The 576,716-nt window shown below is 41.5% G+C and overlaps 1 protein-coding gene across 2 annotated transcripts; it reads left to right on the forward strand.

Annotated features, from left to right (window-relative positions):
- Nucleotides 1–61,607: 61,607 nt before the first annotated feature.
- Nucleotides 61,608–456,969, forward strand: LOC139581133 (leucine-rich repeat and immunoglobulin-like domain-containing nogo receptor-interacting protein 2). Of its 2 annotated transcripts, none has more exons than XM_071410590.1 (5): nt 61,608–62,249; nt 157,268–157,345; nt 214,028–214,128; nt 310,012–310,090; nt 454,010–456,969. In XM_071410590.1, exon 5 carries the CDS (start codon nt 454,022–454,024, stop codon nt 455,864–455,866), a length of 1,845 nt encoding a protein of 614 aa, XP_071266691.1. In that variant the 5' UTR covers nt 61,608–62,249; nt 157,268–157,345; nt 214,028–214,128; nt 310,012–310,090; nt 454,010–454,021; the 3' UTR covers nt 455,867–456,969. The 2 variants fall into 2 exon arrangements, with proteins under 2 accessions (XP_071266691.1, XP_071266692.1); XM_071410591.1 differs by lacking the exon at nt 61,608–62,249 and adding an exon at nt 62,256–62,369.
- Nucleotides 456,970–576,716: the final 119,747 nt, after the last annotated feature.

Genomic DNA, 576,716 nt, shown 5'->3' on the forward strand with positions numbered 1-576,716 from the left:
ACCAAGATTTACATGCTAAAATCGCCACTGTATATGGCGTATGCATTTACATTTACTTGATTATTTCCCTCTCCATGTGAGTGATGAGAATGTTTTGTTATATTTAATTGTTATTTTACCTTTATTTAACCAGGTAGGGCAGTTGAAGACAAGTTCTCATTTAAAAAAGCAACCTGGCCAAGATAAAGCAAAGCCGTGCGACAAAAACAACAGCACAAAGTTAAGATAAACAAACGTACAATCAATAACACAATAGAAAATATGTATACAGTGTTTGAAAATGAATTAAGAAGGTAAGGCAATAAATAGCCAAGGTGGCGAAGTAATTACAATTTAGCAATTAACACTGGAGTGATAGATGTGCAGATGAGGATGTGCAAGTATAAATACTGCTGTGCAAATGAGCAGAAAAAAAATATGGGGATGAGGTAGGTAGTTGTTTGGATGGGCTATCTACAGATGGGCTGTGTACAGCTGCAGCGATCCCGAAGCTGCTCTGACAGCCGATGCTTGAAGTTAGTGAGGGAGATATAAGTCTCCAACTTCAGGGATTTTTGCAATTCGTTCCAGTCATTGGCAGCAAAGAACTGGAAGGAAAGGCGGCCAAAGGGGTGTTGGCTTTGGGGATGACCAGTGAAATATACCTGCTGGAGCGCGTGCTACGAGTGGGTGTTGCTTTGGTGACCAGTTAGCTGAGATAAGGCGGAGCTTTACCTAACAAAGACTTATAGAAGACCGGGAGCCAGTGGGTTTGGCTACGAATATGTAGCGAGGACCAGCCAACGAGGCATACATGTTGCAATGGTGGGTTGTATATGGGGCTTTGGTGACAAAACGGATGGCACTGTGATAGACTGCATCCAATTTGCTGAGTAGAGTGTTGGAGGCTATTATGGAAATGACATCGCAGAAGTCAAGGATCGGCAGGATAGTCAATTTTATGAGGGTATGTTTGGCAGCGTGAGTGAAGGAGGCTTTGTTGCGAAATAGGAAGCTGATTCTAGATTTAACTTTAGATTGGAGATGCTTAATGTGAGTCTGGATGGAGAGTTTACAGTCTAGCCAGACACCTAGGTATTTATAGTTGTCCACATATTCTAAGTCAGAATCGTCCAGAGTAGTGATGCTAGGCGGGCGGGCTGGTGCGGGCAGCGATCAGTTGAAGAGCATGCATTTCGTTTTACTAGTGTTTTAGAGCAGTTGGAGGCCACGGAAGGAGTGTTGTAAGTCATTGAAGCTCATTTGGAGGTTTGTTAACACATTGTCCAAAGAAGGGCCAGATGTATACAGAATGGTGTCGTCTGCGTAGAGGTGAATCAAAGAATCACCCGCAGCAAGAGCAACATCATTGATATATACAGAAAAAAGAGTCGGCCCGAGAATTGAACCCTTTGGCACCCCCATAGAAACTGCCAGAGATCCAGACAACAGGCCCTCCGATTTGACACACTGAACTCTATCTGAGAAGTAGTTAGTGAACCAGGCGAGGCAGTCATTAGAGAAACCAAGAGAAACCAAGGCTGTTGGCCAGGTCGATGAAGACGGCTGCACAGTACTGTTTTTTATCGATGGTGGTTATGATATCTTTAGGACCTTGAGCGTGGTTGAGGTGCACCTGTGACCAGCTTGGAAACCGGATTGCATAGCGGAGAAGGTACGGTGGGATTTGAGATGGTCGATGATCTGTTTGTTCACTTGGCTTTCGAAGACTTTAGAAAGGCAGGGCAGGATGGATATAGGTCTGTAACAGTTTGGGTCTAGAGTGTCTCCCCTTTCGAAGACTGGGATGACCGTGGCCTCGTTCCATTCTTTAGGAATCTCAGATGATATGAAAGAGAGGTTGAACAGACTAGTAATAGGGGTTGCAACAATGGCGGTGGATAATTTTAGGAAGAGAGGGTCCAGATTGTCTAGCCCAGCTGATTTGCAGGAATCCAAATTCTGCAGCTCTTTCAGGACATCAGCTGTCTGGTTTTGGGTGAAGGAGAAGCGGTGAGTGCTTGGGCCAGTTGCTGCAGGGGGTGCAGAGCTGTTGGCCGGGGTTGGGGAAGCCAGGTGGAAAGCGTGGCCAGCTGTAGAGAAATGCTTATTCAAATTCTCGATTATCGTGGATTTATCGGTGGTGACAGTGTTTCCTAGCCAGTGTGCAGTGGGCAGCTGAGAGGAGGTGCTCTTATTCTCCATGGACTTTACAGTGTCCCAAATGTTTTGGAGTTAGTGCTGCAGGATGCAATTGTCTGTTTGTAAAAGCTAGCCTTTGCTTTCCTAACTGCCTGTGTATATTGGTTCCTAAATTCCCTGAAAAGTTGCATATCGCTGGGACTATTCGAAACCAGTGCAGTGCACCACATGATCTTTTTGTGCTGGTCAAGGGCAGTCAAGTCTGGGGTGAACCAAGGGCTATATCTGTTCTTAATTTTACATTTTTTGAAAGGGGCATGCTTATTTAAGATGGTGAGGAAGGCACTTTTGAAGAGCAACCAGGCATCCTCTACTGACGGGATGAGGTCAATATCCTTCCAGGATACCCGGGCCAGGTCGATTAGATTGGCCTGCTCGCAGAAGTGTTTAAGGGAGCATTTGACAGTGATAAGGGGTGGCCGTTTGACCGCGGACCCGTATCGGACGCAGGCAATGAGGCAGTGATTGCTGAGATCCTGGTTGAAGACAGCAGAGGTGTATTTTGAGGGCAAGTTGTTCAGGATGATATCTATGAGGGTGCCCATGTTTACGAATTTGGTGTTGTACCTGTTAGGTTCCTTGATAATTTGTGTGAGATTGAGGGCATCTAGCTGAGATTGTAGGATGGCCAGGGTGTTAAGCATATCCCAGTTTAGGTCACCTAACAATACGAACATTGAAGATAAATGGGAGGCAATCAATTCACATATTGTGTTCAGGGCATAGCTAGCAGCTGAGGGGGATCTATAACAAGCGGCAACAGTGAGAGACTTATTTCTGGAGAGATTGATTTTTAAAAGTAGTAGCTCGAACTGTTTGGGCATAGACCTGGATAGTAGGACAGAACTCTGTTATCTATCTCTACAGTAGATTGCAACTCCGCCCCCTTTAGCAGTTCTATCTTGATGGAAATTGTTGTAATTGGGGATGGAAATTGCTGATTTTTTGGTGGCCTTTCTATATGGAGGTCAGTAGGTGCACTACAGCATTGTGCGAATTTTTTTTATTTTTATGTCCCACAAATCATGAAACAACCTACTATATTATAGAGACAAAATACTTTGCCAACTGTCGGCGTCTTATCGATGCTTGCATGAGAGAACTTGCCAAAGAACCCTCCAAAATACTCCACCAGGCAGAGAAAAACAAATTATATATATACACTGCTCAAAAAAATAGGGAAGGGAACACTTAAGGGAACACTTAAACAACACAATGTAACTCCAAGTCAATCACACTTCTGTGAAATCAAACTGTCCACTTAGGACGCAACACTGATTGACAATAAATTTCACCTGCTGTTGTGCAAATGGAATAGACAACAGGTGGAAATTATAGGCAATTAGCAAGACACCCCCAATAAAGGAGTGGTTCTGCAGGTGGTGACCACAGACCGCTTCTCAGTTCCTATGCTTCCTGGCTGATGTTTTGGTCACTTTTGAATGCTGGCGGTGCTTTCACTCTAGTGGTAGCATGAGACGGAGTCTACAACCAACACAAGTGGCTCAGGTAGTGCAGCTCATCCAGGATTGCACATCAATGCGAGCTGTGGCAAGAAGGTTTGCTGTGTCTGTCAGCGTAGTGTCCAGAGCATGGAGGCGCTACCAGGAGACAGGCCAGTACATCAGGAGACGTGGAGAAGGCCGTAGGAGGGCAACAACCCAGCAGCAGGATCGCTACCTCCGCCTTTGTGCAAGGAGGATCAGGAGGAGCACTGCCAGAGCCCTGCAAAATGACCTCCAGCAGGCCACAAATGTGCATGTGTCTGCTCAAACGGTCAGAAACAGATTCCATGAGGGTGGTATGAGGGCCCGACGTCCACAGGTGGGGGTTGTGCTTACATTCCAAGACCGTGCAGGACGTTTGGAATTTGCCAGAGAACACCAAGATTGGCATATTTGCCACTGGCGCCCTGTGCTCTTCACAGATGAAAGCAGGTTCACACTGAGCACGTGACAGACGTGACAGAGTCTGGAGACGCCGTGGAGAACGTTCTGCTGCCTACAACATCCTCCAGCATGACCGGTTTGGCGGTGGGTCAGTCATGGTGTGGGGTGGCATTTCTTTGGGGGGCCGCACAGCCCTCCATGTGCTCGCCAGAGGTAGCCTGACTGCCATTAGGTACCGAGATGAGATCCTCAGACCCCTTGTGAGACCATATGCTGGTGCGGTTGGCCCTGGGTTCCTCCTAATGCAAGACAATGCTAGACCTCATGTGGCTGGAGTGTGTCAGCAGTTCCTGCAAGAGGAAGGCATTGATGCTATGGACTGGCCCGCCCGTTCCCCAGAAATGAATCCAAATGAGCACATCTGGGACATCATGTCTCGCTCCATCCACCAACGCCACGTTGCACCACAGACTGTCCAGGAGTTGGCAGATGCTTTAGTCAAGGTCTGGGAGGAGATCCCTCAGGAGACCATCCGCCACCTCATCAGGAGCATGCACAGGCGTTGTAGGGAGGTCATACCGGCACGTGGAGGGCACACACACTACTGAGCCTCATTTTGACTTGTTTTAAGGACATTACATCAAAGTTGGATCAGCCTGTAGTGTGGTTTTCCACTTTAATTTTGAGTGTGACTCCAAATCCAGACCTCCATGGGTTGATAAATTTGATTTCCATTAATACATTTTGTGTGATTTTGTTGTCAGCACATTCAACTATGTAAAGAAAAAAGTATTTAATAAGAATATTTCATTCATTCAGATCTAGGATGTGTTATTTTAGTGTTCCCTTTAATTTTTTGAGCAGTGTATATATTTTTTTTACTACAGTTGACTTTAAAACATTATTTTCTCAGCACTTAAAAGTGCATTTGCTCAGAAAATGTGAAGGACTGCTGCACAGGAACCTAATGAGCTTGTGTTGCTTTCTCATGAATAAGACATTTTGAACATATAAACCTCAAAGCTTTCACCACATAGACAACGGTAAGTAGTATAGGCATCTTTTTAATTAGATCAACTTCAAACAGTAACAACCCTCATCCACCCCAACATATATCTACCCCACTCAATAATGACCGTGAATCATAGCTGTAAGTGTTGCCTTTTTAGGGTGGCATTTTTAGCAGACCTGATCAATCACACAGGCTGAGTGTAGTACTCTGCAGCTTCCTCAACTGAAGGCGCAGTAAGAGAACAAGAGTCTTCCTCAGGACAGGTGGGACTACATTTTGGATGATACGAAGCTGTGTCTGTAGGAGGATTCCTGGCTTCCTTGGCCTAGTAGTGTGTGAAATATTTTATCTGGGCTCCATCGGGATTTCCGTGCAGCTCTCACAAACATTTGACCAAACCTATTTCAGTCTGTCAGTTGTGTTGAGAGGATATGTACAAAGCCACAACCTCATCCTTCCATTATCAGAACATCAAAAGATGTAAGACCACATACTTCCCTTATCCACTGTTGAACGTTTTATTTGGCATGCCCATTAACTTTTATTTTATCAAGACCACGGTATAAAAAGGACGGCAGGTTTTTTCCAATATTGAAAGTAAGATCAAATATGTCCTGATGAAAAATTATTTTCTGTTCAACATGCCAGAACATCTGAAAGCAATGCAATTCAATAATGAATCATATGAAGTTGTGCTGGATGTATATAGCTTTTTGAAATGGCAGCTGAAAAGAACAAGTGCCCCTAATACAGTATATGTATCTACTGAATAATTTGGGACACAACTTTTCGGTCCCACTTTAAACTTGATCTACTGTAATTTTAGTCTGCATCAACCATTACACTACTGTTCCAATAGGTTCAACAATATCCCAACTTGTGAGTATGAGAGCATCAGTACTTCTGATTGGTTGCCCTAAATGTGTTAGTTTATCTGTTTACTCTGACCAGGGAGATAGTCTTTGAGTTCCTTTTGATGTAAGGACTGTGATTTGAAATGGGAACGCAGCACTCGTGGAAAGTCCCAGATCGTCCCTTCGCCTATACTGTACCAGCTGTTATTGGAAGCCTTATCCCATAAATCAGTGGGGCACACAATTGTAATTAGGGGACATTTGTGAAGGGATCCAACTCTCATTATGGCCGGTCCACCATCAATCCCCCAGTCTGCTGCACTACTGGGTCCTCTGGTGTCATAAAGGACAATACGGCCGGATTTATATTCATTGCAAACCCAGGCCAAATTAATCTCCAGCCAGCGATAAGTAGCTTTGCGATGATAATGTTGACAGGGACTGTGTCTTAGGACCATCTTGAATTTTGATGCCAGCAACAATGGCACAGAGCAGATTCAGAAATGTGCACTGAAGGGGCCAAAGGGTGTGATTGGGAATTCCCATAGCACTCGACAGGAAATCTCGTAAACAAAAGCTAGGGAGCGATGAATGGGGAAGGGGTTAGTGGGTACCCATAAGCCTTATGTGTGAGGGAATGCACAGATGAGTCCACCTCGTGGAGCTCCTTGCAAAGGCTGGTCCCACTCACAGCGCTCTGAGCAGATGTAGGCTTGGCAACAGTATCAAAGAGAAAAGGGAAAAAAACATTGGTGTACTGGGCAATTCGATGGAAACAAAGAATGGGTGTCAGCTATGACATGACACCTTGAGTTTGATATCTATTTTGTTTATTGAACTACAGTAAGTGAAGTGGATTTACACCCGGTAACATATTTACAGTAACGGAATTAAATCATGGGTCCCTGATCTGTACTATACAGAAATGCATAATTATGGATATGAATGTCATTCTCTTCATGGCTATGTATCCTGAATAGGTACACAAAGGTAGAAATATGCAATATCATCCTTTGCATAAATGGGTATTATTCTACACACTGGCTATTATTCTAATGAGCTCCGCACCCAAAACAATACCACATTTGGTATGTCTGACCCAATCATAGACTTCTATGTTTTATAAGTTTGGACTGCACAGTAGATGCAAAGTAGAGTACAGTACAGATGTAAGATCTTAATTTGATCACCCTGTTGCAGGAGAGCTTTCCTACAATGTAGGACATGTCAAACCTGTAGTGTATTTAAGGTTTTAAATACATTTGATATGCAGTTTTAGAAACTGTTCTTCGTCGTTGTAAGCATGACATGGCAATGCAGGAATTTTGAAAGCGCACAGGGCTGCGGGTCAGAAGGTTGTGGGTTTGCAGTCCACCATGGACAAGAGTAGGGGTGGAAATATCTCCTTTTATAGTAAAAGCATTGCATTAATCTGTCATCGTATTTGCAGGTCAGAGAAAATACACTGCTCAAAAAAATAAAGGGAACACTAAAATAACACATCCTAGATCTGAATGAATTAAATATTCTTATTAAATACTTTTTTCTTTACATAGTTGAATGTGCTGACAACAAAATCACACAAAAATGATCAATGGAAATCAAATTTATCAACCCATGGAGGTCAGGATTTGGAGTCACACTCAAAATTAAAGTGGAAAACCACACTACAGGCTGATCCAACTTTGATGTAATGTCCTTAAAACAAGTCAAAATGAGGCTCAGTAGTGTGTGTGACCTCCACGTGCCTGTATGACCTCCTTACAACGCCTGGGCATGCTCCTGATGAGGTGGCGGATGGTCTCCTGAGGGATCTACTCCTGGACAGTCTGTGGTGCAACGTGGCTTTGGTGGATGGAGCGAGACATGATGTCCCAGATGTGCTCAATTGGATTCAGGTCTGGGGAACGGGCGGGCCAGTCCATAGCATCAATGCCTTCCTCTTGCAGGAACTGCTGACACACTCCAGCCACATGAGGTCTAGCATTGTCTTGCATTAGGAGGAACCCAGGGCCAACCGCACCAGCATATGGTCTCACAAGGGGTCTAAGGATCTCATCTCGGTACCTAATGGCAGAGGCTACCTCTGGCGAGCACATGGAGGGCTGTGCGGCCCCCCAAAGAAATGCCACCCCACACCATGACTGACCCACCGCCAAACCGGTCATGCTGGAGGATGAGGCAGGCAGCAGAACGTTCTCCATGGCGTCTCCAGACTCTGTTACGTCTGTCACGTGCTCACGTGCTCAGTGTGAACCTGCTTTCATCTGTGAAGAGCACAGGGCGCCAGTGGCGAATTTGCCAATCTTGGTGTTCTCTGGCAAATGCCAAACGTCCTGCACCGTGTTGGACTGTAAGCACAACCCCCACCTGTGGACGTCGGGCCCTCATACCACCCTCATGGAGTCTGTTTCTGACCGTTTGAGCAGACACATGCACACGTGTGGCCTGCTGGAGGTCATTTTGCAGGGCTCTGGCAGTGCTCCTCTTGATCCTCCTTGCACAAAGGCGGAGGTAGCGGTCCTGCTGCTGGGTTGTTGCCCTCCTACGGCCTCCTCCACGTCTCCTGATGTACTGGCCTGTCTCCTGGTAGCGCCTCCATGCTCTGGACACTACGCTTACAGACACAGCAAACCTTCTTGCCACAGCTCGCATTGATGTGCCATCCTGGATGAGCTGCACTACCTGAGCCACTTGTGTGGGTTGTAGACTCCGTCTCATGCTACCACTAGAGTGAAAGCACCGCCAGCATTCAAAAGTGACCAAAACATCAGCCAGGAAGCATAGGAACTGAGAAGTGGTCTGTGGTCACCACCTGCAGAACCACTCCTTTATTGGGGGTGTCTTGCTAATTGCCTATAATTTCCACCTGTTGTCTATTCCATTTGCACAACAGCATGTGAAATTTATTGTCAATCAGTGTTGCTTCCTAAGTGGACAGTTTGATTTCACAGAAGTGTGATTGACTTGGAGTTACATTGTGTTGTTTAAGTGTTCCCTTTATTTTTTTGAGCAGTGTATAACCTTTTATAAACATATCATGCAATTCTACATAATTTTACATATAAGCATAATATTTTTTAATACCACACAAATTATAGGCTAAGAATGGAGAGAGGCTTACGTGTTCATCTTATCATTTTTTTCTAATGCCAAATCAGTGTCTTGTTTGCAAATAATTGCATCTGAGATGTCATTGGGAGTCTGAGCGTGGTACTTTCAGAAGTTAGGCCTACCTTTCCACCCCAGACGGAGTAAGCCTACAGACGCAGAAAAATGTAAGCTTTAACTACTGGCTACTCTTCTTCTGTGAGAGGTCTTAAGTGTTTCCCTAAAAGCTGTCTGGGTTTAAACATCTTCTATTGTACAGAAAGTAAATGGCTTAATCAATTGACATAATTCGATTACTTCCTAAGCAAAATCCATGTATTGCCTATAGAAGGTTGTACCCTAGTCTCTGAATGCCGAAGAATTGGAACAAATGAATCCGAGTAACGTAAATTCGTACATCGCCTTGGTCCGTACAATTGCCCTTATTTTAGCGCCACAAAAACGTAATACTTCCAGATCAACTGTAATGTCAATACCATTGTAAAGCACAATTTCTCCCCTTTCCAACAAACTCGATTACATGACCTAAACACTGCCCGTTTCTGCATAATTCAAGCAGGCAATGAGCCCCGTCGGGTCTTTTTAAAAATGGCGGGTGGGGAAGCGAAACTAATGCGTGGTAGTTAGAAGGACAGATGTCGTGTGGGAAAATTGCTTTTTTCACTCGATCTGTCCAACTTATCACCTCTAAAATGTAAATAAAACACTATAAAGAGTTTATATAATGTGTCATTACATACCTATTTGAAGGTTTGTGTCGAATTTGAATCGGGTTTTTAGGGCAGTGCTAAAGTGATCTTAGAAGTAAACAGCGGCTTTGAGAATGATGATCGCATGCAATGATGACGGAAAAAATTACTAGGTATCCCCCCTTACCCCCGTCACTGTCCATTTCTTGTTTTTAAACGATGAGAGAAGTGCCACACCTGGTGGATAGAGATTGTAAGACAGAAATAGTTGCTTTATGCGTGCTGTACGTTACGACATGACACGTCAAGATGTAACGGAGGGTCAGTTTTTTCAACTTTTCTCCAATACTATAGAGCCATTATCATGTCGATCAACGCTTGAATAGAAACCTAGTTCACACCCCTGATTTTGAAGTCAACACAGTTGCTACAGTCCCATTAGTTGTCTTTGTAGCCTCGTTTGAATGTCGCGGTTACGCACATTTGTACGGAATGGGTCGAGTTTACTTTAGTGTCTTTCCCGGTTATTTTACAGCTTGTTTCTAGCTTAAAGCATCGCGGACCAAAGCGCTGTTATAGATGACTTTATATAATCGGATCTGTTTTATTTTCTTCAAAATCTTAAGCTAACAAGGGCTAGGTCTGTGCTTTCTGCCATTTTATTTAATAAAAAAGTAGGCCTATGCCATATCAAATCAAATGTATTTATAGAGCCCTTTTTACATCAGTAGATGTCACAAAATGCTATACAGAAACCCAACCTAAAACACTGAACAGCAAGCAATGTAGATGTAAAAGCACGGTGGCTAGGAAAAACTCGCTAGAAAGACAGGAACATAGGAGGAAACCTAGAGAAGAACCAGGCTCTGAGGGGTGGCCAGTCCTCTTCTGGCTGTGCTGGGTGGAGGTTATAGTAGTACGTGGCCACGAATGCCAGAATGTTCTTCAAGATGTTCAAACGTTCATAGATGACAAACAGGGTCAAATAATAATCACAGTGGTTGTAGAGGGTCCAACAGGTCAGTACCTCAGGAGTAAATGTAAGTTGGCTTTTCATAGCCGAGCATTCAGAGGTCGAGACAGCAGGTGCGGGAGAGAGAGTCGAAAGCAGCCGGTCCGGGACAAGTTAGCATGTCCGGTGAACAGATAAGGGTTCCATAGCCACAGGTAAAACAGTTGAAACTGGAGCAGCAGCCCGACCAGGTGGACTGGGGACAGCCAGGAGTCATCAGGCCAGATATTCCTGAGACAGGGTCCTTGGGCTCTGGTACTCTGGGAGGGGAGGGAGAGAGAGAGAATTAGAGTGAGCGTACTTAAATTCACACATGACACAAGCTAAGACAGGATAATTACACAGACTATTGCAGCATATATACTGGTTGCTGAGACAGGGGGTCGGGGGACACTGTGGCCCCCGGACATGGCCAACCAGGCAGGATATAACCCCACACACTTTGCCAAACCACAGCCCCCACACCACAAGAGGGATATCAAAAGACCACTAACTTAGTACCCTGAGACAAGGCACACGAAGATCCCCTCCACCACACGATCCTTAGGGGGTGCAAAACTGGACAGGAAGATCACGTCAGTGACTCAACCCACTCAAGTGACGTATCCCTCCTAAGGACGGCATGGAAGAGCACTGGTAAGCCAGTGAATCAGCCCTTGTAATAGGGTCAGAAGCAGATAATTCCAGTGGAGAGAGGGGAGCCGGCCAGGCAGAGACAGCAAGGGAGGTTCGTCGCTCCAGTGCCTTTTCGTTCACATTCGCACCCATGGGCCAGAGAACACTCAAATACAGTATAGGACCTACTGAAGAGATGAATCTTGACTTAAAGGTCGAGACCGAGTCTGCGTCTCTCACATGGATAGGCAGACCATTCCATCAAAGTGGAGCTCTATAGGAGAAAGCTCTGCCTTCAGCTATTTGCTTAGAAATTCTAGTGACAATAAGGAGGCCTGCGTCTTGTGACCGTGGCATACGTGTAGGTATGTACGGCAGGACCAAATTGGAGAGATAGGTGGGAGCAAGCCCATCTAATGCTTTGTAGGTTAGCAGTAAAACCTTGAAATCAGCCATAGCCTTAACAGGAAGCCAGTGTAGTGAGGCTAGCACTAGAGTAATATGATCAAATGTTTTGGTTCTAGTCAAGATTCTAGCAGCCGTGTTTAGCATTAACTGGAGTGGATTTTGTGCTTTATCCAGGTAGCCGGAGAGTAGAGCATTGCAGTAGACTAATCTAGAAGTGACAAAGGCAAAGTTTCAGATTTTTGCAATCTTACGAAAATTGAAAAAAAGCTGTCCTTGAAATATTCTTGATAAGTTTGTCAAAAGAGGGATCAGGGTCCAGAGTAACGCAGAGGTCCTTCACTGTTATATTTGAGACGACTATACAACCATGAAGATTAATTGTCAGATCCAAGAGCAGATTTCTTTGTTTCTTGGGACCTACAACTAGCATCTGTTTGTCTAAGTTTAAAAGTAAAACATTTGCCTCCATCCTTACTTATGTATGAAACACAGGCTTCAGGGGTAGACAATTTTGGCACTTCACCATGTTTCATCGAAATGTACAGCTGTGTGTCATCTGCATAGCAGTGAAAGTTGATATTGTGTTTCCGAATGACATCACCAAGAGGTAAAATATATAGTGAAAACAATAGTTGTCCTAAAACAAAACCTTGAGGAGAAACAAAACTTACAATTGATTTGTCAGAGGACAAACCATACACAGAGAAAAACTGATATTCCTTATTCCTACAGATAAGCTCTAAACCAGGCAAGAATTTGTCCGTGTAGATATATTGGGGTTTCCAATCTCTCCAAAAGAATGTGGTGATTGATGGTGTCAAAAGCAGCACTAAGGTCTAGGAGCATGAGGACAGATTCAGAGTCTTGGTCTGGTAATTGACCACCTTCATGAGTGCAGTCTCAGTGCTACTGTATTATGGGGCCTAAAACCAGAGTGAAGCATTTCGTGTACATTATTTTGAGAGGAATGGGAGATTCGATATGTGCCAATCGTTTTTTACATTTTCCGGGTCAAGGTCTAGCTTTTTCAAGACAGGCTTTATTACTGCCACTTTTAGTGAGTTTGGTACACATCCAGAGGATAAGGAGCCATTTATTACGTTCAACATTAGAGGGCCAAGCACAGGAAGTAGCTCTTTCAGTAGTTTAGTTGGAATAGGGTCCAGTGTCCAGCTTGAAGGTTTAAAGGCCATGAATATTTCCATGAATGTGTCAAGAGATACAGGATTAACACATTCGAGTGCAGTTCTGTGCAGACCCAGGAAAGCTGAGCTTTGGAGAAATGTGCAGATTTAAAGAGCAGTCTAATTTGCTTTTTAATGATCATGATCTTTGTGTCAAAAGTTAATGAATTCATCACTGTTGAACTGAAAGCCATCCCCTCTTGGGGAATGCTGCTTTTTAGTTTTGGATTGTTCAAATTCTCCTTTATTAGGTTGGAAAAATAGGATGATCGAGCAGCAGTGACGGCCCTTCGATTTTGCACAGTACTGTCTTTCCAAGCTAGTCGGAAGACTTCCAGTTTGGTGTAGCACCATTTCCATTCCAATTTTCTGGAAGCTTGCTTCAGGGCTCAGGTATTTTCTGTATGCCAGGGAAAATTTCTTGTGACAAATGTTTTTAGGGGTACGACTGCATCTATTCTATTACACAAGGTTACATTTAGATCCTCAGTTAGGTGGTTAACTGTACGACATCCTTGGATAGGTGGAGAGAGTCTGGAAGGGCATCTAGGAATCTTTGGGTTGTCCAAGAATTTATAGCACAGCTTTTGATGATTCTTGGTTGGTCTGAGCAGATTATTTGTTGCGATTGGAAACGTAATAAAATGGTGGTCCGATAGTCCAGGATTATGAGGAAAAACATTTAGATCCACAACATTTAAATAGATCCAGGGTATGACTGTGGCAATGAGTAGGTCCGGAGACATGTTGGACAAAACCCACTCAGTCGATCATAGCTCCAAAAACCTTTTGGAATGGGTCTAAGGACTTTCCATGTGAACATTGAACTCACAATTCATTTTATTTTATTATCTTCCATGACAACAAGGTTGGATTGGAATTCAGGGAACTCAGCGAGGAATGCTGTATACAGCTCAGGAGGCCTGTAAACAGTAGCTAGAAAAAAAGTGAATGAGTAGGCTGCATAGATTTCAGAACTAGAAGCTCAAAATATGAAAAAGCTGTCTTTTTTTAATTGAAATTTGGTGTTATAAATGTTAGCAACACCTTCGCCTTTGCTGGATGAGCGGGGGATATGGTCACTAGTGTAACCAGGAGGAGAGGCCTCATTTCACAGAGTAAATTCCTTAGGCTTGAGCCATGTTTCAGTCAGACCAATCACATCAAGATTATGAACAGTCATTATTTCATTGACTATGACTGCCTTGGAAGTGAGGGATCTACCATTAAGTAGACCTATTTTGAGATGTGAGATATCACAATCTCTTTCAAGAATGACAGGAATGGAGGAGTTCTTTATTCCAGTGAGATTGCTAAAGTGAACACCGCCATGTTTAGTTTTGCCCAACCTAGATCGAGGAACAGACACTTTCTAAATGGGAATAGCTGAGCTGACTACACTGACTGTGCTAGTGGCAGACTCCACTAAGCTGGCAGGCTGGCTAATAGCATGCTGCTTGGCCTGCACCCTATTTCATTGTGGAGCTAGAGGATTTAGAGCCCTGTCTATGTTGATAGATAAGATTAGAGAACCCCTTCATTAGGATGGAGTCTGTCACTCTTAATTAAGTAGGCCAGGCTTGGTCCTGTTTGTTGGTGAGTTCCAGAAAGAGGGCCAATTTTATCTTTTGGGAGGGGCAGAAATCAGTTTTCAACCAGCGATTGAGTTTTGAGACTGCTGTAGAGATCATCACTCCCCCTAACAGGGCGGGGGTCAGAGACAATTACTCAATACCGACACATCTTTCTAGCTAATTTACACACTGAAGCTATGTTGGGCTTGGTGACCTCTGACTGTTTCATCCTAACATTGTTGGTGCCGACGTGTATAACAATATCCCTATACTCGCCAGTTTTAGCCTTAGCCAGCACCCTCTTCAGATTAGCCTTTACATTGGCAGCCCTGCCTACTGGTAAGCAGTGTATGATCGCTGAATGATTCTTTTTAAGTCTAATATTGCAGGCAATGGAGTCACAAAGGCTTCAGCGGCTCAGACCCTGTAACAGGTGGAGGAGAGACTATCCTCACCATAAGTTGATAGTTCTCCTGTATATGAGTACAGTGACTGCAATTAGACGGCGAAGTGTTATTTTTTAAATTTAACCAGGCAAGTCAGTTAAGACCAAATTCGTATGTACATTGACGGCCTACCCTGGCCAAATCCGGATGACACTGAGCCAATTGTGCACCACTTTATGGGACTCCCAATCACGGCCGGATGTGATGCAGCCTGGATTTGAACCAGGGACTGCAGTGACAACTCTTGCACCGGCAGTGCCTTAGACCGCTGCGCCACTCGGGAGCTCATCAACAGTGTTAATGTTACTAATTAGCTTTTTCAGCTGGTGGAGGTCCTGTAGAACCATGGGGTGAAAAGAGTTGAGCGAGAAAAAACAAAGACGTTGGTAAATGTGTTAAATGCAGAGTTTTGATTAAACTGTTATTAAACGTAAAAAATGAAAAGTTTGGCAGGTAGCCACGTAGCAATAAACAGCACAGCAGCACAGAGACAAGTCCGGAGACAACTCTCTCCCGCTCATACCCCTTCAAATCACATTAGTTTGTAGCCCAAACGGTTTGGACGTTACAAACAGAAGTTGACACAAGACGGTACAAACTTCAGAAGAGTCCCCTGACACTTGTTGGGGTTGTAGAGCAAAACTGAGACCACCACCAAACTGTTCGGACCCTACAGATGATTTTGTGAGAATAACTATCTGACGAACAACACTCCATCACCATGTGCAAGTGTTACATAGGCAGATGCGGTGGATTGAGACGCTTAAATTGACATATTGATATGGGGATAATTTTTATTTTGCTAATTCGATTTCCGCGACCTTAGGGGGTTAAACTGAACAGAACATAGGCTATAGGTTAGTCCGCATGCAAGAGTGCAGTTTCTGGACTATGCCTTATCAAAAAAAAAATGAGGGAAGAAGCCCTTACGCTCCTCCTGCCACTGTAGGCCTACACAGCACAGCCATTGGTTAGGTAGCACGCAAAAAAAGTTTTTGAGCAGGCCGGGCTCAAGTTTGGAATATCCATTGCTGTGTCATTTATTTATTTATAAATTTTTTAACTAGGTAAGTCAGTTAAGAACAAATTCTTATTTACAATGACGGCCTAACCCGGACGATGCTGGGCCAATTGTGCGCTGCCCTATGGGACTCTCACTCACGGCAGCCTTGTTTTATTTACACCTTCCAAGCAGCCATCTTAAAAATATAACTTTGCTCTATGCTTCTCTGAGCATGCACTTCATAGCCTATAGGCTATGGATAATTTGACTGCGATGATACTAAATACCCTATAGGCGTACTTGATATTGCACGCACAGTGGAGAATCCGAGATGGGGGCAGCATCGTGTCAGGTAGGTGTCAACACTTATAAAACCATGAATTTGTGTCACTGTAACGATGTACGCTGAGAGTCGGGAAGCAAGTTCAGGGAGTGAAAACATTTATTAACTAAATGAACAAAACAAGAAACACAAACAGCGCACCGACAAACACTAACAGCGCCAGCGACAAGAAACAGCAACAATGACGACGGTGACGGGAACAATGATGACGGGGGAAGAAACCAAAGGGAGTTACATATAAAGGGCAGGTAATCAAGGAGGTGATGGAGTCCAGGTGTGTCATTATGCATGTAACGCTAGTGATAGGTGTGCGCCCTAACGAGCAGCCTGGTGACTTACAGGCCGGAGGGAGCACACGTGACAGTACCCCCTCCCCAATTCCCGGCTCCAGCCGCAGGACGCCGACCAAGATGACGATCCCGGGGATCAGGAGTGGACCGGTCACCTTTGCTAAAGCGCGGGAACATGTCGATCCGGCTGAGGCGCGGAAGCATGATGACCTTTGGCGCCGGAGAGAGAGCATACGTGACAGTACCCCCTCCTCGGCGCGTTCGGCTCCAGCTGCAGGACGCAGACCACAGAGATGTTCCCGGGGATCCGGAGCGGACCGGTTGCCTCCGCTGATGCACAGAAACCTGACTATCCGGCTGAGGAGTGAACCTGATGGGCCAGCTGAGACCTGAGACCTCCCCAGTTGCCTCGGCTGAGGCACGGGAACCTGTTCACCCAGCTTTGGTATGGGAGCCAATAGAACCCGCCGAGGCATGGGAGCCTACAAACCGGCTGAGGCCTCCCAGGTAGCTCCGGCTCCAACACCCGGACCCGACATCACCCCCAACACAAAAACATTTTTGTTTAAATTACTCCCTGATGCTTCCCTTTGATGAGTCGTCATTCTTTAACGATGTACACTGAGAGTCGGGAAGCAAGTTCAGGGAGTGAATACGTTTAATAAATAAATGAACAAAACAAGAAGCACAAACAGCGCACCGACATGAAACAGGAACAGAAACAATGATGACGGGGGAAGAAACCAAAGGGGTAATCAAGGAGGTGATGGAGTCCAGTTGAGTGTCATTATGAGCCTAACGCTGGTGACAGGTGTGCGCCCTAACGAGCAGCCTGGTGACCTAGAAGCCAGAGAGGGAGCACACGTGACAGGTTGCCTATCCTAAGTTTGTTCTATAGAAAGAATTTGACTCTGATGTGTTACACAGAAAGTATTTGACTCTAGCCACAAAATTAAGGAAATTAGAAGGGGGGTTGGGAGGTTTTCGGCAAGGCCATTTTCTTGTCTGCCGAAATTCTCTCCCCCCCTTCTATCTTGGGACTGCAAGGCCTGGCACACTTCAGAATCATTTTGGTGACCTATCATGCCCTCTGATGTGTGCCACTGGAAGTATTAGACTCTAGTCACAAAAGGAAGTGGTTAATTCAGCAATAATAGTGTTCAGAGCCCTCTAATGTTCTCTCTACCCATCCCTCAATCCCCGATCCCATCGTGCTTTTCCCTCTTATGGCTTTTCCTGAAAAAAATAACACTTTTACTGTTTTAGTTTAAAAGAAATGTACTGTAGGTACAGAAATAATAATAAAATAATAATAATAATAAATAAACAAATTGTACTCAGGGCGAAAAAGAAAGTTAAATTGTATGTCAACATGAGCATATCCATAATCACAGTAAATTGTTATAATAATATATATATATTTTTTTAAATGTATAAATGTATAATAATATAATAAACAAAACTATGACTGAATGTGCCTCCATGAAGAATCCCCTCCCCAATAGGTCCCTTCGCCCTCAATAGGACACCCCCAGCACCTCTACCATCCCCATCAACTTCCCCCCCACCCCTCAACCACAAAACACAATAATGATAATAATAATAGAAATAAAAATTGAAAAAATATATACCAAGATATATATACACATACACACACGTCACTCAACTTATCTCTTATCTCTTTTCCTACATCAGATATGCAGGTGACATTTCCATCTGGATGACAGCACATATCAGCAAGGCAGAGACGCTCTACATCCGAGGGAATGCCTGCCCGTTCTCAGATGTTAGATCATCTGAGATGATCACCTCATTTACATTCCAGCCCTAACCTGAACGTTCTGCTTCTTCCTCCACACCATCCAGTGATGCTCCCAAGAAGCTAAATCAGAGCCTTGTCAGCTCCAGATTTGACGACTTCAACTCACACCCTGCTGGAATCCCTGCATTCTCAGATTCCCCTCTGTTATTACTCTCTATATTGTAATCAATAAAGTGTTTCAAAATGCTGTACTTTTATTAACATATATGTTCAGATCATTCCTGAGAGTGAAGGGGTGTAATATCTCCATATGTGCATGTGTACCCTTCCTCACCTATGCCAACAAGATGTTACTTCTTGTGAGGTCTTTGCCTTGAAAGTAAGTATGAGAGTATAAGTAATGTACAATTAACCTACTGAAAGTATACTGACTAAAAGGCAATACAGAACTGTCAAATTATATTCTAGCTGTGTCGTTGTATACTTGCGAATTAGAATCTTAAGTGTAACATCATTTTGGTGAGGAAAACTGAAATGACCATCACATTTTTTTTCCCAGTTTGCTGAATGTCTTCTGAAGGAGGAGTCGATTGTCTTTTCAAATACGGACAAAGATGTTAAAATCATGAGAGAAGAAATACCAGTCACTCTCCTCCAAAACATTGGTATGTTCAATTTCTAATTTAATATTATTGTAGATACAAAAAACATTTATATGGATCTATCAAGGTTATCTTTGATCCAACTTCTGACTAGATGGCCACTAAAACACATGTATTTAAATAAGTCTGTTACAAGAAACCTATACTATGCCCTTGTTCCCTGTTTGCTCAGATACATGTAAAGATGTATATAGACTGCTTGACATTATGTTTTGCTAGATGACCTGAGCCAACTGTGCCACTTCTGTGAGGAGGTGCACAACAATGAGGAAGACACTAACTGGGTAGTTGCTTGTTCACTTCTAAAGGGACATTTTTAAGAGTACGAAGTTTCATAAGCAGTAATATTTATAGATCATTTATCAATCATTCGCATTGTCTGATAATTAAATAATTGTATTTCAAGAAAATGTATTTAATGTTTTAAATATATTAAAATTTTTCATCATAAATTTCAGATTGGTTGTGACTGCTGCCCACGATAGTTCCACCAGTCCTGTATGAAACCATCCCATCATTGGAGGATTATGTCTGCGCTGCCTGTCAGGGCTAGGTTAGGCTTGAGTTCCAGGCGACAGTATCACCTGGAAAACTTTCCATAAAAAGTTGACTAAATGTTCAGTCGAGCAGTTGCAGCGTTCAAATATTTGATTATGTTATTTATTGTCTTTTTATATTAGGTGTCTGGCTAGACTGTAACCTCTCCTTCCAGACTCACATCAAACATCTCCAATCCAAAGCTAAATCTAGAATTGGCTTCCTATTTCGCAACAAAGCATCCTTCACTCATGCTGCCAAACATATCCTCGTAAAACTGACCATCCTACCGATCCTCGACTTCGGCGATGTCATTTACAAAATTGCCTCCGATACCCTACTCAGTAAATTGGATGCAGTCTATCACAGTGCCATCCGTTTTGTCACCAAAGCCCCATATACTACCCACCACTGCGACCTGTACGCTCTCGTTGGCTGGCCCTCGCTTCATACTTGTCGCCAAACCCACTGGCTCCAGGTCATCTACAAGACCCTGCTAGATAAAGTCCCTCCTTATCTCAGCTCGCTGGTCACCATAGCAGCACCCACCTGTAGCACGCGCTCCAGCAGGTATATCTCTCTGGTCACCCCCAAAGCCAAATCCTCCTTTGGCCGCCTCTCCTTCCAGTTCTCTGCTGCCAATGACTGGAACGAACTACAAAAATCTCTGGAATTGGAAACACTTATCTTTCTCACTAGCTTTAAGCAGCTCACAGATTACTGCACCTGTACATAGCCCATCTATAATTTAGCCCAAACAACTACCTCTTCCCCTACTGTATTTATTTATTTAATTAGCTCCTTTGCACCCCATTATTTATTTTGCTTCTTTGCACCCCATTATTTATATTTCTACTTTGCACATTCTTCCACTGCAAATCTACCATTCCAGTGTTTTACTTGCTATATTGTATTTACCTCGCCACCATGGCTTTTTTTTGCCTTTACCTCCCTTATCTCACCTCATTTGCTCACATTGTATATAGATTTATTTTTCTACTGTATTATTGACTGTATGTTTGTTTTACTCCATGTGTAACTCTGTGTTGTTGTATGTGTCGAACTGCTTTGCTTTATCTTGGCAAGGTCGCAATTGTAAATGAGAACTTGTTCTCAACTTGCCTGAATGGTTAAATAAAGGTGAAATAAAACAATTAAAATGTTATTATGCAAAGATTGAAATTTGTATTTCTTATTTAATGTTTGTTAACAAACTTAGCTTTCTGTGATGTTTTTGTGTTATTGTGTGATAATATTTGTGAATTATCTTTATTTTCTTAAACATTACAAAATGTTTCTGAAATAAATGTTTATGTTTCTTTATAGTCTAATGTTGCTTTCTGTGGCGCACACTACTGGCCAGGCCTTGCAGTCCCAAGATAGAAAGAGAGGGGGGGGGGGGTATTTCGGCAGGCAAGAAAATAGCTGTAATGCGTCTGTGTGTAGCTGGTGAGATGAGTCAGGCGCAGGACAGCAGATATGAGTAATGAAAACAATTTTACTCAATGATATAACAATACACGTCGTATAAATACAAGGCCATAAATACGGACCGCAATACAATAAACAATACTCAAACAAACATGGGGGAACAGAGGGTTAAATAATGAACAAGTGTGTAAGACAAAGACAAAACAAATGGAAAATGAAAAGTGGATCGGCGATTGCTAGAAGGCCGGTGACGTCGACCGCCAAACGCCGCCCGAACAAGGAGAGGGACCGACTTCAGCGGAAGTCGTGACAATAGCCTTGCAGAAATCCCCCCCCCCCTCTAATTTCCTTAATTTTGTGGCTAGAGTCAAATACTTTCTGTGGAACACATCAGAGTCAAATACTTTCTATAGAACAAACTTCACATCAGGATAGGCAACCGAAATGAATAATTAATGTATGTGTGTTATATTAAACATTATGGAGGGAGTAAAATGTTGGCAAGCAATAAACATTTCAAACAACTATTAGTCGAATAAGACATGGGAGAGATGATGAATTTTGGCAAAGAGATTTATTTATGGAGTAATACACTTGAAAAAAATAGACAAACCGAAAACTGCAGACATTAGTAGTGCCTCCTCCGCGATCAAACCGACATGAAATATAAAATGAAACGCAGCCTCAGAAATCTCAACTAGCAAGCAAGTTGCAGCAATAAAGAACTGAGTGTGTGCACGTTCACACGACGGGGGGGGGGGGTGATTTCTGGCAGACGGGAGCTTTTCGGCACAACACCGGCTCGGGGATTCAAACCAGCAACCTTTCTTTTACCGACCCAACACGATTTACCGCTAGGCTACCTGCCACCCCACAGTATGACTTGTCAGACTGCATCAGATACATGGGCTACAGATACTAAGACAGAGGGGCAGTGTTTGCCTCCCTCGGATGCTTTCTCTGGTGAAGTAGATTCAGCATCTTGTGAGTTGAAGGAAAATTATGAAACACAGACAGACATTAATGAGAAATACATTTTACTATGTTTCTCTTTTAATTGTAAATTTTTGGGGGGGAAGCCTGGCATTCCTCTGAGTTAAATTAAAAAGAAATTAAAACAATTATGAATACACGTCACTTTGTAGGCTGAATGTCATTACTCTTATGGTGTTTGTAATAGATGTCCATTCCTATTCAAATGGCAGGTGCGCAGCGGACTGTTTGGATGCTGGACTTATTTTGGAGTAGACAAACGTGCGCAGGTAACCTGCTAATAACCTTATATAAAATCCTGACCTTGAATGCAAAACAAAAATACTTTTCGAATTGATTTATGATTTATTTGAACAGGGAAATGTACCAAACCTAAGCTGAAGCATTTCATGTGTTGGACCATCAACATTATATTTAATTAAGGTTCCAAATGTAATGGCCCCCCTAAACTGGGTCTGTGCCCCACCTTGGGCGGCCCATTCAAAATGTTCTGGACACACCACTGCATAATATAACATTGAATCATAATGTATTCCATCTACACTGAGGCCAGTGGGAAATGTGTTTGACAACATATCATAGACGGTTTTGATTTGGGCTTGTGTTTGGAATGTATTTTTAATTTAACAATGGTTGACAGCATCTTCCAGGGCCAGAGTGAGACGTACCAACAACAGAGTGCTTTCAACACTAAACCAACCCCAAAAATATATATCCAGGTCCAATTTGTGGAGATAATTTGACAAGTGTCGGGAAGAGTTGAATAAGCGTTAACTATGGAATATAAATGAATCAACCAGGCTATAGAACATCACTACAGAGTTTCAAGCAAACAATAAACAATGAAGTCTCTACAACATCCGAAAATGTCTTTAAGCCCAGTTCACAGTAGTAGAGCAAAGAACTACGACAGCTCTTCAGCAACAGGAGTCGTTACTAACTTGCTATATCCATTACAAGAGGCAAAGTCTATTTTGACAATCATAAAACATCATCCCGAGTACTTCAGTGGCAATATAATTACAGGCCAGTAAAAATCGCATTTGTTATCAAGACCTGTTCAAAATCTTCTGTAATTGAAAACATAGGCTTTGCATATTTTCCATGGACTGTATTAGACGTAAGCCTTTCTCACTTGACTAAAAGCATCACAATTATAAGACAGAAATAATTTAAACACAACACTCTAATTACCACTTAAAAGATAGCTGAAATATCCACACCTTCTCTGCCCACTTCGTGGAGAGAGAAAAAAGTGTGGGAAAGTAATAACCGTTAGGCAATGTTTAATTAAAATGCATTATTAAGACCAGGTACGCATACAGTACTCAAGCATGACAGCCAGCACTTTGTATTCATAGCCACATTCAGCCTTCATGCAGTTGTATTACTTTCAGTTACAGCTCATGAATAACATCAAACAGACCATGACGTGCATAGAAATGGAAAATGTTATAACTATGTTGGTGTAACAAGCCACTGCTTGAAGTACCTTTGAGCATTGGTGTAGTGGAGGGTATACGCAGGTACAGCGCCTTCAGAAAGTATTCACACATTTTGTTGTGTTTAAAATTGATGTCATTTAGATTTTGTCACTGGCCTACACACAATATCACATAATGTCAAAGTGGAATTATGTTTTTCGAAATGTTTACAAATTAATAAAAAATGCAGAGCTGAAATGTCTTGACTCAGTAAATATTCAACCCGTTTGTTATGGCAAGGCTAAATAAGTTCAGGAGTAAAAATGTGCTTAAACTTCTTATGGCTGCAATCCCGTTAACGGGATGATATGACAACAGCCAATGAAAGTGCAGGGCGCCAAATTCAAACAACAGAAATCTCATAATTAAAATTCCTCAAACATACATGTATCTTATAGCATTTTAAAGGTAATCTTGTTGTTAATCCCACCAAAGTGTCCGATTTCAAATAGGCTTTACAGCGAAAGCACCACAAACGATTATGTTAGGTCACCGCAAAATCACAGAAAAACACAGCTATTTTTCCAGCCAAAGACAGGAGTCACAAAAAGCAGAAATAGAGAAAAAATTAATCACTAACCTTTGATGATCTTCATCAGATGACACTCATAGGACTTCATGTTACACAATACATATATGTTTTGTTCGATTAAGTTCATATTTATATCCAAAAACCTCAGTTTACATTGGCGCTATGTTCAGAAATGCCTCCAAAATATCCGGAGAAATTGCAGAGAGCCACGTCAAATAACATAAATACTCATCATAAACTTTGATGAAAGATACATGTTTTACATAGAATTAAAGATACACTTGTTGTCACGCCCTGACCTTAGAGATCCTTTTTATGTCTCTATTTTGGTTTGGTCAGGGCGTGAGTTGGGGTGGGCATTCTATGTTTTGTGTTCTATGTTTTCTATTTCTGTGTGTTTGGCCGGGTGTGGTTCTCAATCAGAGGCAGCTGTCTATCATTGTCTCTGATTGAGAACCATACTTAGGTAGCCTTTTCCCACCTGTGTTTTGTGGGTAGTTGTTTTCTGTTTTGTGTCTGCACCAGACAGAACTGTTTCGGTTTCGTTCGTTCTCTTTGTTGTTTTTGTTATTCAGTGTTCAGTTTTATGAATAAATCATGAACACTTACCACGCTGCGCTTTGGTCCACTTCTTCATGCAATGATGGCCATAACACTTGTTCTTCATGCAACCGCTGTGTCAGAGTTCAAAAATCTTTACGGCAAAGCACAATATTCAATAATCTGAGAACAGCGTTCAGCCACAAAAGGAAGCCATACAGTTACCCGCCAAATTGTGCATTCAACAAAACTCGTAAAAAGCATTATAAATCTTCACTTACCTTTGATGATCTTTGTCGGAATGCACTCCCAGGACTCCCACAAGAACATTTTTGTTTTGTTCGGTAATGTCCATCATTTATGTCCAAGTAGCTACTTTTGTTAGCACGTTTAGTACACAAATCCAAATGCTCGTGCAGGTCCAGCCGAACGGCGGACGAAAACGTCAAAAAGTTATATTACAGGTCGAATAAACTTGTCAAACTAAGTATAGAATCAATCTTTAGGATGATGTTATCATAAATATTCAATAACGTTCCAACCGGAGAATTCCTTTCTGTCTATAGAAGTAATGGAACGCAAGTCGATATCATGTGGAATGCGCTTGACCAGGACCTGGCTCTCTGCCAAACCACTGACTAATTCCACTCTCATTCAGCCCCACATCACAGTAGAAGCTTCATTCAAGGTTCTACAGACTGTTGACATCTAATGGAAGCCATAGGAAGTGCAAACAGATCCATATCCTACTGTTTTTTCAATAGGCGATGAGTTAAATCGACCAACCTCAGATTTCTCACTTCCTGGTTGGATTTGTTCTCGGGTTTTTGCCTGCCATACTCACAGACATAATAAACTTCAGAGTGTTTTCTATCCAATACTGATAATAATTTGCATATATTAGCAACTATGACTGAGGATCAGGCCGTTTACTCTGGGCACCTCTGTGCACCTTTCATCCAAGCTACTCAATACTGCCCCTGCAGCCATAAGAAGTTAAAAGTCACATAATATGTTGCGTGGACTCTGTGTGCAATATGGTTTAACATGATTTTTTAAAGACTATCTCATCTCTGTACCCCACACATACAATTATATGTAAGGTTCCTCAGTCAAAGTTATTCATTATTCCCAGTCACCACAAATATACAGGCCTTTGGTGATTTTAAAAGAGTTGAATGGCTGTGATATGAGAAAACTGAGGATGGATCAACAACATAGTAGTTACTTCACAATACTAACCTAATTGACAGAGTGAAAAGAATGAAGCTTGTACAGAATAAAAATATTTCAAAACATGCATCCTTTTTGCAACAAGGCACTAAAGTAATACTGTCAAAAATGTGGCAAAGCAATACACTTTTTTTCCTGATACAAAGTGTTAATTTTGTGGCAATCCAGTACAACACATTACTGAGTACCACTCTCCATATTTTCAAGCATAGTGGGGGCTGCATTATGCTATGGGTATGCTTGTAATCATTAAGGACTGGGGACATTTTCAGGATAAAAAATAAACAGAATAGAGCTAGGTACTGGCAAAATCCAAGAGGAAAATTTGATTGTCTGCTTTCCACCAGACACATAGGAGATTAATTCAACCTTTCAGCAGGACAAGAACCTAAAAAAAGGCCAAATCTGCAATTGAGTTGCTTACCAAGAAGATAGTGAATGCTCCAGAGTGACCAAGTTACAGTTTTGACTTAAATCTGCTTGAAAATCTATGGCAAGACTTAAATGGTTGTCTAGCAATGATCAACAACCAACTTGACAGTGCTTGAAGATTTGTTTTAAGAATAATGGGCTAATATTTTACAATTCAGGTGTGCAAAACTCTTAGAGACTTACCCAGAGACTCACAGCTGTAATTGTTGCCAAATTTGATTATATCATGTATTGACTCAGGGGTGTGAATACTTATGTAAATGTGGACACCCCTTCAAATTAGAGGATTCAGCTTTTGCAGCCACACCCGTTGCTGACAGATTAATCAAATCGAGCATGCATTCTCCATGGACAAACACTGCAGTAGAATGTCCTAATTTTTGAAGAAATACATTTGTTCAAAACTGTTAAACTATTGTCTTACTCTCTCATTGAGTCAACTATTCACCACATTTTATGCACTGCAGTGCTAGCTCGCTGTAGCTTATGCTTTCAGTACTTGATTCATTCTCTGGTAGGTTGGAGGACATTCTCCGGAAGTTGTCATAATTACCGTGTAAGTCTATGGAAGGGGGTGAGAGCCACAAGCCTCATATATTTTGTATTAAAGTCAAACATGGTGCAGCCAAGCGCCTGGCTGGGTAGCAGAGGAGGACGGAAATTAGCTGTCCTCTGGCTACACCATGGTGCTAACCTACAGAATGCTGTTGAGTCTACTGTAGACCTTCATTGCAAAACAGTGTTTTAATAAATTATTTGCTGACGTGAACGTATTTAGTATAGTTTTATCTAAAAAGGATCACCTTCCTGTTTCACTATTTTTATCCAGGCACTTGGCTGCACCATGTCTTACTGGATGTATATGGCCCTAACTTTATGCAGGAGGGTTAAAATACTGGGTCGCCGGGATACGACACACACAAAATGGACAACTATTCATGTTATCCAATTGGCATGAATCAGAGTTGGTACAAAGTGTAGCCTATTTGGAATGCATCGTAAACATGCATCATTCATTTATGACTGCAAGTGAGGTTCCTGGCTTTTCAAGCTGTTGAAATTACTAAGCCAAATTGAGGGGTTTTGTATGCCTGTTACCTATTATTTGCCCTTGTGATTCGGAGGCATATGAAAACAAGCTATTGAATGGTCAGTGATCATCGTTTGAAGCATATAATTAACTAAATAGAATTACATTTGGCTGCAATATGTTATCGGCCAAGTGGGAGTCATGGTAGACTACATAAGGAGAATGCAATTTTTAGGCCAAGAGATAGGCTTCACAAATCCGTAAGGAGTCAAGACTAGCTTAGAAAAAAAGAGGAAGTGGACTAGCCATTTTTTTTTATACCAAGACCCCTAAGTGGCTTCCTCCGTTGGTTTCAAACAATTAAGGAACAGTACAAATATAGTTATACTAATGATAGGCCTAAACGTCTTCTTGTAGATGGAAAGGCTTTCCCAAAAACTCTCAATTAAATGTTAACTACAGTACCTTCAGAAAGTATTCATACCCCTTGATTTATTCCACATTTTGTTCAAAATGGATTAAACTGATATCTCACCCATCTACACACAATACCGCAAAATGACAAAGTGAGAAAAATATTTGGGGAAATGTATGCACATTTATTGAAAATGAAATACAGTAATAGCATTTAAATACAGTAAGTATTCACACCCCTGAGTCAACACTTTGTAGAAGCACCTTTGGCGGCGATTATAGCTTTGAGTCGTCTTGAGTATCTCTGTATCAGCTTTTCACATCTGGATTTGGGGATTTTCTCCCATTCTTTCTTGCAGATGTTCTCAAGCTCTGTTAAGTTAGATGGGAAGAGGCGCTGAACAGCAATCTTCAAGTCTTTCCGCAGAGTTTCAATGGGATTCAAGTATGGGCTTGTGGCTGGGCCACAGAAGGACTTTCACATCCTTGTTTTGAAGCCATTCTAGCATTGCTTTGGCTGTATGCCTGGGGTCATTGGCCTGTTGGAATGGTTCGCATCAAGGATTTTCCTGTATTTGGCTCCATTTATTGTTCCCTCTATCATTACCAGTCTCCCAATCCCAGCCACTGAAAAGCATCCCAATAGCATGATCCTGCCACCACCATGCTTCATTGTAGGGATGGTGTTAGATGGTTGATGAGCTGTGCCTATTTTTCCAGACATAGCACTTTGCATTCATGCCAAAGAGTTCAATTTCTGTCTCATCAGACCACAGAATCTTATGCCTTATGCTCTGATTCTTTTGTGTGTCTTTTTGAAATCTCCAGGCATGCTGTCATGTGCCTTTTTCTCAGGAGTGGCTTCCGTCTGGCCTCTCTCCCATAAAGCCCAGATTGGTGAAGTACTGTAGAGACATCACATTTTATTTGTCACATGCCCCGAATACAACCTTACAGTGAAATGCTTACTTACATGCCCTTTACTAACAATGCTGTTTTAAGAAACATACATGTCAAGAAAGTATTTACGAAAATAAATTGAAGTTATAAAAAATAATAAAAAATATATATTTTAAAGAGCAACAATGAAATAACAGTAACAAGACTATATACAGTGGGTGGTACAGAGTCAACGTACAGAGTCAACGTGCAGGGTCATAGGTCAGTCGAGGTAATTAGGTTAATATGAAGAATACCAGTCAAGAGTCTGGACACAACTACTCATTCCAAGGTTTTTCTTTATTTTTACTGTTTTCTACATTCTAGAATAACAGTGAAGACATCACAACTATGAAATAACACATATGAAATTGTAGTAACAAAAAGTGTTAAACAAATCAAAATATATTTATATTTGAGATTCTTCAAAGTAGCCACCCATTGCCTTGACAGCTTTGCAAACTCTTGGCATTCTCTCATCCAGCTTCATGAGGTAGTCACCTGGAATGCATTTCAATTAACAGGTGTGCCTTGTTAAAAGTTAATTTTTTGAATTGATTTCCTTCTTAATGCATTTGAGCCAATCAGTTGTGTTGTGACAAGGTACAGTTGGGGTGGTATAGAGAAGGTAGGGCAATTTGGTAAAATACCATGTTCAAATTATGGCAAGAACAGCTCAAATAAGCAAAGAGAAATGACAGTCCATCATTACTTTAAGACATGAAGGTCAGTCAATCTGGAAAATATCAAGAGCTTTGAAAGTTTCTTCAATTGCAGTCTCAAAACCACCAAGCACTATGATGAAACTGGCTCTCATGAGGACCGCCACAGGAAAGGAAGACCCAGAGTTCCCTCTGCTGCAGAGGATACGTTCATTAGAGTTACCAGCCTCAGAAATCGGCAATTAAATGCAACTCAGATTGCAGCCCAAATAAATGCTTCACATATTTCAAGTAACAGACACATCTCAACATCAACTGTTCAGAGGAGACTGCGTGAATCAGCCCTTCATGGTCAAATTGCTGCAAAGAAACCACTACTAAAGGACACCAAAAAGGAGAAAATACTTATTGGGCCAAGAAACAAAAGCAATGGACATTTGACCGGTGGAAATCTGTCAATACTTTAGACTAGTACTGTGTATGTATTTCTGCCGTCCGTAATATGCGGTAGGCTATGTGTTGTAGAAAGACACAATCATTATTTTAATAAAAAAAATATATATGATTTGGGCCTGGGCTCATACACTGTGTAGGCCTATGCATAAGCTCTAATATGCGTATGTTTGTTTTGAATTAATTATCACCTTAGAAAGTGATGTCCATTTCATTATTAGGCTTTGAAACAACATCCTCAATGACAATGTTTTCCATTGTTGTTATATTTCTTTATTCAAATTGATCAATCACAGTGAGGTGTGTTTTAAAGCACAGTGCTGTTTTTTAAAAGTGTTTGATGTGATATTCGATTGTATTTGCATTGATGTCAGAGTATTTAGAGGGACAATAAAGCCCTAAGGACCAGGCCATTAGCGACCTGATGGTCGTAAGCGAGTTGGGTACTACCAAAGCAAGTCTTGAGTACATAAAAGGAGATTACCGTGACTCATGACTGCTAGTGTTGTGTTAATACGTTCACAGCAACAGCCCTAGCCATGACTAGAATACAGTACGGGTTAAACAATATGTAACGTTATGAAAGTGACCAGTGTTCAATTACTCTATGTACATAGGGCAGCAGTCTCTCAGGTGCAGGGCAGAGTACCGGGTGGTAGCCAGCTAGTAACAGTGACTAAGGTTCAGGGTAGGGTACTGGGCGGAGGCCGGCTAGTGGTGACTGTTTAACAGTCTGATGGCCTGGAGATAACTGTTTATCAGTCTCTCGGTCCCAGCTTTGATACACATTTAACATCTCAAACGACTAGATGGTAGGGGGGTAGATGGCCACCATTGTTCCAGTACCCAAGAAGGCAAAGGTAACTGAACTAAATGACTATCGCCCCACAGCACTCACTTCTGTCATCATGAAGTGCTTTGAGAGGCTAGTCAAGGATCATATCACCTCCACCTTACCTGTCACCCTAAACCCACTTCAATTTGCCTACCGCCCCAATAGATCCACAGACGATGTAATCGCCATAACACTGCACAATCTCATCTGGACAAGCGGAATACCTATGTAAGAATGCTGTTCATTAACTATAGCTCAGAATTCAACACCATAGTACCCTCCAAGCTCATCATTAGGCTTATGGCCCTGGGTCTCAACTTCACCCTGTGCAATTGGGTCCTGGACTTCCTGACTTTCCACCCCCAGGTGGTGAAGGTAGGAAACAACATCTCCACTTCGCTGCCCCCTCCTGTACTCCCTGTTCACCCATGACTGCATGGCCATGCACGCCCTCCAACTCAATCATCAAGTTTGCCGACGACAGAACAGTGGTATGCTTGATTACCAACAACGACGAGACAGCCTACAGGGAGGAGGTGAGCGCACTTGGAGTGTGGTGTTAGGAAAACAACCTGTAACTCAACGTCAACAAAAAACAAAGGAGATGATTGTGGACTTCAGGAGACAGCAGAGAGAGCACCCCTCTATCCACATCGACGGGACAGCAGTGGAGAAGGAGAAACTTTAAGTTCCTCGGGGTACACATCACGGACAAACTGAAATGGTCCACCCACATAGACAGTGTGGTGAAGTAGGCGCAACAGCACCTCTTCAACCTTAGGAGGCTGAAGAAATTTGGCTAATCACCTAATACACTCACAAACTTTTACAGATGCACAATTGAGAGCATCCTGTCGGGCTGTATCACCGCCTGGTACGGCAACTGAACCGCTCACAACCGCAAGGCCCTCCAGAGGGTGGCACCATCTGCACAATGCATCACCGGGGGCAAACTACCTGCCCTCCAGGACACTTACAGCACCCGATGTCACAGGAAGGCCAAAAAGATAATCAAGGACAACAACCACCCGAGCCACGGTCTGTTCACCCCGCTACCATCCAGTAGGTGAGGTCAGTATCGGTGATTCAAAGCTGGTACCCGAGAGACTGAAAAACAGCGTCTATCTCAAGGCCATCCGACTGTTAAACAGCCATCACTATCACAGAGAGGCTGCTGCCTACATACAGACTTGAAATCATTGCCACTTTAATAAATGGATCACTAGTCACTTAAATAATGTTTACATATCTTGCATTACTCATCTCATACGTATGTAAACTCGTAAAACGAAACGTGTAAATATTTGTATGAACATAAAAAGATTCAACCTGTGAGACATAAACTGAACAAGTTCCACAGACATGTGACTAACAGAAATGGAATAATGTGTCCCTGAAAAAAGGGGGAGGTCGAAAACAAAAGTCACAGTCAGTATCTGGTGTGGCCACCAGCTGCATTAAGTACTGCAGTGCATCTCCTCCTCATGGAATGCAACAGATTTACCAGTTCTTGCTGTGAGATGTTACCCCACTCTTCCAACCAAGGCACCTGCAAGTTCCCGGACATTTATGGGGGGAATGGCCCTAGCCCGCACCCTCCAATGGGAATTAGATCTGGGCTCTTCGCTGGCCATGGCAGAAAATTCACATTCCTGTCTTGCAGGAAATCACGCACAGAAAGAGCAGAATGGCTGGTGGCATTGTCATGCTGGAGGGTCATGTCAGGATGAGTCTGCAGGAAGGGTACCACATGAGGGAGGAGGATGTCTTCCCTGTAACGCACAGCGTTGAGATTGCCTGCAATGACAACAAGCTCAGCCCGATGATGCTATGACACACTGCCCCAGACCATGACGAACCCTCCATCTCCAAATCGATCCCGCTCCAGAGATCAGGCCTTGGTGTAGCGCTCATTCCTTCGACGATAAACGCAAATCCGACCATCACCCCTTGTGAGACAACCGCGACTCTTCAGCGAAGAGCACCTTTTGCCAGTCCTGTCTGGTCCAGCGATGGTGGGTTTGTGCCCATAGGCGACGTTGTTGCCGAAGATGGATGGTAAGGACCTGCCTTACAACAGGCCTACAAGCCCTGAGTCCAGCCTCTCTCAGCCTATTGCGGACAGTCTGAGCACTGATGGAGGGATTGTGCGTTCCTGGTGTAACTCGAGCAGTTGTTGCTGCCATCCTGTACCTGTCCTGCAGTTGTGATGTTCAGATATACCGATGCTGTGCAGGTGTTACACGTGGTCTGCCACTGCGAGGATGATCAGCTGTCCATCCTTTCTCCCTGTAGCGCTGTCTTAGGCGTCTCACAGTACGGACATTGCAATTTATTGCCCTGGTCACATCTGTAGTCCTCATGCCTCCTTGCAGCATGCCTAAGGCACGTTCACACAGATGAGCAGGGACCCTGGGGATCTTTCTTTTGGTGTTTTTCAGAGTCAGTAGAAAGGCCTCTTTAGTGTCCTAAGTTTTCATAACTGTGACCTTTATTGCCTACCGTCTGTAAGCTGTGAGTGTCTTAACAACTGTGCCACAGGTGCATATTCTTTAATTGTTCATGGTTCATTGAAAAAGCATGGGAAACAGTGTTTAAACCCTTTACAATGAAGATCTGTGAAGTTATTTGGATTTTTATGAATTATCTTTGAAAGACAGGGTCCTGAAAAAGGGGTTAATTTTTTTGCTGAGTTTATGTACTGTATTTTATACCATCTATTGCATCTTGCCTATGCCACTCTGTTATTGCTCAGCCATACATTTATATGTATATACTCTTATTCCATTCCTTACTTAGATTTGTGTGTTTTAGATAGTTGTTGTGGAATTGTTAGACTGCATGTTAGACATTGCTGCACTGTCAGAACTAGAAGCACAAGCATTTCGCTGCACTCGCAATAACATCTGCTAACCATGTGTATGTGACCAATACAATTTGATTTGATTGGATTTTGATTTGAACAGGCTGTGGCTGGGGTGGCTGAGGTCCTTTATCTTCTTGTCCTTCCTGTGACACCGTGTGCTGTCGATGTCCTGGACGGCAGGCAGTGTACCCCCTGGGGGGTGATGTGTTGGGCCCTTTTGAGAGCCCAGTGGTTGCGGCCTGTGCAATTGCCATACCAGGCGGTGATACAGCCTGACAGGATACACTTAATGGTGCATCTGTAGAAGTTCTATGCCACCAACTGAAGGTAATGCAGTGAAAATGAGAATGCAGGGCAGATGTTTATGAAACATTACACCTGACGGAACACAGGATGTCTCTCACCTGGTTTGGCATCCACCTTTATCCAGGATTACCAGCTTCACATTTGAGGGAAACATGTGTAGAGAGACCCTACACTGTAACAAAAGCACCGGAAATTATACAATATGTCACTCTAACTGCAGTTTGACAAATTATACAGTAAATCTGATGGTCTGGATCAGTGCATTGCAATTGATCATCATTTTTATCAGAGGGTTGTGAATGCATGAACATGTTGATTAAATGATGCAGAGAGAGTATTTGACATGCTGTTGAATGTCCTTTAGGCCTAGGGGCATCTTTAATCTTTATTATTGACTTGTTTAGCAGACAACACCATCCCTGGTGACACTTAAACCCCTTTTTAGCAAACTAAGCAGTTGTGGCAGTATTAGGTGGTCTCTCTTAGTGTTTTGACAGAACATTATACATGTTGGGTAGGGAGTAATTCTTGCACTGGTATTATATCAAATCCATGGTGCAAATCTGTAAGATTTTCTTCAATACATTTTGTCACAGTACTTTATACATGAACAAACATATAATATTAAGAGTATGTTTTGTCAGTTAGAGATTGAGGCATTTGTCGAACATTGAATCATCACTTATTTTTCGGACATAATCAAAATGGTCTTTTGATTGTATTTTTTTCCCGAACACAGAGAGTCCACAGAGAGGTTAGGGGAACCTTGAAGACGTCTCACTTCAGAAATGCAACCACGTCTGTGTCGTTGCCTGAATATTGAGGTTATCCGTAATCCTCATTATTTCACAATGTAAGGTTATTATGAGATGTATTGCATCATGCATTATGGAAGTGTAATAACAATATGTTATTCTGGAGCTGTACTGAGGATTTGAATAATAACTATATGTGGGAAGATGAGCAATTCAAGCCCACGTGCCTTGTTTCAATTGTAGTGAATTACAAAATGAATTGAAAAGTTGGGGGTGGATATGGACTAACAAGTAATGCTGTAGCTGAGGCAACTTCTGTGATAGCTGAGACAAAGTTTCAGATATGTCAGGGAGAAAAGTAGATTCACACGCAGAGCGCGGCAGGTGTTTATTTCGCCTTCGCAGAAGACAGGAATCGTGGTCACAGGCAGGGAATGGTCATACACAGGTAGGCAAACAGGCAGGTGAATCAAAAACTAGGACTGAAGGCAATAACTGGTTCTCACAAACAGGCTAGTAAAATGCCTAGTCGAGTCAAAATGAACAATACCTCAGAAAGGCACAAACAGAATGAACTGAACTAAATAAGGAGCTGATGAGACCAGGTGAGTAACTAACACAGGTGAAATCAATGAACACAAATGAAAGACAGGGCTACGTTCAGGAACACAAAGAAACAGGGCTACGTTCAAGAACAAAATGAAACAGAACACAAGGTTGACTAAGAAAATAAATACAGAACCTTACAGCAGCATCTGATAATCTTTCCATATTACTGAGTTGGATAATGTGACTTACTGTAAGATCCACTCACTAAACAGGCCTCTTATTTTCATTACTTTGAATGTGTTAATAGATCCAAGTGAAAGGTTTTTGCTAGATTAACCTTTAGTTTCCAACCATATATCGTGAATTTATGGTCCATTATGTTAAATGTGAGCGCTTTTGTTGATCCAACAATAACACTCTTGAGTACATAACAAATCCGCAGTGATACTTAGGTAAGCAATATGGAAATTTCGCTTGAGGTTATGATGTGTAGATAGCAGTCATTTAACTATCCTTTGCCCTAGTACGGGAAAATCACAATGTCATTGATGCGTTTTGAGTTCATTTACTTTGGCCTTATGCTGCTACCAGGAGACTAGAGAAAAAAATGTACTTAAAAAGAAAATTCTAAGGACATTTGACATTCGATTATCACTGAATGTATGCGTATCCAATTAAAACAGCCAGTTTAGCACTAGTTGAGTTCAACCGATATCACGTGGCAGGGCGGCAGGTAGCCTAGTGGTTAAGAGTGTTGGGCCAGTGACAGAAAGGTTGCTGGTTTGAATCCCCAAGCTGACTAGGTGAAAAATCTGTTGATATGCACTTGAGCAAGGCACTTAACCCTAAATGGTCTGACAAAATGTATTGTGTCAAGTTGGCTGGATGTCCTTTGGGTGGTGGACCATACTTGATACACACGGGAAACTGTTGTGTGAAAAACAGAGCAGCTTTGCACCCTATGAATGGCTCACACACCAAATGCATGTCTCAATTGTTTCAAGGCTTAAAAATCCTTCTTTAACCCTTCATCTAAACTGATTGAAGTGGATTTAACAAGTGAAATCAATAAGGGATCATAGCTTTCACCTGCATTCCCCTGGTCAGTCTGGCATGGAAAGATCAGGTGTTATGAATGTTTTGTGTACTCAGTGTATTTGGAAGTAGTTTAATGCCAATTTTTTAATATGGATATGAGTAAAAAATAAAAAATAAAAATCCGGGGAGGTGGAATAAATCCTGATATTTTTTAAATCTCTCAGATATAAGACATACACTTTAAAACAAACTTCCTTTTGATAGTCCCAAAAATATATATACATGTTTTTCATGTGTGAATCGGTTATTCAATGTGTTTATATGGGCTAGTAGCAGAAAGGCCAAATGCAATATATTGTCAAATTGTCACGTCCTGACCATAGAGTCCTTATTTTCAATGGTGGAGTAAGTCAGGGAATGAATGGAGGGTTAGTCTAGTTTATTATTTCTATGTGGGTGTTCTAGTTTTCATGTTTCTATGTTGGTGATTTGTATTATTCCCAATTAGAGGCAGCTGGTAATCGTTGTCTCTAATTGGGGATCATATTTAAGCAGTGTTTGTTCCCAACTGTGTTTGTGGGATATTGTATTTTGAGTAAGTGTATGTAGCACCGCTGTAGTCACGGTTAGTTTATTGTTCTTGCTAAGAGTCACTATTAATAAATTATGTGGATGCGTACATCCTTTTAATAGTAGATGTCGCCAACAAAACAATAAACAATATCAAAACAAACCGTGAAGCTTAAGGCAAAGTGCCATCAAACAAAGTTAACTTCCCACAAAGACAGGTGGAAAAAAGGCTACCTAAGTATGGTTCCCAATCAGAGACAACGATAGACAGCTGTCCCTGATTGAGAACCATACCCGGCCAAAACATAGAAATAGAAAATCATAGAAAAACAAAACATAGAATGCCCTGACCAAACTCACGCCCTGACCAAACCAAAATAGAGAAATAAAAAGGATCTCTAAGGTCAGGGCGTGACAGTGGAACGCAACATTCGCTGCGCCTTGGTCCGTTTCTACAAACGAACGTGATACAAATAAATTAATTACATTTTGTTTATACCAAAAGGATTCCTAAATTTCAAAATCAAATAGCTAAATGATCCTTGCTATGACCATCTTAAAACTATTTCATGTGTTGGCAGATAGAGGACTACTGCAGAGATGGCCTGCAGAGATAGAGTTACTATCCAGGTCTGTAACCAAACAATTTGAGCTTCTACTTTTAAAAATCCACCTTTCCAGAAACAAGTCTCTCACCGTTGCCGCTTGCTATAGACCACCCTCTGCCCCCAGGTGTGCCCTGGACACCATATGTGAATTGATTGCCCCCCATCTATCTTCACATCTCGTGCTGCTAGGTGACCTAAACTGGGACATGCTTAACACCCTGGCCATCCTACAATCTAACCTTGATGCTCTCAATCTCACACAAATTATCAATGAACCTACCAGGTACAACCCCAAATCCGTAAACACGGACACCCTCATAGATATCATCCTAACCAACTTGCCCTCCAAATACACCTCTGCTGTTTTCAACCAAAGATCTCAGCGATCACTGCCTCATTGCCTGCATCTGTAATGGGTCTGCGGTCAAACAACCACCCCTCATCACTGTCAAACGCTCCATAAAACACTTCAGCGAGCAGGCCATTCTAATCGACCTGGCCCGGGTATCTTGGAAGGACAATGACCTCATCAGGTCAGTAGAGGATGCCTAGTTATTCTTTAAAAGTGCCTTCCTTACCATCTTAAATAAGCATGCCCCATTCAAAAAAAATTAACGAGGAACAGATATAGCTCTTGGTTCACTCCAGACCTGACTGCCCTTGACCAGCACAAAAACATCCTGTGGCGTACTGCATTCGCATCGAATAGCCCCTGTGATAAGCAACTTTTCAAGGAAGTTAGGAACCAATATACACAGGCAGTTAGGAAAGCGAAGGCTAGCTTTTTCAAACAGAAATTTGCATCCTGTAGCACAAACTCAAAAAAGTTCTGGGACACTGTAAAGTCCATGGAGAATAAGAGCACCTCCTCCCAGCTGCTCACTGCACTGAGGTTAGGAAACACTGTCACCACCGTTAAATCTACTATAATTGAGAATTTCAATAAGCATTTTTCTACGGCTGGCCATGCTTTCCACCTGGCTACCCCTACCCCGGTCAACTGCCCTGCACCCCCCACAGCAACTCGCCCAAGCCTCCCCCATTTCTCCTTCAGCCAAATCCAGATAGCTGATGTTCTGAAAGAGCTGCAAAATCTGGACTCCTACAAATCAGCCAGGATAGACAATCTGGAACATCTCTTTCTAAAATTACCTGCCGAAATTGTTGCAACCCCTATTTCTAGCCTGTTCAACCTCGCTTTCGTATTGTCTGAGATTCCCAAAGTTTGGAAAGCTGCCGTGATCATCCCCCTCTTCAAAGGGGGAGACACTCTAGACCCAAACTGCTACAGACCTATATCTATCCTACCCTGCCTTTCTAAGGTCTTCGAAAGCCAAGTTAACAAACAGATTACCGACCATTTAGAATCCCACCGTACCTTATCCAATATGCAATCTGGTTTCAGAGCTGGTCATGGGTGCACCTCAGCCACGCTCCAGGTCCTAAACGATATCATAACCGCCATCGATAAGAGACATTACTGTGCAGCCGTCTTCATCGACCTGGCCAAGGCTTTCGACTCAATCACCACATTCTTATCGGCAGACTCAACAGCCTTGGTTCCTCAAATGACTGCCTCGCCTGGTTCACCAACTACTTCTCTGATAGAGTTCAGTGTGTCAAATTAGAAGACCTGTTTTCCGGACCTCTGGCAGTCTCTATGGGGGTGCCACAGGGTTCAATTCTCGGGCCGACACTCTTCTCTCTATACATCAATGACATTGCTCTTGCGGCGGGTGATTCTCTGATCCACCTCTACGCAGACGACACCATTCTGTATACAACTGGCCCTTCTTTTTGGACACGGTGTTAACTAACCTCCAGACGAGCTTCAATGCCATACAACTCTCCTTCCGTGGCCTCCAACTGCTCTTAAATGCAAGTAAAACTAAATGCATGCTCTTCAACCGATTACTGCACGCACCTGCCAGACCGTCCATTATCACTACTCTGGACGATTCTGATTATGTGGACAACTACAAATACCTAGGTGTCTGGCTAGACTGTAAACTCTCCTTCCAGACTTACATTAAGCATCTCCAATCCAAGAATACATCTAGAATCAGCTTCCTATTTCGCAACAAAGCATCCTTCACTCATGCTGCCAAATATACCCTCATAAAACTAACCACACTACTGGTCTTTGACTTCTGAGATGTCATTTACAAAATTGCCTCCAACGGTAGGCAAAAAACTTTGGCGATGTCATTTACAAAATTGCCTCCAACACTCTACTCAATAAATTGGATGCAGTCTATCACAGTGCCATCCGTTTTGTCACCAAATCCCCATATACTACCCACCACTGCGATCTGTACGCTCTCGTTGGCTGGCCCTCGCTTCATACTCGTCGCCAAACCCACTGGCTCCAGGTCATCTACAAGTCTTTGCTAGGTAAAGCCCCGCCTTACCTCAGATCACTGGTCACCATAGCAATACCCACCCGTAGCACGTGCTACAGCAGGTATATCTCACTAGTCACCCCCAAAGCCAATTCCTCCTTTGGCCGCCTTTCCTTCCAGTTCTCTGCTGGCAATGACTGGAACGAACTGCAAAAATCACTGAAGCTGGAGACTCATATCTCCCTCACTGTTTGTTTATTCCATGTGTAACTCTGTGTTGTTGTATGTGTTGAACTGCTTTGCTTTATCTTGGCCAGGTCGCAGTTGTAAATGAGAACTTGTTCTCAACTAGCCTACCTGGTTAAATAAAGGTGAAATTAAATAAATAAATACAACTTAAATCTTCATATATTAGCAAGCGTTGCGGGACTTGTCTGACGTCGGTTCCGCCGATCTGCCAGTTTCTGTCTGTAGCGTCCAAACAGTTTGGGCTACACAATAATATACCCCTCTATGTAAATGTGAGACTCTCACGATAACATGTCGGTTGTTTTGCTTTAGGAAGCCCACAAGCTTTACAAGCCTCATCTGAAGGTAGCTCAGTACCAGTTTAAATTATGTGAAAGATGTGTTGGCAACAGTGGTGATTTTACCATGTACATCTTGGTGGGGCCAAAAAATAATGAAGTGGGATGCATGCCAGCAAAACCACAACACTAAACAATACATTAATTGCATTATAAAGGTGACAAATGGTGCCCACAAACTGTTAGGGCCTACATAAAGCTGTCCCACAGCAGTCCCAAAATCGTACCACTGCTACACCTGGATATCAGCGGAGCCTTGTCTGGCAGCTAGACAGTTCATTCAGACTCATTTACTGCCTTTAAAAAAACATTGCTGATATGGCTGACTTGCTTAAGCAAATGTGGTTTCTAATGACTATTGAGATGTACAAACTATGGCATGGGGGGACGACAAGCTCTTAAGAGGCAATCCGTAATTTCGATTAAGACATTAATGATCAAGCTAGGACGGACGTAGTCAATATAACTACTTGTTTAGCACTTTTGAAATGTACAGCGACAGAATTCAAAACATGGGCCATTCGTACAGTGTTTTCCATGTACACCAAGTCAGCACCGTAGGATAAGTAAAGGGGGCATATAATCAGACAATGATAGCTCTTACAATAATCGATTATTACATTTCTATTCAATGATCACATTTCTCTAAAATAGGCTACAGGTGCACCACCAAGTCAGAACAGTAGGTTCAATTAAGAGGGGTCAATAGACCAAATTATTAGGGTGAGGCACATGGGCTACTAACATTTTACTACACAACATACACTTAGTATTACTTTCTTAGCTACAGTATACATATCTCCCTGGCATATTACATAATTTCTGCAGCAGCATACAATACATTTTTGGACTCACCTTGTTGTGCTGTGCTCACTTGAACAGGAAGGTGTCGCGGCGGTCCTTCATGGGCAAATTTTGTCATCAAAGTCTGGCATTCTCTGGTGCATTCAAAACAACTGTGAACTCGGAAAAAAACTAGTTTGAATCATGATGATGTTCAGGTCTGATCTTCAGGTCGTAGCTCTAGAAAGAGGCCGGATTTACAATGCCGAGTGATGACGGATGACCATTCTAAAAGTATTTTCCCAGTCAGTGCTCATTTATTCCTGACTTCCCAGTTGTCTTGAACTCACTGAAGTTCCGAGTTAACAGCTGTTTTGAATGCGGCACAAATCGTGCTTCATTGACAGCATGGCCAATGTTGAATCTTTATCATTTTATACTTGGAAAAGAGCCCCTTAATCCCAGATTCGGGACCACACAGCCACTCCACTGAACAGCAGGCTAGTGATTGCTTTGCAATGCTTGCAGTTAGCCACTGTCAATGATTCCTTCCAAACCATTCATTGTTGTATTTGCGATTTCCAACTTGTGTAATGTTTATGTCCAACGGCTGATCAGCACCGGTACGTTTAATCTAGAATTTCTCTTCATTATTTATCTTCATATGACAAGGATAAACGAGGATTTGCCAGTAAATTGTTGACTTGATTCATGATGGTGACTGCTTGCTAAGATTTTGAAAGTATGACGTTGACATGATCAGTCCAATGAAAGCTACTGTACATATAACATGATTTGACGTCATTTTATCCGTGGTCAATGACCTTGAGCCTTCTTGGATGTGCACTTCTAATGTAACTCTATGGCAGCACCCAAGGGGCTAGATTTTTCTAGCTCTACCCTTAGACTTGGTGGTGACATTGTGTCCCAATGAGTGACAGAACACTGAGCCAATCACGGCACAACAATCCATATTTTCTGCTGGCTTGCTCCACCACCACAGATAGCACTGAGCTAGGCTGAAACACCTGCATTTTGGAGCTGCCTTACTAAAGAAAACAAAAAAAAGACCATGTTTGTATGCGGCTTTATTAACTCAATGATATACATATTTTTTACATTGTTTGCAAACTGAAATGTGACACGTATTAATGTCAAAATAACATGCGAAACAATCAAGCTAAAAATGTGGGGTTCTGAATGACGGGTCGCCACTGGTTGGCAGGTAGAGGACTTCAAACTCTGTTTAAGTGAACTCTCACTGACATACTGTGAACCTATTCCAGTGCCTGTAGCTGATGAGCACAGGAGCTTTGCATTACCTTGCATGTTAGAAATCGAACCTACAACTTAGTCATATCCCGTAATAAACTACACCAAAAGCATGACAGCATCAATAGTGGGACAAATGCTCTTTTATTGTAACTTCTTAGTCACTTCCTCTTATGAATTCATAAGAATCTGTATGCCAAGTCGACAACTACGGAAGCAGCGTGTTATACAATTTGTCTGTTTTGATTGCTTTGTTATGGAAGTGGAAGGGAGAAACAAGAGCGGAGGCCACAAACACATCATAGCACAAATGAGACCTATTTTCTATTTCACACTTCTTTAACCAGATATGATTCACTAATTATGGTCTCCTGGAAGAATAAGTGATTTTTGCATAGCTGTCAGGCACCCTCCCATCAGCGAGGGATTTCAGAGCTTTTCTCAAAGCCTGGTGCTGCCCCAGTCGTTTTTCTAGACTACGTGTAGAGGTCCCCAGGGGTGGGGAACATGGCAGTTTGTTAGCACCTGGATGATTCAATTTCTCTTTCCTCCATAGCAGAAGCACCATAGCAGAAAAAAACATATCAAGCCCTATTTTCTCCTGTCTGAAGTAGCAATTTTGCCTTTTCGTTATCACAAAGTCTGGTCTATTAACTAGTAAATAGAAGCTGTCTAGATAAGATGGATTTCATAAACCATTAGAGGTGAGTACTAGTAGGCATACAGTGGCCATTGCCCGTGATGAAAGCTTAGCCACTAAGGAGAGAAATATCTTAAGCAGATAATTCACAAAGTACTGTCTCAGAGAGAAACAGTGCCTTCAGAAAGTATTCATAACCCTTGACTTATTCCACATTTTGTTGTGTTACAGCCTGAATTCAAAATGGATTAAATATATATTTTTCTCTCACCCATCGACACACAAAACCCCATAATGACAAAGTGAAAACATGTTTTTAGAACTGTTTGCACATTTATTGATAATGAAATTGTAACAATTGTTCTCCTCCTGGTCTGAGGAGGAGCATGGATCGGACCAAAACGCAGCTTGTGGAGAATACATGTAGATTTATAAAACAAGACGAACACGAAGCACACTTGAATAACTACAAAACAACAAAACGACGTAGACAGACCTGAACATGAGAACTTACAAAAAGACTAAGAACGCACGAACAGGAACAGACTAAACAAACGAAACAGTCCCATGTGGTAACAACACTGACACGGAAGACAATCACCCACCAACAAACGGTGTGAACAGCCTACCTTAATATGGTTCTCAATCAGAGGAAACGTAAAACACCTGCCCCTGATTGAGAACCATATCAGGCTAATTACCAATGATCCCAACATAGAAACACATAACATAGAATGCCCACCCAGCTCACGTCCTGACCAACTAAACACATACTAAACAAAGGAAAATAAGGTCAGGAACGTGATAGAAATACAGAAACATCAAATGTACATAATTATTCACACCCCTGAGTCAATACATGTTAGAATCACTTTTGGCAGCGATTTCAGCTCTGAGTCTTTCTGGGTACAGTACGTCTCTAAAAGCTTTGCACACCTGGATTATACAATATTTGCACGTTCATCTTTAAAACATTCTGTCAAATTCGTTGTTGATCATTGGTAGACAGCCACTTTCAAGTCCTGCCATAGATTTTCAAGATGATTTTAGTCAAAACTGTAACTAGGCCACTCAGGAACATTCTATGACATATTGGTAAGCAACAAAAAATAATATATATATGTATATATAAATTGGTAAGCAACTACAGTGTATTTTTGGCCTTGATTTAAGTTATTGTTCTGCTGAAAGGTGAATTTGTCTCTCAGTGTCTGTTGGAAAGCAGACAGAACCAGGTTCCCATCTATGATTTTGCCTGTGATTAACTCTATTCTGTTTATTTTGATTCTAAAAAACTACATAGTCCTTGCCAATGACAAGCATGCCCATAAAATGATGCAGCCACCACCATGCTTTAAAATATGAAGAGTGATACTCATTGTACTCAGGAATAAATGTAATTTCTTTGCCACATTTTTTGCAGTTTTATTTTAGTGCCTTATTGCAAACAGGATGCATGGTTTTTAACATTTGTATTCTGTACAGGCTTCCTTCTTGTCCCTCTGTTAGTTAGGTTAGTATTGTGGAGGAACTAAAATGTTGTTGATCCATCCTCAGTTATCTCCTATCACAGCCATTAAATTAAATCCCTGACGGTTTTACCTTCCTCTCCGGCAACTGAGTTAGGAAGGACGCCTGAATCTTTGTAGTGGCTGAGTGTATTGCTACACCATACAAAGTGTAATTAATAACTTCACCATGCTCAAAGGGATATTCGATTTCTACTTTTTTATTTTTACCCAACTACCAATAGGTACCCTTCTTTGCGAGGCATTGGAAAACCTCCCTGGTCTTTGTGGTTAAATCTGTGTTTGAAATTCACTGCTCGACTGAGAAATTTACAGATAATTGTATGTGTGGAGTACAGGAATGATGTAGTCATTAGAAAATCATGTTAAACAGTATTATTTTCAAACACAGTGAGTCCATGCAACTTATTATATGACATTTTTACTCCTGAACTTATTTAGGGGTTCAAAGGGGTTGAATTCTTATTGACTCAAGACATTTCAGCTTTACATTTTTAACGTTGTAAAAAAAATTATAAACATAATACCACTTTGACATTATGGGTTATTGTGTGTAGGCAATGACACAAAATATGAACTTAATACATTTTTAATTCAGACTTTAACACAACAAAATGTGGAAAAAATCAAGGGGTTTGAATACTTTCCGAAAGCACTGTATAAATTCATTTTTAAACTGGTAGCAACATGTACGTGTTCGTGAGAGTCTCAGCCTTCCATTGAGGTGTCATATTAATGTATCGCCCAAACTGTTCGGACACTACAGACAGATCTGCGGTACCGACTTCAGACATGTCCCTTGACGCTTGTTTGGGTCGTAGAGCAAACGGAGAACAACATATTAGTTTGTAGGCCAATCCATTCGGACACAACAGATGTTTTCGTGATAAGACCGACTTTCGGGGATTGTCTCATGGTCTGACAAACACTGCTGTAGCTCAGCCACCTTCCACCACAGATACGGAATTGGATTGAGATGCGGCCCATGCAAACCACTGATATCGCTAGCTTAAACAGACTCATTTTTATGGGATTTTTTTATTATTCTAGGGGTTACTATTTAAATGTCTGAAATTGTCTGAGATATCCGATCATTTGGTTCCGTCACCGTACTAAAATCTTCACATATAATTATTGAATGTCCCGCACATAAAGAGCCCCTTACTTTCGTAAATAATCGCTTTTTCTTATTTGCATCAGGTGCTTTATACAGTATACTATACATGTATCACTCTTATTTCCGTTCCGCTAAGGAAGCAGTTCAATATTAAATCATCAATGTTTGCAAAGTTTTTTATTCTAAACTCTTTTAGATTATTTGCTTACCTTCTACTGGGAACAGGTTTCTCATCTGTCTTTTTTCCTTGACTTTAGATTGTGAAGTGTGAATGGCGTTTCACTCCACCTGCTTGAGTGGTGGGGACCAATGCTGGCGGGAAGAGAGAATAGAGGAGGGGGGCAAGGGGGGGAACTAATTCTTGTGGGGAAGGGAGCATGGCTCTGGGTCGGTGGTTCTGCCTCTCTCTCTTTCCTCTTACAGCTCTTCCTCTGGGCTGGATTGGGGACCAACCCTTGCTTAGTAGGCATAAGACTGGGGGCACTTGAATAAGTTGTGGCCCTCTTTTACACACATGGTGCACTTGGTTGGAGACAAACAGTCCCTGGATTTATGTCCAAAGTCTGCGCATCTCCAACACTTCCAGGCAATCCTTGACCTGGTGTTCCAGCTCCTGGCCGATGTAACACAGAGGGGTCTGTCCAGGGTAAGAGATCTCCCATTGTAAGGGCCCAGGAAGATTGAGTTATGGATTGTTAAAGACTGCCCACTGGTGGTTTTGTCCATGCGTATTCTATACCATGTTCTATACCATATCCTGAACTTATCCACAGGTTTCACTGCAGGTTGTAAAATAGTGCAGTACCTGTTTAGAAACAGTTTGACGTCAGGGTCAGGAACTCTTCCCGCTCAGAACTTTAAAAATACCATCTTGATGTCCAGCTCAATGGAGGAGCACGCTGTCCAGTCCTTCCACTTCGCAGCTGTCTCGTGGGCTGACTGGACTTCTAGGAAGCGGCGTAATGGGGTTTCTTACTTGAACTCAAGCTCAAAATCTCTCCTGTTCGGCAGTGCAATGAATGAGTAAGCATTAGCTGCACTAATCCAATTGGATTCGGAAATAAGACATACATAGTCACAACTTGGTGAATCTAGATTGCCGGTACATTTTAATCTTGCCCTGTATTGACCAAAACAAGCTGCATATGCCACCCAGGGACGAGCCATATGGCTCAGACAGCTCGAGGCTACGAAGGTATTGGACTGTTATTATGGGAGATAACTGATGTAGACGTTGGTTCGTCATGGACAACCGCGAGGTTGGCCAGACATGGTGTTCACTACTTGAGTTCAAGTGAATGTAAAACTGGTAATTTCCCCAAATCGCCTAACAGAGGCCCTCGTTCCAATAGAGCTGAACTGAGCAACCCAATCAGTGACTTTTGAATGATAGACTAAAACACCGATATTGAAAACATATAGACGTATGTCAACCCACAAGAGGAGTTGAAGGGGGATAATATGTGCCATGATTGATTTACGATGCACCGTAAGAGTTTAAAGTGTGTCATTCTGCCTTTTTTTTAATATTATTGACTAATGTTCTATTACTCAGTCTCTCTGCCTACCTTTAGTACATAAACATCTTAACAGGCAACAGTGCAATAGAATATGTTACGATCAGTATCTGGTACTTCACACTGTAAGGAGAGGAAAAATAATGATAGGGGAGTGGTTGTACTGTTATGCAAATTTCTTCTACCCATAAAACACCATTTAGTCAGAGAAAACAATATTTCAGATGGTTCGTACAAGTAAATGTGACTCACATCCCCTACTGGGGTTCCGTGTGCAACAAGCCATTGCTACTTTGTACCTACCCTCCATCGTAACAACAGTATAAAGATAATAACATATTAATCTTTCCCTAGCTCGATGCTAACTCATTACAGTATGCAAATGAATGCAAACAGTGCATATTTCTATATCAGATATTCCGGCAGGTAGGGAGGCTTTATATTTTCATCTATCATATCTGTTAATTACCATTAAATGGGGGTCATTGTCCTTCCTGTCGACAGTAAATTGTGGCTACTTGGTCCCTCCCATGTAGACAGGGAGACAAGGCACAGACTGACCTTACAGCCATCCCGCTTCAGAATATTAATAGACATCATCATCACTAGACGTCTCAGCCTCATGAAAAAGGCATTAAGGCACCCACGTGTCTGAGCAGCACACGTCGTAGAAAAAGGACAGTTCTCTCAAAAAAGTGGATAATACGATCAATGACTTGCAATGTCTATCAATTGGTGACTTGGTAGAACATGTTGTTAAAAAGGATACTTTCTTACTTTCCTTTAAAGGTATAATTTTCATTGTCCTGTAATGTATTTTCACTATGAATTGTACTGTCCTCATTACTGTATTATTGACGGTAATATTTGGCACAGTATCTAAATAACCTATTCATTCTAAGAACTAAGAACAGATATAGCCCTTGGTTCACTCCAGACTGCCCTTGACCAGCACAAAAACACCATGTGGCGTACTGCACTATCATTGAATAGTCCCCGCGATACGTAACTTTTCAGGGAAGTCAGGAACCAATACACACAGTCAGATAGGAAAGCAAAAGCTAGCTTTTTCAAACAGAAATTTGCATCCTGCAGCACTAATTCCAAAACGTTTTGTGACACTGTAAAGTCCATGGAGAATAAGAGTACATCCTCCCAGCTGCCCATTGCACTGAGACTAGGAAACACTGTCACCACTGATAAATCGACGATAATCGAGAATTTCAATAAGCATTTCTCTACGGCTGGCCATGCTTTCCACCTGGCTACCCCAACCAGGCCAACAGCTCTGCAACCCCCGCAGCAACTGGCCCAAGCCCCCCCCCCCCCCCCCTGCTTCTCCTTCAGCCAAATCCAGACAGCTGATGTTCTGAATGAGCTGCAAAATCTGGATCCCTACAAATCAGCTGGGCTAGACAATCTGGACCCTCTCTTCCTAAAATTATCCGCCGCTATTGTTGCAACCCCTATTACTAGTCTGTTCAACTTCTCTTTCGTATTGTCTGAGATTCCCAAAGATTGGAAAGCGGCCGCGGTCAACCCCCTCTTCAAAGGGGGAGACACTCAAGACCCAAACTGCTACAGACCTATATCTATCCTACCCTGCCTTTCTAAAGTCTTCGAAAGCCAAGTGAACAAACAGATCACCGACCATTTCGAATCCCACCGCTATGCAATCTGGTTTCCGAGCTGGTCACTGGTGCACCTCAGCCACGCTCAAGGTCCTAAACGACATCATAACTGCCATCAATAAAAGACAGGACTGTGCAGCCGTCTTCATCGACCTGGCCAAGGTGGTTTCGCTAATGACTGCCTCGCCTGGTTCACTAACTACTTCTCAGATAGAGTTCAGTGTGTCAAATTGGAGGGCCTGTTTTCCGGACCTCTGGCAGTCTCTATGGGGGTGCCACAGAGTTCAATTATCTGGGCGACTCTTTTCTCTGTATACATCAATGATGTCGCTCTTGCTGCTGATGAGTCTTTGATCCACCTCTAGGCAGATGACACCATTCTGTATACATCTGGCCCTTCTTTGGACACTGTGTTAACAAACCTCCAAACGAGCTTCAACACAATACAACACTCCTTCCGTGGCCTCCAACTGCTCTCAAATGCTAGTAAAACAAAATGCCGATCGCTGCCCACAGCTGCCCGCCCGACTAGCATCACTAATCTGGACGGTTCTGACTTGGAATATGTGGACAACTATAAATCCCTAGGTGTCTGGCTAGAATGTAAACTCTCCCTCCAGACTCACATTAAGCATCACCAATCCAAAGATAAAACTAGAATCGGCTTCATATTTCGCAACAAAGCCTCATTCACTCATGCTGCCAACATACCCTCGTAAAACTTACTATCCTGCCGATCCTCCAACACTCTACTCAGCAAATTGGATGTAGTCTATCACAGTGCCATCCGTTTTGTCACCAAAGGCCCATATACTACCCACCACTGCAACCTGTATGCTCTCGTTGGCTGGTCCTTGCTACATTTTCGTCGCCAAACCCACTGGCTCCAGGTCCTCTATAAGTCTTTGCTAGGTATAGCTCCGCCTTATCTCAGCTCACTGGTCACCATAGCAATACCCATTAGCAGCACCCGCTCCAGCAGGTATATTTCACTGGTTATCCCCAAAGCCAACACCTACGTTGGTCGCCTTTCCTTCCCATTCTCTGCTGCCAATGACTGGAGCAAATTGTAAAAATCACTGAAGTTGGAGACTTATATTTTCCTTACTAACTTTAAGCGTCAGCTGTCAGAGCGGCTTACCGATCGCTGCAGCTTGTACGCAGCCAATCTGTAAATAGCCCATCCATCCAACCAACTACCTAACTCCTAACCCATATTTGTTTTTGTTTTTCTGCTCTTTTTTTACATCAATATTTCTACTTGCACATCCTCCACTGCACATATATCACTCCAGTGTAAATTGCTAAATTGTAATTACTTTACCACTATTGGCCTATTTATTGCCTTACTTCCTTACTTCATTTGCAAACACTGTATACAGCTTTTTCGATTGTGTTATTGACTGTACATTTGTTTATCCCATGTGTAACTCTGTGTTGTTGTTTTTGTCGCACTGCTTTGCTTTATCTTGGCCAGGTTGCAGTTGTAAATGAGAACTTGTTCTCAACTGGCCTACCTGGTTAAATAAAGGTGAAATAAAAATTAAAAATTAAAAATTCTACATTGCACTTGACTCTAACCTGAACCTCCTATATTTTTCTATTGTACTTTATTAAAGGGAAATTCAGAGTATGTATACTGTGGCCAAAATAACTCAAAGTCATTGAGATTAATTAAAGTACAAATGTGTTCCTATAAATGGTTTCCCATTGTGTGGGAGAAGTAACAAGACTGCTAATGGTCTAAATGTATCAGGGCTCAGGATAAGACCCAGATGCAGACAGTTCGATACCCATTAGCTGTCCCACAGACAGTTCCTCTATGGGATCGGTGTCCCCCCCGCGGGACGGTTGACCTAACGTGCGCTAATGTGATTAGCATGACATTGTAAGTAACTAGGACATTTCCCAGGACATAGACATGTATTATATTGGCAGAAAGCTTCAATTCTTATTGATCTAACAGCACTGTCCAATTTACAGTAGCTTTTACAGTGAAAGAATACCATGCTATTGTTTGAGGAGAGTGCACAGTTATGTACTTGAACATTTATCAATAAACCAATTAGGCACATTTGGGCAGACTTGAGACAAAATTTCGAACAATAATGCAATGGTTCATTGAATCAGTCTAAAACTTTGCACATACACTGCTGCCATCTAGTGGCCAACATCTAAATGTTGCCTAGAGTCCTTAGTTATATAATGGACTTTCTCTTGCAGTTCAAAGATGATGGAACAAACAAGAAAAATGCAAATGCATGTTTTTTCTTTGTATTGTCTTTTACCAGATCTAATGTGTTATATTCTCCTTCATTCATTTCACATTTCCACAGTGTTTCCTTTCAAATGTTATCAATAATATGCATATCTTTGCCTCAGGTCCTGAGCTTCAGGCAGTTAGATGTGGGTATGTCATTTCAGGCGAAAATTGAGAAAAAGGGTCCAATCCTTAAGAGAAAAGGGTCATTTTGGAAGGAGAGAGTAGTCTTCTGGGCTGTATGGGCTATTCAACTGCATCATGTTGATATAATTTGTAGTACACAAATTGTACTATCTACAAAACCACGATCTACTCAGTTAAGACCTGAATACAAATATTTACAGTAAGAGCTCATAGACTAATATTGACCACAGGAAAACATTATTAACAGATCAATGACTCTGTCAATAGCTTCCCACAACAGACATACTTAGTCAATATTAACTCTGACTCAAGGGATTAATATAACCTACTGTTTATAAAACGGTGTGAGGTAGTGTGGGTCGGGAAGGTTAAACACCACTGAAATTCAAATGGTCTCAACAGAGTTGGACAGTATCCCAACTTGAGCATTTTAGCAACCGGGCACTTTTTAACTGACAGGCTAATGTAGTGTCAGCCAAGATTACTTTAAAGTACCATTTGACATGTCAAAATGGTCAGTTTGCCATCATCACAATTTGACGTTTACATTTGATTAATTTAGCAGACACTCCTATCCAGAGCAAATTACAATTAGTGCAGTCATCTTAAGACGCGGTATATACAACAAATAATGGTGAGATTCATAAAATATCTGAGTGTGTTATGGTCAAGCACATATGCAGCAGATCTGTGACTTACTTTTCTGTGAAGCTGCCTTGGTGGTACACCCTTGGAAGAAATGTCCTAACACCCAGTTTGCATTGTATAGCAGGACCTACATTCCTCCAGTCTATCAATCCTAGGCCCCACATTCTTCTCAATTTACATCATTAACATAGCTCAGGCAGTAGGAAGCTCTCTCATCCAATTATATGCAGATGATTCAGTCTTATATTCAACTCGCCCCTCCCCGGATTTTGTTTTAAATGCTCTACAACAAAGCTTTATTAGTGTCCAACAAGCTTTATCTACCCTTAATCTTGTTCTGAACACCTCCAAAACAAAGATCATATGGTTTGGTAAGAATAATGCCCCTCTCCCCACAGGTGTGATTACTACCTCTGAGGGTTTAGAGCTTGAGGTAGTTACCTCATACAAGTACTTGGGAGTATTGCTAGACGGTACACTGTCCTTCTCTCAGCACATATCAAAGCTGCAGGCTAAAGTTAAATCTAGACTTGTTTTCCTCTATCGTAATCGCTCCTCTTTCACCTCAGCTGGCAAACTAACCCTGATTCAGATGACCATCCTACCCATGTTAGATTACGGAGACATCATTTATAGATCTGCAGGTAAGAGTGCTCTCGAGCAGCTAGATGTTCTTTACCATTACCATTTCACCTCAGCTGGCAAACTAACCCTGATTCAGATGACCATCCTACCCATGTTAGATTACGGAGACATCATTTATAGATCTGCAGGTAAGAGTGCTCTCGAGCAGCTAGATGTTCTTTACCATTCGGCCATCAGATATGCCAGCAATGCTCCTTATAGGACACATCACTGCAGTCTATACTGTAAAATCTCTATATACCTTTTGCAAGACCCACTGGTTGATGCTTATTTATAAAACCCTCTTAGGCCTCACTCCCCCCAATCTGACCTACTGCAGCTCTCATCCTCCACATACAACACCCATTCTGCCAGTCATATGCTGTTAAAGGTCCCCAAAGCACACACATCCCTGGGTCACTCGTCTTTTCAGTTCGCTGAAGCTAGCTACTGGAATGAGCTGCAACAGTCACTCAAACTGGACAGTTTTATCTCAATCTCTTCATTCAAAGACTCAATCATGAACACTCTTACTGACAGTTGTGTCTGCTTTGCGTGATGTATTGTTGTCTCTACCTTCTTGCCCTTTGTGCTGTTCTCTGTGCCCAATCATTTTTGTACCATGTTTTGTGCTGCTACCATGTTGTGTTGTTACCATGTTGTTGTCATGTTGTTGCTACCATGCTGTGTTGTCATGTGTTGCTTCCTTGCTATGTTGTTTTCTTAGGTCTCTCTTTATGTAGTGTTGTGTTGTCTCTCTTGTCGTGATGTGGGTTTTGTCAAATATTGATATATTTTAAATGTTTTAATTTTTAATCCCAGCCCCCGTCCCCGCATGAGGCCTTTTGCCTTTTGGTAGGCCGTCATTGTAAATAAGAATCAGCAAAACACTCGTCCCAAAAACTGAGTTCTTGTCATCGCACAAGAGCCGTCAAGAGAAGACACAAAAGAAAGAATATGGTTATCTCTGGGAAACAGTTCTTCTTCTATAATCCTGCATTTTGCAATGTGCTCAGCATTTCTCACCTCACATTTTGTCACACCCTGATCTGTTTCATCTGTCTTGTGTTTGTCTCCAACCCCCTCCAGGTGTCTCCCATTTTACCCATTATTCCCTGTGCATTTTTACCTGTGTTTTCTGTTTGTTTGTTGCCAGTTCGTCTTGTCTCGTCAAACCTACCAGCGTGTTTTTTCTCCATACTCCAGTTCTCTATAGTCCCCGTTTTCTAGTTCTTCCGGTTTTGACTTTTCTGCCTTCCCTGACCCTGAGCCTGCCTGCCGTTCTGTACCTTTCTGACACTGCCCTGGATTACTGACCTCTGCCTGCCCTGAGCCTGCCTGCTGTTCTGTACCTTACTGACTCTGCCCTGGATTACTGACCTCTGCCTGCCCTGAGCCTGCCTGATGTTCTGTACCTTACCGACTCTGCCCTGGATTACTGACCTCTGCCTGCCCTTGACCTGTCGTTGGCTTCCCCCGTTTTGTTAATAAACATCTGTGATTCGAACTGTCTGCATCTGGGTCTTATCCTGAGCCCTGATACATTTAGACCATTAGCAGTCTTGTTACTTCTCCCACACAATGGGAAACCATTTATCATATGACATTTCCTTGTCATATCATTCAACAAAGAAAACATATGACAGGGAAAGATGTGCTTCTTTGAAAGTCTATGGGGCGGTTTCCGGACACAGATTAAGCCTAGTCCTGGACTAAAAAGCATGATCAATGGAGAATCTGCTTTTTAGTTCAGGCCTGTGTTTGGGAAACCAGCCCTATGTTTATTAACATCCCTCCAGATTGTCACGCCTGCCCCTGCTCCCCCTCTCTGGGGCTCGAGGGTGCCAAGCTGCCCATCATGTTCAGTCCCTGTACTTGCTTCTCGTCTCCAAGCGTCTGTCCTCACACAGATGAAGATTGGGGTAGCATGCTGTAAAGGGACTAGCAGTATAGAATCTGAGGATTGTTGATACAATAAAGAGTCTAAAATGATAAAAAGTTCCCCGAGATCATAAATTAAACTTCATGAAGCTCAGCATACATTTTATAATTGAGAGGTCTGTCTCTGTCTGCCGTAGTAATCCCATCTCTCTTTGTAGATTGTCTGAACCAGAGGGCAGAGTCAAAGCTTACATGCATATTAACTGAGTTAACAAACAGTGACTGCTTCGGGCAAGAATTCATCTGTTTTGTAGGACTAATATGTACAGTGCATTCAGAAAGTATTCAGACCCCTTAATTTTGTACACATTGTTTTTACGTTACAGCCTTATTCTAAAATGGATTGAATATATGTTTCCCACATCAGTATACACACAATAGCCAATAATGACAAGGGGAAACAGGTTTTTAGAAATACTTGCAATACTTGCAAATACTTGCAAACCTTATTTACTTAAGTATTCAGACCCTTTGCTATGAGACTTGAAATTGTGCTCAGGTGCATCCTGTTTCCATTGATCATCCTTGAGATGTTTCTACAAATTGATTGGATTCCACCTGTGGTAAATTCAATAGATTGGACATGATTTGGACAGGCACATACCTGTCTATATAAAGTCCCACAGTTGACAGTGAATGTCAGAGCAAAAAAACGAAGCCATGAGGTTGATGGAATTGTGTGTAGAGCTCCGAGACAGGATTGTGTCCGAGGCACAGATCTGGGGAAGGGGAGGGCATGAATTGTCCCCAGGAACACAGTGGTCTCCATCATTCTTAAAGGGAAGAAGTTTGGAACCACCGAGACTCGTCCTAGAGCTGGCCGCCAGGCCAAACTGAGCAATCGGGGGAGAAAGGCCTTGGTCAGGGAGGTGACTAAGACCCTCTGACAGTGACAATCCTCTGTGGAGTTGGGAGAACCTTCCAGAAGGACAAGCATCTCTGCAGCACTCCACAAATCTGACCTTTATGGTAGAGTGGCCAGACAGAAGCCACTCCTCAGTAAAAGGCACATGACAGCCCTCTTGAAGTTTTCCAAAAGGCACCTAAAGGACTCTCAGACCATGAGAAACAAGATTCTCTGGTCTGATGAAACCAAGATTGAACTCTTTGGCCTGAATGCCAAGCGTCACATCTGGAGGAAACCAGGCACCGGTCATCACCTGGCCAATAGCATCCCTATGGTGAAGCATGGTAGTGGCAGCATCATGCTGTGGCAATGTTTTTCAGCAGAAGGGACTGGGAGACTAGTCAGGATCGAGGGAAGTACAGAGAGATCCTTGATGAAAACATGCTCCAGAGCGCTCATGACCTCAGACTGAGGTGAATGTTCACCTTCCAACAGGACAACGACCCTAAGCACACAGGCAAGACAATGCAGAAGTGGCCCAGCCAGAGCCAGGACTTGAAACCGATCGAACCTCTCTGGGGAGACCTGAAAACTGCTGTGCAGCGACTCTCCCCATCCAACCTGACAGAGCTTGAGAGAATCTGCAGAGAAGAATGGGAGAAACTCCCCAAATACAGGTGTGCCAAGCTTGTAGCGTCATACCCAAAAATACTAAGTAAAGTCTGAATACTTATGTAAATGTGATATTTCAGTTCAAAAGTTTTAATACATTTTCAAAAATGTCTAAAAAACAGTTTTTCTTTGTCATTATGAACTATTTTGTGTTTTATTGTTGAGGGGAAAAAACTATATAATCCATTTTAGAATAAGCCTGTAACGTAACAAAATGTGGAAAAAGTGAAGGGGTCTTTCACGCCCTGACCATAGAGAGCTTTTTATTCTCTATGTTGGTTCGGTCGGGGTGTGACTAGAGTGGGTCATCTAGGTATTTATATGTTTATGTTGGCCTGTTATGGTTCCCAATCAGAGGCATCTGTTTATCATTGTCTCTGATTGGGGATCATATTTAGGCAGCCATTTCCCCTTTTGTGCTTTGTGGGATCTTGTCTATGGATAGTTGCATGTTAGCACTATTATTAGCTTCACGTTTCGTTTGGTATTTTGTTGTTTTTGTTCGGCGTTCATTTAATAAAGGAAAATGTACGCCTACCACGCTGCACCTTGGTCCAATCTTTATGACGAGCGTGACAGAAGATCCCACCAGAAACGGACCAAGCAGCGTGGCCAGGAGAAACAGACATCCTGGACATGGGAGTAGATCCTGGACGGTAAGGGATCCTGGACATGGGAGGAGATCCTGGCTGGAAAGGATCGCCTTCCATAGAAGCAGATAGAGGCAGCAAAGGAGGATCAACGACGACTCCGGGGTTCGCAACCAAGACGCAAGCACGAGAGGCAACCACAAAAATGTTTTGGAGGGGGAACACGGGGTGGTTGGCGGAGCCAGGTTTTAGACCAGAGCCAACTCCCCGCACTCGCTTTAAGGAGCGTGTGACCATTCAGGCACCATGTTATGTGGTGATACGCACTGTGTCTCCAGTGCGCATTCACAGCCCGGTGCGCTCGGTGTCAGCTCTCCGCACTTGCCTTGCGAAAATGAGCATCCAGCCAGGACGGGTTGTGCCGGCTCAGCGCTCCTGGTCTCCAGTACGCCTCCTCGGACCAGAATATCCTGCGCCGGCTCTACGCGCTGTATCCCCAGTGCGTCTTCACAGCCCAGTGCGTTCTGTGCCAGCTTCCCGCACTTGCCGGGCTGGAGTGAGCATCCAGCCAGGACAGGTTGTGCCAGCTCTGCGCTCTAGACCTCCAGTGTGCCTCCCCAGTCCAGTGCGTCCTGTGCCTCCTCCCCGCACTCGCCCTGAGGTGCGTGTCATCAGCCCGGTGCCACCTGTACCGGTCCCACGCATCAGGCCTCCAGTGCGCCTCCACAGTCCAGTACGTCCTGTGCCTCCTCCCCGCACTCGCCCTGAGATGCATGTCATCAGCCCAGTACCACCTGTACCGGTCCCACACATCAGGCCTACAGTGCGCCTCCACAGTCCAGTATGTCCTGTGCCTTCTCCCCGCACTCGCCCTGAGGTGCATGTCATCAGCCCGGTGCCACCTGTACCGGTCCCACGCATCAGGACTCCAGTGCGCCTCCACAGTCCAGAGCTTCCGGCGACAGGTCCCAGTCCAGAGCTTCCGGCGACAGGTCCCAGTCCAGAACTTCCGGCGACAGGTCCCAGTCCAGAGCTTCCGGCGACAGGTCCCAGTCCAGAGCTTCCGGTGATGTTTCACAGTCCGGAACCTCCAACGACGGTCCACAGTCCGGAACCTCCAACGACGGTCCACAGTCTGGAACCTCCTACGACGGTCCACAGTCCGGAACCTCCAACGACGGTCCACAGTCCGGAACCTCCTGAGACGGTCCACAGTTCGGAATCTTCTGAGACGGTCCACAGTCCGGAATCTCCTGAGACGGTCAACAGTCCGGAACCTCCTGAGACGGTCCACAGTCCGGAACCTCCTGAGACGGTCTAGAGTCCGGAACCTCCTGGGACGGTCCACGGTCCGGAACCTCCTGAGACGGTCCACGGTCCGGAACCTCCTGGGACGGTCCGCGGTCCGGAGCCTCCTGTGACGGTCCGCGGTCCGGAACCTCCAGGGAAGGTCTGCGGTCCGGAGCCTCCTGCGACAGTCTGCGGTCCAGAGCCTCCAGCGACGGTATGCATTAATTTCAGAGCCTCCAGCGACGGTCTGCGGTCCAGAGCCTCGAGCGGGGGTTCTCAGTCCGGAGCATCCTGCGAGGGTTCCCAGTCCGGAGCCTCCAGCGATGATCTACGGTCCGGAGTCCCCGGCGACGAACCACGGACCGGAATCCCCGGCAACGATCTACGGTCCGGTTCCTCCAGCGACGATCCACGGTCCGGAGCCTCCGGCGACGATTCACAGTCCGGACCCTCCGGCGACGATCCATGGCCCGGAGCCCTCGGTGACGATCCACGGTCCGGAGCCCTCGGCGACGATCCACGGTCCGGAGCCTCCGGCGACGATCCACGGTCCGGAGTATCTGGCTACGATTCACGGTCCGGTCTCTCCGGCGACGATCCACGGCCCGGAACCCTCGACAACAATCCACGGTCCAGAGTATCCGGCGATGATTCATGGTCCGGTTCCTCTGGCGATGACCCAAGGTCCGGTTCTTCCGGCGACGAGCCATGGTCCGGTTCCTCCAATGACATGTCCACGAGCGGAGTGGGTACTTCGCCCCGCACGGGAGCCGCCCCCGACGGTAGATGCCCACCCGGACCATCCCCTATTGAGTCAGGTTTTGCGGTCGGAGTCCGCACCTTTGGGGGGGGTACTGTCACGCCCTGACCATAGAGAGCTTTTTATTCTCTATGTTGGTTATGTCGGGGTGTGACTAGGGTGGGTCATCTAGGTATTTATATGTCTGTTGGCCTGTTATGGTTCCCAATCAGAGGCATCTGTTTATCGTTGTCTCTGATTGGGGATCATATTTAGGCAGCCATTTCCCCTTTTGTGCTTTGTGGGATCTTGTCTATGGATAGTTGCATGTTAGCACTATTATTAGCTTCACGTTTCGTTTGGAATTTTGTTTTTTTGATCGGTGTTCATTTAAGAAACAACTCAAATTGTGGTTGAGTTTTCCCTTTGCACGACAGGTACACTCTTTAATATTGAAGAGTACATTAGGTGTCTTTCTCATCTTATTCTTAATGAGGCTTAGTTACTGAACCATGATACCCTAATTAACTATGCCTTTACATGTCTCAATATCAATTCCACTGTTGATCAATGAGGTAGAGACGAGCTGTTTAATGTACCTTGAGGCAAAAGTGGCAGACAAGCGCTTTGTGGAAATCCCTAGGTTTAATCAGTGGGACTCTTCGGGCTGACAATGCAGACAAGACAAACAGACCCATAGGGTGAGTGGTTAACAAATTGCCTGGAGAGTCCAAGGAGGCAACACAGCGATTGTGAATAACGTCTAGCACAGATGCTTAAATGTGACTGACAAAACCCATTTCTTAGTTGCCAACTAACAAAACCAACACAATGCCCTTCTTTTGACGCTCAACAAGTATATTATATTAATCACACCTATTGTATCCTGCTGTTACCATTGGCACTGTATCTGTCTGGCATTTATCATTTACGTCGCTAAGATATGTCAAATACTGGAAGATGTGTATTTTATTCTACTTAGCCTTTTACTTTATGTTCGTATTCTTAACTTTTATTATTTATTTTGTTGTTTCATTGTCGAGAAGGAACCTGAAAGTAAGCACTCTGCTGGACAGTGTATACCATGTGTATGCTTTACATACGACTAATACAACTTGAAACTTGTTCCCTTGAAGAAAGCCTTACAAGTTAAGTGTAGTCTGCTTCAAGTAAAGCCACCGCTTACAATTCCAAGAATATTGTACGTCAGATATGTAACCATTCATAGCTTTGTCTATGTATATTTTATGTATAACGATTATATAAATAGGATGCCCTGGATATGAGCAGTTTGCAAAGCAACTTGAGTCCTAATGATGTTCGCGGAATTGCAAATGGGCTGTGTGCGTGCCGCTGCTGTTTAGGGGAATGTAGGTTTGGACCATGGAGAGTTGTGTTGGAAATGGCACCACCTGGATAATGAGATGCGGAGAGGCCCGTGCCGGTGTCTGAGCCAGAAAGCTTACCCGGGCTTATCTGCAAGCTGTCCCACATTAGGCGGACACTGTAGAGCGAGCACTGTAGTCCACACAGAGCACTCTTAGGTCTGGCTTCTGTCCTTTAAAAACTTGGACTCCAATGTCAAAATATGTCCTACGTCTAGCCATTTCACTTCTGGGTTATGTCTTCTTCAGGGAGCCCATCAATTAGATTTTGAGGAGTTTATGTTTGCATTTTGATTGCTTTGACATCCCATTCTAGCACATTGTAAAACATTGTTATTTGTCATTGGTGCAATGTAACAGCACAGTTATAACATAGAAATTACTGTCACAGTACATGATTGTAGTTCAACAGTAAAGAAAGGAGTGAGCATTAAAAACCTGCTAATGATTCAGTCTCTTGTATTATAATGGTTAGATATCTGGTCTGTGATGTGAATAGTTCCAGTTACATTTTCAACCACACTCTTTGATAGACTGGAGTCGGTAGTTGGGTGGGCCATTGGATGTGTGCCATTGGCTGTGATTGCGTGTACCAATGGATGTGTTTTCTAGGAAAGACAGGAGTGTAATGGTGATGACGGAAAGGATGCAGAGATCAGTGGACCGGTTGAGGGTTCTTCATCCTTTAGCTTCATAGTTAGATGACTTATAGAGATCAAGGTCATGCTCCTTCCTGTTATCACGATCTACGTAAAACATGATCTAATGTCCTTATCTGTAGCACTTTACATTAAGATTCTCTTTTACCTGTGTAATTACTCTAGTAACAACATTATCTTAACTGTCACAACATGTTGTCACTAGAGTAATTACTGCATTACACGGGTATAAGAGCATTAGTCACGTGAGTCTTGTTGGATAAATGTTAGGAAAGCGTGAAGATTATGTGAGAAAAATAAATGTAGTAAACAAAAAAGTGACATTTCTCACACTGGCACGATTTCCAGCAATTTAATACCTGAGGTGATAATCATCAGTCATTATTTATGCTTGGTTGGTAAAAATAACACACACATGCTGTCATGCTATGCCTAAGTACATGACAAATGGATTACGCCTGAACGTTACTTTAGTAACCAAGTGTAAAGACATAGCTTAGACACATGCCGATGCTCCACTTGAAATGTTCCAGGGACCTATTTCTTTTGTATCTAATTGTTGTGCATATTGTTTTATTCAGCTTCCGCGTCCAGGGTAATATTCTGTGTGTATGTGCATGGAGTGATAAGGGAATTGCTGGCAATTTGTTTAGGCTGCTAATTGTAAAAATCCACGGTTTGCTAAATCTCGTGGATTGTCCTTGCCTCGATTCAGAGCACTGGTCTGTTACTGCTGCTATTTTCGTCTGCCTCTTCAATCTCTCTTGACAGTTGGCCAACATCAACTCCTCACCTGATCCACTACAAGGAGTTTGCAAAAGAGAGATGAAAAAGACCAAAGCTCAATGGAGTCAGTTAATAATGAATAAAAAAAGGTTAGTCAGAGGCTTGCACTTTCTCGTTCCTCATTCCTTCATTAATGTTCATGTTGTTTCTTTACTCACTCTCTATTTTGCTTCCCATATTTATCAGACCATTATTTGTATCCCAAAGGGATCCTAGGAAGTGCAGGCGGTCGAACCTTTTCTATCTGACACGACTGTGAATGCCAAAGAGGTAATTGTCAGACGACAGAGATGGGAGTGAGAGCAAGAGGGAGGAGAGAGAGAGAGAGGAAGGGAGTGAAAACAAGGGGGTGGGAGTTGCAGGGAGGGGAGTGTGTGTGTGTGTGTGAGAGAGAGAGAGAGCAGCGTTCATTCTTCCACTTCTCAGCAGACAGCGTTCTACAGAGGAGAGCTACAAAACAAGGCAAATTGGAAGGGGAAAAATAGAGAATATTATACAAGAAGAGTTCGCTATCCACTTCTACCTCCTATTGGGTGGTGAGAGGTGTCTGAAAGTTTGCACTCTGGGGGACCCCTCCCCCCAATGCTGGGCTGAACAGAGGACAGCTCCCATCTTCGAGGTGTGGAGAGCACAGACTACCTCTAGTCATTTGCAGTGAAGCCAGTGCGCACGAGGAGTGTTCTCCCTCTGTGGATCTCACAATTAATCGCTGCCTGCCTGTCTGCAACAAAAGAGGAGAAGATCCAATCAGCGTTTGGGTTTAATAAGGTGGAATACCAAGGGACGCAACAGAAAGATACAGCACAACCAGGGAAATAAAGGAAGTAGGAGCTCACAGCAGTGAAAGACATCATTTAGAGAGAAAAAAAAACGCTTTAAGGTATTTTGAATTCAAAGGCTCCTGTTCCAGGTGAACTTGAGAAGCATCATTTTCTTTTTTGGAGCTCTCAGCTTCAGTCAGCTAATCTTGTGGACTATTGGATCCTGGATGGCATTTCAAGGTAAGGACCTATCTTCAACTCTCCCGGTGTATCAGCCAACCAGCTACTGTACTCATCCTGTGTTAGGTAACTGCAATACTCAGCAGCAGAAGAAAAAATGGAGAAGAATCAGACGGAAAGGTATGTGTGTTTGAGTGATCACCAGGCTGTTAATGACATCAATAAGATGTGAAAAGTTTCTGTGATATCTCTTCCTCATACCTTATCCCTATACATGATTGATATGATGCCAGTGTGGAAAGCAATTTATCTTTGGGGACTCGGTCTCTGCATCGTAGCTTCCAGCAGGAAGCCTGGGCGGAAGGTCATAATTACCACTGGTGTTTGTCTTCGTCTTTGTAAGGGCCATATCTATTCGCCATGGGATTACTCTTTTATTTTAACCACCAACACCCACCACCGAGCCGCAGCTGCACAGCCACAGCCACTCTGCATATGAAGGGCTGTTTTCTGCTTTATCGCAGCAGACAGCAAACAGATTGTTTTCGTTGTTTCGAATGCTGTCCGAATGTCTTGAACGCCCCACATCATACTTCTGCCGTCAGTTCCTTGCGAGTTTTTCAAGAAAAATCTTGTTATGCAATGCATCGTTCCTGTCCTACGGTCATGCCCATCTTTGTTCCTGCTAAGCTGAAAGTGGGATGAAGCGCGTAGATAAGCATGTGTTTTCTCTCCTCAAGGTCCTTGTTGAATGTAAATTAGAAGAAAGTGATTCATAGGATGATTGAGGGATATAAAAGAGGGGGTTAACGCAGCATCGTTAGAGTGAATCTACAGCACCTCCCTCTCGATATATCTTTTGTAGGAACAGGCTGCAATATTTGTGATTTATCCTGTCTGCCCTGAAATATTGAAAATAATTGAATAATAAATAGCCTGTACCTGTCAAAGCCTGCCCCTGCTGGGGAGGATTATTATGATGCTACCTCGTGTAGCATGCAAACCAGTGACCACTAAATGCTTTTGCCTCTAGAGACACCAACAGGGGGCTAGAGGGGGTGTATCAGGCAGGAGAGGGGGGCTGGAAGTTGAAGACAGTTCCCGAGGTACAGTTCCTAAATGTCCACCAATAGGACTGGCTATGTCTTATCTGTAATATAATGCTGGTCAAGGGATATCGTAAATATCAATATGTTCTTAACTGACTTAGCTAGTTAAATAAAGGTGAAATAAAAAAAAGAAAACAATATTTCAAATATAGGAATTTGCCCATCAATGTGACAAAGCTCTGGTATTGGAATTAACGTGTGTTTTCACATGTTACCTCATGAAAGAGACTGTTGGCTTTTCATCTTTTTGTTTGCACAGTCCAGGTATAGGTGTAATCTAATGAGCAGTATGGGAGACGTGTGTTTGTATGTGTGTGTGTGTGTGTGTGTGTGTGTGTTGAGTGTGTGGGTGTATGTGTGTCCAGAGCTGTGCGCTTCATCTGCTTTGATGTTTTATCGAGTGTTAGCTATGTCAGCACTGACGCACAGACTATGATCCGGGGTTACATGGGTAAAGGAAGATCTGAATTGGATCTCATTAAACCTTGTACTGCTTTTCACTGTCAATAAGCAATGGCGATTTTGCTTTCACGGCTTTTTGAATCTGCTAAATGATTTAGTCCAGGAGTGTGTGTGTATGCTTGTGTGTGTTTATGTTTGTGTGCGTATGCTTGTTTGCGTGTGTGTCTCCAACTCCTGTAAAGGGAAAAGGTGCGGTCAGTTTTTTTCTGTCTGATGCTGGCAAAGGAGTCAAAGACTTGGTCTTCCATTTCAGTAGAATAATGCATCCACTGAATCATATAGTATGGATGGAGCATAGAGGAAGTTATAATTTTTCCCCAGTTATTAATCAGAATCGTAGACAACACATTAACAAGGGGATAGAAATGAGAGAAGAAAACAACTTTGATGTCAAAAATGCTGTGCTTTTGATTTATTACATACAGGTACGGTTTGAATCAGTATAAATGCTCATCACTAAGCAGCTGAAATATGACATAAGTGCTTCCAATTATAATACATAATTTTCTATAATTTCTGCGTTCTGAAATCACATAGATGAAATATTGTGAATTATGCCTTATAGTTTAATCAGGAATTTGTTAAGACTTGTTTATAGCCAATATTACTTATTACAATTTAACCAGAATGTGTTTGCAGAAAGAATAGGGGGATTGTTTTGAATGAAAACACAATGTTTTGTTGTTTCTCTGTAATACTAGCCACTTTTAGCTAGCCAGCTAGATAGGTTCCCAATCTCCCAACCTCATAACTAGCTACCAAGCCATTTCAGGCTATCAATCAAGTAAGTGTAGCCTGTCTAACTACCTTAGCTGGCATGCTTGCTGACAAGGTTGCTAGACTTTAGAAAAGCAAGCAATTACTAAATGTAATGAATAAGATTTACATTCCTTTCAATCTTTTACCCAGATTTTTAGCTGAGATGCATACAAGCATACTGTATTTAGGGTTATGATACTATATTGTATACAACTGTGGCAGTTGTACTAAACTACAATTAAATTAGAATGTGCAGATGGGTCACGCAAAAACAGTGCACTTCAGTGTTCTACAGAACTAAATGTGACGAGTGAGAGGGATACATTTACAGGCACGACAGTGAAGGCTAATAACAAGCACTCTGCATCAGTGAGAAAAAAGCCGGGGATTACATCAGGGAAGGAAGACTTCCGGGCTAATACAGCACATGTGTAAGATGTGCTTGGAAGGATTGGACAATCATGGTTAGAGTAGCCACAGAGGAACTGGAACGATTGCACTTAAGTCCTATTACCTGGGTTGCTATGTAACTGTAAACTACTCATACATCAAGAGGACTTGTCAGACCTTCAATGAGGAATAAGAAGGCCCACTTTCGCTCTAGAGATTCAGTCATATTCAATGTTTGCTAGCCATTAGAAGGTAACTCTATGCATTGATTTAGACGAGGAAATTCTACCAGAGCATCCTCTATGCATTCTTCTGAGATTCGCAGGCGTCTCAACGTTTATGTGGACACTAAAAGATCTTCTTTCTGTCCTGGGCAATTAACTGTAGTGTTCTTAAATGCCCCCATCCTAAAATGTCAATACTTCAGGCCTCCTGCCCAATTGTCTGAAAGCACTCTGTAGAACATTACTGTAATATAACAGAGTTGTTATTATCCAGACTGTAGAAGCAAAAATTCTGCCATTATAGGAGGTTGACTTGTCTGTCAGAAGTAGCGTGGTTGAACTGTGTGAAAGGGAATACGTGGCCAGAGCACAGTGGCATATTTTTAGACAGTCCATTAAGGAATAGGAAAATCAATGCTCTCTGTTCTGTCAACATTGGGTTTCAGGTTTTTTCGACACAATGACCTTTGTCGGGTACAGTGAGGAGCCGGAATGGCATTGTCATACTGTGGCTTGGCGACAGAAATACGCAGGTCATTATGAAAAGAGACACATGCAGTGTCTTGTTGGCATGTCTAGCGCCAACATGAATGACCGTCTTCCATCTGTTTTCGGGAAATTATTTTGATTTGGGCTTGAATACGCTTTCTCCTCCACTGTTTCTTGTTAAACGGATCCCTTGGGTGAATATTCAATATCTGACAGGCTGATAGATGCACCGCTGATAAATCCATTTCAGGCTAATTATAAATACATTTCAGGCTTTACTTAGCCACATGCTTACACAAATCAGGCCACTAAGCGCATGCTGGCTTTTTACATAGTGTACATGTTTATTCCAGTATTCAGTTGTCCCACATCTGTACCGTGTAGACAGCCAGCTTTCTTAAAGACATTTTTAAGAGGACCTTGTGTTGAATATAGATCAAGTCTAATGGATACCAAGCTACAGTATGTAGATGATATTTTCTCCAATTAACATTTATGAATACTCATTGACTCCTATCACATTGGTTTGTGAAATGGAGCACCACTAGTTCTCTAAAATGTGGTTCGCTTGTAGCAGCAGTGCTACCAAAGGTAGTGATGGTTTCACAGTTCACCCACCAAAAATCATAAACAAAAGGAAACTTGTTTTCTATTAAGTGCATGAAACCAGGACAGTGTCCTTGCCGCATGAGCGTGGCGTGGCAGAATCCTCTGTCCCCTGCTCCAGTGGTGGATGGCAGAGAGTGACCATTGGTGGCAGTGCAAATCCCTCTGGGAAGAGCACACGAGGAGAGGCTGGGGCTTGAGGACAGATCGTGGACAACTCCTGTTGACAGTGACCCTGTCAACAGTGTCACTTTGGACCACGACCTCTTTGAGTGAACTGCCGGGACTGGCGTCTGCGGGTCACCTCTAGCAAAGTCCCCTCTATCCCTCCCGAGTTTGTCAACAGGAAGCATTAGTAAGGGTCAGATGGGTTACGTGTCGGGAGCGGGGGTGAGAGGACGTACACTGTCAGCGTTTTTGTAATTTTATCAGTAACTTACTGTATTAATCAACAGTATGACACTGTATAAACTGAATGCAGTAGTTTATCATAGAATACACAGTAAAATACCATACATTTATTTTACAGCACACTGTAACACCTTTCTGTAATTTAAACAGTAAAACACTATAGAATGCAGTGGTATTCTACATTAAGCTCATGCTCTTCGTAGCCGATGTGAGTAAAACCATTAAAAAGGCTAACATTCACAAGGCATGCGTTGACAGGCTGCCCTCAGGTGGTGAGGGTAGGCAACAACACATCAGCCACGCAAACCATCAATACAGGGGCCCCTCAGGGGTGTGTGCTCAGTCCCCTCCTGTAATCTCTGTTCACCCACGATTGCATGCACCATCATTACGTTTGCAGACAACACAACAGTGGTAGGCCTGATCACAGACGACGATGAGACAGCCTATAAGGAGAAGGTCAGAGACCTGGTAGTGTGGTGCCAGGACAACAACCTCTCCCTCATCGACAGAAAAGATTATCGTGGACTACAGGAAACGGAGGGCCGAACATTCACAACGACGGGGCTGTAGTGGAGCGGGTCGAGAGCTTTAAGTTCTTTCTATCATGGGACAAACAAACCAACACAATCGTGAAGAGAGCACAACAACACCTCTTCCCCCTCAGGAGACTGAAAAGACTTTTCATGCGACATCAGAAGTTAAACATCTGCACCATTGAGAGCATCTTGACTGGCTGCATCACAACTTGGTACCTAGCGCAAGTTTGGTACCAAAAGGCACCTGAAAAGCTTCTACTCCAAATCCATACGTCTGCTGAACAGTTCATCAAATGGCTACCCGGACAATTTAAATTGACCCCCTTTATTATGTGTTCATCCTAATTGTTTTGCCCTGCATGTTGATGCCACACACACACACTAACACATAGACACACATTCACATATTCTGCTGCTACTCTGTTTATTAAATATCCTGATTGCCTAGTCACTTTTACCCCTACCCACATGTACATACTGTATTACCTCAACTACCTCGTACCCCTGCACATTGACTCAGTACTGGTACTCCTTGTACAGTCGAAGTTGAAAGTTTACATACGCTTTAGCCAAATACATTTCAACTCAGTTTTTCACAATTCCTGACATTTAATCCTAGTAAAAATTCCCTGTCTTAGGTCAGTTAGGATCACCACTTTAATTTAAGAATGTGAAATGTCAGAATAATAGTAGAGAGAATGATTTATTTCAGCTTTTAGTTCTTTCATCACATTCCCAGTGGGTCAGAAGTTTACATACACTCAATTAGTATTTGGTAGCATTGCCTTTAAATTGTTTAACTTGGGTCAAACGTTTCGGGTAGCCTTCCACAAGCTTCCCACAATAAGTTGGGTGAACTTTGGCCCATTCCTCCTGACAGAGCTGATTTACATGAGTCAGGTTTGTGGGCCTCCTTGCTCGCACACGCTTTTTCAGTTCTGCCCACATATTTTCTATGCAATTGTGGTCAGGGCTTTGTGATGACCACTCCAATACCTTGACTTTGTTGTCCTAAAGCCATTTTGCCACAACTTTGGAAGTCTTGAGATGTTGCTTCAATATATCCACATAATTTTCCTTCTCATGATGCCATCTATTTTGTAAAGTGTACCAGTCCCTCCTGCAGCAAAGCACCCCCACAACATGATGCTACCACCCCCGTGCTTCACGGTTGGGATGGTGTCCTTCGGCTTACAAGCGTCCCCCTTTTTCCTCAAAACATAATGATGGCCATTATGGCCAAACAGTTCTATTTTTGTTTCATCAGACCAGAGGACATTTCTCTAAAATGTACAATATTTGTCTCCATGTCCAGTTGCAAACCGTAGTCTGGCTTTTTTTATGGCGGTTTTGGAGCAGTGGCTTCTTCCTTGCTGAGCGGCCTTCCAGGTTAAGTCGATATAGGACTCGTTTTGCTGTGGATATCGATACTTTTGTACCTGTTTCCTCTGGCATCTTCACAAAGTCATTTGCTGTTGTTCTGGGATTGATTTGCACTTTTCGCAGCAATGTACATTCATCTCTAGGAAACAGAACGCGTCTCCTTACTGAGTGGTATGACGGCTGCGTGGTCCCATGGTGTTTATACTTGTATAATATTGTTTGTAGAGATGAACGTGGTACCTTTAGGTGTTTGGAAATTGCTCCAAATGATGAACCAGACTTGTGGAGGTCTACAATTTATTTTCTGAGGTTTTGGCTGATTTCTTTTGATTTTCCCATGATGTCAAGCAAGGAGGTACTGAGTTTGAAGGTAAGCCTTGAAATGCATCCACAGGTACACCTCCAATTGACTCAAATGATGTCAATTAGCTTATCAGATGCTTCTAAAGCCATGACATCATTTTCTGGAATTTTCCAAGCGTGTAAAGACACAGTCAACTTTGTGTATGTAAACGTCTGACCCACTGGAATTGTGATACAGTGAAATAATCTGTCTGTAAACAATTGTTGGAAAAATGACTTGTGTCATGCACAAAGTTGATGGCCTAACCGATTTGCTAAAACTATAGTTTGTTAACAAGAAATGTGTGGAGTGGTTGAAAAACGACTTTTAATCACTCCAACCTAAGTGTATTAAACTTCCAACTTCAACTGTATATAGCCTTGTTATTGTTTTTATTGTGTTACTATTAACTTTTTTATTAAGCAAATATTTGTCTTACTTTTTAAATCTGCATGGGAATGGGCTTGTAAGTAAGCATTTCACTGTAAAGTCTACACCTGTTGTATTTGGCGCATGTGACCAATAAAATTTGATGTGTATCAAATCAAATCAAATCAAATTTTACTGTAAATGTGTTTTACAGTATTAGTTATGGTGCATTGTGGGAAATGTTGTGGGCAGAGAGAGATGCTCTGGCTTATTAACATATTTTAAGGCTTGCCTTGTAAGTAGCTATATTTGTTACGCCCATGAGTGAGAATACTGTACCCCCAACAGAATAAGGTAATATACCGTATTTTAGGAATTCTACACATCTTGTCGTGAAACTCTACAGTAACTTACTGGCGAATTGCTGCCAGTAATTTACTGTAATTCAGAATACAGTTCCCATACCGCATTTTTGGAGTGCTAAAAACCTTTTGAACACAAGTGGTTGCATGGTATTGTTGCACCCATTAGTGAGACTGCTATACCAATTTAAATGATATCTGATAGTGGTTCCCTAGCAATTTAATTAATATAGGGGACAGATTTTAGTGTCTCAAACTTTTAATGTTGAGTGGCTAGCCAAGTCCTTTTGATCTGTTTTGCCCTGTAGTCATTAATATACTGTAATATGCAAATGCATGCAGCCAACCTGCTTGCTCTAATCCCATTTAATTAATAAAATAATGTAGAAATAATATTGTTAATGTTTAGCAGTCACTTTTACTGTATTGCTTTTAATTGCTCTGGCATCATGTTACCCCGAATATCTCAATATTGTATTGGCACTATTCGATTTTTTACATTTGACATAATTTAGCAGAAGCTAGAGTGACTTCCAGTAGTGAGTGGATACATTCCCCCCCCCCTTGGGAATCAAACCCACAAGCCTGTCATTGCAAGCACCATTCTCTACCAACTGAGGTACATGGGACTGAGCTACACTATCCAGAGATAGTCAGACATAGAATACCAGTCAAAATTTTGGACACCTACTCATTCCAGGTTTTTCTTTATTATTACTATTTTCTACATTGTAGAATAATAATGAAGACATCAAAACTATTAAATAAAACATATGGAATGTTCAAAGTAGCCACCCTTTGCATTGATGACAGCTTTGCACACTCTTGGAATTCTCTCAACCAGCTTCATAAGGTAGTCACCTGGAAAGCATTTCAATTAACAGGTGTGACTTGTTAGAAATTATTTTGTGGAATTTAATTCCTTCTTAATGCGTTTGAGCCAATCAGTTGTGACAAGGTAGACCAAGTCCATATTATGTTAAGATCAGCTCAAATAAGCAAAGAGAAACGACAGTCCATCAGTACTTTAAGACATGAAGGTAAATCAACCTGGAAAATTTCAAGAACTTTTAAAAATTTTTCAACGCAGTCGCAAAAAACCATGAGGTGCTATGATGAAACTGTCATGATGACCACCACAGGAAAGGAAGACCCAGAGTTACCTCTGCTGCAAAGGATACATTTATTAGAGTTACCATCTCAGAAATTGCAGCCCAAATAAATGTTTCACAGAGTTCAAGTAACAGACAAATCTCAACATCACCTGTTCAGAGGAGACTGCGTGAATCAGGCCTTCATTGTTGAATTGCTGCAAATAACCATGACTAAAGGACACCAGTAAGAGGAAGAGACTTGCTTGGGCCTAGAAACATAAGCAATGGACATTCGACTGGTGGAAATCTGTCCTTTGGTCTGATATGTCCAAATTTGAGATTTTTTGGTTCAAACCACTGTGGCTTTGTGAGATGCAGAGTAGGTGAACAGATGATCCCAGCATATGTAGTTCCCACCGTGAAGCATGGCGGAGGAGGTGTGATTGTGTGGGAGTGCTTTGCTGGTGACACTGTCTGTGATTTATTTAGAATTCAAGGCACACTTAACCAGCATGGCTACCAAAGCATTCTGCAGCGATACGCCATCCCATCTGGTTTGTGCTTAGTGGGACTATCATTTGTTTTTCAACAGGACAATGACCCAACACTCCTCCAGGCTGTGTAAGGGCTATTTAACTAAGAATGAGAGTGAGGGAGTGCTGCATCAGATGACCTGGCCCCCAGAATCACCTGACCTTAACCAAATTGAGATGGTTTGTGATGAGTTGGACCACAGAGTGAAGGAAAAGCAGCCAACAAGTGCGCAACATATGTGGGAACTCCTTCAAGACTGTTGGAAAAGCATTCCAGGTGAAGCTGGTTGAGAGAATGCCAAGAGTTTGCAAAGCTGTCATCATTGCAAAAGGTGTCTACTTCTGCTAAATGTCCAACATGTATATTAAAGAATGTAAGCTTTCAAAGAACACTGGGTAATATGTTGCTGCATTAGGTAGTTCTAGTAATATACTTAAACAATAAGTCACGAGGGGGTGTGGTATATGGCCAATATATCATGGCTTAGGGCTGTTCTTATGCACAATACATCGCGGATGTACCTTATTACAACCCTTATTACTGGCTTTACACTAGCTACCAACATAGCAAGCTAGCTGTTTTAGCTTCCTACATCTCCATGTGAAATAATCAGATGTATTATCCCAGTTTGATATGCTGCTTGTGTATTCATTCCCATATCAGCTAAAAATAGAACATCATGTTTTGGTTGTGGAGAAAAAGTCACATAGCTAGCTAGTTGGCTACAGCAGGTTCTATCATTTCACAATAGCCTGTAATCACTAGTTATTACTTCTAAAAAATATATATTTTTTGGTGGATTCTTGGATTTTCTTGTTGTCTTCTCATTTGTGGTGAAAGTAAAATGAATAGTCTATTGTCTTGTCTTCTCTTGCTAGCAAGTTGGCTAAACACTGCTATCTAACTACCCTTTTAGCTTCCCACATCTGACAGCACATTTACTTAAGCTCTATTATGTTTTCAGAAGCAGAACACAGAGTGTATCTGAGAGTAACATCAAAGGTCATTATTACGGCTTTTGCAGCAGTTACTTAGGAGGTGACTGACTGGTGCAACAAATGTGTTATTTTAGAACAAATATGATATTCAATGTGCTTTCTTGTTGTAGAATGCACTATCGAACATAGAGACATTGAAAGTCATGAGACCTTCAACTTATATAAAGGTTAATACATTTTAGCACCAAACATCCCAACAACAACCCATTTCTACAGACATACCATGGTTCTAATACTGGACTATCACTTCCTCATTTACTAATTACATGTAATGAAATATGTATAAACTGTAATAACCTGCCTATATCGTTATTCCTGATAAGATTTATACGGGCACAAGTCTAATGGCAGGACCATTCATTTTGTGTTTAGCCTTCATCAGCCATTTTGGTGTGTCCTTAAGATGACTTTGCCACCTACCCCCTCTTTCTCTCTGCCCTCGGTTTCCAGCAGTGAATGTTGGTATTTAGAGTTTTGAACGCTTTCCTTTTTAGACTGTTACAAAAGTGTTGTGTGTTTGTGGTATCAAGGTGGGAAGCCAGTTGAATATTTAACTCCTTGCAGCATTTGTTGTCTTCGTAAGCCATGTTGTCCTGGTAAGCCATGTTGTCCTGGTAAGCCATGTCGTCCTGGTAAGCCATGTTGTCCTGGTAAAGGATGATGTCTTAGTTGGCACAGTGGATTCGAGTTGAGTGGCTGAGTATTAGCAAATGTCTAATCTTGACTTGTAAATTTGATTCTAGAATCCAATTTCCTTTTGTGTTAGTCCAAGAAAGGGTTTTCAAATTTTCATTGACATAATGTTAATGATTTTGACTATTCAGCCACTTATCCAATTATTGGACTTGGACAAATCAGAAAAGACCAACTCGAAAGGATAACAGAAAATTTGATAGAAAAATACTGAGAATCGAATTTCAGGTGTTTTATTGCCTTTGGATTGGGTTGGATGTCAGCAACACTATAGTATAGCTTATATACCAGACAGATTCCCATAACCATGACTGCCAGTGTATGAATAGTTTCTCAGCAGGGCATTGGATTTAGTCTTGTTAGTGTAGGTCACTGATCCTCACTCCCTTCAGGGCTATACTGCCAGAGCAGTAGACCACATCGTGGATGTTTGTGTGTTTCAACAACGGGCATGCCTTGAAGACTCTCTATATTGAGATTGTCACTTTCCCACCCAAGCTTCAGTGGCCAGTCTCCCTACGTCTTGGTTCATGAGATGCTGCTGGGTTAAGTCCCATTTAAGGGTTTCATCCGCCATGTGGCAATTGCACCTTGCAGAGGAACATGCTTTCTTTCTGCGAGAGAGGGAAGAGGAGAGAGAGCCCATGGGTCTTTAAAGGGTTTTGCGATAAGATCCTGCCTCAAAGATCTAGGGGGCATCAGGTTGTTGTATCGCTAGTTCACCATAGAGATTATGATTTGTATTCATGTAACACACATCAACCCCCTCAAATACCAATTACGACAACTTACCACACCTTCCTTTTATGGTGCAGAGATGAAAGGAGAGCACTTCCTTTAGGTCAGACTTAGGCTGTTCTAATATGGACACCGTAAATTTATTACATTAATAAACATTTGCCCATAACTACAGTATGTTATGAAATCAGTATGTTATGAAAGTAGTTTCCCATGCAGTTTTTTAATGAGTCAGCAACGGTAAATAATGAGGTGCTTTAGTATTTGCATCTCACCTTACCACGGCATTGACACTAAAAGGCTTTATTTTTGCCTTCACTTACATTTCTTGATATGAAGCATTGCACTATCTTCTCCCCCCTCTACTTTCAGTCTGTTGTGTGAACTGAGGGTGAATATGGAGAGGGAGTGCTGAGTCACTTGTCGTTTTAATCTCTCCCAGATTTTACATTTTTCCATTTAATCTGAGTTTAGCTGTCAATGGGATGAGGGAATCATTAGCCCCCGTGCCACTGTGATACTCCTGTACCGAGAAACACGCTTAACCGAGAAAAGCTCAACAACTCTCTGAGCCTATTCAGAACGATACTGGAGGTTTTGTTGTCAAATGGTAGCTCTCAAGAGGTTTTTGCATCGTTCAAAGAGATGGGTGTCTTGTCTGCAGGAAGTAATCCTGTGTCATAGTAGCAGCCTGGCGTTCACTGGTGGGTTATAGGGGGATGTTATGTGACAAGTCAGGTACAAGTCAAGAGTCTCACGATGAATGCTTGATCTGTGTGTGTGTGTGCGTGCGTGCGTGCATGCGGGTGTGTGTGTGGTTGGTCGGTTGGTGATTGGGGGGGTGCAGGGTTCTTGATGGACATATCCAATCCCTATTCTTGAACAACCGAAACAACCAACAGACTTATGAGAATAAGATAAAACATATATACAGTACTGTATATGGTTTTGTGTACAACAAATATGTTGTCAAAGTACATAAATACACACACTACTGTGCTAAACGGGGATGGGACAGTATGCTGAATCAAATTAATGAACAGGCACCTCTTGAATGTTGACAAAGTTTAAACAATCATGTTTACACCACTGTGAAGGACCCAGAATGCAACTTCCATCTAGTGGAATTGCGTACACACAAGACACTAATGCACCCCCTTTGTCAGACGAGCCGTAAAAAAGCCACGGCATCTAGATAATGACCTTTACATCCTCATGTACAAGTGCCGTCGCTGTTGTCAACATGTGTAATTCCCACCCTTGGTTGCCAGCGTGGCTGTGAATTATAAATCAATGAGCTTGCATTACTGTAAAGTTCCCGGGCCCCTGGGCTTTGCAGATGATCGAATAATGGATGGCGGGGGAGCCTTTCTGTCCAGCTCTGGGTCCACTGGTCACATGCTGGCTCCCATACATACTGATGGAAGAATGGGGGGGTACATCACAGTGGCTCAGACAGTGAGCTCTATGGGGGGTTGGGAGGTTGGTGGAGTAGGGAGTTGAGTGTATGTGGGGGGGGGGGTAACATTTGATGTTTGATATTCATAGTAAATTTATACTCTTCTGTGTTTGTGGGACACATCCTATCCTGTGAACTTCCAGATATCGGTTTGGTATGGAAACAAAGCTATAGTGTGTTATAAATCGACTTTGCATCAGATCGGTGGTCTTGAGGGACACTACAGGGCAGTGGTCTGTCAGTTCCATCAGGGTTAGCTAGCACACACCCCTTAATCTCTTCTGTCTGGAGGACTTGAGTGAAACAGTGAAGACAGAGGAAGTGAGTAGGATATACTGAATGAGAACAGTGGCGTGTCATGTAGCTCAATTATTCAACAGGAGCTTGTCTGTGATTGTAAGGCTTAGGGAGAACTCTCCCGGAATTTCAATAGGGGATGCCATTGCCTCTGCTGAAAAACCCGGCGCGTGTATGTGCTCTGCAGTGAGTATGTTTAAAGCCTACTTGATCTTAAACATTTATTTGAATTAGCACTTGGGGTTGAATTGATAAGCTCTATGATTCTGCATGCTACATGTTATTGAATATACGTCCAGCGTAGATTTAGTGTAAAGGAACATGTAAAGTTTATGCACTGTTATAGGAATGCATGCATTTTGAAATCTACTGCATAGTATGCATAATGGTTGCCTCTGTCTGTATGTAAGCCACAACACACACAGAATGCGATTCACCCCTCATCCTCAACCCACTTTCGGCACATGCTAAGAGGCAGTGATCCAAAAAGTGAATCTGTGCACAACCCATTCTCTGTGCCAACCCTTACGCCATCTTCAACAGCTACAGTAGATGAGGAAATATCGCAGCCACCAACCACCATCTGTTTTTTGAAAGATTTGCCAAGTTTTGGATGAGGAGAATGCAGCATTTGGCTAAAATTAGGGACCATGCCGTTGTCTTCTGTTACAAAGGGAGCAGACATCTTGAAACTTGTTTGTGGAGATATTATCTTGTGATATAATGAGCATCATACTACATACAATTTACAAGTTCTTCCAACTATATGCCCAGGCCATTAATGTGCAAAGTGATGGGATAGGCTTGGCTAAGTTGAGGTGCACATTATCTCACCAATTTCTGCACAGTGCACGGTCAGAGATTGAAAACCTCTACTACAGTGCTCCCTTGGTCATATAGTATGCTTTTAACTCTTGAGGCACCCACGTACTGGCTCTTCCGGTGGTGGTGGCATGATGCCAATCCGGCCCCATTAATGCCTGTGACTTGCTCCTTTCAGAAGTTTCAAAAAGTACATCAATAATGTATTCCTCGGGTGTAGCCACCCCAGGATCAATGGCAACACAAAGCCCATCTACAAAGGTGCTTGGCTCAAGGCCATATTTGGTCACTTCCACTGTGCACGCTCGCTCCTTTGTGTCAGCCTGCTGAGACTTCATTATTTGTGTTTGTAAGCTATTGTTGAAAGAACAATAAGCGAAATATTTCAAGTTGGTCGGGGGGAGAAAATCTTTGAAGGGACATGAAAACAGCAGTTGGGTGGTTGTACCGATTAAACAGTGATAGAGGAGGAGAGCGAGGGAGGGAGAAGGAAAATATGTATTCAACATCCCGTTCCGTGAAGGGATCGTGGGGAGAGGTTGTTGCATGACAAAAGGGTCGCCTTTGTCATGTTCATGTACGGTATTGTGACAGCAGAAAAAGCTGCAAATTACATAGTACTTGATCATTACCTAGCAGTTGATAGAGCACGGCACTCCATGTTGTCTGTCACTACTCATTGATGAGATTTACAATTTCCGCTTTTTTCCGAGTCAGATGCCATCTCCTCCCGAAGTTGTGAGCAACCTGAGCAACAGACAGCAGATGCTCTTACGAAAAAAAGTGCAGATTTATTCTTCCTCTCACCCCTTCTGTAGTTCTCTTTATTTACAAAGCCAGATGATCGGGCTTGTAGCCCGAGATTTAGATTTTCTTCGAGAAAATGGTTTTCGGGCCTTTTTTCTCATCCTGACTACAGAGCGAAATCTTCGCTCCATTGACACAGAGTGACGGGCAATGTACAGCAAGCCCAACTTTGCCTCAGATCATACGAGGAGTGTGCGTGAGGGAATGTGTGTTTAAAGGGCAAGAATCACACAAAAGTTAGATCAAAATGTCCTTTAGCACTATAGGCATTAAACAGGAACAGAAGTCATCGTCCATCTCGCGCAGTCGCCTCCACATTTATAAAATGTGGCTCTCCATAAGGACCATTGACATTGGGAAACTAAATTGTTCTACATTTGGTTTGATACATCCATTATAATACAAAACACAGTCTCTTGGTCTCTGGCGAATACATTCTCTTTTAGATCCAAACAACACTTGAAGCACAAAGGCAAAGTTCATTAAAACAGATAATACTGTGGATACAATGTAACTTTTCGTACATAATGACACATTAGTGTTATTAACAGAGGATCAATGTTTGCTCATTATTTCAGAAGTACATTGTGTTGTATTCTACCCATATTTACAGCAACAACAGTGATTTCTGTTAATAAGATATAGATACATACATAAGTGGAGATTTTGAGTTGAAGATGAAACACTTTTTTGTTTTACTCCTGAGGATTTGGCTGGATCATTACCTTTTACATTGTAGCTATCAGACATATTTCAGCTGGACGATCGCAATTGAGCTGATCACATAGATGCATCATAATTGTCTTTAGTCACAGTTATTCCCCCTTGTTAATGCTCAACTATAAATACTGTATATACAGTACCAGTAAGAAGTTTGGACACACCTACTCATTATAGTAAAAATAAAGACAAATCCTTGAATGAGTAGGTGTGTCCAAACTTTTGACTGGTACTGTGTATATATATTTTGTCAAGTAGTCACATGTTGGTCATGAGATTGGAACCTTTTGTACTGTGCTGGACATTTTGCCATCCACATTGATATTGAATTAGGTCAATGCACCCATCAAGTAAATGGAAGAATAGGTCGTTGTACATGTGTTGGTTTCACTTCATTACTTAACTAACCAGTCTTCACAATGCATAAGCTTATCTCAAGCAACAATGGACAATCCAGCTGGTTACAGGGAGTGTTCATATGACTGGCTAGTTTGTAAATGATAACACTATTGCCTCCTGGCTATAAGACCATTTGGGTTAAGTACAGTAATTACACAGTAATAACTTGGTGACATAAATGCAAAACCTGTGCATATTAAGGATGGGGGGGATCGATACAGTAGAGTATCGCAGTATTCTTTTTGATTCTCTAAAAAAAAGTAGCTAGATAGTTAGCGTTAGCGAGCGCTAGTCGTCTGTACCTACCCCAAAACCTCTGAGGCCAAGCTGTAGGAGGAGAAATACAATCTTCTTTTTCAATGGTGTGCCAGTATATTTTCAGCACTTTTATTTCCATGACTGAACAGTTATTTGCATTATGGCTCTCTCTTGTCCCTCTGCGTCAGCCATATAGTGAACAATATGTTTGGGACATCGAATCCCAATAAAATCTCAATATCTAATCGCAATACAGACAGTATATAATAGTGATACATATATAATCACAGTACATATTGTATTGGCAAATAAGTATTGTGATATCATATCATGAGGTCCCTGAATTATTATAATAACATTATAGAAATGATGGTCAAATTAATAGGTGTGATTATGTTTATTAAAGCTACTGTTTTGTAATTCAAACTTTTGTCATTTAATAAACACTAGTCATTTTAATTTTGGTTCACTTGTCAGGATCAATTCAGGGCCTCTTCAGATAACAAGAGGCAGATTGCAACAGCCAACCTCCAACTCAATTGTATTGTGTAAATTGACCTTTGCCATGATGGAGAGCACGGCAAGACGTCATGGAGGATGTTGGTTACGACCATCAGACAGGCTCTTGTCATTAGATTGTTGATTAGAAAGTGAGGAAGCCTTGCATGGCTAATTTGAGATGTTGCACGGTTGGCAGCAATCCATATTGCTGTCATTCAATGGGGGTATTTTAAAAACCCTGAGTGATCGAGTAATCCTTTCACCATGTTGATTGGCAGAATGTCGCCTGATTCACGTCCTGTCTGCATGTAGGAGTAATTGTCTCCTTAGCTATTACAATTTTAGTTTTAGCTGTGATGGGAATGTTATCAAGATGTGGTGAATTGATTCCTCACACAGTTGAAATAAATCAGACCCAATAATTGAAACATCAAAAGATTAAATAAAGGTCAAAGAAGAAAAATAGTGTATTGCTTAGTTGACTTAATCATGTTAATCATGAGGCCATACCACAGATGTGATCAAAACCACCAGTTTGACTTCCCACAGAAGCACAATGCTTTTGCCAGGCAACCAAGTACTATCTGGTACAATCTGTCTCAGTGAACCTTGCAAATAAGTGTTTATTTCCAGTTCTGTGTGTACCTCACTTGGGCACTGCCCAAATGTCTTCTCGGCAGTGTTGAAGTCAGATAACCTTGCATGTACTACTTTGTTGAAAGAGGGGAGCGCTGTTTCATTAAATGGAGAACTAGGTCACTTTGTGTGCAGGAGCAAGATGGAGGAGATAATATGGCCGGTAGCGGGAGGTATACTCTGAGTGGGAATGCCACAGTCAGCGTTGGCACTGCCAGCATAGAGAACAAAACCAGCTCTAAGAGCCACCTGCATTTTTCTCAAAGAATATAAAACACATTATTCTTTTGATTGCTTGATGATGCATTAATGTTTTAAGATTATAATTTGCGGTTCTTCATAAACTGTAGGCCCATTGTTATTGATTATTATAGAGGGCCAAGCACTAGCATCCCCACATTGCAGTTCAATTCCCATTTGTCTGTCTCATTAGCTGCACACAGAATTCAACCTTGAGTGGTTCACACCATTTAATTTTAGTTTCAAGTTGTCTTGTCTGCGGGGAACATATTCCCGAAGAAGTGCAAGATTTACAATCAAATGTGTCGGTGTGGATGATGGCCAAAAGTACAACATGTACCTGAAACAATTTGTACATACTGGAATAATGCCTAAGTGTTAATTTATATTATTAATTAATTGGGCTCTTCAATGGTCATCAGCACACAACAAACATACATCACAGTTTGCATGCAGAAAGATGAAAGTTGATTATTAAAATCCTCATCTATATGTATTTTTTCCAGTTATGTATGTCTTGCCTAATTTTGGGTTGTTGTAACAATCCAATACCTCTCAGGATCTCTTCTTAACTGAGGGGTTCACAAGCGGTTCACATGCAGTACAGGGAGCTGTTGTTTCTTCACTGATTTTGTCAATTTAAGCTTACACACAAGTACTCTGTCGGCAGTCTGCATCTATATTTTATTGTAAAGATAAGTGGCTCATTTACCTGTTCAAATCAAATCACATTTTATTGGTCACATAAACATATTTAGCAGATGTTATTGCGGGTGTAGCGAAATGCTTGTGTTCCCAGCTCCAACAGTGCAGTAATATCTAACAATTCACAACAATACATACAAATCTAAAAGTACAATAATGGAATTTAGAAATATATAAATATTAGGACAAACAATGTCGGAGTAGCATTGACTAAAATACAGTAGAATATAATACAGTATATACATATGGAATGAGTAAAGCAATATGTAAACATTATTAAAGTAACCAGTGATTCCATGTCTATGTACATGGGGCAGCAGCCTCTAAAGTGCAGGGTTGAGTAATCGGGTAGTCGCCGGCTAGTGATGGCTATTTTCCAGTCTCTCGGTCCCAGCTTTGATGCACCTGTACTGACCTCGCCTTCTGGATGATAGTGGAGTGAACAGGCCATGGCTCGGGTGGTTGATGTCCTTGACAATCTTTTTGGCCTACCTGTTTCATCGTGTGCTGTAGGTGTCCTGGAGGGCAAATGCATTGGCCAGACTGCACCACCCTCTGGAGAGCCCTGTGGTTGCGGGCGGTGCAGTTGCTGTAACAGGCTGTGATACAGCCCGACGGGATGCTCTCAATTGTGCATCTGTAAAAGTTTGTGAGGATCTTAGTGGCCAAGCCAAATTTCTTCAGCCTCCTGAGGTTGAAGAGGCGCTGTTGTGCCTTCTTCACCGCACTGTCTGTGTGGGTGGACCATTTCAGATCGTCAGTGATGTGTACGCCGAGGAACTTGAAGCTTTCCACCTTCTCCGCTGCGGTCCCGTCAATGTGGATAGGGGAATGCTCCCTCTGCTTTTTCCTGAAGTCCATGATCAGCTCCTTTGTTTTGTAGACGTTGAGGGAGAGGTTGTTTTACTGGCATCACACTTCACCTCCTCCCTGTGTGCTGTTTCATCATTGTTGGTAATCAGGCCTCCTATCGATGTGTCGTCTGCAAACTTGATAATTGATTTGGAGGCATGTGTGGCCACGCAGTCATGGGTGAACAGGGAGTACAGGAGGGGGCTGAGCACACACCCTTGTGGGGCCCCTGTGTTGAGGATCAGTGAAGTGGTGTTGTTTCCTACCTTCACCACCTGGGTGCGGCCCGTCAGGAATCCAGAACCAAGTTGCATACGGCGGGGTTCAGACCCAGGGCCCCGATCTTGATGGTGTTGAATGCTGAGCTATAGTCAATGAACAACATGCTCACATAGGTATTGCTCTTGTCCAGATGGGATAGGGCAGTGTGCAGTTCAATGGCAATTGCATCGTCTGCCGATCTATTGGGGCAGTAAGCAAATTGAAGTGGGTCTAGGGTGTCAGGGAAGGTAGAGGTGATATGATCCTTAACTTCTCTGGGATATGTGGGACGCTAACGTCCCACTTGGCCAAAAGCCAGTAAAAATGCAGAGCGACAAATTCAAATAAATTACTATAAAAATCAAACTTTCATGAAATCACACATGAAAGACACCAAATTAAAGCTACACTTGTTGTGAATCCAGGCAACATGTCTGATTTCGAAAAGGAAAGCACACCAAACGATTATGTTAGGTCAGTACATAGCCACAGAAAAACACAGCCATTTTTCCAGCCAAAGAGAGGAGTAATAAAAAGCAGAAATAGAGATAAAATGAATCACTAACCTTTGATGATCTTCATCAGATGACACTCATAGGACTTCATGTTACACAATACATGTATGTTTTGTTCGGTAAAGTTCATATTTATATAAAAAAATCTGAGTTTAGGCGGGACGCTACTGTCTCACTTGGCCAAAAGCCAGAGAAAATGCAGAGCGCCATATTCAAATAAATTTATATACAGTGGGGAGAACAAGTATTTGATACACTGCCGATTTTGCAGGTTTTCCTACTTACAAAGCATGTAGAGGTCTGTAATTTTTATCATAGGTACACTTCAACTGTGAGAGACGGAATCTAAAACAAAAATCCAGAAAATCACATTGTATGATTTTTAAATAATTAATTTGCATTTTATTGCATGACATAAGTATTTGATCACCTACCAACCAGTAAGAATTCCGGCTCTCACAGACCTGTTAGTTTTTCTTTAAGAAGCCCTCCTGTTCTCCACTCATTACCTGTATTAACTGCACCTGTTTGAACTCGTTACCTGTATAAAAGACACCTGTCCACACACAATCAAACAGATTCCAACCTCTCCACAATGGCCAAGACCAGAGAGCTGTGTAAGGACATCAGGGATAAAATTGTAGACCTGCACAAGGCTGGGATGGGCTACAGGACAATAGGCAAGCAGCTTGGTGAGAAGGAAACAACTGTTGGCGCAATTATTAGAAAATGGAAGAAGTTCAAGATGACGGTCAATCACCCTCGGTCTGGGGCTCCATGCAAGATTTCACCTCGTGGGGCATCAATGATCATGAGGAAGGTGAGGGATCAGCCCAGAACTACACGGCAGGACCTGGTCAATGACCTGAAGAGAGCTGGGACCACAGTCTCAAAGAAAACCATTAGTAACACACTACGCCGTCATGGATTAAAATCCTGCAGCGCACGCAAGGTCCCCCTGCTTAAGCCAGTGCATGTCCAGGCCTGTCTGAAGTTTGCCAATGACCATCTGGATGATCCAGAGGAGGAATGGGAGAAGGTCATGTGGTCTGATGAGACAAAAATAGAGCTTTTTGGTCTAACTCCACTCGCCGTGTTTGGAGGAAGAAGAAGTATGAGTACAACCCCAAGAACACCATCCCAACCGTGAAGCATGGAGGTGGAAACATCATTCTTTGGGGATGCTTTTCTGCAAAGGGGACAGGACGACTGCACCGTATTGAGGGGAGGATGGATGGGGCCATGTATCGCGAGATCTTGGCCAACAACCTCCTTCCCTCAGTAAGAGCATTGAAGATGGGTCGTGGCTGGGTCTTCCAGCATGACAACGACACGAAGCACACAGCCATGGCAACTAAGGAGTGGCTCCGTAAGAAGCATCTCAAGGTCCTGGAGTGGCCTAGCCAGTCTCCAGACCTGAACCCAATAGAAAATCTTTGGAGGGAGCTGAAAGTCCGTATTGCCCAGCGACAGCCCCAAAACCTGAAGGATCTGGAGAAGATCTGTAGGGAGGAGTGGGCCAAAATCCCTGCTGCAGTGTGTGCAAACCTAGTCAAGAACTACAGGAAACGTATGATCTCTGTAATTGCAAACAAAGGTTTCTGTACCAAATATTAAGTTCTGCTTTTCTGATGTATCAAATACTTATGTCATGCAATAAAATGCAAATTAATTACTTAAAAATCATACAATGTGATTTTCTGGATTTTTGTTTTAGATTCCGTCTCTCATAGTTGAAGTGTACCTATGATAAAAATTACAGACCTCTACATGCTTTGTAAGTAGGAAAACCTGCAAAATCGGCAGTGTATCAAATACTTGTTCTCCCCACTGTAAAAATCAAACTTTCATTAAATCACACATGAAAGATACCAAATTAAAGCTACACTGGTTGTGAATCCAGCCAACATGTCAGAATTCAAATAGGCTTTTCGGCGAAAGCAAACAATGCTATTATCTGCCGATAGCACCATAGTAAACAGAGAGAGAATCATATTTCAACCCTGCAGGCGCGACACAAAACGCAGAAATACAAATATAATTCATGCCTTACCTTTGACGAGATTCTGTTGTTGGCACTCAAATATGTCCTATAAACATCACAAATGGTCCCTTTGTTCGATTAATTCCGTCGATATATATCCAAAATGTCCATTTATTTGGCGCGTTTGATCCAGAAGAACACCGGTTCCAACTTGTGAAACGTAACTACAAAATATCTCAAAAGTTACCTGTAAACTCTGCCAAAACATTTCAAACTACTTTTGTAATACAACTTTAGGTATTTTTTAACTGAAATAATCGATAAAATTGAAGACGGATGATCTGTGTTCAATACAGGATTAACTTCTCTGCGCTACGGATCCCTTTTACGGGATCACTTTCCTAAACAACCGCTAGAATTGCAGGGCGCCAAATGCAAAAATATTACTACAAATATTTTTAATCATGCAATCACAAGTGAAATATACCAAAACACAGCTTAGCTTGTTGTTAATCCACCTATCATGTCAGATTTTGAAAATATACTTTACAGCGAAAGAAATCCAAGCTTTTGTCACGAAAGTCAGAAAAGCAATAAAATTAATCGCTTACCTTAGATAATCTTCGGATGTTTGCAGTCACGAGACTCCCAGTTACACAATAAATGTTATTTTTGTTCGATAAATATTACTTTTATAACAAAAAAACGCCATTTGGGTTGCGCGTTATGTTCAGAAAACTACAGCCTCGTTCCGGTCCTGAAAGGAAGAACGAAATTCCCAAACGTATCAGATTAAAAAATATTACTAAAAATATTTATAATCATGCAATCACAAGTGAAATATACCAAAACACAGTTTAGCTTGTTGTTAATACGCCTATCGTGTCAGATTTTGAAAATATACTTTACAGCGAAAGAAATCCAACATTTATGTGAGTGTAGCAATCAATGCTAGAACAGTTAGCCTTATATTAGCTTGGTTAGCATGGTCACAAAAGTCAGAAAAGCAATAAAATGAATCGCTTACCTTAGATAATCTTCGGATGTTTGCACTCACGAGACTCCCAGTTACACAACAAATGTTATTTTTGTTTATCACAAAAAAACGCCATTTGGGTTGCGCGTTATGTTCAGAAAACCAAAGCCTTGTTCCGTTGGACAAATTCCAAAAAGTATCCGTAATGGTCGTAGAAACATGTCAAATGTTTTTTATAATCAATCCTCAGGTTGTTTTTAACCTTTCACGAGCCTCTACCCCGGGTCCGGGATCACCCCCCACCCCCCCCACACACTGATTAGCATAGCTAGCATAGCTTCACAAGTAGATAGTAGCATCTAAATATCATTAAATCACAAGTCCAAGACACCAGATGAAAGATACAGATCTTGTGAATAAAGCCACCATTTCAGATTTTTAAAATGTTTTACAGGGAAGACAAAATATGTAAATCTATTAGCTAAACACGTTAGCAAAATACACCACTATTCTAACTCCATCAGTTTCTTACTCCTTCAGGTGCTATCACCAATTCGGCTCAACTAAGATATTGATAGCCAATAACCTATAAAAAAAACCATCAGATGACAGTCTGATAACATATTCATGGTATAGGATAGTTTTTGTTAGAAAAAAGTGCATATTTCAGGTAGAAATCACAGTTTACAATTGCACCGACCATCACAAATCGACTAGAATTACTAGATAGAGCAACGTGTATGACCAATTTACTCATCATAAAACATTTCATAAAAATAGACAAAGCATAGCAATGGAAAGACCCAGTTCTTGTGATTTCAGACCATATTTCAGATTTTCTAAGCGTTTTTCAGCGAAAACACAATAAATCGATAAGTTAGCATACCACATGTGCAAACGTTACCAGAGCATCGATTCCAGCCAAAGAGCGCTATAACGTAATCACCGCCAAAATATATTAATTTTTTCACTAACCTTCTCAGAATTCTTCCGATGACACTCCTGTAACATCATTTTACAACATACATATACAGTTTGTTCGAAAAGGTGCATATTTAGCCATACAAAACCGTGGTTATACAATGGAAATAGTCACAACTCAAGCCTCAAAATGAGGAACGTCAGCTTTCAGAGTGATCTAGTTTAATCGAAAGCTAATCATATACTTGACTAAAAAATACAGGGTTGACAGGAATCGAAAGACAAATTAGTTCTTAATGCAACCGCTGATTTACATTTTTAAAATTATCCTTACTTTTCAATACAGGGTTCGCCAAGTGAAGCTATACCAAACAAAATGGCGAAATATGCGTTTAAAATATTTCGACAGAACAACGATTTATCATATTAAATATTGCTTACTTTGAGATGTTCTTCCATCATATTCTTGGGCAATGTATCCTTTCTATGTTATAAACGTCTTTTGGTCGATAGATGTCCTCTGTCCTTCGAAATATCCACTAACGATCGAACGGGACCCCAAAACGTGTCCAAAGTTTCAGAGTGCACAACAAAGAAATTCCTCAAAATCGCACTAAACGGATATAAATTGCTATAAAACGGTTCAAATTAACTACATTATGATGTTTTTAACAACTATAACGACTGAAAACATGACCGGAGAAATATTGCTAGTTAGACAAGGATTTGGAATGAGGCAAGTCCGATGTCCTTCACGCTTCAGGCGCGCGACGAGAAAGGGCGGTCCCTATACATTTTGTGGTTTTATAATGGCTGGGATTGTGCAATAGACTCCATTCAAAACGTGATGACGTACAGACACCCAGAGGAAGACGTAGGCAGTGTCGGTTTCTTCATAGCATTCACTGTCGCCTTAAAAACAGACTCCAGATCAGGGGTAAAAATTTCTGAAATCAAACCCCTGTCATGAAAAGTGCTGTAGATATTGTTCTGTACCACTCAGAGACAAAATTCCAACTTCTATAGAAACTAGAAGGTGTTTTCTATCCAATAATAACAATAATATGCATATTGTACGATCAAGAATTTAGCACGAGGCAGTTTAATTTGGAGACCCAAATATGCTAATGCGGAACAGCACCCCCTATAGTTGCAAGAAGTTAACAAACATAATCAATAATATTTCAACCGGACCATAACCTATTCATTAAGAGACAAACGGAAAATGGAGAGCTCCTCTCGTGCACGAAGGAACTATTCGGAGGACACGTGACTAGTTTTGAAAAATCTCGTTCATTTTTCAAAATAAAAGCCTGAAACTATGTCTAAAGCCTGGTCACAGCCTGAGGAAGCTATTGGAAAAGGAATCTGGTTGATACCCCTTTAAATGGAAGAAAGACGGTCCAGGAAACACAGATTAAAAATATATATATATCACTTCCGGGTTATATTTTCTCAGGTTTTCGTCTGCAGAATACGTTTTGTTATACTCACAGACAATATTTTGACAGTTTTGGAAACTTTGGAGTGTTTTCTATCCTAATCTGTAAATTACATGCATATTCTATGATCTGGGCCAGAGAAAATGTCCGTTTACCTTGGGAACGATATTTTAAGAAAATAAAAAACTGTAACTAGCCTTCTGGTCATGCGCCTCTAACAAACAGGACACAACAAGTGACCCTGATTCAAAATGGCCGTACTTCTTCATTACACAAAGGAGAAAACCCTCAACCAATTTCTAAAGACTGTTGACATCCAGTGGAAGCGGTAGGGACTGCAAGAAGGTCAATTAGAAAGCTGTATCCATTGAAAAGAGAGTGACCTAAAAAAATGTATCTGAATGGTTTGTCCTCGGGGTTTCGCCTGCTAAATAAGTTATGTTATACTCACAGACATGATTCAAACAGTTTTAGAAACTTCAGAGTGTTTTCTACCCAAATCTACTAACTTTTAACAAGGCACACCTGTTAATTGAAATGCATTCCAGGTGATTACCTCATCACTCTGGGAGAATGCCAAGAGTGCGCAAAGCTGTCACCAAGGCAATGTCTGGCTTCTTTGAAGAATCTCAAATATAAAATATACACAGCTATTTTCAAGTATCTCCAGAGATGTTCGATTGGGTTCAAGTCCGGGCTCTGGCTGGGCCACTCAAGGACATTCAGAGACTTGTCCCGAAACCACTCCTGCGTTGTCTTGGCTGTGTGCTTACGGTTGTTGTCCTGTTGGAATGTGAACCTTCGCACCTGTCTGAGGTTTTCATCAAGGATCTCTCTATACTTTGCTCCTTTCATCTTTCCCTTGACACTGACTAGTCTGCCACCACCATGCTTCACCATAGGGATGGTATTGGCCAGGTGATGAGCGGTGTGTCGTAGCTGAATCAGAATTAGTTAGGTAACATAGATAAATAAGATGTTTTATTTACTTCATACTTGTCATTAGAATGTCTTCTTTTGGACTACACTGTTGGCAGTTGCATTTTCCTTTCTTCTCTAGGGAAAAGTCACTTGGGGCCCAGAGAGGGGAGAGGTCAGGCTTGTCTTTTACATGTCTGGTAATATGCAGAATATCAGAAAGGGAGAAGTCAGGTTTGAACATTGTCTTGCATATGTGAATATATCTGTGAAACCATGTGAATGGCTCCACTATGTCTGTACACCAGTCACTCCCTCATTTTTCCATTGGGGGGGAGGAGTATGGCAGTGTCTGGAACCATTGTATTACCCCTCTGATGTTGCATGAATCTTGACCTAGTATATGACCTAGAGGCTCACTCCCCTCAGGGAGCTTGTCCAGGGGTGGGGTGTATTTGAGATGGGAGTATCTAGAATTGACAATTGATATATGCCATTGGATGAGGTAATGTTTTGGTACTAGGAAGTACCAAGAACGAGAAGTAGAACCTCGTCTAAGAGACCAAACTGAACGATAATTTATAGCTAATGCTATCTGGCTATGGGATACCCCTCTTTCAAGTAAAAGGCCCTTTGTGAAGTTCCTAAGATCTGTGGTTCGTCATGTAAGTTGAGAGGGGTGTATCTTGGCTATAAAAGATACTAAGTATTATTTTGTAGGCACTCTCAGAGAATTCATTTATAGACACTGAATTGATCTGAGAGTCAAAGGGCTATGATGAAGCTCATATAATTAAAGATGGAGTTTAAAATATAACTCTGACTTGTGTGTGGTTTGTAAACTCTCCTCATTTAGTAATACAGGAAATGACCACGACAGGTGCCCGGTTTCCTCCCAATGTAACTCTTGGCATTCAGGCCAAAGAGTTCAATCTTGTTTTTTTCAGACCAGAGAGTCTTTAGGTGTCTTTTGGCAAACTCCAAGCGGGCTGTCATGTGCCTTTTACTTAGGAGTGGCTTCCGTCTGGCCACTCTACCATAAAGGCCTGATGGGTGGAATGCTACAGAGATGTTTGTTCTTCTGGAAGGTTCTCCCATCTCCACAGAGGAACTCTAGAGCTCTGTCAGAGTGACCATCGGGTTCTTGGTCACCTCTCTGACTAGGGCCCTTCTCCACCGATTGCTCAATTTGGCCGGGCGGCCAGCTCTAGGAAGAGTTTTGGGGGTTCCAAACGTCTTCCATTTAAGAATGATGTAGGGCACTGTATTCTTAGGCACATTCAATGCTGCAGACATTTTTTTGTACCCTTCCCCAGATCTGTGCCTCTACACAATCCTGTTTCTGAGCCATACGGTCAATTCCTTCAACCTCATGGCTTGGTTTTTGCTCTGACATGCATTGTCAACTTTTGGACCTTATATGGAAGGTGTGTGTCTTTCCAAATCATGTCCAATCAATTTAATTTACCACAGGTTGACTCCATTCACGTTGCAGGTATATCTCAGGGATAAACAATAGAAACAGGATGAGCTCAATTCCGAGTCTCATGTCAAAGGGTCTGAATACTTATGTAAATAAGGTATCTGTTTTTAATTTTAATACATTTTCTAAATTTTCTAAAAATCTGTTTTCACTTTGTCTTTGTATGGTATTGTGTGTAGACTGATGAGGATTTTTATTTATTTAATCGATTTTAGAATAAGACTGTAATATAACAAAATGTGGAAAAAGTCAAGGAGTTTGAATACTTTCTGAATGCACTGTATATCTCCATTCATTCTTTTGTTGCTATTTTCATTTTCCATTTTTCTTTTCCATTCTATGCACTTCAGCTTGGTGGATACGTATTACTGTATAGCTTCAGCAATTATTTCTGAATATTTAGGAGATTGAAAGAACAGGTGCAGAAAACAGTGGTGGGCACAGAACACTCCCTTGGGGGACTCCACCTGTGTGGGCAGGAGCAGTAATCTTGAGTGGCCGTGCCACCGTTGCAGGGCCCAGCTGAGACCAAAGGGAGACCATCATCCTTTGTGGTCAGTATCGGTTCATCTGTGACCATCCAAAACAAAACCCTTGATTTATAGATCCCACTGTTGACATTTAGCTAGCTCTGACCTTTTTGACACTTCAGATCCAGCAATGCATTCCTGTATTCAAATCTAAATTCGACATTTGGTTTTACAGGACTGCTACTTCCAGAGAATGTCAGTAGAAAAACAGAATCCGAGCACAGATCTTTGATTTTGATTTATTAGGTTCCCCATTAGATGATTGCAATGGCGATAGCTAATCTTACACAAAAGATTTACATACATAAAAAATATTAACATGTAGTGTGTGTGCATCTAACAGAGACAAAAGTGAATCACTAAGCCAGTTTTTTGACAGAGCTAGGTCACTTAGCAAACTTGGAGAATGTTAAGCGAAGCAGCAGCTGGATGTGGAATTCTCTGGCCAAATGCTTGGAACAGGTTTGGAGCCCAGACAGAGACTGATTCAGAAAATCTGGGAACCGCATGGTCTCATTACAGGGGGAAATCACCAGGTCTGCCATGATAATGATTACTCCCATCTAATGCACAATGAAGGTTAAAATACATCCCTCATCCTACAGCACTTTCCCTGCTATGCTTACATTTATAACAGTTGTCATGTTTGCAGTGATGTGAGCAGCAAGTCAAAATAGGTGTTCAATTTGCACTTATTACAGTTATTACACTGCTTACAATGGGTGTGTGGAATGGGGGAAGATAACATTTTCCATTACATTTTAGTTCTTTGGCAGACGCTCTTATCCAGACCAACTTACATTAGTGCATTGATCTTAAAATAGCTAGGTGAGACAACAACATATCACAATTACAACAAGTACCTTTTCCCTCAACAAAGTAGTCAACAGCAAAGTCAAAGCTGGTAGGAAAAGTGCATGCTAGAAGTAAACCTTCTAATAGAAGAGACTCCATTGTCTGTCAATGTGGCCACCATTAAATGTGTTCCTACATGACTAGCTCATTTAATCAGTGTTGTACTGTATGAGATTATGGCCAGTTATAACATATAATGATATTGATAGTTCAGTGGAAGACATGAGGCGTGTGTTCAACGTCATAAGGATTGTGATTGACAATATCATAGAATGTGAAAGTACCTGTTTTATTTATCATTATCATTCATATTTATCCTCATTACCTCAAGAAGTGCAAGCATCATATGCTATCATAGTGATGGACACTGATTCCTTGTAGTAGCACTTGTATTGTAAGTGACATGCACATTTCTTAGCATGTACAACAACCTGGGATTTAATTTAAGGGATACTGCTGATGCGTCACCAAGGAATGCAGTGGAGCTGTCCTAGATAGTCTCCTCATTTCCACATTGCTTAATCCTTTCTGTTCAGTTGGTTCAGTTGATTATAGACATCTAGCTTTTGAAACTGGAATATTCCTGAGGTAGGCATTGTACTGTACACTGTGAGATGTGAGCCATATGAGTACTTGCGTATTTAATCAGAATTTGGATACAGAGGATTTCATCTGTTCTACTTACAATCAAATATGGGGGATTAGTGTTTTTACCATGGGCCACTACACCTGAGTGGCGGTTGGTTAATTTCTGCACAATGTACTCTTAAATAAAGTTCATGTACTGTAAATGGGTACAATATTGGTAATCTTACTTTATGTTATGCTGAGAAGTACACTTGCATGTAATTGGGGTAGTTTGTACGACTGGATCCAAAAAACGAACAGGGTCATGCATATTGGAGTGATTGAGAAAAAGTGGCAACCAATACTCAATCAGAATTTCCTCACAAAGATAAGCATGGATGAACTAATATAGCAACTGAAACATTGTAATGGACAGAATGTATTGTAGAGAAGATAGCAGCCTCTGAGCCTCCCATTGATGGGAATGCTCAGTCGTTTACAAGAACTGTGTCTGTTAATCTGAAAGGAAATCCAATTTTTCTGTCTGGCGAGAGATAGGCCTCTGCATTTTAAAGCTGTTGAGCACCAATACAGTGCATAAAAAGACAAGTCACTTTATAGAGATCTTTTTTTATCAACTCAAAGGCAAGGATTATATTAATGTCAGAATAAAGTTATTAGCAATATAGCTATATAGGTGTGTTGCAACAAATTCTAAATTCACTTTCACATAGTCATTGCCCAAAATATGACATTTGTAAAATAATTAAACAGTAGTGGAGAATTTAAATAATGCCTTTATGAGTTAGCTCATGAATGTTGACAACGTTTTCCACTTGACTGGAAGGTGCTGGAGGGCCAAACCAAATCAAGTGTATTTGTCACGTGCACCAAATACAACAGGTGTAGACCTTACAGGGAAATGATTACCTACAAGCCCTTAACCAAAAGTGCAGTTTTTAAGTAAAACATAAGTATTAGGTAAACAATAGATGAGTAAAAACATATTTTTTTAATAATTAAAAAAAGAACATTAGCGAGGCTATATACAGGTGGTACAGGTGCAGAATCAATGTGTGGGTGCACCGGTTAGTCGGGCTATTTGAGGTCATATGTACATGTTGGATTAGTTAAAGTGACTATGCATAGATGATAAACAGAGGGTAGCACCAGTCCTGAGTCTCTGTGGTCACTAAAGATCCCATGGCACTTATTGTAAGACTAGGGGTGTTAACCCTGGTGTCCTGGCTAAATTCCCAATCTGGCTCTTATACCATCACGGTCACCTAATCATTCTCAGCTTACAATTCATCCCCCCTCCTCTCCCCTGTAACTATTCCCCAGGTTGTTGCTGTAAATGGGAATGTGTTCTCAGTCAACTTACCTGGTAAAAAAAGGGTTATAAAAATTTTCTTTTTTAAACAATATGAGAAACTAAAATGACTGATGTTTTTAAGTGTTTAGCATGCTAGCTAACAATGGTTTCTGTGAACTAGATAATACAAATGTTACCGTTGTCAAGAAAATGGGAAGAACAAAGGCAAACAATACATAAATTGAGGAAGCGATGTGATAAATTACTAAAGATATTTCCATAGAAGTGAAAGATAGCAATGGCATTTGCCTTGCTGTATTTGCCCTTTCAGGGGAGCTACTGTAGAGTTGCACTTTTAACATTGTGTGAGTGGGAGCCTCCTTCCACACAGATTCTGCAGGCACTTTAAGTGGCTTTTAAGCACTGGACATGATAACAGAGGGAACTATTTCTGACTCAAGGCTAAAGCCGTTTGAGCGCTGCCTGTGGCTTGTACATTGTGCTGATGGAGAATGGGATTATTTGATAACTCATGGATTTCCACCATATTGTCTCAACACTCAAATTCGCCTTCTCCTATTTCCCCCTCCACCTTGTCTCCCCCTCCCGACAATCCCTTTCTTCTTAGTGTCTGTGATGTATCCTACATCCTTTGGAACCCCTAGAAAGTCAAACAGTGTAATAATGTTGTCGAATGGATCTCCAGAGACTTGGATTCTATGGCTGTTCATCAGAGACACTGTCCCAATTCAGCCCAATTCACACCGATTTATACAAGGAGGTATTAGGAGGGAATGATAATTCCTCCTAAATGACTCTCCAACCTACCTATAGTCAGCAGCAGCCATTTACTAAAATATAGGGAAATAATGTGCCAACTGTTTTTCATAGAGGCCATGCTAGACCTTGAATTACCAGTCATTTGGGTGCAAAAATAATTAACCCATCATACTTATGGTTCCCACTTTCAGGGGAAGGTACATGTACAGGATGAGTTGGAGTTGCTTTGTACTGCCACTGAAAGCATTGCAGTGAAATTATCATAATGACACAGAGATTAGATATTTATTCTCAGATTTTTGGAGAACCATTGACAACATGCAGAATAGATGACAATTTTACAGGAATTAGTTCAAATAAATAACATTTTGAAGTGTGCCCCTCAAAGACATGTTTATATTTGAAGAGGTGTCATTTGTAACACATGCCTCAGGTAAAATCAGCGCTTCTTCGATTGGTTTGATTTCCCACTTTGTCATTGCCATTTTCAACAGTCTCAACACTCTGGTTAATATGAAATCTTGTCAAACACTAAAAGGTGAGACCAAAATCAATGTTCTGACAAAGGCTATAAAATGTAACATATTTTGGGTAATCCAACATCGTATCCTCAGAACACTTAAGTGGAAGCAACGCATCAACTCACATCACACAGGTATAGTTTGATTTTTTTATTTATTTTTTTTATTTTACCGTTATTTTACCAGGTAAGTTGACTGAGAACACGTTCTCATTTGCAGCAACGACCTGGGGAATAGTTACAGGGGAGAGGAGGGGGATGAATGAGCCAATTGTAAACTGGGGATTATTAGGTGACCGTGATGGTTGAGGGCCAGATTGGGAATTTAGCCAGGACACCGGGGTTAACACCCCTACTCTTACGATAAGTGCCATGGGATCTTTAATGACCTCAGAGAGTCAGGACACCCGTTTAACGTCCCATCCGAAAGACGGCACCCTACACAGAGCAGTGTCCCCAATCACTGCCCTGGGGCATTGGGATCTTTGTTTAGACCAGAGGAAAGAGTGCCTCCTACTGGCCCTCCAACACCACTTCCAGCAGCACCTGGTCTCCCATCCAGGGACTGACCAGGACCAACCCTGCTTAGCTTCAGAAGCAAGCCAGCAGTGGTATGCAGGGTGGTATGGGGGATTAATTAAATGAATTATTCCAATCACCCCCCATGCATAGCACCACTATAAATAAATAACTATGACATATAAAATAATACTAATATTACTAATATCTTACTTCTAATTATAATAATCCATTGTCATTTAGGGACAGGCAATGATATAGTTGATGCATGCAGCAGATGGTAGGTGCTTTTGTGTGTTCCTTTTTTCCTCATGCACAATAGCAGGGAGAAAAGGGCTGCTAAAGGCCAGGATAATGTACCATATGGTCGGGCCCTCACACACGCACACCTGGGTCCGTTGTCATGAGGTGTGTGACGACGGCAATCAAAGAGCGAGCGTGGCTGCGAGCCGAGTGGCATTGTGCATGGTAAAGTCATAATTACATGCAAGAGTTTTTTTTCCCTGCCTCCCCTCTTATTTTTCATGATTTATCGCTTTACCACAGCTGTCATACGTTGGGCTCCTCCAATTGGGTTGTAACTGGAAATTGTATTAAAAACGGTAGTGTGGCAGCGCAAGCCCGCCCAAATACTGTAACGGCGTCGAGTCAGTCCGCTGCTCACGCATCGTGAAATAAGAGCAGGGTAATGAGCAGAATGGATCGCTGATGAAGATCCTGACGTGTTGAGTTGTTTTACAGTGTCACTTTATCCCTAGATCATCCTTGTCTGGCATCGATTGCCTCGTTTCAAATGCATGCATTGATACTGAGATATACAGTACCAGTCAAAAGTTTGGACACACCTACTCATTCAATGTGTTTTCTTTATTTTGTACTATTTTCTACATTGAAGAATAATAGTGAAGACATCAAAACTATAAAATAACACATATGCAAAGCTGTCATCAAGGCAAAGGGTGGCTAGTTTGAAGATTCTCAAATATAAAATATATTTTGATTTGTTTAACACATGATTCCATATGTGTTATTTCATAGTTTTGATGTCTTCACTATTATTCTGCAATGTAGAAAATGATGGTCTATGATGTCTCCCATCACAGTAAATGAGGACTCCACCATAGGACCATGGAAGACGGAGAAAGCCCCTAGTACAACCTGGTTCAGGCCTGGGTACTTTCCAGTGTTCATGACTTCAGCCCACCACTTGACCATTGTGTCCTCACCATCATTGTAAGGGGGAAGGGTGGAGCCCATATTACATTTAATGACTTCCAATGGCACATCACATTTGGGTTGCACTGGGTGGCCCATTCTCATCACAAGATGCCAGTCTGGGAATGGCCTTTCACCATTGGGTCCATAGCAGAAAGTAATTGCAGGGTCCTGCTCTCCTGGGGCAGTTTGTTCTGCATGTAAGCTGCAGTTGTCATGTGTGCAGTCTTCACTGCGTCAAAAAACTGCTACACAATCTGGCAAATATTATGACAAAATATTTAGCGAATGCACATTTTTTTACCCAGAGAAAAGTGTTTTGTGTTTAATGTCTCATTATACGTTTACTAACCGGGTGTCCTGGATTTTCTGCCTTACGTTTTTTCAGCCACTGGTCCAACATACAACTCTCTGGAAGGCAGCATCTTGTCCAAAAATCTAATCTCTATGAGCTTCTTGGGTGTTGTGTGGAGATGCTCAGCCTTGACGAAGCATGCCATGCAAGTGGTGATCACTTCAAGTTGCTTGTCATGCAGCTTATGGACGAGGGTTGGCTGCCATGTGTATGAATTATGGCATGTTATTATAAAATGCTAAATAATCTATTTTAAGACCACACAGATAGATGGTTTACAGTTTTAGGGGCAAGTGTTCTGCTTGTAAGACATTCCAACTGATGAGACCCAGAGAGGATAGACCTATTTAGCTTGTCTATCAGGAATTGAGAATTCACTTAAAATGAAAAAATATGTCACCTGGAAAACCATCACATACTCCTTCAAGATGGGAAGCACACCAAGGTAAACATTGAGTTGGAGGTCTGTAGTGTGGTTCTCGTACCAGATCTTCTTCTCCACCCATTGCTTCCGGTCCTTGCCTAGTTGCATCATTCCTGTAAGAGACTAATTTAGAAAAATAGGGTCTTTAGGCTACATACAGTATAAAATACATATAACATTGCGGGGGCTGACACCCATCCTTATATGTTTCTAAACATCGACAGGGAACAAAATATAAAGGTCTATATTAACTAAAATATGACTAATTTCTACTTTCTTGCAGATGTCCTGGTGGAAGAAATATATTCTGGCCTTTGCCCTCTTGGTGACATTGTGGTCCTCATAGATCTTCTGGAGAGGGTCTTTGTATATGGTCTGGTCTGCCTTGTTCAGGAACCAAAAGTAGAGGACCTTGTACGCAGGCAGCATTCTCTTGTTAATGATGCCAAAATCATATGCTGAGAGCCAGCGGTGAGACACAAAGCTTTGGGGGTTCGTCCTTGCAATGTCCATGAACTCGCACACCTCCAGAAGGTATTTCACTTGAAAACAAATAAAATAAAATAGAAAAGTAAAGTTTTACACATTTTATTTAGCCTATTCCTCCATTAGGCTATTTATTAGTATATTTCAGATTTGTACTTCTCTATATCTGTTGAAATTACCTCGACTGGAGGCCACTGATGGTCAGTGTGTAGGTCAGTGAACAGCTGTTCCACTCAATGCCCAAAAGGGGCAGTAAACATTTTTGCAGCTTTTGTTAATATGGTGGCAGGTGTCTCCATCAACATCTAGGAGGGTTGTGCAATGCTTCTGTCACACTCTTGTGTCCAGTCCCGTCTTCCTTCCTCTCATAACGCTGCAGGAGTCAATCGTCATGCTGATTAAGTTCGAAAAGGGGATGTTGTGGTCTTGGAAAAACGTCAGCAGTGCAGTCTCTAGGCTGGCAGCATTGCCCTTCAAAACTTCAAGAGATCCCAGGTGTTCAGCTACATTATTCAGATCTTAATTGACATAGCTGACTAGAATGGAGAGAACCTTTTTGTTGCTGTTGGAAGTGCTCTCATCTAGGTTGATGGAAAAAGGACACCTCCTGGTATTCATGAAGGTTCTCTCTGAGAAGATGTGTTCCAAGCCATGTACCATTTTATATGAAGCTGCTGTTCAAGAAAGCTTCATTCCACTCAAAGCCACTTCTTCGGCAGCCAGAGTTTGAGCTAGCTCCACTATCACTGGGCCCATGGTAAGAGGGAGTGAATGTTCTGCAATAGTAGAAAGAACCAGATACTGACTAGCACAACTGATTGCACTCCAATCTCTTTGGCTGAGCTTGAAGAGGCAGTACAAAGCATGGACATAGGAAAATCACCAGCCTATAATGGAATCCCTCCTGAGTTATTGACTGCTTTTTGGGAACAATTGGGGAACCACTATTAAATATGAATCAGTTTTCTAGAACCAAAGGGCTATTTTCGAGAGACGATTATTACAGCAATTATTTTGCTTTTACTGAAGAAAAAAAATGCAGATACATTGGAATGTGCCCACTATCGCCCACTATCATTGTTAAATTCAGATTTTAATTTATATGCAAAATTATTGGACGCTATCACGTTCTGACCTTTATTTCCTTTGTTTTTGTCTTTATTTAGTATGGTCAGGGCATGAGTTGGGGTGGGCAGTCTATGTTTGTTTATCTATGTTTTTCTATTTCTGTGTTTGGCCTGATATGGTTCTCAATCAGAGGCAGGTGTTAGTCATTGTCTCTGATTGGGAACCATATTTAGGTAGCCTGTTTTGTGTTGGGTTTTGTGGGTGGTTGTTTTCTGTCTTTGTGTGTTTGCACCAGACAGTACTGTTTTGGTTTTTCACATTTGTTTTTTTTTGTATTTTGAGTGTTCACCTTCATTAAACAAGATGAACAATTACCACGCTGCACCTTGGTCCTCTTCTTCTCCTCCAGACGACAACCGTTACAGACGCATACTTAAACCTTACATGACAAATTTTGTTCATCATGATCAAACTGGCTTCATAAAAACGTGTCTGGCGTCTGACAACATCAGCTGTCAGTTACACATCAATGACGCAGCTGCAGATGTGGAACTACCTGCTGCTGTTCTCTCACTTGCCAAAAAGTCCTTTGATCGCCTTGAATGGCAGTACCTCTGGACAGCTCTCAAACGTATGGCCTTTGGAGATTGTTAGCATGATCAAAGCGTTGTATTCTAATCCATCCACTATTGTGCTTACTGGGAAATTAGGTTCTAAACAATTCCCCATTGCCAGACGGAAAAGGCAATCATGTCCACCAAGCATTTTACTATTTGCTTTGTCACTAGAACCCCTGGCCCAGGCAGTCCATCATTCCACATGTGTTCCTATCACTACTCACAACTCTGACCACCATATCTCCCTTTATTTGGATAATATTTTATTATGAACTCAGCAAAAACAGAAACGTCCTGTCACTGTCAACTGCGTTTATTTTCAGCAAACTTAACATGTGTAAATATTTGTATGAACATAACCAGATTCAACAACTGAGACATAAACAACAAGTTCCACAGACATGTGACTAACAGAAATTGAATAATGTGTCCCTGGGGGGGATCAAAATCAAAAGTAACAGTCAGTATCTGGTGTGGCCACCAGCTGCATTAAGTACTGCAGTGCATCTGCACCATATTTGCCAGTTCTTGCTGTGAGATGTTACCCCACTACTCCACCAAAGGAACCTTGGTTATGTCAGGATGAGCATGCAGGAAGGGTACCAAATGAGGGAGGAGGATGTCTTCCCTGTAACGCACAGCGTTGAGAATGCCTGCAATGACAACAAGCTCAGTCCGATGATGCTGTGACACACTGCCCCAGACCATGATGGACTTTCCAACTCCAGAGTACAGGCCTCAGTGTAACACTCATTCCTTTGACGATAAACGCGAATCCGACCATCACCCCTGGTTAGACAAAACCGCGACTCGTCAGTGAAGAGCACCTTTTGCCAGTCCTGTCTGGCCCAGCGTTGTTGCCGGTGATGACCTGCCTTACAACAGGCCTACAAGCCCTCAGACCAGCCTCTCTCAGCCTATTGCTGACAGTCTGAGCACTGATGGAGGGATTGTGCGTTCCTGGTGTAACTTGGGCAGTTGTTGTCCTGTACCTGTCCTGCGGGTGTGATGTTCGGATGTACCGATCCTGTGCAGGTGTTGTTACACATGGTCTGCCACTGCGAGGATGATCAGCTGTCTGTCCTGTCTCCCTGTAGTGCTGTCTTAGGCGTCTCACAGTACGGACAGTGCAATTTATTGCCCTGGCCACATCTTCCGTCCTCAGGCCTCCAGGTAGCATGCCTAAGGCACATTCACACAGATGAGCAGGGACCCTGGGCATCTTTCTTTTGGTGTTATTCAGAGTCAGTAGAAAGGCCTTTTTAATGTCCTACGTTTTCATAACTGCGACCTTAATTGCCTACCGTCAGTAAGCTGTTAGTGTCTTAACGACCGTTCCACAGGTGCATGTTTAGTAATTGTTTATGGTTCATTGAAAAAGCATGGGAAACAGTGTTAAAACGGCGCCGAAAAGAGATGGCCGCCTCGCTTCGCGTTCCTTGGAAAATATGCAGTATTTTGTCTTTTTATGTGTTATTTCTTACATCGGTACCCCAGGTAATCTTAGGTTTCATTACATACAGTCGGGAGGAACTACTGAATATACGATTAACGTCAACTCATCATCGTTCCTACCAGGAATATGACTTTCCCGAAACGGATCCAGTGTTTTGCCTTCCACCCAATACAATGGATCTGATCCCAGCCGGCGACCCTGTGCGACGCCGTAAAAGGGGCAAACGAGGCGGTCTCGTGGTCAGGCTTCGGAGACGGGCACATCGCGCTCCACTCCCTAGCATACTACTCGCCAATGTCCAGTCTCTTGACAATAAGGTTGATGAAATCCGAGCACGGGTAGCATTCCAGAGAGACATCAGGGATTGCAACGTGCTCTGCTTCACGGAAACATGGCTAACTCAAGAGACGCTAACGGAGTCGGTGCAGCCAGCTGGTTTCTTCATGCATCGCGCCGACAGAAACAAACATCTTTCTGGTAAGAAGAGGGGCGGGGGGGTATGCCTTATGATTAACGAGACGTGGTGTGATCATCATAACAACACACAGGAACTCAAGTCATTCTGTTCACCTGATCTAGAACTCCTCACAATCAAATGTCGACCGCATTATCTACCAAGGGAATTCTCTTCAATCATAATCACAGCCGTATATATTCCCCCCCAAGCAGACACATCGATGGCCCTGAACGAACTTTATCTGACTCTTTGTAAACTGGAAACCACACACCCTGAGGCTGCATTCATCGTAGCTGGGGATTTTAACAAGGCTAATCTAAAAACAAAACTCCCTAAATTCTATCAGCATATCGATTGTGCTACCAGGGCTGGAAAAACCCTAGATCATTGTTATACTAATTTCCGCGACGCATATAAGGCCCTCCCCCGCCCCCCTTTTGGAAAAGCTGACCACGACTCCATTTTGTTGATTCCAGCCTACAAACAGAAACTAAAACAACAAGCTCCCGCGCTCAGGTCTGTTCAACGCTGGTCCGACCAATCTGAATCCACGCTTCAAGACTGCTTCGATCACGCGGATTGGAATATGTTCCGCATTGCGTCCAACAACAATATTGACGAATATGCTGATTCGGTGAGCGAGTTCATTAGGAAGTGCATTGACGATGTCGTACCCACAGCAACGATTAAAACATTCCCAAACCAGAAACCGTGGATTGACGGCAGCATTCGCGTGAAACTGAAAGCGCGAACCACTGCTTTTAACCAGGGCAAGGTGACCGGAAGCATGACCGAATACAAACAGTGTAGCTATTCTTTCCGCAAGGCAATCAAACAGGCTAAGTCCCAGTACAGAGACAAAATCGAGTCGCAATTCAACAGCTCAGACACAAGAGGTATGTGGCAGGGTCTACAGTCAATCACGGATTACAAAAAGAAAACCAGCCCCGTCGCGGACCAGGATGTCTTGCTCCCAGACAGGCTAAACAACTTTTTTGCCCGCTTTGAGGACAATACAGTGCCACTGACACGGCCCCCTACCAAAACCTGCGGGCTCTCCTTCACTGCAGCCGAGGTGAGTAAAACATTTAAACGTGTTAACCCTCGCAAGGCTGCAGGCCCAGACGGCATTCCCAGCCGCGTCCTCAGAGCATGCGCAGACCAGCTGGCTGGTGTGTTTACGGACATATTCAATCAATCCTTATCCCAGTCTGCTGTTCCCACATGCTTCAAGAGGGCCACCATTGTTCCTGTTCCCAAGAAAGCTAAGGTAACTGAGCTAAACGACTACCGCCCCGTAGCACTCACTTCCGTCATCATGAAGTGCTTTGAGAGACTAGTCAAGGACCATATCACCTCCACCCTACCGGACACCCTAGACCCACTCCAATTTGCTTACCGACCCAATAGGTCCACAGACGACGCAATCGCAACCACACTGCACACTGCCCTAACCCATCTGGACAAGAGGAATACCCATGTGAGAATGCTGTTCATCGATTACAGCTCAGCATTTAACACCATAGTACCCTCCAAACTCGTCATCAAGCTCGAGACCCTGGGTCTCGACCCCGCCCTGTGCAACTGGGTCCTGGACTTCCTGACGGGCCGCCCCCAGGTGGTGAGGGTAGGTAACAACATCTCCACCCCGCTGATCCTCAACACTGGGGCCCCACAAGGGTGCGTTCTGAGCCCTCTCCTGTACTCCCTGTTCACCCACGACTGCGTGGCCATGCACGCCTCCAACTCAATCATCAAGTTTGCGGATTACACTACAGTGGTAGGCTTGATTACCAACAACGACGAGACGGCCTACAGGGAGGAGGTGAGGGCCCTCGGAGTGTGGTGTCAGGAAAATAACCTCACACTCAACGTCAACAAAACAAAGGAGATGATTGTGGACTTCAGGAAACAGCAGAGGGAGCACCCCCCTATCCACATCGACGGGTCAGTAGTGGAGAAGGTGGAAAGTTTTAAGTTCCTCGGTGTACACATCACGGACAAACTGAATTGGTCCACCCACACAGACAGCGTTGTGAAGAAGGCGCAGCAGCGCCTCTTCAACCTCAGGAGGCTGAAGAAATTCGGCTTGTCACCAAAAGCACTCACAAACTTCTACAGATGCACAATCGAGAGCATCCTGTCGGGCTGTATCACCGCCTGGTACGGCAACTGCTCCGCCCACAACCGTAAGGCTCTCCAGAGGGTAGTGAGGTCTGCAGAACGCATCACCGGGGGCAAACTACCTGCCCTCCAGGACACCTACACCACCCGATGTCACAGGAAGGCCATAAAGATCATCAAGGACAACAACCACCCAAGCCACTGCCTGTTCACCCCGCTATCATCCAGAAGGCGAGGTCAGTACAGGTGCATCAAAGCAGGGACCGAGAGACTGAAAAACAGCTTCTATCTCAAGGCCATCAGACTGTTAAACAGCCACCACTAACATTTAGCGGCCGCTGCCAACATACTGACTCAACTCCAGCCACTTTAAAAATGGGAATTGATGGAAATGATGTAAAAATGTACCACTAGCCACTTTAAACAATGCCACTTAATATAATGTTTACATACCCTACATTACCCATCTCATATGTATATACTGTACTCTATATCATCTACTGCATCTTGCCATCTTTATGTAATACATGTACCACTAGCCACTTTAAACTATGCCACTTTATGTTTACATACCCTACAGTACTCATCTCATATGTATATACCGTACTCTATACCATCTACTGCATCTTGCCATGCCGTTCTGTACCACCACTCATTCATATATCTTTATGTACATATTCTTTATCCCTTTACACTTGTGTGTGTGTATAAGGTAGTAGTTGTGGAATTGTTAGGTTAGATTACTTGTTGGTTATTACTGCATTGTCGGAACTAGAAGCACAAGCATTTCGCTACACTCGCATTAACATCTGCTAACCATGTGTATGTGACTAATAAAATTTGATTTGATTTGATTTGATTTAAAACCCTTTACAATGAAGATGTGTGAAGTTATTTGGATTTTTACAAATTATCTTTTTTCTTTTTTTGCTGAGTTTATGTTTTAGACGTCCCTTCTTCTCTAAGCTAACATATGGAATTATTTTAAGATTGTTATACCAAGGATCATTTAGACATATGATTTTGAATTTTAAGACCACTTAAGGTCTCAAAAAAATATAATTCTTTTGAAATTATATTTAATTTTAGGTAATTGATTTTGGAATTACTTCTATTAGTAAATCGAAATGCACTGAATAACAAATTCAAAACATGGAACAACAGACTCTCCCCCCAAAAATCTAAAAGAAATTTGTTCTGAAGCGTCTGTCCTATATCTGAGATATATAGTAAAGATCAGGAAACTATTATATACAGTTGAAGTCAGAAGTTTACATAAACTTAGGTTGGAGACATTAAAATTCGTTTTTCAACCACTCCACAAATTTCTTGTTAACAAACTATAGTTTTGGAAGTCGGTTAGGATAAATACTTTGTGCATGACACAAGTAATTTTTCCAACAATTGTTTACAGACAGATTATTTAAATAAAAATTCACTGTATCACAATTCCAGTGGGTCAGAAGTTTACATACCCTAAGTTGCCTGAGCCTTTAAACAGCTTGGAAAATTCCCGAAAATGATGTCATGGCAGTCACGCTTTGCAACTGCACATGGGGATAAAGATCGTACTTTTTGGAGAAATGTCCTCTGGTCTGATGAAACAAAAATAGAACTGTTTGGCCATAATAACCATCGTTATGTTTGGAGGAAAAAGGGGGAAGCTTGCAAGCCGAAGAATACCATCCCAACCGTGAAGCACGGGGGTGGCAGCATCATGTTGTGGGGGTGCTTTGCCGCAGGATGGACTGGTGCACTTCACAAAATAGATGGCATCTTGAGGAATGAAAATTATATGGATATATTGAAGCAACATTTCAAGACATCAGTCAGGAAGTTAAAGCTTGGTGACCCCAAGCATACTTCCAAAGTTGTGGCAAAATGGCTTAAGGACAACAAGGTCAAGGTATTGGAGTGGCCATCACAAAACCCTGATCTCAATCCCATAGAAAATGTGTGGGCAGAACTGAAAAAGCATGTGCGAGCAAGGAGCCCTACAAACCTGACTCAGTTACACCAGCTCTGTCAAAAGGAATGGGCCAAAATTCACCCAATTTATTGTGGGAAGCTTGTGGAATGCTACCCGAAATGTTTGACCCAAGTTAAACTATTTAAAGATAATGCTACCAAATACTAATTGAGTGTATGTAAACTTCTGACCCACTGGGAATGTGATGAAAGAAATAAAAGCTGAAATAAATAATTCTCTCTACTATTATTCTGACATTTCACATTCTTAAAATAAAGTGGTGATCCTAACTGACCTAAGACAGGGAATTTTTACTATGAATAAACGTCAGGTCTTGTAAAAAACTGAGTTTTAATCTATTTGGCTAAGGTGTTTGTAAACTTCCCGACTTCAACTGTATATATATTTTTACATGTATTTATCCCCTTATTTTAGGCACTAAACTATCTCCATATATACTTCCATTCATTTTTAAAAACTGGTAACAGGGACCTTCAGACGAGTCTTGTGATGCTTGTGGGCGTCCTAGAGCAAAACGGAGAACACCACCATGTTCGTGAGAGTTTCATCTTTCAGTAAAGTGGTAATAGTTTGTAGTCCAAACCATTCGGACACGACAGACGTTTTCGTGAGAAGACCGATTTTAAGACACCGCTCTAGCTCTGCCAACTTTCACTGCTGATGCGGAAAGGCGCTATCAGCCGATGCAGTGGTTTGAGATGCAGCACATAAAAAACAGATACAGTATCTTCAACAGACAGATTTTGACGGGATTTTTGTATTATGTTATTTAGAAATTGTAGGCTAAGGGTTAATATCACCACCACTACCAATTGTAATAGTGCTTATTAACAAATATTGTCACATCGACAAAGATGGTCTCAATGCACAAATTCAAACTCTTTTCAGACATGCATTTACATCATTAAGATGAACATACTTCCTCGGATAAGCTTTTACAACTCTTTGATCCCCCTTTCACCGCCGCTGGGATATTGGAAGAAACTGCACACTTTGATTTCCACATTTATATGTAGGGGAAAGTTCCCTCGAATCAAAATGTCCACTTTACAAAGAAGGAAGTGTTCTGGAGGCCAAAACCTCCCCATTCTTAAATTATATTTCTGGGGCATTAATCTGCTCCCAGTGGTGTGGTTGAACCCAAATGTCCAAGTGGGCTGGTGCCCCCGGAGTAGAATTTAGCAAAGCCGTACATGCTCCAAGATCTAGTATATTCCAAAATCTCTATCAAAAAAGTCAAAAACCTACCATTACTCAAATGCTTACAATACGGCGTTCAATGGGGAGCCATTGCAAATATATTATTAATCATGACCCCCATATGCCATTGTTTAATAATTCTAGTCTCCTCTTGGGTGGCCAGCCAATATCCTTTCCAGCTTGGAGTTAGAGGGGAATTCATACTCTCTCAACTGTGGACAGTTGCAGCCTACGTGCATTCCAAGACTTACGATCTGCCTGGTTTTCATAATTGATTTATTTCCAGCTTCGTTCTGCTTTCCGTGCTTATAGAGTACCCTGCGGTTCAGATCTAGTATCTCATCCTATCCACAAAATAATGACAGCAAGGGTAAGGGCATAGTCTCCAAATTATATAGGGTGCATTCATAAATTGCCTCCAGTGTGTCAGAGTGTGCTCTGGGTCGTTCATAAATTCAGATCGTTGTCAGATTGTCTGTTCATAAATTCAGAGTGTTTCGTTCTCAGAGCATTCAGAGCGCACACTGGACACTGGCAAAGGAGTAGGGTTGATCCAAGCGTTCTGACTTCACAACTGCAGTCAAGCACCCAAGCTAACTGGCTAAAGTTGGCTAGCTTGCTAGCTACTTCCAGACACAAATGAGAGAACACCTCACTCTGACCATTTTACTCGCCCTAGCAGAGCTGGATAGGCTGAGTTCATGTTATCTGGAGCATTAGTGACTGTAACTGTGCTGCTGGCAATAATGTTATGACTTTTCTTGCTAACGTTTACTGACACCGGTCGGGTGTTGCGCATTCGTAAATTCATCAGTTATTCTGCGCTTCTGCACAATCAGACGAGAGTGCTTTGAAATCGGAGATAGACAGAGAGAATTTACGAACGCACCCATATATATTCCTACTCAAACCAACAAATTACTAATTACCAATTTATTCTTAATGGAACAAAGATACATCAGCAGTAGATATTAACTGGAGGAGTGTCTGGTCCAACGTCACATTCTCATCAAGAACCCAAATCACCAAATGACCCACTTCAATTTTGCCCATAGTTATGCGACTCTCAAAAAACTTTCCCAGATGAACATCAACTCAACCCCTGTCTGTGTGCTCTGCCCCTGGGTAATCCTGGCACATTTGTTCATGTGGTCTGGGAGTGCCCAGAGGTTTTCTCCTTTTGACAATCTCTGGCGTCATCATTTTATCTAACCCATCCCAATGTGCTACTGCTGCTAATGATGACTCTTCACTGAGCTTAACTTCTCTGGGGCAGGTGGGACGCAAACGTCCCACCGGCCAATAGCCAGGGAAAATACAGCGCGCCATATTCAAATAACATGATATAAAAATCTAACTTTCATTAAATCACACATGTAAGATACCAAATTAAAGCTACACTCGTTGTGAATCCAGCCAACATGTCAGATTTCAAAAAAGCTTTTCGGTGAAAGCATAAGATGCTATTATCTGATGATAGCACAAAAGTAAACAAAGAGAGAAGCATATTTCATCACTGCAAGCACGACACAAAACACAGAAATAAAATATAAATCATGCCTTACCTTTGACGAAATTCTTTTGTTGGCACTCCAATATGTCCCATAAACATCACAAATGGTCCTTTTGTTCGATTAATTCCGTCGATATATATCCAAAATGTCAATTTATTTGGACCGTTTCATCCAGAAAAACACAGCTTCCAACTTTCGCCAAGTCACTACAAAATATATCAAAAGTTACATGTAAACTTTACCAAAACATTTCAAACTACTTTGGTAATACAACGTTAGGTATTTTTAAACGTTAATAATCGATCAATTTGAAGACGGGATGATCTGTGTTCAATACAAAAAGAAAACAATCTGACGCAACTTTTTTCGTAACGTGACTCTCTCAAAATATTTACTTCATGTGACCCTCATTTACGATAGCCCTACTTCTTCACTACACAAAGGAATAACCTCAACCGATTTCCAAGGACTGGTGACATCCAGTGGAAGCGGTAGGAACTGCAAGCAAGTCCATTAGAAATCTGGTGTTTCTAAAAAAGTCATTGAAAAGACAGTGACATCAAAAGAATACAAATTCTGAATGGTTTGTCCTCAGGGTTTTGCCTGCTACATAAGTTCTGTTATTCTCACAGACATGATTCAAACAGTTTTAGAAACTTCAGAGTGTTTTCTATCCAAATCTACTAATAATATGCATATCTTATATTCTGGGGATGAGTAGCAAGCAGTTGAATTTTGGCATTATATTTTTCCCGAAAGTGAAAATGCTATCCCCTGCCCTCAAGAAGTTTTTAACATACAGGCAGAGAAGGATTTGGCTTGCTGGCATAATAGCAGCCAAGAGAATGGTTGCCTTATGAATGGTTGCCACACACTCTGCCACATCAGCAATGGATTTCTTTATTCACGGCCATAGCTCAACTTGAACTGTCAATCTCTCGACTGCATGGCGCAAAACCTGAGAAAATTGATATATGAACTGCACCACTTGTCAGTATATAATCATTACTTCTGTTGGTGTGATATGGAGGGAGGTGGGGGGATACAGTGCCTTGCAAATATGTCTCAAGTTTCATTTCTCATTTCTTAATTTATGGTATGGGCAGGCATAAGTTACGGACAACGAACACAATTGAATTTTATCGATGGCAATTTGAATGCACAGAGATACTGTGACGAGATTCTGAGGCCCATTTTCGTGCCATTTATCTGCCGCCATCACCTCATGTTTCAGCATGATAATGAACGACCCCATGTCGCAAGGAACTGTACACAATTCCTGAAAAATGAAAATGTCTCAGTTCTTCCATGGCCTGCATACTCACCAGACATGTCACCCATAGAGCATGTTTGGGATGCTTTGGATCGACATGTATGACAGTGTGTTCCAGTTCGCGCCAATATACAGTGGTTCCTCCTTTAAAAGTTGCGTCATACTGCGGCACACCCTGCGTGCTGCTGCAGCATTCTGTGGCACGTCATTTAATTCGCAGCAATTTCTTCTGTTACTGCAAGTTATTGCTAGTTTGATCACCAGAGGGCATCTTTGAGAAGCATTTGATGTTATTCCGTTTTGGCATTACCAGAGAATTTAAAACCTTTTTTGCAATAACATAGTATATGGGATTGATTTTAAGAAATTTGGCTTAATTAATTTAATTAATATTATGGTGTTTACATTCAGAGAAAAATGAAAAACCAATCCCTAAGGGTTTCCGTTAGGATGGAATTGACAATATGACGCTGTACAACGTGATTGTTGGGAGTAGGCTACAGGATTGGAGGATTCTAATTTGTTTGCCTTTATTAGACAACTTTGTTCCAATATTTCTGTAAATCAGTGATATTTATTCCCATAGTAATTCATTATGGATCCATAACGAAATCAACATCTGCATTTTGAAAGAGTATTTTTTTATCTATATTTTGTTAATGAAATGTGGTTATTTGTTTATTAGGCTACTGTGCTCTGGTATTCTGCGCTCTGGTATACTCAGACGAGAGTGCTCTGAAATCCGTGTAGATAGTAGGCTGGACACATGACATTTTTAACAACGTTCTTTTCTGATAAAAACTAGTTCATTACATCCTCCGTAGAGCCCAGTTTCATAATATGACCATATTTCCCAGCTGCTTGCCGTCGTTTTGAAGTAATCGTGAAAAAACAGGCCTTATTTTAGTGCATTTTTAACCCTGCCAGCTCCGATTAGTTCTATCGAGCACCATGGCACCAACTCGCCTTTAGAACGTTCTATTCTCAGCCTATTATTCAAGGTCACAATGCCTGCTTCGCTATTGTTGACAATGAGACCTGCTCACGTTGTTTTATAGTTAAAATGTAAACAACAAAAATTATATGGTAACTCTGCCGTGTTACCATTGTTTCCTATGGGGGAAATCTAGGCATCTTCTGTCTATTTCGCCAAATATCTCATAATGTGTATATTTAGATTTTTTTCCAGTCGGACGCCATTTCAATCATGAGAATCTCCGCTTTCTAATTATGTAAGCCTGGGCAGCTAGCTCGGTTGTCAAATGCTAGCCACAAAATACTTTTTGCCCTTGGAACGCTGAGCTCCCCCGATTGTTTTCCTATGGAGAGGCATGCCGGTCTATTTCGCCAAATATCTGAATGTGTATATTTAGTTTTTTTCAAGTCGGGTGTAACCGGTGTGAAATTGCTAGCTCGTCACTCGCTCTGAGACCTTGAAGTAGTTGTTCCCCTTGCTCTGCAAGGGCCGCGGCTTTTGTAGAGCGATGGGTAATGATGCTTCGAGGGTGGCTGTTGTTGATGTGTGCAGAGGGTCCCTGGTTTGAGCCCAGGTAGGGGTGAGGAGAGGGACGGAAGCAAAACTGTTACACTGGCACCATTTTAATCAGGAGAATCTCCTATTTGTAATTATGTAAGTCTGGGCAGCGAGCTTGTTTGTCATCGATCGCTAGACCAGAATTCTTCTTACATTTTCCCCTACTTTTTCATTACGCAGAAATAAGCACAGTTGACACCATCGAGGTGCGGATGTTTCCTTTCTACACAAGTGTGTTTTTTTCCCAGTTTCGTCCAACAAACAGATTGTAGTGGTTAAATAAAAAGGAATACATTTTTTATGGAATTCTAAGCATCACTCCAGTCAAAACAGGCTCTGCAAACGTTCGATTCCATTAATTTGCTATGGGTTCGCGCAAGTGTTCCAGTTTAGCCAACGTTCTTAAGCCGTTTTTCAACCTTGGGTGAATTTTGACCCTTTCCATTGTCCAGCCTATAGATAAACAGAGCGAATTTACGAAAGCACCCGAATGTCCATCGATAAAGCACAACGACTATACCATTTAGCTAAGCTAAGAATGACGAGAATAATCAAGTCAATAAACGTTGGGTAGTTAGATAGCCTATGGTTAATATACTGGCAAGTTTGATATACAACTACTAACGTTAGGTAGCTAGCTAACATACCGGTACATACTGCTGTAATGATATGCTATGTGGTTCGTAAGGACAGCGTAGCTAACAAATTGTCAGCCAACATAACGTATAAGGTAACTTATTTTAAAGTCATTACTTTATTACATTGAGTAGCAAGCTACCCGTTGGTCGTTAGGGCAAATCTGGTCTAATCTTACTATTCTTTAGTAAAGGTTGAATAGTCTATTGTTCAGCTATTAGCCCCCCTCCCCAATTTGCAACAAATTGTTGTTCCCATCTCATTCCTTTCTCTTTTCCACACGTCATCATTATCCACCCGAGTGGCTCGCTTGTGGGCGTGCTGACAGGATATGGCAGCATCTTCGGTTGTGCGTCAAGAATTCTGCATACAGTAGCACATTTGTATGAAGGTGTGGTTATTCACAGGCAAATTGTTATATGCTATGGAGGTACATTTGTGTCTTTTTGTATTTTCAATCAAAAATAATTGTTCTGAAAGCAACTTTTTTCCGACACAAAGGAAGTGAACGCGGACACCTACAAAGATTGCATCTCAGGTAAGCAGCAGTGGGCTGTATTGATGTATCCTAAAAATGACATCTGCTGCTTTAGATTGAATGGTCATGTCTCAGTTATTGTTTCATATCTATAAAAAAACAAGCTGTTTTCTTTATTTTCAGAGAGCGAGCTGATCAAGGGGTCGAAAATGTAGATATTGCCACATGTTCACTGTCTGAGGAACAGGCCGTGGAAGCTTTATTGCAGGCAAAAGTATCCATAACCAGAGGTAATTAAACTGTCCTGTGTTATTTTTCTCACTCTCTGCCTGTCTTGTTGTACATGGAACCCGTCTCACATGCATTAATTAAAAATCCCTTAAGATGTCAGCTGCTGATTTTCAGATTTACACAACATAAACACAGCCATTTTCACCGGACTACCTGTTGCTATCTGTTCCTGCCAAGTCATGATTTCCCTGGGGGTTATCAACAATAACCAAGTGGTGAGACACATAGCCCTCTATATTTAAATGTTCCAGGTACACTCCGATAGGCGTCTGCATCACATACAGTATCTTCTATTGACAATATCTGTTTTTCAGCATAAAGTACTCTGTAGCCACTTAGTGTGGACACCAGGTGAGACCACACACACAAGAACAGTCTCTCTTCTTCACGTCATCGCTCTCCCCCTTCACCCCAAATCCTCTAGGTTATATCAGGTGTTTTGATGAACCCCTCCCGCGTCTGAACTAGCTGACACAGAGAGCACAGCATGATCATAGGTGAGATGTCACTTGGTCGGGTCAACAGGAAGTATTATTAAATAGATGCTTTACATTGAAATGCAGACAGAGATGTAGTAGTCCCAGAGTGACTGAACATGTTAGAATAAAAAAAACAAGGCTAAATCATGCTCTCTCTCTATCCATCAGTCACTCGTCAGCAGGTATGTTTTGATGTGAGAGAGGAAGCCAGTCCCGTCAACGCCACCTCATCCGCTCTTATGTTAACCTTCGGGCCAACTGGGGGCCCAAGGCTGGTTAGGAGACACCGCAATTGTGATGAACTGAGAGAATATTAGGGTAGCACTGTAATTCATTAATCATATGCTGTCTGCCTCTGTTCTTTCCTCTTTCCCTTTCTGTCTTCTACACCTCTCTCCCCACCTCGTCGTTCTTCCTCATTTTATAATTCGCAACATATGTGTTGAGGTACAGATTGAACTTGTATTCATAATATAATAATACAATTATCATAATGATAATGCATGTATTATGTATTTATAACACCTGGATAATAAACGTATTTCAATAAAGCGTTTCACAGTCTCCACTGGTTGAAATACTATCCTGTGTCCTCAGATTAATGCAGATGAAGGGAGTTCGATATGCATAGTTCTGTATACTGTATATGAATTACAAATCAATCATGTTTCTTGTCTATTGCATAGTTACAATGTGTAATCATTGAAGTCCCAGTAGCTGGAGTGATAAACACTGTTGAAGTGTATAATTGTAATACATACATGCAGACACAGCATCATTCAAATAATGGAGTTTGATATGACTGAAAAAGAATGTCTCAGAGATTCATACCTGAACCGCCCCTTTTTTTCCCAAGGAAGAGTACATGTTCAGTGAATATATTCAATGTACAGGCTACAATGTGGGAATCTCATGTGTGGTAATAACTACAGTCTATGTATATTTGGACTTGCATCCTTGGCACAATAAAGTATTTATATTCTACTCTATCCATATGTAACAGTATAGCTTCCGTCCCTCTCCTCACCCCTACCTGGGCCCGAACCAGGGACCCTCTACACACATCGACAACAGCCACCCTCGAAGCATTGTTACCCATCGCTCCACAAAAGCTTTTGCAGAGCAAGGGGAACAACTACTTCAAGGTCTCAGAGCGAGTGACGTCACCGATTTAAACACTATTAGCGCGCACCCCGCTAACTAGCTAGTCATTCACACCGGTTACACATAGGCTTCATTAATGCCATTCAAACTTGAAGTTGATACAACAATTATGATAGCTGCGGTTCTTAAATAGGATCTGAACTAATATTTATACCAAACGTTTTAGGGTCCATACACAGATCGGCTACATACTGTAGCTAGCTACACATCCATAGGCATACAGTTATTTCTATCCTCCACTACACAATAAGCCAGTAAATAGTTAGCTATGTTACTACAGCTGCATTGCAAGGCAAACTTACACAATTGTACATTCAATTTGCAGTAAATGCTTTAGCTAGCTAGATTCTTTCATCCACTGTTTCCCAAGATGACAGCCTAGTTTGCTGGTTTTCTCAGGAGTCGCTAAAACTTTAAACAACACGAATTACAAGTTAATTCTCCCAACACTAGCTAGCTGGCTAGTCAGATAACTTGCTAAATAGCGATTTTCATAAATGAACTTTATGACATGAAAATATGCACACACGTTTGTCTATACGTTAACTAACATATTCCTCTCAATTGTATATTTTGTCAGCCATCTTCACCAGGGACGGGTGGCTTGCGTCAAAATTCATCATTGGAACCACTCTAAGTGATTGGTCTGATAAAATCTTGGGACCCAAATGCATAATGAGTGCTCTCACTCCCCCTTGTGGTTGTCTGGAGCAATGAAGCCATGACGCTGGGTACCTCTCAGTCCCACGGTGCCAGCTCACAACTTTTAAAGGAGGAACCACTGTACAGCAATTTTGCACAGCCATTGATGAGGAGGGATAACACTCCACAGGCCACAATCAACAGCCTGATAAATTCTGTGCGAAGGAGATGTGTTGTGCTACATGAGGTAAATGGTGGCCACTTCAGATACTGACTGGATTTCTGATCCACGCCCCTACTTTTTTTTTTAAGGTATCTGTGACCAACATATGCATATCAGTATTCCCAGTCATGTGAAATCCATAGATTAGGGCCTAATTTATTTATTTCAATTGACTGATGTCCTTATACGATCTGTAACTCAGTAAAATCTTGGAATTTGTTGCTTGTTGCGTTTATTTGTTTGTTCGGTTTAATTACAAGTATATCCTATGCAACTACATTGTTCTTACATAGCCTTTGAGCCAGGTCATGACATGGTGTGCCTTCTTACAATTGTTGTGACCAGGTCCTAGTCTATTTATCAACCCTGGTATTGGCACCTTGTAGTTGAGGGTGTGGCGAAATGTTTGTGGGAGCTAGAAGCAGAGCTGCCATATCTGTCGGCGCCATCTCCTTCTGTAAGATCAGATTTTGGTTCAAGTTATTAACATGGTAATTCACTGGTCACGTTCAACCATGTGATTACAAAACAGTAGTAACATACTGGAACAAGAAAATGTGTAATAACATATGTAGGTACACATGTGGAATAACCTTCAGCAAGTAAATATGTGAATGCACATTCCTTGTTCCAATTGTGTAATAACTGATTCTGCAACAACCCTATTACCATGTAATTAAATTGTAAAACCTGTTTAACTACTTATAATGTTGTAAGCATGTGTTAGTTACAAAGTAATAGAGGCAACTAAATGTAAAGTGTTAGACAATTTTCTTTATAAATGAGTAAGTGATTAAAACTCGTAATTCTGGTAACAAATTGGTAACGGAAATACCACAAAAATCCGTAGCGGAATTATTGCAACGGAATTGGTTACAATGGAAAATCATAATAGTCACCTGCTACTGTCCTCCCTTCCACTCGCATACTGTTATCTTCAGGTCGTTACTGTCTTATTTTGTCTTTCCGTCGTCCTGTGGTCAAACCAAGAGTGTTAAAACAGTCTGAGTCTAGACAACCCCTCCCCCTCTCTCCCTCTCTGCGTCTATCTCTCACTCTCCAGTTAATATCACCTCCCCAGCTCTTACTGTGAGACACTACTTGGGGGTGTTTTTCCAGTCTCCCTACATAATTATGAGTGATGAGAGGTGTTGCAGACATAATTATACACCATAGCTAGCTAGCTAACAAGCTAGAAACACACCAAAACATTGTTTAGAAAGTTGCTTTTGGTTGCCTGGTTTGATAGATTGACATATACTCAATTCATTTGTAAACAGGTGGATTTATTGGTGTTAAAATGCACTAGTGCAGCCTGTAGTTTTTGTGTTTTCATAATGACAACAACAAGTTTGATGTCGGATGGCAATAGAATGTTCATGATGATGTGACAACTGTCGATAGACGTAGTATAAACCAGCCTTTAGTCTTCAAATCTTTGGTTGTTTACTACATGGCCTCACATGTGAATCCTTAAAGAGATGGTTGGGGCTGAGGCTTAAGTGGGTGTGAACCATGCTGAATGGGTGTTGACAAAGGAGAGCTCTCCAGTAGGTTTACCAAAACATTCAAGGCCCATTTTCTCAAAAGTGAGGTTTCAAGTTTTTTCAAAGGAGAATTACTTTCCCATTGTTCCCATTGTTATTCAATAAAATAAAATAAAAACATTTAAAATGTTGATTAATTGGATCGAATTGAGCCAGTCGGTCACATTTAAAAACATTAGTCGAAATATTTCCAAACATAATGAGAAGGATCATGAAAAGGGAGGAAATAGAATGAAAGACAGGAACTGAAGACCTGGAGATCCTGAAAATGTAGTGATGTTATACTCAGTCTGTTATTAAAATGTGTTACGGCTTCTTGATTGTTCAGGCCGCATGAAGGAGAACAAAGGAAGAAGATGACTGTGTCTCTGGTTGAGTTGGGTGGTTCCTCGTTCAGGTTGCTTCTTTGGTCCTGAGAATAGCTCGTTGCTATTCTCTGTTGGCTCCTTGCTTGAGTTGCAGAGGCTGTGCTCTAATTGTCTTCTCCTTCGTTCCTTGAAAAAGGTTAGCTTAAACATACCGTTCAGGCTCTTTAAAGACTAAGACTCCTTCCAAGTCCTGTACTGGATTACAGATAGTATTCCCTAAAGGTACTTTCCTTAACCTCTCTGGGATCGCGGGACGCTTGCGTCCCAACAGCCTGTTAAAATGCGCCAGATTCAAAAAGAAAATCTATAAAATCAAACTTTATTAAATTACACATATAAGATACCAAATTAAAGCTACACTCGTTGTGAATCCAGCCAAAATGTCAGATTTCAAAAATGCTTTTCGGCGAAAGCATAAGATGCTATTATCTGATGATAGCACAATGTCAACAAAGAGAGTGTAGCATATTTCAACCATGCCGGCGCTACTCAAAACGCAGAAATAAAATATAAAACATGCATTACCTTTGACGAGATTCTTTTGTTGGCACTCCAATATGTCCCGTAAACATCACAAATGGTACTTTAGTTCGATGAATTCCGTCCATATATATCCAAATTGTCCATTTATTTGGCGCCGTTGTACCAGGAAAAACAGCCTTCAATTTGCGCAAAATCACGACAAAATATCTAAAAAATTACCTCTAAACTTTGCCAAAACATTTCAAAGTACTTTTGTAATACAACTTAAGGTATTTGTAAACGTTAATAATCAATCAAATTGAAGACGGGTCAATCTGTTTTCAATACAGGATATCAACAAACTCACGGTACTTTTCAAGTCTTGCTCAACTCTCAAACATAAACACACGACGTCACTCCACTTCCGGGTCAATATCTTTCTCATTTTACTAATGAAAAACCTTAACCTTTTTCCATACAATGGCGACATCCACTGGAAGCAGTATAAACTGCGTGGAGAGTGATTAGAATTCTGGTTTGCCCATGAATACTCATTGAACATACAGGAACTAAAAAGTTAGTCCTCAGGGTTTTGACTGCTATATAAGTTCTGTTATACTTACAGATATGATTCAAACAGTTTTAGAAACTTCAGAGTGTTTTCTATCCAAATCTACTAATAATATTAATATCTTATATTCTGGGGATGAGTAGCACGAAGTTGAAATTGCGCACGCAATTTTTCCCTAAGTGAAAACTCTGCACCCTATCCTCAAGAAGTTTTAACTTATCAGCTCACCAGTTCTTGCCATTAAAGGCAAAGGTCCGGGCCCTGTTGTCGCCCTACTGAAGATGGAGGTTCTTCTTCCTCCTCAAGAGAGGTCTAGCTCGAGAGGTCCAACTTAAGAGGTCCAGCACGTTCAAAGGCTAAAGGCGTTAGCATGCTTCAGTTCGGCTGTTGGCTAGTGTGCTTGCATGCTCCCCAAAAATACATTCGCTTGGGAAAAAAGGGGGGAAAGCAGCAATATTACCCCGGGACAGTAGACGGCAATGAGCTGGTAATATCCATCTACGTCCAAACAAGGAAGTGACGACACACCCAAACAAGGAAGTGTAGGAGAATGAAATATTGTACACAGGGAAACACTTGACTGGTGGAAAATTTCATTTGTGCGAATTACCCGGGATCTACTACATTTGATGTACCTAGCAACACATATAATAGGTGAGATACTGTACCAGAGAAGATGCCTGCTACAGGTGCACACTGATGGATGTAGGGGCATACAGCAGAGAGGGCTACGGTGGAGTGTTTCAAGAGACCCTGGATTTACCACTGCCAGCTGTCCTGCCAGGTACCACAACGTCAAGTTCTCATGTTTTCCTGGGAGATGCAGCTTTCCCCCTACATAGAAGTTTGTGTGTCCAGGTATGTTGATTATATAATGTTTTTTTTATTTCCCTTGTTACTGCATACATGTATGCACCTCTATATGAGAAGTTCCATTTTATCAATGCTTTTGGATTATGGTTCATGGAAAATGGTATGGTGTTTTTTTTAACCAAATATTTATCTGACATTCTCGCTCCTTCACAGGCGTCCATCTCAATAAACCTGGGCGTACCTGGAACTACCACCACTCTCATTGTCAGAGAGTCAGAGAATGCATTCGGCATCATGGCTGCAAGGATGAGGATTCTTGATGGACGCAAAGACTCAGTTCTTTGTGTGCACTGTGAACCAGTAGAGTTTTAAACTTGTTAATGAAATAAAAACCTGATTCTGAGACATCTCAGTGTGAAGTAATTTACATTACATTGAACTACACCAACGAGTAGAAGAACGCCTGTGAAGTCTGTGAAACACAGCTGTTCTGTATTGTCACGTTCTTGACCTTATTTCCTTTGTTTTGTCTTTGTTTAGTTGGTCAGGACGTGAGCTGGGTGGGCATTCTATGTTATGTGTTTCTATGTTGGGTTCATGTTCAATTAGCCTGATATGGTTCTCAATCAGGGGCAGGTGTTTTACGTTTCCTCTGATTGAGAACCATATTAAGGTAGGCTGTTCTCACTGTTTGTTTGTGGGTGATTGTTCCTGTGTCAGTGTTTGTGCCACACGGGACTGTTTTCGTTCGTTCGTTCGTTCGTTCGTGTGTACATTCCTGTTCGTGCGTTCATGTTATATGTTCACAAGTACAGGTCTGTTAACGTCGTTTATTGTTTTGTAGTTTATCAAGTGTTTTTTCGTGTTCGTCTTTCTTTAATAAAACACGTATGTATTCAAACCACGCTGCGTTTTGGTCCGATCCATGCTCCTCTTCAGACGAGGAGGAGGACGAGCGTTACATGTATGTTGTCAGCACTTGATGTTCAAATATAATGCATTGAAATACTTTGTATTGAGAAATGTCCACAGAGCTTTTTCAGCACACAAATAAACCTTTATTCTTGCTTCTGAAAGTAAACCACAATACAAAAGTGTCTGCTGAGAACAGACATGTAAACAAGTGTCTTTGGAATAAAATGCAAGTGTCAAATATGTATTTACAAAAGTACAACAGTGTCTGCTATGAACAGACATGTCAACAACAAAAGGATCAAGTATAAATGAGAAATATACATTTCTGGGAACGGTATTAATATAGTGTCTTATAAACGGACATGTACATAACAACTGTTTATGCAATAAAATTAAAGTATCTAGTTTCTGACTCCCGAGATGTCTGAACAACAGAACAAATTTATAATTTCACTGTGGTCCATGTCCTCTTCTTGAAGTCATGAACGAACTCATGCAGCTGGTCATCGAAATCCTCCTGGAGTTTTGGCAAGTTCATCCATGAAATCAGCAATAGGTGCTAGGACCCTGTGGAGAGGATGAGAAGAGGGGGGAAATTAGGAGTGTCTGGAGAGCAGTGTGCATGGTGAGGAAAGGAGGAAAAAGGACAACAGAAGAGAGGAAAGGGGATCAGAGTAAATATATTTTTTTATATATTTGTATTTATTTACCTCTGGGACAAGCTGCTGGCTCAGTACATGACGTTCTCCATATCTTAACTTCTTAGGGATATGTCTTCAATCATTTGCAATGCCTTTGCGAGTGATGTTCCAAGGACTGAGTCTGCAGCTTTTTTCTCCCTTCTCACACCCCTGCTACTACTGCTGCTGCTCTGTGGCGTCGGTGAGGAGCAAGCTAGTGGAGTAGGTCTTGGAGGTGGGCCCAGGATAGAGCTTCCCAGGTCGTGCATGGAGATTGTTTCTAATTATGCACTGCAACTCAGTGTGGGAGATGGGCTGGGGGCCGATCACCAGTCAGTACTGGGGGCAGAGGTAATTCTTGGGGCTGGTGAAGAGATGATTTTTAATCAAAAGTTGTAAAGATCTTTACTTTAGTTGATTGGCTTGCTTTCTCTGCACCAGTATGCTGCTTGGCTAACTAGCCACTAGCCAGCCAAGTAACTAGCGCTAACTGGTTAGCTATCGTTTTTCAACACATGGCTACTCTTTTTGTCAACTATAGTATAAAATACAACAACATAACCCATCATTTGGGGAATACGGAATGTTGCTTTCTGTCTTCCCATGCTTCACTTGCCAACAAGTCAGCAGCAACATTTCTGGAGTAGCCTTTCTACCGGTGTCTCCACTCCGCTGCTCGGTTTTTCATACTCAACAGCTTCCCGTGTGTAAAAAGAACGGTCCACCAACCAAAGGACATCCAGCCAACTTGACACAACTGTGGGGAGCATTGGAGTCAACATGGGCCAGGATCCCTGTGGAATGCTTTCGAACACCTTGTAGAGTCCATGCCCTGAAGAATGTAGGTTGTTCTGAGGGCAAAAGGCGGGAGGGGGGAACTCAATATTAGGGAGGTGTTCCTAATGTTTAGTATACTCAGAGTAGACAGTAAAAGGATGTTCAACATTGTTCAACATATGACATTAAAACGACGAGTCTCTACACATATGTACATGAGCTAGCAATATCTATACCTCAATGCAATTGTGAGCAGTGTGCATGGTGATATATTGATATGATATATCTGATATTATACTACAACATAAGTCTAACTGAATGTGGATGTTGTGTTGGCTGAATGTTCCAGGCAGGGTCCTGAAGAAGCTTGTCTTGTGTTGGGCAATTGCAGCTGGTCTGGCAGAACTTAATGAGCTCTATGACCTTGGAGTCATAGACTATACACCTTTGCCAAAGCCAGCCACATGCAGTCTTTTCCTTTTGTGAGTGAGAGGATGTTGAGCTTGATCTTGTTCCCGGCTGAAAGCTTTCATCCAATGGGTCTACAGGATCTGTACTACTAAAGCTGGTGTCAAGATCATCACCGAAAGCAGGATTAGTCTGTAGGACACGCACTACTCAGTGATTAGCTATCACATTTCAGGTATGACTCAGATGCAGACAGTGTCGAAGAAACAACATTTTATTTCTAATACAGAGGCCGGCAAACAACAGGTCAAAGGTAGGCAGGGGTCAGAAATCTAGAGAAGTTGCAAAAGGTCCAGAACGGCAGGCAGTCTCAGGGTCAGGGCAGGCAGGGGGAAAATATCCAGTGCGGTGGGAAAAGGTATAGAACGGCAGGCAGACTCAGAGTCAGAGCAGACAGAAGGGTCAAACCGGGAAGGACTAGAAAACAGGAGCAAGAAACAGACAGGAGCAGGGGAACAAACCCTGGTAGGTTTCACAAACAAAATGAACTGGCAACAGAGAACACAGGTATAAATACACAGGGAATAATGGGGAAGGTAGGCAACACCTGGAGGGGGGAGGAGACAAGCACAAAGGCAGGTGAAACAGATCAGGGTGTAACATTAGCCAAAATTTTACTACTTTGTCCCCATCAGTACACACTCAAACAAGGTACTATATCCACCCATCCCCCTCATGTCAATAGATGCATACTGCCAATCATGCATACTAACCTTCACACACAATACCCACTCCCAACAGACACCAATTAGTCACCCACACCATCCCCTTCTTACTAATAGCACTGTTTTTCTCCAATTTAGACTTCAACATCAAGCTCAACACCAGAAACTAATGTAAGTCACCTTTGCTAAATCTTCCCATTACTCCATGATGAGCAAATACATATACTGGAGCTAGGCAGAAACATTGTCCATGTCTTGTTGTCATAGTTGGTGTAATTATAAGCAGGTTACAACTTCTACAGTATTTATGTCTGTATTAAGAAGGTTTAGTTGATTGTTTATGCAAAGCTTGAAGTCTAAATTGGAGACAAACAGTGCTATTAGTAAGAAGGGGATGGTGTGGGTGACTAATTGGTGTCTGTTGGGGGTGGGTATTGTCTGTGTGTTAGCAAAGGTGACTTACATTAGTTTCTGGTGTTGAGCTTGATGTTGATGGGATCGGACTCTGATGGGATCAGACAACTGGAGACACCTCGACAGGGGTGGTAGTCGTGAAATCAGTATGAATTCTGGATATTGTGGTTTGCTTACAACCAGGAAATGTAGATGGCATGTTTCTACAGGTGAGATGCAAAAACTTTCATATTCTAGATTTTTATGAGACATATTATATGTTAATAACATATTAATGGACATATACAGTGAAAGAGCAGCAGTGAAATTTCCCTTCAATGTCCACTGAGGGACCGGACTGGACCAAATCTGAATCTATCCTAGACGTATGTTTCACAAGTTTGGATAGTACAGTAAGTAGAGCACAGTGGAGTACAGTCCAATACAATACAGTAGTACAGTAAAGAAAAGTATAGTACAGTACAGCATAATAAAGTACATTGTACTGTACTTTACTGTGCTGAACTATACTCTACTGTACTGGACTCTACAGTACTCTACTGCACTGTATTGAACTCTACTCTACTCTGCTCTGCTGTGCTGCAATGTCCAAACATGAGGAGAATTACATTCATATCCATAATTATGCATTGGCTGTATTACAGATCAGCGACCCATGTAATTCTGTTAATTGCGTTACCGGGTCTGCATACACATCACTCACTGTAGTTCAATAACTCCCCAAAAACTTTGAACTCAAGGTGCCATGTCATAGCTGACACCTCATTCTTTCTACAGACATCTTTGAATCTTAATTCAGAGCAGATATGTAACAGAGTTTTGTGGAAACATGGGTATATAAAAACCAGAGGGAGATTTTACAGTCCTTCCGTTACTAAAGTTTGCATCTGTACAGTTCTTCCAGTAATTATTATAAATTTTTATTTTAATCAGTGGAAATTGTTAAATATGTAATGTTTTGGGTGACCCGACCAAATTCACATAGAGTTATAGATCTGTCATTCGCATTGAAAACAAGTCTACGAGGTGGTAGATCTTTTCTATGTGCGCTGTTTCTATGTTTCACATTTAGTTTTGTTTTTTCGTCTTTTACTTTCGGTTTTGTACACTAGCTTCAAACAGCTCAAAATACAATATTTTAGATTATTGAAAGTATATTTCAATGCAGTTTAGATGGTACAGTGATTCTCGATACGCTGAGTGCTTGTTTTGTCACATAAACTGAAATGGAAAGACTTTACTTGACACCTAGCATCTTAGGCCCACCCATGTCTTTAAGGATTCACATGTGAGGCCATGTTCTAAACAGAGGGAGTAGTAGTGTAGTTCACATGTTCGTGAAATAGTAAACAGCCAAAGATTCCGAGACTAAAAGTGGTAAAAGTAGTAGCCTACAATAAGGAACAACTGCAAGTAAAAATACACTATATTTAGTCCTTGGCCTATATCCTAATCTGACTTTGGTGCAGGTCATGTTATTCTTCACATTACTGTCTCTTGCTCTGCTAAACACATACTATATTAAATCAAATCTACGTTTTATTTGTCACATGCACAAGATACAGAAGGTGTAAACGGTAGCTAGCTGATAATACCAACTCATACTACTACCAGTACAAACATTGTCATATTTGTAGTATGAATCTGCATGTAGCTAAAGCTAACCAAATTCAACTTTTGTTGGTGTATTTAATGTACAGTTGAAGTCGGAAATTTACATACACTTAGGTTGGAGTCATTAAAACTTGTTATTTCAACCACTCCAAAAGATTCTTGTTAACAAACTATAGTTTTGGCAAGTCAGTTCAGACATCTACTTTGTGCATGACACAAGTACTTTTTCCAACAATTGTTTACAGACAGATTATTTAACTTATAATTCACTGTATCACAATTCCAGTGGGTCAGACGTTTACATACACTAAGTTGACTGTGCTTTTAAACAGCTTGGGAAATTCCAGAAAATGATGTCATGGCTTTAGAAGCTTCTGATAGGCTAATTGACATAATTTGAGTCAATTGGAGGTGTACCTGTGGATGTATTTCAAGGCCTACCTTCAAACTCAGTGCCTTTGCTTGACATCATGGGAAAATCAAAAGAAATCAGCCAAGACCTCAGAAAAAAAATGTTGGACCTCCAAAGGTCTGGTTCATCATTGGGAGCAATTTCCAAACGCCTGAAGGTACCACGTTCATCTGTACAAACAATAGTACGCAAGTATAAACATCATGGGACCACGCAGAGGTCATACCACTCAGGAAGGAGACGTGTTCTGTCTCCTAGAGATGAACGTACTTTGGTGAGAAAAGTGCAAATCAATCCCAGAACAACAGCAAAGGACCATGTGAAGATGCTGGAGGAAACAGGTACAAAAGTATCTATATCCATCGTAAAATTAGTTCTATATCGACATAACCTGAATGGACGCTCAGCAAAAAAGAAGCCACTGTTTCAAAACCATCATAAAAAAGCCAGACTATTGTTTGCAATTGCAAATGGGGATAAACATTGTACTTTTTTGGAGAAATGTCCTCTGGTCTGATGAAACAAAAGTAGAACTGTTTGACTATAATGACCATCATTATGTTTGGAGGAAAAAGGGGGAGGCTTGCAAACCGAAGAACACCATCCCAACCGTGAAGCACAGGGGTGGCAGCATCATGTTGTGGGGGTGCTATGCTGCAGGAGGGACTGGTCGACTTCACAAAATAGATGGCATCATGAGGTAGGAAAATTATATGGATACATTGAAGCAATATCTCAAGACATCAGTCACGAAGTTAAAGCTTGATCGCAAATGAGTCTTCCAAATGGACAATGACCCCAAGCATTCTTCCCAAGTTGTGGCAAAATGGCTTCAGGACAACAAAGTCAAGGTATTGGAGTGGCCATCACAAAGCCCTGACCTCAATCCTATAGAACATTTGTGAGCAGAACTGAAAAAGCGTGTGTGAGCAAGGAGGTCTACAAACCTGACTCGGTTACACCAGCTCTGTCATGAGGAATGGGCCAAAATTCACCCAACTTATTGTGGGAAGGTTGTGCAAGGCTACCTGAAACGTTTGACCCAAGTTAGACAATTTAAAGGCAATGCTACCAATCACTAATTGAGTGTATGTAAACTTCTGACCCACTGGGAATGTGATGAAAGAAATAAAAGCTGAAATAAATAATTCTCTCTACTATTATTCTGACATTTCACATTCTTAAATTAAAGTGGTGATCCTAACTGACCTAAGACAGGGAATTTTTACTAGGATTAAATGTCAGGAATTGTGAAAAACTGAGTTCAAATGTATTTGGCTAAGGTGTATGTAAACTTCCGACTTCAACTGTATCTCAACGAATAAGTTCAAATTAGGCCCAAATGCAGGCTCTGTCAACATCTGTTGAACTCATTTGGTCTTTCACAATAGCTGATGCAACACTTCTCATTCCTTACAATGGGATAACATACAGTATAGGGTAATCAATGTGCTCGTGTCAGCAAGAATACTATTGTTATTATTCATACTTCTTCTATTATTTCACGTCTTCCCAGTTTTGCCGGTGCAACTACTTGTTTTAAGGCAGATGAATTCAGAATGCTTTAAACGGTCAATGTACATTTAAAACTTGACAACTCAGTTTTTCAAGTGCTAAAAGTACAAAACAAGATATGCGTGGCATTTCAATAGCCTAATTCTAATTGTTTTTATGACTACAACATTGTCCAGGACATAGCTTCCTGGGACCAGGTTGAAAATAAAGTAAAATCACAAGTCAGGTGTATTTACTATGCTTTGAACGTTAAATGAACATTCAAAACATGACAACTTAGTTTAAAGTACAAAAGGTACAAAACAAGATACAGTACTTGAGGCAAAGGGAATTTCAATAGTTTTGCCAGTGCAACTACTAGTTTAACTGGTTAGATATAACCAAAAATGTAAATTTCCACCAAAATAGTAATTATTTATCATGAGAGGGCCATAAACAATAACTAGTTGTGCAGCATACTCCAATAAATATTTAAATTGCACCTTTCTGGTAACAAATTGATATGAATACTCACTTTTGAGGACATAAGATCAAGTATATAATAAAAAGATGAGGAAAATATGAAATATTATATATGATGTAGGTTCTATTCAACAAAAGTGGTGGAAAACGGCTTGAAGTTATTGAAATGCTATCTTATTAATACAGTAACAATTATAAAATGACTAACTGTAAGACTGTACCTTCCTTATAACTGTAAAATAAATATTACTATATTTAGTGACAGTACAAAATTGACACATTTTCATATCACTGACGACAGAGCACTGCGTCCTCTGAGCGACACATAGATGCCATTCAAATGCCTGCCGACTCATAACAAAGTGATTTTGTCCCTCTGTGACCAAGAGAAAGGGATCTTGTTTCTATGATTTTTTTTTTCTTTTTCATGTTGAGAGTCTGTATAAGAACACCACAACAAGACCAATATCACTGCATTCACAGGCTGCCCTCTTTAATATGTGCTCTCCCACGTGGGGCTCCGTTGCTCTGAGCCAGAGAAAATCAAACCCTTGTCTGGACAGGCCAGAAAATGTGATGTGTCAATCCCTATTCAAATGAGGTGTCAGATTTCACACGGTCCATCTCAGCTCTTCAGGGGCATCAGCAGCTGAAGACAAAGGCTCCGCTCTTCAGCTGAGTACAAAGCAATTGATGTTGCGCCGTTCACAGAGCACTCTGTCCACAAAAATGGTCGGTAACCGGTCCAGAACTGATACACATCCCCTAAATAAAGGACTTTGCATCGAAGAGGTGGAAGCTTAGCATAGCAGGAAGATTGGAATGCTGTGAACCAAGAGGTTGAGTTCAAATTACTGTATAAATGCATAATGGTATCAAATATGTGAGTTGAAAAAATTATATGTTAAAAGCACTGTTTGTGTGTGGGTGTACCTAACCTTCCCAACATATAGGGAGGGAGAGCTCTCTCCCTCTCTACCGCACCTGCTGTCTCGAACTCTGAATGCTCGGCTATGAAAAGCCAACTGACATTTACTCCTGCAGTGCTGACACGTTGCTCCCTCTACAACCACTGTGACTATTATTTGACGGTGCTGATCATCTATTAACATTGTAACATCTTAAAGAACAATCTGGCCTTAATGGCAATGTGCTCGAATAATCTTCACCCAGCACAGCCAGAAAAGGACTGGCCACCCCTCAGAGCCTGGTTCCTCCCTAGGTCCCTGCCTTTCTAGGGACATTTTCCTAGCCACCATGATTCTACATCTGCATTGCTTGCGCCTTGGGGTTTTAGGATGGGTTTCTGTGTAAGCACTTTATGACATCAGCTGATTTAAAAAGGGCATCTATAATGTTATTTTTTATTGAATTTGATTGACAAATGTATCAGTGGTTCACCAATCAGGGCCCTGATGCACTCGGCAACAGTAACAAGGGGTGGTGTGTAAAGAAACAAGCAATTTTTGGGGGATACCATTTATTTGGGACCATCAGGCGACGCCCTAAAAATGTCTTTAGGGACGTCCCCATAAACAACTTGGGAAACTAGACAAAAACCTCCAGGGGATGGACCATGACAGAACATCATATGTTTTAAACGTCATTGGAAACAGGAATGTTTTTGCAACGTTCCCATGAAACGTGTCTAAAACAATATCTTGTATTCTGAGAACATGGAAACCATGTTCTGTGTGTGTTTGGTGTGACCCTCAGAAAGCTGAACACATGAATGTTCTTGCAATCTTCCCATTAAATATGTATGGAACATTAATATGTCATATTGTGAGAGCATGGCAACCATGTTCAGTGTATAATTGGTATGTTGTTGATGAGCTTCTTCTCCTAACCCTCAGACAACTAGACACATGAATGTTATTGGAACCTCCAATGAAATGTGTCTAGAACATAAATATTGAATATCCCGAGAGCAGGCAACCATCTTCTGTGTATGTTTGGTGTGACGTTGATTAAATATTCTCCAAACCCTCAGAAAACTGGACACATAAATGTTCTTGCAGCGTCCCATAAAACGTGTCTAGAGAACATGGTAACCAAATTCTGGGTATGTTCTGCATGATATTACAAACTGTTCTCCTAACTCTAACATCAAAACATGTTAAATAGGTTCTCAGAAGGTTTTTTGCTAACATTGATTGTTCCCATAACTAACAAAAAACTGGACACTCAAACGTCAGGGGAACATTACAGGTAACAAAAATATTCTCTGTCCTTAGAATTGTTAGCTGGGAATAGAAAAGAAGGCAATCTTTTTTACTAAACATTGAGGCCTCCAGGCAGCTGATTAACCGCCTTGGGGGTCCTAGACTCCTCGTTCCAGTCTTGGACTGGGAGAGCGGAGTGTGAAAAGCCAGCAACCTTGTAAAAGGAGAGTGGGTATACGCACTCAATCACATAAACAGCCCGTACATGTCTGGGGTACAGGAACAACAGACCCTATCCAATTAGACAAGCTTCAGGGCTGTGGCTCAATAAACGCCTACTGTTGGATTGGAAGGCAGTTACACAGAGTAGCCTAATGGGTTGTTGAGAATGAGTGATCATGGGGCTGGTTGTCTTTGGCAGGTGGGATCCAGTGAACCTACCGTGGATTGGAAACAGACCTCCTTCTTCCTGATCCATGGAAACGACATTGAGCCTGAGTCCTTGAGGTTATGAGACAACACCATCATGGTCCAGGGGAGAGCCTCCTTTATATGCCGCTTGAACTGCAATGCTTTATTACCTTGTCACAGACATGTTTGGTTGGCCAATATCTCTCTTGACTGCATAGGTAAACCCTATTAATAAAGCTGTATATTACATTGAAGTATGCATGGATGGAGTGCTGTTGCTCGTTGCTACTTTCCCCCAATGCAGGGGGAGAGGATGAAGCCGGGCAGACATGAGCTGGAGGGGAAATATGTTGGTGGATTCCCTCTGAACACAACATCTGTCGCCCCCCTTTCCACGTGATTCAGGATTTGGGCGCCGCGTCGAAAGCACGATGCCAGAATGTTGGCGGTTGGCAGGCCAGTTAGCAAACAAACTCCAGTTTCCTCTCTCTACCCCATCTGGTCATTTATGGACCCGTAGTAGAGAATTTGCTGTGCGGTTAAGCAGCATTGGACAATGGAATGGGATGCTACAGATGTTGGGGATGGTAATGTATTATGTTAGCTACAGTTCCTTGGGCACCAAAACTCCATGAAAACATGTTGTGCCTCCACTCCCTTTCCCTACTCTCTCTTACATCACTGCTGTTTCTCAGTAGACAGACTGGCTGCAGTATAAGTATACTGGAAAACAGACAGACCATTAAGTGCCCTAATTCAATACTGGTCATCATCATGTCTCTGCTCTCGCTGTTCATGTGCTGTAGCACGTGTTGCCTGTTTTTTATCAGGGAAGTTACAAGGGAATATTTATGGTAAATTGGGTTTATGGGTAACCAAGCCTTGCTGTAAAGGTTGGGGCTCTCTGTGTCCCTGGTCTCAACCTGGCTAGGGAGTGTTATATCCGGGTTTCAGCTCTCCTGACTTTGGAAGACAGGCAACTCTCTCTTCGGTTTCACGACACAGTCATCCTACACCTGCAGCAAATCAATAGTAGGATGCCAGCACAGGCTTCCATAGAGGATAAGCTCACCCCCGTTGTAATGGATTGCAACTGGGAACGTGGGAGTAGCATTGCAAGCAGGTTGACAGTTTGACAGCTACCTTAGGATAGCGAAGGGATAGGAAATGGAGTCAACTCTGTTTGTATTTCTTACACTAGACTGCAGGATGCAGACACATTCTTTTTTTGGGGGGGGGGGGTTACAAAGCATTCAGCGAAAATTCTTTGTGGGCACTTAAAAAAAAATTATATAATGAAAGATGCCAATTTTAACCTAGCAGTATAAATTATGAATCAAAATGCAGTGAAAGGATTCTAAAAGGAAGACAGGCAGAATGTTCTTTCAGTGTTGGATCTTGTAGAAGGGATTTGAAAAATAATGAGAAATCAGGTCCATGCAGAAGACACTAATCCTTTTATTAAACAAAAACTATTTTTGATTTAATCATTGAGGCATTAGACAACACATTTCCCCAATCTTATAATGATCACACCGCCCCGCTGCAAAATTACTTGACAAGTGACTCCAGTTACGTTGACTTTTTTATTTGTTCGTTTTTTTGTTGCAGAAACGTGTCTGTACATGAACAAGCCCAGAGAGATTACTGACGCGGTCTAAGGTGACGGCAAATCACTCAACATGCCAATACGGGAGCCATCGTTTTCTTATTCACTCATTCCCCCTAACCTCTTGTCCCTGCATATAAACATTGTTAGTTATGCTGGAGGGTTGAAGGGGAGTTGGCATGGATTTTAAGAGGTGGCAGAAGGCTCCGGTTGGTGACAAGGGCTGTACATAATCTTCCCTTGGCAGTGCCCGCCTGGGAGGTCTGGCCACGTGCTTAGCACCAGGTTCATTCTCCCTGCCACTGTAGGTTTGCATTCCATAAATAACAAGGGGCAGACGGTGGGAAGAGAATGGAGACAATGTGACGAAGGGGTTGAGAGCCTGAATAAGAAACCGACTGTTGTCACAAAGACAAAAAGAGACGCTTGGTGATTTGTTGCGGAGAACAGAAGCAGATTGTGGATGAATTGTAGCATGACATTGGGAGAACAAAAATGGCAAACACTGCAGAACAGAGATAAGACACACTGTGGAAAGGTATGGAGGGAAAAAGGCAAAATAGAGTTTTTCCCCCTGAATAACATCTTTGTTATATATGTTTCCATGCGAGACATTGCTAAATGTCGAGATTATTCCTGTTCTGCTCTGTCGTTTATTATTGTACAAACATTAACCAGTGATGGCAACACCAGAACATTCTGGGTTCAACATAGACACTGAATCTGAAACAGCAACGTAACGTGTAATAGACATTTTTCACAACATCACACTGTTGGAGACTATTTCACTTGAGCCCTTTTTAGATGCATAATAAGTGTGTTTATACTTGCATAATCAATTATTATCAGTAATATTTTATTTTAAATTTTTATTTCAACTTTATTTAACCAGGTAGGCCAGTTGAGAACAAGTTCTCATTTACAACTGCGACCTGGCCAAGATAAAGCAAAGCAATGCGACAGAAACAACAACATAGAGTTACACATAAACAAACGTACAGTCAATAACACAATAGAAAAATCTATGTACAGTGTGTGCAAATGTAGGGAGGTAAGGCAATAAATAGGCCATAGAGGCAAAAATAATTCCAATTAAGCATTAACACTGGAGTGATAGATGTGCCGATAATAATGTGCAAGTAGAGATACTGAGGTGCAAAAGAGCAAGAGGATAAGTATGGGGATGAGGTAGTTGGGTGTGCTATTTACAGATTGGCTGTGTACGGTGATCGGTAAGCTGCTCTGACAGATGATGCTTAAAAGTTAGAGAGGGAGATATAAGACTCCAGCTTCAATGATTTTTGCAATTCGTTCCAGTCATTGGCAGCAGAGAACTGGAAGGAAAGGCGGCCAAAGAAAGTGTTGGCTTTGGGAATGACCAGTGAAATATACCTGTTGGAGTGCGTGCTATAGGTGGGTGCTGCTATGGTGACCAGTGAGCTGAGATAAGGTGGGGCTTTACCTAGCATAGACTTATAGATGACCTGGAGCCAGTGGGTTTGGCGACGAATATGTAGTGAGGGCCAGCCAACGAGAGCCTACAGGTCGCAGTGGTGGGTAGTATATGGGGCTTTGGTGACAAAACGGATGGCACTGTGATAGACTGCATCCAGTTTGCTGAGTAGAGGGTTGGAGGCTATTTTGTAAATGACATCGCCAAAGTCAAGGATCGGTATGATAGTCAGTTTTACGAGGGTATGTTTGGCTGCATGAGTGAAGGAGGCTTTGTTGTGAAATAGGAAGCCTATTCTAGATTTAATTTAGGATTGGAGATGCTTAATGTGAATCTGGAAGGAGAGTTTACAGTCTAACCAGACACCTAGGTATTTGTAGTTGTCCACATATTCTAAGTCAGAGCTGTCCAGAGAAGTGATGCTAGTCGGGCGGGAGGGTGCGGGCAGCAATCGGTTGAAGAGCATGCACTAAGTTTTACTAGCATTTAAAAGCAGTTAGAGGCCACGGAAGGAGTGTTGTAAGTCATTGAAGCTTGTTTGGAGGTTTGTTAGCACAATGTCCACAAAAGGGCCAGAGGTTTTCAGAATGGTGTCGTCTGCGTAGAGGTGGATCAGAGAATCACCAGCAGCAAGAGCGACATCATTGATATACTGTATACAGAGAAAAGAGTCGGCCCGATAATTAAACCCTGTGGCACCCCCATAGAGACTGCCAGAGGTCCGGACAACAGGCCCTCCGATTTGACACACTGAACTCTATCTGAGAAGATGTTGGTGAACCAGGCGAGGCAGTCATTTGAGAAGCCAAGGCTATTGAGTCTGCCGATAAGAATGCGGTAATTGACAGAGTCGAAAGCCTTGGCCAGGTCGATGAAAACGGCTGCACAGTACTGTCTTTTATCGATGGCGGTTATGATATCGTTTCGGACCTTGAGCGTTGCTGAGGTGCACCCGTGACCAGCTCGGAAACCAGATTGCATAGTGGAGAAGGTACTGTGGGAGTGAAAATGGTATTAGATTTGTTTGTTAACTTGGCTTTCGAAGATTTTAGAAAGATATGGTAGGATGAAAATAGGTCTATAACAGTTTGGGTCTAGAGTGTCTCCCCTTTTGAAGAGGGGGATGACCGTGGCAGCTTATCCAATCTTTGGGGATCTCAGATGATACGAAAGAGAGGTTGAATAGGCTAGTAATAGGGGTTGCAACAATTTCAGTGAATATTTTTAGAAAGAGATGATTCAGATTGTCTAGCCCAGCTGATTTGTAGGGATCCAGATTTTGCAGCTCTTTCATGACATCAGCTGTCTGGAATTGGGTGAAGTAGAAGTGGGGGGGGAGGGGGGGGGGTTGGGCAAGTTGCTGCAGGGGGTGCTGAGATGTTGGCCGGGGTAGGTGGAAAGCATGGCCAGCCATAGAATAATGCTTATTGAAATTATCGATTATCGTAGATTTATTGGTGGTGACAGTGTTTCCTATCCTCAGTGCAGTGGGCAGCTGGGAGGAGGTGCTCTTATTCTCCATGGACTTTACAGTGTCCCCAAACTTTTTGGAATTAGTGCTACAGGATGCACATTTCTGTTTGAAAAAGCTAGCCTTAGCTTTCCTAACTGACTGAGTATATTGGTTCCTGACTTCCCTGAAAAGTTGCATATCGTGGCTATTCGATGCTATAGCAGGATGCCACAGGATGTTTTTGTGCTGGTCAAGGGCATTTAAGTCTGGGGTGAACCTAGGGCTATACAGTGGGGAGAACAAGTATTTGATACACTGCCGATTTTGCAGGTTTTCCTACTTACAAAGCATGTAGAGGTCTGTAATTTTTATCATAGGTACACTTCAACTATGAGAGACGGAATCTAAAACAAAAATCCAGAAAATCACATTGTATGATTTTTAAGTAATTAATTTGCATTTTATTGCATGACATAAGTATTTGATACATCAGAAAAGCAGAACTTAATATTTGGTACAGAAACCTTTGTTTGCAATTACAGAGATCATACGTTTCCTGTAGTTCTTGACTAGGTTTGCACACACTGCAGCAGGGATTTTGGCCCACTCCTCCCTACAGATCTTCTCCAGATCCTTCAGGTTTCGGGGCTGTCGCTGGGCAATACGGACTTTCAGCTCCCTCCAAAGATTTTCTATTGGGTTCAGGTCTGGAGACTGGCTAGGCCACTCCAGGACCTTGAGATGCTTCTTACGGAGCCACTCCTTAGTTGCCATGGCTGTGTGCTTCGTGTCGTTGTCATGCTGGAAGACCCAGCCACGACCCATCTTCAATGCTCTTACTGAGGGAAGGAGGTTGTTGGCCAAGATCTCGCGATACATGGCCCCATCCATCCTCCCCTCAATACAGTGCAGTCGTCCTGTCCCCTTTGCAGAAAAGCATCCCCAAAGAATGATGTTTCCACCTCCATGCTTCACGGTTGGGATGGTGTTCTTGGGGTTGTACTCATCCTTCTTCTTCCTCCAAACACGGCGAGTGGAGTTTAGACCAAAAAGCTCTATTTTTGAATCATCAGACCACATGACCTTCTCCCATTCCTCCTCTGGATCATCCAGGTGGTCATTGGCAAACTTCAGACGGGCCTGGACATGCGCCTGCTTGAGCAGGGGGACCTTGTGTGCGCTGCAGGATTTTAATCCATGACGGCGTAGTGTGTTACTAATGGTTTTCTTTGAGACTGTGGTCCCAGCTCTCTTCAGGTCATTGACCAGGTCCTGCCGTGTAGTTCTGGGCTGATCCCTCACCTTCCTCATGATCATTGATGCCCCACGAGGTGAGATCTTGCATGGAGCCCCAGACCGAGGGTGATTGACCATCATCTTGAACTTCTTCTATTTTCTTCTATTTTCTAATAATTGCGCCAACAGTTGTTGCCTTCTCACCAAGCTGCTTGCCTATTGTCCTGTAGCCCATCCCAGCCTTGTGCAGGTCTACAATTTTATCCCTGATGTCCTTACACAGCTCTCTGGTCTTGGCCATTGTGGAGAGGTTGGAGTCTGTTTGATTGAGTGTGTGGACAGGTGTCTTTTATACAGGTAACGAGTTCAAACAGGTGCAGTTAATACAGGTAATGAGTGGAGAACAGGAGGGCTTCTTAAAGAAAAACTAACAGGTCTGTGAGAGCCGGAATTCTTACTGGTTGGTAGGTGATCAAATACTTATGTCATGCAATAAAATGCAAATTAATTACTTAAAAATCATACAATGTGATTTTCTGGATTTTTGTTTTAGATTCCGTCTCTCACAGTTGAAGTGTACCTATGATAAAAATGACAGACCTCTACATGCTTTGTAAGTAGGAAAACCTGCAAAATCGGCAGTGTATCAAATACTTGTTCTCCCCACTGTATCTGCTCTTAGTTTTACATTTTTGAATGGGGCGTTCATTTAAGATGGCGAGGAAAACACTTTGAAAGAGCAACCTGGCATCCTCTACTGACGGGATGAGGTCAAAATCCTTCCAGGATACCCGGGCCAGGTCGATTAGAAAAGCCTGCTTGCTGAAGTGTTTTAGGGAGTGCTTGACAGTGATTAAGGGTGTTCGTTTGACCGCGGACCCATTACGCACGCAGGCAATGAGGCAGTGATCGCTGAGATCCTTGTTGAACACAGCAGAGGTGTATTTAGAGAGCAAATTGGTCAGGATGATATCTAAGAGGTTGCCCATGGTTACAGATTTAGGGTTGTACCTGGTAGGTTCCTTGATAATTTGTGTCAGATTTAGGGCTTCCAGCTTAGATTGTAGGATGGCCGGGTTGTGTTAAGCATGTCCCAATTTAGGTCACCTAACAGTACGAACTCTGTAGATGGGGGACAATCAATTCACATATGGTGTCCAGTGCACAGCTGGGGGCTGAAGGGGGTCTATAACAAGCGGCAACGGTGAGAGACTTGTTTCTGGAAAGGTGGATTTTTTTAAGTAGAAGCTCAAATTATTTGGGCACAGACCTATCTCTGCAGTAGATTGCAACTCCGCCCCCTTTGGCAGTTCTATCTTGTCGTAAAATGTTATAGTTGGGGATGGAAATGTAATGATTTTTGGTGGTCTTCCTAAGCCAGGATCCAGACACGGCTAGGACATCCGGGTTGGCGGAGTGTGCTAAACAAACTAAGAGAGGAGGCTTCTAATGTTAACATGCATGAAAACAAGTATTTTACGGTTACAGAAGTCATCAAATGAAAGCACCTGGGGAATGGGAGTGGTGCTGGGGGGTGCAGGGCCTGGGTTAACCTCTACATCACCAGAGAAACAGAGGAGGAGTAGGATAAGAGTACGGCTAAAGGCTATAAGAACTGGTCATCTAGTACGTTCAGAACAGAGAGTTAAAGGAGCTGACTTCTGGGAACGGAAGAATAGAATCAAGGCATAATGTACAGACAAGGGTATGGTAGAATTTGAGTACAGTGGAGGTAAACCTAGGCATTGAGTGACAATGAGAGGGGTTTTGTCTCTAGAGGCACCATTTAAGCCAGGTGAGGTTACCGTATGTGTGGGGTGTGGAACAAAAGGGCTAGCTAAGGCATTATGAGCAGGACTCGAGGCTCTATAGTGAAATAAGACAATAATCACTAACCAAAACAGCAACGGAACGTCGCAACGGAAAAGCCTGTTGAAACCCCCTCGGACGGTTATGTCGGCAGACCAGTCGTGATGGATCGGCGGGGCTCCGTGTCGGTAAAATAGGTATTGTAGCCCAAGAATTGGCTGAAGGACCTCAACAGCTAGCCGAGAGATGGGCCTAGCTCCAGGCTAGCTCCAGGCTAACTGGCGTTAGCCAGGAGTAGCCACTCGGATAGCAGCTAGCTAGCTGCGATGAAGGTGTAAAGGTTCAGAGCTTGTGTTAGGAATCCGGAGATGTGGTCGAGAAAAAGCTGTCCGATATGCTCTAGGTTGATATCGTGCTGTGTAGACTGGCAGGAATTGACCAGGCTGAGGCTGGCTGATGTCCTAGTTAACGGTGATGACCGCTAGCAGTGGCTAACTGACTACTAGCTAGCTTGTTAGCTGTCTAACTTCTGATGGGGGTTCTGATTCTAAAGTGTAAAAAATAGCAGATCCATACCACATTGGGTGAGGCGGGTTGTTCATGGAAATTGAGATTAAAAATATAAAAAATATATATGAAAATATATACGAAGAAAAGGCTATATACAGGGGACGGGACGGGACGGGATGGGACAAGACAAAACAGACATCTGACTGCTACGCCATCTTGGATACAGATGTTGAATTTGTTATTGGTTAGGATGTTGGAGCTGCCAGAGTGTTATTGCAGTGACAAAGGGAAGTACATACAGTGTCTTTATGTCCAGATATGTTATTGCTGTATATTAATATGTGTAAGGAAGTAGTTACAAAATCTCAGGTCCTGTTAAGGGCAGGGAGAGATGTGGAGTTCAACATCGTGGTGATGACAAACCTCTGGAAGGGGGGTTATAGGGGCCCACCAACAATATCCAACCCAAATCTGTAGTCATCATCTCACACCACTTGGAGGAACAGATTCAGTTCTTGCCCAGCGACATAGACTGATTGTTTATCCTAGACATACAAAGGAGGTTTCTCCGCCTAATCAAAGGTATAGATATATGCTTGTGTGAATTGTGTGCTTGCAGCTGCAGCATCCGGTTGTGGGTGGAATAAATCTAACTTCTTCGTGATCGGTGTCCCTTCCACCGGACGGTTGAGCTAACGTAGGCTAATGCGATTAGCATGAGGTTGTAAGTAACAAGAACATTTCCCAGGACATAGACATATCTGATATTGGCAGAAAGCTTACATTCTTGTTAATCTAACTGCACTGTCCAATTTACAGTAGCTATTACAATGGAATAATACCATGCTATTGTTTCTAGAGAGTGCACAATTGTGAACATGAAAAGTTATTAATAAACCAATTAGGCACCTTTGGGCAAGCTTGATACAACATTTTGAACAGAAATACAATGTTTCATTGGATCAGTCTAAAACTTTGCACATACACTGCTGCCATCTAGTGGCCAAAATTGAAATTGCACCTGGGCTGGGATAATACATTATGGCCTTTTTCTGGCATTTCAAAGATGATGGTATAAAAAATTATACAAAGATAAAACCAACCGTTCTTTTGTATTATCTTTTACCAGATCTATTGTTTTACATTCTCCTACATTCCTTTCACATTTCAACAAACTTCAAAGTGTTTCCTTTCAAATGGTACCAAGAATATGCATATCCTTGCTTCAGGGTCTGAGCTACAGGCAGTTAGATTTGGATAGTCATTTTTGGCGAAAACTGAAAAAAAGGGGCAGATCCTTAAGAGTTTTTAAGCTTCCTTTGGTGTCTGACTGGATTTGTACCAGAACATAGAACCTAACACCAATCCAAATTCCTTTATGAGAGTCAACTTAATGCCCCGTAGGACTTAGTTTCTGAGTAGTTGCAAATAAAATTACTTTTGATGCCAAAATGGAGAAAGCATGTTTTCTCAACTGTCTGAGCAGTTGACCTCATTGTCTCATAGTGCTTGTACAGAACAGTTCATTATCAGCACTCAATCTGCTCACAAAAAGCCTAATATGTTTACATTCAACCTTAAAGTGTTTGTCTCATTATTATTTACAGTAATTGCACTACATATGGCCTACATCAAGGTCAAACTCATGCAGCTCTTACAGGATCCTACAAGGACTTAGTCGTATAAGGACACCTTTGCTCCTTAGTCTTCTTCATGCACTATGACACATGGTCCTCGGCCGTCCTCTTTACCTTATTATAAGTAATGGTCACTCGGACCACGGCAGAAAGTACAAGGGGAACACAGGCACATTAACAGCTGCAGCATTCTGCACGGTGGAATGCACCACTGCTTAAAGTTAATGTTTTATTCAAGGACATGTACCAGTACAAGTTTGGTCACACCTACTCATTCAAGGGCTTTCCTTTATTTTTACTATTTTCTACATTGTGGAATAATAGGGAAGACATCAACATTATGAAATAACACATGGAAGTATGTAGTAAAGTGTTAAACAAATCAAGATATATTTTTTATTTTATATCCTTCAAAGTAGCCCGCCCTTGCCTTGATGACAGCTTTGCACACTCTTGGCATTCTCTCAACCAGCTTCACCTGGAATACTTTTCCAACATTCTTGAAGGAGTTCCCACATATGCTGAGCACTGCTTTTCCTTCACTCTGCGGTCCAACTCATCCCAAACCATCTCAATTTCGTTGAGGTCGGGTGATTGTGGAGGCCAAGTCACCTGATGCAGCACTCTACTATCCTTCTTGTGAAAATTGCCCAAGGGTCATTTTCCTGTTGAAAACAAATGATAGTCCCACTAAGAGCAAACCAGATGGGATGGCTTATCACTGCAGAATGCTGGGGTAGTCATGCTTGTTAAGTGAACCTTGAATTCTAAATAAATCACTGATAGTGTCACCAGAAAAGCACTCCCACACCATCACACCACACCACACCAACTCCTCCTCCATGCTTCATTTTTGGGAACCACACATGCAGAGATCATCCGTTCACCTACTCTGCATCTCATAAAGACATGGTGGTTGGAACCAAAAATCTCAAATTTGGACTAATCAGACCAAAGGACAGATTTCCACCGGTCTAATGTCCATTGCTCGTGTTTCCTGGCCCAAGCAAGTATCTTGTTCTTATTGATGTACTTTAGTAGTGGTTTCTTTGCAGCAATTCAACCATGAAGGTCTGATTCACACAGTCTCCTCTGAACAGTTGATGTTGAGATGTGTCTGTTACTTGAACTCTGTGAAGCATTTATTTGGGCTGCAATTTCAAAGGTGCAGTTAACTCTAATGAACTTATCCTCTGCAGCAGAGGTACTTCTGGGTCTTCTTTTCCTGTGGTGGTCCTCATGAGAGACAGTTTCATCATAGCACTTGATGGTCTTTGTGACTGCATTTGAAGAAAATGTCAAAGTTCTTGACATTTTACGAATTGACTGACCTTCATGTCTTAAAGTAATGATAGACTGTCATTTCTCTTTGCTTATTTGAGATAATTTTAGCTGTTCTTGCCATAATATGGACTTGGACTTTTACCAAATAGGGCCATCTTCTGTGTACCAGCCCTACCCTGTCACAAAACAATTGATTGGCTCAAATGCATTAAGAAGGAAAGAAATTCCACAAATGACACTTTTAACAAGGCACACATGTTAATTGAAATGCATTCCAGGTGACTACCTCATGAAGCAGGTTGAGAGATAGCCACTGAGTAATGGGGCTGACGGATAGAGCTCCCGTGCTTATTTCTTACATTATTTGCCCGGGAAATATTTTGTGTTATTATGTACAGTCGGGAATAACTTCTAGATATCAGGGCGGCGATAACTCACCAGCATTACCAGCATTTTGAATAGGAATACGACTTTCCCAAACCGGATCCTTTGTTATATCCCCCAGGGCAATTGAACTGATCCCAGAGGCTGTTCCAAAACTCCGCCAGCAGAGAAGAGGCACTCGAAAGTGGTCTTTGAGTTTGACTCAGTAGGCACGTACACCATCCACCGCTTCTGAGTATATTACTCGCCAATGTTCAGTCTCTGGATAATAAAGTTGACGAGCTCAGGATAAGGATTTCCTTCCAGAGAGAAATCAGGGATTATAACATACTCTGTTTGATGGAAACATGGCTCTCTCGGGATATACTGTCTGAGTCCGTTCAGCCAGTTGGGTTCTCAGTTCATCGCGCAGACAGGAAAAAATACCTCTCCGGGAAGAAGAAGGGCAGGGGTGTATGTTTCATGATTAATTACTCAAGGTTTGATTGTGATAACATACAGGAACTCAAGTCCTTTTGTTCATCCGACATAGAATACCTCACAATCAAATACCGACCGTATTACCTCCCAAGAGAATTCTCTTCGGTTATAGTCACAGCCGTGTATATTCCCCCTCAAGCCGATACCACGACAGCCCTCAAATAACTTAACTGGACTTTATGCAAATTGGAAACCAAATATCTTGAGGGCGCATTTATTGTAGCTGGGGATTTTTACAAAGCAAATTTTAGAAAAACGTTAGCGAAGTTTTATCAACATATTGACTGTAGTACTCGTGCTGCTAAAACAATTGTCCACTGCTACTCCAACTTCTGGGATGCCTACAATACCCTCCCCCTCCCTCCCTTTGACAAATCTGAGCATGGCTTGATTTTGCTCCTCCCTTCCTATAGGCAGAAACAAACATGAAGTACCCGTGCTAAGGACTATTCAATGCTGGTCTGACCATTCGGAATCCACGCTTCAAGATTATTTTGATCACGCGGACTGGGTTTATCAGGAAGTATATAGGAGATGTTGTACCCACCGTGACTATTAAAACCTACCCTAACCAGAAACAGTGGATAGATGGCAGCATCATCACAAAACTGAAAGCGCGAACCATGTCATTTAACCATGGCAAGGTGACTGGGAATATGGCCGAATACAAAGAGTGCAATTATTCCCTCCATAAGGCGATCAAACAGGCAAAATGTCAGTATAGATACAAAGTGGAGTTGCAATTCAACGTCTCAGACACGAGACGTGTGTGGCAGGGTCTACAGACAATCACGGACTACAAAGGGAAAACCAGCCTTGCTTCTGGACAAGCTAAACATCTTATTCACCCGCTTTGAGGATAACACAGCGCCTCCGATGTGGCCCGCTACAAAGGAATGTGGGCTCTCCTTCTCTGTGGCCGACTTGAGTAAGACATTTGAGCGTGTTAACCCTCGCAGGTAGGAAACAACACCTCCACTTTGCTGATCCTCACTGGGGCACCACAAGGATGCATGCTCAGCCCACTCCTGTACTCCCTGTTCATCCATGACTGCGTGGCCATGCACGCCTCCAACTCAATCATCAAGTTTGCAGACAACACAACGGTAGTAGGCCTGATTACCAACAATGATGAGACAGCCTACAGGGAGGAGGTGAGGGTCCTGGGAGTGTGGTGCCAGGAAAATAACCTCTCACCCAACATCAACAAAACAAAGGAGCTGATTGTGGACTTCAGAAAACAACAGAGGGAGCACCCCCTTATCCACATCAACGGGACAGCAATGGAAAAGTTGGAAAGCTTCAAGTTGGCATACACATCACTGACAAACTGATGTTCCATCCACACAGACAGTGTGGTGAAAAAGGCACAACAGCGCCTCTTCAACCTCAGGAGGCTGAGGAAATTTGGCGTGGCACCTTAAACCCTCACAAACTTTTACGGATGCACAATTGAGAGCATCCTGTTGGGCTGTATCACCGCCTGGTACTGCAACTGCACTGCCCGCAACAACAGGGTTCTCCAGAGGGTGGTGCGAACTGCCCGACGCATCATTAGGGGCAAACTACTTGCACTCCAGGCCACCTACAGCACCCGATGTCACAGGAAGGCCAAAAAGATCATCGAGGACAACAACCACCCGAGCCACTGCCTGTTTATATGGTAAGAGTGAGACGGTAGACGGCAAACAGGATGTCATTGTTTACAATGAGAGTGGCGTTGAGGCTGGCAGTGAATGCCTTCAGCCGCCACGGTAGACGGTTCTTGCTGCCAAAGTTCAAATATGAATATTTTTGCCGTCTGCTGTGGAGTTTATTTCTACCTGATGTTGATTTGTATTGTTTATTTACTGAACTCATCATAGCAACAAATTCCGTCGTGCTGGCTTGCTTTTGCCGTCACCGTCTTTCTTGCTTTCTTGTCCCGCTATGCCGACTGTTATGGCGGCTTTTGCGTCCCTAGTCTAAACACAGCATAAGTAGGCCATATAAACATTGCCCAATTTTTTTAACAGACAAAATACCGTAAATCCTAAGTGAAAGCAGTATTATTGTGGTCTCATCTGACATACTGTACCGTGTCCAATGCCTTACATTTGTGACTAACAATGTACTCTCAACTTAATAATATCCTGTCGTTCCATTATGGATTTGCCCTTGGGATGGGAAGCTTAATTGATGGGAAAGAAAAGATCAGGGTATCTATAAGATGTCAATGCAGTTTTGTAGTATTAATCTCATTATAGCTGCAGTGTTGACATTGTCCTGAAGAGACTTTGTTTGGCATTAGTCTCATTGACTTCTGGGTCCCTGGCAATAGACCTATCCTAAGGAAAAAGCAGAGAATCCAAATGAATCAATGTATTTTATGCATGACAATGGTATTCAAGACAGAGATTCTCCTGATACGTGTAATTCATTAATGATAGTTGTCTTAAAATATACCCAAATTATTGTAAAACCCTTAGGTGGATACTACACATTAGAATCCTAGCCTTACACTGCGTGTCTTATAATTACATATATTTACTTTCAATTGAAACTGATTCCCCTTCAAATTAATGACTTTCGACAAGATTAAAGATTAAAGATCTAAAAGGTTGAGTGTGATTAACAGCGATGAAAGAACTTTACTTTGTTCTGATCGACGAAAACAAAAGCCAGTCTATATCAAAGGAAAAGGAGGCCTACAGCCATGCCACTATTAAATGTGCTTATGAAGGCAGATAACTCAGTATGCGGTATACTCAGTGCAGTCTGTTCCAGGATATGGCCCCACCGACTTCCCCCTGCTGTACCCCTGACAATACCCATACTAACTTCCTCCTTCACATGCAGGGAAATGGCCTGGTTCTTCAATTATTCACAAATACACTTGTCCCGTACAATAGGATCTCATTAAACGTCTACAACAAAAACACAACATTAAGGCAGATGTTTAGGTTCTAGTTATACAGTGGGGAGAACAAGTATTTGATACACTGCCGATTTTGCAGGTTCTCCTACTTACAAAGCATGTAGAGGTCTGTAATTTTTATCATAGGTACACTTCAACTGTGAGAGACGGAATGTAAAACAAAAATCCAGAAAATCACATTGTATGATTTTTAAGTAATTAATTTGCATTTTATTGCATGACATAAGTATTTGATCACCTACCAACCAGTAAGAATTCCGGCTCTCACAGACCTGTTAGTTTTTCTTTAAGAAGCCCTCCTGTTCTCCACTCATTACCTGTATTAACTGCACCTGTTTGAACTCGTTACCTGTATAAAAGACACCTGTCCACACACTCAATCAAACAGACTCCAACCTCTCCACAATGGCCAAGACCAGAGAGCTGTGTAAGGACATCAGGGATAAATTGTAGACCTGTACAAGGCTGGGATGGGCTACAGGACAATAGCCAAGCAGCTTGGTGAGAAGGCAACAACTGTTGGCACAATTATTAGAAAATGGAAGAAGTTCAAGATGACGGTCAATCACCCTCGGTCTGGGGCTCCATGCAAGATCTCACCTCGTGGGGCATCAATGATCATGAGGAATGTGAGGGATCAGCCCAGAACTACACGGCAGGACCTGGTCAATGACCTGAAGAGAGCTGGGACCACAGTCTCAAAGAAAACCATTAGTAACACACTACGCCGTCATGGATTAAAATCCTGCAGCGCACGCAGGTCCCCCTGCTCAAGCCAGCGCATGTCCAGGCCCGTCTGAAGTTTGCCAATGACCATCTGGATGATCCAGAGGAGGAATGGGAGAAGGTCATGTGGTCTGATGAGACAAAAATAGAGCTTTTTGCTCTAAACTCCACTCGCCGTGTTTGGAGGAATAGAAGGATGAGTACAACCCCAAGAACACCATCCCAACCGTGAAGCATGGAGGTGGAAACATCATTCTTTGGGGATGCTTTTCTGCAAAGGGGACAGGACGACTGCACCGTATTGAGGGGAGGATGGATGGGGCCATGTATCGCGAGATCTTGACCAACAACCTCCTTCCCTCAGTAAGAGCATTGAAGATGGGTCGTGGCTGGGTCTTCCAGCATGACAACGACCCGAAACACACAGCCAGGGCAACTAAGGAGTGGCTCCGTAAGAAGCATCTCAAGGTCCTGGAGTGGCCTAGCCAGTCTCCAGACCTGAACCCAATAGAAAATCTTTGGAGGGAGGCGAAAGTCCGTATTGCCCAGCGACAGCCCCGAAACCTGAAGGATCTGGAGAAGGTCTGTATGGAGGAGTGGGCCAAAATCCCTGCTGCAGTGTGTGCAAACCTGGTCAAGAACTACAGGAAACGTATGATCTCTGTAATTGCAAACTAAGGTTTCTGTACCAAATATTCAGTTCTGCTTTTCTGATGTATCAAATACTTATGTCATGCAATAAAATGCAAATTAATTACTTAAAAATCATACAATGTGATTTTCTGGATTTTTGTTTTAGATTCCTTCTCTCACAGTTGAAGTGTACCTATGATAAAAAATTACAGACCTCTACATGCTTTGTAAGTAGGAAAACCTGCAAAATTGTCAGTGTATCAAATACTTGTTCTCCCCACTGTAGGTGCATATGAGGTATTGTACTAGGTGCTAGGGAAGTAGCTATGTGGAACTGAAAACGGACTATATTAAATTCAAGTCTCTATGTAAAAGTGCAAGTTGAACGGAGGAGACAGTAGTCTTAAAATGTATTGATGCTCAGTCACTAAAATGATTTACGAGTTTGTTTCCTTTTGTTTTCTCCCCTTAGAGCATTGATTTATGGCCGGTATAAAACACCATATCCAGTGGTGTCACATCAAAATGCCACTATGTCCTCTAGTTGACAAATTACAGGTGTGGCAATGTTTGGACACACACACACATGAGGATTGTGTGCTGTTTTTGAACTACGATTGGTTACTGTATATACAAAAACATCTTCAAATTGCATTAGTTTTTTACTTTCTTTTACACTACATGCTCCAAGCTCACCTTGTTCATTCAAGTGCATTCGGAATGTCTCAATGTGTCATTTGAAAAAAAAAGCAGGCATCATTGTATTAAATCCCCACTAGACACAGACTGGTTGAATCAATGTTGTTTCCAAATCATGTCAATGAAAATATGTTGAAACAACGTGGAATGGATATTGAATTGATGTCTGTGCCCAGTGGGATGTGATTGTTATAGCATATATCAACTTAAATAAGCTAACAAAATGATGGGAGTCTACTTTATAAACAGTGCCAGTTGTCTTTGTAAACAACCAGATGTTGTCAGTGCCTTATCTATTTGTCACCTTGTCTACATGGAACACCATCCAGAAACACTGTTTTACATTGTAACCCTCACTTGACCTCATCAATGTGTCAAATACAAAGTTCACTATGAAATGAATTGACTATGCGTTATATTTGAGACATATTCTACAGTACTTATCACAGATAATAGGCACCACTAGTGAGAGTGATGGATTGCCTGGGCATAATACTACTTCTTCATGAGGGAAAAACAAAGTCTGCAACTCCAACAAAACTAATTAAAATGACGGAACTTCACAGCAGCGAATGAGAAATTGAGTCGTTTACGGCACAGGCTCTGAGTAGAGTTAGCTCTTGAACAGCTTCACAGATCTGTGTGTATTAATATTTTTACGCCAATATTGCCTCTCGTCTTCAGTTCTTCTCAAACCATAGCTCAGTGAATCTATGGAGGCCTCAGGCACTTCAATACATACTGCCTCTGACAGAGTGTGCAGAAAATGAAAGTACAATTTTAATTGCAAACATTGCAAATGGCTCCACTTCCCGGTCCAGTGGTAGCACATTAGCATGTAAAGAGGATCATAGATGATCCCATCGAAGCAGACGGAAAAAGACAACCTCTCATTCATGCTCACTAAAATTGCGTCAATGCTATCATTATCATAGTTATTTTTGCCGTTGATCTGTTTCTACACTTGAGAGAGATTGCAAGGGTGAAATCCATAATTTAGCATGAATCACTTTCTTTTTTTCTACAATATTTGATGGTTGCCTCATTGAAATTGAGAGGGAAGTATTCACATTGCATTTTTACACAAAGCTCTTCTGGAATTGGAACAGCATGGTTTCTGCTATACTTCAATTTACATCCTGTGACATAATTATCAAAAAAATAACATCCAAATGGAATTATACAGACGCACATACACTACCCTATGTATTTATTTGGACAGTGGAGCCAAAATGTCTATATACTTCAGCATTTTGGATTTGTGATCAAATGTTTCATATGAATGTCACCTTTTATTTGAGGGTATTTTCATACTTATCGTTTAGAAATGAAAGCACCTTATGTATCTAGTCCCCCATTTGAAGATTATTTTCCACTGACAAATTCACTTATAGTGTATTATAGTCGTCAAAAGTTTAGTGGTTGGTTCCATATTCCTAGCACGCAATGACTACGTCAAGATTGTGACTCTACAAACTTGGTGGAAGCATTTGCCGTTTGTTTTGCTTTTGTTTCAGATTATGTTTTTCACAATAGGAATGGAATGGTGAATAAGGTATTGTGTCAATTTGGAGTCACTTTTATTGTAAATAAGATGTTTTCTGAACAGTGTGGATGCTACCATTATTATGGATAATCATGAACGAATCATGAATATTGATGAGTGAGAAATGTACAGACTAACAAAGATCATACCTCCCCCCAAAAAATGCTAACCTCTTTCCACCAATGTCTCTTGATTCAGCCATTTTCCTGTGTCAATGTATGAAAGCTCTGCAACTGTACCTTTCCTCTCCGCCACATTCATAGCATTAACGGAATCTGATGTTCTTTTGGGCTCTTATTATATGGCCTACATTCCGTCTCGGAAGACGTGGAGCATGATAAAATGTGCCACGGATTCCCAGATGGGAAATGTGACACTGTTTACAAAACCACTCCCGATAATTTATTGAAAAACAGCAGAGATCTCTTCTCCCTGCTAAATCAATTGAAGCTGCCTCCTGTATTGAACCGAATAGCCAAGATACTGTATCATAAGTTTGAAGAAAAGTGTGTATGGCAGCTTGTAGCTAGCAGAAAAGTACACTGTAGCTCCATTTCCTTGCATGCTTAACTTTCTGTGTTACACAACTGAAAATCAACTGAACCTTAATCGTGCCATATCTTCATTAACAGAAAGGGCATGCAAGGAGGCGGCAAACTAAAGCATTGATGTCTGTATCTGCAAGGCTTCCAGAAACTGCATTGTAATGTCTGTCAGGATGCACAGACTGTTTCAGTTGCTGAACTATGTGACGCTAATGCTAACTGAGGCCCTCATACTGTCTCTTGTTTACATTCTGGTGGTGACTGCGTCTCCCAAAGGTGAAACTAGCTCTTCTCAGACACACTGGCTTTCAGCTCCATAAATCATTTACTGGCCTTTGGGAAATCCTGAGAAAGTATTAAGAGCAAGACTATCAGACAAGCTTCAAAAGGCTCTCGAAGCTCATGTGAGATGGACTTCAATGATTGAGTATTGACTTATTTTTGACTGGGGAGAAGAAGAAAAAAAAACATGGCGGCTGGATGCAACCAAGATGACCAACCAAAACAAACTTGAGCATTAAGTTAGCTCTTAGCCCCGCAGCTATATCAAGGCTACATCAAATACCTCACAGGAAGCCAGTATGACGAATGATAGGAGACTTTTGAAGGCCAGTCCAAAGGCACACCGTCTGAAGCGTCTATATACCCTTATGATGTGAAAATGTTAAGCCTATTCTCCCCTCCACCACAGAAAACTCATTCATTATGAATAAGCATTATGAATGATAAATTACCAATAACTCGTTGAACATCCAGCCTAACAACCACATTGTCTTTAATGGACTATGGAGCGTTGTGTTTTCTTCTGTAGCAACAAAGTTTTCTTCACAACATCTAATCTCCAAAATAGAGTACTATTATGCTTTCATCTGGACCTTTAACCATAACCTATCCACTATAATTTACCTTGCAAGGCAAAGAAGCCGCTCTGGCATAGCTCATATTCTTTGAGGCACGCAAGCCTCTTCAACTATGAGAAGGTCATATCATAGAGAAAAGAGCTGAAATACATTCAAAACTACAAAACAGAAAACTGCACAAAACAATGTGATGCTTCTATATCGAGCAGTCTGGCTGAATCTGTGGAACAAGAATGCACAATCACATGCACACAGTAAAACGATGAAGGGGAGAGGATGAGCAAAACACAATGAGATTTGATGAGCGAGAGAGCAACACAAAGAGAGAACAAGGGAGTGAAATACAGATAGGGGGAGGAGGGAAAGAAGGGAAGTGGATGGAGGTAAGGCATGCAGTGCCAGAAACGGCAAAGCAGTGCAAAGCTCCAGGACCAAGGCGAATATGTAGGCGCCAATAGCAGAGAGAAAGAGTGGCTGAATGGAAAATCTGCATGGCGTGAGTTAGAAGATGGTGCCTTTGGGGGTGTGAAAACACACTGGGAGACTCGCAAGCTGATTAGCACGCTTGGGGAAAGCCTTTTTGGGGCTGAAATGCTAGGGAAAAAATGTATTTTCCTCCCAACCCTCAAGCATACTTTACCCCAGAGTTAAGCCTGTGTATTTTCAATGAGCAATCCTTTTCAATTGACCCCCACTTCAAGTGTTGTATTGGATGGCCTAGGATGGTCTTTGTGAGACACAGAGTAGGTGAACGGATGATCTCTACATGTGTGGATGAGGTGTGATGGTGTGGGGGTGCTTTGCTGGTGACGCTGTCAGTGATTTATTTAGAATTCAAGGCAAATTTAACATGGCTACCACAGCACAAGTGCACAGCATATGTGGGAAGTCATTCAATACTGTTGGAAAAGCATTCCTCATGAAGCTGGTTGAGAGAATGCCAAAAGTGTGCCAAGCTGTCATTAAGGCAAACTTTGACTACATTGAAGAATCAAAAATAATTGTTTAACACTTTTTTGGTTACTATGTTATTCCATATCTGTTATTTCATATTTTTGATGTCCACTATTATTCTACAATGTAGAAAATAGTAAAAATTAAGAAAAACCCTTGAATGAGTACCTGTTTTCAAACTTTTGATTCGTACTGTACATATATATATAGGTTAGGAACCACTTGTCTAGCGGTCTAGGCCGCTGCCTCTGATGCATATGTATTATTTCAGCACACTCTCATCTATATCTCTCTCTATCCAATAAACATACACAGACTTAAAAATTAATATATATATTTTTTTTTATGTATTGGGCTATGCTCTTTTTGTGGCTGAAATTATATGTAGATGGTTTCCAAATCGATAGAGTACAGCACGTATGGAATCAGGTAACAGTATGGTCAATTGAAAATGCAGTATTTGATGGGAAAATCCAACAACCTTGGTGTTGCAAGCATCACAGTCCAGCCATCTGAGCCCCCTGAACCACCAACCTCCTCCTCAGCCAAATGAAAGCCTCACAATCTGGGCCCCCACCAGGGGAAGACAGGGGCGAACTCTCTCCACTGAGCTTTCTCCACAGAGGGACAGAGTCAGTGAAGAGTGAAGATCTCAATCTTAGGGCACTGTCATTACAGTGTCAGTCTGGCTGCCTGGTGTGTGTGTGTGTGTGTGGTGTGTTTGTGTATTTGTGTGTGTGTGTGTGTTGGGTTTCATGTTAGACTAGAGAGTAAAGGTTGACCTTGGTTTACCTCTCAGGATTCCATTCTGGACAGCCGCCTACCCCCAACCATTACAGACTCCCACCTTCCCCTCATCCATCCATCCCTTCCTCCCCTTATCTATCCCTCTTTCTTGGGGATGAGAGTGGTGCCAGACTAAGCCAACGGCTGTGGTAAAGAAGTCACGCATCTTTGTGTCCCTCCACCTGTGCCAAGCCACAGTAGTCTGCAGGCTCTAACCTCAGCACGCTACCATTTTAAAGGCGTAGGGATACGCTACCAACAACTAGATCCAGTCATTAAAAGGCTTTTGCCAGAAAGCCTCTGCTCTATTTGACTTTCCCTGTCATACGAATTTCTGCTGGCTCGTAACTTTCCGGGCAACAGTGAAAGCAAGTTAATTTTAATGCATGCGACTGTCAAAAAGATTCCCCGTTTTATATTTTCAGTGAGAGGTTATTGTGCTTTTCCCTTCATTTCAGACGCAACATGATAAAACATAAGAGACGTGCTTATGTCGGGGTGGGAAAAAGCTGCCAAGTACGATACAAAAAGAGGAGATCAATGGCAATATCACTGTCAGATATTCAAAACAGTTTACCATTAATGAGAGCACGGCGTTCTACGACTTTGCCACCATAATAACATTTGCTGTGGAGGAAATGACAAGGTAACATCTACAGTTGCTAGATGCAGGAGAATTGCCAGTAGAGAATATGTTCTAGCTAGTTTCCAAAACACAGATTAAGCCCATATGCCTGGAGTAAAACACATTTTCAATGGAGGTATTCCATAGGTATGCTTTTCAGTCCACGATTAGGCTTAATATGGGTCAGGGAAACCGATCCTAAGAGTTGAAAGTGAACAGAATTTCACACCAAAAATGTATATTATGTCTATGGGGGTCACGTTACTGAACCAGTTCAGATGAAGTGTCAACGTCAAATCACATTGTAAAAGTCTCCAGCGTAATAATAGTGTGTCATAAATTGAATTGAATTACCACAACAATTAATTGAAAAATGCTAGAATGACAAACCAAATAAATATGTAGACTACAGCAGCCTAGAGGTAGGCAAAGTGTGTTTTTTCCCCCTGTCGTCTCTCTGGCGGTGGCGAGAATGATGAAGAACTGTAGGCTACATGTGTGCACTGCGGAGGCCCCGTTGGAGGCTTGACAAAAAATAAAAATTCCCTGTTTGCCTTGATGTTCATAAAACTCCACCAACCCCATCTTGCGCAGTGGAACCCAATATGATATGTGACCACCTGGTTACTGCAACACCATTCTGCCGAGGACACCCAAATCAGAGTGGCCACCGCAAAGCCCAAGAGCCTGACCCTCTCTAGAAGTTGCTATAGCCCTGCTTGGGATATTTAGAATATATTGGCCATTGGCTGAGACACAGGGCCTGTTCTAGCGTGATATGTCAGGGCAACCTTTGTGGATGTCCATCATCATTTCTATGATATGTTAAGAATTACAATTGGTATTACATGTTATGAATTTGCAAAAAATACAATATGTTTTGAAGTTGCAAAATGTACAATATGTTATGAATTTGCAAAACGTACAATATTTTACAAATTTGCAGAGACGTATGATACTGTATGTTATGAAATCTAGCTAGGTTAATAGCTTGCTAATGTTAGCTAGGCTTGGGGAAGGGTTAGCTAAAAGGGTTAAAGTTAGGGGAAGGGTTAGCTAAAATGCAAAGTAGTTTCAAAGTAGCTAAACAGTAGTAAGTAGTTTCAAAGTACCTAATTATCTAAAATGCTAAAGCTGTCTGTGATGAGATTGGATTTTAACATTTGGGTTGCTAGACGTTCACGTTTTGCCTTAAGTAACCATCTGTCTTATGCAACCATACCAAACATAACATATCTTACTTTTTAGTGTACTGGATTTGCGTTTACTATGTTACGTCTAGTCTATGAGACCATGCTGATCATGGTGGGAAATAAAAAATGTGAATTGGGCAAAGTTAGATTTAATAATGCATTTAGGTTATTATTTATTGAGATGCATTAATAAACCAAATCAAATCGTATTTGTCACATGTGCCGAACACGTGTGTAGACCTTACCGTGAAATGCTTACTTTACAAGCCCTTAATAACCAACAATGCAGTTCAAGAAATAGAGTTAAGAAAATATTTACTAAAGTTAATCAAAAAGTAACACAAGAAAATTACATAACAATAACGAGGTTATATACAGGGGGTACTGGTACCGAGTCAATGTGCGGGGGTACAGGTTAGAGGAGCTCACTTGTAAAGTGACTATGCAAAGATAATAAAGAGCGAGTAGCAGCAGTGTTAAAACAAAGCGGGGGTGTCAATGTAAATAATCCGGGTGGCCATTTGATTAATTGTTCAGCAGTCTTATGGCTTGGGGGTAGAAGCTGTTAAAACCTTTTAGCGCACACGGATCCCGTTAACAGGATAAAAATCGACAACATCCGGTGAACCTGGAGTGCGCCAAATTCAAATGACAAAATTGTAATATTAAACATTCATGAACATACAAGTGTACTACATCATTTAAAAGCTTCTCTTCTTGCTAATCCAACCACGTTGTCAGATTTCAAAAAGGCTTCACGGTGAAAGCATACCATGCGATTATCTGAGGACAGCGCCCAGCATACAAAAGCATTAAAAACATTTTCCAAACCAGCAGAGTAAAAAATTGCGATAAAATAAATAACTTACCTTTGAAGATCTTCCTCTGTTTGCAATCCCAAGTGTCCCAGCTACACAACAAATGGTCATTCTGTTCAATAAAGTCCTTCTTTATATCCCAAAAAAGTCAGTTTAGTTGACGCATTTGATTCAGTAATCCACCGTTCCACTCGTTCAACATGCATACAAAGGAATCCCAAAAGTTACCAATAAACTTTGTCCAAACAAGTCAAACAACGTTTCTAATCAATCCTCATATGTAAATAAACAATACAATTTAAGATGGAACAATTTAAGATAAACAGCGAGGTGCACGCCCTCATCCACGCGCGCCACAAGACTACAGTCAAAATGAGAGCCCCCTTATAAAACTACAAATTCTTGCTAATTTTTCAAAAGACAAGCCTGAAACCCTTTCTAAAGACTGTTGTCATCTAGTGGAAGCCATAGGAACTACAATCTATTTATTTGTATATCCCATAGACCAGCATTGAACTGGACAGTGACAACAACAAAAAAACTCTGGATGGATTTTCCTCGGGTTTTCGCCTGCAATATCAGTTCTGTTATACTCACGGACATTATTTTAACAGTTTTAGAAACTTACGAGTGTTTTCTATTCAATGCTACCACTTATATGCATATCCTAGCTTCTGGGCCTGAGTAACAGGCAGTTTACTTTGGGAACGTCATTTATCCGAACACTGCCCCCTAGCCCTAAGAGGTTTTAAGGAGGCTTTTGGTCCAAGACTTGGCGCTCCGGTACCGCTTGAGAGAACAGTCTATGACTTGTGTGACTGGAGTCTTTGACCATTTTTTGGGCCTTCCTCTGACACAGCCTAGTATATAGGTACTGGATGTCAGGAACTTTGGCCCCAGTGATGTATTGAAAGCTTGATTTTATGGCTATTTTAAAACAAATTTCCTGCAATTTTACTTAGTAATGATTTATGTTCAATACTTGGTCAATTGATTTGATGATTAAATCTAAGCAAGTAAATTATATGAATTGATAGTTCACCTATCTGTTTTCTTTTATTCTATAATGGGCTCGCAAGTGGCGCAGCGGTCTAAGGCACTGCATGTGCTAGAGGGGTCACTACAGACACCCTGGTTTGATTCCAGGCTGTATCACAACCGGCCGTGATTGGAAGTCCCATAGAACGGCGCACGGTGTTGTCTGGCTGGGTTTGGCCGGTGTAGGCCGTCATTTTAAATAAGATTTTGTTGTTAACTGACTTGCCTAGTTAAATAAAGGTTAAATAAAAAAATAGGGTATATTGTAACCATGTGTGTAAGCAAATCAAAGTTTATTTAGCACTATCCTTTTAAAACCATAAATGGGCGCTCCAATCGTTTAAAATAACACTCCTTAAGATCTGTTTCTTACTTCTAATAGTCCTACTCATCACTATTATATTTACAAATTGAAAATTATCAGTTCTCACAATGGTGCTTGTTTAGTCAAGTTAGATCAAAGATGAATCTATATCTCGTAATATCACAAAGCAATTCATTTGTATTTTACATAACAGAACCAAATATAATATCATAGCATAGCAGGCCTATAACTTTACGGTTACACCAAAAACACCTGCTAATTTCCAATGAGATTTTAGGATAGTTAGCTGAAACTGAATAGCCAACAAAAAAAATCATATGTGCCTAAGCTCAACAGAGCCTCTAGGCAGGATATACAGTGCATTTGGAAAGTATTCAGACCCCTTCACTTTTTCCACATGTTGTTATGTTACAGCCTTATTCTAAAATTGAATAAATCAAAATTTTTCCTCATGAATCTACACACAATACCCCATAATGACAAAGCGAAAACAGGTTTTAAGAATTAAAAAAAAAAGTATTAATATTTAAAAAGAGTAATACCTTATTTACATAAGTATTGAGCCCCTTTCCTATGAGACTCGAAATTGAAATCAGGTGCATCCTGTTTCCATTGATCATCCTAGAGATGTTTCTACAACTTGATTGGAGTCCACCTATGGTAAATTCAATTGATTGGGCATGATAAGGAAATGCACACACCTGTCCATATAAGGTCCCACAGTTGACAGTGCATGTCAGAGCAAAAACCAAGCCACGAGGTCAAAGAAATTGACCGTAGAGCTCAGAGACAGGATGGTGTAGAGGCACAGACCTGGGGAAGGGTACCAAAAAATGGCTACAGCATTGAAGGTCCCCAGGAACACAGTGGCCTCAATCATTCTTAAATGGAAGAAGTTTGCAACCACCAAAAAATGTCCTAGTGCTGGCTGCCCGGTCAAACTGAGCAATCGGGGGAGAAGGGCATTGGTCAGTGAGGTGACCAAGAACCCGATGGTCACTCTGACAGAGCTTCAGAGTTCTACTGTGGAGATTGTAGATCCTTCCAGAAGGACAACCATTTATGCAGCATTCCACTAATTAGGCCTTCATGGTAGAGGGGCCGGATGGAAGTCGCACCTCAGTAAAAGGAACATGACAGCCCGTGAAAAACAAGATTCTATGGCCTGATGAAACCAAGATTGGCCTGAATGCCAAGAGTAACGTCTGGAGGAAACCTGGCACCATCCCTACGGTGAAGCATGGTGGTGGCAGCATCATGCTGTGGGAATGTTTTTCAGTGGCAGGGACTTGGAGACTAGTCAGGATCGAGGGAAAGATGAACGGAACAAAGTACAGAGAGATCCTTGATGAAAACCTGCTCCAGAGCGCTCAGGACCTCAGGCTGGTGCTATGGTTCACCTTCCAACAGGACAATGACCCTAAGCACACAGCCAAGACAATGCAGGAGTGGCTTCGAGACAAGTCTCTGAATGTCCTTATGTGGCCCAGCCAGAGCCCAGACTTGAACACGATCAAACATCTCTGGAGAGACCTGAAAATGGCTGTACAGGGATGCTCCCCATCCAACCTGACAGAGGTTGAGATGATCCTGCAGGGAAGAATTCCAAATACAGAAACTTTCCAATACAGGTGTGCCAAGCTTGTAGCGTCATTCCCAAGAAGACTCAAGGCTGTAATCGCAGCCAAAGGTGCTTTATTATCAAAGTTCTGAGTAAAGGGTCTGAATACTTATGTAAATATGATGTTTCAGTTTTTTTTTATACATTTGCCGAAATTTAAACAAAAACTGTTTTTGCTTTGTCATTATGGGGTATTGTGTGTAGATTGATGAGGGGGAAAAAAAACAATTGAATCCATTTTAGAATAAGGCTGTAACATAAAAAAAAGTGGAAAAAGTCAGAGGGGTCTGATCACTTTCCAAATGTAGTGTATGCTTTGATTGAAACAAAATACGAGAAAGGCTAATAGTTTGTTAACACCATCTGCACTAATTTGCTCACGAAACAGTAAGTCAAGAAGATCGATCAAAATGCATAGGCTATTTCCATGAAACTGATTGAGATCAATCCAATGATTGGCATGCAGATGCAGTTTCACCAGTAAAACGTGAATACTTATAATTCCCTATTGACTGCGATGGCCTATTTTGAAATTAGGTATGCCTAATTTGGTGTTTGAGGGTATTAAAAATATAACATTTTCTTGAGACAATATGTGTGGGCATAGGCAGATGTTGCATTTGGAGGATGCATTTGATTCTATACAGGGCTCTCCACTCCTGTGCCTGTAGAGCTACCATCCTGTAGGTTTTCATTCTTAATCTAGCGAACCTTATGTCTAACAAATAGCTGGTTTATAAAATGAATCAGATTAGTTACAACTGGGGTTGGAGTGAAACCCTACAGGGTGGTAGCGCTCTAGGAAAAGGGTTGGAGAGCTCTGTAATGATAGGCTGTTCAATAGGCTACATCTGTCGGTACAAACTTTGATTGAGGAAATGATGATGTCAATTTAAAAAAAAAATAGCAGTACTACACCACTGGTGGAACCAACAGTATCTAATTTTTGGTTTGAAATCGATCTCTTTTAAACCTCCTAAATGAACCTGTTTGTTTCATACTAATTCTGCTATTTAGTTCACTTCATTGCAAACTCTGCAGGAGGCTTCTCTTTACGCTGTTCACATCACATTCTCCGTCTGTTAAGAAATAATGGTTTTCGAGAGAAGTTGCTAGATAGTGGCTAGACACTGTTGGAAAGCTGTTGGATGACTTCGTGACCATTGGGCTGACAGGTTAAATCTCTGTGAAGCTCTGCGTCCAAAATCTTAACCATTAATGATATCCTGATGCTAACTCTGCCCTTCTCTCTCTCTCTGCCTTTCAGACTGACTGTTCCATGGCCCCTCATCTTCTCTCTTCTTAGCCGGAAAAGAACCATGTAGTCTGAACAGGTTCTGATATGGTAAGTTGCTACAGTCTGTCAGTGTAATACAGGCCGACATTTAAGGGAAGGGCTAAAGCGGCAAAATGCATGCTAGGATGACATATTACATATTTTGATAGCCACATGTTTTCCCTGATTATTCATCCTTAGCTTCATGACCCCACAAAAAAAGAAAAGTTAAATCATAGACCCTGTACAGTATTGGCCACAGCCACTAAATATTATTTTAACAGAGAAAACAAATACACTGCTCAAAAAAATAAAGGGAACACTTAAACAACACAATGTAACTCCAAGTCAATCACACTTCTGTGAAATCAAACTGTCCACTTAGGAAGCAACACTGATTGACAATAAATTTCACATGCTGTTGTGCAAATGGAATAGACAAAAGGTGGAAATTATAGGCAATTAGCAAGACACCCCCAAAAAAGGAGTGATTCTGCAGGTGGTGACCACAGACCACTTCTCAGTTCCTATGCTTCCTGGCTGATGTTTTGGTCACTTTTGAATGCTGGCGGTGCTCTCACTCTAGTGGTAGCATGAGACGGAGTCTACAACCCACACAAGTGGCTCAGGTAGTGCAGTTCATCCAGGATGGCACATCAATGCGAGCTGTGGCAAAAAGGTTTGCTGTGTCTGTCAGCGTAGTGTCCAGAGCATGGAGGCGCTACCAGGAGACAGGCCAGTACATCAGGAGACGTGGAGGAGGCCGTAGGAGGGCAACAACCCAGCAGCAGGACCGCTACCTCCGCCTTTGTGCAAGGAGGTGCACTGCCAGAGCCCTGCAAAATGACCTCCAGCAGGCCACAAATGTGCATGTGTCAGCATATGGTCTCACAAGGGGTCTGAGGATCTCATCTCGGTACCTAATGGCAGTCAGGCTACCTCTGGCGAGCACATGGAGGGCTGTGCGGCCCCACAAAGAAATGCCACCCCACACCATGACTGACCCATCGCCAAACCGGTCATGCTGGAGGATGTTGCAGGCAGCAGAACGTTCTCCACGGCGTCTCCAGACTCTGTCACGTCTGTCACATGTGCTCATGTGCTCAGTGTGAACCTGCTTTCATCTGTGAAGAGCACAGGGCGCCAGTGGCGAATTTGCCAATCTTGGTGTTCTCTGGCAAATGCCAAACGTCCTGCACGGTGTTGGGCTGTAAGCACAACCCCCACCTGTGGACATCGGGCCCTCATGGAGTCTGTTTCTGACCGTTTGAGCAGACACATGCACATTTGTGGCCTGCTGGAGGTCATTTTGCAGGGCGCTGGCAGTGCACCTCCTTGCACAAAGGCGGAGGTAGCGGTCCTGCTGCTGGGTTGTTGCCCTCCTACGGCCTCCTCCACGTCTCCTGATGTACTGGCCTGTCTCCTGGTAGCGCCTCCATGCTCTGGACACTACGCTGACAGACACAGCAAACCTTCTTGCCACAGCTCGCATTGATGTGCCATCCTGGATGAGCTGCACTACCTGAGCCACTTGTGTGGGTTGTAGACTCCGTCTCATGCTACCACTAGAGTGAGAGCACCGCCAGCATTCAAAAGTGACCAAAACATCAGCCAGGAAGCATAGGAACTGAGAAGTGGTCTGTGGTCACCACCTGCAGAATCACTCCTTTTTTGGGGGTGTCTTGCTAATTGCCTATAATTTCCACCTTTTGTCTATTCCATTTGCACAACAGCATGTGAAATTTATTGTCAATCAGTGTTGCTTCCTAAGTGGACAGTTTGATTTCACAGAAGTGTGATTGACTTGGAGTTACATTGTGTTGTTTAAGTGTTCCCTTTATTTTTTTGAGCAGTGTATATATTTCACTTGGTAGCACCGATTAAGGGGGGAGAGCGCGTGATATAGTCAAATTTGATTAAAAGCAACTTCAATCAGTTTTGGAACCGTGACATGGAGAAAAGTACCACTGCCTTCCCTGTTTGAGCTCAGTCTGGATCAGTCTGTCTGATCTGGGCTTGGTACTTATACACAGACACATCACACGGGAAGAAAAGGGAAAAGCAGTGGCTGGCTTTCCAAAATGTGTATGTGTGTTCTTCACAGATTCAAATACTAATACATGTATATGCATTCTAACAATGGAAGCGCTTAAACAAAATAACACAGCCTTGACATCCACATGTCAAATTCGCATTCAGATGATCAGATGAAAACAAATTAAACTTGGGCTTTGAAATACTGAAATGCAATGTACAGTAGAGCCTGCAATGCAATGAATTGGAGAGACTGAACTACAATGCAGAGACTGAAATGCAATGCATTTGAGGTACTGAAATGCAATGCATCTCTTTAAAGCCCTGAGCTCTATCTATCTGGTGATGCAGAAGCACAGACCCGAGGGACCGAAGGTTATCAATTTGTATACAACACGCAAAAAAAAGCACAAATGCAATGGCATGCATCATGTTATGTTTGTTACCATATACAGCCATTGAAAATCTTCATGATTTGAAAGAAGAGGTCTTCAACATAAAGGTTTCAAATGTTTTTCATATGATTATCACTGACAGTTTTAGCATTGCTAGGTTTTCAATGTCAATTGTCAGTATACATGATTTGATTGTAGCAATACTGGGTTACATCAATGACACATATAACAAATAATATCAGATATGATCAGTGTTCCCGGGAAAATAGCACACAGTGGATTTGTCATTCTACTGCAGTAGTCTTAAAACCGAGGCAGAATAATTCATTGCTGGAGGGCTTAAGCAGCAGGACACAGCGGTGGCTCTAGGTGAGTAAGGCCCCAGGGCCCTTTTTTTTAAATATTTTTTTTACTCAAACCCAATACAAATACTCCCGTTATGTGCAACAAGATAACAACTGACCAGAGGCCTGTGCCAATCAGGCTGCCCAATCCCACCCATTCTGTGTTCCCAAATTGTAATGGGAATGGTAGGACATTGCACATTGGAAAAGAGACACTGGCACAGCACACAGCCAATTATTTCTGTAGCCAGAGCTCTGTTTATATTGGCGTCAAAGAGTAAAAAAGCCACTGATTATACAATAATAATACTGTGTTTTCTTTACACGGATGACTGCATTATACAGGGGTGTTTTTACATTAGGCACAGGCAACTAAACCTGGAATTAATAAACCAGTTCTGAGGCACTGTTTTAATTGTATTGCTCTACCTCCTTATAAAATAGGAAAAATAACTCTGCAAAGAGAGTTTGTCACAAAACTGAATGCCCTGAATCACTGTTACAGGCTCACTGCTAATCACTGCTATAAATCCATCGATTTACATGCACATGCACCAACAGTAATTCTTGTTTACTTATTTTCTGTGTTTTTTTAAAGATATTTGTAGTCATATGAAGTTTGCTTTCTGAAATACAAATGGATGTGCCCTGTAAAAGATTAATGAAGCCATCTTTGACTAAAATTGGAGCATGGGTCTCCTTTGATGAAGTCAATGGCAAATACATATTTTTTTGAGGAAAACCCAATGTTTCCACTGATAGAATTCTACAACAATAATCCACTCTGTTGTTTGAAATATAACAGTGTCTGGTTTGCTTTGGGGGAACAACTATATATTAAGACAACCGCAATCCTTGAATGTATACTATACCTACGGAGTATGCATATCCGAAACCCTTACATAGATGTTTATCTGCCACGGTAAACTGCTAATCACATATTTGTACATATTCCTTCATCATCCTTTGTTATTTTAGAGCTTTCGCTCATCTTTTTTCTTTCGTGAAGGAATGTGGTAAGGCGACAGCAACACTATTGGTAATCAGCAGACGTACTCCTATTTGACAACAAGATAAAGCCTTTGAGGAGACCGTTGAATACGGCAATAATCACAAAAGGACGGGCGGGCGGCTCTGCCGCAGCTTAACCTCAACATTATAGCAAATGCTGCTGGGAAATCTCCCCCCGTAATGCCCCTCTCTAGCATCCTCATCTTGTGGAGATGGAAGCTTGGAAGCTCTGGTAAAAAAAAAAAAGAAGCTTCTTACTACCTTAGAAGACCCTGAAAAACTCTACAGTTTTGTCTGAGCCTCTCTGAATCGAATAAGAAAATCTTTTACATCATCAGATGAACGCAGAAAATAGCAGCTCACGCTATATACCAGTGAGATGGGTTTTTTTTACATTTTGCATAGCAATATTCAATGGGGTATTATTATATCACAGTTATATCACTTTGTCTATTATTAGTAATATGGTTATTAGAATATCATATTTGCGGCACTCTGCAGTAGATAGTAATTTCTATTACTTTATACCTGAGTCTATTTACATGCAATATTACAGGAAATGCACATCTCCTGCCATAACAAGAAAGAAAACTATTGTTAATAATGTATTACATTTCTGTAGCACTTTTCATAGAATCCAAAGTGCTTCAAGAGCAAAAGAACAAACAAGCAATATATCATGACAGGCCAACCAATAGAGGCCAAGTCTATGAAAGCTGTTAATCTCACTTTTAGTGTATGTCAGTAAACAATTCTACTAAATACACTGCCTTTTGATTGTTTGCTTCCGGCTTATCGGGATACCTGGTGTTGCTAGTTTTCTTGGTAGCATCAGTTATTCGATGTTTATTTGTTTCTCTGAGCAAATTAACATCCACTGTCCGCTATCAATGAATTAATCCTGACAATAGATTGCGGTGAGCCACTAATGACACCAAATATAGAAACTGTCCAAAAACTATTGAAAGTCAGGTCCTGTACTTTTTGAATAAGACATCTATTATAATTCAGAAAATTAATATTGACTCAAGAGCATGGCACTCTGGCTTGCCTTTTTTTGTACCATCATCTTTGAAACGCAAGAGAAAGGCCATCATGTATTATCCAGCCCAGGCTGAATTTATATTTTGTCCACTAGATGGCAGCAGTGTATGTGCACAGTTTTAGACTGATCCAATGAACTATTGCATTTATGTTCAAAATGTTGTATCAAGACTGCCCAAATGTGCATAATTGGTTTATTAATACATTTCCAAGTTCATAACTGTGCACTCTCCTCAAACAATAGCATGGTATTATTTCTCTGTAATAGCTACAGTAAATTGGACAGTGCAGTTAGATTAACAAGAATGTAAGCTTTCTGCCAATATCAGATATGTCTATGTCTTGGGAAATGTTCTTGTTACTTACAATGTCATGCTAATGATGCTAATTACATTAGCCTGCATTAGCTCAACCATCCCGCGGGGGACCCAGCGATCCTGTAGAGGTTTTAAATTATATTTATCTCAGTATTATGGATTTCCTGATAATAAAATAAAGTGTTTCATATCACAGCACACATGTTTTTCATTGAAGATCTTAATTAGATATACAATGGTAGCCAATAGTCTGGTATCTCAGTATAGTGCCTATCTCCAAACAGGACTCATATACAGTGTAATAACTGTTGTCTGAATAGACATTGACAACTATGTTCAACTCTTTACTGTTGGAAAAGTGACCCATTTGATTGAAATGAGTAGTCAGTACCATACATCTTTCCACATGCACGTATGGCCCAACCACCTAGTTCAATGGGGCGGCAGGTAGCCTAGTGGTTAGAGCATTGGGGTAGTAACCGAAAGGTTGCTAGATTGAATCCCCGAGCTGACAAGGTAAAAATCTGTCGTTCTGCCCCTGAACAAGGCAGGCCGTCATTGTAAATAAGAATTTGTTCTTAACTGATTTGCCTAGTTAAAGAAAATAAATGAAGACAGATCTCATTGGGATTGAAGATAATGTGAAAGGTGATTGTTGAATACAAAGAGCAGTGTGTTCCCTTATGGTTCTGTTCAGTCGAAAGTGGACTGGGAAAAAAACCTTGTATTTGCTTTAGGTATAGACTCCAAAGCCATGAACAAATGGTAAGGCTACAGGAGAAGTCTAGAGCCAATTTTTTCTTCTTATACCAAACACTATGGGCTAAATGTTAAACGCAGGGCGCAGCAGGAGGAATAGGTTGCAAATGGAGCACTGTGAGGACAACAAGTAGGTGACAAATTCTTAGTGACAGTCGGAACATTTGAACCGCACACAAACACACACGCACACACGCACACACATTACTTTTTATGTATTTTACATTTGTGTGACTGTCCTTGTCTATAAGTGTATCAGTGTTTTGTAACGTGCCATGTCTTTCATTTTTTTGTGGACTCCAGGAAGAGTAGCTGAAGCTTCTGCAAAAGCTAATGGGGATCAAATAAACAAATGAACCACATTCTAGAAGCAAAACTATAGAAGAATCATGCACTATATGCATTGGAGGAAGAAAAATGCAATTTTTGCGAAAAACCCCTCATTATGAATTCAGCATACATCAGGTCGTAATTTATATTGAACGTTGAGAAAAAAGGTGGAAAAAAGTCCACCAGATTGTACGTTTCACCATGGATTTTTCAGGCCGCTGTTTTCTCCACCCAATTAGGGAACATTACCTGGAGCGGTTCCCACATGAATGTTTGAAGAGCGGGGGACTTCCACTACTACATTAGAGTATCTCTCTACTACACATGTGCACTAACACTACACCACCTGCATTCAGGAGACGGAGAAGGGAAAAACATGCTGTGTTGATCTCTGCCGTTTTTCTAATTGCCCACTAATTACCCAGTCAAAACCTAGCCTCTCCAATCAGTTCACCAGAGGGCATATTTTAGGTCAGTCATCATTCATGGAGTAACAGTATGTGGTTATCAATAATTAAAACATTGTTTTGCTAATCTTACACTAATGCTCATCAATCATGTTTTCCCCCCAAGAAAAGAATGTGCAGAAAATGAAGGTGAATGGCATTGATTGGTCTCAAGGCCCAGAGCCAAGGGTCTATCCATCTGTGTTTTCCTTCTGTTTTCTCCTCAACCCTAACGTCATCAGGCAACATATTAATAATTCAATCATTTTTGCCACTGACATGTTTTCTTCTCTCTCTATCCTCTGCAATTTTTAAGAGGATGCTCATCAAACAAAGCTTTTCCTCTCCATTTCTGAATTCTGTAGACTAACATTCAAAACTGCAGTACACATTGCAGCTGTAGTGCTTCCTTATAACTATGATGAGTCATTAAAAGAAGGAAGTTCAGACCGGTGTTTTTCCTCAACAACCTGAACTGTGACTGTTCCACGTGTGCTGATCACAGCAAAAATGTCAACAGTCCTTATTGAAATTCAGGAGTAAACCCCACATACAGTGAGGGAAAAAAGTATTTGATCCCCTGCTGATTTTGTACGTTTGCCCACTGACAAAGAAATTATCAGTCTATAATTTTAATGGTAGGTTTATTTGAACAGTGAGAGACAGAATATCAACAAAAAAATCCAGAAAAACGCATGTCAAAAATGTTATGAATTGATTTGCATTTTAATGAGGGAAATAAGTATTTGACCCCTCTGCAAAACATGACTTAGTACTTGGTGGCAAAACCCTTGTTGGCAATCACAGAGGTCAGACGTTTCTTGTAGTTGGCCACCAGGTTTGCACACATCTCAGGAGGGATTTTGTCCCACTCCTCTTTGCAGATCTTCTTCAAGTCATTAAGGTTTCGAGGCTGACGTTTGGCAACTCGAACCTTCAGCTCCCTCCACAGATTTTCTATGGGATTAAGGTCTGGAGACTGGCTAGGCCACTCCAGGACCTTAATGTGCTTCTTCTTGAGCCACTCCTTTGTTGCCTTGGCTGTGTGTTTTGGGTCATTGTCATGCTGGAATACCCATCCACGACCCATTTTCAATACCCTGGCTGAGGGAAGGAGGTTTTCACCCAAGATTTGACGGTACATGGCCCCGTCCATCGTCCCTTTGATGCGGTGAAGTTGTCCTGTCCCTTTAGCAGAAAAACACCCCCAAAGCATAATGTTTCCACCTCCATGTTTGACGGTGGGGATGGTTTCTTGGGGTCATAGGCAGCATTCCTCCTCCTCCAAACACGGCAAGTTGGGTTGATGCCAAAGAACTCCATTTTGGTCTCATCTGACCACAACACGTTCACCCAGTTGTCCTCTGAATCATTCAGATGTTCATTGGCAAACTTCAGACGGGCATGTATATGTGCTTTCTTGAGCAGGGGGACCTTGCGGGCGCTGCAGGATTTCAGTCCTTCACGGCATAGTGTGTTACCAATTGTTTTCTTGATGACTATGGTCCCAGCTGCCTTGAGATCATTGACAAGATCCTCCTGTGTAGTTCTGGGCTGATTCCTCACCGTTCTCATGATCATTGCAACTCCACGAGGTGAGATCTTGCATGGAGCCCCAGGCTGAGGGAGATTGACAGTTCTTTTGTGTTTCTTCCATTTGCGAATAATCACAGAAACTGTTGTCACCTTCTCACCAAGCTGCTTGGCGATGGTCTTGTAGCCCATTCCAGCCTTGTGTAGGTCTACAATCTTGTCCCTGACATCCTTGGAGAGCTCTTTGGTCTTGGCCATGGTGGAGAGTTTGGAATCTGATTGATTGATTGATTCTGTGGACAGGTATCTTTTATACAGGTAAGAAACTGAGATTAGGAGCACTCCCTTTAAGAGTGTGCTCCTAATCTCAGCTCGTTACCTGTATGAAAGACACCTGGGAGCCAGAAATCTTTTTGATTGAGAAGGGGTCAAATACTTATTTCCCTCATTAAAATGCAAATCAATTTATAACATTTTTGACATGCATTTTTCTGGATATTTTTGTTGTTATTCTGTCTCTCACTGTTCAAATAAACCTACCATTAAAATTATAGACTGATAATTTCTTTGTCAGTGGGCAAACGTACAAAATCAGCAGGGGATCAAATACTTTTTTCCCTCACTGTATAGCCCAGCTAGCCAGGCACTGAGATAAAAACATATTGCGCCTAAACTATCTTTGTCCTCATGAGAGTAAACAATTTATTTTCCTTTTGTGAATGACTGGCAATTTTAATAGCATGACTGTCCTTCTCTTTTACTGGATGTATAATTTTGGCACCTCCTGTGCTCGACTCCGACAGTCAGACAATGACTCTTCTCAGCTCTTGTAATTGAACAGGAGATACGTTTCCTCTCTCTCTCTTTTCCTTCTCTGTTAGGTGATACAAGGAACAAAGTGACACGCCGCAATTTAACCCCGTAGAGTCGATGTCCACACCACCACGGAAATCGAATTAGCATAATAATACATCAAAATCCGTCCCAATCAAAATCCGTCAGTTTAAGCTAGATATATATATTTTTTGCATTGGATGCATCTCAATCCACAGCATCCGCAGATGTCGCACTTCACATCTGCGGGGAAAGTTGACAGCTAGAGTGATGTTTGTCAGACCATGAGACATCCTGAAAATCTCTTCTCACAAAATCGTCAGTAGCGTCCAAACGGTTTGGCCTACAAACTATTATGACCCCCTCTATGGACTACGTACATGTTGATTGTTTTGGTCTAGGATGCCCTGAAGGTCCCCTGATACCAGTTGAGTGCCAAAAATAAGGGGTTAAATACACCAACAACAAAAAATCCTGATGTTTCGTATATATCTCTCATATATAGGACAGACACGTCCTTCATTTTTTGTGTGGAACTATCTGTTGTTCCATTTAGTCAATCTGTTATTCATTGCATTTGCATGTGCTAATAGCAGTAAGGCCAAATAAACATTTTCATCCAAGTTTTTTTTATACTTCAAAGGGTCTTAAAATTCCAAATTAAATAACAAAATGATCCTTGGTTTGACCTTCTTAATTGCCTCCGCATATTGGCCAGTAAATAAAACAAAATGTCAGCCCCACCATTTTCTCACACTCTACACTTGTTGAATTACTGGAAATGTACTCTTAGGTAGGATCATTCACATAATATCCGTTTGATCCAATGATCCAGGTCTTTGCCATCTTTAAGCCTTGGGGTATTCTTCCATATCCCTGATAGTTTAATGAAATTCATTACTTGCTTAATTAAGCAGTCGCCTCACCTAGTCTCCCGTTAGTGACTAACTTGCTGATTGAACTGTAATGCTTTATCAACTAGGTGTGTGCCTTAATTCCTTAATTACATGGCTCCCACAGACTCAAGGGCAAGATCCCCAACCTACACACCTCGCCAGATGGGGAGGTGGTGTCATTTCGCTGTGTCCCTATCCTTCAGCTTCCCTAGGCTGCAGACTGTCTTTGAAGGGGGTTCTTTGTTCTATCCCGGTGTGTTATTAGTCCTGACTGAGCCAAATAAACAGATGGGATCCTCCGTCGTCTGCTGAAAATCATACGGCAGAATGCCGAAACACATTAAATAGGTGCCGATTATACTCCCTGATTTGAAAACATAAAGAGGGTCAATGAGGTCAGGTGTCATAGCAGTGTGGCATTTCCAGTAGAGCATTCAAAAAAATGAAGAAGTGAAAGAGAGGAGGAGAGAGTGAGGTGCCACAGAGTGAGTGAGTTGTGTAACTTGGCCCCATCCATTTATGTTATGTAACAAAAGGGCTCCTAGCAGCTCCGTTCTTCAGCAAAGGCTGATTAAGCCCAGGTCTATGGCATGAGGAGGGACTTAAAAAGGCTGTTTTCTAGAGGGCTGGGCTAATCAATATTGACAAGTGTTCCTCAAAGAGAGTAGGAGTGATTCATGTTTCAAAGTGATTAAATTGCCCATGCTACACGGCTACGCTCTTCTCTGTTTGAAGAGAACCCTTTGACTAGAATGTCTCACTGAAGTCTCTCCCTCAAAAGATGAACTTGTGTTGTTGTCCCCGGCTGAATGTGTAATCTTCTCTCTGCCGCTGTCGTGCATCAAGATGAATTGTCCAGTGTAGAAGGTAGATGTTGTGATAATAAAGCGCATCTTCTATATATTTTGTGCGAACAGTGCGATTTGTACTTAGGCTTTCAATAAAGAGGAAGGCCTTCAATTTTACTTAGAGACAGGTTAGTACTGCCTAGGGCACAGGCAAAGTGCTAACAATAAGATTAAGACAGCCGGCCCTGAGTTCTAATCTTCAGGAAGAATCAAGCTTTTTATCAAAGTGAATTTACTGTTTTCCTAGTGTGAAGCGTCTGTGTACGCTGGTAAAAGCTCCTCTGCTATAGGAGGCAAATGAAATGAGAAACTCAAAGCCGCACTGTGCTACCAAGGTGGATAATAACAACTGAGGGTTCAGACACAGGTGGGAGAACACTGACAGAATTGCAGCCCTAAATGAGGTACCAACATAATTACCATTGGAGTTCTGGTAGCCCTCTTTTTTTCCGGGAACTGTCAGCTCTTTAATGACAATATTTCAATGCCCTATGATCTCTTCCAAAGCATACACCAACCAGACTGATCACAGCTAACCATCATGTGTTAAAGTCCCCCACTTTACCTAGATAAAATAACAAAAAATGTGTTTTAGGGACAATTGTTATTCATATAGTCAGACAACACATAGACCATTTATGAGGCTTTACTCCACCAGGATAAAATGTAATGGTATAAAGGGGTAAGTTTATGGAGCATTGTATCTAACAATCAGATTGTAAAGGATCTCAAAGCCATCAGTATAGTGTTGCTACGGAATAGAGCGTTGGGAGCATCAAGTAGTTCATAAAATGGACAGCATACACTTGTTTCATACCTGTTCCATTTTCCCATCTGAACTCAACGGCTTTGTTTGGTGTGCTCTGTCATCTCACCTTAATTAAACCTTCCATCCTATCGAGTAGCCCAGATGTTTAATTTACTCATGTGGACTCAATGTCTTTTCTTGATTTGCTCCATCTCAACATACACGATCATCACTTCCCTGGCTGCATCCCACATCATTTGCTTTTTAAAGGAGCATAACTGCAGGGCTGAGGTGCTGCATGGGTGGATCTCCCGTAAAACTGACAGTCAGCAGCATGGTGCCATGGGTGTGGCACACAGCTGCAAAGTGAACATGAATACATTAAATGGGAAAAGATATGTAACCACAGGATTGACTTTTTTCTTGTTTATCTCATGTCTATCTATCTCACTCTATACCTTCTCTTTATCCCCCACTCTCTTCTCTCGCTTCCGTCCCCCTTCTTTCTAACCTCTCCCCCCTCTCACCCTCTGTCTCTCTCTCCCGCTCTTTCTCTCTCTCCCTCACCCTCCTCCCTCTCCCTCTACATTTGATCTCCCTACTTCTTTCCCTCCCGCCACCTCCTCTTATCTCTCTCTCTCCCTTTCCCTCATCTCTCCCTCCTATCTCTCCCACGTCCCTCCTTCACCCTCTCCCTGTTTCTCTACCCATACCTCACTCTCCCCTCACTCCTGTCCACTCCATTCTCTCCCTCATTCTATCCTGCATCCCCCTCCTCACATCTCTATCTCTCCCTCCTCTCTCTTCCTCCTTTCTCCCACCTCTGTCTGTCTGTTGACTCCCTGCCCTCTCTCTCCCCTCTCCCCTCTCCCCTCTCCCCTTACCTCACTATCATCTTGTCCATTGACTGCAATGTATTGAGATTAACGTCAACCCTGTGATGCTCATCTTCTCCCATTAAAAGCAATGCATTGACAAAAACATAAACCTTGTGACACTCACCTTTTCCCATTGACTGCAATGTACTGAGAAAAACATAAACCTTGTGACACTCACCTTTTCCCATTGAATGCAATGTACTGAGAAAAACATAAACCTTGTGACACTCACCTTTTCCCATTGAATGCAATGTACTGAGAAAAACGTCAGCTACTCTGACAGTTTACCTTTTTTGCGAAAACGTGCCAGGATGACATTTCATGTTGATAATTTGTTGAAGAGATAACAAAATGGAGACGTAAACACCTGATGGCAACTTCTGACAAATCAATCACCTGAGATATTGCATCAGACGCAGGGAGAGTTGAGGATTGCAGGAAGGCTAATGTCACACACTGCGGCGTGCTACGTTCTCTGTGACAGTGCATTGTTCAATTGACCAAATATCACGACTTGCATCAATTTATTTATCTGATTTAGTCGAGACTGAGTAGTTTAACCTTTGGATCCTAGCATTTTTATACTGCATCAATTCCAGTTACCAAGGCACAAACACTAAATGGGAAATTGATAATTGTGGCCCATCTGTCATGAGTAATCTATGAAACTGTTATCTCTCTCTCTCTCTCTCTCTCTCTCTCTCTCTCTCTCTCTCTCTCGTCGATTTGTATTCCTTGTACACTTCTCTTTTTGTTGCTGCCAAGCCAATAAAGGGGATTTGACTGCGAGGGCTGCGCACCCTGATGTTTGATTGACAGGTCAATGTTCCAGGAGAGATGCTGGGAAATGATCTGAATATTTAACATTATAAAAACTAATTCTACACCTTGTGCACTCTCCAGAATATATCCAGCTGAGGACAGAGGGAATAGAAAAAAATTGTGTTGAAAATGTCATTGTGTTCAAGATGATCTGGAAAAATCTATTAACAATGCTGACAGACTGTCAAGTGGAGTTCTATTTGGTGAGGAGACTGGAAGTTAATTTGAATTACACTTGCCGAGTTGACTTGACTGAAGATGAGCTGGAATTTCATCAAGTCCACCCATTCATTTGTTTGGTTGAGCAACACCCTAAATTAGCTGGCGTCACAATGACCTTGGAAAAAACACGTGGCGAAATGACACATTGATGGAGCACATCTAAACCCAAACGGACATTATCTGCATTATAGCCCTATGTAGTATGTACAGGTGTTTGTTAAATATTCTTGGTAAAGTTCATCAGAAGTTTGGCACGTAAACCCCAGTAATTCTAACGAGTAGATTAGACTTTGTTCTTGACTTTTTGTCGGTGGCCTTTGATGACATTGAAAGGATGACAATCGACAGCCAAGGTAATCCTTGAAACATTCACTTCAGCGACGATGAGCCTTCATGGTAATGTCATGTTTATTTTGGAATAGCTGAACCCCATGTATTGACTGAGCCCCATACAATGGGTGTTCAGCAATGGAGAGAGAGATCATTCGATTAACTGTGGTGCATCGAGTACAGCAGCTTAAATAAGACATATGGCCATCTCAGTCAGCTGTCTAACTCCTCAGTCCTTAGAAGCCATTTCTCTGTGTCTCATTTCCCACAGTATTGATGTATTTAAGTGAGCTGCCCAACAGCCTGAGGGGACTGGGTGTTTTATAGATCGCTTGCAGGGTGTCGGAAGTCAAGACACACCTCACAAGTGGAACTCAAGCCTTGGCCTTGCTCCTAGCTACTCAATATGTCTCAATAGACGTTGTCATTTTTTGTGCGAAGTAGGACACTTTTGACACCTTCTTTACAATGAGAAAGAAAGTTAAAGTTTGCTCATCTTCAGCTGTAAACCACTTAGACGGGTTGTTTTCAAACGATCGATCTCCTGGTTGTCACATTGAATGTGAGTAATTGTCTCGGACGGAAAATCAACCGAAGTATATTAAGACATATTGTCTCGACTTTGAAATAAGAAGGTATAGGAAATATAATTCACTAAGCAATGATATTATAAAGTACAGTGCCCTATGGAAAGTATTCAGACCCCTTGACTTTTCCCACATTTTGTTACGTTACAGCCTTATTCTAAAATGGATTAAATAAATAAAAACCCTCTGCAATCTACACACAATACACAATACAAAGCGAAAACAGATTTTTAGACATTTTTGTAAATGTATTAAATACAAAAAAACATAAATACCTTATTTACATAGGTATTCAGACACTTTAATATGAGACTCAAAATTGAGCTCAGGTGCAACCTGTTTCCATTGATCGTCCTTGAGATGTTTCTACAACTTGATTGGAGTCCACCTGTGGTAAATTCAATTGATTGGACATGATTTGTAAAGGCACACACCTGTCTATATAAGGATGACAGTGTATGTCAGAGAAAAAAACAAACCAGGTCAAAGCAATTGTCCGTTGAGTTCCGAGACAGGATTGTGTCGAGGCACAGATTCCAGCACATCTTCATTTAGGTCAAAAAATGTATGCAGCATTGAAGGTCCCCAAGAACACAGTGGCCTCAATCATTCTTAAATGGAAGATGTTTGGAACCACCGAGACTCTTCCTAGAGCTGGCCAACGCGGCCAAACTGAGCAATCGGGGGAGAAGGGCCTTGGTCAGGGAGGTGACAAAGAACCTGATGGTCACTCTGACAGAGCTCTAGAGGTCCTCTGTGGAGATGGGTGAACCTTACAGAAGGACAACCATCTCTGCAGCATTCTACCAATCAGGCCTTTATGGTAGATTGGCCAGATGGGAGCCACTCTTCAGTAAAAAACACATCACAGCCAGTTTGGAGTTTGCCAAAAGGCACCTAAAGACTCTGAGACCATGAGAAACAAGATTCTATGGTCTGATGAAACCAAGATTGAACTCTTTGGCCTGAATGCCAAGCGTCATGTCTGGAGGAAACCTGGCACCATCCCTACGGTGAAGCATGGTGGTGGCCTTCATCATGCTGTGGGGATGTTTTTCAGCAGCAGGGACTGGGAGATTAGTCAGGATCGAGGAAAAGATGAACGGAGCAAAGTACAGAGAGATCCTTGATGAAAAACTGCTCCAGAGAACTCAGGACTTGAGACTGGGATGAAGGTTCACCTTCCAACAGGACAACGACCCAAAGCACACAGCCAAGACAATGCAGGAGTGGCTTCGGGACAAGTCTCTGAATGTCCTTGAGTGGCCCATCCAGAGCCCGGACTTGAACCAGATCGAACATCTCTGGAGAGACCTGAAAATAGCTGTTCAGCAACGCTACCCATCCAACCTGACAGAGCTTGAGAAGATCTGCAGAGAAGAATGGGAGAAGCTCCCCAAATACAGGTGTGCCAAGCTTGTAGCGTCATACCCAAGAAGACTCAAGGCTGTAATCGCTGCCAAAGGTGTTACAAAAACGTACTTGAGTAAAGGATCTGAATACTTATGTAAAAATTATATTTCAGCTTTTTATTTTGTATAAATTAGCAAATATTTATAAAAAACAGTTTTTGCTTTGTCATTATGGGGTATTGTGTGTAGATTAATGAACTTCTTAGGGATACGAGTCCCGCTAGCGGGACAACTTCCGGGAAAGCTGGAGGGCGCGCAATTCAAATAAATAATCATAAATATTATTGATTTTAAACATTTATGTATATATAAGTGTCTTATATTGGCTGAAAGCGTAAATTCTTGTTAATCTAACTGCACTGTCTGATTCACAGTAACTATTACAACGAAAACATGTCATGGGATTGTTTTGAGGATGGCACCCGACAACAAAATATTTTTCCACCGGCACAGGTTTCATAAATTCACATAACGATTAAATATTCATTTACTTTTTGAAAATCTTCCTCTGATTTGTCATCCAAAGGGTCCCAGATATAACATGTACTGTTGTTTTGTTATATAAAATCCTTCTTTATATCCCAAAAAGTCAGTTTAGTTGGCGCCATCGATTTGAGTAATCCACCCGTTCAACTTGCAGAGAAAGGAATCCGAAAATCTACCCCTAAACTTTGTTTAAACAAGTAAAAATACATTTCTATTTACTCCTGAGAGCCTTAAATGTAATCGAACTATATTATTTCTTACGGAAAGAGGTATGTTCAATAGGAAACCGATTTTAGCAAGTGTGTAATGTCTTCATGGCGCACGCAAACACGAATTTCCAAGACTGTGTCCTTCTGCTAAAACTGATATTTCTTATTCATTGTTTAAGTTACAAGCCTGGAACCTTGAACACAGACTGCTGACACCCTGTGGAAGCCATAGGAATTGCATCCAGGGAGCTAATGTTCAATATGACCTTACCCTTGCATTTCTAAGAGGATGGTCTCTCAAAAAAATATATTTCGGTTGGTTTTTCTTTGGAGTTTCTCCTACCATATCTATTGTGTTATATTCTCCTACATTATTTTAACATTTCTACAAACTTCAAAGTGTTTTCTTTCCAATGATACCAATTATTTGCATATCCTGGCTTCAGGGGCTGAGCTACAGGCAGTTTACTTAGTGCACGTCATTCAGGCAGGAAGTGGAGAAAAAAGGGGCCTAGCCCTAAGAAGTGAATGGAGAAAAAACGTTTTAATCAATTTTAGAATAAGGCTGTAACGTAAACATTTTTGGAATACCTTCCGAAGGTACTGTAGTGTTTGTTTACCAGAGATGGTAATGTGAAGAACTGCATGACGTGCACCAAAGTCAAATTAGGATTACAGGAGGTTCATTGCACCTTAATTGGGGAGGATGGGCTGGAGCGGAATTAGTGGAATGGTATCAAATACATCAAACACATGGGGTTACAATCTTATCAACATTCAAAGCAAAATTACTGTCCCATTGTTCCTCAACTGCAGTGTATGATATACCATGTTCTCTGAGTCTCTACTTTTATCCAAATTAGAGAACACAATTTCAAATGTTGGTACATAAGACCAAATCAGGGTTGCAGGGTCACAAATCATCGTAAGAACGTATTAACTATTTAGTTAACGATGTCATTTATATATTTTGAGACTTACATTGCAATTTTGCACATTACAAATCTTTATAAACACAAAAAATTAAGAGACAGAAATAGCATGTGGCTTCCATTTGGCTGCATAAGGGAGTGTGAGAGGAGAGAGGTCACTTACACAAAATTGTTTAAAAAAATGAATGAAACATTTAGTTAAACTTTTTGTTAACTTTTTAGTGACGGGACATTGTACATTTGAATATTCAAAAGATGAACATTAACAAATAAGAAGCCAGAGAACGGCTGTGCTGTCACCAGGAAGTGACATCACACTGACCTCTCCCACTCTCCTTTGCAGCCAAAATGGAAGCCAAATGTTATTGATTGTCTCTTGATTTGTTTTGTTTTTAAAGGTTTGTAGTGTGCAAAGTGCAATGTAACTGTAAAAAAAGTGAAATAACATTGCAAACTGAATGTTTTATGAGTTTTATGATTTAGTAAGATTATAAACGTGTTGACATTAGGCTACCATTGCCTCGCTAGCCATCTAGCTAGCTAGCTACATTACCCTATGTTTTTACTAAATAAAATAGTCATTGCTTTGAGTCTGAAATGGGAAATTGAATTTGAACACTTTGAATATGAATCTTTGTCAAATGAATTAAAGTTACATCAAACTGAATAATGCACTCCTGTCTCGTTAGTTCTCCTGGTTAGTCAATTGTCTGCAAAGGTTGTTAACGTAAACTCACCCCATTCCGTACAAATGTGCGCAACCGCAACATTCAAACGAGGCCACAAAGAAAACTAATGGGACTGTAGCGACTGTGTTGACTTCAAAATCGGGGGTGTGAACTAGGTTTCTATTCAAGCGTTGATCGACATGGTAATGGCTCTATACTATTGGAGAAAAGTTGAAAAGACGGACCCTCCGTTACATCGTGATGTGTCATGTCGTAACGTACAGCACGCATAAAGCAACTATTTCTGTCTTACAATCTCTCTCCACCAGGTGTAGCACTTCTTTCATCGTTTAAAAACAAGAAATGGACAGTGACGGGGGTAAGGGGGTGATACCTAGTCATTTTTTGCGTCATCATTGCATGCGATCATCATTCTCAAAGCCGCTGTTTACTTCTAAGATCCCTTTAGCACTGCCCTAAAAACCCGATTCAAATTCGACACAAACCTTCAAATAGGTATGTAATGACACATTATATAAACTCTTTATAATATTTTATTTACATTTTAGAGGCGATAAGGTGATAAGTTGGACAGATCGAGTGAAAATAAGCAATTTTCCCACACAACCTCTCTCCTTCTCACTATCACACATTAGTTTCGCTTCCCCACCCGCCATTATTAAAAAGACCCGACGGGGCTCATTGCCTGCTTGAATTATGCAGAAACGGGCAGCGATTAGGTCATGCAATTGATAATGTTGGAAAGGGGAGAAATTGTGCTTTACAATGGTATTGACATTACAGTTGATCTGGAAGTATTACGTTTTTGGGGCGCTAAAATAAGGGCAATTGTACAGACCAAGGCGATGTACAAGTTTACGTTACATTATAAGTACAAAGTAATCCAAATTCACCTCAATTTACATTCAGTTGCAAGCTCCTGGGTAAGTACATTGTAAACAAATTAACTGAAAATGACCGGTATTTAATGACAGTGTGTGCCTTGTTTCAATTGTTGTTGCAAGGTCCAAGCCTATTTATCACCCCGGCTATTAGATGTGGATTCGATGGTATTGGCAACTTGTAGTACAAAAGCTTAGTCACCTCCTGTACTCAATGTTCACCCACGACTGCGTGGCTGCACACGACTCCAACATCATCAATTGTTCCAATTGTGTAGGACTGATCACAGACAATGATGAAGCAGCCTATAAGGAGGAGATCAAAGACCTGGAAGTGTTGTGCCAGGACAATATCCTCTCCCTCAACGTCAGCAATACAAAGAAGCTGATCATGGACTATAGTGGACTGATCGTGCTTCTACATCTGCATTGCTTGCTGTTTGGGGTTTTAGGCTGGGTTTCTGTATAGTACTTTGTGATCAGCTGATGTAAAACAGGGTTTATAAATACAGTGCATTCAGTAAGTTTTCAGAATTTCACTCATCAATCTACATACAATATCCCATAATGACAAAGCAAAAGTTTTTTTAAACATTTTTGCAAATTCATTAAAAAAAATATATATATACAGTGGGGAGAACAAGTATTTGATACACTGCCGATTTTGCAGGTTTTCCTACTTACAAAGCATGTAGAGGTCTGTCATTTTTATCATAGGTACACTTCAACTGTGAGAGACGGAATCTAAAACAGAAATCCAGAAAATCACATTGTATGATTTTTAAGTAATTAATTTGCATTTTATTGCATGACATAAGTATTTGATCACCTACCAACCAGTAAGAATTCCGGCTCTCACAGACCTGTTAGTTTTTCTTTAAGAAGCCCTCCTGTTCTCCACTCATTACCTGTATTAACTGCACCTGTTTGAACTCGTTACCTGTATAAAAGACACCTGTCCACACACTCAATCAAACAGACTCCAACCTCTCCACAATGGCCAAGACCAGAGAGCTGTGTAAGGACATCAGGGATAAATTGTAGACCTGTACAAGGCTGGGATGGGCTACAGGACAATAGCCAAGCAGCTTGGTGAGAAGGCAACAACTGTTGGCACAATTATTAGAAAATGGAAGAAGTTCAAGATGACGGTCAATCACCCTCGGTCTGGGGCTCCATGCAAGATCTCACCTCGTGGGGCATCAATGATCATGAGGAATGTGAGGGATCAGCCCAGAACTACACGGCAGGACCTGGTCAATGACCTGAAGAGAGCTGGGACCACAGTCTCAAAGAAAACCATTAGTAACACACTACGCCGTCATGGATTAAAATCCTGCAGCGCACGCAAGGTCCCCCTGCTCAAGCCAGCGCATGTCCAGGCCCGTCTGAAGTTTGCCAATGACCATCTGGATGATCCAGAGGAGGAATGGGAGAAGGTCATGTGGTCTGATGAGACAAAAATAGAGCTTTTTGCTCTAAACTCCACTCGCCGTGTTTGGAGGAATAGAAGGATGAGTACAACCCCAAGAACACCATCCCAACCGTGAAGCATGGAGGTGGAAACATCATTCTTTGGGGATGCTTTTCTGCAAAGGGGACAGGACGACTGCACCGTATTGAAGGGAGGATGGATGGGGCCATGTATCGCGAGATCTTGACCAACAACCTCCTTCCCTCAGTAAGAGCATTGAAGATGGGTCGTGGCTGGGTCTTCCAGCATGACAACGACCCGAAACACACAGCCAGGGCAACTAAGGAGTGGCTCCGTAAGAAGCATCTCAAGGTCCTGGAGTGGCCTAGCCAGTCTCCAGACCTGAACCCAATAGAAAATCTTTGGAGGGAGCCGAAAGTCCGTATTGCCCAGCGACAGCCCCGAAACCTGAAGGATCTGGAGAAGGTCTGTATGGAGGAGTGGGTCAAAATCCCTGCTGCAGTGTGTGCAAACCTGGTCAAGAACTACAGGAAACGTATGATCTCTGTAATTGCAAACTAAGGTTTCTGTACCAAATATTCAGTTCTGCTTTTCTGATGTATCAAATACTTATGTCATGCAATAAAATGCAAATTAATTAATTAAAAATCATACAATGTGATTTTCTGGATTTTTGTTTTAGATTCCTTCTCTCACAGTTGAAGTGTACCTATGATAAAAATTACAGACCTCTACATGCTTTGTAAGTAGGAAAACCTGCAAAATTGTCAGTGTATCAAATACTTGTTCTCCCCACTGTATATCACATTTACATTAGTATTCAGACCCTTTACTCAGTACTTTGTTGAAGCACCTTTGGCAGCCTTGAGTATTCTTGGTTGACGCTTTAAGCTTCTCCCATTCTTCACTGCAGATCCTCTCAATCTCTGTCAAGTTGGATTGGGAGCGTTGCTGCACAGCTATTTTCAGGTCTCTCCAGAGATGTTCAATCGGATTCAAGTCCAGACTCTGGCTGGGCCACTCAAGGACATTCAGAGACATGTCCCCGAAGCCACTCTTGTGTTGTCTTGACTGTGTGCTTAGGGTCATTGTCTTGTTGGAAGGTGACCCTTCCTCTAGGAAGAGTCTGGGTGGTTCCAAACTTCTTCCATTTAGGAATGATGGAGGCCACTGTGTTCTTGGGACCTTCAATGCTGCAGGAATGTTTTGGTACCCTTCCCCAGATCTGTGCCTCGACTCGTCTCGGAGCTCTACGGACAATTCCTTTCACCTCATGGCTTGGTTTTTGCTCTGACATGCACTGTCAACTATGGGACCTTTATATAGACAGGTGTGTGTGCCTTTCTAAATTATGTCCAATCAATTGAAGTTACCACAGATGAACTCCAATCAAGTTGTAGAAACATCTCAAGGATGATCAATGGAAACAGGATGCACCTGAGCTCAATTTTGAGTCTGAATACCTATGTAATTAAGGAGTATATTCTAAAATTAGCAAAAATGTTTAAAAAAAACTGTTTTCTCTTTGTCATTACGGGGTATTGTGTGTAAATTGTTGAGAAACATGTTTTATTTAATTCATTTTAGAATAAGGCTGTAACGTAACAAAATGTGTGGAAAATGACAAGCACTGTAAGTAAGCATTTATTTCTCTGTTAGTCCAGATCTGTTGTTCCCGAAGCATGTGACATATACAATTTGATTTAATTAGTTAAATGTAACAAGGTCATATTATGGTTTGAGTTATTAACATGGTAATTCACAGGTGACTTTCAAATGTGTAATTACAAAACATTAGTTACATAGTTGAACAAGAAAATGTGCAATAGCATCAGTAGTTTTAACAGGTAGAATAACCTTCAAGAGAATGTGTAATTACACATTCCATGTTCCAATTGTGTAATTATTGATACCGCAACAACCCTTTTACCATGTAATTACATAGGTTTTATTATGTAATTACATATGTTTTACTATCTCACTACTGTTGTTACTACAGTTATTACTGTGTAGTTACATAGTAATAGGGACAACTTCATTTTAAGTGTTACCAATCTTGGTTGTAATTCCAAAACCCTGATGATGGTATTGTGATGTATGCTACTGTGAAATGCAATATTTCTCCAGAGAATAGAAGCACATCATCATTGACATGGTCATGCTGGTGCCCTCCAACCAAATAGCTTCACTTTATCCAATGTATCATGTCAAAATGGCAACCGAAACAGTCTGTGACCAAAAACACTTATTTAACCTTCAGACTTCAATTGCAAGTCACCTTTACGAACAACCCGAAAAAGAGAAACAAAGAGAGGCTAAGGAGAATATAGTTTAAGCGGCAAAGGCATGAAATCGCAAAAAAAGATACAAACGAAGTGAACTTCCCTCGCAGACATAACTATTCTCACGAACACAGACAGAAAGAAAACCATTGAAAGATGTTCCACAACAAAGGGAATGTGAAAAAGGCAATGAAATAAACCAAAGGAAAGTCAATACAGTTAGTCAGCAACATAGTGAAGGAAGAAGGTGGGGATGCAAGCCCGGTAGATGAATAGCTACAGTAGTGTGCTTAAGAGAAAAGAAGGCATAAAGTCAGCCATTCCTTTAGGATAGCATGAAAGAGGTCTAGAATTGTATAATTTGTTCAGCAATCATAGACTAAGTTTACTCTGGAGAGAGAGGATAATTGTACGTTTTGGGATGTAAGCAAGAAAACCTCAGAAAAACAGTTTGCCAATCCAATGTCATACTTAGAGTCCATACCGGGTGGATACTTTCTTGAGTTTCCGCAGTAGCACATAGAAAATGCTAACTAACACAACAAAACACACATAATGTACATGCGGGTACTGTGTAGACCAGATACAGTATATAAAACAGCTATGTCTCGAAATGCATATGGACTTTGGGTTCACACCTGGTATTAAAATGCATCTTCTGCCTAGTATATTCAGTTTTAGAGATGTGCGCCATTATGCATCAAACATGTTCATGCTCTAATCGGATTTCCCATTGCATTTAACGGCCTAAGCGTCTCAATTATACCACAACGCACAGGTGTTCAATCGGATGAGACCATGCAGCATCAGATCACAATGCGTTCTCTGCTCATGTTTATCTGGCCAGGAACTGACAAACTCACTGAATATGGTCTAATAAATACAGGACGCATTTCAATACCAGGTTTACATGGGAGTCTCTAGGAAAATAGGATTGTTGTATTTTGCACCAAAAAAAATGGTTGCGCTTTTATAGCGAGGTTGTATTTTGTTGTTGTAGGCTGGCCCTCCTCAGCCCCTGAAGTGCAAGGATTTCCTCTGTGTTGTATTAGGAATGTTGCATTATCTCACCCTGGACCAAATTCTGTCACACCTCTGGATTGCAGAGGTTCTGTTGTGATAAAATCCAGTAGGTCTGATATCTGATTGATTGGAAGTTGACTCAATAGTATCCTATTGGTCAGCACCTCAGATTTTGAATACAAACAACTAAGATATTATAAAGGGGTTGGAGATTCATTGTCTCTTTCTCTTCTTTGTTCCTGACCTGTGCTGGTCAGAAACACACACTCTCTCTCTCTCTCCTATCCACCCCAAGGAAGCTTGGGGCATTGCCTTTCAGGCTATGACTTCTCCCTCTCTGATCATGCCTAGAGTAATGCCTTGTAATACTTGTTAATGCTTTGTAACTTAAGCTTTAAGCTTTATGTATGTCATTTCATTTATTTTACAAATAATACTTGCATTTTGCATTCACTTCTCAGGACCATTCCTGGATCTTAATCAGCTAAACACAATACTTGATTGCACATGGTTTCACTATAATGTTAAATGGAGTCAGTCAGGTTTATCAAATTTAGATTGTTAAATATTACCACTAAATTGTCTGATAAGAATAGACTGTCGAAGAAGAGTGTGAGAGTGCATGCAGTCAGACTACGGTAATTAGTCAGCTTAGCTCTGCGTGGTTAACAGGGTAGCTGACCGTTGGCTTCCTCTGCTGCCACAAAAAATACCAGAGGTTGTTCCCTCAATCAAATATGCCTATGATTGCCATCAGCAATTACCTGCAGAAATTATATACCTAGTTCCCCGTCTCTCCTTATCTTCTGTGTAGAGAAGAGAAGGCTGGCTACGGGTCACAGAAAGAGGTCAGAGCTTGTGTGTTTTCCATTTTTTTACCGTCTGTTACTCAGGACCTCGTCACACAGTCCATTCATCATTGTGGAGTAATTGCAGTAGAGCAGTCGCCTTCCAATGTGGAGCTTACGTGTTCTACACACCTGACACATGGGGACAAAGCTAACATGCTAATTGCTAGTAGAGCACAGGCTGTAAATATGCCATAGTACACTATATACTAGAGCATTTTCACCTTTCCATCATTTGCTAGGCTACTAACAAGTCATAACTAAATCCTACAGAGAAGCTCATGGTTTGGGAGATACAGTATACTGTATATTGTATATACACCTAGCCCACACTGTGGCCCTATTTGGCTTTAGAGATATCCCAGGCTTGTGTTGTGAGTCATGTCCACCTCTGTTCTTCTGAAATCTCATGGACTTCTGTGAAGGGAGTACATTAAACATTAAAATGAAACTGAACTTAAAAAATAACTTATCTGGTTGAAAACAGCCTATGTGGCATCAACATTTATTCCAGTGCCAAAATGTACTCAGAAGTGTAAGTAGGGTAATTTTGGTTAAAAAAAGTCAGCACATTCCAAAACAGAGTTTTGTGAGATTTTTGTAACTAAGTATGTCACAACATAACAGCTACCCGGTGTGCGGTGGTGCATGCTATCCAATCGCTCACCAGAATTAACCTACAACAGAATCAACCTATAACCCGCCCATTTATTTACAAACAACAGAAGTAACAATTAGCATACAATGCCTCTGAGATGTTCAGACAACAATATATAAGACATTGTCGCAAAAGTTATGTTGAACGAATGAGAGTTTTTCTTTATAAAGTTTTTTTTTTTACATAACTCAAACATCCTCACATTTGTGAGCTAACATTAGCACCACAAACATAACTTTCATCAAAGATACGTAGCTAGATCTAGAAAACAGGATGCAAACTACATTACCGCCAGGATATGACATAGCAAACATAACACATCCACATCTCGATCAACAACCTCAAGACTGAAATATTGTTTTTCTTAAAGAGCAACTGCCCCTATAAAACAACTTCTCATTTATAAAACAGTCTATAGTACCAGTCAAACATTTGGACACACCTACTCATTCAAGGGTTTTTCTTTATTTTTACTATTTTCTACATTGTAGAATAATAGTGAAGACATCAAAACTATGAAATAACACATATGGATTCATGTAGTTACCAAAAACAAAGTGTTACTTGAACTCTGTGAATTATTTATTTGGGTTGCAATATCTGAGGCTGGTAACGCTAATGAACTTATCCTCTGCAGCAGAGGTAACTCTGGGTCTTCCTTTCCTGTGGTGGTCCTCATGAGAGCCAGTTTCATCATAGTTCTTGAGGGTTTTTGCGACTGCACCTGGGGAAACTTTCAGAGTTCTTGAAATCTTCCAGATTGGCTGATCTTCATGTCTAGAAGTAATGGTGGACTGTTGTTTCTCTTTGCTTATTTGAGCTGTTGTTGCCATGATATGGGCTTGGTCTTTTACCAAATAGGACTATCTTCTGTATACCAGCCCTACCTTGTCACAACACAACTGATTAGCTCAAACGCATTAAGAAGGAAGGAAATTCACCAAATTAACTTCTAACAAGGCACACCTGTTAATTTAAATGCATTCCAGGTGACTAAGTGATGAAGCTGGTTGAGAGAATGCCAAGAGTGTTGTGTGACAAAACTGTGGCATCGATAGTCAGAAAAATGTATTCTACTGTCAAAATGGACTACAAAGTGTAAATAGGATACTTTTGGTCATAAAGCCAGTCTCGTCCGACTTGTGGTCGTGGCTGCATCACAACATAAATGAAGGTTTGGTTTGTTTAAATTCTGCACACATGCCCACAGCTGGCACACAAGTAATCATCAACTGAGAGTGCAGCTGCACGTGAACCGATTGTAAGGCCTGTGGTAAATTGGAGTTGACTTTGGATATCCCTATGGGGCTAGTTATGGACCATCGGCAAAATATTGTCACGTTCCTGACCTTATTTCCCTTGTTTTGTATTTATTTAGTTTGGTCAGGGCGTGAGTTGGGGTGGGTCGTCTATGTGTGTTTTCTATGTTGGGATTTTGTGTTCGGCCTGGTATGATTCTCAATCAGAGGCAGCTGTCAATCGTTGTCCCTGATTGAGAATCATACTTAGGCAGCCGGGGTTTCACGTGTGGTTTGTGGGTGTTTGTTCCTGTGTCAGTGTTTCGCCACACGGGACTGTTACGGTATGTTCGTTTGTTGTTTTGTATCGTGTATTGTTTTCGTGTTTATTAAATATCATGGAAACTTACCACTCTGCACATTGGTCCTCCGATCCTTCTCGCCTCTCCTCGCCCGATGAGGAGGACGAACTAGACTGCCGTTACAATTATACAATGTACATGGGACAATATGTTACATTTCCAATAGCTCTAAATTTCAATGACTTAAAAAAACAACTATAAACCAACTATAAATTGTAGAAATTCATGTACAAATATTGAAAGCATTTTTTAAAGAAAACTAAAAGGTGTGCAACATGAAAATATTGTCTCATTTACATTGTGTAATTTATTGATGGTCCTTTACTAGACCCGGAGGCTATCCAAGGTATAAAAAAAAAATTGCCACAGGTATCGTGAAAAAATATTGAATTCGGCCTTTACTACTATAGCCCATAGGAACGCATTGAAAAACAAATTCAGAAATGGCAAAAAATGACAGTCAAATAATAAATCATAAGGAAATAAGGGTTGAAGTGTCTGTCCTATGTCTAGCTCTATAAATATTTTTGTATTTTTTGGACACATATTTAACTCCTTATTTTTGCTGGCACAAAACGTCCTCCATACTACCCTAATATATGGATTTCACATGACTAGGCATTGGCGCAGCCATGGGTGGGCATTAGAGGGCATAGGACCACCCACTTGGAAGCCAGGCCCAGCAAATCAGAATTTGTTTTTCCCAACAAATGGGCTCTATTACAGACAGAATTACTCCTCAGCTGTCGGGGTGGCTGGTCTCAGACGATTCCGCAGGTGAAGATGCCGGATGTGGAGGTCCTGGGCTAGCGTGGTTACACGTGGTCTGCGGTTGTGAGGCCGGTTGGAATTACTGCCAAATTCTCTAAAACGACATTGGAGGCAGCTTATGGTAGAGAATATTAACTTAAAATTCTCTGGCAACTGCTCTGGTGGACATTCCTGCAGTCAGCATGTCAATTGCACGCTCCCTCAAAACATGAGACATCTGTGGCATTGTGTTGTGTGACAAAACTGCAAATTTTTTTGTGGTCTGTCTTTTATTGTCCCCAGCACAAGGTGCACCTTTGTAATGATCATGCTGTTTAATCAGCTCCTTGATATGCCACACCTGGCAGGTGGATGCATTATCTTGGCAAAGGAGAAATGCTCACTAACAGGGATGTAAACAAACATTTGAGATAAATAAGCGCGTTTGTGCGTATGAAACATTTTGGGGATCTTTTATTTCAGCTCATGAAATCAACAGTTTACATGGTTTCACTTTACACTTTATATTTTTCTTCAGTATATCAGTGGAGGCTGCTGAGGGGAGGACGGCTCACAATAATAGCTAGAACGGCGCAAATGGAATGGCATCAAACACAAGGAAAACATATGTTTGATGTATTTGATACCATTCCACATATTCTGCTCCAGCCATTACCACGAGCCCGTCCTCCCCAATTAAGTTCCACCAACTTCCTGTGGTATAGTTTGTAGCTACAACGGTTCGGTTGCTACAGGCAAAAGTTGGCACATCAGCGTTAACGACTTCAGATGAGTCACATGACACTTGTGAGAGTCGACGATCAAGATTCCATAGAGTGGTCATAAAAGTTTGTAGGCCGTTTGGACGCTACAGATGTTTTCGCAACAAGATTGATTTTCGGGATGTCTCATGGTCTGACAAACACAGCTGTAGCTCGGCCAGCTTCCACCGCAGATGCGGAAGGCCGACATAGGCGGATGCCGACATGGACTGAGCCCATGCAAGAACTGATGTCTATAGCTTAACATGACGGATTTTGATGGGGATTTTTTAATTATGTTACTTAGACTGAGTCTAAGAAAAACACATGGAGAATCAATGAGTTCAGTTGCTCTTTAAGGAAGCCTGCCAGGGAGATCTCTACAGCCGTCCTAACTTGGTCACCATTTTTCTTCCCGATCAATGTTCGACCTGTATACTAGGACCCATTAACTTCAATGAAACTGCTGTGAAGCTCAAAGCAACAACACATCACAGATGGCTGGAGAAAGGTCATGGCGTACAACATCCATAACCATGGAAACCAAGCTATGTCTTCTGAACCTGAGAATTCCAAGGCAGAGCAATAGAAAAACACAATGTTCTTCCTTTGTTGAAGTCTTGAAAAACCTACAATTTGGCAGCTTTGTGCCAATAATGTGCTACCTACTAATAAGAAATTCAGTAAACAACATATGCTGTTGTCGTTTAACTTTTTACACTTTTACAGTATGCATAACACAAGAGGCGCGAGCAGAATTAGCTCTCTGATCTCGTCATGCATCTACTGACATTTGGTCTGGCTAATGAGCTAATCGTTCCACACCTTCTGCATTTGATGATGTTTATCTCTTCTGAAATAAGGGAAAATAATACAGGCATTAATTAGCTTGTCACCCAGACAGCCTCTAATTAATAGGAATCGTTTGGGGCTCATTTAGAGACGGTGTCAGCATCGGGCCAAGACACCATGTGGTCCTGGGAGTGCTGGTGTGGGCTAAATCATCGGAAGAGCCCTTTAAAAAAGCTCCCCTTGTTTGTCTCTGTCTGTGAAGGGAAGAGGACTGTCTCCAAACATCCAAACCTTTTGTACATTGACATTGGAAATTGATGGCACCCTTCCCTCTGTGGTGAGCCTGTGTGGGTGGCTTTTAACCACCCACACAGGCTCACAAGGATCACTGGGGCTCAGAGATCCAGCCGGGATTGGGCCGTTGGAGCACCGGACTCTGGGCAGTAATGGCATCATTACCCGGTGTTACCCAGGGTTCGGTTTACATCTACTCCGGCCATTAGGGTTTCATTGGCTGGCGAGATAGAACCCCATGGCTTTATGGGACGAGGGGTGCAGGATGTGGGGAGCAACATTTAATTACAGTTGTTTAGGAGGTGTACCATCTGCCTGACCAGAAAACCTTGGGCCTGGCCTGGCTGTCTCGCTAAAGTTTGTTATTTGTTACATGTCCTTTTATGGGGATGCTATATACAGGCATTGACAGATTTAACATAGTCAGGGTTCTTTTAAAACAATGTATTGCTTTGCAGCAGCCAAGTATTCTAGTTCCACCACCTCAATAAAACATTGTGCAGAAACGCAGCCCCTGATCGAGCAGAAATCGGTATTTTCCCCAAACAAATGAATTTGCTTTGTAATAGCAATGCATAATTGCAATGTATAATACATCAGTGAAAAAGTTGTAAAAATTGTCTGGGGACTAGACATACAATTCTCCTGAAACATTATGCATGAAAACAATGTGTAAAGGCTGGCAGTAATGCACTGTGAAAGTACAGCATGAGCCATTTCTTTTGCAAATAATGGGAAATCACATTTAACTTGTGCTAACAGCTCAAGCTGTCCTCCTTGTTCTCACTTCAACAGTCTTTTAAATAATGTTATGGTATTGTTGGCCTTGTATTAGTCTCTTTCGTTACATACTGCTTTGGGCTTTTACATCCTTAGGTATTGTGTCTTTACATAGAATTTGCTGGTGCTAGTACATAGTATTATCATTGGTGATAAATGGTGACCTGTAACTGAAGTCCAAATCATCATTCAAAAATATGCAGAGGTTGAATGCAGCATTTGGAGTAGTGTATCTCATATGGGATGTATCTATTGTCGATTTTCTATTTAAGAGGCAATAACATCAGCACATACAGTTAAATAGTATTGCTCCTAAGCTTTGTTTCATGTTATGTGTTACGTTACGAATGTTATTTGCAGTGTTTGCTTCTTACTCTAGGTTCGCAGTAATACAGTATAGTGTCTAAGCTGACACCAACTACTTGTGAAGATAAGGCTGTCCAAATATGGACACCATGACAGTAGTTGAAAACACGTGAGCCTTGATCAGACAATGTGTTCAATTGGGGAGACAATTTCCTTCTCTTCGGTGGGTAGTATTTGATCACCTATGTTTCTGATCCAGTGTGGTTGTGTTTTTAATTCTACTACCAGGTCATGACAATGCCTTTGTTTTCTCTGTTGGAATCAGGTGCCATTAAAAATAACATGACACAGCTTGCCCCTTTCACCTTTCAGTAAATAAGAAGTTAATTGAAATCAATAGGTAGAGTAAAACACTCCTAAAAAGAGGGAAAAGCAATGTGTTGCTTCCCCCTTTTTTATGAGAACTGAAGACTAGCCCATTTGGGGTTCTTTCACTCTCCCTATTGATTGTGAAAGACCATAATGAACTTTTGTCCAAAAGTAAGCTTTTCACCCCATTAAGCTCTGCTCTTGGTTTCTCTGGCTGTAGAAAACCTTCACCTTCACCGTCTTTAACACCTGCCTTGATCATTGCACTCGCTAGTCACTAACTGGACAAAAAGGAGAGAGAGTATAGATTCCACCAATCCTTCTTTGCATAGCTTGGCTAGTGATTTGCATAATTGTCTGATGTTTGGAGTAAACTAATGAACAACAACACTTAGGCTTCTACTTCCAGCGTATGCATACAATATACATTCTATGAACACAATCTATTTTACAATAGTTATCTTTGTGCGTTTTTACTCCTATCTTTCCGCTACCTAATTCTGAAGACCATCCAATTTGATTGCTGTTTGCCATATATGTTTCACAAAAGTTCGGAACCAAAATACATTTTACGGACACAGTATATTTGATAGTTAGTTATCTTGTTGTTATTAGTCCCACCCTTTAGCTCCCATCAACCCCTCCCATCTATCTCTTAACACCATCCATATTGAATTTCAAATTGCCATATATTTTTTCAACTGTGCTGTAATGTTTCACAAAAGATATTTCTATTCTCATAGTTCCTACAGATTGTAAATTAAAGATAAACATTTTTGCTAAAAGTATTATTATATTATTGATTGATTGACTATGACTTTTCAAATCACCCAGTAGTGCTGTGCAGAGTTAGCTCCAGAGTTAGCTCCATTTGGCCAAAAACAAGCTACATATGGACAGTACCAAAACAAATGATCTAATGATTCTATTTCTTTAAAGAAAAATCTGCAGAGCTGGGATGGTTGTATCTCCCATATATATAACATTCTATTGGTTGCAATAATTTTGTATAATGATTTAAATTGAAAAATTCGATGTTTTGAATCCGGCGTCGTTTTGCATTTCAGTTCAGTAACAGCACAGTAAACCTTGTGCCATGGAATCTGCACATCGAAAATCTCTTCCCAACTAATTTTGCGATCTATATGGCACAGCTGACAATTTTTTGGTGCTTAAATTAATTGTCTGATGGTTAGCATAGCAGTAGGCCCCATGGTTGAAAGTCACTGGGAGATGAGAGAAGTTGCCAGACATCTCCTGATGCTTCACATTACTGAGATGGCTGGTGGCCATTTTGAGACAGGACTCCTTGTAAGTAGATGTGGCCTAACTACAAAGCAAAAACTGATTTTTACACATTTGATGAGTAGAATTTTGATGTGCCTCACTAAAGAGACTATATTAGAACACATCTACATGTAATCCTTGCTGATTCTCAGACTGCCTATCAACATAATGTTTGGTCTGACCTGCTCCAGTGATATTTAAACAGAAAGGGCATCACTAGACTAATATGTAGACCCAGTCACATACTGTTTTAGGTAAATTAAGGTAGTCATCCAGATGCAGTAGGCTCTGAGTACCATTCTGCAGTTGGATAAAGCTCAAAGTAGCACACGAAGATCTCTGAGAGCAAGGGTTAAGAGCAAGGGTTCATGAACCTCCAGCATGGGTTCATACTTTAGAATCCAGTTCCTACATTTGAATATAAAAATGTATTTTATCAAACAAAACGATGCTACATTTTATCTCTGGAACCCTCAGGATGACAAATCAGAGCAAGATGACTGACTGTAAGTACATTATTTACCTTCAGAGGTGAATGTATCAAACCAGTTGCAGTGATAAAAGTGTTTTGTTGTTGTGCCCTCTCCTCAAACAATAGCATGGTATTTTTTCACTGTAATAGCTACTGTAAATTAGACAGTGCAGTTAGATTAACAATCATTTAAGTTTTCTGCACATATAAGACACGTCTATGTCCTGGGAAATGTTCTTTTTACTTACAACATCATGCTAATCACATTAGCGCACATTAGCTCAACCATCCCGGTGGAGGGACACCGATTCAGTAGAGGTTTAACGCACACTGAGAAGCAATTCTAAAGGAACAGCAGTTGGGAGAGGAGTATAATTAACCTGAAGAAGGAGGAAGTATGTCTAAATATTTACTTTTTCACTTTGCTGTTATATTATTTACGATGCAACGACTCAATTATGCTTTGTGACTTTGATATTTCAATAAAACAAACACACATACACCCACACACACAAATGAACAAGAACAAGATTGAACACAGGCTCCGAGAGCACCTATTTCCGACAGCTCAGACAGTCTTTGGGTTGGTTAGAAAAAGAAAAGAGTAACCGGATCGGTTCTGCAGTCAGCAATCGCCAGACATCTAAGAAGCTCGGCATATGATGCAAAGTAAAGATTCATCTCCCTATAGATCCACAACCAACGTGTCTGCTGAATGGCAGTGAACCAAGACCCCAGCTAGATGCAAATGCTTCGGTAGGGCAAGTGAACCTTTCATCCTTTGGTATCCACAAGAGCGAGAGGGAGAGAGAGCCGTGGTGGGAGAGAGAATGAGGAGAGAGAGGAAATAACAAAGACTGAGAGAGAGTCGAGAGTAAAACAGTGTCACTGCCTCCCATTGATCTAAACCATGTTCACAAATGACATTGTTTACCCAAATATTTCCCAACTGATCTCATAGCATATTGTGGCTGTTAGTATTTCCAGTCCTTATTGTTAGCTAGGAATTCAGTGTAATTTCATTGCATATACTGTGGTTCATTAGGCATGAGTTGCTGTTATGTATTCCCTTTGACACGTTTGATAAAGATGGATATGAACTGCTCGGATGACAGAGGATAAAGGCCCTTGTTTTGACTTCAGGTCATGATCACACAGTACTTATGGAAAATGTCTCACAGTCATCACTATCACAAATTACTAGAAGAAGGTAACATTTCTAAGATGGAAGTCATTCTGCAAGTCTCTCTGTTTTTGGTGTCTGCTGAAAGATGATATGGTTGGAGTTTGTCCAATGTGTTAATGGTACAAATCTACTCATCTGTTATGTTGCACCTCACTGCATCTGTAATCAAAACTGGACTGGACTGTGGTAAGAAAAAGGCTGACCAAATGCACTGAAAACCGCAGCATACTCATACTTGTGTTTTGTGAAAAGAGATGTTGGAAGAGATGTCTTATAGAGCCAATAAATATCAACCTCTGATTGAGATGTAGCCTAATTGTAAAATGAGTGTCCACATGAGTCTCCAATAGACATAGACCTCCGAGATAGACCTTCCAGATAAAATGTGCATGGGATGTCATAATGAACTTATTCTCGTTAAAAGACACATTAGACGTGACAAAAGACGTCGATGCAACCAGTTTTGCCTACTGGGGACCCAGATCCCAACTCAACATTGAGGCATGAAGATATGTGAAAGATAAGAAAGCTATCCAGGAAACTATCCAGGATCCGAATAAAAAGCCAAATTATACGTTTAGAGGCTCACGGTAATGGCTAAAGATCTGAATATTATCTGGCAAATAAGTAAATAAGGAAGGGAAATGAACGTCCGCCCACGGTTTGCCACGATGGGAAATGCTCCTGTGCTGCGCACCATTAGTGGGGCCCAGGCTTCACGGAACGCGGGCGGGCCTCTCTGTTTTCCAACCTGCCTCCTCACACGGCCTTCCACATGAATCAGAGTGACACAGCGGCTCGCTGGTAAACAGTTGATGGAGAGTTAAGGGGACCGAGCCACTCACTCGCCGGCTGCCTCATTTCAGCTGTGCTGGTTAAGTTGGCTCGGTCCCTTATGAGGTACGCAGAGAGAGGTTCACAACGACTCCATTTACTGTCGGTTATGCAAAGTTGAAAGAGACGTATAGAGGAAAAAATACATTGACCTAGCATAGATGTTCTGTAAATACTACGTTTTCATGTCGGATGTCACGTCAACATCTGTCACTGTCGAGGGTGCAATGATGGAGAGGAGACCTAGCAGATACTAGGGCATGGTGTTTTGGTCACAGGGTTCAAAGGTGGAGGGTACAAAACAAACAGTCAAAAACATTGAATAAAAACAACATTACCTTTTTAGAAATTAATCAGCTTCTGCATAAGTAATGTCATTGGTATACACCAGTTACACATGTTGTAAAGGCTCAGGCAGGTTACATTTAATATTGAAAGCAACAAATTGTATTTCAATCCAATTACAGCAGTTATATTTTCAGTTGTGCTCAATGTTGACTAGGCCTGCATGCCATCTGAATAGAAAGTAGCATGCTAGGGATTTGGCCACAGGGCAACTCGGATTGTTAGAATTAATTTATGGAGCTGCTGCTCATGGGCAAACCACATATATCTGTGACCAGTCAGACAGCACAAAGTACTGTCTGACCTCCAGAATATCTCCCTAACTTTTTAATTCACTCGAATTTAGGCATGTTTTAGTTACCACTGGCCAAATGTGTTTTGAGTGCAAAGCTAGTGTATTGCAGTGGCAGGAAGTGTGTCAGGTGGATGTGGAAGAAAATATTGCATTTGGCTCTTGAGCTCCTCGATTAAGCTTTTCCTCTTATCCTATCAGCCAAATGTTATCCAATTTGCTTTCAGGTTGATAAGTAGATTGAAAAATAATAGAATAGACATTTGTGACTTTGTATCTTATTGTTTGTTGTTGACATTCAGATGAAGCAATGACCCTGTTAAGGCAACTACAACTTTCTGTCAGCTTCTGTCAACAGCAACACGGCGAGCAGAATGAGTGGATGGCAAAATATATGCCTGTCAAGATTCCAACAGAGACAGAGTGAGAATTCAAATGAAAATAAGAAAGATAACAGCTGACATTTTGCGCTAACATGTAGGAGATTGCTATCGGGAAGATGAATGTTAAAGCTGAGATGTTTTGATGGGGGCCATCTTCACCGACAGCTGAGGCCACTAACGCGGGAATACAAACACATCCTTAGAAAACAACATATATCTGGAGGTTTTTGCATTTTAGGGGTGTGGGTGTTTGTGAGTTATTTGAAGTTAAGGTGTTTATTCTTTCTTTCCATCCTGTTCTTATTATGCAGCAACAGAAAATGTCTGTGTTTTGGTTTATTTTTCCTCTGTAATACAGAAAGTAGAAACACAGAAATTAATGAATCATTTGGGTTTAATGAGCTTGTAATGAGTTCCGGTAGCCAGCCATCATCACAAACCTTGTATTACAGAGTAGCGGTAAAACAAAAGTACACTTACCATTTTCGGAATAAAATAAGAATAAAGTAAAGAAAGACGATAATTAAACAAGACTGGAACGTGACTGCGTGACCAAGTTTAGCCTCTTACTGTTGTTTGGACAGAAATACAACTTAATTCAATGGGCATGAATAATTGTCTGTCAGACTCAGTAAAATTAATGATTCAACATCTTGTATAAAAGAAAGAACAAGGGACTCCTTAGGGCAGAACACTGTGCAAACGACAAGAGGTTTGCAAGGAGAGACACACAGATTGGCAGAGCAAAGATGGGCAGAGCAAACACAGACACTGGGATGTTCCTTGGAAATGTGCGGCCATTATCACAAAGATAAAGAATAATTCATACTCATCAGTACCATAAAGTACACACAAGGCAGTCCCTTACTGCAAGTTGGGGCCCGACACTCCTAGGTGGGCGTTGTCGGCTGACTCCAGCTTTCTGTGGTTGAGAAGCATACAATCTGCCAATTAGAATCAACCATTAACAAGTCAATCAACGGAGTTCGCCAGCTTGTAGTCCTAAAAAACAGAAATGAGTTAGCGTTTTCTACCTCTGTTTGTTGGCTATTCCTATGGGGGAAATAACTGGGGATAGAATGGTGTTACGCCAAAACAAGGCTTAGGAGATCATGCACGTTTTGTTCTATCAGATAATATCAGTCAGTTAAAATGACCTTCATGAATTATGAAGACCTTATGTGCTTTAAGTGGTTGTTTTGATTAAGGAAATGCTTCAAAAGTGACATTAGCTGATGAAGATTATCTCATAGAACAAAACGTATAAGATCTCCTAAGCCTGTGTTTAGGAGACTTTACTTTTGGAGTTTGTCAAATCAACAAAACAAAACATGAATTTCCCCATAGGCTTTGGCCAACGAGCCAAGGGCTGAGTTAGCCTCCGTTAGTGCATACAAAAATACACCATTACTATTGTTCTCTATAGAGGTGGCGAAACAGCACCAATCCCTATGCTCTGACATGGCGTGAATATGCATTGGTCTTTGGGTTGCATGTTGCACTTGACCTGTTCAACGGAGGCTCAGTGTTGTGTGCTCAACTTTCTCAAAGGGTGTTGTGACCATAGGACACAGCGATTACCTCGTACTCTGGACAGCATGCAGTGTAAGAACCATCATAGTTCAGTCTTCAATTATTTTATTAGACAGAAATGTACAGTGTGAGAGCAATATTGTGTGACAACCATAACATTTACATTTCCGGTTAACTAGGCAGTCACATTGAAGTCACTTTAAAGGGCACACACCATCATAGGACAAGGTACAGGCATAGTGCTTACCGTATATTGGGGATCCACATCAATACTTATTTTTTATGGGGGGGGGGACTACATCAATCAAATGAATGGACCAGTGTCCAATTAGCTTTTTTGTCAACCATGAAATTACATTTTCACAAGACTTCGGAGTTGATGGAAAATGCTGCAGGTCTACCAACAAGAGGATTGATGTCATTTTTCTCCCTAGATAGGTCAGTTATAAGAGTACAAGTGTTCATGAATAAGTAAATATATTAATATCACCGACGCAGAATTGATTATTGTGTCGTCTTTGAGTGGTTAGGGGAAATGTATTTGACACGCTCTTCTTTAGGGTATTAAAGTAGTCAAAGTTGCATTATTTGGTCCCAAAATCTGAGCATGCAATGACTACATCAAGCTAGTGACTCTACAAATGTATTGGATGCATTTGCAGTTTGTTTTGGTTGGATTTCGGATTATGCTGTGCCGGAAATAACATAATGCTAAATAATATTGTATTGTGTCATTTTGGAGTCACTTTTATTGTAAATAAGAATATAATATGTTTCTGAACACTTCTAGATTGATGTGGATGATACCATGATTACAGACAATCATGAATTAATCATGAATAATGATGAGTGAGAAAGTTACAGAGACACAAATATCATATCCCCAAAAACATGCTAACCTCTCACCGTTACTAATAGCAGGGGAAGTTAGCACGTTTGGGGGGGTATGATATTTATGGCTCTTTAACATTCTCACTCATGCAACCAAAACACTCACACAACCAAAACAAACTTGGTCACAAGCTTGATATAGTCATTGCGTGCTATATGGAACCAAATAATACAACGTTTGACTACTTTAATACCCTACAGTTGAAGTTGGAATTTTATATACACTTAGGTTGGAATCATTAAAACTCGTTTTTCAACCACTCCACTAATTTCTTGTTAACAAACTATAGTTTTGGCAAGTCGGTTAGGACATCTACTTTGTGCATGACACAAGTCATTTTTCCAACAATTGTTTACAGACAGATTATTTCACTTACAATTCACTGGATCACAATTCCAGTGGGTCAGAAGTTTACATATACTAAGTTGACTGTGCCTTTAAACAGATTGGAAAATTTCAGAAAACGATGTCATGGCTTTAGAAGCTTCTGATAGGCCAATTTACATTATTTGAGTCAATTGGGGGTGTACCTGGGGATGTATTTCAAGGTGGCCCTTCACACTCAGTGCCTCTTTGCTTGACATCATGGGAAAATCTAAATAAATCAGCCAAGACCTCAGAAAAAAAAGTGTAGACCTACACAAGTAGGTACCACGTTCATCTGTACAAACAATAGTACGCAAGTATAAACACCATGGGACCACGTAGCCGTCATACCCCTCAGGAAGGAGACGCGTTCTGTCTCCTAGAGATGAACGTACTTTGGTGAGAAAAGTGCAAATCAATCCCAGGACAACAGCAAAGGACCTTGTGAAGATGCTGGAGGAAACGGGTACAAAAGTATCTATATCCACAGTAAAACAAGTCCTATATCAACATAACCTGAAAGGCCGCTCAGCAAGGAAGAAGCCACTGCTCAAAAACCGCAATAAAAAAGCCAGACTACGGTTTGCAACTCCACATGGGGACAAAGATCGTACTTTTTGGAGAAATGTCCTCTGCTCTGATGAAACAATAATAGAACGGTTTGGCCATAATGATCATTGTTATGTTTGGAGGGAAAGAGGGGGAGGCTTGTAAGCCGAAGAACACCATCCCAACCGTGAAGCACGGGGGTGGCAGCATCATGTTGTGGGGGTGCTTTGCTTCAGGAGGGCCTGGTGCACTCCACAAAATAGATGGCATCATGAGGGAGGACAATTATGTTGATATATTGAAGACACATCTCAAGACATCAGTCAGGAAGTTAAAGCTTGATCGCAAATGGGTCTTTTAAATGGGCAATGACCCCAAGCAAACTTCCAAAATTTTGGCAAAATGGCTTAAAGTTAACAAAGTCAAGGTATTGGAGTGGCCATCACAAAGCCCTGACCTCAATCCTATAAAACATTTGTGGGCAGAACTGAAAAAGCGTGTGAAAGCAAGGAGGCCTACAAACCTGACTCAGTTGCACAGCTCTGTCAGGAGGAATGGGACAAAATTCACCCAACTTATTGTGGGAAGCTTGTGAAAGAAACGTTTGACCCAAGTTAAACAATTGAAAGGCAATGCTACCAAATACTAATTGAGTGTATGTACACTTCTGACCCACTGGGATTGTGATAAAATAAATAAAAGCTTAAATAAATAATTCTCTCTACTATTATTCTGACATTTCACATTCTTAAAATAAAGTGGTGATCCTAAGACAGTGAATGTCAGGAATTGTGAAAAACTGAGTTTAAATGTATTTGGCTAAGATGCATGTGAATTTATCCAAATAATTATGAAACCTTCAAATGGGGGGACGAAATACATAAAGTGATTCAATTTCTAAAATGCAAAAAAGATATGTATGAAAATAACCTAAAATAAAAGGTGACATTCTGTATTGTCGCCTCATATAAAACATTTGATCTCAAATCCAATGAAATATGTAAGGGAGTGTATCTGTCCAAAACAGCAGGGATACAATACAAGGTAAACATAGCCTTGCCTAAGGTAAGCTATGCTAATAGCATGAGCGAAGCGTCTCTCATATCATATCAAAGTTTATTGGTCGAGCACAAAGATTTTAACATGTTATCGCGGGTGCAACAAAATGCTCATGTTTCACGCTCCAACAAAGCAGTTAGATCTAACAATAACAATACACATATAATCCTCCAAAAACTATAACAATAATTAAGAAATATCAGAGCGAGCAATAACAAAGCGATGAATATCAAATTCCGGAATATAAATATGTATATCTATAAATGGTGTGTATAGACAGTATGGACAGTATATGAATAGAAAATGTGTGTACAACAGTAGTTAAAATGGATGAGCCGTAACTAGAATGCAGTATATACATAAGTAATATACACAGTATGTAAACATAAGTATAGTGACCAGTGTTCGATGACTCAATGTACTGTATATAGGGCAGCAGTCCCTAAGTTGCAGGTGAAGGGTAGAGTACTGTGTGGTAGCCATCTAGTGGCAGTGTTTTAGGTTCAGAGTAGGTTACCAGGCGGAGGCCGGCTAGTGATGACTGTTTAATTAGCAGTCTGATGGCCTGGAGATAGAAGCTGTTTATTAGTCTCTCGGTTCCAGCTTTGATGGACCTGTACTATCTCTGCCTTCTAGATGGTAGCTGGGTGAACAGGCTGTGTCTTGGCGAGCCAAACCGGATTTCTTCAGCCTCCTGAGGTTGAAGAGGCATTGTTGCGCCTTCTTCACCATGTTGTCAGTGTGGAGGGACCATTTCAGGTCCTCAGTGATTTGCACACCAAGGAACTTATCTCCACTGTGGCCTCTTTAATGCGGATGGGGGCGTGCTCTCTCTGCTGTCTTCTATAGTCCAAAATCATCTCCTTCGTTTTGTTGACATTGAGGGAGAGGTTATTTTCCTGGCACCACTTCGTCAGGGTTCTCACCTCCTCCTTGTTGGCTGTCTTGTCATTGTTGTTAATCAGGTATCATCAGCCAACTTGATGATCGAGTTGGAGACGTGCGTAGCCACTTAGTCATGGATGAACAGAGAGTACAGGAGGGGGCTGAGCACACTCCCATGTGGGGCCCCAATGTTGAGGATCAGCGTGGCAGAGGTTTTGTTACCTACCTTCACCACCTGGGGTTGGCCCGTCAGGAAGTCCAGGACCCAGTTGCACACGAAGGGGATCAGATCCAGGGCCCTGAGCTTAGGGATGAGCTTGGAGGGTATTATGGTGTTGAAGGCTGTGTTGTAGTCGATGAACAGCATTCTCACATTGGTATTCCTCTTGTCTAGGTGGGATAGGGCAGTGTGCAATATACCTTGCAAGATCTTAATTTGATCAACCTGTTGCAGGAGAACTTTCATGCAATGCAGGAAATGTACAACTTGTAGTGTACTTGACATTTAAAAAGGCTTCTGAAGTTTGTAATTTTCTGTTTGAATTTTCAGACTTGATTTTCCCTCTACAAATATGTCCATGAATTATAATCCACATAATAATTTAAATGTCATGTTGCTGCAGGGTTATTTTCCTGGTGTAGCAAACTGGCTCAAATTAAGATCCTACATCTGTAGATGCTGACTGTCAGGTAAACATGATTTTCCCTCCGACTGGGCTTTGTTTGCTTTCCACTTTCAAATGCCTCTACTGAAGCATGTTTCAACTCTGTGTCACTTCAACCATGACATATACTGATTGAAGCTACTATACTTTCTCAGCCTGCACTTACTGCATCTCTCTCTCTCTCTCTCTCTCTTCCAAATGGAGAAGCATTCTCAACAAAGGAATGTAAAACCATTTCAAATGGATACATTTCACTACCCCAAACTGTTCTGCATTTATTTAATTATTAAAAGCTTCACTCACTAAACAGTAATAATACTGCAATCCCTCACAATACCTGGTGGCCGACCATTTTTACTGTCCATTTGGCTTGAAGTTTGTGTCGGACATGATTCTGCTTAATATTTGGAGCCAGACAAATTGAGCTAAAGAGCCAGCTGCTGAGCATGGGAAAGCTAATCAGTTGAACAGAATGTGGAGGATTACACGTTCAAAGACTTGTTGTTTCTTTAACTCAGATATACAGTACATCTGTCGGCTTGTTGGTTTAGTGCATTTCCCCCTAATTCCTCTCAGATCATGTCTTAGCTGTATTATTTGCTCGCTGTTGTCTTTCCATCGGGTGAAGAGATGTTGGAGGGAAAGCGTCCCAATTAAATACGGATTTGGTAGCGTGTTATCACATCAGAGGCGGCACACACGCTCCTGTTTAGGCCACTGGGTATAAATCGCCTCCCTAAGTTAATTGTGCTTGCAACACCACATGGTGTGTGTGTATATGTGCGTGCTTACATGTGTGTCCCTTCCTGTGTGTGATAATGAGAGCGTGTCTGTGGGTGAAATAGAGAGAGAGAGAGAGTGCACGTGCTCGCACACACTGGGGAACAAGTTTATTTTATGTCTCTATTTGTTTGTGTGCAAAGCCTTCTGGTAACACATTACTTAAAATCTGCAATTCTAATGCATTATGATGCAGCTGTAATGCACAATAACAGTTGTCACTCTAGCTGTTGATCGTCGCTGGTAAAGGTGTATGCAGCCCTTGTGTGACCAGGTTAGAGACCCTTCAGGACTCCATGACGTTTGGGATTCAAGCAGAACATGACTTAGTATAGCATCCTGGAGGAGATTTCTATGACTATTTTCATGTTCTGAAATAACCTACTATCCTGTAGGGAGGCAGTTATTTTTGGCCTGAGCCATCTTTAAGCAGGTACCATTTGTGCTGGCATTGTATGGATAATGGTGTGTGGTAGAAATGATGCAATTGACTATATATTCTGCATGTCTCTGAGGTATTTGGAGTTTCTCCCCACCTATTAATGCTGAGGGACCTATTCATTTTAATAGTTCTGTGAAAACAATTGACATCTAGCAGTGGTTCCCAGGATCCATCATCTTGAAAACAGCAACTGATAACTGTTTGGATCAGATCTGACTTAACACTCCTTCTCAATAGCCGCAGTAGCTTTAAGTTTAAGTTTGACAATACTGCGGATGGAAAAGAGCACTTTGTCTCCTGGGGGTGTCTGCCTTTGCGTTCTTCCTGCCCATTGTGTAAGATTCATCTAATGAAGCCAGTCCTGCGGTCGAGAACTGTCGGAGTCTGACTCATACACAGCGCCGGTATGAGTACTAATGTAATAACCTCGGTGTAGGAAGAGCGTTCACATTGCATTACTGTGTCTTATTCACCAAGCTCTCATCAACAACTCTCAACGTAGGCCAAAGGCACATGCTGTTTTTTTCCCCCTTTCCCGACTGGCTTTTATCTTCCAAAAAGGTTATCTTTAATAGTTTTACCTTGTCCCCCACAACCATCTTTTTTTCAGGCATTCTTTTTGTCTGGATATTTATTTATTTTTTCGAGGGACCCAGCAGGTAAATTTGCATTCAACTTCTTTCCCTCTGTCTGCATATGTTTCTGACTCGCTGCACTTTACTGACTGTGCCTCCAGGCTGAAGTTCCATTTGTTTGTTTCATCCTCATTGTTGACATATCGATTTGATCTCTTGAATATCGCTTTTATATTGAAGTTTTCACAATATGAATACTGACCTCTGTTTGACTTTTTGGAAGAAGCGAAAACATTACTAGGCTATGTGGCCCATTGACAATGTGTTCTCTGCATTTCGTGTGTCACTCACTCCCAAAGACAACAAATGACGTCTTCGTATCCAGCAAATAGTATCTAGGCAACCACCCGGTTTATCTCAAAACCTGAAAACTGATTGATGTGATTGTATGACGGTAAAAATACTGCTCGGATGAACTCACTGAATTCACTCGTATAGTTAAAATAGAAATGTGTTGTCCTTGACATTAGTGACCCCAATCACCCCATTGAAATCAACGATGAGAGAGATATTCAGATTGATTAAATGTGACGTGGAGCATCTGCTGACGTCACAAAAGCCATTAATGTAGTTCTAGTTTGGAGGCAGCAATTAATTGCATGTGGTACAATGGCTGTTTCTCCAGCTGGTTGTCTTAACGGAGTGTGATAAAAAGGTCAATCTCTTCGTATTGTACAAAAAAATAATTGCATGTCCTGGTTTACTCTAGTCTAACTAAGATCCTAACTGTAAAATGTTTATGGTCAGTGCTAATCTAGACGGCTAACTTTGGCTATTCCAGAGTGTCCCTGAGGACCTAATACAATGCAATTCAACATCACAATGTAACAGAAGTAGAAATGATTGCTGTTAATGGTCCTCAGTATGAGTGTAATCGAATTAAGCTGTGGATCAATGCAGCTGTGCCTAAAACCTCCTTCGGCATATTTGTGTCATCAAGTCGAATTGAATGCACAAGCTTAGACTTGCTTCAGTCTGCCGCCACATAATGGAATCACAATGGTGACCAAGCCAGAGGGGCTTGAATGGGGAATTGAAGTGGACTTGAAGGATTGACAGTCAAGTTCATCTCAGGCTTGTCTGGGACAAACTGAGATACGACGCTGGGCCTTGAAAACAACACAATTAAACAGTAAAAAAATTATTGCAAGGGAATGTAAAGCAAAACTGTAAATTCTACCAGGAAAAGAAACGCTTTTTCAGTTCTGCCCACAAATTTTCTATGGGATTGAGGTCAGGGCTTTGCCACAACTTTGGATAGTATGCTTGGGCAAATTGTCCATTTGGAAGACCCACCTGTGACTAAGCTTGAACTTCCTGACTGATGTCTTGAGATATTGCTTCAATATATCCACATAATTTTCCCTCATCATGATGCCATCTATTTTGTGAAGTGCACCAGTCTCTCCTGCAGCAAAGCACCCCCACAACATGATGCTGCCACTCCCGTCCTTCACGGTTGGGATGGTGTTCTTCGGCTTGCAAGCCTCCCCCTTTTTCCTCCAAACATAACGATGGTCATTATGGCCAAACAGTTATATTATTGTTTCATCAGACCAGAGGACAATTCTCCACAAAGTCCCCATGTGCAGTTGCAAACTGTAGTCTGGCTTTTTGATGGCGGTTTTGGAGCAGTGGCTTCTTCCTTGCTGAGCGGCCTTTCAGGTTATGTTGATATAGGACTCGTTTTACTGTGGATATAGATACCTTTGTACCCGTTTCCTCCAGCATCTTCACAAGGTCCTTTGCTGTTGTTCTGAGATTGATTTGCACTTTTCTCATCAAAGTACGTTCATCTCTAGGAGACAGAATGGGTCTCCTTCCTGAGGGGTATGACGGCTGCGTGGTCCCATGGTGTTTATACTTGCGTACTATTGTTTGTACAGATTAACGTGGTACCGTCAGGCATTTGGAAAATGCTCCCAAGGATGAACAAGACTTGTGTAGGCCTACACTTTTTTCTGAGGTCTTGGCTGATTTCTTTAGATTTTCCCATGATGTCAAGCAAAGAGGCACTGAGTTGTTTGAAGGTAGGCCTTGAAATACATCCACAGGTACACCTCCAATTGACTCAAATAATGTAAATTAGCCTAAGAGAAGCTTCTAAAGCCATGACATCATTTTCTGAAATTTTCCAAGCTGTTTAAAGGCACAGTCAACTTAGTATATGTAAACTTCTGAACCACTGGAATTGTGATACAGTGAATTATATGTAAAATAATCTGTCTGTTAACAATTGTTGGAAAAATTACTTGTGTCATGCACAAAGTAGATGTCCTAACCAACCTGCCAAAACTCTAGTTGGTAAACAAGAAATTAGTGGAGTGCTTGAAACAAAGTTTTAATCACTTCAACCTAAGTGTATGTAAACTTCCGACTTCAACTGTACGCCCTAATGACCACTACAGAGGACAATTTTGCACTTACAATAAAATATAAAATGGTAATCTGTTTTTTTTCCCACCCCAAACACTTATGTTATAGAAAAATATATATACACTAGACATACAAAAGTATGTGGACACACCTTCAAATTAATGGATTTGTCTATTTTGCGACACGCGTCTCTGACAGGTGTATAAAATCCTCCATTGACAAACAGTTGCAGTAGAGCGACCTTACTGAAAAGCTCAGTGACTTCCAACGTAGCACCATCATAGGATGCCAGCTTTCCAACAAGTCAGTTTGTAAAATGTCTGCCCTGCAAGTGCTGCCCCAGTCAACTGTACATGCTGTTATTGTGAAGGGGAAACGTCTAGGAGCTGCTCAAGGAGTGGCTCAGCCACGAAGCGGTAGGTCAGACAAGCTCACAGAATGGGAACCCCGAGTGCTGAAGATTGCAGTGCGTAAAAATCGTCTGTCCTTGGTTGCAACACTAACTATCGATTTCCAAACTGCCTTTGGAAGCAACGTCAACACAAGAACTGTTCGCCTGGAGTGTCATGAAATGGGTTTCCATGGCCGAGCAGCCGCACACAAGCCTAAGATCACCATGCACAATGGTGTAAAGCTCGCCGGCATTGGACTCTTGAGCAGTGGAAATGCGTTGTCTGGAGTAATGAATCACGCTTCACTATCTGGCAGTACGAATGACGAATCTGGGTTTGGCGGATGCCAGGACGTCACTACCTGACCGAATGCATAGTGCCAACTGTAAAGTTTGGTGGAATAATGGTCTGGTGCTGTTTTTCATGGTTTGTTCTATGCCCCTTAGTTCCAGTGAAGAGAAATATTAACGCTACAGCATACAATGACATTCTAGACGATTCTGTGCTTCCAACTTTGTGGCAACAGTTTGGTGAAGGCCCTTTCCTGTTTCAGCATAACAATGCCCCTGTTCACAAAGGGAGGTCCATACAGAAACGGTTTGTCGAGATTGGTGTGGAAGAACTTGACTGGCCTACACAGAGCCCTAACCTCAACCCTATCGAACACCTTTGGGATGAATTGGAACGGCACCTGCGAGTCAGGCCGAATCACCCAATATCACTAATGCTCTTTAGGCTAAATGGAAGCAATTCCCCGCAGCAATGTTCCAACATCTAGTGGCAAGCATTCCCAGAAGAGTGGAGGCTGTTATAGCAGCAAAGGGGAGACCAACTCCATATTAATGACCATGGTTTTGGAATGAGATGTTCGACGAGCAGGTGTCTACATACTTTTGTTCATGTAGTGTATATCCCCCCTAAAACATTCTGGGTCTCAGGATGCTATGAGAAAGAAGAAACGTTGATTAATGACTTTTGTCTGTGTAGACTGAGACAAAAACTCAAGAATGCTGCTGTACTCACAGTATTCCCAGCGGAAATAACCTCATTACTTTTCTCTTACGATTTCCATGAGAAGATAGCAACCATTAATTAGATGGGATTGAACATAAACAGAGACAGACACCTGTAGATCAATGGAAACTGCAGTTCAAAACTTAACAAACAAGGATGCTCACAGTCATCTAATACATGGGTATTTATCAAACAAGAGATGCAGGGTGCAGTGTAAGAAGGTAGACAATAGGGCTGGTTCTGTGTGGCTTCTTGTCTGTGGCGAGAAGAGGAGGAATCTAGATTGATTGATGTGCACTCGGAGGCCAGCTATTTGTCTTAGTCAATCATATCTGATCTATCATTGACAAATGGAGATGGGCTCCCCAGTTGAATAAACTCTGGCCTGAGACAGGGGGGAGGAGGAGGTTAGGACTGTGCCAAGAGCAATTTCTCTCTTGGATGGAGAGAGAAAGAGAAGGAAGGGATAGGGTGAGAGAGAGAGATGGACAGGAAATGTGTGTGCGGGCGTGTTGATACTTTCATTGAAAGGTACACTCATTTATCCACCTGGTGTTTAATTGTATAGTTAGAAACCTGTTCACACTAAAGTATTGTCAGGAAGAGAAACAACTGAAGCAAAATGACAAACCAAAAGTTACTTAATGCCAGACAAGATGTAAACGCTTGAACAAAAAAATAATTAAATAGCGTACATATTCAAAGAAAGCTTAGGTAGTTTTAATTTTTTTTTAAATATATTTTATTTATGAATTTTCGATTTTACAAACAGACAGATAATGATGGCAAACGATACATTGAGATTACCCGCCACCCTTCAACAGGAGACAGAAAAACAAAAACACAACAGAAAAACAGAACACGACATTGCTCGTAAGTAATTGGCAACTTGCTTCATTGACATTTGACTTACTGTACAGTATAAGGATTATGCTAGGCATTCAAATAATTACTGTGGATCAGGGTGGGTTGCAGGTTGTATGTTGTGTTGCCCATCATCATGTGAACGATACGCTATAAAGGGCTGCCATATCTTCACGAATGTGTTATATCTGCCAGAGATAACATGGCGAATCCTTTCTATAGGTTGCAAACTGGTGACTTCAACTAACCAGGTTTTAAAAACAGGTACAGTCTCCTCATTCCAAAGAATTAAAAAGTTTATTTTTGGAACAACCATGCCATATTGCACAGTCTTCTGTTACCAGTGGGTTAAAGTCGTTAGGTGTTGTGACCTTCCCAAAACAGCACTGTCCGGGGCTGGTATGAGGTTACAGCTTAACACTTAAAAATCTATCTATACTGAACGTAACATGTAGAGTGTAGGTCCCATGTTTCATGAGCTGAAATAAACGATCCCAGAAAGGTTCCAAACACACAAAAAGCTTATTTTGCTCAAATTCTATGCAGAAATGTATTTACATCCCTGTTAATAAGCATTTCTCTTCCACCAAGATAATTCATCCACCTGACAGGCATGGCATATCAAGAATCTGATTAAACAGCATGATCATTACACAGGTGCACCTTATGCTGGGGACAATAAAAGGCCACTCTAAAATGTGCAGTTTTGCCACACAACACAATGCCACAGGTGTCTTAAGTTTTGAGGGAGCGTGCCAATTGGCATGCTGACTGCAGGAATGTCCAACAGTTGCCAGATAATTTAATGTTCATTTCTCTACCATAAGCCGCCTCCAACGTCATTTTAGAGAATTTGAGAGTAAGTGCAACCGGCCTCACAACCGCAGACCACGTGTAACCACATGTAACCACGCCAGCTCAGGACCTCCACATCCGGCTTCTTCACCTGCGGGATTGTCTGAAGATGGTGTTGCGGGGTAATGAGGAATATTTCTGTCTGTAATAAAGCCATTTTGTGGAGAAAAAAACATACTGATTGACCTAGGCCTTCTCCCTAGTGGGTGGGCCTATGGCTGCTCCCCTGCCCAGTCATATGAAATCCATAAATTTGGGCCTATTGAATATATTTAAATTGACTGATTTCCTTCAATGAACTGTATTTCAGTAAATATTTTGAAATTGTTGCATTTATATTTTTCTGTCTGTCTATCTATCTATCTATCCTTTATTCATCCAGGTGAGTCCCCATTGAGACATAAATCTATTTTACATAAATGCGGGGTGATGCTGTTGTCATTTTTATTCTGTTCAACTAAGGCACCTCTCCTAATATGACACCTTTATTTAGCCTCAAAATAAGGTGAGTGATGAGGGACACCAGAGACATCCTTCTTAACGCACTTGCCATCAGGCTTCAGCTTAGAATCCCCCCCAAAAACATCTATTCTCATCTGGAAAGCTTTAATGCTGATCCCTTTGACCGTGTTATCTCCCTACCTGGGCCATTTCTGTGCCGCTGATTACAGTCCTTAAGGGACTCTTAATAAGTATTTTCTCCAATTAAGCTGAACTCATTTGCCGCTTCGCAATTCCTCCACGACTCCAGTCTTCCAAATCGTCCAATGGCGGATCATTCCAATCTGTGGTGGGGCTACAGTCTTTCGTGAGTCATTTACAAGGCAATGAACGGATGGGAAGTCTCGGTTTGATTTTGAGAGCAATTAAGACTTGTTTGTTTGTTTTTCTAGAACATTGTCAGTGCACACTCAGGTGAACTAAGCTATAATTGGCATCCCATCGAAAAATCTGATGTTTTGACATGCTGGAACTACAGGGGGAAACACAAGACCAATGCTCTGAAATTCCAGGAATGTAATAATTGTGTTGTTCAGCAGACCCGACCTTTGCCTCTTTTGTGTCATGGTTTCCTACAGTATATTGTAGGCCTATGTCCCAGTCAATTGCCTTTCTGCTTTGTCAAGCTGAGTTTAAAAAGTTATACCGGAACTTTAACTTGTCCATTTTGGAGATTGGCATTCTGCTGACCAATTTGGAGATTACAAGGAAATGCTGTCTGCTCTAAAGCCACCACAGAGTTGAGTGCCCGCACTGCTATCTTAGATTGCCACATTGGAAACTTACTGTGGATTTCCTGGATGACCAGCAGCCATCGATTTCTAGCCTGCACAATGAAGGAGCGGCTTAATTTCTTAGTTCAATGTGTGCACCTCAGTAGCAGAACTGAAAATGACAAAGACAGTGTTAAAATGGAGGACCTGACAGCCTTTTTAGCTAGTGTGGTGCAGAAATGGTATGGTGGTATGTATTTAGGCCTAGAGTACACGTGATGGAGAAGACTGGATCCACAGTTATATTTACAAATTTAACAGATGCAGAATTATTTTACTTAACTTGGTTAAAACATTAAACTTATTCGGCCAATACTATATTTTCACTAGACTAACTAACCGCTCCCCATGAAGGAGGTGGAAGGGGATCCTAAAAAGACCTGCGGAATCATGAGGACCGGCAAGAATCATTCACAGATTTAAAGCTAGACTCCGTAGTTGCTGCATCCATTTATGTACATACACATTTTTTATTTGTTTTTATTTCACCTTTATTTAACCAGGTAGGTTAGTTGAGAACAAGTTCTCATTTACAACTGCGACCTGGCCAAGATAAAGCAAAGCAGTGCGACACAAACAACAACACAGAGTTACACATGGAATAAACAAACGTACAGTCAATAACACAATAGAAAAAAGTCTATATACAGTGTGTGCAAATGAGGTAAGATAAGGGAGGTAAGGCAATAAATAGGCCATGATGGCGAAGTAATTACAATATACCAATTAAACACTGGAGTGATAGATGTGCAGAAGATGAATGTGCAAGTAGAGATACTGGGGTGCAAAGGACCAAAAGAAGAAATAACAATATGGGGATGAGGTAGTTGGATGGGCTAATTACAGATGTGCTATGTACAGGTGCAGTTATCTGTGAGCAGCTCTGACAGGTGGTGCTTAAAGCTAGTGAGGGAGATTTGAGTCTCCAGCTTCAGTGATTTCTGCAATTCGTTCCAGTCATTGGCAGTATTGGCATACATTAATGATACATAACCATAGATTCGAGAAGAATATAACTTATGAATGCCTCATGAGCTTAGTTCAACTGTCATACCTCATCCAAAATCAAAATACAAGCTTGTTATATTCTCCAATGTTTGTAAACAAAGTAAATGTAAACAAACACTGTATAGACTCAAAATATGACTTGTTTGTTTGATGATGGCACTGCCGGAGATGGCAGCATCGCGACTAGCTCTTAAGAAACTCTGCAGTATTTTGTTTGTTTATGTACTATTTTTAACATTATTAGCTCAGGAATAGTTTTTTGTCATTACATACAGCCGGAAAGAACTATTGGATATTAGAGTGGCGGTAACTCACCAGCACTTCCAGCATTACGACCAGGATTACGACTTCCCTGGAGTGGATCCTTTGTTTGCTCTCCCCAGAGCAATTTAACTAATTCCAGAGGCTGACCCAAAACAACGCCTGTGGAGGAATGGTACTCGAGGTGGTCTTCTGGTCTGACTTAGGAAGCATACACACCACACACTGCTCCCGAGTATTTTACTCGCTAATGTCCAATCTCTGGATAATAAAATTGATGAGCTAAAGGCGAGAGTAGCTTTTCAGAGAGACGCCAGAGATTGTAAACATACTCTGCTTCACAGAAACATGGCTCTCTCGAGATATACTGTCTGACTGTAAAGTTGGGTTCTCAGTACATCGCGCCGACAGGAACAAACATCTCTCCGGGAAGCAGAAGGGTGGAGGTATATGTTTTATGATTGACGACTTATGGTGTAACTGGAACTCAAGTCCTTCTGTTCACCCGACCTAGAATATCTCACAATCAAATGCTGGCCGTATTATCTCCCGAGATAATTTTCATCAATAATTGCCACAGTGGTCTATACTCCCCCCCCCCCCCCCTCCCAAGCGGATACCACAATGGCCCTCAAAGAACTTCACGGGACTTGTAAACTGGAAACCACATATTCTGAGGCTGCATTTATTGTAGCAGGGGATTTTAACAAAGCAAATTTGAAGAAAAGGCTCCAGAAATTCTATCAACATATTGATTGTCTTACTCGCACTGCTAAAACTCTCGACCATTGTTATCTATACAACCTTCCAGAATGCGTACAAGGCCTTCCCCCACCCACCATTCGGCAAATCGGACCACGATTCCATCTTGCTCCTCCCTTCCAATAGGCAGACACTCAAATAGGAAGCACCCGTGATGAGTACTATTCAACGCTGGTCTGACCAATCGGAGTCCTGACCAATCGGAATCCACGTGTCACGTTCTGACCTTAGTTCTTTTGTTATTTCTTTGTTTTGGTATGGTCAGGGCGTGAGTTGGGTGGGTTATCTATGTTCATTTTTCTATGTTGGTTTTTGCGTTTGTCCTGGTATGATTCTCTATCAGAGGCAGGTGTCGTTAGTTGTCTCTGATTGAGAATCATACTTAGGTAGCCTTTTTCCACCTGTGTTTCGTGGGTGTTTATTTTCTGTGTCTGTGTGTTCCACACGGAACTGTTTCGGTTGGTTATTTCACGTGTCGTATATTGTTTTGTTTCAGTGTTCGATTGTTTTAATAAAGAGCATGAACACGTACCACGCTACCCATTAGTCCTCCAATCCTTACTACTCCTCCTCGTCTGAGGAGGAAGACAGCCGTTACACCACGCTTCAAGATTGTTTTGAACATGCGGACTGGGATATGTTCAGAGTAGTTTCAGAAAATAATATCGAAACATATACCGATACGGTGAATGAGTTTATCAGGAAGTGCATTTGAGATTTGTACCCACTGTGACTATTAAAACAAGCATACCCATAACATCATGCAAAAACCACCATGCTTGAAAATATGAAAAGTGGTACTCAGTAGTGTGTTGTGTTAATGGTTTGTATTCAGGACAAAAATCTATTTTTGCCACATTATTTGCAGTATTACTTTATTGACTAATTGCAAACAGGATGCATGTTTTGGAATATTTTTATTCTGTACAGGCTTCCTTCTTTTCATTGTGGAGTAACTACAATGTTGTTGATCCATAATTAGTTATTTCCTATCACAGCCATTAAACTCCGTAACTGTTTTAAAATCACCATTGGCCTCATGGTGATATCCCTCAGTGGTTTCCTTCCTCTCTGGCAACTGAGTTAGGAAGGGTGCCTGTATCTTTGTAGTGGCTGGGTGTATTGATAGACCATCCAAAGAGTAATTATTAATAACTGCACCATGCTCAAAGGGATATTAAATGTCTGCTTTTTGTTGAACCCGTCTACCAATAGGTGCCCTTCTTTGCTAACAATTGGAAAACCTCCCTGGTCTTTGTGGTTGAATCCGTGTTTGAAATTCACTGCTCGACTGAGGTACCTTACAGATAATTATTCGTGTGGGGTACAGAGATGCGGTGGTAATTTAAAAATCATGTTAAACACTATTATTGCACACAGAGTGAGTCCATTAAACTTATTATGTGACTTGTTAAGAACATTTTTACTCCTGAACTTATTTAGGCTTGTCATATTGACTCAAGATATTTCAGCTTTTAATTTTTTATTAATTTGTCAACGTAAAAAAAATTATAATCCACGGTGACATTATAGGGTAATGTGTGTAGATCAGTGATGCAAAATCTCAATTGAATCCATATTAAATTCAGGCTGTAATACAACAAAAGTGTGAAAAAAGTCAAGGGGTGTGAATATTTTCTGAATGAACTGTATATGATTACCAGACTCTGGCGTTTGTTCTTCACATTCCAAACAGAATGTTTGATGGGACCAGCGATAGCATAGTTAAGTTAGCAAACATGCTAGCATCAAACTTTGTATCAAAAAAATATATTCATATGGGAAGAAATGGAGCAAAATGTCCAAAGTCAGAGACACAGTTGGAGTTTAATTCATATGTTCAAAAGACAATTATCCCCATACAGCCTTGTTTAATTGTAGGCTATGAGGAAAGTGTGGTAGTAAGTCATTTTGCTTAAATACAAGTACTATTTGGGTTTATACTGGTTGATGTAGCCTACACCAGTTGAACAACCAACACTGTATGGAACACAAGTTAGACTCTAGATTTTAATCCAACTGTCGAGTTGTATTAAGTGAATTCCAAGATGACTTGATACTAATAATTGTATTATTCCTCAGTCATATTAACATATCAGTGGCTTATCCTCTGGGAGCAAACCCATCTCACTCACTGACATGGCGTGCAATTCATTTTATTACCTATTGTCACATTTTTTATATTTTATCAGGTTTATCTACACCTGGGAGTGATAAAAGCAACATAATAAGAAGGTCGTCGTAATTTACTTATCACTTCTCTAAATTTAATTTAATTAATATGAATGAGATAAATAGTAGTCATGCTCACAATGGGAGTGTGAATGCACTTCAACATTTACTGTATTCTGTACAACATTGCATCATCCTAATAACATCTCATTAAGTATTCCTCACTAAATGCTTCAAGCAAACTGAGTCTCCTCCCCCTCATTAGGCAGATCTATTCTGTAGCATCCTGGGACTACTCATTTAAAAAACTGGTTAACTAATCATGTACAGTTGCGGCCCAATATATTGACACATTTACACTTTTCTTAAATGGTTCCCTATTTCTTCTAAAATAAGTAGAAATTAAAAACAACTTTTGGTTACCACACCTTGTAACTGGATTGGCTATACTGCAGAAGCAATTTTATTTTAAATAAATGTATGTATACAATTTTAGTTTACAGAAAATGAAGACAAATGGCATGGACACCATTATTGTCACTCCAAAGCTAGTACTAGTTGCACAGCCTTTGGCCAAGATAACTACAGACAAACGTCTTGTAGCCATCAATGAGCTTGCTGCACCTTTTTACTGGCAATTTGGTACACTTTTTATTTGCAAACTTCTCTAATTCTTCAATGTTGGAGGACTGTCCTCCACCAACTGCTGTTTTCAGATCGTGCAGTAGGTTTTGGATGTGATTCCGATCTGGCCACTCCAGAACAGTCCAGCATCTCTTCTTGGACCATTCCTGGGTGATTGTTTCATGTGTGTTTGAGGTCGTTGTCCTGCTGGAAGACCCACATCCTTCAATGGAAACCCAGTTTTTGGACACCAGGATGAACATTGGACTCCAAAACACCTGATAATCTTCTGATTTCATGATTCCTTGCACACGTTCAAATCCCCTAGTAACAGAGACAGCAAAGCAACCCCACACCATTATTAAATCTCATCCATGCTTGATTGTAGGGAGGGTCTTATTTTCATTGAATGCTCCCAGTCGCCAAGGTAGAAAAATATGCTGTTTTGCCCTTGAGCAAGGCAGTTAACCTCCAACAACAACTTCTCTCCGGGCACCGATGACATGGACATCAATTTAGACAGCCCCCCATACCTCTTTGATTCAGAAGGATTGGATTAAATTTGTAAGACATATTTCGGTTGAATGCATTCAGTTGTGCAACTGACTAGGTATGGTCATTAGTAAATACAGTGTGTATTGCCTAATTTTCTTTCATTGGTCCACAGAACATTTCCCCCATGATTTAGGCTTGGATATAAAAAAAATTGAGAAGTTCAATCAGGCTTTCTGGTGCCTCCTTCAGCATGTTTACCAAAAACAAAACAAAGAACACCCTCCCAACAATCAAACATGGGGGAGGTTCAATAATGCTGTGGGGTTGCTTTGCTGTTTCTGGTACTGGGGGACTTGAATGTGTGCAAGACATCATGAAATCGGCAGATTATGAAAGTGTTTTGGAGAACAATGTTCAACCCTGTGTCCCAAGATTATATCTCTGTTGAAGGTTGAGGGTCTTCCAGCAGGACAACAACCCAAAAACATATCAAAAGAAACCTGGAATGATTCAAGAAAAAACGTGAGACTGTTCTGGAGTTATCAGCAAAGAGCCCAGATCTGAATCACATCCATGACCTACGGTGGGATCTGATAGCAGCAGTTGGCGGAGGGAACTCCTCAAACAAGAATTAGAGGCAATTTGCTGCTCAAGACTGGGCTTAATTACTACTAGAAGGTGCAGCAAGTTCATTGATGGCTACAAGAAGCATTTGTTTGCAGGCTATGCAACCGGGGTGCCAATACTTTTGTAATGCCATAAATTGTGGTTAACAGATTAATTCCATTCCTTCCTCTGCTTTGATACTCACGTTAGTAGCCAAAACATGACAGTTAGGAGTTAAATCAGGATATTCTCTCATAAAATTCCTTGGCCAGTCGGTCGGGTTACAGTGCCGAGAGAAATTAGGATTTAATGAAGCGTCCCTTGGCAGCCGTTTGGGCAGAAAAACGATCAATCCGCCCAAGCGTTGAAGGAAGATACTGTGCATGTCAGAGGTCTTTTCCTTCTTCAACTTAGTGGCCTTCCTCTGTCTTCCATGGGCTGACAGTCTTCAAGGATGTTTATCTTGGTTCGATGGGCTTGTTACTGCTTAGACTTGTGCTCGTAGGAAAGCTCCTACTGTATGTCTGCTTAAATGTCTTCTCTTTTTTATTATTACAGACATCGGAATCTTGAAATAAGTGACCTGTGTATTCCACTGGGGATTTTTAACTACTCTTCAGTCACACTCTATGGACATCTACTATCAGAGGCCCTGCCAGGTAAGGAAATAATATTTATCTTCACATTTTTTATTGTACTCAAATTTACTGTAAATATTCCCATATTCTGTAAATATAATTTTTTGATGGGTCAATGAATCTTGTTATCAGCTAAAATAATTTTACAGTATGTATTCTAGAGGAAATAGTTATAGTTATGCTATTAGCTTGACCAACTAGTCAAAAATGGAGTAAATACCATACAGTGCCTTCAGAAAATATTCAAACCCCTTGACTTATTCCACATTTTGTTTTGTTACAGCTTGAATTTAAAATTGATTACATGTAGATTTTGTGTCATTGATCTACACACAATACCCCATATTGTCAAAGGGCTTCTACATCTGCATTGCTTGCTGTTTGAGGTTTTAGACTGGGTTTCTGTACAGCACTTCGGCTGATGACATCGGCTGATGTAAAAAGGGCTTTAGAAATACATTTGATTGAAGTGGAATTATGTTTAGACATTTTTACAAATTCATGAAAAAGGAAAAGTTTAAATGATTTTTGAATGACTTCCACATCTCTGTACCCCAGACATACAATTATCTGTAAGATCCTTCAGTTGAGCAGTGAATTTCAAGCACAGATTAATGACAAAGACCAGAGAGGTATTACAATTCCTTGAAACAATGCCACCTACTGGTAGATGGGGGGGGAAGCAGACATTTAATATCCCTTTGAGCATGATGAAGTTATTAATTACACTTTGGATGGTGTATCAATACACCCAGTCACTACAAAGATACAGGCATCCTTCCTAAGTCAGTTGACGGTGAGGAAGGAAACTGCTCAGGGATTTCACTGGGATTTCACTGGGATTTCACTGGTGATTTTGTAGAGTTAAATGGCTGTGATAGGAGAAAACTGAGGATGGATCAACAGCATTGCAGTCACTCCACAATACTAACCTAAATGACTAGTGAAAAGAACGAAGCCGGTACAGAATAAAAAATATTCCTGTTTGCAATAAGGCACTAAACTAACACTGCAAAAAATGTGGCAAAGAAATTAACTTTTTGTCCTGAATACAAAGCTTTATTTTGGGGGCAAATCCAACACATCACTGAGTAGCACTCTTCATGTTTTCAAGCAAGGTGGTGGTTGCATCATGTTATGGGTATGTGTGTCATAGACAATGACTAGGACATTTTAAGATAAAAAGAAAAGGAATAGAGCTAAGCACAGGCAAAGTCCTAGAGGAAAACCTGGTTCAGTCTGCATTCCAACAGACACTGAGAGACAAATGAACCTTTCAGCAGGACAATAACCTAAAACACAATGCAAAATATGCACTGGACTTGTTTACCAAGACAACATAGAATTTTCCTGAGTGGCCTAGTTACAGTTTTGACTTAAATCAGCTTGAAAATCTATGGCAAGATTTGAAAATGGCTGTTGAGCAAAGATCAACAACCAACTTGACAGAGCTTGAATTGTTTTATATTAGTGTTATTTTCCATTAATTAAAAACATTGACATTACAGAGAATTTGGTATAGATCACTGACAAATAAATGACAATTAAATCCATTTTAATCCCACTTTGTAACACAACAAAATGTGGAAAAAGTCAAGGAGTGTGAATACTTTGAAGGCACTGTATACCACCTGCTTCTTTAGAAAATAGAGTTTGATTTATTTGATCTTTGACCTGTGTACTGCTCCTTTGACGCCTCTGAGGGACATTATCCTCCAAAGGGTATACATGACAGAAAATTACTCTGAGATGTCAAACGCGTCAAGTCAACATGCTTAAACGCTAAATGCTCAGTTTCAAATGCCAACCCTGTGTTGTATGTGTATGGCACAACCGAATTCCAAACAGGCTTCTGAGTTCTCTTGAGTTTTCCCCCCCATTCTCCTTTCCCGTCACGTTTTCAATAAGCACCCTGTGAGGATGTGGCAGGGAGAGATTGGGACTGTTTGGAAATAAAATGTGATCATGTCGGAAAAGGAACCGCTGGCGGACGAGATGTGGGGGGGGAAATAAAATGTCATATTCCCAAACACTTCATCGCCATGAGGTGTTACACAGACTTTTCTTCTCTTTCTCCCATCTGATTTCCACTTTCATCAGTTTTAACGTCTAGTATTGTCATAATGTAACAGTAGAACCCAGAGTACTCTCACAGATCACTATTACAGTTTAATTTAGTTGCAATACATTCCTACGAAGGGTTACACTTCAGTTGGATGGAAGACAGCGGTGGCGGTGAAGGAAAATAGGAAGCACACAGGAGCGTGTGTCATTATGTGCATGTGTTAAAGGTGTTGTCTGTGTTAAAATACAGGGCTAAGGTTTTGCTATGGCAGATGTTGCTTAGGATAAATCTAGCAAAAATGTGCTCCCAGCTGCATAGGTGGCATCAGCATGGCCCGGGAGGCTGATTAATTCATTTGCTGTCTCACTTCAATGTGAGTGTCATGGCAGACCGGGGATGGTTGGTCGGAAGAGGTGGAAATTTGGCTCTGGAACTCTGGATTCAGTCAAACCTGTAGAACATTTTTTGACGCAGTATCTTTGTTCAAACAACCACTGCACTGAAATCAACCTATATGTCTTATTGTGATTGGAGAGAAGCCTCTAGAACACAAGACCATTGTGCAATTCTATTTGACAACAGGGAAATGGAATGTACTGCACCCACCAGCAATGTGGGTTTGATTGAACTCTGCCTCCAGGAGCTGTTGATAGCTTATAGGGTCACATGATTAGACCGCTGCACTACCTTTGCATCAAGACCAGCATGTTCATGTGTATATTAACAACAACCATTTGCCGTTGAGTTCAAACGTAATTGTTTTATGACTATTTTCAATCTACCTACAGTATCCGTCTACATTTTTTTTGTTATTCACATATCTGGTTTCAACAGATGCCAATGCTCAGGAGGGCTAGCATCAACAAGTCCAAAACAGCTGGCCATGCATTTGTATATCAAATCGTTTTTTGATATTACTCGTGGATGAAGAAATATTTTAACAATATTCGACTGTGGTTATGCTTTATTGGAACCAATATAAAGGCTTGATTAAGCCATTAAAGACACATCTGCCATCCTAATTTCTTTTTAATTTGGTGAGAACTCGGCCGCATATTGCTACAGTGGATCTGACATTTTAATTAAGTAAGGGCTGTAAAAATGATTACTACTACCGGGGTGCAGAAGGGCCGGGGCTCACAACGCTATGGAGAATGGGGAACTAGTGGTAGAAAATGACAACCCATGCCTAGACCAATCCCTACCACAGAGAATTTAGATGACTTATTTTTGTACATTCAATGGCAATAATTACCTGTGTGGTCTCATGAAATGCACTAGCCATGTCCAAAGTCTTTTCAATGGTTGAATATGGCATTTTTAATAACCTATTGAGTTTATTACATCAATGCATTTAAATCTATATAGGAGTGTTTTTTAAAGTTTTTTTTTACGCTAAATCCCTCTTGAGAATATACTTTTTTATATAATGTTGCAAAATGTTGCCTTTGGCATAAACAGTGGAACTGAAAATAGAACTCAGTTGCCTTCAGATTAATTTGCCACACAGAATCCAAACTTGAAACACAGGAGGTAAAACACTGTAAATAGGAATGGTAGATGTGCATATTGAAGCAGGGAAGATTAATTTAGCATGTTACATGGGTTATGATAAGTCGATTAGATCCAGAGGTGGAGAACAGACAAGACTGAACATTTACTGTAGAGAATGTATTTTTCTTCATACTGGGTGTGATTAAATACGGTCAAATATGGGAGACGATGAAAGAGTATGGAACTGCATGCCTTTTGAGTGCATTCACAGGATATCTAAATCCTATCACAAAGGAAAGTATCTTCTCTAAAGAGATACAGTATGTTAGTTACTGCTGGGACTTGAGACCGTGCAAATTTATCATTACAATGACACCACTTCATTTGCATGCAAGCGATGCATTGCACAGTTTGACAACCTATCCTCACCTTGATAGGCTCACTCAATGGTCTTTGATTATTTGACAATGACATTCACAAGATACTGCCAATCTCTTTTTGACACACTGTTCAGTTAGCATGTAAAGAAAGAAAAAAACATTATTTACGCAGGTGAATCACTTGAGTTTATTAGCAGGCTACATTACAATTCTCGTGTAAGATATTCAGCTCTGCAAGGTGTGCATTGCACTGCTTGTCAATGGGTGGTTTCTGTTCTAGCAGGCAGGACATGCCCTTTGGCAGACGAATGTACAGCGGTGGGTGAAGGCTGTCTGAATGCCACCTATCTCACGGTTCAGCTGCCAGGTCTGTCTGATGTTTCAAACGCAGCAGAGAGCAGCTTTCTAGCCTTTCAGAGCCTGGATAGCTGCCTTCAGGGCCCTGGACAACCCCTGTGTATGCCTTGCTGAGGAAACTATCCACATGCTCAGAGCATTAATGAATACCCCCTCTCCCCACAGGTGTGATTACTACCTCTGAGGTTTTAGAGCTTGAGTTAGTCACCTCATACAAGTACTTGGGAGTATGGCTAGACGGTACACTGTCCTTCTCTCAGCACATATCAAAGCTGCAGGCTAAAGTTAAATCTAGACTTGGTTTCCTCTATCGTAGTCGCTCCTCTTTCACCCCAGCTGCCAAACTAACCCTGATTCAGATGACCATCCTACCCATGCTAGATTACGGAGACATAATTTATAGATCGGCAGGTAAGGGTGCTCTCGAGCGGCTAGATGTTCTTTACCATTCGGCCATCAGATTCTGCCACCAATGCTCCTTAAAGGACACATCACTGCACTCTATACTCCTCTAAACTGGTCATCTCTGTATACCCGTCGCTAGACCCACTGGTTGATGTTTATTTATAATACCCTCTTAGGCCTCACTCCCTCCTATCTGAGATATCTACTGCAGCCCTCATCCTCCACATACAACACCCATCCTGCCAGTCACATTCTGTTAAGGGTCCCCAAAGCACACATATCCTTGGGTCGCTCGGCTTTTCAGTTCGCTGCAGCTTGCGACTGGAATGAGCAGTAACAAACACTCAAACTGGACAGTTTTATCTCAATCTCTTCATTCAAAGAATGGACACTCTTACTGACAGTTGTGGCTGCTTTGCATGATGTATTGTTGTCTCTACCTTCTTGCACATTGTGCTGTTGTCTGTGCCCAATAATATTTGTACCCTGTTTTGTGCTGCTACCATGCTGTTGTCATGTGTTTCTATCATGCTGTGTTGTCATGTGTTGCTGCCATGCTAAGTTGTTGTCTTAGGTCTCTCTTTATGTAGTGTTGTGTTGTCTCTCTTGTCCTGATGTGTGTTTTATCCTATATTTTTATATAATTTATTTTTAACCCCCCATCCCTGCAGGAGGCCTTTTGCTTTTTGGTAGGCCATCAAGGTAAATAAGAATTTGTTCTTAATTGACTTGCCTAGTTAAATAAAGGTTAAATAAAGAAATACAAATCAACACTTTCTGCAAGCTGATTTTGTTCTAATCACCACGGCCTTCATTCTTAAGGCATTATAACCCTACTCTCAACAACATATTTCCCTTGTGTTATTGTCTTATTGTATTCCGGTTAAGCACCGTCTTTAGAACTTTACAATGCATATAAGTACGTTAAAGTCAACATGTACAGTATTCTGGCGTTCTATGTCCAATGCACAATGTTGGCAAAACAGATCCAGTTGTAGAACTTTTCGTTTGAAGGAACAGCTGAATTGCTTTATTGGTGTACATCAATCATAGATATCAAGTTGAACAATCTGTAAGTTAGGGGTGTGACTATACCAGTATCGCAATAATTTTTCCATGGCAAAAATTAAAACACGTAACAGACCGAACTCTTTGGTCCTTTAAAAACCTGTTCTTTGTAAAATATAGAATGCTTTAGCTTGGAAAATAAATAAATGTGATGACAACATAATGATGTATGTTTCCAACATTAGGGCTGTTTTCCTAAAGACGTCAAATCCGCTTCATATTTTGTTTCCTTGCCACCACACTAACAAGTATTGCTATACTGGTATCTTCCTAGCACTGCTGTAAGTGTCTCATTGGGGTGGCAGGTAGCTTAGTGTTTAGAGTGTTGGACTAGTAACCGAAAAGTCGCAAGATCGAATCCCCGAGCTGACAAACTAAAAGTCGGTTGTTTTGCCCCTGAACAAGGCAGTTAACCCACTGTTCCTAGGCCGTCAAGGAAAACAAGAATTTGTTCTTAACTAACTTGCCTAGTTAAATAAAGGTAAAATAAAAAAAATATTGTTTGTGAAAGAGGCACTCGCACATTGTTTGTAGAACTGGCTCACCTTGCATATGGCCCAAGGTGGAGTCCCACATACCTTGCAAACAGCCATGGAAATAGAATGAACAATATGGATAGAGCTACATTACGTAAGTGGGAGAAAGGGAGTGAAGTCTATAGTCTCTTTTCTTCGCCCAGAATTAAACAGGTCTCTTGTTCTTTTATGTCACAGTGCCTCAACAATATGCAAGGGGATATAAAAGTCTAACCAGAAGAGACTTATTATATAACCAACCAAGGCGCTTTTTGTAGATGTCAGGTACTTCCCCTCGTGGATTGCCGAGTTGTGCTGTGCATTGTGTGCAGCGGTTTGTGTCAAGCCCTTGCAGCAATGTGAAACAAGGTAACAGTTCGACTTGTTGTTGGAGGTTCAGGAACTGCAGAGGTGGAGATTTGTAAGACCAGAAGCCAATTTCCCATTGAGAGCTTTGTCAGAAGAAGCTCAAGCAGGGATTTCTGGAGGGAGAATGGAATTGGGGTTGAATTAGAAAAAGAGGACTTTTTGAGTACATTTTTTTATACTGAAAAACAGATAAGTGATTCTTTTGAGACATGGACATCTTTGTCTTGACCTTAGAATTTCGAGCGGTTACCCACTTAGATATCCTATGGGGATCCGAATGAATACTAAATAAGATTTGGTGCATTGTTGGATAAGCACATGTTCGTAGACAGAGGTATGAGGTAAGTGCATTTCCACATGTTCCTTTGCAACCATATTCTATTCACAGTTACAAGACTGAATTCAACTCGGTGGTATAAGCCATTATTCACAAATAAACGACCGACTTGGACATTGTGACACTTTCTCAAAAAGCTAACATTCATTTGGCATGTTGTTGGATTTGAACGTTTAGTCCATAACGTTGCATGCATTGGCGTGTACTCATCGATGCCAAGGGAAGCAAGGCTTCCCCCAAACATTTGACCAAGTGAAAAAAAATAAAACATACAAAATAATTAATCTCTCTGTGTTTAAAAAATGTCCTTCAATTCACAAGAGGCTGAATATATCTCACCGGAGAATCCGAGAGAACAAAACTGTATTAGAACCATATGTGTAGCCGAAATAGCTGATGCTGTCTTTATCCCTTGATAAAAAATATATAAACTTAGCAAAAAAAGAAACGTCCCTTTTTCAGGACCCTGTCTTTCAAAGATAATTGGTAAAAATCCAAATAACTTCACAGATCTTCATTGTAATGAGTTTAACCATACTTGTTCAATGAATCATAAACAATTAATAAACATGCACCTGTGGAACGGTCGTTAAGACACTAACAGCTTACAGATGGCAGGCAATTAAGGTCACAGTTATGAAAACATAGGACACTAAAGAGGCCTTTCAACTGACTCTGAAAAACACCAAAAGAAAGATACCAAGGGTCCCTGCTCATCTGCGTGAACGTGCCTTAAGCATGCTACAAGGAGGCATGAGGACTGCAGAGGTGGCTAGGGCAATAAATTGCAATGTCCGTACTCTGAGACGCCTAAGACAGCGCTACAGGGAGACAGGACGGACAGCTGATTGTCCTCGCAGTGGCAGACCACGTGTAACAACACCTGCACAGGATCGGTACATCCGAACATCACACCTGCAGGACAGGTACAGGATGGCAACAACATCTGCCCGAGTTACACCAGAAACGCACAATCCCCCCATCAGTGCTCAGACTGTCCGCAATAGGCTGAGAGAGGCTGGACTGAGGGCTTGTAGGCCTGTTGTAAGGCAGGTCCTCACCAGACATCCCAGCAACAACGTCGCCTATGGGCACAAACTGAGTGAGCCTAGATGTGAATGGTCCTGCACCTCATTGTCCTAGCTAGCTAAAATCGGCACATTCTTAAAATAGCCATGGATGGAAATAAGAATTTGGACTTGTGGTTTTACTTAATTCTCCGGACTGGCCAATGATTATTTCAGGGATTCTGATCCAACCATAAATGTATACATTGTTCCCCTGGCCTGAGATGATGGAAGTTCAACATGTACAGTTGAAGTCGGAAGTTTACATACACCTTAGCCAAATACATTTAAACTCCGTTTTTCACAACTCCTGACATTTAATATAAGTATAAATTCCCTGTCTTAGGTCAGTTAGGATCATCACTTTATTTTAAGAATGTGAAATGTCAGAATAATAGAGAGATTGATTTTTTTCAGCTTTTAAATCTTTCATCATATTCCCAGTGGTCTTTCAGGTTATGTCGATATAGGACTTGTTTTACTGTGGATATAGATCGTTTTGTACCTGTTTCCTCCAGCATTTGCACTTTTCGCACCAAAGTAAGTTAATCTCTAGGAGACAGAATGAGTCTCCTTCCTGAGCAGTATGACGGCTGCATGGTCCCATAGTGTATATACTTGCGTACTATTGTTTGTACAGATGAATGTGGTACCTTCAGGCGTTTGGAAATTTCTCCCAAGGATGTACCAGACTTGTGGAGGTGTACAATTTTTTGGCTGATTTTTGGAGGCCTTGGCTGATTTATTTAGATTTTCCCATGATGTCAAGCAAAGAGGCACTGAGTTTGAAGGTATGCCTTGAAACTCAGTACATCCCCAGGTACACCTCCAATTGACTCAAATGATGTCAGAAGCTTCTAAAGCCATGACATAATTTTCTGGAATTTTCCAAGCTGTTTAAAGGCACAGTCAACTTAGTGTATGTAAACTTCTGACCCACTGGAATTGTGATACAATGAATTAAAAGTGAAATAATCTGTCTGTGAACAATTGTTGGAAATATTACTTGTGTCATGCACAAAGTAGATGTCCTAACCGACTTGCCAAAACTATAGTTTGTTAACAAGAAATTTGTGGAGTGGTTGAAAAATGAGTTTTAATGACTCCAACCTAAGTGTATGTAAACTTCCGACTTAAACTGTAGCTGGATGTAGTAGGCCTGGCGCATCGTTGCCCATGAAAGGAAGTTATGTTAACGAGCAAGCAATTTTGCCAGGTAGCCTAGGACAACAAAAACTAAAAGTGTGTATTGTATGAAAGTCATAGACTGTTTAGGCCCTATGAAAGAGAGCAGGATGGCATTGCCATTTCTCTACAAGTAGGTTGAGTCAACATGTTTTTTCTACTTGCAAGCACCCACGCACACACACACACAAACACACACATAAATCAGTGCCATGGACAGCCACACCATATTTAGCTTACTGTGTGCTGATTGGACTAAATCGTTTTTGGTATCTTTTAATTGTTACTGTATTAGACTAAGCATAGGTGATTAGATGATTCTGAAGTAGAAATTATGCTGGATTAGTGGAGGCAGCACCTGTTTTCTTTGCAATTTACGGTAACTCTCCATGGTTCTAAATCAATAGTTTAGTAATCCGGAAATGTCAGAAACATTAACTTGCTTGACCATGCTGTAGGTCATGTAACTCTTTGTAACATGCAATATGTTTTGTGGCCTTCCCCAGACAGATGTTGCTCTACGGTTTTGTGATGAAACAAAGGTGATGATGAATTTATTCTGCCACTGTGTTCTTATTGTCTCGGCCTTAGGCCTATATATCACGGTGTCAAGGCATATGAACTAACAGGTTGTAGAGCAAACAACGCAATTATCACAACACAGGTTATAATATGGATTTTTTTCCCCCTGCCTGGCTTCCTCAGTGATTTTAACCACGCAACACTACTAGTTGCATGATCGGTTAGGCTATTAGCTGGTCAAAATGAGGCTACATGAAATGTGGAATACCGTTAATATAACTGTGTGTTAGAGCTGGTTTTCAGTGAATGTATGTACATTACGAAGCTCTCAGCAACACATCTGTACCTAATTTACAAACACACACACACACACACACCCATTGTGACATCATTAGAAGGATGACTCAGTACAACATCAACATCTCCCGTTAACACAGGGGACATTCATATGATTACACTTCCCAACACTACCTCTATGTTAACAGAGGTGCAAAATGGCGGATCCCATTACCCACCATGCTGTGCTGTTTCTCACCTACGGGCTCTCCCTGCTCTCCCCCATCTCATCCTTATTTTCACCACAGAATTAAATTCTCACAAGAGCCGGGGCTTTTTTTTGACAAGTGTGAATCAAGCACATCATTATTTTTTCTTTCCCTTCTGCCTTTGGTGCTTCTGTCTCTCTTTCTCGGTACTCTTAAACTCCTCTTGTTTCCATTAGCGGCAACACATTATGGTCGCTATTATCTCACGCTCGGTGTGATTGGGGATGGAGCTGTACAAAGCAAAGCCCTTCTCTCTTGTCCATTGCAATGAGGAGAACCAGGCCCATTCCCTCTCAAAACAAATAAAACCTGCTCTTTGCTCCTTGCACTGAGAATACCCCTTTCATTTTTGTCATTATGTTGTGCCTAGTGGAGGTGCAGCTGTTGTAGGTGGATAATACACAGAGTGAGTGCTCATGATCGTCCGTGCCTGTTCTGTCAGGAAAATGATGGTAGCATTCTGCTTTTGAGGGAAGACACCTCATGTATTCCACATAGGTTCCCAACCAAAGCTAAGAAAAAGAGATGGATTGCTATTGTGTACAAAACCTAAAATATCTTCTGAAATTCAATGTGCATATTGTGAATACTCTTGTTTGATGACTAGTCATCAATCATGGTATTTCATTAGCACAGTAATATAATAGAGTCCAAAAACAAACTGTAGGCTATTTACCTTCATCATTATTTATGTTGTTCGACGCTATGAATCGTATGATGAAGCACTTTGTAACAGACATGTTGCACCGTATAAAAACCTGTTGAACTCTCCACCATAGAGACCTCCTGACCTGTGAGGTTAATGGAAGCAAGGCTGTTGACACACGTAGAGAGAATACAGGACCCACAAGTAATGAAACACCATTCAATCTCTTCTCATTGTGCGTCTTTTGAGTGTCCCTTTAGCGAAAGCGTATATCTTAAACCACCCGCACAATAACTAAATTCTGCTCTTATCTCAGGTGAAATATTTAGAGAGGGGGGAGTCTCTCTCTCTCTCTCTCTCTCTCTCTCTCTCTCTCTCTCTCTCAATTCAATGGGCTTTATTGGCATGGGAAACATGTGTTAACATTGCCAAAGCAAGTGAGGTAGGTAATATACAAAATATAATATATATTTTATATCAAAATGAGGCTACATGAAATGTGGAATACCGTTAATATAACTGTGTGTTAGAGCTGGTTTTCAGTGAATGTATATTAGTATATTATTTATATAATATAATATATCTCTCTCTCTCTCTCTCTCTCTCTCTCTCTCTCTCTCTGAGATACCTCCGTGGCGGGATTGTAAAGAATTATGGAGGACAGCTATCAATGATGTCGTTGAGAGATTACAATAGAGGCAGACGTTAATAACATGGCCCAGCATGTGACATTGGATGGTTTATTGATAAGGCCACAAAAGGCATTGAAAACACAAGGAGGGGGTGACAGATTGTTGCACGGATAGCGTATAACCTCACAGGGAGCTTATAAATGGCAACGATGAGTCTATTGGTCCAATCGATCTTTGACACACAAATGTTCTTTCACCTTTTATTTCAATTATGTGAAAATGTGAAAATATGCAAGGCCTACACATCTTTGTTCTGCCCATGTTTGACCAGTCAATATTATCATAGAAATATGTGTAATATGTTACGTTCAGTTATTATCATTGTTATTTATTTTCAAGATGTGTTGTCGCTCCCTTTTATGCATGACATTTTGTGGACGGTATCGTCTAACTGTCGTCTAATTAACTAAGAAGATGAATGGGCAATGTCAATGTTGTTCACTCCATCATTGCAACAAATGACCGAAATCAAATTAATCTTCCGGGAAGATTGCGTCTAATGTGCATTACACTTCCAACACTTTCTTATCACTTTGAATGAAGGGAGAACGTGCAAGTAGCGAGTGGATGGGTGTGTGCTGTTGAGCTACACAATATGCAAAATGGCCCTATTGTGGTAGTAATATTTTAGCTACACAATAGGCAAAACGGCCTTATTGTGGTAGTAATATTTTATCTACACAATATGCAAAACGGCCTTATTGTGGTAGTAATATTTTAGCTACACAATATGCAAAATGGCCCTATTGTGGTAGTAATATTTTAGCTACACAATATGCAAAACGGCCTTATCGTAGTAGTAATATTTTAGCTATACAATATGGAAAATGGCCCTATTTGTGGTAGTAATATTTTATCTACACAATATGCAAAACGGCCCTATTGTGGTAGTAATATTTTATCTACACAATATGCAAAATGGCCCTATTGTGGTAGTAATATTTTAGCTACACAATATGGAAAATGGCCCTATTGTAGTAGTAATATTTTAGCTACACAATATGGAAAATGGCCCTATTTGTGGTAGTAATATTTTATCTACACAATATGCAAAACGACCCTATTGTGGTAGTAATATTTTAGCTACACAATATGCAAAACGGCCCTATTGTGGTAGTAATATTTTAGCTACACAATATGGAAAATGGCCCTATTGTGGTAGTAATATTTTAGCTACACAATATGCAAAATGGCCCTATTGTGGTAGTAATATTTTAGCTACACAATATGCAAAACGGCCTTATCGTAGTAGTAATATTTTAGCTATACAATATGGAAAATGGCCCTATTTGTGGTAGTAATATTTTATCTACACAATATGCAAAACGGCCCTATTGTGGTAGTAATATTTTATCTACACAATATGCAAAATGGCCCTATTGTGGTAGTAATATTTTAGCTACACAATATGGAAAATGGCCCTATTGTAGTAGTAATATTTTAGCTACACAATATGGAAAATGGCCCTATTTGTGGTAGTAATATTTTATCTACACAATATGCAAAACGACCCTATTGTGGTAGTAATATTTTATCTACACAATATGCAAAATGGCCCTATTGTGGTAGTAATATTTTATCTACACAATATGCAAAACGGCCCTATTGTGGTAGTAATATTTTATCTACACAATATGCAAAATGGCCCTATTGTGGTAGTAATATTTTAGCTACACAATATGGAAAATGGCCCTATTGTAGTAGTAATATTTTAGCTACACAATATGGAAAATGGCCCTATTTGTGGTAGTAATATTTTAGCTACACAATATGCAAAACGACCCTATTGTGGTAGTAATATTTTATCTACACAATATGCAAAATGGCCCTATTGTGGTAGTAATATTTTATCTACACAATATGCAAAACGGCCCTATTGTGGTAGTAATATTTTATCTACACAATATGCAAAATGGCCCTATTGTGGTAGTAATATTTTAGCTACACAATATGGAAAATGGCCCTATTGTAGTAGTAATATTTTAGCTACACAATATGGAAAATGGCCCTATTTGTGGTAGTAATATTTTAGCTACACAATATGCAAAACGGCCTTATTGTGGTAGTAATATTTTATCTACACAATATGCAAAATGGCCCTATTGTGGTAGTAATATTTTATCTACACAATATGCAAAATGGCCCTATTGTGGTAGTAATATTTTAGCTATACAATATGGAAAATGGCCTAATTGTTATAGTAGTATTCGTAGTAGATATGGTACCGCTTAACCACAGTAACAGAAATAGCAACGGACACCTAATATCGTAGTCCTCAATTCCACAGAGAGGAAATATCTCAACTGCTTTCATAATGTCCATGTCATGTGAATCGTCCTAGCACCAGGGAAGAGGAACACCATAGTGATATAACTCTAGTGTGATTAAGTTCCCCCCCCCCTCCCATTTTTTTTTACACTTATCCATGCAGAAACTTGATATTTGCGCTGTTGTTTTTTCCATTTGAAGTTCTCTGCCTCGGTTCTTCTTCTCCCCCCATTCATATATTTATTTATTCCCCTCATATGCTGTGTATCCAAGAGTGAAAGACATTGGTATGAGAGACTCTGTCAATTTGTACTACAGACAGCTGAGAAATGCAAATTAAACTATATTTCTAAAGCTGTGCTAACTTCCGTCTGTTTGAAGTGCCGTGCCCTTCATTACTATGGTGCTTGGCCTTTTTTGGGGGGGGGGGATTGGCCCGCTTGTTTGTTGTCATAAAATATTTAAGCCTCTGTTTTGGCTATTTGCACAGTCACATTCATGTTTGCAGAAAAGCTAATATGTGTTTGCTTTCTTATTTGCTTTTGTACTCTATTGTGTGAGAAAGCAGTATTACTGCATATACTGTAGTACTTGAAGAGACAGAGACTAAACTAGGAACATGAACTGAACACTCCTCAAATGAATCTACCAATATACAGTAGGCCTACAGTGTACCTAAAGGAAATGGTATGGCATGTTATGTTTACTGCGCTACCTCATAGGCCCGGGATTCAATACGTGGAGTGCGATATTTAAAAGTAATTTCCGATTGAGCCAACATCTGCAGTTGCTAAAGGTCAACACACAGGAGAAGATTCAGCGTGACACCATATCGGACAGTGATATAAACATCACAATGAAAACACAGTTTTACAATGGCTATAGGGTCATGTTTATTTATTCGTCCTCTTCGTGGGGTGGACAAACGTCGCGGTCTCACAAAAGTAAGGGGAACTGGCTTGAGTGAAAAGTGCAAGCCTCAGGTGGGGAGCACTGCACTAGACCACAATAGACTTCAAGGTCTCCCACCTTTTTCCAAGCAAAGATTATTTGATTGGGCAGACATACAAATGTCAAGTATTTCTGCGTAAGCGGAGTTGTGGACACCCTGGGGGAAAGTCTCTCCCTCCCTCCCTGCCTCCCTATCTCTATTTGTGCTGTGGCACGCAGGACCTGTCCTCCATGTTCCCGGGGCTGCCGTGGTAACACGCCGTGGCAGTTGCCGAGGACGATGGCTGGGGGGGGGGGCGTTATATGATGTCATAATTCCAGCCATTGCCCATTGTCCCTCAGAGGGGTGTGGATGTGGACGATGAGGGTGGGTGGAGGGAGATACCGTCTCTATCAGAAGGATCAATGGTCAGGGTCACATGAAACTGTTAACCATTAACTTCCGGTGGTCTGCCTACCCTCTGGAGAGGAGATTAAATCTAAGACATGTCACTCTGAGATGGACAGGTTGACTCTATGACCCATAGATGGTGGGGAGTTGGCTACCGCCGCGACACGCACTTATAATCCACAAGACGTGATTTTGTGGGTTAACCGTTGATAGCCGCATACCTGATGTTTTGGCGGTGTCGGAGGTGGAAATGTGTTGGAGCTGTCAAATCGGTGAGTAGCTACTGTTGTGATGATTGTCATGAAGACACTCCTGTCCCACTTGTGTTAGAAGTTCAAAACGAGAAAGTGAAGGCAATATAGAAATAATGACGCTAAAATTTAAAATCATGAAACTAAATAATGATGATTTATACCAGCCTAATCAAGGTGTAGGCTATATTAAATCTCACATTCCAGGTTTCAAACTTGTAAAAACAGCTCCTTTGCATTCATACTACAGTACTGTAGCTCCATGCAGCCAATGGCAATGTCTGCAATAGCTACAATACTGGGAGTTGCTTGTGGGTTTGACAGTTCTAACGTGGTTCCAACTCCGACACCGTCAAAACTCCAGCTATGCCGGTGTTGGCTAGCGCAAATCTGATTTAATTGAGGCTTCAGTTTTTCAATTTACAATTTAAAAAAAGGTTGGGTGAGAAAAATCATGGACATGTCGACAATAGTTAACTATACTTAAATACGTATGGCATGCAATATTCCTTTTTTTTTTTTTTTTTTTTTTCCTTTTGAGAGAAAGTTGGAGTCTTGTATGTTTAATCACTTTTGGACCACATTCAGTTAGCTCTATACGTCATTAATGTGTACAAATACCTGACCCCAGGAATTTAAGTACTAGAATCTTAGCCTAACATTTCATTGGTAGCCCATTGATCCACATCCTACTGTGGTGTGTTGGGACTTCTTGTTCTAGCTGGCAGACATCTGTTCAAATTATAGCTGGTAGACAATGAGCAAGCAAGAATATAAATATTTGTCATTCAGGCTACACATCGTAACATTGCCCTAAGCTTACCATACAGGACGTGTCAACATGAAAGACCTGACAGAATACACAAGTATGTGTACAGTAGATAGGACACGTATGAATAGCACACAATACGCAAAACACGCAGGCACACACACACACACACACACACACACACACACACACACACACACACACACACACACACACACACACACACACACACACACACACACACACACACACACGCGCTGGCAAGCCAATAAAACACGATGATAATCAAATATCATCACCAATCATTTAGAAAACTAGCGAGCAAGTTGCTCTTTCGAGTGTGTTTATTTTCCATTTCCAAACCATTAAAAACATGTCAGTCAGGATTGCACATTTGGATTGAAAATGTGCCTATAAAATTAATGGGCTGAGCACCAATAATGACTGGAGAGCAAAATATGAGAACAGTCTCTGTAAAGCAACATGAACACAATTGAAGCCATTAGTAACTAGCCTGCAGCAAACTATTCAAAGGAATGTCATTCCACCTATTCAAGAAGGATACACATACGAGTGAGTGAATTCAACCCAATCCAATATTAGATTGAGTTAGATTGGAAGATTTCTTTTAATATGGAATCCTTGAAATAGAGGGTGGGGAGTCGTAATCAAGGCAATTATGAACATTACTTTGAAGGAGAATACTTCACTAATATTGAGTTGCACCCGCCACTTTTGTCCTCAGAACAGCCTAAATTCGTTGGGGCATGGACTCTACAAGTTGACAAAAGTGTTCCACAGGGATGCTGGCCCATGTTGACTCCAATGCTTCCCACAGTTGTGTCAAGTTGGCTGGATGTCCTTTGGGTGGTGGACCATTCTTGACACACACGTGAAATTGTTGAGCGTGAAAAACCCAGCAGCATTGCAGTACTTGACACAAACCGGTGTGCAAGGCACCTACTATCATACCCTGTTCAAAGGCACTTAAATATTTTGTCTTGCCCATTCACCCTCTGAATGGCACACATTCACAATCCATATCTTAATTGTCTCAAGGCTTAAAAATCCTTCTTTAACCTGTCTCCTCCCCTTCCTCTACACTGATTGAAGTGGATTTAGCAAGTGACATCAATAAGGGATCATAGCTTTCAACTGGATTTACCTAGTGTGTCTATGTCATGGAAAGAGCTTCTTAGTGTTTTGTATACTCAGTGTATACAAAACAGTGAATAGCTCATGAGAATACCACAGCAGACCTAGGCCTACATATTTCCATCAAAAGTCTGTCGAAACTCCATCATCTTGAATGGTCAGAAATTGCATGTAATTAAAAGGTACATCAGAATATCCCCTGGTAAAGACACCACAGACTGTTTTCCCCATCTGTTAATCACACTAGGAGAAGCTTGTTAAACAAGTGCTTTGGCAATATGTTGCCTTCAAAAACATTACCCGTGGATGAGGATGACTTAGTTGATGCGATTTTGATTTGTGTTCATTAAGGCAGATTTGATCCAATTTTAGTGAGTATCCTACTTTCCGTGTCTTGTCATTGTAGGAAATCGAGAGAGGAAAGTCCTTTATGAAAACTAAACAAGGCCTAATGAAAACCGACACAAACATTGGAATGGATGTATGTGATAAACAGTTGTAATTGATTAATTGTCATTGGGTACGTCTGTTTGCAAAGGTAGAGACATTATTTACTTAGAAGTGCATTGGAATGCATGGGAAGTAACATTTCCAAATGTTACGCCACCATTTTATTATTAGAGCCATTTGTTATTCTCCCCAGTGAATTTTAACATCCTCTCTGATGAACGCTGAGTTTTTTTTCCTTTATTATTCTACGTGATAACAGGAACATTAGTTCCCTCAGAGGACATTAACAGACGACCAGTATTTTGTTCCATAATTTTGAGAGGCACAAAGCAGACTGGAAAAGCTCCTTTATTCCATTGTAATGCTGTTACTGTTACAATGCCGTTATTTGTCACACATAGCATTAGTTTGTTCAGATATATGTTCAGTTTTACAAAGTCATGAGATATTCCTAATTATGGCAAGACGTTGTATTCAAAATGCCATACTCCAGAGCACAGCAGTGTTGTCTGTTATTGGTACAATTCTAATTTAGGCTGAATATATTAGGCTGAACATACACTACCGTTCAAAAGTTAGGGGTCACATAAAAATGTCCTTGTCTTTGAAAGAAAAGCACATTTCTTGTCCATTAAAATAACATCAAATTGATCAGAAATACAGTGTAGACATTGTTGATGTTGTAAATGACTATTGTAGCTGGAAACGGCAGATTTTTAATGGAATATCTACCGAGGCGTACAGAGGCCCATTATCAGCAACCATCACTCCTGTGTTCCAATGGCATGTTGTGTTAGCTAATCCAAGTTTATCATTTTAAAAGGCTAATTAATCATTAGAAAACCCTTTGCAATTATGTTAGCACAGCTGAAAACTGTCCTGATTAAAAAAGCAATAAAACTGGCCTTCTTTAGACTAATTGAGTATCTGGAGAATCAGCATTTGTGGGTACGATTACAGGCTCAAAGTGGCCAGAAACAAAGCTCTTTCTTCTGAAACTCATCAGTCTATTCTTGTTCTGAGAAATGAAGGCTATTCCATGCGAGAAATTGTCAAGAAACTGAAGATCTTGTACAACGATGTGTACTACTCCCTTCACAGAACAGCACAAACTGGCTCTAACCAGAATAGAAAGAGGAGTGGGAGGCCCCGGTGAACAACTGAGCAAGAGGACAAGCACATTAGAGTGTCTAGTTAGAGAAACAGATGCCTCACAAGTCCTCAACTGGCAGCTTCATTAAATATTGGAACACAGGAGTGATGGTTTCTGGTAATGGACCTCTGTACGCCTATGTAGATATTCCATAAAAATCTTCCATTTCCAGCTACAACAGTCATTTGCAACATTAAGAATGTCTACACTGTATTTCTGATCAATTTGATGTTATTTTAATGGACAAAAAAATTGCTTTTCTTTCAAAAACAAGGACATTTCTAAGTGACCCCAAACTTTTGAACAGTAGTGTATGGTCAGCCTAACATGTTCAGCCAAAATATTCTTTGAAGACCTCTCATTTTTGATTCAATCAAAGCTTTTCTCAGACTTTGGTTGTCTGATTGAGCTACAGTAGGCTGCTACGACTGTTTAACTACCAGTGGTACATTTCCCCTAAATCTTCAAATATAAAAATGATTTCACGTCTTCTATTAACATCGAACAGTGCATGAGAATAATGCATTTCAGAACATGAACCAGAACAATGCAACCCCATTAGTCTTTATGGAAACGCGTCATGCTGCACGAAAACAAAAGTTTAAGCAATCTGATATCCAACAGAAACAACACTACCCTCTGGATGAATGATATGATGTTCATATTAATTACCCACTCTTGATAAATTACGTTGTTGGACATCCAGGTGGATGTTTATATGCTCATTCATCAACGTGTTAGTCTGCTGCTGAGTCAATGCTTTGTGGATATTTCATGTCGAGTCCGGCAAAATATACTCAGGGAAAGTTATGTTTTTCACATTTTGCCTCAAGATATATTCATGCACTCCCTCCGAGATAGCATGGTTTATGCATGCGTTGTTGTTGCTCAAAAGTAATAAGGTACTAAATAAGCTATTGATTGGAATAAGCAGTCAAGTCATAAAGCTCCCAAACTAGTTCAATTTCCATTTAATGTCAGTAAGAAAAAAATGGTGCCAGAGCTGACAAAGTCTGCCACTCTGTCAGAGGAGATGTCAATTAACCTGTTGAGGACAAGGGGGTGCTGTTTTCACTTTTGGAGAAAATCGTATGATATTTAAACGGCCTCGTACTCAATTCTTGCTCGTACAATATGCATATTATTATTACTATTGGATAGAAAACAGTCTCTAGTTTCTAAAAGCGTTTGAATTATTTCTCTAAGTGAAACAGAACTCTTTTTACAGACATTTTCCTATCCGGAAGTGAGATTTCCAAATGCGAAGTCTCTCTTTAAGACCTTGTCTATAAAAGGGCATGTCACTTATGACTGTAGAAACACGTCATACGCCTTCGCCTGGGTCTCATGCGGAAGTGAGAGAAAAAATCAGTTGATTATCTCGATCAGAGACTGAACACAACCTCTTGGACTGAGACGTGCGCACTTTCTTTTTTTCCCTGGGCGCGAAGTAGGAACTGTACTCGGCTGATGGAAGAACCTTTTTAAAGGTGAATATGATCTCTGGCTTCGATTTTCTTTGATACATGTCACAATATCATCCTAAAGTATGTTTTTTCAATATAGTTTAATTATATTATTGAAATTTATTCTGGACTTTAGACGTGATGCGTCGCAAGAATTGGTTCAAGAACGAGAGGCTAGCAATGCTAGCTAATGGTGCTTGCTAATTCTGAGGGAAATCGTTCGTTATGGATCCAAATAAAGTCGGTTCTGAACAAAGGACCCCTTGGAGAACATTCTGATGGAAGATCAACAAAGATAAGGACCCAATTTGGGATGCTTTTTCATATATATCTGTCGAACTGTGCTATGCTACCGTTTGACTAGAATCACTGCTGCTGTGTGCTAGCTATTGTAGTAAGCTAATATAACGATATATTGTGTTTTCGCTGTAAAACACTTCAAAAATCGGAAATATTGGCTCTGTTCACAAGATCTTATTCTTTCATTAGCTATCCACCATATATTGTTCTGAAATGTTTTATGATGTGTAATTAGGTAGTTGGTGTCTGTATTTACTCTGGCTACTCCCGTGCGATTTCTGACTGTAGCTATGATGGTAGCAGTAATGTAAAACTGATTTATAGCTAAAATATGCAATTTTTTTGAACAAAACATAGATTTATTGTGTAACATGTTATAGGACTGTCATCTGAGGTAGTTTTTTCTAGGTTATTTAGGTTGGTTCTAGGTTAGTTAGGTTGGCTTGTGCATGCTACCTGCAGCCTACTTGTGCTGTGAAAAATGTCTGTCTGTCTTTTTTTATTTGGTGGTGACCTAACATAAATATATGTGGTGTTTTCTCTGTAAAACATTTAAAAAATCGGACATGTTGGATGGATTGACAAGATGTTTATCTTTCAAATGCTGTATTGGACTTGTTAATGTGTGAAAGTTAAATATTTCAATTTTGTTTTTTGAATTTGCCGCTCTGCCTTTTCAATGGAATGTGGGAGGAGTGCCGCTAGCGGCACCCCTGGCCTCAACAGGTTGATGATATTGAAAGTAGTCTTCCTAGTAATGGGGAAGGGTCAATTTCCTTCGACTATAACAAGAATAACACATCAGCCACTCTTTTACAAAGACTTCTGCATCCATGCAACCCGGCATAGCCCCGTTCTAGCCACAAACCTTAAGGGAATTATTTTGATTTGCAAAGTGTTGGGTTTGTGGTTATTAGGGTCAGAACACATTGGAGTGCTATGCATGTAATCCAACTCAATTGTATGTGCTGTTGCGGTTAAACAAGTGTTCATTATCATGTTCGAGTTGATGCCAATTGTCCTTTTCTCCGTGAAGAACAAGGTGGCAATGCAATATGATTGAAGTGATTCACTCTTGAAAATGTGTTGCATTTCTCTTAGAGTGAGACTTGCTTCCAGCAACAAAAGCATGTTCTGAACTTTTTTGTCTGGCCAGCCCTTCATTTTAAGTGGTTTCGACCACACAGACATCTTAAAGCAACGGGATTGGACAGTTGTTGCCGAGCAAACTCAACGCGAAAAACCTATAGAGGGGGAGCTTCATGCGAGCGGATAAATCTGCTTGTGATGTGTCTATCAGCTGTATGCATGCAGAGGGACTGTCACATTTGAGCAAGAGATACTGACAGCCGGTTTCATGATGCAGCGCAGGGAAACTTGAGGACTTCAGCGGATTTCTCGACACATCTCATTATCTCAATGACATGCTTGGGACAGACTTGTTGGGGGCCAAACACCTCGCTCTACAATTATCTCCTTATATGTTGTCTAGCGGTCTTGTGGTAGGTAAGAGGCAACCACTGTACAACAAACCGGTTTAGACAAATAAACATGCAATTGACACCGCCTGTTTCCCCCACTATTTATCATTCCATGTTGTTAACATCTTTTGCTTTGTTGACAAAAAACTGGTTGGAATATTGGGCACCGTATAATATACAGATACCAGAGTTAATTGTTTCTTACCACTGTTTACCTTCTTGTATGCCGCTTCTTCCCCGGGTTATCTTTATTTCATCCACTTCGTACTCCCACAGAATATGATGCGCAGTCGTGCACTCTCAACTTACTGTATCAGTCCCTACTGATACCCTCTGTGCCTTTGCAGGAGCTGTGTTGGGTCATTGAGGTTTACCCAGGAGGTAGACTTTTGGAGGAGCTGGCTCATTCACTCCCAGTCCCAATGGTCCCAACTCTAGACGAGCCACTGAGACCACAGTGAGAAAGCTGCCAGGGGGTTTTGTGACATTCAGAACATAGTGAGAAAGCTGCCAGGGGTTTTTGTGACATTCAGACCATAGTGAGAAAGCTGCCAGGGGTGTTTGTAACATTCAGACCATAGTGAGAAAGCTGCCAGGGGTGTTTGTGACATTCAGACCATAGTGAGAAAGCTGCCAGGGGTGTTTGTGACATTCAGACCATAGTGAAAAAGCTGCAAGGGTTTTGTGACATTCAGACCATAGTGAAAAAGCTGCAAGGGTTTTGTGACATTCAGACCATAGTGAGAAAGCTGCCAGGGGTGTTTGTGACATTCAGACCATAGTGAGAAAGCTGCCAGGGGTTTTTGTGACATTCAGACCATAGTGAGAAAGCTGCCAGGGGTGTTTGTGACATTCAGACCATAGTGAGAAAGCTGCCAGGGGTGTTTGTGACATTCAGACCATAGTGAGAAAGCTGCCAGGGGTGTTTGTGACATTCAGACCATAGTGAGAAAGCTGCCAGGGATGTTTGTGACAGACCATAGTGAGAAAGCTGCCAGGGGTGTTTGTGACATTCAGACCATAGTGAGAAAGCTGCCAGGGGTGTTTGTGACATTCAGACCATAGTGAGAAAGCTGCCAGGGGTGTTTGTGACAGACCATAGTGAGAAAGCTGCCAGGGGTGTTTGTGACATTCAGACCATAGTGAGAAAGCTGCCAGGGGTGTTTGTGACATTCAGACCATAGTGAGAAAGCTGCCAGGGGTGTTTGTGACATTCAGACCATAGTGAGAAAGCTGCCAGGGGTGTTTGTGACATTCAGACCATAGTGAGAAAGCTGCCAGGGGTGTTTGTGACATTCTCACTATGGTCTCACAGGCTTGTCTAGAGTTGTTAAGTGGATGGCCGTATAAAAACACTCATACTGTTGCTTTGTTTTGGTAGTCATTATTTATCAGTGATTTGTATGCACTGCAAAATTCACATCTTCAAATTGTGTTTGAAATATTTTCATTAAATTCAATATAAATCGATGTGTTGTAAAAATGCAGTAGACTCTTATCTTTGCAACACTATGCGGCTTGTGTGCCTGTGATATACCGTTCCGCCACAAAATGGTGGACAGTCCGATCAGAAAATGAGCATCAAGACAGGACTCCTGAGCCTCCAATGGCTGTGGATATGTAACCTGATACTCCAGAGTCATCCGAGGCCAATTTAATTGAAGCAGGGAAGCGTGGCTGTCAGCCAGAACAATCACAAAGTGAATTGGCCTAACAGAGGTTAATTTATATGCGAATTACCTTGGTATATCTTGACAAAACAAGTACATTATGATGAACGTCCCCTAAACAGGGTACTTAACGTATAAGAGGTTTTAAAAGCCACATTCTGCGGACTGAAAGGCACCGTAGAACACCAGCATGGCCCGAGAATATTTTTGCTATCTCAGATTGTTCTGGCAGTTCTCACATGAAAACATAATTGTGAGGAAGGATGTTTAACATGCTTTCTACATTTGTAACACTTCTTTCTATCATGATGAGAGTGGCCCTTTTAGGCCCTTTTTAGACGTATACTTACCTCCTGTAAAACCCTGTGATCCGTACATGGTGCAGACAATATCTTGGTGTACTTATTGTCCTTATCGTGTGCTCTAAAATATGGAGTATGGCTATATTCTGAAAAAATAAATAATAATGTGAATATTTTAAAGTACCCTTTTTGATTTCGCGTTTTAGACATTTAGTTTGGAACAATATACTCTTCAAATGCATCACATTTTCAGAGTGCCTGTCACGCCCTGACCTTAGTTATCTATGTTTTCTTTATTATTTTGGTTAGGTCAGGGTGGGTATGCTTGTTTTGTATTGTCTAGGGTTTTTTGTATGTCTAGGGGTTTTGGTAAGTCTAGGTATATGTATGTCTATGGTGGCCTGAATTGGTTCCCAATCAGAGGCAGCTGTTTATCGTTGTCTCTGATTGGGGATCATATTTAGGTTGCCATTTCCCCTTTTGGTTTTGTGGGTTCTTGATGTATGTTTAGTTGCCTGTCTGCACTATCCATATTAGCTTCACGGTTCGTTTTGTTATTTTGTTTCGTTTTGTTCAGTGTTCGTTCTTTAAATAAAGAAGAATGTACGCTTTCCACGCTGCGCCTTGGTCTCCTCCCTACGACGGCTGTGACAGAAGAACCCACCACAAAAGGACCAAGCAGCGTGTGAATGAGGAGCGGACATCCTGGGCCAGGGAGAAAGATGAATGGAGGACATCCTGGGCCTGGGAGGAGGTATTGGCAGGGGACAAGACCTTGCTATGGAAGCAGGTGGAGATAGCACAGGAGGAACGGCGACGATACGAGGGGACACGGTTAGCAAGGAAGCCCGAGAGGCAGCCCCAAAAAAGATTCTTGGGGGGGGCACACGAGGAGATTGGCTGAGTCAGGTTGGAGACTTGAGCCAACTCCTCGTGCTTACCGTGGGGAGCGGGTAACTGGTCAGGCACTGTGTTAAGCAGAGATGCTCACGGTGTTTCCAGTTCGCATTCTTAGTCCGGTGCGCTCTATTCCAGCTTCTCGCATTTGACGGGCTGGAATGGGCATATATACCAGTATACCTCCTTGGACCAGGATATTCTGCGCCGGCTCTATCGTTGTCTCCGATTGGGGATCATGTTTAGGTTGCCATTTTCCCTTTTGGTTTTGTGGGTTCTTGATCTATGTTTAGTTGCCTGTCTGCACTATCCATATTAGCTTCACGGTTCGTTTTGTTATTTTGTTTGTTTTGTTCAGTGTTCGTTCTTTAAATAAAGAAGAATGTACGCTTACCACGCTGCGCCTTGGTCTCCTCCCTACGGCGGCCGTGACAGTGCCCTCCCTGCAAATTTTGAAGCAATTATACATTTTATAAATAGAAATTTACGTTATTGGTAATTAACAAATCAAAGCACGTCTGTAGGATTGCATGTTCAAGAAATCACCAGCAGAGGGAGTTCCCTTTGAATCCATTATCCCGTTCACTGTGTTGGTGGTGCTTCATAACTTTAAAAGTAGCAGAGAGCCCACTCTGGGAATGTGATGTACTTGTAGAGTATATTGTTTAAAACAATATGTCCCAAAAAACCCACATCAAAAAGGGTACATTTTGAGATAATAAATCACATCAAATCAAATTTTATTGGTCACATACCCATGGTTAGCAGATGTTAATGTGAGTGTAGCGAAAAGCTTGTGCTTTTTTTTCCGACCATGCAGTAATATCTAACAAGTAATCTAACAATTTCACAGCAACTACCACCAAAAACGTGACTTTACAAAAGTGTAAAGGAATGCATAAGAATATGTACATGTGATAATAATGTTGAATAAATGATTGTGTACAATTGTATTTCAGAATGTAGCGATACTCCATATTTTAGTGCACACTATTAGGAGTATAATGACACCAAGATGTTGTCTGTATTAAGTACAGTTCATGGTTCATAGGGTTTTAACAGTGGGCATGTTTAGGTCTAAAAAGGGCCTATAATGGCCACTTTCATCATGATTTTCTAAAAAGTGGTTAGTGTTACAAAATGTCAAATTGCCAGAACAATCTGAGAAACCAAAAATATTTCCGGCCTATGCTGGCATGAAAGCGCTCTTTGGGAAGGCAGGCAAAGGATCATATGTTTCAGGTAGACTGAAATGGCAGGCAACCATATAATGCCCTGCTAAACTCTATCTATTTCAGGACATTCATTGTTGGATGAAGTTCGCAACATGTTTTTGTCAGTTTTTGACAGTTTTAGGAAGTTATGTTCTCTAACGTTAAATGGATGTCCTAAAATGGACACCATACACACGAGCATATCAAAATGACCAGTGTGTGGGTGATTGCCTCCCTGGCATTCAGATGGCTAAATCTGCTGCTAGACAGACGAGCTAAGGTATTCATCCTGCTGCTGCAGAATCTGGCATGGGCTGTCCACTTGCTAAGGCTCAGGATCATTTTTCCCCTGGCACCTGCTGGGTTCCAGTCAGCCAGTGTAATCAGAGGCCTATGGGAAGTCTGCTGGAGGTGAAATGTCTCAGTGTGCTGTCATTGCTCAGTCCACAGATGGTGCAATGCCTAGACAAAATGGATGCCAACCGTACTGAGCATACAATCATGAACAAGAGAAACAGGGATGTACAGTAGAATATTCATATTTTCTCTGTTAAAATGAATTAAGATTGTTGTGAATATCCAATATCCAGAGTAGATAATGACAGATGCTAATGATTATGCCAAATTATTCAGGTTGAATATTTGAAAACAGAGATATTTATGTTATCAAGCAGACAAATTGTCTCATGAATCTGAATAATTTCGTAACAGGTTTCTCCATAATTGTAAAATATTGTATTAGAGGTTGCTTTATGTTTAAACAACATCAATTACTTTGCTAAACATGACACCCAGCCCTTTTACAATCTCTCCATCTTTCTTTCACTCATTCTCACACACACACAGACACAGCAAATAAAAATTTGCCTGACTCAATCGTGTCAATATTATACATGCAGCATGGATACAGTATTTAATCTGCTTGGACTGGATATTAAACCAGTTAAATGTAACTAAATATAAGTTTTTATGTAATCTATGTAATCCCCAAAATGTATTATTTATCATGAGAGGGCCGTGAACAATAACTAGTAATGCTGCATATTCAAAGGTTAAAATATAAAAATAAGAGTTATAAATTGCTGAGGTGTAGTTACTTTTGAGGACACAAGCTCAAGTACAGTACACAGTGCAAATATGATAACATGATTCATATTCAACTAAACTGTATGTGTAAGGCTTCAAATTACTTATATTCTTTTTAAATATGGAACAATCAAATTATAAAATGACTAACTATACCATTTTACTTTCCTTATAACTGTAAAATACATGTATGTTTAGTGTTAGAGAAAATTTGCATATTTTCTAAGGTCTCTCTTGATCAAAATGTCTGTCCCCATCGCTGGGAACGTCTAACAGAGCTCTAACACAGCTTTCTGAACTCGTTAGAAACCCGCCTTTCATCTCATATTAATATTGTCCATCTATGACAAACAGGAAGTGTTTTTTGTTTAAAATAGATGAATTATTTTAGATTAATGGCTATAAATCCATCTCTGAATGTGCTACCGTGATGAAACCACTCTTTGGGCTACGATGTAAAGATTGCAGGCATGTGCTTTGTCAGTGGCTGTGACGTAGGTTTCAGCCAGGATTTGATGGACAGTCAGAAGAGTGAATGAAATGGTAGGAGGGACATCCCAGCTTCAAGTGGTTTCAGATTTCACATCCTATGTCACACAGGCTCAGAATATGCTATTTGCCCATGGGAACCAGGGCTATTGCTCAATGCATGCCATTTCGATCAATTTATATGCGAACATGTCGGTAGGAACCAGTACCAGAACCATGCAGATCTCCTATACAGGGGGCTTTACATCTGAGATAATTTATTAATGCTAACCAGTGCAATTAAGCAACTCTAACTCTCTTGTTTGGGTAATTACAAACATCATCAGCAACAATGGCTTGCAACATTTAGGTGCTAAATGCAGAGTTGGAGGGAGAGAAGGTGCGTTTCAACTCTGCGTCCAAAATGGTACCCTATTCCCTAGATAGTGCACTAATGTCCATAACGTCCATAAGCTGCCACCGCCTAGATGTAATACTCATTCCAATACAATGATCTCCAATCATTACTATGTGAGTATCCTTTTCTCACTTGTACACATAGAAACATAGCTTCGGTTGTAACTGTACTGTAAATATCAATTCAATCGATAGGAGCAGCCCAGGGGATGCATCATCATTAAGACTTTTAAGACATACTTGTAGCAATCACAAATGTTTGTCGACAACAACAAGTCAGCATCATGCTATCGACAGATACCCGTGACAATGATGATAGATAACAGCAACGTCAGCCGAGGAGCAAATACCGTCTCGCCTCTGACATGTCAACTATATTTAGATGACTGGGATCTGAGGGAGAGCAATTCCCTTATCTAGCTGGGGCTCAGAGGTGAAGGTTAGTGCAGAGTCAGAGGGTTTTATTTAACACAGGCCTTTGAATCAGCGGGGACCACAGCCCAAGACAGCCATATAGGTTCACATGTCACCACTTTAAAGTCATCAAGAGAAATTGGTCAACTGACCTGGAATTATACCTATTGTCTAATAATCCAGATGACATGATAAAAGGTGCAATGTTGTTGAATGACTGCTGGTACGTTCACATATGAGTGCTAGTTTACATTATAGCATGATTAAGATATTTCTGAACTCACAGTAAGAATCTCTAAATAAAATCAGCACGTCTTGCTGTATTAATAATTTCCTTGAGCTTCGCTTGCACAGTAGCCTATACAGTGCCTTCAAAAAGAATTCACACCCCTTGACTTTTTCAATATTTTGTTGTGTTACAGCTTGAATTTCAAAAATCAATAACATTTAGATTTTTTGACGATGAAAAGCTGAAATGTCTTGAGTCAGTAAGTATTCAACCCCTTTGTTATGGCAAGCCTAAATACGTTAAGGAGTAAAAATGTGCTTAACAAGTCACCACTCTGTGTGCAATAATAGTGTTTAATATGATTTTTGATCGACCACCTTATCTCTGTACCCCACACATACAATTATCTATAAGATCCCTCAGTCGGTCAGTGGATTTCAAACGCAAATTCAACCACAAAGACCAGGGAGCTTCTCCAATTCCTTGGAAAGAAGGGCACCTACTGGTAGATGGGTAAAAATACAAAAAAGCAGACATTGAATATTCCTTTGAGCATGGTGAAATTATTAATTACACTTTGGGTGGTATATCAATACACCCAGTTATTACAAAGATACAGGTGTCCTTCATAACTCAGTTGCCGGAGAGGAAAGAAACCGCTCAGGTTGTTCACCATGAGGCCAATAGTGACTTTCAGAGTTTAATGGCTGTGATAGGAGAAAACAGGATGGATCAACAACATTGTAGTTACTCCACAATACTAACCTAGTTGACAGAGTGAAAATAAGGAAGACTGTACAGAATACAAACTATTTCCAAAACATGCATCCTGCTTGCAACGAGCCACTAATGTAATATTGCAAAACATTTGACAAATAAATAAATGTTTTGTCCTTAATACAAAGTGTGGCAAATCCATTATGATGCATTAGTGAGTACCACTCTCCATATTTTCAAGCATAGTGGTGGCTGTATAACGTTATGGGTATGTTGTAATCGTTAATCACTGGGGAGTTTTTCAGGATAAAAAATAAATGGAATGAAGCTAAGCACAGGGAAAATCCTAGAGGAAAACCTGTTTCAGTTTTCTTATCACCAGACACTGGGAGATTAATTCACCTTTCAGCAGGACAACAACTTAAAACACTAGGCCATATCTACACAGGAGTTGCTTACCAAGAAGACAGTGAATGTTCCTGAGTGGCGAGTAACAGTTTTGACTTACATCTACTTGAAAATCTATAGCAAGACGTGAAACTGGTTGTCTAGCAATGATTAACAAATCATTTGACAGAGTTTGAAGAATAAAAAAAAATATATAAATGTCAATTGTTGCACAATTCAGGGGTGAAAGCTCTTAGAGACTTATCCAGAAAGACTCACAACTGGAATCACTGCCAAAGATGCTTCTATAAAGTTTTGATTCAGGGGTGTGAAAACTTATGTAAATTATTTGTATTTATACAGTATATTTCATTTTCAATACATTTGCAAACATTTCAAGAAACATGTTTTTATTTTGTCATTGTGGGGTATTGGGTGTAGATGGGTGAAACAAATTAATCTATTTAGGGTGTAACAACAAAATGTGGAATTAGTCAAGTGGTATGAATACATTCCCGAAGGCACTCAATGAATATTTACAAGATTCCTATTTTATAAGTATACTGTTTAGAGATATTGATATCTAAATTGAGAGGAAGAACACATGTATAGGGCCATGCATTACCATTTAGCAAATGGAAGCCTAAGCTACAGTATATTGAAAGGTAAATAGTAAATGCCCCTTTAATTGTGTCAAATTGTTCTTTCATTTCGCTATGCTGAGCGTTTCCTACTTCCATCCAAATTAGTGATAAAGCTCAACTCAGCCACACGTCATTGGGCAAATGTGTGTGTTCACCCAATGTACTTGAAGACTGTGTCTTTGGGCTTTGACAACTATTAGAACACGTTTCATGGTCACATTTTCCTGCTCTTGTAATTGCGATGTCACCAGTGCTCTCTCTGATGGATAGCGCACCGATCACTGTTGTTTACCTTCAGCATCTCTCTTACATTTACATTGCAGTCATTTAGCAGACACTTTTATCCAGAGCAATTAGGGTTAAGTGCCTTGCTCAAGGACACAGACAGATGTTTCACCTAGTCGGCTCTGGGATTTTAACCAGTAACCTTTTAGTTACTGGCCCAACTCTCTTAACTGCTAGGCTATCTGCCACCTTTCTGACAAAATGCTTTGAGAATCAGAGACAAACAGTGCACTCCAATTTGGGCCTCAGTTGGTGTCAGAAATTGAAGGACATATGGTTTATTCAGACAAAACATGAATATAGATACATTCAGTATCATAATAAGAATATTCATGGGAAATGTGGGCTAGGTGCAACATAAGACAAACAATGACATGGGTTTGAATTAGAGGTCAGTTCCTAAGTCATTTCAATGCACTTTTATGACTCAAGGAAAGAGCCTTCAATTATTAGGTGCTTGTTTGAGCTCTCCTAGCTGTGATGTTGAGGAACTGAAGCAAGCACACTTGTAGTTTTTTGGGGTGGTTTGGAACAAAGCCCTGCATGCCCACCATCACATAACTGCTTGGTTGTTTACTCAATCCAAAAAGATTCCATTATAAATCCATTGAAAGCCTATTCTATTGCAAACATGACTAGCTAGTGGGGAATTATAAAATATGATCTTACATGGTTAGACTTTCACAAGGCACTTCAGAGAAGCAGATTGTAATTTTGAGTCGCATAGAATTGTGTTATGAGTGCATTCAGGTGAGTGTTCCGTGGCAAATCTCCTTCACAATACAACAAACATCAGCTAATTCTGTTCAGAACAATCCAGGGCATGATGCTATGTCATCATTGTAACTGTACATGAAACACAGAGGACATAAACTTTAAAACTGTAAATGAAATGAGTTATATAATATCGAAATGTGAAGTACATACTGTATTTGGACAGAGGTGTGTGGTTTGTGTGTATGCCATCAAATATTTATTTATTATAATTGTAACGATCGTCCTGGGAAGAAGGAGTGGACCAAAACGCAGCGTGGTAAGTGTTCATGTTAATTTAATAAATAAACTGAACACTGAAATAACAAAAACAACAAAGAGAGTGAACGAAACGAAACAGTCCTGTAAGGTGTAGCAACACAAAACAGAAAACAACTACCCACAAAACCCATGTGAACAAGAGCTACCTAAGTATGGTTCTCAATCAGAGACAATGAGAGACAGCTGCCTCTGATTGAGAACCACACCAGCCAACCAACAAAGACATACAAAACATAGAACACAGAACATAGAATGCCCACCCCAACTCACGCCCTGACCAAACCAAAATAGAGACATAAAAAGGATCTCTAAGGTCAGGGCGTGACAATAATCCTCCTTTCAGAACATATCAACTCCTCCTGATATACAGCACTGACAACAACAAAATTACAAAAGTTGGCCAAATAGCTGTAGGGATGGGGAATCTTCTAGTTGTGCTTGGTGCTCACATTTAGAATGGCTGTCAGCTGAATCTCATACAACGCTGTAGAGCTGAGACTCTGAGCTCTCACGTCGTGTATAGCATGTTACTGTATAGCCACTGCCGTCACGCCCTGACCATAGAGAGCCTTTTTATTCTCTATGTTGGTTAGGTCGGGGTGTGACTAGGGTGGGTAATCTAGGTTGTTTTATTTCTATGTTGGCCTGGTATGGTTCCCAATCAGAGGCAGCTGTTTATCGTCGTCTCTGATTTGGGATCATATTTAGGCAGCCATTTCCCCACTGTGTTTTGTGGTATCTTGTTTATGTGCAGTTGCCTGTGAGCACTCCATAGCTTCACGTATCGTTTGCTTTTTTTAATTGTTTTGTGCGTTTCACGAAAAAAAATATGTGGAACCCATATCACGCTGCGCCTTGGTCCGAATGTTATTTCGACAATCGTGAAAACTGCATTCCAATTTATGCGCTTATCAATGTCCAAATGTGCCATTTTCAACTCCCATACGGATACAAGTGTAAAGGGCTACATCATATCAACTCACATCAACTCTGAACTAACTGATCCTCCATGGTCATTTGAAAATATGTATTTGAATAAAAGCATAATGTCTTCTTCACTACATTATTGATTCAATGACAAAATTATGCATAATTCGCACTGACCCCAAAAAACTCTGGAAGACATTGAGTGGGAGACATCTCGACAGAAGCAAATGTAAATTTATAGCAAATCAGCCAGATTTGGCAAGGAAGGAAAGGAAATGCCTTCAAATCAAACTGAATAATGGAGTAGCCCTTGAAAATTGGGGTCAGCTATAGATGGCTTTGATTTTTTCCCCCTTTCCTTTAAAACAGCTGTGTGTCCACATAACAGGAGATTGATTTGAAATTCAAATGTGGAAGAAGAACAAACATATGCCATTATACCCAGCCTGTGAACATCCCTGGTGCAGGTGGACTTGTAATCAGGCTGTCATGCTGATGCAGCGCAAGAAACCAATGAGAGCTGCTGCCTTGTTAAACATTTGTATGCATTATGCCAACCAAAAAAACACAATGTAAACATAAAGAAGACCCTTTGAAATATCGCTCTGTGATAAGTCTTTCAGTGTTTTGCCATTACCATTGCCAACAGATTGTTTAAAATAGGATGCGCAAAGCTATCCTACAAAACGATCGTTCCAAGTCTTTTTGTTATCGTACGGATGGCTTGCTAAGACCCTCTCATAGTCGCTCAGTAAACTAGACCTCGTGCCGAGCTTGGTAGATGGTCTCGAAATATCAAGGTGTGTGACTTAGCCTCAGAAGAAAACAAGAAGCTTGTACATCTATAATAGGGCGCTCGCTCTCCTGCATCCGAGTGTGTTGAAACAACGAACGTTTTAAAGGTCCACTGCAGCCATTTTATCTCAATATGAAATAATTTCTGGGTTATCACCTTACCTTACCGTGATGGTCAATTGGTCAAAAATAAACAAAATAGTCATTAGTAAAGAGCAATTTCTCAAGCTAGAAATGTGTTTAGGACTGTCTTTGAGTGGTCTGAGTGGGGAGGGGTAAACTGAAAACAAGCTGTTATTGGCAGAGATTTTGAACCTTCTTTGTTATTAGTCTATGAACTAATTTACCACCTGGTGATGTTTCAAACAGGAAAATAAATTGTTTGACTGCACTGGGCCTTTAAGCCACTATTCACCCGTCTATTTTTAGTAATCATCTAATTGCACCCCCCATCCCTCATAGTGGAGAAATTCCTTTTATCAAAATGAAAAAATTGACCCCTTAATGGTTTCCACTTCTATGTCCAATTAGCGAACAAGGGCTTTGTGGCACTATTCATTTGTAGTCATTACACACATTTGCATGAGTTATGAGAGGAAAATACAACAGGTGAGGTGCTCCGTCAGTGTTGTGGATTATAAAGGTGCGGCTCGACATCTCTGATTACAAACCATTAAACGAGGCAATCCACAGTCAATTGCATTCATCATGGAAGAGAGCATGAATCCAGCCATATCAAAATGGCCCCTGTTCCGGAGAAGCACAGACACCACTACTAAAACCAGCCATGGCCTTGGGTTCTACAGTATATCTCCATTAGAAACAATTCTGTATCTTTAGGTGCACAGTAACATCTCCAGAATGAGTGTACAAAAGAGCCCTTTCAACTAACACATAAAACAGAGATCTAACTATAAAATGTACAGTATCTTCTGTCTAAATATCCACAACTATGTGCCTAATTAAGTATATGCCAGGCCATCATTGGTTGGCCTGACAAAAGTTCAAGATTGTGTGAAATGTTCCATTGTCCGTACAACGACAACACACTGTTTGCAAACAAGGTCAGTGAACTCCAGGCACCCAGGCACTCTTCCAACCTACCAGTTGAAAATCGCTGCCAGTTTACGCTATCCTGACTCTTAAGAATCGCTTGTGCTAATTTAGATGAAAACATTTAATAACAGTTATCCAATTTGAACAGAATCACGCCCAGATGTTGTGCCCCAGATGCAGTAGCACAGCCACTTAGCACAGATGTTTTAACAGCACTTGGGGTATGTCCGTAATGTTTACACATGTCTGTTTACCATTATCTACAACCATTGTGATTGTGACTACACTGACAGAGCATTGTTGCAGAAGTAATGCCTTGCTCTTTGTTTTACAAACACAATCCAGTCATCACATTTGGGTTTAGAACAGGCAGTTGTTATGTTGGCCTACTTTACTTGTGTTCTGGTTGCCTTTGATTCTTGATGCCAGAAATCTACTGCCTCAGGGAGGTTGGAAAGTTCTTAGCAATGTGTAACGGCAACAGAGAAAATAGAATGTAATGCAGGGTCATAGAGTATGTGTGTGATGTGATGACTTATGCTCTGTACTGTCGAGGGCACTCTGCCAAAAATACTGTCACTTCAATGCTGATTTTATTAATGTATTCTCAGGGTAATCAATGACAATTATATCCCCCATGAAACAAGAGCACATCATTGCAAAATGAATGACATGTCCCACTGGGCACACCACATCATTTCAACGTGGAAATGTGAGTAATATTTGGTTCAGTCGTTGATCAATGAGATTTCAACATTTATTCACCCACTCAAAAAGGACTGCCAGAAGTTTGTTGAATTCCCAACGTGTTATCACTATGCTTTCAACCATCTAAAAGCACAAACACATTCCAATGGAAAAACAATGTCGGATTGTTTTGTTTAGTTGTCACCTAAATGTGTTATCACTGCACTTTTAACCATTTAAAAGCACAAGAAAGTTAAAGTGGGAAAACAAAGTCAGATATTTTGTATTTATACAACAATTTAATGTGTTATCACTGTGCTTCATCTAATACCCAAATTACCTGGGTTCATTTTACAATAAAAGTACATAGTGCAAGTGATGCTGTTCGAGCTTCTGCACTGATTATTATAGCAATTGACCCTTTGCTAAGCCCCGCCCCAGAATTTTGGCCAACAGATCGTAGCGCCGCAATGGATAGCAATTGTCGTCGAAGCTGACACCTCAGACGAGCTCACTTTTAAATCGCATGAAAGCCCTGAGGGCTATGGCAAAAACTGAGAGTTTTGTTTCCCCAAAAAATTATTGTTTAAATGGCTAAAGGAGTACTTGCTACTGTGATTCCTGAAATTATATTTTCGTTACATTGGTTATCTAACGCTCAGTCTCATAGACCACCAAAAGTTGCTTACGCTAACTAGCTAGCCACTTAATATAACTTGTTTTCTTAAAATGTATGTTAGCTAGCTAAATTAGCAACGTTTTGAATACAATTCCCATCTGCTGTTGACATCGATTTGAGAGCACTATCTAGTTGGCTCCAAAAGTTGTTATAGCTTTGGATGCATGCTGACAGTGAATTCATATCCATTGAGTGGATAACTAGCTACACTATAAACATTATTTTACCAAGTTTTCATGAAGTAATTGTAATGACAGTCCACCACAACATACCCAAGAGATTTCTGATTAGCAAGAAGTAGTCTGTGTTTAATTTAATTGTGTATTAGAAACACAGTTTTAGATCATTGTGTGGGGATTACACCAATGGGGAATTGGGCTTTCTGGGAAAATATTGTCCGAAGTTGCAACAGTAACCAAAGGGGGTAGGGTCAATTGTGAAGATTTCCAAAGACCTGCGACCTTTGCGTGCCATGATGAACATGAGTGCTTTCTATGATTACATAAGACATTTAGGGTTACAGTACCATAAGAAGACATCTGGAGTTACACTGGCCATGGATGTGTTACTCATTTTCAGGTTGAATATATACTGTTACATTAGTTAGTAAGAAAGCCTAACTTTATGCTATTTACTGAATTACAAAAGTAATATTGAATTGTGTTTGGTTGACAACACAACCAAATTTGAACATTTAAAAGATATGTATCTACTACTTGGATAGTTTCATCTGAGCCACTGGCTAAATCATATATTTTTACTTGTATTATTGGTTTAGTTGGAGATGTGAATACAACATGTCAATTATTGATTTGTAAACAAACTGGATATTGAATTGAGTTTGCTTGGAGATGTACTATATTATTTTTGGATAGTTCCATCTGTGCCACTGACTTAGTCTGGCTTTAATTCCAGAATGTCTACAAATTAATGATCAATATGTTGGATTCACATCTCCATCTCAATAAAACATCTACGTTAAAGAATATAACTAAATCAATAATAATTATAAACCCTGGATGGGAGACCAACTGGATTGCTGTAGGAGGTGCTGCCCTGGCTATAGTTATGTTTTTCTGATAGTGGATATAACATTGAAGATCTATTAATTTCAAAGGTACAAATTCAACATACTGTATGTTATACAAGGTTTGTCTTTTTTGAAAGTGGTCACCATGATGACATAATCATGTGGTTGAAATGTCACCCTCAAAACAACAGTTGATGACTGATCATTGATTACTTTTTTCAAATACAATGTTTTTTCCACATCAATTCTACACCACAATATGGTGATAAATTACATTGAAACAATGTTGATTCAACCAGTTTGTAACAAGGGATTGATGAATTGATTGGGGATGGATAGATAAACTGAGATCTGGATAATTGACTGGCAAAGCAGTTGTTTCAAGGGCATGATTATATTCCACATATCTGTGTGCTTGATATGAATATGTATTCTAAACAAATCCCTTTTCTCTTTGCAGTAAAATAGATGCTGTCATCTGTCATGTACCTGTACTGTGAATGTGGTGGAAGGGTGTATAATACAATGCCCATTCTCCCTTTGATTAGCTTTTTAATGATGTGAGAGATTGACAAAGCCATCTCCTTGTCAAATGCCTCATTCCATTTCCATCACAAGACAATATGCCTGGCACAAAACACTATTGTATCCTCCGATAGGATTTTTACTACCTTATCATGTACTATGCTTTTGAAAAAGGCGCGCTCAGGTATCCGCACCCTATAGTTTCCCCCGAGATTACATTGTTTTTCCATGATTCATTCCACGACCCCTTTTATGATGGTTTCCCTATGCATCCAACTCCTCCAATTCATCTGTTGAGATTGTTCTTTCTGCATACAGATACAGTGAGATCGAACATTTACTGTACAGTGCTTGCTTTACGAGACGTAATAATGAGGGATACCTGGAGAAAATCGGATCTCTCTGAAATGAAAATGGATGGCAGTTTTAGAAACTGTTATTCGTTTTGTAAGAATTACATGGCAAATTAGCCAGAAGGTTGTGGATTCACAAAACACCACTGACGTGAGTAGGGGTGAAAAAATATCCATTATAATAAAAGCACTGCGTGAAACTATTATCTTATTCCGAGAAAAAATTGCTTTTTATAAATGCATTTTTTGCAATTCTACGTCATTTTACATGACTAGAGACAACCAGAATCTTTTTTAATACCAAATCAGACCATGACAATGAAAAAGCACATTCTGCAGTACCGGAGGCGTTTGATTTCTATACAGGCAATTGTTAAAAAAGAGGACAGTCTAAGTTTGGAACAGTGCTGAAGTTGTCTATCAACCGCAAAAATTAAGCGCAAAAGAACCAGTTACAACTGAAGTATATGACTATCAATCAATTAGAGAAAAAGCCATTCTTTGTTTAACACAGCAGCCACATATCATATGCAAAACATGTTGTCGCCTTGGCAATAGAAGGCTGTAGCGCAGTGTCTGGATGTCATAGAGACAAACCAAAGATATCCCATATGCATCGGAGTCTTGTTTTGTTTTGTAGCATAAAGAATTGCAGACTAAAGATTTGTTATAGGTTGCTTTTTATAATCAGGTCCATAAAAAATAACATTGAATCTTAAACTAACAAGGGGTAGGCCTATGCTTTCAACCATTTTCCTTAACAAAAGCCACAACACCCTCACATACCCCCTTTATTCAAACCCTCGATTTAGCTTAAAACACCAAGCTCTTCACTGAAGAGGCCTTCTCATATTAGCCTACTTTCAGTGTCCATGTGCTGTCCAACTCCGTGGCTGCCGCTTCATAGTAATGTAAGTAATATAAATTACTCAAATATAGCTTAATGTTAGGTCAATAACCCTGAAGAATAGCTTCATTATGGGAAACCTCTATTTCGTATCGTCCGAGATTCCTAAAGACTGGAAAGCTGCCGCGGTCATCCCCCTCTTCAAAGGGGGTGACACTCTAGACCCAAACTGTTACAGACCTATATCCATCCCGCCCTGCCTTTCTAAAGTCTTCGAAAGCCAAGTTAACAAACAGATCACTGACCATTTTAAACCCCACCGTACCTTCTCCGTTGTGCAATCCGGTTTCTGAGCTGGTCACAGGTGCACCTCAGCCACGCTCCAGGTACTAAACGATATCATAACTGCCATCGATAACAGACAGTACTGTGCAGCCATCGTCATCGACCTGGCAAAGGCTTTCGACTCTGTCAATCACCGTATTCTTATCGGTAGACTCAACAGCCTTGGTTTCTGAAATGACTGCCTTGCCTGGTTCACAAAATACTTCTCAGATTAAGTTCAGTGGGTCAAATCGGAGGGCCTGTTGTCCAGACCTCTGGCAGTCTCTATGGTTGTACCACAGGGTTCAAGTCTCGGGCCGACTCTTTTCTCTGTATATATCAGTGATTTCGCTCTTGCTGCGGGTGATTCCTTGATCCACCTCTACGCAGACGACACCATTCTGTACACATCTGGCCCTTCTTTGGACAATGTGTTAACAAACCTCCAGACGAGCTTCAATGCCATGCAACACTCCTTCCATGGCCTCCAATAGCTCTTAAACGCTAGTAAAACTAAATGCATGCTCTTCAACCGATCGCTGTCCGCACCCGCCCGCCCAACAACTAGCATCACTACTCTGGACGGTTCTGACTTAGAATATGTGGACAACTACAAATACCTAAGTGTCTGGCTAAACTGTAAACTCTCCTTCCAGACTCATATTAAGCATCTCCAATCCAAAATTAAATCTAGAATCGGCTTCCTATTTCGCATCAAAGCCTCCTTCACTCACGCTACCAAACATACCCTCGTAAAACTGACCATCCTACCGATCCTCGACTTTGGCGATGTCATTTACAAAATAGCCTCCAACCCTCTACTCAGCAAACTGGATGCAGTCTATCACAGTGCCATCCGTTTTGTCACCAAAGCCCCATATACCACCCACCACTGCGACCTGTTTGCTCTCGTTGGCTGGCCCTCGCTACATATTCGTCACCAGAACCACTGGCTCCAGGTCATCTATAAATCTTTGCTAGGTAAAGCTCCGCCTTATCTCAGCTCACTGGTCACCATAACAACACCCACCCGTAGCACGCGCTCCAGCCGGTATATCTCACTGGTCATCCCCAAAGCCAACACCCCCTTTGGCCGCCTTTCCTTCAAGTTCTTTGCTGCCAATGTTTGGAACGAACTCCCTCACTAACTTTAAACATCAGCTATCTGAGCAGCTTACCGATCGCTGCAGCTGTACATAGCCCATCTGTAAATAGCCCAGCCAACTACCTACCTCATCCCCATATTGTTTTTATTCACTTTTGTTCTTTTGCACACCAGTATTTCTACTTGCACATCATCATCTGCAAATCTATCACTCCAGTGTTAATTTGCTAAATTGTAATTACTTCGCTATTATGGCCTATTTATTGCCTTACCTCCTTACCCCATTTGCACACACTGTATAGAGATTTTTCTATTGTGTTATTGACTGTACTTTTGTTTATCCCATGTGTAACTCTGTGTTGTTTTTTTGTTGCACTGCTTTGCTTTATCTTGGCCAGGTCACAATTGTAAATAAGAACTTGTTCTCAACTGGCCTACATGGTTAAAGAATTGTGAGATAATAATAAAAATAAGATAGAAAAACATATCAAATCAATTATAGCAGTAGACAGCTTACCTCCAATCCTCCTTCTCATCTTCGCGCTCTCTCTCTGAAACTGAACAGGACATCGGTAGGCCTAGTCGGTGCACATGTTTAAATTTTTATTTTTCGGAAGAAGCCTTTACTGCCTTCTGAAGTGCCACTGTACACAGCAAAGTCACTGGTTAGGCAGCACAAAAGGGTTTACATTAGCAAGAGCAGGGCAGGCCAGGGCTCATGCTTGGGATAGCCTATCCATCGCAGTGTGTAATGAAGTGAAGCCTAGTTTTATATCCATCCCAGCAGCGGAAAAACTCAGGAAGGAAGTACATTTTCTTAGAAATATAACTTTGCCCTCTGCTTCTCCGAGCATGCTCTTTGTATAGCCTAGAACTGATTGTCATAAAAAATAAAAATAATAATCTTAACATTTTCAAACAGTCCATTTATATCTTCCAACGGGGCTATACATTTGGGTTAGGTTTTTTTCTCGCCTGAGTAAGCTCGTTTCACTGCCACAAATGTAATTAAACCATCTAGTGTTCAGCGAAATAACAACACAATGTCAAATACAGATAGCCTACTCAATTAACATCCAGCCACATTAACAGTTACTCTCTCTCTCTCTCTCTCTCTCGAATTTCGGTCTGTATGTAGCCAAACGTACCTGCTGCTCTTGTTGATATCTGTACTAATGGTGCAAAAGCTATGACAGGGAGACATAGTGGAGTGGTAACGCGCGTGCAAGCAGTTGCTCCCGACGCCACTTGGGTACACTGAAACATCCACCGAGAGGCTCGTTGCCAAGGAAATGCCTGACAGCTTGAAAGAAGTTTTGGCCACTATAGTGAAAATGGTTAACTTTGTTAATGCAAGGCCCCTGAACTCTCGTGTATTTTCTGCACAATGCAATGATATGGGCAGCGATCATGTAACATTTTTACAACACAGCAGTGCGCTGGTTATCGAGGGGCAAAGTATTGACACCATTTTTTAAATTGAGAGATGAGCTTAAAGTATTCTTTACTGAGCATCATTTTCACTTGTCTGGCCGCTTGCATGATGACGAGTTTCTCACACGACTGGCCTATCTGGGTGATGTTTTTTCTCGCCTGAAAGAATCTTGGATTACAGAGAATCTCCGCAACTATATTCAATGTGCGAGACAAAATTGAGGCTATGATTAAGAAGAGCTCTTCTCTGTCTGCATTAACAAGGACAACACACAGGTATTTCCATCATTGTATGATTTTTCGTGTGAAAATGAACTCAAGCTTACGGACAATGCAAAATGTGATATAGCGAAGCACCCGAGTGAGTTGGGTGCGCAATTACCCAGGTACTTTCCCGAAACAGATGACACAAACAACTGGATTCGTTATCCCTTTCATGCCCTGCCTTCAGTCCACTTACCGATATCTGAACAAGAGAGCCTCATCAAAAATGCAACAAGCGGTTCTGTGAAAATTGAATTTAATCAGAAGCCACTGCCAGATTTCTGGATTGGGCTGCGCTCAGAGTATCCTGCCTTGGCAAATTGCACTGATAAGACACGGATGCCCTTTGCAACCATGTACCTATTTGAGAGTGGATTCTCGGCCCTCACTAGCATGAAAACTAAATACAGGCACAGACTGTGTGTGGAAAATTATTTAAGACTGAGACTCTCTCCAATACAACCCAACATTGCAGAGTTATGTGCATCCTTTCAAGCACACCCTTCTCATTAACCTGTGGTGAGTTATTCACAATTTTTTATGAACAAATAAGGTTTTATATGTAAGATGGTTAAATAAAGAGCAAAATTATTGGTTATTATTATATTATTATTTGTGCCCTGGTCCTATAAGAGCTCTTTCTCACTTCCCACGAGCTGATTTGTGTTCGGATTTAGAGCCATTTCATGTGTCTGAAATTACAAATTCGCCTTCCCGGCGGGCCCGGAGAGCAAATCAAGCGCACTATAGGCCTACCGCTGACCAATCGGATTTCTCAGACTTGTCTGCAGTAACATAAAAGATGTTAAAAAAAAGCTACAGCAAAGTTGAGACTGATCTAAAAACTTTTGAAACCATGACTAATGATCGACTGTCAATAAATGCAGACAAGTGCTGCTGATTTTATGATTGAATTCATGTTTACGTTCTTACTCAACACTGTCAAGACTTTTTATTCAACACTTAGGCTATGTACGCCATAAAATGTGCGTTCTTCCTACTTCCAATCACGCTACAACCAGTACTGCAGCTGTAATGAATGAGTAGGAAAGTGTATCGATAGGCTTGCGTTGATATTATTAGCGGCTTGGGTCTTTTTTAATATCGAGGAATATTTCACTTAATCTGTTCATAAGAGTAACAACATGAATTTGTGCATGAGGCAGAAATAATGTGGTGTGACTCGAGTTTTGCCATCAGCTGGGAGACGGTGTTCCTATTTGGTCAGTGGAGGAAAGGGAGAGTGGAGGGAAGTTGAGAGGTGAACCCACAGTCTGCTGCTCTCTCCCCCTGCTGAGACTGACCATCAAATGCAGGCACCATCTGCCCAGTAAAATTCAAATAAAAATCGAATTACTTAAACGTATGCTCACTAAGCTGTGCCTCACAAGTAATACAACAACTTATCTATTACCGGTGTGACCTTATAGCCTACCTCAAATTTTGCGGTAATAATGTCTTGGGCCTATAGCCTAATGCACAAACCTCTTTGCTGCAGTACTGTTTTTAATAGGTTAATCGTTGTGTGCTGTTCATGTTTTTGTTATTCAACAAATATTTGCTGAATGGATGGACCCACAAATGGACCCACAAATGTATCAGGTTTTTAAAACAATGCAGCTGTGATAATGTGCGTCTAGGTGGTTGGTGTAGGAGTCAGGCGCAGGAGAGCAGGGATGTCTGAGAAGCGTGTTTTAATAAGAAAGTCCACCAACACAGGAATGGCACAATCGAAAAGGTACAACGCCCTCGACAACAGAGAACCCGTACAAACGCACGGAGGAACAAACAAAGTTCCGACACTCATAAACTTAAGAATTCGTGAAAACAAATAACGGTATAATCTAACCGAGCACATCACAATAAAAGACTAATCCCGAACAAACAAATTAGGCAGGCAACAGGTTACAATTATACACAGATATTAACGCAAATGAAACCAGGTGTGAAAAAGAACCAAAGACAAAACAAACAGAAAAGGAAAAAGGGATGGATAGTAGACCTGCGACGCCGACCGCCGAGCGCCGCCCGAACAGGGAGAGGAGCTACCTTCGGTAGAAGTCGTGACAGCAGCCATAACAATTTATGTAAAAATACTTCATATTTAGATGTTGACTTATAGCAATTACAAGCAATATAGACAGAATACATGGTTAATTATATGCCATTTACCTCTGCTAGATCACATTTATCAATAAAAGCTCTATTAGTTTAAAATAAAATTCAATTATAATCAAGACATGGGTGGAATAAATCATGTTTAGCTTGAACAAATATAAATGAAACAAGGTTTTCATCAATATTGATGCTTATTGCTTTGAAATGAACAAAGGACACATTTTACAGTAATGATAAATGAGCCCCATTGAACACAAATTAAGGCCAGTCTACACACCACATGAGGGACAGAGTTTTACTGTGTGTGTGTTAAAAATGTATTTCTTGCACTTGATGCATGCTTACTGTGCCTTCTTGTCTTTCTTGGATCCACACACACCGCAGCGCCTCTTCTTGTTGCTACCGGCTGCAATCTAGAATGATGAAAACACTTACTTCAGGAATTTTCCTTGCATCTCACTCACTCACATATATAGTTACAGCAGGCCAAGGTAGGAGAGTCAGACACACACACACACACACATGCAACAACATCACTCACACTTACTTCCGGTATTGGAGTTGTTGGTTCTGTGGGTCGGGCAGTTTGGGCACCAGCATCTTCTTCCTGAATCCTCCTCACGATGGCTGCAGAAGCTGGGTCCATGTGATATGTTGCCTCCACTGGATTTGAGGTCTTACCAATGCCTTGTCCAGCTTCTCGAGAAAGAGCCGTCTCCTCTGGAGCTTTCCTCTGTTCCAATCTGGGTTCAATGCCATCCAGATGACAAACGCGTTGTGTGCCGAGATATACAAGGTGTTGAAAAATATAAAGTGACCAGCGTAGGGTTCTTCTTTAGCAGCTGTAGCCAGTCACCAGCTTGTCTAAATTGTCCACCCCTACTTTCGTGGCATTGTAATCCATTGTGATTTCTGTTATTTTATGTTCCTGGCCACAGATTCTCCTATCCTTATGAAGCGTACTCATGAGCAGCACATTGTAGCCTTTCTTTGGCACTGAGGACACTAGGGATGTGTCGGCCGTGAACACAAACTTAGAGGAATTGATAGGCCTGTTCCTTGTATTCAACAGCTGAGGTGGGGTCTATGGCTTGTTTTATCAAGCCATAGAATACTTTATGTCCTGCACATGAGTAACCGCCATCTGCGTCGGCCCTGGTTGCATCCTTATCACATTAGCAGCCATGCGGGGTGGCTCATTCCTTGGGCAAGAAGACCATAACATTTTGAATTTTTTTGACATCCATATTTCTCCTCCTGCAGGCTGCTGATGAGCTGGTTGCTGACGGGCTGGTCCTGGGGCTGGCTGAGGGTCAATCTCACCCTCTTCTTCCAACTCACTGTCAGACTCCGATTTGACAGAGACATGATCCTCATATTCAAAAAATTCTTCATCTTCCAAAGTGGAAGACGTTCCTTCCATACTAGCTTCTCTCTGAGCAGAGATAATTTTTGCCATGCTGATTGATTGTGGTAAGGAGCCACACATGCAAAGCTATTTATTTGTTGTGTCCCTCTCCCAATAGGCACCTGGCTGGTGCATATCCATACATATCCAAATACATATCCAAATAATGTATTATAATAACATTGTGCAGGTTCCCGCAAGACCTTGTGTAGTTTCACACACAACAAAGGGTAAAGAGTGCAAGAAAAGCAGGAGACAGGCAGTTTATTGGTGCTATGTTGAAACAGCAGGCCCAGGGAGGAGGAAGACAGAGTGAAGGCACACAGCAAACCTTTTTGTTTCATTTTTACTTGTTTTCACTTACACACACACTTTTATTACACTCGGGTCCAGTGGACCCGAACACCACATATGTAATATAAATGTGTAGGGCGGTGCACAAAGTGCACTCAATTAAAATGTGTTATTTTACATGTTCTTCACAGAAAATTAGCCAAGGCCAATGAGTCTCAGGTTGAAAAAATAATGAATTGTATCATTTTTATTTTAGTAAACATTGAACATGGGTCTCACAGACCCGCACACCACACAAGGGTTAATATTGCGTAGGCTTAAGTTTTTTTAAACATCTGAGCGGTAGATCTCAGCTTGCATTTTGACTCCGAATGTGATCTGACTCAGAAAAGGTTGGTGACCACTGGTATAGGCTATGGATAATTTTATTGAGACCACACTAGGCACAATTGATATTGCGCGCCCAGCAGAAAATCAGGGATGAGGGGCAACATCGAGCACACATCGAGATACTATAATAAGCAACTCATTCTCAAACCCTGAGCAATAGGACATTTAATCTATAACAAATTACATGACCCTCCCTTTTATGAATAAAAAAAACTAAACCCTCCCACTGACTGGGTAACAATTGTGTACATTTCAACAGCTCCCTAACATCATTTGGTTCTGACAGTCAATGTGGTATATCATGGCCGCAGTGCCTCGTTTCAAGGACGCTCTCATTAGAGGGAAATTAAGCGAGGCGTAGCCTATTAACATTGAAGCAATCCACAAGGATGGATGAGCGAGACTGCATGTATGTAAAAGTGTCTGTCACCAACCTGCCAACCGAGGCAGAGAGGTACAAACAAACGACAACATGAACAACAAACTCAACATGAAACAAGGACATTCTTGAGACACTGGGTGATTCAAAATACATTTTAGGAGAGTAAAACATTGGTTGAGAAGCAAGGTCCCAATGCAGCCCTGGAAGAAAACACACAAGAAAGAAAGACATAGGGGCAGTGTGGTGGCAGTGTCTCTCGAAAGTCTTCTCAGCGCCTGTGGGGTTGGAGGCTAGCCAGGGCCCCCTAGAGCTGCATCAAAGGGATAGGATGAGAAGGAGCCTCTGTGGCTGCTCATCTTTAAAATGCAGACTTAAATTGACCCTTTGCCAAGCCCCGGCACACTTGCTTACTGTTGCAACCTCGGACAACATTTTCCCGGGAAGCCCAATTCCCCATTAAATCACTGGCAAAATCCCCTCACAATCATCTCATTCTGTTTCTCATACACAATGAAATTAAACACAGACTACCCCTTGCTAATCTGGAAATGTTGGGGTATGTTGTGGTGGACTGTCATTACAATTGCTTCATAGAAACCTGGTAAAATGATGTTTGTATCTAGTTTAGCAAGCCACTGAATAGCTGTGAATTCACTGTCAGAATGCAGTCAAAGCTATAATCGCATTTGGAGCTAACTAGTGCTCTTAAACCGTATCCTGATGTCTACAACAGATGGGAGTTAAATTCATAACATTGCTAACTTAGCTAGCTAACATACATTTTGAGAAAACAAGTTATATTTAGTGGCTAGCTAACTAGCGTTAGCAACGTTTGGTGGTCAATGCGATTGAGAGCTGGCTAACCTGCTGAGCTAGCAAACAATGTAACAAAAGTATCATTTCAGATGAGAAAAATACTCAACAGGCTCTGCATTTCAAGAATCACAGTAGCAAGTTCTCCTGGTGCACTTTTCAATTATATATCCATTTAAACAATACATTTTTGGAAGAAAACTCAATTTTTGCGAGATTGTCTGTTGTCAGGCTCGACGACAATTGTTATCCATTGGAGCACTGTAATTGTTTGGCCAAAATGATGGGGCAGGGGTTAGTGAAGGGTCAATTAGACACAGAGAAGAGGCTAACGGTGAAGACAGGGCTGGAGGAAACAGGAGAGGCCCTGAGATAGGGGAACCAGAACCATAGAGAGTCCAGGCTAAATCCCATCTGGCTGTGATTGGGAGTCCCATAGGGCGGCGCACAATTGGCGTGGCGTCGATTTGGCCGGGGTAGACTGTCATTGTAAATAATAATTTCTTCTTACCTCCCATCCCATTTTGTCCACCTCTATGATTGTGTTACAGACTTGCATTCAATGTTCATGATACTATGAGTATACAGTATGCATAATGAACAGTGGTGGCCAGTGCCGTTTAAGATGAGGGAGGATGATTATTATTTTGTTGGAGCATGGCCTTATTTCTATTACATCATATTGGATGACTGTCATTCATATTCTATTAACCCAGTTCAATGTAACAGCGATAGGTTTAGGATACTACATGATACTCAAATGTTCCCTATACTCATCAGGTTTTTCAACATAGCCTATGAATGAAAGTTTATAATGTAGGTGCACACAAGTCCAGAGACATCTAACTAATATAGGGTGTAATCATTAGTCCAACAGTTGCAAACGAGAGTTTCTATTGGACAAATTCAGGTATATTTATCCCCGTTTTGTTCTGTTTGCTTCCGTTTAAGAATTTTTTTTCAACAGAATCTGCGGAATGAATGCACACCTGATCATGTGTAAACACAGTTCACAGTTTCATAGCAGCCATGTTGTATTCCTTCTCGCATTTACATAATGCGCTCCCCTCCTTTCACCGCTTCCCTTCGCTTGTGGACTTGTGGACAATGCACATCAGCTGTATGTGACCAGGCAACAAAAAAAATCCCAGCAAACCGCTACACGCTGCCTACATCGTTGTCACCATATTTGCTAAAGTAACGTCATAGTCAGCATAGCTATTAAAACTAACACATTAGTAAATCCGCTACAATCATGCAGTAACGTTAGTGTACAGTCAGTAAGCAGTTACACAATAAATTATTAAAACCAAAAGCTTACCTTCACTTGGAAAACTTCCAGCCTTGTGTTGAATAGTCATAGCCAACTAGCTAACATAGCATCCATCTGTTTTAGCTGGGTGTTTCAGTAGGCTAAACTAGCTAGCTGCATTTGCTAGCTAAGTTAGTGAAACTGAAAAAAAAGATTACATCTCTCTCTCTTTTTCTCCTGCTTTTCCTTCATTTTGGAAGAAATTAATTTGTTAAACTGTTCAACTATTGTTTTTCTCTCTCTTTGAATCAACTACTCACAACATGTTATGCAGTGCTAGCTAGCTGTAGCTTATGCTTTCAGTGCTAGATTCATTCTCTGATGCTTTGATTGGGTGGATAACATGTCATTTCATGCTGCAAGAGCTTTGTTAGGTTGGAGGACGTCCTCCGGAAGTTGTCATAATTACTGTGTAAGTCTATTGAAGGTGAGAACCTAGGTTTTGTATTGAAGTAAATGTACCCAGGGGAGGACGGAAGCTAGCTGTCCTCCGGCTACAACATGGTGCTACCATACAGAGTGCTGTTGAGGTTACTGTAAGCCTTCTTTGAAAAATTGTGTGTTTTAATCAATTATTTGGTGACGTGAATATATTTATTATAATTTGATCTAAAAAAGATCACTTTTAAAATGTTTAAAAATATATATTTTTATGAAATTCACTGAGGAGGATGGTCGTACCCTTCCTCCTCTGAGGAGCCTCCACTGACAATGAACAACATGTTTTATTCAACATGTAAAGTGTTGGTCCCATGTTTCATGAGCTGAAATAAAAGATCCCTGAAATTGTCCATATGTGGCTGTGACTGGCTGGATTCAGTCTTATGTAGCAACATTTGAAATTGTGTTTTTTATCATTGGATAAAAGTAGAGACTCAGAGCTAGAAAATTGTATATCACTACATTTGAGGAACAATGGGAAAGTAATTCTGCTTTGAATGTTGATAAACTTGTAACCTCACTTTTGAGATAATGGCCCTTGAATAGCCCTTGGTACACCTGATGGAGAGCTCTTCTTAGCCCCACCCCTCTTTAAGGATTCACATGTAAGGCCATGTACTAAACAAGCAAAGATTTCAAGACTAAAGGCTGGTTTATACTACGAGTATGTTGTAAATTCAACCCGGAATGCTAGAGTGCGCTCTGGACATTCGTAAACTCAGAGCGTTGTCAGATTGTTCATTCATAAATTCTGAGAATTCAGAGCACACACCAGATGCTCTGGCAGAGGAGTAGGGTTGATCCGAGCATTCTGTTCTTACAGCAGTCAAGCACCTAAGGTAACTGGCTAATGTTGGCTAGCTTGCTAGCTACTTCCAGACACAAATGAGGGAACAGCTCACTCTGACCATTTTACTCGCCCTAACAGAGCTTGTCAGGCTGTTTTCATGTTATCTAGAGCATTGGTGACTGTAACTGTGCTGCTGGCAATAATTTCATTGGGTGATTCTGAAACCACAGGCACTTTTTCTTCTAGGTACATTAAAAAAAATGTTTAATTTAATGTTTTATATGTTAAGTTCACACTACAATCACCCCAGACTTTTTTAACACCTATATATCAAGTATTTTAGCTACTTTTTAGATGCATTTTATACCTGAATTTCACTGTTTTGCCCTTATCCCTTATCCCTGACCCAGACTTTAACTTTTACTATGCTGTTCTATGAGATCAATAATAATTACACATATAATGTTATCTACTAGAGTGTCTATGAAATAAAATCTATATTATTATTTATTGTGAGTATGCCCTTTATATAGTTTTTTACACAAAATATACCTGTCCTTTGGTAGTGGTGTCATTTCCACCACTGAGGACAAATTCCTCATTAATAAAGTTAACTTAGTTACCGTGGAAACATATTGTGACACTGAAGCACATGGCTGCAGCAGACAGTTGTTCCAGAAGTTGAAGAAAAATCTAGGTAAATATCGCTTGTGTCGAGAATATTTTTATTGTCAGTCTTTTCCAAACAGGCAATCATTTCTTTAATTTGTGGTAGAATTGTACTTTTTTTTTTTGAGAATTTATGGATTTAGTTTAAACTATATGTTAGCTGTAATATTAGCCAATTATACTGTATTTTAGTCTATGCCCACTCTGACATTGCTCATCCTAATATTTATATATTCCTTAATTCCATTATTTTACTTTTAGGTTTGTGTGTATTGTTGTGAATTGTTTGATATTACTGCACTGTTGGAACTAGAAACACAAGCTTTTCACTACACCCGCAATATAATCTGCTAAACATGTGTATGTGACCAATAACATTTGATTTGAAACTCTGTAACTGTTTTAAAGTCAACCTAGGCCTCATGGTGAAATCCCTAAGCAGTTTAGACTTGCCATAACAAAGGGTTGGAATACTTACTGACTCAAGACAATGCAGCTTTTCATTTGTTTAAATTTGTTAAATTCTAAAATTACAATTTCACTTTGACTCTATGTGGTATTGTTTGTAGGCCAGTGACAACAACTTGTAGAAAAAGTCAAGGTGAGTGAATAATTTCTGCCACTGTACTTATATCAGAAATGAAGTGCTATTCACATGTCGAAATTACATAGGTCATATTGCTCATATGTTTATTTTTCTGTCATTGGCCCACTCTTTGATGGCATGCACATCTTACTGAGTGTGACTTTAAAGGAAGCTGTATTTTTTATTTATTTTATTTATTTAACCTTTATTTAACCAGGTAGGCAAATTGAGAACACGTTCTCATTTACAATTGCGACCTGGCCAAGATAAAGCAAAGCAGTTCGACACATACAACAACACATAGTTACACATGGAGTAAAACAAACATATAGTCAATAATACAGTGAAAAAAAAAAAAATAAGTCTATATACAATGTGAGCAAGTGAGGTGAGATAAGGGAGGTGAAGGCAAACAAATATATGTATAAATAAATAAAAATATAAAAGGCCATGGAGGCGAAGTGAGTACAACACAGCAAGTAAAATAAAAACTAAAAAAACAATGTATTTGTATATGTATTTGTATTTGAAATGTAACAGTCTGGTTTTGGGAAAAATAATCATTTTACGGGGCAGTGATCTTTTCTCAAATACAGAATGGCAATGTGCAGCTCAGGATGTTGATGTCGTTACTCAACCCCACCATCAAATATTTGTAAGGGCATTGTCCATCATACACTGCTTCCTTGGTAGGGCCAGTTTGTGTATAAGTGTAATCAGCCTAAATGGGAAATTTACATGGTATGCTCGAATGTAAAGATGACTTTCCCAAGTTTTTGCATTGCTAAATCGGCAATAGTATCATGAAGAGTTTTGATTATAGAACAAAGTTTAGGAGAAAAAAAAACAACCTAAATGAATTCATAGAAATTTGAAATGCCACAAACAACTGCATGTCCACAATAACGCTAAAACTGTTAAACACCAATTACTCCAGTGTTAGCGCATGACAATTCCTGATCCCTCCCAATCAGCATTTGTTTATCGTGGTGTAAATGTGAGTGGCTGGTCTGCGTGAGGGATGGCTAATGGCTGCATGGTAATGAGGTAGAGAGGCGATAGATGGAGGCATGGCGAACTGCTCTTGTGAACAGTGCCTCAGTCATTAGGAGATGCATCTCTACCCATGCAGAAGTGCACTGCCTAATTGGTTCAGTTCATCATGGCCTAAAGGCTTAATTGGGTGACAGGTCCAAAGATGGATGGCCTAGAAAAAAAAGGGATTGGGAATGACGAAGGTGGTTGTATTGCTGTTGTGTGTGGGTGGTGAACATCCGGAGAGGGAGTTGATGTGAGACTTCACTGTGCTGCCACTGTGCTGCATCCTACATATGCAGAAGCAATGGGAGGATGAAATGCAAGCACAAGATGGGTCTCCAGTGTAGCCTAATGCATAAACAAGTTGTGAAGTCACTAGGCTATATCTGTAAATCAAAAATGTATTGCTGTTTAAATTTACCTCAGAGAAATAATGCTTGGATAGCTTGGCACATAATACTAGGTCAGGGAAAAATCACTGTATTTGGTGTTAGGTTGTTTGCATGTTGTTGAATAACATTCTAAGGGAACATGACCAACTCTTGATTGATCTAAGAAAATGTCAAATCAAAGTTTTAATGTGGTACACATCATTTAGTACAATAATTTAAGTTGACTGTAAACAAGACATTATCTTCGACACTTCTTGTGGGGAACGGAGGGAAATTAAGCTGTTTTGTATTTTATGCTCATCTTGATTCCAAATTAAAACAGCAAAAGACTGTGATGATATGTATTCAAAATGGTCTCTAGCTTAATTTTATTCTGGGAAGGAGAGGGAATTACGCTGTTTTGCTTCTTCTTCACAAACCATGCCATTAACAGGGCAGATGTTCACACTTCCACCCACACTCCACCTGACAAATTAAACACTAAACAGCGTCATCAAAACACTCTTTATCCTGTGTTTTTTGGTCTGAAGAACTTCTGTGTGAAAATATATGTTTTTAGGTTATCTGCAACGACCGCAAGCTTCACTAACTGGTATAAATAGCATACCTCTACAATTTCACGTGTGACAAAGCTGAACAAATCCTGTCAAATATCTGCTGGATTGTAAAAAAGCAAACAATTTTATTTGGCTCTTGGAGCATGTCTAGTTCATTCTTTGATGCAACTTTATACTGTCTGCACAGCCAAAAATAGTGTTTAACTTAAGTATAAAGCCACTGCAAAAACGACAAACAACAATCATAGTACGATTGCGACACGAACATGGCTATAACGCAAAACTCCCACAGTAGGTTACTGTAATGGCGCCAGAGAGAATGGCTGCCGTTTTATTGACTCTTTACCAACCGAGCTATTTTGTTTGTTTTTTCGCATTGTTTGTATTTTGTACATAATGTTGCTGCTACCGTCTCTTATGACCGAAAAGAGCTTCTGTACATCAGAACAGCGATTAATCACCTTGAATTGGATGAATAATTTTTCTTTAATGAGTCGGACTGGAGGGATATACTCCAGACACCCGAACAGGCCCTCATCTCCGTCGTTCGCAAGGGAAAAGAGACAGATTTTGCGGAAGGAGATCGGTGTGCCTTGTGAGGATCAGGCGACGAGTGGCTAATCTGCCTTTGCCATCCGTACTGTTAGCCAACATACAATCACTGGAAAATAAATGGGACAAACTAAAAGCACGTTTATCCTACCAACGGCACATTCAAAACTGTAATATCTTATGTTTCACTGAGTCATGGCTGAACGACGACATTAATAACATACAGCTGGTGGGTTATAATCTCTATCGGCAGGATAGAACAGCAGCCTCTGGTAAGACAAGGGGTGGAGGTCTATGAATATGTGTAAACAACAGCTGGTGCACGATATCTAAGGAAGTCTCAAGGTTTTGCTCGTCTGAGGTAGAGTATCTCATGATAAGCTGTAGACCACACTATCTACCTAGAGAGTTTTCATATGTATTTTTCGTAGATGTCTATATACCACCACAGACCAATGTTGGCACTAAGACCGCACTCAATGAGCTGTATACTGCCATAAGAAAACAGGAAAACGCTCATTCAGCGGGGGCGCTCCTAGTGGCCGGGGACTTCAATGCAGGAAAACTTAAATCACCATCTTTACTCCACACACAGAGATGCGTACAAAGCTCTCCCTCGCCCTACATTTGGCAAATCTGACCATAATTCTATCCTACTGATTCCTGCTTGGCATTGAGGAGTACACCACATCAGTCACTGGCTTCATCAATAAGTGCATCGATGACGTTGTGCCCACAGTGACTATATGTACACACCCCAACCAGAAGCCATGGATTACAGGCAACATCCGCACTGGGCTAAAGGGAAGAGCTGCTGCTTTCAAGAAGCGGGACACTAATCCGGAAGCTTATAAGAAATCCCGGTATGCCCTCCGATGAACCATCAAACAGGTAAAGCATCAATAGAGGACTAAGATCGAATTGTACTACACCGGCTCCGACACCCGTCGGATGTGTAAGGGCTTGCAAACTATGACAGACTACAAAGGGAAGCACAGCCGAGAGCTGCCCAACGACACGAGCCTACCAGACGAGTTGAATAACTTATACGCTCGCTTCGAGGTAAGTAACACTGGTACATGCATGAGAGCATCAGCTGTTCCGGACGACTGTGTGATCATGCTCTCCACAGCCAATGTGAGTAAAACCTTTAAACAGGTCAACATTCACAAGGCCGCAGGGCCAGACGGATTACCAGGACGTGTACTCTGAGCATGCGCTGACCAACTGGCAAGTGTCTTCACTGACATGTTTAACCTCTCTATGTCTGAGTCTGTAATAGCAACATGTTTTAAGCAGACCACCATTGTCCCTGTGCCCAAGAACACTAAGGAAACCTGCCTAAATGACTACCGACCCGTAGCACTCACGTCTGTAGCCATGAAGTGCTTTGAAAGGCTGGTCATGGCTCACATCAACACCATTATCCCAGAAACCCTAGACCCACTCCAAATTGCATAACCCCCCAACAGATCCACAGATGATGCAGTCTCTATTGAACTCCACACTGCCCTTTCACACCTGGACAAAAGGAACACCTATGTCAGAATGCTATTCATTGACTACAGCTCAGCATTCACAACCATAGTGCCCTCAAAGCTCATCACTAAGCTATCGACGGGGCTGTAGTGGAGCAGGTTGAGAGCTTCAGGTTCCTTGGCATCCACATCACCAAAAAACTAACATGGTCCAAGCACACAAGACAGTCTTGAAGAGGGCACAACAAAACCTATTCCCCCTCAGGAGACTGAAAAGATTTGGCATGGGTCCTTAGATCCTCAAAAGGTTATACAGCTGCACCATCGAGAGCATCCTGACGGGTTGCATCACTGCCTGGTATGGCAACTGCTCGGCCTCCGACCGCAAGGCAGTACAGAGGGTAGTGCGTATGGCCCAGTACATCACTGGGGCCAAGCTTTCTGCCATCCAGGACCTCTATACCAGGCGGTGTCAGAGGAAGGCCCTAAAAATTGTCAAAGACTCCAGCCACCCTAGTGTTAGACTGTTATCTCTGCTACCGCTCGGCAAGCGGTACTGGAGCGCCAAGTCTAGGTCCAAGAGGCTTCTAAACAGCTTTTAACCCCAAGCTATAAGACTCATGAACATCTAATCAAATGGCTACCCAGGCTATTTGCATTCACCCCCCCCCCCCCCTTCTACGCTGCTGCTACTCTCTGTTATTATCTATGCATAGTCACTTTACTCTACCTGCATGTACATATTACCTCAATTACCTCGACCAACCGGTGCCCCCACACATTGACTCTGTGCCGGTACCCCCTGTATATAGCCTTGCTATTGTTCTTTTACTGTACTGCTGCTCTTTAATTATGTGTTACTTTTATTTATTTTGGGGTATTTTATCTCTTATTCTTATCCGTATTTTATGAAACTGCACTGTTGGTTAGAGGCTTGTAAGTAAGCATTTCACTTTAAGGTCTACACCTGTTGTATTCGGCGCATGTGACAAATACAATTTGATACATGTAATCTCCCTTCACTGTGGTCGAGTTCCAGTCCCACTACATTATGTATGTTGCAATGCATCAACCAATGGTCAGGTCTCGACTGAGCAGTCGGGCATCAGATTACTATATTATCTGATGTGGTTAGCTACAGTATATGTTAAACACCTATCCAGGCGTTGTGAGACCTGGCATGCGTCTGCAATGTAGTCAACCTGGAACGTGGCCTGAGTCATCTTACACAACTTGACTGCAGTGCAAAGATACGGTCAGGAGAGCCACAAAGCCAATGACTTAAGGTCACAGTTTGACAGTAAGAGGGGTTTGTTTGGCAACACCTGGGACCCTGTGCTTGAGAACTGTCCTTTGCACTGACCGCCACTACTAGGCCCTGGGCTTGTGAACTGCAGCAGTGGCATGAGAGATGAAAGGACTGGGAAGGGGTTATTCAGAGCCAGTCAATCCTTCAAGCCACAGCTGATCCCCTAGCCCGAACTCCAGCAGCTCTTCTATTAAATACAGCTTTTATGTAGACCCAACACTTATTTGAGATTCACCCACATAAAGCCAGAAGGTCAAAGTTAGCTAAAACATTTCAAAGTGCATATTTTATCTCAATGTCCTTGAGGGATGTTCTTTTACACATGAGGACGAGTGTGTGGGTGCATAGAACATTTGCAGTCCGAGTGGTGGTGGTACAGGATAATATGATTCTAATAGGAATGTGAAACAATTGCTGTGATGTAAGAGTTATCATGTGGGATCTAATTACAGGATACTAGCACACTGACAATTGGTCTTACACAAAAAGAACAGGCACTTGCTCAGAAAACAAGCTCAGGTATTTTTCTGTCGGTGCTCCTTGTCCCGACGGTGCTAGCTATCTATCTGCACACAGGTTTTGCCCCACAGGCAGGTGACCTATTTTCTCTGTGTTGAATGGAAAATGGAAGCAGCTAGTGTTTAAAAAAGGGGGAGATGAGTGAGAGGAGGGATATGATCCTCTCCTTGATTCGGTTCAGGCTGTGGATTAATTATCCTGTACCAGAACCCGATCCCATGCTGTGAGCGAGACACTTCAGCCTCCGTGGATCAATAATGCATTTTTCTGTCTTTCCATTTAATTTGCACACGAACTGGCGTCATTGTCTCCCGCGAAAGTGCAGGAGACACCTGATACCAAGGGTGCAACACTCCACCCCCGTCCTCCTCTCTTCCCTTCTGTTGCTGACAAATTGATTATTTTCATAATGTGCTGGGTGGAAAGAGAAAAACGACAGTATCTTCTCAATTGAGAGAGACGTGATAGGGTGCCACATGTTGAATTAAGCTCGGGCGGTTTTCATGTTTGGGAGAGGTAAAGGAACTACTTGGGCCTTTGGATGGTTGTTCCACAGTTTAGGGAAAGGTTGAAACTTAAGGAGATAAATGTGCTAGCATGCAACTTAGGACAGTGTTAGCATAGTTCGCATGGAGTCAAGTGCTGGGCCATGAACAACACTGGATGGTGCGAGAAAGGTCAGGCTAACGTGTAACAAAGGTAGGTTATTCACGCCTGTGTGATTTATCTAGTCTGTGTAGAGTTTTGCATGGAAAGGAGAGACGTTTGTTGGGGCAGTATGCTGGTGGCTTGTGGAGCATTTGGGTTTTTGTAGATCCCCTTGTAAACCTAACCACTCTCACCAAAATACCTAAACTCGCTGGATAAATTACCTGGACTGGCTAATTGGCTTGTCCTTGCAAAATAATGCTTTTTTTATACCATGACTATTTACAATATACATATTCTTGATTGGTAATATATTTTAGTAAAGTGTTCTACTAAAATGTACATAGTAGTAAAGTTCAGTTTACATTTATATAAAACTCAGTTTACATGTGCATGTTTTTCATTGCAATGTATTGTCCTTTACTATATCTATAAAGCAGTTGTGTGTTTGTACTGCAGTATGCATGCAGATTTACTCACCCAAACATCGGAATATCAATATTTAGGTCATTCAATAATTCTTTACACTCTTAGAAAAAAATATGCTATTTAAAACCTAAAAGTCTTTTTCGGCTGTCCCAATAGGAGAACCCTTTAAAGAACCATTTTTGGTTTCAGGTAGAAACCTGTTGAGTTTCATGTAGAACCCAAAATAGTTCTACCTGGAACCAAAAATGGTTATCCTATGGGGACAACAGAAGAACCCCTTTGGAACCCTCTTTTCTAAGAGTGTAGTAATTAAATGACCAATGTAATGCATGTGGCAAAATGTTGCTCACAAGTATGGTCATACTATAGTTGCTGAAAAGGATTTAGGAAAGGGGGATACCTAGTCAGTTGCACAACTGAATGCATTCAACCGAAATGTGTCTTCCGTATTTTACCCAAACCCTTTGAATCAGAGAGGAATGGGGGGCTGCCTTAATCGACATCTGTGTCATCGGCACCTGGGGAGCAGTTGTTGTTTGGGGTTAACTGCCTTGCCCCAGGGCAGAACGCCACATTTTTCCACTTTGTCGGCTCTGGGAATCGAACCAGCGACCGGCCCAACACTGTTAACCATTACACACAGTCAGTTAGGAAAGCAAAGGCTAGCTTTTTCAAACAGAAATTTGCATCCTGCAGCACTAATTCCAAAAAGGTTTGGGACACTGTGAAGTCCATGGAGAAAAAGAGTACCTCCTCCCAGCTGCCCACTGCACTGAGACTAGGAAACACTGTCACCATTGATAAATCCACGATAATCGAGAATTTCAATAAGCATTTCTCTACGGCTGGCCATGCTTTCCACCTGGCTACCCCGGCCAACAGCTCTGCACCCCCTGCAGCAACTGGCCCAAGCACCCCCCCTGCTTCTCCTTCAGCCAAATCCAGACAACTGATTTCTGAAAGACCTGCAAAATCTGGATCCCTACAAATCAGCTGGGCTAGACAATCTGGACCCTCTCTTTCTAAAATTATCCGCCACCATTGTTGCAACTCCTATTACTAGTGTGTTCAACCTCTCTTTCGTATCGTCTGAGATTCCTAAAGATTGGAAAGTGGCCGCGATCATCCCCCTCTTCAAAGGGGGAGACACTCTAGACCCACACTGTTATAGACCTATATCCACCCTGCCCTGCCTTTCTAAAGTCTTTGAAAGCAAAGTGAACAAACAGATCACTGACCATTTCGAATCCCAACATATCTTCTTCCACTATGCAATCTGGCTTCCGAGCTGGTCACGGGGGCACCTCAGCCACGCTCAAGGTCCTAAACAATATTCTAACTGCCATGGATAAAAGACTGTACTGTGCAGCCATCTTCATCGACCTGGCCAAGGCTTTCGACTCTGTCAATCACCACATTCTTATCGGCAGACTCAACAGCCTTGGTTTCTCTAATGACTGCCTCGCTTGGTTCACTAACTACTTCTCAGATAGAGTTGAGTGTGTCAAATCGGAGGGCCTGTTATCTGGACCTTTGGCAGTCCCTATGGGGGTGCCATAGGGTTAAATTCTCAGGCCGACTCTTTTCTCTATATATGTCAATGATGTCTCTCTTGCTACGGGTGATTCTTTGACCCACCTCTACGCAGACGACACCATTCTTTATACATCTGGCCCCTCTTTGGACACTGTGTTAATTAACAAACCTCCAAATAAACTTCAATGCCATATAACACTCCTTCCGTGGCCTCCAACTGCTCTTAAATGCTAGTAAAATGAAATGCATGCTCTTCAACCGATCGCTGCCTGCACCCGCCCGCCCGACTAGCATCACTACTCTGGATTGTTCTGACTTAGAATATGTGGACAACTATAAATACCTAGGTGTCTGGCTAGACTGTTAACTCTCCTTCCAGACTCACATTAAGCATCTCCAATCCAAAGTTAAATCTCGAATCGGCTTTCTATTTCGCAACAAAGCATCCTTCACTCATGCTACCAAACATACCATCATAAAACTGACTATCCTACCGATCCTTGACTTCAGCGATGTCATTTACAAAATAGCCTCCAACACTCTACTCAGCAAATTGGATGCAGTCTATCACAGTGCCATCCATTTTTTCACCAAGCCCCATATATTACCCACCATTGCGACCTGTATGCTCTCGCTACATATTCGTTGCCAAACCCACTGGCTAAAGGTCATCTATAAGTCTTTGCTAGGTAAAGCTCGACCTTATCTCAGCTCACTGGTGACCATAGCAACACCCACCCGTAGCACGCGCTCCAGCAGGTATATTTCACTGGTCATCCCCAAAGCCAACACCCCCTTTGGCCTCCTTTCCTTCCAGTTCTCTGCTGCCAATGACTGGAACGAATTGTAAAAATCACTGAAGTTGGAGACTTATATCCCTCACTAACTTTAAGCGTCAGCTGTCAGAGCAGCTTACTGATCGCTGCAGCTGTACACAGCCCATCTGTAAATAGCCCATCCAACCAACTACCTACCTCATCCCCATATTTGTTTTTCGGCTCTTTTACACACAAGTAATTCTACTTGCACATCTTCATCTGCACATATATCACTCCAGTGTAAATTTCTAAATTGTAATTACTTCGCCAGTATTGGCCTATTTTTTGCCTTACCTCCTTACTTAATTTGCACACATTGTAAACAGATTTTTCTGTTGTGTTATTGACTGTACGTTTGTTTATCCCATGTGCAACTCTGTGTTGTTGTTTCTGTCACACTGCTTTGCTTTATCTTGGCCAGGTCACAGTTGTAAATGAGAACTTGTTCTCACCTGGCCTACATGTTTAAATAAAGGTGAAATATATATATATATATTTTTTAAACCACTAGGCTTCCTGCCACCCCAGATTAAATTATGAGTCTCCTGAAGACAGCTAATGGAAGTATCCCACAAAGTCACATATGAACACAGATGGCCATCATTAATGGGGCAATGTGACAAGGTGGCAAAGCAACACTCTTCCCAGGAGACATTCTGTATGCAGTCTGATAATGGATTCAATGTGAGCTCCTATCTTCAGCCAGGCAGCAGTGTGGTTTTGTGAAGGAGGAAGGTCAAATATTTGATGCCATGTAGTTGTTCTCTTGGGAAGCAGTCATAGCAGAGTTCTCATGTATGACAGTTGCATGCTAACCCTTCAGAGGCTACTGTTAGATAAAAACAATTTTAACCCTTATTTTACCAGGTAAGTTTACTTAGAACATGTTCTCATTTACAGCAATGAACTGGGGAATGGTTACAAGGGAGAGGAGGGAGATGAATGAGCCAATTGTTAGCTGGGGATGAATAGGTGGCCATGGTGGTACAGTATGAAAACCAGATTGGGAATTTAGCCAGGACACCCGGGTTAACACCCCTACTCTTACAATAAGTGCCATGTGATCTTCAGTGTCCACAGAGAGTCAGGACAGCCCTTTAACATCCCAAAGATGGCACCCTACACAGGGCAATGTCACCAATCACTGCCCTGGGGGATTGGTATATCTTTTTTAAGATCAGAGGAAATTGGTGCCTCCTACTGGCCCTCCAAAACCACTTTCAGCAGCATCTGGTCTCCCATCCAAAGACTGACCAGGACCAACCCTACTTAACTTTAGAGGCAAGCCAGCAGTAGAATGCAGGGTGATATGCTGCTGGCTAATGAGGGAAGCTATTAACAGTTTACAGTGGTGTCATTTTACAAAAGGGTTAAAAAGGTGCATACAACATGAAATACCTCATAACTAATTTATTAATCAATTGGAAGAACATGCATTCATGGGATCAACTTTTCAGATCATGTACTTATCCCTAACAGTTGGTGATGCTTTGTAAAGTACTTCACAGAATACTAAGAACACCAAGTCATTATCGGAGGCCTGAGCTTTATAAAAGCTCCTCAAAGTCTCTCCAAACTATTTGGGAATGACATCATCGTGCACCCAGCAGAATGCTGAGCCAATTAGCCAGCCGCATGACTGTGTGGTGAACAAGCAAAACCCTTTCTGGAGAGAAAAGACAATTCATTTAGCCCTGATGTACAAAGCAACCCAACCTGAATATTTTCATATTTTTATCATATTAACTCTGTTATTCTATGTTCGCAGCTTAAAATAAATTGCATTTTAAATCAATATTAACCTCCTGACACCATTTGCAGCCAAATAATACTGCTCTGCTGGGGTTAAGAAATTAACATTTTTCCCCCCTAACATCCTGATGAAGATGGTTCACGGACTGCAAACTTTGTGCAATAGCCTTCAAAGATTTATGAAACACAAAGTATATTGTGCTCCCAAATAAACTTGATCTCAGAAATAATACTTAACGGATTATGAGCAGAAGGAAATCCATTCTAACCATGGAAGTATCAATGAACCATTTAAATTCACAACCTGCAATTCAGGACCTAAATCAATAGCCATATTATCCTTTGCCTATTGGCATTATTCAGTGGCAATCAAAATTTCTTCCAGATGATCAGAATTTGATTCATTTTTAAAATGCCCATGTATGGATATTCAATGGCAAAGAGCACCAAGAATTGTGTTCTAAGACTGGATCTGTGTCCACTGAAGCAGTTGTTACATTGGATGAGATGCATAACTTAAAATGTGATAATAACCCAGATTTGTATTACTTTGTTGTAATTGACCATCACTGCATGGCAATAATGTGGATCCAATCAGGGGAAATGCCTATCAGTGATCCATTAATCTGTGGCTATTCCAGTTGGAAATCTGCTTATCAGCCTCGATATACGTGGTCACTCGTGAATTGGACCTGGAAATGCCAGAAACCTGTCACAATATGTGTCATAGGTCTAAAGAAGAACATTTCCCCCTGTGATTGGTTCCTAAAAACATTTTTGGCGATGTCAAAAATCACCCAAAATCTGATGTTTAGCCAGTTTTGCATGTTTTCCTCTCATTCTAAGGTCATAGTTGACTGATAACTAGATGCATGTTGGCATCAATAATCAGGGTTAATAAGGTGGCTAATGTTCATTAGTTATATCGATATTTAGTCACATGCAGACTAATTTGTCGTGCCTAAGTGATAGAAATTGCCTTTGTGAGCAGTGCTTGCTTGCACTCCTAAGCTTTTCCCCTTAAAAGGCTCCCTGTGGCTAATTTAAACGTAATCCACTCACTTTTAATTTGATAAAACATGGTTTGGAGAGCAATTCAATTACTCTTTTTGGCGTACGTCTCGAGATGTGAGTGCGCTCAGAAAAACGTACAAAGTATCACTTGCATACATCGGTTCAAATGGTCTATTACTACTGATTTTACCAACTATTAACTAGTACTCTGAAAACCTAATTGAAATGTTGCACAAAATCTTACACAATAGTTTAAGATGAAGGGTTTTTGAGTGTCTTGACTAATCTGGGGACATAAGCCCGAGGGGACTCAGGAAGTCAATATGCCCTTGTAACTCAAGACCTCCATTGAAAATGTTGATTGTAGTGTGGCTTCTTTAGCCAGGTTCTCTCATATCCTCGTGTAGTGACCGTTTCAATTCCCTTTTGCATTGGGCCTAGCTACTCCCACAGCAGTCATTGCAGAGAGCAGGGTTACAGTAAAGAGACATCTGTATAATGGTATGTCTCCATTTACAGGCAACACATACCAGTAAAGAGAGTGCTATACAGTATATAAAACTAGTAGCTTGATAGCATAGAGCTAGTTGGGGAGTAAACTAACTCTATTAAAATTGTCATTTTCTGTTTCTTGATAGTTTGATCCCGACAGTGAGAAATGCCACGGAATAAGGAATGTTGATTGGATTTTTTTCTATTTATTAACAAACTACCAACCCCCGAGTGGCTTATTTTACAGAAAGACAGAACAAATCAGGATTAGTTTCTAACGTCATTGCTTGAAGTCCCAGACTGCTGAATCCTGTCTCTGCGACTCAACTAATCTTTAGGCAAAAAAATGTTGTTTGTCTAACCAGAAAACCTATTGGCGTGGTTTAGCCTGCCCACAGTGCCCAACATAATCTAGACATGCCCTGACAACCAAAATGGAGACTAACTCCAAGGACTCGTTTTTGTAGGCCTAGAGGTGTTACAACATAGCAGAATTAAATGATGTGTTACAATGGGTTTTTGGGGGTCACGGTACTGCAGTAATCCTAACAGTGAGACAAAGAGATGACCAGACTTTGCAAACAATGTCCTTGCTGTCATTAATTTAGGTTGCACTCATGCCTACCAAAATACCCTTCAACATCGGGTTATTGCTTGAAACCAATTCTCTGATCTATTTTGTGCATAACAGTCAAGAGATTGATCTCTGCCAAGTCTTGATTACCTCTCACACGTTGATGCTGAATAAAATGCCCATATTCAAGTTGTTCACCTTATGCACGCGCTGATTGCACAAGTGGCCTCTAGCGGAACCAATCACCATCAACTTCTCCACTTATCAATAACCGGGGGGCGAGCACCGCGGCTGAAAGCCACCCGTCATCCACAAAGTCCCTCAATAATATCAGAAACTTGACAAAGCAGTGTTCGGGTTCCCCTTTTCCTCGCTCTCTCTCACAGTTCCCATCTGGGATTGGAGACTGAAAAGAAAAAGACCTTACCCTTTAAAGTGATGATACAGATGTTTTGTATAATTTCAGCCAATATTTTGAAAGTAGCGCGCATGAGCCAAAATGGGTCGCCAAAAAATTGTGCACAATTGTGTTCAACATCATGAATTTCATATAATATGTTACATCCTGCAATTTTTACAAATTATAAATATATATATATATATATACACTACATGGCCAAAAGTATGTGGACACCTGCTTGTCGAACATCTCATTCCAAAATCATGGGCATTAATATGCAGTTGGTCTCACTTTGCTGCTATAACAACCTCCACTCTTCTGCTTTCCACTAGATGTTGAAACATTGGACATGCATCCATTTAGCCACAAGCGTTAGTGAGATCGGACAATGATGTTAGGCGATTAGGCCTGGCTTGCAGTCGCGTTCCAATTCATCCAAAAGGTGTTCAATGGAGTTGAGGTCAGGGCTCTGTGCAGGCCAGTCAAGTTCTTCCACAACGATCTCGACAAATCATTTCTGTATGGACCTTGTTTTTTGTATGGGGCATTGTCATGCTGAAACAGGAAAGGGCCTTCCCCAAACAGTTGCCTCAAAGTTGGAAGCTGAGAAAAGTCTAGAATGTAATTGTATGCTTTAGCATTAAGATTTCCATTCACTGGAACTAAGGGGCCCAGCCCAAACCAAACCATGAAAAACAGCCCCAGCCCCAGACCATTACACCTCCTCCACCAAACCTTCCACCAAACTTTACAGTTGGCACTATGCATTGGGGCAAGTAGCATTCTCCTGGCATCCGCCAAACCCAGATTCGTCCGTCGGACTGCCAGATGGTGAAGTGTGATTCATAATTTCAGAGAATGAGTTTCCACTGCTCCAGAGTCCAATGGTGGCGAGCTTACACCACTCCGGCTGACGGTTGGCATTGCGCATGGTGATCTTAGACTTGTGTGCAGCTGCTCGGACCACCACAGGAAAGGAAGACCCAGAGTTACCTCTGAAGCAGAGAATAAGTTCATTAGAGTTAACTGCTACTCAGATTGCAGCCCAAATAAATGCTTCACAAGGTTCAAGTAACAGACACATCTGAACATCAACTGTTCAGAGGACACTATGTGAATCAGGCCTTCATGGTCAAATTGCTGCAAAGAAACCACTACTAAAGGACACCAATAAGAATAAGAGACTTGCTTGGGCCAAGAAACACAAGCAATGGACATTAGACTGGTGGAAATCTGTCATTTGCTCTGATGAGTCCAAATTTGAGATTTTTGGTTCCAACCGCCGTTTCTTTGTGAGACGCAGAGTTTGAGAGTAGGTGAACAGACGATCTCTGCATGTGTGGTTCCCACCGTGAAACATGGAGGAGGAGGTGTGATGGTGGGAGGGTAATTTGCTAGTGACACTGTCAGTCATTTATTTATTTCAAGAAACACTTAACCAGCATGGCTACAACAGCATTCTGCAGTGATACGCCATCCCATCTGGTTTGCGCTTAGTGGGACTATCATTTGTTTTTCAACAGGACAATGTCGCAACATACCTCAAGCTTTTGTAAGGGCTATTTGACCAAGAGGGAGAGTGATGGAGTGCTGCATCAGATGGCCTGGCCTCCACAATCACCCGACCTCAACCCAATTGAGATGGTTTGGGATAAATTGGACAGCAGAGTGAAGAAAAGCATCCAACAAGTACCCAGCAAATGTGGGAACTCCTTCAAGACTGTTGGAAAAGCATTCCTCATGAAACTGGTTGAGAAAATGGCAAGTGTGTGTGCAAAAATGTCATCAAGGCAAAGGGTGGCTACTTTGAAGAATCTCAAAGATAAAATATATTTTGATGATTCCATATGTGTTATTTCATAGTGGTGATGTCTTCACTATTATTCTACAATTTAGAAAATAGTAAAAATAAAGAAAAAGCCTTGAATTATTTAATTTTTTATTTCACCTTTATTTAATGAGTAGGTGTGTCCAAACTTTTGACTGGTACTGTATACACTGAGTATACAAAATACAGCTCTTTCCATAGCATAGACTGACCAGGTGAAAGATATGATCCCTTATTGGTGTCACTTGTTAAATCCACTTCAATCAGTGTAGATGAAGGGTAGGAGTCAGGTAAAATAAGTATTTTTAAGTCTTGAGACAATTGAGACATGGATTGTGTACTGTATGTGTGCCAGTCAGAGGTTGAATGGGCAGGATTTATGTGCCTTTGAACGGGGTATGGTAGTAGTCGGTGCCAGGCGGACCCATTTGAGTGTGTCAAGAGCTGCAATGGTGTTGGGTTTTACACACTCAACAGTTTCCCGTGTCTATCAAAAATGGTCCACCACCCAAAGGACATCGAGCCAACTTGACACAACTGTGGGAAGCATTGGAGTCAACATTGGCCAGCATCCCTGTGGAATGCTTTCGACACCTTGTAGAGTCCATGCCCAATGAATTAAGGGCAAAAGGGGGTGCAACTCAATATTTGGAAGGTTTTCCTAATGTTTTGTACAGTCAGTGTATATATTTCTGCAATTAGTATGATATGTTAAGAATTCCAATTCGTACAATATGTTACAAATTTGTGAGTGCTTAAGATCCTGTTCAATCTCTTTAAGGCACTTGTGTGATGGATGGAAGTAGCATTGGTGAGCTGACCTGGGTTCAAATACTATTTAAAATCTTTCAAATAATTTGAGTGTTTGTTTTAGCCAGCCTGGAGTGTCAGATTTCAAGAGTTTGCGCTTTTATTCTATTGGTCCATTAAGCCAGGCAAGCTTAATCAAGCACAGAAGTATTTTCAATTATTTTGAGTAGTAGTACTCAAACCCAGGTCTGTCATTGAGCTTTGTTTCTTCCCGTTCCACCAGCAGTCAAGTGGTGATAGGGAGATGAGTGACAGAGCCATTGCAAGGTGTTGTGTGAGCCTGACTATAAAATGAGATTGCCTCTTACTTCATGGTAATTCCAACTCAAAAAGTAAGCTCTCTCAGAGTAAACAAATGTCACTGTACTAGCTATCATTTTTAAATCTCCCTTTTTGGAAGTGACCCCAATTTGTTACACGTACAATTCATGGGCTGTGCCCCTGACTTCATAGCCGCTGGAAGATGTTTGGGTGTCTGGGCTGAAAAACAAAATGCACCTTTATAATAAACCATTGCATGCATCTATGCAAACGAACAATACAATACAATTCCTAATGTGATGAGTAGCCTAAGCATAGGACAAGATTCAGTAACAGTATCACCACAGTCTAACTTAATTTAACTCGTGGCTGTTTGCAAAAGAGCCTGTTGTAAACAGTGCACACAAGTCTTTGTACTGCATAATTATAACGGGTTATAACGAATTATAACAAGAGACAAAGCGAGAGGGGTGTTGTAACTAAATTAGGAAACACACGATTGTGCGTAATAAAATTGAGCACAAAAAGAAACGGTTTCAGGACCATTGCGGAGAAAAGCGATCAAAGTCCCATGTTCCTTATTTGAAATTGTTCTCATGCTCTTTTCACTAAGTTTAGAATTGTAAACTAATAGAAAATACAATTGGGATACTATTGTGAGCACTGCTCCCAATCACTTGATATCCACCACAATGGGGAGAGAAGAGAAGAGGGCGAGAAAGAGGGGGCGAGTGACAGGGAGGAGGGAGAGAGAGAGACCCGACTCAACTCAAACTAAATTGTCTATCGTACAGCACTGCGTTTGTGTGTGACTCCACACCCCCACAACTGATTAGATAAGAGCATAAATCATGAGTGCACCGCTTACAAAACAGAGCTGAGACACTCCATGCAGAATCGGGCCTGTGCCACCCAACTGAATGCAGCAAAGTGGACTCACTTATCACCAGAACCTCCCACCAAAGCACACAATAATTTGAAATAATTGCTCAACAAACCACAACACAACAACTGCGTTTAAGAGAAAAAGCACAGTTGACTAATTGCAGAAGCCAACACCATACTATCCTCAAGCTATTACGCAAAGCACACAAGTGTAGTCAATACAATAACATTGCAATAATATGACATTTTGTAAAACATCAAAAAACTATTAATAAATCCCCCCAAAACGCATTGAATAAAGAATATTAACTGCAAGGCGGCAGTTTATTAAAACATTGGTCTTACCTTTCGCTGTATTTATAAAACACCAAAAGTGGCCTCGTGCTCTGGGGTGACACTGATAAAGGCCCTCATCAGGGCATGTAAGGCCAAGGTGTCCAGAATTTTACAGTGAACGTGCATAAGTGTAACGTGTGTCAGCCATTTCTGCTATGGATCCAAGTCCTTAGCGGTGTAGGATGGAGTACATCCTCTCCGACGACGTGACAAATCAGAAGACTGAGGCACAATTTGATGAGGGTACTCTACTACTACCTCTCGTTTGTGGGTGAAGGGGCCAGAGTTGAAGTAACCCCATGGGACAGTGCTGCTTGGTGTATTTTTTGTGATGTCTCCCAACATTTGGCGTTGGAGCAGCAGGCGACCTGTGTCTAGTTGCATGGGGAAGTGGAGGGAGTCACGGGACTGTGCATCCATTTGGGTTGTGCTTCCTTTTGCTGCGTCAATAGTGGTTTTCCCTCGTCTTGTTGATGTCCTTAGCCCTTCCTGGTTGAATCTTATCTCCATTGCACCAGATCCACCGCTTCAAAGAGTTATCCTGCTTCGGGTGCCACCACTTCAGTCTCCATTGTGTGGCGATAGCGCGGGCTGGGGTTCTGCTCCCTCTGGGGGACACGTTGTCTGTGGGCATCTTGAGGCCGATTTGGTGTAATTAATATTTTAACCAAGCAGTTGTCATTTTTCTTTCGATTTTTTTCATTGTTACTTGTTTTATCGATGTTACATTTCATATTAGTCGATTATTACGTATGTCTTGCATGTGTTTTAACCTTGTGTTGTATATGTATCATTCATTTAATTACCTTTTATTCTAATAAAAACATTTGCAGTCGTATCTCCTCCACGATGCGGTCATCTCTGTGTTATGACCCGTTCCCTCAGCACATTAACACATTCCCCTTTTGACACTCTTGTCATCCTTCGGGTACTAGATACACCAGGCCCCGGGTTTCTATCCATTTTGGTTGGCTAGAACCAGGTTTGAATAAATCCTAAATTATTTTCTGAGACATTTAAATGCTAAATGCTAGCCTGGTAGGAATGTTGTAGCCTCGCAGGAATAGTTGTAGCCTAAAGTATGAAGGTTGTAAGATATGTTTTTAAATATCCCATGTTTTTTTTCTCTCCCCTACCCCGATCCCATTTGTATTTATACCAATATTGCAACAAAAAAGTGGTTTAATATTTTTTTTATTGCAACATTCCAAAATTACGTCAGATATACAATGAAATAAAGAGAGTCGCAAACTCTCTATATATATATAAACTCCCAGTTATTTATTGGGTAAAACACCAACTTTTCAGCATCACTGTGCCTTTTTTAGGGTAATGTCATGAATGCTTGAACCAAGTTGTAGACAAACAGTGCAATTAGTGCAACCAATGACATAGTGTGTCATAATTATCAGGTTGATTGGAATGAATTGAGTGAAACTGTTAAACTTCTTATGGCTGCAGTCCCGGTAACGGGACCGATATGACAACAGCCAGTCCAAGTGCAGGGCGCCAAATACAAAAAACAGAAATCTCATAATTAAAGTTCCTCAGACATTCATGTGTCTTATATCATTTTAAAGGTACTCTTGTTGTTAATCCCACCAAAGTGTCCGATTTCAAATAGGCTTTTCAGCGAAAGCAATACAAACGATTATGTTAGGTCACCACAAAACCACAATAAGCATAGCCATTTTTTCCAGCTAAATATAGCTTCACAAAAACCAGAATAGAGATAAAATTAAGGTTAAAATTAATTAACCTTCGATTATTTTCATCAGATGACACTCATAGGACTTCATGTTACACAATACATGCATGTTTTGTTTGATTAAATTCATATTTAAATAAAAAAATCTGAGTTTACATTGAGGCGACTAGATTCACTAGTTGCAAAAACATCAAGTGACTTTGCATAGCCACATCGTTTCAACAGAAATACTCATCATAAATATAGATGATAATACATATATACACATGGAATTATAGATATACCTCTCCTTAATGCAACCGCTGTGTCAGATTTCAAAAAAACTTTACGGAAATATAAACCATGCAATAATCTGAGACGGAGCTCAGGTGATTAGCCAAATTAGCCACCATGTTGGACTCAACAGAAACCAGAAAATACATGATAAATGTTTCCTTACCTTTGAGGAATTCATCAGAATGTAGTCCTATGAATCCCGGGTCCACAATAAATGCTTGATTTGTTCGTTCATGTCCGTTATTTATGTCAAATTAGCTACTTTCGAATTGTTTACCAAAACCCTAACCAAAGTCTCAAAGCGCGACCACTATAACGTGACGAAATGTCCAAACATTCCGTTACAGTCAGTAGAAACATGGCAAACGATGTACTGAATCAATCTTTAGAATGTAGTTAACATACATCTTGAATAACGTTCCAACCGGAGAACTATAACGACTTCAATTGAGAGATGGAACACAGCTGCCTCTCACGTGAACGCGCATGTTGAATGCATGGTCACCTCATGGGACCTCATACTAAATTCTGTCTCATTCGACTCCCCTTCACATTAGAGTCATCAGACTTAGTTCTGTTGATTGCTGACATCTAGTGGAACCACTAGGCAGTGCAACATCATTAATAGCTCAAGTGGATTTCTTTAGGGACTCTGGTGAATACATACAGGCTCTGATTTCTGACTCAGGATTTTGCCTGCCAATATGAGTTCTGTTAATCTCAGACATAATTCAAACAGTTTTAGAAACTTTAGAGTGTGTTCTATCCAATACTAATAATAATATGCAAATATTAGGAACTATGACTGAGGAGCAGGCCGTTTGATATGGGCATCTTTCATCCAAGCTACTCAATACTGCCCCTTCAGCCATAAGAAGTTAAAAACACAATAGTTTACAGCATATATAACATACTAGGCTATCATATGGCAACATAATTATATATTGTACATACTATTAGCGTCAACATACATTGCTTAATTTAATTTGACATATATATTAAACTTTTTCCAATTTCATTTCATTTGTGTTAAATGTAATCTTTTGGTTCAACCATAATGCATAATAAGCATCATCAAATCAAATCAAATGTTATTTGTCACATACACATGGATAGCAGGTGTTAATGCGAGTGTAGCGAAATGCTTGTGCTTCTAGTTCCGACCATGCGGTAATATCTAACACGTAATCTAACAATTTCACAACAACTTCCTTATACACACAAGTGTAAAGGAATGAAAAAGAATATGTAGATAAATATAAGAATATATGGATGGGCGATGGCCAAACGGCATAGGCAAGATGCAGTAGATGGTATAGAGGGCAGTATATACATATGAGATGAGTAATGTAGGGTATGTAAACATTATATAAAGTGGCATTGTTTAAAGTGGCCAGTGATACATTTATTACATGATTTGATTTAGTTGGAGGCGTACATGGCCATGCAGTTATGGGTCAACAGGGAGTACAGGAGAGGGCTGAGAACGCACCCTTGTGGGGCCCCAGTGTTGAGGATCAGCGGGGTGGAGATGTTTCCTACCCTCACCACCTGGGGTGGCCCGTCAGGAAGTCCAGGACCCAGTTGCACAGGGCGGGGTCGAGACCCAGGGTCTCGAGCTTAATGACGAGTTTGGAGGGTACTATGGTGTCAAATGCTGAGCTGTAGTCGATGAACAGCATTCTTACATAGGTATTCCTCTTGTCCAGATGGGTTATGGCAGTGTGATTGCGATTGCGTCGTCTGTGGACCTATTGGGGAGGTAAGCAAATTGGAGTGGGTCTAGTGTGTCAGGTAGGGTGGAGGTGATTTGGTCCTTGACTAGTCTCTCAAGCACTTTATGATGACGAAAGTGAGTGCTATGGGGCGATAGTCATTTAGCTCAGTTACTTTCGCTTTCTTGGGAACAGGAACAATGGTGGCCCTCTTGAAGCATGTGGGAACAGCAGACTGGGATAAGGATTAATTGAATATCTCTGTAAACACACCAGCCAGCTGGTCTGCGCATGCTCTGAGGACGCTGCTAGGGATGCCGTCTGGGCCGGCAGCCTTGCGAGGGTTAACACGTTTAAATGTTTTACTCACGTTGGCTGCAGTGAAGGAGAGCCCGCAACAGTGGTAACATATTGGGTGTACGCTGATAAGCTGTAGAAAGAATATATTCATTTATAAGACTTGTCCATAAACAACAAAAATTCGAACACCTCTTCTGCAAAGGGTGCTGCCGTTTTGCCCTTCAAACACAGGCGGTGCTGACACACCCCAAGCAGCGCTCTTTCCCGTGGCTATGCCTGACTTTAACTTTTATATGAAATAGTAGTAAGATAACATCTGTGTGTTTATTCTTCAATATACTGTAGATGTACCATGGTGCACATAAAGCCGTAAAGCCATTGTCGTATATGGTTGGGTTACTGTTTGGCAAACTGACTCGGGAGTCAATGGCACCATTGTGAGTAGAGATCTGGCAAAAAAAAAATAGAATATCTATTTTCAGATGGGAGTGTTTGGAGATGGACATAAAACAAATGAAGCATGCTTATTGATTCTCATTTTGCTAGCTTCAGCTTCCCGGGGAACTATGAAGGCTCTTCATCCTCTATCAAATGACACGGCTCATTGTTCACTACGAGCTAATAAAGAGCTTTACTGGCATGATCATGTATTCTCTTAGGCTCGTGACATACTCTCATTAAAAATGGAGCCTATTTTGCATGCAAACAGGAATGATTAAAGGTACTACCACCTATTGTACGCGTTCAGGGAATATTTTATATTTGGGTATGCATTATTATGATATGGCGGGGTGTTTTAAGGGAATACACTAGGGACTCCATATTTAATCAAACTTGATGACAAAGTTGAGTATAAGATAACAATGCATTTCCAAGAACGGACGTTTAGATTGGTTAATTGATACTGTCACCATTTGAAACAAAGGGAAACTCAGGTGCATATTTTATCAAGCATACAATATCTTGCTATGCCGGAGATCTGTTCTTTTTTATTCTGGATAACTGCTGCACAAGATTGAATTTCTTAGTTATTTTTGTGCATTCTTTATCGGCTTCTGATGTTCTCAATACGTGTACCTGTACAGGAAAACGCAGCTTCCTCTTTCACTGGTGGTAGGAAAAGTTCAATGCAACATTTTGAAGAACTAATAAAAGTGTCCTTCCTCTCATTTGCTGTTATTATTTGTTGACCTCCCTTGGATTGTGCTGCTGTCTACTGCAACCACATACAGAATCTGCATCTGAACCCAGGGTCACAGCAGAACTACAGCGGAATCTCAGAGGACGCAAAGGCCAAGATTAATGTTCTGAACTGAGCAGAGAAGGTCGGCCACACAATCTGCATTTTGGCTCCCGCGTCATTAAAACAAGCCTTAACCTCCTGTAAGGCTGTGTTGTTTACAATGCCCTCTCTCTGCCCTCATGTTGTTCTGAGAGTGTAACCGCCCTGACCTTTCAAGTCAAATTTCTGGCAAATAATGATAATCACCTCATCACTTCCTCTCCTCTACAAGTCCTCATTAGCATGGTCAAATGATGAGGCTGACTTGAGCGCTTGCTTCCACATAGTCCAGGTTGTTGGGATATTTATTATTGCGTCTTTGCAGGTGTGTTGTACTTTGTACTTTGTACAAATATTGTGTTTATCTTGGTGTCAAAGACAGGGAGTTGAGCCCTGCCTTGTATTCTAGCTCTGCTAGATATTCAAGCCCTACTGGATTTAATCTTTGAAAGTGTAGTTTCCTTCTTGATCATCTCATCCAACTTGGTTTTAGTCAGTTTAGGAAAGAGTTGGGTTTAGAAGACTTGAACACGGTTACCTACATGAGGCATTTAGAAACCAATCCAGTTGAGAATAGACAATGCCAGTGGCTATGCTGTGCAGCTGCCTGTGCCTTCCTCACTAGTATTCTGCTCGGGTCAGCAGTGTAAGCAGCACTGCGGTACTAGACGTGTTGGAAGCTGTCTGAAAGGCTCTCTAGGTGTAACATACCTCTTTAAATCTGATGAGGTCCCATGAGACCAGACTGCTGTGGCTCATTCAACTAATTTCGGGCCCCAGGAAAACCTTCACTGCTAATGGGGGAGATCTTAGCCCCACATGCAAACAATACTTTGACAGAGAGATACTCAATCATTCTGAAGAAAATGATTACCATTTGACACCGCTTGATTTTATATCACTTTGTCGTTCATTCATGCCAATGGCGAAAAAGAAGAGCCTTGGTAGTGATATCACCGACAGTGAAATAGACTCAAAATGGCAGCTCCTTTCTTGTGAGTAACTGTATTTGTTTATTGCGAGTGTGTTGTTGTTTCACAAGAAGCAGATTTTAAAAGACTCAACATCTCTGATAGTGAGGAGAGATAGCCTTTCGCTGCACACATTTCAGAACACTTAAACGATTCTCGATCCCAGTGTGTCTCGGCCCGCCACTGCCGTAACAGATGCTCCAAAATTGAATATAGATTTCAGTGAGGAAGACAGCATGCCTGATGAATCTCAATTTGCCACTGTCCATATTTCATAGCCACCTCTGTCGTAAAGGGGGATGGTGAAGCAACTTCAGCTAGACCTGCCAAACTGTCACTCAATAGTAGTCTGAGGTTGATCTGCATTCCATGAAGCCAGTAAGCTCCATTCAAGACAGACCCATGTTACCATTTCCTATGCAGAGCTGCAAAGCAAAGTGCCAACATTATGTGTTAGCGGTAAAGGCTATTCTTAGTCGAATATGAAATCTTCCGAAGGTCTTTGAGAAACCAGACCTTTCATGTATCCCTTTTTGATTTTGATCTCATCTTATGATAATAAGCAACGGTACACTCTTGGAAAAAAGGGTTCCACAAGGGTTTTTCAGTTGTCCCGAAACTATATATGCTTCTGCTACTGATGAGTCCATTTATGGATTGAAAGTACAGTAAACTAGCAATTAGTCTCCATTGTTTTGCTCCAGGAGTACATATAGTTTACACAAAAGCCCTATATGCCTTGTTTGAGAACAATTCATTTCTGTCGACTTGATGTACTATATTTGGACGTGTTTATTGACTTGCAGTTGTCGATGTTGTTGTTATTATTATCAGTGGCGTGTATTCATGGTTGCCAAGGGAAGCCAGGCTTCCCCAAAAGATTTAGCAAGAAAAAATAAAAAATCTTTAGTCTCTCTGTGTTTCATAGGTTTCCTTCAATTCGCAATAGAATGAATGTATCTCACCAGAGAAAGCATCCGAGCGAGCGAAACAGCGCCCCTCTATCTGATGCGGTCTGGTCGAAAATAGTATGACATTGTTGCCACCTGTAACATTGAATGCAGGGGAAGCCAGCGAGCATTTGGCCTCCCTTGATAAAAAAATATACATTAATAGCCAATCAGCATTGAGCAAACTAAGGGAGCTCAACTGGGATGGTCCTGTCACACCAAAAAGAAGTGTCAAGGGAAGTCAGTTTGGATTTGGCTTAAAAATATATTTTAATTTGTTGCATCTCGTTGTGTTGTTGTCCTCCGGTGGCTAACTAGCTAGCCAGTTAGCTAAAATTGTCCCTTTCCTAAATTAGCCATGGACAGAGATAGGGATTTGGAAATATGGTTTTACCTAATTCTCCGTACTGGCCAATGATTACAACGGTGATTCTGATCCAACCATAATTTCATACATTGTGCCTCTGGCCTGAGTGGATGGAGGCTCCATATGTAGCTAGGTCAGTGGCATTCGGTGCTGTTAAAGATAAGGGAGGACACTTTTTTTTCATGAGCATGGCTTTATATCTATCACAACATATTGGATGAATGTCATTCATATTCCATTCACCCAGTTCAATGTGACATCAATGCTACTACATAATACTAAAAATGTCCCTATAACCATCATGAGGTTGCTACAACCTAGCCTATGAATGAAATATTATAACGTAGGTGGACACAAGTCGAGAGAAAATGTTGCAAACTAGAGTTTCTATTGGACAAATTCAGGTATATTTATCCCCGTTTCATTTGCTTCCATTTGAGAAACTCTTAATGGAAAACAATTCAAACAGTTCACATTCATAGCAGCCACGTTGTATTCCTTCTTCCATCTATGCGCTCTCCTCCTCTCACCTTTCCCTTCCTTTGTGGACTTCAATGCACAACACATCAGCTTATTGTAACCACGCAAGAAAATAACTTTCCAAGCCAAACCATATCATAATTGCTACACACAGCCGACCTCTTTGTAGAATATTAGCTAAAGTAACGTCATAGTCAACATAGCTAATGTGTTAGTAAATCCGCTACAATCATGCAGTAACTTTACAGTGTATAGTCAGTTAGCAGTTAGCATTTACACAGACGGGCCCCGGTGGTAATTAATCAGTAAAACCAAAAGCTTACCTTGACTTGGAAGAGTACCAGTGTTGTGCAGGATAGTCATAGCCAGATAGATAGTATAGCATCCCTCTGTTTGAGCAGGGTGTTTGACTAGGCTAAACTAGCTATAGCTGCGTTTGCTAGCTAAGTAAGTGAAACTGAAAGTGAAAAAGATTTAAGAAATCTCTATCTCTTGCTTCTCCTTCAATCTTTAAGAAATTAATTTGTGCAAAACTGTTAAACTATTGTCTTTCTCTCTATTTAAGTCAACTACTCACCACAATTTATGCACTGCAGTACTAGCTAGCTGTAGCTTATGATTTCAGTACTAGATTCACTCTCTGATGCTTTGATTCGGTGGACAACATGTCAGTTCATGCAGCAAGAGCTCTGATAGGTTGGAGGACGTCCTCTGGAAGTTGTCATAATTACTGTGTAAATCAATGGAAGGGGGTGAGAAACATGAGCCTCCTAGGTTTTGTAAGTCAATGTATCGAGAGGAGTACGGAAGCTAGCTGTCCTCCGGCTGCACCATGGTGCTACCATACAGAGTGCTGCTGAGGCTACTGTTGACCTTCATTGCAAAACGGTGTGTTTTAATAAATTATTTGGTGAAATGTGAATTTTACTTAGTTTTAACGACTAGCTGGCTAATCATTGCCCATGAAAGGAAGTTAGGCTAGCAAGCAAGCATTTTAGCCTAGGACAACAACAAATAAAAGTGTGTACTGTACTGTATGACAGAGTCATAGACCATTTCGACAACATGAAACAGAGGAGGATGGCATTGGCGTTGCTCTACAAGTAGGGTGAGTCATGTTTTTTCTACTTACGCACAACACACACACACACACACATTAATCAGTTCCATGGACAGCCACATGATATTTAGCTTACCTTGATTGGACTGAATAATTTTGGGATCTTTTTTAGATGTCACTGTATTAGACTAAGCATAGGTGATTTGATGATGTTGAAATAAATGGCAGCTCCTCTTTTCTTTGTGAGTTGCGATAACTCTCCAGTGTTCTAAATCAATAGTTGTTAAGTAGTTGAAAATGTCGGAAACATTAACTTGCTTGACCATGCTGTATGTCATGTAACTGTTTGTTACACACAATATGCTTTGTAAACTTCACCGGACAGAGGTTGCTCTCCGGTTATTGAGCAAACAATGCAATTATCATAACACATAGGTTGTAATATGGCTTTTTTCCCCCTGGCTTCCCCAGTGATTTCACCCAAGCACCACTGCTGTTTATTATTGTAATTCCTATCTTACTCTTGTCTGTGTGACTAATGGTATCTAATGCATATTATAACTGGCAGTATGCAAATATTGAAGATCATGCAGCACCACCATATTCAGGTGAATGCACTGCCCTTTTCTCTTTTCATTCTAACACTCTTCCATGATAACATTCATCCAGGTGAGAGAGGATGTCATTTTTGTCCCATAAATCATTTCCCTTTGAGAATACTTCCTTGTTCTTCAAGGCTCAGCAGTATTGCAATGAAATTTCAGTTTAGATGTAGCTATCAATGTTTTCTTTAGATACTCGTCTGAAGTGCCTTCAAGTGGATTTTGAACCAATTGTTCTCTAGGCCATTACCCGCCGTCAGACTCGACCACACCTGAAATTACCCTGTGGCAAAAGGTATAATAAGGTTATTACAACACCATATAATAGCGCAAGTGGTAGATTATGGTCAAATTAAATTTTTCCAACAAAACCCCTTCAAGAGCAAATCGTGGTTAAAAGAGTAAATCATAGCTCCTGCACTCGTCCTATGGCCTCCCATAGCAGGGGACTAATTGTCTGCCCAGGAGGTGACATCACCCTAACAAGCTCATTATGTTTGTATAATGATCTCTGTAACACATTCCTAGCTCTAAAGTGGGAAAAATACAGCATTCTACATGTAGAATTAGTGCCATGTCCTTACAGTGGCAAGTACCACACTCAATCAGCGAGATGGCAAGAATAACATACAAAATGCAGAACAATGATCCTTGCTGGCATCTACTGTTTTGTTGTTAGCATTTTTTATGTGGTTCAACTGGATGCACTCAGAATGCACATTAAGATGTTTTGCCTTTTAGAAACCCTTTGGAGTACATTACACAATGCCACTGGGGGCCTCGGTGGAGGGGCAGTGCTTTGTAATATAATTAGAGTCGACACGGTACATGTGTCTGTGTGTGTTGCCGGTTCTCATTAGCGAAACGTGGGCCACTGAGTCGGCAGAGGGGAACAGAGAGGGAGCATGTGGAGCTGCAGTTTCTTCTGCCGCCCTGCTTCCCTCAGAGGAGCCACTCGGAGGCCCTGTGAGCCATAGCCAGTCAAGTCTGCTTTATTTGATATCGAGCCCTTCAGGACCTGAGTGCCACAGAGCGCTGCAAACACTGCCTGGTGGAGTTAATATGTTTGGAGGTGGTGGAGTTGTGGTTAAGAAAAGAAAGAATGCAGAAGGTAAAAATGTCTAATGAGCTTTGTTAATAGGGTCTGGATAACAAGGGTACACACTTTAAGTTGCTATGGATGGGACCTGTATTTATACAGTAAATACTCCACGTTAGGGTGGCTATAGTACACCCAGTCCAGTTTTCATGTTTAATATTCCTAATGCAAACTTAGATGTATTATAAATGTGTCAATAGAAAGACGTCCCTAACCTCTGCATAAATAATATATTGTTTATGGCACCGTTGTATTGTATCTATTTATTTATTTGGGAGGGAGCGTTGGTGAATCAGATCAACTTCCTATCACTTCTCTCTGTTTTTTACCTCCATCGGAGCCAACGTGGTTTTTAATTGGTATAATGATGTGATTCATTGGTTTCTTGTCATCCATCACAACAAGCTGGCAGATTTGCGCACAGTAAGGAGTAAATCAAGCATGTGTTTACAAATAATCAAATGCTTAAGATTGAAAGGAATGTATAAAGGATGTCCAGCTGTGCAAAGTAATTAGATTATCTGTATTAAACAGAGCTCCTTTAGATGAAAAGACATCCATTCAGCTTTGGTGAGAAAGCATTCCTCATTGGTCTTTTATACTTTAGTTCCTTCAAAAAAAAATTAAAGTGGGACTAAAATGTATTACATTCTAATTTTTGTCAATGGCCTACACAAAATACTCTGTAATCTCAAAGTGCAAGGTTATTATTATTTTTTTTTATTCATCGAACACATATTTTTCTTGATTAGATCATTATTATACCACCTGAGTCATACATGTTAGAATCACCTTTGGCTGTGATTACAGCTGAGAGTATTTCTGGGTAAGTCTTTAAGAGCTTGTATACCTGGATTGTACAATATTTGCCCATTATTCTTTTAAAAAATTGTCAAGTTGGTTGTTGATCATTGCCAGACAAGACATCCATTTTCAAGTCTTGCCATATATTTTTCAAGCCGATTTAAATCAAAACTGTAAGTAGGCCACTCAGGAACATACAATGTCGTCTTGTCCTTGTGTTTTAGGTTATTGTCTTGCTGAAAGGTGAATTTGTTTCCCAGTGTGTCACGCCCTGACCTTAGAGATCCTTTTTATGTCTCTATTTTGGTTGGTCAGGGCGTGAGTTTGGGTGGGCATTCTATGTCTGGTGTTCTATGCCTGTTCTATGTTTTGTATTTCTATGTGTTTGGCCTGGTATGGTTCCCAATCAGAGGCAGCTGTCTATCGTTGAGAACCATACTTAGGTAGCCTGTTCCCACCTGTGTTTGTGGGTAGTTTTTTTCTGTCTCTGTGCTGCACCAGACAGAACTGTTTCGTGTTGGTCTAATTTTTATATTTTGTCTTAGTGTTCTGAGTTAAAATTTAATATTAACATGGACACTTACCACGCTGCGTTTTGGTCCGATCTTGACTACTCTTCATCAGACGAAGAGGATCGTTACACAGTGTAACGGCAGCCTTCCTCCTCTTCACGAGAAGAGAGGGTGTAACAGGGATCGGACCAACACGCAGCGTAGCCAGTGCTCAACATGTTTAATAAAACGAAACTGTGAACACTTACAATGATACAAAATAACAAAATGTGGCAAACCGATACAGCCCTATCTGGTGCAGAGAAAACACAAAGACAGGAAACAACCACCCACAAAATCCCAACACACAACAAGCCACCTAAATATGATTCCCAATCAGAGACAACACAAAACACCTGCCTCTGATTGGGAACCATTATAGGCCAAACAGACAAACTAGACACACAACATAGAATGCCCACCCAGCTCACGTCCTGACCAACACTAAAACAAGCAAAACACACAAGAACTATGGTCAGAACGTGACAGTACCCCCCTCCTGAGGTGCGGACTCCGAACGCACCACCTAAAACTCTAGGGGAGGGTCTGGTTGGGCATCTGTCCGCGGTGGCGGCTCCGACGCTGGACGAGGACACCACTCCACCATTGTCTTTGTCCCCCTCCTTAGCGTCCTTTGAGCGGCGACCCTCGCCGCCGACCTTGGCCTAGGAACCCTCACAAAGGGCCCCATCAGACTGAGGAGACAGCTCCGAACCGAGAGGTAGCTTAGGACAGAGAGGTAGCTTAGGACAGAGAGGTAGCTTAGGACAGAGAGGTAGCTCAGGACAGAGAGGTAGCTCAGGACAGAGAGGTAGCTCAGGACAGAGAGGTAGCTCAGGACGAATGGCAGCTCCGGACTGAATGGCAGCTCCGGACTGAATGGCAGCTCCGGACTGGGGGGCAGCTCCGGACTGGGGGGCAGCTCATGACTGGAGGGCAGCTCATGACTGGAGGGCAGCTCATGACTGGCGGGCAGCTCATGACTGGCGGGCAGCTCATGACTGGCGGGCAGCTCATGACTGGAAGGCAGCTCATGACTGGCGGGCAGCTCATGACTGGCGGGCAGCTCATGACTGGAGGGCAGCTCATGACTGGCGGGCAGCTCATGACTGGCGGGCAGCTCATGACTGGCTGGCGGCTCATGACTGGCTGGCGGCTCTGGCAGCTCCTGACTGGCTGGTGGCTCTGGCAGCTCCTGACTGAGCTCAGTTGGCGCTGGGCAGGCAGGCAGCTCAGATGGCGCTGGGCAGACGGGTGGCTCAGACCTGCTGAGGCGCACAGTAGGCCTGGTGCGTGGTGCCGGAACTGGTGGTACCGGTTTGTAGACACGCACCTCACAGCTAGTGCGGGGAGCAGGAACAGGGCACACTGGACTCTCGAGGCGCACTATACACCTGGTGCGTGGTACCGGCACTGGTGGTACCTGGCTGAGGGCACGCACCTCAGGGCGAGTGCGGGGAGAAGGAACAGTGCGTACAGGGCTCTGGATACGCACAGTAAGCTTGGTGTGTGGTGCCGGAACTGGTGGTACCGGGCTGGAGACACGCACCACAGGGAGAGTGTGTGGAGGAGGAACAGAGTTCTGGAGACGCACAGGAAGCCTGGTGCGTGGTGTAGGCACTGGTGTTACTGGACTGGGGCGAGAAGGTGGCGCCGGATATACCGGACCGTGAAGACGTACTGGCTCCCTTGAGCACCGAGCCTGCCCAACCTTACCTGGTTGAATGATCCCTTTAGCCCGACCAGTGCAGGGAGGTGGAATAACCCGCACTGGGCTGTGCAGGCGAACCGGGGACACCATGCGTAAGGCTGGTGCCATGTACACCGGCCCGAGGAGACATACTGGAGACCAGATGTGTTGAGCCGGCTTCATGACACCTGGCTCAATGCTCAATCTAGCCCGGCCGATACGTGGAGCTGGGATGTACCGCACCGGGCTATGCACACGTACAGGAGACACCGTGCGCTCTTCCGCATAACACGGTGTCTGCCCGTACTCTCGCTTTCCACGGTAAGCCCGGGAAGTTGGCGCAGGTCTCCTACCTGACTTTGCCACACTCCCCTTTAGGCCCCCCCCCCCCCAAGAAATGTTTTGGGTTTCTTCTCGGGCTTCCTGGCCAGCCGTGTTCCCTCATAACACCGGTTCCCCTTCGCAGCTGCTTCCGCTCTCCTAGCTGCCTCCACCTGTTCCCATGGAAGGCGATCCTTACCAGCCAGGATCTCCTCCCATGTGTAGCAACCCTTTCCGTCCAACACCTCTTCCCAAGTCCATTCCTCCTGGTACCGCTGCTGCTGCTGCTGCCGCTGCTGCCCCGTTACTACGCTGCTTGGTCCGAGTTTGGTGGGTGGTTCTGTAACGGCAGCCTTCCTCCTCTTCACGAGAAGAGAGGGTGTAACAGGGATCGGACCAACACGCAGCGTAGCCAGTGCTCAACATGTTTAATAAAACGAAAATGTGAACACTTACAACGATACAAAATAACAAAATGTGGCAAACCGATACAGCCCTATCTGGTGCAGAGAAAACACAAAGACAGGAAACAACCACCCACAAAATCCCAACACACAACAAGCCACCTAAATATGATTCCCAATCAGAGACAACACAAAACACCTGCCTCTGATTGGGAACCATATTAGGCCAAACATAGAAACAGACAAACTAGACACACAACATAGAATGCCCACCCAGCTCACATCCTGACCAACACTAAAACAAGCAAAACACACAATAACTATGGCCAGAACGTGACACACAGTATCTGTTGGAAAGCAGACTGAGCCAGATTGTCCTCTAGGATTTTGCTTGTGCTTGGATCTATTCCGTTTATTTTTATCCAAAAAAAACCCTCCCTCGTCTTTGCCGAGGACAAGCATACCCATAAAATTATGCAGCCACCACCATTCTTGAAAATATGAACAGTAGTACTGTTGGATTTTCCCCAAAAACATAACACTTTTTTTCAGGACAAAAAGTAAATTTCTTTGCCACATTTTTTGAAGTATTACTTTAGTGCTTAGTTCCTTATTGCAAACAGGGTGCATGTTTTTGAATATGTTTATTCTGTACGGGCTTCCTTCTTTTCACTAATTTACGTTAGTATTGTGCAGTAACTATAATGTTGTTGATCCATCCACAGTTACGTATCTCCTATCATAGCCAACTCTTAACTGTTTTAAAATCCCCATTGGCCTCATGGTGAAATCCCTGAGCGTTTTCCTTCCTCTTCGGCAAGTCATTTAGGAAGGGCACCTGTATCTTTGTCGTGACTGTGTATGTTGATACACAATCCAAAGTGTAAAATTAAGTATTTGCTCAAACATTTGACAATTGTATTGTCAGCAATTTCATCTTGCAACCATTGGTCACTCGTTAGGTTTGTTTGATATGTGGAATGTCAAGGGTTGCAATGTCACTGTGTAGTGTTGGTTGCAATGTGTTGGTCACTCAATGGGGGATTTTCAGAAAGAAAATAATTGTATGATGTCTCTTCAGGACAGGGAGGAATAAGTTGTCTTGCTTTCAACGTGTTTACGTCTTGCCATATTGAGCCCTTGGATGCATTCATGGATTGTCAAGTGTTCTTCAAAGATGTCGCACATCAGTGTATTTCATTACAGTGTAATTAAGTTGTCTGCACAATATCTAGCCTCACTGCCTCATGCCCCCAAAGTACACAACCCCTTAGAGTCGATGTGTACATCTAAATCTAATTAGCATTATAAACAAATCCCCATAAAAATCTCTGTTTCAGCTAGACATACAGTATCTGCATCGGCTGCGTCTCAATCCATCTCATCCATTGATGTTGGCCTTCCGCGTCGGAAGGTGGCAGAACCACAGCGGTGTTTGTCAGACCAGAAGACATCCCGAAAATCGGTCTTCTCACGAAAACGTCTGTAGCATCCAAACTGTTTGGGCTACAAACTAATATGACCCGGATGGAAAGATGACTCTCAAGAACACGATGATGTTCTCCAATTTGCTCACAAGCGTCACGGGTCTCGTCTGAAGTCGGTACCGCCGATCTGCCAACTTCTGTCTCACAATTCTTGTCTGAAGGTAACCCGGTAGCAGTAAAAAAAAGAAAAGGCAGCAATGTGTTTTTTTGCTTCAGTAGAGTGATAAGGGGTGTGCAACTAGTTTCTCGTCACACACAATAAATGAATGCATTCAGCCAAAAATAGATTCATTTTCATCAGCTGACAACAGAAGTGCAACGCTATTTGGCTAGCAGCCACACACATAAATTACCGGACAATGAAAGAGAAAGGTATCTTGGTCAAATGATGTATGACCATCAAAGATGTCATATGTTTAAAATAGAAAGAATGTAGTCAGCTACATTTCCTAATATTTTGCTTGGAGTAAATCTCTCTCTCTCATTAAGTTGTTCTACACATTGCTTTTGCTTACTGGAAGATGACAGATGCGATTTCTTTTGTGTTTTTGATAACTTTCTTCACAGTCAGATTATTGAGGTCATCGTATAGTCCCCTCAATGCAACAATTTTCACCTGAATGCCTATGAGACAATCTGCCTGGAATTTGTATTTCTTTCTCTATTTCCTAACATAAGAGTATTATGTTGAAATATACTGAACAGAAATAAACGCAACATGTAAACATTTCAAAGATTTTACTGAGTTACAGTTAATATAAGGAAATCAGTCAATTGAAATAAATTCATTGGGCCTAATCTATGAATTTCATGACTAGGAATGCATCTCTTGGTCACAGATACTGTACCTAAAATAAAGGTAGGGGTGTGGATCAGAAAACCAGTCAGTATCTGGTGTGACCACCATTTGCCTCATGCAGCGTGACACATCCCCTTTGCAAAGAGTTGATCAGGCTGTTGATTGTGGCCTGTGGAATGTTGCTGGAGTCGCTGGATATTGGCGGGAACTGGAACACTCTGTCGTACACGTTGATCCAGAGCATCCCAAACATGCTCAATGGGTGGCATGTCTGGTGAGTATGCAGGCCATGGAAGAACTGGGAGATTTTCAGCTTCCAGAATGTGTGTACAGATCCTTGCGACATGGGGCCTTGCATTATCATGCTGAAACATGACATGATGGCGGCAGATGAATGTCACGACATTGGGCCTCAGGATCTCGTCACGGTATCTCTGTGCATTCAAATTGCCACTAATGAAATGCAATAACATTGTGTTCGTTGTCCATAGCTTCTGCCTGCCCACACCATAACCCATTGTTTTGTGTGACAATACTGCACATTTTAGAGGAGCCTTTTATTGTCCCCAGCACAAGGTGCACCTGTGTAATGATCATGCTATTTAATCAGCTTCTTGATATGCCACACCTGTCAGGTGGATGTATTATATTGGCAAAGGAGAAATGCTCACTAACAAATTTGAGCACTACATTTGAGTGAAATAAGAAGAAAAAAAATTGCGTATGAAAAAGGTCTGTGATATTTAATTTTTCATGAAACATGGGACCAAGACTTTACATATTGCATTTATATTTTGTTCTTTATAGGTTCCTAGAGGAAGGAGATCTACGATTGACTCTCACACAGGTTCATTGCCAGAAATCACAAGTGCTGACAGGGGAAATATTACAACCAATTCACTGGCAGAAATGTGCAAAGCAGGTAATTAGTCTGGCAGGTTAGGATGGTGTCAGTCTCAATTGAGCTGATGCAAAAGTTGGGGTTTGAACAAATGCATTTTGGCCACAATGTTCTCAGCACCCAGACGCTCTTGACAATTAACATGCAGGATGGTCTTGTAATTAAGAAGAGTTAGTGGTGACTTCCATGTTATTCATCTTCATTCCAGGTAGCAAATGCTGCAGCAGTGCCTTTACCACAAGGCACGGAACCTTATATTCTGCATTAAATATTTTGTTTTGGAACTGCATAATGTTAATATACGGTGGCCCTGAAAGGAAAGGTATTCATTTATAATACATTAATATGCCCCTTCCTGTGTTTTCAAACATTGCCGCACATGGGTGATGTGCACAATTTGGATGCAGAACACGGCGGAGTTCCCATATACCGTCAGCAAAAAAAGCCTCCTTTTACATGGCGCTTTTGAGTGCATTTCACACTACTTTTGGATTATAATTGGATTTTAAGGCTTTTACGAATGTCCTGCTTAATATAATATTTGTGTTATTGTCACAACACTGTATTATACTTTAAAAAAACACTTCAACTTCAACCAGTAAAATGGCTCTTTGACCTGCATTGCTACCAGCCATGTCAATGAGTGTTAGCATTCTAGCTAACAACTGCTGCATCCAAAATAGGTATTGTCCAAAGATCGTAACCAAATAAATGTATAATCTTAGGGCCAATTGCAACCATCGATGGCCACCAGATTAATCGCCAGCTTGTTTCTCGTTAATCCATCAATGCGTGCTGATTTCTATTGCAACCATTATTGGCCACCAATTTACCTTTCTCTGAAGCTGATGTTCGGGTTAACCCTTAGTCCTTATTTCTGCAAAAAATAAAAAATCGATGTTATTTCGCTCTTGTGGATATAATCCTCGGAACAATTTAATGCTGGAATAAAGTATTTCATTTCCTAGTTTATCAAGGCAAATCTACTATGGCAATGTAGCCTACCCTACACATTTTATGAATGGTGTGTGATTACTTTTTAATTTCCAATTTAGCTAATTGATGAATGTCTTAATAAAATATGGCAATTTCTTATCAAGAGGGGTAAAGGAAATACTCCTAAATTGTAAATTACACATTTGACATTTGAATCTAAATTGTGATTGTTTGTATTTTTTTTATTACATTTTATTGTATTATGATAAATGTATTTAAAGTTGCACAAATTATATTAGAATTAGTTTGGTTTCCTCAAAATTGAACCTTGAATTTTTTTTTTTACAGGGCTACAGTAATAAGGCCAATAGCCTAGGCCTACTGTGGCATATTCAGGGACGGATTACCGAAGGGGACCTCCAAGCATCCCCCAACATATTTAGCATTTTGGAGGTTGTGGGTCGAGACCCCCCCCAGATAGCATAATGTGTAGAGTTGCAAGAAATGTGCTTCAAAACTGCTAAATTCTCTCTGACTCGTGACTAAATATGTAGAATAGGAGGAAACTACCTTGAAATCTGCAAGTATTTTGCCATGGGGCGGATAGAAATCTTAGCCGTTTTAAAGCTCATTTCCTGCAATCCTACACATTTTTCCATGACTTATGCCATGTTAATTTGATAGCTGAGTGAGAGTGACTAACAAAATCAGTGTGGGCCCCCTGTAGATCGGTGCTCCGGTGTCACAAATGCAGTAGTCCAGCCCTGGAAATATTGTACCTATTATGGTAGGGAGAGTAATTGATTATTATTTGGAAGGAGTTATCTTAAATCAAAGAAACAGATGTAAAGTGCTTTGTTATAATGATATTTAAATTGTCTATCACACATGTTGCTGCAATCCACATTACTTTCATTTACAATGTGGCAATTAATTAGCAGTTAGTCTTCAATAACTTTATTTTCATTGTAGGCATTAAACATGTTAACTAAACCTTCATAATTGACATTTCCAGTCAAATCATTTTATTTCAGTTGTAATATGTGAAATTTTTCCATTTATCTTTTTCCTATTTAGATATTCTTGTTCTGATGTTACTTCAATGGGGTGGGAGTAGTGAACGCAGACATTAACCATTTCCGTTGTCTAGTATCAAGCTGGCTTGACACTAACAATGTCACATCAGTTGGTCTGTATAGTTTATTCTGCTTTTCATTTTATTGCGACCATGATTTAGCTCGGAGCTCTGTCTATCTCCCGTTAGTAGCGTGTTAAGAAATCACAATTTCGCAGCCCATCAAAATACCCAGGGCAGTGTGGAAAAAGTCAGATTTGGCTTAACGATGGGATCCAATGGATAAATGATCAAATAGCAGGACAGCTTTTGTACTTGAACTCTTAATGGGGTACGAGTAGTACTGGGTGTCAAGGCTGATTTTACAAGTTGTCCTGAATGTTTTTTTTGTCTCCCTGCCTTTAAACTCATTATTTAGTGCACTACTTTTGACCAGAACCCTATCACTGCACGGGGAATAGAGTGCAATTTGGGACACAGCATAAAGAATTCATATCAGCCTCACTCCTCTCTCTCATCATGTCTCATTAACAACTCAGGCACTCCTTCCGCATAATCACTTTCCTCTGTGCTGCTCCCCTCTAGCCTGTGTGGAGGGACTCATTATTGGCTCCAAGAGCAACAGACAGACGCCAACGTATATCACTAAGGTCATGCTGTTTTACAGGGGACAGGAAAGGATTGTGTTAGGGAGAAAAAAATACTAACGAAATTCATTACATTTGGGGTTTTGGATTATGCCAATATGCTTGGTTTTTGAGATGGTCAAAAAGTGCAGTATTTCATTGGTACGGGGTAAACTATTGTGGCCCTGGAGGCACAGAATAATCAAATGGTTTGACTGCACAGAGGTGCCTGGGAAGAACAGGGGACCAGTGTGTGTGTGAATGGTGGGGGAGGGGGGATTTCCTATCTCCATCAGAAAGGACAAGACATTGGTTGGTTCCCATTCCTGCTCAACTTGGCATGCCTTCTCAATACCCATTCACACATCAAGTACTGTATACTCTTGAGTTGGGCTAGGGGATGGAACAACTGAGCTTGTGGTCATGTGTGAGTGTGTATGTATGTGTGTGTGTGTGGGGGGGGGTCAATGTATGGAAGGGGAGAGAGGGGTAGAGGTGTTTGTGTGAAGGGGTGGGGTGGGGTGGGGTGTGTTCGTGTATACATCCCACATTGTGTATGCATCACACATTATTGTTTTACCATTAGGTTTTATGGCTATTATGACTCATACTGTGGGTCTCTATATCTCTCAGATATAGGACAGACACTTCAGATCAAACTTCCTCTAAGATTTTTGGGAGGGACTATCTGTTTTTCCATGTAGCGAATCTGTTATGCAATGCGTTTGTATGGTCTAATAGCAGTAAGGCCCCAAAATGTTTTGCCCAAAAATATATATATAAAAAAATCAAGTGGTCTTAAAATTCTAAATAAAATACCTAAATTATCCTTGGTATGACCTTCTTAAAACAATTTAATATAGCTAAGTAGAAAATAAGGAATATAATATATATTGTTTACTATTACTGAAACCGGACCCAGGTCGTAAAGATTCAGTCCACCCAGAAAAACTGGAAACGCCTTACACTTCAGTGTTGTGATGCCAAAATTCAAGCAAAATGCATAGCCCAGAGAATAAAAAATGTATTGTTGGATATTGTTCATCCTAATCAGACAGTTTTTTTTACATAGACGGTACATAGGATATAATATAAGACAAGTCCTGGAAACAATAAAAAACTATAAAACATCTGGGAAACCAGGCTTGGTATTCATAGCTGATTTTGAAAAGGTATTTTGATAAAGAAGGATTAGAATGTTTATATACACGCCTGGATTATTTCAGTTTTGGAGAATCTCATATATAATGGGTTAAAGTTATGTATTGTAACCCCAGGTGTAAAATAGTAAATAATGGATGTCAAGAGGAGTGAAACAGGGTTGTCCACTATCGGCATATCTATGTATTACAGCCATCAAAAATAACTATTTACCCTCCCCAATGTCAATACTTTGTAGAGCCACCTTTTGCAGCAATTACAGCTGCAAGTCTCTTGGGGTATGTCTCCATAAGCTTGGCACATCGAGCCACTGGGATTTTTGCCCATTCCTCAAGGCAAAACTGCTCTAGCTCCTTCAAGTTGGATGGGTTCCACTGGTGTACAGCAATCTTTAAGTCATACCACAGATTCTCAATTGTATTGAGGTCTGGGCTTTGAGTAGGCCATTCCAAGACATTTAAATGTTTCCCCTTAACCTTTACTTAACTCCCGGTTCCGGGAGCATCCTCATCAGTAAAAGCTGACCGCATATTTTCACCATGTTTCTACCGCATAGGTAGCTATCACAAAACCGACCAAATAGAGATATAATTAGTCACTAACCAAGAAACAACTTCATCAGATGACAGTCTTATAACATGTTATACAATACATTTATGTTTTGTTCGAAAATGTGCATATTTGAGGTATAAATCATAGTTTTACATTGCAGCTACCATCAAAAATATCACCAAAGCAGCCAGAATAATTACAGAGAGCAACGTGAAATACCTAAATACTCATCATAAAACATTTATGAAAAATACATGGTGTACAGCAAATGAAAGATAAACATCTTGTGAATCCAGCCAATATTTCCGATTTTTTTAAGTGTTTTACAGCGAAAACACAATATAGCATTATATTAGCTTACCACAATAGCCAACCACACAACCGCATTTATTCACCGCATAGATAGCATTCGCAAAAACCAGCAAAAGATATAAAATTAATCACTAACCTTGACCAACTTCATCAGATGACAGTCTTATAACATCAGGTTATACAATACTCTTATGTTTTGTTCGAAAATGTGCATATTTAGAGCTGCAAACTGTGGTTATACATTGTGAATATGTAGCATCGATTCACCAGAATGTCCGGAGCTATTTTGGACACTCACCTAATCTGACCAAAGAACTCATCATAAACTTTACATAAAAATACTTGATGTATGGCAAATGAAAGATACACTGGTTCTTAATGCAACCGCCGTGTTAGATTTTTAAAAATAACTTTACCATAACAAACAGCTTGCGTTATTGCGAGACAGCGCCCGCCAAAACGGCGGAGAATAGAAATAACATTTTCCACAGAAATACGAAATAACATCATAAATTGTTCTTACTTTTGCTGAGCTTCCATCAGAATCTTGTACAAGGAGTCCTAGCTCCAGAATAAATAATTGTTTGGTTTTAGAATGTCCTTTTCTCCTGTTGAATTCGCGCCACAATGCTAGCCAATGTTGATGACGTTCCCAGTTTCTCTCGACGCAAAGAACGTAAAACTCCAAAAGTCCCAATAAACGTTGAATAATCTGATAAAACTCGGTTGCTAAAACATACTTTACGATGTTATTATCACATGTATCAAATAAAATCAGAGCCGGAGATATTAGCCGTGTATACCGAACGCTTTTCAGAAGCCAATGTCGTCGTACTTCGCACGCCAGAGAAGGCAAAGAAATTTCCAGACCTGTCACTCCAAAAGCTCTTGTTCGGCCTCAGATCAAGCTAGACACCCCATTCCACCTTCCACTGCCTGTTGACATCTAGTGGAAGGCGTATGAAGTGCATGCACATCGATAAATATTAGGCAATTGAATAGGCAGGCCCTGGAACAGAGCATCGTTTTCAGATTTTTCACTTCTCTGTATGGAAGTTTGCTGCAAAATGAGTTCTGTTTTACTCACAGATATAATTCAAACAGTTTTAAAAACTTGAGTGTTTTCTATCCAATAGTAATAATAATATGCATATTGTACGATCTAGAATAGAGTACGAGGCAGTTTAATTTGGGCATGATTTTTCCCAAAGTGAAAACAGCGCCCCCCTATTGACAAGAAGTAAACCACTCGAGTGTTGCTTTAGCAGTATGCTTAGGGTCATTGTCCTGCTGGAAGGTAAACATCCGTCCCAGTCTCAAATCTCTGGAAGACTGAAATAGGTTTCCCTCAATAAATTCCCTGTATTTAGCGCCATCCATCATTCCTTCAATTCTGACCAGTTTCCCAGTCCCTGCCGATGAAAAACATACCCACAGCATGATGCTGCACCACCATGCTTCACTGTGAGGATGGCGTTCTCGGGGTGATGAGAGGTGTTGGGTTTCCGCCAGACAGAGCGTTTTTCTTGATGGCCAAAAAGCTCAATTTTAGTCTCATCTGATCAGAGTACCTTCTTCCATATGTTTGGGTAGTCTCCAATCTGCCTTTTGGCAAACACCAAACGTGTTTGCTTATTTTTTTCTTTAAGCAATGGCTTTTTTCTGGCCACTCTTCCGTAAAGCCCAGCTCTGTGGAGTGTACGGCTTAAAGTGGTCCTGGACAGATTCTCCAATCTCTGCTGTGGAGCTTTGCAGCTCCTTCAGGGTTATCTGTGGTCTCTTTGTTGCCTCTCTGATCAATGCTCTCCTTGCCTGGTCCGTGAGTTTTGGTGGGTGGCCATCTCTTGGCAGGTTCTTTCCATTTTTTAATAATGGATTTAATTTTGCTCTATGAGATGTTCAAAGTTTCTGATATTTTTTTATAACCCAACCCTGATCTGTACTTCTCCACTACTCTGTCCCTGACCTGTTTGGAGAGCTCCTTGGTCTTCATGGTGCCTCTTGCTTGGTGGTGGCCCTTGCTTAGTGGTGTTGCAGACTCTGGGGCCATTTTAGAACAGGTGTATATATACTGAGATCATGTGACAGATCATGTGATACTTAGATTGCAGACAGGTGGACTTTATTTAACTAATTATGTGACTTCTGAAGGTAATTGGTTGCACCAGATCTTATTTAGGGGCTTCATAGCAAAGGGGGTGAATACCTATGCACCACTTTTCCGGTTTTTATTTTTAATACTTTTTTGAAACAAGGTATTTTTTTCATTTCACTTCACCAATTTGGACTATTTTGTGTATGTCCATTACATGAAATTCCCTCAAAAATCAATTTTAATTACAGGTTGTAATGCAAAAAAAAATAGGAAAAACGGCAAGGGGGATGAATACTTTTGCAAGGCACTGTAGATGGTTCGGGGTTGAGGGTAAAAAAATAAATAAAATGAATGTAAAATGTACAGTCCGTAAAATGTATGTAGAATGTATAAACTGGAAGTAGAAGCCAAAATGTTGTTGTCCATTAGTTTACTCCTGTTAGGGGAAGGTTGATAGGGTTAGCGGGAAAATAATAAAGAGGGAAAATATATTATAAAAAAAAAAAATATATATATATACAGTGGGGAGAACAAGTATTTGATACACTGCCGATTTTGCAGGTTTTCCTACTTACAAAGCATGTAGAGGTCTGTCATTTTTATCATAGGTACACTTCAACTGTGAGAGACGGAATCTAAAACAAAAATCCAGAAAATCACATTGTATGATTTTTAAGTAATTAATTTGCATTTTATTGCATGACATAAGTATTTGATCACCTACCAACCAGTAAGAATTCCGGCTCTCACAGACCTGTTAGTTTTTCTTTAAGAAGCCCTCCTGTTCTCCACTCATTACCTGTATTAACTGCACCTGTTTGAACTCGTTACCTGTATAAAAGACACCTGTCCACACACTCAATCAAACAGACTCCAACCTCTCCACAATGGCCAAGACCAGAGAGCTGTGTAAGGACATCAGGGATAAATTGTAGACCTGTACAAGGCTGGGATGGGCTACAGGACAATAGCCAAGCAGCTTGGTGAGAAGGCAACAACTGTTGGCACAATTATTAGAAAATGGAAGAAGTTCAAGATGACGGTCAATCACCCTCGGTCTGGGGCTCCATGCAAGATCTCACCTCGTGGGGCATCAATGATCATGAGGAATGTGAGGGATCAGCCCAGAACTACACGGCAGGACCTGGTCAATGACCTGAAGAGAGCTGGGACCACAGTCTCAAAGAAAACCATTAGTAACACACTACGCCGTCATGGATTAAAATCCTGCAGCGCACGCAAGGTCCCCCTGCTCAAGCCAGCGCATGTCCAGGCCCGTCTGAAGTTTGCCAATGACCATCTGGATGATCCAGAGGAGGAATGGGAGAAGGTCATGTGGTCTGATGAGACAAAAATATAGCTTTTTGCTCTAAACTCCACTCGCCGTGTTTGGAGGAATAGAAGGATGAGTACAACCCCAAGAACACCATCCCAACCGTGAAGCATGGAGGTGGAAACATCATTCTTTGGGGATGCTTTTCTGCAAAGGGGACAGGACGACTGCACCGTATTGAAGGGAGGATGGATGGGGCCATGTATCGCGAGATCTTGACCAACAACCTCCTTCCCTCAGTAAGAGCATTGAAGATGGGTCGTGGCTGGGTCTTCCAGCATGACAACGACCCGAAACACACAGCCAGGGCAACTAAGGAGTGGCTCCGTAAGAAGCATCTCAAGGTCCTGGAGTGGCCTAGCCAGTCTCCAGACCTGAACCCAATAGAAAATCTTTGGAGGGAGCCGAAAGTCCGTATTGCCCAGCGACAGCCCCGAAACCTGAAGGATCTGGAGAAGGTCTGTATGGAGGAGTGGGCCAAAATCCCTGCTGCAGTGTGTGCAAACCTGGTCAAGAACTACAGGAAACGTATGATCTCTGTAATTGCAAACTAAGGTTTCTGTACCAAATATTCAGTTCTGCTTTTCTGATGTATCAAATACTTATGTCATGCAATAAAATGCAAATTAATTAATTAAAAATCATACAATGTGATTTTCTGGATTTTTGTTTTAGATTCCTTCTCTCACAGTTGAAGTGTACCTATGATAAAAATTACAGACCTCTACATGCTTTGTAAGTAGGAAAACCTGCAAAATTGTCAGTGTATCAAATACTTGTTCTCCCCACTGTATATGGGATTGGAAATGACAGTTACATTGATAGTACCCACAATCTGCAATATTAAAGCTGATCTACCCCCCCCCCAAAGAAAAAAAATGACTGGTACAGGGTAGCTCAGGTTTGAAGTAACACAGTAAATAATGGTTACTAACAATGACTCGCTCCCTTTGATCCCTTTCTCTTTGATTGTGAACTTCTGACAGTGTCCGTAACAATTTTGTTTTGAACACTGATTGAAATTGTGTTCTTTGCGTTTGGATCCACACTCTACTTACCAGATCATAAGCTTACCTGTGATCGATCTCTCTTGCTCTCGCTCTCTAACGCTCTCTCTCTCTCTCTCTCTCTCTCTCCAACCAGATATAGAAGCCTGAAAAACAGTGATAACTGGGGGGGAAAGAACAGGCCATGGCTGAGAGGATGATTGCTTCTCAAAGTGGTAAGTACCGAGCATGCACAATGTCTGATCATCTGTTTTCGTCTCAACTGTTTGGCTTCGATTGTGGTTGATTTCGTTCCCATGTCAGTTCAGACTCCAGTGAATTTCGCTCTATATTTGGTAACAGATAGTTCCGATTAACTTATCAAGGCGGTCTCTGATGCATAGCGTGAGCTATTTTGAGTTTGGAGAGGAGAAAGGTGTTAGGTGGTTGTATTGAAACATACCAAGCGATCAGCAGGTAATTCATTACCCTATGGGTGTTTTCCTAAACCGGGGTCCTGTTGTGAGGGGGGAAAAAAGGAAATGAAGTCAATGCGATTGAATTGAAAAGAGTAGGGAGTCATGAATCAAATTGATGGTTAGCTGTATAGAAGCCAGGAGGAATTTAAGGGCTGAATTAGATCTACATTATAGCAGCATAACATCTTGTAAGATGAGGCAATGACATTACATAATCTAATATTCTTTATTGGCTATATACTGCGTGTTCCACATATTCCCATGATACAACCCACAGAGGGATGATTAGAGATGGCTGTTTCTCTCATATATCCTCTTTGACTGCTGAAACATACAATTATGGTTTGGGAAATGCGATAAACACCAATTCTTCATATTTGCATAACACAATTTTTTCATTGTTTGTAACCTGTATATTTAACATATACATAAACCTAAACTCGGCAAAAAAAGAAACGTTCCTTTTTCATGACCCTGTCTTTCAAAGGTAATTCATAAAAATCCAAATAACTTCACAGATCTTCATTATAAAGGGTTTAAACACTGTTTCCCATGCTTGTTCAATGAACCATAAACAATTAATGAACATGCACCTGTGGAACAGTCGTTAAGACACTAACAACTTACAGACGGGAGGCAATTAAGGTCACAGTTATGAAAACTTAGGACACTAAAGAGGCCTTTCTACTGACTCTGAAAAACACTAAAAGAAAATGCCCAGCGTCCCTGCTCATCTGCGTGAACGTGCCTTAGGCATGCTGCAAGGAGGCATGAGGACTGCAGATGTCGCCAGGGCAATAAATTGCAATGTCCGTACTGTGAGACACCTAAGACAGCTCTACAGGGAGACAGGACGGACAGCTGACCGTCCTCGCAGTGGCAGACCACGTGTAACAACACCTGCACAGGATCGGTACATCCGAACATCACACCTGATGACAATGACAATGCCACCAGCCATACTGCTTGTTCTGTGCGTGATTTCCTGCAAGAAAGGAATGTCAGTGTTCTGCAATGGCCAGCGAAGAGCCCGGATCTCAATCCCATTGAGCAAGTCTGGGACCTGTTGAAATGGAGGGTGAGGGCTAGAGCCATTCCCCCCAGAAATGTCTGGGAACTTGCAGGTGCCTTGGTGGAAGAGTGGGGTAACATCTCACAGCAAGAACTGGCAAATCCGGTGCAGTTCATGAGGAGGAGATGCACTGCAGTACTTAATGGAGCTGGTGGCCACACCAGATACAGACTGTTACTTTTAAATTTGACCCCCCTATGTTCAGGGACACATTATTCAATTTCTGTTAGTCACATGTCTGTGGAACTTGTTCAGTTTATGTCTCAGTTGTTGAATCTTATGTTCACACAAATATTTACACATGTTAAGTTTGCTGAAAATAAATGCAGTTGACAGTGAGAGGATGTTTCAGTTTTTGTTGAGTTTAGCCTTATGCTATTGTGTTTTGCATTCATTAGGCGCTAATCTATAGATTTCACATGACTGGGGATAGGCCCACCCACTTGGGAGCCAGGCCCACCCACCGGGGAGATGGCCCATCCGATCAGAATTATTTTTTCCCCCCAAAAGGGCTTTTTCACAGACAGAAATGCTCCTCAATTTCATTAGCTGTCCGGGTGGCTGGTCTCAGACGATACCACAGGTGAAGAAGCCGGATGTGGAGGTCCTGGGCTGGCATGGTTACATGTAGTCTGCCGTTGTGAGGCCGGTTGGACGTACTGCTAAATTCTCTAGAACAATGTTGGAGGCGGTTTATGGTAGGGAAATGAACATTCAATTCTCTTTAGAATTGCCTTTTATTGTGCGTATGGAAAATGTTGCGTCTCTATTTTTGTTCAATATATATACTTTTATTATGTTGATGTCACAAATCTATCATTTGTACGGTTGTAATTATTACACGTAATTATTTGTCACATTTGACTGTGTAAAACCTTGCAGAGGCGAATATACCTTGTTTTGCAACAAAATGTGATTGTTTGTCTCTCTGAAATAAAACCAACTAGATCTGGAGGGCCAGTCCCCTAAGGTACAGTGCTGTGGAGTTGTGGGCAAAGAGCTTGATAAATATTGTTAATTAAAATGCACAACTAACCAAGGATAAAAAACCTTAGGGAAGGCAACATTTAGTAATCTTTGGGAACAAACACAAATATCTTCCATATTCAAGGTGACATTTGAAGCTCATGATATTTATAGAACATTCACCCTCAACTGTAATCGACAGATGACCTCTATTGACGACTCCATACAGTTTGACCTATAACCTCAATTCCTTCAATCTGTTTTGAATGGCATTATAATTACATTTTATATCACAAGAAGCAGTTAGTGGACTACTGTTAAGCCTCAGATAAGTGTCAGATCCACCTCAGTTTGTTCTTTTAATCCAGTTAGTGTACATATCGTTTAATTCCAAAACGCTATACAATGCCTTGAATAAGTATTTTCCCCCTTTCTGAATTTCTCTATTTTTGCACGTTTTATGTTGAATGTTATCAGATCTTCAACCAAAACCTAATATTAGATAAAAGAAAACTGAGTGAACAAATAACAAAAAAAGTATACCTATTTTATTTATTTAATTAACAAAGTTCTGCAACACCCAATTCCCCTGGGTGAAAAAGTAATTGGCCCCTTACACTCTGGGTTTTCAAGCATGAACTGCTCTTTTCAAGTCCTACGGTACCACAACATCTTAATTGGGATTAGGTCTGGACTTTGACTAGGCCATTCAAAAACTTAAAATGTGTTGCGTGTTTAGCCATTTTCATGTAGACTTTGGAGTGACTACCTCATCTCTGTACCCCACACACACAATTATCTTTAAGATCCATCAGTCGAGACTGAATGTCAAACACAGATTCAACCACAAAGACCAGGTAGGTTTTACAATGCCTTAGAAGCAGATATTCACCCTTTGACATTGACCTTTGAGCATGGTTAAGTTATTAATTACACTTTAGCTGGTGTATCAATACACCCATTAACCACAAGGATACAGGTGTCCTTCCTAACTTAGTTTCCAGAAAGGAAGAAAACCACTCAGGGATTTCACCATGAGGCCAATGGTGACTTTAACACAGTTTAATGACTATGATCGGAGAAAACTGAGGATGCTATACTAACATAATTGACAGTGAAAAGAAGGAAGCCTGTACAGAATACAAATATTCCAAAACATGCATCCTGCTTGCAAATAGGCACTTAAATAATACTGCAAAAAATGTGGCAAAGCAATTCACTTTTTATTGTGAATACATAGTGTTATGTTTGTGGCAAATCCAGTACATAACATCATCCAGTACAACACTCTCCATGTTTTCAAGCATAGTGTTGGTTGCATCATGTTATGAGTATGCTTGCAATCGTTAAGGACTGGGGAGTTTTACAGGATACATTTTTTTTACGGAATGGAGCCAAGCACAGACAAAATCCTAGAGGAAAACCACTCTGCTTTCCACCAAACACTGGGAGACAAATTCACCTTTCAGCAAGACAATAACCTAAAACCCAAGGCCAAATCTAAACTGGAATTTCTTACCAAGAAGACTGTGAATGTTCCTGAGTGGTTGAGTTACAGTTTTGACTTTAAAAAATCTACTAATTTGACAGAGCTTGAAGAATTTTGTAAATAATTATGGGCAAATACTGTACAATCCAGGTGTGCAAAGCTCTTACAGACTTACTCAGAAAGACTCAAAGCTGTAATTGCTGCCAAAGGTGATTCTAACATGTATTGACTCAGGAGTGGGAATGCTTATGTAATTGAGGTATTTTTGTATGTAATTTTCAATAAATGTGCAAATATTTCTAAAAACATGTTTTCACATTATGGGGTATTGTGCGTAGATGGGTGAGAAAAATGATCTACTGAATTCAGGCTGTAACACCACAGAATGTGGAATAAGTCAAATGGTATGATTATGTCTGAAGGTACTGCATTTGTTTGAAACCTAGTTGGCAAAAGGATTGATTTATGTACACTGTGGTTCGCATTCCCCAGCATGCATTGGGCCCTCATCAAACCATTTCTGAGCTATTAATAGTAAAGTGAGGAATCAAATTTGTGTGAATTATGAATATTCAAATAGAAAATGCTGTTGAAGGTTGTTGATGAACTATATACTTTCAGCACAAAGTTAATTTTGGGATGTCTCAATGGATATGTTATCACCTTTGGCTGAGATGATTTCTGGTGTGAATTGTGTTATGTGTTTATGCTATTATCTCGTTTTTAACAATGCATGCAAGCCCCTATTGCTGATCTTGCATTAATCAATGCCACTCAAGTCCTTTCTGCACACATCACTCTCATCCAAGCCATGTTCCACCGCTGCATGTGTGTTCAGCCTAACATGTTTGGGGAGGAGGATACCCAACTCTGTTAATCCATAACACTCATATTGACACAAGTTTTTATATAACAAGTCAAAACTCAGACAGCCTTTCTCCCAGCCGCTCAACATGAAGGAATATAGAGATGCTGGGTCTTGATTGAAAGGCAAGCAGAGGTGACAGATCGTGTCATTACACAGTATCACTATAAAATGTTAATCTCTCCGTTCTCACAGGATGACTCAGCAGGGCGTGGCGTACTCTTTTGAAACTCAATTGAGACGCTGTGTCTCTCCACAGATTTTATTGACGCAAACTTTGATGTGCCTCTTTAAGCTACACGCAAAACATCCAGTTGAAGATTAATTGTAAACGATGTATTACACTTAATTGCCTCAAACTCTCCAGATTTCTCTGATCAGTATAAAATGGCCTGTGTCCCAAATGGCATCCTATTCCCTACACAGTGCACTACTTTTCATCAAGGTCTATAGTGCTCTGGTCACAAGTAGTGCACTTTACAGGGAATAGGGTGCCAATTTGGGATGCTTCCCATGCTGTCTGGTGGCTACTGTTCAGCCATTGGATGCTGTGCTATAGTTTCAGATGATTGCATCGATGAGAATTGTCCTCAACAAACCTAGGAACCCATTAGTATGCACCATTGGCTCAGAAAAATAGACTTCATTACATATGGCGGCAGGTAGCAGGTAGCCTAGTGGTTAGAGCGTCGTGCCAGTAACCGAAAGGTTGTTAGATCGAATCCCCGAGCTGACAAGTTAAATATCTGTCGTTCTGCCTCCGAACAAGGCAGTTAACCCAATGTTCCAAGATCTTCATTGTAAATAAGAATTTGTTCTTAACTGACTTGACTGGTTAAAAAATAAATAATGAGAATCAATACATGTATTCATTTGCTTAATCATTGATGGAATTTTTACCACCTGCTTGTTGGCAACTGGCAAGTGCGTACACAGTATTGATATTGTGCATATTGATGTTTTTTTAATCAAATTAAATTGAGACAATCCTTTCTCTCTCAGTTCTTCACTCCTCTGAATGTGTTTAAACAGTGCTGTTGGGTTGTGCAGTATCACAGCAACAACATATACACTGAGGGTACAATACATTCAGAACACCTGATCTTTCCATGACAGACTGACCAAGGGAATCCAGGTGAAAGCTATGATCCCTTATTGATGTCACTTGTTAAATCCACTTCATTCAGTGTAGACGAAGGGGAGGAGACAGGTTAAAGAAGGATTTTTAAGCCTTTGGGCAATTGAGACATGGATTGTGTATGTGTGCCATTTAGAGGGTGAATGGGCAAGACAAAACATTTAAAGGACTTCCAGCCAACTTGACACAACTGTGGGAAGAATTGGAGTCAACATGGGCCAGCATCCCTGTGGAACGCTTTCGATCCCTTTAGAGTCCATGTCCCAACGAATTGAGGCTTTTCTGAGGGCAAAGGGAGGATGTAACTCAATATTAGGAAGGTGTTCTGTTTGTACACTCAGAGCATATCTTTGCAATTAGATTTGCATTACCTAGTTCTTTTAATACCACAAAGAAAAGTAAAGTTATCTTTGATGCGGATCAATATAATTAGGTGTATTGGAAGTAGAAATGGAAAAGAAGTAGTAGGAGGAGGAAGAGGAGGAGCAGTAGAACATTTCAAATGGCAAAAGTGCTTTCTCACTATTTGCTATCCCATTATCAATGAATTCTTCAAATACCACACATGTTCAAGGTGATTTTGAGTGTTCTGGTTGATAAGCTCTGTTTGAACATAAATCAATTCATTATTAGTTTACCTACTGTATATACGTATTGCTCCCTCTAGCAATGGGCAGGCCTAAGTATTAAATCAATATTTTCCTCAGCACATATCAAGGGTACTACTTTTCTCGTCTGGCCATTGAAGATAAAAACGGTTTCCACATATCACATGATCGAATAAAATCTTGAAGTAATAATGCCCTCATTACCTCCTCTCCGTGAATATTCAATCTGTCACATGTCTCACGCACTTGCCCCATTGTTTACGTCATTGTTGGTGGCCCACTATTACAGAATGTGGTTTTAAGACCCTAGCCAACTCACACATCCACTAGGGCAGATAACAGGTTTTGACTGACATTCTTGTGACTCAACTTGGCTAGGGCTCATACCATGTATTGATCTGGAGGAGTGGTGGGCGTTGAGGGGGTGGCCCACAGGAACCAGCATGACTGCAGCACAAATTAGGTTGGTGTGACCTTACCCCTTCTCCCCCACTTGCCTGCTCCCCTTCCTCCCAACCACCCAGCTCATCTTCTCAGCTAGATGGCTGTGTAATAGGCTGCATTTCAAAACATCCCTGGGTACCAGGGCGACATCCTCACCTGTCACACTCCATCCTGGCGATGCAGGTAGAATGTGACAGAGCTGTTAATTAGAACGAAGGAGGAGATACATCAATATATCAGGAGGGATTTCACAGCCTGCCTCTAATAATACAATGCTGTATAACAAGGCGTGCAATACTTCCCCATCACAAAATATTGAAATATTTGGGTATGTTTGAGATTCCCCTTAGTGTTGGAATTCAATGGTGATGCTTTTGCAACCCACTATCACAAACCCTTTAACTACTTAGAAAGCATGTTACCGAACCCTAACTCTAACCTTAATCCCTACCCCACCTGTAACCCTAACCCTAAACTTAACCCCTAACTTTAACCCCTAGCCATGTACCTAACGCTAGCCGCCTAGCTAACCTAGAGTACTTAATTGTCTTAAAATACAGTTACATTTCTTTTTGGCACCATCAAATTGGAATTCGTTTTGAAGAAAATTGTTTAATGGACACATACGTTATGAAGAAGAAAATCATGCCGTGGACACGAAAATATTGACTTCGATAATCGTCTGGTGGACATTAAAAAAACAATTAATTTGTGTGCATTTCACAATAATATGTGATAGTGTGTTGGCTATTGTGGCTGTTCCCAGCTGTGAAGTGGATTTGACTACATACAGTAGATTTACTATGATCCATTATGTGCCTGATAATGTGCAATTGAAATGTGCACATTATAGTATGCATCCACCAGTGTGTAAGTAATTACACAATAATTTCCCACTAACCTATTTTTCATTACACAAGACAGAGAAACACATCAAGCTGTTTCTTTCACCTTCAAATGAAAAAAAGTAGTTTTTCAGTAACTGTTGGACATCCTTTCTAATTCAGCACCACACTTCCAGGTGTTGAAGAGAGAGTTAGCTTCCTCTGAAGAGGCAGGGTCTCAAACAGCAGAGGGAGCCTTAGCTACTGCATTCTGTCTTTCAAGGAGTGTCCATAGAGTCGAGGCGGTGGAGGCAGTGGAGGCAGGCCTGCTGGCAGCTGATAGTGGACAGAAATAAAGAAGCAAGGAATTCATTTCGGCTGGGGTTATGATGATCTATTATGGGCATGGAAATAGATGTTTCCGTTTTCTTTTCTTTTTCTAGCCCAAGCTATTTGGCAGTGCCTGCTTCCTCTGGGCACTAAGGCACATTTAATTCAATGAAGGTTTCTACGAAGATGGAGCATAGGGATACAGGCCTAAAAATGCACCATATTTCTATTTTCAAGTCTAAGAGTACGGTAATGATAGTTTCTGAACTATTCAGAAATTACAGTTGAATAGGCTCTCAAAGGATCTGTATGTTTCTCCTTTATGTGTGCCCACTACAAGACGTATCCTCATTACAAGGACATGGAGTACACTCTGAAATCTCAAGGCAAACCCAGCGGGCAAAACTGGTTGCAATGATGCTATAAGGACGTCTTTAATCACTGGGTATGACACACATTGAAAATCAAGTTATTAATAGGTAGATTTTCATTGAATTTCATACCCAATGGTAGTAATGACGTCCTTATGGCATCATTGCAACCAGTTTTGCCTGCTGGGTTTGCTTTGAGATACTCCAAGTCATTATATATTCAAGGCAAAATAAGTCACATCCGCTGATTGGCATTCTTATTGACTCTTACTGTAGATGATACATCTATATGCCTCATCATTCTTTGCAATAGACTCATGTCTCCCCAAGTATATTGATTCAATGTGATTGTTCTCAACAGTCAGTCTTCTCCCAAACATCAGAATTCTAGCCCTCCCTTTACAAATGATGCTAAGAAATGTTTTATTTGATTTATATTATTGTCACTGTAAGTAAGCATCCATTGTTCATCTTTTAATGGCTATGAGATGTAAATGTAGGTTGAAGTGAATTGATGCTATTTTGATCATTGGATGATGAAGAGAGAGGTAGGATCTGTGGGAAACAGCAATGAATAACTCAGTGTGTGAAATTCAATGTGTGTTGATTGCTTTGACTTGACCCGACTTGTGTGTCTTACTCATAGAAGTTCCCTTCAAAGAGGGGCATGGCCTCTGTTTTTAAACAAATCACATTTCTGCATCTCGCCAATTAGCACAACTGTGGAATGTGTATATTGTAAGTATTTAGGTGTAAGCAAGGCAATTTGCATACTGTACAGGGAGTCTTGCTGAAATAAGGATAGAGTTGAGGTTCTTGCCTCACCATCACCTTTAGAAAGCCTCTCAAAATTCAACGAAACATGCTTTAATGTGGGAACTTATCCACAAATTGAATAACAATATCCAGTACCAAGTCAGCTAAATGCCTCCAATTCTCTACCCTGGAATTTTTGACCTTCTCATTCCACAATGGCTCTATAAGGAAAAAACTATTATCCACAATGATTAGGGAAATTGCCAGTCGTGATCAGAATTAGGGACTATAGCCTCCCTTCCTGCTGCTTTGGAACAAAAGGGTAGCATTGATACTCCTGAAGGGGATTGTTGGATGGTGACGAGAGTTGTCTCGTTTTCAGCTGCGAGGAGAGTAGAGGTTAAAGGTGTTTTATCACATTAAATGTTTCTTAGGTGTCTCTTCTCATGAACTATGAGTTATTTTAACCCGGATGGTTACAACAGAGCTCAGAAAAACCATGTGTCCATTCCCTGTGGTTTAGATGTCCATTCCTTTTGCTTGTTTTTTTGAGATGTTGGTACAGGAAATGCCAGGATTCTAATTATGTATTAAAGGAGGGGGATGAAATGTCTTGGCTGGCAAACTTTGAGCGGCTATCAGAACCTTTGTGTTAAAAAGTTAATTTGTGGAATTTCTTTCCACTTTGCAGCAATTCCACCATGAAGGCCTGATTCACGCAGTCTTCTCTGAACAGTTGATGTTGAGGTGTGTCTCTTAGTTGAACTCTGTGAAGCATTTATTTGGGCTGCAATCTGAGGCTGGTAACTCTAATGAACTCATCCTCAGCAGCAGAGGTAACTCCGGGTCTTCCTTTCCTGTGGCGGTCCTCATGAGAGCCAGTTTCATCATAGCGCTTGACGTTTTTTGCGACTGCACTTAAAGAAACTTTCAAAGTTCTGGACTGTCATTTCTCTTTGCTTATTTGAGCTGTTCTTGCCATAATATGGACTTGGTAGATCTTCCCCTCATCCATCCGGTACTCGACCCTGCCTGCTCAGTAGAGACTGCTGCCCTATGTACATAGATAGTGTTGTAAAGTAATGAGAGAATGCCAAGAGTGTGCAACGCTGTCATCAAGGCAAAGGGTGGCTACTTTGAAGAATCTCCAATATAAAATATATTTTGATTTGTTGAACACTTTTTGGGTTACGACATGATTCCATATGTGTTATTTCATAGTTTTGATGTCTTCACTATTATTCTGCAATGTAGAAAATGGTGCAAATAAATAGAACCCTGGAATGAGTAGGTGTGTCAAATGTTTGACTGGTACTGTATATATTGTTATCCTCCATATATCAGCTAGAGGTAGAGGATGTGGGGAGGATCAAAATCAAATAAAAGTGCATTGGTCGCGTACACAGATTTGCAGTAGTTATTGCAGATGTTATTGTTTCTAGCTCAGATGTTATTGTTCTCCAACAGTAATACCGAAGAAAAAAAACAACACACATAATCAATTATTTAAAAAAAATACATATAACTTATATAGGATGAGCAATGACTAGAATTTCAGTATGTACCTATAAAGTGGGTGAAACAGTATGTAAACATTATTAAAGTGACTAGTGTTCAATGACGCTATCTATGTACATAGGGCAGCAGTCCCTACTGTGCAGGCAGGGTAGAGTACCAGGTGGATGAGGGAAAGAGCTACAGTAATAATATACGTGGCACCACTTTTGGACATGGCAGTAGAGCACGTTTATGTTCACTCCACTTCAGCCTTTAATGTGCAGTGATGCACTTCTAACCCGTTGGATATTATGCACGGAGGCGCAGCCAACTGAGGCCCAAACCCTCGCACGAAAAAAAGGGCTTGGATCAGCAGGTGTGACTGTAAAGGATAGCCCGGATTTGTCTGAGGAAAATGCAGGGTAAATAAATATTTCATGGAATATCTTAGCGGAGATGCAGCTGGAAAAGGACTGCAGGCGGATAGGGGAGATGGGGGGATAGAGATCAGTTGGCTAGGCTATGTGCAACAGCGACCTTAGGGAATTACACGACTTACTACTTCAATTTAGGGCATCTCAAAGTAGCAGTGCTGATCTTGGATCAGTTCCCCCGTCTTACTCATTATGGTTTAAAAGGCACAACTGATCTTAAATCAGGTTCTATGTCAGCAATCCTACTCTGGGACGCTTCGTGAATTTTGGCTCTGGGAATTCAAGTGAGCGGTATTTAACAGTCACTGATTGGAAGCATACCATATCATTGACATTACTAACCAGTCGGGGAAGAGCTCTTCCACACCTGCTCTCTTTCTTATACTGTCATTAACTTTTATTTTTTATTCTGCATTTAGTTTTTTTTGCCATTTACAGGAAATATATAATGCCGGTAGCTCATAAGCCTACATGTTATGTGTTTAATTGGGAGTGGAAATGTCTTGAGAGTGATGGCGGCACATTGAGGAGTGGACACGCACACACAGGTTATCAGGGTCATTACCTTTAAGAGATGGAGCAGGAACAGACCGAAGGTCATTATTAGTTGTTGGGAGTGCTGATTAAGGTTTACTCTCCTATAAAAATAACAGTTTACAGATAATAAACAATCTTTAGTTGTGCTGATTAGAATGTAGGTGCTTGCATTGAATAATGTTCTGATATATTTCTGCCTTTTTCAAATATCTTTAGAAATAACTCATGAAGTAGCCTATAATTGGAATGTGTCCAGGGCACAGTTTAACTTTCCCACCCACCACAGTCACTTGTTTAACCATGATCGCAATAGTATGACTGTTAGGCCTGTATGTCCATTCATGTAGTGAAGTCACTGAACTGGCCTAACAACCCATAACATTGCCCTATGAGTTGGGTGGGATATGTTGTGGAGATTGTGAACCGAGCAAAGAAAATGTATCTGGAGTCTTACTGGATGTGAGACATTATTTGCTTTCCCTCATGACCTACAGCATTTCCTGTCCTGTACGAAAATATACTGAACATGTTTGATAATACTTTTTAAAATGTATTACTATTACTGTGACATACACCGGATAAGTGTTTGTTCACTTTGTGACTGACAGTTTACTTATTTAGGAGCTATGTATCATTGTTGTGGCCCAGAATATTGCTCTGGCACATTGCTGTGGCCCAGAAATTCTCAAGTCGTGTATCGTGTCATCAACAGGTATTGGCAGCATTGACGTGGTTTCCCTTTAAGGAAAAGAGACATCTATCATTGTCAAATACGGTGGAAAAGATTGTACCACAAGATGGCATTCCTTTCTGTTCTCTCTTGTTTGGTTCAATGGATTTGATAACGACTGAAAAGGTACTGTCAGAATACAGAACATTGTCATCAACCTGCTCATGTTCGCCTTACATTTATGTTAGATCGCTGGTTATATTGCTTATTGTCAAAGGAAGATGAGAGTTTTAAGTCATCTAATGAAATGCAACACTTCGGAGTGAGTATGAGAGCCAATGTTGCGGTTTGTCTCTCATAATTGGAGCTACAACTCAGAGGGGAGGAGAAGTCCAGAGGGTTTGTTTTTATCAGTAAGGTCAGTCAAAGATATTCAGGAGAAAGGTGCAGAAAAATCAAGAAAAACAATGGCCTTGAGACAGATGTTTTGAGATTCAGCAAAGATCAGAGGAAATGGCTGGTGATACTGACCCATTTCGGTTGATATAATAGAATTTGTAACTGACCCTCTGTGCGTTTTTGTTTTAATGGATTATTAGATACTGTTTAAAGGCACAATCTGGGATGTTTCTTGCTAAACTTATTGCCTGTTTAAGAGTATAACATATAAATGTTTAATTTAGTACATAAAGTACACTGGTTACATTCCCCATTCCTCAACTTTAGACAAAACCAAATGGTTGGGTTGCCATTGGGCTGAAACTTCCACAGCTCAACCACTTAATAGGGACCAGCAGTACTACACATTGCTAACAGCGGTGACATCCAGTCAGTGTAGACAGTGCTTACCCTGTGATAATTTAATTTAAAAAAAATGCTGTTATGAAAAGCCTAATAAAATATAATTACATAAAAAATAGACATTATTTTTTGTTATTGAATGTTTTTTCTCAATGATTATGGCGGTTTTTATCCTCAAAATCTCAAAAGTGGCAGTGTTGAGAGTGAGCCTTGTGTTTGCGTTCACAAAGTGAAGAGAGTTTCTAAGGGATTCAATACTAACCTGCTGAAAAGGTAAGACGTAGATAATATGTCTCGCTAGATATAAAGTGATATGTCGCGTTTGTTATGTAGTTGTAAATGCAGTATGTACTTGAGTGTTATAGTTACTATGTATACTTATTTTGATTGTTTTCAAGCCACATTAACAGCTAGCTAGCTAGTGTTGCTAGCTTGTTAGCTAGCTGACTGTGCTATGCATTGCTTTGCTTCATATGAATATGAAATGTCGCTTTGCTATAGTACAAAAAATCTATAACTATAGCTATATATCCTATACGTTGTGTTATATTTCTGATGTCTGTGATCTGAAAGTCACACATCTGATTAGCTAGCCAGCTAGCCGGTTATTTCACTTCACACTAGTGGCACGGAATAGCCATGAACATTGGATGAACTGTAAATCCATTGTTAAAGGCTATGGAGTTTGCGTTGCAAATTATTTGGATGAAATGTGTCAATGCTGTAAACGGGTCTTTTAGTGACACCTACCAATTGTAGCTGTGGATACTACATCGGTCTACTATAGTTGAGCTGAGTTGCGCAGTGTGTCATTTTGTCGGCTGATTGCTATAAAATATGCTGCATCGGAGGTTATTGGCTACATTGGTATTTACATTTGGTGAAAATTCTTTGTCAATTTCAGTTAATAGCCTATGCTACCCTGGTTGTTTGAGCTATCTGTTTTATGGTGAACTTGGGCTTCATCAAGGTTTATTTGTGAGTAAATATGGCTTTGATAATAGCCAGTGCGTACCCAGCCACCGACCTCACCGCACAAAGCAAAAACATGTTTTTCTTGGTACAGTACATCGAGAGACATCAAGCTGTTGCTTTGCAACACTCACAATGTAGCACAATGTAACATTGTGTCTAGACATGTTCTTGAACAATAGACAAATATCGACATGCCGTCCCTGTTAGAATCACAATTTCGCAGCCAGCCTACACTTGGCAATTGTTATATTTTTTTATATTTTTATTTCACCTTTATTTAACCAGGTAGGCTAGTTGAGAACAAGTTCTCATTTACAACTGCAACCTGGCTAAGATAAAGCAAAGCAGTGCGACACAAACAACAACCCAGAGTTAAACATGGAATAAACAAAAATACAGTCAATAATACAATAGAAAAAGTTTATATACAGTGTGTGCAAATGAGGTAGGATAACGGAGGTAAGGCAATAGGCCATAGTGGCGAAATAATTACAATATAGCAATTAAACACTGGAGTGATAGATGTGCAGAGATGAGTGTACAAGTAGAGATACTGGGGTGCAAAGGAGCAAAATAGATGACAGTATGGGGATGAGATAGTTGGATGGGCTAATTACAGGTGGGCTATGTACAGGTGCGGTGATCTATGAGCTGCTCTGACAGCTAGTGCTTAAAGCTAGTGAGGGAGAGTTGAGTCTCCGGCTTCAGAGATTTTTGCAGTTCATTCCAGTCATTGGCAGCAGAGAACTGGAAGGAAAGGATGCCAAAGGAGGAATTGGCTTTGGGGGTGACCAGTGAAATATACCTGCTGGAGCGCGTGCTACGAGTGGGTGCTGCTATGGTGACCAGTGAGCTGAGATAAGGCAGGGCTTTACCTAGCAAAGATTTATAGATGACCTGGAGCCAGTGGCTTTGGCGACGAATATGTAGCGAAGGCCAGCCAACGAGAGCAAACAGGTCGTAATGGTGGGTAGTATATAGGGCTTTGGTGACAAAACGGATGGCACTGTGATAGACTGCATGCAATTTGCTGAGTAGAGTGTTGGAGGCTATTTTATAAATGACATCGCCGAAGTCTAGGATTGGTAGGATAGTCAATTTTACGACGGTATGTTTGGCCGTATGAGTGAAGGATGCTTTGTTGCGAAATAGGAAGTTGATTCTACATCTAATTTTGGATTGGAGATGCTTAATGTGTGTCACGATCGTCAAAATAACATTCGGACCAAGGCGCAGTGTGATATGGGTTCCACATCTTTTTATTTGTGAAACGCACAAAACAAGAAAAAAGCTAACGATACGTGAAGCTATGGAGTGCTCACAGGCAACTACACATAAACAAGATCCCACAAAACACAGTGGGGAATTGGCTGCCTAAATATGATCCCCAATCAGAGACGACGATAAACAGCTGCCTCTGATTGGGAACCATACCAGGCCAACATAGAAATATAACAACCTAGATTACCCACCCTAGTCACACCCCGACCTAACCAACATAGAGAATAAAAAGGCTCTCTATGGACAGGGCGTGACAGTACCCCCCCCCCCCCTCCAAAGGTGCGGACTCCGGCCGCAAAACCTGACTCTATAGGGGAGGGTCTGGGTGGGCATCTAGCGTCGGTGGCGGCTCCGGTGCGGGGCGAAGTACCCACTACGCTCGTGGATCAGCCAGCATCGGTGGCGGCTCTGGTGCGGGACTTTGCCCCCGCCCAGACCACGGGTTCAGCCATGGAGCCGGGTAAAACACTGTGCCCGGACTGGGCACCGGCGCAGAGGAAGGCTCCTGCCATGGAGCTAGACTGGACGCTGTGCCTGGACTGGGCACCGGTTCAGAAGAAGGCTCCGGCCCTGGAGCAGGACTGGACGCCGTGCCTGAACTGGGCACCGGCGAAGAAGAAGGCTCCTGCCATGGAGCAGGACTCGACGCCTTGCCTGGACTGGACTGGGCACCGATGCAGAGGAAGGCTCCGGCCTTGGAGCGGGACTGGACGCAGTACCTGGACTGGACATCGGCGCCGAAGAAGGCTCCGGCCGTGGAGCGGGACTGTACGCCGTGCCTTGACTGGGCACCGGCGCTGAGGAAGGCTCCTGCCATGAAGCGGGACTGGATGCCGTGCCTGGACTGGACATCGGCGCAGAGGAAGGCTCCGGCCTTGGAGCTGGACTGGACGCCGTGCCCAGGCTGGGCCCCGGCGCAGAGGAAGGCTCCTGCCATGGAGAGGGACGCCGTGCCTGGACTGGGCACCGGCGCAGAGGGAGGCTCCTGCCCTGGAGCTGGACTGGACACCGTGCCTGGACTGGGCACCGTCGCAGAGGGAGGCTCCTGCCCTGGAGCGGGACTGGACGCCGTGCCCGGACTGGGCCCAGACACAGAGGAATGCTCCGGCCTTGGAGCGGAACTGAACGCCGTGCCTGGACTGGGCACCGGTGCAGAGGGAGGCTCCTGCCCTGGACCTGGACTGGATACCGTGCCTGGACTGGATACCGGCGCAGAGGAAGGCTCCTGCCCTGGAGCTGGACTGGATGCCTTGCCTGGAAGCTACGGACCGTTGACCGTCGCTGGAGATTCCGGACTGTGGACCGTCGCAGGAGGTTCCGGACCGTGGACCGTCGTTGGAGGTTCCAGACCGTGGACCGTCGTAGGAGGTTCCGGACCCTGGCCGTCGTAGGTGGATCCAGACCGTGGACCGTCGCAGGAGGTTCCGGACAGTGAACCGTCGCCGCAAGCTCCGGACCGGGGACCGTCGCCGGAAGCTCCGGACCGGGGATGTCACCGGAAGCTCTGGACCGGGGACAGTCACTGGAAACTCCGGACCAGGGACAGTCGTCAGAAGCTCTGGACCGGGGACCGTCGCCGAAAGCTCTGAACTGTGCACCGTCTCCGGATGCCTGGTGCGTGGAGCCGGCACAGGTGGCATCGGACTGGTGACACGCACTTCAGGGCGAGTGTGAGGAGCAGGCACAGGACGTACCAGACTGGGAAGGCGCACTGGAGGCCTAGTGCGTGGAGCCAGCACAGGTGGCACAGGACTGGTGACACGCACTTCAGGGCGAGTGCGAGGAGCGGGCACAGGATGTACCGGACTGTGAAGGCGCACTGGAGGTCTAGTGCGTGGAGCCGGCACAGGTGACACCGGACTTGTGACACGCTCCTCAAGGCGAGTGCGGAGAACTGGCACAGGACGTACTGGGCTGTGGAGGCGTACTGGAGACCTGGTGCGTGGAGCCGGCACAGTTTTTACCAGACTGCTAGCACGCTCCTCAGGACGAGTATGGAGAGCTGACTCAGGTGGCCTCAAACTGATGACACGCTCCTTAGGGTGAATGTTGTGCATCATACACCAACACAACAACTCTCTCATTTGTCTCTCCTCCAATTTCTCCATCAACTCACTGACGGTCTCTGACTCTCCGTTCTCTCTGCCCCAATTTCTCCATCTTCTCCCAGATTGGCTCTGGTTCACTCCTCGGCCCCGCCGACCCCCCCGTGTGCCCCCACCCAATTATTTGGGCTGTTCTCTGGGCTTTCGTTGTGGCCGCGAACCCCAGCGTCGTCGCTGTCTTCCGTTCTCTCCCTGCGTCTGCGTCCAAGGAAGGCTTTTGTGTCCTCCCATTATTTCCTCCCAAGTCCAGGATATCTTCTCCTCCTTGATCTCCTCCCAAGCCCAGGATGCCTTCTCCTCCTGGCCACGCTGCTTGTTCCTGGTGTGGTGGTGTCTTCTGTCACGATCGTCAAAATAAAATTCGGACCAAGGCGCAGCGTGATATGTGTTCCACATCTTTTTACTCGTGAAACGCACAAAACAAGAAAAAAGCAAATTACACGTGAAGCTATGGAGTGCTCACAGGCAACTACACATAAACAAGATCCCACAAAACACAGTGGGCAATGGCTGCCTAAATATGATCCCCAATCAGAGACAACGATAAACAGCTGCCTCTGATTGGGAACCATACCAGGCCAACATAGAAATAAAACAACCTAGATTACCCACCCTTAGTCACACCCCGACCTAACCAACATAGAGAATAAAAAGTCTCTCTATGGTCAGGGTGTGATAATGTGAGTCTGGAAGGAGAGTTTACAGTCTAGCCAGACACCTAGGTATTTGTAGTTGTCCACATATTCTAAGTCAGAACCGTCCAGAGTAGTGACGAGGGCATGTGTGGGCAGCGATAGGTTGACGAGCATGCATTTAGTTTTACTTGCATTTAAGAACAATTGGAGGCCACAGAAGGAGAGTTGTATGGCATTAAAGCTCATCTGGAGGTTAATTAACACAGTGTCCAAAGAAGGGCCAGAAGTATACAGAAGCAAGAGCGAGATTATTGATGTATACAGAGAAAAGAGTCGGCCCGAGGAACCGCTGGGAGGAGGTGCTCTTATTCTCCATGGACTTTACGGTGTCCCAGAACTTTTGGAGTTTGTGCTACAGGATGCAGCACAAACTTTTTTTCTGATCGAAAAAACTAGCCTTAGCTTTCCTAACTGCCTGTGTATATTGGTTCCTAACTTCCCTGAAAAGTTGCATATCGCGGGGGCTATTCAATGCTAATGCAGTATGCCACAGGATGTTTTTGTGCTGGTCAAGGGCAGTCAGGTCTGGAGTGAACCAGGGGCTATATCTGTTTCTGGTTAAAAAATGTTTGAATGGGGCATGCTTATTTAAGATGGTGAGGAAAGCACTTTTAAAGAATAACCAGGCATCCTATGCTGACGGAATGAGGTCAATGTCCTTCCAGGATACCCGGACCAGGTCGATTAGAAAGGCCTGCTCGCTAAAGTGTTTTAGGGAGCGTTTGACAGTGATGAGGGGTGGTCGTAATGAGGCAGTGATCGCTGAGATCCTTTTTGAAGACAGCAGAGGTGTATTTGGAGAGCAGGTTGGTTAGGATAATATCTATGAGGGTGCCGTGTTTACGGATTTGGGGATGTACCTGGTAGGTTCATTGATCATTTGTGTGAGATTGAGGGCATCAAGCTTAGATTGTAGGATGGCCGGGGTGTGAAGCATGTCCCAGTTTAGGTCACCTAACAGCACGAGCTCTGAGGAAAGATGGGAGGCAATCAATTCACATATGGTGTCCAGGGCACAACTGGGGGCAGAAGGTGGTCTATAGCAAGCGTCAACGGTAAGAGACTTGTTTCTGGATAGGTGGATTTTTAAAAGTAGGAGCTCAAATTGTTTGGGCACAGACCTGGATAGTAAGACAGAATTCTGCAGGCTATCTTTGCAGTAGATTGCAACTCCTTTGGCAGTTCTATCTTGTCAGAAAATGTTATAGTTAAGGATGGAAATTTCACGTTTTTTGGTGGTCTTCCTAAGCCAGGATTCAGACACAGCTAGTACATCCGGGTTGGCAAGTGTGCTAAGGCAGTGAATAAAATAAACTTAGGAAGGAGGCTTATAATGAAACCAAAGCTTTTACGGTTACAGAAGTCAACAAATGAGAGAGCCTGGGGAATGGGAGTGGAGCTAGGCACTGCAGGGCCTGGATTAACCTCTACATCACCAGAGGAACAGAGTAGGATAAGGGTACGGCTAAAGGCTATAAGAACTGGTCGTCTTGTGCGTTCGGAACAGAGAGTAAAGGGAGCAGGTTTCTGGCCATGATAGAATAGGTTCAAGGTATAATGTACAGACAAAGGTATGGTAGGATGTAAATACAGTGGAGGTAAACCTATGCACTGAGTGACGATGAGTGAGATATTGTCTCACGAAACATAATTTAAACCAGGTGAGGTCACCGCATGTGTGGGAATTGGAATTAAAGGGTTAACTAAGGTGTATTGAGCAGGGCTAGAGGCTCTACAGTGAAATAAGGCAATAATTACTAACCAAAACAGTAATGGACAAGGCATATTGACATTAGGGAGAGGCATGCGTAGCCGAGTAATCATAGGGGTCCAGTGAGTGGCTCGGGCCGGAGACATGGCAATTCAGGCAGCTAGCGGGCTGGGGTTAGCAAGCTAGCAGAAGAAAGTCTGTTGTAGCCCCCTCGTGCTGTTACGTCTGCAGACCAGTCGTCGTGGATCAGCATGGCTTCGTGTGGTAAAAGGGGTCTAGGCCAATTGGTAGAATAGGTATAGTTTCAAAGAATTTTTCCAATGGTCCTCTTAAGCACACAGTCCGATATACTCTAGACAGATAGCGGGCCGGGGATAACAGGCTAGCAGATCGGCATTCAGGGGACGTCGCGACGGAGGAGCCAATTGATAAACCCCATCGGGCAAATTACGTCAGTAGTCCAGTCGTGAAGGGTCGGGGGGGTCCAGGCCAATTGGCAAAATAGGTATTGTAGCCCAAGAAGTGGCTGATGGACCTCTTCGGCTAGCCGGGAGATGGGCCTAGCAGGGCTAGCTCCAGGCTAATTGGTTCTTGCTTCGGGACAGAGACGTTAGCCAGGAAAGGCCACTCGGATAGCAGCTAGCTAGCTGTGATGATCCAGGTGAAAAGGTTCAGAGTTTGCGGTAGAAATCCGGAAATATGGATAAGAAAAATAAGTCAGATTTGCTCTGGTTTGAGTCGCGCTGTGCAGACTGGCGAGAGTTGTCCGGGCTAATGGTAGCTGATGACCGCTAGCAGTTGCTAGCCGGCTAGTAGCTAGTTTGCTGGGTAGGTTCGGTTGAGGGTTCTGGTTCTGGTTAAAAAAATAGCAGATCCATACCACATTGGCTGAGGCGGATTGCAGGAGAGCATGTTGTAGTTGAGGTTAAGAAAAATAAAATATATGCGACGAAAAAAGATATAAAAAAGATATGAGGGGAATGTTAATGTTAGGACATAGAAAAACACACTACCATGGTACACTTCCACACTCAATCCCCAGGTGGCAGCACCAACTGGGTCTAGGTGTTAAGCCAAGCCTTTATTTGCACACAGGTGCTGCCAATTAAGGTGATAGTCAGTGAGTGTCCCAGCTGACAGAGCCATGAGGCCTTTTGTAGATTTTTGAGTCTTGTTTGGGCATGTCTTTTTGGATTTTCCTTTTAGTAAATATTTATGTTTGTCACCATATGAACAAAGAAAATCCACTTGGACTGGCCGACCAAGAAGTCATGATTGAGCTGGCCCTGTAACTAAGGTAAGGTGGCTGTCTCCTGCAGCATACTGTAAATACTGTACATTCAACACCTAGTCACATACTTCCCACATTTATAAACACATTAAATCAGGTCACAGACCATCTAGCTAGGTCTAAGACACCTAGCCTTAACGAGTGCAACAACATTAGTCGGCTAGTTAATCAGATTCATAACACAATATATAGGAGCATGAACATGACTGGGTCAATGTCAGCACCAATTGGACTCCATTGTACGAAAGGGAGTAGAAAAAGGGAGGAGAGGACGTCATGAGTACATACACAGTCCCCTGGAGTATAAACTCTGACTATAAGCTCTATATAGCCCCAGCCACCTAATGACAAGTCCCTCACCACTCGTCAACCTAAATGAATATAGATTTGCACAGCGGGACTTTCTTTGTTAGTGCGAAAGGCATAATGATGAAAGAGTCGTAGCTATCACAGTCCAACCAGAACCTCTGGGGGCTGGATGTATAGTCACGTTCACTTCAGTGTGGCGTAATCAGGGGTAAAGTCCAAATGAACAATGCTTTCTGGAGTAAACAGAAAACAAAAGTGGCATTTGGAAAATGGGCAGTAAATAAGGAAGCTCGAGCATGCTGTGTGCAGAAGGGTGTGAGAAAAATGCCCATTTGTCAGTTTGGATAAGGTCACTGTGTATTTTCCAAATCCCATTAATTGAATGCATTGGGGAGGACGTTCACCAACAGTGCCTCCAAATAGAGAGGCATGGAATGTAAATACCCCCTGCTTATTATCTTGTTTACCTCATAACGAATGGAACACACCAGGCGTATTGTAAATGAAACGCTTTCGAGCCGCATAGGCTTCCCTACTACAGGTGTTTAGGGCAAAGTGTTGGAGGTTAGAGTACACCCTCCAGTCATGCTTCCCGGGAGTTTAAGGATTAGTCTGTAATTTTAATGTTGTAAAGAACATTACAATTCTTTACAACATTAAGGAACAAAAAAAATGCTAAATGCAATTGCAAAGACTTTACTGAGTTACAGTTCATATAAAGAAATCAGTCCATTGAATTAAATTTAGGCTGTAATCTATGGATTTCGCATGACTGGAAATACAGATATACATCTGTTGGTCAAGGTAGGGGGTGTGGATCAGAAAACCAGTCAGTATCTGGTGCGTCCGCCATTTGCCTCATACAGCACGACACATCTCCTTCGCATAGAGTTGATTAGGCTATTGATTGCGGCCTGTGAAATGTTGTCCCACTCATCTTCAATGGCTGTGCGAAGTTGCTGGATACGCTGTCGTAAACGTCGATCCAGGGGATGCAAAACATGTTCAATGGGTGACATGTCTGGTGAGTATGCAGGCCATGGATGAACTGGGACATTTTCATCTTCCAGGAATTGTGTACAGATCTTTGCGACATGGGGCCGTGCATTATCATGCATGACAATGGGCTAGCACGACAATAGCACAGCAATGGGCCTCGGGATCTTGTCATGGTATCTCTGTGCATTCAAATTGCCATTGATAAAGTGCAATTGTGTTAGTTGTCTGTAGCTTATGCCTGCCCATACCATAACCCCCCCATAGGGCACTCTGTTCACAACGTCAGCAAATTTCTCACCCACACAACACCATACATGCTGTCTTCCATCTGACTGGTACAGTTGAAAATGGGATTCATCAGTTGAAACCGCAAAGAAACACATTCTCCAGCATGCCAGTGGCTGTTGAAGGTGAGCATTTGCCCATTGAAGTCGGTTACGACACTGAACTGCAGTCAGGTAAAGACTCTGGTGAGGACGAAGAACACGCAGATGAGCTTCCCTAGGACGATTTCTGACAGTTTGTGCAGAAATTCTTTGGTTGTGCAGACCCAATATTGATGATAGTGATCAGTTGTCCGGGTGGCTGGTCTCAGACAATCCCGCAGGTGTACAAGCCGGATTTGGAGGTCCTGGGCTGGCGTGGTTACATGTGGTCTGCGGTTGTGAGGCCGGTTGGACGTACTGCCAAATTTAAAAAAAAACAACAACATTGGAGGCGGTTTATGGTAGAGAAATTAAAGTTAAATTATCTGGCAACAGCTCTGGTGGACATTCCTGCTGTCAGCATGCCAATTGCATGCTCTCTCAAAACTTGAGACATCTGTGGCATTGTTGTGTGATAAAACTGCACATTTAGAGTGGCCTTTTATTGTCCCAAATACAAGGTGCACCTGTGTAATAATAATGCTGTTTAATCAGCTTCTTGATATGCCACACCTGTTAGGTGGATGGATTCTCTTGGCAAAGGACAAATGCTCACTAACAGGGATGTAAAGACATTTGTGCACAACATTTGAGAGGAATACATTTTTTGTGTATATGGAATATTTCTGGGATCTTTTATTTCAGCTCATGAAACATGGGACCAACACTTTACGTTTATAATTTTGTTCAGTGTAGTTTAATTAATTATGGAATTTGGGCTTAACCCTCGCCCTTAGGGAGTTGTAGTAACGAAGTATGTATAGGTTAGTGGATTTGGTTATGTTTGTCTGCCTTATGACAGTCATGGCTTAAGTGGCAAAGCTGTGCTATTATGCATGGCGGAGTGTACACTAAGCAGAACATGACATGGCTGACAGCCTCTTTACTTAATTAAATCAGGCCCAAGGTCTGGAATTGCCCTTAAAGTGATAGTGTGACATTTAGTCAATTAAGCCCTTTTTTATACTTACCCAAAGTCAAATGAACACATGGATATCATGTGTAGGTCTCGGCATTATGACCTGTTGGCCTCATGGGTCAAATGTTATTAAAACACCCCAAATCTGGTGTTTCGATATTAAATGGTTTTGTCATATATCAGTCTTCTGTGATGTATATAAAGTGTAATATTACATTTAACATTTAAGTCATTTAGCAGACGCTCTTATCCAGAGCGACTTACAAATTATGCAAACTAAAAATACATTTCAACTATATCTCTTCAGTTAAAAAAGAAAAAACATAACCATGTATGTGAGGTTTCTACTTTTGTTTCAAAGTAGATTTGTTAAAATTTTTCAAGAAACACTGTGTAATCGTCCTATGTGTAGCTGGGGTAGAGATTCAGGCGCAGGACAACGTACTTTTACTCAAAATGTCAAATATACAAAGTAACAAATACACGCACACCATGACAGACCTAAAATACAATAAACAATCACTCAAAAAAACATGGGGGAACAGAGGGTTAAATAATGAACAAGTAATTGTGGGATTGAAATCAGGTGTGTAAAACAAAGACAAAACAAATGGAAAATGAAAAGTGCATCGGCGGTGGCTAGAAGGCCGGTGACATCGACCGCCGAATGCCGCCCGAACAAGGAGGGGGACCAAATTCGGCGGAAGTCGAATTGTAGGTGCACGTGGGCCGCGTCCCAGGTCTCCCCCGCGCACTTGAACTATTCGTCCACCGCAGGAGCTTCGATCTGGCTCTGCCACGGTGCCAGAACCGGCTGATACCCCAGTACGCACTGGAAAGGAGAGAGGTTAGTGGTGGAGTGGCGGAGTGAGTGGCTCCAGCTGTAGTAGAAAACCCTGGCATCCGGCAGCCATCCCATCATTCTCCCTCGGGAGCGCGAGTCGAATCCCGCTGGGACCAGGGGAAAGAGGGGTGGACAGTGGAATCTGTTGCAGTGGGGGTGATGGAGGCGCTGAAAAACCTCCTCCTCTCTCCAAACGATCCATAGTCTGCAGCATGCGATCCATGGCAGTGCCCAGATGTTGCAACATGGTCGCGTGCTGCGGAACGCGCTCCTCCACTGGAACAGGGAGGGGGTCTGCTCCTGCTGACTCCATTCTTCGGGTGAGTGATTCTGTAATGGGTCCTATGTGTAGCTGGTGTAGAGAGCCAGGCGCAGAACAGCAGATTTGAGTAATCAACGTACTTTTACTCAAAATGTCAAATATACAAAGTAACAAATACACGCACACCATGACAGACCTAAAATACAATAAACAATCACTCAAAAAAACATGGGGGAACAGAGGGTTAAATAATGAACAAGTAATTGTGGGATTGAAATCAGGTGTGTAAAACAAAGACAAAACAAATGGAAAATGAAAAGTGGATCGGCGGTGGCTAGAAGGCCGGTGACGTCGACCGCCGAATGCCGCCCGAACAAGGAGAGGGACCGACTTCGGCGGAAGTCGTGACACACTGTGTGACCCTGATTTAGCCACTGCAGTAAAATGTTAACTAGCATTAGGACAATGACTGGACATCTACAGGAACAACCAGCATGCTAGTTGGATTCAATTAATAGGCTTTTGCATTCAATTAATGGAGTTGCCTTATTGGTCCAAGAAAAGGCTTCTGACAAACACTAATGATGTTTCATTAAATAATGGTTTGTCAACCCTTTCATAAATCACAATGTGACATTTTAAAAACCAACAGTGGGATGCAGGTTGCTATGTTGCTGGAATTAATGTGTCAACTTGCAATTGGAAAAAGGTGACGAAAGCTAAGGCAAGGGTAACATGACTAAAGATAGGAAAAATTGCAGGAAAGAGGGAGGCGTTTTATTTAATTCCGTTTTCATAAAAAGTTTTTCAGTGAAATTTTTTTTTGCATCCATTTACATTGTTTTGGCATTTCAAAATTATTTCCTTGGAATGTTTTGTTTTGAAATCAATACTTTTGGGTTTACGTTTTGCATCATTATTTTAGTTTGCAATACTTGGAATTTTCTCCTCGACTTCAGAAGTTTTGCTTGATATTAATGGCACAAAAGTAACTGAATCACAAGAGGATTGCATCATATAATAACACTATTACTCTATTAAAGGTCTTTCAAGTGGCAAAACTTAATTGAAACATTAACAAAGTGTCTTCCCCACACCAGTTTCAGTAAAAATCTGAGGGATGGGGCTGGATAATGTATAGTTTTAACCATGTTTTTAGGCTATACAGTGGTTGTTTACATTTACTTTGTTTACAAACATTGGAGTAAAACAAGCTTGGTACTGGCACACCGCGTACATGTACATTAAATAGCCAGGTTATCGTTACTCATTGTGTATTTATTCCTTGTGTTGTTTTTTTCTATTATTTCTATTGTTATCTCTCTGCGTTGTTGGGAAGGGCTTGTAAGTAAGCATTTCTCTGTTAGTTTATACCTGTTGTTTATGAAGCACTCAATAAATACGATTTGATCTTATATTTTGGCTTCTGATGGGGTACGACAGTTGAACTAAGCTCATGTGGCATTTCTACTCTATATTCTTCAAGAATCATTGGGTACATAAATTATTAATTTATAAGTAGCAGCTAAGGATTGCCCCTTTAACAGGCAGTGACCTTCATAGAGCAGAAGTATGTCACCATTTGAACGTGATCCATTAACCTGCCCCCCCCAAAAATGATTGTGTCCACTGTTTCGCAAATGTCCCTAAAAATGTTTTACTTCCTTGTCCCGCATTTTAGCTTTTTAAATGTGGTCAACCTTATTCCACCAGTGGAAACATTATTACTGCAACATGTTTACACCATCTTTTGACATGTGAGAATAACATTATTTCAATCCCACATGTGAATTTGCAATTTTTCACAGTTTGAGTTGAGTTTTCTTACATGTGAAACTGCAATTCCACATGTGAAAATTAGATGTGCATGTGTTTTCTTACATGTGAACCTGTGATTTTGACATTTGCTTGATTTTCACATTGGTTATGTAACTGCAAATGTGGCAATTTTTTTATACCATTTTTTATTTTTTTTAACTTTCTTTCCTCCTTTGTAATTGCATTTCAATGGTATAGTAATGGAGTAGAGTATTTGTATTACTGCACAAGAGGAATATGGCCTGTTTCTATTGACTTCTCCTTATTAGAAAGCTTGAACAGCTGACCTAACTTCAAGGTTATTTCCTTCTATTTCACAATGTTCTTTTTTCTCACTCTGCTCTCCTTGGCAATCTTTGGTGTCAGCAATGTCTGAGCTCAGGTGGCCCTCTAGTAAAAGGCGACCCCCAATGAAGTGGTTCTGCCTGCTTTTTATATGTGCAATCCATTTTGATAGGGACAGGACATGCCATTATAACACCTAGCACAACATCCTTGTCTCTGTAAATCAACCTAGTGCCAGAGGTTACCTGGGTAAAATGCATTGGTACATTACCAAGGAACATGCATCACACACAGAATGATTGTGTTATTTTTCGTATTACTGATAAGCCTAAATCTGTCTATTGCAGCACTCTGTGTGTCAATGTCATTAATATTTCCCACTATCTGTACAGTAATCTTTCATCGCACACACACAGTTCACACACACACACACACACACACACACACACACACACACACACACACAACACACACACACACACACACACACACACACACACACACACACACACACACTACAGCCTATACAAACATGGGGAACTCACCGTGTTACTTAAGCGCACTTGAACATGAAGATATCACACTCCTCAGTCATGTACTGTATGTTATGCAACCTGACTTGTGAGTAAGCATATGTTATGGAACATAACAAGGGAACAAAGGAAACAACTCATTTGTTGGAAATCTGATATTTTACAGCTGGCTATACAAATATAATGAATAATAAATATATAGCACTCGGCACAATGCATTCACATTCAGCTGTCGAAAACATTTGATGTAATTACAGTGGCATGTGTTGTCAGGCATGATGGGGCCAGAACAGGGCAGTCTTATGGCTTTGGGGTAGAGGCTGTTAATGAGCCTTTTGGACCTAGACTTGGTACCGCTTGCCGTGCGGTAGCAGAGAAAACAGTCTGACTTGGGTGACTGGAATCTTCAACAATTTTTTGGGCCAACCTCTGACACCGCCTAGTATATAGGTCCTGGATGGCAGGAAGCTTGGCCCCAGTGATGTACTGGGCCATCTGCACTACCCTCTGTAGCGCCTTATGGTCAGATGCCGAGCAGTTGCCATACCAGGCGGTGATGAAACTGGTCAGGAAGCTCTCGGTGGTGCAGCTGTAAATTCTTTTGAGAATCTGGGGACCCATGCCAAATCTGTTCAGTGTCCTGAGGGGGCAAAGGTGTTGTCATAATCAACAGATAGTATGACCATCTGTAGAGGCTCTACAGATGGAAAATCCAGACTATGGGCCTCCCAAGTGGCGCAGCGATCTAAGGCATTTCTACAGACCCGGGCTCGATCCCAGGCTGTTTCACAACCGTCCGCGATCGGGAGTCCAATAGGGCGGCGCACAATTGTTCCAGCATCGTCCGGGTTAGGAGAGGGTTTGGCGGGGGGAGCTTTGCTTTGCTCATTGCGCTCTAATGGCTCCTTTTGACAGGCTGGGCACCTGCAGGCTGACCTCGGTAGTCAGTTGAACATTGTTTCCTCTGACACATTGATGCGGCTGGCTTCCTGGTTTCATCTCCTGAGCCCGTTGAGGAGTTGCAGCGATGAGACAAGATCGAAATTGGGGAGAAAAATGTTGGTGAAATGCAACAACCAAAAAATCCTGACGATACAAACAAATTGGGACTAATTTCAGTGACCCTAGCAAACAATTAATACTACAGCATATTGGTGAGATGGTTTTCACAAGGTGAAAGAGAAGTATACCTTACCCTCTATCCCTCCAAATGCATTGCGGGTTCACCCAACCAGGGAACACTGTGAAATCTCTTATAAACTAAAAAATGCATCTGAAATATATTGTATTGAGCTAGTCTTCTACACCTGCATTGCTTGCTGTTTGGGGTTTTAGGCTGGGTTTCTGTACAGCACTTCGAGATATTAGCTGATGTACGAAGGGCTATATAAAATAAACTTGATTTGATTTGATTTAGTCAAGCAGTAGACAGAGCACATTATCTGTGATTTTACTGATGTCTAAGGTTAATTGATTATTCTAACAAAGTTGAATGTTTTGTTCAGTTGATTCCATTTGTAATATATCTATACTTTGCCTCTTCAGAGTGCTAATGCCTTCGGGGTAGTCTAGATAAACATCCTGTTGTGTTGATATCCTCTGTCCTCTAGGCAACAATATTTTATCATTAGTTAGCTATTGCTTCCATCAGAGAGTAGAAAAATAGTGTGCTCTATATAAAAGAATGCAGCAGATATCTCAACTCAGGTTATTTTTGTTCCGGTGCCATGTAATGAAACCCTACGCAAAGAAATTTTTGTTAATCGAAAATTGTTTTATCTAAAAAAATCCATTCTTTTAAAGCACCTAGACACAGTTCAGTCCTATTAATCTGACTTCACGAAACACCTCGGGAGGAAGCCACTTTCGATTTGTGCTTCCACTTTTTCCTCTTTGCTGTCTATTTCCTCAGTCTATCCCTATAAGCGAAGGATCTCTTGCACCACAAATATAGAGATTGAGAGTACCCTACTACCCCATCTTTCTCATTATTATATTAAGTCTCAGCCTTTGTGATTAATTGCATTTTCAATCTCCAATAGTCAACGCTGTCAGGCCGGCCCTCCTGCTTTATTAATGTCACTTACTGTGGCACTCCGACCACTCCCCGCTACACTCCCAGGGTTCAATAACTTGTGAGTGTCATTGGTGAGGAGAATGCACTGCACTGCAAGTACACTGGCAGGCCACTTCCTCCCCGTGGCACCCTTATCTTTCAACTTGTCTTTCCCAGTCTGTTTTAATTAGATTAAAAGTTCTTGATGCCACTGGGAGACTGAGCTGGGGCCTTGGCCAGCGGTCTATTAGCCTTTACGTGCTCCAGCACCAAGTTACTATTGTGATCGTCAAAGACTGCCAACATTTCCTTAGCCACTGTTGAGATTCTGAGCGTCTTCAAACTGTACACCGATCAATAGTGTGTAACTTTGTTGGCATTGACTGTGAATAGTGATGACTCGGATGCTGAAATGGTTTGTGAAAGGTTCACCTTTGGTTGACACTGGGATGTTATTATGATTCAGATTATGATCAATGTCAGTTTGTCTTTCTGGCTTTGTGAAAAGTTTTTGTAGACAATATGAAGACTAAATTGAGTTTAGTCTTTGAGTTGTTCATTCTCAAATAAGAAAGGATTCAATAAACTACTTTTCAAACCAGTGGTCCTTTTTCCCCAGTCCATTTCTTGTTATACAAACAAGAACACCTTTTTAAAGTTGAATGTTAATGTTTAGTGGATAGCAGTACAAATGATATCTTAATGAGAAGGCCATGAACAGTATCTACTAATGCCTTATACTCTTGGAAAGCTCTGATTTTGTGAATTTTTCGGGGGCTATTTGTTATTTATCTATAATTTCTATACACTTTTTGCACTAGTATGCACTGCTATAGTAAATATTACAGTATGAATAATAGTACATCGTATGCTATGAATGACCTATATAAAAAAAAAAATCAACTTTACAATTGGCATGCTTTAAGATTTCAGCTGGCTTATTACTGTAATAATGTTTTAAATAACTAGTGTTAAGGAAAAATCCGAGTCATTTCCTGGTGCACTGCTCTCATTAATTGTTGTCTCTCTAACCATGTGAACATACGACAGAGTTGGCTAGCGACTCAACGGGATTCTTCACAATCTTAGCTTTCATGTAATATAAACTGTGTGCCTCTATGATATAAACACAGTGGATTTGTGTCACATCTACAATACATTTTCATTTTATTACATTTGATAAATCGATGTGTGTTTGTTTAAGAACGATGGGACTAGTTCCTATCGTTCCAGTAGACGTTCAGCTTTGCAGCTCTATGAAGCTTGTGTCACTGTGATGTACCGATCCGCCACAAATTGACGGACAGTCCAATCAGCGAATGAGTGTTAAGGCGGGACTCCCGAGCATCCAATGGCTGTGGATATGTAACCCGATACCCCAGAGTCATCTGGAGTTGATTTAGAAGTGAATTACCTTGATATAACTTGATAAAACAATTAAATGATAATGATCAAATCAAATCAAATGTTATTTGTCACATACACATGGTTAGCAGATGTTAATGCGAGTGTAGCGAAATGCTTGTGCTTCTAGTTCCGACAATGCAGTAATAACCAACGAGTAATCTAACCTAACAATTCCACAACTACTACCTTATACACACAAGTGTAAAGGGAAAAATAATATGTACATAAAGATATATGAATGAGTGATGGTACAGAACGGCATAGGCAAGATGCAGTAGATGGTATCGAGTACAGTATATACATATGAGATGAGTAATGTAGGGTATGTAAACATAAAAGTGCATAGTTTAAAGTGGCTAGTGATACATGTATTACATAAAGATGGCAAGATGCAGTAGATGATATAGAGTACAGTATATACATATACATTATATTAAGTGGCATTGTTTAAAGTGGCTAGTGATACATTTTTGATCAATTTCCATCAATTTCCATTATTAAAGTGAGCTGGAGTTGAGTCAGTATGTTGGCAGCAGCCACTCAATGTTAGTGGTGGCTGTTTAACAGTCTTATGGCCTTGAGATAGAAGCTGTTTTTCAGTCTCTCGGTCCCTGCTTTGATGCACCTGTACTGACCTCGCCTTCTGGATGATAGCGGGGTGAACAGGCAGTGGCTCGGGTGGTTGTTGTCCTTGATGATCTTTATGGCCTTCCTGTGACATCAGGTGGTGTAGGTGTCCTGGAGGGTGGGTAGTTTGCCCCCAGTGATGCGTTGTGCAGACCTCACTACCCTCTGAAGAGCCTTACGGTTGCGGGCGGAGTCCCCTAAATAGGGAAATGATCATTTGAGGTTTTAACCCGAAAATGTCAGTAATTAATAGTTGTAGTGAAAGCCAATGCATGGATATCAACTCATTAGATAGACATTTCTACCTAATATGAGGCACTATTAGCATTAGCACGCCTGAATAAGCCTAGGGTCAGAGGAGCCACCAAGTGGGTGAGCATGACACATCATCTTGGGGAAAACTCTCTGTCAGTAAGAATTGAGTCCAGATCACTGCATTTTGTGGGATGCTTGACAGATGGCGGTGCACTTGCGGCTCCTCGAGGGCAAATAGGTCGTGTAAGAAGAAACGGCACAGCTGATGAACTTCAAGTGATCCCAAACTGGTGAATAAAGCCTTGATATGTTGCAAGCCTAAAGGCCTTATTCAATCAAAATCGACATTTCAGGGTCAGACTAAAACAGACCATTTTATGCAAACAAGATGCAGGTTTGAATTTGGAATGCAAGTCATCTATAATGCAATGAAAAGCAATTCAATGACATTATATTTCTTCAAGCTTGCAGTTCACAGAAAATGCAGTTTTACCTAACCCAGAACAGTATGGTGACATATTTTGATTGCTTGCGGTAAAGGCACATTTTTGTTTTTGTGCTGCAAATACTTGGACAGATTGTGATATACATAAAGGTTACCATGGTTTATTAACATGCATGGCCATTCTACTTTTATGATTGGAACAACACACGCCAATGCACCAACTTGGCATCTTCATTAAATAGTACCCGCAAAACACTAGTCTCAACGTTAACAGTGGAGGCAACTCCGGGATGCTGGACTTCCAGTGTCTGTGTTCTTTTGTCCATCTTAATCTTTTCTTTTTGTTGGCCATTCTGAGATATGGCTTTTTCTTTGCAACTCTGCCTAGAATGCCAACATCGGCAATTTCTCGCATGGAATAGCCTTCATTTCTCAGAACAAGAATAGACTGACGAGTTTCAGAAGAAAGGTCTTTGTTTCTGGTCATTTTGAGCCTGTAATCGAACCCACAAATTCTGATGCTCCAGATACTCAACTAGTCAAAAGAAGGCCAGTTTTATTTCTTCTTTAATCAGAACAACAGTTTTTTAACATAATTGCAAAATGGTTTTCTAATGATCAATTAGCCTTTTAAAATGATCAACTTGGATTAGCTAACACAATGTGCCATTGGAACACAGGAGTGAGGATTGATGATAATGGGCCTCTGTACACTTATGTAGATAATCCATTAAAAATATATCAGCCGTTTCCAGCTACAATAGTCATTTACAACATTAACAATGTCTACACTGTATGTCTGATCAATTTTATGTTCTTTTAATGTACAAAAAATGTGCATTTCTTTCAAAAACTTTTGAACTTTTGAATATTTTAGGAATATCATTTCAAGATTGATCCTGAAAGGTAATTTTATGCATTTTGAACACTTATTTATATAGGAATGGAACCAGGTGTTATTCATCAACTTCCACCAAAAAAGCCTTAAAAAAAGTGTAAATATAAAAAAAAATCTTTGTTCATTATTTTATTAGTCCTAGTTAAATTCTCTCATCAATAACGTTTTTTTTCTAATGATTATTGTATTCATTCATATTTTATTTCAGATTTTCTGTGTACCCCCTCACTTTCCTTCCTATTAGATTATTGTAATTCTACTTTAAGAAACAAATGTCATAATATCTTTGGTGGGAAAACTTTCGGTGCAGAGCAAAATAAAAATAAATACTCCGTTTTATCTATAGTATGTTGTTAGTCTGTATGTACCACTCATAAATGTTCACAATGTTAGGATAAATTATAGAGAACATTTCACCATTATGCTATCTCAATCTTGCTTACTCACAGAGCTCTGGTTAATTTAGATTCCACATTTCCACCCTGTTAGGTTCTATCCTGTTAGGATTACGCACCTAACAGGTTGGAAAATGCACGCAGTGCCTGAAGTCGGAGGGGGGGAAAAAAACACCTTCTGATTTGCATTTTTTTTTGTTTAATATATGAATGGAACGTTTTATCTTCAAATGCAATTACTTAAGGTGCGAGCAATAAAAAACAAGGACGGTTTTAAGATTAAGTAGGGAAGTGCTGGAGGAATTTCAATAGGATAGTGGTGTTTAATAGAGATTGAGGGGCACTGACATACTTTAATGTCCAACTTCATGATTCATATCTTGATAATATACCTACAGCCCTCACTCAGACAGTGTGCTGACAGGTTGAAGACGTCGGTTCCAGCTAAAGCACTTTGAACGAAGCAGTGACAAAGCAATATTTTATTTATCCTGCTGCTCTCGCTATTCATTGTGGCTATTTATTACTTTGCTGACAGGTAAGCCATGCAGTACAGAGATACGTAGGAGAATGAGTTGTGAAGTGCAGAGAAATGTTCTCAGGCAAGCGTTTCCATTTGTTGTAAAGAGGAATCTTATCACAGAGGAGTTGAGAAACAAGGAACAGGAATAATTTTTTTTCATGTGTCTTGGTGCATTGATTTGTGGATGGACCACTGTATACTCTAATTAAGATTATGAATGATATCACAATAATTATTATTTGTGCAGCAGCGATGGTCTTCTCTAGTCATGGAGTGCCCTGGATTGATTAATTAAAGATACAATCTGTGCCATTTTAACCCTCTCATTGGCATGTTCAACTAATGTATATATATATATATATACAGTGGGGCAAAAAAGTATTTAGTCAGCCACCAATTGTGCAAGTTCTCCCACTTAAAAAGATGAGAGAGGCCTGTAACTTTCATCATAGGTACACTTCAACTATGACAGACAAAATGAGAAAAAAAAATCCAGAAAATCACATTGTAGGATTTTTTATGAATTTATTTGCAAATTATGGTGGAAAATAAGTATTTGGTCAATAACAAAAGTTTATCTCAATACTTTGTTATATACCCTTTGTTGGCAATGACAGAGGTCAAACGTTTTCTGTAAGTCTTCACAAGGTTTTCACACACTGTTGCTGGTATTTTGGCCCATTCCTCCATGCAGATCTCCTCTAGAGCAGTGATGTTTTGGGTCTGTTGCTGGGCAACACGGACTTTCAACTCCCTCCACTTTCAACTCCCGGTTATCATTTAAGAAGAATATGACATGAATACCTTATTGAGATTAGCATAACTGTCTTAACTTGGGAAACAAGTTCGTAAACAGCTGCTAGGAGAAAGGTATTGTCTATCGGTAATGAAGTTGAGTTGCTCCAATGGGTAATGTGTTGAAAAACATTGTATAATTACAGACAGAAGGAATAAAAAAATGAATTCACAGTGGAGTAATAAGAATCTTCCTACATAGCGTAAATATACACTTTAGGTAATGTAATTACTTATACAGATGCGAACAGCTTAAAACCAAACAGCTTGCAACCAAACAAAACTAATTTCATTTGAATGAAAATATGTTTTCTTCTGTACTTGTACTAAGGCAATGTTATTGTGGGTTTCTCGCTATGAAGTCGATTGAATACTGCTCTTTGACATTTGACTCATTTGTTTTATAAACATCGTTTTTAGTGGACGCCATTCTAACCTTTGGTCACACTTTATTTGGATAGTCTGGAAAGTCCATCTGTAGATGCTCTACAGACGGTCATAATATCAACAAACTATCTGTTGATAAGCAACTGCTTGCTATGGTTACCGTTAGGTTTAGAATAAGGGTTAGGGTACGGGTTAAGGTTAGGGCTAGGGTAAGGGTTACGTTTAGGGATAGGATAAGGGTTAAAGTTAGGGCTTGGATTAGTAGATGAAATGTTACAGATAATCTGTAGATACTCCATCTGTAGACGCTCTACAGACTATCAAAATCAAGTGTTGCCTAACCTTTTAGTCTCTATTTGTCTGTCTACAGTCTACACCGTCTGCAATAAATAATATCAGACACTGGATGACCCTTAATGACCTCAATCACATTAGCAAACATTTGGGAAAAACCCTCAACTCTCATGTGTTCGTCTGGCCTGTTAGTAACATCTGCCCTCTAGTCAGCGAGAGAGAACAATTCATGCAGATTTGGCTTCAGCTCCCCATGACAATGAGGACAAGATAATGAGTTCTGGGGGAAAGCCTTTTTGGCAGCACTGACTGAAATCCCTTCCCCAAAATGAAGGCTTTGCCAGGCGTCGTCTGACTGTGCCATACTGTATCTACAATAAACCTTGCAGAAATGAGGGGTTGAAAACCAGCTTGACCTCTCGCTGTGTCATTGCGACCGCTTGTCGTTAATCTTTGTGTAGTCGGCTGGATTGAAAGCATTGTGGATGCAATTATCAGCTGTCCGCATGGACTGGCGCTGAATGGAAACTGTGGTATTGTTTCTGTCCTGTAAATCCCTCCCAGATTAGCATTGACTGCTTATTAAGACTGGGGTGCTGGCGATACCAAAAAGCCCGGGGTGATGAGAGAATACACTGCATGGCACGGAAGAGTCAAGAACTCTCATAAACAGCACACTGCAACAGTGCAGACTCATCTACTGTAGCTACGAGCATGAGAAATGAAAGACAGAACTCGTATTCCATGACAGATCAATTAGGGTCTTATTTCTGTGCACCACATAATCAAACAAGGATTACTGTTGACCCACTAACTGAGTCTTTTCTCCAAATATAAAAAGCATAGCAGCCGCGAGAGACGGCTAATAAAATGTTGGTGAGCCTGTAACAGAAAGAGAGAGAGAGCGAAGTGCAGTGTAACGCTGCTTTCTTTCTGCAAAAGCAGCTAGCCAGACCCCACAAAAGGCTTGTTAAAGCTGTGTGTGAAGTGAGGATGAGTCAGAGACAGGCCCCAAACGGGAGCTGTTGTTGTGAGTCCAGTCCAGTTTGATCTTGTCAGCTCTGCTCAGGGCTCTGTAAACCCACCGCAGCACTCGTCAGGATGTCCTCTCACTGTCTTCCCCTTGACATTTTCTCTGTAAGTGAGTCATCTGGGCTCTCGAGAGAACATAGATTTCCATTGTATTTCACATCTTGAAATGGGATCACAAAATATAGAATGTCTATTATCCAACAAATGATCACTTCAGTAATTGATTAATGACATGGGCGCTAGTCATTTGATGTAAAATAATTAAACAAATGGTATCTCCATATTAATCAGAATTCATAGATGATCAATACAATTTTAACCGTTTTTTAAAACATATTTGCTCCTCTCTCTGGGACAATAATTATATCAAGCATCTTCTTTATTAGTTCAAAAACCCGAGTACAACTACAATAATATAGCATTTACTTTTATGCAATGTCAAACGTGATAACTTAAAAGAAAAATGTTAACTTGGAATGTGGCACGTGACAATGTTCCTTAAGGAGAACATACAGAGCCAATACTGGCCAAGGATTAACGCAACAGCAAATAAGGGTGCCAAAAAGAAAATAACAATTAAAATCATAGTAACTAAATCTGAAACCCACACTTGCTCCAGTGCTGACTGGCTCCACTACACCAGTAATTCTACCACCAGCTACAAGTAGGCTATTACACAAATTATTGGCCTCTTCTTCAATTAAGTTTGCCTACACACTTCAACAAACATTCAAGGTTTGGAAAAACTCCCAGTGGTGTTGTGCCTTGTGGAGTATACATGGACGCTGTCCGCTTCTTTACGCCTGATTCTATTCATCTACTTCTCCTCCGTGCTTGTTTTGTCACTGGTTCTGTTAGATGGGTAGTTAGCTGGCTGTGGCTGGTAACGTGTGGTTTTGGCGTAGAGCTGGAGCTCTGGCTGGTAGTGAGTGCGGGAGGAGAGAACGGGAAATGTGTGTCCATCCTTCATTATAAGGGGAGCCAAGCAGGTGTGCCCATTCAAGTAATCAGAGGCAACCTAACATGATTTGGGCTGTCACATGTTAATAGCACGATATTGGCATATTGTATAGATATTATAGTAACCCCTCTTAGCCATATATGACAACTTACTGTAAATATTTTATGAAATGACAAATGTGAAAATATGTTTTTGAAATACGGTGTATGTATGTAACATAGTGAAAGGTGTAAAATCTGCAGCCACAAGTAAAAGTCTACGCCGCCCTTGCACAGTATTCACATTTTCCCACCATAAAATTAAATCTAAAAGGGGTTTCCACCCTACTCCACATTTTCAAAGTGAAAGAAAAATTATAGAAATGTTTCCCCCTCCCAAAAAATAAATAATAAAGTATGGATTGTGTACAGTACGTCTTCACACCACAGAGTTAATACTTTGGTGGAAGCACCTTTGGCAGCCATTACAGCTGTGAATAATTTTGAATAAGATTCGACTAACCTTGCACAACTCTTAGGGCTCTTTCCATGACATAGACTGACCAGGTGAATCCAGGTGAAAGCTATGATCCCTTATTGATGTCACTTGTTAAATCCACTTCAATCAGTCTAGATGACACATGGATTGCCATTCAGAGGGTGATATATATACTGTAAATGCCTTTGAATGGAGAATGGTAGTAGGTAAGGGCGCAACTTTGGTTTTAGAAGTGGGGGCGACGTAACTATGTTTCGTTTTTTTAATTTTTTTTATCCAGTTGGATAAACACTCCAGTTGGATAAACACTCCAAACAGCCTACCCAACCGCTCTGCGGTGTCCACATGGTCCTAAAGCCCCCACTTCTGGTTTTGTATCACATTCCAATGACAAAACTGGGGGGGGGCAAAAATGCAATTTCAGAATGTCCCCAGTTTCACCCCTGGTAGTAGGTGCCAGGTGCTCCGGTTTGTGTCAAGAACTGCAAAGCTGCTGGATTTTTCACAGTCAACAGTTTCCCGTGTGTATCAAGAATGGTCCACTACCTAATGGACATCCAGCCAACTTGACACAACTGTGGGAAGCATTGGAGTCAACATGGGCCAGAATCCCTTTTGACACCTGGTAGAGTCCCATGCTCCAATAAATTGAGGCTGTTCTGAGGGGAAAATTGGGTGCAACTCAATATTAGGAAGGTGCTCCTAATGTTTTGTAGACTTATAATTTATAATTATCAATTTTTTTGTTTTTTTTAACCTTTATTTAACTAGGCTATTCAGTTAAGATCAAATTCTTATTCACAATGACGGCCTAGCCCGGCCAAAACCAGACAACCCTGGGACAATTGTGCACCACCCTATGGGACTCCCAAACTCGGCCGGATGTGACACAGCCTGAATCGAACCAGGGACTGTAGTAAAGCCTCTTGCATTGAGATGCACTCTTGCATTAGACTGCTGCGCCACTCAGGAGCCCATTGTGGTGGCAGCATCATGTTATCGGTAGGCTTGTCACTGGCAGGGACTGGAGAGTTTGACAGGATCGAAGAAATGCGAAAGGAGCAAAGCCCAGTTAAAAAGTTGGAGGACAACCCAGCTCAGTTTTCTGAAAACCTGACCTTGGAAATGTAATGACAAAGACATACCAGAATGGAGTTCACCTGAGTGGTACAGTCTCAGTCTCGGTTCAGTCTCAGTCCTGACTTAAATTTGCTTGAAAATCTGAGAAAATTGTTGAATGTTCCCAATGTGGACAAAAACTATGCATATACAGTACATTGCCCTAAGAATTGTGCAAAGATGGTTGAATCTTATTCAAAAAAATGCACAGCTGTAATGGCTGCCAAAGTTGCTTCCACCAAGTATGTAGTCGGTTGTGTAGATCTGTAGAAAACAAATCAAATGTAATGCCTTTTTAGATTAGATTTTAAGGTAGCAAAATGTTGAAGTCTGTGCAAAGTGTGCTAGGACTTTTTCTAGGCATTGTGTGTGTGTGTGTTAATCATCGCCACAAATGTACACTTATCACAACGTTGGTACGCTGAGACTCCAAGGACGACACCATCCATCACTGTCAGTTATCGTGAAGCTCACACATGTTTGGTAGAAGCATTGTTGTGGCCAGAGGCAAAGCTTTCACATGTGACAAACAGTTATTTAAATAAGTCAAACATGTAGATTACACAAGTTTAGAAAGTTGTATACATGGGCTATTTTCATGGGCTATTCATTAACTGGATGCCTTAACTGTATTCAAAGTTGTTTATATTTTCATCCGATATTTGCGTTTGATTGTGACACAGTCTCTAATGGTAACTCGAATCAATGTATTAAACTATCACTGGAAAATATGCATTATGTAACTCTATTACGTGACCAGTATGTCTGCTTTTATAAAGAACAGTGCAATTCTCACAGGAAGTTGAGGTAAAAAAATATATATTGTCATCATAACAGTCCATTTGTTAGCTACATACTTTGAGGTGAGAGGTTATCAAAGAGCAGTACAATAGTGTAGTCCTTTACCAATTCCGTCTTCTGTGAATGTGAGTGTGGGTGGGTGTGTACGTGCTTACATGCTATGAAGGTGGGTGTAGAGTGTTAATATTTTTTTTCTCAGTGTCACCAAGGCCATTAAGGCTTCAACCATGTCAGGTGTCCAAGGATGTCGGTTTACCCTTGAGTGATGTGCTATTACAGATTCCAATGCCTCTGTGACTTTGAAAACAGTTTGACACCTTGAGTGAAGTGTGCATTGTAAGGAAGCATGGAGTTAAAAGGAAGCGCTTTAAAAATATTTCCACTACACAGAGTATGACCAGGCTACACAAACAAGGGGTACAATTGCATGAACAAAACCAACAAACAGCTATCTTCAAAAAAGATCTATCTGAAAGCCACGCCTCCAAGACAATCTGATAGGCTGCCACCTCTACAATATATTATTAAAAAGGTTAATAATTGAACCCCTGAAGTATATATACACAACTTTCAACCTCCAGTCCAAATGTATCAAGGGAACAACTTCACTTACTGTCTTTGTTTGCTCAACTGAAAAGACTCATGGTTTAGACTTAAGTACCACATCTGCCATTCATATTTCATACAACAGTTGTTCAACCATTTCCTCTTGAAATGATTCAACTTCTCTTAAATATTGAAGCAGGTATTTGAAGGTGTGATTTTTTTTCTCTCCCTTTTTCTTTATGTTTTAGTACCCTTTTCCCTGAAGAGGTGGATAGGTGGTAAGGTTAAGTGATTTCTGTGCTGACCACGAGATCCTCAATGCATTGGAAGTGTGCATCATGTGACTTTAGCCAATTATGATTAAGCGTTGCTAACTAATTGCCAACTAATTGCCTACTAAGGCCTGATTGAAAATAAGTGTTTCCAATTACTTCAACCAATTAGTAGACAATTAGTAGGCAATGCCTATTCATAATTGGTTAAAATCACGATGCACAGGGATGTCATTGGAAACACTTATCTCCCGCGTATCTTTTTTATCCTACAAAATATAGGAATACACCATTTTCACATATGTTGATGTTGGGGTGGTGCTGGAGATGATGAATATGAAATTGAACTTTTTTAAATGTCCCTTTAAATAGTACAAATGGGCTATATAGGCTACGGTATAGGTTGATTGTGATAGTCTGCCTATAACCAGCCTGAGTAGGCCTATAACTCCATTACCCTTCTATTCAGAGTTTAGACAAATGAATCGATTTGTAAATGAGCTATTTTCAAGATGGTTAATGTGATGCATGTCTGTTGAATTTGGAAAAATACCCCAGCACTTGACCCCACCCCACCTACTCAGCCAGTCAGGAGCCACTACTGTGTTGCGGCATACGTTTTACTGAAAGGTATGTGCTAAATAGTATGCGACGATGAGCACATAGTATTCAGTTTAAGTATGTAGTACGCTAGTATGGGTATTTGGACACGACCACTGTCACAGATTGGAGACGATTTTAATATTTCAGAGACAACCAGCTGTATTTGGAGCCCAACCAGGAACGGTTAAGTTAGCAGGGCCATTGCCACAGAGAGTCTTTAATATTTCAACTGTTTTTCTCTTCTTCTTCCTTCTTTTTTTATGGACCTGAAGGTTAACCTGCAGGTTTGTAGTGTAACGGAAAGCTAATGGGGGATGTGTATGCTCTATGTTATAGGCAGCCATTTGTATATCAATATCAAATAATTTCTGGGTAACAATTAAGTAGCTTACTCTAATAGTTACCATTAAAATGGAGAAAAAAAGCTTTTTTTGCAAAAGAAAAACAATTTATCAAGGAACAATATTGCTCGCACTGTCTGGGAGTGGTCTATGTGAGGAGGGGAAAAGTAAAACTAGCTGTTATTGGCAGAGACGTTTGGAACTCTCTTTGTTATTGGTGATATCACCAGGCAAACCCAAACTTCCGCCCAAGAAAACAGGCTGATTAGAAGGTGTGCAATCCTGTGTACAATCATGTGAAGGTGTAGAATCCTGTGTAGATTGTATTTTCAACCAGCAACTATCAGGAAATAACACTGAGAAATGTTTTTTCACACTTTTAGTGTCAGTTTCAACAATTTTGTTTCTGGTGTCCTTTGACAGCTCTTTGGTCTTGGCCATAGTGGAGTTTGGAGTGTGACTGTTTGAGGTTGTGGACAGGTTTATTTTATACTGATAACAAGTTCAAACAGGTGCCATTAATACAGGTAACGAGTGGAGGACAGAGGAGCCTCTTAAAGAAGAAGTTACAGGTCTGTGAGAGCCAGAAATCTTGCTTGTTTGTAGGTGACCAAATACTTATTTTCCACCATAATTTGCAAATAAATTCATAAAAAATCCTACAATGTGATTTTCTGGATTTTTTTTCTCATTTCGTCTGTCATAGTTGAAGTGTACCTATGATGAAAATTACAGGCCTCTCTCATCTTTTTAAGTGGGAGAACATGCACAATTGGTGGCTGACTAAATACTTTTTTGCTCCACTGTATGAGTGAGTGTGTCCAACAGACCACCACCTGTTATTATGTTGGGCAAAATACTCACCAAAAATATATGTTATGAAATGTATTATTATTATTTTGATGTATTGCTTAAATAAAGGTTTAAGGAAATGCAGGCAGTCACCACATTATTACAAGACAAAACAGCTCACTCAATGAAGCATGGTTGTTTTGTGTAAGAATAAAAGCAAAGCCTGCTTTCATATAATTAAAAAAAGCTTGATACGGTAGTGGAATGGGATTAGTGTGGTGTGTGAAGAATCCAATGCTTTAACTTGTATGCAAAACAAATCACATTATTGTGGGAGCACCTCCTCTAAGAGTATGAATTAGGCTGTTCAAGAAGGTTTGCCTACTTTTCACTTTAAAATGTAGTTTTTCATTTTGAGTCAGCGGTGATTATGGTTGTGCAAAAGCTGTCCCAACAATGGAGACTTTCCTTTCAGTACCATGGACATGAATGGGAGCGAAACAGTTAATTCATCCTCATTTACTGCCTTTTTAAAAACTATATCCGACATGGTTGACTTGTGTAAATAAATGGCTTCTACTGACTCCTTGTGTATTTGTGTAACTTGATAAGAACCACATTCTCCTTTCATATCCAAATGGGTTTTCACTTTTGAACGATACACAAACTTTATTACATTCATGTTCAGTACATTCAAAATGTGTGTTCTTCATATCATTAACACTTAGCTATTAGTATAAGCATGTGCATGCAAACGAGCTGCGATGAGCTACAGTAGGCCTATTCGTTCAGCACTTTCGAAATGGACAGCGACAGAAATTCAGATGTTAGTTCAGATAAATTCAGCAGGTTGTTGAGGTCTTAACTTTTCTCTTCTTTACGTTGCCACACATACAGAGAGAGAGAGGGAGACAGAGCGGGGGACATTTTATCTCTAATTTCTCTGTTTTATCCGTGGCTATGACCTTGAGCCTTCTTGGACCGGCACCTCTACTGTAAATCTATGGTAGCACTGCAGGGGGGAATTGGACGGCCTAGCTCTCCCGTAGATTCTGCGGTGACGTAGTGTGCCTAAGAGTGACAGAACCCTGAGCCAATCACTACTCAACCAGAGAAGATTAACAACTGTGCTTTCATTGGCTGCCCCTCCACCACAGACAGCACTGAGCTAGGCTGAAACAGCTGCATGTTGGAGCTGCCTTGCGCAAAGAAAGATAAAGGTTGCATGCTGCTTTATTAACTCAAATATTGTTTTACATTGTTTGCTAAGCTGGTGTGTGAGACTAATTAATGCCGTAATTACATGCAAAACAGGCAAACTTTTTTTATTTTGTATAACTGGTGCGGCTCAAAATAGGTGGGGCTCTGCCCTGAATGACGGGTCTCCAAAGCGTATAATGTTCAGCAACATAGTGCTTCATAATTGTCGGTCACTTTTTCCTCAAGCATCATACAGCATTATAATCATGTTTTACGTTTTTGTCAATGAGCAACACATTATTACCACATAATCATGTTATGGTTTGTTATAGCATACTTATAAGCCTCTATAAAGTAATCTTTGAATGCTTTAGATAAATTGATGAAATGCCTAAGGCAAACAGATATATAATACACCACAAGCCAGCATTTCCCAAACTCAGTCCTCGGGACCCAAAGAATATTACAGCAGTGTGATAGCAGCATGTACTCATATACAGTCAAATAATTACATGGAACAGATTCAAGGGTCCTAAGCAGACTGCAAGATAATTGGACGAACCCTGAAATTATAGTGCTTGTTAATTTATGTTTATGTTATGCCTCAAAGGAAATCACAATAAACTCCTTATTTCCCAAAATGTCCATAATTTTGCAACAATAAACTAAAGGTCAATGTAAACAGAATGTTTTCTCAATCCGACTCGCCAAGTACCTTCCCCTATAAAAGTATATTGAATAGGTAATGTATTGCAAAAAGAAAATCCATACCTATGCTATACATCTCTCTCGCTGTCTCCCACACTGAGCACTAGTCGATGTGCTTGCTTCATTGCTTAATGTCATTGGTCCTTTGTGTAGGCAACTCATAAAAGAGAGCACTGTTTTGGGAACCGCATACTGTAGGTCTTAAATGGAATAAGCCGCAAGCAAACACGATGGTTTGTGTACTATACAGACCACAGCTATGTCTGTATTCTCTCCCTCTCTCCCTCTCTCCCTCACTCTCACCTTCACTCTCACTCTCTCTCTCTCACTCGCACTCTCACTCTCTCTCACTCTCACTCTCTCTCTGGTTTGTGTGTCTTACAAGATGTTGATTCTCCAAAGTGGTTCATTAGTATGCCCAGGAGAAGTGCTAGTAAACCATCGCTGACAGATGTAGGAGTCAGCTAGCTCTTAAGTCCACCCACAGAGGGGTGATCGAAACACCTCCGAGACATAGCACTCCCTTCGTTTTGGCAGGGCAGTAAATCGTCATTTCAGAAACTAGACTTAACATACAATTCCCCAGGTGGCTTTTAACTTGACATCTGTGGAATTCATGTAATTTGTTTGTCTTTGAAGCATTAAAAGTTAACAAATGACGAATTGTATACTGTAAATCTCAAGTGTTATCGCTCTTTGTGATTTGCACTCCATAATGCCTTTTAAAATGAACATATTCAATAATGTCAAATCATTGTGTGAAAGGGTTTGTGTAGTTAAACAACCAGAATATGCGTCGTCAAAAAGCTGCTAAAACACATGAACACTTTACTTTTCTCATCTCTTAGATAAATAGTATTGCTGTGTTGTTGTGCATACTGTATGGTTGTATTTAATGCAAGTCAGCCAGCGGTAGGATTGTTTTTCTTCATTTCATGTGACAGGGCTATGTGGCACCCCTGACCCACATAACATGTATCTGTCCAAGGTTGTGTGTCAATAAAAACAGCCCATCTCAACATGTCCACCGTGAACTTATTAAACACTGATATCTTAACCAACGCAGTTATAGCTATAATAAGACCCCATTAGAAAAGGGCACCACTGTCATTTGACACATGAAGCTCAGTGGTGGCAATGTTGTCACTTTCACAATCATAAAATAGACAATTGCCTTAAACTTAAACATGTTAATATTAACTCCTAAGCTAAGCTAGCTGACAATGGTCATACCAAGGATACTTTTTCTATTTGATTTAGAATTTTAGGACCAAAATAAAATATTGAACAATTATTTGATCAAATATTGAATTTGGCCTTTACTATCAGAGCCCATAGAAATGTGTTGAATGACACATTCATAAATGGCAAAAAAGACAGCAAAAAAATGATTCATAAGGTTTTGTCGTATATCTAAGAGAGATAAGAAGGCTCAGGAAATATTGTCCTTTTTTTTGACACATTTTTAACCCCTTATTTCTGTTGGCACAAAACTACCTCAATACTTCCATTAATTGTCTGGGTTACCTTCAGACGAGTCCTGTAATTGTGGAAAGCAAAACTGGGAACACCATCGTGTTCGTGAGAGTCTCCCCTTCCCACAGTGGGGTCATATGTAAGCCAAACCGTTCGGACGCTACAGACGCTTTCGTGAGAAGACCTAAATTAGACTGGAGCTTTTGGCCAAAACGAAATGCATTACTATTGCTTCACCGACAATACTAATGGAATGTGGACAGTCAATCTTGTATATCTGCCATTCATGTTAGTCAACTGAACAAAAGCCTGGCCCTCTTTAGCAACTCCAACAGTTTGATTGGCACCTGTATGAACATGGCCACAGCACCAATGTAACCATCAGGGTTTTGATCTACACGTTAGACCATTGAACTAAAGCCATGGTGTTAGGTCTGGGAACTAACATGAGTCTTCAGGTCAAAGGCAAAGGCATTCATCAGGTTCACTGACCTATCTCCACCACACCTACAATGACCTTGCAAACTATGAGTGCCTGACTGGCCACTTTGATGAAATCAATGTGAGAAAGGTGGGCAAATTATATGTTAATCGCTTGTAAAAGTTGAGATTTACATTTATTTTTGTGCTTCTGTTCACACATACAGTTGAAGTCGGAGGTTTACATACACCCTAGCCAAATACATTTAAAGTCAGATTTTCACAATTCCTGACATTTAATCAGATAAAAATTCCTTGTCTTAGGTCAGTTAGGATAACCACTTTATTTTAAGAATGTGACATGTTAGAATAATAGTAGAGAGAATGATTAATTTCTTCCATCACATTCCCAGTGGGTCAGAAGTTTACATACACTCAATTAGTTTTTGGTAGCATTGCCTTTCAATTGTTTAACTTGGGTCAAACGTTTCGGGGAACCTTCCACAAGCTTCCCACAATAAGTTGGGTGAATTTTGTCCATTCCTCCTGACAGAGCTGGTGTAACTGAGTCAAGTTTGTAGGCCTTCTTGCTCGCACACGCTTTTTCAGTTCTGCCCATACATTTTCTATAGGATTGAGGTCAGGGCTTTGTGACGGCCACTCCAATACCTTGACATTGTTGTCCTTAAGCCATTTTGCCACAACTTTGGAAGTATGCTTGGGGTCAATGTCCATTTGGAAGACCCATTTGCGATCAAGCTTTAACTTCCTGACTGATGTCTTGAGATGTTGCTTCAATATATCCACATAATTTTCATTCCTCAATGATGCCATCTATTTTGTGAAGTGCACCAGACCCAACTGCAGCATAGCACCCCCACAACATGATGCTGCCACCCCCGTGCTTCACGGTTGGGATGGTGTTCTTCGGCTTGCAAGCCTCACCCTTTTTCCTCCAAACATAACTATGGTCATTACGGCCAAACAATTCTATTTTTGTTTCATCAGACCAGAGGACATTTCTCCAAAAAGTACAATGTTTGTCCCCATGTGCAGTTGCAAACCATAGTCTGGCTTTTTTATGGCGGTTTTGGAGCAATGGCTTCTTCCTTGCTGAGCGGCCTTTCAGATTATTTCGATATAGGACTACTTTTACTGTGGATATAGATACTTTGCTGCTGTTCTGGGATTGATTTGCACTTCTCGCACCAAAGTACGTTCAGCTCTAGGAGACAGAATGCGTCTCCTTCCTGAGCGGTATGATGGCTGCCTGGTCCCATGGTGTTTATACTTGCGAACTATTGTTTGTACAGATGAACGGGGTACATTCAGGCATTTGGAAATTACTTGTGGAGGTCTACACATTTTTTTCTGGGGTCTTGGATGATTTCTTTTGATTTTCCCATGATGTTAAGCAAAGAGGCACTGAGTTTGAAGGTAGGCCTTGAAATACATCCACAGGTACACCTCCAATTGACTCAAATGATGCCAATTAGCCTATCAGATGCTTCTAAAGCCATGAAATAATTTTATGGAATTTTCCAAGCTGTTTAAAGGCACAGTCAACTTAGTGTATGTAGACTTCTGTCCCACTGGATATTGTGATTATAAGTTAACTAATCTGTCTGTAAACAATTGTTGGAAAAATTACTTAAAGTAGATGTCCTAACCGATTTGCCAAGACTATAGTTTGTTAACAAGAAATTTGTGGAGTGGTTGAAAAACGAGTTTTATTGACTCCAACTTGTGGTTGAAAAATTAGTTTTAATGACTCCAACCTAAGTGTATGTAAACTTTCGACTTCAACTGTATAATTGCGCCGGAGGGGATGGCTGCTGTTTTACGGGCTCCTTAGCAACTGCAATTTTTTTTATTTTTTCCCACATTGTTTGTAACTCATTTTGTACATAATGTTGCTGCTACTGTCTCTTATTACCGAAAAGAGCTTCTGGACATCAGAGCAGTGATTACCCACAAAGAGTTTTTCTTTAATGAGTCCGACGCAAAGGATATACTGCTTTGTCAAGACAAGGCCAATCCCCATCATCAGTGTGAAGAAAAGATGGATGAAAAGGGGGAGGAGGGCGGGGTGCCTTGTAAGAATTAGCCGACGAATAGGTAAACCACCACTTCCCTCCGTATTACTGGCCAACGTGTAATCATTGGAAAACAAACTGGATGATATACAATTGAGACTATCCTACCAACGGGACATTAAAAACTAGAATATCTTCTGTTTCACCAAGATGTGGCTGAACGATGACACGGATAATATAGAGCTGGCTGTCTTCTCTGTGCATCGACAGGACAGAGCAGCTACGTCTGGTAAGATGAGGGGCGGGGGTGTTTGTCTATTTGTCAATAACTGATGGTGCGCAATGTCTAATTTTAAAAAGTATTGAGGTATTGCTCGCCTGAGGTAGAATATCTCATGATAAGCTGTAGACCACACTATCTACCAATAGAGTTCTCATCTATATTATTCGTAGCGGTCTATTTACCATCACAAACCGATGCTGGCACTATGACCGCATTCAACGAGCTGTATAAGACCATAAGCAAACAAGAAAATGCTCATCCAGAAGCGGCACTGACCGGGGACCTTAATGCAGGCAAACTTAAATCGGTTTTACCAAATTTCTACCAGCTTATCACAAAGAAAAACTCTAGACCACCTTAACTCCACACACAGCGACGCATACAAAGCTCTCCCTCACCCTCCATTTGGCAAATCTAACCATAATTCTATCCTCCTGATACCTGCTTACAAGAAAAAGCTAAAGCAGGAAGTACCAGTGACTGATGTTACGCTACAGGACTGTTTTGCTAGCACAGACTGGAATATGTTCCGGGATTCATCCAATGGCATTGAGGAGTCTACCTCCTCAGTCACCAGCTTCATCAATAAGTGCATCGACAACATCATCTCACAGTGACCGTACGTACATTTTTCAACCAGAACAAGGATTACTGGCAAAATCCAAACCGAGCTAAAATGCTAGAGCTGCCACTTTCATGGAGCGGGACACTAATCCGGACTCTTATAAGAAATCCCCCTATGCCCTCAGACGAACTATAAAACAGGCAAACCGTCAATACAGGACTAAGATTGAATCCTACTACAAAAGCTCTGATGCTCGTCGGATGTGGCAGGGCTTGAAAAATATTACGGACTACAAAGAGAAACCCAGCCGCGAGCTGCCCAGTGACGCGAGCCCACCAGACGAGCTAAATGTTTTATGCTCGCTTCGAGGCAAGCAACACCAAAGCATGCATGAGAGCACCAGCTGTTCCAGATGACTGTGTGATCATGCTCTCCATAGCCGATGTGAGCAAGACCTTTAAACAGGTCAACATTCTCAAAGCCGCTGGTCAAGACCGATTACCAGGATGTGTACTCAAAGAATGTGCGGACCAACTGGCAAGTGTCTTTACTGTCATTTTCAACCTCTCTGTGACCGAGTCTGTAACCGAGCCGTAGCACTCACGGTAGCTGTGAAGTGCTTTGAAAGGCTGGTCATGGCTCACATCAACAGCATCATGCCGGAAAACCTAGACCCACTCCAATTTGCATATCGCCACAACAGATCCACAGATGACGCAATCTCAATCTGAATCGCAGTCCACACTGCTCTTCCCCACCTGGACCCATGTGAGAATGCTGTTCATTGACTACAGCTCAGCGTTCAACACCATCGTGTCCACAAAGCTCATCTGAAACTGGATCCTGGACTTCCTGACGGGCTGCCCCCATGTGGTAAGGTTAAGCAACAACACTGGGGACCCTTATGTGTGCGTGCTTAGATCCCTCCTGTACTCCCTGTTCACCCACAACTGCGTGGCCAAGCACGACTCCAACACCATCATTAAGTTTGCTGACAACACAACAGTGGTAGGCCTGATCACCGACAGCGATGAGACAGCCTATAAGGAGGAAGTCAGAGACCTGGTAGTGTGATGCCAGGACAGCAACCTCTCCCTCAATGTGAGCAAGAGAAAGGAGCTGATCATGGACTATAGGAAAAGGAGGTCCGAACAAGATCCCCTTAACATCGAAGGGGCTGAAGTGTAGCGGGTCAAGAGTTTCAAGTTCCTTGGTGTCCACATCACCAACAAAGTATCATGGTCCAAACACACCAAGACAGTTGTGAAGAGGGCATGACAACACATTTTCCTCCTCAGGAGACTGAGAAGATTTGGCATGGATCCCCAGATCCTCAAAAAGTTCTACAGCTGCACCATTGAGAGTATCCTGACCGGTTGCATCCCCGCCTGGTATGGTAACTGCTTGGCATCTGACCGTAAGGCGCTACAGAGGGTAGTGTGTGAGGCCCAGTACATCACCGGGGCAAACTTCCTGACATCCAGGACCTATATACAAGGCGGTATCAGAGGAAGGCCCAACAAATTGCCAAAGACTCCAGTCACCCAAGTCATAGACTGTTCTCTCTGCTACCGCAAGCGGTACCGTAGCGCCAAGTCTAGGACCAAAAGTCTCCTTAACAGCTTCTACACCCAAGCCATAAGACTACTAAACAATTAATCAAATGCCCACCCGGACAATTTCCCTTGACACCCCCCCCCCTTTTGTTTTTACTCTGCTGCTACTCGCTGCTTATTATCTATGCATAGTCCCTTTACAAATTACATTAATTAACCTGTATCCCTGCACATTGACTCGGTACCGGTACCCCCTGTATATAGCCTCGTTATTGTAATGTAATTTTCTTACTTTTTTTCTATATTTTTTATTTAGTAAATATTTTCTTACTCTATTTCTTGTACTGCATTTTTGGTTAAGGACTTGTAAGTATGAATTTCACAGTATGGTGAAATACAACACCTGTTGTATTCTGCGCATGAGACAAATAAAATCTGATTTGATTTGAGATAGCAAATTATACTTTAATCGCTTGCAAAATTTGCTATTTCCATGTGTTTTTGTGCTTCTGTTCTCGTTTGCAATTGGTTATGGCTCAACATGGTATCTTGTTAGATCTGAGCAACAGCCCATATCCTCTTACAGTCTTTGTGATTCGCTCTTATTGTTTTTACCAAGATGGAAAAAAACATTGTGTAATAACACCCTATTATGTGTTCCAATTCACTCTTGTGGAAGAACACACATTGTACACATGCTGTACCGTACATATATTTTAGTAAAGTGATTACTGTCGATGCTGTTAAATTGCAAATGGGCTTTAGTAGAGAGAAGATTCAGTGTACCATGTCTCTAAGAAGATAATTTGTAGTCCTGCCTTGAAATTACTGTAATTTCAGTCAAGCTGGCAATCTAGGCTCTCCTTTTCACAGTGCCATTAGGGACCCGGCACTAGATGAAGTTCTTCCTCTCCCTGCTCATGTCCGACAGCGAATCACTAGCTGGGATGCAGAGTGTGTTATTATCTTTGATCAGATGATGAATGGTGTGGGAGCTGACACCCTCCAAAATCCCCCTTCCCTCATCTGATCAAATCATATATTTTGGCTGGCGAGTGCCCACCAGGACACAAAGCTAATGAACAATTGCTTTCAATGATTCACATCAGGGTCGTCAAGCTCAAGTTCCACTTGCAATCGACTCGAAAGTGAGTATTGATTGTGCTTTCTCATCTATTACTTCATTATTCATCTATTAATCAAACCAGTCAGACAGAAATATTAATTGTTTGCCCTATTCCAGAATACCTTCGATGTTCCAGTGAACTAAAAATATATCTAATAGAAAAACACTGCTCTCTTAAGCCTCGCTGTATTGGACATGTAATAATAATAATAATTTGGTGGGTATTTATGTGTTTTTTGCATATCCCAACTCCCTCTTAGACACCCTTGGAGAGTGGGGTCATGGCCAGGGTTAGCCATTATCAACTGTCAACCCTGGAACAATTAGGGTTACGTGCCTTGTTCAAGGGCACATCGGCAGATTGTTCACCTTGTTGGCTCAGGGATTCTAACTAGCGACCTTCGGTAACTGGCCCAATGATCTAACCGCTAGGTTACCTTCCGCCCTGTCCAATCAGGGATCCATCAGTTTCTCCTAAGAGCCATTTGTCCTGGCTCTCTTCCTCGTCTCCCTTTGGAGAAAGGCCCACAGTAAATTGTCTCCTGCAATATCTTCAGAGAGGAGAGGGAGATGAAGTGGAAGGTGACAAGAGTGTTGGAGTGTTGTCCTAAAAATGGCTATCGATTAAGCCGTTTAAATTCCTTCTCCAGAAGGTTAAGCGTCCTGAGGAGTCAGGGATGGGGTTCAAGGAATCTCTATCGCTGCCCACCCCATTTTATTCTCAAAGAAATAGCACTGTCTCCTCTTAATCATCCCGACCCCTGCAGCTTAATTTCCCTTGCTGGGTCTGCTATTGGTAGCATGATGGCTAAATACATTGAGTTCTCATCTGTAACAGTGAGTTAGTGTACATGAAGAGAGTGTGCACTGCCTTGTATCTCAACATTGTGACTTTCCCCTATGGTGTCAACAGGATGGACATATTTTGTTTTTGATCAGGGCAGTTGAATGTGTGGGTACTGGCTGGAGGTTGGCTTAGTGATCATTTTCTATAATCTAGAGACCATACACAGCCCGCTATGGCAGAGGATTTTATTTGGTCCATCATATTCTACACTGCTCATCCCCTTCCATCTGTCTCCCTCTATCGTTTCCCTCTGTCTGAATAAAGATTCATATTGAGTAGAATATTGTCGTCTCATTGCTTGGAAAATTTGGATGCAGCAGTATATATATTTTTTTACATAATAAGGTATTGAAATTAACTACGTTCCTTTCCACTTAATGAATACATAATTAAACAGCAATCAAGCATATATTCATGTCTCCACAACTTGAAGTTTATCTAAGAATACATATTTTCCCATTTCTCAGTGTCACAGGAAATGCTATGAGGAAATCTCAAATTCTCTGGTGCAGTAAGCAGCTTTGGCTTTTTTTCTGGCGAATCCAAGAGTTCTTATTTTTGTCACTTTTTCTTACTGACGTTTCTCTAAAACCTGATTGTTGTACGCTTTATTCTCACTTAAAAGACTGTCAAACAGTGCTGTCTGCAAAGAACATCGAGCTAATGATTATGTTGTATCATTACAAGTTGCATTACCCCCAAAAAATGCACCTTGATAGACAGCGGGCGGGAGTATACTAGTTTCCACTGAGCCTTGCGCAGTAAATTGGCTTTCACTTCACCTCTGAGCTCATTTAAAAAGAACTGCTTGACAGTGCAGACCGCCTTTCATCCCCTGTTTAATAATGGCAGTAGAATAAGCCAGCAGGTGTCATATTCTAAAAGGAAAGCTTCTCTCTCACACACACACACACACACACACACACACACACACACACACACACACACACACACACACACACACACACACACACACACACAGAGAGAGAGGGAGAGAGGCACACACTCTCACACATTGCCAGACTGTGCATAAATAAGGTTTGAAGATTCACAAATATTTTATCACGGGGCCAGTGAACGGATTCCATCAACTTGCTTGGATTTGCATTTCTTAAACTCAGCCAGGCAAGAGTGATGCATTATGCACCCCTGGAAATGTACTCTGCATTAATCCAGTATTTGAGTATGTATTTAAGAATGTATAATTTTAAGGTTCCCCTTTTAAGTGTATGTGCTTTCGTAGATTAATGAATTACCTGCAAACAATATAGTCAGAATAGTCAATGGTCTGCTCCAAACAAGTAACTGTATATACAGTGGTTTCCAAATTTATTGACACCCTTGATAAAGATGAGCAAAAATGTCTGTATAAAATAAATAATTCAAATACTGAACTACAGTATAGTGTATGCAAATTTTTTTGCAGGGGGGAGGGAATTATATAATTTTATACTAATACAATTGCTCAGATTTTTTTTTTAACAAGTAATATTTTTTGCTTAAAAGATAGGGCTCAAAATTATTGACACTCCTGTTTTCAAAACCTTCCATTACATCACCTTACAAGGATACCCCGGGTTTGTCCGGGGTAGACCGTCATTGTAAATAAGAATTTCCTCTTAACTGACTCGCCTAGTTAAATAAAGGTTACCACAGGATTTCAATGGGTTTCAAGTCCGGAAACTGGTATGGCCATTGCAAAATACAGATTTTCAAGGCAAATTAACCATTTCTTTGTGGATTTTGACGTGTGCTTGGGGATATTGTCTGGCTGGAAGATTCTCCTGGCAGAGGCAACCAGGCTTTTGGCTAAACTGTGGGTAAAGTACATTATGCCAATGACCTTAACAAGGGCCCCAGGACCAGTGGAAACGAAAAAAGCCCCATAACATCAAAGATACACTACCATACTGCTCGTGCATTTTAATTTCAACACCAAACCCACCCTCTGGTGTGGGTGGCCAAAGAGCTCTGTTTTCGAAATGAGAATGCATGAGCAGAAAATAACCCCATACCTATTGTAAAATATAGTGGTGGATCTTTGATGTAATGGGAACTACTTTCAGTGTTTGTAAGTCTGATTAATATAAACAACTAGCTCATTAGAGAAATGTCACTATATTCAGTGATTATGAAGCAGAGAACAAATCTCACCTGTGAAGCATGCACTTGACCATTAGATGTACTGTACTGTAACTAGAGCATACAGTGCATTACATTTTACTGTGTGCTCTAGTTACACAGTGATAATGGATAATGGGGGGGGGAAAACTCATTTGCGTTGCTCTTCTCTTCACACAATTCAAAGTTATGGCTATGTGTCACTGACTGGCCTTGCTACCGCAATCCACTGTGTGACACCCTTTAAACAGGGTTAACACTCACATTGTAAATCACCCGCCTGTACGAACACTGCAGAGAGACAAAACAGAAATGCCAGCTGGAGATGGAAAATAAATCATTGGGCCGGAGTGACTCTGTCATCGCACCGTGAAATGTATTTAATTGCGGTCCGGTGTTAATGACGAAATCTAGTGAGTGTTAGCTTCCCTCTGCATTAATCTTCATAAATCTTCCTCCACTCAGATCAAAAAGATTTGGTCATTATGAAGTCCCTGAGTATTAGGGGTGGTTTAATCCCCAGCCGTGGAGCTCATTACTGGCCAGAATGATGACTCTCAAAACCGCTCAGGCATCACCACCACCGTGACCTTTGCACTGTCTCAACTGACCACCTTGTGAAAAATTCAATCACTGTCTCCCAATTACTGTCCGAGCCACTCTCCCTCCCTTTCATTCACTCTCACACACTCTCTCTTTGTCTTTGTCTTTGTCCCCCCCCCTCTCTCTCCTCCCCTCTCTCTTCTCCCCTCTCTCTCCTCCCCTCTTCTATTTTAAGGGAATGGTGTAAAATGGTGGCTTTTACCGTTTGCAGCGCAGCACTTTGAGACTATTACAATTTTCACTGCATCAAGGACACTTTGCTCACACAGAGTTGGGAGCTCTGTGTTACATGAACAGAATGTCCTATACCACCCAACCCAAGCGCTGCAGCATGGAGGGAAAAAACAGTGACAGGAAGACTTCAAAACCATCTGATAATAGCATACAATACACCCCATAACAATTGGAGCCCACTGAAGAAAATTCCCAACAGGCAAAACTGGTTGCAATGACATCATTCACTGGCTGCAATAATGTCATTGCAGGCAGTTTTGCCCACTGGGTTTGATGAATAGTATTACCTTTATATGTTCACTCACTGTATATTAGCCACAAAAGAAATGGCAAATCAAAGTTGCGACCATGCGTATATTTGTTCAAGGTATAACATCCAAACTGCCTTATTTCCCTTTAAAGGGAATATTAACACAATTATAAAATATGTCAAATCAAATCAAATTGTATTAATCACATGCGCCGAATACAACAGGTGTAGACCTTCAGTGAAATGCTTACTTACGAGCCCCTAACCAACAGTGCAGTTTCATAAAATACGGATAAGAATAAGAGATAAATGTAACTGCATCGCAGTGCTAGCTGTGCCACCAGAGACTCTGGGTTCGCGTCCAGGCTCTGTCACAGCCGGCTGCGACCGGGAGGTCCATGGGTCGACGCACAATTGGCCTAGCGTCATCTGGGTTAGGGAGGGTTTGGCCGGTAGGGATATCCTTGTCTCATTGCGCACTAGCGACTCCTGTGGCGGGCTGGGTGCAGTGCACCAGGTCGCTAGATGTACGGTGTTTCCTCTGACACATTGGTGTGGCTGGCTTCCTGTGTTAAGAAGCAGTGCGGCGTGGTTGGGTTGTGTTTCGGAGGACGCATGGCTCTTGACCTTTGTCTCTCCAGAGCACATTTGGGAGTTGTAGTGATGAGACAATACAGTAACTACTAATAATTGGATACCATGAAATTGGGGAGAAAAAAAAGTAACAATTAATTAAAGTGCAGCAGTAAAAAATTACAATATATACAGGGGGGTGCTGGTACAGAGTCAATGTGTTAGTTGAGGTAGTATGTACATGTAGGTAGAGTTAATTAAAGTGACTATGCATAGATGAAAACAGAGAGTGGCAGTGGAGTGCAATGCAAATAGTCTTTTGACTAGATGTTCAGGAGTCTTATGGCTTGGTGGTAGAAGCTGTTTAGAAGCCTCTTGGACCTGGACTTGGTCCTCCGGTACCACTTGCCGTGCGGTAGCAGAGAGAACAGTCTATGACTAGGGTGGTCTTTGACAATTTTTAGGGCCTCCCTCTGACACCGCCTGGTATAGAGGTCCTGGATGGCAGGAAGCTTTGCCCCAGTGATGTACTAGGCCGCACGCACTACCCTCTGTAGTGCCTTGCGGTCGGAGGCCGAGCAGTTGCCATACCAGGCAGTGATGCAACCAGTAAGGATGCTCTCGATGGTGCAGCTGTAGAACCTTTTGAGGATCTGAAGACCCATGCCAAATCTTTTCAGTCTCCTGAGGGGGAATAGGTTTTGTCGTGCCCACTTCACGACTGTCATGGTGTGCTTGGACCATGTTAGTTTGTTGGTGATGTGGACAGCAAGGAACTTGAAGCTCTCGACCTGCTCCACTGCAGCCCTGTCGATGAGAATGGGGGCATGCTCAGTCCTCTTTTTCCTGTAGTTCACAATCATCTCCTTTGTCTTGATCATGTGACTCAAAAGTCATGTTGCTTTTTGATGCAAGCAGTATCATAATCACTAAAGACTCTCAGGATCTAAGGTGTTTTTCTAAATTATTGTAAGTAAACGTGATGAAAGGCACACAAATCTACAAGAAAATGTTGTAACAGCACGAGGTAAATCGCCCCTCAAAACGTTAATTCTCTGAGGGAGGAAAACATAATCCAATGAGATTCACTTAAATATGGGGGCCCTGGGTAAGATACAAAAAACCTACCAACACTCTCTAGACTCACTCATCTATTTGGGGTTCTTCTTCATTGTGCCTTGTAGTCCTTAATTGGAAACAAAATGAGGCTGTGGTTTGGGAAGAAAGTGACTTGGTTTCCCAGGTGTAGATCAATTATTCAACAAGAGGTGACAGAGAGGTGAGCTTTAAAGTTTCCCTTCACAGTTTAACTTTCCTGTGTCTACTTCCTCCCCATTTATTTTTGACTTTGTGCACATAGTACCAGCCTCAAAACGGTGTTAACCCTCTGCAATGAATACAACAATATAGATAAATGGGACAATTAAGTATATTTATTGCTATTACAGTATTTCGGGTCTCTAAAGGATTCAGCATTATGCTTTTTGAATAGTCTGTGACAAGTTCTCTGATGTACTATTTATCATTTTTGTGTTAGATTGGGTGGTGAAAGAAAAACTTTGAGAGACTTTATTTTCAATTATTCCTATGGATGAAATTATTCCATTCATAATATTTTCAAACTCTGGAGAGTTGATATCCAAATGTAATACAGAGGCAGAGATAAAACATTTTGTTTGATTTGCTGTCTATAAGCATTATGAATGCAAGAAATAAGGAGAGCTGATGCATTTCTGAGTGTTTTTCATAACTTTACCTGAGTACCCTTGGTGGGCAGGGTATCTGACACAGCAATTAGTCCACTTCTGGACACTCAGTTGTATGCAGATACATGGGGATTTTCATAGGCATGTTTCAAAGTATCAAAGCAGGAAAGTATGGGAGAATTGAGTATTAATAATGATGACCTAAAGGTGGGATTTTTAATATAGTGTGTTTATTTTCTTCATATCCATCACCTGCAAATTCCATGCATGTGTGCTGTGCAATCCATGTGAAATTCCATAGACCTGTCAGGGAATTCCAGCTTCCAACTTCGGACCAGTACAGTAGGCAGGCCTTAAGAAATGCTTGTAAACCCACTCATCCTGTCCACAGGAACCTCCATCTTAAGACTTATAAGAGCATAAGAGAAGAAGAAAAGTCAAGAAATATCCTTCAATTTTACTTTGTCTTCCTTTTTAGTTCTAGGAGAACACATCATAGCATTACGATGGGTTTGCAGATTCTTTCCCCCTCATTGCATCATTATCATACTGTAATACAAAAAAACAGGCATATTGATATAGGACAGTCCATATCTACATAATAGAATATAATGAGTCTGTCCACTCAAATTGTTTATTTCAACTCATCTGACATGCCCTGACATGCCCCCACAACAACATGGTAAGTCTTCTGTATAATTTGCAAAAAGTTGGACCAAGGAGTTCTGTGTGCTTTGATTACCTTCCCTCACCACATACAGATATAACTGTTAAAACATGCACCTGGCATTTTTTACACAACACTGCTCCATTAAACATTTACATTTCTAACTTCTTCCTCATCTTGATCACTGGTTCCAACCAACTCCCGTCACTGCTCTTTACTACTGTCCTTTGGGAATGCGTCAACTAGACACCTTCTCTCTACCCCCTCTATCTTTTTTTTAAGGTCAAAAGAGATGTTTTCCCTCCCTGGAGCGTTCCAGCTCCCCTGCCAATCAAGAGACAGTGATTGAATTAGTGCCAGCCCTGGCAGCTCGACTTCCGCTGAACGATAGACAGATTCCGAGTGGAGATTAGACGAGTGTGAAGTTCACCCTCCTTCAGAACTCGGCTGTTGCCTCGCTCTCCCCACAGCTCTCAAGGAGTGGATAGGCTTCATGTCTGACAGGCCTAGAACCATCAACCCTGAGCGGAATGTAAACTAGAGGAAAACCCATCTCGTCCACCAAGCAATCAGGCAAGGAGAAATGGATGGTGTATCAGCTTGGAGTGTAGTATCAATGTTTCCGCAATTTCTTAAAAAGTCCCTGCTGCTAAAGTGGGGTTGGTGGTGATAATGCAGAAGTCTTGCTGTGCCATCATGGACAGCCATTTAGGAATAGCCTGGAATACGACAGGAATGGCAGTGTAAACAGAGTTTTTTGGTACACCATGTGATTCAAATGGTCGGCCTACCTTAACACAACAGTAACTACCTCCAATGCCCATTGGTTCAGCAATAATTTGACAAGAGGAGATGTTGAGGGAGTGAAATATGGTGACACTCGAAACGAAAGGCCCACTCTTTTGAATTGTTCAAGGAAGTTAATCTGAGGACTGTTATCTAACTGGCAGGGAATGTGGTGCTAAGAAGTACTCCATAGACAGTTATTTTCAGTTAATGAAGCTACTGTAGCATGCTCGCTCTTTTTTGAGAATGAGCTTTATGAAAGGAGTCTATCAGTAACACGCAAGATATATATTGAAGTATCTGTAACAGTGGCTAATGTTGTTGTACACCTTATTCTTCGCCCACTGATATGGGAAAGTGATACAATCTTCTACAATGTGGAAGAAAGGCAGTCTTGTTTTCTCCTCCAAACCCTGCAGGTGCCACAACCCTGGCTGAGAGTGGCTGTGACTAAATTGTCTCAATTACCAGACTACATCAGTTCCTATTAAAAAAGGGAAACACCTTAACAAGTATAAGACAGGTTCGTGACAGGCCACCTATTGGATTGGCTCAGGATGCTCTCGATGGTGCAGCTGTAGAACCTGTTTCTCAAACTAGACACTCTAATGTACTTGTCCTCTTGCACAGTTGTGCACCGGGGCCTCCGACTCCTTTTTCTATTCTGATTAAAGCCAGGTTGCGCTGTTCTGTGAAGGGAGTAGTACACAGCGTTGTACGAGATATTCAGTTTCTTGGAAATATTTCTCATGGAATAGGCTTCATTTCTCAGAACAAGAATAGACTGACAAATTTCGGAAGAAAGTTCTTTGTTTCTGGCCATTTTGAGGCTGTAATTGAACCCACAAATGCTGATGCTCCAGATACTCAACTAGTCTAAAAAAAGCCAGTTTTATTGCTTTTTTAATCAGGACAACTGTTTTCAGCTGTGCTAACATAATTGCAAAAGGGTTTTCTAATGATCAATTAGCCTTTTAAAATTATAAACTTGGATTAGCTAACACAACGTGCCACTGGAACACATGAGTGATGGTTGCTGATAGTGGGCCTCTGTACGCCTATGTAGATATTCCATAAGAAATCTGCCGTTTCCAGCTACAATAGTCATTTACAACATTAACAACGTCTACACTCTATTTCTGATCAATTTGGTGTTATTTTAATGGACCAAAAATGTGCTTTTCTTTCAAAAACAATGACATTTCTAAGTGACCCAAAACTTTTGAACGGTAGTGTAGGTGTTCCTTTTTTCCAGGTGGGAAAGGGCAGTGTGGAATGCAATATATATTGCATTATCTGTGGATCTGTTAGAGCGGTATGCAAATTGAGTCGGTCTAGGGTTTCTGGGATAATGGTGTTGATGTGAGCCATGACCAGCGTTTCAATGCACTTCATGGCTACAGGCTTGAGTGCTATGGGTCGGAAGTCATTCAGGCAGATTTCCTTAGTGTTCCTGGGCACAGGGACTATGGTGGTCAGCTTAAAACATGTTGGCATTGCAGACTTGGACAGGGAGAGGTTGAAAATATCAGTGAAGACACTTGCCAGTTGGTCAGCGCATGCTCACAGTACATGTCCTGGTAATCCGTCTAGGCCCTGCGGCCTTGTGAATGTTGACCTGTTTAACCCTCCTGTTGTGTTCATTTCATGTTAATTAACTCTGTGTTCCCAGTCCAAAATGACCACCCATTATAGCTGATTATAAATCAATAATAATACATATATTATCACCTAATGTTGTGTTTTAGATCTTTTTTATCAACTGAAGTTATTGTGAACATTACACGTTTTTAACTTCTATTTACTATTTATGGCCTGTAGGCCCCATTGACCTGAGCTCATACAACTCGTTTTTGAGTGAAAAAAGCATAATGTATTGATTATTTTGACTATAACAACTACTCAGATGAAACATATTGTGCTATTTATCACAGACTACTTTGTGTCAAAGTTTAACAAGGACTCTCTCCTCCTTACCAGTGTCATGATCAAAGATATGATCAAGCGCCTCACATACAGTTTGGTCATTGTGCTGCCACAGAATGAATTGTGAGTAAGGCCTCAAAAAAGCTTTATATACAAGAGCTGCGAGAAAAGTTCTATATATTATTGAAACAATGTTGCGATTGTTTGTGAGAATGCCAACAGGTGTGGTTCCAGTGGGGGAAATATTCTATTGGGGAAAAGTTCCCGTGGGGGTTGCCATGGAAGCCAAGAAGGGGAGTGAGGTGTGTGTGTGTGTGTGTGTGTGTGTGTGTGTGTGTGTGTGTGTGTGTGTGTGTGTGTGTGTGTGTGTGTGTGTGTGTGTGTGTGTGTGTGCTCAAACACACATGTATGTGGGAGTCTGAGAGAGGAAGTGTGTCCATCTGATGAATGGGCATGTGCCTGAACTCAATTTTATACACTAATTGTAGTCTCACCCCTTCATTTCTAATGACCGGCCATTTTTACCGGGAACACCACAGGTGTACAAAGTTAAATAAAACTCCCAAAAGGTAATGAAAATAATCAACATGTATTTTGTGTGTTCAGATGCCCTGTGTGGACAAAGTCATGGAACCTTATGACAATCAGATTAAATGAACTACATTTTTCAGGGAGTAAAATCTGTCCAATTCGACCGGAACACAGCAGGAGGGTTAAACGTCTACTCACATTGGCTATGGAGAGCGTGATCACACAGTCTTCCGGAACAGCTGGGGCTCTCATGCATGTGTCAGTGTAATTTGCCTCGAAGTGAGCATAGAAGTACTTTAGCTCGTCTGGTAGGCTCGTGTCACTGGGCAGCTCTCGGCTGTGCTTCCCTTTGTAGTCTGTAATGGTTTGCAAGCCCTGCCACATCCAACAAGCGTCAGAGCCGATGTAGTACGATTCGATCTTAGTCCTTTATTGATGCTTTGCCTGTTTGATGGTTCGTCGGAGGGCATAGCGGGATTTCTTATAAGCTTCCGGGTTAGAGTCCCACTCCTTGAAGTGGCAGCCCTAGCATTTAGCTCAGTGTGGATGTTGCCTGTAATGCATTGCTTCTGGTTGGGGTATGCACGTATGGTCACTGTGGGGATGACGTCATCGATAGCACTTATTGAAGCCAATGACTGATGTGGTGTACTCCTCCATGCCATCGGAGGAATCCCGGAACATATTCCAGTCTGTGCTAGCAAAACAGTCCTGTTGCTTAGCATCTGATTCATCTGACCACTTTTTTATTGATCGAGTCACTGGTGCTTCCTACTTAATTTTTTGCTTGTAATCCGGAATCAGGAGGATAGAATTATCATTTACGACTGTGATACAGAGGCCTAAAAGGCAGAGAGAATAAGAAGACAGTGGCAGAATAAATTCAACACCTTTCTGTTTCATACTGCATGTAACAGACAGTTACATGACCTAGCATGGTCAAGCAAGTTAATGTTTCCGTCATTTTCGGGAACCACTGAAAAACTATTGATTTAGAACCACAGAGAGTTACCACTAGTAGCAAAGAGAAGAGGATCTGCCTCCACTATTGCAGCACCATTTCAACATCATCAAATCACCTCAGCTTATGTAATGGCAGCCTTCCTCCTCTTCACGAGAAGAGAAGGTGTAGCAAGGATCGGACCAACACGCAGCGTAGCCAGTGCTCAACATGTTTAATTACAAAACTGTGAACACTTACAAATAACAAAATAATAAAATGTGGCAAACCGATACAGTCCTATCTGGTGCAGAGAAAACACAGAGACAGGAAACAACCACCCACAAACCCCAACACAAAACAAGCCACCTATATATGATTCCCAATCAGAGACAACACAAAACACCTGCCTCTGATTGAGAACCATATTAGGCCAAACATAGAAACAGACAAACTAGACACACAACATAGAATGCCCACCCAGCTCACGTCCTGACCAACACTAAAACAAGCAACACACACAAGAACTAAGGTCAGAACGTGACAGCTTAGTTTAATACAGTGACAACAAAATGTAATCAAAGCCTATTGGATGACAATTTGTTCTTAACTAAGACAAAATAATTCAGAATTTACTTTTTTTGCGCAACATAGGTACAGCAAATCCCCTTATTGTATGAGGCACTTTCAAATGTACTTTTAGAAGCTATTCAATACAATACTCATCATTAAAACTAAAGCAGTTTAGGTCAAAAGAGATGAGACTGATAAAGGAAATAGAGGAAGAAACAGAGCAGGTAGATGGTAATGGAAACTGTACTATTGAAGCACAAAATAGGTTAGAGGAAAAGCAAAAAGAAATGGAGGTACTTATTCAAGAACGATCAAGTGTAATGTATTACAAAAATAAAGCAAATTGGATGGAACATTTAGAAAAATGCACACATTTTTCTTGAATCTTCAACATGCCAATTTTTTTGGACAGAAACTCGTTACAAATGATGGACTTATTCATGATTCACCAAATTATATTTTGAAAGAGGAAGCAAAATATTTTAAGCATGTCTTCTTTTCAGTCTCCTCCATTTCCACTGAATGATGTTAACTGTAAGGATTTCTTTCCTAATAATAATTATGTAAAATCAACAAATTTACAGAAAGACCTGTGTCTTGAAAACACCAGGGCTTGACGGTATACCAGTAGAGGTATATCAGACCTTTTTTGATATACTCAAAGATCCATTATTAGCATGTTTTAATTACTCTTATGAAAATGGTAGATGTCCACATACTCAACAGGAAGGTCTGATTTCATTACTACTAAAACAGGACCCAGATGGTAAGTACAAACATCCAGTCCATTTGAAAAACTGCAGGCCTCTAACAATTCAATGGTGTGATGCGAAAATCCTGGCGAAAAGCATAGCACATAGAATAAAAAAGGTTTTACCAGATATTGTTCATCTTGATCAGACAGTTTTTTTTTTACATGGATGATATATTGGAGATAATATACGACAATTACTTCTTCAGGCTAGGGTCTATTTTCTGACTGACGTGCCCAAAGTAAACTGCCTGTTACTCAGGCCCAGAATCCAGAATATGCATATAATTGCTACCATTGGATAGAAAACACTTTGAAGTTTGTAGAAATGTTAAAATAATGTATGAGACTATAACAGGATTGATATTGTAGGAGAAAATCCAAAGAAAAACCAACCAGACATTTATTTTTTTTGAGAGCCCATGCTCTTACAATGGAAAGCTATGGCTCATATGCAATTCCAGCTCCCAGATTGCATTTCCTATGGCTTCCACTCGATGTCAACAGTCTTTGTTCAAGGTTTCAGGCATGTTTCTTATCAAACGAGGAAGAAGTTTAAGTTTTGGTACTGAGAGAAAGAGTTGGAAATCAGTCTGTGAACACGCAACGAAGAGGACACGGACCTGCTCATTTTACTTTCCTATTTAACATACTTCTTTCCGCATGAAATATTATAGTTTAATTACATTTTAGGGTACCTGAGGATTAAATAGACATTTATTTTGACTTGTTTTAACAAAGTTTAGAGGTAGCTTTTTGGATTCCTTTCTCTGCACGTTGAACGAGTGTATTACTCAAATCGATGGCGCAAACTAAACTGACTTTTTGTGATATAAAGAAGGATTTTATCTAACAAAACGTCCTTCCTTTTTTCAAAAATTGCCTTTTTGCCTTTATACAGAAAACAACTTCTCATTTCCGACTAATTGAAAATGAAATTTTGTTTAAAGTATCGCCCTTTCTTAAACAAGCCATACATAGCTGGTTACAATTCTCCAGAAAAGATATAACAAATATGTTATGGTTAAACTCAAATATACTGATTAATTAAAAAAAATATTTATGCCATTTTTATAATTTTTTAAATTATATTCATTAATGACATTATGAATAGAAACGGAGGAGTTATGTCACATATGCAGTTATCAAAAATATACGGGAATATCTGCTCAATCCAAATTTACAACCAACTGATTGCAGCACTACCACAAAAATGGAGGAGGCAAGTTGTAAAGGAAGAAGGTAGGGAACTTGTTTGCCTGCTATATATTAAAGATATAAATTGGCTGAAAGGAACTGGCATACAAAGAAAAATATGCCAGTTTAATTTGAGGACAAAAATGTTGACAACTGTGCCATACAGGTTGCAAAATAAATGGGAAGAGATTTTCGATGTACCAATTCAATGGCATAAGGTTTATGAACTGGTAGAAAAACCTATACTTGATTCAACACAGTTTTTAAATTTAAATGATTAAATAAAATTCTTGACACCAACAGAATGCTATATATATGGGGCATACAACAATTTCAGCTTCGTAGATTTTGCTGCAAAGAGACAGAATCAATAGATAATTTGTTCTGGTACTGCCGCTATGTAGCTTGTATCTGGTGACAGGTTCAGGAATGTTAAAAAAATTACAACATGGACTTAAAACTAACCTTACAAATAGCAGTGTTGGGCGACTTGGAAAGCCATAGTCAGGCAATACATAATATTATAATACTCGTAGGAAAGGTTTTAATCTTTAGCACACAATCTGTGGTTACTATACGATTAGAAATGTAAAATAAATATGTAAAACATCGTAGCACAATTGATAAATATATGGCACATGGAAACCAAACAAGGGTGGTCTATGGTGACAGGTGGGATGGGCTGAGAGTGGCTGAGGGTTGGGATTAAAGAGTTTATGTTTGGTAATGTATTATTTGTCATGTGACTGCTTTATATAAAAGTACCATGTATGTAAAATGTGTATGCAAAGTGTATATGTAAAATATATGTATATGTAAAATGTAAGTTGAAAAAAAGCTAGCAAAAAAGTAAATGAAATAACAAATAAATTATAATATATATATATTTTTTTTAAAGATACCAAAAACAATTTAGTCCAATCAATGTAAGCTAAATACTGTACGATGTGGCTGTGCATGGTACTGATTTTTGTGTGTGTGTGCGTGTGTGTGTGTGTGTGTGTGTGTGTGTGTGTGTGTGTGTGTGTGTGTGTGTGTGCATTCGTGACTCCCCTTACTTGTAGAGAAATGCCACCCTCCTCTCTTTCATGTTGACGAAACGGTCTATCACTCTGACTTACAGTACACACTTTTCTTTTTTGTTTTCCTAGGCTACCTGGCTAAAATGCTTGCTCGCTAGCCTAGCTGTGCATTCATTGCCAATGTTAGCTAGTTAACATTGGCCTTCTACATCTAGTTACATATTGAACTTCCATCCTCTCAGGCCAAGGGCACCACAATGTATGAATTAATGGGTAGATCAGAATTGCTGTGATAATCATTGGCCAGTATGGAGAATTAAATAAAACCAGAAGTCCAAATCCCTATCTCCATCCATAGCTAATTTAGGAAAGGGTCAATTTTAGCTAGCTAAGTAGCCACTGGAGGACAATAAAACAATGAGATGCAGAAATTCAAGTTTTTCTGTCAATGACATTTGCTCTCAATGGTATTTGATAGGAGTGACTCCATATCCAAGCTGGCTTCCTTTGACACTTTTTTTTGGTGCGTCAGGACCATTCACAGTTGAGCTCGCTCAGTTTAGCTCAATGCTGATTGGCACATTTTTTATACTTTTTTTTATCAGGGGAGTCCAAATGCTCGCTGGCCAAATGCTCGCTGGCCTCCCTTGCCTTCAATGCTCCCCACACTGCCCTAACAGAGATGCACCACAGGTTATAAAGGAGGTGGAGGTGTGAATTGCAACAAGAGAGCGTAGTTAGGAGATGCTCCAATCACAGGTGGAGGGTGGTAAAAAAAGAAAAATTCAGTTAAGCGCAGCAAATCAATTAAGGGAAATCAACAATCAATTAAGGTCAATCACTGGTGAAAGCTTGCAAAGCTCAGTGAGAATTCAATTCATACAAGTCCACCCTATGACACAGGCAGGGCACAAAGCATGGACCGTGTGTAGAGGAATTGCAGTAATTTGATTCCGTTGAGCCGAGAGGGCCACCTAGGTCTACCCATGAGTGCAATCTAGTGCTTTGGCTGTGGTTTTTTAATTACATTCCATGTTTCTTTCTTCTTCTAATGGACCAATATAGTGTTATGAGTTATGATTCAACTTTTTTTTTTTTACAATAACGACTATTCGAGTGCTTACCGTCTTAGAGCTACCTGCATTTGGGGGGTCAGGTAGCCTAGTGGTTAGAGCGTTGGGCCAGTAACCAAAGGGTTTCTAGATCAAATCCCAGAGCTGACAAGGTCATTCTGTCCCTGAACAAGGCAGTTAACCCACTGTTCCTAGGCTGTCATTGTAAATAAGAATTTGTTATTAATTGACTTGCCTGGTTAAAAAAATGTGGCAGAAGAGGAATGTTTTCGCTTTGTATCAAGGACTGGGGTGTCAGTTACTTTACTGCATCCATTAGCAGGTTGATTATCCAGTCCAGTCCAGTCCACTTGAGGTAGAAAAAACCTTGCACGCTTCATTAATTGCAGGAGCATCTTTGAAAAATAAATAAACTGCTGAGTAAAGCAGGACCGCCACGAGAAACCCATATTCTTGCTTCTTATATTGCATTTTAACAGTAGGGGTGCGTGGGAGGGTTGCATGGGTAAAGTCACTGGGGAAGCCCAACAACAAGCCATATTCTAACCTATGTGTTGTGATAATTGCATCGTTTGCTCTATAACCTATTAATTCATATGCCTAGCGAATGTGATATATAGGCCTAAAGGCTGAGACAATAAGAAGACATAGTGGCACCTTTGTTTTATTACAAAACCGGATAGCCATCTTTGTCCAGTGAAGTCCACAAAGCATACTACATGTACAGTAACAAACAGTTACATGACCTACAGCATGGTCAAGCAAGTTAATGTTTCCGACATATTCGGACCACTAAAAAACTATTAATTTAGAACCACAGAGATTTACCGCAAGTCACAAAGAAAACAGGAGCTGCCTCCACTATTCCATCGCCATTTCAATTTCAACATCATCAAACCACCTCGGCTTACATGCTGACCACACTGCTCACGTCACGTGCGCGAGTGTCTGCATAGCCAGGCACTAAAATAGAACATGGTTCTCTTCGTGACACTTGACGCGCTGCAAGTCCCGCCTCTCCCATCTCCTCATTGGTTTTTAGGAGAATATACCCATGTGGGTGATAGAAAGATGAACTGAGGTCCACACTCCAGTTCAGTTGGTGGTGGAAATGCACCTTAATGTTGGTTGCCAACCACAATATAAAGTTCAAAGACCAAGAAGAACCCTTTTATCTGTGGATTCATTTTTGGAGTAGATTACCTTATTATTATTTCATGTAAAATAACAACCCAGTGTTTATATCCCAAGACAAATGCTTCTTCGACATGTCCACAAATGAACAAAGTTGGTTCAGAGTTAGTTCTGATATTTTGACCTCGGTGTCCTGATCGCGTCTGGTGTGGGTGGACACAATCAACATGTGTGCGATGGCGTACTTGCGCGAATGGTCTGGTCAGCATGTTAGTCGAATACAGTGACAACTAAAAGATACCAAAAACGATTTAGTCCAATAAACGTAAGCTAAATATGATGTGGCTGTCCATGGTTCTGATTTCTGTGTGTACGTGTACTTGCGTGCTCATTAGTAAAGTAAAAAAACATGTTGACTCACCCTACTTGTAGAGAAATGCCAATGCCATCCTCCTCTCTTTCATGTTGAGGAAACAGCCTATCATACAGTACACACTTTTCTTTTTGTTGTCCTAGGCTACCTGGCTAAAATTATTGCTCGCTAGCTTAACTTCCATTCATGGGCAACGTTAGCCTTCTACATCTAGTGACATATTGAACTTCCATCTTCTCAGGCCAGGGGCACAACAATGTATGAATTAATAGTTGGATCAGAATCGCCGTTATAATCATTGGCCAGTAAGGAGAGTTAAGTAAAACCACAAGTCCAGATCCCTATCTCCATCCACCGCTAAATTAGGAAAGGGTCAATTTTAGCTAGCTAGTTAAGTAGCCACTGGAGGACAACAACACAACAATTCAAGTTTTTTAGTTGAGCTTGCTCAGTTTAGCTCAATGCTGATTGGCAATTTTTGTATATTTTTTATGCTAGCTGGCTTTCCTTGCCTTCAATGCTACGAGCCGCAAAAATGTCATACTTGTTTGGACCAGACAGCATCAGATAGATGGACTACACGTAGAGAAACAGAGGGGCGCTGTTTTGCTCGCTCGGATGCTTTCTCCTGTGAGATACATTCAGCCTCTTGCGAATTAAAGGAAAATTATGAAACACATACTGGACAATTTTTGGGGGAAGCCTGGCTTCCCTTGGCATCCATGAATACACGCCACTGTATTTTAATAGTATTATTTTGTGATATATTGTGTGAATGTTTTATGGACGAAAAAATTCTAAATAAAATATGTATGAGAGCTTGGCAGAGTTGGATGCAAGAACGAAACCTCCAGACACATACCAAGATGTCTGAATTGGATTTTGAATCAGAATAATTGACATTTATGTACTTTCTTGGAATTAAATATTGCAAAAAGGAGCAATGATTATTTTATTAGGAAACATAGAATTGTCTAAATTAAAATGTTGATCAATTTGTCAAACATTGAACTTGCTCTACAGTGTGGATAGGATCAATATCAGACACTATCTATACTGAACAAAAATATAATCTCAACAGGTAAAGTGTTTGTCCCATATTTCATGAGCTGAAATAAAATATACCAGAAATGTTCTGTACGCACAAAAAAAACATATTTCTCCCACATTGTATGCACAAATTTGTTTACTTCCCTGTTAGTGAGCATTTATCTTTTGCCAAGATAATCCATCCAACTGACAGGTGTGGCATATCAAGAAGCTGACTAAACAGCATGATCATTACACAGGTGCACCTTGTTCTAGGGACAATAAAAGGCCACTCTAACATATGCAGTTTTGTCACACTACACAATGCTACAGATGTCTCAAGTCTCGAGGGAGCATGACCACGTGTAACCACGCCAGCCCAGGACCTCCACATCTGGCTTCTTCAGCTGCGGGATTGTCTGAGACCAGCCACCCAGACAGCTGATGAAACTCTGGGTTCATACAACCAAAGAATTTCTGCACTGTTTATGCTGTTTGCTGATGTCAACGTTGTGACCAGAGTACCCTATGATGGCTGTGGGGTTATAGTCTGGCTAGGCATAAGCTAGGACAACGAGTACAATTGCACTTTATCAATGGCAATTTAAATGCACAGAGATACTGTGACGAGATCCTGAGGTCCATTGTTGTGCCATTCATCCGCCTCCATCTCCTCATGTTTCAGCATGATTATGCATGACCCCATTTAGCAAGGATCTGTAAACAGCTGAAAATGTCCCAGTTCTTCCATGGCCTACATACTCATGTTTAGGATGCTCTGGATCAACGTGTATGACAGCGTGTTCCAGTTCCCGGCAATATCCAGCAATTTAGCACAGCTATTGAAAAGGTGTGGGACAACATTCCGAAGGCCACAAACAACAGCCTGATCAACTCTATGCGCTGCATATGGCAAATGAAGGTAATACCAGATACTGACTGGTTTTCTGATCCACGCCCCTACCTTTTTTTTAAGGTATCTGTGACCAACAGATGCATATCTGTATTCCCAGTTGTGAAATCCTTACATTTATTTCAATTGACTGATTTCCTTATATGAACTGTAACTCAGCCAAATCTTTGAAATTGTTGCATATTGTGTTTATATTTTTGTTCAGTTTATATATCCATAGACGCACAGGGGTGATCAAATGATTCAAAACCATGCGGAATGCACTTTATTACCAACACTAGAACAGCGGACTACACAGACAGAAGCGGTCAACATCCGCCAGCCAAAACGGTAATGACATTTTATGCATTCAACTCTGGGTAGGATGATATCAGCCAGACTGTCATTATCATCATAGTCATCATCAACCTCTGCTGTGTAAGCACTAAAACTCAGCCTTAATCATTGCCTGTGAGTTACGCACTGAGCAAGAGAGGAAGAGGGAGAAAACAATTAGTGGGCCTTTAAGTCTGTGAGTCTAATTTTGAATACACTGTCAGACATCAAAAAACACAACGTGTATCCAGGACTCAGAGAAGGAGAGGGATTTTCTGTGAGAGAAAGTATGTGTTTGCGCGGGTGTGTTTGTGTGTGCGCGTGTATAGATACCTCAGGAGAGTTTTCATTACACTTCTAAAATCAGGACAAGCTGAAAAAATTGCCTCAATTGGAGCCCTCATCCCCACCTCTGGGGAAGTAATCATAGAGAGAAAGAGGGCTTGCAGGTATATTTGTGAGGAAAAAGTAAACATAAAAAATAAGCTAAACAAAGCCAGGGCTCTAAGGGACTCCTTGGCAAACAAACTCAATGTTGCAACAAAAGGGTTGATAACTCGCAAGAGATTCTTTCCATTTCCAGCTACATACTAAATCTTTATATTCTGGACATTTTGTATTTGAAAACTAAAAACAAGATTGGAATCTCCTTTCTTCACTCTCAAATCATCAAGGACATCTATCTCTCAAGCTACAGCATGTCTCATTACATTGCTCCCTATTCAACATTTTAGATTTTCTGGTATAACCTGGATCTTAATACCCCTTTCATATAACACTTTGGTGGAATTAGTCCCTTAAAAGGTACATGATCAAGGCATACCAGAGCCATATTACAACAATAACGTTTAATCATTGAGCTCCATTGACCTTGACCTCTAAAAAATCTAACTGGCTACGTTGTGATTCTGATATGTGAAAGATCTGTGAAAGCCCTATGAAAGAGACTTGCTCAGGAGAACGTATAATCTGCTGAACTAATTCTTTTCTACCTGATACAAACAAGACTTCTGGTAGCTGTTACTCACACAGTGGTTCATGAAGTTAACAATTTCAAACGAACCGTTGCTTGAAAACCTGGTGTTGCTGTTGTCTTGCTTTACTTGCTTTGTTGGTTAATCTATGCCATTTATGTTCCATGTACAGTAGCAGTTCTCTGCATAGGCATTTGCAAGTGTTGGTATTCATCTCAGAGATCTTCAAAGGATATCGGAAGATTTCACTAGAATTGAACCGAAAACAATGTTCACAACGAGACCAATCAATACAATGATATAGATCAAATCATTAATATCGTGACACATCATATGAAGTAGTAGCACTGTGATGTTCTTCATTTGTCACTTTTGATGGAGGGGAGTTCTTACATTGTGCCCAGAATTATTTCTATCCACCTTTCATCAGGCCACTCAGACTTCAGAGAGAAACAGTTTTGTTACAGACGATCTGTACTGTTGGATACTGTACCTCAACCATTCCAGCCTCATCTGCCAACAATCCATTTCTGGGACCAGTGGATGCACTTGAGTGATGGGAGTGCAAAAGCAGTGATATTTGGTCATCACCGAATGAGAAAGAGTGAAAAGATTGCCTCAGATCAGGGGAAATTGCTTTATCTTGGGCTGTTTTGAGAATATCTTCCCTTGTACTTTCTCGCTCTCTCTTTGCCAGAACTTCAAGAGTAGCCTTTGACTTATGATATCAGTTTGTGGTTCAGCGCGGTGCACAGTCTTGTGAGACTGCTATTTGGTGTTGGAGGATGCCGACAGTGTAAATTCCATTACCCTCCACCTAGATTCTCAACAAAGATTTAGAGGTTTTCTAAGTCTCGGAGAACTGTCTCGACAGAGGCGGATTTACGGCTGAGAAAAAACTGAACGTGGTTATTTGAGTTCATTCCCTACTAATTAGTGCTTTAAAGCAGCCATGCTGGAAAGAAACCCACAATCAACTCTCTGGCTCTCCTTTCCCCTCTTGAGAACTCCAATTGGACTGTTCTCCAATGTCTAATTGACAAGACGCAGCAATGAGTTCACTGGCATACTGAGTACGTCTCTCTCTTCTCTCAAAGAGCCACTGCTTAAAGAAGCGTCTCGCTCATTTCTCCACACACAGTTCACTAAATGCCTGGGTGTCCTCCATCAAAGGACGAGGCGGCAGGAGAATGCTTCATCCCCAGAAATAATGGTTTCTAAACTACCTTCCGTCATGTGAGGGATGATAATTAACAGTAATGGGGCTTACTAACAGAAGGGCTGAAGTCCTTGGGATCAGTGGATGGCGATGCCGTAAGATTCAAATCGGAGGCATATTAGTATTTCATTAACACGCCTTTCCGAGGTAATTAAGCTCTGTCCTATTCACTTTTACCGTGGGAGACCTTTTCTGGAGGACCATTCTCAGCTACATTGATGCTCAAGCTGAATATCTCTCATCTCTTATTCTACGGTAAGACGTTGTGTTTTGACTCACATAACCACCTGTCAGTCTGTGGTTTTGAGAAGGCCATTAACCTTGAAGCTATGGGAATATAGGAAATCAGCCGTACTGACAATCGGTACATTTCAGTATCATCATTATGCATAGTGCTCTGATGAATCATATATATTGCTCGACTAAACAATATGGTATCAGAAACCATACTGCATTATTCCCTTTAATGGGCTAGACTAGTGCATACCGCATCACGAGTCGAATAATAGCCATGACCATGTAAAATAACCACATTAAGCACAAGCCCGGCCATTTGTTTATTTGCCTGAAAGAGTGTCATGTCTTTAGAGCATTGTCAAAATCGTAATATCAAGGGAATGGTGGAAATAAGATACTGCCCTAGGCTACGTTGAGGTGGATTGGTTAGTAGTTGCAGCGAATGATAAGTGGAGGTACCCAGGGAGTTGGTTCGTCACTTATCCGTTGCTATTATTATTATGTTTTTGTGCGGATGCCTACTCAATTTGCCTCAGCAGTTTGTGTTCTTATGAAAATGCGCAGTGTGTGTGCCATTTTTGATAGTAACACCACAGGAGTGCAGGCTACATTGATACAGTTATTATTTCTACCTAAAGATTTAGTTGATCTTAATTTCGTGATTTAAAATGAATGTTCATCTGCAGTACTGAATTACCTACATTTCTTTGAGAAATTCACCAGGAAAGTTACTACAGCAAATAATGGAACACTTCCAAGTAGTATTCTTAAGGGTTTAAGGGACAGTATAAACAAACCTCTCTACAAGACTATGCCAGGTCCTATCAATCTTTACTAGTTTCTCACCACCTTGCAAGAGCCACAGTACCTCAAAAAAATGCATCTCTTCATCCCTCGTCTCCTTAAGTCTCCATCCCTGCTTTCACACTCCATTGAAGGAATTGGCCCCTGAATGATATATGGGCCGGATCCAGGGTGATGCTGTCATTTTTCACCGTTGCCTCTCCACGCTCTTTCACTTGGATGCCGGCTGGGCTGCGAAACCTATCTTGCTGTAAAATGTGGTCTCAAGCTCCTATATTGTTAATGGTAGCAAATAAATCCACCTATGATTTATGAGCGCCCACTGGCCACAGCTTTTGGGGAGAGAGCTGCTGATCTGCTAGGGTCACTAGCATCAGGGACACTAAATCATGCTATTAGTTAGATGCAGGCCTCTATTATGTGAGCAGTTTGGAGTTGGAATAGCAAGTACACTAAGTGGTGTAAAATACTTATGTAAAAATACTTTAAAGTGCAACTTGAGTAGTTTTTGGGGGTATCTGTACTTTGCTTTACAATTTATATATTTTTTTACACATTTATACTTTTACTTCACTACATTCCTAAAGAAAATAATGTACTTTTCACTCCATACATTTTCCCTGACACCCAAAGTACTTGAACGCTTAGCAGGAGAGGAAACTGGTCCAACTCACACACTTATTAAGAGAACATCCCTGGTCATCATTACTGCCTCTGATCTGGTGGACTCGCAAACACAAATGCTTAATTTGTAACTGATGCCTTTCGGTAGAATCAGATAAAAAAACGTAGAAAAAAACATATTACGAAACAGCGGGGACTGTGAAGTGGCACACACACACACATGTACAGACACACGCATACACACACGCTAGCACACACATGTACATTGTAATATTATTTGATGGTAGCATTATACATTTTTTATTTTAGATATGTAGTGGTGTAATAATGTTATATGATGTACTGTTTTATATTTTATTTTATGTATAATGTAAGTGCCTTAATGTGTTTGGACCCCAGGAAAAGTAGTAGGGATCTTATGAATTTAAATACAAAAATGTCTGAGTGTTGGAGTGTGCCCCTGGCTATCCGTAAATTACAAAAGCAACAATGGTGCCGTCTGGTTTCCTTTATATAAGGCATTTGAAATGATTTATACTTTTACTTTTGATACATAAGTATATTTCAGCAATTACGTAGACGTTTTATACTTACGTATATCTAAAACCAAATGCGTTAACTTTTACATTTTCTATGAAGGTATCTTTACTTTTACTCAAGTATGACAACTGGGTACTTCTTCTACTACTTCTTCTTCTACTACTTCTTCTTCTACTACTTCTTCTTCTACTACCCGTTTTCCAGGCTCTGAAACCTTGGAGTGTTTGTTCTGGGAATTGGGAAGCAATTTAGTTATAAGAGTATCCTTCAAGAGGTGCCAACGTTTAGTGGTTGATTATAAAGGAGGAATATTATTTAGGATTGACTTGCCAACTCCTGATGTCCTCTAGAATGAAATTCAAATGTATGTGACCATGTTGGCCTAGAGAAGAAAACATGCATTAAAACAACCACCACTCTGAAATTACAATAGTTAACCTGCCCAGAGCAATACAATTGCATATTGATGTTCTGTTGCTTTACTTTGTACCTGTGATCTCATGTGTTCTCTGCCTGTTTACATCCCTTATGGTGTGTTTTCATTGAGTTTTCAATCAAGTTAACGACTAATAGGGCAATGAGTGCTTGTTGACTTCTGGACAAATTAAACTAAAATACATTAATTCACTTTTGGTTATGTTTTGTGTGTCTAAGGGTTGAACTATAGCATTTCACAACTGAAAGTTGTGTATATGTGCATCCTTTCATTACTAATGTTGTTTTCGCTTCTCTCTTTCTTTCCCGCTGCTTCTATGATGATCAACTGTCCTGTTCGCAATGTAGGTGAGTATTTTTGTATTGTATTGTATGCCATGCCTTGCCTTAATAACTTGGATTAAGCCTCCACTCATACAACTTTTGAGGAAAGTGCTTTGAGAGAGCAAATCGTTGGTGTATGAAGTATCCAAACTCATGATCCTGTCATCATGTCAGTCTTTTATTTTTGTGTCATTAATAACACCATTAGCTTCAGTCAATATATGTTCTTCTTTAATGAACGTATGCATTGAATTGTAGTATTGTTAGTCACCATGGAAGTTGTCATTTGGCATTTCAGTCTCTTCATGTTGTCCTTCATGTTTCTTTCTTGGGTCTGATTGGCAGGCCAGATAGAACAACTTGGTCTGGGGTTTTGGTTGTCATGGAAACCATCATTTTCAACAGACTGCTGACATATTTGATGTTTAGGTCCCTAGCAACTCTAAAGTGATCTGTCTCTGAGATTAATAAATAATTGATGATAATGATGATTTGGGGGCCAGTAGAAGGGTCAAAATAAGAGCTAGAATAGAACAAACAATTGAGTTTCATGTAAAGAGAGAGGAGAAATAATGAGCTACGGAAAAGAAAGAAAAATAAACGAAGAGACAGAGAAATGCAGAGATGAACGATTATTCGTGTCCAGATTAAAAGTGCGTACAGTCCACGCTCAACGCATTGGCGTTTCTTAGAACACTACCAGACAAATTTGGTTTCTTGTCCTGTAGTATTTAGGCCAGAAATGTGCCTGAAGGATTTACTTGCCGTACCTAGAGTTTCGGCTGGTTTACCTGCAATAGTGTCTCCCGGTACAGTCCTAATCTTTGAAGTTGACCCATACTGCTGGAGGCTAGATCAAACCAAGCTGATGCTCAGACTCTCACAGAGTCCCTGTAAGCCCTGCAGGCCCTACCTGTGGTTGACTGTCAAAGGTGCCCAAATCCTTTAAATGTTGGTGCAGAGACTCTAGACTTGGAGAGACTCTGGAACTAGCGGAGGAGGCAGCAGCAGGTCTCTCGCTGGGAGCCTATCTCACCTCCTCAGGGGAACAGCGATGTCCCAGTTTCTGTACCCAGCGTCGCTCTGGCCATAGATACTCCCCCCTTCTATGGCAGAACTGCTCCTTGAAAGACTTTCTGAGGTTCAGAGAAGAGGCCTCGGCTATCACTCCTTCAGTATCTTGTGTGTTACAGTTGTGACGGGATAGTTTGTACCCTTAGGGGTTTAGGGCGCTGTGCAAGGCAGAAGGATGGCTATCATGCTAACCCAGATATCATGACACAATGCCTATATGAAGTCCCAAATCAACCCATATCCCCTAACCGCCTAGGCTTTTGTATAGTGCCATAATATGGACGCAGGCCTATTCAATCATTTCAGACCTACCCAAGTGCCAAAGGGTCAGGGGCCAGGTATTGATTTGGGACTTCATAGAGTCATTGTGTCATGATTGTTAAATGTATATCTGGGTTAAATTGATAGTCATCCTTCTGCCTTGCACAGCGTGCTAAACCCCTGAGGGTAAAAACCTCCAGGTCCCATCCCATCACAACTGGACACTGAAGGAGTGATAGCTGATGCCTCCTCTCTGAATCTCAGAAAGTCTTTTGGGAGCAGGTTTCTTTCTCCAATACTCAGTTGCCAAGACCCAAGACCGCAATACTACCCATAAATAGTTGCAGAGTAAAGTGATCGACGGCAGTATTATTTTCCTAATCGAACCTGACAGCTCTTCAAGCTTGTCCTCTTTACCCTTCCACTGCACCAGGCATCTACCCTAACATCAATCTACCCTAACAACAATCTACCCTAACAACAATCTACCCTGACATCAATCTACCCTAACATCCACGCTCTGTGTTGGTACATTGCTCAAAACTACAGAGGGACAGGTCTGTGTCTGTACATCAGAGCAACGTCAGGGGACCCTTCTGAAGGTTTTAAATGCTATACGCGAATGGCAGTCAATTCATCCACGACGTGGAGAGAGCCACAGATTATGCTCAGCGGCGAAACAGTGAGAACTCAACGTTGTCCAGTTCTTAATTATGTTTGAGAGATTCAGATCAATGGAATATGTATTTCTATGTGTTGTGAAGCCTGGAATTTTGTTTTTAGGGGGGGGCAGTGGGAAGACCCATCTGGGTCGGCTTTTGATGGGCCAGATCAAAATGGGGGCCTGTGGGGGAGGCTCTCTCTCGACGCCGCATTAATGTTTCATCGGCACAGGCTTCATGGGGGAAAGACGCTTCCTGGGGGCTGGGATGGAAGGATGTAAGGAGGAAGAGAGAGGAGGATGACCCGGTGACACAGGAGAAGGACCCCTTACAGAGATATACAAAGAAGCATACACAGAGAGAGTGAGAGGCGTAGACAGACGAGAGGGAGAGGGAAGACACTGAGATGAGAATGAGCAGTGCAGTAAAGAGAAAGGTAGGTGGAGAGAGAAAGATGGACGGTGAAAGAGAGACCAATGAAAAAAGAGCGAAGGAAGGAAAGAGAGAGTGAGAAAGAGAGGGGTAGAACAAACATACATTCGCTGAGGAGAGAGAGAGAGAGCAACAACAGTAAAGGTAGAGACAGACTGAAAGACAAAACATCTTAATGTTCCGAGAGCCTTTAATATTGATCATGTAGTATCTGCGTCAGCCAACCCAGGCACAATAATCCTACAGTGGAACGGATAAATGCCAAAGTGATTCAATGAGTGTCGGCGGATGCAGTATTTCCTTTCCACACACAAAGCAAATGAACACAGGAAGCAGAATCTTGAGGCTTGAGACAGAAGCCTGTGGTTTTTCTCTGCTGAGAGAGGAAGTCTAAGGTACTCCAGTAGCAACTCACCACTTCCAGGGGGAGGAAATTGAAACGGTGAAATAAGGAGTAGCCTGGGAGGAGATGGACCCGCTCTAACCGAGACGAAATCCAGGTGATGAGATGGAGAGAAGTATAGGCTCGGACACCGTACATGAAGGAATTTCGCCATGGGCCAATTGCTGAGGCACGGTGTATCTTTTATTCTACATTCCAATCTCACTTTAGTGTCACAAGGCTTATGAATATATGTTTTTTTTCCTCCCTCCCTCTCTCTCACCCTCCTCCTCACAATTACGTTTGTAGTGCTGATGTGCATTGGGTTTGTGAGTGGTGGACCTTAACACACTTAAGAATGAAATGTACACGCTCTTGCCTGGCTCCTTCTGTTTTTATGAGAGATTACTCCAGTGATTGTGACAACGAACCAACAAGAATGCACACTGCGTTACAATGGCTGTGTCCAGATGCATAGCCACATTGCGGCATGCTACAGTATGCTACAGCACCATATTATCCCCTTCTCTTTCAGCGGTTCCTTCATTATACTGCTCCCTTGTGGCATATCCTCCACATTTGTCTTGTCACACTGCATAACAATCATAGAACTCATGGTTCTGCTCCTCCAAAGCTGTGCATGGCGCAGGGCTACTTTTGCGACATCGATATCACCAATTTTGTGCCGAGTTGTATTATACAGGAGTTAAATGTACAAACTGGATAACGAACAACAATGTACTGACACTAGCCAGGGGTACGTCGTTGTCACGGCTGTTGCTGGAAGAGGACCAAAGCGCAGCGTGGTAAGCGTACATATTCCTTTTATTGAGAAAATGATGCCGACAAAAACAATAAACAATACAAAACAACCGTGAAGCTTAAGGGCTATGTGCCTCAAACAAAGTTAACTTCCCACAAAGACAGGTGGGAAAAAGGGCTACCTAAGTATGTTTCTCAATCAGAGACAACGATAGACAGCTGTCCCTGATTAAGAACCCTACCCGGTTAAAACACAGAAATACAAATAATAGAACAAAGAATACCCACCTCAACTCACACCCTGACCAAACCAAAAATAGAGACATAAAAAGGATCTCTAAGGTCAGGGCGTGAGAGTCATATTAGTCTTTTGATCTTCTTTTGGAGAGATGCACCCTGGGACATGAGTTGCCACAATGTGACCGTTATTGACTGTGGTGCAAAGAATCCATTACTGAATGCAGACACACTGCTAATATAATATTTCACCCAGAGAAAAACATGGTTAGTCATTCCAGCCTCAACGGGCAGGCAATGTTGTTTTCAGGCTTGTCGTATGAAATGTCTAGGTACACTGTAAAGTGAAGCATTCTGACCAGATGTGCAATATGCAGTATTTGTCTCTTTGTTAAGTAAATAGAGATGTGTTCCTCTTGAAAAACCAAACTGGTTATGATCCCCAGTCTGATTCTCCTACAAATACTTTCCATTGGCCACCTTTACTAACCAGCATGACTCGTGACTCTGCCAAACAGGGGTGAAAGGAAACAAAATACAGCTCAGAAAGCTCAGCTAATGGATGGGCAGTGTTGAAGATAAGACTTGACAGTTTGCAGCAGGTGTTAGACACCAGCTCTGTCATCATTACACCATCTAACTCTGGGCCCCGAGCTGTTAGTATTTGTATATGTTGTGTCAACCAGTAGGGGGTGTTTTGCTCTCTATATCTGGACTAGTACTTCAAAAGACCATGGACTTAGGCGGGTACACCCACTTGATTTTGAGTAACTGGTGTTCAGTGTTTTGATGTGGTCTGGATGGAAGCTTGCTTGACCTGAGAGGGTTGTGTAACAGAGAGCAGACATTAGAGAGCATACACTGTAAAAGAGGTCCAACGTCATGATTTCCTCGACAAACTCTTTACAATAGGACCATTTCTATGGCTTTTTCATTCTCTTCCACAGCACTACAGTGAATTAGGAAAGTATTCAGACCCCTTTACTTTTTCCACATTTTGTTGCGTTACAGATTTATTCCAAAATTAATTAAATCGTTATTTCCCCTCATAAATATACACACACAATACCCCATAATGACAAAGCAAAACAACAGTAAAAACATTTTCTTTTACGAATGTATTACAAATAAAAAAGTGAAATACCTTACTTACATAAATATTCAGACCCTTTACTCAGTACTTTGTTGAAGCACCTTCGGCAGCGATTATAGCCTCGAGTCTTCTTGGGTATGACGCTACAAGCTTGGCACACCTGTATTTGGGGAGTTTCTCCCATTCTTCTCTGCAGATCCTCTCAAGCTCTGTCAGGTTGGATGAAGGCCCTTCTCCCCCAATTGCTCAGTTTGGCCGGGCGGCCAGCTCTAGGAAGAGTCTTGATGGTTCCAAACTTTTTCCATTTAGGAACGATGGAGGCCACTGTGTTCTTGGGGACCTTCAATGCTGCATAACTTTTTTGGTACCCTTCTCCAGTTCCGTGCCTCAACACAATCTTGTCTCGGAGCTCTACGGACAATTCCTTTGACCTCATGGCTTGGGTTTTGCTCTGACATGCACTATCAACCGTGGGACCTTATATAGACAGGTGTGTGCCTTTCCAAATCATATCCAATCAATTTAATTTAAGACAGGTGGACTCCAAAAATGTTTTGTATAACATCTCAATGGAAATTGTTATGAGCTCAATTTCGAGTCTCATGACAAAAGGTCTGAATAATAATATAAGTAAGGTATTTCAGTTATTTATTTATTTTTTACCTGTTTTCACTTTGTCATTATGGGGTATTGTGTGTAGATGAATGAGGATTTTCTTTGTATTTAATACATTTTAGAATAAGGCCATAACGTAACACAATGTGGAAAAAGTAAAGGGGTCTGAACATTTTTAGAATGCACTGTATATACAGTTTACTACAGTTTACTAACAGTATATCCAGTTTACTAAGAATTTAGACAAAGATTGTCTCTCAGAAGGTATGGACCTCTGCTGCTTCCACTGCTGATTCCGTTTGTAGGTGTTCTCTCTTTTTTATCTTCCTCATGAAATTAAAAAGTGATGGTGCCACTTTTAATACCAAGGAAACGTGAGGAGAGGGCGATGATATCACGCTGGCGTAGGATTGGGAGGCAATCATGTGATCATGATGGATGCCCCTGCTCTTGTGAATTGCCACTTGCGTTATGAGTCACTTGAAATAGCCTACAGTGCCCCTTGACTGATTTCAGGGGCTTATCCTCCCTCTCCCTACTCTGTTCCAACTCAACACACATTCTCTCTCTCACACACACATGCCAGATGTACACACACCCACTCACACACAGGTGCACACACATTCCCACACTGTAGGTCGAACACATTATTACACTATTCCTTATTTTTCACGCTTAGACACAGATTGATTGGTATCAGGGTGGGGAGAAGCATTGCTCCCATCTAATCGCCTCTCACTAGCAATCTCAACTCTTACTTAATTATTTTGGGGGGTGGGCTTGAGGACTGCCTTCATTTGCCACCGTGTAGTGTGCAATTAATCAACGGACTGCTAACTGACAGGTCTAATGGACACGTTAAGCTCCTCTGTGATTGTCTGCTGGTGGCTGCTTCTTCACCGGAGCTGGAACTAGACAAGCATATACTTGCCGCACATACCAGGACACATCCATTGAACTGAATCGGAATGGAGTGGAGTGTTGATTGAATACATCCATTTACTCTGAAGTAATAGTGGCTACAGCATCAATCGTTGGTTGTATGATACTGAGGTGTTTATTATCCCGGTATGTTTATTAAAATGAATACTCGCCCCGGGGATTTTGATTGAGAGGTGATATAGAAGTTAAATGTCAACATTAAAGTAGCAGGTTTTAAAGACAAAGTCATATGGGCTTTTTAGATTTCCAAACCTGGCACTCTCAAGATGAGATTGAGGGAAAACGAGTATGTCGCATTGAGCGTTAGGCTACACAATGACAGAAATATTGAAGGTTTCAAGATTTAATGTCACATGCACAAGTACAGTGAATTGCCTTTCTTGCAAGCTCTAAACCCAACAATGCAGTAATCAAAATCAATGTGTAACTAAGGACAACAAGGTCGAAAAAACACACACAAGATAAAAATAAGAAGAACACGAAAAGTAAGTAAGCTGTATACAGGGTCAATTCAAATACCATATTTACAATGTGCAGGGATACTAGAGTGATAGAGGTAAATATGTATTGGTTAAGGTGACTAGGCATCAGGATATATGATAAACAGAGTAGCCGCAGAATATATGATGTGTGTGTGTGTGTGTGTGTGTGTGTGTGTGTGTGTGTGTGTGTGTGTGTGTGTGTGTGTGTGTGTGTGTGTGTGTGTGTGTGTGTGTGTGTGTGTGTGTGTGTGTGTGTGTAGAGTCAGTATAAATGTGGGTTAATGTTATGTGTGTGAACAAATTAAGTGCGTGCGTGTGTGTTGGAGTGTCAGTGTGCATGAGTGTGTAGAGTCCTGTGAGTGTGTATAGAGACATAATATAAAATAACGTACAAGGGTCAATTCAGACTGTGTAGCCATTTTGTTAGCTATTTAGCATGGCTTGGGGATAGAAGCTGTTTAGGAGCCTGTTGGTGTCAGACATGCACCGGTACCGCTTGCTGTGCGGAAGCAGAGAGAACAGTCTATGGCTTGGGTGGCTGGAGTCTTCAACGATGTTCTAGGCCTTCTTTCCCCCGCCTGATACAGAGGTCCTGGATAGCAGGGAGTTTGGCCTCAGTGATGTACTGTCTGCACCACCCTCTGTAGCGCCATGCGATGGAGGGCGGTGCTGTTGCCATACCAAGCAGTGATGCAGCCAGTCAAGATGCTCTCAATGGTGCAGCTGTAGAAGTTTTTGAGCATTTAAGGGCCCATGGCAAACCTTTTCAAAATTCTGAGGGGGAAGCTGTCGCACCTCTTTCACGACTGTGCATGTGTGTGTGGACCATTTTTAGTCCAGGGTTTGGGCACCGAGGAACTTGAAGCTCTCGACGCACTCCACTGCAGCCCCAGCCCTGTGTTAAGGGTCAGCGTGGCGGAGGTGATGTAGGAGGTGCAGAAGGAGGTGTTCAGTCCCAGGGTACTAAGCTTGGAGGGGACAATGGTGTTGAATGCTGAGCTGTAGTCAATGAACAGCAGTCTCATATAGGTATTCCTCTTACCTAGCTGGGTGAGGGCAGTGTGGAGTGCAATTGTGATTGTGTCGTCTATGGATCTGTTGGGGCGGTATGCAAATTGTAGTGGGTCTAGTGTGTCTGGGATGATGGAGTTGATATGTGCCATAACCAGCCTTTCAAAGCACTTCATGATTATATATGTTAGTGCTACAGGGTGGTAGTCATTGTGGCATGAAGCCTTAGAGTACCTGGGAATAGGAATGATGGTGGTTAGTTTAAGACGTGGGGATTACATACTGATCGTGATATGTCTAACAGCTGTTCTGCGCATGCTCTGAGAACGCGCCCTGGAATACCTTCTGGCCCCGCGGCTTTGTGATTGTTGACCTGATTACTAAAGACCTTACTCACGTCGGTCTCGGGGGGGAGCGAGATCAATCAGTCCTCTGGGTCAGTGGGTCCCTCACGCACGGCACGGTGTTGTTGGCATCGAAGCGTGCATAAAATGCTTTGATTTGGTTCATTTGGTAGAGATGGATTGTTGGGGAGATCACGGCTGGGTCTTCCTTTTTGGGGAAGCAGCGAACCTTCCCTGTTGGAACAACATTTACACATTTTCACCAGAAAACGTAACTTAAAAGGAAGTTCTAACTTCACCGGAGGCCTGACCTCAACAAATGTTGACGTGTGACACTTCCTTTAGGGTCACATACACACTCAGCTTGTATAACTAATATGGATTTGACAGTGCATTTGTGACTCAGCAGATATTTAGTGTTTGTCGGCACAACGATATGTGTGGTGCCTAGTAAAGGAAGGGAGGAAGGTCACATTTGTCTGAATAGCTACTTGTGCGCCTCTTCACCAGTTGTTTGAGCGTGGACTTTCTTTTGTTAGCCAGATATTTAAGCTGGTATATCTTCTATTGGCAAACAGGCATTGTAGTGTGGAAAATCAGTCTAGTTCTTAGATCAGATATTTCCTTTTGGTATCACTGTTTGATGAATTAGAAACTAATTTGTTTCTGTTTGGTTCGCTATACATTGACAATGACCTGTAGCACATGTGTGGGCATGATGCGTGGGCCTGACGAAAGCACACAGGGAAGGGAACAGTGATGGACACAGACAAGGCTGCCAAAATGACAGGGTACCACGGGCACCACCGGGCGGGGAGAGAAGGGAGGGCAAATGCCCCGAAAGTGCCTCTGATCCAGCTGCTTCCTGACAAGAGAGCCCCGGAATGCATTCAGCTTGCTATGGAAATGCAGCACATGAGACTTATTACTGCACCACCGAGTGACAGGAAGGCAGAAGCAAACTTCCCTCCATTCTCCAGCTCCCCATATATCACTCTATCCAGAGTCGCCTGGTCTGGGCAATACGGATGTGTGGGTGAACTCTGACCACTTTGTGCTTTACCCCTGACTGTGAATAAATGGCTCCTAAAGGAGGTTAGCCCTCTGGGCTAATGCGCTAGGCGAGGATACCAGCTTCTTGGCTGCACATCCCTCTATATTCTGTCGAACCTTGGTGGTGACATTAAGGCAGCCTAGGTTTCATAAGTCAATTAATTTTGTAATTTGTATGAATTATATATTCTGTTGTGTTTGCAAGCGTTTCTTCGGAGTAAAGCAGTTTAACTTTCTTGAATTAAGAGGAAACATCATGTCACAGGGGACAATGTGAACTTCTTAAATATGTCTTGCAGACTACACCAACAGCAGAGCACTAGTAGACATACTTTAGCTACAAAGGATACTTGAAAAGGCCTAGCTTGATTCAAAGGGTAATTTTAGTAAGATTACACATCAGTTTGTGCCTGGTAATGTGATAGATAGCTTGAGATGAAACTCAGAGGGAATGATGCCATGTCAAGCTCCATTCTGGATTGCAAACTGTCAGCATTGGAGGAAATCCAAATCGTGCCTGTATCCACCCACACAACATTTGTTGTCCATACAAAGCCTAAAGGCACTGGTAACTTTGGAAATGTGATGCTTCTTCCATGTGTTTAAACCTAGCATTGCTACAAGGATGCACACAGCATATTGAACATAAAATGATTCTGCTTGAAACTTCCCTCCTCTTCCATTTCTCCATTTATTTTCTGCCCCTGTGTATTATTGTCACTTTGGATACCGGACAAAATTGATGTGGTCGAGAAGCATTCATATTTCTATACATTTTCCGGGGGAAAGATACATCGTGCAAATCTGTTTGTGCTTGTACAAGCATTTTGCAGGTCCAGTGCATTTGTCAAGCTTGGGTGACAACGTAGCCGAGTAGTCCTTATGAATCACCGGAGTAAAGGCAGAATGTGGACTTTGCTGTAGCCGTCTACCTGAGCTGCTCTTTTAAATGGAGATGCCACTCACACATTATGAAATACTGCATCAGACCACCACGCTATCTGCAGCTACATAACGTATTATATATATTATATATCTCCCAACCTGCTTTAACCCACGAGGGGAGCCTGGTAATGGAAAGGTGAATAATGGTGTGTCAGTACAGTGCCTTAGTCTTACTTTATGTGAGGTAAATATGGATCTCTCTCTCTCTCTTTCACTCTCCCTTTCTGTCTCTCTCTCTTTCTTTCGCTCTCTCTATGCAAGTTCCACTGCAAGGCGAATTAAAGTGCAGCTAGCTAGCAAACGTTGGTTTTAACTGTGGGGCATAATTAAACATTGAGAATGAAGCAGGATGCGAGGCTAAGGATGACAAGAGGTGGGAGGTGGGTGCATCTTTACACCCCTACCCCTCTTATCCTGCAGGTCTCCAAGTGTCTCGCACTCCAGTGGTTTCCCCACCACCCAATGTGTTTGTTATCCTCCAGCCTGATGCTGGAGGATTGGGGGCCCTTGTTGATTGTTGATTGGGGGCCCTTGATGGGGCTCCGTGCTGTGGCTGTCAGGCCGAGAAGCTAGGCTGGGGAGAGTTAATTAAATCTGGGCTAATTTAACCAGCGGAGTTCACAAGGCGGGCGATGGCCATCCATCCTCTATCCCGGTCAGGGACCACATAGCATCCTGTCAAACAGAAAAGCAGAAGTGATGTGGCACTCGAGAGCAGAGCAGGGCAGGTGGGAAGGCAGGCAGGCGAGGAACAGCATTCAATTGTACAGGGGAGATCTGTAGGACAAGGGAAATGTTCTAAAGCTGAGGACAAAGCTGCAAATTCCAAAGACTACTAATCATAAATGCCACACTATGTTTCTGTTGTACCTGCACATAGCATGTTTTTGTTTATGTATTTTAGTCATTTCAGTTAGTCTTTTATACCCAACCGATGTTTGTTCCAATTGGCTTGATCCATATTGCTTCTCCTTTGTATTTCCACCAAAGACTGGTACAATGTAGGCAATTGGTATCTTCGTGGTATGTCACGCATGACTACATAGAATAATATCACCATGTTAACATACAATCATTTTACCATGTTAACTCAAACAATGAACACTGATCATCAACTGACTTACTGTCTTATAACAGTAGCAAGTGCAGTTTCTCCCCCCCCAAAATGGAATGGTCGTCCATTGATAATTGGAAAGTGGTGGTCAGTTCATTAATATTGTCGGTCATATACTGGACATATAGTACATAATTTTTTTTCTCTGTTTATAACAATTTTAGAAGCAATTATGAAACTAACATGTTTTGAGATCTAGCTATGGCAGGGAGGCTGTTTGATTTTGAAGGGATATTCTTGTTTTCTTCACCATGAAATATTCAGATCGGTCGTGGGTGGATGGGTACATATACTGAACAAAAAACATGCAACAATTTCAAAGATTTTACTGAGTTATAGTTCATAAAAGGAAATCACTCAATTTTAATAAATCAATTAGGCCCTAATCTATGGATGTCACATGACTGGGAATACAGATACAGTATGCATCAGATATGCATCTGTCACGGATACCTTAAAAAAAAGGTAGGGGATTGGATCAGAAAACGAGTCAGTACCGGGTGTGAACACAATTTGCCTCGTGCAGAGCGACACATCTCCTTCACGTAGAGTTGATCAGGCTGTTGATTGTGGCTGTGAAATGTTGTCCCACTCCTCTTCAATGGCTTTGTAACAAATAATTAAAGAGCAGCAGTAAAATAACAATAACGAGGCAATGAAGGGGGTACTGGTAAAGGGTCAATGTGCAACCTCACCGGTTAGTCGAGGTAATTGAGGTAATATGTATAAGTAGGTGGAGTTATTGAAGTGACTATGCAGAATAATAACAGAGAGTAGCAGTAGCGTAAAAGGGGGGGGGGCAATGCAAATAGTCTGGGTAGCCATTTGATTAGATGTTCAGGAGTCTTATGGCTTGGGGGTAGAAGCTGTTTAGAAGCCTCTTTGACCTAGACTTGACGCTCCGGTACCGATTGTCGTGCGGTAGCAGAGAGAACAGTCTATGCCTTGGGTGGCTGGAGTCTTTGACAATTTTTAGGGCCTTCCTCTGACACCGCCTGGTATGGAGGTCCTGGATGACAGGACGCTTTTTGCCAGTGAGGTACTGGGCCGTCCGCACTACCATCTGTAGTGCCTTGCGGTCGGAGGCCGAGCAGTTGCCATACCAGGCAGTGATGCAACCTGTCAAGATGCTCTCGATGGTGCAGCTGTAGAACCTTTTGAGGATCTGAAGACCCATGCCAAATCTTTTCAGTATCCTGAGGGGGAATAGGTTTTGTTGTGCCATCTTCACGACTGTCTTGCTGTACTTGGACCATGTTAGTTTGTTGGTGATGTGGACGCCAAGGAACTTGAAGCTCTCAACATGCTCCACTACAGCCCAGTCGATGAGAATGGGGGCGTGCTCGGTCGTCTTTTTCCTGTAGTCCACAATCATCTCCTTTGTCTTGATCAGGTTGAGGGAAAGGTTGTTGTCCTTGCACCACACGGTCAGATGTCTGACCTCCTCCCTATAGGCTGTCTCGTTGTTGTTGGTGATCAGGCCTACCACTGTTGTGTCATCGGCAAACTTAATGATGGTGTTGGAGTCGTGCCTGGCCGTGCATGAGTGAACAGGGAGCACAGGAGGGGACTGAGCACGCACCCCTGAGGGACCCCCATGTTGGGGATCAGCGTGGCGGACGTGTTGTTACCTACCCTTATCACCTTGGGATGGCCCGTCAGGAGGTCCAGGATCCAGTTGCAGAGGAAGGTGTTTAGTCCCAGGTTCCTGAGCTTATTGATGAGCTTAGAGGGCACTATGATGTTGAGCGCTGAGCTGTAGTCAATGAATAGCATTGTCTGGTGAGTATGCAGATCATGGAAGAATTGGGACATTTTCAGTTTCCAGGAATTGTTTACAGACCCTTGAGACATGGGGACATGATGTGATAGTGGCGGATGAATGACACAACAATGGGCTTTAGGATCTCGTCACGGCATCTCTGTGCATTCAAACTGCCATCGATAAATGCAATTTTGTTCATTGTCCTTAGCTTATGCCTGCCCATACCATAATGCCACCACCACCATGGGGCACTCTGCTCAATACTCACAAATTCTCACAAATTCTCTAAAACGACATTGGAGGCAGCTTATAGTAGAGAATATAAACATTCAATTATCTGGCAACAGCTCTGGTGGACATTCCTGCAGTCAGCACGCCAATTGCACGCTCCTTCAAAACTTGAGACGTCTATGGCATTGTGTTGTGTGACAAAACTGCACATTTTACAGTGGACTTTTATTGCCCCCAGCACAAGGTAAACCTGTGTAATGACCGCACTGTTTAATCAGCTTCTTGATATGCCACACCTGTCAGGTGGATTGATTATCTTGGCAAAGGAGAAATGCTCACTATCAGGGATGTATACAAATTTGTGCACAACATTTTTGCGAAATAAGCTTTTTGTGCATATGGAACATTTCTGGGATCTTTTATTTCAGCTCATGAAACATGGGACCAAAACTTTACATATTGCCTTTATATTTTTGTTCAGTGTATGTGTCACGCTCACTATCTTCAAATTCCCTGTCATAAATGAGCCAAGGCGCAGCGTGCATGTAATTCCACATCTTTTAATTGAAGTGAAACCTTCACAAAAAACAGGTGAATAGAAACCGAACTTGAAAACGAAAGTGCACAGTTCTGTCTGGCAGAAACACTAAACAGAAAACAATTACCCACAAACACAGGTGGGAAAAAAGGCTGCCTAAGTATGATTCCCAATCAGAGACAACGATAGACTGCTGCCTCTGATTGGGAACCACACTCGGCCAAAGTGACAGAAACAGAAAACATAGAATGCCCACCCAAATCACACCCTGACCTAACCAAATAGAGAAATAAAAAGGCTCTCTAAGGTCAGGGCGTGACAGTATGTCAATGTTTCCTTAATTTCATTTGTGGATCAAAGAGCACTGCACATTCTTCCCTGGTATACAGCTGATGGCATTTCACAGCACATTTCATGACATCATAATTGGTTGCCCATTTGTACTTTTATATGATCCGAAAGTAACCTTCTTAATAATAGAGGTAATGGAGTGTGTGCGTGTGTGTGTGTGTGTGTGTGTGTGTGTGTGTGTGTGTGTGTGTGTGTGTGTGTGTGTGTGTGTGTGTGTGTGTGTGTGTGTGTGTGTGTGTGTGTGTGTGTGTGTGTGTGTGTGTGTGTGTGTGTGTGTGTGTGTGTGTGTGTGTGTGTGTGTGTGTGTGTGTGCTTCTATCTGGGTATGTAGGCCTTTGCTTTACATTATTCATTACACAAAGGAGATGGTATGTTCCTATAAGCATTGCCAAAGAGAGAGGTTTTGTGTCTCCTGTGGTTGGTGAACTAGTGCCCTGTTGGTGAACCTTGAACCTCCTGTAAAATCAATGGCGTCCAGATTGGTTCATCCCAGAGTCACCATCCAGTCTGCTGCCAACCCCCCCCACCCCCCCCCCCCAAAGAAAAAGTTCACAAGGACTAAATAATTCAGCTGCTCTGGTTCCATCTAAAAGCCTCCCATTCATAATCTTAGAGCCTTGCATCATTTCCCTTCAGTTTTAATTATTTATTTACCTGCTCTGCATTAATTAATTTGGAGGACTAAAGCTTATAGTGATTCCAAAGATGGCCTTGACCAAGGATGGATGTTGCTCTCTGATGATAGGACAGTAACCTTCACCATCTTGCACCAGTGAGATAATTCTAATAATCTCGACAGGTTTTGTGCTTTCTTTCTTTTTTCTTCAATTTTGCCAAAATGAAGAAAGAAAAGTAAGAGTCAGAGTTAGAATCGGGGTGCCTGTTCATGTTCTGCTAAATCTATTATACAGCATATGCAGGGAGTGCTCAACAAAGCAATGATGTGCATATTCTTGATACATTTGAAAGTAAACATTTTCAAGTTTGTGGAAATGTTACATTAATGTAGGAGAATATAACACATTAGATCTGGTAAAAGATAATACAAAGACAAAAACATATTTTTTTGTACCATCATCTTTGAAATGCAAGGAAAAGGCCATCATGTATTATGCCAGCCCAGGCGCAGTTTAGATGTTGGCTACTAGATGGCAGCAGTGTATGTGTAAAGCTTTAGACTGATCCAATGAACTATTTCATTTCTATTAAAAAATGTGTGTCAAGACTGCCCAAATGTACCTAAGTGGTTTATTAATACATTTTTCGTACATGAATACATTTTTCAACTGTGCACTCTCGTCAAACAATAGAATGGTATTATTTCACAGTAATAGCTACTGTAAATTGGACAGTGCAGTTAGTTTAACAAGAATTTACGCTTTCTGCCAATATCAGATATGTCTATGTCCTGAGAAATGTTCTTATTACTTACACCCTCATGCTAATCACATTAGCCTACGTTAGCTCAACCGTCCCGCGGGGGACCCACCAATCTTGTAGAGGTTTAAGAAGAGTACAACTTGATGTACCGCTGTACATAGTGAACTGTACATATGCATACATTGCTTCGTAAAGTCTCTCATATTGTTTTGTGCTACTGTACATGTAAACATCTTTGTCATTATTCTAATTATCTGATGCTACCCAAGCTATGCCTTTCTACATCCAGTATTACAAAGCTGCAGCCTCTATTATGCTCATACATGCACACATCAAACCGATGAGTCATTATACGCTTGCTCATCCCTACCGTCCTCATGTTAGGATTAGTATGTAGATACCCGACACTGAATAATCTCTTCCGCTGAATTGACTACTCTCCGCTCTGTGGGAGAATACACAGGGCTGTAAACATCGTGGAGGAGTTAGACCCAGAGCCAAAGTGGTTAAAATTGTGTGCCTGTGATTCGCTCCCTCTCACACCTTTTCTATTTCTTATCCATTTCTTCCCTTCCTTTTTCGTTTCTGTCGAGACACCATCATTAGTGCACTGTGGTTTGAGTAAAAGGTCCCTCGGGTGGGTGGAGCGAAGAGATTGTGTTTACTACAACACTTTTATGCCGTATACAGTGTTCAGTTTGGGCCCTTGATTGTGCCCAGTAGGCCTATTGCAATCAGAGCCGCTGCTCCCTTCCAATCCTACAGGGGTTAATTAACTAGTGCATGTAACTAGCCAGCATCCTCGCTTGCATTTACCTATTAACAGACAAACGGACCGCTTGGGTTCACTCAACTGGATTCGCTCATTCAGTCAGCCATTGTTTACCAAACAACCCCAAGTCCTGCTCCTGTTTTGCGAGATTGCTGACGACTGAAGTCTGGAGATTCCGCTGTTTTCCCTGAGGTGTTATGCTTGAGTCTGGAGAGTGCTAGCCTGGACGCTGCCTGGACTGGACAGAGTGGTGCTATAATACTGCTGCTGCTGCTGTTACAATGGCTCCTGAGAGATTTCCTGGTCATGGGTAGAGACACATACGCAGGATGAAAGCAAGGATCCACACCACCACAGGGAATGCTTTTAGTGCCTGGGATTGCATCTTGTGTCATCTCTAATAACAGTCTTTTCTGATTATCCATGGTAAGACAGTATTCCATTCGGTCTAGAAATGTAGCTGCATTTTATGTGGTCATGCTGGGAAAATTGAAGCTTGTCGTCCAATCACAGTCTTTCTTCTATTTCACATAATAGTCCCTTATTGACATTAGCAATATTCAGAAACAATTTAAGATCTAGATCTATTGAGTTTGGATTAACTGATTAATATATTCATGACATGTTCATTGTAACCTGATGCTAAGGTTTACAAAAGGGACATACCAAGCCCTACTTCTACCAAAGGGAAATCAAGTGAACGCGTTTTACGATATGTCATTTGTTCAATGCTTTTTGTCAAAATTCATCAAAGTGGGAGAATGAAGTCTTTGTTTGAGCAAATCCAAGCCAGCTAATCGAAACAGCACTATGTGTGCTAAGTCCTACTGTGACGTCACTATGTCAGGTTCCTCTTGAGTCACACAACGACAGATATGTAGCACCAAAAGTAAATATGGGACATTAATTATTGAGAATAGCTCTAAGTTTAACCCACACATGGCATGGTCAAAATTGAGAATGAGATTTGAGAGCTATTCACATTTTATGAATAGTGAAGAATGTGAGAATTGATATAGTGGTCTCTTCATGCTCATTCTCTTTATTTAACGAGGCGAGTCAGTTAAGAACAAAATCTTATTTACAATGACGGCCTACACCGGCCAAATCGCCATCCTATGCGACACCCAATCACGGCCGTTTGTGATACAGCCTGGATTCAAACCAGGGTGTCTGTAGTGATGCCCCACTGAGATGCAGTGCCTTAGACCGCCTGGTGACTCGCCACTCTGCCCTGGGATGGGATATACAGCTGTACTGTATAGATTCAAGCAAATCTGAGTGTGTTCCCCCAAACACTACAGAGAGGATTTCAAAACCATCATCTTTTTACTCTCTCCGTTCTTGTGCAGGATTAAAATTGTGTCGCACTCCAGAGCGATGTTACGTAATTGGTTGTCTCTTTTATGTTTTTATTTTACATTTATTTAACTAGGCAAATCAGTTAAGAACTAATTCTTATTTTCAATGACAGCCTAGGAACAGTGGGTTAACTGCCTTGTTCAGGGGCAGAACGACAGATTTGTACCTTGTCAGCTCGGGGATTCGAACTTGCAACCTTTCGGTTACTAGTCCAACGCTCTAACCACTAGGCTACCCTGCCGTTTCGAATAAGGCAGTGCACCTCCCATTTGGGAGGGAGGAGTCCACATGGGCATTCATTTTGCTTCTTAAGGTACCCACCTAAGCTCTCCGTCAACTCAGGTGGGTTGGAAATCGGACCCATTATTGGCTCCTGTGGTACATTGTACTCCTAATGAGCATACGATGGTACTTTGAGAGGTCTCACTAAAGTGCTGAGGTTTGGGGAAAAACAGTTAAACAATTAATCTTGTTTGGATGGCAATCCTTTATTAGTAGAATGTGGTTGTGGGAGAGAGGCTTAGGCTAGCTTTTCCACACAGTGTTTCTGTAAATGCTTTCAGCTGCACCTTAAGAGAATTTGATGAGTTTGTTTGAGTGACTTATGAAAATGGGAGCCCTTGCAGTAAAAGTGAGCAATCGCAGTGGAGATATAACGGCTGTGCTGCGTTCACTAGATTTGACGCAGTAGGTATTGGAGACCTTGTTTTGTTTTGGTAATTGCTTTATTTTTTGTGATTGCTTAAAAAAGAATGTTGTATTTTTATTTATTGGGGGTTACAGGTACAATATACAAGAAAAAGAAACAAAAACTATGCTCAACTCTCCCTTGCTGGTCCAGCCAGCCTTCCAGAAGCTTTGCCTTCATACAGCCTGTCAGGCCGCTTTGTGGTGTCCGCGTGGTCCTAAATCCAGTCGGATAAACACTCCAAACAGCCTACCCGACCGCTCGGAGGCATCCGCATGGTCCTAAAGCACATTGCTGCCTGTTTGGATCACATTCCAATTATAAAACTAGGGGGGGGTACAAAAATTCAATTTCAGAATGTGGGAGGGGGGGGACATGTCCCTGCGCCCCTGAAATAAAGTAAAGTATGATGGGGAGAATAGGTGAGTTGATGAGCAAGGGGAAGAGGATAATGCAGAATTATGTCATCACCAATTGTGAATGAAGAACAGGGTGGCCATTCTATTGCATTGGTATATTCTAATTATAATCTAAAAATGGTATGTACTGTACCCTTTATCTGTCCACTAAATCCAAGCAGTCTTATCAGTCCACTCTGGCCTACTTGTAGTACACAGTCAGAGCCTGTGTAATTTGCAATGGCATGAAGACCAAGATTAATGGATGCACATGCTGCATTAGCGCTGCAACAAAATCTGAATGAAAAGGACTCGGATTGTGGGGAAGAAATCAATCATGACATCTCTGATGATTATTCTTCTGATTCTGAGCTTCACCCTGAACCTACACCTCCAAGGCCTAAGCGCAAAAAAGCCAGAATGGTACGCATTAAGCAGGTGCCCATGCCACCACCAAATGAAACGTCAAGACAGGAGAAAGGGAGGGACGACATCATTTCGGAAAAGATCCACATAGGGCTGTCGGAGAATGTGTTGAGGCTTGTGGAACCTTATGTTGGCAATGGGAGAAATGTCACTGTGGACATTTTCTTCACTTCACTGTCATTGGCGAACAAATTGCACCATGAAAAAAGCGGTACGGGAGCTCCCTCTACGCAAAATAAGGCATCTGCACAGCCGTTGTACACAGATACTTTTGAATAACTAGATGATTACTTCAAGGATTACTTGTAAATTCACCAAGGATGTTTGCGGAAAAAAAAACATTTGACACTTCTGTTCTCAATGTCATTCAAATCAGCATTTCAAAAAGGCGCACGTTTAAGTTTGTTCCACCTGAGCAGGTCTGACCACAAATCAGAGACCACTATGATGACACACCAAAATGTATGCGTCTGATGGATCACGGGAAAACAGCAGGAATAGGCTTTTGTAGGCTATAGTCCAAACTATGTCTTCCAATGGTGCGACTGCTGTCGGCATCCAAAGATTATCCAACTTGAATAAACGCTTGGAGGTAAGAATGACAGCAGTGGTGTAGTCTACGGCGATACGGATATCACGTATTATTGATATCTACATAGAGCATTGATGTGAATCACACTGCTGCTCTCTCATTTAGCTATTGTGGTTGTTGTGAATGGCTGTTCAAAATCTAAATGTGTATTTGAATCCAATAATGGTTGAATTCAAGAAGTTTAAGCTGCCTATCAATCATGGTTTTTGAAACCAGTGAACAGCCAGTGAAATATACGTTCTTGCAACAGCTGCATAATGCGGATCCCAGACAATGGAATAAAAGTGGGGCTTTTATTGCTCAATCTAATTCATGCTGTTAAAAAAAAATCTAAAATCCAATATCCATAGGCCTAATGGACACATGCTCAAACTCACATACTTTTGATAGACTTAAAGGTGCAATCTGTAGTTGCTACATCAATTTGTGGACTTATTCATTATTTTCTTTATTTTTCCTATTTACTGCATTGTATAATAATTGTGAAGACATCAAAAATATGAAATAGCACATGTAGTTACCGAAAAAGTGTTAAATAAAAGCCACCCTTTGCCTTGATGACAGCTTTGCACACTCTTGGCATTCTCTCAACCAACTTCACCTGGAATGCTTTTCCAACAGCCTTAAAGGGGTTCCCACATATGCTGAGCACTTGTTGGCTGCTTTTCCTTCACTTTGCGGTCCAACTCATCCCAAACCATCTAAATTGGGTTGAGGTCAGGTGATTGTGAAGGCCAGGTCATCTGATGCAGCACTCCATCACTCTGCTTGGTCAAATAGCCCTTACATAACCTGGAGGTGTGTTGGGTCATTGTCCTGTTGAAAAACAAATGATAGGTTGGCGTATCGCTGCAGAATGCTGTGGTAGCCATGTTCGTTAAGTGTGCCTTGAATTCTAAATACATCACTGGCAGTGTCATCAGCAAAGCATTCCCACACCATCACACCACCTCTATGCTCCACAGTGGGAAGCACACATGCAGAGATCATCCGTTCACCTACTCTGCATCTCACAAAGACACGGCGGTTGGAACCAATAATCTCACATTTGGACTAATCAGTCCAAGGACAGATTTCCACCAGTGAAAAGTCCATTGCTCGTTTCTTGGCCCAAGCAAGTCTCTTCTTCTTATTGGTGTCTTTTAGTAGTGGTTTCTTTGCAGCAATTCGACCATGAAGGCCTGATTCACGCAGTCACCTCTGACCAGCTTTTGTTGAGATGTGTCTGTTACTTGAACTCTGTGAAGCCTTTATTTAAGCTGCAATTTCTGAGGCTGGTAAATGAATTTATTCTCTATAGCATGAAAGTTATACTCTACAGCAGAGGTAACTCTGTGCCTTCCATTCCTGTGGCGGTCCTCATGAGAGCCAGTTTCATCATAGTGCTTGATGGTTTTTGCGACTGCACTTGAAGAAACCTTTGAAGTTCTTGAAATTTTCCAGATTGACTGACCTTCATCTCTTAAAGTAATGATGGACTGTGATTTCTCTTTGCTTATTTGAGCTGTTCTTGCCATAATATGGACTTGGTCTTTTACCAAATAGGGATATCTTCTGTCTACCACCCCTACCTTGTCACAACATAACTGATTGGCTCAAACGCATTAAGAAGGAAAGAAATTCCACAAATTAACTTTTAACAAGGCACACCTGTTAATTGGAATGCATTCCATGTGACTACCTCATGAAGCTGGTTGAGAGAATGCCAAGAGTGTGCAATGTTGTCATCAAGAATCTCAAATATATGAACCTTTTTTGCTTACTACATGATTCCATATGTGTAATTTCACAGTTTTGATGTCTTCACTATTATTCTACAATGTAGAACAAATAAAGAACAACCCTGGAATGAGTAGGTGTGTCCAAACTTTTGACTGGCACTGTATATATATATATATATATATATATATATATATATATATATATATATCCATTGATTCTTGAAGAATATATCATAAATGCCTCATGAGCTTAGTTCAACTGTCACACTCCACGAGAACGCATAATATAAGCTTGTTTTTCTCCAATGTTTGTAAACATTGTAAATGTAAACAAACACTGTACTGCTTCATAACATGGTTCAAACAATAATTTGGGATGGTCAGTCCTTGCATCCATAGCTCTGTCTATTAATCTTAGAGTGGTTCCATTTCTCCAGGCCCATCCCTCAGCTTTTTGCCAAAACAGTGGGGCGACCCTTTTGTTATTGTTTCATCTGTAGATTTGCCCTTTAAACAGCTGCATATTATCAAGATATCACCAACAACAAAAAGGTAAACAATAGGCCTATAGCAAGTGCACCATATGAACTTCATTTTCACATGTAAATAGCACTTTTTAGTAGTAGTCAAAGTATGCCATTCCATGAGCGCAGCATTTATTTTTCAACTCAAATCAATGAGCCCAATCAGTCCTCCATGACAAAATCAAAAACAACAGAGTAGGGCTGGCTAATAAGTCCTTCGTTTTGTGGTTATGCTTATGTAAAACAATTTGGCTAATCTATACTTCCATATTTCCAAGTCCTATTCTTGAAGATCAAGGGGTACAACATTAATTGGAATGACTGTAATTCTGATAGACTTTGGTTTTTACTGTAAAGATATAATTTAATCGTATTATTATATGTAGTAAGAATCCTACATAACCAACCCATAAAGAACAATTTAACATCCATATATATATAGCCAGCTAAGTAAACTTTAACATTGATTTATCCTGTAAAATACGTTGTTTCAATTGGTAACATACAGTATATGTTTGTCTTCTTCTAATGCCTCTTAAGGCAAAAGTAATCCACTGTAAAAGTAACTGAATTTAATCAGATTACGTTACTGATTTTGGGTAATCCAAAAGTTACATTACCGATTACAATTTTGGACAGGTAACTAATAACTGTAACGGATTACATTTAGAGAGTAACCTAGCCAACCGTGCTCACACTATACCAATGCAAGGCAAGAAATAACGTTTCTATCATGAGCGCCATGCATCTGACAGTTGCCATCGACAGGGACACAAAGACAGAACCAGATACTATTACGCACTACAACCAAAGGTATGTCAATATTACATAATACTCCTTGCCATATATAGATAAACGTATGCAATGCATTATGCTCATCTGTATAACACTTGTTGTTTTTCCAATGGGAAAATAATCCTCATGTTTTCTACTCTATTCTGTTCCATAGGTTGGTGTGGATGTTTTAGATCAGATGGCAAGGTAAGGCAAGTACTCTGTGACAGGAGGCACCCGCTGCTGGCCTATTGCTGTGTTCTACAAAATGGCTTGACTTGGCTGCTATCAACTCACACGTGTTGTTCAAGCAGTGCATGAACAACACCATGCCCAGGAACCACTTCATAATGAGTCTGGCATACGGGCTACGTGAGCGACATAGGGCCAAGGCAGCAGCAAAGATTCAACGAGAGCATTTGCACGAGGCAAATTGCGCACAGCTTTTGGGGAGGAAACAGTGCGAGGTAGCCAGATGCACAAATCACCGAACCCAGGACACCTGTCACATGCTAGCAACCTGTTTTCGGGAAGTGTGTCAAGCAGGGAAAGTGGCGAAGATTGGTGTCAACGGTTAGGACAAGGGATAACCGCTAAATGACATCCAATGGATGCCATTGCGTGAAATGCAGACCATGTAACAGGCTGACTACATTGCCCGCGTGCGCAACCATTGCAAAATAAATGTTGAAATATATATATTATTCAATTATTGCACACACACTGCTCGCGCATACCAACAAGCTTCTGCATTGCCAAGTGCTAAAATAGAAGTCAGTTCTATTTGTGATGCAGATCGCGCAGCAAGTCCTGCCTCTCCCATCTACTCATTGGTTTATAGAAGCAGGTACCCACGTGCCATCTCCTCATTGGTTATACCCACGTGGGTGACTGAAAGACGAACGAGGTCGGTTGGCGGTAATGCACCTAATTTATGAACAATATAAAGTGCAGAGAAGAAAAAGCCTGGAAGGAGGAGAGATGACTAGAAACGATTCGGTTGGCCGTTTTATGTGTGGATTAATTGTCGGAGTAGAGGACCTTCTGCATTTCAGGTAAAATAACAAATCAATGTTTATATCCCAGGACAAATTAGCTAGCAACAGCAAGCTAGCTAAATAGAACAACACTAGGCACTTTTAATGATGTTAAGGCTACTGTTTGTATTATATGATCACTCATTTTGCTGACCATGCATGCATCTTTGAGGTTGGGGTATTTAAACAAAAACATATATGTAAAAAGAGCTGTAACTGTCTTCCAACACAAATGGTTTCTGTTTCATAGTTGTAACTATGTAATCCTCTGCTCTCATCCTTCTAGACCTATCGGCTGCCTTTGATACTGTGAACCATCAGATCCTCCTCTCCACCCTCTCCGAGCTGGGCATCTCCGGCAAGGTCCACGCTTGGATTGCGTCCTACCTGACAGGTCGCTCCTACCAGGTGGCGTGGCGAGAATCTGTCTCCGCACCACGTGCTCTCACCACTGGTGTCCCCCAGGGCTCTGTTCTAGGCCCTCTCCTATTCTCACTATACACCAAGTCACTTGGCTCTGTCATATCCTCACATGGTCTCTCCTATCATTGCTATGCAGACGACACACAATTAATCTTCTCCTTTCCCCCCTCTGATAACCAGGTGGTGAATCGCATCTCTGCATGTCTGGCAGACATATCAGTGTGGATGACGGATCACCACCTCAAGCTGAACCTCGGCAAGACGGAGCTGCTCTTCCTCCCGGGGAAGGACTGCCCGTTCCATGATCTCGCCATCACGGTTGACAACTCCATTGTGTCCTCCTCCCAGAGTGCTAAGAACCTTGGCGTGATCCTGGACAACACCCTGTCGTTCTCAACTAACATCAAGGCGGTGACCCGTTCCTGTAGGTTCATGCTCTACAACATTCGCAGAGTACGACCCTGCCTCACGCAGGAAGCGGCGCAGGTCCTAATCCAGGCACTTGTCATCTCCCGTCTGGATTACTGCAACTCGCTGTTGGCTGGGCTCCCTGCCTGTGCCATTAAACCCCTACAACTCATCCAGAACGCCGCAGCCCGTCTGGTGTTCAACTTTCCCAAGTTCTCTCACGTCACCCCGCTCCTCCGCTCTCTCCACTGGCTTCCAGTTGAAGCTCGCATCCGCTACAAGACCATGGTGCTTGCCTACGGAGCTGTGATGGGAACGGCACCTCCGTACCTTCAGGCTCTGATCAGGCCCTACACCCAAACAAGGGCACTGCGTTCATCCACCTCTGGCCTGCTCGCCTCCCTACCTCTGAGGAAGTACAGTTCCCGCTCAGCCCAGTCAAAACTGTTCGCTGCTCTGGCACCCCAATGGTGGAACAAACTCCCTCACGACGCCAGGTCAGCGGAGTCAATCACCACCTTCCGGAGACACCTGAAACCCCACCTCTTTAAGGAATACCTAGGATAGGATAAAGTAATCCTTCTAACCCCCCCCCCCCCCCCCCCTTAAAAGAGTTAGATGCACTATTGTAAAGTGGTTGTTCCACTGGATATCATAAGGTGAATGCACCAATTTGTAAGTCGCTCTGGATAAGAGCGTCTGCTAAATGACTTAAATGTAAATGTAAATGTAACAAAGGCACTTCACAAATAAAATGTATTGAACAATTGAATTTGTGTTTTTTTTGTTTTGACATACAACTAATGAAAATGCTATTTAGTTATTTGACAAAATATATTCTAATGTTACCTAACACCTTCCTTATTTTAGTGATTGCATATATGACATGTATTAATTACACTGTTAGAATGTTGCTAGTTAGCTTGAAGGGGGGTCCTTCGAGGTCCAGCAGTTCTAGTGTTAAGAGGTACAGTGCATTCGGGAAAGTATTCAGACCCCTTGATTTTTTTTCACTTCACAGCCTTATTCTAAAAGTGATTAAATGAAAAAAAATGTATCAATCTACACACAATACCCCACAAAGATGAAGCGAAAACAGGTTTTATATTTTTTTGCAAATGTATTTAAAAAAGTTATAAATCACCTTTTAAACATAAGTATTTAGACCCTTTGCTATGAGACTCGCTATTGATATGTTTCTACATCTTGATTGGAGTCCACCTGTGGTAAATTCAATTGATTGGACATGATTTGGAAAAGCACACACCTGTCCATATAAGGTCCCACAGTTGACAGTACATGTCAGCAGAAAAACCAAGCCATGAGGTCGAAGGAATTGTCCATAGAGCTCCGAGACAGGATTTTGTCGAGGCACAGATATGGGGAAGGGTACCAAAATTATACAGCATTGAAGGAACCCAAGAACACAGTGGCCTCCATCATTCTTAAATGGAAGAAGTTCGGAACCGGACTCTTCCTAGAGCTGGCCGCCCGTCCAAACTGAGCAATCGGGGGCCTTTGTCAAGAATGTGACCAAGAACCCGATGGTTACTCTGACAGAGCTCCAGAGTTCCTCTGTAGAGATGGGGGAAACTTCCAGAAGGACAACAATATCTGCAGCACTCCACCAATCAGGCCATTATGGTAGAGTGGCCAGACGGAAGCCACTCTTCAGTAAAAGGCACATGACAGCCTGCTTGGAGTTTGCCAAAAAGCACCTAATGGACTCACAGACCATGAGTGACAAGATTTTCTGGTCGGATGAAACAAAGATTGAACTCTCTGGCTGAATGCCAAGCATCACGTCTGGAGGAAACCTGGCACAATCCTTGCGGTGAATAATGGTGGTGGCAGCATCATGCTGTGGGGATGTTTTTCAGCGGCAGGGACTGGGAGACTAGTCAGGGTCGAGGTGAAGATGACCGGAGAAAAGTATAGAGATCCTTGATGAAAACCTGCTCCAGAGCGCTCAGGACCTCAGCCTGGGGTGAAGGTTCAACTTCCAACAGGACAACAACCCTAAGAACAAAGCCAAGACAGTGCAACATTGGCTTTGCGACAGGTCTCTGAGTGTCCTTGAGGGGCCCAGCCAGAGCCCGATCAAACATCTCTAGAGAGACCTGAAAATAGGTTTGCAGTGACACTCCCCATCCAAACAAACAGAGCTTGAGAAGATCTGCAGAGAATATTAGGAGAAACTCCCCAAATACAGGTGTGCCAAGCTTGTAGCGTCATACCCAAAAAGACTCAAAGCTGTAATCGCTGCCAAAGGTGCTTCAACAAAGTGTATGAATACTTATGTAAATGTGAAATTTCAGTTTCTTTTTTTATATACATTTGTAAAAATGTATAAAACCTGTTTTTGCACATGTCATTAGGTTGGGCAACTCCAGTCCTCGGGGGCCTGATTGGTGTCACACTTTTTCTCCATCCCTAGCAAACACAGCTTGCACAAATTGCATTCAAAACTGAAGATCATGATTAGTTGATTATTGGAGTCAGGTGTGTTAGCTGGGGCTGGAGCAGAACTGTGACAGTAATCAGGCCCCCGAGAACTGGAATTGCCCACCCCTGCGGGATTATGGGGTAATGTGTGAAAATTGATGAAAGAAAAACACTATTTAATCCATTTAAAATAAGGCTGTAATGTTTACAAAAGGTGGAAAAAGTCAAGGGGTCTGAATACTTTCTGAATAACGTTACACTGTATATCAGTGAAGACCACCTCTTCAAGGACAATAGGATACACCAAATGTCTCCCTATATTCAACCAGGAGGCGGAAGAGTCATGTCTAAACCAACTTAGGATGGGGTGAAATGCTAGTGCCTGGAAATACAATGTAAAGTTATAGTTGGTCCTCCTAAGTCTATCCCTATTTAAAAGGTACAGTTGGTCCTCCTACGGCTTTCCCTCTTTGTATGTTTGTTAATTTTATCCGGGATCGCTTACCTTGCCATATACATTTTGAAACCGTACTATGAATTGTATCCTATTAGCCAGAAGGGGTAGACATGGGAAGCATTGTACTACAGAAATTCAGCTGTGGAAATATATTCATTTTGACAATACATATTCTGCCGGTTAAAGGAACTGGGATGTTAGTCCATCTACTGAGGTCGGATTGAATTCATTTGAATGTTCTGTTAAATAAATATCTCTATTCCCAAATATTTCTAATGGGAAACGATTGGAATTCCATAAGTAGAGATGGAGTCCTCCATCAGAGTCTGATTAGGTTAGATACATTTTATAACATGGTATGAAGCTGAATTGATCTTTGATCTTCAATGCATTCAGGAGCGATTGTGATACATTGTCTAGATATAGTAAATTATCGTCCGTGTATAATGAGAAATTAGATATTAGGCACATGTGTTATTTCCTTCGATTGACGAATTGCCTGGGCCAGTGGTTCCATGGGTAATAAAAATAGCAAAGGAGAAATCGGATCAATCTGTCTGGTGCTTCTAGTGATTCTGAACGGAGCAGAGCAGATACTGCCTACTGTAACTATGGCTGAGAAATTGGTATACAGTATAGTATTTTTATCATAATAATGAAATTGGAACCAATTCCAATATGTTCCAAGACAGACTAGAGATATGACCATTCTACTCTATAAAAAGCTTTTTCTGCATTGAGAGATCAAACAACCCACGGAGCTGTTGTTTCTGATGAAGCATTTAAGAAACACTACAAAAGTATGCGGACACCCCTTCAAATTAGTGGATTCTGATATTTCATCCACAACCGTTGCTGACAGTTATATAAAATCAAGCACACAGCCATGCAATCTCCATAGACAAAAATTGGCAGTGGAATGGCCTTACTGAATAGTGAAATTACTTTCAACATGGCACCATCATAGGATGCCACCATTCCAACAAGTCAGTTTGTTAAATTTCTGCCATGCTAGAGCTCCCTCGGTCAAATGTAAGTGCTGTTATTGTGAAGTTGAAACGTCTAGGAGCAACAACGGCTCAGCCGTGAAGTGGTAGGCCACACAAGCTCACAGAACAGGACTGCTGAGTGCTGAAGTGCGTATCGCGTAACTGTTCATTGGGAGTATCATGAAATGGGTTTCCATGGCCGAGCTGCAGCACACAAGCCTAAAATCACAATGCACAATGTCAAGCATTGGCTGGGGTGGTGTAAAGCTCGCCGCCATTGGACTCTGGAGTAGTGGAAATGTGTTCTCTGGAGTGATGAATCATGCTTCACCATCTGGCAGTCCGAAGGACGAATCTTGGTTTGGTGGATGCCAGGAGAACGCTACCTGCCTGAATGCACTGTAATGTTTGGTGGAGGAGGAATAATAGGCCTCTTAGTTTAATTGAAGGGAAATCTTAACGCTACAGCATACAATGACATTCTAGACTATCCTGTGCTTCCAACATTGTGGCAACAGTTTGGGGAAGGCCCTTTCCTGTTTCAGCATGACAATGCCCCCATGCACAAAGTGAGGTCCATACAGAAATTGTTTGTCGAGATCGGGGTGGAAGAACTTGACTGGTCTGCACAGGGCTCTAACCTCAACCCCATCAAACACCTTTGGGATGAATTGGAAAGTCGACTGTGAGTCAGGCCTAATCGCCCAACATCAATGCCCGACCTCACTAATGCTCTTGTGGCTGAATGAACACAATTCCCCACAGCAATATTCCAACATCTAGTTGAAAGCCTTCCCAGAACAGTAGAGATTGTTATAGAAGCAAAGGGGGGACCAACTCCATATTAATGCCCATGATTTTAGAAAGATTTTCCACCTACTTTTGGCCATGTAGTGTATGTAATATATTTTTTTCCAAACCCACTTTGGTCCTTGAGTACCTATTTGTGTAAGAAAGTCTCAAGATGGGACGTTTTATAAAACAGATGAATATCTGAGTTTATCAAAGAATGGGGTAATAGTGAGAACACTGGGTGGCATCCTTACCTATTTTCTATAAAAGCTAAATTAGTGCTGTATTCACATCTCTCCCAAATTAACCTTTGTGAATGGCTGTGTTAAGCATTTCGAATAGTGGACCTAATTGTTCCCAAAATGTTAAATAGACCTCAGGGAGAATGTTTTGCCTGTATTCATGCTATCCAATTCCATTTTGATTTAATTGAGAGAGATTTGTGCTCCCAGAAATACAGCTCCCTCTGTTTTGAGAATGGGAGTTCTTCATTCTTTTCGAAAGTACTTAGTGTGGCTTGGTGTGGATTTACAATCAGAGGTGTACAGTTCTTTATCGAAGCGGGATAATCTTTGATTGATTCATTTGGGTTCTGAAAGCAATTTACCTGTTTCAACTTCAGTAGTTGCTATATCAGCTAACTGATCATTACTGTATAGCTTGTTGGCCAGTAAATGACTGGGACAATTAGTATATTAGCCTACTCTAGCCTGGGAACGGTTTGTACTGAATGACACGTTTCCCCAAAACGTTCTTGTGTGCTCTTGAACATACTTGGACGTACGTTTGCTCCCGTTTGGTGGGAGTGGCGATCTGTGGCTTGAAGCATTGAGTGACGTATTTAAAGGGCAGTGGCCATGCTGACAGCGCTCCCCAACCCACAATCCAACCCCTCCACATTTTTGTGGCTTCAAGCATTGAGTGGGGTATTTAAAGGGCAGTGGCCATGCTGACAGCGTTCACCACCCCACGATCCAACCCCTCCCCATTTTTCAACTGGTCGTTCAATAATCCAACGTTTCAGTTTAATGTAAAGTTCCAGAATGTAAACACGTACTGAACGCAACCCAGGTCAATAGCTCTTTTGGAAGGCAATTGTCTTAAAGGTGCAGCGTCCTATTTTGAGATATAAACAAATATATAGCCTACTAGTAGCTTTATATATAGAGAAGGCATGCCAACCTATAGGCACTGCATGACCCCAATACATTTTAAAATTACACCTATAGAAGTTCTGTTTGGGCCAACTGGCCCGGTCAGACCAGTAGATTTTTGAAAACATACATAGCTACTAGAATACAATAGACAGATGCACACAAATTCCAACAAACATCAATGACCTCACACCTGCTCAAACCCACATGTTCCCACTGCATCCATGTCCATTCTGTTTGTCTCAGTCCAACATTCCCTTTCATTCTTCATACCATGGACATTTCCAGTGCTTGTAACACTCTATGCCATATGGCCTCAAATTGTGCTATTCTATTCCTCTCTGTAGCCAAAATGTTTTCAATATTTAGCTAATAATGCATTTGATTCATCCACTGTCTTAACGATGGTGGATCATTTGATTTCCAGTTAAGTAAAACATGAGGGTATAAAAAATTGACGAGAAAAGTATGGTCCAACCCATTTGATATCTCACCTCATCCTCAAATGCCATCTCTTGAAATATGCAGATAGAGGGATTAAAAGTCATCGTAAATGATAAAACTTCTGAAAGACAACTTTCTAACTCTGCCCATAACTTTTAGACTTCACAACCCTCCCAGAAGACATGAATTATTGATAGTTTTACACTTAAGACATGACTCTAGCGTTGTGCTGTAGAAGTTGTGAATTTTATCTCTTGGATAATACATTCTATACATTAGTTCATACTGGATTAAGAGTACATTTTGGTTTACTGTAATTTCGTTACTTACTGTATGTTCCGACACTCCAACACTTCCTCCTTCTCAGATTCAATTAAACTCTCATGTTTTATGAGCTGGAGTTTCTTTGAATTGCAATGAATTCAATTCTACTTCCTGTCACTCAAAAGCAATTTAAATGTTTCAAGTGACAGAAAACATACGTAGACAGAATACAATAGACAGATGCACACAAATTCCAACAAACATCAATAACAGCACACCAGCTCAAATCCACATCTTCCCACCACATCCATGGCTGTTCCGTTTGTCTCACTCCAACATTCCCTTTCATTCTTCATACCATTGGCGTTTCCAGTGCTAGGTTAATTTACTGTAATTCCATTAGTTATGTTCCAACACTCCCTCCATATTGTGCCAATATCAGATCTTTTTAAGCCTTGGTTCCAGTAGTGTATATTTTTTTCTAATAGATTGTCAGTTGGATAGGCTCTCTGCAAGGTTTTATATATCTTACTTATCATATAAGTATAATTTTCTGACTCAAATATGATTCCCTCAACATTGCTCTGATCTTCAAAATGTTGTGATATGAAACTTTGAAGTTGCATGTATTTGAAAATGTCTACATTGTTCAGTCCAAAATTGCTTTTTAATACTGTCATGGACATAATGTTATTTCCTATTACCAAGTCATTAACGGTGTCTCTGCCTTTTAGTTTTCCATGTGGACCGATTTATTGGTGAATTCTGGAAAGCTATCCAAGGATTGTTCCATAGGGGGGTGTTTTTAGGGAGTGATGTTGGTTCTTGTAGAATCTGTTTCGTTTTTTTTCCATGTTATAGTTCTGTGTGAATGTTTTAAGTGTCTAATATATATTTTTGACGGATATCTATTTTTAGTGAATATTGTTTTGTCTGCTGATAGTTGCTTCAGGTGTTGTTGAGTCTATGAAGGCTCTAGGATCAGTCATAGAAACTTTATTTTAGTTTAACCTGTAGTTCTTGGCTCTCTTCAAAAGTAAAAGATCATATTTGTGCTTATGTAACGGATGTGAAATGGCTAGCTAATTAGCGGTGTTGTGCGCGCTAATAGCCTTTCAATCGGTTACGTCACTTGCTCTGAGACCTTGAAGTAGTGGTTCCCCTTGCTCTGCAAGGGCCGCGGCCTTTGTGGAGCAATGGGTAACGATGCTTCGTGGGTGTCAGTTGTTGATGTGTGTAGAGGGTCCCTGGTTCGCGCCCGGGTCGAGGGGACGGATGTAAATTTAAACTGTTACACTTAAGTTCAGAAATGTTATGTTCTTCTTTACCTTAGTGATAGTGATTATATAATACATAATAGTTAATTAGATCATCTATTTAGAGCACAATGACTGTGTTCTTTGCATATTTAATGAACGTATACTAATAATGAGGTTTTAAATATGATAGTACATCTGAAGTAGGTTTGTATGTAATGTCCATTTAATTAAGATTCATTCAACAATTCCATTCTACAGATTAGATTAACAGCAACCAGCACAGTATTTGACAGTTTTTCTTGTTCTTTGCAATAGACACAAATGATATGCTCAATGTGCTGTCGTGGCATGAATAGTCATTTTGGGTGGTTGATGCAGACTGTGCATCAATCTATCTTAACCCTATCTGATACAGACCTAACCCCTGACCAAGCTGTTATCAGAGTGACTGATATTGCACTGTGCATTGCTTCAAAAGCCCCAGGTCACAGTATAAATATTTGTAGCTACATATTTTATGTGTGGCTGCATACAATCTTTGATATGTTTTCTCACCGATATGGTCAACCTCATATTTTCAGGTGCATATGACATTCTCAGCAAATAAATGGTAGCTCAATTAACCATACACAAGGATGAAAGCAGCTTTGCCGCCTTCTCACTTTCCAGTCAAATATTTGAAAGTTGACACAATGTTTTCCCTACCCATAAGCTACTATAGATTAAGTCTAGTATTTCATTTTAATCTGTCAGGTTTAGTGCTACTGTTTGTTTGGGTGCTACTTTGTTATCTTTATGCTCAAGATAAACACTTTATTTCCAAAGAAAATGTTCTCTTCTCTGAAACAATGTTACATGCAGTGCCTTCGGAAAGTATTCAGACCCCTTGACTTTTCCCACAATTTGTTACGTTACAGCATTATTCTAAAATTGATTAAATATATATATATACAGTGGGGCAAAAAAGTATTTAGTCAGCCACCAATTGTGCAAGTTCTCCCACTTAAAAAGATGAGAGAGGCCTGTAATTTTCATCATATGTACACTTCAACTATGACAGACAAAATGAGAAAACATTTTCCAGAAAATCACATTGTAGGATTTTTTATTAATTAATTTGCAAATTATGGTGGAAAATAAGTATTTGGTCAATAACAAAAGTTTATCTCAATACTTTGTTATATACCCTTTTTTGGCAATGACAGAGGTCAAACGTTTTCTGTAAGTCTTCACAAGGTTTTCACACACTGTTGCTGGTATTTTGGCCCATTCCTCCATGCAGACCTCTAGAGCAGTGATGTTTTGGGGCTGTTGTTGGGCAACACAGACTTTCAACTCCTTCCAAAGATTTTCTATGGGGTTGAGATCTGGAGACTGGCTAGGCCACTCCAGGGCCTTGAAATGCTTCTTACGAAGCCACTCCTTCGTTGCCCGGGCGGTGTGTTTGGGATCATTGTCATGCTGAAAGACCCAGCCACATTTCATCTTCAATGCCCTTGCTGCTGGAAGGAGGTTTTCACTCAAAATCTCACGATACATGGCCCCATTCATTCTTTCCTTTACACGGATCAGTCGTCCTGGTCCCTTTAAAGAAAAACAGCCCCAAAGCATGATGTTTCCACCCCCATGCTTCACAGTAGGTATGGTGTTCTTTGGATGCAACTCAGCATTCTTTGTCCTCCAAACACGACGAGTTGAGTTTTTACCAAAAAGTTATATTTTGGTTTCATCTGACCATATGACATTCTCCCAATCTTCTTCTGGATCATCCAAATGCTCTCTAGCAAACTTCAGACGGGCCTGGACATGTACTGGCTTAAGCAGGGGGACACGTCTGGCACTGCAGGATTTGAGTCCCTGGCGGCGTAGTGTGTTACTGATGGTAGGCTTTGTTACTTTGGTCCCAGCTCTCTGCAGGTCATTCACTAGGTCCCCCCGTGTGGTTCTGGGATTTTTGCTCACCGTTCTTGTGATCATTTTGACCCCACGGGGTGAGATCTTGTGTGGAGCCCCAGATCGAGGGAGATTATCAGTGGTCTAATTGCTCCCACAGTTGATTTCTTCAAACCAAGCTGCTTACCTATACCAGATTCAGTCTTCCCAGCCTGGTGCAGGTCTACAATTTTGTTTCTGGTGTTCTTTGACAGCTCTTTGGTCTTGGCCATAGTGGAGTTTGGAGTGTGACTGTTTGAGGTTGTGGACAGGTGTCTTTTATACTGATAACAAGTTCAAACAGGTGCCATTAATACAGGTAACGAGTGGAGGACAGAGGAGCCTCTTAAAGAAGAAGTTACAGGTCTGTGAGAGCTGTCAAAGGACACCAGAAACAAAATTGTAGACCTGCACCAGGCTGGGAAGACTGAATCTGCAATAGGTGGAGTTTGGAGTGTGACTGTTTGAGGTTGTGGACAGGTGTCTTTTATACTGATAACAAGTTCAAACAGGTGCCATTAATACAGGTAACGCGTGGAGGACAGAGGAGCCTTTTAAAGAAGAAGTTACAGGTCTGTGAGAGCCAGAAATCTTGCTTGTTTGTAGGTGACCAAATACTTATTTTCCACCATAATCTGCAAATAAATTCATTAAAAATCCTACAATGTGATTTTCTGGATTTTTTTTCTCATTTTGTCTGTCATAGTTGAAGTGTACCTATGATGAAAATTACAGGCCTCTCTCATCTTTTTAAGTGGGAGAACTTGCACAATTGGTGGCTGACTAAATACTTTTTTGCCCCAATGTATATATCCTCAGCAATCTACACACAATACCCCATAACGGCAAAGTGAAAACAGGTTTTTTTTTATGTTGGCAAATTTATAGAAAATAAATACAGAAATACCTATTTATTTATTTAGTATTCAGACCCTTTGCTATGAGACTCAAAATTTAGCTCAGGTGCATCCTGTTTCCATTGATCATCCTTGAGATGTTTCTTCAACTTGATTGGAGTCCACCTGTGGTAAATTCAATTGATTGTTGTGGTAGCAATTCTACAGGAAGAGAGACTGCAGACTCTTTCAAACAACACATTATTATACGTTTAGAAAAATGTCGAATCAACTATCCACTTAACATTGCATAGTTGAAAAGCTCAACGAATAGTGTCGGTTCTCAGCTTTTATAGAGAAGCACATCCTTTTTTTATACATGGCAGTCAGCAGATCATGTGTAAAATGCAATTAGTTGTCTTTGCAGATTTAACTTCTTGTCAATATGGGGGCGCTGTTTCCACTTTGGAAAAAATCGTGCCCAAATTAAACTGCCTCGTATTCTATTCTAGATCGTACAATATGCATATTATTATTACTATTGGATAGAAAACACTCTCAAGTTTCTAAAACTGTTTGAATTATATCTGTGAGTAAAACAGAACTCATTTTGCAGCAAACTTCCAGACAGGAAGTGAAAAATCTGAAAACGATGCTCTGTTCCAGGGCCTGCCTATTGAATTTCCTTATATTTATGGATATGCATGCACTGCATACGCCTTCCACTAGATGTCAACAGGCAGTGGAAGGTGGAATGGGGTGTCTAGCTTGATCTGAGGTCGAACAAGAGCTCTTGGAATGACGTGTCCAGAATTTCCTTTCTCTACCTAGGCGCGGGAAGCACCTCCATATTGTCTTATGATAAGCGTTCGGGTATACACGGCTAATATCTCCGGCTTTGTTTTTATTTGATACATATTAGAAAAACATCATAAAGTAGTTTTTTTCAACCGAGTTTCATCAGTTTATTCAACATTTAATGGGACTTTTGGAGTTTTCCGTTCTCTGCGTCAAGAGAAATTGGGAACGTCATCAACATTGGCTAGCCTTGTGGAGCGAATTTGACAGGAGAGAAGAACATTCTAAAACCAAACAACGATTTATTCTGGACCTAGGACTCCTTGTACAAGATTCTGATGGAAGCTCAGCAAAAGTAAGAACAATTTATGATGTTATTTCGTATTTCTGTGGAAAATGTTGAGTCCTGTTATCCGCCCTTTTTGCGGGCGCTGTCTCGCGATAACGTAAGCTGTTTGTTATGGTAAAGTTATTTTTAAAAGTCTAACACGGCGGTTGCATTAAGAACTAGTGTATCTTTAATTTGCTGTCCAACATGTATTTTTTAGTAAAGCTTATGATGAGTTCTTTGGTCAGATTAGGTGAGTGTCCAAAATAGCTCCGGACAATTTGGTGAATCGATGCTACATATTCACAATGTATAACCACGGTTTGCAGCTCTAAATATGCACATTTTCGAACATAACATAAGTGTATTGTATAACCTGATGTTATAAGACTGTCATCTGATGAAGTTGGTCAAGGTTAGTGATTAATTTTATATATTTTGCTGGTTTTTGCGATCGCTACCTTTTGCTGCTAATAAATGCATTTGTGTGTTTGACTATTGTGGTAAGCTAATATAATGCTATATTGTGTTTTCGCTGTAAAACACTTAAAAAATTGGAAATATTGGCTGGATTCACAAGATGTTTATCTTTCATTTGCTGTACACCATGTATTTTTCATAAATGTTTTATGATGAGTATTTAGGTATTTCACGTTGCTCTCTGTAATTATTCTGGCTGCTTTGGTGATATTTTTGATGGAGTTGCAATGTAAAACTATGATTTATACCTGAAATATGCACATTTTTCGAACAAAACATATGCTATACAATAAATCTGTTATAAGACTGTCATCTGATGAAGTTGTTTCTTGGTTAGTGACTATTTATATCTTTATTTGGTCGAATTTGTGATAGCTACCTATGCGGTAAAAAAATGGTGAAAATATGCGGTTGAGTCTTTTGCTATCGTGGTTAGATAATAGAAATACATATTGTGTTTTCGCTGTAAAACATTTTAAAAATCGGAAATGATGGCTGGATTCACAAGATGTTTATCTTTCATTTGGTGTCTTGGACTTGTGATTTCATGAAAATTGTATTATATGATATCCCTGTCGCGTTAGGCTAGGCTATGCTAGTCAGCTTTTTTGATGAGGAGGATCCCGGATCCGGGAGAGAGAAGCGGTTAAGATAGCACGAGGTTGATAGCCTGAGGGCTCAACCGTCTAACTGCGTTCACAACAACACATACTATAATGTTCTCCTTTCTGCAAGTTTCCATACACGTGACTTTCTGTAGATAGTAAACCCACGGGATGTCACATGCTGCGGTCGCACCCAAACGGACCTTATGTCACGCCCTGACCCAAGTTATCTATGTTTTCTATATTATTTTGGTGAGGTATGACGAGGGTGGGTATGCTTGTTTTGTATTTTCTAAGGTTTTTTGTATGTCTAGGGGTTTTGGTAAGTCTAGGTATATGTATGTCTATGGTGGCCTGAATTGGTTCCCAATCAGAGACAGCTAAATATCGTTGTCTCTGATTGGGGATCGTATTTAGGTTGCCATTTTCCCTTTTGGTTTTGTGGGTTCTTGATCTATGTTTAGTTGCCTGTCTGCACTATCCATATTAGCTTCACGGGTCGTTTTGTTATTTTATTCAGTGTTCGTTCTTTAAATAAGAAGAATGTACGCTTACCACGCTGCGCCTTGGTCTCCTCCTTACGACGGCCGTGACACCTTAGCTATACGCCCAGTCTTATGACTAAGTCCCACAAAGACACGTTTGTATCAGGTTAGAAAAAATACTAGCATATAACAAGAGACAATTCTTTAAAGAGTAAAACATGGGATAGCATGACTAATTATGCGATTTTCCACGACATTGGACATGATTTGGAAAGGCACACACCTGACTAGATAAGCTCCCACAGTTGACAACGCATGTCAGAGCAAAAACCAAGCAATGAGGCCGAAGGAATTGTCCGTAGAGCTCCGAGACAGGATTGTGTCGAGGCCCAGATCTGGGGAAGGGTACCAAAATATTTCTGCGGCGTTGAAGGTCCCAAGAACACAGTGGCCTCCATCATTCTTAAATGGAAGAGGTTTGGAACCACCAAGACTCTTCCTAGATCTGGCCGACCAGCCAAACTGAGCAAGCGGGAGAGAAGGGCCTTGATCAGGGACTTGAACAAGAACCTGATGGTCACCCTGACAGAGCTTTAGAGTTCCTCTGTGAAGATGAGAGAACCTTCCAGAAGGACAACCATCTCTACAACACTCCACCAATCAGGCCTTTATGGTAGAGTTGCCAAACGGAAGTCACTTCTCAGTAAAAGGCACATGACAGCCCGCTTGGAGTTTGCCAAAAGGCACCTAAAGACTCTCAGACCATGAGAAACCAGATTCTGAGGTCTGATGAAACTACGATTAAACTCTTTAGCCTGAATGCCAAGCATGGTTAAGCATGGTGGTGGCAGCATCATGCTGTGGGGGTATTTTTCAGCAGCAGGGACTAGGAGACTGGTCAGGATCGATGCAAAGATGAATGGAGCAAAGTGCAGAGATCCTTTATGAAAACTTGCTCCAGAGCGCTCAGGACCTCAGACTGGGGTGAAGGTTCACCTTCCAACAGGACATCGAACCCAAGCACACAGCCAAGACAATGCAGGAGTGGCTTCGGACAAGTCTCTGAGTGTCCTTGAATGGCCCAGCCAGAGCCTGAACTTGAACAAGATCAAACATCACTGGAGAGACCTGAAAATAGCAGTGCAGCAACGCTCCCCATCCAACCTGACAGAGCTTGAGAGAATCTGCAGAAAATAATGGGAGAAACTCCCCAAATACAGGTGTGCCACACTTGTAGTGTCATACCCAAGAAGACTCTAGGCTGTAAACGCTGCCAAAGGTGCTTCAACAGAATACTGAGCAAAGGGTCTGAATACTTATGTAAATGTTATATAATATATATTTTTTAAATAAATTAGCTAAAATAAATATTTTGTGTGCAGTTTGAGGGGAGAAAAACGATGTAATCAATTTTAGATTAATGCTTTAATCTAACAAAATGTGGTAAAAGTAAAGGGGACTGAATACTTTCCCAAGGCACTGTAATGGATTAAAAGGGGTTTGACAATTGTAAAGTGTTGATGGGTGTAGTACCAGGGAATTCCATAAAACATTTTAATTCAAGAAGTTGTTCTTGTTATCGAGAATAAGTTGAGTCAGCAGAAAACATGCCAAAGAGTATACTTCTTTGGCAGCTGTGCTGAACCAGAGACACATCCCTGGAGCAATGATGTTGCTTGATAGTACTCCTCTCACCTCGCTCTTTGTGAATTTATCATAGAGGCCAGCAAGAGCCCAGATGTGAAAGAAACACATGTATTTCCTAGGGAGTGAATGCTATTCATAATAAGGGTTTCATAGAGAATATCGGACCTCTCTGAAATTGAACTGGATGGCCCTCCCTTCAGAAAAATATATTTTACTTAAACCCTTCCTGAACGCTTGAATAAAAACAACTGACCCTTCCCTACACGTAAAACAAAGTGGGTAGTAGAGAACCTGCCTTCCGTTTACCCTCACTTCTTGGACAGACCAGAGCCTTAGATAAGCAGTTTTACAAACAGTTTTTTTTGTCCTGCAAGCATTACATGGCAAAGCAGTAATTTTGACAGTGCAGTGGACTGTGGGCCATAAGGTTGTGGGTTCACAGACCACCGTGGAAAAGAGTAGGGGTGGAAAGATTTCCATTATAGTAAAAGCATTGCATGAATCTATCATCGTATTTGCAGGTCTGAGAAACAATTGTAACTTCATGCAATTCAACATGTATTTTTAATACTACACAAATGACCGAAATTACAGGCTATGAATGGACAGAGAGATAGGCCTATGTTTTCATCTTATCATACTTCTCCAATGCCAAATCAGTGTGTCTTGTTTGCAAATAATACAATCTGAGACATCATAGGAATCTGAGCATGGTACTTTCAAAGGTTAGGCTTACTGTACCTTTCCAACACACACAGAGTAGGCCTACAATGCAGACAGATGTAAACTTTAACTGCTGGCAACTCTTCTTCCGTGGTTTAGCCCAATGAGAGAAGGTCACAAATGTTTCCCTAAAAGCTGTCTGGGTTTCAACATATTCAATTATACAGAAAGTGAATAGCTTAATCAATTGATGGTGACAGAATTAGATTACCTAAAAAAAAAAGTATCCTCGGCTACAGAGAAGTCACGTCTTTCCCGGGTATTTATTACAGCTTGTTTCTAGCATAAAGCTTCGCGGACCAAAGGGCTCTTCTAGATCACTTTAAATAAATCCAATCCCTTAAAAAAAAATCTTAATCTTAAACTAGCAAGGGGTAGGCGGGTGCTTTTTTGCCGTTTTCTTTAATAAAAGGTAGGCCTATGGCATACCCTCTCATACGCCTTCAATTCGAATCCTGGTTTTAACTTAACAGCCCTTCACTGACACGGAGGTAGGCTATTTAAAGATTACATGGTGAGTGTAGGAATTTGCCGACAAATCTATGTATATAGCAGCCTATAGCCTAATTTTGTCTGTCAAACCGGTAGGCCTACCTCTTATTTCTTAAATAGTAAGAAATAAGCTGAAACACAAAGCCCTCTTGTTGTTAGTAAAGTCTAATTAAAATAAAGACGGTTGAAATGAATATTGCCCACTCGAATTTTCCTACTTTCAGCACCATGAGCTGTCCATTTCTGATTGATTGTGCCACGGCTGCTGTTCCATGTTTCAGCACCACAATATAAGTTACTCAAATCCGGCTTATTGTGAGGTCAATTACTCTGATAAATAGATAATGGGCAAGAAACATATTGTTTTTTAAAAATCAATTAGAGTAGTAGTAGCAAGCAATCAAAGTTGACCTCCTTCTCACCTTTGCTCTCTCTTTCTCAAACTGAACAGAACATAGGCTATAGGTTGGACTAGGCCTAATAAAAAATATATTTTAAGAAGCCTTTGACTCTCCGCCTGAACTGCCACTGTAGGCCTACACAGCACAGCATTGGTTAGGCAGCACACAAAGTTTTGGATCAGCAAGAGCAGAGCAGTCCAGGGCTCAGGGTTGAAATATCCATTGCAGTGTGTGTTGCAGCCTAGTTTTATTTACACCATCCCAGCAGCTATCTTAACTTTGCTCTCTGCTTCTCCGAGCGCATGCTCGCAGGCTATGGATCATTTGATTGAGGCCACACTAAAATAGCCTATAGGCGCACTTGATATTGCGCGCCCAGCGGAGAATCAGAGATGAAGGGCGGCATTGGGCACACATCGATATACTGTACAGCCTAATAAGAAACACATTTTTATTAGGCTATAGAAATGTCATCAATTACACATTACATGACCCTCCTCTGGACTAGATTAAAAAAATACTAAACCCTCACCTTGACTGAAATTGAAAAGGCATGTCCCTCCCCCATTTCTATATATTTTTGATCCATCCCATAGACAAAATTACTGTGACTCATAGAAATGACTATTTTAAAAACGACAGGATGTTTTAATGCATAGGCATTGCAGAGATTTGCTCTCTTTAGCGTTCATATCCATATGGCATGCGTATTATGTACAGTTGGACATCATCATTGCAAATGGTGATGGGTCACTGATTTAAAACATAAGACAGCTACAGCATCCAAAGAAGGCTTTATGTCGATTGTAAAGACAACTTGCCCTCATTTTTTTTCATGGTCAATAAGAAAGTATCAAGTTGTGGAATTCTGATGCAATACCCCTGTAACGTAAAAAGAAACAACAGTTATTACATGGTCAAGTATATTGAAGCTGAAATATGTAACTTTTTGGGCGACCCAACCAAATTCACATCTAAATGTGAGTTATAGATCTGTCACTCATTCAAAGCAAGTCAACGAAGCGGTAGATCTGTTCTATGTGCACAATTTCTATGCTCCCCGTTCTTAAGTTTCTTTTTAACGGCTTTTACTTTCGGTTTTGTACACCAGCTTCAAACAGCTGAAAAGACAAAACATTTTGTGATATGAAATATCAATATAGTGTAAGGGTTTAGATGGTACAATGATTGTCTACTCTTACTTGTTTTGTTTGTTTTGTTACATAAACTGAAATTAGGCAAACTATTAGAATTTTGGCAACATGGAGCAATTTCTGCATATTGCACCTTTAAAGCACATTTAAGGCATTGAAAGGAATTTTATTAACGCCCATTGTGTACGTTGCCCATGGGCCGTGCATTGAATTCTAGGTGATTCTGGGACAAGGAGAGCTCTCCTTTAAGGAGTGAATGGGAGTCAATTGGGCGCTAACTAAAAAATCCAGCATGAATTTTGTCAACAAGAAGTACAACACAACAAATAGTTTCTGAGATGTGAGATTATTAACTTGTTCTGTGTAATATCATATAGATTTGGAATCGTGACATTATGTACTTTCGAGGAAAATAGGACGTTTTGTTTACTCATGTGTGACGATTAGCAACCACGACACAGCATTTGCGATTTGTCAACAGTCTGGTGTGTGAGGCGTTATACTGTACGTTCCTCCATTCATTGATCAATGGGATTCCTATCTCCTACTTTCTCTAATATCTCTCGCATAGCTTGAGCTGTGCTCCCCCGACCCCCTGCACACAAAATGGATCACATCAAAGCATGTTATTCTAACCACATTACAGTGAAATCCCTTTATGTAGGAGATTTGTCTGCAGATGGTGTAGCGTGTCTCTGCACTCCTGACTTGCTGATCATACAAGCCGCATGATTATGCCTCGTCCTCCTGCTGGGTCTTCTCAATTACATACCATTTCCATAATTCAACCCAATCCCACCCTCCCCTATCCCAAAAAGAGCTTCCTCGATTCTCAAATTTAAGCATGCGATTGATTGGTAAAAATAGACAGCTGTGTGAAAGGACATCGGAAGCCTTTTCTTCCCATTATTCCCAGAATAAAGTGTATGGTACAGTATCTGTCGACTTTAAGGGGACATTCTAAGTTTCTCAACTAGACACTGCGATGTCCCGGATCTCTTAATGGAGCCCCTGGGGCCTTGTCATACATTATATATGTCCAATGTATTGGCACACGGAAAAGAAAGGTACCATATCACCTTCCTTTTGTGGTCAAGGATCCTTCTTATACTTTCTTCAGAAGTAATGTGTGAAAGTTCCCCCTCTCACGCTGTCAAGTCCTGTGTTGGGCAATTGGTGGCATCCACCTGAACCCTCCATGTCTCCCCCTGTCCTCTCATGCAGGGTGGTAGGAATGTGTTTGGTGATCTCTTTCAGGACCCTTGACAATTCATTAAATTTCCATCGTGGTGAAAACTTCATTTTTGGAGCCGGAATTATTCAGTCCCCTTCACCTGTTCAAAGGTGACACTTAGTCAGCGAATACGTATTTTTTTAACCGATGGCAGCCTTTTGGCATCTGGCAAAGTTTTGTCAAGTCAAATGTGAGGACCTATCATCTGGGATAATATATGCAGCAAAAAAAAGAGGTGTATACACATTGGATAAGACTTAAGTGTGAGACTGTGGTTGTGGCAGTTGTGAAGAATGAAAATGGCAGGGAAATGTCTTAACACCATGATAGAAATCTGCCCAATTATGGCCAAGTCGTGGGAGGTTGCTGTGTATACATAGAATAATACATTTAGGTGTCAATATCCAGTAAATTGGGATTCTATTTTGAGGAGTGAAACACTCTACATGGGCACCAACTCCAGTATAGTCTGGTAAAACCTTGTCTAAGCTGTTCTGTCATTCCACCTCTCTCATGGCCATAGGTGTTGCAGTGACGATGCTATGTCAGCAGTATCTGACCAACAATACCCACTTGAATACTATTCAGTAATTAATTGTAGGAGGCCCTACTGGCCCTACTTATCTGGACCATCTGGGCCTTAATTAGTCGACAGTGCCCTCTGGCTCTTTATCTTCCTGTTATATTCTTCCAAATTGGAGGAGCCCCGCCATTGCACACAAATGTAGCCATTACACTGATACATACAGCATCCTCGGACGCCAAACCCCACGGGCCTTGCGGACCTTTCAGAGTGTAACGGTGGCTTCGTTTGGCAGATTAAGCTGCAGTAACACTAGTCCTGATGACAATTGTAGGACAGGGGCACACCAGAGTCAAAATGGAATTCTGCTCAATTAACGGATCCCTTGAAGCTCGATACCTTAAGGGCAGAGACAGGCCACGTCCCGCACAACTATGCGTGTTCGAAAGCCACAGAGAGTAAAAGCTGTGTTTGTGCCAGAATTTTCAAAATGATATTGTCTGGCAGAGAATTTTTGCTGACATATGGGACGGTAAGATGGAGTAAGCTTTGGGCGATGGGGAGAGAGACTAAGGTGTGGCTTCCCTTTTAATTCAGCTTCTGGGGTTGATAAACCATGTGCACTGATCTTCCTATTGGAACTGCAGAATACCTTGAAAAAATATAAATAATGGACCTGCAGAAGTAGTGTATTTTAACTTCATCAATTCAAAAAGTCCATCAAACATTGATATTCTGTACTTTTGCTCTATTGACATCCATCCCGAGTGGCGCAGCGGTCTAAGGCACTAGATCTCAGTGCTAGAAGCATTTCTACAGACACCCTGGTTCAAATCCAGGCTGTTTCACATCTGGCTGTGATTTGGAGCCCCATAGGGCGGCGCACAATCGGCCCAGTGTCATCCGCTGTCATTGTAAATAAGAATTTGTTCTTTACTGACTTGCCTAGTTAAATTAATTTTATATTTAAAAATGTAAAATTAAATGTCATGTTCTTGCCAACACTGCTGTTATTTGATACCACTGCTCAATCACTGCACCAGCAAAACATTTGATCTGTTTTGTTTTTAAAAAGCCAATTTATCCTCCTTCTTTTTCAATGTTACTATTTAACTTCTCTGAAAGGATTACACACCATCAAGTTAGTCTTCTGGAAGCGGTCGATAACTAAAGTAGGCATGGTCAATAAGGAGAGGCTCAAAATGATAGCGAAATCAGTAATGTGCCATGAGAAATGGCTATGTTAATGATTGTTTGTGAAGAGGTGTGTTTACAGGGGAGCTCATTCTGAGCTTATCTTCCAGGAACAGGCTCTCTGTGTACCTCACCTCGGGTCTCAGCGAGGCAACAAACTCTTTATGTGAGGTAAATACCCATGCTGTGAAGTCACAATCCGCAAAGCTCCCTACCGACTGATTGACAAGGTGGGAGTGGGAGTATAGACCACTGATAAACTATCTTTGAAATTTGACTTGAGGTTTAGTACTTTCAGTTAGGCTGTCCACAGAGTGCATGACTGTGCACTTATGCAAACTAAGGGAAAAACTATTCAATTATATCTGCTCATATGGCACCTGAAACATATGGAATTGCACTGTTCATGCCCCTTTGTGCACTGTACTAGTGGTTTCAGAGTCAACGTTTTACGATGTGATAATTGTACCAAACTGTATCAAGATTTTGGGTATTTCAAGATATAGATAGGGATTTGTACTGATACTGCAAAGATTCTCTCAGTATTTTGAAGACCTGCAAATTCAGTTTGAAGCAAGGGGGAGGACAATTCATCATTATAGTCACATAGTAATATGTCACTGTAAGTGGCATATAACTGCCTATATGTCAGCTATTGTGACATATAAATACAATGGTTCAATGTCTATTTTGATATATTCTAATGAGACCACATTGGAGGATTGTTTTCTTATATTGTCTCTCCACTGTTTTGCATATTATGTCATGCATTCTTTCAGTAATAGAAGACATCTTTGGGTTGACAAATGGTGTATTTTGAGTCGATACTGAGTCACATTCGTGACCAATGTGACTAGATTATTGTGTCATTCGGTCATTTAGTTCATTGTGCTTTTTAACAAAAGGTCACTCAAATTAGAAGCCAGAGAAAGCCACCTAATTAGCCTTAGCTGCCTGTCAAAAGCATTGGCTTTGACAGATTTTTATTCAGATTTACATGTTACTCTTCCTGTTTCATCTCTTCATCTTTGCATTCCTCTACCAAAACGTATTTTCAGCATGTTCAAAATGAAAGGTGTGCTTGCGGGAGGGGGGAGGAACACCCATGAGCTTCCTCATGAATACTTAAATAGCGGGAGGCAAAAAAAAACATTAGGATAATTAATCATGCAACTAAATATAGATGAAGGGTATGTTTTGTTGAACAAGTTCGGAGTCTTCTATTGTAGGTGGAACATGAAAGCAACATCAGAGATGGGGAGGAATATAACAACCTGACGGATTAGTGGGTAAACCGTTCAAATTACTAAATATAATAATAATAAATAATATGAGTTGAGCATGTCACTCCGTGAATACGCATCTACATATCTGCATCTTGGCCATCTGTATTTGTTTCAAATGGAAACATAAAATGCAACCGGTTTATGTGTTGCAAAATGGATGAGTTTGTGTGTTCTTATCAGCAGATAAAAAATTAATGGATTTGGTGTAATGCTGCAGCGTTTAGTTTTTTAATCTATATATATATACAGTGCCTTCAAAAAAGTATTTACACCCATTGACTTTTTCCACATTTTGTTCGGTTACAACCTTATTCTAAAATGTATTAAATCCTTTTTTCCCCTCATCAATCTACACACAATACCCCATTATGACAAAGCAAAACTGGTTTGTAGAAATGTTTGCTAATGTATAAATTTAAAAAAACGGAAATATCACATTTACATAAGTGTTCAGACCCTTTACTCAGTACTTTATTGAATCACCTTTGGCAGCGATTACAGCCCCAAGTCTTCTTGGGTATGACGCTACAAGCTTGGCACACCTGTATTTGGGGAGTTTCTCCCATTGTTCTCTGCAGATTCTCTCAAGCTCTATCAGGTTGGATGGGGAGCGTTGCTACACAGCTATTTTCAAGTCTTTACAGAGATGTTCGATAGGGCTCAAGTCCGGGCTCTGGCTGGGCCACTCAAGGACATTCAGAGACATGTCTCGAAGCCACTCCTGCATTGTCTTGGCTGTGTGATTAGGGTAATTGTCCTGTTGGAAAGTGAATCTTAGCCCCAGTCTGAGGTCCTGAGCACTCTGGAGCAGGATTTCATCAAGGATCTCTCTGTACTTTACTCCATTCATCTGTGCCTGTATCCCGACTAGTCTCCCAATCCCTAACACTGAAAAACATCCCCAAAGCATGATGCTGCCACCACCATGCTTCACCGTAAGAATCGTGCAAGGTTTGCTCCAGTCATGACGCTTGGCATTCAGGCCAAATAGTTCAATCTTGGTTTCATCAGACCAGAGAAACTTGGTTCTCATGGTCTGAGAGTCTTTAGGTGCCTTTCAGCAAACTCCAAGTGGGTTGACATGTGCCTGTTACTGAAGAGTGGCTTCTCCCATCTCCACAGAGGAACTCTAGATCTCTGTCAGAGTCACCTCCCTGAACAAAGCCCTTCTCCCCCGATTGCTCAATTTGGTCTGGCGGAGAGCTCTAGGATAAGTCTTGGTGGTTCCAGCCTTATTCAATTTAAGAATGATTGAGGCCACTGTGTTCTTGGGGACCTTCAATGCTGCAGAAATGTTTTGGTACCCTTCCCCTGATCTGTGCCTCGACATAATCCTGTCTCGGAGCTCTACGGACAATTCCTTCGACCTCATGGCTTGGTTTTTCCTTTGACATGCACTGTCAACTGTGGGACATTATATAGACAGGTGTGAGCCTTTCCAAATCATGTCCATCAATTGAATTTACCACAGGTGGACTCCAATCAAGTTGTAGAAACATCTCAAGGATGATCAATGGAAACAGGATGTAGTCACATAGTCAATGGTCTGAATACTTATGTAAATTAAAATTAAAATTCTTAACCTGTTTTTGCTTAGTCATTATGGGGTATTGTGTGTAGATTTATGAGGAAATTGTTGTATTTAATCCATTTTAGAATAAGGCTGTAAAGTAACAAAATGTGGAAAAAAGTCAAGGGGTCTAAATACTTTCCTAAGCACTTTATATTGAATATGGGCATCGCTGCAGTATTTTTGACAATGTAATTTCAGATAATTTAATGTTAAAATTCCAATCCCATTATTTTCCACCTGGATAGACATTATATAAGAAAAACAGAAATATAATATTGATTAAACTGTTAAATATACAAGAATCAGCAGCTGGCGTCATGACAACTATAATCTTTTGCCCCCTGCATGTTTTCCTTTCTGGGCCAAACATGGGACCTAACGTGACCTCATCAATAGCCAAACAATCTTGAGGACATCTGAATACTCTTTAATCCAATAAACAGGGTTGTATTACATTAAGCTTCCTCAGAATTACTCTCTGAGGGGTTCATTAACTACTTTGATTACAAAACTTCTGTGTTTTAGGGCATAACTCGAGCCAAATGGAATTAGCTGTGCTAGGGTAATAGGGTGCCATTTGGGACACAACCTTAAATGTGTATCCCAGTATTGGTCTATGCTTTCATCAGTAACAAAGATAAGAAACATAATCTGGATCCTGAGATATGGTTACATGGATGACCAGGCTCAATCTCCCTCTATTTCAGTCCATAGATGTGAAGACCATGTATTAATTCTACCAAGCTGTACTGTTCTTGAGTCCTCTCATTCTAGGCTACATCATCAACCATCAAAAGCAAATGCTACCTCAGCAACCACAATTAGAAATTAAACTGTATGGTCTGCCACTATTACCACCATCACCGTTTTTTGTTTTGGATGGACGACATGTATAGTGTTTTAACGCAGCTACCTGCAGTGTCAAACTCGGGTAATTAGGGTAATATTACCATTTTATGAACATTTACAACACAAAGGACAGAATTGCAGGTCATTTGAGTGCTTTTCGATTAATTTGGTTGTTTGATTTCATATGCATGGGATGCCTACTGTATGTAATCCAGTTAGACACAATGCTTTCAATCATGAACATTCCTTTGTTATTTGTTATCCTCTTGGAGAAACAATCACGCAGTTTCTCTATATGTATTTTAGTATGTTGTGACAGAGAGTGGAAATGCACTTTAGATGGATAAAACTTTGCAGATCAATAATTTATTATGTCTCCCTTCTCTCTGCTGACTGTCGTCAATGACGAGATGAAAGGAGGTATAACGCCATAGATCTGCTCGTACGGTCAGTCATTAAAACTGGGAGCGTCTCATTGTAGTTAATGACTTCCTCACCACCCTCCTACAACAAAGGAATGATTCAGACGATTGTAAGCAAGTGGCCAGACTTATACAAGCTGACATTTAGGACTCCGGGAGGCTTTTAGTGTGAGTCTCAAGTCCCTCCCTGGGAGGAGCCACATCTGAATGGATTTTAATGGCACTGAGTAGAGTGCCAAAGGTCAAGCCTCTTGATTGCACGGATGTGTCTGTCAGAGAGAGAGAGAGAGAGAGAGAGAGAGAGATGGAAGCGGTAGCTTGAGGGAGATGTCTAGCCATTGTTGAGCTGAGCAAGAGATGGCTATGGGAGAATGATCCTATGAGATTCCGGTATCACTGGATCAAGTATCCAGAGACCTCATTGGAATAACAGGAAGAGAGGGAAAATGGGTATGCTATCGTGTTGTTTGCTATGGCTCAATCTGGCACAGAAGTGGATAACCTACTGTAACAGCATTTTGAAGCTGTTCTTATTTTGGTTTGCCAAGATCAGACTTTTTTTTGTAGTCATGTGATTCATAAAATATTTGTTGTATTGATTTTTAAAGTGGGGGCAATAAAAATAATATTTTTGTGGAGAAAATACTTGCTTCTAGAAATGCTGCTTGCATGTCAGATGTGTTTGTTAACCTGTTGGGGCAACGGAGTAGGTGGAACACAACCACGAGGTTAGTGCATGCAGTACTGCTGGAGCTTGCTGTAGTGGTTATTGGTATCCTGATTGTTTTGAGTTGTTATTGTTGTTTCACATTTAGAGGATATAGAGGGTCAGTGGAGGGTATCAAGGAATTGCTGGATATGTATCCCTCCCTATATGACACAGTGCCATAAACTTGAAGCCTGCTAATGTTTGTGTCTGTGTAGTTAAGGAGGTGAGCAAACAGGCGCTAATGGCTATATTGTTTGTCGCTCTGAATCTCTGAACCATTTTGAGGGAAATGCGGGAGTCGTCGGAGACATTCTTCTCACCTAACAAGCCCTTTGGCTGAATCACAATACAGCTGAGACACCCCTGACTCATATCAGATGTGGGATGCCCGGACTTGGGAGATGGAGTGTAGCAGAAGATACTTAGCAGCCCACACATTGAACTCTTTGCTCTTTTTAATGCATTTTAATAATCAGCCACTTCCCCTGTGGGCAGAGGCTAGGCTACACTTGCTTCAGGGCCAGATGGAAGGGATTGTTTTCGGGTGTATTGGTATATTGTTTTGGTACTGTGACAGCTTTTCTGTTCTGTGGCTGTGACAGCTCGCGATTATCAAAGACACTTAGTTCAGGCATGATGAACGTGGTTGTTTTAGGGAGGCTGTGAATTTTTTAATTGGTATAGATTGTGTGGGAGTGACTGTTCTCTGACGTCACTACTCGCAAATACCAAAGAGTAGGAGGTCAGTGGGAAAATTCAGAAGAAACTTGCCAGTGACTCGTATGCAAATTGATTTTTGTAATTAACAAAATAATGAAAATGGCAAATTGATTAGTGATTTTGATTTCACGCAGGCCTTTTTCAATAGACCTCATAGCACATCAGGTGGGTTCGATACAATAGATTAAACTTGGATGGTTTTCAATTTGAACTCCTGTTTGCTGTGAAGTAGGCCTTTATATAATGTTGGTCATTTACAAAACCATTCCCAGCACTTATAACCTGCCACCATACGCACTAACAACCTGTGTCCACTTCCTATGAAATAAGATAACTAAGTGTGCTTCCTTCCCAGACATCCATTTACTCGGTTTATCATATTAAACACTGCTTTATGTGGTACATTAAGCATTCTTACTTGACAAACTGCATTAGCTTGTGCGGATATGTGGAAAGAGGCTTGCATCTATATCATTTGGAGGACGTGTGTTGGAAATACAGATGGGAGCCATCCGTTTTCATTGTCTTTAAACGTTAGCACCGGATGTTATGATTAATGTACCATAGGGTTAATATAAAGCCTGATCTTACCTTAACTGAGGTGAAACATCATTTATGTCTGGCTAACACACAGATGTATTTGATACACTTGTGTATTGTATTGTTTCTTGCAGGTGTGCCATTTAGAATAGATAGAACAAGTTATAGTTGACTATTCGTGATCTACCCCAGTGTTTCCCATCCCAGTCCTCTGGGACCCTACACTAGCATGGCTTTATCAACTAATCAAGGGCTTGAAGACTGGTTGACTACAGTGGAATGAAATGCTCTGGAATAGAACAAATATGTGGAATGTCTAGTGGTCCCCAGGGAATAGTTTGGGATATTAACAACTATCAGTGTTGATAGCTGGGTTATGCTAATCTTAACATAATCAGCAACATTATAGTATACGTTATAGTATACCAAGCTTACACTCCCTATATAGAGCTTGTTGCAATTAGCCTGTGCTTAGAGTACACATTTTCCTGCACTGGTATTTTCTCTGAAGGCAACTTAACATGGCAGGGTTCCACTGCTATTATAGACAAATGTGTTCTATAGCCCCTGGGTAATATCCCAGCAAACAGGGGACGTGCTGAGGACATTCGCATTAGGCCCCTTGAGGGTTCGACGTGACGTTATCCCACTGACGTTCTGAGAACGTTCTAAGAACACCATGTGATGGTCCAAAGGGAAGTTTCTCACGGGGACCTTTGTCTAGTTCCCTGTCCATTCCCAGGATGTTACTGAGGACCATGTCAGGAAGTTCTCAGGAATTTCATTTCACTAGTCCTTAGGAGCTTTTCTCTCTGTTCCTTCCAGGGACATTTTTAGGACTTCTTGGGACATTGTGTCATGAAGGTCCATGAACATTCTTGGGATGTTGTGTCATGGTCCCCTGGAGGTTTTGTCCAGTTCCCAGTTTGTTGCGGGGACATCCTCGAGGACATTTTTAGGACATTCTTGGGAAATTGTGTCATGGTCCCATGGAGGTTTTGTCTAGTTGGCGGTTTGTTTCTATTACATTCTTGGGACGGCTCCCTGAATGTCCCCTTAACGATCTTGGGACATTATGTCATGGTCCCCTAGAGGTTTTTGTTACGTGATGGTCCCAGGATTTCCAAACCATTATAAGTTAAGTAATGACATGAGGGTTTTAAGGTAAGTATCTGTAATAGATGGCAATATGATTACATTTGACATGATCACTTTGTACTGACTTTTCAATATGACCCCACTCGGCATTTGAACTCACAACCTCTGGATATGAGGTATGTTGATCTTTCTGCTGTGCCACAGATTCTGTAGAATTTTAGAAGTCGCTTACACATTTATTACCTGTAGTACATCTCTCCACTTAACAAAATAGTGCCATCTGCACTGCTATTTTAGTCATCAGTTAATCTGACTGTCTCGTTGATTTCATTTACTATTTCAGAAATTTTTGTTTGGATTTTCAGTATTGTTTTCTAATGCTGGTGATATTATTCTGTTTTGATGTTACTCCAGAATATAATAATAGTTAGATGCAGTGGTCTAAGGCACTGCATCTCAGTGCATAGAGGTCTCACTACAGTCCCTGGTTCTAATCCAGGCTGTATCACATCCGGCCGTGATTGGGAGTCCCGTAGGGCGGCGCACAATTGGCCCAGAGTCGTCCGGGTTTGGCTGGGGTAGGCCATCATTGTAAATACGAATTTGTTCTTATTAACTGACTTGCCTAGTTAAATAAAGGTCTAACGAAGCTGAGATTTACTTTAAAGTGCAAAGTGTAAGAATAGGCCTTCAAGTGAAATCAGTCATTGATACAGACATGGTGGCCTATCAGGAAGATTAGAATGTTGTGAACCAAGAGGTTGGGAGTTCAAATCCCACATGTTAAATTATGACTACTGTATAAATAAACATATACAATGTAATTGTGTATGTCAAATATGTAAATTGAAAAAACGGTATGTTAAGATGCTGTTTGTAGCATTGGCAGAAGACAAAGAGCTGTGACTGGATCAGTGGTTCACCAATCGTGGGCTTGGCAACAGTAACAAGGGGTGGTGATAAAAATAAAAATATATATTTTTTGGGGGTGGGAGAAAATTTCTTCGTGACCATTGGGTGACGTCCCCGGGACAAACCAGGAACTAAACAAAAACCTCCAGGGGACCATGACACAATGTCCCAAGAACATCCAAAAAACATCCTGAACTAGACAAAACCTCCAGGGGACCATGACAACGTCCTGACGACCTAACACAACTCATTATTGTTTGCAGGGATGCACCTTTTATACTACTTGGCCCTGTTAATGGTTGATTAAGTACCTGTCCTGAACATCCTACTCATGTCACGATCGTGTGGAGGAGAGACGGACCAAAACGCAGCATGTGAAAAATAAGCCATCTTCTTTTTATTTGAAGAAGGAAAAAACACGAAAACGAACACTACACAAAACAAAACAACAAACGTGAAGCTACAAAACGAAAGTGCACACACAAGCTACTAACGTTTAGACATAGACAATTCCCCACAAACAGCTAAAGCCTATGGTTGCCTTAAATATGGCTCCCAATCAGAGACAACAATAACCAGCTGTCTCTAATTGAGACCCAATTCAGGCAACCATAGACTTTCCTAGATACCTACACTCAACCATAGACACAGCTAGACTACTATACTAAACATAAACCCAACTACTCTAATAAACCCCCTAAACCTTACAACCACCCTAGACACTACAAAAACCACATACATTCCCCATGTCACACCCTGACCTAACCAAAATAATTAAGAAAACAAAGAATACTAAGGCCAGGGCGTGACAACTCATGGTAGAGAGCACACACATGCTTCCCTATTGTGCATTTTGACCTGTTCAAGTGGTGCAATAAAGCATAATAAATTCACCTCAATATCAATATGAAAATACATTAATGTTGATATGGTAAGGGTGCTATAGGGGGCTATATTGAGAAGAAATTCTTCTATTTATTACCTTAGTCTACCCCAACGGAAATTAGTGACTAAAATCTTGAGGACTTCCCAATTTCTTCCTGTTTACCAGGTTCCCATCTACGGTGGCCTTCAGGATCAAAGTACTCATCTCTCATCTTGACTTGTATATTGATAATAATCACCTACCCAGGGCTCGCCAATGATGTCCTTATTCGGTGCCATTATAATTGAATCCTGGCACATTTAATTACAAAATATTCAGCCCACGCTTACAAGCTCCTGTTCCTCTCCACAGTTTAGTTGTATTAATGAATAACTATTAAACATGGGATTAAGACTGTAAGTCATGGTGTTAAATACATTCTGCAGGGTTTGATCGTGGGTAAATTGAGGCCCAGCCACTTGACGGTGCACTTTGGCTGCTCCTAAACTCAATGCTTATCAGAAACAATAATAAAAAGCAGCTGCTTCCATCTAGCAAAGTTTATGGCTGATTAACACTGATTAATTCGGTTTGACTTTGCCATGTGAATAAAGCACTAGGCCAATTGGAGAATTGCGGATTGTTATTAGCCTACCCAAAGGCCTTTGATTCTCACAGTCTCACAAAATCTCTTTCTCTGCCTCACATGACTCCCGTTGGTGATTATGTTGCAGCTATGCTAATTGTGTTAATCTCAAGCTACTTTCCCTTTCATTTGCTTCTGATTGAGGACAACATTCGGAGAACATTTCACCGATGTTTTTGGACCATAAGGTCATCCTTTGTCCATGTAATCCCTACAATACGATTCCAATAATTTGGTGATCCATTTCTTTCTCCAAAATACGCATGTTCATTCGGAATAAAATGGTGTTTGATCACACTGATAAATTGGTATTGTAACATTGGCCGGGGGAGGACGATGTACAGGAAAGGATGTCCGACACAACAGCATACATTGGTACTAACGATAAATTTCACTAATCAAAGGTGTTGTTGTTGTTCTACTGTGGCTAAACTACAGTACAGTAGTGAGCTAGATACACTGGTACTGTAACAGAACCATGTGAGAATGTACTTCATGTTATTGACGTTTTTTAACTAGGTCACGTCCCTTACACGGATACCATTGCATTTACTGAGAGAGTTTGAGTTACACAACCCACTCATCAAAGCTCATCAAAGAATAGGCCAGTGTCATTTTGCGCCTTGGCCAGACCACATGGCTCTAACCCATGCCATCCACCATCCTTTACAAAAATAATTTGAATAATGTATAAACCAAGAAGAGAACGTTCCAGGATTGCCTTCTCATTTCCATCGTCACCATCCTCTTTGATTACTTGCAGACACTCCCTTTATAAAAGGTGGATTGATTGCACTCTGGCAATGCATTAACCTGCGAGTTAATTACATGTTTCCTTCAGGGTAGAGTTGTTAGAAGCTATAAGGCTCGTTAACATTTCAATTATAATTTAATAACTTTTCCATACAGTTACCCTTGTGAGGATTGTTTGTTATTTCATTTTTGATATCTGGGAAATTAAGATACCAAAAGCAGCGCTGACATATCTAATATGCGTATATTAACCCCTTCACATTAGAGTGCGATCTTACAGATAATGATGGGGCGTACTGCACAGCATGTTGTCTCTGTAGTGTGGAGTATACTGGAATTCATGAGATGCAGCTTGTGTGTATGAGGTTGGTGCAACTTCAAGTCAAGTCAAGGCCAAGCCAGCATAGTTTAGAAGGAAAGGGTCAGGGACCATTGGCCTTCAGCGTCAATTTTAATTTACTTCTGTTCCCATTAAAGGGGTAAATATTTTTCATTTTGCAGTGCACTGTGTTCACATGAGTCTAAAAATGCCTAACACAAGTCTTTATCCTATTATGTAAAGTCCCTGTACAGTATATTTGTTCTATTACAGACACATGTACAAGTGTGTAATTAATACACGTGTAAATTGGAAATGTGTTTTTTGTATATCCCACTCTCCCTGACACTAGTCTTGCTAACACCAGCCTCTCTACGCACTTGACTTAAGAGTCTGGAACTGCTCCTTTGATGTGTCGGCACGAAGCGACGACAATGAAGGGGATGTGGCCTCAGACTTCCAGGCAACACCCTATGCTGGTTGGATATCCCATTTTGAATTTAATGAAACATGATTTATTGGTTTACATAGGGACGGCCCAGCCCTTCCACTTCCAGCCAGCTCCTGAGTGGCGCAGCAGTCTAAGGCACTGCATCTCAGTGCTAGAGGAGTCACTACAGACCCTGGTTTGATTCCAGGCTGTATCACAACCGGCCGTGATTGGGAGTCCCATAGGGCGGCGCACAATTGGCCCAGCACCGTCCGGGGTAATCATCACACACATTTAAAAAATGTTAGAACAACCCGTCTACACTAAAACAAGTGACATATTAGACAACAGCAACCTGTTAAATGTTACGATCTTGTGGCTAGGAAGTAGCAACTAACGTTAGCTAGCAATGTTCAGCCCATAGAAAGTCAGGCAGCTAATAGCTTTAGCTTGCTTTCTATCAACTCAAAATCAGCTAGCTAATAAATGTATGTTTTAGTTATAAATTAAATAGTTAGCTAATTACAGGCTTAACGTTTCTTTACCCCACTGAAGTTATTAATTTTCCTTCTTGAATGTCCTCTGTTTACAGTGCCGATTTTAGCATCTTGGTGGGGCAAACCAACCCCAAAAATGTGGGGATGCATGCCAGCAAAGCCACTACACAACACAACACTAAACAATACATGAATTGCACTATAACGGTGACAAACTGTGCCCACAAAGTATTATGGCCTACATAAAGCTTTCCCAACAGCATAGTCCCATCATCTTACCACTGCTACACCTGGCTATCAACTGAGCCTTGTCTGGCAGAAAAACAGTTAATTCAGCCTCATTTACTGCCTTTAAAAAAACATAGCTGATATGGCTGCCCCAGATTTGCATTGGGACTTCATTTGTTTAAACAAATGTGGTTTCTACTGACAATTGAGATGAACAAACTATGGCTTAAGGAGACGACAAGCAGATAAGAGGCAATCCGTAATTTCCATTAAGACATTCATGAGCAAGCTAGGATGGACGTAGTCAATATGACTATTTGTTCAGCACTTATGAAATGTACAGCGACAGCATTCAGAATATGGGCCATTCTTACAGTGTTCTCCCTGTACACCAAGTCAGAACTGTAGGATAAATGAAGAGGGGATATAAGCAGACAATGGAACTCCTTACAAGATTTGATAATTACATTTCTCTAAAACAGGTTATAGGGTAAATGTGCACCACCAAGTCAGAACAGTAGGTGAAATTAAGAGGGAAAAATAGGCTTATTAGACAACATACACTTAGTATTACTTTCTTAGCAACAGTATACATATCTTCCTGGCATATTACAACATTTATGCAGCAGCGTACAAAACATTTTTGGATTCACCTTATTGTGCTGTGTTCACTTGAACAGGAAGGTGGCGCGGCGGTCCTTCGTGGGCTATATTGGACATCAAACTTTGATCAAAGTCTGGCATTCTCTGGATTCATGGTGCGTTCAAGACAACTGGGAACTTGGAAAAAAACAAGGTTGAATCATGATGACGTCAGTGATCTTCAGGTCGTAGCTCTAGAAAGAGGCCCGGGTTCCCGATGTACAATTCCGAGTTGGATGACCGTTCAAAACGTATTTTCCCAGTCGGATTTTTTTTTTTTCCCAGTTCCCAGTTGTCTTGAACTCATTGAAGTCAGATTTCCCAGTTCCGAGTTAACAGTTGTTTTGAGAGCAGCACAAATCATGCTGGATTGACAGCACGACCAATGTTGAAGGTTTGTAATTTTAAGCTTTGAAAAGAGATGTGTGGTCCCAGAATTGGGACCACAAACCCACTGCACTGAATAGCAGACAAGTGATTGCTTTGCAATGTTTGCAGTTAGCCATGGATTACTTCCAAACCACTCATTGTTGAATTTGTGATTTCCAACTTGTTGTGTAATGTTTATGTCCAATGGCCATTGAGCACCAATAAATGTAATCTATAATTTCTCTTCATTATTTCTCTTCATGTGACAAGGATTAAAAAGTATTTGCCAGTAGAGTGTCAACTTGATTCACGATGATGACTGCGAGCCAAGATTTTGAAAGTATGATGTTGACATGATCAGTCCAATCAAAGTTGATGTAGATTTGATGTAATTTTGTCTGTAGCCAATGACCTTGAACCTTCTTGGATGGGCACTTCTAATGTAACTCTATGATAACACCAAAGGGGCTTGAATTATTGGGCTCTACCCTTAGATTTGGCAGTGACGTAATGTCCCCATGAATGACAGAACACTGAGCCAATTACTGCGCAACTAGAGAACATTACCAACACCTACACTCTGCTCCGTACTGTATTTTCAGCTGGCTGCCCCACCACCACAGAATGCACTGAGAGTGAGATAATGTCTAGATGCTTTTCATAGTGAAGATCAAGTTTATAACTTCCCTGCCTGGACTGATGAGACAGTGGATTGCGCAGTCAGATGGAACAGAGTAAATAGGCATTTTAAAGTAATATATCCAGCCGGTGATAACTTGTGGAATAGCCCCCGGCTGGAATGCGCTTTTAACCAATCAGCATTCAGGATTAGACCCATCCGTTGTATAAAAATTAATAGAACACAGTCTGGCCCAAAAAGACCAGACTACAGCAAGTATAACCAACAACACGAAAATATATATAAATCATCTTTCATCAATTAAATCTAAAATATCTATCTAATGCAACATTTACTACTGTAAAGATAAAGAAAACATGTACTTTATTTTAAAGGATGATATAATGCATGAAGCAAACATGGAATGACTGTGAAATGTGAATGTCTAGACTCAGTGAAGTTGTCTAGTGGAGGTGTCTTTCATCCCTCTCGGTACCCTAGTGGAGTGGAACAATTATTGTTTAGCCCTATAGTAGCATGATTCTGGTTCTGATTCTGGATAGCTGAACTCCTGTAAATAGAGAAAGGACATTTAGATGTGTGTGACAGTTTTCCAACCAGAACATTCAAAGATTTTTTCCAACTAGAGACCCTAGGGAGGATGAATGAAATGTTGAGCTACATCAACCTTGTACTTATTCATATGAATTTGAGACCAGAAGGGGGAGGCTCTCTCTCTCTCTCTCTCTCTCTCTCTCTCTCTCTCTCTCTCTCTCTCTCTCTCTCTCTCTCTCTCTCTCTCTCTCTCTCTCTCTCTCTCTCTCTCTCTCTCTCTCTCTCTCTCTCTCTCTCTCTCTCTCTCTCTCTCTCTCTCTCTCTCTCTCTCTCTCTCTCTCTCTCTCTCTCTCTCTCTCTCTCTCTCTCTCTCTCTCTCTCTCTCTCTCTCTCTCTCTCTCTCTCTCTCTCTCTCTCTCTCTCTCTCTCTCTCTCTCTCTCTCTCTCAGCATTATTCTGAGCTGCAGGCTTGAAGGCAACCAACACAGATAAATGTACAAGACAACCAAACGTGAAAAACCAGCTCCCAATAGTGGAGGACTCTCTTTATTCCTGTACCCTCCTATAACTAACACTTTGACTGTGGTCAATTGCTGGCTAAACAAAGCGGACATCTTGGAACATCCGGCTGGAGCGCAGAGACACCAATGGGTGTGAAAAGCCATTGCATTACATGGAATGATCGTAGCCCAAGGGCCACATCAAAAACACTCTTAAAACCTTCCAGTGGAGATATGGACCAGGCCAATTTCTCAAATGGCTTTTACTTGTTCATTGCACAGGGGCCAAGTTTGTTATCTAATCCTCAACTACTTGGGCAAACACCAGCAAATAGAACGTGCCTGCTTTTTGAGGTTTTTGGGGTGTTGTTCAAGCCTCCTCAGATAGAGGGATACGCTTACTTCATTTAGCTCTGCTTTAGTTACAGTTGAAGTCAGAAGTTTACATACACTCAGGTTGGAGTCAACTACCACAAATGTCTTTTTTAACAAACTATAGTTTTGGCAAGTCGGTTTGGACATCTACTTTGTGCATGACACAAGTTATCTTTCCAACAATTGTTTATAGACAGATTATTTCACTTATAATTCACTGTATCACAATTCCAGTCGGTCAGAAGTTTACATACACTAAGTTGACTGTGCCTTTAAACAGCTTGGAAAATTTCAGAAAATGATGCCATGGCTTTAGAAGCTTCTGATAGGCTAATTGACATTATTTGAGTCAATTGGAGGTGTACCTGTGGATGTATTTCAAGGCCTACCTTCAAACTCAGTGCCTCTTTACTTGACATCATGGGAAAATCTAAAGAAATCAGCCAAGACCTCAGAAAAAAGTGTAGGCCTACACAAGTCTTGTTCATCCTTGGGTGCATTTTCCAAATGCCTGAAGGTACCACGTTAATCTGTACAAACAATAGTACGCAAGTATAAACACCATGGGACCACGCAGCCGTCATACCCCTCAGGAAGGAGACCCATTCTGTCTCCTAGAGATGAACGTACTTTGGTGAGAAAAGTGCAAATCAATCCCAGAACAACAGCAGAGGACCTTGTGAAGATGCTGGAGGAAAGGGGTACAAAAGTATCTATATCCACAGTAAAACGAGTCCTATATCAACATAACCTGAAAGGCCGCTCAGCAAGGAAGAAGCCACTGCTCCAAACCACCATCAAAAAGCCAGACTACGGTTTGCAATGTCCTCTGGTATGATGATACAAAAATAGAACAGTTTGGCCGTAATTACCAACGTTATGTTTGGAGGAAAAAGGGGAAGGCTTGCAAGCCAAAGAACACCATCCCAACCGTGAAGCACAGGGGTGGCAGCATCATGTTGTGGGGGTGCTTTGCTGCAGGAGGGACTGGTGCATTTCACAAAATAGATGGCATCATGAGGGGGAAAATATGTGGATATATTGAAGAATCATCTCAAGACATCAGTCAGGAAGTTAATGCTTGTTGGCAAATGGGTCTTCCAAATGGACAATGACCCCAAGCATACTTCCAAAGTTGTAGCAAAATGGCTTAAGGACAACAAAGTCAAGGTATTGGAGTGGACATCATAAAGCCCTGACCTCAATCCTATTGAACATTTGTGGGCAGAACTGGAAAATCGTGTGCGAGCAAGGATGCCTACAAACTGACTCAGTTACACCAGCTCTGTCAGGAGGAATGGGCCAAAATTCACCCAACTTATTGTGGGAAGCTTGTGGAAGGCTACCCGAAACGTTTGACCCAAGTTTGACCCAACAATTTAAAGGCAATGCTACCGAATACTAATTGAGTGTATGTAAACTTCTGACACACTGGAAATGTGATGAAAGAAATAAAAGCTGGAATAAATAATTCTCTCTACTATTATTCTGACATTTAAAAAAAAAAAAATCAAATGGTGATCCTAACTGACATAAAACAGGGAATTTTTACTAGGATTAAATGTCAGGAATTGTGAAACTGGGTTTAAATGTATTTGGCTAAGGTGTATGTAAACTTCCGACTTCAACTGTATGTGACCATTGATGGTCTTTGCTTCAGGTGAATACCTTCGATAGATTTCTCAAAGGTATTCATCTGAAGCAAAGAGCATCCCAGGTCATGAATGATTTAATAGTGAGTGACAGTGGGTTCCATTGCAATTCACTGGGGTGTACTTATCATCAAAAGGTTTAGATGGGCCAAACATCTCATACTCTGTCTGCTGTGCTCTCCAAGTCTCTATCAGCTTTCACTTGAATAGTCATTTTCAGTGATCGAGTTGGCATACAAAATCTGCTGAAGTTGGATATCTCATTTTAAACAGATGCCTTGATGATTGCGAAAGACACATCATGAGGAGTTTCACAGATTCCACAGAGCATAAACAAGTCTATGTGTTATGAAAGATGTCTTCTTTTTGTCTTGAAAAGCATCAACTTTTAATGTCAAAGTGCATAAATGTTTCTAAATGTATTGGTTTTCCACGGTGTATTTTACTGAGGCTTTATGAAAGGGGATTAAGAGTGGAATTGTTGATTAAACATTAATAGATTCTTCATTAAATTAATCTCCCATTGAAATCTCCATTATTATACATTGTATTTTTCTTTAGGATGCAACTGAATATTGAACAGCTGTGTTGTTCTTTTTGTGAGCTGGAGCACTGTGCACACTCAAGACAGAAAGGAGAAAGAGCCGGAAGGAGAGAGCGAGAATGGAGAAATTGAGACAGTGAGAGAAAGAGAGAGAGAGAAAGAGAAAGAGGGAGAGATCTGTGGTGGCCCATGGAATATACCAGTCAACTGCCTGGGGAGTGATCGCAATCTCCTGTAGCTGCTCTCTCACCTCTAGACTTCAATCTGATAAAAGCTCGTTTTGCATTCACAAGCTCAGACAGTGAATAGGGCGGTCGGCCTGCATTATCAGATGGGCGCTATAACAATATGAGCGTACATTTTGATGTAGTATCAGTCTCAGAGACAACGCTCAGCTGACCACCCTGAGGTCATCCCAAAGACACGAGAGAGCCAAAAGCGTTTGGGAAGAATGTGAAAACACTACTGTGAAGTCATGCCACATACTGTAGGCTATTGCACATGCTGAGCAGGATGGCAATGTGTGTTGGTTGTGACTGTGCAAGTTAAAGGACGAACACTCTGGCACGTCATGGTTGCTCATCACGTGATCTTCTGTGCAGTTAATGTGATAACATGTGACGTCATCAGTGGCTGTTAGTGCTGTTTAATAATGAGGGAGGACAATATTTTTGTAATGACCATATTGGATGAATGCCATTCACATTCCATTCACCAGCTCAATGAACAGTGACGTTGACAAGTTTAGGCTACTCCATGATGCAAATATTTTCCCTTCATGAGGTGGCTACAAAATAGACTATGAATGAAAGTTTACAACGTAGGTGCCCAGGTCGAGAGACGTTTGAGTAATCAAGGTGACATACATTGGCACGTTCAATATCGCCTTACAGGGTGTAATCATTTGTCCAACGGTTGCAAACAAAAGTTTCTATTGGACAAATCCATGTATGTTTATTCCCGTTTCGTTCAGTTTGCTTCCATTTAAGAAATGTTTTAACAGAATCGTCCGAATGATTACGCCCCTGATCACACGCAAACACAGTTCACTTTCATCCCTTTGATCGTTGTATAATTCCTTCTCACATCTATTCGCTCTCCTCTGCTCACAGGTAGCCTAGTCAAATAATGAACATCCAATCACATTAACCGTTACTCTCTCGCGGGAAACCTTCACTCTTGCTTAGACATTTAGAAACGAAACATGACAATTTCAAAAATAAGCCACGGGAGTTTTTGGAGTGTGAATAAAGAAGACTTTTGAGTAGTAAGACATGTATAAAAGCAACAGATACCATTAATAAGAAGGGGCTAGAAGCGTCTTATATGGTGAGCTACTGAATGGCTAGGACAGACAAGCCCCATACTCTTGTGGAGGACTTAATTCTTCCTGCTGCCGTGGATATGGCTGGGACAATGCTGGGGGGAAAAGGCCAAAATAAACTATACAGACAATGCTTTCATCAAACAACACTGTTTCACAACGCATCAGTGACATGGCAGGAGATGTTTTGAAACAATTACTGCTTTGCATACAAACCAGTGAATTAAATGCGTTACAGCTGGATGAATGAACAGACGTGGCGGGCCTGGCACAGCTCCTGGTATATGTCCAATACGTTTATAGGGGGTCAATTAAGGAAGACATCCTATTCTGCAAACAACTGGAAACCAGGACAACATGAGAGGATATGTTTAAAGTACTGGACAGCTTTGTGACCTCAAATGGACTTTGGTGGTCAAGATGTGTTGGTATCTGTACTGATGGCGCAAAAGCCATGACAGGGAGACATAGTGGAGTGGTAACGCGCGTGCAAGCAGTTGCTCCTGAACCACTTAAGTACACTGCAGCATCCACGAGAGGCTCTTGCTGCCAAGGGAATGCCTGGCAACTTGATAGACGTTTTGGTCACTACAGTGAAAATGGTTAACTTTGTTAAAGCAATGCCCCTGAATTCTCGGGTATTTTCTGCATTATGCAATGATATTGGCAGCGATCATAAAATGCTTTTACAATATATGGAAGTGCGCTGGTTATCAAGGGGCAAAGTATTGACACGTTTTTTTATATTGAGAGACGAGCTTAAAGTTTTCTTTACTGATCATCATTTTCACTTGTCTGACCGCTTGCGTGATGTGTTTCTCACATGACTGACAAAATTGAGGCTATGATTAAGAAGTTGGAGCTCTTTTCTGTCTTGATTAACAAGGACAACACACAGGTCTTTCCATCATTGTATGATTTTTTTGTGTGCAAATTAACTCAAGCTTACGGACAATGTCAAATGTGATATAGCGAAGCACTTGAGTGAGCTGCATGCGCAATTACACAGGTACTTTCCTGAAACGGACGACACAAACAACTGGATTCGTTATCCCTTTCATGCCCTTCCTCCAGTCCACTTACCGATATCTGAACAAGAGAGCCTCATCGAAATTACAACAAGCGGTTCTGTGAAAATTGTATTTAATCAGAAGCCACTGCCAGCTTTCTGGATAGGGGTGTGCTCAGAGTTTCTTGCCTTGGCAAATCGCGTTGTTAAGACGCTGATGCCCTTTGCAACCACGTACCTATGTGAGAGCGGATTCTCGGCCCTCACTAGCATGAAGCTAAATACAGGCACAGACTGTGGGTGGAAAATGATTTAAGACTGAGAATCCAAACATTGCAGAGTTATGTGCATCCTTTCAAGCACACACTTCTCATTAGCCTGTGGTGAGTTATTCAAAATGCCATATGCTGCCAGAAGCATCTCAAGGTCCTGGAGTGGCCTAGCCAGTCTCCAGACCTGAACCCAATAGAAAATCTTTGGAGGGAGCCGAAAGTCCGTATTGCCCAGCGACAGCCCCGAAACCTGAAGGATCTGGAGAAGGTCTGTATGGAGGAGTGGGCCAAAATCCCTGCTGCAGTGTGTGCAAACCTGGTCAAGAACTACAGGAAACGTATGATCTCTGTAATTGCAAACTAGGGTTTCTGTACCAAATATTCAGTTCTGCTTTTCTGATGTATCAAATACTTATGTCATGCAATAAAATGCAAATTAATTACTTAAAAATCATACAATGTGATTTTCTGGATTTTTGTTTTAGATTCCGTCTCTCACAGTTGAAGTGTACCTATGATAAAAATTACAGACCTCTACATGCTTTGTAAGTAGGAAAACCTGCAAAATCGGCAGTGTATCAAATACTTGTTCTCCCCACTGTATGTATATATGTATATATGTATATATGTATGTATGTATGTATGTATGTATGTATGTATGTATGTATGTATGTATGTATGTATGTATGTATGTGTGTGTGTGTGTGTGTGTGTGTGTGTGTGTGTGTGTGTGTGTGTGTGTGTGTGTGTGTGTGTGTGTGTGTGTGTGTGTGTGTGTGTGTGTGTGTGTAAATGTATATATATATATGTATGTAAAACAGGATGAATCTGATGGGGCATGTGCCCCTGTGCCCCTTATGAGTACGTGTTAGAGTTACACTGAGGCATTACATTACTGTTGATGGAATTTATTTGAGAATCTTGTTCCGTGTAAGGCTTTGGCCCATCCTATTACTACAGGTGAAAGGCAATATCTCAACCCCACTCTCTGCTGCTGAAAACCAAAGCAGACACATCTTGACTACAGATGCTACTCTTTCAGAGTGTAATGGTGTTTGTTTTGACACCTTTTGGATACATTTTTTAATTGGATTTTTTAAAACGGATTAACCTCCCGGATCTTCATTTATTAGCTTTGCGGCCTTTGTGATAATCCTTATAATTACAAACCTAATTTTCTTCCCATTAGGTTCTGCCCTCCAACAATTTCTACGTGTTGATTGTGTTCACTCTCAATGTGTTTGGACGGCGGAAATAATCATGTTTTTCCAATCATGTTTTTTTCTTTTGTTCCATGGTCATTTTGCAGCTGGTGTGCAGTTTCTACTACTTATGAGGGGTAGAAGTTTATCTAAGAAAATCAATAAAATCATGCTCATTATTTCAGTGTAAGGGTCAGAGAAGCAAAACGTCTTTGATTAAAAAAGGTTGAATTGGGCAAAAACATCACTTGTGGACTTCATTCAAGCATAGTTGCTAGCAAAGCCTCACTTTACAATATGAACATGAAAAGATTAAGCGTCATTTTTTAGCTGCTTATGGTCGTACATATTTTGCAAAGCAATACATATAAATCCGACTACATTCACTGACTCCTCCTTGGTTAGAATAATGATCAGACAGACGTATGATAGAGGCAGTTTTCTTATAGGTCCTCCACTCATCTCTCTTGATCAGTTTGCTGCGGATGAAACACAACAGTAGACTGCAGACTGTTTGAAGTGATTTGTGTTATAAGGAGACCCACACCGATATAACAAATGACTATAGACAAATTGTTCTTAAATTTCAAACGCCTGAGACTAAACCATTGAAAGAAAAGAGTACAATGGCCTAAATTGTGACAGTATGTTCAATAAGTGTGTGAGTCAGGGGATATAGGGGTTTCATGATTGCTGGTTTCAGCTCCAGTACTGTGTGAAACGCTTATGATGGCTCAGGATGTTGAAAATGAGGCATTTGCGTCAGAGAAACAAGGCCATTCTAATCTGTCCTCAATGCTCATTGAAATAAGATGTCATCCATTTTAGTGTCCATTTATAATCCTAAACGAATATGCATTTTTATATTGACATCCATGAAGGTTTTCACGTGTCACTTATTCTTACCAATTTATGCTCTCTATTTATATTCTCTTGTTGTGTGTGTTCCCTCTCTCGTAGAGCCGTGACAGAATGGTCGACTGTATGAGTAAAGTCATGCTGCACACGGCCCTCTCATGCTGGCAACCGTTCCTGGGACTGGCTCTTGTGGCCGTCTTCGTGGGTTCCGCCTTGGGATGTCCCGCCCGCTGCGACTGCTCAGCCCAGAGCAAGTCTGTCCTGTGCCACCGCAAACGCCTACCGAGCATCCCAGACGGCATCCCCATCGAGACCAGGATCCTGGACCTGAGCAAGAACAAGCTGCAGGCCGTCAACCCGGATGACTTTGCCCCCTATCCTGGTCTAGAGGATTTGGACCTCAGTGGGAACATTATCAGCTATGTGGAGCCGGGGGCCTTCAATCCTCTGTACAGCATGCACTCACTTAGTCTCAAAAGCAATCGTATTAAGCTCATTCCTATGGGTGTCTTCACAGGCCTGTCCAACCTAACCCGGTTGGATGTCAGCGACAACAATATTGTCATCCTGCTGGACTACATGTTCCAGGACTTGAACAATCTGAAGTTCCTGGAGGTGGGTGACAATGACCTAGTGTACATCTCCCACCGGGCGTTCAGTGGTCTGCTGAGCCTAGAGACGCTAACCCTCGAGAGATGCAATCTGACGGTGGTGCCTACTGAGGCCCTGTCCCACCTGCACAACCTGGTAAGACTTCACCTGCGATACCTCAGCATCAGCACCTTGCATGCCTACTCCTTCAAGAAGCTGCTCCGATTGCGCCAACTGGAGATTGACAGCTGGACCTCGCTGGACAGTGTGCCGGCCAACACGCTGCACGGCCTCAATTTGACCACACTTTTCATCACCAACACCAACCTGTCCACCTTCCCATACCAGGCAATCAAGCACCTGCACTACCTGACGCTCCTCAACCTGTCCTTCAACCGCATCAGACACATCGAAGGGAGGATGCTTTCGGAGTTGGTGCACCTAAGGGAACTGCATCTGGTCGGGGCTCAGTTGTCGACCGTTGAACCGTACGCATTTCAGGGCCTCCGGTGGCTCAAGGTCCTCAACGTCTCCCACAACCGTTTGGACACCCTGGAGAAGGGTGTCTTCCAAGCTCCTGAGGCTCTGGAGGTCCTCTTGATCGATGACAACCCCCTGGTTTGCGACTGCCGCCTCATGTGGATCCTGCAGAGGAGGCAGTCCATCTACTTTGGTGACTCGCAGCCGGAGTGCAGTACCCCCGAGGGCATCCGAGGCAGGCCTTTCAGGGAGTTCAAGGAGACCCTGCTCTCCTACTATGTGACGTGCACCAAACCCAAAATACGGGAGAACAAGACGCAAACAATTGCCGTGGACGAAGGTCAACCAGTGAGACTGCACTGCAGTGTTGAGGGGACCCCCAGGCCGGTGGTGTCGTGGCTGTCCCCACGCCGGCGCCTCCTCACCAACAAGAGCCACGGTAGAGTCATGGTCCACAACAATGGGACGCTGGAGATCAAGGCGGCCGAGGTGCAGGACGGCGGGGTGTACCTTTGCATGGCAACCAACACTGCGGGTAACGACTCATTAATGACCTCCCTAGCAGTGAAAAGCCTGGGGTCGCTCTACGCAAACAGGACCCAGTACTACACAGATCCCAGCAATGCCACCACCAATGGGACTATCAACGTGACCTACGGCTTGGACCTAAAGACTATCTTAGTGTCGACAGCAATGGGTTGTTTCACATTCCTGGGGGTGGTTTTGTTCTGCTTCCTGCTCCTGTTCGTTTGGAGTCGGGGCAAAGGGAAGCATAAAAACAACATAGATATTGAATACGTACCTCGGTCCAAGTCTAATGGCACCTCTATAGATGGAGGAGCAGAGGGGCAAGCTGGACCCCGTCGCTTTAACATGAAAATGATCTAACATGGTTTGTGAATCTGGGAATCCAAATGTTGGAAATAATCTAAGGATTATTTATTAACTTCTGAATTTCCCACTACTGCATGAGAATGCTACCGGGAATGGAAATAGCACTGCAGAGCGCCATAACAGGACACAGGAGTGCAGTCCCAAATCATTCCATCTTATTGGATGCAATGCTACGACATTGTGACATATGTTTTTGCACAGTTGTCAGTGAGCCTGTCTAACACGGATCCTCCGAAATGAACTTAATTGCTACCCAGGTGACCTGTAAGGAATAGGTGTCAGTAATCAAGCTTTTCAAATTCAATTTATATACCCAAAAGGAATCCATAAGTGCTGGGTTGGAATTAACGACACTACAGAACCGTGTACAGTACAAATTTGTATCTAAAAGTATTACTCTTATTTGTTTGGTCTTGCACCATGCTTACTCACAGAACAGACTGATCAAACTGAGCATCATTCCCTCCGACCATAATCTTTGCATATGTGTACGTAAATGCTTCATTATGTACCTGTATGTACATATTCATTAAAACAAACTGTTCATAGCAATACTCATGGGATGCAACGTCAGCCAAAATCTCAATTCCCCCAACCTAATAAGCAAAATTGTAACTCCCCACTTATGAAATTGTCCATAAATGTAGGAAAGGGCTTCTACAGGATTGCAACGTCACACTGGAGAAAAGATATCCCTGTTCCCCTAAATATTTTTATTTATTTATTGTCAACCATAAAAGAAAATGTATTTTATTTATCAAAGTGGTTTGAGGTTTTTACAAAAGTTGGTATTATAACACTATTCTGGGGAGTAATAAATACTTTTGAGGATCTTGAAGTTGACAGAGAACCTACAAAGACCACTTTTTCATCCTATTTTTGTATTTTTATTCCTTTGACCGTAACCTTTGCCTAATGGCAAAATACATGTGTCCATCTTACTACAGTGAAGTTGACATATTTTCTCCCCAGTAAGAAATTTTGACTTTGTTGTGGTAGTTCCTCATTTTGTTGTAGAATCATTTAGATTGTGACAAGTTCAAAGTAAAAATAAATAAAAAATCATGTATGTGAAATAAAATAAGATTTATTTGTAACATTTAGTGTGTCTAGATATTGACTACAATGACAAAGCAAAATTGGGTATTTATCAGTATATAGTATTTATCTGCCTGTTGAACATCTGGAAACAGCAAAGTAACACTAACAGGGAAAAGCCATATGGTTGAATAAAATTGTTAAAATAGAGCATTTCAAATATCAATCACTGGCATTAAAGAAACTGAATTGTACTCTACTGTTTTACAGTGTATGTGAATTGTAAGGGTTGTGCATTTCTACAACATCAGATGAGGTTGACAAGGCCATCAGAAGATGTGCAGAAACACAATTACGACAGATCACAGGTTGAGAAAATTAAATGGTTTGAGGCATTGCCTTTCCAGAATGTACAATTACTGTACACAAAAATGATCCTTTTCACTCACTAAAAACCATAACCTTTGAACCTTTGTGTGATATCCCCCTCAAACCTTTAAAATCAATGCACATCAGATAGGCATTGTGCAAAATGTCTAGCCTTGACAGCATGATATTGCAGGTAGTGTGTGTCAAGAGGAAGGCACTATCAGATGAGGAATGTGGAGGAATTCATTTAACCTTCTGACACAGTCCAAATGAGCACCTGGAGGCATACCATGTATAATTGGATGAGGACAGCAAATCAGAGGGGTATCCTGGGTTAAGCAGATAGCATATTACAATGCTACAGAAGATACAATGCTGCCCAATTCACTACATTTACAAGACTGATTTATTAGATTGTTCCTTCATTACTGTGTCCCAGCTGTGCTTTTCTCTGTCTTTAAAATTGTTCATATCATCCCCTTGCTTTACAGTGAATGAGAATGAAACTTAATGTCAAGCAGATTTGTACTTAATCTAATACGATAAACATTTTAATACAAAAAACTGAGAGAATATGTATCAATTAGGTTTAGCACTTATCACTGCTTGTCACTTCTGTAATTTTGTTGCACCATAGTTAAATGTAATGTCCCCATATTTGAGGACCCTATTAGATTTATTTTATTCAAGTCAGTCTGGTTTGAGAACGGTAGCCTTATCTGCAAAAGCAGGGTGTCTGTGGAAAGCTGAGTATCTTGGCTATTGATCTGTGTCTTAAAATCTTTGATATGACTTACTACCATATATGGGCATATGAATGTATTAAGGGCAGGCCCAGCCGATGACCTCATTTCAAGCAGAGGAGGTCTAAGAGAGTGAGAGAGTGAGAGAGAGGAAGAGAGTGAGCTTGAGTTGGTTAAAAATGGCGGGAAAAGGGAGATGGTTTGTTAAAGAAGAATGGTAGAAAGTGTAAGCAGAGTGAGCTGAAGACAGGAGGAGAAATGGAAGTGAATGAGGGTGAAGTATCGGAGGTGATAGGTGTGGTCAAGTTCTCGGAACCCAAGGCTTGCACCGAGGGTCAAGATAAAGATGAGTCTGTGACAGTAGGAGTGAAGTTTTGGGAAAAGGTGGACCCTTGCCTTTTGGTTTCAGGGTGGGTGAAAACAGAGTTGGGTGTTGTGGAATCGGTGAGGGTAACCAGAAGTGGTCTTTTGATAATTGTTTGTGTTTCTGCTGGTGAGAGGGAGAAGGCTCTCCACGTTAAATGAATGGGGGCAAGACATGGGAATTGATTTGCTCTCAAGACAAGTGTGCCATTGAAAGGAGTGATTACTGTAAATGTAAGAGTTGACCAACTGAAGGGGAAGATTCCCGGTGTTTGTGATGCTCGTTGTTCGGTGCGTCGTTTGGTGCGACGCAGACAGCCTGACGTTTTACATGCCTGACGTTTTACATTCTCCCAACCAATTGTGCAATTTTTTTTTTTTTGGGGCGTAACTTATTTTTTTACTTATTGTGTACATAATGTTGCTGCTAGGGTGCTCTTATGCCCGAAAAGGACTTCTGGACATCAGAAAAACGATTACTCACCGCGGACTGGAAGAAACTTTTTCCTTTACCGAGTCCGACGAGAAGGATATCCTGCTTTCACTGGAACAGGCCCAGAACCACGCCTTTTGCGTGAAGAAAAGTGGACGCAGATCAGGGATCCTTCTGAGAATCCGGAGGCGAGCGAGAAAACTCCCAATAACATCCATTCTTCTTGCTAACGTGCAATCATTGGAAAATAAAATTGATGACCTACTATAAAGATTATGCTATTAACGGGACATTAAAAACTGTAACATCTTATGTTTTACCGAGACGTGGCTGAACGAAGAAACTGACAATATAGTGCTGGCGGGATTTTCCATGCAGAACAGAGACGCTACCTCTGGTAAGACGAGGGGTGGGGGTGTGTGTCTTTTTGTCAATAACAGCTGGTGTGCGATGTCTAATATTAAAGAAGTCTTGAGGTATTGCTCGCCTGAGGTAAAGTACCTTATGATAAGCTGTCGATAACACTATCTACCAAGAGAGATCTCATCTGTTTTATTCGTAGCCGTCTATTTACCACCACAAAGCGAAGCTGCACTAAGACCGCTCTCAACCAACTCTATAACGCCATAAGCAAAGAAGAAAATGCTCACCCAGAAGCAGCGCTCCTAGTGACCGGGGACTTTAATGCAGACAAACTTAAATCAATTTTACCAAATTTTTACCAGCATGTCACATGTGCAACCAGGGGAAAAAAAATCCTAGACCACCTTTACTCCACACACAGATATGCATACAAAGCTCTCCCCCGCCCTCCATTTGGCAAATCTGACCATAATTCTATCCTCCTGATTCCCGAATACAAGCAAAAACTAAAGCAGGAAGTATCAGTGACTCGCTCAATATGGAAGTGGTCAGATGACGCGGATGCTACACTGCAGGACTGTTTTGCTAGCACAGACTGGAATATGTTCCGGGATTCATCCAATGGAATAGAGGAATGCAACACCTCAGTCATCGACTTCATCAATAAGTGCATTGATGACGTCATCCCCACAGTGACTGTACGTTGTCATGTTATTGGCATCATTAAAGGTGATGACTGTTATTTTATCAAATCAACTCTCTGTAATTATTATTATGTGATTAAACTAATCATGGAAATGTAATTAACTAGGAAATAAGGCACCACAGAAAATCTTCAGATTACAAAATTATAATTTTCCGAATATAACTCTTCAGATATTTTAATATCTGATCAATTAGTCTTCTATTAATGAACATTTGTGGCAAATAAAGTTTGATTTGAGTGGTGTAATAGAAGGGTCATTGTCTGTTATTTTGAGTTTTGATGATGATTCTTTGCCCGACAAAGTGATGCTAGGATATAAGTTATCCTGCACAAGCTTTTGTGCCGAAAACATTATGTTGTTACAGGTGTCAAGCTCACGAGCATGTGGCAGCAGTGTGTAGAAGGGAGTTTCCTAGGTGTGAGAAGTGTGCAGAAGGGCATGAGACAAAAGAGTACGTAGCATTGAGAAAAGTAGTGGTATGTGTTATTTTTAGGGGTGCCCATGGGGCTGGGGATCAGAAATGTCCCATGCAAGAGATGCAGGTTGAGGTTTCCAGGGTTAGAGTAGTGCAGAAGTTGTCAGATGCAGAGGCAGTGAAGAAAATAGAGGAAGATGGATCAAGGGGCAGAGATCCTGAGAGGAGTGGTGTAAGTAGTAGATCTGTGCCAGTACAGAGGGATAGGCCAACAAGTGATATATGTAATATTTACTTTTTAGCATTTATAGCAATGGTTATCAACTGTACTGCAGGGATGGAAATAAGTTGCAGAAAATTGAGATTGTGGTGGCAGCTGCAGAGAGGTATTTGGTTGTGTGAGATTTGACATCAGAAGAGTTACAGGGTCTGATAAGTGGTGGTGTCCCATCCTTTCAGGTTGTTGACCTGAGGTAGGACTAAATATATTTAAATAGTGGAGTAGGGAGGTGTTAGTTTTTATTATATATGTTTTTTTGTGAGTGTTGTGTTCGATGGTAGGGTATTTGTTTATTTATTTGTTCAAGGTAAGTATATGGGAGTTGTACTCAAGTTTAGTAGGTGGCGGTAATGCAACATTTATTGGATGCCAACCACCGTTAAACCTCATCGAAGAAGAAGACTTAATTTCAAGTTGGCTGCAATTTACATTCCGGTTAGCGTTCTGAAGCATGAACAAAATAAACACGGAATACATCGATACACACCGAAAGGCGGGACTCCACAGATCATTAGAATGTCTTATTTGTCTGCCTGTGACCTACCGTTATTGATCAATAGCCCCGTGAGACAAAATGCTTATTTTACACAATATTTTCACCAATCTTACAAGGTAAGGTTAGATTTGTTCTGTGTTTGAGTTACAGCTACATGGGGGGTATGAAATGAATCCTTAGGTTGGGAGGAATGAATCTAGCCTATTGCCAATGTTATCTGATGTATGACTTAATGGCAACATTGAAAGTCCACCGAGTGCATGAATTTGACTCTGCCTGCTTACGCGCCGTAGGCATCCGTTACACAGGGTATTGGCTCTATGGCACTTTGACAGACTTGTAGCCAATGAGATAAGCTTGCCAGAGATATGTAGTTGACCTTGGTGGGACAAAACAAGGCATAGAACCTTTTATGCCTAATGAAACTATTGCTACCTGGCTCAGAGGCGAGACGCACCGAGCAAACTACATTACGTTGTAAACAGATTTTATCGCTTTAGTTTCATCTCTTTAGCATACAAGTTGGCTTCTCAAGGGGGAAAAAAAGGTCAAAACTAAGAATATCGAACAGGAAGCTAAAAAGAGGGCAGCAATGAATAAGTATATCGACATAGAAGCTTTGAATAAAATACTGGTCGGACCGTGATCAGGGGAGCGATTTGGACAACAAGGATTTCGACTCGACAGATGAGGATTGCTTTCTAGAAGGATTGGATATTGTTTTATTTTCATAACTTTATAAAGCTAATTTACTATATGTATTTTGTTTTTCATAAGTTGTCTGCTTTTTGTGCTTTGGATTTAGTTGACATAGGCCTATGTAACAAGTCATTTCAATGTTCTATAATTCCAAAGTAGTTATTGTTTATGTGTCATATTAGTTCACTGTTTGCTGTTCTAAGTTTCATCCTTGTAACTTTAGAAAGGCGACTAAACTCTCATGGCCATTGTTTTTTGGGGGTTCTCGCCTTTGTCTCCAAGTGTTACAGTTTGCATTGTGTGTGTCCTTCACACCATCTATGTGAGTCACTGTACAGATAAAGTTTAGGCTTGGTGTTTTTACTTCGCAGTATTGTTGTTTTGTAAATGTAGTCAACTGTAATTCTGGGTGTCTCACAACAATATATATCTTTATTTTATTCACCACAGAGTGGAAGATGTAGAGAATTTGGATGATGACGTTTGGGAGCCACCCCTCCTCAGCATGCGCCCCCGCCGGTCAAGGTCTTCACCCCCCAGTGCTATATCAATCACCCCGTCTGATAGTTCTACATCCACTTTTCATAGACCTCTTGAAAAAGAAAATAGGGGCTTGTGGCACCATTCGTCCTAACAGAATCGGTTTCCCCAAGACCAAGGTAAACGACATGACAAAGACAGTGTAGAGGGGAACCATATATTGGTTCAGGACTAACAAGCTGCTTTTTGTGAAATCGAAGGACACTAGGGAAGTAACCATGCTTACCACACACCATAAGGCATTCAATAACGACCATGTCTCAAGGAGGGTGAAAAAGGAAGAATGTCCCCATTCCTGTTTCTGTGAAGGACTACAATGCCAGCATGGGGGGTGTCAAACTATCTGATGTTCTGATAGGCTACTACCAGGTCCTCCACAAGACCAGAAAGTGGTGTAACACTTTTTCTACCACTTTGTGGAAATTGCTACATTAAATGCTTTCATTCTTCACAAGCAGATGGCCAAAGCAAAAGGTCAAACCCCTCTCTCCCCGTTGGCCTTCCGAGAGCAGCTAATGTTGGAAATGGCGTAATTGGGGGCCCAATGCAACCCCACAACTATCACAAGACCACCCACTCAAGGTGAGCGCCACTATCCAACACACATGCCAAAAGACAAATGGAAGAACTTCAAGCGTTGCACAAAACAAAGGAGGAAAAATGGGGAAGTCAGCTACACCTGGGATGTAAAACGAACACGGCCATTTGGAAATACTTCAGTTTATTTCTATTTTTGCACCTTTTTTAGTGAAGGACATGTGTGTAACGAAGTTTGTGTTTGATAAGACATTTTAATATTTTTTTACGTATATCTGTTGCTTTTACAGTTGAAGTCGGAAGATTACATACACCTTGGCCTAATACATTTAAACTCAGTTTTTCATAATGCCTGACATTTAATCAGAGTAAAATTCCCTGTCTTAGGTCAGTTAGGATCACCACTTTATTTTAAGAATGTGAAATGTCAGAATAAGAGTTGAGAGAATGATTTATTTCAGCTTTAATTTCTTTCATCACATTCCCAGTGGGTCAGAAGTTTACATACACTCAATTAGTATTTGGTAGCATTGCCTTGAAATAATTTAACTTGGGTCAAACGCTTCGGGTAGCCTTCCACAAGCTTCCCACAATAAGTTGGGTGAATTTTGGCCCATTCCTCCAGACAGAGCTGGTGTAACTGAGTCAGGTATTTAGGCCTCCTTGCTCGCACACGCTTTTTCAGTTCTTCCCACAGATTTTCTATAGGATTGAGGTCAGGGCTTAGTGAAGGCCACTCCAATACCTTGACTTTGTTGTCCTTAAGCCATTTTGCCACAACTTTGGAAGTATGCTTGGGGTCATTGTCCATTTGGAAAACGCATTTGCAACCAAGTTCCTGACTGATGTCTTGAGATGTTTCTTCAATATATCCACATAATTTCCCCCTCATGATGCCATCTATTTTGTGAAGTGCACCAGTCCCCCCTGCAGCAAAGTACCCCCGCAACGTGATGCTGCCACCCCTGTGCTTCACGGTTGGGATGGTGTTCTTCAGCTTGCAAGCATCCCTTTTTCCTCCTAATATAACGATGGTCATTATGGCCAAACAGTTCTATTTTTGTTTCATCAGACCAGAGGACATTTCTCCAAAAAGTACGATCTTTGTCCCCATGTGCAGTTGCAAACCATAGTCTGGCTTTTTATGGCGGTATTGGAGCAGTAGCTTCTTCCTTGCTGAGCGGCCTTTCAGGTTATGTCGATATAGGACTCATTTTACTGTGGATATAGATACTTTTGTACCGGTTTCCTGCAGCATCTTCACAAGGTCCTTTTCTGTTGTTCTGGGATTGATTTGCACTTTTCACACCAAAGTACGTTCATCTCTAGGAGACAGGAAGCGTCTCCTTCCTGAGCGGTATGACGGCTACGTGGTCCGATGGTGTTTATACTTGCGTACTATTGTTTGTAAAGATGAATGTGGTACCTTCAGGCGTTTGGAAATTGCTCCCAAAAATGAACCAGACTTGTGAACCATTTTTTTCTGAGGTCTTGGCTGATTTCTTTTGATTTCCCACTGATGTCAAGCAAAGAGGTTGAGTTGGAAGGTAGGCCTTTAAATACATCCACAGGTACACCTCCAATTAACTCAAATTATGTCAATTAGCCTATCAGAAGCTTCTAAAGCCATGACATAATTTTCTGGAATTTTCAAGGCACAGTGAACTTAGTGTATGTACACTTCTGACCCACTGGAATTATGATACAGTGAATTATAAGTGAAATAATCTGTCTGTAAACAATTGTTGGAAAAATGACTTGTGTCATGCGCAAAGTAGATGTCCTAACCAACTTGCCAAAACTATAGTTTGTTGACAAGAAGTTTGTGGAGTGGTTAAAAAACAAGTTTTAATGACTCTAACCTAAGTGTATGTATGCTTCTGACTCAATACATTGGAAATACCTAGGCTAAACGTTCAGGCAATTTGGAGTGGTTGAAAGGACACTTGCAATTACCCTGGATACCCCATAACACCACCACAATGTTTGAGTGAGGTTGATAAGGTAGAAATTGTGTTTTTATACTGAACAAATAGCATTTAGGTGTTACAAATATGTAATAGCACTAGAACTATCTAATTTACAGACATATGCCACTTTGGAGAGGTTTAGGGACACTTGGAAATGTCCCGTGACCACACCTGACTCCACTTACTAAAACATCTGCCCATTTATAGTTGTTAGGTCTATCAATCCCATTTTCTTTTCTGATATTGTTCATTAGTTGTGGAAGCCATCTGATGTGTTTCCAGCTCTTGTCATCAATAATTCACTTATAGCTTGTCAATGAAAGATTACTTTTAAAATGGTTTTATTTTGTGTGTGCTTGATCTTGTGTATTCTGAACTGTAACAGTATCTATCTTCTGATCATTTCCTCATAATCTCCCAAGATATCTTCTTTCCAAATATACCACATTTTGGCGATTCATGTAATTACACATGAATAGCAGTTACTTTTGTGTTTGTCTATTTAGGCAGAAATCTACATATAAGAGGTTAACCATATACTATAGTTATTTTTTTATTGTTTCTCTCATTTTCTCTCTCTTCATCTCATATACTGTGTGCAGTCTCATTCACATTAACAACTTGCATGGTCTTTTTTTAACCCTAACCCTAAGTCAGCTATTCCATGGTCCTAGTGACATCAGAAAACCAAAGACTTTGGTAATTTGGTAAGGAAATGAGGAGGAGTTTGTTGTTCAGTGATGCCCACATTCTGTGTTTGGCACTTGGAGCTGTGCTAGATGAAACATGTACTACTGACGGTTCCCCCAATCTGACCACCATTTTCGCTCCCCAGTCACTAAAGGAAATTAATATTAAAAGCTGGGCAGGATGATTATTGTATGAGGATGATTTTGCTCATATGGCACTCCACAAAAATAGGTCAGTGACCGTCATGGGTGTCCCTTTACCACCATGACAACACTTAGCTCCTACTGGGGTTAAGAGCTGCCACTCCAGGTGATCTATTGTGACACCCCGTGGAGCAGTATCACCAGATGGACGACCACTGTGCCGTAGTTTATATACCATGCTTTAGCAGTTGTCTCTTTTTAACCGGTGCTAAGAAATCCTTTTTTCTTTCTTTTTTTAACCTTTATTTATAATCCTATTGATGTCAGATGATCTCTTTCCCTGGGGAAAGTTGTCATGCCCTGATCTGTTTCACCTGTCCTTGTGCTCGTCTCCACCTTCCTCCAGGTATCGCCCATCTCCCCCATTATCCCCTGTGTATTTATACCTGTGTTCTCTGTTTGTCAAGTCAACCAGTGTTTTTGTTCTCAGCTCCTGCTTTTCCCAGTGTCTCTTTTTCTCGCCCTCCTGGTTTTGACCCTTGCCTGTCCTGACTCTGAGCCCGCCTGCCTGACCACTCTGCCTACCCTGAGCCTGCCTGCCGTCCGGTACCGTTGCCCCACCTCTGGTTTACTGACCCCTGCCTGCCTTGACCTGTCTATTGCCTGCCCGTGTTGGATTATTAAACCGTTGTTAATTCGACGTTGTCTGCATCTGGGTCTTACCTGAAACGTGATAAAAGGAACATCCTTTTAACTATTTCAAAAGGGATTTATCAAATACATTATTATTTTGTTAAAGGTTGTTCTTGACAAGATATTTGGCAATGGGGCTCTTGAACCTCAAGGTTTTCCTTTACATCAACCAATCTAATCCGATGTAGTCAGTACGTTTATTGGGAAGCTCTCAAACTTTTCCTATTCACAAATGCAAAGAGGCATGTCTATTTTCTGCAACGTGTCCCTGTTTTTTCTTGATGTCGTCAAACGTACATAGTCAAAATGAAATTGTAGCAGCATCATCTCACAGCAGCTGCCGTTGACTCAACTCAACATTCCTCATGTACAGCTCGCAAACAGAATAATCATTGCATATGCAGGACTCGAAACACGCTGCAACGAATTTACCCTGTGGACACAATGGATTGTCAACAGATTGGATTGTATTCAATGGATTGTCTTCACTGTGTAAGAGGAAGGAATGTAAAGGTTTGGATGGGGAAGGAGAGGGATGGGATTGCCCAACATTGACATCAAATGGTACTAGAGTGGAGCTGGCATTTGCCGCAGTCTGGGCAGATGTGAGCGGGGCAGGTTGGACGCTGTGTGCTTTCATTAGGTGAGCTTTCATACACTCTCTCGTGGTGTGCTTCCTGCCAAATGAGCTCCCTGGTGATCCCACTGCTGTTCTACCTTTTGACCCACCACCGCCTGGCTGCACTGGAGGAAAATGTGTAGAGTATAATATAGTGTGTGTGTGCTCCTCTATTACACATACATGTGTGCACTCTACACCCAAACACACACACGCACCCTGCAGATCATAGTATTTGATCTTGCACATCCTGTCAAATACAGAGAGATCCCTAGGAAACAGAATACAGAATGGCTTGTACCATTGGTATGTTTGTGTTTTTGTACTGTTTGTGCCCCCCTATCAATTACATACAGTACCAGTCAAAAGTTTGGACACACCTACTCATTCCAGGGCTTTTCTTTATTTGTACTATTTTCCACATTCTAGAATAATAGTGAAGACATAGTAACCCATTTTTTTTTTTATAAATAAAAATCTATTTTATATTTGAGATTTTTCAACGTAGCCACCCTTTGCCTTGATAACAGCTTTGCACAATCTTGGCATTCTCTCAACCAGCTTCATGAGGTAGTCATCTGGAATGCATTTCAATTAACAGGTGTGCCTTGTTAAAAGTTAATTTGTGGAATTTCTTTCCTTAATGTGTTTTGAGCCAATCAATTGTGTTGTGACAAGTTCCCTCTGCTGTAGAGGATAAGTTCATTAGAGTTACCAGACTCAGAAATTGCTGCTCAAATAAATGCTCCACAATGTTCAAGTAACAGACACATCTCAACATCAACTGTTCAGAGGAGACTGCGCAAATCTGGCCTTCATGGTCGAATTGCTGCAAAGAAACCACTACAAAAGGTCACCAATAATAATAAGAGATTTGCTTGGGCCAAGCAACACAAGCAATAGACATTAGACAGGTGGAAATCTGTCCTTTGGTCTGAGTCCAAATGTGAGATTTTTGGTTCCATCCGCTGTGTCTTTGTGAGACGCAGAGTAGGTGAATGGATGATCTCCGCATGTGTGGTTCCCACCGTGAAGCATGGAGGAGGGGGTGTTGGGGTGCTTTGCTGGTGACACTGTCTGTGATTTATTTAGAATTCAAGGTACACTTAACCAGCATGGCTACCACAGCATTCCGCAGCGATACGCCATCCCATTTGGTTTACAGAATCACCCGACCTCAACCCAATTGAGATGGTTTGGGACGAGTTGGACCACAGAATGAAGGAAAAGCAGCCAAGTGCTCAGCAAAGTGGGTACTCCTTCAACACTTTTGGAAAAGCATTCCTCGTGAAGCTGGTTGAGAGAATGCCAAGATTGTGCAAAGTTGACATCAAGGCAAAGGGTGGCTACTTTGAAGAATCTCAAATATAAAATACATTTTGATTTGTTTTAACACTTAATTGGTTACTACATGATTCCATACTTGTTATTTCATAGTTTAGATGTCTTCACTATCATTCTACAATGTAGAACATAGCAAAAATAAAGAAAAACCCTTGAATAAGTAAGTGTGTCCAAACTTTTGACTGGTACTGTACATTTCCAGTACATGTGTTTAGAGTAATCTTGTTGCAAATATAAAGTAAAGGAAAGCCTTTATGCAACTTTGTATGTGCACACAAAAGCAAGGTACATTGCCAGCAAGGGAATATAGTGCTATTTCTCTGACTCAAAAAATGCCTAGCACAATCACTCAGGCAACGGTAAAGAATATCTCAATGATAGAGAGACAATATTATTCGCGTAAACCTTCACCAATCACATGTAATGCTCTTGCTGTGCCAATATCCAATATGTATTTGTTAGTGTGCTGCGCAATTCTGTAATTACGTGTTTGACAATCCCCAAAAGACTGTAATGTACACAGAAATGAGACAAGGGAAATTTAATTTTTTGCCTACATATTTGTTTAATGATGTGTTTAACTAGAGTTAACAGACTCCACACACAAAGTTTCAAATAGTTTTCCTAGGGAAAAGAAATCAATATTCCTACAGTCAACAATGGTTGTTCCATTATGTGCACAGTACTGGTTAACAACTGTGTGCATTCCAACTAACAAAGACACTATCACAAAAAAATCCTCTGGGTGAAGATGGGTCTCACAATGAAATGTTGCCTTGTATCTGCCTTAGATAAAGGCAATTGTGTGTATATATGTTGGTTGGTGTGTGTGCGTTTGTCTAAGGAGAGATTGGGCTGGCTATATTCCAAGCACCAATGGGCTGTAAATGGAAATGGATAGTGTCTTTTTAGCTTTTAGCAGCAACATATTTTTTTCAGAATGCCCCATTGAAGCAAGCACATTCAAATACCAAACACTTGAGAATACCCTGTTCTACACTTAAACATTTACATCTTTCTTTCTGGGGGGAAACACATTCCCTTTATGGTTCTCCAAATTGTCTGTATAATCCATTGTTGATAATAAGCTACGTACTTGAGTGAGAGTCCTTTTAGGCTTTGGTAACAACATACAGTACAATCACACTTCATTCAACACTGCATAGGTTCTTTGCTCAAATATTATATGCAACTAGGGGTGGGGGGGGGGGGTACATTATAATTTCATCTGGTGCTTTCATCTTTCCCTTTTAGTACAAGCCTCTAATGTCTGGATGCTCCAGAGCATCTTATTATGGTGTAAGGGATGAAGTCAGCTCTCCTCTGTACACTGTGTTGTCTAGAGGCACCTGTGTCCCAGGTACCTACTGCAAGAGGGACAAACACCGTCAGATGATCAAAGCCACACCACTGGGGTTTTTCTTTCAACTTGTCAACTTCTCCCCTAAGTTTGATATGTCTCTTTTAATAGCTTCTTTCCATCATACAAAAAGAGAAAAAAAATATAAGAAAAGGGACAATAATAATGATTCACTCCAATACTAAACTACAGTTGAAGACGGAAGTCTACATACACTTAGGTTGGAGTCATTAAAACAATTTTTTCAACCACTCTACAAATGTCTGGTTAACAAACTATAGTTTTGGCAAGTCGGTTAGGACATCTACTTTGTGCATGACACAAGTCATTTTTCCAACAATTGTTTACAGACAGATTATTTCACTTATAATTCACTGTATCACAGTTCTAGTGGGTCAGAAGTTTACATACACTAAGTTGACTGTGCCTTTAAACAGCTTGGAAAAGTCCAGAAAATGATTTCATGACTTTAGAAGCTTCTGATAGTCTAATTGACATAATTTGAGTCAATTGGAGGTGTACCTGTGGATGTATTCAAATGCCTACCTTCCAACTCAGCCTCTTTGCTTGACATCATGGGAAAATCAAAAGAAATCAGCCAAGACCTCAGAAACAAAATTGTAAACCCCCACAAGTCTGGTTCATCCTTGGGAGCAATTTCCAAACACCTGAAGGTACCAGGTTTAGCTGTACAAACAATAGTATGCAAGTATAAACACCATTGGACCAGGCAGCCGTCATACCGCTCAGGAAGGAGACCCATTCTTTCTCCTAGAGATGAACTCACTTTGGTGTGAAAAGTGCAAATCAATCTCAGAACAACAGAAAAAGACCTTGTAAAGATGCTGGAGGAAACCGGTACAAAGGTATCTATATCCACAGTAAAACGAGCCCTATATCGACATAACCTGAAAGGCCGCACAGCAAGGAAGAAGGGACTGCTCCAAAACCGCCATAAAAAAGCCAGACTATGGTTTGCAACTGCACATGGGGACAAAGATGATACTTTTTGGGGAAATGTTCTCTGGTCTGATGAAGCAAAAATAGAACTGTTTGGCCATAATAACCATTGTTATGTTTGGTGGAAAAAGGGGGATGTTTGCAAGCTGAAGAACACCATCCCAACCGTGAAGCACGGGGGTGGCAGCATCATGTTTCAGGGGTGGTATGCTGCAGGAGGGTCTGGTGCACTTCACGAAAATGATGTGGATATATTGAAGCAACATCTCAAGACATCAGTCAGGAAGTTAAAATTTGGTCGCAAATGGGTCTTATAAATGAACAATGACCCCAAGCATACTTCCAAAGTTGTGGCAAAATGGCTTAAGGACAACAAAGTCAAGGTATTGGAGTGGCCATCACAAAGTCCTAACCTCAATCCTATAGAACATTTGCGGATAGAACTGAAAAAGTGTGTGCGAGCAAGGAGGCCTACCAACCTGATTCAGTTACACCAGGTATGTCAGGAGGATTGGGCCAAAATTCACCCAACTTATTGTAGGAAACTTGTGGAATGCTACCCCAAACATTTGACCCAAGTTAAACAATTTAAAGGCAATGCTACCAAATACTAATTGAGTGTATGTAAACTTCTGAATCACTGGGAATGTGATGAAAGAAATTAAAGCTGAAATAAATCATTCTCTCTACTATTATTCTGACATTTCACATTCTTAAAATAAAGTGGTGATCCTAACTGACCTAAGACAGGGAATTTTTATGGGGATTAAATGTCAGAAATTGTGAAAACTGAGTTTAAATGTATTTGGCTAAGGTGTATGTAAACTTCCGACTTCAACTGTACATTACGAAACTAACTGACATCAATGAGGCATCATAGTTTTAGACCTGTATTCACCTGGTCCATAAATGAAACTGGTATATTTATTTATTTGTCACAATTTTCTTGAACCAATTTTGGTCTTTAATGCAGGGCCGGGAGACAAGTTCCTTACTTTTTCCCCCTTCCACTTGCCTCTTCCATGCTGGAATTAGTTGGTTGTAATTTCAGTAGAGCAGACATTTCCACCTGCATGTGTGACATAACTCAACCAGTCCCATTTATGATATAATTTATGGAGATAATACCTTTTTTTAAATGTTATCGATAATATTAGTTTATTTTTTCAACTTTGAATTTAACCACAATATTTGTTGTGTCTTTTCTGGTGGATTAAACTGAAGTTGCAACCAACTTTCTATGGCTTGTTTTAAAAATAACGATATTTCGTTTTCAAATCTCCAAAAGTGAGGGGTTGTAATCTCAATAAAGGGGAAAAGGCCATTCTTGAACATAGGGTGGGACATTCTTACTAATTTGCTAGAGAACGTGATTTAACCCTTGTGTTGTCTTAAGGGTAAAAAATGACCCACCACTATGTTTAACAGCAGAGAAAACCCCCTAAATGATATTTTTTCAACTTGAAATTTGAGGAGTGACCCCAACATTAGAAAAATGTAAACATCGCCTTTGTTCATATTTCCATGAAAGCTGCACACCACCAGGGTACAAAGATTGGCTTAGGGTCATTTTTGACCCGGAAGTAAAAAAATGTTTTACACACCACAGAAACCACAAAGACACACAATGAGAAATTGAGATTATGTGTGCTACTGACTGAATTTAGACCAAACTAAAACGTTCTTGTGCATGTGTAGCATCTCCCCTCCACAACCCCACACATGACTCAAGTTCACAGACAAAAAAAAAAAGAAAAGACAAAATAAACATTTCTTGAAAGTTTACTAATGGAGAATGCAGTCAGAGGCTATAAAGGTGCTGCAGATGACAGTCCCCCCAGTTCTCTCTTTGCTGAAGCCATGAGTGCACGTTTCAGTACCCAACAGGTCATAGATCAGATATTTTTCAGATGTCCAGGAGGAACAAGAGAACAATGATTTAAAAGAGGAGGTATCTGAAGAAGAAGATGGGGAAGAATACAACCCAGAGCACGATGCATAATCTTCAGATGAAGAAGAAATCCCCCAAGCTGAAAGAGAAATCCCCCAAGCTGAAAGAGAGACAATTTTGTCAAAGAACAGCAAAATAACATGTTCCTTGTCTCTATATGACAACCAGGGCAGGATTGCAGCACACAATGTCATAAGAATGACCCCAGGGCCCACAAGACCTGCAGTTGCCCATGCCCAGGACATCGCCTCAACATTCTACATGTTCATCACAACAGCCATCGAAATATCATCCTGAGATGACAAATTTGTAGGGTTTCCATAAATATGGAGACAACAGGAAAGGGATGGATTAGATTGACCTGCGTACCTACATAGGGCTGCTAATCTTAGTGGGTGTGTATAGGTCCCACCGCGAGGCTACATGTATTCTCTGGGATGCTGTCACGTTCCTGACCTGTTTTCTCATATTAAGGTAGGATGTTCTCACTGTTTGCTTGTGGGTGATTGTCTTCTGTGTCTGTGTTTGTCGCGCCACACGGGACTGTTTCGGTTTGTGTAGTCTATTCCTGTTCTGCGTGTTTATGTATGCTTTCCAGTACAGGTCTGTCTACTCGTTTTGTTGTTTTGTATATTCTCAAGTGTTTTTCGTGTTCGTCTTTTCGTTTAAATAAATTCATTATGTCCGTTAACCACGCTGCGCTTTGGTCCAATCCCTACTCCTCCTCTTCAAGCGAAGAGGAGGAGAAAAACCCTTACAGATGCAGAGATTGGAAGGGTGATTTTCCTTCCCCTGATGCCACTGAAAGACTTTCACACTTTCTCAAGAATGCTATGATTTGATAACAGTGAGTCAAGACCTGCAAGACATGTGGGTGGAGCGTCTGCCATACATCTACAACCCTGGGCTGGAAGTAGCAGTGGATGAGCAACTGATTCCATTCAGAGGTACATTTTTATTTTCCTATCTGTAATGTTAGTGATTTTCACTGTTGATTTTATTATGTATTGCTGTGAAATCATTGATTTATGTGATTGTTTTCTGACACTGATGCTATTTACTGATAGTAATCTCTTTCGTCAAAAGCTCGCTGTCCTTTCCGGCAGTATATGCCCAGCAAGCCAGCAAAGTATGGCATCAAGATATGGGTGGCCTGTGACGCACAATCTAGCTACGCTTGGAAGATGCAAGTCTACACAGGGAAGCCGACCAGTTTAGGCCCGAAGTAGAACCAGGGGATGCAGGTTGATGTGGCAGATGGAATGAGGGGGCACAATGTCATGTGTGACAATTTATTCCCCTCTTATGAACTCAGCAGATAGCTCCTGAAGAGGAAGATCACCATGGTTGGCACAGTTAGAAAGAACAAGCCTGAGCTCCCCCCTGCACTCCTCGCAACAAGGGGGAGTGAGGCCTTCTCATCAAAGTTTGCCTTCATCCCCACCACCACTCTAGTTTCTTACCTCCCAAAGAGGAAAAAGAATATGGTCCTCCTGAGCACACTGCACAAAATGGCTGAGATCAGTGATCGTGAGGACAGGAAGCCAGCCATCATCCTGGACTACAACCACAACAAAGGAGGCGTGGACAACCTGGATAAGGTGATTAGAACTTGCAGCTGCAGCTGGGGCAGGCAAGAGGAGGAGATGCCAATTAAAATAAAACAAAATACAATTTTATTGGTCACATACACATGGTTAGCAGATGTTAATGCGAGTGTAGCGAAATGCTTGTGCTTCTAGTGCGACAATGCAGTAATATCTAACAAGTAATCGAACAATTCACAACAACTACCTTATACACACAAATGTAAAGGGATGAATAAGAATATGTACATATAAATATATGGATGAGCGATGGCCGTGCGGCATAGGCAAGATTCAGTAGATGGTATAGAATACAGTATATACATATGAGATGAGTAATGTAGGATATGTAAACATTATTAAAGTGGAGCTATTTAAAGTGACTAGTGATATATTTATTAAGTCCATTTATTAAAGTGGCCAGAGATTTGAGTCTGTATGTTGGCAGCAGCCTCTCTGTTAGTGATGGCTGTTTAACAGTCTGATGGCCTTGAGATAGAAGCTGTTTTTCCATATCTCGGTCCCTGCTTTGATGCACCTGTACTGACCTCCCCTTCTGATTGATAGCAGGGTGAACAGGCAGTGGCTTGGGTGGTTGTTGTCCTTGATGATCTTTTTGACCTTCCTGTTACATCGGGTGCTGTAGGTGTCCTGGAGGGAAGGTAGTTTGCCCCCGGTGATGCATTGTGCAGACCTCACTACCCTCTGGAGAGCCTTGTGGTTGAGGGCGGTGCAGTTGCCATACCAGGCAGTGATACAACCCGACAGGATGCTCTCGATTGTGCGTCTGTAAAAGTTTGTGAGTGACAAGTGTAGGTGACAAGCCAAATTTCTTCAGCCTCCTGAGGTTGAAGAGGCACTGTTGCCGCTTCAACTATTTTTCCTTGTCATGGTAGCAAGATCTTATCTATTTTTGCTAACTTTATATTAAAATGTATTGGAGTGGGATCACTTTTTTCTTTGTATACCGAGTATGTCCACATCCACGTCAGACCCTTTTATTGATAAACTACACATTAATGTAAAAGTTGTCTTTTTTTTAGATCGAATACTTCTCATCATCTGGTTTTAATCCAGAGAGGTTAGAAAAAGTGACTGCCCATTAATGCTTATCATTTAATAACCATAATTTATTCACATTACTTTAGTTTACTGAAATATTTCAGTCGTGTATTTCACTTTTGTTTGTACGCAATGGCTTTATTATTTATATTCCAAGTCATCATCACATGTCTATATAGCTGCAGCCTATGCCATCTGACAAAATCACTATTTTGTAGTTCTTCAAAGTAAATATGGCTGAATACCAACTATCAATCACTTTTATTGTATACAACAGCGGCTCTCTATATCCCCTCACGATCGCACATTCTTGTCTCTTCCATAGCAGGCAAAAAATAAACACAGACCAGTCAAGTAGGCGCACAATGGATTATGGTCATTGTAGTTAATTACCATGTTTTATGCGCTAAACTACGTAGAATATTGGCATGCTGGAAAATACAACTCCCTGCTATATCGCACAGTTCAGACTGGATCATATTTATCTCGAAAGCAACTGTGCAATGTGCACATTGATCTCACAGAAGAAAATGGAATGGAACAAAATGGAATTCAAATTCACTTTTTCTTAATCGTTCAGCACTATTATTGGCATGCTGGAAAATACAACTCCCTGCTATATCGCACAGTTCAGACTGGATCATATTTATCTCGAAAGCAACTGTGCAATGTGCACATTGATCTCACAGAAGAAAATGGAATGGAACAAAATGGAATTCAAATTCACTTTTTCTTAATCGTTCAGCACTAATACCAGGTCCGCAAGAAGGTTCGAGTATATTGCCTCCCTTTGTCCTTCGACGTTTGTTGGATGTAGATGTCCGGTTTATCATGTCGCAGCGGCTTTATTGGCAATTTATCTCAAAGTGTACTTATTTCTCTACCTTTGTAGCAAGTCAAGCTAGCGTATACTGCAGAGCAGCTAGTTAGCTGAAGATAACATTGTAGCTAGCAACCTACTTCTAACAATTATCATCAAAAACAAACGTGATAACCATCACAATTAACTTAAAACTTCTTGCAACTATAGGGGGTGCTGTTCCGCATTAGCATTTTTTGGTCTCCAAATTAAACTGCCTCGTGCTCAATTCTTGATCGTACAATATGCATATTATTGTTATTATTGGATAGAAAACACTTTCTAGTTTCTATAGCCGTTGGAATTTTGTCTCTGAGTGGTACAGAACTACTTCTACAGCACTTTTCCTGACAGGGAGTCAGATTTCAGAAATTTTGACCCCTGATCTGGGGTCGGTTTTAAGGTGCCTGTAGATGCTATGGAGAAACCGACACTGCCTACGTCTTCCTCTGGGTGTCAGTACGTCATCACGCTTTGAATGGATTCGATTGCGCAATCAGAGCCACTATAAAACACGAAAACGTGGAAGTACTGTTCTCTTCCTGCATGCGTCTTGCGCAAGATGGACATCAGACCTGCCTCCTTCCAAATGGTTGTTTAGCCAGTGATATTTCTCCGGTCATGTTTTTAGTCGTTATAGTTGTTAAAAACATCATAATGTAGTTAATTTGAACCGTTTTATAGCAATTTATATCCGTTTAGTGCGATTTTGAGGAATTTCTTTGTCGTGCACTCTGAAACTTTGGGCACGTTTCGGGGTCCCGTTCGATCGTTAGTGGACATTTTGAAGGACAGAGGACATCTATCGACCAAAAGAAGATTAGACCCAAGAAAGGATACATTGCCCAAGAATCTGATGGAAAATCACCTCATGGTAAGAAATATTTAATATGATAAATCGTTGTTCTGTCGAAATATTTTAAACGCATATTACGCCATTTTGTTTGTTATAGCTTCTCTTGGCGAACGCTGTATAAGAAAGTAAGGATAATTTTAGAAATGTAAATCAGCGATTGCATTAAGAACTAATTTGTCTTTCGATTCCTGTCAACCCTGTATTTTTTAGTCAAGTATATGATTAGCTTTCGATTAAACTAGATCACTCTGAAAGATGACGTCCGACATTTTGAGGCTTGATTTCCTACTATTTTCATTGTGTAACCACGGTTTTGTATGGCTAAATATGCACATTTTCGAACAAACTGTATATGTATGTTGTAAAATGATGTTACAGGAGTGTCATCGGAAGAATTCTGAGAAGGTTAGTGAAAAAATTAATATATTTTGGCGATGATTACGTTATAGCTCTCTTTGGCTTGAATCGATGCTCTGGTAACGTTTGCACATGTGGTATGCTAACTTATCGATTTATTGTGTTTTCGCTGTAAAACGCTTAGAAAATCTGAAATATTGTCTGAATTCACAAGAACTGTGTCTTTCCATTGCTATGCTTTGTCTATTTTTATGAAATGTTTTATGATGAGTAAATTGGTCATACACGTTGCTCTCTTTAGTAATTCTAGTCGAGTTGTGATGGTGGGTGCAATTGTAAACTGTGATTTCTACCTGAAATATGCACATTTCTCTAACAAAACCTATCCTATACCATAAATATGTTATCAGACTGTCATCTGATGAGTTTTTTTCTTGGTTAGTGGCTATCAATATCTTAGTTTAGCCGAATTGGTGATAGCTACTGGTGGAGAGAAAAAATGGTGGACAAAGAAATTGTGTATTTTGCTAACGTGTTTAGCTAATAGATTTACATATTGTGTCTTCCCTGTAAAACATTTTAAAAAACAGAAATGATGGGTTTATTCACAAGATCTGTATCTTTCATCTGGTGTCTTGGACTTGTGATTTAATGATATTTAGATGCTACTATCTACTTGTGAAGCTATGCTAGCTATGCTAATCAGTGTGTGGGGGGGTGGGGGGTGATCCCGGACCCGGGATAGAGGCTCATGAAAGGTTAAACAGGAGGCAACAGTATAATATAATTGGCTTAGCAGCCAATGTGTATTATTTAACATTACTATTAAAATAGTACTCACTTATAGGAATCGGTAATTGTTTACAAGTTGCTAGCTATCCCATAAAGCCATAAAGGAAAACCACATATTTCCACATATCTTCAATTGTTTGGTAACTTCCTGTTCTTCGACAGACTCTGGCTGGACTGAAGACGACGCAAAGCGACGGAGCCTTCAATTGCAAGGGGGCGTTGCATTTCCCCTCCGTTGTGGACATCCCCATTGAAATGCATGACATCCAACGTAACGTAATGGAGTGCTTCACGGTGATGTGATCGAGGCTTTAGGTGACAGAGTTGGTGCCACTGTCATGGCCGCCATAACGACACTGTTATTATTAGTTTATTACAAGTCATGTACAATGTTCTCTTTAGCTCCCTCTGTTGAATACCTGATAGAGCAGATAACTCATTTCAGCGAGGCACCTGTGTCCATTTACTTTGTGCTGTTAAAACTTCTTTGGGACAGGGGGCAGTATTGAGTAGCTTGGATTAATTTTGTCAATAGGGGGCGCTGTTTTCACTTTGTAAAAAATCGTTCCCAAATTAAACTGCCTCGTACTCAATTCTTGCTCGTACAATATGCATAGTATTATTACTATTGGATAGAAAACACTCTCTAGTTTATAAAACCGTTTGAATTATATCTGTGAGTAAAACAGAACTCATTTTGCAGCAAACTTCCTGTCAGGAAGTGAAAAATCTGAAATCGGGGGCTCTGTTCCAGGGCCATCCTATTAATTTGCCTGAAATCTATGGATCTACATGCACTGCATACGCCTTCCACTAGATGTCAATAGGCAGTGAGAGGTGGAATGGGGTGTATAGCTTGATCTGAGGCCGAACAAGACCTCTTGGAATGACGTGACCACTTTTTCCTTTGTTCAGCAAGGCGCGAGAAGGAACCCTGGATTGCGTTCTGAAAAGCTTTCGTTATAGACGTTAGATATCTCCGGCTCTGATTTTATTTGATATATGTGTTAAAAACATCATAAAGTAGTTATTTTAAACCGAGTTATATCAGTTTATTGCGATTTTCAGAATTTTCTTTTCTTTGCGTTATGGTGAAGTTGGACACTCCTGCGCCACATGGCTAGCTTTGGTTGCTAATTCGAAAGATGAAGAGGAAATTCTACAACCAAACAACGATTATTCTGGACAAAGGACCCCTTGTACAATATTCTGATGGAAGCTCATCAAAAGTAGGAACCATTTATGATGTTATTTCGTATTTCTATCGAAAATGTGTAGTCGTATTTTTCGCCCTGATTTTGGGCGCTGTCTCGCTATAACGTAAGCTGTATGTCGTACTAAAGTTATTTTAAAAAATCTAACACAGCAGTTGCATTAAGAACTAGTGTATCTTTCATTTGCTGTCCAACATGTATTTTTTTAGTAAAGTTTATGATTAATTATTTGATTAGATTAGGTGCCTCTCCAAGATTTCTCCAAGATTTCTCCGGACATTTTTTTTGCATTTTGACTACGTATTCACATTGTAAAACCACGATTTGTGCCGCTAAATATGCACATTTTCGAACAAACCATATATGTATTGTGTAATATGATGTTATAGGACTGTCATCTGATGAAGATTGTGTCCCGTGTGGCTCAGTTGGTAGAGCATGGCGCTTGCAACGCCAGGGTTGTGGGTTCATTCCCCACGGGGGGACCAGGATGAATATGTATGAACTTTCCAATTTGTTAGTCGCTCTGGATAAGAGCGTCTGCTAAATGACTTAAATGTAAAGGTTAGTGAATAAATTTATATCTTTTGCTGTTTTTTTCGCTATCGCTACCGTTGCGTTGAATGAATGCTGTTGTGTGGTTGGCTATTGTAGTAAGCTAATATAATGCTATATTGTGTTTTCGCTGTAAAACACTTAAAAAATCTGAAATATTGGCTGGATTCACAAGATCTTTGTCTTTCATTTGCTGTACGCTGTGTATTTTTCATAAATGTTTTATGATGAGTATTTAGGTATTTCACGTTGGTCTCTGTAGTTATTCTAGCTGCTTTGGTGAGATTTTTGATGGTGGCTGCAATGTAAAACTATGATTTATACCTGAAATATGCACATTTTTCGAACAAAACATAGATTTATTGTATAACATGTTATAAGACTGTCATCTGATGAAGTTGTTTCTTGGTTAGTGACTATTTATATCTTTATTTGGTCGAATTTGTGATAGCTACCTATGTGGTAAAAAAATTATGAAAATATGCGGTTGAGTCTTTTGCTATCGTGGTTAGCTAATAGAAATACATATTGTGTTTTCGCTGTAAAACATTTTAAAAATCGGAAATGATGGCTGGATTCACAAGATGTGTATCTTTCATCTGGTGTCTTGGACTTGTGATTTCATGATATTTAGATGCTAGTATTTACTTGTGGCGCTATGCTAGGCTATGCTAGTCAGCTTTTTTACTGATGAGGGTGCTCCCGGATCCGGGATGGTGACTCGTGAGAAGTTAAAAGGTGCCCAGAGTAAACTGCCTGCTACTCAGTCCTAAAAGCTAGAATATGCATATAATTATGAAATTTAGATAGACAACACTCTGAAGTTTCTAAAACTGTTTGAATGATGTCTGTGAGTATAACAGAACTCGTATGGCTGGCAAAAACCTGAGAAAAAACCCAACCAGGAAGTGGGAAATCTGAGGTTTGTGGTTTTTCAACTCTTTGCCTATCCAAGATACAGTGGAAATGGGGTCATATTGCACTTCCTAAGGCTTCCACTAGATGTCAACAGTCTTTAGAACCTTGTTTGATGCTTCTACTGTGAAGGAGGGGGGAATGAGTGCTCTTTGAGTCAGGGGTCTGGCAGAGTGCCACGAGCTGGTCATGCGCGTTCACGTGAGAGTTCTATTGCAATTCTACAGACAAAGGAATTCTCCAGTTGGAACATTATTGAAGATTTATGTTAAAAACATCCTAAAGATTGATTCTATACTTCGTTTGACATGTTTCTACGGACTGTAATGGAACTTTTTGAGGAGGCGCTCACACCACCCGCAGCTTCCAAGTATATTATTCGCTCATGTTCAGTCTCTGGATAATAAAGTTGACGAGCTCAGGGCGAGCGTTTCTTTCCAGAGAGACATCAGGGATTGTAACATACTTTGTTTCATGGAAACATGGCTCTCTCGGGATTTAGTGTCTGAGTCCGTCTAGCCAGCTGAGTTCTCAGTTCATCACGCAGACAGGAATAAATATCTCTCCAGGAAGAAGAAGGGCAGGAGTGTATATTTCATGATTAACGAATTATGGTGTGATTGTGATAACATATAGGCACTCAAGTCGTTTTGTTCACCCGACCTAGAATACCTCACAATCAAATGCCGACCGTATTATATATATTACGACGATGGCCCTCAAAGAACTTCACTGGACTTTATGCAAACTGGAAACCACATATCCTGAGGCCGCATTTATTGTAGCTGAGGATTTTAACAAAGCAAATTTGATAAGAAGGCTGCCGAAGTTCTATCAACACATTGACTGTAGTACTCGTGCTGCTAAAACAGTTGACCACTGCTACTCCAACTTCCGGGACGTATACAAGCCCCTCCCACAGCCCTCCTTCTGGCAAATCTGACCACGACTCCATTTTGCTCTTCCCTTCCTATAGGCAGAAACTCAAACAGGAAGTACCCGTGCTAAGGATTATTCAACTTAGGTCTGACCAATCGGAATCCACGCTTCAAAATTGTTTTGATCACGTGGACTGGGATATGTTCCGGGTAGGTTAATATTGACGAATATACTGATACAGTGACTGAGTGTATCAGTAAGATTATAGGAGATGTTGTACCCACTGTGACTATTAAAACGTACCCTAACCAGAAACCGTGGATAGATGGCAGTATTCGCGGAAAACTGAAAGGGCGAACCACCGCATTTAACCATGGAAAGGTGACTGGGAATATGGCAGAATACAAACAGTGTAGTTACTCGCTCCGCAAGGTAATCAAGCAGGCAAAACGTCAGTATACAGACAAAGTGGAGTCGCAATTCAACAACTCAAACACTAGACATATGTGGCAGGGTTTACAGACAATCACGGACTTCAAAAGGAAAACCAGCCACGTTGCGGAGACCTACGTCTTGCTTCCGGACAAGCTGAATACCTTCTTCACCCTCTTTGATGATAACACAGTGCCACCGGCGTGGGCTGTCCTTCTCCGTGGCCGACGTGAGTAAGACATTTAAGCTTGTTAACTTCTTATGGCTGCAGGGGCAGTATTGAGTAGCTTGGATGAAAGGTGCACAGAGGTGCCCAGAGTAAACGGCCTGCTCCTCAGTCATAGTTGCTAATATATGCATATTATTATTAGTATTGGATAGAAAACACTCTGAAGTTTCTAAAACTGTTTGAATTATGTCTGTGAGTATAACAGAACTCATATGGCAGGCAAAAACCTGAGAAAAAATCCAAACAGGAAGTGGAAATTCTGAGGCTGGTGGATTTTCAACCAAGATCCAATTGAAATTATAGCGAGATATGAATGGGTTTGCACTTCCTACGGCTTCCACTAGATGTCAACAGTCTGTAGAACTTTGTCTGATGACTCTACTGTGAAGGGGGGCCGAATGAGAGAGTAATTAGTCACCACTGCCATGAGGTGACCATTCTTTGACCATGCGCGTTCACATGAGAGTGAGCTCTGTTCCATCGCACATCTGAGTCAATGTAATTCTCCGGGTGGAACGTTATTCAAGATTTATGTTAACAACATTCTAAAGATTGATTCAATACATTGTTTGACATGTTTCTACTGACTGTTACGGAACTTTTGGACATTTCGTCACATTTTAGTGAACGCGCTCCGTGACTTTGGAATTGTTTACCAAATGCGCTAACCAAAGTAGCTAATTGGACAAAGGTAACTGAACTAAATTACTATCGCCCTGTTGCACTCACTTCTGTCATCATGAAGTGCTTTCAGAGACTAGTCAAGGATCATATCACCTCTAACTATCAAAACTCAAGACGAGACCCAGATGCAGACACAGGAGGCAGATGGCTGGAATCTTAGATGTTTAATAATACAAAAAGGAATAGGCAAGAGAATGGTCGTGGACAGGCAAAAGGTCAAAACCAGATCAGAGTCCAGGAGGTACAGAGTGGCAGGCAAGCTCGAGGTCAAGGCAGGCAGAATGGTCAGGCAGGAGGGTACAGAGTCCAGAAACAGGAAAGGGTCAAAACTGGATGGACTATAAGAAGGAGAAATAGCAAAAGGAGGAGAACGGGGAAAAACGCTGGTTGACTTGGACATACAAGACGGACTGGCACAGAGAGACAGGAGACACAGGGATAAATACACTGGGGGAAACAAGCGACACAGGAGGGGGTAGAGACAATAACAAGGACAGGTGAAACAGATCAGGGTGTGACACTAACTTACCTGTCACAATTGACCCACACCAATTTTCTTACCGCCCCAGTAGATCCACAGACGATGCAATCGCCATCGCACTGCACACTGCCCTATCCTATCTGGACAAGAGGAATACCAATGTAAGAATGCTGTTTATTGACTATAACTCAGCATTCAATACCATAGTACTCTCCAAGCTCATCATTAAGCTCGAGTCCCTGGGTCTGAACACCGTCTTGTGCAACTGGGTCGTGGACTTCCTGACGGGCCGCCCTCAGGTGGTGAAGGTAGGAAACAACACCTCCACTTCACTGATCCTCAACACTGAGGCACCACATGGGTGCGTGATCAGCCCCCTCCTGTACTCCCTGTTCACCCATGACTGCGTGGCCACGCATGCCTCCAACTCAATCATCAAGTTTGCAGACGACACAGTAGGCTTGATTCCCACAATGACGATACAGCCTACAGGGAGGTGATGAGGGCTCTGGGAGTGTGGTGCCAGGAAAATAACCACTCACTCAACGTCAACAAAACAAAGGAGATGATCGTGGACTTCAGGAAAGAGCAGCTTTCCAACTATCCACAACGACGGGACCGCAGTGGAGACGGTGGAAAACTTCAAGTTCCTCGGCGTACACGTCACTGACAAACTGAAATGGTCCACCCACACAGACAGTGTGGTGAAGAAGGCGCAACAGCACCTCTTTTACCTCAGGAGGCTGAAGAAATTTGGCTTGTCACCTAAAAGACTAACAAACTTTTACAGATGCACAATTGAGAGCATCCTGTTAACTATATCACCGCCTGGTACGGCAACTGCAATGCCCACAACCGCAGGGCTCTCCAGAGGGTGGTGCGGTCTGCCCAATGCATCACCGGGGGCAAACTACCTGCCCTCCAGGACACCTACAGCACCCGATGTAACAGGAAGGCCAAAAAGATCATCAAGGACAACAACCACCCAAGCCACTGCCTGTTCACCCCGCTATCAATGAGAAGGCGAGGTCAGTACAGGTGCATCAAAGCTGGGACCGAGATATGGAAAAACAGCTTCTATCTCAAGGCCATCAGACTGTTAAATAGCCATCACAAGCTCATAGAGAGGCTGCTGCCTATATACATAGACTTGAAATTACTGGCCACTTTAATAAATGGAACAGTAGTCACTTTAATAATGTTGACATATTTTGCAGTACTCATCTTGTATTCTATTCTACTGTATCTTAGTCTATGCTGCTCTGACATTGCTCGTCCATATATTTATATATTCTTAATTCCATTTCTTTACTTAGGTTTGTGTGTATTGGGAATGTTGTGAAATTGTTAGATATTACTGCACTGTCGGAGCTAGAAAACAAACATTGCCCTAAACCCACAATAATAACTGTTAAACACATGTATGTGACCAATACAATTTTATTTTATTTGATACTGTCTCCAAATTTCATCCTTGCAAGTTATAAGGCAAACATTTGATAAACTTTACTGTGGAAAAGGTGATATGTTGATATCCTTCAGTTTGCTGCTGTATGACTAGTTGCACATTTGTCTCCAGCGATCATAAGGTAAAATGGATCTAAACCAATTGTCATCTATATACTGAATAAAAATATAAACTCACCATGCAGTGTTGTTCCCACGTTTCATGAGCTGAAATAAAATATTCCCGAAAATGTTCCATATGCACAAAAAGCTTATTTCTCTCAAATTTTGTCCACAACTTTGTTTACATCCCTTAGTTAGCATTTTTTCTTTGCCAAGATAATCCACCCTGCTGACAAATGTGGCATATCAAGAAGCTGAATAAACAGCATGATCATTACGATGATCATCCCCATTAAGCAGCAAGTCGGAGTCTGAGGCCGAGCCTTCTCTTGTCTCTACTCCTCCTGTTACGGGGTCTGAAGCTTCCCACCATTAGCTCTGACAAATTGAAAACCCTAGTCATTGGCGACTCCATTACCTGCAGTATTAGACTTAAAACGAATCATCCAGAGATCATACACTGTTTACCAGGGGGCAGGACTACCGACGTTAAGGCTAAACTGAAGATGGTGCTGGCTAAAGCTAAAACTGGCGAGTGTAGAGAGTATAGAGATATTGTTATCCACGTCGGCACCAACGATTAGGATGAAACAGTCAGAGGTCACCAAGCGCAACATAGCTTCAGCGTGTAAATCAGCTACAAAGATGTGTCGGCATGGAGTAATTGTCTCTGGCCCCCTCCCAGTTAGGGGGAGTGATGACCTCTACAGCAGAGTCTCACAACTCAATCGCTGGTTGAAAACTGTTTTCTGCCCCTCCCAAAAGATAGAATTTGTAGATAATTGGCCCTCTTTCTGGGACTCACCCACAAACAGGGCCAAGCCTGGCCTGCTGAGGAGTGACGGACTCCATCCTAGCTGGAGGGGTGCTCTCATCTTATCTACCAACATAGACAGGGCCCTAGCTCCACAATGAAATAGGCTGTTAGCCAGCCTGCCGGCTTAGTGGAGTCTGCCACTAGCACAGTCAGTGTAGTAAGCTCAGCTATCCCCATTGGGACCGTGTCTGTGCCTCGACCTAGGTTGGGCAAAACTAAACATGGCGGTGTTCGCCTTAGCAATCTCACTAGGATAAAGACCTCCTCCATTCCTGCCATTATTGAAAGAGATCGTGATACCTCACATCTCAAAATAGGGCTACTTAATGTTAGATCCCTCACTTCAAAGGCAGTTATAGTCAATGACCTAATCACTGATCATAATCTTGATGTGATTGGCCTGACTGAAACATGGCTTAAGCCTGATGAATTTACTGTGTTAAATGAGGCCTCACCTCCTGGTTACACTAGTGACCATATCCCCCGTGCATCCCGTAAAGGCGGAGGTGTTGCTAACATTTACGATAGCAAATTTCAATTTACAAAAAATAAATAAATAAAGTGTCTTTAGAGCTTCTAGTCATGAAATCTATGCAGCCTACTCAATCACTTTTTATAGCTACTGTTTACAGGCCTCCTGGGCCATATACAGCTTTCCTCACTGAGTTCCCTGAATTCCTATCGGACCTTGTAGTCATAGCAGATAATATTCAAATTTTTGGTGATTTTAATATTCACATGGAAAAGTCCACAGACCCACTCCAAAAGGCTTTCGGAGCCATCAACGACTCAGTGGGTTTTGTCCAACATGTCTCTGGACCTACTCACTGTCACAGTCATACAGTTTTGTCCCATGGAATAAATGTTGAAGATCTTAATGTTTTTCCTCATAATCGTGGACTATTGGACCACCATTTTATTACGTTTGCAATCGCAACAAATAATCTGCTCAGACCCCAACCAAGGAGCATCAAAAGTCGTGCTATAAATTCTCAGACAACACAAAGATTCCTTGATGCCCTTCCAGACTCCCTCTGCATACCCAAGGACGTCAGAGGACAAAAATCAGTTAACCACCTAACTGAGGTACTCAATTTAACCTTGCGCAATACCCTAGATGCAGTTGCACCCCTAAAAACTAAAAACATTTGTCATAAGAAACTAGCTCCCTGGTATACAGAAAATACCCGAGCTCTGAAGCAAGCTTCCAGAAAATTGGAACGGAAATGGCGCCACACCAAACTGGAAGTCTTCCGACTAGCTTGGAAAGACAGTACCGTGCAGTATCGAAGAGCCCTCACTGCTGGTCGATCATCCTATTTTTCCAACTTAATTGAGGAAAATAAGAACAATCCAAAATGTATTTTTGATACTGTCGCAAAGCTAACTAAAAAGCAGCATTCCCCAAGTGAGGATGGCTTTCACTTCACTTTATACCAGGGAGCTTTTTTCCATCTACGTAACATTGCAAAAATCAGAAATGTTCTGTCCAAAAATGATGCAGAAAAATTAATCCATGCATTTGTTACTTCTAGGTTAGACTACTGCAATGCTCTACTTTCCGGCTACCTGGATAAAGCACTAAATAAACTTCAGTTAGTGCTAAACACGGCTGCTAGAATCCTGACTAGAACCAAGAAATTTGATCATATTACTCCAGTGCTAGCTTTCCTACACTGGCTTCCTGTTAAGGCAAGGGCTGATTTCAAGGTTTTACTGTTAACCTATAAAGCGTTACATGGGCTTGCTCCTACCTATCTTTCCGAGGTGGTCCTGCCGTACATACCTACACGTACGCTACGGTCACAAGACGCAGGCCTCCTAATTGTTCCTAGAATTTCTAAGCAAACAGCTGGAGGCAGGGCTTTCTTCTATAGAGCTCCATTTTTATGGAATGGTCTGCCTACCCATGTGAGAGACGCAAACTCGGTCTCAACCTTTAAGTCTTTACTGAAGACTTATCTCTTCAGTAGGTCATATGATTGAGTGTAGTCTGGCCCAGGAGTGTGAAGGTGAACGGAAAGGCTCTGGAGCAACGAACCGCCCTTGCTGTCTCTGCCTGGCCGGTTCCCCTCTCTCCACTGGGATTCTCTGCCTCTAACCCTATTAAAGGGGCTGAGTCACTGACTTACTGGTGCTCTTCCATGCCATCCCTAGGAGGGGTGCGTCACTTGAGTGGGTTGAGTCACTGACGTGATCTTCCTGTCTGGGTTGGCGCCCCCCCTTGGTTTGTGCTGTGGTGGAGATCTTTGTGGGCTATACTCGGCCTTGTCTCAGGATGGTAAGTTGGTGGTTGAAGATAATCCTCTAGTGGTGTGGGGGCTGTGCTTTGGCAAAGTGGGTGGGGTTATATCCTTCCTGTTTGGCCCTGTCCGGGGATATCATCGGATGTTGCCAAAGTGTCTCCTGACCCCTCCTGTCTCAGCCTCCAAGATTTATGCTGCAGTAGTTTATGTGTCGGGGGGCTAGGGTCAGTTTGTTATATCTGGACTACTTATCCTGTCTTATCCGGTGTCCTGTGTGAATTTAAGTATGCTCTCTCTAATTCTCTCTTTCTTTCTCTCTCTCGGAGGACCTGATTCCTAGGACCATGCCTCAGGACTACCTGGCATGATGACTCCTTGCTGTCCCCAGTCCACCTGGCCGTGCTGCTGCTCCAGTTTCAACTGTTCAGCCTGCGGCTATGGAACCCTGACCTGTTCACCGGACGTGCTACCTGTCCCAGACCTGCTGTTTTCAACTCTCTAGATACCCCAGGAGTGGTAGAGATACTCTCAATGAACGGCTATGAAAAGCCAACTGACATTTACTCCTGAGGTGCTGACTTGCTGCACCCTAAACAACTACTTTGATTATTATTATTTAACCATGCTGGTCATTTATGAACATTTGAACATCTTGGCCAAGTTCTGTTATAATCTCCACCAGATACAGCCAGAAGAGGACTGGCCACCCCTCATAGCCTGGTTCCTCTCTAGGTTTATTCCTAGGTTTTGGCCTTTCTAGGGAGTTTTTCCTAGCCACCGTGCTTCTACACCTGCATTGCTTGCTGTTTGGGGTTTTAGGCTGGGTTTCTGTACAGGACTTTGAGATATCAGCTGATGTAAGAAGGGCTATATAAATACATTTGATTTGATTACACAGGTGCACCTTGTGCTGGAGGCAATAAAAGGCCACTTTAGGGGGGAGAGTGCAATTAGCATGCTGACTGCAGGAATATCCCACCAGAGCTGTTACCAGAGAATGTAATGTTAATTTCTCTGCCATAAGCCTCCAACATCATTTTATAAAATTTGGAAGTATGTCCAACCGGCCTCATAACCGCAGACTATGTGTAACCACGCCAACCAATGACCTCCATATCCGGCTTCTTCACCTGTGGGATCTTCTGAGACCAGCCACCCCGACAGCTGATGAAACCGAGGGGTATTTTTGTCCATAATAAAGCCCTTTTGTTTGGAAAACTAATTCTGATTGGCTGGGTGGGCTATGTGGGTGGGCTATGCCCTTCCAGGCCCAAATCCATAGATGAGGGCCTAATGAATTTATGTCAATTGACTGATTTCCTTATATGAACTGTAAAATCAGTAAAATCGTTGAAATTGTTGCATTGAAATTTTTGTTCAGTATATTTACAATCCCCTCTGATCAATAGCTCTTATCAATTTTCTAAATCCCAGTGCATGGAGGATGGTGTTACTTCTATTGGAAAAAAGAAAGTAGATGTTGTTCCACTTGGAACCGACAGGTTGCTTGACTTTATTAAATCATTTCATCACACGTAAAGTTAATGTCAGAATACGGCGTATCTGCAGACACACCTCCTCCACACCTCAATTTAATGAATAGCGGGTCAATAGCAAGCTATTCTCATCCTTAAATTCAAAGTCAGAATACGTGTAGAGAGAAAAGTGTGTAATGCTTAACTTGGATCAGAATTCCCTCCCTTATGCGGATCTCAGCTTTAACAATCAGGGGTGAAAACTACCCATGTAAAAATCTTTCCCAGAGTTCTGTAACAATAGTTACCAACTGCTTTGAATTCACCAATTATCTTGAATTACCTGCACAAAGTACCATAGACATACCAGAGAGTATACTAAGGGGTTTTCAACACTCCCAAAAATTATTAATTTAACACCAAGTACTCTGTGAAATTGGTCAATTTAACATTCTCATAGTTAAATATACACTAGCTGCGTCATTACCACCACATATGGTATACTGTATATTTAAGTAACCAGTTGAAACAGGACTGTTACATAAAGTGCTACTAGATTATATTGTCTTTATTGTATTAGTGACCTTTTTATTGGGGGTATTTCGTGAGTACCTTTGTGACCAAGTTCCACAGTGAATATCATATGCAATCTGTCTTTATTTCTGAAAATGTCAAGTAAAATCGCTGCAGCATTGAGAACTGCAACCAAGCAATACAAATTGCTCTATGACTTGTTACACAGCCTTGCCTATCACTTAGATTATTCAAGGTCTCCGACAACTCCATTCAGCAATGAATGTGTAATTGGTGGAGGGAGCGAAGAGGATAAGCAAAGTTCTATAGTACATGTGAAATCCAACATGTCTGCAGTCATCATGCACATCTCTGTTAGTCTTCGGCATGTTCTTATCTCTCTTATCATGGTTTTAGAAAGTTGGGCACAGGAGAATATCTATTTCATTTTTGGGTGTCTCACTGCTCGCTGAACCTATTATGAGTTTAGGTGAAAGCAACAATATTGTGAAAAATCAATCCATAATAAGTATTTGGTTTCTCATGAATCATAATCTTCTCAACTATCCTATGGGAAGAAATGCAGCCATACAGTGCATTGGGAAAGTATTCAGACCCCTTGACTTTTCCACATTGTTACGTTACAGGCTTATTCTAAAATGGATTCATGTTGTTTTTTTCGCTCATCAATCTACACACAATATCCCATAATGACAAAGCAAAAACTGTTTTTTATATTTTTGCTAATTCATACAAAAAAATGAAATATCACATTTACATAGGTATTCAGACCCTTTACTCTAAATTGGTGTGGCTCTGTGGAAATTCACGGGATGTTTTGGAGGCAAAGCCAAATGTAAACTGAGGTTTTTGGATATAAATATGAACTTGATCGAACAAAACATACATGTATTGTGTAACATGTTGTCCCGGGAGTGTCATCTGATGACGAATATCAAAGGTTAGGAATTCATTTTATCTCTATTTCTGTTTTTTGTGACTCCTCTCTTTGGTTGGAAAATCGCTGTATGCTTTCTGTGACTAGTTGCTGACCTAACTCAATGATATGTTCTGCTTTCGCCGAAAAGCCTTCCGCTAGCGGAACCCCGTTCCTAGACAGGTTAAAGACGAGCTCACATCTTGGGAAGTTACCCTTGGACCTTGACTCCCTCATAGCCTTAACCATAAGGATCAATGGGCTCCCACGGAAATGCAGGGGGAGAGGAGGTCTATTCTCGGCCACACTCGCTCGTCCATGGCTGCTTTCTCGCCTTCGAAGAACCCCAGGAGTCCCTACGCCTGCATTACCGAGAGGATCCGAAGTCACCAGAGCCCCCTCGGGAATCATCAGGGACACGCGACTCGTTTACTCCAGAGCCTATGCAACTGGGCAGGGCTAGATTGTCGCCTAAGGAACGATTATGCAGGCTGAGCTCCAACAGTTGCCTGTATTGTGGTGCTACAGGGCATTACATATCCACCTGTTCAGTAAAAGACCAGGCTCATCAGTAGGTACGAGTATGCTAGTGGTCCATGTCTCCTGACCCCTCCTGTCTCAGCCTCCAAGATTTATGCTGCAGTAGTTTATGTGTCGGGGGGCTAGGGTCAGTTTGTTATATCTGGACTACTTATCCTGTCTTATCCGGTGTCCTGTGTGAATTTAAGTATGCTCTCTCTAATTCTCTCTTTCTTTCTCTCTCTCGGAGGACCTGATTCCTAGGACCATGCCTCAGGACTACCTGGCATGATGACTCCTTGCTGTCCCCAGTCCACCTGGCCGTGCTGCTGCTCCAGTTTCAACTGTTCAGCCTGCGGCTATGGAACCCTGACCTGTTCACCGGACGTGCTACCTGTCCCAGACCTGCTGTTTTCAACTCTCTAGATACCCCAGGAGTGGTAGAGATACTCTCAATGAACGGCTATGAAAAGCCAACTGACATTTACTCCTGAGGTGCTGACTTGCTGCACCCTAAACAACTACTTTGATTATTATTATTTAACCATGCTGGTCATTTATGAACATTTGAACATCTTGGCCAAGTTCTGTTATAATCTCCACCAGATACAGCCAGAAGAGGACTGGCCACCCCTCATAGCCTGGTTCCTCTCTAGGTTTATTCCTAGGTTTTGGCCTTTCTAGGGAGTTTTTCCTAGCCACCGTGCTTCTACACCTGCATTGCTTGCTGTTTGGGGTTTTAGGCTGGGTTTCTGTACAGGACTTTGAGATATCAGCTGATGTAAGAAGGGCTATATAAATACATTTGATTTGATTACACAGGTGCACCTTGTGCTGGAGGCAATAAAAGGCCACTTTAGGGGGGAGAGTGCAATTAGCATGCTGACTGCAGGAATATCCCACCAGAGCTGTTACCAGAGAATGTAATGTTAATTTCTCTGCCATAAGCCTCCAACATCATTTTATAAAATTTGGAAGTATGTCCAACCGGCCTCATAACCGCAGACTATGTGTAACCACGCCAACCAATGACCTCCATATCCGGCTTCTTCACCTGTGGGATCTTCTGAGACCAGCCACCCCGACAGCTGATGAAACCGAGGGGTATTTTTGTCCATAATAAAGCCCTTTTGTTTGGAAAACTAATTCTGATTGGCTGGGTGGGCTATGTGGGTGGGCTATGCCCTTCCAGGCCCAAATCCATAGATGAGGGCCTAATGAATTTATGTCAATTGACTGATTTCCTTATATGAACTGTAAAATCAGTAAAATCGTTGAAATTGTTGCATTGAAATTTTTGTTCAGTATATTTACAATCCCCTCTGATCAATAGCTCTTATCAATTTTCTAAATCCCAGTGCATGGAGGATGGTGTTACTTCTATTGGAAAAAAGAAAGTAGATGTTGTTCCACTTGGAACCGACAGGTTGCTTGACTTTATTAAATCATTTCATCACACGTAAAGTTAATGTCAGAATACGGCGTATCTGCAGACACACCTCCTCCACACCTCAATTTAATGAATAGCGGGTCAATAGCAAGCTATTCTCATCCTTAAATTCAAAGTCAGAATACGTGTAGAGAGAAAAGTGTGTAATGCTTAACTTGGATCAGAATTCCCTCCCTTATGCGGATCTCAGCTTTAACAATCAGGGGTGAAAACTACCCATGTAAAAATCTTTCCCAGAGTTCTGTAACAATAGTTACCAACTGCTTTGAATTCACCAATTATCTTGAATTACCTGCACAAAGTACCATAGACATACCAGAGAGTATACTAAGGGGTTTTCAACACTCCCAAAAATTATTAATTTAACACCAAGTACTCTGTGAAATTGGTCAATTTAACATTCTCATAGTTAAATATACACTAGCTGCGTCATTACCACCACATATGGTATACTGTATATTTAAGTAACCAGTTGAAACAGGACTGTTACATAAAGTGCTACTAGATTATATTGTCTTTATTGTATTAGTGACCTTTTTATTGGGGGTATTTCGTGAGTACCTTTGTGACCAAGTTCCACAGTGAATATCATATGCAATCTGTCTTTATTTCTGAAAATGTCAAGTAAAATCGCTGCAGCATTGAGAACTGCAACCAAGCAATACAAATTGCTCTATGACTTGTTACACAGCCTTGCCTATCACTTAGATTATTCAAGGTCTCCGACAACTCCATTCAGCAATGAATGTGTAATTGGTGGAGGGAGCGAAGAGGATAAGCAAAGTTCTATAGTACATGTGAAATCCAACATGTCTGCAGTCATCATGCACATCTCTGTTAGTCTTCGGCATGTTCTTATCTCTCTTATCATGGTTTTAGAAAGTTGGGCACAGGAGAATATCTATTTCATTTTTGGGTGTCTCACTGCTCGCTGAACCTATTATGAGTTTAGGTGAAAGCAACAATATTGTGAAAAATCAATCCATAATAAGTATTTGGTTTCTCATGAATCATAATCTTCTCAACTATCCTATGGGAAGAAATGCAGCCATACAGTGCATTGGGAAAGTATTCAGACCCCTTGACTTTTCCACATTGTTACGTTACAGGCTTATTCTAAAATGGATTCATGTTGTTTTTTTCGCTCATCAATCTACACACAATATCCCATAATGACAAAGCAAAAACTGTTTTTTATATTTTTGCTAATTCATACAAAAAAATGAAATATCACATTTACATAGGTATTCAGACCCTTTACTCTAAATTGGTGTGGCTCTGTGGAAATTCACGGGATGTTTTGGAGGCAAAGCCAAATGTAAACTGAGGTTTTTGGATATAAATATGAACTTGATCGAACAAAACATACATGTATTGTGTAACATGTTGTCCCGGGAGTGTCATCTGATGACGAATATCAAAGGTTAGGAATTCATTTTATCTCTATTTCTGTTTTTTGTGACTCCTCTCTTTGGTTGGAAAATCGCTGTATGCTTTCTGTGACTAGTTGCTGACCTAACTCAATGATATGTTCTGCTTTCGCCGAAAAGCCTTCCGCTAGCGGAACCCCGTTCCTAGACAGGTTAAAGACGAGCTCACATCTTGGGAAGTTACCCTTGGACCTTGACTCCCTCATAGCCTTAACCATAAGGATCAATGGGCTCCCACGGAAATGCAGGGGGAGAGGAGGTCTATTCTCGGCCACACTCGCTCGTCCATGGCTGCTTTCTCGCCTTCGAAGAACCCCAGGAGTCCCTACGCCTGCATTACCGAGAGGATCCGAAGTCACCAGAGCCCCCTCGGGAATCATCAGGGACACGCGACTCGTTTACTCCAGAGCCTATGCAACTGGGCAGGGCTAGATTGTCGCCTAAGGAACGATTATGCAGGCTGAGCTCCAACAGTTGCCTGTATTGTGGTGCTACAGGGCATTACATATCCACCTGTTCAGTAAAAGACCAGGCTCATCAGTAGGTACGAGTATGCTAGTGGTCCATACTGGGAGTCTTCTAACTCCTTTTACTCGTACCCCTTTCCATGTTATCCTGCTGTGGGGTGATCGGTCTAAATCTCTCCGGGTGCTCATTGACTCTCGGGCTGATGAGAGCTTCGTGGACGCTACTCTAGTATCTGAGCTGGGTATCTCCACACAACTCCTCTCCATTCCCATGGACAGCAGAGCACTGGACAGACGCTCCATTGGCAGGGTCATTCACAGTACTGTTCCCATTAATCTGCGAATGTCAGGAAATCCCAGGGAGTCCATACATCTTCTACTTATTGAATCTTCCTATGTTCCAGTTGTTTTGGGATTTTCATGGCTCTAGAGGCACAACCCCTTGATTGACTGGACCACTGGTTCTATCCTGGGTTGGAGCACGTTCTGCCACTGCCTTAACGCAGGATGTCCTCCTGCGGGCTCTGCCAAAGCCTCGGATTTCTCCGCCGTTCCCGTGGGATGTACCAGGACCTCCTAGAGGTTTTCAGCGAGGCTCGCACCACCTCCCTTACTCCGCATCGTCCCTACGATTGTGCCATTGACGTCCTCCCGGGTACCACACCGCCTCGAGGCCGGCTATATTCCCTGTCTGGCCCTGAGACCAAGGCCACGGAGGAGTACATTGAGGACTGTCTGGCTGCTGGGAGCTTTCATCCTTCTGTCTCCCCTGCCAGTGCAGGTTTCTTCTTTGTGGAAAATAAGACCCTGCGTCCTTGTAATAAGTACCGGGGCCTCAATTACATCACTGTATAGAGTTGTTACCCTGTACCACTACTCTAATCTGCTTTCGAACCTCTCCAGGGGGCAACCATCTTTTCTAAGTTGGACCTTCGGAAGGCCTACCACCTAGTTTGGATATGGGAGGAGATGAGTGGAAGACAGCCTTCAACATGGCTAACGGACACTACGAGAACCTGGTCATGCCGTTTGGACTCAGTGTTCCAGGCCTTGGTCAACGATGTGCTCCGTGACATGTTGAATCGGTTTGTGTTTGTCTACCTTGACGACATCCTTGTTTTCTCCTGTTTCTCCTTCTCTGTTCGGTCCCAACGTTTGGCACAGGACCAAAATTTGCACCCTTGCGCTTTCCTTTCTCATCTTCTGAATTCCGCTGAGAGGAACTATGATGTTGGTAATCGGGAGCTTCTTGCGGTCAAGATGACGCTGGAGGAGTGAAGGCACTGGCTTGAAGGGGCAGAACACCCATTCTTAGTTTGGACCGACCATAACAATCTTGAATATCTCCTCACCACCAAACGCCTCAACTCTAGACAGGCACGTTGGGCTCTTTACTCACTCATTTTAACTTTCAACTACCACCCTGGGTCCAATAAGGTTAAGCCTGATGCTCTCTCTCGCCTGTATAGTTCTGCGGCTTCACCATCAGACCCAGAGAACATCCTCCCTACCTCCTGTCTCGCTGCTACACATCAAGAGCCTGGTCCATATTTGTCCTTGATTCAGCCTGCTCCCCGGTCCTGGAATGGGCTCATTCCTCATTGCTTAACTGTCATCCCGGCTCCCGACGGACCCTGGCTTTCATCTGACAACATTTTTGGTGGCCAACTATGGTTTCTGACTTCTCCACATTTGTCGCCGCCTGCACAGTGTGCGCCCAGAACAAGACTCAATGACAAGCTCTGGCTGGCCTCCTTCAACCACTCCCTGTGCCTCATCACCCCTGGTACCATATATCCTTGGACTTTGTCACTAGTCTCCCTCCGTCTGATGGCAACACCACCATCCTTACAGTGGTGGATAGGTTTTCTAAAGCTGCCCATTTCATTCACCTCCCCAAGTTATCTTCAGCCAAGAAGACGGCCCAGCTCATGGTGCAGCACGTCTTCCGAATCCATGGACTTCCTGTCGACATGGTCTCCGATCGTGGTCCTCATTTCTCGTCCCGATTCTGAAAGGGTTCTGCACCGTCATTGGGTCATAGGCCAGCCTGTCCTCTGGCCAGTCAGAGCGTGCCAATCAGGACCTGGAGATGATTCTTCAGTGCCTCGTTTTGGCCAATCCCACCACCTAGAGCTAGCAACTCTTGTTGGTGTAGTACGCCCGGAAAACCCTTCCCTGCTCGGCCACTGGGCTCTAGCCTTTCGAGTGTCCCCTGAGTTACCAGCCTCCGCTCTTCCCAGAGCAAGAGGAAGAGGTCAGCATACCCTCAGCCCAGATGTTCGTCTGCCGCTGTCGGCATACCTGGAAGAGAGACCGGTCCGCACTTCTTAAGACCACCTCCAGGTATTAGTGACAGACAGACAGTCACCTGACCCCGGCTCTCCGCTATCGTCTCGGGCAGAGGGTATGGCTCTCCACTCGGGATCTGCCCCTCAGAGTGGAATCCTGTAAACTTTCCCCACGCTTTATTGGCCCCTTTCCCATCTCTAAAATCCTTAGTCCCACTGCTGTTCGTCTTCTGTTGCCCCGCACCCTCCGTATACATCCAATGTTTCATGTGTCTAAGATTTAACAGCCCTTTGTCTCCTGTTCCCCGCTAAGGACATCCTGGACCTGGGCCTCATCGCTGAATTACCAGATATGCACCCGGGTAGGATGCCAGGTGGCACCCCTAGAGGGGGGTAATGTCACACCCTGATCTGTTTCACCTGTACTGTGCTTTTCTGCCTTCCCTGATCCTGAGCCTGCCATGCCTTTCTGACTGCCCTGACCTCGAGCCTTTCTTCCTTCTTGTACACATTTGACTGACCTGGTTTACGAACTTCTGCCTGTCCTCGACCTGCCTTTTGCCTGCCCCTTGTCTTTTAATAAATATCAGAGTCTCGAACCATCTGCATTTGGGTCTCGTCCTGTGTCGTTATACTGACATGCATTGTCAACTATGGGACCTTATATAGACAGGTGTGTGCCTTTCCAAATCACGCTCAATCAATTGAATTGACCACAGGGGGACTCCAATCAAGTTGTCGAAACATCTCAAGGATGATCAGTGGAAACAGGATGCACCTGAGCTCAATTTCGAGTCTCATTGTAAAGGGTCTGAATACCTATGAAAATATGGTATTTATGTATTTTTTATATATATACATTTCTAAAAACCTGTTTTCACTATGCCATTATGGGGTATTGTGTGTAGATTGATGAGAACATTTTATTTTATTTTATCCATTTTAGAATAAGAACAAATTGTGGAAAATGTCAAGGGGCCTGAATACCTTCCAAAGGCACTGTATGTGTGAAAATAATTTCCTATAACACAAATGCATATAACAATCATATGTAAATCACTATGGTAACACTTTTGAGAGGGTGTAAGCATTTACAGGCTTTATCATGAGATCTGTATAGGTGGTGTAGCAGGCAGAAATACACAGACAGAAATAAAGTACCAATCAAAGGTCTGGGCACTCCTGCTCATTCAAGGGTTTTTGTTAATTTTTACATTTTTTACATTTTAGAATAATAGTGAAGACATCACAACTATGAAATAACACATATGGAAACCATGTAATAACCCCAAAAATATTTTATATTTGAGACCATTTGCCTTGATTACAGCTTTGCACACTCATGGCATTCTCTCAACCAGCTCCATTGTCACCTGGAATGCCTTTCAAAAAACAGGTGTGCCTTGTTAAAAGTACATTTGTGGAATTTCTTTCCTTCAATTACCTCTGCTGCCGAGGATAAGTTCATTAGAGTTACCGGCCTCAGAAATCAGCAATTGACCGCACCTTAGTTTGCACCTCACGGAGTTCAAGTAACTGTTCAGAGGAGACTGCGTGAATCAGGCCTTCATGGTCAAATTGGTGCAAAGAAACCAGTACTAAAGGACACCAATAAGAAGTGACTTGCTTGGGGCAAGAAACATGAGCAATGGACATTAGACCGGTGGAAATCTGTCGTTTGGCTGATGAGTCCAAATTTTAGATTTTTTGTTCCAACTGCCGTGTGAGAGGCAGAGTAGGTGAACGGATGATCTCCGCATGTGTGGTTCACACCGGGAAGCATGGAGGAGGGGGTGTGGGGGTGCTTTGCTGGTGACACTGTCTGTGATTTATATAGAATTCAAGGCACACTTAACCTGTATGGCTACCACAGCATTCTGCAGCGATACGCCATCCCATCTGGTTTGCGTTAAGTAGTACTATCATTTTTATTTCAACTTGATAATGACCCAAAACACACCTCCAGGCTGTGTAAGAGCTATTTGACCAAGAAGGAGAGTAATGGGAGTGCTGCATCAGAGGAGCTGGCCTCCACATTCACATTATTTTATGGTAGTCAACTTCTCAGACAAGGCATCCATGTTGAGATTAATGAAGTCTTCGGGAAAGTTCAATGTGGGCTATCTTGATGCCTGCATCACTCTTTTAGATCCTACTTGTTAGTTAACTTTCTAAGGTTCTCTCATAGCTCTCATTCTATCAATAAAGCACTAGAGAAGTCATATTAAGAGGGACTTATGATAGTCTGAAAGCAATTTTACACACCTTAGGTTTACTCAAAAGAGTCATTTAATCATCAGACAGTGCGTTAATGTATTTCTTTGAATTTGATGCAATGCAAAAATGTTGCTTTTATTGCCATGCGTCTTGAGTGGTGAGAATGAGTACACACGTTCATGTTTTATAATTGGTAATTATTTGGTTTGTAACCTGCGTAATTGTGTCCAATAAATATTTTAAGAAGATAACGTAAAAAAAAGCTTTACAAGTAAACTTATTTATTTTCTACAAGCGATATGTGTATGTTTATGTGGCACTAGTTATAAATATTCAGAAATGGAATGATCATTTGCCAGGTGCTAATATGCTGTGCTGATATAAGGTATACACTATATTGTACAATTTGCATTCTATAGGCAATATAATAAAATATATGACGCGATATGTAACAGATTATTAGATGGTTAAATGACAATGTGGTGTTAAATGGGATTATATCAGTACAGATCGGCTCAATATTATCTTTATACAAAAGGATATCTGAACATACTGTACCTTGCTCAGACATACTGTATGCACAGACAGGTACCTTTGACATCCTTCAGAATAAGGTCTGCCTGTGTTAAAGGCTCAGCACAAACATTGATGAAATTTCTTTGTTTTTTCCTTTGCTATGGTTGGAAATATTTTTATCTTGGATAACCCTATGCTGAAACGTCCTGCTCATACACAGGGAGACCGAATAGATTCAACAATGAAATTACAGTCTCTTTATTTAGACACAATCACACTATAGCCGTAACTGTAACCAAACATTTGAACAATAGGAAAAGTTGTACGGTGTTCACTCATGGCAAAAGTCAATGCAGAAGCGCTATTCAATTATTTCTTCTATTATTATATAATTGTTTCTTCTTCTATCTATTATTTATTTTATTTCCATTGCAGTCTGTTTTCTCAATCAGCTAAGATTAGAGAAAACCCCAGAGGCCGCATCTGCGTTATTCATAAACTTAGGAACTACAATTGACACCCAGAATTCTAATAAAAAGAGACAGTGACACAGTTAAATAAGTTAGTGCACAGAGAGGGATCGGACAGCAGAGTCCCAGCTTGGGCATACTGGTTCAGGTCTTGAATGAAAGGCTCTGGGCACACAATGTGTGCTGCCACTAAAGAACAAATATCCACTGCATGTCATGTAATGGAGGGTGAGTATATGTGGGAGGAGGAGAGAGAAGGCATACATATTATGCTAATGCAATATTTTCATTTTCGTTGCCTTGTCGTTTCAAAATAGTTGTTTGCTGATGTGTGACTTATCCCTGTGATACAAAATATGGAAATGCAATAATCCTGTATCCTACATTAAACTAATGTGGTACAAAACAAAATAAACCCCTAAAAGGTTTCTAAAAATGAGCCTTTACGATCAAAATAACAAAGTGTGCTTTTGGGCTTTACAGCCTTGGACCCCATTAGGAAGACAAGTAATGACAAAACAGTACATTGACAAAGAACATTCAAGTGAAAATTCATTAACTAATTAATGAGAGTAAATTCCTATTAACTAGCTTACAAACCCTCTGAGAAAAAATATGTAATAGCATCAGAGATTATGATTAATAAATGGGTCTAACCTCTCTCTCCTTTCCAGAATACCTAGCTTGAATATTTCATTTCCGGTAATAAACTCAGTCTCATACTGTTGAATTGAGTTCAAGTTTCTTATCCACAACCACTGCCTTCATCATATTTTCATACAGTGTATGCATTTCAGTCTAGGGTCAATTTGATCTGACATCAATCCAGACAGTCAGTTGCCTGGCGTGTGCACCAGGAGACACAAGGAAATCCTGTTTTTTTTATGTCTTCTTGCCCCCTCAATGTGTGGACCTGTTAATTATTTGACATTAATAAATCTATTACATTTACACTTATTCTGGGAGCCCAAGGAGCACTGGAGACATTCTTAGACTTACTTAGGCAGCTTGCATTTATAACCAAAATGACAAAGCGGAACTGCTCTTCCTCCCCAGGATGGCCTGCCCGCTCTAAGACCTCTCCATCACAGTTGACAACTCCATGGTGTCACCCTCCCAGAGTGCAAAGAACCTTGGCATGGCCCTGGACAACACCCTGTCATTCTCTGCAAATATCAAAGCAGTGACTCGCTCCTGCAGGTTCATGCTCTTCAACATCTGTAGAGTACGCCCTTTCCGCACACAGGAATCGATGCAGGTTCTAATCATGGCACTTGTCATCTCCCGTCTAAACTACTGCAACTCTCTGTTGGCTGGGCTCCCCGCGTGTGCCTTCAAACCCCTGCAACTTATCTAGAACGCCGCAGGCCACCTGGTGTGCAACCTTCTTAAGTTCTCCCATGTCAGCACGCTCCTCTGCACTCTCCACTGGCTTCCATTCTAAGCTTGCATCATCTTCCAAAACCTGATGCTTGCCTATGGATCAGCAACGGGAACTACCCCTCCTTACTTTCAAGATATGCTCAAACCTTACATTCCAACCCGAGCACACCGTTCCGCCACCTCTGGTCTCTTGGCCCTCCCACCCCTTCGGGAGGGCAGCTCCTGGTCAGCCCAGTCAAAGCAATTCTCTGTCCAGGCATCCCAGTGGTGGAACAAGCTTCCTCCTAAAGTAAGGACAGAGGAATCCCTAACCATCTTTCGAAAAAGTCTGAACCCATACCTCTTTGAATAGTATATTCAGTGAAGGAAGTTTAATAATGACTTCAGTGATGTTGGAGCTCTCAACCTCTTTTAACTTCTCTAGGGTAGGGGGCAGGAATTTTGAATGAAAAGCATGCCCAAATTAAACTGCCTGCTTCTTGGGCCCAGAAGATATGATATGCATATAACTGGTAGATTTGGATAGAAACACTCTAAAGTTTCCAAAACTGTTAAAATAGTGTCTGTGAGTATAACAGAACTGTTTTGGCAGGCAAAAACCTGAGAAAAATCCATTCGGGAAGTAGTTTTTCTTTTGTTTTGTAGTTTTCTATTCAATGCCATTACAGTATCCATTGACTTAGGACTCAAATTGCAGTTCCTATGCCTTCCACTAGATGTCAACAGTCTTTAGAAATTGTTTCAGGCTTGTATTCTGAAAAATGAGGAAGTAAGAGCATTCTGAATGAGTGGACCCTAAAGTGTCACAGAGCTTTTTCATGCACGCGACCGAGAGAGTGCCTTTCTTGTTTACCTTTTATATTGACGACGTTATTGTCCGGTTGAAATATTATCGATTATTTAGGTTAAAAACAACCTGAGGAATGAATATAAACATTGTTTGACATGTTTCTATGAACGTTACGGATACAATTTGGATTTTTTGTCTGCCTGTTTTGACTGCGTTTGAGCCTGTCGATCACTGAAGAAAACGCGCGAACAAAACGGAGGTTTTTGCATATAAAGAGACTTTATCGAACAAAAGGAACATGTATTGAGTAAATCAATGTCTGCTGAGTGCAACCATATGAAGATCATCAAAGGTAAGGGATTCATTTTATCTCTATTTCTGACTTGTGTAACTCTTCTACTTGGCTGGTTACTGTTTGTAATGATTTGTCTGCTGGGCTATGTTCTCAAATAATCGTAATGTATGCTTTCGCCGTAAAGTATTTTTTAAATCTGACACCGTGGTTGGATTCACAAGAAGTTAGTCTCTAAACCTATGTAAAATATGTTTTGTTTTCTGAATTTTTATAATTCGTTTTTCTGTATTTGAATTTGGCGCCCAGCAGTTTCACTGGCTGTTGAAGAGGTGGGACGCTAACGTCTCACGTACCCAAGAGAGGTTAATGAGTAAGAGTAAATCATCCCTTGCTGTAGTTTGTGAGCCCGTCTCTGTCAAATCCAACTCAGAGTGATCAGAGTGAGAAATGGAATGTTCGACGTCTGTAGAGCCAACACTTTTTTAGGCAAAGTGTTTAATTATAATCCATGGTTTGGTTTGGAGAGTAATGCTGTCTGTTTGTTGCAGCGGAGAAGTGGGAAGAGTTGCTGTCCATGGAGCTGTTGCACAGCCAACATGCCGGGGTTGGGAAACTGATGATCCCACTGAGGCGTGAAAGCCTGACGAACCGGCTGAGGCATGGGAGCCTGATGGGCCGGCTGAAGCATGATGTGGGAGGCAAGAAGACCTCTCGAGCCAGCTAAGGCATGGAAGCCCAACGAGCTAGCTGAGGCACCCCTGGTTCCATCGGCGATGGTACCCGGACCCGACGTCACCAACCAAAAAACAAAAACATCCCTGATGCTTCGTATAGTGGAGTCAGCATTCTGTAAGGATCAACGCTGGTAGACGAGAAGCAAGTACAGGGAATGAACATTTAATTAGCAACGGACATGGAACAGGAAAGGACAGCGTCTGGACATTAACACGTAACAACATTAATGCTGACAACGGAACCAACAGAGGAACAGACAGAAATAGGGAAGGCAATACAAACAAAGTGAAGGAGTCCAGGTGAGTCCAGTGAGCGCTGATGCGCGTAATGATGGTTACAGGTGTGCGTAATGAAGGCGTGACAATGAGATTACATAATCTCATTACGCAGGTGTGCGTAATGTAGGCGTGACAATGAGATTACATACAAGCCAAGACCAAGACAGAACTTGTGTTCATGGTTCTATCTCCAAATGGAAGGCACTGGTGATATTGCTCCATAACTACAGCTGTCCCTTTGAACAAGTCAATAATGCTGAAATTTGTTCAAGTACTCGCAGGTGACAATAAGCCAAATTGAACTCCCCACCACATCCCCCCTTCCCAGTCTAGACCATGTCATCCTACAATCACTGTCTTTAATTGTTGATATATACACTGAACAAAAATATAAACGCAACATGTAAAGTGTTGGTCCCATGTTTCATGAGCTGAAATAAAAAAATCACCAACATTTTCCATATGCACAAAAAGCGTATTTCTCTCAAATTTTGTGCACAAAATGTCATCCCTGTTAAACCTCTTAGGGCTAACATCCGGTGAAATTGCAGAGCGCGAAATTCAAAATACAAAATTCGTAATATTAAACATTCATGAAAATACAAGTATCTTACATCGTTTAAAAGCTTAACTGCTTGTTAATCAAGCCGCTTTGTCAGATTTCTAAAAGGCTTTACGGCGAAAGCATACCATGTGATTATCTGAGGACAGCGCCCCGCGTACAAAAGCATTACAAACATTTTCCAAACAAGCAGAGGCGTAACGAAAGTAAAATAAAATAAAATAAATCACTTACCTTTGAAGATCTTCCTCTGTTTGCAATCACAAGGGTCCCAGCTACATAACAAATTGTCCTTTTGTTCGATCAAGTCCTTCTTTTTTTTATCCCAAAAAAGTAAGTTGGTGCGCTTGACTCAGTAATCCACCGGTTTCCCTCGTTCAAAATGCATACAAATGAATCCCGAAAGTTACCAATAAACTTTGTCTAAACAAGTCAAACAACGTTTCTAATCAATACTCAGGTACCCTAATATGTAAATAAAAGATACAATGTAAGACGGAGAATAGTCTGTTCATTACTGGAGATAAATAACAAAGTGCGCGCCCTCACCGGCACGCGCCACAATACTACAGCCAAAATGGGAGCCACCTAGAAATTTTTCAAAAAAACAAGCCTGAAACTCTTTCTAAAGACTGTTGACATCTACTGGAAGCCCTAGGAACTGCAATCTTGGAGGCATTCAATTGATTTTCCCATAGACAGGCATTCTAAATGGTGTCACCTCCCCCCAAAAAAATTGAGATAGATTCTCCTCTGGGTTTTGCCTGCTATATCAGTTTTGTTATACTCACAGGCGTTATTTTAACAGTTTTGGAAACGTTAGAGGGTTTTCTATCCAAATCTACCACGTATATGCATATCCTAGCTTCTGGGCCTGAATAACAGGCAGTTTACTTTGGGCACACTTCTCATCCAGATGTTGAAATACTGCCCCCAAGCCATAACAAGTTAACAAGTATGTATAACACCTGTATTTTTATGAAAGTTTATTATGACTATTTCTGTATTTTGAATTTGGTGCTCTGCAATTTCACCGGATGTTGTCGAGGTGGGTCGCTAGCGGAACGCCTGCACCAGAGAGGTTAATCTGGATATTTCCTACACAACGTAAAGGATGTAAACATCATATACACATTATGAAAACTCTTTAAGTTACATTGTTTTTCTATCCAATACTACCAATTATATGCATATCCTAGCTTCTGGGCCTGAGTAACAGGCAGTTTACTTTGGGCACCTCATTCATCCAAACTTCCGAAATCTGCCCCCTTAAGATTAATGAACATTTCTCCTTTGCCAAGATAATCCATCCAACTGACAGGTGTGGCATATCAAAAAGCTTATTGTGCTGGGGACAATAAAAGGCCGATCTAAAATGTGTAGTTTTGTCACACAACACAATGCCAGAGATGTCTCAAGTTTTGAGGGGTCGTGCAATAAGCATGCAGACTGCAGGAATGTCCAACAGAGCTGTTGCCAGATAATTGAATGTTAATTTCCCTACCATAAGCCACCTCCAACATTGTTTTAGAGAATTTGGCAAGCCTCGCATCCGCAGACCAAGTGTATGGCGTCGTGTGGGAGAGCGGTTTGCTGATGTCAACAATGTGAACAGAGTTGGCATGGGGTTATGGTATGGGCACGAGTAAGCTAAGGATAATGAATACAATTGCATTTTAGCGATGGCAATTTCAATGCACAGAGATACCGTGACGAGATCCAGAGGCCCATTGTTGTACTATTCATCTGCAGTCATCACCTCATGTTTCAACATGATAATGCACGGCCCCATGTCGCAAGGATCTGTACACAATTCTTCAATGCTGAAAATGTCCCAGTTCTTCCATGGCCTGTATCCTCACCAGCATGTTTGGGATGCTCTGGATCAACGTGTACGACAGCATGTTCCAATTCCCTCCAATATCCAGCAACTTCGCACAGCCATTGAAGAGGATTGGGACAACATTCCATAGGCCATAATCAACAGCCTGATCAACTCTATGCGAAGGACTTGTGTTCGCATGAGGCAAATGGTGGTCACACCAGATACTGACTGGTTTTCTGATCCACGCCCCTATCTTTTTTTTAAGGTATCTGTGACAAACAGATGCATTTCTGCATTCCCAGTTATGTGAAATAGGGTTTTAGGAATTTATTTAAATTGGCTGATTTCCTTATATGAACTGTAACTCAGTAAAATCTTTGTAAGTGTTCATGTTACATTTATATTTTTGTTCAGCGTCAGATAATAAATAAAATGGCTGTGGTTTATTGTCAGCCTCCATTGTCAGAATTAGAACAGGGTTTTATATTAAGAGGCTAGGTTGACGGGCTTGGATTGGAAACAGATAAAAACGAGCGGTTTATTGATTTTTAAGAAAGAGCATGCAAGATGAAATGTGTTCTTAACAGATCAACCATACTCATTTAAACTTCTATGATCAAATACTTAAACAAATCAAATCAAATCAAATGTTATTTGTCACATACACATGGTTAGCAGATGTTCATCCGAGTGTAGCGAAATGCTTGTGCTTCTAGTTACGAGAATGCAGTAATATCCAACGAGTAATCTAACCTAACAATTTCACAACAATTACCTCATATACACAAGTGTAAAGGAATGAATAAGAATATGTACATAAAAAAATATATAAATGAGTGATGGTATAGAACGGCATAGGCAAGATGCAGTAGATGGTATAGAGTACAGTATATACATATGAGATGAGTAATGTAGTGTATGTAAACATATATACGTAGCATTGTTTAAAGTGGCTTGTGATACATTACATCAAGATGGCAAGATGCAGTAGATGGTATAGAGTACAGTATATACATATGAGATGAGTAATGTAGGGTATGTAAACATTATATGAAGTGGCATTGTTTAAAGTGGCTAGTGATACATTTATTACATACATTTTTCCATTATTAAAGTGGCTGGAGTTGAGTCAGTATGTTGGCAGCAGCCACTCAATGTTAGTGATGGCTGTTAAACTGTCTGATGGCCTTGAGATAGAAGCTGTTTTTCAGTCTCTCGTTCCCTGCTTTGATGCACCTGTACTGACCTCGCCTTCTGGATGATAGCGGGGTGAACAGGCAGTGGCTCGAGTGGTTGTTTTCCTTGATGATCTTTTTGGCCTTCCTGTGACATCGGGTGGTGTAGGTGTCCTGGAGGGCAGGTAGTTTTCCCCCGGTGATGCGTTGTGCAGACCTCACTACCCTCTGGAGAGCCTTACGGTTATGGGCGGAGCAGTTGCCGTACCACAGATAATACTCATGTGTACCACCAAATGTAACATGTATGACCCATAGTATGACCCCTTTTCCTGATCTTAGAATTGGTGTTCATCAAAAATGAATGGAAAAGATAGGAGTTTCTTTAGGAAAGTACATCAAAGGAAGGACTCTAATATTTTGTTCTGGGATTATTTAACGTCCATAAAAGCGTGGATATTTTGGTGGCTTGACCTTGAAGGTCCTGTGACACCACCCATCTGAAATAACTGTAAATGATTTTACCACAGCTCAGGTTGAAGCCAACACTCACAGTCACTGGTCATGGGATGTATGACAAAATAGAGCAGCACCTGATAGGAAAAAATGTGCGCCGAGTTTGGCCTGGATAGATGCTTCATTAGATGTTGATTTTGTTGATTGAGATACAATTTCCTATTAAAAATGCATTTGATCAAATTCAATGAATGTGCCAAGATATAGATGAACAGATCCAATGGCCTCACAGTATAGCAGCATCCCACCCAAATGCATCAAATTGCAGGCAGAGGGAGCCGTGAATCCTACAACCCTGTGCTGGAAAGGTTAGCACGCCATGAACTATGAGCCAAAGCAGGAATGCAACCCTCCTTGACCTGAGGTCATAATGAACTTATATTTACATTTGTATATTTCCAACTGAGTAACTAGGTAAATTACCCTCTGGCCAACCACTGATGTTAAACAGACTATATGCTCAGAAGAAACGAAAGCAGCTCAAATATTACCACCTGGAGGCACGATATTTTATCAAAACATGTTGTCCGGAAGTACATGTATTTACACATGCAATTCATTAATTGGTCAGAATGGCCTACTTCAAGAAAAGTGATGCAACGTAAAGAGAAACTGATCTTTTGCTGAATATAGTAATGGTATTGTATGCAAACTCAACTCAACGGTCAATGTGGTTGTTTTTAAAACAATATTATTTTATCCCCTTTTCTCCCCAATTTCGTGGTATCCAATTGTTAGTAATTACTATCTTGTCTCATCGCTACAACTCCCGTACGGGCTCGGGAGAGACGAAGGTCGAAAGCCATGCGTCCTCCGAAACACAACCCAACCAAGCCGCACTGCTTCTTAACACAGCGCACCTCCAACCCGGAAGCCAGCCGCACCAATGTGTTGGAGGAAACACCGTGCACCTGGCTACCTTGGTTAGCACGCACTGCGGCCGGCCCGCCACAGGAGTCGCTGGTGCGCGATGAGACAAGGATATCCCTACCGGCCAAACCCTCCCTAACCCGGACGACGCTAGGCCAATTGTGCGTCGCCCCAAGGACCTCCCGGTCGCGGACGGCTGCGACGGAGCCTGGGCGCGAACCCAGAGTCTCTGGTGGCACAGCTAGCGCTGCGATGCAGTGCCCTAGACCACTGCGCCACCCGGGAGGCCAAAACAAGGCTTGTTGATTGTTTAATTTCCATTAGTATTGCAATCCCAGTCAAAGGTTGGACTAGGTTTCAAAGCATACGCCTTTCCCTCTGCCCGCTCTCTCCCTCCTCCTCACTCCACCTCTCTTTAGTTTCCTTTACAACAGTATTTCACAGCATGTCCTCACTGACACTGTAAGAAGCTCATTGTTCCAACGAGAATGCTCCCAGGGAAGGAATAATCAGCCACAATGCATTACTTCAGGGCCATGAATTTTCACTTCTCTCCATCAGTTGTGACTGTGGAGAGAGTGGCTTTATGGTACTCTCAGACATATAGTCAAACGTGGCCTCCACAAAAAAAATATATATAAAAAAAATGGATATAAAGTATGTAGAAAAGATAATGGAGCACTATATTTTTTAAATAAGATCATCTTTGAGAACTAACAATCACCAAAATAAAAACTAAACAGTCAGGGAGAATGTAATGGCATTTTACTCCCATTGATTTTGATATAATGTTCAAGTCACTCAGATAGCACAAGAACAAGGCATAAGCCATGTCTACGTGTAGAATTGAAAGAAATTAGCTTTAAAACAGCAAAATACTGTAAATTACCAAGAGGAGGGCCTCTAAAACCACACCATTGGCCACGTCCACTTCCACAGTGCCCAATAGCTTATGGCACTCCAAACTCATTATACACCTTAACTGCATTTTTCATAAGCATAATAGGCTAGCTAATGCTAAAGGAGCCCAATCGATTCCACAACACTTCTGGCAGCTACTCACCCTAACGCTAGGGGTCGCATTTTAATGGAATCGAATGAACTGCTTGAGCATTAGGTCTAGCATACTAAAGAAAAAGGCAGTTTAGGCTTTAGTTTACCAGCTGGCTAGCTAGACTTGGCTTAAATATAATCTATGACTATATAATTGTAATTATCATTGTAAATAAGAATTTATTAGTTTTAGTTTTGGGCACTAGACTCTCATAAGGCACACAACATTCCAGACATCCAAACTAGGTGTCATAAAACCCCTATTCATCCCTCTCCCCCTCGGCGGGAGAGAGATATCTCTGTAGAGCTGAATCACTGTATCCTGATTCTCACAGGCCAGTCATGACACTGATATAGTGTCATGACACACACAGCAGAACGCATGCCGTTCAAGCAACTTTTTCCAAATCATCATTAAAGTCGCATCATGCAGCCTTGTAGTACAAATCAAAATATATAGCCTGACGTTTGTAGAACAACTAAAGTTACATTAATAACTCTAAATGAAGCATATAGTAATATACACTGCTCAAAAAAATAAAGGGAACACTTAAACAACACAATGTAACTCCAAGTCAATCACACTTCTGTGAAATCAAACTGTCCACTTAGGAAGCAACACTGATTGACAATACATTTCACATGCTGTTGTGCAAATGGAATAGACAACAGGTGGAAATTATAGGCAATTAGCAAGACACCCCCAATAAAGGAGTGGTTCTGCAGGTGGTGACCACAGACCACTTCTCAGTTCCTATGCTTCCTGGCTGATGTTTTGGTCACTTTTGAATGCTGGCGGTGCTTTCACTTTAGTGGTAGCATGAGACGGAGTCTACAACCCACACAAGTGGCTCAGGTAGTGCAGCTCATCCAGGATGGCACATCAATGCGAGCTGTGGCAAGAAGGTTTGCTGTGTCTGTCAGCGTAGTGTCCAGAGCATGGAGGCGCTACCAGGAGACAGGCCAGTACATCAGGAGACGTGGAGGAGGCCGTAGGAGGGCAACAACCCAGCAGCAGGACCGCTACCTTCGCCTTTGTGCAAGGAGTAGCAGGAGGAGCACTGCCATAGCCCTGCAAAATGACCTCCAGCAGGCCACAAATGTGCATGTGTCTGCTCAAACGGTCAGAAACAGACTCCATGAGGGTGGTATGAGGGCCCGACGTCCACAGGTGGGGGTTGTGCTTACAGCCCAACACCGTGCAGGACGTTTGGCATTTGCCAGAGAACACCAAGATTGGCAAATTCGCCACTGGCGCCCTGTGCTCTTCACAGATGAAAGCAGGTTCACACTGAGCACGTGACAGACGTGACAGAGCCTGGAGACGCCGTGGAGAACGTTCTGCTACCTGCAACATCCTCCAGCATGACCGGTTTGGCAGTGGGTCAGTCATGGTGTGGGGTGGCATTTCTTTGGGGGGCCGCACAGCCCTCCATGTGCTCGCCAGAGGTAGCCTGACTGCCATTAGGTACCGAGATGAGATCCTCAGACCCCTTGTGAGACCATATGCTGGTGCGGTTGGCCCTGGGTTCCTCCTAATGCAAGACAATGCTAGACCTCATGTGGCTGGAGTGTGTCAGCAGCTCCTGCAAGAGGAAGGCATTGATGCTATGGACTGGGACATCATGTCTCGCTCCATCCACCAACGCCACGTTGCACCACAGACTGTCCAGGAGTTGGCGGATGCTTTAGTCCAGGTCTGGGAGGAGATCCCTCAGGAGACCATCCGCCACCTCATCAGGAGCATGCCCAGGCGTTGTAGGGAGGTCATACAGGCACGTGGAGGCCACACACACTACTGAGCCTCATTTTGACTTGTTTTAAGGACATTACATCAAAGTTGGATCAGCCTGTAGTGTGGTTTTCCACTTTAATTTTGAGTGTGACTCCAAATCCAGACCTCCATGGGTTGATAAATTTGATTTCCATTGATAATTTTTGTGTGATTTTGTCGTCAGCACATTCAACTATGTAAAGAAAAAGTATTTAATAAGAATATTTCATTCATTCAGATCTAGGATGTGTTATTTTAGTGTTCCCTTTATTTTTTTGAGCAGTGTATATTTTTTTGTTAACTGCTTAACACAGAATAGCCGAATATGCGCACTCCCTCAAATCGTTTGGAGAAAATATCCTTTCTATTTTATTCAGCTTTGTTCAATTGTATTCTTCATACTATGAAATAATGCCACGGAATTCTAAGCAAATCTTGTCTGCTAAATGAACTAGTGTAGCCCACAGCCATTTGGCATAGCCAGATCAGGACCTAACATAAAGACAACTCAGAGTATGTTATTCTGTTCTTCTGAAGTAGACTACATTTTCTTCATATCATGCTTCTTTAGATCTGTCTAAAATAAATTATGTATTTATTGTGAAGGTGTAAAATATATTACATGGATTTATTAGACTTTTTAAAGATGTTCCAATGGTCAGCATTGTGGAAGCCTGGAGATGCTAAAAGTGTTTATGTTAATTAACGGTCAATTACAGTGAGACCGACAGTTATTTGCTTGACAATCACCGGCTGACAAAATTTTGTGACCATAAATTGGACCCTACTGTACATTGGACCATAAACAGATTGGCTCATTAATCTATACGGTCCAAATAATGATTATCCACACTTCTTTGGAAATATATATAATAATTTATCAAATATACAAGCAATACAAGACTCTACAGTATTATTATGGTGGGAAAATAGAATACGGTTTTAAATATCTCAATGGACCGTAATGGAAATCACACAAAAACAATCATCCCCATGCACGTAGGAATATTGCGGTGTCTTAGCTCTTATTACTAATGGATATAATAAAAAAGACTCAGAATACAAGGAAATGAACTGGAACGTCACATGTACAAAAACTAGTAAGTACAATAATATCATGTAGCAACACTACACATGACCATTGGCTACCCGTCTGTTAAAGGAATTTCATTCCTATATGTTCATCAACCAATTCAATTAAAACACTCTGCCCATTTCTAAGAATTTGTAAGATACTTATTTGCATAAAAGGGACAGAAACCAGTCTCAAAATCAATCAATCAATAGCGTTTATTCTCGAGAGTACTGCCCATAAAATCATGTACATTAGTTTATATACCTCATTATTTCGTCATAACTGTCTCTCCTCCTCTCGGATACAATGGCAATATAGTTCACAAGCCTTCCCACAAACAATCTACTACTAGCCCAATGTCTCTCCCCTCCCTGGGTAGAGACAGAATGTCCTGTAAGGAACACAGCATTCCAGCCGGTCTGACGATAGCTCCATTCGTTTCTAACAAGGAACAGAAAGTCCTTGTTCTAATTCTTGACTAAAACTACACACATTATATTCAGTATTATGATTATAATAAGATTCATACATCCATACAGTAACATAGTAGTATTCCGGTTAGTTATAGTTCTAAGTTAAATGTATACCTCATTTAGTCATTATTCATAAAAATCCCATAACACCGTCAGTCAGTGCAGAAGGGGCAGAGCCCCATTTGTTTTGAGCCCCACATTTTTAGCTTGATTGTTTTGCATGTTAATGTAGCATTAGTACGTGTCACATATCAGTTTGCAAATAATGTAAAATATATATTTATTATTGAGTTAATAAAGCCGCACACAAACATGGTCTCTTTTTTGTTTTCTTGAGTAAGGCAGGTCCAAAATGTAGATGTTTCAGCCTAGCACAGTGCTTTCTGTGGTGGTGTGGCAAGCCAGTAGAAAATACAGAGCATTGCACCGTGATTGGCTCAGTGTTCTGTCACTCATGGAGACTCTACGTCACCACCAAGTCTAAGGGTAGAGCTCTAAAATTCTAGCCCATTGGGTGCTGTTGTAGAGTTACATTAGATGTGCCCATCCAAGAAGGCTCAAAGTCATTGGCCACAGATAAAATGATGTCAAAACACATTATATCTACAGTAGCTTTGGTTGGACTGATCATGTCAACATCATACTTTCAAAATCTTAGCTAGATTCATCATCATGAATTAAGTCGACAATCTACTGGCAAATCCTTTTTAATCCTTGTCATATATGAAGATAAATAATGATGAGAAATGATTGATAAAACGTATCGGTGCTCATCAAGTCTCGTTATGATCATGTCATCCAGGATACACTGGGTTCCTGGAATTCCTTGCAAATCTGGTCAATAGTTTGTTGCCAAATTCAATGTCAAAAACCAGGTGATTATACAGGTACTGTTTGGAGCTCTGCAGGTAAACCTGTTTCAGATTTTACTTAAGCGTTTCCCACCAGCTAGTGCAGCAAAGGTGTCATCCAGACGTGACGGGGTATTGGTCCACATGCAACATTGAATTCACAGTTACCTTGAAGTCCCCACAGATTCTAACAGACCCATCTTTCTTTACAGTAGGAACAATGGGTGTGGCCCATTCGCTTCTGTCCCATTTCGTCAGGATCCCTGTATCTTGCAAGCGATTGATTTCCGCTTCCACCTTTGGTCTCAGGGACTATGTAACAGATCTGGGTTTGCATCATCGCTCAATAAGAGTTTGGCTGTGAAGCCTTTTACTGTTCCCATCAGATCACTGAAAACGGTGTTGTATTTCTTCAGCAAGTGTTCCAGTGTTTGGTCGGTGCCTTTCTCTTTAGGCCGGAACATGTGGAGCATTTTCAAGTCACTCCAGGTTTATTTTGGACAGCCATTCCCTGCCAAATAATGGGGTGCAAGTTCTAGGCAGCACAGACAGCTATAACTACTGTGTGTGCTCCCCATAACTCACTCTGACCTGCAATGCACATATTGGGCTCAATCTCTCTCCTGAGAATGTCTTCAGCAACACATTTGTTTTCTTCAGCTTGATAGCCTTGAAGTGCTCATTGTAAGCAATTGTGGAAATTATAGACACTGCAGATCCTGTGTCTAGCTCCATTTTGAGGGTTTTTGCCTTCAATTTCTGGTGTCATCCATATTATGCTATTGCTGGGAGAAGTCATAGTGTATAACACCATTTATACCAATTAATTGTTCATTTGAATCACTGCCACTCTTCTCTACTAGTGCATTCACAGACCCTTTCATTTTATCAGTTTTCCTGTTGTGACTGTATTTTGCTCTGCATGCTCTTTGAATGGCCCCCCTTCTATTGCATTTGTGACAAATTTCGTCTTTCAAACGGCAGTCCTCTGCTCTGTGACTATCTCTGTCACATCTGTTGCATTTTTCGGCAAGACGGGGGCTCTGTCCTCTGCTTGATAACTTGCGCAGGGAAGTTTGTGATAGGTCAGTATTTATTTTACTTTGCAACTCAATTGCATCTTTGGTCGCAATTTCCATAGGTACAGCAATTTCAACAGCCTTTGCACATGTGAGATCTGATTCTGTGAGCAAACGTTTCTGAATGTGTTCATGTTTCAGTCTACAAACTAATCTATCCCTTAATGTGTCATTTAGGTTCTCTCCAAACTGACAATGCTCAGACAGTTTCTTCAACTCCGCTACATACAGTGCCTTCGGAAAGTACGCAGACCCCTTGACTTTTTCCATATTTTGGTAGATTACAGCATTATTTTAAAATGTATTACATCGTTTTTTCCCTCATCAATCTACACACAATACCCCAAAATGACAAAGCAAACAACTATTTTTTGCTAATTCATTAAAAAATGTATGATCTATTTACATAAGTATTCAGACTCAGTACTTTGCTGAAGCACCTTTGGCAGCGATTGCAGCCTCTAATCTTCTTGGATATGATGCTACAAGCTTGGCACACCTGTATTTGGGGAGTTTCTCCCATTCTTCTCTGCAGATCCTCTCAAGATCTGTCAGGTTGGATGGGGAGTGTTGCTGCACAGCTATTTTCAGGTCTCTCCAGAGATGTTCGATCAGGTTCAAGTCCGGGCTCTGGCTGGGCCACTCAAGGACATTCAGAGACTTGTCCCGAAGCCACTTGTGTTAGGATTTATGTTTATGCACTATAGCCTGCTAGCATATTGTTCGAAGATGAATATTGTTTTGTTACACACACACACACAAACAATACAGATGTGTGTGTAAAGACTGACCAACATTGAGTGACAGGCCATAAAAGCTGTGGTCAATCTGGAGAGGGGAGGGGTGCATCTCTCTAGGCCAACCAGGGTGGTTAGATTACTGGACAATACCGTATTAGGAACTGTTTCAGTGTAGAATCGACAGACACAAGACGGATCTAATCTACGCAACGACCAGATGCGGACATGTGAAAGAAGGGGACCAGTCTGAGTAACGGTGATAGGCTGGGCAAAGTCTAAACCGCGCTCAGCCTCTACTGTGATAGGCCAACAGACGCGTTGGAACTACGTCATCACGGTATAAGAACAGCTGTTTACGTACTTCCTGCCAGTTCCCTGATCTACCCTGCGCGGAGATACAGTGAACCCGTATACACGAAAATTGCATTTGCCATTCATTGCTTGCGGTAATTAAACATAATGAAAGAAAGTTAGCAGACCTTGCTTTTTATTTATCCTGATACCGGATGTGTTACACGCAGCGTTCACACTTGTCACGTTCTGACCATAGTTCTTTTGTATTTTCTTTGTTTTAGTGTGGTCAGGGCGTGAGTTGGGTGGGTATTATCTATGTTTTCTGTTTCTATGTGGCGTTTCTCGTTTGGCCTGATATGGTTCTCAATGAGAGGCAGGTGTTAGTCATTGTCTCTGATTGGGAACCATATTTAGGTAGCCTGTGTTCTATTGTGTTTTGTCGGTGGTTGTCTTCAGTTGTTGTTTGTCTGCACCAGATAGAACTGTTTCGGTTTTCACTTTTGTTGTTTTGTAAATTGTAGTGTTCAGTTTTTGATATTCATTAAATTAAGATGAACATTAACCACACTGCGCTTTGGTCCTCTCCTTCTTCCACCGACGAAAGCCGTTACACCACTCCTGCATTGTCTTGGCTGTGTGCATAGGCTATCTTCTGTATACCAACCCTAACTTCTCACAACACAACTGATTGGCTCAAATGCATTAAGGAAAGAAATTCCACAATTTAACTTTTAACAAGGCACACCTGATAATTGAAATGGATTCCAGGTGACTACTTCATGAAGCTGGTTGAGAGAATGCCATGAGTGTGCAAAGCTGTCATCAAGGCAAAGGGTGGCTACATTGAAGAATCTCAAATATAAAATATGTTTATATTTTTCTTAACACTTTTTTTGGTTACTACATGATTCCATATGTGTTATTTCATTGTTTTGATATCTTCACGATTATTCTAGAATGTATAAAATAGTAAAAATAAAGAAAACCATTGAATGAGTAGGTGTTCTAAAACTTTTAACCAGTAGTGTATGTGTATATACTGTAAATTCAATTTCTACTGTAGTCTTGTGGCGCCTCTTGTGCAGTGATTAGTCTCGTGCTACATATAGAGCCCAACTCTTCTGTTCTACAGTACCCTTTCTAAATACCTTTTTGTCAGTTGACCAGCCCTCAGGGTTCAGTTGAAATACAGGAGCTGCAGAGGGATTGCTAAAGGGCACTGAGATCTCAGAGAAATCACAGGCCTTGGTTGGTAGACTTAGCCACTCACTGATCTCACCTTTCCAGCTTGTGGTAAGGGCTAAGACTGGTCTTCCAGAGTGACATCAAATAAAGGCACATCAAGAATACTAATTTTGTGTGTGTACAATATGCAACTTAGAGATTGATCCATATGGGTATCTTTGGGTGTCCGATAGCTATGTTATGCTCGAATTCAGTATCATTTGAAAATGTGGATGACAAAATGTCCCATAGACAACCATGCATGTAATGACTCAACTATACAATCAAAGGATAAAATCAAATGATACAGCTATACAAACAAATACACATTTGTTGTCTACTAGTCTACATAATAATTCTAGAGCACACCTGCAAATTACTGATGTTTTATAAAAAGTACATGAAGTACATGACAAGTAATTTTTCCAACAATTAGTTAAAGACAGGTTATTTCACTAATAATTCACTGTATCACAATTCCAGTGAGTCAGAAGTTTACATATACTAAGTTGACTGTGCCTTTAAACAACTTGGAAAATTCCAGAAAATGATGTCATGTCTTTAGAAGCTTCTGATAGGCTAATTGACATAATTTGAGTCAATTGGAGGTGTACCTTTGGATGTATTTCAAGGCCTACCTTCAAACTCAGTGCCTCTGCTTGTTTGGAGGAAAAAGGGGGAGGCTTTGAAGCCGAAGAACACCATCCCAATCGTGAAGCACGGGGGTGGCAGCATCGTGTTGTGGGGGTGCTTTGCTGCAGGAGGGACTGGTGCATTTCACAAAATAGATGGCATCATGAGAAAGGACAATTATGTGGATATATTGAAGCAACATCTCAAGACATCAGGAAGTACTTAGGGCTAGGCCCCTTTTTTCTCAATTTCCGCCTGAATGACGTGCCCAAAGTAAACTGCTTGTTGCTCAGGCCCTGAAGCCAGGATATGCATATAATTGGTACCATTGGAAGGAAAACACTTTGAAGTTTGTAGAAATGTTAAATAATTTAGGAGAATATAACACAATAAATATGGTAGGAGAAAAGCCAACCGGAATTATTTTTGTTTGAGAGACCATCCTCTAGGAATGACAAGTATAAGGTCATACTAAGAAATAGCTCCCCGGATGCAATTCTTATGGCTTCCAAAGGGTGTCAGTCAAGGTTTCAGGCTTGTAACTTCAAAAATGAATGAGAAATATCAGTTTTAGTACAGGGACACAGTCTTGGAAATTCGTGTTTGCGCGCGCTATGAAGACAGGACGCACCTGCTAAAATTGGTTTCCTATTGAACATACTTTTTTCCGTAAGAAATATTATAGTTTGATTACATTTCAGGATATCTGAGGAGTAAATATAAGTGTATTTTCACTTGTTGAAACAAAGTTTAGGGGTAGATTTTTGGATTCCTTTCTCTGCATGTGGAACGAGTGGATTACTCAAATCGATGGCGCCAACTAAACAGACTTTTTGGGATATAAAGAAGCATTTTCCCTAACAAACAACACATGTTATAGCTGGGACCCTTTGGATTACAAATCAGTTGAAGATTTTCAAAAATGAAGTGAATATTTAAACGCTATTTGTAAATTTATGAAACTTGTGCCGGTGGAAAAATATTTTGATGTGGGGCGCCGTCCTCAAACAATCGCAATGCATGTTTTTGCTGTAATAGCTACTTTAAATCAGACAGTGCAGTTAGATTAACAAGAATTTAAGCTTTCAACCGATATAAGACACATATGTACCTAAATCTTTAATATCCATAATGTTTATGATTATATATTTGAATTGCCCGCCCTCCAGTGTCACCAGAAGTTGTCCCACTAGCGGGACGCCTAGGCTTAGATTAACTTCTTCGGGCTAGGGGGCAGTATTCGGAAGTTTGGATTAATGAGTTGCCCAAAGTAAACTGCCTATTACTCATGCCCAGAAGATAGGATATGCATATAATTGGTAGTATTGGATAGAAAACACTCTCAGGTTTCCAAAACTGTTAAAATAATGTCTGTGAGTATAGCAGAACTGATATGGCAGGTGAAAACCCGAGGACAATTTAAAATGAATCACTTACCTTTGAAGAGCTTCATCTGGTTACAGTCACAAGAGTCCCGGCTACACAATAAATGTTTGTTTTGTTCAATAAAGTCCCTCTTTATATCCCAAAAACTCAGTTTTGTTGGCGCATTTTGTTCAGTAATCCACAGGCTCAAAGGTGGTCAAAACATGCAGACGAATAAATGATAATAGTACCGGTAAAGTTTGTCGAAACATGTCAAACGATGTCTATAATTAATCCTCAGGTTGTCTATTGTCTAAATAATTGATAATTTTTTAACCAGACAATAGCGTATCCAATAGAAAGGAAAAACAACGAAGGAAGCACAATCGGTCACATATGCAAACCAGCTCTGCTTGATTCTACAGTCCACTGACAAAATGGTCTCATTCTTCTTCATTTTTCAGAAAACAAGCCTGAAACAATGTCTAAAGACTGTTGACATCTAGAGGAAGCCATAGGAACTGCAATCTGGGTCCTAGCCATTTAGATACTCTATAGGCATTTAATTGAAAACGCCTGACAAATCAGTTCTGTTATACTCACAGACAATATTTTAGAGTGTTTTCTATCCAAATCTACCTATTATATGCAGATCCTAGCTTCTGGGCCTGAGTAAAAGGCAGTTTACTTTGGGCACGCTTCTCATCCAGATGTCGAAATACTGCCCCCAAGCCATAACAAGTTTTAAAGATAATGTTTTTGTGACGATAAGACTGTGATTTTAGTTGTCTAAACAAGATCATAGTAAATTCTAATACCTTGCCTCGTAATGAGCTCTGCCCCAGGGAACCCAGAGAGCGTGTCATAAATACGTAAATGCCCCCTTTTGACCCGAGGGTATAAAGCATGAGTTAAGAATTAACATATTAGACTAGAACGGACCACAGCTGCAGCGTGATCTACAGACTGTGTGTGTACGTGTGTGTATATTATGTCATTTATATCATTTCGCTTGTTAGGAAATAAATAATCAGCTCAATTTGTGTGGTACAGAATGATTAGTGAGATCCAGGTTTGGGCAGATTACGGATTATGTGATGTTCAGAATGAGACTGATATGAGAAAATGATTGACTTCTATGATATCGAGATTCTGATATTCTTGAGTTAATTCAGGAAACGGTAATTCATTAAATCAAACTTTTCCCGTGGTGCCCCAGGTTACTAATGAGTTAATTGTTACATGATTAATTTAATCCCGTAATAATTAAACATAGTTAATTTTTTGATAATAGCATGTCATCACATTACTGATAGTCACGTCACAACATATTGGAGCACCATGTGAGGAATATAAGATAAAACTATGCCTCACTGTTGTATTCAGTCCATAGGATTTGTGTAACAAGATACGTATACACCAATAGCGCTATAGGCAGGATTATTGTTGAGTGGTGTGTGTGTGTGGTTCTTTTTCACCCAGATTAGTAGGGAGAGATTGCCTACTGTGTTGAATATCTGACGAAAGTCAGTATGTAGGGGATTTACTGAATGTTATGAGCTAGGACATATGTACCAGCCGATGCAGGCATTCTGAGAAATAGACCCGATGGCCAACAACGTAGTGTTATTTCTGTCTCTCGCGTTCAGGAGCTAGTAGACTCGGTCAAAATTCATTTCTGGAGTCAAGACATATGGGCTGGCCAATTAGGAATTAGGGGGTATATTAGCTGGACTGAAGCGAGTAATTATCCCTCCAGCTCTCGCATTTTCAGTGGCTTGAGTAGACCAACTGTGTATTTCTTTGTTTTCCGCGCATTCCTGGTTAACATTACGAAAAATATCGCCGAAAGGTTGAACGTTAGACGTCACTTAGTAAACCAGTTCTCTCGTTTTCACTTTTCTGCAATCAGTGATCCCGGTGGTGAAGAATCGCCAGTAAATAAGAAAAATATATGTATTTCATGTGACACCACTCATTCTCTCACACCTATTACTACGGTGTACGCTGTAGGGTATCCAACCAATTGCAACTGAATGGATATCATTGTCTTGTTCAATTTAATAAATAAGTTAAATTGCCAAACTTACCTTTTCAGGTCGTTTATTGGGATAATACACAAATTGACTTGTTCCAACCAACGAGACATTGCTAGACTTTTCCACATTAACCTAAATATAGCAACGCTTTCAGGTTAATTCAAGTTTAATTCCCAAATAGCCTTTACAGGTTTGATTAATCATTAACATTGATGAATCCATTAAATTTGCTTTTGCAAGCGCATTAGAGACATCTCCCACATTACTGATCTGGTATTGTTGGAAGTTCCGCCTTTGCTGGAATCTAGTGTGACTTCAGCTTTCAGGGATAAGTGAACCCTGGTGGTGATGAATCGCAAGTAATTAAAAAATATATATATTATTTATTGTGAAAGCAACCGTATGCTCACGTTTGTTACAACTGGGTATACTGTACGGTATGCAACCAAGTCTTGTGAAGGTTCTCTCCAGTTTGACCCCAAACTATGCCCACCAGCAGAGATGGACAGTGGTCCAATACCTCAGTGCCCAGCAGTGGCACGAGCAAGAAGCTGTGGAGATGGGACAGGGACAGGTGGAAAGAACCAGGAAGTTGACGATAAAGGCCGACAAAGACAAGCTACTGCTAGCCGAGGAACTGCGTTTGAGAACGGATCAATTGAAAGACACTTATGACAAAGAACGTGAACAAACTCTTGACCAAGTCTGTATTCTACAGGAACAACTCATTTTAGCTAAAAATAAATACTATGAAGTCCCCGCAAACTAGAAGATTCTGACGAGCTAGCTAACAACAGGGGCAAGCAACTTGATGCCCTGCAAACAGTTTTGAATGAAACCACTCAAAGCAATAATGTTCTATTCCAAAAGCTGCAGACCAAAGATGATCAGTTAATGAACACAATGACCAAGTTGGATGACAAAACAGCAGAACTCCTTGAGGTTGCTGATCTAATGAATGATGAAAAAGACCAGGTGAGAAAGTTGAAAAGCGTGACCTCTAAGCAAGCGGAGGACATCTCGTCACTGAATCTCTCGCTCTGCACTTGAGACTTCTCCCTGCAAACCATGACAGATAAGTATGATGCCGAACGGAGCAAGTGCGACACTTACATGTCTAAGATAAATACCCTCCACTCCCAGGTGGACTCTGCGATGCAGCAGAATACCACCCTTAGGTACCATCTAGAGGAACTCCAGAACAGACACGCCCTATCGCGGGACTACCCAACGAAAGCTTGGCTTCTCCTCTTGGCCTTTCAGCTCACAATTCCCCATAGGAGGTTGCAGATGCTCCCCACACACTTGGCGGGGATCACCTTGACAAAATCGTCAAACTTCCCCATCTTTGAACCAGTTCCAGGAAAACCAAACAACACTGCAACGTTCTTAGCAGACACTCAGAGGGCACTCACCTCCTCCCTGTAGGCCGTCTCGTCGTTTTTGGTAATCAAGCCTACCACTGTAGTGTCGTCTGCAAAATTGATGATTGAGTTGGAGGCGTGCATGGCCACGCAGTCATGGGTGAACAGGAAGTACAGGAGAGGGCTGAGAACGCACCCTTGTGGGGCCCCAGTGTTGAGGATCAGCGGGGTGGAGATGTTGTTTCCTACCCTCACCACCTGGGGGCGGCCCATCAGAAAGTCCAGGACCCAGTTGCACAGGGGGGGTCGAGACCAAAAGTCTTGAGCTTATTGACGAGTTTGGAGGGTATTATGGTGTTAAATGCTGAGCTGTAATCAATGAACACCATTCTTACATAGGTATTCCTCTTGTCCAGATGGGATAGGGCAGTGTGCAGTGTGATTGCGATTAATGTTATGAACCAACACTGAATCGTAGGACCTAACTACTAGCTATGTAAAAGTTGGACGGAAGAACGCCCAGTGCTGCTTACCTGAGATGCCATCATCACACAGTCCTTCTTCGTAGGTGTCCACTATGACTTCCTTTGTGTTGGAAAGGAAGGCTGAACAGTTTTGGTTGTATCTAAACTGACACTCAAAAAATTGCCAAAATGGAGGATGTGTCCCCTACACACCCTCCATTTTGGCAATTTTTTGAGTGTTGGTGGCAGGGAAGTCAGGAGCAGGAGAATGAACTTGGTATTAACGGAGTTGTTTAATAAATGCTGAACAAACTCCAAAACAACTAAAATGTACAAAATAACAAAGTGGGTACAAAACCCATCGCACACCAACACTAAATACCACATCACATACAATCAAAACAATCTCTGACAAGGACATGAGGGGAAACAGAGGGTTAAATACACAACATGTAATTGATGGGATTGGAACCAGGTAATTAAACTGTTCTGTGTTATTTTTCTCTCTTCCTCTCCGCCTGTCTTGTTGTACATGGAACCTGTCTCACATGCACAGTTTGGAGGAAGAAGGATACCTTGACCTGTCAAATTCTATCCACCTCTTCTGTGTGGGATATGTGTTCCTACCTCGTCTGCTGGCAGATCTGCAACATTTCACAGAGAGTTGGAATAATCACCCTCTAAGTACAGAGGCAAACCTGACACCTCACCAGCTGTGGAATATCAGAATGCTCCAAACACCTGTGCACATTTTTGTTTTTGCCTTAGCACTACACAGCTGATTCAAATGATCAAGTCATCATGAACAGTCTCTCTCCTTCGCTTCATCCCTCTGCCCCTTCTCCCTAAATGTTCTAGGTTATGTCAGCTGTGTTGGTGAACCCCTCCCGCATCTGAACTGGCATGATCATAAGTGAGAGGTCACTTGGTCGGGTCAACAGGAAGTATTATTAAAGAGATGCTTTACATTGAAATACAGATAGAGATGTAGTAGTCCCAGAGTTAATGATCCAAGGTCAGTTTTGCATTTCACCTCCTGATGATTATGATGACTCACCGTGTTAGAATAGAAAAACAAGACTTAATCATGCTCTCTCTCTATCCATCTGTCTCTCGTCTGCAGGTATGTTTTGATGTGAGAGAGGAAGCCAGTCCCGTCATCGCCACCTCACCCACTCATAAGATAACCTTCGGGCCAACTGGGGGCCCAAGGCTGGTTAGGAGACACTGCTAGAGACACTGCAATTGTGATGAACTGAGAGAATATTAGGGTAGCACTGTAATACATTAATCATATGCTGTCTGCCTCTGTTCTTCCTTCTTTGCCTTTCTGTCTTCTACATCTCTCTCCCCACCTTATCTTTCTTCCTCGTTTTATAATGCACACCATATGTGCATTGAAGTACAGATTGAACTTGTATTTATAATATAATATTACAATTATCATAATGATAATGCATGTATTATGTATTTGTAACACCTGGAGAATTAACTTCTTTCAATAAAGCGTTTCACATTCTCCACTGGTTGAAATTAAGTATCTCATTGAAATACTATCCTGTGTCCTCAGATTAATGCAGATGAATGGAGTTGATATGCATAGTTTTTTTCTGTATATATGAATTACAAATCAGCATTTACTTACAGTAAATCATGTTTCTAGTCTATTGCATAGTTACAATGTGTAATCATTGATGTCCCAGGAGCAGGAGTGGTAAACACTGTTGAAGTGTATAATTGTAATACATACATGCAGACACAGCATCATTCAATGAATGGAGTTTGATACACCTGGTATTGGATATGACTGAAAAAGAATGTCAGAGATTCATACCTGAACCTCACCTTTATTTGCCAAGGAAGAGTACATGATCAGTGAATATATTCAATGTACAGGCTACAATGTGGGGTTCTCATTTGTGGTAATAACTATAATAAACTACATACAGGACGATGCAAGTCCTGTATGTAGGACTTGCATCCTTGGCACAGTAACCGGCATCCTGCAACCGTCTAACAGAATCCAAGCAGTCTGCAACATCAAAACACCTACAAATCTTCAAGAAGTGCGCATTTTCTTGGGAGTATGTAATTACTCCCGTCAATTCATTGAAAACTACGCCGACTTGTTGAAGCATTTGACCCGTCTTCTTTAGAAAGACACCCCGTTCGATTGGGAGGACACTCACGACAAAGCTGTGACGTCCTTGAAAAGCCTGCTTTGCGATGCACCCTGCCTGGTATACCCCAACAAAGACAACGCATTCATTTCGGAATGTTGACCTGGTAGTAATGCAACACCAAGATGAGTCCCTCATCACTTTGATGGCTTTCCTGTCTGATCCTGTCAATCACCAATTGTCTGAACGGGGATTGGCAGGCTCACACGATTTGCATTCGCAACCAATGACACAGCGGAAACCAAGGCCGTTCATTTGCTCATTTCCAGTCATTTTGGCCTGCCAGAAGAAACCGTGGACAGCGACAGAGGAACCCACTTTTTGGCAGCTGTAATGACCGAACTGTGGCGGCTCCTGGGACTCAAAGCTAAACGTCACATCTCGTACCACCCTAAGAGCTCTGGCAGGAAAGAAAAGAGCAACCAGACAATCGTCAGAATCCTGAGGAAATATGTGGCAGCCAACCACAAAGATTGGGACCTCAAACTCCCACTGGTACTGATGGCGATCAGAGCCACACACAATAGAAGGGGTGCAAGCCAGCACCGATGAGATAGTACCTCTGACTTGCTAGGTTTCTAAGAAAATTCTTAAGTATCCTCAGCTGATCCCTTCCAGGAGATCAGTACATTGCACCTAACATCTTACCTTCTCTTCCCATCTACAAGATATACGTTCCTTGTCACTGTTGATATTGTCTCTCGCTGTGCTGTTTGAAATAGGACATCTGAAAATTGTGTTGTGTCAATACATTTTCGTTTACAAAAACAAATAACTGAAATATTCAAACAATATCTCTAATTATGAGTTTTTGTAGGATGGTGTTCCTTTGGCTGATCCTGACACTCTGCGCCCAGGTCAAAACCAACCCAGCAGATGTGCTCACGAGTGGACCCCTTACGGGAATTGTTCTCTGCGATAATCCAGGACTCCTTATAATCACAGAGTACACACACAGAGGGTGTACGTCCACCTAAATGCAGAGAACATGTACCGCCAACACATTCCACCTGCGGCGCATTTGAGTTGGGTCGGGGCTGACTGGACCACCCAGGCAGTTAAGCACACCCAGCTAGACACTGCCCATATGTTGGCCCAACTCCAAAAGTTCACATTCACCCAGTCAGAACTACCAGAGCCTAGGCGAGAAAAACGATTAGTCGGGGCGCTACTCTCAATAGATGCAGCCATAGGGTCACTATTAGCTCTAGGTACCACAGCCGTCAACACAGTCAGTCTAGCCACAGTCAAGAGAAATGTTAGGGAGATTACTGAAGAGATGCCACTTATCCAGCAACAGATGAAAGCACAGGCACTCAGGTTGCAACATGTGGGAAAGTCTCTCCAGGTTACTATTCTGGTGATAAACACACACACAGCTCTTCTGAAAAAACCCTCCTGTCTGTAGGAAAGCTAGTAGAGGTCGTGAACCATGACTATGCCCATGTCCTATTGGGTTGCTTGTTGTTGGAGGATTTTCTTAGTGAAGTTATCTCTTCTATGGACCACTTGGCCATGGACCACTTGGCTCATATCTAGTGCCCCTCTCAGTGATGCACAACATATTGACCTCAGCTACCACAACCACGATAAGGCCATTACAGTCACATTTGGCCTATAGTCTGGAGTAGGCAATCCCAATACACGTTGATGTTGATCGTAATAAAGTGGGATTTTTACTGACACTGCCGGTTGTTGGACTGGAGAATATCTATGGATTGAAAACAGTTCAAAATGTAGGATTTTGGCGCGATAGCACCCGTGTGAAAATTGCCACACCACCAGTCGTAGCTTATCAGGAAAACAATCCAGATTTCTATCTCACCCCTGTTAACGTGTACTCTAACCAAATACGTCCACTACCTCTGTCCTAGCAAACCATTTGTCAGGGATAACACTGAGCATCTTTGTGGTCTTAAGCCTATCACCAGCGAAGAACGCTGTAGAGCCAAACTAACAGCAAGGGATGGGGTCACCACCACACAAGTGGAGGTTGTAGGGAATCGATGTTTGGTTGAAACCCTGTTCGCATCCGCCACTATGACTTCCGAATGTCCTGACTCAACCACCCAACTGACCCTCCTCAACCAGACTGTTTATGTTAAGGTACCAGAGGGGGCGAATATCCACATAGACGCCCTCAATCTAGAACCATCTTACCGACGACAGGATAGACACTGATATTGAAATGCCCAACGCTTTTGCTAAGCGTTCCCTTGAGTTACCCGAAGCCATTCAAAACCAAATCCAGTACGAGGGACCAATGACTGTTAAATTTAGCATACTGGATAAAGCACTTTTAGTTGACCCGACTGACTACAAGCCAAAAGATTGGTCTGTCACTCGCTCTTGGACGGTGCCGGTCAGTATCCTGACTGTTACCATGATCCTTGGTCTTATTTCCCTTGGCGTTTGCACCTACTACGCACACGCAATGGAAGACCTAATGAGGTCTTATACTAGTGGGAAGGAAGCAATCCCGATTTTTGGAAAGTTGGCAATAGTTCCTGATACCCATTCAGGGGGTCCATGCACAGCATCCCCAGCCTCCTCTCCCCAATTCGCTATGTCAGCATCGTAATGTCCCCAATGTAAGCTTTGTCATTCAGGGTGCCATTTTTTCAAGTGCCTTAACTACCCACCTTCAAGTAGGATCGCCTTAGATATGACAATAGAGACAATGCCATGATAGAGTAATTTAGCCAAGACCTTGGACGTATATAGAACATTGTCCAAATTAGATGATTAAGGTGTGGTAGCTATATTTTGTATATCTTTTGTTTATGGTGTTATTCATTTTTCTTTTCCTTTGACACCTAGGAAGTGATAGAGCCTTAAATAAGGTCCCCATACAACCACCAGTTAGTGCCACAACACCGCTCATTTGGGGAAAAGATGTATTGAATGAATGTTGTGCGTTGTTAACTTCTGCCTAAGTTACTGCCTAGATCCACTAGCCTGGACAACCAGAATAATCAACTCAATTTGTGTGGTACAGAATGATTAGTGAGAACCGAGTTTGTGCAAATTTAATGAGTTACCGTTTCCTAAATTAACTCAAGAATATCAGAATCTTGATATCATAGCAATAATTTCCTGATATCAGTCTCATTCTGAACGTCGCATAATCCGTTAAAACTTCTTTGGGATAGGGGGCAGTATTTTCACGTCCGGATGAAATCGTGTCCAAAGAAAACTGCCTGCTACTCAGGCCCAGAAGCTAAGATATGCATATTATTATAAAAACTGTTTGAATCATGTCTGTGAGTATAACAGAACTTATTTGGCAGGCAAAACCCCGAGGACAAACCATTCAGATATATATTTTTTGAGGTCACTCTTTTCAATGAGGTTTCATTGGGAATCCAGATTTCTAAGGGACCTTCTTGCAGTTCCTATTGCTTCCAATGGATGTCAACAGTCTTTAGAAATTGGTTGAGGTTTTTCCTTTGAGAAATTAAGAAGTAGCACTTCACAGAAGAGCGCAAACTGGCTGTAACCAGAATAGAAAGAGTAGAATAGAATACTGCCTTTAAAAAATACATAGCTGATATGGCTGACTTGCTGAAACAAATGTGGTTTTAATGAAAATGTAGATGTATAAACTATGGCATAAGGAGACGACAAGTGGATAAAAGACAAGGAGATAAAAGGCAATCCGTAATTTCGATTAGGACATTCATGAGCAAGCTAGGACGTACAGTGAGGGAAAAAAGTATTTGATCCCCTGCTGATTTTGTACGTTTGCCCACTGACAAAGAAATGAGTGGGCAAACGTACAAAAACAGTAGGGGATCAAATACTTTTTTCCCTCACTGTACGTAGTCAATATAACTATTTGTTCAGCACTTTTGAAATGTACAGCGACAGCATTCAGAACATGGGCCGTTCTTACAGTGTTCTCCCTGTACACAAAGTCAGAACCGTAAGATAAATAAACAGGGCATATAAGCAGACAATGAAAGAACTTAAACAGGAAGGTGGCACTGTGTTCCTTCGTGGGAAAATGTTATCATCAAGGTCTGGCATTCTCTGGAATGATGGTGCTTTCAAGACAACTGGGAACTCATAAAAAAACAAGTTCGAATCATGATTATAAATGTGATCTTCAGGTCAGAGCTCTAGAAAGAGGCCCGAGTTCCGAGTTGGATGACTGTTCAAAACGTATTTTCCCAGTCGGAGCTCATTTTGTCATAGTTCCCAGTTGTCTTGAACTCACTGAAGTCTGAGATTTCCCAGTTCTGAGTTTCCAGTTGCACGGCAAAAGTATTGCTGGATTTATCCTTTTAAGCTTGAAAAATAATATTAAACCCAGACTTGTAACACACCCACTCCACTGAATAACAGGCTAGTGATTGCTTTGCAATGTGTGCAGTTAGCCACTGATTCCTTCCAAACTACTCATTGTTGAATTTGCGATTTCCAACTTGTTGTGTAATGTTTATGTCCAACGGCCAATGAGCACCGTCACATTTTATCTATAATTTCTCATCAGTATTTCTCTTGATATGACAAGGATTGAAAAGGATTTGCTTGATTCATGATGATGACTGCTAGCTTGCTAGCTAAGATTTTGAAAGTATGATGTTGACATGATCAGTCCAATCAAAGCTATGGAAGATATAACATGATTTGACATAATTTTATCTGTGGCCAATGACCTTGAGCCTTCTTGGATGGGCATGTCTAATATAACTTTATGACAGCAACCAAGGGGCTTGAATTTTCAAGCTCTACCCATAGATTTTGCGCTGACGTAGTGTCCCCATGAGTGACAGAACACTGAGCCAATCACGGCACAACTGGAGAACATTACCAACCCCTACACTCCTTATTTTCCACTGGCTGCCCCACCACCACAGAAAGCACTGAGCTAGGCTGAAACAGGTGCATTTTGAAGATGCCTTACTTAAGAAAGCAATAAAGAGACCAAGTTTGTATGCGGCTTTATTAACTTAATTATTTAAAAAAATGTAATGACATTTTATGCAAACTGATATGTGACATGTATTAATGGGCACAAAAGCTAAACAGGTGGGGCTCAAAACTTTGCCCCACCTGCCCTTAGTGACTGGTCGCCACTGAATTAACCAATGTCAAGTCCTAGCTGATAGAGCTCAGAACCACCCCCTTCTCCTAAAACACACACATGCTGGTCCCCCGTTGTGACCATTTTCCCAAACATCTCTGTTCAGTCAGACCTTTGAAAATGTTGTGCCACCAGTTCCACAATAATTTCCCTCCCCTCTGATTGTCCTAGGTTGACCCCTTCACCATGGGTTACTGCAGCTAGTATTGCCAGCACTGCCACTACCTGGGTTGGGGTACCCTACTGGAATCCCCAATGGCTAGGTACAAGGTTGTCATGGTTCTCATTAGCAGCTTTGAGAAATGTATTGTATATTATGCTCACCCATCCGGGGGCTTTGGCTTTGTTAGACCAACCCTGCCAGGCAGGCTCAGACTCTTGAGGGGGCGGTGCTGCTTTAGTGGGTCTCTGACTGCATTTATCTTTGTGTCTTGGCTGCGTATAGGTTACTTGCAGTAGGCCTATAAAATAGATAAGGACTTATCCTTAGTGCGGGGGTCGCTCGGGTGGGTGTCTACTGTATAGGGTTGTGGACCGTTCCATCATGATAGGACAATAAATAAATAAAAATGTATCCCATATCTGCAAAAAATGTAAAGTTCTCTGTCACAACTCCTGCTCTCAGACACACATGGGCTCTGACATTTGAAATCGTTTTTCTTTTTCACTCACTCAACTCCACACTTTTCCAAACACAAAAACACCCTCACATATAGTGCCTTCTATTTCCTCTATTTGATGTATTTTTATTCCTACCATGTTGAATCTTACATCATTTCGAGCTTTTGAGTACTTCTATTTTATTTAAAGAAGTATTATTTCAATAATTGTCCTTTCTTCTACTGCTGTCTTTTATCTATTTATAAATACTATAAATATATAAGGGCACAAGGCGAGACCCAGATGAAGACATGGGAGGCAGATGGCTTGAGTCTTTGATATTTATTAATAATCCAAAAGGGGTAGGCAAGAGAATGGTCATTGACAGGCAAAAGGTCAAAACCGGTAAAAGGTCAAAACTGGTTCAGAGTCCAGGAAGTACAGTGTGGCAGGCAGGCTCGAGGTCAGGGCAGGCAGAATGGTCAGGTACAGAGTCCAGAAAACAGGCAAGGGTCAAAACCGGGAGGACTAGCAAAAGAGAATAGAAAAGGCAGGAGCACGGGAAAAAACACGCTGGTTGACTTGGAACATACAAGACGAACTGGCACAGACAGAAAACACAGGTTTAAATACCCAGGGGACAATGGGGAAGATGGGTGACACCTGGAGGGGGTGGAGATAAGCACAGGTGAAACAGATCATGGTGTGACAAAATATGAAGTCGAATTCCAATTATTTTCCCTTCTTGAATGGTATGATGTATTTGTATTTTATTTCTTTATTAATTGTTGTATTTTATTGTTTAACTTTTTTAATTATTTCAATCCCTACCATGGATAGTATTGGGTGTTCTATTATTCGACTCCTCTATGGGAACTTTGTAAAATGTAGAATAGCCATGGCATAGTCTTGGTGTCTCGGAACAATTGCTTATCAATATACAGTTTATCGACTATGAGAGCTACACGTTTCCTTTTTAATCTATTCACCTTGAAGAGTGGGTACAGAACTTTGCGCCGTTCTGCAATTTTCTTCGGGAACTGATCATTTATGCATATTTTTGTGCCAGCGAGTCTTTTTACCCAGGCTTTTAACCATTATTGTATCTTTAAAGAATGCAAATTTGTCAAGAATTTTCACTTATGTCTCTGTTTGAAACGGTGTACACGTTCGAGTTTAATTTTGTCGACAGTATCGCCTGGGATCTGTAGAGCATTAAGAATACTTTCACCACATTCTCAGGATCTTCACACTCGTTTTCTTTCATACCAGTAAGTACCAGATTTTCTCTCATATAGATCTAGTTTGTATTTCAACTAAGGCTCAGAAACATGTTCTCCTTCTTAAGTTATTTAACGTCCGTTTCAGTCAAATTGACTCTACCTTTTAGCTTGTTTGTTTGTTTCTCCATTGTCACAGCTTCAACTTCCTCCTCTCTTTACTGACTAGTTCAAGTATGCCCAGTTTATCATTTATCAACTTTAGCTAGTCGATTTCAACACTTACCATTCCCGGTGGTGAAAAGCATAAATCGTCTGTGTCCGTCAAGTAGTCTCGTTTTCTTTTGGGGATTGGTTCCCCATGCTTACTCTCTGATATGTTTGGGTGATGATTGTATCGGTGATATTGGTTGATCAATTTCTCTCGCCTGATCATTTGTTTTGTGTTGTTATGCAGATTGAAGTTTATTGCCCACGAGTATGTGGGGTCAAGAGCTAATATTTAGTCAAACGTATAAATATGAAATATTACGTTCGCTAAGTGTGTTTTAAGACCGACCATATGTCGATACTGACAGGATCGAAAGAAAATCACTGCTGCTCTGGGATCAGCTTTCTCCATTAAAATCTTACCTTGACATTAGAATTACTCCACAATACTGACCAGCTCCTAGGGAGATATTACCACCTAAGGCAGCAAATAGGCTATTATGCTTAACTAATAATAATGCACCAAATCACAGATTGGGCACATGATTGCGCACATGTTGTCACACATCATGAAATACATTGAGGCATTAAACATCAAGTGAGTTCTTTTTTTTTCACGGAATCTCCGTTTGGGATATTGGTTAGCCTAAAATTAGGGTGTGGAAAATGTAGGATTATTAAACGGTCACATTGTACAGCAACATATTTTCCTAATGGAAACCCTGAGGGTTTCATTTTTTAGTTTTTCTTGGAATATAAACACCATAATATTAATCAAATTAATTAAGCTAAATTTCTTGAAACCAATCCCATATATCCCAATCCCAACTACAAATACCTAGGTGTCTGGTTAGACTGTAAACTCTCCTTCCAGACTCACATCAAACATCTCCAATCCAAAGGTAAGTCTAGAATTGGCTTCCTATTTCACAACAAAGCATCCTTCACTCATGCTGCCAAACATACCCTCGTAAAACTGACCATCCTACCGATCCTCGACTTCGGCAATGTCATTTACAAAATAGCCTCCAATACCCTACTCAATAAATTGGATGCAGTCTATCATAGTACCATCCGTTTTGTCACCAAAGCCCCATATACTACCCACCACTGCAACCTGTACGCTCTCGTTGGCTGGCCCTCGCTTCACACTCGTCGCCAAACCCACTGGCTCCAGGTCATCTACAAGACCCTGCTAGGTAAATTCCTCTTTTGACCGCCTCTCCTTCCAGTTCTCTGCTGCCAATGACTGGAACGAACTACAAAAATCTCTGAAACTGGAAACACTTATCTCCCTCACTAGCTTTAAGCACCAGCTGTCAGAGCAGCTCACAGATTACTGCACCTGTACATAGCCCATCTATAATTTAGCCCAAACAACTACCTCTTCCCCTACTTTATTTATGTATTTATTTTGCTCCTTAGCACCCCATTATTTCTATTCTACTTTGCACATTCTTCCACTGCAAATCTACCATTCCAGTGTTTAACTTGCTATATTGTATTTACTTCGCCATCATGGCCTTTTTTTGCCTTTACCTCCATTATCTCACCTCATTTGCTCACATTGTATATAGACTTATTTTTCCCTTGTATTATTGACTGTATGTTTGTTTTACTCCATGTGTAACTCTGTGTTGTTGTATGTGTCGAACTGCTTTGCTTTATCTTGGCCAGGTCGCAATTGTAAATGAGAACTTGTTCTCAACTTGCCTACCTAGTTAAATAAAGTTGAAATAAATAAAATTAAAATTAAATACTATGTTCTTATAAAAAAAGGTTTTAAATTCTCTAGTACAGACAATATTCAAAACAGTAAAATGCTTCTGAAAGATGCCCTCTGGTGGTCAAACTAGCACTAACTAGCATTAATGGAAACATTGGCTGACACTTAAATAACGTGCCATAGAATTCTGTGGCAACCCGCAAGGTGTGCTGCGGGACGACACAACTTTTAAAGGAAGAACCACTGTAGGTGTATCCAAACTTTTGACTGGTACTGTATATATATCTGAAGACGGATCAGCTCCAAGGGAGATATTACCACCTAAGGCAGCAGATAGGCTATTGAGGAAGCCTATTATGCTTAACCAATAATAATGCACCAAATCATAGATTGGACACATCATTGCACACATGTTGTCACACATCATGAAACACATTGAGGCAAAAATTACAGACAGTAGCCTAGTCGCAAAATAGAACTCACTTGATTAAACATTAACAGATTTCAATATGATTGAAATAGGCAATATAGACCTTTTTAAATGGAGTCATCTCAGTTTTCATTAGAAGCATCATTTTATCCTTCAGTTGTTTGTAACAATTGCAAATACTTTGGCAACTTTGTATTTGGAGTCAACTTCAGTCTGAAGTTAGTGGCAGTCACATCTTAATTCTATGTTTAGCGGAGATCTTCTGTGAAGAAGGTGACACGGTATTGAAAAAAAGCATCTAAAAATGCACTTTGGCTGTTCTACAAGTGGTCTGGATCCTGTCATTTTTATTGAATCAATAATTTGACAGTAATCCTCCAAAAAGTAATCCATGAACCTTTTTCATTTCCATATGTACTATAAAGTGCCTCAGGCCTTGAAAAATAAATCATTGATTGAAAGTAAGGGGATATCGGTGAGAAATTGCTGTGGTCACGACTACGGCGGTGCCAGTGCAAGGAGTGGAGCTTCCTCCAGTGTTCAAAAGCGCATATCAGACCCAGAGCCTAATGCTTTGTTCTTAGGTAGTTCTTTCTAAGTTTCAGTTTAGAAAACGATGTCTCTATTGAAGCGACAGTTACAGGAATGGTTCAAAAGGGAGTGGTGACTCAAACACAGCAGTTCTGCAACATCTTAAAATGAACCTCTCCCATTCTCCTTAATGGTCGGCCTTAAAGCGTTACGGAAAGAGATTAACTGTATAGGAAGCTCTTGGACAGGTCATCTGGATACTGGACAGCCAATAAATTGGCAGATGCAAGCAGATTATCATATTCAGCAGACAAGAGTTCTTGAGGGCTCAAACAAAAAAAGCTGTTTGCGATTTCTTTCATACTGGTGAACTGGTGTTTGAGTTGTGTGGTTCCAATATCAACAGTTCCTTATCTCTGGTATACGTTGGCATGCATCATTCAAGACTAAGTTTGAATTGTGTGCAGCGGAATGGAGAAACACTGAGTGACATAGAATCCAGGTAAAAGTTATGATTCCTTATTAATGCTAAATCCACTTCAATCAGTGTAGATGAAGGTGAGGAGATAGGTTAAAGAAGGATTGTTAAGCCTTGAGACAATTGAGACATGGATTGTATATGTGTGCCGATGAGCAAGAACAGGGTATGGTAGTAGGTGCCAGGTGCATCAGTTTGAGTATGTCAAGAACTGCTACGCTGCTGGGTTTCTCATGTGTATCATGAATGGTCCACCACCCAAAGGACATCCAGCCAACTTTACACAACTGTTGGAAGCATTAGAGTCAACATGGGACAGCATCCCTATGGAACGCTTTCAACACCTTGTAGTCCATGCCCAACGAATTGAGGCTGTTCTGAGGGCAAAAAGGCTGCAACTCAATATTAGGAAAGGTGTTCCTAATGTTTTGTCCACTCTGTGTATAATGTACAATGTCTCAGGAGGACTTCAGAAGACAAGGGGAGTCTCTCAAGTTGGATTTAATTGACCTTGATTGTAGCTCATTTTGTGTATGTTATTAGACAGACAAAACCGGCTGAGTTCAACAATAAATAGTGGCTACATTTATCTTCAAGCCGACAAATTTTTTGCGCATTGCTAGGCTATTTGATCTGTCATTTTTATAAAGCATTTATAAATAGCAGATAAATAGCTAGACTGCATAATGAAACAATCCATAGTAGGCTATTGTTTTGAGGGTGGACTGGCAATATTATTTGGCATTAATAGACAATTCTTTACCCGCAACTACTTTCTATCCAAGCTGGGAGAGAGCGTGAGGACAGCTCCATGTCATGCAGGTTCAGGTAGGCTATACAGAACAGTTGTGTTTTTTGGCAAAAGTTACTTAGTATACTGTTGTATCGAAAATGTATTTTACAATCTGCAATACTGGAATTTCCAACTTGAATTATACAAGTAATTACATTATTGCCGCCATACAGCAGTCAAAATACTGGCAACCTTGTGACCCTGTGTATAGCTTTGTGAAAATGTTAGACTTAACATGAGAAAATGACGACCAAATAGGCCTACCAATAAATCAATCTAATTACATCAGCTGATGTCACAAAGTGCTGTACAGAAACCCAGCCTAAAACCCCAAACAGCAAGCAATGCAGGTGTAGAAGCACGGTGGCTAGGAAAAACTCCCTAGAAAGGCCGGAACCGAGGAAGAAACCTAGAGAGGAACCAGGCTATGTGGGGTGGCCAGTCCTCTTCTAGCTGTGCCGGGTGGAGATTATAACAGAACATGGCCAAGATGTTCAAATGTTCGTAGATGACCAGCAGGGTCAAATAATAATAATCACAGTGGTTGTAGAGGGTGCAACAGGTCAGCACCTCAGGAGTAAATGTCAGTTGGCTTTTCATAGCCGATCATTCACAGTATCTCTACCGCTCTTGCTGTCTCTAGAGAGTTGAAAACAGCAGGTCTGGGACAAGGCAGCACATCCGGTGAACAGGTCAGGGTTCCATAGCCACAGGCAGAACAATTGAAACTGGAGCAGCAGCACAACCTGGTGGACTGGGGACAGCAAGGAGTCATCGGGCCAGGTAGTCCTGAGGCATGGTCCTAGGGCTCAGGTCCTCTGAGAGAAAGAGAAAAGGAGAGAGAATTAGAGAGAGCGTACTTAAATTCACACAGGACACCGGATAAGACAGGAGAAATATTCCAGATATAACAGACTGACCCTAGCCCCCCGACACAAACTATTGCAGCATAAATACTGGAGGCTGAGACAGGAGGGGTCGGGAGACACTGTGGCCCCGTCCGATGATACCCCCGGACAGGGCCAAACAGGCAGGATATAACCTCACCCACTTTGCCAAAGCACAGCCCCCACACCACTAGAGGGATACCTTCAACCACCAACTTACCATCCTGAGACAAGGCCGAGTATAGCCCACAAAGACCTCCTCCATGGCACGAACCCAAGGGGGGGCGCCAACCCAGACAGGAAGATCACGTCAGTGACTCAACTCCCTCAAGTGACGCACCCCTCCTAAGGACGGCATGGAAGAGCACCAGTGACTCAGCCCCTGTAATAGGGTTAGAGGAAGAGAATCCCAGTGGAGAGAGGGGAACCGGCCAGGCAGAGACAGCAAGGGTGGTTCGTTGCTCCAGTGCCTTTCCGTTCACCTTCACACTCCTGGGCCAGAATACACTCAATCATAGGTCCTACTGAAGAGTTGAGTCTTCATTAAAGATTTAAAGGTCGAGACCGAGTATGCATCTCTCACATGGATAGGCAGACCATTCCATAAAAATGGAGCCCTATAGGAGAAAGCCCTGCCTCCAGCTGTTTGCTTAGTTATTCTAGGGACAGTAAGGAGGCCTGCGTCTTGTGACCGTAGTGTGCGTGTAGGTATGTACGGCAGGACCAAATCGGAAAGATAGGTAGGAGCAAGCCCATGTAATGCTTTGTAGGTTAGCAGTAACACCTTGAAATCAGCCCTAGCTTTAACAGGAAGCCAGTGTAGAGAGGCTAGCACTGGGGTAATATGATAAAAAATGTTGGTTCTAGTCAAGATTATAGCAGCCGTGTTTAGCACTAACTGAAGTGTATTTAGTGCTTTATCCAGGTAGCCGGAAAGTAGAGCATTGCAGTAGTCTAACCTAGAAGTGACAAAAGCATGGATACATTTTTCTGTATCATTTTTGGACAGAAAGTTTCTGATATTTCCAATGTTATGTAGATGGAGAAAAAAGCTTTACTTGTAACAGTCTTGATATGTTTGTCAAAAGAGAGATCAGAGTCCAGAGTAATGCCGAGGTCCTTCCAGGTTTTTTTAGAGACGACTTTACAACCATCAAGATTAATTGTCAGATTTAACAGAAGATCTCTTTGTTTCTTGGGACCTAGAACTAGCATCTCTGTTTTGTCCGAGTTTAAAAGTAGAAAATAAACATTTATCCATTAGATAAAACAAAGCTATATGCTCCATGCCCTGGCATCACAGAAAGCAAATCATCAATTTGATAGTCAGCCGCAAAGACATGTCGCAATTTCAGCACCATGTGCTATAGTAGTCTATAGTAGTAAAGACTATGTTTATACTTCGTGAGTGGCTGTCTGGCTAACACATTCTATTTTATTCATTTTAGGGGCCAAACTCCGAACTTGCATGGGGGTCCAGAGAACCTGTGTTCCGCCAGTTGCCACGTTACTAACGAAGGCCCAGGGAAACAAGGCTCTCTCCTTTCCCAGAGACCCTCTTTTCCCAGAGCCGCTGTAGCGGTAAGATCATCGTTAGAACCATCTTACGATTTGTCTTTAGTAGACAATTTGTTTTCCAGAACCTTCGTTCGTTACGTTGCTCTTAAAAACCTTTGAGCCAGACCACTCGTAGAGCAGCCAATGTGCATCGTTAGATGTTTTTTGCCCTTCCGTGTCACTTTACTAATGGTAGATCTCCGTTAAACATATAATCAAGATTTTTAGGCTAGGTATATGTCTGAAATGTCCCCGCTGATAACTTCAGAATGAAGTTGACTACAAATACAAAGTTGCCAAAGTATTTACAATTGATACAAACAAGGGAAAGATAAAAGGATGCTTCAAATTAAAACCGAGATGACGGCATTACAAGATAAATAGGCTGCATGGGCCTGGAAAGTACCTTCGAAAAGTATGCAGACCCATTTACTTTTCCCACAGCCTTAATCTAAAATTGATTAAATATCTAAAAATCCTCAGCAATCTACCCACAATACCCCATAATGAAAAGGCAAAAACTGTTTTTGCAAATGTATGACAAATAAAAAAGAGAAATACCTTATTTATATAAGTGCTCAGACCCTTTGCTATGAGACTCAAAATTGAGCTCAGGTGGATCCTGTTTCCATTGATCATCCTTGAGATGTTACTACAACTTGGATAAATTCAATTGATTGGACATGATTTGGAAAGGCACACACCTGTCTATATAAGGTCCCACAGTTGACAGTGCATGTCAGAGCAAAAACCAAGCCATGACGTCGAAGGAATAGTCTGTAGAGCTCCGGGACAGGATTGTGACGAGGCACAGATCTGGTGAAGGGTACCAAAACATTTCTGCAGCATTGAAGGTCCCCAAGAACACAGTGGCCTCCATCATTCTTAAATGGAAGATGTTTGGAACCACCAAGACTCTTACTAGACTGGCCGCCCAGCCAAACTGAGCAATCAGGGGAGAAGGGCCTTGGTCAGGGAGGTGACCAAGAACCCAATGGTCACTCTGACAGAACTCTAAAGTTTCTCTGTGAAGGACAGCCATCTCTGCAGCACTCCACCAATCAGGCCTTTATGGCCTGATGGCCAGACGGAATCCACTCCTCAGTAAAAGGCACATGACAGCCTGCTTGGAGTTTGCCAAAAGGAACCTAAAGACTCTCAGACCATGAGAAACAAGATTCTCTAGTCTGATGAAACTAAGATTAAACTCTTTGGCCTGAATGCCAAGCATCACATCTGGAGGAAAACTGGCACCATCCCTAAGGTGAATCATGGTGTGGGGATGTTTTTCAGCAGCGGGGACTGGCATGCTAATCAGGATTGAGGCAAAGATGAACAGAGCAAAGTACAGGGAAATCATTGATGAAAACCTGATCCAGAGAGCTCAGGACCTCAGACTGGTGCAAAGGTTCACCTTCCAACAGGACAACAACCCTAAGCACACAGCCAAGACAACGCAGCATTCGCTTCGGGACAAGTCTGGTCCAGCCAGAGTCCGTACTTGAACCCAATCAAACATCTCGAGGGACCTGAAAATAGCTGTGCAGTGACGCTCCCCATCAAGCCTGACAGAGTTTGAGAGGATCTGCAGAGAAGAATGGGAGAAACTCCCCAAATACAGGTGTGCCAAGCTTGTAGCGTCACAGCCAATAAGACTCGAGGCTGTAATCGCTGCCAAAGGTGCTTCAACAAAGTTCTGAGTAAAGCGTCTGAATATTTATGCAAATGTGATATTTCAGATGTAATTTTTTTATAAATTGTATAAAAATGTATAAAAACCTGTTTCTGCTTTGTCGTTATGGGGTATTGTGTGGATATTGATGAGGGGAAAAACTATTCAATCAATTTTAGGGTAAGGCTGTAACCTAACAAGATGTGGAAAAAGTCAAGCGGTCTGAATACACGAAGGCACTGTATTTCAATCATATTGAGTTTAATTTGCCAGTAGACTCTAGTCAACATTTTGCCTCAATATGTTTCATGATGTTTAACAAGATGTGCGCAATATGGCCGAACTGTGATTTAGTGCATTATTATTGGGTAAGTATAATAAGCCTCCCACCTCAATATTTGCAGCCATATGTGGTAATTTCTTTCTAGGAGCTGATCCCTAGTCAATATTGTGGAATAATTCTAATGTTAAGGTAAGATTTGAGTGGAGATGGCTGATCCGAGAGCAGCATTGCTTTTCTTTTGACCCTTTCAGTGTTGACACATAACGAACGTTCTCTCTACATGTTTGTTCGGGAAGCACTTAAAAAGTTGGCTCATAAAAAACAATGCAACCGGTACTATCATCATCATAATAATTAAGTTACATGGGAAACAACTGAGCAATTTGGCCCTCACCCTTTTAATCTGTGTTAGATGTAGATTATTGCATTGCAATATTAAACAGTTTCTCTCCAAAAAGTTTAACTTTCATTTTATCGTCTGGGAAGTTTCTATGCTTTTTGTATCTCCGTATAACTTTTCTGTCACAGACAAAAAAGCACAACCCACATGCAATCCACAAGGTTTCTGTAATAATTTGCAAGAAATACAACTGTATAGTATAATAGACCCCATCCATTTGTGAGGGATGAGTCATGTTTTACTTTGCAATCACCTTATCCTTGGTCAGAAATAACATCTGCTTCTTTTCTGCCGAGCGATTTTCTAGGCATAGAAACTGAATACAAAAGTATGCCTCACCATGTTACCATGGTCAATATTCAAGATGACAACCACACAAGTAATAAAAAAACATCTCCCAAATTATTTTAGGGAATAGTTCAACTCAAATTCCAACAACATGGGATGTCATCAGTATTCATCACCCCTCAAATTAGATGATATTACTGACAAACAAAAAGATAGAAGGACCTCCAGCTGACTAATGCCTCCTGTGCTCGTCCCATGTCTTCGCCACAATTTTCCACGGGGAAGGGCTGATGTGGCGACACTCACCCTGCAGTTCTCTCCTCTCTCTTTTCTTACTCTTATTGCACTTGCTCCCTACAACAACGCAATATTATCTCCCGCTACAGGCCTCAATGCACAACTTCTAAATAATAAACAACGCTGGACAGAAGCCTGTGAGGCCTCGGCTAATCCTGCTATTATTTCTGTTTTATTGTGCAAAGTGTTCATTACTCCCGTCTCCTCCAGCCCAAGGCGGCCAGTATATATTTTTGTTGCTGCATTGTTTTGCTGCCATAAAACCAGATTAGCAATCCCGCAAGAAAACTGGTACTGTGTCTATTCATGTGCTAGGCATGATTACGATACATTTCTTTATTTTCATTTCCTTCTCAACCATCTTGTTATTCAGATACAATAAACGGTGCATATCGAGAAAAGCCCGCGTTTCATTTACAGGCATGTTGTCATGGCACAGATACGCATGTCAACGTTTTCAAAAGTTCCACTTCGGTTACTTAACGTTCAAGTCAACTAAGGTGTCACTGTTTGCCGTCTGTTTGTCAGCAATCAGAGCTACAGTACATTGGATCGTACTGAGGGAAAGGGAACTCTTCAGAGAACAGTTGGCAGCGCCACATTTATTTCAGAAATGGCTCAGGTTATATGTCTTTCCCTAGTGTGACTGTGCTTTAGCATCTTTTTCATAGCGCTTTAGTAGGCCTTTGTTGTACAGGGTGATACCTGAATCATGGAGGGGAGAGTTGACAGCTGAGTGTGAGTCAGCAGGTAAAAGAAAAGAGAGAGAGCAGGAGGAGTTCAATCACAATACACTGAGTCAACAAAACATTATGAACACCTGCTCTTTCCATGACATAGACTGACCAAGGGAACCCAGGTGAAATCTATGATCCCTTACTGAGGTCAATTGTTAAATCCACTTCAATCAGTGTAGATGAAGGGGAGGAGACAGGTTAAATAAGTATTTTTAAGACTTGAGACAACTGAGACATGAATTGTGTATGTGTACCATTCAGAGGGTGATTGGGCAAGACAAAAGATTAAAGTGCCTTTGAACAAGGTATGGTAGTAGGTGCAGGCGTACCGGTTTGCGTCAAGAACTGCAGCGCTGTTGGGTTTTTCATGCTCAACAGTTTCCTGTGTGCATCAAACATAGTCCACTACCCAAAGGAACATCCAGCCACCTTGACACAACTATCTGAAGCATTGGAGTCAACATGGTCCAGCATCCCTTTGGAACGCTTTCGATACCTTGTAGAGTCGATTCCTCGACGAATGTTCTGAGGGCAAAAGGGGAGGGGGTGCACTGGATATTAGGAATGTGTTCTTAATGTTTTGTACACTCAGTGTATAATCTCTGAAGAGAAGAATGAAGATCATTTTATCATCTCAATCAACATGACCAGAGTTTGCTCAACAACATTTTTGCTGAGCAAACTCACAATCATATTGCAGCTGGTTGCCTTACAATTGTATGTTGAATCGAAATAACTTAACTCTGTGTCACTTCAGTGAGTGAAGGTGATTACGCTAATCCCTATTTCAAAACCACCAATTCACCCTTACAAGTAGGCATTTAGAAGAGTTTGTCATGTTTCTTCTGAGAGAACTTGAAAAGCCCTCTTAAGAAACAGGACAATGTGGTGGCTTAAAGCAGAAAAGTGCCTGACATGATGGTAAAGTGGTGTAAGTAGGATATTGAACTGAGAACTTCGATGTGACATGCTGTCTGTCCCCCTGTCCCCTTCTCTTAAAGAGTTTACAGGCTTAAGTCGAGTAGCTGTGATGAATACCACATTGGCTGTGTACTCAGGCAGCCAAATTCAGATATTTCACTAATTGCTCTTTTGACCAATCAGATCAGATAAAAAAAAAAAAAAAAAAAAGATCTGATGTGATTGTTCAAAGATCATAATTTGCCTGCATGTGTAAACTCGGCCATAGCGGCTTGCTGGGTCTCTGTGAGGACACGCTATCTCATTTGATGTATTGGACTAGTATGTTCGGACAAGAAGATCCTTAGCTGAGGTACATGCATTTGCTTTGACAGCGTTTCTACCGTATAACTCATCACATGGCAACTTTGGAGCATTGAAAACTTTGTCACACAACACTTTCCAATAATCAAAGCAAAACGGATGAACTGTGTGTGGCATGCTGTTTTCCACTCGCATCGGCTTCTACCAGCCACTATACAGCAGTGAAATCATACAAAACGGCAGAAGGAAATGGTTGGAGTTACTGTAGAAGTGCTTTCAAACATAATCCACACTACCATCACTGGATTCACTGCTACATGCTGACTGTCTTTTCTTAGCTCTTAATTGGCCAATTATCGCAGCTCTGAAGCGGATCAATGGAGACCTGCCAGACCAGGCTCCTGACACAATGGGAGGTGGGAATGGTGTGACAAGATGCTTGGAGACTCTTTGAGGAGAGGTGGCGGGTCTTGGCAAGTTTTGCTGAAGTCTGTATTTCTCCAGAGCAACAGAATATAACAAAAAGCTGTCCACTAGAAAGGCAGAATAGCCCTCTTTTGTACAAAACTGATAAAATGGTTTGATTGGATGTGGAACGTCTTTCCCAATGTGGTGTGCTGTAGAAGATTAGGTTATGTTAGTTCAGCAGCAAAGGACATGCAGTGAGGAAATTGAGAGACTTAGGTTGAGACATCCATACAGTACATCCATTACTTGAATGGGGTTGGAGTGGAGATGTGTGTGTCTGTGACATTTAGCGCGTTTATCCCACTTTCATTTATAATTAGACTATTCATTATATGTGGGAGAATTTATGTGGCTGTAAACTTACTTTTAGCTCATTTGTCCTTCATTGTATGTTTCCAATGCTGTATTTGCATAGTTAATGCATAAAACAAGGTGTAGGAATATATAAAGGCTCATAAAGCCTATGAAGTTACTAAGTACATGAATAGTATGGTCACAAGAAGTGTGCGATTGACATTTTCTTTGTAAAGATGCTTCACGGAAACACTGATGTCATGTTTTACTCATGTTGGCAGTTTACCTATGACAAATGCCCTGAAACACCTCCCATTCTCTGTGCTAGTGATGCATTTATTTTTTGTCTCATTGTCACGACTTCCACCGAAGTTGGCTCCCCTGCCTGTTTGGGCGGTGCTCGGCGGTCGTCGTCACCGGCCTACTAGCCGCCACCGATCCCTTTTTCGTTGTCTGTTGGTTGTGTCTTATTAGTTTCACCTGTGTCCTGTTGTATGTGTTTGATGAGCGTCCTTATTTATAGTATGTGTCCCCGCCCTTGTTTTGTGCGGGATTGTTTTGTGTTACGTATGTTGTTAAGGTAGAGGTGTTTATGTTCTGGACCTGCACCCTGTGTTTTGGGTGGTCCAATTTATTTAAACGTGCCCTGTGTTTGGGCTTGTGTTTTTTTTGTGTGCCGTATTAAAGTGAAGACACTCATGGAATGTGATAAGAGGATTGTTAATCTGTAGAGTGGTGAACATGGCTTCCCATCGCTCAAATAAGTGTGGCTCCTAGATCTAGCAACAAGAAGTGCAGCTCGGTTTGGTGTGCCTAGAGTGAGGATATCCAGAAACCCTGAGCCAAATCATGTGAATGGCAGATGCATTGTTTGCATACAAAATGGCATCTTATTACCAATATAGTGCACTACTTTTAACCAGAGCGTTATGGGCCCTGGTCAAAAGTAGCGCACTAAAAAGTAAATTGGGTGTCATTTGCGACACAGGCAAGACTGCAGGTTCTACAGATCTATTCACATGGCATCCAGATTAGCTGGTGATGTTACCAGAGTGAGTTGGATTACTGTGCGGGAACACTGGTCCTCAGTGAAAAGACTGTGGAGACTAATCCAAATTGGTCAACATCTGTATAGATGCTATCGCTCAATAGCCTATATTGGAGGTCTAGTCTAATGCCCATTTCTCAAAAGCTTTAGCACAGGGAACAGGTTCACAGGTAAATCAGAAGTACGTTTCAAAGGTCCAGGCCACGTGCCATCACAGACTGGACGGTGGCCTGGAAGGGAACCAAGGGTTCCTCCACGAGTGGGCAATCCCTTTTCCGGACTCTGAAGCTATGTTGTTTTCATTGTACACATACTCCCTTGGAGATGAGACTCCCACCGCGTATGCCGCTCCATCGACAGCCTACTCGCTCTCCAAGCTCCCGCGAACCAACTCGCTTTCTCCATGTTCAGGGACGTAATCTGTACAACCTTTCCCTCTAGACGGTCATAGCTGGACGACTACTGCACAATCTTCCTTGACCTGGCCTCCCGGTTCCATCCAAGTTTCAAAGTCTTCCCCTCCATGCTGAACCAGAGCCCCTGTCTGGGCCCACCTCGGCCCCCCGATCCATCAGCCCCCCAAGCCCCTCCTAGGGACTGACAAGGGCATCCAATCACATTCTCTGAGGTCAGCATGGTTTGTAATAGTTGCAATGCACTCGGCTGCAATGCTTCCTCCTACAAGATGCTCCACTTCCACAGACGCCTTTTTCCACATCTGTGGAACCTGCTCCCGCAACCCGAACACCCGCAACCCCTTCAAATCCAAACAAGCATGACTGACAGACCACCTCGCTACCCCATCAACATCCCAACCATGGCAGCCGAACTCTCATCTCAACAAACACCCAGTTCGTCCAGTTCCTCCTCAAAGGCCTCACCCATAGTTTCTCCCCCGTTATCATCACTCTGCAATCTTACCCCTTTACAAGCCGCAACCTCCAGACCGCTATGACAGATCACAAATCAGTGGAAACACTTCTAGCCAAGGAGACCAAAGAAGGTTTAAAAATTGGTCCCTTCTCATCTCCACCCTTCCCCGTCTACAGGATCAGCCCCATAGGAATAGCAACACGTAAGTAATAAGAAAATAATCATCCCCACATCCCCGGTGTCAACAGCTTCATTCCCAGCCAAGAGTTCTCTAAAGAGTATCACACCGTCAACCGTGCCATTATTATGATTAAACTTGCAGGATGTGGGGCTTGGCTCACCAAAGCAGACGTCATCGTTGCCTTCAAGGTCCGTACTCTGGCCCGGAAGTACTCTGCTGGATCCTGACCAACAATTACAAACTGCCATACGTCCTCCACCTCCTGGATGACTTCCTAGCTGTCTACTACCCATCGTCCCCTCCCACTCAAGGTTTAAACATCATCACAGCCGTCTTCAACTCCCTCTGCGTCCCCGTCTCTGGAGAAAACGGAAGGTTTTGATTTGAATTATGTGACTTTTCATTCAAAAGGGAAACCCAAGGTGAGCAGTGCTCTCATCATCCCCATCAGAGTCAGGGATGACACGCTTGGCATACTGACGTGCCTCTTGACTAAGTGAGTCGACTGGCCCAGAGGAGATACTCCTCTCCGGTTGACCCCATGGATGTGTCATCAGCCATAATCTCAGAAACGTTTGAAAGGAAGTCCTCTTTTCATTGAACAAATGTGGCAAGCTTTACCCACTGCCACACTCACATATGCTTCAAGTGGAACGTTGATTGACTTTTGATGAGGGCCGGAGTACAGAGTGAAGTCTGTTGCTTGTTGTCATTTCAGGGGAGAAATAGTGTATATTCGTATAAATGTTGGAAATAGTAAACACACTACCCACTGGGCACAGATATCTAGTTGTGATTTACATTTGGTTGAGTTGGCAACTAACATGAATTCAACGTGAAATCAACAAAAAGTTGAGTTGAAATGACGTGGAAACAATGTGGATTCAAGCAGTTTTTACCCAGTGGGTAGGGCTAGATTCAATCCGTATTGCCAAAGTATTGCAGAAGATCTCTGTTATACTGTAGCTTGATTTAAATTTAACTGCTGTGCTTCTTATAAATGTGTAATAGACACAAAATATTTGATTGGTAGCCTAACGGGGAGTTAGATAAGGGCGCTGGAGGTACTGTATCTATTCAATGATTTTTCCGCTTATCATAATTGCTAGTGTGATTTTGATCTGTGATAGTAATTCATTGATAACTAGGATTTGTATGTCTGTTTCTGGAATTTTGAATACACTTGCTTTATTGTTCTGAAACGCTGTGTCATCAAAGAGTCATACAAGTGCATGTCATTTTAAGGTTTCGGAACCTGATTTGATTGATTGAGGATTTTTTTGCATCTTAATCGACCGGGAACCTGAGCTACCGGAATAAAGAAGCCTGAAGCTGAGCTATAGTTTCTGAGTGCATTGGTAAAGAGTCACAAGAGGGGTGATTCTGAGCACAGCCAACCCGGGAAATAGGTGCCCCTTGAAGTGGTCTACGGCTGAAGCTCTGGCCTAGGCGACCGGGGCGGCACCAGGTGGAAATAGAATGAGGGAGCATAGGCACTAGGCTCTGAGGATAGCCCACTTACTGTAAAGGCCCTTATTGCTGATGATGAGAAATAGTCCCGAGCTATAGACCAACTCGGTGGTAAGGTTGAGCGACATCTATCAGGACCCGAGCGTTAGGAACGAGGGTCAACTGGTTTGTCTCAAGGCGGGCAGATTAGAGGTTGCGTTTCTGGGGATTCTCTGGTGTAGTGTAAAAATTTGAGAAGGTGATGCTCGCGACTAGCGACTGGATGGCGAGGGAGCACAGCGTGATGACTCAATCATGATTTAGGACATTATTTGGATGGCAGACCATCTGTGGGCTATAACAGGGGTCAAAAACACATTATCCGTGTCAATCTTGATGAGGACATTCCCACAGAAGTCCTAGGGTCACTGAAGCCAGGAGAGGAGGAGAGTGATGAAACTTGAATTTACTTAAATAAATGTTAGTCAGAATTTAATTGTCATTTTGATTATTTGAACTGTTCATAAAGAGCTATGCATTTTGATATGTTTTATTGTACTGTTAGTGCTATGGATTTATTGATACAGAGAAACTGTTATTCGGTTTGTTGGACTGTCGATAGTTCAAAGAGGATCGACACAGGGGTGCGTGCGTATCGTTTAGATAAGATTTGTGATGATTAGATCCAAGAATGTGTGTGTCGTTTTCAGGCCTTTGTTTTAAGGTTTAGGCCAAGTTATGTTAATTAGACGAAGGGCGATATTTGGTGCTCTTGGAAGAATAAAAGCTGGATATATACATTGATCATGGAGTCATTGGTAAACCGATCTCCTGATGTACATTTGTATGTCATAGTGGTGAATTTTCTATGTTTTTAAGACATTTTGTATTATTTTTATCGCAAAGGTTTCTGGTATCTGCCATTTATTTGTTAATTGCATTCTTATTGCGTAACTGTAATACATCGGGTTATTTTTAAATGGATTCAAACCGTAGTCCTCACATTTCTGAGTAATATTCCTTGAATTATTATTTGGAAATGTCTAATGGTAAATGTTATTCACAATTTACACAGCATATATTCTCAGTCTCTAACTGTGCATCTCTGAGCTAAGGTTAACTCAATAATTGAATGCAAAGACGTCCGCCTCTTAATAATTGCATAACGGTAAACCTATACACGTGCATCTTATAGTATTCTGAGTGGTGACGCAAGGGCTCGCAACCTTTGCTATTCACTGGATACGATTATGGGCCTATAGCATTCACATAACAAAGGAGTCAGATTGATAACGGTAGATTATTATTCAACATCATTTTTACACATCTACATTATGGAGACCCAACAACTCATTCTCAGTTGTTGGGGATTTCCACCAACCTACATAATGGTTGGATAATTTCCACCTTCCAACTATAAATGGTGACTCATCTAGTTGATGAATGTTTCTATATTACACTACACTGGTAGTGATATTTCAGCCTGACACTTCAAGTCCAAATACATCACACTTTGACTAAAACGATGACTTACTGACATAAATAGTTGTGCAACAGAAGAGTGCATATTTACTGATGTGGGCGTTTAACATAGTCTCTTGGCCAACACATTCTTTGGTAACACTTTTTGACACATAGCGTCATAACACGTTATGACACAATCATAACTATGTCATAATATGTCATAACACTTTCATGACACATACATTTAGAAGTGTTGTGACATATATTGCAGTATTTTATTTCTGGTTGTTACACCTGTATATAGAGTGAATCATATGTATTGCCTCAACAACGCATGGGTGTATTTAGTTGTTTTACACACCACCATCTTAAGTGATAGGGTAGCTAACGTTAGCTAAACAAACACTACCAGTCGGATGCATTCACGTGCTTTGAACTTGTGGGAAAAGCAGATTGGCTAATGGTCAACAAACTGCATCAACCATAAACTAAAAGCACAGCTATCATGCCTGTAAATACATTTTTGTGTTCAAAAAAAACTTTTTTTGTTGCATTTAACTGCCGAAAATGCTGTTATCGAGGTAATTTCCTTAGTATGTGACGTCAGAGGTCAGCATGTCGGAGAAGTCAAAGCTCAGGGATGATAAACGAGTTTCCCACTAGTAGTTACCATTTGGAGGGGCGTTCAAGTGGGTTTTACCCAGTCGTATGTGGTAAAAACCACCTTGCCACTTGGTTATGAACGCTGGGTAAGAGGGTTATGATGACACACCCCAAACATTGTGAAGAGTGTCTCTCTTTTTCAGACAACCTTCCCACTAGTTGCCCTGCTGACTGAGGTCAATGCTCTGTGAGTCAACTGGACTCCCTGCATGTGCCACTGACTGACTCAGAGCTGAGGATTTAAATGGAAAAGCTGTTTGGATAACTGTCTGCTCTCCTTCTTTTGAGACACAATGAAACATAAAGGGTCGTTTTTCTCAGTCGCACCGTGCCTTCCCGCTAAGACGTCTGCGGGAAACACAGACTGTAGCTCCTCCATCATGCTTGGTCATGTGCTCCTATTTTAAACAGCTTTGAATCCAATGCTTTTTTTTGCTATAGGGCGACATGGCCTACAACTGATTTGACTGTTCTTCATTTGTACATGTATGAAGATATTGTGTGGTACAAAAGCTGGTATATTAGGGCTGCATAATGAAGTATTGTTTGATTTTCTGAAAAAAGATCTCCTTTTATCTCCTCAATCATGACAAGGAAATGCAAATGCTAGAAGGTTATGACTCATACGCTAGTGGATTATGTCACATTCACTCAATGCCACAACTACAACACCTACACTCTGACAGGGTTCTTAAAGGGTTCTGTGGCTGTCCCCATAGGAGTGGGTGTAAAACTCATTCCATGGAGGACCTAGTGTCTGAAGATTTTTGGTTTTCCCTTTCAATTAAGACCTAGTCAACCAGATGAGGGGCGTTCCTCACTAACTAGTGACCTTAATTCATCAAGAGAGGAGCAAAAACCCTACTCGGCCCTCTGTATAATGAGTTTGACACCTATGCCATAGGAGAGAACCCTTTTTGGTTCCAGGTAGAACACGTTTGGGTTCCATGTAGAACCCTCTGTGGAAAGGGTCCATGTAGAATCCTCTGTGCAAAGGGTTCTACCTGGAACCAAAAGTGTTCTTCAAAGGGTTCTCGTATGGGAGGGGTCGTTCCTTACTAATAAGTGACCTTAATTAATCAATCAAGTATAAGGGCGGAGTGAAAACCCGCAGACACTCGGCCCTTCATGGAATGAGTTTGACACATGTCCTATGGCGACAGCAAAGAACCCTTTAGGTAACACTTGTTTTCCTAAGAGTGTAGGCTAAGTGTACTTGACCCACTTGGCCCAGCACTTTGATGAGCAACAAAATGTGTGGATTTGATGGTACAGTGGACACACCTACTCAATCAGGGGTTTTTCTTTATTTTTACTATTTTCTACATTTTAGAAGAATAGTGAAGACATCAAAACTATGAAATAACACATATGGAATCATGTAGTGACAAAAAAAGTGTTAAACAAATCCAAATATATATTATATTTGAGATTCTTCGAAGTAGCCACCCTTTGCCTTGATGATAGCTTTGCACACTCTTGGCCTTCTCTCAACCAGCTTCATGAGGTGGTCACCTGGTATGCATATCAATTAACAGCTGTGCCTTGTTAAGTTAATTTGTGGAATTTCTTTCCTTCTTAATGTTTTGAGCCAATCAGTTGTGTTGTGACAAGGTAGGCGGGTATACAGAATGTAGCCCTATTTGCTAAAAGACCAAGTCCATTTTATGGCAAGAACAGCTCAAAAAAGCAAAGCGAAATGATAGTCCATCATTACTTTAAGACATGAAGGTCAGTCAATCCGGAAAATTTCAAGGACTTTGAAAATTTCTTCAAGTGCAGTCGCATACACCATCAAGCTCTTTAATGAAACTGGCTCTCATGGGGACTGCAACAGGAAAGAAAGACCCAGAGTTACCTCTGCTGCAGAGGATAAGTTCATCAGAGTTAACTGCACCTCAGATTGCAGCCCAAATAAATGTTTCACAGAGTTCAAGTAACAGACACATCTCAACATCAACTGTTCAGAAGAGACCGTGGGAATCAGGCCTTCATAGTCAAATTGCTGCTAGTAAATCACTACCAAAGGACACCAATAAGAAGAAAAGGCTTGCTTGGGCCAAGAAACACGAGCAATGAACATTAGACAGGTGGAAATCTGTCCATTAGTCTGATGAGTCCATGTTTGAGATTTTTGGTTCCAACCGCCGTGTCTTTGTGAGACACAGAGTAGGTGAACGGATGATCTCCACATGTGTGGTTCCCACCGTGAAGCATGGAGGAGGAGGTGTGGGGGTGCTTTGCTGTTGACACTGTCAGTGATTTATTTAGAATTCAAGGCACACTTAACCAACATGGCTACCACGCCATCCTATCTGGTTTGCACTTAGAGGGACTATAATTTGTTTTTCAACAGGATAATGACCCACCACACATCCAGGCTGTTTAAGGGCTGTTTTACTGGAATCCCAGCTTTCCAACGGTGCAGATTTATTTAGGCTATCTACAGTACCAGTAGAAAGGCGACAACAACATTAATAAATGCTTAGTTAGCTGTGGTTAACTAGCGAGATAACTGTACAATTTATGTTTTGAATTGGCAATCTAGTTAGTCTGTTGTCTGTCACAATTTTAAACCTGCTGCTGAAATGTCATGCTTTCTCTCCACGAGCAATGGCCCACTGGCACACATGCAGCACACACAGACACACACTGGAGGGTCATTATGATAATGGCTGACATGTAGATTTTTAAGTGATTGGTAATATGTAAAAGTGTGCCTATATTAATTACATTACAAAAAAAGATGAAACTAATTTCTCTGACTTTTCATGACCTTACAAACCCTACATTTGACAACTTGGAACAGTGCATCATGCACATTCTGGCTGGTGCATTTTCAATCTGTGCAATCTCGAACAGCCTACTGTCACGCATAGATTCACAGACCAGCAGCCAATAAGCTTGAACAAAGTGGAATCAGGGAATGAATGCCCACTCTCAATTGCTATTCAATGCACATCCTGCTTTCATTCTGATTTGATCAACCTTCTTTGCCTCAGTGTTTGAATCTGGGTAGGACATAGGCTACTTTGTTTTATAGAAGAGCTGGTACACAATTGCCCAAAAATTTGAAGTGCAGGTATGGCGCTCCGGCCCAAGTCAAGCATTGTGCATGTCTGACATACAGTGTGAGTGTTTTCTGCATGGCTCTAACCCTTACACTGAGGCTGACAGTGACGTCTGTATTGGTCGGGGAAAAAGATCAGCCCCAAGCCGCATTTCTCTACATGAAGACTGGCATTCACTGTTATCGACAAAATGCAGTCTAGTATGCACTGTATGTCGTAAAGGCACACTGGCAACCTTTCTCTATTGCATCACATAGTTTAGTTGAATTCAAGTGTGGCCTTTTATACCACAATAGACCGCTTGAAGTAAGTTAAAACACATTTGTGGGCTTTCTAACTAATATTTAATAAAAAGTGCACTGAAAAGTGAGCATCGAAGTAGCGTGCGTGAAATGTGTCAGTGTTAAATGTAATGAGAACTCATATCAACGTGCATTAAAATCCATTGCTGTCAGTGTGTAGTGACAATCAAAACACTGAACATACATCTGTTATTTTGTTTCACAGTTTATTTACATCTTTTAAGGCAGCTGGAACACTTAAAAAAATATTCAGCTAACAATAATAACTCATTCTATTCTCTCCACGGTGTTGTGGACTAATGTGTATGAACAGAGCCACTCTTAAATGGAATATAAATTGTCTCGACGCGACTTTACCACAACAGTCTCTCCCCAAATCGTTTTTTTTAAGTGGCTTGCAGACAAACCTAGATGATTTGTTTCCTTTTAAACCAAAAGAAAAGCCACAGGGAAATCACTTTGGCTTTGATTTCACTTCCAGCAATGTGTACGACGGGTGTCCACTCGGACCACATCACTGTTGCTTTTGATCATTTTCACAATCATGTCTCTGTCTTATCCTCCCTCACTTGACACTCTCATCCATTTCCTTTGACTCTTTATTCGTCTTGACAGTCAGTTGATTGAATTTTACAGACAGTAGGCTATAACAGACTGGTCTTTCTCAACGTTGTTCCATGAAAATAGTTAGCTATAAGCTAAAGCTATGCTACATTCTGATACTCAAACAACCATTTTGTTATCGTAGTTATCTGTTTACTGGTTCAAACAATGACACTGATTTGATTTGAATTGACTCAAACACAAATCATCAAGATGAAGGTGAAGATGGCTATGGATTGAAGACCATGCACTCTCAAACATGGCCTTCTGCTTGATGGGAGTTCATAGTGAATGTAGTACAAGAGTCTGCATGTACAACCTGTTTGTCCACGACTGAGAGGTAAAGAGCAATCATGTTCTACATTTTTCCCCATCACCTCCTAATAGACTTACGCCATTGGTAAACTTTCAGCATAACATTTTATATCACTGAGGACTGTCATGATTGTGTATTATGCACTGGGCCAATTTCCAAGCTTAGCCATGAAATCTGGCGTGACAGACACCCACTAGCAACATTGTGTCACTTTCTGCTTTGTTTCTCCAAATGAGTGTTATTGTCGCATTGTCAATAGATTGCATGTTTGCTCGAGAAATGGAAGTGTGTCTTCAGTGATATTTTGGGAAGGAAAGAATGCCTTTCAAAAAGGGATTGTGGTTACCAGGCAACAAGGACCAGAACCAATTGGAGGATGAAGGAACAAACCAGTTTTTTCCCTCTCCCTCACTGTTACTCTCTCACACACATATAAGCAACTGCTTTGCATGGAACCTAAATCCCATGGAGACTCTGACCATGGAGAAGAGTATTAGCCCACTTCTTATGCTCACGTGTAGGATTATGTCCAATTGAAATAGAAAAGAGAGCTTATACGAACACTTGACAAGGTATTGGGTTACTACCAAAATCCCAAACAGTTTGCTTTGTGAGACTGTAAGCCCGGCTAGATGCTGTGTTGACCTGATTCAGGAGATATGAATGGTTCAAGCACAGTACTAACGGGGCGAGGTGCATCTGTCCCTTGCAAGGAAACAAAGGCTGAGTCTTTTAAAATGGACCGTCGACATCATTCCACACCACTTGATAAGGAATTGAAAAAGTGCCTTGGGGGAATCCTTTTTAGTCCTTTTCAGACCACAGCTGCATTCACAAGTCATGGCTAAGCACTACCATGTAAATAACTATCTGGGCTCAGTTTCCCGGTGCATATTTCGTACAACGGCCGAAGAGTAACATGCATTTCCCAAAACACTGAGTGTGTCGTTGAGGCATGGGTCAATATTAATAGGATCGAGGAAAAAAGCCAGAGCTGTTCTCGGGTCGGCATTCTCCCTTTCAAATCGTACCTTAACATTAGAGTGATTTCACTATACTGACAACGGATCAGCTCCTAGAGAGAAATGATAATCTATGGCAACAAATACTGAAGCGGCTTACCCTATAATAATGCACTAAATCAAGATTCGGCACATCATTGCGCATGTTACATATCATGAAATGTATTGATGCAAAAATTACAGACAGTATCATAAAAATAACTCAATATAACTCAATTGAATGAACATGAAATAGAAATATATAGGTCTATTTAGCCTATAGTGTACTTATATTTCGAATACAGTCATCTCGATTTTAATTGAATCATCTTTTCATCCTTCGCTTTTAGTGACAATTGCAAATACATTTGGCAGCTTCATCTGTAGTCACATTCGTTCTGAAGTTATCGGCGGTCACAGAAAGACAGAAAGCAGTGTCGCGAAAGGGGAAAGAAACATCTTACTTAGCTGTTCTACGAGTGGTCTGAGGCAGTCGTTACATAACGAGTGTTTTCAATTGCAACTTTAGTAACAAGGGTTTTGGAAAAACAGCATGGAGATTTAACAATGTTCCTACAAAGGTTCTAACAACGAACTTAGCCTGAAGATGCTTTTGGGAACCGGGCCCTGAACAGTTAATCATTAATGCACTCATTCCTCACACTCTTCCCCCCCAAATCAGACATCAAGAGTTTTCACAGAGCCACCGAATGCTGTACAGAGACAAAATTCTGGCAGGCGGTGCCACTTTCCCCTTTTTCCGGTCTATTTTTTGGCAAATTCTAAGGCTTTTTGCCAACTCATGATTCATTAGCCTTGCAACGTGGGCACAGTAACTGAACACACAGTAAAGCTACAATGACGCAGTCTACTATAGTCTACCAAAACAAATTCAACATTGTTTTTCTCTGAATGTGTTTTTTCCCCAGGCACGTCACCAGAAGATAGATCGGGCATACTTTTTTATTTAAATTAATAATCATTTGTGCAAGACATTGCAGAACTGGCAGAACCCGGTGCAGGTGAGGTGGCAAGGCACTTGAATTGAAAAGGTATTGTGCACATCTAATAAGACCCATTAGAGAGAAACAGAGGAAGGAGGGGAGAAAAACAGTCATTGTATTGTGGACTCAAACAAATCGTTGGAGCATGGGGTGTAAAATTAAATGAGCTTGCCGTCGAAGGTTTCCCATACAAGACCGAGGGCCTTCTAGTACTCAGTTATTTTCCTGTGCTGTGTTTGCACATCTTCTCTGTGGGAAGCCGACAGCCACACCAACCAAACAGGTATTGACAGGAAGCACTGACCAACCGCTGAGAAAAGATAATAACTTCCTGTAACATATCTCAAATGTTTTCCCCATGAGATAAGCCTACAGCTGCTGCTATTGGTGAAGCTGTCTGCGTGACAATAAGGGCCTATTAAAATTGAAGAGAGTTGTAGAAGAGATACTGCGATGAGATTTCAATTTACATAATATATACATCCACTTTTTAATTTACATTAGCAACAGAATGTCATGTGCCGAGAGAGGGTTCGGGGGGTGCTTGGCAATGGACATTTACCGTAAATATCCCAGTATAGCCACTAGTAAGCAAAACTATTAAACAATGCAAGTAACTTTTCATCCTAACCATATTACACTCTTGAAATATTGCAACCAAACCACATTACACTCTTGAATAATACAAATAATTCACAAGCATGTACAGACAATTATAGGGCTTATTTTGTCGTCCGTCCTTAAACTCATTACATTTTAACTTAAAGACAAAAGCACAGTTAATGCTACCTAGAAAAGTCCAACAACATATCTTCATCTCATACAATTATACATGTACAGTAGGCCTACCTTACAACATTAGAGAAAAACAGGCTTCATTTTGATCACTATAATGCAAATCATTACATGTAGTAAAAGCAAATTGGGCAACTGAAAACGTGAGTAATTTCCCAGGGAGTTGAGATGGGCTGTTTTAGGCCAAGCACCGTTGATAATTTTTCTTTCCTTTAGGCTAGGGCAACAATTTCAGGTAAAAACAAAATTAAACAAGTCTTAAATATAGGGAAAATATCAGACGCAAGGCCCTCCGAAGGGTGGTGAAGACGGTCCAGTAGATCAATGGGACCATGCTCCCACCCATCCAGGACATCAACTCACACTGCTGCATTATCAAGAATCCCACACACCCCAGCCATAAGCTGTCTACTCCTTTATTGTTGTGCAGACAGTATCGGAGCATGAGGTCTGATATCAACAGGCACAAAGACAGTTTTATCTACAAACCAGCAGTCTGCTGAACACTTGAACTGGACTTAGCACCTGCACTGATTCTTCACACACACACACACACACACACACACACACACACACACACACACACACACACACACACACACACACACACACACACACACACACACACACACACACACACACACACACACACACACACACACACACACACACACACACACACACACACACACACACTACAACTGCTGCTACTCTTATTATGATTCTTAAATACTGCACACTTTAAACACTTGCCCCCAAATCCCCCTTCCCCAAAACAAGTGTAAATATTGGACTATACATTTTGCCTTCCTGTATTATACTTTTGCTCCAATGTTTATTCTATTCAACTGAGCCATTTACTTTATGTTTGTATTCTTAACTTTTATGATTTGTTATAGTTGTTGCATTGTCCAAAAGGAAGCATTTCGTTGGACAGTGTATACCACGGGTATCCCGTACATGCGACTTATAAAACTTGAAACTGTTTCAAAAACATTGCTCTGCTATTACAATTTTTACTGTATGAGTGTTGGGCAACTGTCGGGCCAGTGTCATGCGCTCTCCGGCGGTAGTGGTCGAGACGTAAGCAATTCACAGCTTTACATTACATGAATTTGTCTATTCTCTGGATTTTTTTTTCCGATACCTCTGGAGAATCGCCTTCAATTTTCGTCAATGTAAAAAGGGCCTATGTGATGTGTGCAGATTTAATATGAGATGTGATTTCCTCTCACGGAAACAAGTATAGCAAAAGTAAACCACTCCAGACAGTCATTGTTTTGGGTCATTCGATTCCACACTTTTGTTGAAACCTACCTGCAGATTATTTTGTTGGAGAATTCTCTCAAGAGCTTCAGAAGCCCTCTTATAAAAATATGAATATGTAATTTTGTCAAAAAGGATCCTCGTGGAAACCATAATCTAATTTAAAGTAATATCAAAGCTAAGGGCCTTTGCCGAATTGAGGAAAGAAATTGGCTGGAACAAGTCACAAAAAAGAAAACCTGATCAAAAGAAGTATTTTACTTGAACAAAATAAGTATTTTACTTGAACAAAGAGAAGTCCCTTTCATTGGCTGGTATAAAGCAACACTGGGTGGCTTGAAAATGTGTGACCTAAAAGGAGCTATGTGAGCACTTATGATCCAAGGCATCATTTGCAACTTCAAAAGGCGAGTTCTAGACCATCCATGTTTGTACTGTACAGTAAAACATGGAATATAAAAACATGACTGAGCAAAGGGAAGCAACATTGCAGGTGGTCTACGATAAGATGGTAAAACAAAAATGGTCTCATGCCAAATACCAAATCAACATCTAGCCCCTTTCCTGTCAGAGACCTGAAAGGGATAGATAATATGGATGTAAGCAATATGGCAAAAATATATATCATCTACCAAAATCATGATAGCTGGAGATATTTCCACAGAGCTAAAAACCTACCGATTTTCGAGAGAGAATCATGCACCGACCTTGGGGCAGATAGAGGCCAGTCAAAGCCAACGATGGCCAATGATTTGCGCTGACGTGTGCTGAGTACATGTTCCAAAGTAAATCAAGAAAGTAGGCTAAGACACTGATTGGTCTTGACTTAACTGCTATTTGTAGAGGTGAGGAGAGAAAAGCACTAGGAGGGAAATTAGCTTAATGGTGGCATTATTAAAGGATGTGCTCTCTGATTAAGGAATGTATTCTGCCAGACGTAGCAGGAGAAGAAGAGAGAAACTCATCAGGAAGAGGTCACACCCGAACCTATAAAGGGACCAGACATCCAATTACTCAGTAAACCAGACTTTCGTAAGTCACACACATTTAAGGGTTAAGTACCCAACATGCATTGCAATGTATGAAATGTGGGCCACTTTGTGGCCACGTGTGTTGCAAGGTATCAAATGTGGGCAACTTTTTGTAAATTCATGATCACACGATATTCAGTCTGGGTTGACAAGTCAATCTGATTAATTAAAAGAGATCTAGAATCTAGTATTGCTCAGTGTTGCTCTCCATATAATAAATCAGGATATCAAAAGAAGCTTATTAAAAACAGGTGAAATTTTCAATGAACTACTAACCTTCATTGTTTTGTTGTTATCAGACAGCAATTGCTGTAGGGAATTGCTTTTGTTCACTTATTAAATTCTTATTTCTTTCAACGACAGTTTGTACCTCAAACTCGCCTCAAGTTGTGTCCTACCCAAACTCTACTCATTCACTTTTTTACAACAGATTTACAAACTATTTATGTCCTCTGACCATGGTAACACTTTCAATGTAACAACATTGTATAACCATTATAAAAGTATTTCCATGACTATTTTTCGTCCTTCATGTTTTGGTTGTTGAATCTGTTGCTACAAAAATTCCTCAAGGTGTCCTCATGCTGGAGTATTCTTTTGGATACAAACCTGGTTTCCACTTTCCATACTGGTCACAATGCGTCATTCATTCATCCCCATGACATGCAGAGTACATATGCCATCATGGGAAAAATCCTTGTCTGTCTATGAGAATGGTCATATAAGATAAGATGCTATGATCTGTGTGCATGAAAACCTCTACTGATGAAAGACAGTGATGACTAACAACGGCATGTGACAGTAACACTTTTTAATAATGACCTTTTCAGGAAAACTCCAGTCCCACTACTAGCCCCCCACACCTCTCTGATTCAGAGGGGTTGGGTTAAATGCAGAAGACACATTTCAGTTGAATACATTCAGTTGGACACCTGACTAGGTATCCCCCTTTCCCTTACAAGTACTAGAATTGAGTCTTCAGTTTATTTTTGCAGTGCAGTTTGTGGATAGACATCATCACTTCTACCTCCACTTATTGCTTCTGCCTTTTTTTTAATTTTTTTTATTGGGATCCCCTTTAGCCGACACCAATGGGGACAGCTAGTCTTCTTGGGGTCCGATACATAACAAAAAAGACATTGCACTCAAAAATACTTTACAATTTACATACATTTAAATGTAATGTAATGCCTCATTAACATAGTCATTACAACTAGGTCAGATAGGGGAGAGGGGTTGTGTTGTGAGGTGTTTTATATGCATTTTAAAGCTAATTTAGGTGTTTGCTTGAGTAATTTGAGATCGGAAGGGAGTTCCATGTGATCATGGCTCTATATAATACTGTGCATTGCCTTGAATTTGTTCTGGATTTGGGGACTGTGAAGAGACCCCTGGTGGCATGTCTGGTGGGCCTTGAGTCCATGGCACCTGTAGTGAATGCCGTTAGGAATCTGGCCGATTTGAGCGTCGCGATTCCAACCATTTCCCACTCTTCAGCCTGCATCAGACAATGAGCCCCACACTAATGGGTCAGAAACTAATTTAACCCATCCCTAATGGCTCAGGTAGCAGACTTTTGAGGGGATGACAGTGGAAAGGCGTGGGTGGAGAGGTCCTTAGCATGTTAATACAATACCATCTTGATTGATTACGGAACACCCACTCGCAGGAGCTATTGTAGCCAAAGTTCTCTGCTGTTATGCATATCGTCTTGACTCATTGGGCTATTTTGAAAGAGTTTACAAACACCTATTGTGTTGCCCCTGTGCTGGAGATCATTGTGTCTACTCAAAATATTATGTGGAAAAGGAGCTACAGTATTATTTTACTTTGTGAAGCTGGGCAAGGGGCTGATGATAATGAGGAAAGTTTGGCAAAAAACCCAGGCTCCAAAGTCATGTGGGAGATAAATTGGGTTTGAATCTTGGCAGAGAAAAAACTATGCAACAATACACTATATGGCTACTTCAGGGTACTAGGTTGGCATTGTGGACTGCACAGATCCACTTTATGGACTAGCAAGAGAAATAGTGGGGTGAAGCAATTCTAAAAAGGAACTGATTTCAGCCCTGTCAGAGTGCATGTACTTGCTTTACATGTCTGCAATCTCTTATACCTCAGACTTTGTTAGTGGAAAGCAGCAGCCTCCTCTGGCTAAAGCCATGATGAAGTGGATTTCATCATCAATGATTTCATTGCAATAAAGTAACTGGGACAGGACTACCAAATTAGATTTCAGAGGCATCTACTTGCAGGATCGCTTAATAGGTCTTGATGCCAGAGGGCAGTGTATGCATAGCCAAACTCTCGACATTATCGGGACACTGGCAGCATATGTTTTTAAACAGAAAATATAGTTATTATTAAATAAGCATCAGGCAATTATTTAAAAAGAAAATGTAATTGAAAGAAAGTGGTACACGATGAAACGGAAATCAGAGGGAGTGAAAAAACATCTAGCTGGAGCTCGTCTGAGCGGTTGGCTGTGAATGCCCTCACCTGCTAGTACTTAATGCTGATTAATAAGGTTCTGACTCACCAAAGGCTGTCCGGCAAGAAGAAGGCATATGTGTCCATATCTAGAGTTTTATTGGCTCTTGGTCAGCACCATACAGACTAGAAGTGATCTTTGTGGTTTCTATAAAAGAAAGGAAATAAACATGCCTTTTAACACTGGTAATGCAGGCTACACAATTGGATCTTTACATATGTGACCGACCGGCTCAAAATCGTCTTTGGAGCAACATTTGAAAGTAAAAGTAGACTCAGAGCTACACAATGGTATATCATACACTGCATTTGAGGAACAATGGGAAAGTAATTTTGCTTTGAAAGTTGATAAACTTCTAAACTCACTTTTGAGAAAATGGCATTTGAATGTTTTGGTACTACTATTGGAGAGCCTTCCTTTGTCTACACCCATTCAGCATCGTTCACACCCTCTTAAGCTTTACCCCCACCCATCTCATTAAGGGTTGTTCCCAGATCCTGTGCCTAATAACAGCAGTCAAGCACCCCTGTAAAGACCTTTATTATACACAGATTCAAAATGTGTATTTTGTGGTTGTGACCCAGAGACTCGTGACCATTTATTTTTGGACTGTTTTTATGTCAGAATATTTTGGAGTGAGTTAGAAGATTTTATTTTAAACTACTATTAATGTTCATTTGAAAGACTGATATTATGTTCTATTGTGATCCAAATTATAGATCCTGATTTCACTTTCATTGTTAATTTGTTTATTTTTATTATACATTCGTTATCCATAAAATGAAGTGGGAGAAGAACAAACCCCTCTTCACATTGTTTAAGATAGAATTTAAATATTATTTTGAAATTATCAGTAAGGGTAAAAACAAAAAAGCAATACGTACCTTAAAACTTTTTGACATGGTCTATGTACTCTTGTTTTTGTATTTGTTAGCTACTTCCAGACACAAATGAGAGAACAGCTCACTGAACATTACTCACCCTGGCATAGCTGGTTGGGCTGTTATGTTATCCAGAGCATTGGTGACTGCAACTGTGCTGTCAGATTGTCTGTTCGTAAATTCAGAGCATTTCGCTTTCAGAGCTTTCGGAGCACACACTGGACGCTTTGGCCAATGAGAAGGGTTGATCCAAACTTTCTGACCTCACAACAGCAGTCAAGCACCCAAGCTAACTGGCTAACATTGGCTAGCTACTTCCAGACACATAATGAGAGAACACCCCACTCTGACCATTTTACTCCCCCTAGCAGAGATGGTTAGGCTGTTTTCATGTTATCCAGAGCGTTGGTGACTGTAACTGTGTTGCTGGCAACAATTTCATTACGCTTTTTTGCCGACGTTTACTGACTCCGGCCATATTCAACTGGTGTTGATCGTTCGTAAAATCATCAGTTATTCTGCGCTGTGGCACGCTCAGACGAGAGCGCTCTGAAATCCAAGTAGATGGCCAGACTGAATTTATGAACATAGTGGAGTCTTTTGTTAAGACATGTAGCTAACTAACTAGCTAGCTAGCTAAACAATGAACCATAATCCCAACTCATAACGTTACTACCCTGCATGAACGTAACGTAACGTTAGCTAGCAAGCCAGCCAGCTAACTTTAGCTAGCTAGCAGTACACTTTAACTTGAAATGAAACCACTTTCTTACACGTATACATCATAGATGGACGTGTCTCCTGTCACGGATGCCATTGTTGCCCTTAGTTTGAAGATGTAATCCAGAAACAGGTGTTTTCACCATATCCTTAACTATCATACTCAAATTCCACTGAACTCGGTCTTCCAGAAAGTGGAGACAATACTTATGCAGTTTTACTACGCAATAAAAAAAAATTCAAGCAGCATTAGACAGGATTACCAACACATAGTGACCAGCTCAAATAGACAAAAGTGTGCTATATGGCAGACCAATCCAAACTCATCTCCCACTCATTATCTCAGCCAATCATGGCTAACGGGAAGGTTGCTGGCTTTTTCTGTGGCTAAACCAACTAGGCTCGCAATTTAAATGTTTTATTCATATTTACAGATATTGTACAAGTTTGTTATTAAGGCACATGAAAGTTCACATGTTCGAGAAGGCATTTCTGCCTTCTTTTTTTGTAAGTTTACGTCCAAACGGCTCTCCTATGAAGTAGTGACCCGTGACATACGCCTAGTTTCCTGAAACAGGTCACGCCATTGCAACATAAAACATCAGAGATATTCACACGGTCCTACAGATGTAAATGTCTCAACAGAAAGAGACTAATCACTAATGAGGCTGACAGTCAGGATGTATGACCCTGTCTCTCCTGCCAGCTAGAGATCTTATCAGATCTAAGGAGAAACCATTACTAGGTTACTAGGCCTAAAATCACATGTGAGCGCACCAGGCCATCACGAATCTTCAACTAACTTATAAACTTAGCTTTAACATAACACATACTCTTGTAGACGTAGCATGCACATAACACTCATAATACTGGCTACAAATGCGCAATGACTACAGTGGCTGGCAATCCGGTCATTAGGAGATGATATGCATTGGCTAAACAATGCTACCAGCTGACGACAGTACACCTTTTTTTACAGTGAGCATGTGGCAAGGGCAGCTGCTGCAGCGCACTTTGTTGAATATCTCCCTGTCACCGGCACAGCCCCGCAGGACAGCATAATTACAACACTTTAATTTCCTCCATCTTGACGGTACCACTGAGCCCAGGGTCAGTTCAGATTCATCACACGCTTATTACAACAGGTCATGGCTGGTGCCCTGTTTCAATGCCCGTCCTCGCTCCCGCCCTCCTTTTACATGGCTAAACAGCAACGGTAATGTGTGTGTATCTAAAGTAGCTGATTTTTTTCCTAATTGAAAAATGATTTGTGACAATAATAAAAGGGTGCGTTGAAGAGGCGTGTGAGACCCCTCTGTATTTTAGTTAAGTCTTTATAGCAAAGTGTGTGTGTGAGAGAGAGAGAAAATGGCAGGAAACCCATATAGTAATTATTATATGGGTACTCCTGAAACGTGTAAGCAACATTTACGTTGTATATGTCTTATAGGTTGTCATATACACTACCGTTCAAAAGTTTGGGGTCACTGTATGTGAGAAACACCCAGATGCAGACAACATCGAATGAACAATGGTTTAATAATCTAACTGGGGCAGGCAATAGACAGGTCATGGCAGGCAGGGGTCAGTAAACCAGAGGTGGGGCAACGGTATCGGACGGCAGGCAGGCTCAGGGTAGGCAGAGGTCAATAATCCAAAGGTGGGACAAATGTACAGGTCAGCAGGCAGGCTCAGGGTCAGGGACAGGCAGGCGGGCTCAGAGTCAGGACTGGCAATGGTCAAAATCAGGAGGGCGAGAAAATGAGGGACTGGGAAAAGCAGGAGCTGAGACTCAAAAACGCTGATTGACTTGACAAACAGGCAACAGACCAACAGAGAACACAGGTATAAATACACAGGGAATAATGGGGAAGATGGGTGACACCTGGAGAGGGGTGGAGACAATCACAAAGACATGTGAAACAGATCAGGGTGTGACAGTACCCCCCCTCTAGGGGCGCCACCTGGCATCCTACCTAGGCGCATACCTGGTTGACTGGGGTGCCGGCGGTGAATGTCGGCGATGAGGGCTGGGTCCAGGATGTCTCTAGCAGGGGCACCTCTCCTCCAGGCCATAACCCTCCATGTCAAACGGGTACTAGATACCCCTGCCCCGTGATCAAACACTTTACAGGCATCTCACCGTGGACTCCGGATGGCCATTGATGACACGGGGGGGAGGTGGGCCTGGAAACAGAAGACAAAGGGCTGTGAGACACAGGCTTAATCCTAGGCACATGGAAAGTAGGGTGAAATGGCAGCAGTTTTACGGGCACCGAACCAATTGTGCTGTTATGTGGGTTTTTTTGCGTTATTTGTAACTTATTGTTTACATGTTTCTGCAACCGTATCTTACGGCAAAAAAGAGCTTCTGGATATTAAGACAGCGATCACTCACCTCGGATAAGACAAATATTTTTTCTTCAACAAGCAGGATGCACAGGACATTCTCCTAACACCCGACAAGGCCAACATCCCAGTTATTTGCAAGAGGAAGAGACGCAGGTACAGAGGACACAGAGCGGGATGCCTCGTGAGGATCCGCAGAAGGCGAGTGGGAAAGCTGCCGTTACCGTCAATATTACTCGCCAACGTGTAATCATTGGACAATAAATTAGACAAGGTACGATCACCAATATCCTACCAACGGGACATCAAAAACTGTAATATCCTATATTTCATGGAATCGTGGCTGAAGGATGACATGGATATTCATCTAGTGGGATATACGCTGCACCAGCAAGATAGAACAGCACACTCCGGTAAGACGAGGGGGGGCAGTCGGTGCATATTTGTAAACATCAGCTGGTGCACGAAATCTAAGGAAGTCTCTAGATTTTGCTCACCTGAAGTAGAGTATATTGTGATAAATTGCAGGCCACACTACTTGCCGAGAAAGTTTTCAGCTATACTTTTCATGGCTGTTTATTTACCATCACAGACAGATGCTGGCACTAAGACCGCACTCAGTCAGCTGTATAAGTAAATAAGCAAACAGGAAACCACTCACTCAGAGGCGGCGCTCCTAGTGGCCGGAGACTTTAATGCAGGGAAACTTAAATTAGTTATATCTAATTTCTATCAACATGTTAAATGTGCAACCAGAGGGAAAAAAATTCTAGATCGCCTGTACTCCACACACAGAGCCACGTACAAAGCTCTCCCTCGCCCTCCATTTGGTAAATCCGACCACAACTCTATCCTCCTGATTCCTGCTGACAAGCAAAAATGTAAGCAGGAAGCACCAGTGACTCTGTCTATAAAAAAGTGGTCAGATGAAGCAGATGCTAAACTACAGGACTGTTTTGCTATCACAGACTGGAACAGGTTCCGGGATTCTTCCGATGGCATTGAGGAGTACACCACATCAGTCACTGGCTTTATCAATACGTGTATCGAGGACGTCGTCCCCACAGTGACTGTATGTACATACCCCAACCTGAAGCCATGGATAACAGGCAACATTCGTACTGAGCTAAAGGGTAGAGCTGCCGCTTTCAAGGTGCGGGACTCTAACCCGGAAGCTTATAAGAAATCCTGCTATGTCCTGCGACGAACCATCAAACGGACAAAGCGTCAATACAGGGCTAAGATTGAGTCATACTACACCGGCTCCGACGCTCATCTTACGTGCCAGGGCTTGCAAACTATTACAGACTACAAAGGGAAGCACAGCCGAGAGCCTACCAGATGAACTAAATCACTTCTATGCTCGCTTCGAGGCAAGCAACACTGAGGCATGCATGAGAGTATCAGCTGTTCCGGACGACTGTGTGATCACGCTCTCCGTGGACGACGTGAGTAAGGAGGGAGGAGGTCAGAGACCTGGCCGGGTGTGCCAGAATAACAACCTATCCCTCAACGTAACCAAGACTAAGTAGATGATTGTGGACTACAGGAAAAGGAGGACTGAGCACGCCCCCATTCTCATCGACGGGGCTGTAGAGGAGCAGGTTGAAAGCCTCAAGTTCCTTTGCGTCCACATCACCAACAAACTAACATGGTCCAAGCACACAAGACAGTCATGAAGAGGGCACGACAAAGCCTATTCCCCTCAGGAAACTAAAAAGATTTGGCATGGGTCCTGAGATCCTCAAAAGGTTCTACAGCTGCAACATCGAGAGCATCCTGACTGGTTGCATCACTGCCTGGTATGTCAATTTCTCGGCCTCTGATCACAAGGCACAACAGAGGGTAGTGCGTACGGCCCAGTACATCACTGGGGCTAAGCTGCCTGCCATCCAGGACCTCTTCACCAGGCGGTGTCAGAGGAAGGCCCTAAAAATTGTCAAAGACCCCAGCCACCCCAGTCATAGACTGTTCTCTCTACTACCGCATGGCAAGTGGTACCAGAGTGCCACGTCTAGGACAAAAATGCTTCTCAACAGTTTTTACACCCAAGCCATAAGACTCCTGAACAGGTAACCAAATGGCTACCCGGACTATTTGCATTGTGTGCCCCCCCCAACCCCTCTTTTACGCTTTTGCTACTCTCTGTTTATCATATATGCATAGTCACTTTAACTATACATTCATGTACATAGTACCTCAATTGGCCCGACCAACCAGTCCTCCCGCACATTGGCTAACCGGGCTATCTGCATTGTGTCCCGCCACCCACCAACCCCTCTTTTACGCTCTGCTACTCTCTGTTCATCATATATGCATAGTCACTTTAACCATATCTACATGTACAGTTGAAGTTGGAAGTTTACATACACCTTAGCCAAATACATTAAACTCAGTTTTTCACAATTCCTGACATTTAATCCTAATAAAAAATTCCCTGTCTAGGTCAGTTAGAATCACCGCTTTGTTTTAAGATTGTCATATGTCAGAATAATAGTAGAGAGAATGATTTATTTCAGATTTTATTTCTTTCATCACATTCCAAGTGGGGCAGAAGTTTACATACACACAATTAGTATTTGGTAGCATTGCCTTTAAATTGTTTAACTTGGGTCACATGCTTCAGGTAGCCTTCCACAAGCTTCCCAAAATAAGTTGGGTGAATTTTGGCCCAATCCTCCTGACAGAGCTGGTGTAACTGAGTCAGGTTTGTAGGCCTCCTTATTCGCACACGATTTTCAGTTCTGCCACAAATGTGCTATAGGATTGAGGTCAGGGCTTTGTTATGGCCACTCCAATACCTTGACTTTGTTGTCCTTAAGCCATTTTTCCCCACTTTTGGAAGTATGCTTGGGGTCATTGTCCATTTGGAAGACCCAAAGCCAAAGAACACCATCCCAACCGTGAAGCACGGGGAAGGCAGCATCATGTTGTGGGCAACCAAGCTTTAACTTCCTGACTGATGTTTTGAGATGTTGCTTCAATATATCCACATTATTTTCCTGCCTCATGATGCCATCTATTTTGTGAAGTGCACCAGTCCCTCCTGCAGCAAAGCACACCCACAACATGATGCTGCCTTCCCCGTGCTTCACGGTTGGGATGGTGTTCTTTGGCTTGCAAGCCTTCCCCTTTTTCCTCCAAACATAATGATGGCCATTATGGCAAAACAGTTCTATTTTTGTTTCATCAGACCAGAGGTCATTTTTCCAAAAAGTACGATCTTTGTCCCCATGTGCAATTGCAAACCGTAGTCTGGCTTTTTTATGGCGGTTTTGGAGCAGTGGCTTCTTCCTTGTTTTTACCATTTTCTATATAAAGCTTTAGTGAGGTCGGGCACTGATGTTGGGAGATTAGGCCTGGCTCACAGTCTGTGTTCCAATTCATCCCAAAGGTGTTTGATGGGGTTGAGGTCAGGGCTCTGTGCAGGCCAGTCAAGTTCTTCCACACCCATCTTGACAAACCATTTCTGTATGGACCTTGCTTTTTTGCCAGTGGTGGAAAAAGTACCCAATTCTCATTCTTGAGTAAGAGTAGAGATACCTTAATATAAAGTTACTCAAGTAAAAATGAAGGTCAGCCTGTAAAATACTACTTCAGTAAAAGTCTAAAAGTATTTGGTTTTAAATATACTAAGTATCAAAAGTAAAAATATAAATAATAAAAAATTCCTTATATTAATCAAATTTGGCAAGTGTAACCCTAACCCTAACCCTAACCCTAACCCAAGTGCACCGAATAAAACAGGTGTGGACCTTACCATGAAATGCTTACTTACAAACCCTTAACCAACAATGCAGTTCAACCTCAGGAGGCTGAAGAAATTCGGCTTGTCACCAAAAGCACTCACAAACTTCTACAGATGCACAATCGAGAGCATCCTGTCGGGCTGTATCACCGCCTGGTACGGCAACTGCTCCGCCCACAACCGTAAGGCTCTCCAGAGGGTAGTGAGGTCTGCAGAACGCATCACCGGGGGCAAACTACCTGCCCTCCAGGACACCTACACCACCCGATGTCACAGGAAGGCCATAAAGATCATCAAGGACAACAACCACCCAAGCCACTGCCTGTTCACCCCGCTATCATCCAGAAGGCGAGGTCAGTACAGGTGCATCAAAGCAGGGACCGAGAGACTGAAAAACAGCTTCTATCTCAAGGCCATCAGACTGTTAAACAGCCACCACTAACATTTAGCGGCCGCTGCCAACATACTGACTCAACTCCAGCCACTTTAAAAATGGGAATTGATGGAAATTATGTAAAAATGTACCACTAGCCACTTTAAACAATGCCACTTAATATAATGTTTACATACCCTACATTACCCATCTCATATGTATATACTGTACTCTATATCATCTACTGCATCTTGCCATCTTTATGTAATACATGTACCACTAGCCACTTTAAACTATGCCACTTTATGTTTACATACCCTACAGTACTCATCTCATATGTATATACCGTACTCTATACCATCTACTGCATCTTGCCATGCCGTTCTGTACCACCACTCATTCATATATCTTTATGTACATATTCTTTATCCCTTTACACTTGTGTGTGTGTATAAGGTAGTAGTTGTGGAATTGTTAGGTTAGATTACTTGTTGGTTATTACTGCATTGTCGGAACTAGAAGCACAAGCATTTCGCTACACTCGCATTAACATCTGCTAACCATGTGTATGTGACTAATAAAATTTGATTTGATTTGATTTGATTTGAGTTTTAAGAAAAATAGAGTTAAGACATTTTTTACTAAATAAAGTAAAATAACACAATAAAATAACAACAACGAGGCTACAGTATATACAGGGGGTACAGGTAACGAGTCAATCAGCTGGGGAACAGGTTAGTCAAGGTTTTATTTTTTATTTTTATTTCACCTTTATTTAACCAGGTAGGCTAGTTGAGAATACATTCTCATTTACAACTGCGACCTGGCCAAGATAAAGCAAAGCAGTGCGACACAAACAACACAGAGTTACACATGGAACAAACATACAGTCAATAACACAATAGAGAAAAAGTATATGTACAGTGTGTGCAAATGAGGTAAGATAAGGGAGGTAAGGCAATAAATAGGCCATATTGGCGAAATATTTACAATTTAGCAATTAAACACTGATAGATGTGCAGAAGATGAATGTGCAAGTAGAGATACTGGGTTGCAAAGGAGCAAAAAAAATTAAAACAGTATGGGGATGAGGTAGTTGGATGGGCTATGTACAGGTGTAGTGATCTGTAAGCTGCTCTGACAGCTGGTGCTTAAAGTTAGTGAGGGAGATATGGGTCTCCAGCTTCAGTGATTTATGCAATTCGTTCCAGTCATTGGCAGCAGAGAACTGGAAGGAAAGGCGGCCAAAAGAGGAATTGGCTTTGGGGGTGACCAGTGAAATATACCTGCTGGAGCGCGTGCTACGGGTGGGTGCTGCTATGGTGACCAGTGAGCTGAGATAAGGCGGGGCTTTACCTAGCAAAGAATTGTAGATGACCTGGAGCCAGTGGAGCGAATATGAAGCGAGAGCCAGCCAACGAGAGCATACAGGTCGCAGTGTTGGGTAGTATATGGGGCTTTGGTGACAAAACGGATGGCACTGTGATAGAATGCATCCAATTTTCTGAGTAGAGTGTTGGAGGCTATTTTGTAAAAGACATCGCCAAAGTCAAGGATCAGCAGGATAGTCAGTTTTACGAGGGTATGTTTGGCAGCATGAGTGAAGGATGCTTTGTTGCGAAATAGGAAGCCGATTCTAGATTTCATTTTGGATTGGAGATGCTTAATGTGAGTCTGGAAGGAGAGTTTACAGTCTAACCAGACACCTAGGTATTTGTAGTTGTCCACATATTCTAAATCAGAACCATCCAGAGTAGTGATGCTGGACGGGCGGGCAGGTGTGGGCAGCGATTGGTTGAAGAGCATGCATTTAGTTTTACTTGCATTTAAGAGCAGTTGGAGGCCACGGAAGGAGAGTTGCATGGCATTGAAGCTCGTCTGGAGGTTAGTTAACACAGTGTCCAAAGAAGGGCCAGAAGTATACAGAATGGTGTCGTCTGCGTAGAGGTGGATCAGAGAATCACCAGCAGCAAGAGCGACATCATTGATGTATACAGAGAAAAGAGTCGGCCTGAGAATTGAACCCTGTGGCCTCCTCAGAGATAATTGAGGTAATATGTACATGTAGGTAGGGGTAAAAAGAGCAAAGCACAAGGCACCATTTTCTTGTTTATAAAATGTATGGATAGCCAGGGGCACACTCCAACACTCAGACATTATTTACAAAAGATGCATTTGTGTTTAGTGAGTCCGCCAGAGGCAGTAGGGATGACCACATGTTCTCTTGTTAAGTGCATCAATTTGATCGTTTTCTTGTCCTGCTAAACATTCAAAATGTAATGAGTACTTTTTGTTGTCACGCAGTGGAGTAGAAGTAAAAGTTGTCAAAAATATAAATAGTAAAGTACAGATACCCCAAAAAACTACTTAAGTAGTACTTTAAACCACTGCTTTCTGCACAGTGCATTGTCATGCTGAAACAGGAAAGGGCCTTCCCCAAACTTTTGCCACAATGTTGGAAGCACAGAATCATCTAGAATGTCATTGTATGCTGTAGCGTTAAGATTTCCCTTCCCAGATTCGTCCGTCGGACTGACAGATGGTGATTCATCACTCCAAAGAAAGTGTGTCCACTGCTCCAGAGTCCAATGGCAGTGAGCTTTACACCACTCCAGCCGACGCTTGCTTTGCGCATGGTGATCTTAGGCTTGTGTGCGGCTGCTCGGCCATGGAAACTTTGCTTCCAGAGGCAGTTTGGAAATAAGTAGTGACCGAGGCCAGATGATTTTTACGCACTACGCAATTCAGCACTTGGTGGTCCCATTCTGTGAGCTTGTGTGGCCTACCACTTCACAGCGGAGCCGTTGTTGCTCCTAGACATTTCCACTTTACAATAACATTACTTAGAGTTGACTGCGGTAGCTCTAGCAGAGCAGAATTTGACAAACTGACTTGTTGGAAAGGTGACATCCCATGACTGTGCCACATTGAAAGTCACCGAGCTCTTCAGTAAGGCCATTCTACTGCCAATGTTTGTCTATCGATATTGCATGGCTGTGTGCTCTTTTGTATACACGTGTCAGCAATGGGTGTGGCTGAAATAGCCGAATCCACTAATTTGAAGGGGTGTCCACATACTTTTGTATACAGTACATTCAGAAAGTATTCAGACCCCTTGACTTTTTCCATATTTTTGTTACATTACAGCCTTGTTTTAAAATTAATTACATTATTTTTTCCCCTCAATCTCCACACAATACCCCATAATGACAAAGCTAAAACATGTTTTTAAACATTTTATTATTTAAATACCTTTCATAAGTATTCAGACCCTTTACTATGATACTCAAAATTGAGATCAGGTGCATCCTGTTTCCATTGATCATCCTTGAGATTTCTACAACTTAATTGATTTCCACCTGTGGTAAATTAAATTGATTGTGCATGATATGTAAAGGCACACCTGTGTATATAAGGTCCCACAGTTGACAGTGCGTGTCAGAACAAAAACAAAGCCATGAGTTCGAAGGAATTGCCCGCTGAGCTCCGAGACAGGATTGTGTCGAGGCACAGATCTGGGGAAGGGTACAGAAACATTTCTGCAGCATTGAAGGTCCAAGAAGGGGACGAAGGGCCTTGATCAGGGAGGTGAATGTTTTTATGTGTATGTGAATAACTCACGTCGGAGAGGTTGGTAAAGTTCTATCATAATCCTTTACTCCGGTATAACATGTTACAGGTCACAACATCCTAATCAGACACTCATAATGCACCTGTTTATATATCCTAGATTGGTGCTCCGCTAGTGCTATCTCTGGGTTGGCATTATGCCCATTATCTTAACATCTTCCTTTTCATTTATAGTTAGCTCGAGCACTACATACCATTTTAATACCACAGTGAAAATACCTATTTACATTATCAAACCCCCTTTTTTTATGAGATAAAAAAATCATTGTCCATCTCTTAAGGGACATGTTATGGTCTGATGTTAGGCCTTGTCCTAGTGTTTCGCACTGCTAGCATATGAGGTTGGGCTCCTCTGGGATCCTCAGGTCCTCATTCCTCTTCCACAGCCTCCTGAATTTGTGGAGGCACTGTCAGCAGAGATAACTGTCCTGGTGGAGTCTTCCCAATCTCCTCATTATGTGTCCTGCCCACACCATCCAGAGGATATTAACAGTCTTACCATGTGGCCCTCCTGTGACCTATGCTCTCCTGAACTGGGCGTAGTTCCTTCAATACTTTCAGCCCTTTACTTCCACTTCATATGACCTTGCACTGAAGTGCCCTATGCATGTGCCAAGACTCCATGTGGCATCCCTGGCGTGAGGTTACAGGAGCACTCTGACAGCTTGGCCTTGTTTTATTACAGGCAGATTTTTTGCATGCTGGTCATAGTAATGTTTTGACTTGTCCTGCCGTGCACATTTGTGTGCCTGAACATCCCCAATAACCTTTGGTGCGAGGAGCTTGGGAGTTGTTGGCAACAGAGAGCAGGTGCGTCTAGACATTAAGCCCTGTACAGGACTGCTGCCGAAGCCCTCTGTGGGAGTAATTCTCCATGCCAAAATGGCTTGCCACACATACCCCACCAAGGCAGTTCTCTCTTCAATGCTAGGCAGACTCTTATTTTGCCAGGCTTTTCCACCACAACCATGTTGCTTATCCACTTAGTAGGTTTGGTGACCTTCGTAATGACACCATGTTCCTCCATTGAATCAACAGCCTTCAGTATCTTTTCCTTCAGTGGAATGGGGATTCGGCGGGGAAGCTGTTGAACTGGTCTAACAGACTCATCCACCACCAGGTGGCGCTCACCTGGCAGAGCCCCCATCCCTTCAAAAACGTCCTCAAACTGTTTCAGTATTACCTCTGAGGTGTTCAAGTCTGATGGGACATTTTTGTTTTATTTTAGTACTGACATGATGAACGACATGTTGGTGGTTGAGCTGTAGTACTTAAGCTTTTTCACACGTTTCGGCTTTTGCAAGGTTTTCACCACTTGGAACTTTAGCACATATGTTTCCCCAATCATGATTGGCTTGTAGTTCTGGTGTAATACTGGGCCATCGTACAGCCTTTGCCTTGCTTGGTTGTGGCTTTGCATCTCCATCCTGCATTACTTGCATAAAGTCTCTGTAGCTGAGTATATTGACAGTTGAGCCACTGTCTAACTGGCATTTGGTAGTGCAGCTTGGATCGTAATCACAGTTATCACATGTCAGTGGGGTACGCTTTAAGTTTGTAAACCATTTATCTTTGCCACTTTGAACAGAATTAACATCTGTCATGTATAGCATGTCCACTTCGTCTTCAGTTTGATCCCGCGTGTATCCTGTCCTAGCAGATTGGCAGGCTTACTTTGACTTTGTCTGCACACTTGAGCAAAATGTTTGTTTTTTCCAAAGAATTTGCATATGACCCCATACGCTGGGCATTTGGCTCTTCCGTGTGTTGATCCGCAGTACATGCGCCCTTCTTTAGTATTTTTCCGCCTTAGTTCACTATCCGATCGATGAATTATGTTTCCATTTTCTATCGACATGGTCTCTGTATTTGTTCCGAGTGGCATAATTGACAGATTCTGCCTGTTCAGGGACAGTGTTAATCTTTTTTGAATTGGATCTGTGTCTGTTTGCTTGTTCTGCATATATCTATAGTTTGTCAGCGTAAGTTGTGGTTGGCGCAGCATACTTGCTTTAACTCTGTTATCTTTACAGCCAATCACAAGTCTGTCTCTGATCATTGTGTCTCTCTTTGACCCGAAATCACAATTGGCAATTGACGTGACGCAACCTCACAACATATTGACCAGACGTCTCTGCTTGAGTTTGTTCACGTGTAAAAAATGAATATTTCATAAATCACATTACGGGTGGGTTCAACATGTCATTGTAAAAGGTCAAGGATTTTCTTCGAATTTTTGTTCTATCCTCTTCCCCAGTTCTAGGGGACGCTGAAGCATATGGCAGTCTCTTCCAATAACACTAAGCAGTGTTGCCACTCTCACATGCAGGTATTTTTTATCTAAGCCCGTAGTGATTTCATAATTCTCCCACTGATCACGTAAAAATAACCAGATTTGATACAAATCGCCTTTCATGTCCATGGCGCTAGGCACCGGAATTTGACAGAGACATTGCAGGCTCTTCGTCCTCGCTCATTTGTTCCACTTATGTGCGTTTATCCGACAGTGATTACATTGTCCACATACCTTATCCTCTTTTCCACAATGCTTGACTTTGGGTTAATTTCTCTGACACCATGTTTTTTAATGTGTATGTAAATAACTCACGCAGGAGGGTTGGCGTTATGCCCTTTCTCTTAACATTGACAAAGAACCCAATGGTCACTCTGACAGAGCTACAGAGTTCCTCTGTGGAGATGTGAGAACCTTCCAGAAGGACAACCATCTCTGCAGCACTCCACCAAATCAGGTCTTTATGGTAGAGTGGCCAGACGGAAACCACTCCTCAGAAAAAGGCACATGACAGCCTGCTTGGAGTTTGCCAAAATGCAC

This window comes from Salvelinus alpinus, chromosome 7, assembly GCF_045679555.1.
Source record: "Salvelinus alpinus chromosome 7, SLU_Salpinus.1, whole genome shotgun sequence".
NCBI classification, from domain to species: domain Eukaryota; kingdom Metazoa; phylum Chordata; class Actinopteri; order Salmoniformes; family Salmonidae; genus Salvelinus; species Salvelinus alpinus.

Coding starts and splice junctions, on each gene's coding strand:
- LOC139581133 (XM_071410590.1), top strand. CDS start 454,022: ATGGTCGACTGTATGAGTAAAGTCATGCTGCACACGGCCCTCTCATGC.